General features: G+C 42.5%; 1 protein-coding gene across 1 annotated transcript; it reads left to right on the plus strand.

Moving 5' to 3' along the window:
* Nucleotides 1-20,881: 20,881 nt before the first annotated feature.
* On the plus strand, nt 20,882-432,804 carry LOC126475230 (protein embryonic gonad-like). Its single transcript, XM_050102907.1, has 3 exons — nt 20,882-20,953; nt 339,218-339,295; nt 426,613-432,804. Exons 2-3 carry the CDS (start codon nt 339,218-339,220, stop codon nt 427,777-427,779), a joined length of 1,245 nt encoding a protein of 414 aa, XP_049958864.1. The 5' UTR covers nt 20,882-20,953; the 3' UTR covers nt 427,780-432,804.
* Nucleotides 432,805-576,716: the final 143,912 nt, after the last annotated feature.

Consider the following 576,716-nt stretch of genomic DNA (forward strand, 5'->3'; position numbering starts at 1 on the left):
AGCGGTACTTCTCCAGCGCGAACAAAACGACCAATGCCTCACACCCGTAGACAGAATATTTAAATTCGGCACTGGTTAACCGACGAGACGCCTAAGCTAATGACTGCCTCTGACCTTCGAACTCCTGGAGGAGGACAGCCGAAATACCCGCATTAGAAGCGTCGGTGTGGACAATGAACTTTTTATTAAAATCCGGCACTCCGAGAACAGGAGGGTTGGCTATAGCTGCCTTCATGTGCCCAAACGCGGCCTCTGGGGAAGGTCCCCATTCAAAACGCACTCCTTTCCGGCGCAACTCATTTAAGGGAATCGACAACTGAGCAAAATCAGGGACAAATCGCCTAAAATAATTCGTCATGCCTATGAACCTGGCAATTCCACGCTTATCAGTAGGCATAGAAAGATCTCTTAATGCCTTATTCGTTCCTGGTCGATGCAAATACTCTGACTTGATACTAGGTGACCTAAAAAGGACACCTGCTGCCTGGCTAATGCCAATTTACTGGGTTTAACAGTTAACCCGACCCCTGCAATCTCGCGAAAACTTGCTGGATATGATCCAAATGCTCCTGAAGCGAACGGCTATAAATCACCAAGTTATCCAAATAATAATAAACACAGACTAATTTCAAGTGCCGGCCGGGGTACGGAGCGGTTCTAGGCGCTACAGTCTGGAACCACGCTTCCGCTACGGTCGCAGGTTCGAATCCTGCTTCGGGCATGGAGGTGTGTGATGTCCTTAGGTTAGTTAGGTTTAAGTAGTTCTAAGTTCTAGGAGACTGATGACCTCAGATGTTGAGTCCCTTAGAGCTCAGAGCCATTTGAACCATTTAATTTCAAGTCACCAAGGATATTATCCAGCAAACGAGTAAGGACGGCCAGCCCAGTAGCCAAACCAACGGGAACCCGGTTAAAATCAAATAGATTCCAATTAGTGCAAAATGCTGTAACATGTTTACATTCTTCAGCTAAGGGAATCTGATAGTGGGCTTGATTCAAATCAAGTACAGTAAACCAATTGGCACCGGCAAACCAAGTAAAGGCGTTATGAAGATCATTGGTGTTCAGGTGCCGGAAAACAACAACAGGCCTAAAATCCTGTCCCTGATCCTTAGGGTCAAGGAATATGGGAGAAACATAGGCAGATGAAAAAGCCCTAATAACCCATTGCTCGAGCATTTTGGATATTTTAGCTCTTAGCATCTTAGGGGGTGAGAGACGATACGCGGACTGCCTGACAGGAAGATCGTCAGATAGACGGATATGGTAGTTAAGAACGTTAGTAACGCCCAACCTATCACAAAGAAGCTCAGGGAACCTCAGTAAAAAAACCTGTAATTGAGAAGCCTGATGTGGCGAGAGATGGGTAAGATCGAACTCATTAGGCACAGCCTCAACAGCGAGGGTGCCGGCATTTCGATGCAGTACGTTTAGCACACTCGCGGACACCAAGCGAACTTAAAAAAGAAGGTGTGCTCGGAATAATAGGAAACTAAACCAGTTCTATTGATGAAATCACATCCCAAAATTAAATCGACCGGCAGCTCCTTGACCAAGGCTAGTGGCAAGGGCCAGGAGAAATCCCCAACCGATGAACTCCCTCGGACCCAACCATGCAGGGGCAGCACCTGGCCACGCGACGTCTCTGCACCACAGAAGGAATCGACCGAAGGTTCGTGAGATGACCAAATTCAAAAAAACCATTCGAAGCCCAATAGAGAAAAGGAACTACCAGAATCCAAAAGAGCACAAATAGGTTCGCCAACTACTCGAGAACAAATTTAAGGCAAGGGCGGTGATGAGGGAGCGACAACACGGGTACGCCGAGGATTAAAGGCTCGATCCCGAGGTCACTGCCCAGCCCAGCGTCATCTACACTCCTGGAAATTGAAATAAGAACACCATGAATTCATTGTCCCAGGAAGGGGAAACTTTATTGACACATTCCTGTGGTCAGATACATCACATGATCACACTGACAGAACCACAGGCACATAGACACAGGCAACAGAGCATGCACAATGTCGGCACTAGTGCAGTGTATATCCACCTTTCGCAGCAATGCAGGCTGCTATTCTCCCATGGAGACGATCGTAGAGATACTGGATGTAGTCCTGTGGAACGGCTTGCCATGCCATTTCCACCTGGCGCCTCAGTTGGACCAGCGTTCGTGCTGGACGTGCAGACCGCGTGAGACGACGCTTCATCCAGTCCCAAACATGCTCAATGGGGGACAGATCCGGAGATCTTGCTGGCCAGGGTAGTTGACTTACACCTTCTAGAGCACGTTGGGTGGCACGGGATACATGCGGACGTGCATTGTCCTGTTGGAACAGCAAGTTCCCTTGCCGGTCTAGGAATGGTAGAACGATGGGTTCGATGACGGTTTGGATGTACCGTGCACTATTCAGTGTCCCCTCGACGATCACCAGTGGTGTACGGCCAGTGTAGGAGATCGCTCCCCACACCATGATGCCGGGTGTTGGCCCTGTGTGCCTCGGTCGTATGCAGTCCTGATTGTGGCGCTCACCTGCACGGCGCCAAACACGCATACGACCATCATTGGCACCAAGGCAGAAGCGACTCTCATCGCTGAAGACGACACGTCTCCATTCGTCCCTCCATTCACGCCTGTCGCGACACCACTGGAGGCGGGCTGCACGATGTTGGGGCGTGAGCGGAAGACGGCCTAACGGTGTGCGGGACCGTAGCCCAGCTTCATGGAGACGGTTGCGAATGGTCCTCGCCGATACCCCAGGAGCAACAGTGTCCCTAATTTGCTGGGAAGTGGCGGTGCGGTCCCCTACGGCACTGCGTAGGATCCTACGGTCTTGGCGTGCATCCGTGCGTCGCTGCGGTCCGGTCCCAGGTCGACGGGCACGTGCACCTTCCGCCGACCACTGGCGAAAACATCGATGTACTGTGGAGACCTCACGCCCCACGTGTTGAGCAATTCGGCGGTACGTCCACCCGGCCTCCCGCATGCCCACTATACGCCCTCGCTCAAAGTCCGTCAACTGCACATACGGTTCACGTCCACGCTGTCGCGGCATACTACCAGTGTTAAAGACTGCGATGGAGCTCCGTATGCCACGGCAAACTGGCTGACACTGACGGCGGCGGTGCACAAATGCTGCGCAGCTAGCGCCATTCGACGGCCAACGCCGCGGTTCCTGGTGTGTCCGCTGTGCCGTGCGTGTGATCATTGCTTGTACAGCCCTCTCGCAGTGTCCGGAGCAAGTATGGTGGGTCTGACACACCGGTGTCAATGTGTTCTTTTTTCCATTTCCAGGAGTGTATTTGCTCTGGGCGCGCGAGGTTGAACGCAAGAGCGCACCAAATAAGCCGTGTTACCACACCTGAAACAACGTCGAGGTTCCCTTATAACGGCATCAGCCGATGTAGACAGTTCGAAATTTCCCTTGACATCACCTGTGGGCCGACCCTTAACTTCACAGCACACATCGTCAGCAAGTTGCAAAGCAGATATCGCTACAACAGCGGCACGAAAACAAAGTGCGACGTATCCGCTGCTCGCATCCTCCTGAGAACAACAGACACCAACTCCCGTTCTGGGAAATCGATCAAGACCAAGCAGGCCGGCTGAACTCTGTCCACATACTGATGTAACTCCTTTTTATATGATGCATCTCCCAAACGACACTCAAGCTGTTTCCGAACTCCGGTGGCGAATCTGGCCAATGACAAGCTCCCTTAATTTCTGCAAGGAAAACCCTTCTGTCATGGCTCGGGATACGAGATTCCTCAGCTCACTCTAGCTAACGGATAGCACGCAAACGGGCCACGAACTACTGGTGCGGGACGCGAAAGGCAGCCGCATTTTGTTCAAGAAGAACCAACAACAATAATAAGTTTTCAACCTGCTCAAGTCGGTCTACAACTAATTCAGTAATATCTCGAAAGAAATACGCCAGAGTATTAGGCAATTTGGCAAACCGAAACATACTTCACGGACATTTAATTGAAACAATCTGAACAGCACTACCAGCAATTACACTAATTTTTATTGCACTCCCATCACTTCTCAGGTGATATAACAACGTCACTCCCGGGCTGGCTCCCGGTTCCTCCTTGATATACCAAGTCCCGCTCTTCAATCCTCTTCCCATCCAGTTCTAAACATGTAAGCTTAAACTGCAATGCATTAACCAAAGACCCCAATTCGGCGGTTAATTTTTTTGATGATCCTTCAAGCCAAACATGACTAAATCAGCTATCCGATTGGATAGATGGACTGTGCCGGCACCCTGTCTATCTGACTGCCACTATGTTAGTTCTCTTCCAAACAAAAGTGGTATCCTCAAGGCCCCTAACAGCCTTCAAGAAAAATTCAATGGCTGCTTCTGTCTTACCCACTACATCCGGCGTAATGTGGACCAGGTGAAGAACGGAAGCACGCAAATGGGCCACTAAGTCTGGAACACTGCCCTCTATAGACTGACGCCTTATCGCCAACTCATAAACAAGGTGGTCCTTCCTCAACAGGAAGATCCCCAGGCACTGCCTGGCCACCATTAAAATAAGTCACCTGAAACAATTAACAACCAAGACAATACGGTGCAACACTAACAGAAATACAGTTTCGACCAACAGTAACTGTAATGGCAATATCTCAACCATAACCACGCTCTCCTACCATTTGAGACCTCATTGGTAGGAAGTCAGAGAGAGCGCAGGATAAAGTTAAGGTTGTGGATTGGGCCGTAAACAGTTATTGTGAGTTACACAATCAAACACACAATTTTATTTTTCTAAGAACCACTTATTTACACATTGGCTTAAAAGATCACAATCAAACAATACGGAGAAGGCCTAGTTAAAGAAAACTTGAGATGCTTTCTGGTGTGAAGGCCCAAAACCACACAGCAAACACAAGAACGGCTGAAGGCCTGGCTTAGAAATCTAAAGCAATTAAAAATAGAAGGTAAAAAACTTTTTTATTTAAAAAACAGGCCACAAACAACGGCTGAAGGCCTGAACAACGAGTCAGATAAATAATTTAGAATAATCCCCTTGCTCCTTATAAAAATTTTTCCTTTACAGAATACACACGGCTGAAGGCCTTATTAAGGGGTTCACGCAAATCTTTGGCTGAAGGCCACACGTAACACATGGAACAACTAACGGCTTAGAGCCTGGATTACAAACGATTTCAGGTAGAAAAATTTCTAAGAATTAAAAACTTTTTTTCTAAAACAATCAATGCTCAAAATTTTAATTTAACATGGCTGACGGTCTTTATGTAAAATTTTAAAAGAAACAGAATGAATACACTGCCAAAAGCCTCGCACAATACTTCAACTAAAATGAAAATCACAATTTAAACAAACAGAACAAGTGGTACTCAGAAGTGTTCCAAGGGTCGGCCTGGGAAGGTAGCTCAAACTTAAGTTGAGATGAGACAGGCAGCCAAGAGCTGAAGTTAGGTAATCAGATGGCAACCAAAACTAGGGACCGCCCAATGACCGACCAACAATTTAACCAATTCCCTTCCGTCCGAGCAATATCACAACGATGGAGAATATTAGCCGAGGACGAGAATACGAACAGCACTACGCCTCCAGAAATTGGCGTGTAAAAACAGCCAGGGGAACAATAACCACTCTAAGCAAATATGAAACAAACAACTTAAAGGCTGTCGAACTGCACGCTGTGCTGGACAGCAACAACATGACGAGGAAAAGGCACACTGCCTACAAACTACGCTAACGACCAGGGCAGGTAACTGGATCGTTAACGGCCATAGGGCAGAAAATACCGCTGGTGCACTTCACTGATAAGTAACAGTCAATTTAGTAATTAATCACAACGTAGGAAGACGGTTGCAAGATTTCGTAGACTCCAACACATACGATGCTGCTAGACCGAGTGGCCAAGGGGGCAACAACCCACAAATGAATGAAGAGATGTCACAATAGTTGAGGTTTCATAACAGATCGACTGATCACTCATCTTTAGCGTCCAGGTTCAGTGGGCAACGAACTTGTCGCTCTCGCAGTTAGTGCCTCACGATCCGACAGTCCGTGCACACCGCAGAGGCCCCGGTCTGGCCTCGCGCGACGGAGATCTGCTTGCTTCTCTGTCCCGACCGACTCACCAGCACACACACCACCATCCAGAAATACTAACGGTCACACCAAAGATAGTACGACAGTATTAGTATCGATAAGCGCTGCTGCTGCCACTCAAGGAGACAAGCCAGCAACTTGGTTACGCTAGTAAGTAAGAAAGAAACAAGACGCGAACCTTACATGGCTCAGTACTGTAGCTCACACAACTAACTCAGACAATGAGAGCAAACATAAAAAAACAACGTAAGTAACACTTAGACTCATCACACCACATTGTGTTTAGCTGGTACCACCCAACCTACATCAAGTGATACGAAACCAAACCTCTCACCAAAACGCAGTACTGGACGTGGACGAACACTTCCCATCTGAACGTAATGTATTGGAAAGCGAAACGACCATTTCCTGACACAAAACTGTTAGAATCCCCTGAGCACAGGGGATATAATAGGTCCGAATAACCAAGAGGAGTGGTTTGGCAGAGAGAGATGACACGCTGAAGCATGTAGAGAAACACTGGCAAGTGTGTCATTGACTTTATTGCATCGAATGTATATAGCCAGCCTTTCGCTGATACCGGTGACGGCGCTGCTCAACTTGCGTTCTTGGGTCAGTGCCAACGCCACGTAAGAATCTGCTTCGTTGGCGTCCTATCACTGAGCCCTGCAGACGTAGCGTTGCTATTCACGTCACGGCAAAGTGGCCGCAGTGTGTGCTGGCTGCTCCAGTAGCCCAAACACGGCTGACTGTTCCCTCAAGCGTAACTCGAGCATACCATGTAGAGCACCGAAGGGAAACAGCTGCCCGCTGTCGTTGTTGTGAGTCTTAGTAGCTCCGGCTGTCCGCCCGGGGCAGCTCGGTCAGTGACTGCAGACAGCTCTGCACCCGGGAGGCCGCGAGTTCGCGCCCGGCCCCGCCCATGCAGACGGCACCTTGCAATCCGCCGGACGAAGCACGCAGAGAGTAGAGGCCAGTAGCCCTCGGTCCTTACGCAGATGCAACTCCAAGGTGGGGCCCGCCCAGCCACAACGGTTGGTGGTAGTTTCAGCTGTCCGGTTGGCCATCACCAGAGGTCATCGGGTCTGGCTTAAACAGTTATCTTTCTCTCCAGTTCTAGATGTAGACTAATGGTGACACGACAACCAAATCTGAGCCTCTGGGCTCGTTTAATTATACGTTTTTCCCATATGCCTCTGATGTAGTTCCTCTGGAGGTGACAATATCAGCTTTCCTCAACCTGTTTCCGCCCATACACACAGGTCACTATGCGCTGTTGTAACTGCAACATATGGGTTCTTCACAGCACGTCAGTGCCCTGTGCTGCCGTGATTACTACACACTTGTATACGGTGTCCGCCGGGAAGAGCCTTCTCGCCTTCAAGAGGTGTCGTAAACCTGCCCCGCAGAATCGATTGCTAAATATCAACATCGCCCGTGCCTGCCATGCGATGTTACAATCTGTCCGTTAGCTACTACCTTCCAGCAGTGTTGCGCAAATCCGCACCTGTATTTATTCGGGGCGCAGCAGCTAATCATTTCTGCTCCTGCGCAGCTTTCTTACGACGACAGTTGCCGCATCATTCTGTAGCCGACCTTTCCTTACCGCTATGTACGAAGTCATACACAACATCGACGACAATGACCTTTCTTTCTTTCTTTCTTCCTTTCTTTCACTGGTGCCAAGTCCCGCGCTGACACAGGGTCGGCATTGTTGGGAACGGATTTGGGAAGGTTAGTGGAAAGGGGTGGCCGGATGCCCTTCCTGCCGCCATCCCGTATCCCCTGGGGCGTAATTAGTGTACCCCTGCTGTCTGCGTCGAATAATTAATGGAATAGTGCGAACGTGTTCAGATGTCTGCGAGTCGTGAGGCGGAACGTGGGGACCAGCCCGGTATACACCTAGCGGGATGTGGAAAACAGCCTGAAAACCACATCCAGGCTGGCCGGCACACCGACCGACGACGGTAATCCGCCGGGCGGATTCGATCCGGGGCTGGTGCGCCTACCCGAGTGCAGGAAGTAGCACATTAGCGCTCTCGGCTAACCTGGCGGGTATCGACGACAATGACCTCCTCCATACTAATAATATCCGTTCCGGAAATATCGCTGCTATGAAATATGACCCGCGTCTTAGGACGTCGCGAAAGGTGCAGCTCCACTTAGGAAGATGGAGTATGCCTTGACCTCCTTAAGCATTTAATTCAATACTACACCGATTATCAATATGGCAAGTACGATGATAGGGGATGCCAAATGAAATTTGTAACTAGGCTGATACTTTTTGGTGCGGAGTAGTCAGCGTGATATCTTGGATGGAGAGTCATCGAAAGAAGTAGAGACCCTTCCGAGAATACTGCTCATGAGTGTGGGACCCGTACAAAATAAGATTATTAGGGTATAGTGAACCATAGAATGAAGGGCAGCATGTATAGTCACAGAAGATCCAAAGAAGAGCGGCGCGTTTCGTCACAGGGTTATTTGGTAACCGTGATAGCGTTACGGAGATGTTTAATAAACTCAAGTGGCAGACTCTGCAAGAGAGGCGCTCTGCATCGCGGTGTAGCTTGCTCGCCAGGTTTCGAGAGGGTGCGTTTCTGGATGAGATATCGAATATATTGCTTCCCCCTACTTATACCTCCCGAGGAGATCACGAATGTAAAATTAGAGAGATTAGAGCGCGCACGGAGGCTTTCAGACAGTCGTTCTTCCCGCGAACCATACGCGACTGGAACAGGAAAGGGAGGTAATGACAGTGGCACGTAAAGTGCCCTCCGCCACACACCTTTGGGTGGCTTGCGGAGTATAAATGTAGATGTAGATGTAGATGTAGATGTAGGTTTGTTTGACTTATACAGTAGTGGCATCAGTTCTGGACACTTTGTTGAGATGTTCATTCATTTTAACAACACGAGATGCAAAGAAGTTTTGGTATACTAAATTAATGAATTATGTTTTTATCTTTTTGTCTATCATTTGTCCCACTAAACAGTTATCATTTTTAGAGAATGTATTGATATATTTTTTATTAAAATAGGTAAATGGACTTAATTTTCAATGTTTAAAAACCTTCATTGTTTTACCTGATTGTACAGATGCTTGATATTTGATCTGTTTGGACAAATCAATCAATGGAAGTGTGTTGTTATTGCTTCATCCAGTGAGAAGCTTCTGATCATTCTTTTGACTTCAGTAGTCGCAATACATTGTAGTAGTTGTTGTTGAATTATAAGGTTTGTATAGTGTGAGCTGAGTTGAGACGGATAACGGAATGAAACCGATGTCTCCTGCACCGGAATGTGCTGAGTGGTCACCAGGTAAACGGAGTAAGGCAGTAAGCCTCCGTATGAAAGTTGGGTGGAGCCACTAAAAAGTGTGAGGAAAGTTTGCAACCGATCTGAAGAAACTGGGTCAATCAAAACTGTTCCAAGAACCGGAAGAAAACTAATATTGACTAATCAAGAGTATCGTAGAATCTGCCATCTATCTGCAAGATCGTCGGCGTACCGCAAAAGACATAAATGAGACCTTGAAAACTTCAGGGGTTGAAGTTTATGATGGAACCGTCAGAAAGGAAAACGGTTTTCCAAGGAGGAAGTCTTACATGAACAAAATACAGAGGCAGAAACGTGTGCAATGGGGATTCGCACACAGGGAAATGACGCAAGCAAATTGAGCTAGAGTCATTTGGAGTGACGAGACTGAGAGTGATGGAGTTAAGTTCGTTCGCCGTCGACCAGGCGAAGAACTACTGTTGCAGTACATCACTGCCGTTATGAAGCATCCCATCAGTGTCATGGTTTGGATGCATGGCAACTCATGGCCCTGGAGTCTAGCAGTGTTACAAGACAAGATTACCGCAAAAAAAGTACCAATATGAAGCCTGAGTGTTGAAACTGCTGCCCTCTATCCACGAGTTGTTTGAAATTAAAAACCATCAATGCATCTTTCAGCAAGAGAGTGCGCTATGTCATGCCGCGAAACTCAATAAAAAATAGTTCAATGACCATCAAATTAGAGTGTTGTCTTGACCTGGCAACATTCCCGACCTCAGCCCAATTAAAAACTTGTGGTCCAAGCTTAAAGTAATGGTTTCACGACGGGGTCCCAGTAACAAGAGGGAGCTCCTAGTGACCATCGTCAGTTCGTGGTTCAGAGTTTTCAAACCAGAGGGTCTTCGACATTTGATGGACTCGATGCCACGCAGAGTCGAGGCAGTGATTGAATCAAATGGTTATCCCATGAAATGCTAAGAAACATTGCAAGTAATTTGTAACTTTCTCAAACTGCTGAGTTGCGAGTATTTTGTTTGATATTTGAAATTTTTAATTTAAGTCTTATATTTGAAATTTAATTTTCAAACATTAGACATAAAGGCATATTTTCTGAAAATTTGTGGTGAATTATGTTGTATATTTCAACTAAAATAAACTTCTGAGTGCAATATTCAGAGAATCTCTACAAATTGTCCAGAATTAATGCCACTACTGTGAGAGAGCGTCATTGAGATGCTGAAAAACTTGACCTGGCGGGCGACTGAAGAGAGATACCAACTACCCCGCGGAATCCTATTTACCAACGTTCAAGAATCAGCATTAGATGAGAACTCTGTAAACATCCTACCACAACCTACGTATCGCTCTTTTAGGGACTGCAACGGCAAGATCAGACAAATTACAGGACTGGCATTTAAGCAGTCATTATTCTTAAACTCCTTACACAACATGGATCGGGAAGAAGCCCCAATAACCTGTTCCATGTAAAGTACCCTATACACGAATTTCACAGTGGTTTGGAGAGTTTACCTGTGGACGGAGATCATGGGACTGGCACACTAGTAGCTCTTCTGGTAGGTTTCATATGTCTTCAGAATGCAGTGAACTACATTTAGCAGACTGAACGGAGATATCTACATTAAAAACTAATTTCTGGACCGTATCTTGAAGCCGGATCCTTATTCTTCGTCAACAGCGAAAGGCCAATTGAACGGGAAGTCCACTTACCACGGGTTTCTCTGAATATCGTCCGAAGTCCACACATGGACTCTCACGATGCTGCCGGTGTAACACCCGTGGGGAGGAAGGACAGAGCAAGGAGTTCAGCTTAATCACGGGCTCAGCGCAGTTCCCAAGGCGACATGTTATTTGTAAGCTGTGATGAACAATTTCACATTCTCAAAAATATTTTGCATTAAAATACGTTACATCCTTTCAATATGGCATTGTTCAAAATACAATAATCCTTACTGAGAACCCCATTAGGTGGCTTTCTCAAAGTTTACGGATGCTACGTAGTTTTTTGGTACAACTCAGGAACTAGCCATGCAACGTACAGTTCGTTCTTCGAATGTTTAAAACTAAAAAAATAGTTTTACAGTAAGTGCTATGACACAGTTTGCCGACCACGTTCTTGAATTTTATTTCTGCGGAGTGTTCTGAGTTTGAACATCATAAGGAGTCGTGACACTACGAATACACTGAACCTTAGTATATTAGGCTTTCACAGTTGTCTGTTGTGCCGAGTGTCCTGTACAACTGGGTGAAAGAGAAGGTCAATATGTCTGAAGCAATGTACCTATGCTTACTAAAATCATCGTCATAGTGGACAGGCCTAGAGATAAATGGTTATTTCAAACCTCTGTCTTGTTACCAACACAACACATAATCTTAAATCCTGTTTTGCATTACACACAATCCTTCGTATAAAAAAGGTTTTTTATATCCACTGGTCTTCCATTTCGCCGAACACTATCTTCATGTCTACGTTACATCGACCAGTCATTGCGCGGTGGCTCCATGTTTCGTACATACTTTTGGCATAAATCATATGGTTTAGTTTCTCGTTTACCTTCTTGTTGGTGGACCCGAAAGCAGTAGTCAAAACTCCCGTGGAGAACAGAATGCAATGTACAAAGTTCGACAACATTTTAATCAAATGGATTTTGGTTGCTCCTGTGAACGTGACCAAGCCTAAACTTGACTGTAAGTTACCTTATAATTTAATAATTATTAGAAATTCCGCCAACAATAGCGAACTGGACTAGTATGATTTATTTACCAAATTAGTAATTGGCATCAGTGTTGTGCAATAGTAAAAAAAATGATGAGTTAATTATTGTGTCGCAAACAACGAAACTGGCCTTTTAATTTTGATATTGTTATTATCTGATCAGTAAAATGCATATCATTGATCAGATTTCTACCAACTGTTCCACAACAAAGAGATAATTGTAAAAATACTTCTCTGCTTGGGCTAAATGTTCATTAGTGTGAAACATTTGACAAAAATGAAAGTTAAGTCAACAGTCAACAATCTGCCATTGCTGGTGGAACGACGGCACAGGTTATTCGACAGCGGTTCTGTTTTAATGAATGTGGGAGTAATCATTCGATAGAGGTGATAGCTTGTACCGCATCGACGTGTGGTGCTACTGTGCCAAGCAGGCGCTGCCATTTCCTATAAGTCTGCAATATAAATTGCTAAAAATGATGTCAGATACTTTGGTACGTCCTAATTAATTCAGTAAGTAAAAGATCTCTTCCAACTTTTGGAACACAAGCGTAAAATTAAATATGTGGTGATTTCACTCACAAACTTTGAAACACGTAACGCTACTTGAATGGCAAGAACAAGTATTTTTAATTCAAGCAAAAGTCATTTTTTACGCTCTAGCACGTAAGGGGGGAACAATATCTAGAATAATCTACATGTCACTATGAAGGTAGATGCAATTGTAGAAACGGACTGGAATTATTATGCTGTGATTGCTCTATTCGGTCCGTTGAGATTGAAGTGGATATCTCGGAAAACTAACTGAGAAATACTGAGTCGAACTGAGGCGAAAATGAATTTAGGGGGCATCTTGTCCAACAGGAGAGACTGATTGGTAAAACTCATCCTAAAGGACTCGTCATTTTGCTACGAGGGTGGTTTAGAAAGTAGCCGCAGCTCTAGCAAGGCGCTAGTATTATATTTGTGTGCGAAGCGCCGCCATTGTTCTCTGATTGAGTAAACCTCCGGCTGTGAAGGTGCGAATCTCGTTCTTTCGTGCATTTGCTTGTTATAACCTTAAAACACGAACGCTGTAATAAAATATGACGTGCAACCAGTAATATGATTTCTTTCGGCGCAGAACGTTTCACCAGGAGTTATTCATCGTCATTTGTCTACTGTACACGGTCCAAACGTTATGAGTGAAGGTGTTGCACAGCAATGGGTCTAATATTGTAAAAGAGGTAGAACAAATATTTACTATCAAGAAAGAAGTGGTGTACCTTCTGTTGTGAGTAATGATCTCGTCAAGAAAACTGACGAAAAAATTCATGAAAATCGAAAACTCAGCAACTCTAAACTTTCTGAGCAATTCCTGCAAATTTCAAGTACGGTTTTATACGAGGTTGCCACAAGTAAGTTAGGCTACCGAAAATTCTGTGTTCAGTCGGTACCAAAATTGCTCACAGACGTTCACAAAACTAAAGGAATGGGGTCCTGGGACTTATTTTCACGCTACCACTCGAAAGAAGAAGGTTTTTGAAGAGAAATTGTACTGGTGACAAAACTTAGGTGACATTCGTGGACTCCGAAACGAAACAACAGTCGATGACTTGGGGCCATACCAATTCTCCATGCAAGCCGCAAAAAGTCCGCCAAATTTTCTGTCGAAGAAGGTTACGGTTACGGGGTTTTGGGATGCCGATGGAGTTTCGAAAAATTCAAATGTCTATAGTGAAGCTTTGAAGAAACTTAATCGAGGCATTTCAAAACAAACGTCGCGGGATGCTGACATCCAGTGTTGTGTTATTGCATGACAATGCTCGTCCTCAAAGTGCCCAAAAAACGGTTAACATTTTGAAGCCATTGAAATGGGACATGGTGCCAAGTGATTTTCATCTTTTCACTCACATGACGAAGTTGCTTGCGTCGCACCACTGGGAGAATGACGATGCACTTCAAAATGCTGTGAAGGGTTTGACACCCGCCCAGGTGGCAGAATTTTATAAAGAAGGAATATATAAATTGGTGAAACGCTTGTGGTACCCATTATCCTTTCCACCCCCTTTTCCTTTTGTTACTGTAAAGTATAAGAAAATGAAATGATCGTACGGCATTGTTGGCCGGGAGGTCCCAGTCGGGTTCGGCCGCCAAGTGCAAGCCTTATTTCAGTCGGCCCCACATTGGGCGGCTTGTGGCTGATGATAAGGACAACACAACACCCAGTCACCGAGCGGAGAAAATCTCCGACCCGGCCGAGAATCGAACCCGGGCCCAGTGCACGGGAAGCAAGCACTTTACTACCCAACTATGCAGGCGGACAATGGAAAGTAAAATATAAACGAGAAAGTGAAACTGTGTTCTGGCAAGAGACTGGAACCAGTTTTCAATAGGAGAAGAGAGAGAAGCGATATACTAGAAACCTTTAGTGAGAGTAACGAACGTGAATAGGCCTGGTGTCATTTGATCCGCCATAATCATCGACTGTTGCTCAGACAGTTACATAAAATTTTCTCGAATAACTGAAAAAGACGTCCTCCTGTGTACTAATTAGGAGTTGTTGGGGGAACACTTGTATGAGTTTAAGAGAATATATCTGCATATTATGTAAGGTAGATTTCACGCATTGTCTTTAACTTACTCGATCTTTTATCTTTCATGTACTGCATTCGACGTTTTTGTAAGACGAGGGGATGTGTGCAGGATGGTTGGACAGTGCGAAGCTGCACTACGGTCAACGCCATCTCGGGGAAATATTTCTTTAACTTGAACTCCCATACTAAATACAGCACTCCGACAGATACCCTCTTAACCTCCCTGCAATGAGCCATACTTGCAGATGACAGACATCCCTCCACTTATGATCACGAAAGACTACATACAGGTTTCTTGGAAGTGCTCATAATAACGCATTGTACGCGATGTATTTCAGATTCTACGCAGAATAGCTATTCTAGAGTGACTTAAGCTTACATGCTAACTTGTCAGAGTCACTGCTAACAGAAAATATTATTTGCTTGCGAAAATAAAGACTAAAAGGAAACTTAGGGCATTGAAGCTTGATATCTTAGGTCTGCAGTAAATTAATAATAATTGTGAATACAATTTAGGTACGCTAGATGGTGACTATGTTGAAAAATAGCAAACGGTGTAGCATCAAGATGAATATAAAATTTTTTTTCGTGGAAGGTATTTGTTTACAGCCAAATGGGGGTTACTTTTCGAATCACCCTCGTAACAGAGGTAAGTAAAACTGTAGGAGGAAACCAAAAGTTCACACAGTACGCGAGTTCAGATGGAATGAGTACATAAAAGTAATTGTAACGAAGTCAGATGCCTGGCTTGGATTCATTTGAAGGTTGTAAGGAAATTTAGTTCATCTACGAAAGGTGTGGCTTACAAAAGACTTGTAATATCAATAACTCAGCACTGTATAACCGTGTGAGGCATTTAAAAGGTATGATTAATTGAAGAGATAGAGTGCATCCAACGAAGAGCGGCACGTTTCCTCAGGGGATTGTTTAGCAAGAGAGGGAGAACGGTAGATGCTACAATAGAGGTGTTGTATTTCTCTGAGTGATTTTCTGTTGAAATGCCAACAGTACACATCATCCCAGATATGGCTTGCGAAATGACCACGACAACAAAATCAGGAAAATTTGAGCCCAAACGCAGTTCTCAGCAACCTTCAGGAATAGAACAGAGAAGAGGGGAATTGATAGCGGTATCAGAAGTAAGTTCCAACACACATCGTAAGATAACGTTGTGCGGGAAGTGAACCAAAGACTGTTGTTTATTGGCAGAACACTTGCAACAGATCTGCTAAAGGGACTGCTTACACTGCGCTTATCCGTCCTCTTCTGAAGTAGTGCTACGAGGTGTGGGATCTTTACTAGATACGACTGGAGAAGGTCATCTACGAAGTTCAAAGGAGGACAGCTCATTTCGCGTTATAGCGAAATATGGGCAGAGTGCCATGGGTATGATAAGCGCATTGGGGTGGCAATCATTAAATCAAACGCGTTTTTCCTTTCGGCCGGAGCTTCTGATCAAACTTAAAGCATCTACATCCACCCTCGAATGCGAAAATATTTTTTCTGCGCCCATCGAGATAGGGAGAAATAATTATCATATTAAAATAAGAGAAATCAGAGCTCGTAAGGAAACATTTAAGTGTTCACTTTTCCCACGCACTGTTAGAGAATGGAAAGGTGGAGAAATAACTTGAAGGTGGTTCGATTAACCCCCTGACAGGCACTTAATTATGAATTGCAGTGTAGTCATGTAGATGCTATCCATAGGATAGGTTAGCGTGCATACTTGAGTCAGACCTCTCCTCGGACTGAAGCCCACAACATTACCAATAATTCACAATTGGGTTAACAAATGAAGAATTTACGCTCATTGATCCGGTGAACGATTAAATCGATTTCACCTTAGCCGATGTGTACCGCGACAGGACTTGATAAAAAGTCGCAACATCAGCTATCAAACTTAGATGTGTACCATTTTATTGGACACTAGGAAAACAGTTTATTAAATTAAACTCGTAACCACTAGTGTGAAGTCGAAACTGTTATCCTGCGACTTTACGCGTCCAATGGTACGTTTATAACGTTCACGAAGGAGCTTTGACAACTGTGTAGAGCTGAATGTTGAGCAGTGTTGTTATTTTCGCCTTGGAATGGAAGCTAAAGTAACCTAGTCCTTAATTTAACACATAAGCTTTTCCACTTATTGCTTACTACATTGTACAAAATGAAAACGACGTACAAATGTCAGCATTAAAGTCTCGAAAAACTAACTACGTAACTATAAGTACAACATACAGTGAAAAAACGCATGTGCATTACCTAATTCCCAGATACCTGTCTACTAGTCAGTCGTTCAAAAGCCTAGCGTTTTCTTCTCGTGTTGGGCATGCAACTGGCGAAAATAGCGGGAGAGGTAACTCAAGTTTCATGAATTTCCAACCACTGTACATAGGTATCCTTCCATAGATCCATAGCCAAGAGTTTTTCAGCAGCGCCATATTATGGTATATATACGGCCATAAACATTCGCTACCTCTTCAAAACTCGTCGGTATCCGGTTACAGTTGTAGTAATAACAGTTTATACAGCAAAAATAAATGTGTATAAAAACGAAGCTAATTTTTTGATTTGATCCATTACAAATGGTTTGTGAAACATTGGATTTCTATCGAAATAGCTTTTCTTCTGCCAGTCATGATTTCATTTCATTTATATATTGCACCACGTGTTTCTGGAAATGATTCCCATCTTCAAGTGCGGTAGTATACAGGTACAACAGTGTACAGGCATCGTACACAGAGAAAAATGCACTTGAAAATGGGAATCATTTCCCGAAATGTGTCCCGCAAAATATAAATAAAAGATTATCTTGACTACTAGGAGAGAAGCTAAGAAATAAACCAATTGAAGGCAACTTTAATGGTTCACGTTTCGACAATGCAGACCTCGCTAGTATTTCACTCCCAAACTTCCGACATCCATACCCGATACTAGCTGAAAAACCTCAAGCAGGGATTGACATAATCTTATCGCTGCTCAGTTATTAACAAGGGGACCATACGAGCTTCCCCTCGCCGATTTGATTCATAATGATAAGGTATGTAGGGCTCGACCAGGACTTCCACATACGCGAACAGGAAGAGGCAACTCTCAATTGTTTTCGAGAGAACCGAGTTTGAAAAGTTTAGGTTTCCTGTTCCTGGTATTCGAGGATTCAGCTACCGAGCGACTAAGAGTGTCATAACTACGAGGTCTGTTGATCGGATCTCGCTGCCTATAAACATTTCTCATTCCAACGTAATTATAACAACAGATATGCCATGAAATCGTGTGATAATTGAGAACCCTTTGTGAACGTAGACCAGTGTTCTTTTCCGATAGACACATTGTAGGAAAATAAACATGCAAAAATTCGATGTCCATTACAAGTGTTGTATGTCGAAATAATTGCTTTCTACGTTTTCTACGATCAGTATCATACTAACCCGTGCAGTGCTCCATAGGTTACAGATTATACTTGTCACAAATGTAGATACAATAATGTAAAAATAATGCCTATACTGATTTGATTCAATGTTCTTGTGCGTTCTTTTTAGAGCTCCGTGCATCCATCGGTAAATACGGAACGCTTATACTAGGATCATTTGATTGTCCGTCCGTCTGTCTGTCTGTACGTGTGTTAAAAACCCTTTTTTTCAGGAAGAGGTTGACATATCAAGTTGAAATTTATGTTACATATTGAGGTCAATGGTTCCTTGGCGATGTAAAACATTGAAAGTTATACGTCAGTGCAAACAGAAGAAATACTCGCAAAATCACTCATCAAGACCTATAGGGTAATACCCGTTGGCCTAGAATCAATAAGAAGGAAGGTATCACCGGTTAACCAAAGGAAAACTCCGAAAACTGTAAATTTGTAATTATATCACATGATTTTTTGTCGTTTCTTATCTGACTCTGTCTGTCCGTCCGTCTGTTAGGACTCCTTTTCTCAGCAAGCGGTAGACGCATCACACTGAAATTTATGTCACATGCTACGGTCTATAGGCCCTTAGTGGTATGCTACACGTTAACTTCTAGGTCAATGTAACCGACAGGTACGGCAATTTTGTGTCACATGTTTCGATACTCGCAAACTCACTCATCAAAACCTATAGTGTCCCATTGGCCTAGAATCACGAAATTTGGCGAAAAGGAAAGTTTCACAATACCACCAAGAGAAAAACAGTAAACTGTATTTTTTATTATATTGTTGTTTGCGAATGTTTGTTTCGCATACAACTTGAAACGTCATGGCTTCGTGCTGTAGTCGCTAATGTATATATGATGGTGGATTCATTCCGAAATGCGCCATACGAGCATTAAAGTCATTCCTTGCCTTAGGTTTGATTTTTAACTCTGCGACCAGTGAATTTGAATGGAGACTACTGATTATTGTAATAATGGTCCCCTACAACCTGTACGACTTCATGTCTCATTCATATTACTGAAATGAAAACATTTTCGATGGTCTTGGAATCTCTGCGACCGATATCTTCCAGAATCACTGTCGATAACAGGCAAAAATGGTAGAGATTCTTGATTCCTGGGAAGGATGCATTGTCAATATATGTATAATTAAGTTTGTACAGAGGATTCAGTACGCGAGTCCTGCTCGTACCTGGTTTTGTTTTCTATCAACTTACGAAAATTAATTTCCCATTTTTCAGGATAAATGTTGCGCAAATAATAAATGAATGATTAAATATTGGAAACCTGCGCTGTCGTGATAAAACTGTTGTTAGAATTACTTAGGAATGAAAGAAAGAGACATTCCGGCAGGGATATTCGACCCAAAAGCCTCGCACTTTTGAAACTAAGCCATTACTCTCTCGACTGAGGATCCATTTAAAGTGTATAAGCACACATAAAATTTTCAGACTGTTTTTTTTTTTTTTTTTTTCGAAAACGGTTGACAGTGGCGTCTTCCTGTTTATATGTGTTGAAGAAAAAATGGTTCAAATGGCTCGGAGCACTATGGGACTTAACAGCTATGGTCATCAGTCCCCTAGAACTTAGAACTACTTAAACCTAACTAACCTAAGGACATCACACAACATCCAGTCATCAGGAGGCAGAGAATAATCCCTGACCCCGCCGGGAATCGAACCCGGGAACCCGGGCGCGGGAATATGTGTTGAGGTTCCAGAGCGATACTTATACAGGCTGCTATGGGAATGCTGTTTACACTTTTCGGCAATACACTTGTCGTTTATAGCAGCTCCAACGTTAACCGTAGCGATACCCATGCATTTTCCATAACCAGTAATATCAGAGGGGTGGCGGGTACTCTGTACCCACTGCCAAAAAAAGAAAACGAATCCTAAATGTGTTAATCTTTTATTAACAACACACTTTATAGTTTCTGATGTATAAGTAGAGTAGAAAACCTGAAAATATCCTTTAGTACACTCTCGGCAATACCAACGCACTTCCCGTAATGTTTAAACTGAGTGGAGGGGTACTCTTGACCAGCACAAAAAATAAAAAAAGAAAAGAAAAATACAAATTTCGTTAATTGTCATTGATTTTCATTCGTTTCACGGTTATGAAGATACGTAAGAAGCATACTGAACGTGAAAATACGAATTGGCATTTGTTGCGAAGTCAAATTCACTACCAAGACCTAAATTTTTAAGCTAACAGTTACGGAATCTAAGAAATCATCAAAATAATATTTCTTTTTCAAAATTATGAAGTATAAAGTGCCAGAATAAATAACGTTAGTTACAGAAGGTGGGTACAAAGAACCCCTTCCCCCTCTATGGTATTGCGGTAGTTAACTAGCCATAATGAGCACGCAAAAGCTAAGAAGCACGGAGATATGCTCCGTACGCTTTCTCTGGCTGTGGCTGTGGTGGTGGGGGCTCTGGAGGGAGCGCCCAGTCGCCCTCCCCACTACACGGGAGGCGGTGCCAGCGCTCGTCCCGACAGGTGGCGCCGCCGAGCGGCGGGCGCTGCAAGCTGCGCCGGTGGCTAGAGTGGGGGCGTCCGAGCGCGCCGCTGCGCATCTGCCGGCACCGCACGCGCCGCGGTGGCCGGCGTGTGGGCGGCGGGAAGGGGGCCGCGGCAGAGGCGAGGCGCGCGAAAAAATTCCCGCCGCCGGCCGCGGCCGTGGCGGAGGCGGAGGCGGAGCTCGGCACACGGGGCCGGCTCGTGACACACGGCGCTCAGAGCGCAGCGGCGCGCGGGTCGGCGCCGCACATGGACGCTGGGGGCGACGCGACGGCCGCCGCCGCCGCCGCAGCCGCCACCGCCGGCCGCTGGTGGGGGGCGGCGCCCCAGGCCTCCGCAGACGTGGTGAGTCAGGCGCGCGGGGGTGTGTCGCCGGCTGGCCGCGCCGCCGCCTTCGCCTCCGCAGCTGCGCAGGGCGACTCAATAATTTGCTTCCAATAGTACCGCCGGTGTATCGTCGTCAGTGATTTATCGCTTTTAGCTCCGCAGTGCCTTTGATATAAAGGGTGTTCGAAATGTTCCAGGTCTAAAACTAGGCGGATACCACGATTCCGAAGCACTAATTCGCCGCACTAGAACCGCCAGAAGGGTGCGACGCTGGTCAGACTTGAATCCGAAGTTCTATCCTTATGAGGGTGCGTCAGATCTTCGGTCCACAGTGTAAAACTCTATTTGTGGTTCGTATTCGCGAAGAATCAAGGACGTAGCAATGCAGGGAGGTAAATAATTTGCTTCCAATAGTGCTGTGGGTGTAGACTCGTCAGTGATATACCGTTGTTAGCGACGAATTCTTCTCAGTGTCTTTATTGCACAAGTTGCCCGAAAAGTTCCGCTATAGAAACATTGAATACGCGATTGTGAAACACTATATTCTTCACATGGGCCCCCGAAAGGGAGCGACGCTGCTGAGGATGGGTTAAATCTCCGGTGCACAGAGTAACCTTATCAGTGATGTCTCGCTTTCTACGAAGCATTCCTCTCAGGGTTTCTACAGGATGTCCAAAAAATTCCACTTCACAAACTGATCCGTGTACACGATTCCGAAACTATGCACCTGTGCCACTGGAAGGGTGCGACGCTGGTTGCACTTGACTCCGATGGACTTTCCTCCAGGGGACGCGTTACATCGGTGCCCAGTGTAGCCGTCAGCGATTTCTCGCTTTTAGGAAAGTATTTATCCCAGCGTATTTATTTTACTTGGTGCCCGAAGCGATGGACTTCAGAAACTGGTTGGATAGCACGATTCCGAATGACTATATTCATCGCACCGGAGCCGCCGGAAGGCGGGACGTTCATTGGACTTTGAATCCCATGGACAGTGCTTTCGAGCGCGCAGTAGTCTCCGGTGTGTAATGCGGAGATCTCTCGTATTACGTGGCTCATTTTTACAAATAATCAACGACGATCGTGATGCAACTAATCTACACTAAACTTCGGCCATCGTCGTAAATATTTTCGCCCACATGCCTGTGTGTACCTCGAGGACAGAGCGTTGAACATATTTTGTGATTGTAACTTGTGTTGTATCTTGTGTGTGAGACTTTTCAGGTAATCTGTATTGTGTACGCTACATCGTAATCTACCTTTTGCCGGGGAAACCTTGTCAGTGGTGTACCACTTTCTATGACGTTTCGTTATCAACCAGTGTGACGACTTTATCTCAGGGTCTCTTCTGCTCTGGGTCTCATGGACAATTCTGATTCAACGTATTGGGCACATTGATTGCAGAAAGCGTTCTACGTCAGCCACAGTCAAATACGATTGACTATGCCTTTTGTGGGCACTTTAAATATTGTAAGTGTAGCGTGAAGATACAGAATTAGGCCGGCGTCCTACTAGAACTAAGAACGTTTGCAAAACGATTGGCCAATATTTACGGACGCCTTCACCACATCTGAATACAGCCTGCATCATCTAAATCATAACACTTCAGTACTGACTAAACAGTTCAAAGTAGTGAAACAAGGGTTTGGAGAGCGATAATAAGGAAGTGGGCGAGTGTTTCGACGTGTGGCTAACATATTAAAGTACTTCTCTCCAGAAATATTTAATATTACTCTATAATAAGATGTTGTTACTAGTTTTTGCACCGGACTGACATTTCGTCGAAGTTTCATTGGATATGTATACGATTTTGATCGGATAGAACAGGATATATAACCGCAATCTTAGAAACTTGGAATAAGGATTGATACGGTGCGACAATGAATGTGTGACCGGCTGGCGATATGCTGGTTTCATTAGGAGTGTTGGATCGTTTTATTATAATTGTTGTCACTGATTGTTTCTGGCGTTATCATGTGATATTCTTCTGTTGTCATATGTTCTTGTAACACAATATATTCTGCATGAAACTGTACATCAGGTGTCTGATTCGTGGGCCAGTCTACAAAGCAATATAATCTTGGAAATGCTCCGGCACTCACACAAATGAGTCTGGGAAATCACTTACATATCGTTCTACGTCTGGAAAACGGAAAAATATTAATTCTGCTGCACAGAATCGACAAGTAATCATCCGCCAGTCTCGCTAGCTAATACATTGCATCAAAATGGCAGTTGGTAGCTACATTAACTCGCTACCAAAAATACCGGCTTTTGCCTTTGTTTTTACGACACATATTTAGAGAAAAGGCGAAAAATAGAGCCAAGAGTAGAAGTTCTAATGCTCGTACACCTTTCAGAACTTCTTGTGACTCGCGAATGCGTGAATTTTCCTTCGTCAGCCAGCGCTGACTGATGCGCCACAATACTCTTTTCAAGGTCAGTCTCACAATCACTGGTGAAGCTGTTCTGTTTACGTAAGAGTTGCTTCTGAAACTTGGCGTAAAGTACACTGGATACCGTCATGAAATGAATTGGGAGCCTTAATCTCTTTGCTGCCGATTCGTGTGGCCATACGATATGTGCCGCGTAAGCTTAAAATTGGCACTATCTTCTCAAGGGGGAAAAAAAACTGTTTGGTACCGTAAACAATGAATGTGGGAAGTCAGTCTCCTGTTAGGTTACTCTGACGTGTACTAGAATCAGCATTGAATTACAGCGTTGTTGTTTGCTTTCCAAAACAGACAAATAGACGAACGATTTCTTGGCACTGAAAGTTAGCATATAGACAAGATAAATGTGATGTCAGTCCTTTGTCATCCTGTAAAACACGTGAATTTGTGGAAACTTTAATTTGGCAAGATTACGTATTTGCAGCGTCTTATTTGTCGACATCATAAGTCGTTCACGCAATAAACAGGGTAATTTCTCTCTGTTCTGTTTTCCAGTTCTAGGAATATGTACCCAAAGTTTCTATCTCTGCAAAGAATACGCCAGTCATAGGGGCAGAAATCTCATGATTCTCATAATCACATATACGTTGTTCTCCAGTTGAGTTCTTGCGCAACCTTTTACTGATGTATGGGAACACAGTATATAAAACTCCTGGAGAAATACCTGTGTTTTTAAAAACACAGGTCAGTCTATTCTTTGATCGTTGAGAGTCTTAATTTGATTGTAAATACTATAGATCTTTATTTTCGTCGTAATTAAGAATTCTGTCAACAATCGAGAATTTGGATTAATACACCTCTTTTACGAAAATCATACTACTCTCGGTATGGTAGATAATCTGGCAAGATTACGTTTTACTCTGCGTGGTGTGTAGCAAAACTTTGGTACGAAGAAAATTAACAGGAGTCGTTCCCAGTTATCGGATGATTACTTCAGTTTCGGTAATATTGTCAAGAAATTGTAAATAATTTTAGTACATTATAAATTATACATACAAACGATAAGTTCGAAACATCATATTAGTCTATTCCGCTTAAGCCTTTGTTTATTACTATTCTCCAAACAGAGTAAACAAGTGAGTGTAATGAAAACAAAATGTCCTTGTCGGAACTGTCAGAAAACAGTTGTGCCAGCATGTATGCACTCTAATGTAAAAGCATCCTTAGCTCAGTTAAAATTAAAAGGCCGGTGCTTTCACTCAGTATGGGTTTCTGTCTTGATCGCGTTGAGCACTTTATACTAAGGATTTCAAAAAGAAAACAGTGTTGGTTGCAAAATATTACTTAATAGTGCGTTTCACCCTTTTGGGGCGTCATCACATTACGTAGTTTTCTGCTTGTAAGCATTCGTCATAACGTTCAAGATAGGGCGTAGACCTTAAACACATCAGCATCCTCAAACGTAGAAGCGCAGAAATAGGACCACGCATACATATCTGAACAAAAGTGGCATCACTTGTATACATAGCACTAATTTCCTCAAAACAGACGGGTAACCATATACGTCGAACTGGAGGAAAACAGTTTTCCTCCTGTTAAACGTATATGCCAGTCATATAACGATATACGTGCAAGTGGAGAAACTGTTTTCCTCCAGTTCGACGTATATGATTACATATCTGTTTTGAGGAAATTACTGCTGTGTATACAGATGATGCCACTTTTGAACAGATTTGAAGTCGTGGTCCTATTTCTACTCCTCTACGTCTGAGGTGCTGATGGGTGTAAGGTCTACGTCCTATCTCGCACGTTTTGACGAATGATTATTTGCAGAATATTAAATAATTAGTGACCTAATTATTCATCTCAGGCGGCTGCTTGATGAGTATGCTAGAAGTTGCTGTAATAATTTTTGATTTAAACTTCCTATTGTTCCAGTAATAATTCTTAAAACAATAATGATCCAAATGAATGTTCTTAGTTGAATGCAAAATATGGAAGTACTGTTACTGGGGCCATTTTTGGGTGATGATGCTCCAAAAGGGTGAAACGCGTTATTTAATAATCATTCGTTTGCAAACAAGATTGATTTATTTTTGAAATAATTCGTAACGGTTGCTGTACCAGCCAGACACAGGAGTGGAAGCAGGTAAAGTGCACCACCGAGTTCCAAGTCCGCTGATTTAAGTCCGTGATAATTATCACTCAGTAATCTACTCTATGACATGCATGTTCAAACTGTTCTACGTCGTACACTTTCTCTTCTGTAGACGAGTATTCGGTCTACCAAGAGAGAGGTAGCACCTACCAAAACGAGGCTGTCTTGAGTGGTCCAACACGGAAAATTTTGTTATCCGTTATCAGTGTTTTGTTGTGGTGGGCAACCCCTGCTACCTACGCCAGTCCGTCCTGACCGTAATCTGCATTTATTCGTTGCATGTGAGAATGTTGTGTTTTGGTGATTATAATCATTCCATGTGAAGCCGTCTTTGTAACAGCTTCTGAATGGTTGTCGACTGTTCTTTATTTTCTTAGCAATATTTTCATTCGATGACGATGCACTGTGGTATAATTTGTGTTTAGTTGCGATGGATTCGTAGCTGTAGAATAATGTCAGTTGGTGTTGATGAAAGGGGGAGACAAATTTTCTTCCCTCGAGGCACGCAAAATAGGTCGTTTTATCCTAGAAATTGAAATGAGTGAAGTAGCCTTTACTAATAACGTACTGGAATGGTTTAATATTACTTAAGACTCCTTTTAGTGATTCAGAATAGGGAGTAAGCTTCTCGTGTTGACTTCATTTCGTACACAGAAATAACACTTCGTAAAATTTGGTGACTTGTTGTTGCGGAAGTCAGGTAATCGAATGTCAGCAACAGCGAACTACTTCCGTTTTTCTTGGTCGTCAATAAGGAATTTCCTATTAAAATAATGAGCGACATGTGGAACAGCGAAGAAAAGCATTGGAATACTCTTAAAAATGGTGATCAATGCGACTGCTATAATTAGCATCCTTGATTATTGACATTAGGAAAGAATCTATATTTCTAAGATTTTGAATCTTTAACGTCTTTCGAGAGAATCGGAAATATCATGAGAATGTACGCTAAAAACAATCTGGTGTAAATCGTTAACAGCCATTCAAATTAAATTTCTGGATCGTAGCTAGATTTAGATTACATCCAAGAAGCGTCTTTTTCTTGCATCCTTTTGCGACAAGTAGTTGTTCTTGCTAATAATACAAATAGTGTTAATAAAGCTGACAGATGTTGAAGCTACAGTAACAAGCAAACACTAAATACACTAAATAAATACTCTAATTGTACATAGCCAACTCGGACAGATAAATTACTAGTTTTTACTAAATTTAGTTTATGATAAACATACAAGCAGTGTAGAATGGCTTACTCAGAGGATTACAATGTAACAAAATTTGAACAATATTTGAAGATGGCAACGAGGCTTCCCAGACTTTTGTGTGAGTGCCACAAAACCATTTCATTTTGTTCTAACATAAATTTCAAGTGTGAACAGTGAAGGTCGCCGTCGCGCGGATGAAAATGTCAGTGGAATTAAATTACTTCGATACTTCACTTTGAAATAATAGCTTTTGAAAACCGGGCCAAATATAGTGATCCTCTAGACTAGACTGAAGTTTATTTCATAGGTAAATAGTAAAAGTGATGAGTCTGACGTCTGTTGTTACACAGAATGCTACACTTCTTGCTTTTACATAAATAGTACGCGCTTCAGCTACGATTCCTCTACTTGACCGTGAACTGCAACATTTTTCAAATTTTCCTGTAGAGTATATTTTAGTTTTCATTGACCTCCTTCCTGATAAATGATCTAAATCCTATCTATTACTTAAAATCAAAAAAATACACATGCACGACTTAACTGCCATGCTTTCAAAAAATTGGAACTTAAGGAAAAGGTTGCAAATTTACAACAGAAAAATTACAAACCTTATTTTGAGAGAGATGTGACACTTCTATATTAAATTTGTTGGAGATTTCCTGAAACCCAACATTACACTCGTTTTAGTAAGCAGAACATTGCTGTTTCAAATATTAAATCTATGAAACAACACGTATATTTCTAAGTATAGTTTTTGAAACAGGAACGTTTTGACCCATATGGCGTTATTTTCTAAGAAATTACGGTTTCCACTTTTCGTTTATCAATTTAAAATAAACTTTTCCCTTTTGTTTAGACATGACATATCTGCAACCTTATCCATCAAATACAAGTCTACACTTTACAGAAATTTAATAATAATTACGAAATTTCACCATTTTGGTAACTGAGAGGTCTGCAAGAAAAGCTCATCGGTGTTAATGCTAACTGAATATGAGGTTTAGTAAAATTTTTGCGCGGTATTTAGCATTATACCTTCTGGTACACACAAGATCACTGGGGCTGTAGTTGCACTTTTTATGAAAACTAAAGCTCTATTTGCAAGCGTGTGGATGAAAATAAATTTACTTACATAAGAAAAATTTCAACGATGGTTGTAAGTCAGCAACCATACAAGAACATGGTCTATACAATACAACCAACCAGTTGCAACAAGATTTAACTTGGCCTGGTTTCGACAACGGCTATGTGTGTCTCCATCAGAAAAACCAAAAGGGATTACCCATAAAAATTACAAAATTAACATAGAGGAAAACCAAGAATAGATTGTAATTACATCTCACAAATTCATGAGGGAACTATACTCACATATACAATGACAGATGAAAACAGATTTACTAGCAAAATGCTCTCGTCATATAAAATAACCTCTTAAAATCATGTTAACAGATATTGAGTTAATTTTCCTTGTCAGTAGTAAGCACATACAACAAAATGGACGCTAGCGTGGCCTGATGACAATATTCAGAGAAAACTGAAACGAAATAATCAGATTTCATCTATAGTTTTTTTTCTTTTTTTACATATTTGCAAAGAAGAATTGCTATGAAAATTCCGCTGCTAGCATCAACGAAAAGATTTTTCACTATATATCAGTAGGTTTTGATGCGCATGTATTTTAGAAAACGTTATTGCTGGTAGCACACGTACCGCTCTCTGTATTTGTCATTCTTGTCCCCTCATCTACTTAAATGTTTTTAATTAAAAGAAAACAAAAGCAATTTTTCAGTATCAATTTCTAAGGATGGAAAACATTTTCTTCCCGAAAGCAAAGTGTTCTTGCCATCAGCTTCGATCCTTTCCCACTGCTGCTGAAAAACGTATGACGTAAATGTGCCGCTTATTAACGAGATCATATAATGTAGCTACACACGTTATAAGGATGACTGGGATGTATTACACTGGATTACACGTTTTAAATTTCCATTCACCGTTTCTTTCGGAACTTACCTTGAAGTAGACTGTTCATTCCAAGTACCCATAATATTCGTATGATCATACTCACATTCACACGTGCACGTGAATTTTATGGAAGAGACTAACTTAAACGGTACTTGCCGCTAATTAGTGTTACAAAGCCCTCTTGCGTTGTATCTGGTACAAGCCCACAAAGCTAAAATCTTAAAATTTTGAGAGAAAGTTGTTTGTCGAATGAAGCTCAGTGAGAGAAAAATATACATGTGGAAAACGGAATATAGCACGAAACTGGCGCTGTTTTATTGAAAAATGTTCCTCTTCCAAATCTGTGGGATAAGTTTACGTAATTGATGTGAAGAGAAAGAAGAGAATTGATACTACTGCGCGTCTGGTTAGACAACGGTGTGGCTCTTACCTTCATAAAGTGTAAAAACGTGAATGTGTAACTGACTGGAAGTGTTTTGGCCGGCCGGCCGGTTTAATGACGGGAGGGTACAGCGCTGACCTCGTCGGACGAACAGAAAGGGGCAAAAAGGCTAAACAAAATAATCTTGCTGCTTGGTCCTCATTGCGCGCGATGAAATAGACACAGAGACATAAGGGACGATCGAAAAGTTTCAGTACCAAGGCCGTACAGTCCAGAATCGGCATGCCAATCAGGCAAAATCGGCTTGGGCATTGAGGCAATTATCCCATCGATGCACTAGGATGAAGATACCCGTTTGGTAAACACCGTTTCCTGCTGCGTGGAGAAGTCTGTAACTGCCTGCTGCACATGCTCGTCCGACAGGAGTCATCGACCCTTCGATGCCTTTTTTAATGGAACGGAAACGTGATAATCGCGTGGGGAGAGATCTGGACTAATGGACGGGGGTTCTGGTGATTCCCTCTTGACTTGGCGTAATTTCTGCATTATGACATTTGCGATATTCGGACGTGCGTTATCAAGAAACAGCAGCACCCTATTCTAAGTGGTGGTTTTCGACCGACATGCTGCCCCATACATATTCTTCAGTCTGCAATGGACGTCCACCGGTGTTTGTCCTTCGGCATCCAGGAAGAGAGCAATAGCACATTGGTCCTCTTTGGACGCATCTGGTAATAAAGTCTCAATAATTGACGTTTCCGCATTTATTGCATGCACTTGGCAAAGACACAAATGCAACGCTAATCCCTTCCCTACCTGTCGGTGCTTATATATCCGTATCGGCGTTGCACAACGTTGTATACTCGTATAGGGCGCAGCAACGTCCTCAAACGGAAACTTTATCGCCCCTTATAAGTATACAAAAAATGTCACCAATGAAGTATTTACTTGTAGTTGTTTAGAGAGCATGGAAATTTATCAACATCTGCCTCGAAAGTGGTGGAACCTTGAAACCGTGGCCCTGTCGATCAGTCTCGACAGAGACAAGCGAACGGCTTTAGTAGCTACAATATTTTAAATCACGGTTTTGGGACCTCCGTCATTTTATATACTTCTACTGATGTTTGACGTGTTATTTTAGTGAGGACTTGACAAGGAGACCCCATAACTCGGCATTTTGAACACTCAAAAGGGTAGTACTGCAGCTCTAACGGCTCAAACGTAATAGAACATTTTCAAAAACGATGTGTGCTTTCTACCATCCAATAAGATCACTTTTCTGTGAAGCTCTACGTCAGTGTACAATAGATGTTTGATGTTAATAGACGCAGGAGAGAAAACGAAACAGGCTAGTAGATGACAATGAAAAACAGCAAATAATCCGATTAAACATTAGTCCAGAAACGAATGATTTCGCCGATACGACGTGTGTACATGCGCAGTCGTGCCAACTTACGACACTTTTAATGTCTACAACTATGTTTGGAATTTTTATGCGGCGGTATTTAAAGGAGGAGGAGGAGGAGGAGATTATGTTTAACGTCCCGTCGACAACGAGGTCATTAGAGACGGAGCGCAAGCTCGGGTGAGGGAAGGATGGGGAAGGAAATCGGCCGTGCCCTTTCAAAGGAACCATCCCGGCATTTGCCTGAAGTGATTTAGGGAAATCACGGAAAACCTAAATCAGGATGGCCGGAGACGGGATTGAACCGTCGTCCTCCCGAGGTATTTAAAGGCATGGGTGTATTCCAGCTCTGTTGGCAGCATCGATGAACTATGGGAACACATTGTGAATGGTTGTCAAAGCATTCGGGACGTGCCTGGGGTTTTGCACGGACATCGATGAGGAGACGTTCTGATGCCTGCGTTCACGCGAACGGTGGCCACGTGGAACGCTTGTTGTAATGCGTTTGTCCGCAAGCGCGTATCTGCAGTTTGGATCTCCGAAGTTTTCATTTACTCAGTCGTAAGAAGTCGAACTGGAGAAGCCAATGGTTTCCAGATTTATGTCTGTTGAGATTATTTGCTTGTTTCATTCTTCTCTACTCACCTGTCTCTACCCATAACGAGTATTAAAGAATCCGAAGTCCCTGGAGAAAAAAATTGGTGTAAAAGTTATGACCGGAGATTGACAATATTCATAAAAGAAGTTTTATTTGTAGAATAAAGGAATGCGTTCTTGGTAAGAGCGGCATGTGGAAGTGATGACTCGTTTCAAGTGTATTTGCTCTGCAGATGGCTATTCATCATACTATCCATATGTTTGCCACGAGCTGTTCCAGACCACCGTGTTTTAATCATTTCATTGGAACTTCACATCTGCATTGACAAATAAGGCAAGAATTTGTGACAATACAGCAATATCTGTTTTCATAAGACAGCATGTATTAAATCAAACAAATGTTTAGCTGTTAATTAAATTACTGTTTTGAATCTGATGACCGTAATTGTCTGTTACACCCATCGTTTCTTTCCTGACGTATGCTTCCACAGTCTTTAACCCTTTCAGGCCTGAATTTTTTCTGGAGGAAGGAAAATTTTCCTTTATGTTGTAAAGCTGTTAGATGATTTTTTAATGATTTTATATGCAAGGTTTATACAAAAATATGTAGCCGTTTTCAAAACATACTTTGTGCCCTTGGCTTCATTTTATGGACTAAAATAACTAATTACGACATCTTTTGTGTTGTAATAAATAGTCAAACGATCATTCAGTAATCGTCACGCAAAAAACAATAACAATATTCAATTATACAGTGTATTCTGATGGCCAAGAGCTGCTGCTCACTCCTACGTTGACCTGCTGATATTTTCATTGTGAAGCCCAACAGTTGGCAGCACTTGCGCATGGTGAAAAGGTTGAACATTCACAAATGTGTACCTCAGGTTTCCATTGAAAATAAACGCTTGTGTTTCATCTAAGACACAGCAAAAGTTAATGTATACAGTTATAGCCAGAGGATATGAAAGGGCTAAATTCTGTAATCTCCAGACATCGATTGTAAGGAAATACAGTTTTACTGGCAACAACCTTGATGTATGCTCTTTGTTTTAGGCGTTCCATGTGGATTACATCTTTTGTTAGCATTGCTATTGCGAGTTTTTGTGAAGTTGTGGCATGTCTCCCCAGAAAACGTACCGGGGAACCTATTTCACCTAAACGACAACGCAAATCGAAAACTATCGTTGTGTTAACTTCCATCTCAATGGATTCATTTTTTTAGACAGTTTGAGCTGCAGGCAATCAAACAGTGGGTGACGTCACGTTGTAGGTAGCTGTAGTGTCAGCTGAGAAAGGTCCTGTCAACGAACAGCGGACAGGTCGTGACATACAAAGCCTGCAAAATAAAATTGAAGCATCTTGGAGACAAGGTCGGGTGTTAATGGAACTTCGCACACGTACACAGCATCGGAGAGTACGTAAACGATTAGAGCTGTAATTCCCGGTGACTGGGAGAGTGTTGTTCGTGTTTCGTGTTTTTGCCAGGTCCGGTAAGGTATCTAAGGGGTGTGAACCATGTCAGGTGTTGTTGAGTGATCACTGTGAAGGACACACAGATGCCGTCTACTCGTGTAAGACAGCGTTATCAGCACCTGACACTGTTTGAAACGGACCTCACTGTGGGTCCCTATTTGACCGGTTGGTTGAATCGTGTAGTATCTAGATTAGTGACGTATTCGGATGTGACAGTGACCCGATGTTAGACTGCATGGGAACGTGAGGGCAGCCACATGTGTCGTCAAGGATCTGGTCGATCACACCTGACCACCACAAGAGAGGATCGCTCTACTGAACACCGAAAGCATCATAACCCCTTCAGACAGCACTCCTTCGTTCTGAATTATGCCATACTTGGAAAGCATTATAGCACAATATATTCAGTCATGAATTACTGTTCTGCACTACCCCAGATGATCATCGTCGGCTAGTATGGCGGCGATCTGGGGAGATATCCTATTTTTTTAATGTTTTGGGGACGTACAATTGTGTCACTCCTGACCTCATGGTATACCATTGGGTACGAATTCCGATCACGGCTGGCAGTGACTGACTGAAATCTGATGACGCAACGGTACGTCATGGACATCATGCGTTCTCATGTGTTACCTCTCATGCGACAGTATCTTGGTTCCAGGTCTCAACATGACAATGCTCGCCCACACACGGCACGTGTATATATGAACTGACTGTGTGATGCTGATGTATCCCATGGCCGGCAAGGTACCCAGATTTAGCCCCGCCGAAGATGCATGGGACGAGATCGGACGTCACCTCTGTCCCAGTGTCAGTATGGAGGATATACAGGACCTGTTACAAGAAATGTGAACTATCTTGCCTCAGGAAAGGACACCACGGCTTTATGACATTCTTCCCAACTGGACCAGAGCTTGTTGCATCCAGGCCAGAGGAAGTGCAACTTCATACTGATAAGTGGGCGCGTGCTACCAAGTTCTTTGTATATTTGACTCTCTGCAGTAACATCACATACGCTCTTAAGCCGTTAAATCTGATCTTGTTTCCTCCACCCCTTCCGGATGCATCACATCGTCGTATGATGAGTTCATCTGAATATCTCACGCTGCTTTCCGGATCTCACTTTCAGCGAATTCAGTAGCACAGTAGTATTTACGCCAAGAGGGTACCTGAGAAGCAAGAAAATGTAATTGCGCAATTTTTAGTGACGATTACGTAGACAAACCACATGTAAAGTGAAGTTTCCAGGAACGTGTAGTCAATAATCATCGCAACGTTAGAAAAGATAATCCTAACACTTCAGAATTTCAGGAGAAGAGCCTCTTGTTTGTCACGATGTTACTACACAATGTAAGACAGACACACGACACTGCTTTGTGGCCGGCCGGAGTGGCCGAGCGGTTCTAGGCGCTACAGTCTGGAACCGCGCGACCGCAACGGTCGTAGGTTCGAATCCTGCCTCAGGCATGGATGTGTGTGATGTCCTTAGGTTAGTTAGGTTTAAATAGTTCTAAGTTCTAGGGGACTTAAAGAGCTCAGAAGTTAAGTCCCATAGTGCTCAGGGCCATTTGAACCATTTGAACTGCTTTGCGATATAATAATCGAGTCTCTATAAACGTCGATCTGAGTGGGCTGTTGGTTTCCCAGCAAAAGGGAACCTCTTCCTGACTAATGCTTGCAGCCTGTCAAAACTTATGACAGCCTAGAACCGCAGAAGAATCACACCACCTGCATATGTCATGGACATAGGCCCTCCAGCAACTAAGACTGAGGAAAAAATGACTGTTTTCGTACAACTAACAACTTTGTGAAAAGTTCAGACGCGCCCGAAAATATACCGTGCCGCAATAATGATAAAGCGAATTAATTTATATGTAGGAAACAAATTTGAACCATACAGCGAAATTTTTACTCTTTTGGTTTACAATTTCACCACCCAGTTTCAGTTTGTAGTTTGTGCATATGAACTATTTCATCTCCCATACGTACCGTGGCCTTACTGACACGATTCTGTTGTAGGTTTTCTTGTAGCAGAGACGTCTGTGGAATTCCTGAACTTCCAGGTATGAAATACAGACTTGTTTCAGCAATTTTATTCAACTGAAACAACTATTTCAAACAAGAATCTGCATGACGGACGGGTTTATCTCGCATAGTGTGTACATTATTCAGATCTGCATGGAACACCTGCAACAAGTAGCAATAGAGATGGAGCAGTAATTAAAAAACTGGACTTGTATCATGAACAGCAGATTCTAAACTGTCGTCCGGTAACACTTATTATTAAGGTTTAGTACCTTTTCTTAGTCACTGGTGACGATTGTTGGGATGATTACGCAGTTAATTTTCAGCTCTGTCCTTGTCCCACCTACTTCTGTAATGGTTCAGATAACGAGAGAACGTTAGTACTACATCTCTCTTCCTCTGCTACCACCAGCTGCTTTGTGAGATGAGTAAACTAATGTAAAGCCAACTTTATTTACGTTTTATGCAGTTTTCTTAAATCAAATTAAGTTAATGTTAGGAAGTTTCCTTAGAAAGATCAGGGCCTATATACTTTCCCATCCTCTCCCATTTAAGCTGGTAAGTCTGTTCCTAAGGTCTTCTACATCGACGAGAAGTTTAACTGGTTCCACATTTACTTACCGGACTCAAGAGGCACGCATTCACCTTATTTCCACATCTTTATTCTACGCATAAATGTAAGGACCGGAAAGGGAGATAAGAACATTGTCTTTATGCGTTCAAATTTAATGATGTAAATTTCAGAGTTGTCTTCCATTTCAACAGAAGTGTAGTCATCCTTCAAACACACAAGCGATTTTAAAAGGCTACCTGTTGGGCACAAAACCGATTCTTACTTGTTTTTTACTTAATTGAAATTTCGTCATGAAATACTATCCAGAATTTATTTTATCACAAAACTTCACCATTTCCTTGCACACAAAACTAGTCGATAGTCGTCTGAAACGTCATATAACATCTCGACATTTAAACTGAATTTCTGCAGAGAGCAGATTTTCCTCATCCAGTACGCCCTGCTGTGTTTTGTTCTTCACTGTACGCCAGCGCAGGCTTGAAACCGCCCTAGAAATGTGCAGAATAGAAAAGCACATGGTGCTATATAATTGGTGAACGAGTGCACAGCTTCTGTTGCCTGTAGATGGCAGCTCAAATTAACATAGTCTCTGAGTTCCTTCATAATTGTGTCAACAGCATATCAGCATCAAATTCATGAAAAAACTGCCACATAGTTTCTTATCAAATTAATTTAGTTTCATATAACGATTGCACATATAAATCAGTATTTAGGAAGCGTTTCTACTCCGAATACGAGACGCGAATACCTGTATCGTCCCGTAAATAGCTTCCTAAGAGAAGTAATAGAAATTTTTCATACAGTAGAAAGTTTATCAGAAAGATTCAAGCTCTATTGTTCAGGCTATTAGAAATTAATTTTTCAGGTTTCAGGTACTATTTCCTTGGTTATGTAACTTATTCACGGAATGAACACTCAAACAACTTTTAAAATGTTCTTCACAGTTAAGAAACAAACGTAAGAAAACTAAGAAATAAATTTGCACATAACCTTTAAACGTGTAAATGACAGTTAACGTTCATAGTGAAATATGATTTAATTTTGTTTGCGGTTTAGCAATTAAAATCTTTCGAAGGTGCCTTTCCACTCTCCTAAAGATGTTGAAATCATCACATGATGCAACTGTGCTAGCCACCAGGAAATTTCTTTTCTTATACTTGTGCAAAGCACGAGTAGGTTACCAATGGGGGGGTAAGCGGGAGCTGAGGTAATAGTAAACTCTCTGACCACTGACAGGGGCAACTACTGTGTCACGTATTCTTATATTCGACATGAGCTAAGTCAAGACAGAAATGGATAAATCAAACATGTAATGGAAGTGTTTCACTTACCAGGGAAATTCATGATTACTTTAAGATAACGCATGTTGGATATTTAGCAGATTAAAATTATTAAATAATATTCTTCGAATATCGGATAAAGGATAAAATTTTAAATATTTATTACGTATAGAGAATCAGGAGCAGGAGTTTTCCAATTTTCGGATTCACGAACCTGCAAGGTAGCTTACTGTTCATAGTAAATATTTATTTACTCATTAGTTATTGCTTTACATGAGATGAGCACTCTTAAAATTAGTGGAGGCCGAATTTCACATTTTCGTAAAAGCAAGACAATAAAAAAGCGTTACACTACTGGCCATTAAAATTGCTACACCACGAAGATGACGTGCTACAGACGCAAAATTTAATCGATAGGAAGAAGATGCTGTGATATGCAAATGATTAGCTTTTCAGAGCATTCACACAAGGTGGCGTCGGTGGCGACACCTACAACGTCCTGACATGAGGAAAGTTGGAGACCGATTTCTCATACACAAACATCAGTTGACCGGCGCTGCCTCGCGAAACGTTGTTGTGATGCCTCATGTAAGGAGGAGAAATGCGTACCATCACGTTTCCGATAAAGGTCGGATTATAGCCTATCGCGACATTGCTGCTCACGTTGGTCGAGATCCAGTGACTGTTAGCAGAATATGGAATCGGTTGGTTCAGGAGGGTAATACGGAACGCCGTGCTGGATCCCAACGGCCACGTATCATTAGCAGTCGAGATGACAGGCATCCTATCCGCATGGCTGTAGCGGATCGTGCAGCCACGTCTCGATCCCTGAGTCAACAGATGGGGACGTTTGGAAGACAACAACCATCTGCACGAACAGTTCGACGACGTTTGCAGCAGCATGGACTATCAGCCGGAGACCATGACTGCGGTTACCCTTCACGCTGCATCACAGACAGGAGCGCCTGCGATAGTGTACTCAACGACGAACCTGGGTGCACGAATGGCAAAACGTCATTTTTTCGGATGAATCCAGATTCTATTTACAGCATCATGATGGTTGCATCCGTGTTTGGCGACATCACAGTGAACGCACATTGGAAGCGTGTATTCGTCGTCGGCATACTGGCGTATCACCCGGCATGATGGTAAGGGGTGCCATTGGTTACACGTCTCGGTCACCTCTTGTTCGCATTGACGGCACTTTGAACACTGGACGTTACATTTCAGATGTGTTACGACCTGTGGCTCTACCCTTCATTCGACCCCTGCGAAATCCTACATTTCAGCAGGATAATACACGACCACATGTTGCACGTCCTGTACAGGCCTTTCTGGATAAAGAAAATGTTCGACTGTTGCCCTGGCCAGCACATTCTCCAGATCTCTCACCAATTGAAAACGTCTGGTCAATGGTGGCCGAGCAATTGGATCGTCACAATACGCCAGTCATTACTCTTGATGAACTGTGGTATTGTGTTGAATCTGCATGGGCAGCTGTACCTGTACACGCCATCCAAGCTCTGTTTGACTCAATGCCTAGGCATATCAAGGCCGTTATTACGGTCTGAAGTGGTTGTTCTGGGTACTGATTTCTCAGGATCTATGCACCCAAATTGCGTGAAAATGTAATCACATGTCAGTTCTAGTATAATATATTTGGCCAATGAATACCTGTTTATCATCAGCATTTCTTCTTGGTGTTGCAATTTAATGGCCAGTAGTGTATTTTCTACATTGCAAAAGCACAGCTCCTTCACTCAGAATCAAACTAGCACCCATCGAACTACTCCTGAAACTTATACAAAAATATAAAATCTAATAATAGATCTTGGAGAAAAGTAAAGTATTTTAGAATTATAAAAGTGAGAGACATCGATTGTATAGACTTCAACATTAGAAACGCTTCCATGAGAATGCCTGATATAGATTATGTATTGTTTTGCATGCGATGCAAACATAATTAGTGCAACGTACGTAAATTGCTATGTGGGCTCTGTGGAACACTCCATTTGAGTACTCTGCTTTGAGTTGTATCGTAATGCATTTTGAGACTTGGAATCCCGACTGGAATCTTCGTAAGTTATATTATACAGGACTCAAATCGTAGATCCCTAATACCCTAAAAAGGCTGTGTCTTGTGCCATTTCTATTTTACCTACGTACGTACTGTATCCGACGTGTTCAATATTCTATATTCTAATTGTTGGTTCCGTCTCGCTTTCACGCTTTACAGTGCGTTTTCACTACTTTGGAGGACCTTAGCACATGGTTAAGACTTTGGACAAGTATTAATGAAGAACAGGGTTGACATTCTCATTCATTTTTTTCTGAGGATTCTCTAAATTAGTTCCTTCATACGGTGTCGACATAGTAGACGGTATATGACTTTGCCCGCTCCATCCGCTTCTATTGCTACAATTTTTTTAGCATCTCATCAGAATAATGTGTCAAATTTCTTTATATCTGGAGTTCTCAGATTCGTGTAAGGCATTAAGTCAGGCACAACCACAAAGCGACGACGCTGGGTTCAATTTTGGGTCCACTCATATTCCTTTTATGATTGTATGAATTGTCCTCCATTTAACACTCATCAAACAGAGTTGGTACTGTCTGCTGTCGACACCCGTGTTATAACAAATCGCATTAAAGAGAAAGCTACAGAAAAAATTGTTAATGATTTTTTCAAAGAATTGTTAAGTGGTTTTTAGGAAATGGACTCTCCCTAAATCTGATTTTTGAGAATGCACGCTATATTCAGTTTTCTGCATGAAACAGAGTAATAATAGTAACTGATGTAACACTTGAACAGTGAAGAATACTCCATATTTTTGGGTGAACATATAAATGAAGGCTTGATGCGTATTACTGAGTTTGTCAAACAGTTAAGCTCAGCCACTTTTGGTCTCTGCATAATTGCTAGTCTTGGAAACAAACGAATCAGCACCCTAATATATTTTGCATATTTACACTCAACTTTCCTGCGGTAACTAATCACCTAGAATGAAAGTACTGCTTGGACAGCAAAAATAATATGTGCTTCACCCGCGGTCGGTACCTCTTCAAGGAGTTAGTCATCCTAATTGCACCTTCTAAATAACTCACAGAAATATTTGATAAGCCACTGAATTATTACAAATGCATAATGTGGTTACCTTGCGTTGTATGACAATTGTCCCATCTGTAATCAGTTTCCTGCGAAATATATGACGCAAGTCATGATGTGTGGTGGCTACTGTTTTTGTTATCCGTTGTCGTAGCTCGTCGACGTTACCCGGAATCGGAGGAAGAAACACTCTGTCTTTGTTGTAACCCCATATACGGAAGTCCATTTGGGCTAAATCAGGTGATCGTGGTGGCTGGGATATTGTGCCACCACTTCCAAACCAAGCGTCACATACCTACGGAGATAAGCGAAAACATCACGATGATAATATGATGACACCCCCCCTGCCCCCTCTTCCTGGAAAATAAATTCTGTGCCCACATCCTGTTGTAACTGGAGCATGTCCAGGTATGACATGCCAGCTACAGCTGGCTCGGCGGAAAAGAAAGGTCCGTAAATTTTGTTACACCTTATACTGCAAAAAAAATACCTTAGGCGAGTCCCGTACTTGTTCGGTTACGTGACGAGGTTTCTGCTCACCACATATCCGAACATCATGCCGACTGAGTTTACCGTCAGTACGGAAGGTAGCTCCGTCACTGAACAAAATATTATTAAGAAAATCGTCTTCGGTCTGCATATCGTTAAACAGTTCTACATAAAACTTAGTTCCTTTTTCCTTTGTGACTATCTCTTAAAGCTTAGAACAATTCCAATTTTTAGGGTTTGAAAGGATAACCATTTGCGTAATACCTTCCACACAGTAACACTAGGAATATTCAACTCTAAGTTGCCACGTCTCGTTGATTTACCCGGCCTACGAATGCAAGACTACCTAATTTGATCAACTGGTGCGTCAGATACTACTGGCCAAACATGACACGGCGTCCTATGCGATGCACAGCCAGTTTCAGTGAAGCGATCGTACCAATTAATAACAGTTTTTTCTTTGAGATGGTGGCTTGCGATATTTAGTCCTGAATTGTCTCAGAACTGTAGTAGCGGATATGGTTGCATGAGACTATAAACAACACTGCGCAAGCTCTGCACTTTTATACGACTCCACTTTGACTGAGTAACTCGTTCGCGCATGCCACATGGGAATGTCGGAAACTGTGTTAGGCGGGAATAAAACTTGAAGATCTACTACATTCAGTGATGTATAAAGCATTTCTGTAAGTTATTTACGTTTTTCGCAATTAAAGGTTACTTTTGCATAACTAATTTATGAACACCCTTTCTATGCATGCTAATGAAATTCGTCATAAATGTTTAACAGAGAGCAAAGCAGGTTTTAAATCTAAACTAAAATCTTTTCTTCGGGACAAGTCATATTCCATACACAAATTTTTTATTTAAAAACAAGTAATCTGTAAAAAATCCTGGTTTTGAAATGTAGTTTTATGTGTAGGACCGGAAAATAAATTCTTCAGTAATGTAATTGTTAATGCTTTCATATCCTGTAGACTGACTCGTTTCGCTTCATTTCGATGAAAAAATCGTTCAGACGACCTATGGAACATGTAACTAGCTAACTAGTAAAGTCTCCTTAATTCTTTAGCAATAATTGACAGCAGTGAGGCTTGTTTCCTGAAAGACCCTTACACGAAGAAGGGACAGGTTAGTGGAATATCTGATACGCAGTTCAGTAATAGGGAGAAACAATAGTGGGACAAAAGAAAAATCGGTAGCGGCAGACAAAACGTGAATATATGGAACAGATAACAAAATATATTGGTTGTAATAGTTACGTAGAGATGAAAAAGTTAGCACCAGACGGGAAAAGGGTGATACAGTAAACTCGAGATGTGTTCACCTGCAGCAAGAGCGACATGACAGCCGCTGTTCTGAGCAGGAGTCGTCATAGGGTCTCCCACAAACAGGTCTCAGAAATCGATTTTCTTTAAATCCGCTGTGTACTGCCCCGCAGTACGATTTGTGAAGGTTACCTCAGGAAATATGTCGAACTTGGCATTGCTCTTTAGTACGCAAGGCATCGCAAGACAATCAGTGACATACACAGGAAAATTATGGGTTTGACATACATAAATAATAAATTACTCCGGCATAAACTTGCTTTAGAAGTTAGTCTGCGAGTAGCTATGATAAACGGCAAAAATCTTTGTAAAATTATTGCTAGTTAACACCATGGTTTCAAACTGCGTCATTTTATTTAGTGTCATTTCAGTATAACAATGACAGTTTATTTTGATGTTACTTTCTTTTTTGGAGTTTTCACTTCTTGTGTAAAAGGGGACGGTGGGTTGTTATAGAACTTAGTTCTTTTCAGCCAAATCCTAAAAAGGTGGAGTTGAGCAATGGGTTCCCAGTTTGTAATATTTGGAACGTGATTTACAGTGCGACGTTCTCCTGACAACCAAGTCAAGTCTCCTTATTGTGTGTGTGTGTGTGTGTGTGTGTGTGTGTGTGTGTGTGTGTGCGTGCGTGCGTGCGTGCGTTTGCGTACATGCGGAGATCGACTGCCGCTAGATATTATGACCGACTGTTAGAATACGTGATTTTTAAATATACACACTATTTATGTATTTGTAGCGGAGTAAACTTGCTTTGTGTGAAAGCAAAACTTAAACGTCTAATAAATGGAGACACAATAAAGGTGAAAGAATGTATTCTATAATCAATACAGGTATATAAAGTACTAATACATACATATAAGTGGCCGTACGGTTCTAGGCGCTTCAGTCCGGAACCGCGCTGGTGCTACGGTCGCAGGTTCGAATCCTGCCTCGGGTATGGATGTGTGTGATGTCCTTAGGTTAGTTAGGTTTAAGTAGTTCTAAGTATAGACCTCAGATGTTAAGTCCCATAGTGCTTAGAGCCATTTGAACCATACATATAAGAGAATAGTAAAGTATACGTACTGATTTTAGCGTAAAAATATTCACGACGAACCGAGCTCATCAGGATCAAACAGAATGTGATTGAACTGTGTATGGAGTGAACCAGTTCCAACAGGAGGTACATCAATGTGAGACCCGATTAGCGAGAGGGGAAGGAGAGGGAACCTAGCTCTCTCGCAACTGCTGTCTAGACGCCTCTGATCTACTTCGGATTTGAGAAACTGCTGCTCTTTTCTTCCCGTGTCCACGAGCTGTCAGTATATTCTGTTCTAGATAGACAATTTTAATAAAACTACATTTTTATAAATTAGATCGCCTGTCCCAAGCGTCATTTCAAGTATCGCGAAAAACAAATACTCAAAATCGTCAAGAACAATCTTTACAAGTATTCTACTTACCATGATCCACATCCTAGTGGGAACAGAAATATACTCGTCAAATACTTACGAGCAGCTCGTTGTCTAGTGTATTAATGCTGGTGGTATGTAGCATTCAATCTAGTGCAGAGATGCCTGCAGTCGACTCTTAGCAAGTATGAAGTAATCACGTGTGATTCCATTGGAATGATTGTTGTAATACTGCTACAAGAATTTGCTATGATGAAAGCGGTACTGACTGACAATAAAACCGGGTTAAAAGCTGTGAGCTGTCTGGGGAGAAGTTAACCGTGCATTACTGCGCAACTGTTTCACCAGGTAACTAGTCCAGGTTTACCACATTACCAATCACACTAACATTGATTATAATCTTTTACAGTCATACAACAAACGTTAATGTATCTATATATAAAAAGGAGAATTTAAATAAAAAGAAAGAAATCAGTTTATATTTGGAAATTTATTTTAAGATTGTTCATTGAAATTTCAGCATATTATACGTGAGTTATAACTGAGCTGGTGCCTTGTTTAAGGATTGTAAAAATGTGAGATTTTAATCTTACGGAACACATCAAATATGGAGCCAAGATTGGGAGACTGCATACAACCCTGCATTCACAAAACAACACCCAAAGAACGTTGAAACATAAGCAAGAAGAAATTAACCACAACCAACAGATTCAGTTTTCACCCAAAGAAATTACGTTCGTAACACAATCCTGTCCGTCATGTAATTACCACACACTGGTATACTAAATTCATATTAACTCTTTGTGAAATCTTCCCAAAAAGAATAGCTGAAGGCTACTTTGATGATTACACCACATGCTCCACGTGGTCAACTTGGATTACAGAACGCATATAACTCCACAGTAATTTTGATAATTAAAATAAATTCGATCGAAAAGCAATTGACAAAAGAAAAACCTTGAACTGGTTACTAACGTCTTACTATTAACCTGATGGGTCAAACAGTTATATAAGCACGTGGTACTGGTCTCGCAAAGTACACTCCACATGGGTTGAACATAAAGAAAAGCATAAAGAAAAGTTGCTATATTGTAAAATATTGTCAAGACGAGACGTTATAATCACACAAGCATTCACATTTAAGATTGATGAACTTAGTTAGAGTTACTGATCAACACGTGGTTCCACTTTACTCACAAAGTAATGACAAAGCAACTACCGCAAAATAATCTGAACTTCACACGAGAATTACACTCCGCTGCAATTTAAGATAGCATTAGATATTTTAGAGCTAAATCTGAAATCAAGGTATTAAGTTTTCAGTTAGGCTGAACTTAAGAAATCCATTGTCCTACGGACTTAGCAGACACGCGCTTAGCCGGAGATCTTACCACTTCAGACGCTCGCCACGGTCCCACAGCAACTGCCTACTGCCGAGCGTGCTTCCTGAGGGTGGCTCACAAAGACAAAACGGAAGTAGCCAGAGGGGCAGCTTCCTATACCAACATGACAACGGACGGACAGAACCATACTAAGGATAGAAACCTCTTTGCTTTTAGGAAGCGTAGCTACCTGTTCCGACGTTGGTCCTACTGTTCTCTAGCATACAGGCTTGTCTGCTACCCTCAAGCATGCAACTACAAATACATTTGCTCATTCATACTCTCACACAGAAGGGAAGGGGGATGACAGTATCTTATCATATACAGTATATAACAGAAAGCGGATGTAGGTTCCGTATGAGACTGTGTGACATGAATTACATATAAACTGTTTTTTAAAGTGTAGTAGTGTGACAGATAGTTCTTGTTTACGTGTAAAAGTAACACGTTCCACTACTCAGTCTCCTCCCAGATAGTCAGAAACGCCACAGTAAATTTAGAAGAGGAATTTACTCCATAAATGACAACAGATTTAAGAAATTAAACATGAAAGGAATCCAACAGAGACCTTTCATTGTGCCCCACGACCGTGATGTAATCCAGGACAGAAAGAAGGTCATCATCGGTCGTAATGTCATCTGTTTCTTTTGTTGCATTGCAGATATAGATTTCAACTCAAAACTTATGTTAACCCATTCTTTCATATAGGGGCAATAAAAATATAGGGCGTTCACTGCCCAGTATGACGTAAAGTAACACTTTTTCATAATGCTTTTATATATACAGAATGACGGGCAATTTGTAAATTTGTACCAAGTTCGGGAATCGAACCCGGGTCTCCTGCTTACTAGGTAGGTGCGTTAGCCACTATGCCACCTTGGCGCAGCAGTTTGTACAACTACGCGGATTACCCTGGTGGGCCTCCCTCCTCGATCCAAATTCTCACTGCCGCCCCAGTCTACTTTAAATTCCCCCTTACATACGAAGAGAATTGCCGAGGCTCTCCACGTTCTGGAATAGCACCCCGACATCGGACTTAATGGGGGAACCCAGGTAAAGGTATTTATACGAACAAAATAACACAGTTTCAGAGACTTTACTGGTCTCATGCAGATACGATTGTTTGTGTCAGAACTGAAGCAGCGAATGAGGAGGGACGCGTGCTGGGGTAACCAGCGCAGTTGCGCGAAATGCTATGCCAATGTGGCTTAGTAGCTAACGCACCTCCATAATCAGCAGGAGATACAGGTTCTGTTCCCGTCGCTGGTGCAAATTTCCACTCGCCCCATCAGTCTGTATCCATAAAATCATATCCGTATGAGACCAATGAAGTTGTATCATTTCACTTGTCATAACGATTTTTTGAACTGAGTGCCTGCAGACAAAATTGTATTTTACTATGAATACTATTTGAATTTCCCATATTTTTATTTATATGTATAATTTTTTACCTTATTCCATTCTTTTGCATACAGGCTATAAATAGAAGGCGCTGACTATCCAGTGCGACGTAAACCGAGATCAGCTGCGTGGATATGTGAAAAGCCGCCCTAGTTGACTGGAATATGTGTCTTTGTAATTACGTTCAATCTACATAACTGGTTACTTATAACTGTATGTAACTGTGTAATTGTAGCTTTGTACAAATGTGTCATGGCGTTTGACCAGTGTGCTGGTTTTCTGTGTCTGATTCTTCTATTATTTGTATTTATAGCACTGATGGTAGCTGCACTGTCAGTTGAAATCTAGATCTGCAATGCAATAAAAAAGACAGACGACATTACGCTCTGTGCTGACCTTTCTGTGGCAAACTGTAAAGTAAGTTTACTATGGGCGGCTCGTAGGCTCCTGTAGCAGATATGGGCCAATTATTTTGGTGGCATGCAATAATTTCTGGGCAGATTTTTACCTTATCCAATGTATTTTCACAAATTTAGTGCAGTGATGATCCACTGAACAGCGGCATCGATCAAAACAGTGAAAACGTAAGCTACCCACCTTACTGAGCAATCCAGTAGACAATTGTTTTGAGTCCAGTGACAAGAAATAACATTCAATAACTTTTAATGTACTAGTTCTACAAGAAAATTACGGCCGTAATTAGGAAACTTAATGGGAAACTAGATCTAGCGATAGTGCTGGTATGCTAATAAAATGATGGCGTTAATCCCAGCTGATATTAGTTATAATAATAACAACAAAGTAGTACTTGGTAGCAATATGTAGCATGCTGTAAAACACAAATGTATGTACACAGTGTAACTCATTTCGTTACTAACATGACGCGCTGTGGCCGTGAATGACTAAATAACTATTAAGGCATTCTATACCTCTTCTAGCATTGCAACTCACCTGTGATAATGGCCATAGGTAGAGGTGGATGTCTGTTAATGGTGGTGAACATAAATGTATTCATAAAGTCACAAATACCGCATAATACCGCGTTACTATTATGTTTTAGTATTGTAACACAAAATTAACAATGCACACTAGGTGGCGTGCCATTCTGTACTAATCAGTATCGATAAATATATCTCTTTATCAAACCTGCGAAGTGGAAATGTGACTGGAATTCAAATTCCTTTCAAGTAATTTAGACCACTCTTATTACAAACCCAAAATGAATTCCCCAAGTCCATTCACCTGTCATAGTTTTTCATGGTACACCCTGTAGGTAACTGAGCTCCCACTGATGGAATTTAAATATTTATGGTTCAATGCAAGGAGAACACCGTGTATTTCAATAATTTTTAATATTGGAAAGAAGAATAGAGATGTACAGAAGCACAAATGTAGCTTTCATCTGCCTAGAAAAGACATTTCTTGAAAGAATACTGACAGTTGTTTCGAGTAATCAATAGAACTGCACTAGGCTGGGAAAATAAAACACTGGTGCTGAACGCGCACAAAATCAGAGTACTGATATAAATATAAATGGGCATTATAAGTCAATCTGTATTTTTCAGCAAGTAATCTCTTAACAAGCAGCCATACAAAAAAGAAAACGTTTGACAGGATATTTGTTTAGTACATTTTCAAGTTCTGGTGGTAATTTTGAGCCTTTGTAAAGTGAGAACAAGGATTGAAAGTACATTGACACAGTATTGCGGGAAACTGAAGAGAAAAGAAACTTGCTTAACACAATAGGAGAAAGGAAAGTAAAACTCAATGGCTAAGTGGTTCGCCATAAATGATTTGTGAAGTACGCCTTTGAAATAATAATTCAAGATAAAAAATTAATTACCTAAATAATTACATCATAATTACAGAGAGTGATGAGTGGAACATATTATTGCGAATATAAACAACTGAAAATGATGACAGGATACTGCAAAGAATGGCAAGATAAAGAAGGTACATATTTTAGATGTTTTTATAAACCACGAATCCTCTACAGGCTTCCATGTTGAATCGTGCATTATGTGTCGTCTCAACACTATATTTTATAAAGCGTTTAAAAGTTGAAATGTTGAAAGTTGTGGCTGGTTTCGTTGGGCTTGGATACGTAGTTGCCGCATTACATGCCAAATACTGCTGAGTCTGCAGTATATAATATGAATACACACATGAATCGAATGGTCAAAGGTTCCTATCATTTGGCAACTGCGAATTTTGAATGGAATATAGAAATTTATAAATGAGGGATTGCAATTAAATAAAATCTGCAGGTACTATTTTAACGACTTTAAATGATGAGTATGATAGCAGAAGTACCTTTAAGAATGACATTTATTTCTGTAAAACACTTACTGGCATCGATGGTCCAACAATTAAATTAAATATAAGTTGAATAACAGGGAAACAATAGATTCCTACTTCATGTAATTAGTTATGAACAACAACATAGCTCGAGAGATATTCACTTCAAAATGCATACTATATCTTCACTGCAGAAGCCATGGAAATCTCACTAGTGCACAAGTCGGCACTACGAATTATTTCTGTCTCCCGGGACCATCGCAAACTGCTCAACACTCTCCAAGTATTTCCTGCGCCCGTCTGTCGCGCCTTCCCGTCCAACACTCTCCCCGTGTCCTCTGCCCCCGATGCTCCTCCCCCACTTCCATAGAGTCTCTCCATTGACTTCGGTAGTCGCCTACCGTAGTAACGAGCGCTGTGATGGCTAGAGAGCTCCCGCCATGTCTCCAAGCCAACACACACACACAAACATATTGAAACACATAGTAAATACTAGATTTACATTTAAATAACCTGAAATTAAAGAAATATTCCTACGGCTGGACCATTAACACGCTCTAACACACATTATTAAATACATAAACAAATTAAATAAACAATCAAAGGAAAAGAACAGCAGTAAACTAGTAGCCTAATGTCTCTGTGCTTTCTAAAACACAGTAAATAATTGACCAATTTCTTCATGAGTAGTATATGTAGGATATAAACAAAGACCTAGATGGATAAATATGTTTATAAGCATGCTGCTACCGTTTTTTCGTGAAACTGTGGAGTACTTATGCCCTGACGTGATCGATAGTAATCAGCCACTTTGACCTCGAATAACTCATGTACTATTCAAGTTACATGTCTGTAATTCATACCAATTTAGGTTTACACTAACAGATTTCTAAAGACACGTCGATCAACAAAATCGGATGAACAGTTTAGATTTTGGAAATTCGTTGCTGGGTGTCACTTGTATAATTTACAGTCAGATATAAAACTTTAAACTAATAAAGATATTGAAAACCTAATTACATCATGAGAATCGTCGTGTAAATAATGGAAATGTACATGTTTCTTTTTAAGGTATCATGATCCCTCTGGCTATTATTAATTTCTGCATGAACTGTGAAATGTCTCCCATTATGGCTTCACAACGTCCGCCATCTTTGGCACTCTGAACACTCATCTACACAAAGCACAGTCGTCAACACAGCGTCAACATGGAATTCCCAGCCCCGCGGTCGGCCTGGACCACGCACTGGGGCTGCCCCTCTTGCTCCGGCTACTGTTCGGCACCACGCGGTTGCTGACGAGCCCCGGCTTGCCGAGCGGCCCGTGCGGCCACGCCAGCTCCGAACTTGGAATATTTTCAGGGCGCCGCAACAAGCCCGTTACCTCACATCGTGCCATGCTTCCTTGCATTTCAGCTAAACCATTCGCCACTGGTATCCCAGTTTACATCGAACTGTTGCATTTTTTTTATTGTTTTGTTCGTCACAACTAACAGCAACCTCTGAGTACAAGTGTTTGTGAACAGTTTACTGTCCATCCACTTTTCTTTATTTTCTTCTTCCATTTTTCAAAGCCTCATTTTTTAAGCTGTTTGACATTCTTCTCCACCTACACCAACCTTCTGATCTGATTTCATTCCTTCTTTTCTTCTACATCCAGCAACCTCGATGATCTGTTTGGCGTATTCTACTCTTTCTCTACTTTTATAACATTTTCTTTCTATTTGCTACTGTTGCAAGCAGATGGTTAAATATTTATGAATCCTGTAGCAGATGTTTTACTAACTTGTTACTTCATGTCTTAAGTAGTTTCCAAAGACTTCTTTCGTTACCTATTCCTCCGAACATTTATTTTTCAATACTTTACATTTGATATTCTTTTATAGTAACAAAGCTAAAAAGTTTACAGTTTCTGCTACTGTTAATCTTCAGCGGCCGCATTTTATTTTGTGCACACTATGCTGCAAGTCATTTGTACGTTTTCAAGAACTACTTCAACTTTTGGAAAAAAATCTGACCTTCCTTTTGGAAAGAAAGGTGACTGACGCAGTTACTTTTTTTTGGCACAATCATAACCGAATCTGACAATGCTTGGCTGTTTGTTCACCAAACACTGCATTTGAGTGAAAGCTACTGAAGATGGCCACATTGAACCGAAACCGGTGATGACTGCATCATAAAAAATGATTGTGTCTTGTTTCGCTCATGTTAATCTGTTTTGATATCTCAGATGCTCCGGCTATTCAGCGTAATCGTAGACTGTAACAGCAAAAGTGGAAGAACTACGCTGTGTCACTACGAATCTTTAACATTGAACAAATTAATATTCTCTCTACAACGAGCTCTCGTATTGTGTATGCCATATGCAGTCCCTTCCATTCAACACTATCTTACTAGCGCTGGAAGAACGAGGCAATCTGCGAATCAAACTTTGCTGTCTACACGTAAGGAAAATTATATTTGGACTGCCGTAGTAAGATATATTTCTACGCTTATTTAATTACGGCCAACCGGCTGTATTCATACGGAATTATTTGCTTATTGCAGTGAGCAATTTGTTATATTATGGATGCTTTAAGATGATAAAGTAGTCAGAGGAAATGAAATTTATGTACTATAAAAACTAATAGTAATTAAGGAAGAAGTAGCAAGGAGAAAAGCTGCTAAGATATTAGGACAAAAAGATAAATTCTTGGCTTTGGACAGAAGAATACATAATTTTTTCGAGTTTTCTTTTTATCGTGGTATCTGTTTTGTAAAGTGTCGTATTGATCAGGGTAATAGTTTGGTTTATACAGCTTTTAAAAGTGATCGTGTTGGTATGTGTTTCATTCAAAAGGATAATCTGGAACAGAGTTCCATGAAAAAAATCCTATGTATTGATTGCATACTGCTGATACAACTTTATCTAAAGGTTGTGATGGTCTATAGAGTTTCTGCTTCTTTATTTCCATCATTTAAAGACTGGGTGACCGAGTTCAAACGTGGTCGTACTTCTCTGACCCTCTGGGAGTGACATCATGGAACTGTAAACTCAGATAGTAACATTAGTAAAGTTTTAAATATGGAACTGAAAGACTGTACGTTAAGAGACGTATCAAATAGGTACTGACAAAGACTTACCAGAAGAAAGATCACAGTACATTTTTACATTTTCGCGAACCACTAACTACATGACAGCTTTGGGCAACAGCTGCGCAAAATTTTTTAATACTCACCCGTTTTAAAAGGAATCACACTCATTTCGTACAACGACTGGAGAGTACAGAAGAGACATGAGTTCACCACTTGACGGCTCAAACTAAGTTCCACCCATTATTGGGTGGAAGAATGCGAGCATACGCATAAATAGTGAAACCTCATCTCTGGGAAGGATTACGGCTAATGTTTCTGCGATGTAAAAGGGGTCCTTCGTGTTGATTACTTTGCAACTTACAAAGCAACAAATGAGAAATGTTAAGTAAGTTACACGGACCAAATGAAAGAACAAAAAATATAGGAAGAGGAAACTAGATTTCAAAAGGTAAAATTCATGTTTTTTCACACAAACTAATTTCTCACACGTAGGAACTTTGGAAATGGAGAAGTAATATTTGAAATATCAAGTTTTTTTGCAAAATCTGCCTTATTCAGTGATTTTGAAGTACTCTCGATTTCATTTATTGCCTCATATATTTTTTTGAAAATGATTTGAATTGACTGGGTATGATTCTAATCGTGAATAAGTCTGTACCAGAAGATATTTCTGAAGCACACTTCAAGGATGGAGTAGTTTGGAGCTAATGTATTGGCCTAAAATGGAAACACGACAGAAAACTGTTTAGCCTGCAAAGCTGTGTCTTTCATTTTCGAGATCGAGACATGTTGTAGTTGCTATCGAATGTTCCGCCAGAATATCCGTTCTGTGAACTTCGGGGTATTGTTACACTTCCTCGTCAAAAGTATCCGGACAGTCTTACGTAATGCGGGAATTGACCAGTAGATGTCACGGGAGGCGGACAAGCCAGTATAAAAAGGAGGCGTGAGTATTGTGTTGTCAGAAGAAAATGAAGAACTCAGTGCCTTTTAACGTGGGCTGTCACTGGATGTCACCTAAGTAACAAATCGACCAGGGACGCTTTCAAACCTTATAAAGCTGCCCGCGTCTACGCCTGGTGATGTGACTCTGGAGTGGAAAAAGGAAAGAAGCACGTCAGCTAAACCAAGACCAACCAGGCCTCGTGTACTGACGGACACGGACCGCCGAGCATTGCGGAGACTGGTTGTAAAAAATGCCATGAAACCAGTGTAACTAATCACCGTTCAGTTCCAGTGTGCTTTCAGCGGCCCAGTTAACTCAATGAAAGGAAGCAGGGAGTTGAAAAGAGTCGATTTCAATTGTCGAGCAGCTCCTCATAAGCCACACATTTCCGTAGTCAGTGTTAACCGACGCTTGAAATGGTGTAAGGTTCAAATGGTTCAAATGGCTCTGAGCACTGCGCGACTTAACATCTGAGGTCATCAGTCCCCTAGAACGTAGAGCTACTTAAACCTAACTAACCTAAGGACATCACACACATCCATGCCCGAGGCAGGATTCGAACCTGCGACCGTAGCGGTCGCGCGGTTCCAGACTGAAGCGCCTAGAACCACTCGGCCGCCAGGGCCGGCAATGGTGTAAGGGCACCACCGGATAGTGGATTTACATCTACACACATATTCACCGTATGGAGAGTACTTTGTACTACTACCTTTCTCGTTACACTGGCAAACAGAGCGGGGAAAAAACGACTGTGTAAAAGTGTTCCTAAGAGCCCAAACCTCTCTCAACTTAATGGTCCTTACACGAAATATGCGTTGGCGGCAGTACGATCGACCTGCAGTCGGCCTGAAATGTCGGTTCCCTAAATGTCCGCAATGATGCCTCGCAAAAAGAACGTCGCCTTCCCACCAGGGATTCCTATCTGAGTTCACGAAACGTCTCCATAATATCTGCGAGCTGATGGGATCTAACGGTTACAAATCTAGCAGCATGCCTCTGAATTGCCTCAATGTTTTCGTTTAATCCGATCTCGTGGAGGTCCCAAGCCGGCCGCTGTGGACGAGCGGTTCTAGGCGCTTCAGTACGGAACAATGCTGCTGCTGCGGTCGCAGGTTCGAATCCTGCCTCGGGCATGGGTGTGTGATGTCCTTAGGTTCGTTAGGTTTAAGTAGTTCTAAGTCTAGGGGACTGATGACCTCAGATGTTAAGTCCCATAGTGCTTAGAGCCATTTGAACCATCTGGGGATCCCAAACAATCGAATAGCACTCTGGGTCCCACTATCGTTCTATACGCCGTCTCCTTTACGGATGACCTACAGTTTCAAAAACTCTCCCAATAAAACGAAGTGGAGCATTCGCCTTCCATTCTACCAACCTAACTGACTGTTTTCTAGTGACGAATCGTGCTATACTCTATGGAAATCTGTTGGAAGGGTTTGGATCTGGTGAATGTCTAGAAACGTTGTTCTCCGTCGCGTATAATGCCAACGGTGAAGTATGGACACCTTTGGGATCAGTTTTAACTTCGCTTCATTCCTCAGCATCTCTGGTTTAAGCAGCCATTCCTCCACAAACATCTCATTGAAAGTGTCCTCTGCACAGCTGAAGTCGACATACAGGCGAAAGGTTGGCACACCCTATATTGCTGTTCACTAATAGGTGTCTGAAGACTGCCGATCAGATAGTGTAGGTGCAGTATGAGCACTTTATGTTCTAATATGCTGCTATGACATTACGTAGGCGGAAGTATTGAGAACAATGCGATTAATCAATGTGACAGCGCAGTACTGTGCAGTGAGCCATAAAACCGAGGAAGAATGGCATAAAATCTTTGACGACGCTCGCCAGAGATGTAATTGCACAAAAGCTCATCTCGTTCGCTAGTGCATCCTCCCCGTAACGACATTTCAGGACGACGGCATTTCCATCGATAGTAATAACACAGGCTACGGCGGGTGGAACAGCGGCCGTGCAGTAGTCAGGCAGTCGGAAGCCGGCAAGCTGCTCGGAGAAAGAGAGAGAGAGAGAGAGAGAGAGAGAGAGAGAGAGAGAGATAGAGACGAGGAAGACGAGCAGAGCGGACGGCTCGTGTCGCAGGACCGGCCGCGGTGGCCGCGGAATTCTGATGGGTGAGTGCGAGCCGCCATTAACATCCGCGGGGCCGTATAAGGCGGCGGCCGGCGTACGCTGCGTGTACGCGGCTTAGCATGCGAGTGGCGGCTCCGGCGATATGGCGAAGCGGCGGCCCCGCCAGTCCTGCCGGCGACATGGAGACGTCACGCGGCGGACACCTGCGCTGCCCTCACCGCGAGAGACGGCCGCCGCCTGGCCGGCGGGAGCGCGCCGGTTCATTGCCGCTGTCAGTGCCAATTATTCCCGTTAAAATAACTGATTGGTCTGCCTTTCTTGGGTTCCTGCACTATCTACTCAAAATTATTTAGACACCTACGTGTGGACTTCAACCCTTTCACTGGTGTGGACGTGTATACACGTCTTGCTCCGCCATTTCCCAGGTGCTGTGGACGTGTATACTCGTGCTGTTTGGGAATTACTAGAGTTTAAAGCTGAATTCATTTTCTTATGTTTTTATGGAGGTCCACAGCCTTGGTTTCAGAATAGAAACATGGTCCAAGTTGGCCATCTTCTCTGTATCATCTCTACAATGAACAACACTACTGGCCATTAAAATTGCTACACCACGAAGATGACGTGCTACAGACGCGAAATTTAACCGACAGGAAGAAGATGCTGCGATATGTAAATAATTAGATTTTCAGAGCAGTCACACAAGGTTGGCGCCGGTGGTGACACCTGCAACGTGCTGACATGAGGAAAGTTTCCAACCGATTTCTCATTCACAAACATTAGTTGACCGGCGTTGCCTGTTGAAACGTTGATGTGATGCCTCGTGTAAGGAGGAGAAATGCGTACCATCACTTTTCCGACTTTGATAAAGGTCGAATTGTAACCTATTGCGATTGCGGTTTATCGTATCGCGACATTGCTCCTCCCGTTGGTCGAGATCCAATGACTGTTAGCAGAATATGGAATCGGTTGGTTCAGGAGGGTAATACGGAACGCCGTGCTGGATCCCAACGGCCTCGTATCACTAGCAGTCGAGATGAGAGCCATCTTATCCGCATGGCTGTAACGGATCGTGGAGCCACGTCTCGATCCCTGAGTCAACAGATGGGGACATTTGCAAGACAACAACCATCTGCACGAACAATTCGACGACGTTAGCAGCAGCATGGACTATCAGCTCGGAGACCATGGCTGCGGTTACCCTCCACGCTGCATCACAGACAGGAGCGCCTGTGTAATCAACGACAAACCTGGGTGCACGAATGGCCAAACGTCATTTTTTCGGATGAATCCAGGTTCTATTTACAGCATCATGATGGTCGCATCCGTGTTTCGCGACATCGCGGTGAACGCACATTCGAAGCGTGTATTCGTCATCTCCATACTGACGTATCACCTGGCGTGATGGTATGGGGTGCCATTGGTTACACGTCTCGGTCACCTCTTGTTCGCATTGACGGCACTTTGAACACTGGACGTTACATTTCAGATGGGTTACGGCCCGTGGCTCTACCCTTCATTCGACCCCTCCCAAACCCTGCATTTCAGCAGGATAATGCACGACCGCATGTTGCAGGTCCTGTACCGGCCTTTCTGGATACAGAAAATGTTCGACTGTGCCCTGACCAGCACATTCTGCAGATCTCTCACAAATTGGAAACATCTGGTCAATGGTGACCGAGCAACTGGCTCGTCACAATACGCCAGTCACTACTCTTGATGAACTGTGGTATCGTGTTGAAGCTGTATGGGCAGCTGTACCCGTACACGCTATCCAAGCTGTGTTTGACTCAATGCCCAGGCGTATCAAGGCCGTTATTACGACCAGAAGTGGTTGTTCTGTGTACTTATTTCACAGGCTCTATGCACCCAAATTGCGTGAAAATGTAATCACCTGTCACTTCTAGTATAATATATTTGTCCAATGAATACCCGTTTATCATCTGCATTTCTCCTTGGTGTAGCAGTTTTAATGGCCAGTAGTGTAGTTTCAACCTTGGGTCATTTTCAAGCACGTATTTAAACTTGCAGCTTCATTTTACATTTCTTACAGTCCTGTTGACGTCATTGTGCGTCCTGATATGTCGACCTCCCACTGCCACGGAAGAGTTACTTCTATATCGCTGTGAATAAAAAAGTTTCGGGTACTTATCACATAACGTATGTGTGTCTTTGCGTGGTATCGTCTCCAAAACATCCCGTTCCTATACCTTGAACCACTCATGAGATATGTCGATTGTATGACCACATAATTCCCGATTCATAGGGACGGAAATGGCCGCGATGTGCGTGACTGTCTGTCGGATATCAAAATCAGTAACTCGAGAACTAAATGAGGTATCGTTTTGCTCTAAATTGTAAATAAAACTGTGATATCTTATCCACATGTCCAGAAGTCTTTCGACACCGTTCCTCACAAGCGTCTTCTAACCAACCTGCGTACCTATAGAATATCGCCTCAGTTGTGCTGCTGGATTAGTGATTTACTGTCAGAAAGGTCACAGTTGTAGTAATAGAAGGAAAGTCATCGAGTAAAACAGAAGTAATATCCAGCGTTCCCCAAGGTAGTGTTAGAGGCCGTCTATTGTTCCTGATCTGTATCAACGACATAGGAGACAACCTGAGTAGAAGTCTTAGATAGTTTGAAGATGATGCTGTTTGTTACCGTCTTGTAAAGTCGTCGGATGACTAAAACGGATTGCAAAATGATTTAGATAACATATCTGTGTGGAGCGCAAAGTGGCAATTGACCCTGAGTAAGGAAAAGTGTGAAGTTATTCACATGAGTACTTAAAGAAATCCGCTAAATTTCGATTACGCGATAAGTCACACAAAGCTGAAAACTGTAAATTCAACTAAACACTTAGGGATTACATTTACAAGTAACCTAAATTGGAACGATCACATAGATAATATTATGGGTATAGCAAACAAAAAACTGCGATTCATTGGCAGAAAATTTAGAAGATGCAACAGGTCTACTAAAGAGACTGCTTACACCACGCTTGTCCGCCCTATTTTGAAGTACTGCTGTGCGGTGCGGGATCCGCATCAGGCGGGACTGACTGGTGATATCGAAAAAGTTTAAGGAAGGGCAGCTCGTTTTGTATTATCACGAAATAGGGGAGATAGTGCCACAGACACGATACGTGAATTGGAGTGACAATCATTAACAGAAATGCGTTTTTCGTTGTGACGGGATCTTCTCACGAAATTTCAATCACCAGTTTTCTCCTCCGATTGCGAAAACATTCTGTTGGCAACCCACCTACATAGGGAGATGTGATCATCACGATAAAATAAGAGAAATCAGGGCTCCCAGAGAAAAATTTGAGTGCTCGTTTTTCTCGGGCGCAGTTCGAGAGTGGAACGATAGAGACAGTTTGAAGGTGGTTCATTGAACCCGCTGCCAGGCACTTTATTGTTAACAACAGAGTAATCAAGTAGCTGTAGATTTCATACACTGCAGTATATGAGCTAAGACGAACCATACGCAAAGTTTATGCAATGCGTTTTTACCTCTGCAAACTCTTTTACTGAATTTGATTTATAGCACGAACAATGATGGATAACGAACAGAAATTCAGTCCTTCATTGAGCGAAGATGTCAGACTGTAAAATGTGGAAAAAATATTTTTCTTCAGCGAATAATTTTCTTAAAATCATGTGACAAGTACTTCATAGCATCCGGAACGCTCTTTCTTGCACATTTATCGACATTTGGCGAGTAGTACAGTCACAACCACGCTGCACTCAGCACGGAATGCAGAGAGCTTGTCTGTAGCAGTGAAATTGTTAATTTGGGGTGTGTCCACTCTTCGCCTTTGTGACGGTTTGGACTCTGCTGGGCCGGCCACTGTGGCCGAGCGGTTCTAAGCGCTTCAGTCCGGAACCGCGCTGCTGCTACGGTCGTAGGATCGAATCCTGCCTCGGGCATGGACGTGTGTGATGTCCTTAGGTTAGTTAGGTTTAAGTAGTTCTAAGTCTAGGGGACTGATGACCTCAGATGTTAAGTCGCATAGTGCTTAGACCATAGAGCCATTGGAACCATTGGACTCTGCTGGGGATGCTTTCAGCGAGGTGTCTGAATGCCTATGGAGGAAGGGCCCTCAAGGGCCAAAACCAGAGGAGAAGTGAAGTCGACATTCTACCTCACCCCAAAGCAGCTCGATTGGTTTCAGGTCGAGACTCCTGCCAGGCTGGTCCCCTTCGGGAATGTTGTTGTCCACAAAATCATTGATTTACAGATGCTCGTTTACGACATGGTACGTTGGCTCCGAACTGTTCCTCTATTGTAAATAGTACAAAATGCAATAAAATGTAATTTTTGAGAACATTTGTCGTGGAGAATATCAGCAGTCTTAATATAATATTATAAAATTGAACTAAAACAGTTTTGGCCGCAACAAAATATTTATTTCCAATGGCAACCGGCTTCGGTCAGACTGCGACAATCTTCGGACCGTATTACACTGCATCATGATGGCAGGCGATGGGAGGTCAATGGAGCAAGTAACGTGGATCGGCGAACGTCAACTGCTCCACGATAACTGCTCCGTTCTCCGCCACTGCCTGCTATCGTGCTGTAATGTGTTCTGAAGATGCACACATTTTGACCGAAACCATTTACCATTGCCTATATATATTTTATTACTGTCAAGACAGTTTTTAATTCAATTTGAAAACAGTAAAATGTGTTCATATTCTTCCACAATTAGCGTTTTCTTATGCGTAACAAGGGACCACACCCTAACCACCAAAACCGCCCACATACCGTAACGCCACCCCCTCTGTACTTCACTGACGCTAGGTGAGGTTCTGCAGGCATTCGCCAAACCGAAATTTATCCAGCGCAGTTCGTCACTCGTTTCCAGTCATGTACTGCCCAGCGGCGTCTGTCTTTACACCACTTCCAGCGTCGTCAATACTCCCTATGGAAATATGTGGCTTACGAAGCGTTACTCGACAATTATACCCTATTCTTTTTAATTCCATATGCACAGTCACGGTTCCAGCTGGACTAATTGAAGTACTTCGGAAGTTACGATTGATTCCTTTCACTGATTTGAAGCGATTTCTTACATCCACCCTCCGCAATGTCCGACAATCCCTGTAGAGGTCAGTATAAGGTCTGTCAGCTCTTGGTTTAGCAGTGTTTTTTTCCTTTTCCTTCGCGTTTCCACTTCGCAGTCACATCCCTAGCAGTCCACTGTAGCATCTCAAGAAACGCTGAAATGCCCCTGAGAGATTTGCTGGTAAGGCTACGTCCAGGGACTAGACCGCATTGCAGATCACTGAGTTTCTCTGACCGACACATCTGCTGTTACTGGTTCTCTACTGACAACACAGTATTATTCGCCTTCTTGGTCCACCTCTCGTAAATTTTAGTGACAACTCCACATTACGTAGTGGTATCCGGATACTTTGGATCAATGTATTTATACATTTTTCGTAGATGTTGGGCCATGAGAAAATGTAGAAATTATTGTTACGAAATTGTGGATGTTGTACAGTACCAGTTTCTTTAGTTAACCAGTTTTCGACTTATAGGACTGTAAAGACGACTTTGTCAGTAAACAACTGGTTAACTAAAATATATTCGACATCTCCAATTTTGTAGTTTTCATTTATGGATGACTTCGTGGTTACAGATGTAATATATTGTGCAATTGTGCAATTGACATTCAAGGATAACTACAATTACCCATCATCAGTGGTGGCGTGCCAGTCCTCCGCAACCCATGACCAGACGTTTTCAGTATGTGAGACATATGCAGAATGTGCTAGCCAGGGAAGTAGTTAGGCACAATGTCAGGGCAGGACGAGGAACATGTCGGTTTGGGTTATCTTGTTGAAAAACATCGTCATAGAGAAAAGGGAGGACACAGGAACGGGCCTTACCACAACAGAAGCATAACGGTTACTACCCAAATTACCGACTGCGTGACCAAGAGGGGACGGTATCGGGTTCGCAGTGAAACCCTACATCATTATGCCAGTTGCTGTCCCTGTGTGATCATGAATGCAGCCTGACAACGTTGATTGTACTCGATGCCTCCGGGCATGGATTGCTCTATTGTGATGCTGTACTCAGAAACAGAACCTATCTGAGAAGACGATATGGTGCCACTCCCGTGCCCAGTGATGTCGTTGGATGCATCACAGCCGGTGCGCCCCTTTCCGCTGCTGCGTCTACATCTACATCCATACTACGCAAGCCACCTGACGGTGTGTGGCGGAAGGTACCTTGAGTACCTCTATCGGTTCTCCCTTCTATTCCAGTCTCGTATCGTTCGTGGAAAGAAGGATTGTCGGTATGCCTCTGTGTGGGCTCTAATCTCTCTGACTTTATCCTCATGGTCTCTTCGCGAGATATACGTAGGAGGGAGCAATATCTTTCTTGACTCTTCGGTGAAGGTATGTTCTCGAAACTTTGACAAAAGCCCGTACCGAGCTACTGAGCGCCTCTCCTGCAGAGTCTTCCACTGGAGTTTATCTATCATCTCCGTAACTCTTTCGCGATTACTAAATGATCCTGTAACGAAGCGCGCTGCTCTCCGTTGGATCTTCTCTACTGTATATCTTCTATCAACCCTATCTGGTACGGATCCCACACTGGTGAGCAGTATTCAAGCAGTGGGCGAACAAGCGTACTGTAACCTACTTCCTTTGTTTTCGGATTGCATTTCCTTAGGATTCTTCCAATGAATCTCAGTCTGGCATCTGCTTTACCGACGATCAACATTAAATGATCATTCCATTTTAAATCACTCCTAATGCGTACTCCCAGATAATTTATGGTATTAACTGCTTCCAGTTGCTGACCTGCTATTTTGTAGCTAAATGATAAAGGATCTATCTTTCTGTGTATTCGCAGCACATTACACTTGTCTACATTGAGATTCAACTGCCATTCCCTGCACCATGCGTCAATTCGCTGGAGATCCTCCTACATTTCAGTACAATTTTCCATTGTTACAACCTCTCGATACACCACAGCATCATCTGCAAAAAGCCTCAGTGAACTTCCGATGTCACCCACAAGGTCATTTATGTATATTGTGAATAGCAACGGTCCTATGACACTCCCCTGCGGCACACCTGAAATCACTCTTACTTCGGAATACTTCTCTCCATTGAGAATGACATGCTGCGTCCTGTTATCTAGGAACTCTTCAATCCAATCACACAATTGGTCTGATAGTCCATATACTCTTACTTTGTTCATTAAACGACTGTGGGGAATTGTATCGAACGCCTTGCGGAAGTCAAGAAACACGGCATCTACCTGTGAACCCGTGTCTATGGCCCTCTGAGTCTCGTGGACGAATAGCGCGAGCTGGGTTTCACATGACCGTCTTTTTCGAAACCCATGCTGATTTCTACAGAGTAGATTTCTAGTCTCCAGAAAAGTCATTATACTCGAACACAATACGTGTTCCAAAATTCTACAACTGATCGACGTTAGAGATATAGGTCTATAGTTCTGCACATCTGCTCGACGTCCCTTCTTGAAAACGGGGATGACCTGTGCCCTTTTCCAATCCTTTGGAACGCTACGCTCTTCTAGAGACCTACGGTACACCGCTGCAAGAAGGGGGGCAAGTTCCTTCGCGTACTCTGTGTAAAATTGAACTGGTATCCCATCAGGTCCAGAGGCCTTTCCTCTTTTGAGCGATTTTAATTGTTTCTCTATCCCTCTGTCGTCTATTTCGATATCTACCATTTTGTCATCTGTGCGACAATCTAGAGAAGGAACTACAGTGCAATCTTCCTCCGTGAAACAACTTTGGAGAAAGACATTTAGTATTTCGGCCTTTAGTCTGTCATCCTCTGTTTCAGTACCATTTTGGTCACAGAGTGTCTGGACATTTTGTTTTGATCCACCTACCGCTTTGACATAAGACCAAAATTTCTTAGGATTTTCTGCCAAGTCAGTACATAGAACTTTACTTTCGAATTCATTGAACGCCTCTCTCATAGCCCTCCTCACACTACATTTCGCTTCGCGTAATTTTTGTTTGTCTGCAAGGCTTTGGCTATGTTTATGTTTGCTGTGAAGTTCCCTTTGCTTCCGCAGCAGTTTTCTAACTCGGTTGTTGTACCACGGTGGCTCTTTTCCATCTCTTACGATCTTGCTTGGCACATACTCATCTAACGCATTATGTACGACGGTTTTGAACTTTGTCCACTGATCCTCAACACTATCTGTACTTGAGACAAAACTTTTGTGTTGAGCCAACAGGTACTCTGAAATCTGCTTTTTGTCACTTTTTCTAAACAGAAAAATCTTCCTACCCTTTTTAATATTCCTATTTACGGCTGAAATCATCGATGCCGTAACCACTTTATGATCGCTGATTCCCTGTTCTGCGTTAACTTTTTCAAATAGTTCGGGTCTGTTTGTCACCAGAAGGTCTAATATGTTATCGCCACGAGTCGGTTCCCTGTTTAACTGCTCAAGGTAGTTTTCAGATAAAGCACTTAAAAAAATTTTACTGGATTCTTTGTCCCTGCCACCCGTTATGAACGTCTGAGTCTCCCAGTCTATATCCGGCAAATTAAAATCTCAACCCAGAACTATAACATGGTGGGGAAATCTACTCGAAATATTTTCCAAATTATCCTTCAGGTGCTCAGCCACAACAGCTGCTGAGCCAGGGGGCCTATAGAGACATCCAATTACCATGTCTGAGCCTGCTTTAACCGTGACCTTCACCCAAATCATTTCACATTTCGGATCTCCGTCAATTTCCTTCGATACTATTGCACTTCTTATCGCTATAAACACGCCTCCCCCTTCACTGTCCAGCCTGTCTCTGCGGTATACATTCCAATCTGAGTTTAGGATTTCATTACTATTTACGTCTGGTTTCTGTCCCTAGTACTGTATGAGCGTTGTGACCGTTTATTAATGAGAGCAGTTCTGGGACCTTTCTGTAGACGCTCCTGCAGTTTACTATTAGCACATTAATATTGTTATTCCCTGTTGCGTCACAGGAAGCTGCAACCTCGGTCGCTTCGCTGACAGTTCGTCGTAGGCCTTACGACAAATTTCATCGCACTCTCGTTATGGATACTTGTCGCAGATACTTGCCTTGATGGAAAACAGACCATTTCCTGATTAAATCATGGTTGTACGATACTTACGGTACGGCACGTGAGATCCTGTACGGAGTTGATTCTGGCACTGCTGAACTCATCGATTCTACATGTGCATCAAAGTCGTTATATACCGATCAACACCAGTCGTAATATCGCGTAATGATAAATCGCAGCCTCGGTATCAAACAATCCAGATACTACATAGTTCAGATACATTCTGGTCGACGTTTCTGCTTGCACATGGACAATACGATATCTTCTGACAATGAAACAACACTCAAACGTGATTTCTGAATGAGAAACCCGCTGATTAATCTTTCTGGATTTACAGAATGAAGATAGTATTACATCTATTATGGGCGATCAAAACGTTTCTCTTTGAGTGCATTGCCGCTGCGTGAGTCCAACGTAGCGTAATTCCGATGGGCCTAAATAATCGCCACCATGTAGGCGAAGGATTAATGAGGCATTCGAGATTTTCTGACTTGTGTTCCGAAGAACAAACAGCGGTAGACATCCATCGGAGAATGAAGAATGCGTATGGGGCAGCATGTCTCTCGAAAACAACGTCTCGCGACGAGGGGTGCTGCTGCTTCAAGATATTGCAATGTCGTGACGTAGAAGTTACGCCAGCCTAAGTGGAAGGCACTCGAGCACACGGCCTGTACTTTGATCCCCCCCTCATGTGATTATCGCGCCTTCGGTCCCTTAAAAAATGACCTTAAACGGTCGACGATTCCTGTCCGACTATGGTGTGCAGCATGCACTCGCGTACTTCTTCACGCAGCAGGAAGCCGTATTTTACCAAACGGATACCTACAACCTGGTGCGTCGGTGGGATGATTGCCTCAATGATTATGGCGATTTTACCTACCTGACACACCGTTTAGTGTACGGTCTTCGAATGGTAACCTTTTGATCGTCCCTTATATTTTGTTAATTTGCTGTGGAATACTAATTATTTGTATATCTATGTACGCAGTAACAGATCATACTAACTGACGTTAGTTACATGTCCACTTCGTGGCGTTTTAATGGGCAGAAGTGTATTTATACTGATTATGCTCTTTTGGCCGGTTTCTCACGAGGAACTGATTTATGTTCTCTCTGTTATTTTCGACTAATATTTGACCAGAATGTCATCGAGAATCCAATCAGTACAGCTAAAGAGCCAGAAAACTATCGCTTCGACGCCAGGGTTGTTTGGTTATTATAAATTTCATTTGCAACTGTCTTCTTAATCCCACTCCACCGCTAAGAGGCAAATGAAATGACCGTATGGCATTATATGCTGGGAGCGACCCTCTGCGGTGGTGCACCACCTGGTGCAAGTCTTCTATTTGATGCCACTTCAGTGACTGATGCGTCGATGATGATGAGATGAAATGACGAGGACAATGGAAACAGCGAATCCCACAGCGAAGAAAACCTCCGGAATGGAACGCGGCACCCAGCAATCTAGAGGCTAACAGTAGACCACGAGTTGCGAATTGTTAAGAGAAAAATTTTATGAGGATTGCTATACCTGCAGGCAGCCGGATGTCGATGAGCACTTCGGAGATCCGGAAGAAAATGGAGAAACAGAGGAAGTCGCCAGGCGGTGAACTCCATGCAGAAGAATAACTCAGATTAATGGTAAGGTGAGTGACGCGCGACAGACAGACTACAGACAAAACAACAGACGAGGACAGGAACAAACAACCTAGATGACAATGAGGTGCTACGCGAACTCTTGGCCACAACGATGATGGCGAGGCTCAGCGCAGCAGAGAGAGAAATCAAAGATGCGCTCAAATAGAGCAACTGGATGAAAAACAAGGTAGTTATCAAGCAGTCACAATACAGTGAAGAGAGATTCAAACAATATCAAGGAAGCACTGAAGTGACCAGATGTGCGCTGGGCAGTAGCCAATATATCGGCCGTGTCAAACGTTACTGACCTCCGTCTTCACGTTGTGCGTGGCGGTGTTGCTCTCGCCGTGCGAGCACAGCCCTAAGCGGCTGCGATGTCCCCTGACGGTCATTTAAGTTCATCTTCTCCGGCAGGCATTCAACCTCCGCCGCGGCCGGTGCCAGAAGGACTGCCTCGAATTAGTGAAGTAACTTGGAAAACTATGGTCTCAACAGTAACATAGGTGGTTTTCGATTGTTTTTACGCCACCTGTTCCTACTCGTACCCAAATTCTCATCCATATGTTTTATATCCAAAGCACATTTTTCTAGTAAGACATGGGAATACCTAGGTTAAATGATATTTTTCCAGGTATTCCAAAGCTGTATTGGAAATTAAACTCACTGAATAATATATCACTCACCCTTTACAAGAACAGACTGGTCACTTTAGACCGCGGTAGATGGTGTGGGAGTGGTACCGGACGGTCATGTGACGTAAGTCAAGACAGTATATGTGTCATTCGGTACATGGAATCAGAGCACTAAGACAAGCCGACGTGGAACCTGACAGAACGGAAGGAAGGAGCTACCACGTTTGGATAAGTCCGTGACTCCACTGTGAATGAATGGACTTCTTAGGTAATAGACCCCAGTACGTTGTCCTCGATGGTGAGTGTTCATCGGAGGTGAGGGCATCATCTGGAGTGCCCCAGGGAAGTGTGGTAGGTCCGCTGTTGTTTTATATCTACATAAATGATCTTTTGGATAGGGTGGGTAGCAATGTGCGGCTGTTTGCTGATAATGCTGTGGTGTACGGGAAGGTGTCGTCGTTGAGTGACTGTAAGAGGATACAAGATGACTTGGACAGGATTTGTGATTGGTGTAAAGATTGGCAGCTAACTCTAAATATAGATAAATGTAAATTAATGCAGATGAATAGGAAAAAGACTCCTGTAATGTTTGAATACTCAATTAGTAGTGTAGCGCTTGACACAGTCACGTCGATTAAATATTTGGGCGTAACATTGCAGAGCGATATGAAGTGGGACAAGCATGTAATGGCAGTTGTGGGGAAGGCGGATAGTCGTCTTCGGTTCATTGGTAGAATTTTGGGAAGATGTGGTTCATCTGTAAAGGAGACCACTTATAAATCACTAATACGACCTATTCTTGAGTACTGCTCGAGCGTTTGGGATCCCTATCAGGTCGGATTGAGGGAGGACATAGAAGCAATTCAGAGGTGGGCTGCTAGAATTGTTACTGGTAGGTTTGATCATAACGCAAGTGTTACTGAAATGCTTCAGGAACTCGGGTGGGAGTCTCTAGAGGAAAGGCGGCGTTCTTTTCGTGAATCACTACTGAGGAAATTTAGAGAACCAGCATTTGAGGCTGACTGCAGTACAATTTTACTGCCGCCAAATTACATTTCGCGGAAAGACCACAAAGATAAGATAAGAGAGATTAGGGCTCATACAGTGGCATATAGGCAGTCATTTTTCCCTCGTTCTGTTTGGGAGTGGAACAGGGAGAGAAGATGTTAGTTGTTGTACGAGGTATCCTCCGCCACGCACCGTATGGTGGATTGCGGAGTATGTATGTAGATGTAGATGAATGCAGCTGTTCGATCTGTTGGTGTGCCAAGGCAGGCTGTTCAACGTGGGACGGCACCTGTAGCGCTCGCAGTCATGTAATAAGGTGAGTGGTCCAATAAATATCGTAATCGACAGAGAACGGAGATGACTGCCAGATATTGTCAGTGGCGCAACTGTCAGATCCATATCAACCAGCTTCGAGCGAAGATTGCGGAGGGAACTGTATGCAATCGACATTGGGAATCAAGTATCTCACAAAAAGTCATCGTTCAAAGCATTACATGAAGCTGCAAGTCTTCAGCAAGCCAAACGACACACTGAATCAACGAACCCCACCTTGTCTCTTTTCAAACGGTGCAAGGCGTCGAGTGAAGCGATGGCTAAATGATGCGTTTAACCCGCAACAGGAAGAGCGTGCAGTTGAGGTCAAATGTAATACTGTGATGTTTTGAGGGTGTTGTGCGTACCATGACGTACTCCCTCACTTAGGCATTTGCGATCATGAACTTAATACCTACTTCGACTTCTTTGGTAAGGAATTTCGGGAAACTATATCTAGTAACTTCGCTTTTGTGGCACTGTCATCGATAACACAATCTTTGCTATCGCACAGTGAAGGCATTGATTGTCTGTTCCTCTTGGTGTGCTCCACATACGACCAGAATCTCTTTGAATTTCCTTCTAAGTTTCACTGTGGAAACTGTTAAAAGTATGTCGCATTGAAGTTCACACTAAATTTCGAGCCCCTATGAAACTTCCCCAATCTTGGGGATTTTGTGTACTTTTAAATTTTTTCATTGCTTCTGTAAAAATGTTTTGACCAGTTTTGTGTACCATGGGGAAGGGGGTTGGGTGGGGTGTCGGTTCCGTCTATTAATACTTGGTATAAATATCTCCATGCCTGTCGATACTATTTCTTTGAATTTAAGCCACTTCTCGTCTATACTTCCACAGTTTGGGATGGAGATGCCTCACTAGGAAAGTGTATAGTGAATTTTATCTGGTTTTTAAAAAAAATATATTTTGGTTTCTTTTTCGGTGCTTTTGGGTGTATAAAGGCCAGCTACGACGTTCTTGTGGTCACTAATCACTGTAATCGTCGTAATGCCCCCTATTTGCTCTGGATCGAGTCTCTTTTCGCAAATATGAACACGCTGAGTGGGCTCCTGAGCTAGTTGTCCAATACATTTTTTGGAGAAGGCATCTAGTACGATATCACACGACGTTTTATGCCTGCCACCGACTCTGAACAAGTGATTTCGCCATCATATCGAGGGTAGATCGAAGTAACAACAAAATATGATTTTATGGGTGGGCTATGATCATACTCAAGTCTTTGTTGAATTATTCAGGAAATATACCGTAAGAGTTGGGAGATTTGTAATGGAAACAAATTCTTAATATATTCGGATGTCATGTGTAACTACCCATAAAACGTCACAATATTTACCTGCTTATATTTCGCTACAAGATAGACTACTTCTAGCAGCAACACACACGCCATCACCAACTGTTTTTAATTTATCCTTTCTGAAAAACGTCAGGTCCATTGTAAAACTTTCAGCTGAACTTGCCTTCGGTTTTAGCCAACTTTCAGTACATATAACGATTTGTGCTTCATTGTTTTCTGTTAATGCCTGGAGCTCTGGTTTATCCAAAACACAGCTACGACAGTATACTACTATAATACCTATGGTTCGTGCTTCAACCCTGGTTATATTTTTGACCTTTCCTGAGACATTCTAAACTAAATTAACCTCCCAGCCCACTCCCCTGTTGCCCATGTAGCCACCTCCTGTATGCAGTGCATGCCTAACTTATTAAGCAGGATCTGATGTATCACCATGCTCTGGCGGAAGTCGAGGAATCAGACGACAGACCAAAAATGCAGATACTTATTGGATTGCCCTCGCAGACTGTGATTCAGTTTTATAGCCATAATTTACAAAAAAACCATATAATAACGCTGAGTTACAGTCACAGCAATTTGTTCCAGTATAGAATCTCTACCACCCACTATAAGACACACCGCAGTAAAATTATGGCAACTCTGAATATGTTTTCTAGGCCAGTTATTGGATCTACAAGGTCTAGTCACATTAATGTGACCAAGAGTCTGAATAACAACTCTTCGCAGCGCGGACGTGCAGGAAGAGAGTCAATAAGGTTGTGGACGGTACCGAGGGATGTTGAGACACACCGACATTAGTACCATGGCCAGCTGCGCTAGGTTCCTGGGTTGGGATCCTTGGCACGAACAGCCAGATCGAGGTGGTAACACAGATACTCGATTGGGTTGAAATCCAGGGAGTTGGGTGGCCAGCGGAGTACGGTGAGCTCAGCCTGGTGCTCTTCGATCGACGTGGGTAGACGGTGATCTGAGTGGTACGTTGCACTGTCCTGCTGGTAGACGCCATCGCGCCCAAGAAAAAGAAAACTGCATGTGGGGGAGGACATGGTCCCCAAAGATAGATGCATACTTGCGTTGCTTCATTGTGCCTTCCAGAATGACGAGATCGCCCTCGGAAGCTGCACTCGATCAGTTTACAAACTTGGCTATTTTGGATACGCTTACACGCTCATCCCGAAGACCAATGATCATGCCCCTTTAGACGCCGGCTAAATCTGTCCGGTTCTGCATTACGACAGTGAATTCACGGACGGTGTTCAGAGACAATGGATACTCGACCCGGCAAATTAACAGGGCCTTCTCAACTAGAGCCAGGAACCGGAAAGTGGATAAAGAGGAGAACGCACCAACCAAGTCCCTAGCTTTTCTTCCCTTCGTTGGAAATATCCGCTTCAAGATAGCGAGGATTCTTAATAATTTTCGTGTGAAAGTGGTTTCTCGTCCGCCTTCTAAGGTTTAGGATTTGCTGGGGTCGGTGAAGGATGACTTGCTACTGGGGAAGGCGGAAATTTACAAAATACCGTGTCAATGTGGTATGGCCTATATAGGACAGACAACGCGTACAGTGGAAGAGCGTTGTATAGAACATCAACGTTGCACTCGCCTACTGAAACCCAGTAAGTCTGCAGTTGCGGAACATTGTATTTCTAACCGGCATTCAATGGAGTACGACAAAACTTCGATTTTGGCCACAGCAACGACTTTTTGGGACTCCATTATCAACGAATCCTTTGAAATACGTATTGCGAGAAATCTAATGAACCGTGACTGTGGTTACCAACTGAATAACGCATGGAATCCCGTCATCTCCGAAATTTGCTCGAGACGAAGACGCCAGAAGACTTCGATAGCTGCTGCCATCGACAATACCGACGGCAGCTGAGTATTGCAGTTCCACCAGCGAGGGCGCCGTCGCTGGGCGGTGTGGCCCTTCTGTCTCCGCGACTTAACGCATGCTCGGCAGTACTATTAGTGCACGACATAAGACGGAGCAGAGAACGTTTTCGTCAGTCCTCGTTCGGCTCACCTGAACATGGCTGGCAGTTGTCCAGCCGAAATATCGTGCAATGAAGTATACGACGACCGGCTGCAAGCCCGAAATCTTTTTGAACAATGACTTCACTGTTTCCCGGGTCCCTCCAGACATGTTTTATATACCCTCCAGTTCTAGCGCTACCCTCTGCCGTCTATGAGTAGTTACTGCACTTTGACGAACATAGGCAATAATCACACTGAGCAATATGGATTAATCTACGAATCAGCGAGTGTTGCCGTTCGGTTGCTTGACGTCTTCACTATGTAAATCAACGTAGTTACGTTTCGACCAGTATTAGTGATAGTTTTCATTGGACTGACTAATTGAAACCACCAATATCTAATCCAACACCGAATTCATAGCGGAAAGCGAAAGGGACGGTGTGCACTCTTTTCTGGATGCAGAGGTCTGCTATATCAGACGTCATAGTAAACTTGGTTATAAATTGATCGAAGGCCAACACGGTGAGATATGTTAGTGCTTTGTCTCTTCAGCACCCAAACAAAAAATTCGATTACCTATTTGTTGATCATGAGAGTTCGACGAAACCGTTGTTGACAACTTAAGTACTAAACTTTAAAGTGGGAACTGCTTCACCTGGACATAGCAAAAAAAGCATCAAGAATACTTAGTCGCCAACTGGCAAAAGTCAAAACCAGCGAAGAGGATGAACGATGACGTATTTTACAGCGGGGTGATAGCGAGCCACCGCACTGCAGTAGTAACAAAAAGAGAGATTTATTAGGTTTTAATAAGACGCTGACAAACTTCTCATGCCAAAATCTACAGATGTAGCTGGAGTGTGGAGAAGTTTGTCTTGGCGACTCAGGACGCGCTATCGAGGAACGTTTAGTAGAGTACGAGCGCTAAAGGAGACTTGGTAATCTTAACGAATCTGCCAAGCCGAAACATGAAAAGAGGTCCTTACTTATGAAACAACTTCACTTGGACTACAGATTGACACTACCACCAAAACGAAGAAGCGTGTCTCAGACGTTCAGTACCAAGATTATACAGACCATTTTGTTGTTGTTGTGGTCTTCAGTCCTGAGACTGGTTTGAAGCAGCTCTCCATGCTACTCTATCCTGTGCAACCTTCTTCATCTCCCAGTACCTACTGCAGCCTACATCCTTCTGAATCTGCTAAGTGTATTCATCTCTTGGTCTCCCTCTACGATTTTTACCCTCCACGCTGCCCTCCAATACTGAATTGGTGCTCTCGATGTTCGGCAATAGCAGATCTACACTCCTGGAAATTGAAATAAGAACACCGTGAATTCATTGTCCCAGGAAGAGGAAACTTTATTGACACATTCCTGGGGTCAGATACATCACACGATCGCACTGACAGAACCACAGGCACATAGACACAGGCAACAGAGCATGCACAATGTCGGCACTAGTACAGTGTATATCCACCTTTCGCAGCAATGCAGGCTGCTTTTCTCCCATGGAGACGATCGTAGAGATGCTGGATGTAGTCCTGTGGAACGGCTTGCCATGCCATTTCCACCTGGCGCCTCAGTTGGACCAGCGTTCGTGCTGGACGTGCAGACCGCGTGAGACGACGCTTCATCCAGTCCCAAACATGCTCAATGGGGGACAGATCCGGAGATCTTGCTGGCCAGGGTAGTTGACTTACACCTTCTAGAGCACGTTGGGTGGCACGGGATACATGCGGACGTGCATTGTCCTGTTGGAACAGCAAGTTCCCTTGCCGGTCTAGGAATGGTAGAACGATGGGTTCGATGACGGTTTGGATGTACCGTGCACTATTCAGTGTCCCCTCGACGATCACCAGTGGTGTACGGCCAGTGTAGGAGATCGCTCCCCACACCATGATGCCGGGTGTTGGCCCTGTGTGCCTCGGTCGTATGCAGTCCTGATTGTGGCGCTCACCTGCACGGCGCCAAACACGCATACGACCATCATTGGCACCAATGCAGAAGCGACTCTCATCGCTGAAGACGACACGTCTCCATTCGTCCCTCCATTCACGCCTGTCGCGACACCACTGGAGGCGGGCTGCACGATGTTGGGGCGTGAGTGGAAGACGGCCTAACGGTGTGCGGGACCGTAGCCCAGCTTCATGGAGACGGTTGCGAATGGTCCTCGCCGATACCCCAGGAGCAACAATGTCCCTAATTTGCTGGGAAGTGGCGGTGCGGTCCCCTACGGCACTGCGTAGGATCCTACGGTCTTGGCGTGCATCCGTGCGTCGCTGCGGTCCGGTCCCAGGTCGACGGGCAAGTGCACCTTCCGCCGACCACTGGCGACAACATCGATGTGCTGTGGAGACCTCACGCCCCACGTGTTGAGCAATTCGGCAGTACGTCCACCCGGCCTCCCGCATGCCCACTATACGCCTTCGCTCAAAGTCCGTCAACTGTACATACGGTTCACGTCCACGCTGTCGTGGCATGCTACCAGTGTTAAAGACTGCGATGGAGCTCCGTATGCCACGGCAAACTGGCTGACACTGACGGCGGCGGTGCACAAATGCTGCGCAGCTAGCGCCATTCGACGGCCAACATCGCGGTTCCTGGTGTGTCCACTGTGCCGTGCGTGTGATCATTGCTTGTTTACAGCCCTCTCGCAGTGTCCGGAGCAAGTATGGTGGGTCTGACACACCGGTGTCAATGTGTTCTTTTTTCCATTTCCAGGAGTGTATTTGGCTGCTGTAATCGTGTGTGCCGTTTATGCTCAGTACATCTGTCCTCCACGGTCCTGATAGTTTGACCAATATATGCCATGCTGCAGCTACAAGGAATACGATATACACCCGCCTTACGCAGTCCAAGATCGTCCTTAACGGAACTCAAAAGTGCTCTAATTTTAGATGGAGGTCGGATCACACATTTCACATCGTATTTCCGTAAAATACGACCGATCTTATTGGACGTGTTTACTACGTAAGGCAAAAATCTGCTATTGCTGAACATTGCTTGGATACTGGTCACCCCATGTTATGTAATAACACCGAGATATTGGCATGCACGTCCAGCTATTTGGGACAGTGTTATTAGGGAGGCAGTTGAGATTAAATTAGCGAGCAACCTCGTTAACAGGGATGGAGGTTTCTGTTTAAACTCTGTTTGGAATCCGGCTCTCTCCCTTGTCAAAAAACAGAGGAACAGAGTCAATGCTGCCTCACCTGCGAATTCATAGTCTCACTATCGATAGCTCTGACTTTGGTCATCTTTGGTGGCACTAGTGTCCAGTGTGTGTGTGTTATCTTTCCTGTTTCTGTCCGAGAACCGAGGTATTAAATTTGCATGTACGCCGCCTGTCCGTTGCAGTTTGCCTTGAAAATGGCGGGGTGTTCTCCCGCCGAAATATCGGCGGTCGCTGAAAGTGTTACCTGGCTGAATTCCCGGAAGTTATTTGAAAGTTGTATACGCCAGGAGAAACTCAGGTCTCAACCGATCCCTTCTTCTAGTCAAGTTGTGCCACAAGCTCCTCTTCTCCCCAATTCTATTCAATACCTCCGCATTAGTTATGTGATCTACCCAGCTAATCTTCAGCATTCTTCTGTAACACCACATTTCGAAAGCTTCTATTCTCTTCTTGTCTAAACTATTTATCGTCCACGTTTCACTTCTATACACGGCTACACTCCATATAAATACTTTCAGAAACGAATTCCTGACATTTAAATCTATACTCGATGTTAACAAATTTTTCTTCTTCAGAAACGCTTTCCTTGCCATTGCCAGTCTACATTTTATATCCTCTCTACTTCGACCATCATCAGTTATTTTGCGCCCCAAATAGCAAAACTCCTTTACTACTTTAAGTGTCTCATTTCCTCAGCATCACCCGACTTAATTCGATTACATTCCATTATCCTCGTTTTGCTATTGTTGATGATCATCTTGTACCCTCTTTTCAAGACACTGTCCATTCCGTTCAACTGCTCTTCCAAGTCCTTTGCTGTTTCTGACAGAATTACAGTGTCATCGGCGAACCTCGAAGTTTTTATTTCTTCTCCATGGATTTTAATACCTACTCCGAACTTTCCTTTTGTTTCCTTTATTGGTTGCTCAATATACAGATTGAATAACATCGGAGAGAGGCTACAAGTCTTACTCCCTTCCCAACCACTGCTTCCCTTTCATGTCCCTCGACTCTTATAACTGCCATCTGGTTTCTGTACAAATTGTAAATAGCCTTTCGCTCCCTGTATTTTACCCCTGCCACCTTCAGAATTTGAAAGAGAGTATTCCAATCAACGTTGTCAAAAGCTTTCTCTAAGTCTACAAATGCTAGAAACGTAGGTTTGTCTTTCCTTAATCTTTCTTCTTAGATAAGTCGTAAGGTCAGAATTCCCTCACGTGTTCCAACATTTCTACGGAATCCAAATTGATCTTCCCCAAGGTTGGCTTCTATCAGTTTTTCCATTCGTCTGTAAAGAATTCGCGTTAGTATTTTGCAGCTGTGACTTATTAAACTGATAGTTCGGTAATTTTCACATCTGTCAACACCTGCTTTCTTTGGGATTGGAATTATTATATTCTCTTCAAGCCTGAGGGTATTTCGCCTGTCTCGTACATCTTGCTCACCAGATTGTAGAGTTTTGTCAGGACTGGCTCTCCCAAGGCTATCAGTAGTTCTAATGGAATGTTGTCTACTCCGGGGGCCTTGTTTCGCCTCAGGTCTTTCAGTGCTCTGTCAAACTCTTCACGCAGTATCATATCTCCCATTTCGTCTTCATCTACATCCTCTTCCATTTCCATAATATTGTCCTCAAGTACATCGCCCTTGTATAGACCCTCTATATACTCCTTCCACATTTCTGCTTTCCCTTCTTTGCTTAGAACTGGGTTTCCATCAAAGCTCTTGATATTCATGAAAGTGGTTCTCCTTTCTCCAAAGGTCTCTTTAATTTTCCTGTAGGCAGTATCTACCTTACCCCTAGTGAGATAAGCCTCTACATCCTTACATTTGTCCTCTAGCCATGCCTGTTTAGCCATTTTGCACTTCCTGTCGATATCGTTTTTGAGACGTTTGTATTCCTTTTTGCCTTCTTCATTTACTGCATTTTTATACTTTCTCCTTTCATCAATTAAATTCAATATTTCTTCTGTTACCCAAGGGTTTCTACCAGCCCTCGTCTTTTACCTATTTGATCCTCCGCTGCCTTCACTATTTCATCCCTCAATGCTACCCATTCCTCTTCTACTGTATTTCTTTCCCCCATTCCTGTCAATTTTTCCCTTATGCTCTCCCTGAAACTCTGTACAACCTCTGGTTCTTTCAGTTTATCCAGGTCCCCTCTCCTTATATTCCCACCTTTTTGCAGTTGCTTCAGTTTTAATCTACAGTTCATAACCAATAGATTGTAGTCAGAGTCCACATCTGCCCCTGGAAATGTCTTACAATTTAAAACCTGGTTATACAGAATCATAAATTATTTTGCAACCAATTGTCAGCAATGAAATTTCAGGCAGTATGAGGTTTTGAAAGGGCGGTGCGTGCGGAGTACCTATTTCTGTTTTTTATAACAAACAACTGCCTGTCTGTTCAATGTTGATGGTGCTGATTTCTTTATGAACAGTACACCATTGGTTACATTTCGTCATTAGATGATGGAGAAGTAGCATCATTAGTTATACGAACTTTCAGAAATGAATTTAATTTATAGCACAGTAGAAAACAGTGCCCGGAAAGTCGAGAAGTATGAGCAGAAGAAAGTTTACCATCGATGGTAATCCTAAATGGAATTTTGTCGCCTTGGTACAGACCGATGGCCAAGGATATGGGCAAATGACTGTAGACTTTCAGGAGATCATGAGAGCTCGTGTTGATAAATAACAATCCAACGTGCCCGTGACATTTACTCTCCGAAGAATACAGCCAAGAGGGTAATGGCGTACTGGAGTAATGGAGTCACAGACATATGTTAAACATTGTATGCAAGCAATGGAACCAAACGTTTTTGAGCCCATTGCAGTAAGAAAGTACTGAATTTTGTAGTTTGCATTGTTCGTGGATGAGGTCTTTTTCAACGGTGGCTTTAGTTTCACTTACTGCAATACCCATATCTGGGGTGATGGTAATTCCTACGCCCGGTTGGTTACAGTCCACCGATAAATATTCTCCATCAGTTTGTAGGCTGGAGCTGTACACGATTAGCCAACAGAACTTTATTTAATGTCGGCTTTTTTGAACATCTCAGGGTACGGGTGTTTATTACACATGTGCTCACACACTTGTTCGCGATAGCGTGTTGTTTCAACACGACAACGAAAGATATTACCCTCCGTGAGCACCTGAACAGCAGATTCACTGGACTGGAAATGGAGAACCTTCCCTCAAAATGATGTGCGATATTTACAAAAGATCGTTTGTGTATTGATACCTAGCAGAAACTGTCAGAGTGCGCCGTTTCAAGTGTGTGCATAGAACGGTTGCTATGAGTTCAGGTTGTTGGTATACAGCTTAAGTTCTTTATGCTACTAACAATTAAACTAATTAGTTTCTAATCTCAAAGTACTTCATTCAGGGCCCTCTATTTTGTGTATAATTTTGGCGTAAAATCCTTAAGACACAACTAGCACGAACCGCAAGATGGGCTGATTTCCAATGATTGCCAGCCAACGGACCGATCATGCTTGTGGAGTCGCCCGATCGAGCTCCATAGTAAGGACCACACTATAGAGGGAACAGTAACCACCGACTGGTTCCTCAGGAAAAGCATAAGCAGCTCTAATTTCTGGAGGAAACTTCCATCGGAGTCATACATGGTAACAAATAAAAATTATTATTAAATACTCTGAACAGTAAGAACTTGATTTCTCCTCCCCCTCTTATACAGTAATCCAGGTGACCAATCAATACATGGTATGCCAAGATGCTGGAGATGTATGGCAACTGGAGGGCTAGGGACTTAATTGCACACGCAACTTAATTGCGCACACACACACACACACACACACACACACACACACACACACACACACAAGCAACAACAACAACAATGGCGTCCCACAAATAGTTAGTCTGTATGTAGATCATGACGTGGCCACACTTAAAAGAATTTTACTGAAAATTGTTTGCTTGATTTATCAGCCTGCTTGAAAAAGATTTTATGCCTTTATCCCATCTGTACGCTTTATCTCCGAGATGATACGTTTACTTCTCAAGGACATACGCTTGTGACCGAAAATTAAAAAAAAGTAACAAACTGATTGTATCTCTATTTTTTTTTATCTAGATGGGACTTACATTGTAGGCATGAGCTAAAAGATAAGACTATGCCAGCTGTATTTCGTGTCTGATTTTGTATTTCAGCCTCAGATCACATCGGTGACATGATTATCCTTTTTCACTTATTTTTAGTAATATTTCCAAGACATCATCTAATTTAAAAAGAAAGAAATTGGACAGTAAAATAAGATTTACAAATCTTAAAATCTATATACAACCATCCTGTAGTAACGGAAATTAAATGATATGGGTAGGGTGTAGCAATAAATACATTTATCCATTTTTAAATAATAAATGCGAATTTCTCAGGTTTGGTGTGACTGGGCGAAGACGTGATTCAGCAACTGGACGCGTAGGGGCGATTAACTATTTCATCTCAGTACGTGATGAATGGGCAGTGTATGAAGGCGTAGGCAGCTGGTATGATGTTGGCATAACATGTTCTCCAGGCAGAGAGGCGTGGTGTCACGTAGCTATTAGCTGACAGCCAGCTTTTATCTCTGCATCTGCATGCAGCCGCAGCTTAATGGGCGTTAACCAGAGCAGCATAACCCACGCTATCCGGCCGTCGGCGCCGCCATATTGTCGCAGTCGCAGCGGCCGTTCGTCGTCTGCTAGTGGTCATATGGCGTCTTTTGTTAGCAGTAATTGGACTGCAGAGGCAGTGTTCAGGTCATATTTTGAGATGCAGGTCAGGTAGCGCAAACACAGTCGAATGTTTATGGAACCAAACATTGGACGGAAGGGATTATCATCTGATACTGAATGGAAGCCGAGGCTTCACGCTGCTTTTGAACACTTCTGATACATTTGTTGCTAAAACATGTTTATTCGTGCTTTTCGGGTTTGGCCCGTCATCAGAAAGTCAAGGGGAAAAAACAATTCAGACAATTGTGTCAACTGGCATCTACTGTAACAACGCTAAAGTGTTACAATGAGAGGCCATGGCAGAAACGCTAAAATAATAAAGTTTTTACAACGAGTAAATTCATGTCATTAGTGACCAAAACGTAGTGATCGTGGCATGCTCAGTATAAAAAATGACAACGGGGATCAGGAAATCGCTTTTTTCATTTAACAACTGAAGTGACCAATTTATTAAATTAGAGAAAATATCAAGCTCTTCGAAGTTTTCTAATGGTGTCCTTTACAAACCTAATGACAAACATCAAAATATGAAATGCTAGTACATTAATAACCGGTGTAAGTGCCAGAATGTTGAATGCAAGCATGCAGACGTGCATGCATTATGTTGTAGAGGTGGCGGATGTCAATTTATGGGATGGAGTTCCACGGCCGTTGCCTTGATCGGTCAATACAGGGACGATTATCTCTGATAGTGGATGACTCTGAAATTATTGTCCCACATGTGCTCGACTAGAGACATGTCTGGTGATCGAGCAGGCCAAGACAACACGTCGACACGTTATAGATCACGTTGGGTTAAAACAGCAGTATGTGGACTAGCATTATACTGTTGGAAAACATCCTCTGGCGTGCAGCTCAAATCAACAGATTGACGTACATATTTGCAGTCATGGTGTGTGGGGTAGCCACTAGGGTGCTCCTGCTGTCATGCTAACTCACTCCCCAGACCACAACTTCAGATGTAGGCTCAGTGTGCCTAGCACGCAGACAGGTTGGTTGCAGGTGAATGCAATGCACGCTGCAGGATGTCTGGCTCGGAGCTGTTGTTGGAGTAACCGAATTGTAACAGTTCTTTGTGTTACTATGGTACCAGCTACTGCTCAAATTGCATACAGATGCAGTGCGATCCGCCAGTGCCCAACTCCGAACACGATGGTCTTCCTCTCGGTCGTGGCACGTGGTTGGCCGTACTTCTTGCTGCAGTACATTCTCATGACCACCGTTGCCAGCAACCATTTACAGTGACTACATTCCTACCAATCATTTATGCAGTATCGCAGAAGAAACATCCAGCAACTCGTAGCTGTAATACACAAAGTTGTTAAAACTCAGTGAGGTGTTGATAATGGCGTATTTGTCGCCTTAAAGGCATTCTTGACTAAAATCAACACAGTGAGTCCAATTTCAAAGATAACTGACACTTACTACCGTTACAGCGTGGACTTGAAGCAAACCTGATTTGCATTCTCACAGTAGCACACTAGCGCCACTGCTATACGAACGGAGCGAAATTTGAATAGACACCTACTTTCAGATGTAGAAACACGCCTACCAACTTTCGTTTGTGCCGCAAATCACCTCCTTGGTGTTCTTCTTCTTCTTTTTTTTTTTTTTTTTTCATCGGTGTTGAAGTGTAGAAGCTTGAATTATAGTTTCTTTCATACTGTTCTCAGGAGGATAGCCAACAAATCTATCAATCAATGCCAAGCCGAATAACTGCTTGCAAAAGGACCAACGTATTATTAACTTCCTCAATTGTGAAACTCTTTCTGTTGAATAAATCATCTCATTTGCTTATCTGTACATGCACATCGCATCTATCCATTTGCTTCACATTCGGATAGTTCCTCCGTGGTGCATTCCTATGTCTCTTTTTGTCTTGTAATATATACACTATGTGATCAAAAGTGTCCGGACACCCCCAAAAACATACGTTTCTCATATTAGGTGCATTGTGCTGCCACCTATTGCCAGGTACTCCATATCAGCGATCTCAGTAGTTATTAGACATCGTGAGAGAGCAGAATGGGGCGCTCAGCGAACTCAGACTTCGAACGTGGACAGGTGATTGGGTGTCACTTGTGTTACAGGTCTTACGCGAGATTTCCACACTCCTAAACATCCTTAGGTTCACTGTTTCCGATGTGATAGTGAAGTGGAAACGTGAAGGGACACGTACAACACAAAAGCGTACAGGCCGACTTCGTCTGTTGACTGACAGAGACAGCCGACAGTTGAAGAGAGTCGTAATGTGTAATAGGCAGACACCTATCCAGACCATCACACAGGAATTCCAAACTGCATCAGGATCCACTGTAAGTACTATGACAGTTAGGCGGGAGATGAGAAAACTTGGATTTCGTGGCCGAGCGGCTGCTCATATGCCCATCACGCCGGTAAATGCCAAACGACCCCTCGCTTGATGTAAGGAGCGTAAACATTGTACTATTGAACAGTGGAATGACGGATGACGGTACACAATGTGGCGATCTGATGACAGGGTGTGGGTATAGCGAATGCGCAGTGAACGTCATCTGCCAGCGTGTGCAGTCCCAACTGTACAATACGGAGGCTGTGGCGTTATGGAATGGTCGCGTTTTTCATGGAGGGGGCTTGCACCCCTTGTTGTTTTGCGTGGCACTATCACAGCACAGGCCTACTTTGATGTTTTAAGCACATTCTTGCTTCCCACTGTTAAAGAGCAATTCGGGGATGGCGACTTAGTCTTTCAACACGATCGAGCACCTGTTCATAATGCACGGCCTGTGGCGGAGTGGTTATACGACAATAACATCCCTGTAATGGACTGGCCTGCACGGAGTCCTGACGTGAATCCTATAGAACACTTTGGGATATTTTGGAACGCCGACCTAGTGCCAGGCCTCACGGACCGACATCGATACCTGTCCTCAGTGCAGCACTCCGTGAGGAATGGGCTGCCATTCCCCAGAACACCTTCCGGCACGTGATTGAACGTATGCCTGTGAGAGGGGAAGCTGTCATCAAGGCTAAGGGTGGGCCAACACCATATTGAATCCCAGCATTACCGATGGAGGGCGCCACGAACTTGTAAGTCATTTACACCCAGGTGTTCAGATACTTTTGATCACACAGTGTATACATAATTTTAAACAATTGAAAGCCGTCACTGTTATCCTCTACAACTGTACGCCAAGTCTGTGAAAGCTGCAGAGGTTGACCTTTAGAAATGTACAAAACTGGTGCATCAGTTACTTATAACAGATGAAGGAGTACAGAGGGCGATCATTCCGAGACATAATGTAGCAAGCGCTGCAATGTATAATGCTATGACTGTCAGAGCCAACGTCTTTCACAGGTAGAGTCGGCCATTTTTCTTGCGTAACTGCTCACAGCGTATGAAGCGTTTGGGAAGGGCAAAACCACTCCTCTCAAACCTATGCGCAATAGCTGTCATATGCAGGGATTCACGCCGAGTCGGCCACTCCAAGGGCTGGATTGTTAGCGGTTGACGTTCGTCAACCTAATAATCTGTTTTCAGTTGTGAGATGTCGCCTTGTGGCATGATATCAGATACTGTACTGGCGTAAAGATACTTGCCTCGGCAATCAAGTTTCATACGGACGCTAGTGGTGTGAAGCACTCGACTTAGATCTCGCCAGTTCCTGTCCTAATGGTGGAAGAAGCTCTCAGGTATGGTACTTGCGCATGGGGAAGGGAGATGGTGTCGCAGAGTTTCTGGTGTCCACCCCAGAAATGGTCGACTGATATGCCCGAGGCCGTACCGTGATCTGAAATTAAGCTCATGCAACGTGCCCCGTCGTACTGGTATGAAGTTTCGTGGCCGAAGAACAGTAGGCCATGAAATGGATGCAAGTAATCAGAAACTGTGCTGTCGTACTCTATAACTTCCTTGATTTGCTCTTTCTGTATGCCCATCAAGCAGCGTCGTATAGATGGAGACGTTTGAACTCCCGCCGGACAGTGAGACTGATTATCCTTAGACAACATAGGGAGAGGAAATGATGACTTGGTCGTGTAACATAATGCGCAGCGCACTAGGTAATGGGATGGAGAGGTGAGCCAAATACGGATCGCAATCACGTGGAGTTTTAATTACAGTGGACTGGTACCTACGCCAGTCTCCGTGCGGTTTTTATGCCATCTCTCACACCTTGTCCCCTAAGCCCGCCTCAGAGACTATGATACTCAGACAGTTAAAATGTAATCTCATACAGACCAAAGTTTACACTATTTAAAGACAATGTCGACTGTCTTCCCTTAGGTTTCCTTGACGACTGTGATGTCAGGAATGGCATCCAGCCACAAAGTTAAATAACAGAATAATAAATTGCCAACTCCTGAAAAAGTAGATCCTGTACTAGACGGGATAAACACGACGGGGAAAAAAGAACGTAAGCGAGACGAAGTTTTTGGCCACTGCGTATTACAGAGCCTACGGCGCGCAGTCTCCCGTAATGTTGGCAGCAGAGCAAACCACAGGCGACGACACGGCTTGTGCTCAGCACATGCTGAACAGGTCATAGATTCTAGTATCAGAAGTAAATTGAAAAATGCTTCAGTCCTTCGGCTTCTACCAACGTTTCCGAAAGTTTTCTGTCGGTTGTGAGAAAAATGCCGGAGCTGGATATCTTCTCCGAGATATTCTCAATTGGAACGTCCTCTGCCTCACTACCAGCTCGGTTTATATTTTGATGAAAAGAACTGGCCTGCGCAATGGGTTGGTTCTCACTTCCCAATATTACCTATCGGGTTAGATAATGTAATGTATTAAGAAACTAAAAAGAAGTCTTCGTACATCCATATTTAAACTAGATGATAGTGGGACATAGCTGGTATAATTTTTATTAAAAATGAAATTCCTCCAGCTGTACGTAAGATTTTATATTTACTTCGCTACTAGTTTCGACGTTGCGTCAACGCCATCTTCAGGCCCGTACACTTTGATGAAATCAGTTGTGTTTAACTGCCCGCCATCCATGTGGAGCACGTGTTGGTCTCAGCGCGGACTTCTAGACTGAGCCACACACAACTAATTTCGTCAAAGTGTACGGGCCTGAAGATGGCGTTGACGTAACGTCGAAACTAGTAGCGAAGTAAAAATAAAATCTTAAGTGCAGCTGAAGGAATTTCATTTTAAATAAAAATATAAAAAGAAGTAACCACAGGTAGTCTCTCAGCGTGAGTCGTAAAAAATTAGGCCATCAACAGTCTAAGAAATGTGACCATACTCCGCACCTGCGATTTCTTCGGTTATTATATGGCTGTCACTAGCTGGTTTACGTCGACTTTGTCTTTGGTTTTAGTTGCGAATTGACTTCCAAACGTTCTGTTATCTCTCTTGTTCACGGCAGTTCGGCATGATCCAGATGCGGTTGCAAGAAGTGATTTGCCCTCTACGTTGTTTGCTGAGCATTGGTCTTTGGATCCACGGGTACTGACGGTCGCTGTGCTGTCCTCAACGGTTTAGTGCTCAGCAATTGCCATGTTGCAATATCAGTGGTTGTGTCAGAACGTCATAAGATCACTCTAACGGTCACAGGTCCCTTATGTCACCGTCCTTTATCATGAAACCAGATATATTTCGACGTCACCATCATGAAATTTTATTCGTTACTAGTGTGTTACTCAAAGAAGCAAACTATGTTGGAGTTCCAAATCAGGATTTGATCGTTCTTTCATTGGCCTGCGACAATCAAAATAGTCACATGAGTAGTCCGAGCTTTTATCAGACAGTAACAAGAGTGTGCTTACGTCGTACATCGATGTCTCGCCAGTGTGTTTACATTTCGCGAAGGCAGTTGCAGCTGTAGCTGTTCCAAAGCCAAGTACTGACAAAGTTGTTAGTTCACTGTATTTTAGTATTAAATTTAGTAGTTTTCAGTCGTTCATCCAAATATTAACTGTGTGTCTACATTTTCAGGCGCGCAGTTGCAGCTTTAGCGGTTCTTAAGTACTGACGAAGTTGTTAGTGAACTGTTATTCGGTTATTAAATTTAGTAGTTTTCAACGGTGTCTCGTGCTGTTTTCTTGTGAAATAACGGATTAATAAACTTTCAGAAACTTCCGTCAACTGTATTTTACAGAGTTGTTTGTGCGTTGTAGTCATTTATTAAATTTAGTACGGCGGTTTTCAGCTGATGTTTCTTATTGTCTGTCGTGAAACCATTCAGAGAAACTTTAGTTCACTGTGTTTAATTTCGTTAAGTGTTCCAGTAGTCGCTTGAATTTTTGGTTTTAGATAAGAAACTGTGTGACTTTTTGGTGGTATTGGTATTAGCTGTATTTTGGTAGTATTAATAAAAGTAGTTACTTTCTTAGTAGAAAGAGAAATTCGAGATCATTAGTGTTAGTTCTTTAAACAGTTCTACTCTAATAATTGAACTTAGGTGACGTATACATTTGGTTTTTCAGAAACTTTTAACATTTTACCACGAGTGAGAGGTGTGGACTTTGTCGTAGGTTTGTGAGTCGTGGGTTACGATGTGAGATTTGTTCAAAGTGTTTTCATTGGGGGGAACGCCGTGGGAAAGCCAGTGGGCATTCTAGCGAGATCCTCTCCTGGAAATTCAGAATTTGTAGCAGAAATATGTTGATAGACCAGCAGGAGCGTAAGATCTCTGCACTTCAGGTACAGTTACAGAACGCAAAGGAAGAACTAGAGAGGATGGGAAGGGTGCAGGACGCTGGGGAATGGGAACTAGCAGTTGGTAAGAAAGTAGGTAGGAGGAGGAGAAGATATTCAGACAGTTGTACTTTGCGTACAGTTGTACTGTCAAAGTTTAGTGGAGAGGAGCCTCTTGTAGCTGTAAGTGTAGGAAACATGCAGCAATCCTCAGGAGTTAGGGAGCCTAAGTCACTTGCAAATTCTAACAGAAAGAAAAAGATTCTGTTGCTAGGTAGTTTTCATGGCAGAGGTGTGGGCCAGCAGTTCCAGGAAGTGTTGGAGAGCGTGTACCAGGTCACAGTATTGTGAACCCTAGTGCAGAGTTAGCTCAGGTTACTGTTAACATAGGGGGGCTATTTAGGAATTTTACGAAAGAGAAAAGTGCTGCGGTTAGGCGTGTTAACAGGGACCTGGAGAAGACTCTGATAGCGGAGGGCATGGCTCACGTTGTAGTGGTGCCAGTTGAACCTTTCAATGGATAGGATTTCACTAGGCATGGCCTGCACCTCATTAGGTATGGAAAGGACAGGCTGGCAAAGATTATAGGTGACAGTGTAGTGGGCCATGGTGGGATCACTCATGGGAAAATTCCTGTGGTATACGCTGTTAGAGCTGCGCCCTTTCTAGGTTGAAGTCAGCTGATAGGTATCGCTTGTTAAAGGAAGTCTCTCTAACAAAGGAATCACCTTCAAAAGATTTCAGTTATCTAAGTAGTGAAGGAATTCGCTTATTTCATAAAAAAGATAAGTCGTATTAGACGTAAAGTCAGCGAACTGCTTATAAATGTTGACTCTGACGTTATTGGTATATCGGAGCACCACTTAAATAACTTGACAATTCTGAGGCTTTCTTTTCCAGGATGCAGATTAGCTAGCTGTTTTTCAAGGAGTTCCTTGCGGAGTAGGCGAGCCATGTACGTAAAAAAACAGTATTCCATTTGAATCCTTAGAAGTATCATGGCGCTGCTCTGAATAGGTATTTGAATGCAGTGCAAGGGCAGCTGAATTTAGTGAAACTACAGTAAACTTCTAGATGCTGTTATTTACAGGTCCCCTGAGTCTGACTTAAGAGAATTTCTGCTCAAGCTAGAGAGGTTACTTGGTTCATTTTATACAACTGCCGAAAATAAGTTGTCTGTGGTGACCGCATGCATGTTTACAAACACATAATAAGCCTTGAAAATAAACTTGGCACAAATGGAACCGCACAAAGTGTTATATTGAATGGACCTATATTTTTCCGTGGATGCCGAGTTAATTTTAGCCTCGATGTATGTGATTATGCTCGAAAAAGGACGTTGGAAGATCTCAAAAAACTCATATGATTCGATGCAGACTGTGTTTTTTCCAACCAGGGTGTAGGGGAACAGTAGCTCAGCCATAGAAAATATTTTTATTCATTCTTCATTACTAGATGGAAATTCAGATAGTAAAAGGTTGAAGGGCCTTTCAGAGCATGATGAACAAATTTAACACTGAAAGGCTTTTGCACTCAATCAAATGTTATGTATAATTACAAACTATGTGGAAAAGCTAATTCAGGGACAGTAGAGAATTTTTTTAACCTCATTAAGAAACAGACGTGGCAGGATGTTTGTCGGGCCGATAACATAGATGACAAATGATAATGCTTTCCTTAATACATTTCCCATGCACTTCGAAAGTTTCGTTCCATTGGAACTTTATAAACAGGATATTAGAAGCATAATGCAGCCAAGGTGGCTGAAGAGTGGGTATCATGCAGAAAAAAATGGGAATTATATCAAAATGTTAGAAGTAGTCACAATCCAGCTACACTAGCCCATTACAGACAGTATTGTAAGGTGCTTGAAAATGTTATTAGGAAGACGAAGCCCGCCCGGTTAGTCCTGCGGTCTAACGCACTGCTTTCCGAGCGGCGGATTAGTGTCGAAGTCCGGTGTGCCGGCCAGTCTGTGGATGGTTTTTAAGGCGGTTTTCAATCTGCCTCGGCGAATGCGGGCTGGTTCCCCTTCTTCCGCCACAGTTACACTACGACGGCGATTGCTGCTCAACCACTTTCTCCACGTACGGGTACACCATAATTAGTCTACCACGCAAACATTGGGGTTACACTCGTCTGGTATGAAACGTTCCGGGGGGTCCACGGGGAGGCCAAACCGCACAGTAACCCTGGGTTCGGTGTGGGGTGGCGGTGGGGTGAGTGGACTGCTGTAGCCTGTTGTGGAGTTGTGTATGACTTCGGGCTACGGCGGGAACGAAGCCTCTCCGTCGTTTCTATGTCCCCAGTTCCATACAATACAATGCAATACAATACAATACAATCACTGAAAACTAAGGACTGTCATGCATATTATGGCGTACCTAGCAGAATATTTAAGTACTATGCTACACATGTTAGCACTGTGCTCAGCCATATTGGTAATTTTTCTTCAAGAATAGTAAGTTCCCTCAACGCTTAAAATACTCTGTAGTAAAGCGGCTGTATGATGAGGGAGGAAGGGATAATGTAGACAATTTTAGATCTCTTCCTATTTCAACAGTATTTGCTAAAGTTACTGAAAAAACTGTATATAAAGATAATTGATCATTTGATTTCATATTATTTACTATCAAATGTACTGTTCGGTTTGGAAGTGGCTTAACAACTGGAAATGCTATATTCTCTCTTCTCTGTGAGGTACTGGATGAATTAAATAGGAGGATTCGAATGCTAGCCATCTTTTTTGCTTTAACTACGGCATTTGATTACGTTGATCACAAATTACTTTGGTAAGCACTTTCTCACGAAAAGTAAACGTCTCGTGTCCGAGCCGCGGTCCGGCACACAGTTATAATTTGCCAGGAAGTTTTATATCAGAGCACACTCATTCATTTAAGAAACAGTGCTATTCATGGACACCAGTCTGTCCGCAGGATCACTTGACAGTACACACGTTTACAAAGTTACTCAGTAACTCATACACTTTTAAGCTTGTTAAGTTTAAAGAGTTTCTTGTCTTGGAAACAACAGTTGAATCTTTGCAGTAAGCACTTATTGTGAGATCCACATTAAGAGCATGTGGCACGACGCCCTTCCATACAAACTTTTTAACGTTTCACACATCTGTCCCTCCAGAAGAAAGAACATTCACCGTTTACGTCCGGCACAGGAACCCTGAGAACACAACATTAAGGCTGATGTGTCACAAGAGTCAATGCCAAATCCAATTCTTTTTTCACTGCTAACGTGCGAATAGCACTTCAATCCGTTTACTTTGTTTAGTTGGTAAATTTGGTTGCCTTTGGTTGCAAAGTCTTTTACTCCTTCGTGTCTCACGTGCTGATTACCATGTGAGCAGATGTGATAAACTCGTATGGGTACTGCGATGGATTTTGCGTTCAAGTGCCCGGATAAGACGATTCTGGGAATACAGAGCCTTCTCGAAATAGAGCTGAGTAATAACCCGAAAATGCTACAGCGGAATGTCGAGGGGGAGGAGGCACTGGACGCCTGTGACTTACAGCTGCGCTGAGGGGAAATTCTTTTGTGTTTCGACAAACATATTTTTTTGGAGAAATTAACACGTACACAATTCCTTCTCTGATAGTCACTTAACAGATACTGACAGGACTTGCAACGCCAGTCAATGATTCACATCAGTGAACAGCCAGAACCCACAACCGACGTGCGAAACGAATCCAAGTCTGAACCTCGTCGGAGTTGTAGAGAGGGGGAAAGTTGTCCACAATGAGTTTGTAAGTGTTGTGCTGACATCCCTGCAGTGATCTGAACTGTCAGCGTCTGATAGGGCAGCGCTACTTATCTTGGGGCGCTGGAGGCGTGACCAGCGGCGTTTCCTGGAGGCGTCTCCTGGGGCACAACAACAGTGACCTGCCCTTGAAGCTGCAGTCGACTAATCGTTAGATATTTGCGATGTAGCAAATGCGTTGGCAGATTGTGTGCTAGTAACACAATTCTAGACTCTTCATATTAGCAGAATGTATGGCACGCTTCCCCACGCTACACCGTTCTATTCCAGGATCAGTCGGAGCAGTGACTTATAAAGACGATGGTGAAGTTTTTGGGTTACGATGTGGTTGACATGGTTGCTCCAGGTTATCTGAGTATACACAGTGACACCGAAGTAACTGCAATGCTGCTTGCAGTGGGTATCTATGAACGTGGTCAACATTTAGATTGGTCGGTATACTCCATAGGCCGATGATAACGGATCGACTCTTGGAGGAGTCGGCTAATATCTGTGCCATACGAGTGGCACGTTTGCCTTACCCCAGCCAGAGAGTCATGCCTGGTGTCGGTTCGAACCGGAGCCGCGAGAAGGCAGGCCGCACGTGCTTCTGATTGCCCTGAGCGACGCTGGAGCCCAGTGGAGCACTGACGGACGAGGAGAAGTCAGATGGTGGACAGCCACGAACGGAAAGCCTTCTCGAGGCTTGTACACCAAAGAGCTCTCTAAGGGATATTGCTAGTGGTGAGTATGTGGCTTGGGAGCTCCGGGCCAGAAAGGGAAGAAGGGGAGATACGAGCTTTGCCATTTCAAGAACAGCATCACCTATATGCTTGAGAGACCCACGGCTACCTTTTGGTCGTTACATAATCCAGTATAGTGAACAGTGTACAGTACAAGTGGTGCATTAAGTGTATAGGTTAGTGAGTAATATTATAAATAAAAAGTCTGTGGTCATAATATGACGTGTTACGGCTGTCATGTGAAGGCACGCCGATCATACGAATGTGTTCCCTCGAGAGGGGACCCAATTCGATTTTGTAAATTACGCGACTAGAACGGGATTGATTTCTATCACTATTTGTACAGAGTTATTTGCCTTGCTACACTAATGGTCATTAAAATTGCTACACCACGAAGATGACGTGCTACAGACGCGAAATTTAACCGACAGGAAGAAGATGCTGTGATATGCAAATGATTAGCTTTTCAGAGCATTCACACAAGGTTGGCGCCGGTGGCGACACCTACAACGTCCTGACAAGAGGAAAGTTTCCAACCGATTTCTCATACACAAACAGCAGTTGACCGGCGTTGCCTGGTGAAACGTTGTTGTGATGTCTCCTGAAAGGAGGAGACATGCGTACCATCACGTTTCCGACTTTGATAAAATTCGGATTGTAGCCTATCACGATTGCGGTTTATCGTATCGCGACATTGCTGCTCGCGTTGGTCGAGATCCAATGACTGTTAGCAGAATATGGAATCGGTGGGTTCAGGAGGGTAATACGGAACGCCATGCTGGATCCCAACAGCTGCGTATCACTAGCAGTCGAGATGACGGGCATCTTATTTGCATGGCTGTAACGGATCGTGCAGCCACGTCTCGATCCCTGAGTCAACAGATGGGGACGTTTGCAAGACAACAACCATCTGCACGAATAGTTCGACGACGTTAGCAGCAGTATGGAGTATCAGCACGGAGACCATGGCTGCGGTTACCCTTGACGCTGCATCACAGGCAGGACCGCCTCGATAGTGTACTCAACGACGAACCTGGGTGCACGAATGGCAAAACGACATTATTTCGGATGAATCCAGGTACTGTTTACAGCATCATGATGGTCGCATCCGTGTTTGGCGACATCACAGTGAACGCACATTGGAAGCGCGTATTCATCACCGCCATACTGGCGTATTACCCGGCGTGATGGTATGGGGTGCCATTGGTTACACGTCTCGGTCACCTCTTGTTCGCATTGACGGCACTTTGAACAGTGGACGTTACATTTCAGATGTGTTACGACCCGTGGCTCTACCCTTCATTCGGTCCCTGCGAAACCCTACATTTCAGCAGGATAATGCACGACCGCATGTTGCATGTCCTGTACGGGCCTTTCTGAATACAGAAAATGTTCGACTGTTGCCCTGCCCAGCACATTCTCCAGATCTCTCACCAACTGAAAACGTCTGGTCAATGGTGGCCGAGCAACTGACTCGTCACAAAACGCCAGCCGCTACTCGTGATGAACTGTGGTATCGTGTTGAAGCTGCATGGGCAGGTGCACCTGTACACGCCATCCAAGCTCTGTTTGACTCAATGCCCAGGCTTTTCAAGGCCGTTGTTACTGCCAGAAGTGGTTGTTCTGGGTACAGATTTCTCAGGATCTGTGCACCCAAATTGATTGAAAATGTAATCACATGTCAGTTCTAGTATAATATATTTGTCCAATGAATACCCGTTCATTGTCTGCATTTCTTCTTGGTGTAGCAATTTTAATGTATGTACTTGAGAGACCGACGGCTACATTTTGGTTGTTACATAATCCAGTGCAGTGAACAGTGTACAGTACAAGTGGTGCATTAAGTGTATTGGTTAGTGAGTAATATTATAAATAAAAAGTCTGTGGTCATAATATGACGTGTTATGGCTGTCATGTGAAGGCTCGCCGATCATACGAATGTGTTCCCTCGAGAGGGGACCCAATTAGATTTTGTTAATTACACGCTTTTAACGGGACTGATTTCTATCACTATTCGTACAAAGAAATGTGCCTTGCTATTTTTCTTTGTGAGAGTGAACCATTTATACGTTTTATTGTACAGAAGAACTTACTGAGTTATATGCGTAGACAGTCCTGTCTATAACTGATAGTAGGTTCTGGTAGTGACTAGTTAGTAATCGGAATAGTCGTAGAACAATGTTCACCTGCATGCCTTGTAGGTAATCCAACTTAAATCTGAGAGATGTCTTACCGTCATACGGTTAATTGCAGAAAATATATTTATTGTCTCTTTCTGTCTCTAGCGGACGGCCAAATATTGTAATTACTATTATTTTCCCCTGATTCTTTGTGCTGGGTAAAAGTTGATTTTAACAGTATCTTTGTGATGAAAGTCTTTTAATGGTTATTCATTTGAGCCCTAATTTCAAGAACTATATTGGACTGCTAATCAAATTCTGTTTATTTGTTATTATTCTGTTGTCAAGGTTTTATGTTTAGTGAGTCAGTTGTTAAATTTAGTCCACACCTCCACAACCCCAAGTCTTAACAGAAATCCACCCAAAAGCTATACTACAGATTCAGCCATCCATGCTTCCAGACGATCGTTGGATCGTCAGCATACAACTAAAAGAGAATCGGCCCCAGTATCAAACCCTGTGGCATCGCAGCATTGTCGACGTGACCCGAGGAGATCCCACGCTGGACGCACACAGGGACTTTTCTATCTTTCGAAGAAGGAGGAAATGACTCAGATATCCCTGATTGAAAAGTTTGAGGCTGTCTTGCTAAATATTGTTGATAATACGGGATAGTTCTAAGAAGATGACTCTGAAGTATTTTAATCAAGTCGTGTCAAGCGTGCACATGTTGTTCCAGAATAAAGGTGTGCGGAAAAATCTTTGAACCCCCTTTCTCTCATTACGACATGATTCAGAGATGCTGCTCCATTGCGATTAGTGACACAACAACGTTGACACGCTAAGGCCGCACATGCAGCGCTTAACGCTGGCTGCTCAAAACTGACTGGTCGAATGCACATCTGTTGTTTACAGTTCTTAGTTCAAGCTGCTACCGTAGTTACTCCACTGTGGAATAACACCAGTCTCGGAACTTTTTGGACGGGCGGAGTAAGCTTCAATCAACAAATGCAGTTCTGCGTTCAGATACACGTTTTTTATTCTTTAGAAGTGAGCTATTTCGAGTAACGTTAAGTTGCAGGCGGTGAAAGGGGAGTCATAGCCAAGAGAAAGCAGATAAGCAGAGATCTGCAAAGAAAATTAAAAATCGTAAATGAAGTAGACCGTGAATTATTAAAGAAAACTACAGTCGTCGAAAAATATGGACATGCAAATCTCCATTATGCACCATACTCAAAGTCGTGAAAAATTCTTAAAGCTGGTGCGTTGCGTACCGGCAACAGAGTTAAGAATGAAGATGCTGAAATCTTACTTCTAGAATGTTTCAACGAAATGCGCACTTCCGGTGCACTTTTAAATATATCTATAATTCAGTCAACAGCGAAGTAGATGGAAAAAAGGCTGACTTAAAAAGCTGTTCTGCTGATTGGCGGTACTGTTTCCAATCATCTTGCAAGTAGTATCCTCAGATTAAAAGGTAACAAGTAACATGGTGGAGCACGCAGTAAACAACTGTCGCTTCTCTCCTACTGGCAGATGGAGAGAAATATTCCTAATACTACCTGTCTGGCTGTTCCCATACTTCCAAAGCTGTGCATTCAAAGAGTTATCTACACCGACTCAGGCGAAAATACGATGTGATTTAGAAACATATTTACTGAACTTTGGACTGAAAATTACTCCTGTCTTCGCCAGGAAACCGTCTAAGAGTGCATTTTTTGGAGTTTCAGTGTAGTATTTAACAGAAATCTTTTTCCTTCTCAAGTTGACTTTCTGCGTTATTATTGCGAACTGATGTTATAAATAGTATTGAAGCACCTGGTAACATTGTAAACTTTCTTTTTAATCTTCACGTATAAGAAAACAATAGATTCTGTAGTGCTTTCTGTGACGACATACGTAAATACACTCCTGGAAATGGAAAAAAGAACACATTGACACCGGTGTGTCAGACCCACCATACTTGCTCCGGACACTGCGAGAGGGCTGTACAAGCAATGATCACACGCACGGCACAGCGGACACACCAGGAACCGCGGTGTTGGCCGTCGAATGGCGCTAGCTGCGCAGCATTTTTGCACCGCCGCCGTCAGTGTCAGCCAGTTTGCCGTGGCATACGGAGCTCCATCGCAGTCTTTAACACTGGTAGCATGCCGCGACAGCGTGGACGTGAACCGTATGTGCAGTTGACGGACTTTGAGCGAGGGCGTATAGTGGGCATGCGGGAGGCCGGGTGGACGTACCGCCGAATTGCTCAACACGTGGGGCGTGAGGTCTCCACAGTACATCGATGTTGTCGCCAGTGGTCGGCGGAAGGTGCACGTGCCCGTCGACCTGGGACCGGACCGCAGCGATGCACGGATGCAGGCCAAGACCGTAGGATCCTACGCAGTGCCGTAGGGGACCGCACCGCCACTTCCCAGCAAATTAGGGACACTGTTGCTCCTGGGGTATCGGCGAGGACCATTCGCAACCGTCTCCATGAAGCTGGGCTACGGTCCCGCACACCGTTAGGCCGTCTTCCGCTCACGCCCCAACATCGTGCAGCCCGCCTCCAGTGGTGTCGCGACAGGCGTGAATGGAGGGACGAATGGAGACGTGTCGTCTTCAGCGATGAAAGTCGCTTCTGCCTTGGTGCCAATGATAGTCGTATGCGTGTTTGGCGCCGTGCAGGTGAGCGCCACAATCAGGACTGCATACGACCGAGGCACACAGGGCCAACACCCGGCATCATGGTGTGGGGAGCGATCTCCTACACTGGCCGTACACCACTGGTGATCGTCGAGGGGACACTGAATAGTGCACGGTACATCCAAACCGTCATCGAACCCATCGTTCTACCATTCCTAGACCGGCAAGGGAACTTGCTGTTCCAACAGGACAATGCACGTCCGCATGTATCCCGTGCCACCCAACGTGCTCTAGAAGGTGTAAGTCAACTACCCTGGCCAGCAAGATCTCCGGATCTGTCCCCCATTGAGCATGTTTGGGACTGGATGAAGCGTCGTCTCACGCGGTCTGCACGTCCAGCACGAACGCTGGTCCAACTGAGGCGCCAGGTGGAAATGGCATGGCAAGCCGTTCCACAGGACTACATCCAGCATCTCTACGATCGTCTCCATGGGAGAATAGCAGCCTGCATTGCTGCGAAAGGTGGATATACACTGTACTAGTGCCGACATTGTGCATGCTCTGTTGCCTGTGTCTATGTGCCTGTGGTTCTGTCAGTGTGATCATGTGATGTATCTGACCCCAGGAATGTGTCAATAAAGTTTCCCCTTCCTGGGACAATGAATTCACGGTGTTCTTATTTCAATTTCCAGGAGTGTATGTACCAGTATACTATACACGGTTAATGCGTAGAAAAAAAAACCGTATTTGAAAGCTAGTCGTATGAGTCAACGGTGAACACGAATTTTTTATAATGAACTCCAGATTTTTTAGTTCCTCCTGGCAACAGTAGTTGCCGACCAGTCAGCCTAGAGTTGGCGAACCCGCTCCGTAGGTAACATCATATGAACCATGTGTCAGACGAAGTCTACACTCTTCTACACTCCATGGCCATCGAAGAAAAATGAAAACTGTGGTTTAACTTTACAGAAGTGATTTTCGTCAACAGCAAAAATCGTTTACCGGCCATTTTAACTTCATTTACTGAAAAGAAATCACCGGCTTCTATCATTTCTGCCAGAGAATTCTTACTTTCTGCAACGATATTCGATTCGGGTTGAATTACGGCTTTTGTAAGTGCAAATGACTGTCTAAAACAAATTGAAGGATTGTTTTACAAGGTTCGGACAACATATGCTGCCGTGAATTTGCCGATACCACAGCCATTAAGTCTACTCAGGGGACTACGTGAGAAAGTTTCATATTCCTGCAGATGTGTTTTACAGTAACGTTGCGGAATGTATTTGCCTCGGAGTTGTTGGGAGTACGTAGCGAACAGTTACGAAATGTTACGAAAATCTATGATCGATGACTGTGTAATACGAAATCAAACGAATATCGTTAAAGAAAGTCACCGGACAAAAATTAGTCACCCGTAGACAAATAATTTAATATCGTGTAATTCCTACCCTAGACTTGCTAACCGCCTGGATTCGCTTAGGAAGAAACTTAACGAGGTTGTGCACGGACGTCCCATCCAGGTTAGGCTACTCGCTGAGGATTTGATTGTGCAGTTACACCAAATTGCGGGATTCTGACTTTTACCCGCTATTCTAACAAGTTTCTGTGGGGTTCTCGACAGGCGTCTCTACAGGCCAATGCTTTGTGGCCGAGCGGTTCTAGGCACGTCAGTCTGGAACCGCGCGACCGCTACGGTCGCAGGTTCGAATCCTGCCTCGGGCATGGATGTATGTGATGTCCTTAGGTTAGTTAGGTTTAAGTAGTTCTAAGTTCTAGGGGACTGATGACCTCAGAAGTTAAGTCCCATAGTGCTCAGAGCCATTTGAACCATTTGCAGGCCAATGCAAAAAAACTGAGTGCTCAAAAAACCAGTCACATATGTTTCCAGCTAGATGAGATTTGGTGTTGCCGTCTTCATGTGCCTGTGCGAGCACTGGCCTCTTGCTAGGAGAACGACTCCAAATATCCACTGCATGCAGTTCTCGTCGCAATGTTGTCTCTTTAATAGTTGGGGATGTACCTTCATTGACTGCCTGCAACAATTCTTGTCGGGTGTGGAAGCGATTTTGATTCACAATCCGTGAAACGTGTTTACGGTTCCTCTCAGACAGGATCTTTTTCCGGCAACAATTCTGACGTCGTGTTTCGTAGCCACGTGTATTACACCAATGAGTGTAGACACGTTGAATAGGAGTGCCCGAGCGGTAAATGCAGGCCAATGCAAAAAAACTGAGTGCTCAAAAAACCAGTCACATATTTTTCCAGCTAGATGAGATTTGGCGTTGTCGTCTTCATGTGCCTGTGCGAGCACTGGCCTCTTGCTAGGAGAACGACTCCAAATATCCACTGCATGCAGTTCTCGTCGCAATATTCTCTCTTTAATAGTTGGGGATGTACCTTCATTGACTGCCTGCAACAATTCTTGTCGGGTGTGGAAGCGATTTTGATTCACAATCCGTGAAACGTGTCTACGGTTCCTCTCAGACAGGATATTTTCCGGCAACAATACTGACGTCGTGTTTCGTAGCCACGTGTATTACACCAATGAGTGTAGACTCGTTGAATAGGAGTGCCCGAGCGTTTCTAGGCGCTACAGTCTGGAACCGCGCGACAGCTACGGTCGCAGGTTCGAATCCTGCCTCGGGCATGGATGTGTGTGATGTCCTTAGGTTAGTTAGGTTTAAGTAGTTCTAAGTTCTAGGGGACTGATGACCCCAGCAGTTTAGTCCCACAGTGCTCAGAGCCATGTGAACCATTTGAACCACGTTGAATAGTTCACCGCGAAACACCAACAAATCCAGTAACTTCACACGCCGCAATTGCTACTTCTTGTCACTCCACCATGCCCATACATTTACCCATGTTTATGAACAATGTCCACTTGAAACACAAATGTCTCGATGAACGCTACTGCCTTAAGCTCACGCAGAAACGGTGCGCTACCGGATGAGCCGATGACTCGATCCCCACGCCCTCTGTAAAGGTTACTTGCCCTCTCGCGTGATTAATTTTTTTGTCCGGTGAGCTCAGCATCTGACTGAAGATTTCTCCGACTGGCCGGGGCAAAAATTGTAACGTTTCGATAGTTATTATACCCATCATTTGTGGAGGAAAATATGAAGGCTGTGTCACTAGTCGAAACGCTGCAAATTTCGTGGCTGCCAGCCGGCTGGAAATTTCCGACTTCGGTGGAAACGTTAAAGAAAGTAAAGCTGTCATCACCTCGAAGATTGATTTTGAGACCACAGTTCTTCACTGGGCATCGTTCTATTGCTAGTTGTATTGCTTTTCCTTCCTCCTAGCTTTGAAATAAATTGCTCAGCAAGTTTTTAGGGATCCACTGATTATAATGTGGAATTCGAACCACGCTGTAATTTAGTAGTTTTCACATTAATAAGTAATATCATATGAAGTTTAGCACGCTTGTATTTGGCGCAATGTTTGGTCATTCATTTCAGCCTCTGTCGCTGATTAACACGTTGATTGCCGCACACATTTTTATGGATGTTTCACTACCAGATACACGGCGTCAGCGTGAGGCTCTGCTGTGACCGCCGGCGGACTCGTCGCAATCAATGTGTTCATCCATCACATATGTGGTTCCGCAGTTATTGTTATTGAGGGGTAATATCCTCCTCGGAAAGTCAGTTTCAACCAAAGGGTATTTCTTCTTACACTTGTTGGGCTTACTTTTAGCCCAGTATTCCTTCAGGGGTAACGACTGCATGTGTTTCTGTTACTCCTTTCACTCCTGGTGTTTGGTATCTCTTTCTTCTTCCACAAAACCGCATGTTTGTGTGACTTTGCTGCAGCCAATTTTTGATATAAATATAGTTTGCTACCGCAGTTTCTGTTTTCTGAAGCATTAATAGCAATGCCAGTTGTCAATCATCCAGTCGTTTAACTATTTAAATTCTTTACCAAGAAATAGTTTGTTATTGTCAGTTTTGAACTCACGATGATATTGATGAAGTTGAAATTTATGTCACACAGGGTCCCTTGGTAGTGTAAAAAAATTGAAGCTGCTAAGTCAATGGGTACAAAAGACGCGGCTATTTATGTCACATATTTTGATACTCGGAAACTCACCCTTAAAAACCTATAGGGTTCTTCCCGTTGACCTAGAATTGTAAAATTTGGCAAAAAGCAAGGTTTCAGAGAAAACCAGAGGAAAAAATTAATTCCACAAGAAATATTTTTCTGTTGTTTGTTATCTGTCAGTCTGTCTGTCTGTCCGGGCGCTTCCCGTTGACCTAGAATCATGATATTTGGCGAGAAGCGAAGCTCCACACTATAAGTAAAGAAAATAATCCAACTATCGTTAATCTGTAAATAAATCACCGCGAAAAAAATTGATTTTTTCATTTCTTGCCTGACTGCCTGTCTGTCCGTCTGTTAAGGCCCCTTTTTCTCAGCAACCGCTTGACGTTTTAAGTCCCTTGACAGCGTAAAAAATTTAAGTTTCTACTGCAATGCAAACAAAAGATACGGCCATTTATGTCACATATTTTAATATCCTTCCAGAATCGAAATTGATAACAGGCAAAAATCATCGACATTCTCGATCCCGGGATTGTTGAACTGTCTATATATATATAATTAACTTCATATGCAGTCCTGGGGCACGAGTCCTACTCTCATTTATCCAATTTTTATGTGACGTTCATGTCTTTAGCAAGGCTGTTTGTAATAAACACTTTTAAAATATCGCTAAGGTAGCAGAGAGAATCGTCACGTGACACAAATTTTAGCCGCATTGCTTTCAGAGGCCAATTACTACTCGAAGAATTGAAAGATAAACACTGTACAAAGGAATGATACTGCCCAATACTGAAGTTGTTTCAGTATCTCGCTGCAGACGTGAGTCAATGAACCGAGAGCCTCGCTACCTTCTCCTCGTTGATTTCGTTTCACACTCGGCAAATATATGGGTCAGCGCCAAAGTAATTGCGACGAACCGCAGCGCAATTACTCTATACCCACAATTCGCAGCGTGCAAGTCACTGGCAAATGACTTGCCGCGCACCTCTGCATTCAAGCGTGGCCATTTCATCAACTCTAGGCCCCTTGACTTTCTAGAAGAGGTGGCAGCGCGTTGCGCCACCCACGCCCTCATACGAGGCACAGCTAGACAATCTCGACTTAACAGTTGTTAATGTATGACACGGATGGAGAATTTTAGAAATTTATCTTTGGGAAACTAATACTGTGTGAAGGCGTTACCTGTCGTGCAAGGTGGCGCAGTGATTAATCCACTGGGCTCGCAATGGAAAGGAATGGTGTTCAAATCCATGTCCTCCGAAGATTTGTATTTTACGCATTTCCACTGTATCATTTAAAACAAATGCAGCGATAGTTCCTTCAAGCGAAACTTGTCAAAACAGCGCTCCATATTTTACAGCGTCGGACTTTAATTTACCTTTCTCTCTCTCTATAGACATACACTGAGGTGTAAAAAAGTCATGGCATAGCGATGTGCACATCTATAGATGGCGGTTGAATAGCGTACACAAGATACAAAAGGGCAGTGTCATTTCTACTTAGATGATTCATGTGAAAAGTTTTCCGACGTGACTGTGGCCGCATGGGGGGAATTAACAGACTTTGTACGCGGTCCATAGTGTCAAGGGTGTTCCGAGAATACCAAATATCAGGCATTACCTCTCACCACAGACAACGGAGTGGCCGACGGGCTTCACTTGACCACCGAAAGGAGACAAGGAACACTGAAATAACCACAGAAATCAGAGTGGGACGTACGACGAACATATCTGTTAGCGAAACTTGGCGTTAAAGGGCTATGGCAGCAGACGACCGACGCGAGTGCCTTTGCTAAGAGCAGTTGGTAAGATCTGATAGTAGGGTTCGGGTGTGGCGCAGACCCCAAGAAGCCATGGACACAAACTGTCAACAAGGCACTATGCAACCTGGTGGTAGCTCCGTAATGGTGTGGGCAGGGTTTGCATGCAAGGACTAAGGACTAGGTCCTTTGGTCCCCAACTGAACTGAACATTGATTGGAAATGATTATGTTCGGCTACTTGGAGACCATATACAGCGATTCATGCACTTCATGATCCCAATGTGCGCTATGGCACCGGGCCACAACTGTTCACGATAGGTTTAAATAACAGTCTCGACGATACGAGCGAATGATTTGGCCATGTAGATCGCCACACGTGAATCCCATCGAACATGTATGGGACGCAATCGAAAGGTCAGTTCGTGCACAAAATTTTACACCGGCAACACTTTAGCAATTGCGAACTGCTATAGAGGCAGCATGGCTCAGTATTTCTGCAGGGAAATTCCAACGACTTACTGAGTATACGCCACCACGAGTTGCTGCATTACGCGGGACAAAAGGAGGTCCGACACGATACTAAGAGATATCCAATGATTTTCGTCACTTCAGTGTATGTTTGTTTTAACTAATCACCACGGCTGGAAGTTCGTTAGTGGCCTCTCACACTCCCAGTACTTCTTATTCAGAAGACTACAATTATTAGCCATTCAAACTACTATCAACCCGATGTATTCTTCCATTGTCTTGAAACAACTGGAGGCTCTACCTTCCCGAAAGCTTTATCAAGAATATGAAAATTGCAATAAGAAGAGATGTCAACATCTCCAGTACAAAATAAAAACACCGAGTGAGGTGGCGCTGTGGGTAGCAAACTGGGTTCGCATTCGGGAGGGCGACGATTCAAATGCCCGTCCGGCCATCCAGATTTAGGTTTTTCCTGATTACCCTAAATCGCCCCAGGCAAATGTAGCAATGGTTCCTTTGAAAAGGCCATGGCTGATTTCCTTCCCTAGTCTTCCATAACCCGAGCGTGTACTCCGTCTCTAACGACCTAGCTGTCGCTGGGAAGTGAGTGGTTCAAATGGCTCTGAGCACTATGGGACTTAAATTCTGAGGTCATCAGTCCCCTAGAACTTAGAAGTACTTAAATCTAAATAACCTAAGGACATCACACACATCCATATCCGAGGCAGGATTCGAACCTGCGATCGTAGTGGTCGCGCGGTTCCAGACTGTAGCGCCTAGAACCGCTCGGCCACTCCGGCCGGCGCTGGGAAGTGAAACACTAAATCCACCTTTCCTTTTTTACAAAGCTACAGTTTGCAAAAAAATAAAAAAAAGCTTCAAATATGTATGGTACTTCATTCCAGTAAGACATTTATATACACCAATGCTATGTTTATCTTTCGCCTAAAGCTATGTCATGCGGACTTCTGACGTGGAAAATTAAAATGGGTTGATATCTAAGCTCCCAAACGCTTTTCTAGCGTAACAGTGATGTTTTAATATCTAAATAAACGCACTATTCAGGCTAGGAATGCGATTACAGTGACATATAAGCGGCGATCAAAAGGTTTTCTTTTGAAGACGTTGCTGCAACGTATATGCAACACAGCGCAACTTCCATGCGAATATATAAGCACCGACATGTAGGCAAGGGATAAGAGTGGCCTTAGAAGGGAAACTTTTTGATCTCCCCAGATACTAAGTAAAAATCATTGTATAATAAAAATTAAAGCATTAGTTCTGAAAATTTTTTCTCATCACAGTCGCAATCTTCCACATTCATGAGGGACAGGCGTTTTATTTTACACTGTGTTCGGTTTATAAAACGGTTACCACAGAATAAATATTTTTGTGGTCTAGACTGTTTGAGTCGATTTTTTAAGTACTTGTTACCAGACCGCTGTTCTCCATGAGATGTGTTCATTTGTAGCAGGCCAGGTTGACCTAGCTCCCAAGTACTCTGGTGAATCTATTCTACATTTCCAAGAGAAGCACTTATACCATACAACATTATTGAATGAAAATATGCAAAATACATCAACTCACTGACTTGATTCTCCCCAAGATTTGCAATGATTGTAAGTGCAAATGTGGCTGAACTAAATTGTTTTAGCAGCTCCAAAATGTGCTTTATTCAGTTTAAATTCTCATCAATATGGACACCTAAACATTTTGAAGTTTCCGTCTATTTATTATTTATTCACTATGTGTTACACATATAATTGGTGTAATAACCCTGGATGTGTAGAACTGAATATGTTATGTCTTTCGAAAATTGAGAGTAAGACCATTTGCAGAAACCAGCCAATGATATTTTTAAGAACCCTATTTACTGTTTCTTCTTTTATGTATATGTGGTTGGATTGATTACAATACTAGCACACATATGGAAACAGATGAAATATACAGGCTAGATAGTAGGAGAATTAGGACTAAACCTTGAGGTAGGCCATTGTTGAGAGTATTCAGGTCACTAGTGGTGTTGTCTTTAATTATCTGGAATGCTGTGTCAGTCAACATATTGTTAAGAAGCTGTGCTATTGTTCAACAAATTATTACATGAGCAGTTGGTAGATAATACCCTGCCTTCGTACAGTATCACAAGCTATAGACAGCAGCAGACAGACATACTGACGCAGGATATAATCTATCAGCTACTTGTGTAATACTCTGTAGAAGAATAGCACAACCTCATAACAATATATTGAATGAAAGAGCATTCCAGGCAGTTATAGGTAATATCACTAGTAACCAGAAGACTCTCAACAATGGGTTACCTCAAGGTTCAGCCCTAGCTCCGCTGCTATTTAGCTAGTTTGTTGCTGATAAGCCAGCCACTCATCCAGGAATGCTGATTACTGAGTGACAGCAGCACAGCGCTAACAAATTGAGATCAGCGAAGACATATTAGCAAAAGACCTAAGTTCAATAGCACAATACTTTTGTAAATGTGGACATCAATCGACTGCTAACATAATCGAATGCACTTGTTTTCATCTGAGTAATATCCTAGCCAACCGAGAATTGACCATATTTTTCGAGCGCAGTCTTCTACACAATAAGAAATATCCACGGTGCCTTGGAACACTGTCATTTATTCAGCATCTGACGAAGACTGTAGCTAAACTGAGGTCAAGAAATAGTATCCTTATAAAGTTACTCAGTACAACATGGAGTTCCGCAGCCTCGACCTTGCGGTCATCTCTCCTTTGGTTTGTCTACTCAACGGCAGAATATTGGAGTTCTCTACGGATAAACAGCGGCCACTCGAAGCTGATAGATACGCAACCGAATCAAACAATGCGTAGTGATACTGGCGCAGTCAAGTCCACTCCAGTATCCTGTCTTCCTGTCCTGAGTCGCCTTCCACCGCCCAACATGAAAAGAAAGAATAATCTCCAGAGGGGATATAGGAAAATCTGCAGCAAGCAAACGCGGCCAATTCTCAAAGACATACCTGCTGTCCGAATCAACAGACTCCGCACCAGACATCTCCCACTCCGAACAGCTCAGCTGGTAACCTGGTGGAAGATAACTTCCACCTCCACTAGATTTGGACGCAATAATGGTACAACAGTCCACGACAGCTGCATAGCGTTCTCCAAGCCATTAAAAAACTATGATAACTTGATCTGCCCCAAAGGACATGGAGTACATTCACCAGGATCCGGAGCAACCGTGGGAGGTGCGATGTGCGATGATCCTACTATACAGATGGGAAAAAACTACCACTGCGGAATGCGCCTTTGGCTGGCCCAGACAGAGTGCCAGACATTGTGTTGAAAAGTGTCCTCAAAATTCTTACCACTGAAAATCCTCAGACTTCTTCGGCACATCAACAGATGTGCTAAATTTTATAAATTTTAGCTACATACATTATTTGTATTCCGAAAGTGATGTGTAACTGCCATATGATTAATACTATTAATGTGTATCGCTAGAAAATGGAGAACAGAAAAAAACAATTCAGTAAGCAAAGGCACTGAAAAACGATACTGAGCAGCAGAGACGGGATAATTGTTATTTAGTTCTCATCAAGTGGCATTTTTGATCAAAATGCCACTCCTCGCTGTGTCTATTCTGCAGGTCAGAAGAAGTCGCTTCGTTCTCCTACAGCAGGACTACGAAACCGGCGGAGTCTGAGAACATGCGGTCTTCCACTTGGAATGCTGGCCGAGCTCTCAGAAGGATCCCTTTAACTTGCTCTTTCGAGTCTACACGACAGTTATGCCTGGCGGCGCGCCTCTCAGGGGAGCGGTTGCCGGGAGAAATGGTTGGCAGTGATCTCTGCGGGCCTGTATGCGGATGAGAACGCCAGTTCAGGGTTTAACGTCTCCGGGTCACTGCGCATGCGGGCTGCCGAGTGCTGCACGCCGTTTAGGGACGCAGGTGACACAAGCTTGACTGCAGGAGTCTCCAAGCCCGCATGCATAACATCGGACGGCGGGTAGCAAAGCGGCAGGAGAAACTCTCATCTCCTCTGACAAGCAGCGTCATGTCTGCGACAATTTGAAGAAACGTGTAACGAGACCATACGTACCAGTCGGAAATCGTCACTGACGCCACACATCACAAATGAGAATGAATATTGGTGCACTGGTACTCAAGCCAACGTCAAATTTGTGTTTTACGTACGAGTCAACTTATTTGGAGTGATCCAGGTACAGCTGCGGTGGAGAAAAGGCCATGTGATAAGGATAGTCATTGTTTAATCCGATAGTTGCAGTAGTTATGAAAAACACCACCGTGACCAACACACGGGTGGTTCACATTTGACCACCGCCTAAGTTCGATGACTACGCGCAATAACAACTCACCGACGGCAGGTGGCAATATTAGCAGTGGAGGAAAAGTAAAGCACGTCGGGGGACGCGGAAGAAGGTGCAATCGTTGTAATGCGGGAACGGAGCGATTGATATGATGTCCAGAAAGGCATAATAATTGGTTTTCCGGGCAAGGGCAGAAGCATTTTCGAAACGGCTAAGTTTGTAAGCAATCCGCGTGCCGCCATAGTTAAAATATACCATACATGGAAAAATGGTGCTATTCGAAACTGGCGCCGACGCAACTGTGGTGCACCATAGGCCATAGATGTTAGATGATGACGGTAGAAATGTGTACGAGCGAATAGGCGTGCAGCTGTTGAGCAGCTGACCGTCTGGATGAACCAAGGGGCAACCAGCAGTGTATCCTCAACGACCATTCAGCAAATGTTTCTGCGTATGGGCCTCTGCAGCAAGCACCTGGTTCACGCACCCATGTTAACAGCTCTTCATCGGTAACTAAGTCTGGAATTTGATAACCAATACGGCAAATGTATGTCCTCTGAATGGGAACAGCTTGCCTTTTCAAATGAATCACATTTTATGCTTCATCGGACACATGGCTGTTGGAGTGTGTGGCATGAAACGTCTGAAAGCAAATACCCTCCAACAATCGTGAGAGAGGTCCACGCCAGAGGGACTTCTTTGGGTGATCTCGTCATTCTGGAAGGCATAATGAATCATCACAAGGATGCATATATATGCCGCATCTAGTTTCTACTCTTGGGGTCCATGCGCTTCGTTTTTCCTCAGCACGATGGCTTCCACCAGCTGGAAAATGCAGCGTATCTCACAGCTCAGTGTACGTTCATGGTTCAAAGAGCACCACGATGAGTTTACCATACTCCCCTAGTTAACAAACTACCTGGATTGAAACCCAGTCCAGAACCTGTGGGACCACCTCGATCGCCTGCCGGAGTGGCCTAGCGGTTCTAGGCGCTTCAGTCTGGAACCTCGCGACCGCTACGGTTGCAGGTTCGAATCTTAACTCGGACATGGATGTGTGTGATGTCATTAGTTTAGTTAGGTTTAAGTAGTTCTAATTCCTAGGGGACTGATGACCTCAGATGTTAAGTCCCATAGTGCTCAGAGTCATTTTGAACCACCTCGATCGCGCTGGTCGCGCCATGGATCCTCAGCTGATACATCTAGCACAGTTGGCGATGACACTGGAGTTGGCATTGCTTCACGTCTCTGTAACTACCTCCCAGAACCTCACTGATTCTCTTCCTGCACATCTCGCAGCTGACTGCACTGCAAAACGTGGTTATTTGGGCTGTTGACAAGCGATCGTATTAATGTGACTGGACAGCGTATTTCGTTAATACTTACATAGTGGGAGTTGATTAGGGTCTAGTGACACTTTTTCCCATAATGGCATAACTGCCTACTGCAATGAGGCTGCACATCTTATCACACAGGAATTGCCTTGATGGCAGTCACCACGATCACTGCCTGTAGAGGTAAGAAAACTTCTGTGACACATGTTAGGGCTCCGTTTGTAGGTTAATGGCAAATGAACATAAAAAAAACTAACACATGCATTGAACTTGTTTTGGTGCCAATATGTTTAATCTGTTCTACTCTCGTATCGTCCATATCAGTTCCTTCAGCATCTACAGACTTCCTAATAACTTTGTGAAGTTCTTTCATGGCTATTACAATTCTGAGGTATCTAGCTGGATATCTACTTACCCTTCCCTTATGCTACTTGCAGCTGCATTAGCATGTCAGTAGTTAAGTTACGATGAGCGAAGCTATTGTGTGAGCAATATCGTCAGCTGCTCTCACGTGCCTGCCTGTTCAGGTAAGCGTAGCTTCTGTAGTGATGTGTGAGTCCATGCGATCGAAGATAATTAACCGTTCGAAGAACTGTGTCCATAACATTTTTTATGTTGACAATCTTCGCACAAAGTGCCTCCTGGTATACCAGACAATAGACTGCCGCAAATAAGGAACAGCCGACTTCAGCCATTTTTGACCTGACGTAACCCAGGAATCCAGTGCGTATCCCTCGTAGCGCACGGGCTCCATCTGTTGTTACACTGGTCAGGCGTTCCCACTTTAAATCCATTTGCTCTAACACGTTTTCCACGGCTATAAAAATATCCAAACCGGTGGATGTGTCTTATATGGTATAAGGTCGAGAGGCGCGGCGGGCGGTCGGGCGGTCCGCATGGCCAGCTAAGCGGCACGGCCCGGCCACTGCGACAACATACGAATTCGCCCGGGGCGCTGGCCGCGGGCGATCGCGGGCGCTGGCGACCCCGGAGCACAGTTTGGACGAGCCTGTGGTAGAGGGTTCATCGAGCCACCTTCACAATAACTCTTTATTATTCCACTCTCCAACAGATCGCTTTTCGCTATGTAGGTCGACGTCAACAAAATTTTCGCATTCAGAGGGAGAGTTAGTGACTGAAACTTCGTGAGAAAATCCTGCAGCAACGAGAAACATCTTTGTTTTAATGATGTCCATCCCAAATCCTGTATCATATCCGTGACATTCTCTCCCCTAGTTCTTGATAATATAAAACGTGCTGTTCTTCTCTCAACTTTCTCGATGTTCTCCGTTAATGTCATCCCATCACCCCACATGGGGCAACAGTACTCCAAAAGCGTAATCTAGGCAGTCTCTTTAGTATATCTGTTGCACCTTCTAATTACTCTGCCAATAATTCGCAGTTTTTGGTTCACTTTCCTCGCAACGTTTTCTATGTATTTTTTCCAATTTGAGTTGTTCGTTATTGTAATGTTTAGATATTTAGTTGAATTTACAGCCTTTAGATTTGATTGATTTATCGTGTACCTGAAGTTTAACGGATTTCTTTCAGGGCTACTAGAACTCTTGTAATTGTAATAATACAACATACACGCACCTCAAAAAAAGTGACAGAAAATTGGAATAGAGATCAACATAAACATCATTTCCGCCCTTTTCATTGCTCATGAAATCCACACGTTGCATTTTGTACCACCATACAGCGAGACCTTCAGAGGCGGTGGTCCAGTTGCTCTCTAATACCCAGTAGCACGTCCTCTTACATTGATGCATACCTGTATTCGTCGCAGCATACTATCCACAAGTTCATCAAGGCCCTGTTGGTTCAGATTGTCCCACTCCTTAACGGCGATTCGGCGTAGATCCCTCATAGTGGTTGGTGGGTCACGTCGTCCATAAACAGCCCTTTTCAAGCTATCCCAGCCATGTTCGATAGGGTTCATGTCTGGGGAACATGCTGGCCACTCTACTCGAGAGATGCCGTTATCCTGAACGACGTGATTCACAAGATGTGTACGATGGGGGTACGAATTGTCGTCCATGAAGACGATTGCCTTGCCGATATGCTGCCGAAATGATTGTACTATCGGTCGGAAGATGGCATTCACGTAACGTACAGCCGCTTCATGACAACCAGCGGCGTACATTGGCCCCACATAATGCTACCCCAAAACGGCAGACAAACCTCCACCTTGCTGCACTTGCTGGGCAGTGTGACTAAGGCGTTCAGCCTGACCGGGTTGCCTCCAAACATATCTCCGACCATTGTCTGGGTGAAGGCATATGCGACACTCATCGGTGAAGAGACTGTTATGTCAATCTTGAGTAGTCCATTCGGCATGTTGTTGGGCACCGAGCTGCATGGTGTCGTGGTTGCAAAGACGGACCTCACTACGGACATCGGGATTCAAGCTGCGCATCATGTAGTCTATTCGCACAGTTTTAGTCGTAACACGACGTCCTGTGACTGCACGAAAAGCATTATTCAACACGGTGGCATTACTGTCAAGGTTCCTCCGAGCCATAATCCGTAGGTAGCGGTCATCCACTGCAGTAGTGTGTTATTCCTGCAGTGAACGAGGCATGTCATCGACAGTTCCTGTCTCTCTGTATCTCCTCCATGTCCGAACAACATCGCTTTCGTTCACTCCGAGACGCCTGGATACTTCCCTTGTTGAGAGCCCTTCCTGGCACAAAGTAACAATGCGGACGCGATCGAACCGCGGTGTTGAGCGTCTAGGCATGGTTGAACTACAGACAACACGAGTCGTGTACCTCCTTCCTGGTGGAATGACTGGAACTGATCGGCTGTCGGACCCCTCCGTCTAATAGGCGCTCCTCATGCGTGGATGTTTTCATCTTTGGGCGGGTTTAGTGACATCTCTGAACGGTCAAAGGGACTGTGTCTGTGATACAATACCCACAGTCAACGTCTCTTCAGGAATTCTGGGAACCGGGGTGATGCAAAAGTTGTTTTGATATGTGTAGATTATGTGAGAAAGTTAATAATTCTTAACATTGTTTATGTTTACTGGTGTTAATGTATTTTATTTCCTACTTCACCCTCGGTTACCTACCGAAGTAACCCACGCTCTTCCTCAGCGGTCAAGGTATCTCCATACTAAATTTCTTCGAAATCGGTTCTGCAGTTTAGTCACGAAAACGTAACAGACAGAGCTACTTTCGCATTTCTAGTATTAGTATGGATTTCAGTGATATCAATAAAAAGATTCGCTGATGACACTGCTGTCCTTAGTGAATGTGATGATGAATTACAGGATCTGCTGAATGGATTGAATAGTCCAATGAATACAGAATGTGGTCTAAGAGTAAATCGAAGAAAGACGAAAGTACTGAGAAGCAGCAAAAATGAGAAAAGCAAGAAACTTAACATCAGGATTGGTGACCACGAAGTAGACGAAATTAAGGAATTCTTCTACCTAGGCAGCAAAATAATCCATGGCGGACGGAGCAAGGAGGATATAAAAAGAAGATTACCACTTTCAAAAAGGGAATTCTTGATCAAGAGAAGTCTGCTAGTATCGAACATAAGCCTTAATCTGAGGAAGAGATTTCTGAAAATGTACGTTTCGAGCACAGCATTGTACGGTACTACAACATGGACTGTGCGAAAACCGAAACAGAAGAGAATCGAAGCATTTCAGTTATTGTGCTACAGAAGAACGCTGGAAATTAGGTGGACTATTAAGGTAAGACTTGTTATTGCTTTCACCCCACATAATGAAAGAATATGTATTCTGTGTATGAAGGGCAAATTTCACAGTGTGACCTTTGTGACTGTATATGCTCCAACGGAAGAATCATATGAAGAGACTGTGGGCATCTTCTCTGGTTAGCTACAAGAAGTTTGTGACAGAATACCCAGATATGATTCCAAAATATTTCTTGGCAACTATAACGAAAAACTGGGAAAGGAAGAGACATTCAGAAGTGTGTTTCGAAAGTAAAGTCTGCATGACGAAAGTAATAATGGTACGAGGGTTGCCCACATTGCTTCTGCAAACAAGATGAAGGCAGTAACTACCTGTTGTCTATGGAAAAATAGTTACAAAGGGCTGGGAAAATAACTAGGAACAAACTAAGCAGACCTAATAGACAATATATATTTTATATCAAAGAGGTGGGAATTTGATGTGGCAAATGTGCGCACTTTCCGAGGAGCTAATTCTGATTATGACCGTTACCCAGTAGGAGCCAAAATGAGACAGAAAATTTCCATGGCTGTCAAAGGAAGTAGTACCAGAGTAAAGAAATGGAATATAGAAAACTGAAAGATAGGTCTACTGTTCCGAACAGATTGACATAAAGAATGGAACTCTATTAAACCTGACATTAGAACAACAGCACATGAAATACTGAGGGAAACAAGGAGACTTAGGAATGAAGACTGGTATGATGATGAATGCAGACCGGCGGTGGAACAAAAAAGAAAGCAAGGCTGAAATGCTTGCAGCGGAATACTAGATCAAATGAGACATTATATAATGAAAAGAGAATAGAGGCGGCAAGAGTATGTAGGAGGAAAAAAAGGGAAGCCATGAAGAGAAAGGTAGAGAAGATGGAGGAGCACTACCAAAGGAATGAAAGCAGAAAATTCTACAAGAAAATTAAAGAAGGAACTCAAGAACATAGACCGAAAATAACATCTTGTAAGGACAAAGAGGGAAGTTTGTTGATAGTTAAGCAAGATTTTCTGCATATATGGAGAGAATACTTCAAGGAAATTTTGGAGGGCAATCCTACCAGGAATGAGTAGCCACTCTATTACACAGCAGATCCAGAAGCATAGGAACTAACATTGGAGGAAGTACGGAAGGTAGTGTATTTCCTAAAAAATTACAAAGCACCAGGAACTGATTAAATAACAGCAGAACTGCTAAAAAATGAGGGAACTGATCTTTATAAGCGGATCCACAACCTTATTAAGCTGACATGGAATCAAAAAAGAATCCCAGAAGAACAGACCTTAGATGTAATTCAATCAGTACACAAGAAAGGAGACAATACATCCTGTTCAAATTACCCGAGGAATTACTCTGCTGAATGTAGCCTATAACATCTTCTGTAGTATTATATACAACAGGTTAGCACCATATGCAGAAGAGACTCTGGGTGAGCATCAGTATGGATTTCGGCCTAATAGGCCAATAATAGGCCAAATATTTGTGTTGAGGTAAATACATGAAAAGCCATATGAGTATGACGTTGAGCTTCACAATCTCTACGTAGAGTTCAAGCAGGCCTTTGATAGTTTAGATAGAGCACAAATTCTAAATGATTTGCTGGTGCTGGGTACACCATCGAATTATGTCTCCCTTATTCAAGCAGCATGGGCTGGCTCCAAGGCTTCAGTACGAGTGGATGGACAACTGAGCAATTGGTTTAGCATTAGTAAAGGAGTCAGACGAGGGACGTATCCTCTACAATGCTTTTCAATTTGGATCTTGAAGTAGCCATGTGGAAGCTTCAGATATAGATACATAGGCACAAAGTCGACTCAGATGTGCGCATATACTGAACATGTAGCAAATTATTAGTAGAAGAAGAGTGTCACTAGAGAGGACAATATGTGAGCTGAAAGAAGTCAACTATGGGTCATACAGTAATTAAAGAGACAAATTGGTCTGAGGCAAAAACTGTTAACAGGGCAAGTTTGGTACTTTTATGGATTTAAGTTGGCTGATCAGAGTATGTATCAACATTGTTTTGTTCGTAACGTCAAAAATACATTTCAATAAGGCCAGTCCGCTTGAAACGTCCACATTAGTTGAACAACGTTCTGTTATTCGTTTTTTTCTTGCTGAAGGCGACAAACCAATGACTACATACTGTAGCACGTCTAACGGTTATGGTGAAGGTTGTATGAACCGTGAAAATTTTTGCAAGTGGGTAGAGCAGTTCAAAAACGGTCGAGACTCAGTGACAGACAAACACCATTCTGGCCAACCAGCTGCAGTTTCAACTCCCTCATTTGAAAGTCGAACTGATGACATTATTCACGCCGACTGCCGTGTGACTGTGGAAATGATAGTTTATATGTTTCAAGTTAGTAGTATTACAATTCATAGCATTATTTGTAACAGGCTGAAGTACCGCAAAACATGTGAGAGTTGGGTCCCAAAGGAGTTGACGCGGCTATACAAGGAAACAAAGTTGAGAGTGTGCCCAGAGGTAAAAGAACGTTTTGAAAAATAATGTGAGCGCTTCCTCAACAAAATTTTAACTTGTGATGAAACTTGGGTTCACTATTATGAGCCAGAATCAAAAAGACAAAGCATGGAGGGGAAGCACACCAACTCACCTGTCAAAAAAACAAAAAAAAAAAATATTCAAAACCCAAGCATCAGCACGAAAAGTCATGTTGACGTTGTTTTGGGATGCTGCAGGTCAAGTTATTTGTGATTATCTCGAAGAGCAGCATACAATGAACAGCAAATACTACTCGTAATGACTTTTAAACAAGATGAAGCTAGCCATGAGAGAGAGAGACGTCTTGGATTTAAGGAGAAGTGTGATTCTCCAGCAAGACAACGTACGTATTCATATTGCTCAACTAATCGGTGAAACCATCGACAAAATGGGTTTGGAAGTACTGCCTTATCCCCCTTACAGTTCTGATTTACCACCTAGCGATTTTCACTTGTTTGGTGCACTGAAGGAGGTATTACATGGGAAGAGGTTACAGGAGAACAAGGAACTGGGAAATTGGTTCAAACATCAAGATAAAGAGTCCTTTGCAGCCGGAATAAAAAAGCTGGTAGCACCTTGGAACAAGTGCATTAATGTTAAAGGGGATTATGTTGAAAAATAGAATAAGTATTTCTTTGTAAAAACTTGTCTACTTAATTATTGAATGGCCCTCGTATAAATGAAACAAAGACTAAGTATACGAATTTCACCAGGAAGGAAGATAATAACTTGGATAGACTATCAGCAGACGGTTTCAGTTTTGAACATGTGCAGAACTTTGATTATTTGGGCTCTAATATTAACAGCACAAATTCCATGTCAACTGAAATAAAATTACGCATCCTAAGTGGTAACAGGGGCCTAGATGCTTCCACGTGTTTAAGAAATTGTTGGTCGCTGGGTTTTCAAATAGGCAGCTGAAGCTGCAACTATAAAATGTCATGACCAGACCAGCTGTAACATACAGATGCGAAACATGGACGCTAATAAGTGTTGATGAGCAGCAGCTCAGGATATTTGAACGTAGAGAGCTGCGCAAGATCTACGGAGCAGTTCAGGATAATAATGGTTTCTGGAGATCTAGGACGACTACTGAGTTGGACCGCCTCGTACAAGGAGCGAAATGGTTCAAATAGCTCTGAGCACTATGGGACTTAAGTGCTGAGGTCATCAGTCCCCTAGAACTTAGAACTACTTAAACATAACTAACTGAAGGACATCACACACATCCATGCCCGAGGCAGGATTCGAACCTGCGACCGTAGCGGTAGCGCGGTTCCAGACTGTAGCGCCTAGAACTGCTCGGCCACTCCGGCCGGCTACAAGGAGCCGACATCGCAGGAATTATAAAAGTAGAACAGCCTGGATTGGACATGTTCTCATGATGGATACTGGAAGAACTAAAAAGATTTTTGAATAGAGGCCAGCCGGAAGAAGACAGAGAGGACCACCACAAAAACGGTGGATAGATAATATGGAAGAAGATATAAGATCTCTCAGAGTACGAGGATGGCGGAGAGCCGGGATGGAGTGGGCAGAATGGAGGATAGTTGTTGATGAAGCTAAAACCCACACAGGGTTGTAATGCCGTGAGGAAAAGAAGAGGGGCTGCTACGGTCGCAGGTTCGAATCCTGCCTCGGGCATGGATGTGTGTGATGTCCTTAGGTTAGTTAGGTTTAATTAGTTCTAAGTTCTAGGGGACTGATGACCACAGCAGTTGAGTCCCATAGTGCTCAGAGCCATTTGAACCATTTGAAAAGAAGAGGGTAAGGTAAGAAATGAGGTGGTTCTCTTCAGAATCGGCGAGGAAAGCAGTACTGCAAGAGGAAGGGACAGGATGATAGGACAGCTGTTAAGACATCACGGAATTACCTCTGTGGTACTAGAGGAAGCTGTAGACGGTCATAACTGCAGAGGAAAACAGAGGTTGGGATACATCCACAGACAACTGAAGACGTAGGCTGTAAATCCCAGCCGGCCAGTGTGACCGAGCGCTTCTAGGCGCTTCAGTCTGGAACCGCGCTACAGCTACGGTCGCAGGTTCGAATCCTGCCTCCGGCATGGATGTGTGTGATGTCCTTAGGTTAGTTAGGTTCAAGTAGATGTTCAGTCCCATAGTGCTCAGAGCCATTTGATTTTGCAAGTCCCACGCTGTGATAGTGTGATGAGTTGGGCACAGGAGAGGAATTCGTGACGGAGACTGTTGTTGTTGTTGTGGTCTTCAGTCCAGAGACTGGTTTGATGCAGCTCTCCATGCTACTCTATCCTGTGCAAGCTTCTCCATCTTCCAGTACCTACTGCAACCTACATGACATGACTCAGAAAAATGGATTTATGCGGCTCTCAATTGTTCAGTTATGTTAACGAATCCGTCGGAGTTCAGTGGTTGTGGACTCAGGTCCCGGTTTGCGAGACTCTCGTACGGCTCGTGTAACGGACAGCGCTTGCTTGCATATCGCGGGACGCAAAAATATCCGACCTGTGTAGTAGGCAGTCCTGAGGTCGATCGGTCTGGGTAGACACCGTCCACCGGAAATTGCTACAGGTGTCCGCACTGGAGCGGCTGCTGAATCTGCCGCCCTCCAGCTACGGCGGTGCTGGTTTTTCTTCGCCGCTCTGGACGCCGCCCCACATTCGCCTGCGTGCAGGGCGGACACAATGAGGGTGTCCGCGGCCGTGACCCGCGCCCATTGAAGCTGTCGCGGCCGCGCACGAGCCTTTGTCGACGCGGGCGACCGACTGTCCGGCCAGCAATTAAGCCGGCCGCGCCGCAAAAACGCGCCTGCGCTCTGCGCTCCTTATGGAGCTGGCCGCGGCCGATCTGGCCGCCCGCCCGCCCGACACAGATCAATCTCGGCGCAAAAAGCGACGTTAGCCGGCCAGATTTTTTTGTTTCGTTTTTGCCGGCGCTGGCGGCAAGATATTTGCCGTGGCGGACCTCCGCTGATGGCAATTAACAAACAAAGCGTCGTTAAGGGCAGCGGCGGGCGGGGGCCGGCTGCCTCCGCTTGTCACCGCTGCTCTAATGAGCGGCCCCGCCCTAAATGGCCAAAGTGCGCCTGCATTAGGCGGTGCGCGCTGCACTTGCCACCGCGCTGCTCTGCGCGACACGCTCCTCTCCCCTAGAGGTCAGCACTTGTTAAAGTGGCGGCCGGAGCGATCTCTCCTACTGTGCCATTAACTCAGCAGCGAGGAAGAGGGATGGATAGAGCTCGGCGTTTCGTCTACGTCGAGATCGTTACAGCTGTCGCACTGACTCACGAGGGAGGCGCAGGCATTGCGTTCCACTAGATTCGAAGTTGTAAAACTCCCGCTCGCCTAGCTGTAATTCAACCCTATCCAAAACCGCGGCTAGCGTCACAAAATTTCTGCGACTATGCTAAAAAAATCTCTGGATTTATTATTAAACGTTGCAAACTGAGTGGCGAACACTAATATATTGGATTAGTGCATCCCTTTGTAGCGTTTTTTTCACAATTTTAATAAAAACAATAGATACAAAGACTTCAGTCATCAATAAGGTATTCTCTTTCGCTATTTACAGGGTTTGCCAGTGCTGGGGTAACATTTCGATTGCAAGACTGTAGAAATCACGTGGCTTAGAGGCGAAGAAGTCGTCCAGCCATGTTCGGAGCGCATTTTCATCCGGTAGGGAATTTCCGTGAAGGTTCTTCGATAGACCGGGGAATAGGTGAAAAAGATCGGATGAATAAGGGGGGGGGGGTGTAGAATGACTTCCTAACCCTACTCCTGTACAGTGTTTTTTGGCAGTCGAGCAGAATTCCGGGCCGGCCGGAGTGGCCGAGCGGTTCTAGGCGCTACAGTCTGGAACCGCGCGACCGCTACGGTCGCAGGTTCGAATCCTGCCACGGGCATGGATGTGTGTGATGTCCTTAGGTTAGTTAGGTTTAAGTAGTTCTAAGTTCTAGGGGACTGATGACCTCAGAAGTTAAGTCCCATAGTGCTCAGAGCCATTTGAACCAGAATGCCGGCGAGAGTTATCGTGGACCAGCATCACTTCACGCAGTCTTCCTGGTTGTTGTTCTTGGACAGCGTCTCCAAGGCGTCTCGGTTATTGACAATAAAGTGATGGTTACAAATCGGGGAAGCAATACGTAGTACACCACTCCGTCGCTGTTTCACCAAGTGCATAACATTACCTTTTGTGGACTCTAGGAGGTCTTTGTATGAGGAGTTGCTGCATTATTTCCCTTATGTTGTATTGTATTGTATGTTAACCGGGGACCTAGAAACGACGGAGAGGCTTCGTCCCCGCCGTAGCCGCAGTGGTCCACAACCCCACGACGACTACCGCAGTCCACTTCACCCCTCCGCCGCCCCACACCGAACCCAGGGTTATTGTGAGGCTCGGCCTCCGGTGGACCCCCATGGAACGTCTCACACCAGACGAGTGTAACCCCTATATTTGCGTGGTAGAGTAAAGGTGGTGTACGCGTACGTGGAGAACTTGTTTGCGCAGCAATAAAAAATGGTGCAAATGGCTCTGAGCACTATGGGACTCAACATTTTAGGTCATAAGTCCCCTAGAACTTAGAACTACTTAAACCTAACTAACCTAAGGACATCACACACACCCATGCCCGAGGCAGGATTCGATCCTGCGACCGTAGCAGCCTCGCGGTTCCGGACTGCAGCGCCAGAACCACACGGTGTGCGCAGCAATCGCCGACATAGTGTAGCTGAGGTGGAATGAGGGGAAGCCGCCCACATTCGCCATGGCAGACGGAAACCCTCCTAAAAACCATCCACAAATTGGCCGGCTCACCGGACCTCGGCCGGGGACCAGGCGCTCCTTCCCGCCCGGAAAGCCGTGGGTTAGACCGCACGGCCAACCGGACGGGCCTCCCTTATGTTAGCATAGACACCATATCTCATCACCAGTAACGATACAGGATAGGAATGGTCGGTGTTGTTCGCGAGCCAACTGATGACAACCAAGCAGTGATGCAGATACGGCTGATTTTCGTGATTTTGGCTTAGAGCATGCGGTACCCCTACACTCGATTTTTGAACCTTCCTCACCGCATGCAGATGTCGCACGGTGGTGGAATGTTTATCACTTTCTCGCAGTTCTCGAGTACACTGACATGGATCATTGTCTTCATCATACCCCGAAGTCTTCCTGAACGTGGAGAGTCACTAATGTCAAAACGATCATCGTTAAGACGAGAAAACAATTTTCTTGCCGTGCTCTATCCAGTAGCATTTTCCCCACAAACGGCGCTAAAATTTCTTGGTTCCCCCGCTGCTGTCAGTCCTCTACTGAATTCACACAGAAGAATATGTCGGAAATACGAGTATTTCGAATTCTCCACTTGTCACTCCATTTTCTTGGGGCTACAACTCCACTCGCTACCTCCGAATGAGAATTTGTAAACTCAAATAGCAACAGTAAACTGCAAACAAAAAATGAAAATCGAGAAATAAACCAATAGCAATCGGAATACCAAGATGAAATACAAAAATGCTGCGAACTTATGCACTAACCTAATATTTTAGCCTTGTCGTTGTAATGTTCTATGAATCCGAATGAAATTACCATTTTACAAAATACGAGGGCATGCTAAGAAGTAATACCTCCGTATTTTGTATGTAAAAAGTCTTAAGAATTTTTATTAACGTTCTAAATCTTTAGTATTCAAACTGGTCACCCTGGCAACACATTTCTCGCAACGAGAGACCAATTTGTCGACGCCGTCACTGTAATATGTTTGGCTGTGATGACGGAGTCACAACCTCACCTCTCCTTCCACCGCTTCATCACTGTCAAAGTAATGTCCCAGAAGGTGTTCTTTAAGTTTTTTAAACAAATGAAAATCAGATGAGGCCAAGTCGGGACAGTATGGAGGATGATCGATGACAGTGTTGCAGACGTTGCGGCGCACGTGTGTGGTCTGGCATCCTCGAGCTAATGGAAAGGGTGCTCCACGTGTGGACGGACTCTTCGAATTCGAAACTCGATTACTGCACACCGTCACTGCGCACCGACATAGTTAGGTTCCACACCTCCATGTTACACGCCATAATTCGGGGTCTCTCTTCTGGCAGATGGAGACAAAAAGAATAAAGATGTAGAATGTTAATTACGTCTGATTTATTTAACAAACTTTAAGAATGTTCACACAAAAATTTCGGAGGCATTACTCTTCAGAACGGCCTCGTGACAATTACGTCTGTGTGCTATACTACGATTAATAAATATCCTATATGAGTTTTAATTACACTACTGGCCATTAAAATTGCTACACCACGAAGATCACGTGCTGCAGACGCGAAATTTAACCGACAGGAAGAAGAAGATGCTGTGATATGCAAATGATTAGCTTTTCAGAGCATTCACACAATGTTGGCGCCGGTGGTGACGCCTACAACGTCCTGACATGAGGAAAGTTTCCAACCGATTTCTCATACACAAACAGCAGTTGAGCGGCGTTGCCTGGTGAAATGTTATGGTGCCTCGTGTAAGGAGGAGAAATGCGTACCATCACGTTTCCGACTTTGAGTAAGGTCGGATTGTAGCCTATCGCGATTGTGGTTTATCGTATCGTGACATTGCTGCTCACGTTGGTCGAGATCCATTGACTGTTAGCAGAATATGGAATCGGTAGGTTCAGGAGGGTAATACGGAACGCCGTGCTGGATCTCAACGGCCTCGCATCACTAACAGTCGAGATGACAAACAGCTTATCCGCACGCCTGCAACGGATCGTGCAGACACGTCTCGATCCCTGAGTCAACAGATGGGGACGTTTGCAAGACAACAACCATCTGCACGAACAGTTCGACGACGTTTGCAGGAGCATGGACTATCAGCTCGGAGACCGTGGCTACGGTTACCCTTGACGCTGCATCACAGACAGGAGCGCCTGCGATGGTGTAATGAACGACGAACGTGGGTGCACGAATGGCAAACCGTCATTTTTTCGGATGAATTCAGGTTCTGTTTACAGCATCATGACGGTCGCATCCGTGTTTGGCGAAATCGCGGTGGACGCACATTGGAAGCGTGTATTCGTCATCGCCATACTGACGTATCACCTGGCGTGATGATATGGGGTGCCATTGGTTACACGTCTCGGTCACCTCTTGTTCCCACTGACGGCACTTTGACCAGTGAACGTTACATTTCAGATGTGTTACGACCCGTGGCTCTACCCTTCATTCGATCCCTGCGAAACCCTACATTTCAGCAGGATAATGCGTGACCGCATGTTGCTGGTCCTGTGCGGGCCTTTCTGGATGCAGAAAATGTTCGACCGCTGCCCTGTCCAGCACAATCTCCAGATCTCTCACCAATTGAAAACGTCTGGTCAATGGTGGTCGAGCAACTGGCTCGTCACAATACGCCAGTCACTACTCTTGATGAACTGTGGTATCGTGTTGAAGCTGCATGGGTAGCTGTACCTGTACACGCCATCCAAGCTGTGTTTGACTCAATGCCCAGGCGTATCAAGGCCGTTATTACGGTCAGAGCTGGTTGTTCTGGGTACTGATTTCTCATGATGTATGCACCCAAACTGCCTGAAAATGTAATCACATGTCAGTTGTAGTATAATATATTTGTCCAATGAATACCCGTTTATCATCTGCATTTCGTTTTGGTGTAGCAATTTTAATGGCCAGTAGTGTATGTTCATAAACATGAGGACGATCCTAACTGTCTGCTAGCCAGGCAACAACCACACTCAACTCTCCGTCTGTTTGGGCCAGACTATCAAAGTCGTAGCTATTGTTATCAGCGGTTATGGATTTCGCTTGTGCGTTGCTATTCTACAAGCAATACAATAATAATATAATAAACAAGAAATAAACAAATGCTGTTCTGATCATTCTAAACAAACAACAAATAAAAGATGTTTTTTGTGGTAGCCGTTTTCGCAGCAGATACTATGTAACAGACCTCTTCTAATGCAAGGTCTTTGCTCTCCATATTTTTGGAGGAGAAAGCATTGACGAAAACAAGAAGTTTAGTAGACATGGGGTCTAAAATTCGTACTTTAAGAACTACGAGCACTTGTTTATTTTCGGTAGTGTGGAACACATCTCCTCTACTTAATATATGCGCTTTAGAGCCCTTGTTGACCAGCAATTTCGTTCTTGTTTTAGTTCGGGTATATTTAGCGAACGTTATTAATCTATTTATAAGACCACGAACTAGTTAGAAATCGTCAGAGGGAAAAATAGAAAAAATTTGTCCGACAGGAAACAATTGGTCGAAACGGAGCAGGTAATGTCTCAGTTTGTTAAAAGAGTCCATACTGAAAAAACACAGCACCAAATTGAGAATAGAGAAATTTAGCGAGCCTTAGCGCGAGCTATTTTTATTCCAATTTTAAACATTTTTTTAAACAAATGAACTCAAAAAATCATTGCAAGAAATTGACAAATTATTCAAATAGCTTACTTTTGTCGAAGTATTTTTCATCGTGATGGTCCCCAAATTCATTCTAATTTGAATATACTCTACTTTTATGGGTTCCAGAAACAGCCACGAGTCTGTACAAAGCTTCGTGCTAACCAGGACGCGTCGCGAGGCGCATACTTTGACGAGGGCTGCAGCCGCCATATTTAATTTATTATGAGATAATTTTTGTTTACCACAAGGATGTATGTATAACAAACTGATAAATCTTCCATTTTGATAAAGACAATTCATATATGAAAAAATTCTAAGCTTCATTCATTTTTCGTGTCTCTCGACCAGAACCTCCATTTAATGCTATTTTGACGTTTGTTGTGTGTGTGCGAATTCCTAAGGAACGAAACTACTACTTAAACTAACTTATGCTAACAACATCACAACACTCACGCGCGAGGGAGGAATCGAAACTCCGCCAGGGGAGCAGCGGGAACCAAGCATAGGCGCCCCAGACCACGCGGCTACCCCTTGCGGCGGACGTTTGTTGCATACCTCCTTCATGGTATTACAGTTTTAATTACCTACCTTAAGTAGTGAAACTATTAGGTGCTATAACAAATAGTACTACAGAGTTACGGGTTTCACAGTATTATCTGATGAAACAGCTGACACGTCACCGAATAAACAGTTATCTACTTCGGTTTGTGCTTCGATGACTAAAGCCAAAGTAAAACCCGAAAACAAAGTTTGTGGAGTAGAAAACACAGTATGCTGAATCAGTCGTCGAACCAACTATCTTTTGATTACGAATAATATTTCACAGTAAGACTGCATTGGACACTTGAGCCGTACTACTGCTCTAAAATGACAGCCAAAGAAGGTGAAGCACGAGAGATTTTAATGGGAAACTGCACTCGGACATTATACATCCCTTGTTGAAGCAAAATTAAATTTTGTAGTCTGCTCCACAAATAATACACTGGAGATCAAAAACAGTATTACTACTGCGAAGATATTCAGAATATCATTTGCTCGTTGCGATTTGTTTCTCACTACTCCTCACACGAGAGGAACTGTATGGTCTAAAATATATGAATGCATTCTGCTACTCACACAACATTTTCCCAAGCTTACCGCCGGCCGGTGTGGCCGAGCGGTTCTAGGCGCTTCAGTCTGGAACCGCGCGACCGCTACGGTCACAGGTTCGAATCCTGCCTCGGGCATGGATATGTGTGATGTCCTTAGGTTAGTTAGGTTTAAGTAGTCCTAAGTTCTAGGGGACTGATGATGGTTCAGGTGGCTCTGAGCACTATGGGACTTAACATCTATGGTCATCAGTCCCCTAGAACTTAGAACTACTTAAACCTAACTAACCTAAGGACATCACACAACACCCAGTCACCACGAGGGGACTGATGACCTCAGATGTTAAGTCCCATAGTGCTCAGAGCCATTTGAACCATTTTTTTGAACCCAAGCTTACCGGCGCATTAGAAAAGCAATGCCACGAGAAAAGTAGCATACCGAATGCATTCAGCGGTGAGTAAATCTTCGTCCATCGTAGCGCTCACTATAGTAATGTGTTCGGCACCATTGGAGCCGATAGTTACGGCTTCACGAGAAAAGAGCACGACTTGAGCAAGAAAGGAAAGATTTTTAACAAACTGCTTGACGTAATGAGAGAAGACGGTGAACACGTAGATCGGACCGCTGAGAAACTTCTTCATGAGGCGCAATGGAATACGAAGTAGCAATTTGTATTCCACGGCTAGCGCGTAAGCGACGACACAGGAGCAACCCATCATTAGACTGTAACAGTGATTACTGGAAGCGTTTTCTAGTTACACCGCACTTTAACTGGATTATGATGTGGTCTTCACCCTGAAGACTGGCTTGAGGCAGCTCTCCAGTCTGCTGTATACTGTGTAAGCCTCTTCATCTCTATATAGCTACTGCAACGTACATTCATTTCAACCTGCTTACTGCTTTCATCCTTTGGCCTCCGTATACAATTTTTGCCAATATAGAATATTCTCTGATGACTCGAAATGTTTCTTATAAACCGATCCTGTCTTTTACTCATGATATGCCATTAACCTCTTTTCTCCACAATTCTATTCAGTACCTCTACCTTAGTTACGCACCCATCGAACCTTCAGTATACTGAGCTGCTTATTATCCACGTTTCACTTCCGTACAAGGCCACACTCCAGGCAAAGGCCTTCAAAAAAGACTTCCATACACTTAAATTTATATTCAGTGTTAATAAATTCCTATTTTTCGGAAAATCTTTTCTTGCTGTAGTCAGTCTTTAGTTTATCTCCACTCTATATCGGCAACGATGAGCTACTTTGCTGTCCATTCCGCAGAACTGCTCTTCCGAGTCATTTGCTGTCTCTCACAGAACTACACTGTCATCGGCAGGATTCAAAGTTTTTATTTCCTCTCCCCGGACATCACCTCCTTTTCCAAATTTCCCCTCCCTTTGCACAATGTACATATTGAATAACATCGTGGTTAGGCTACAACCGTGTCTCACTTCCATATCAATCACTGCTTCCCTTTCATGTCCTTCGACTCTCACGACTGCCGCCTGGTTCCTCTATAAACTGATAATACACTTCGTCTCTCTATATTTTATCCACACTACCTTCAGAATTTTAAAGAGTGTATTCCAGTGAAGACTATCAAAACTTTCTGTATGAAAATGCTGTAAACTGCCTTAACCAATCTTCTATGATAAGTTGTTGGGTCTGCATTTCTCCAGTACCAAACTGATCTTCGCAGAGATTGGCATTTACCAGTTTTTCATTCTTCTGTAAATACACTCCTGGAAATGGAAAAAAGAACACATTGACACCGGTGTGTCAGACCCACCATACTTGCTCCGGACACTGCGAGAGGGCTGTACAAGCAATGATCACACGCACGGCACAGCGGACACACCAGGAACCACGGTGTTGGCCGTCGAATGGCGCTAGCTGCGCAGCATTTGTGCACCGCCGCCGTCAGTGTCAGCCAGTTTGCCGTGGCATACGGAGCTCCATCGCAGTCTTCAACACTGGTAGCATGCCGCGACAGCGTGGACGTGAACCGTATGTGCAGTTGACAGACTTTGAGCGAGGGCGTATAGTGGGCATGCGGGAGGCCGGGTGGACGTACCTCAACACGTGGGGCGTGAGGTCTCCACAGTACATCGATGTTGTCGCCAGTGGTCGGCGGAAGGTGCACGTGCCCGTCGACCTGGGACCGGACCGCAGCGACGCACGGATGCACGCCAAGACCGTAGGATCCTACGCAGTGCCATAGGGGACCGCACCGCCACTTCCCAGCAAATTAGGGACACTGTTGCTCCTGGGGTATCGGCGAGGACCATTCGCAACCGTCTCCATGAAGCTTGGCTACGGTCCCGCACACCGTTAGGCCGTCTTCCGCTCACGCCCCAACATCGTGCAGCCCGCCTCCAGTGGTGTCGCGACAGATGTGAATGGAGGGACGAATGGAGACGTGTCGTCTTCAGCGATGAGAGTCGCTTCTGCCTTGGTGCCAATGATGGTCGTATGCGTGTTTGGCGCCGTGCAGGTGAGCGCCACAATCAGGACTGCATACGACCGAGGCTCACAGGGCCAACACCCGGCATCATGGTGTGGGGAGCGATCTCCTACACTGCGGTAGCGTTCTCGCTTCCCACGCCCGGGTTCCCGGGTTCGATTCCCGGCGGGGTCAGGGATTTTCTCTGCCTCGTGATGGTTGGGTGTTGTGTGCTGTCCTTAGGTTAGTTAGGTTTAATTAGTTCTAAGTTCTAGGCGACTGATGACCTCAGCAGTTGAGTCGCATAGTGCTCAGAGCCATTTGATCTCCTACACTGGCCGTACACCACTGGTGATCGTCGAGGGGACACTGAATAGTGCACGGTACATCCAAACCGTCATCGAACCCATCGTTCTACCATTCCTAGACCGGCAAGGGAACTTGCTGTTCCAACAGGACAATGCACGTCCGCATGTATCCCGTGCCACCCAACGTGCTCTAGAAGATGTAAGTCAACTACCCTGGCCAGCAAGATCTCCGGATCTGTCCCCCATTGAGCATGTTTGGGACTGGATGAAGCGTCGTCTCACGCGGTCTGCACGGCCAGCACGAACGCTGGTCCAACTGAGGCGCCAGGTGGAAATGGCATGGCAAGCCGTTCCACAGGACTACATCCAGCATCTCTACGATCGTCTCCATGGGAGAATAGCAGCCTGCATTGCTGCGAAAGGTGGATATACAATGTACTTGTGCCGACATTGTGCATGCTCTGTTGCCTGTGTCTATGTGCCTGTGGTTCTGTCAGTGTGATCATGTGATGTATCTGACCCCAGGAATGTGTCAATAAAGTTTCCCCTTCCTGGGACAATGAATTCACGGTGTTCTTATTTCAATTTCCAGGAGTGTAGTTCATATCAGTATTTTGGAACCATGACTTATTAAACTGATAATCCACAACTGTAAGCACCTGCTTCCTTTGAAATTGTAATCATTACATTATTGGATTATATGATTGCCAAATATTGATTCTCTCAGGAGAATATCCCATATTTGTTCTTGACAAAGTTGCATCACTTATATGTGTATTTACCTGACCAGGAAACGCAGAAACCTTCAGATTGTTTTATAAAATCGAACGTGCCACCGCAGAGATGTTAACGCACAAAATAAGGAAAACGTAAACGAGAAGACGATGCATTATTTAGAGATTTACATACCAAGTATGTAAATACGTATTTCCCCTTACACTGTGACGTAGATGTTCTTACACATCTCAATGCCACAATCTGAGTAAGAACTACTTGGGAAGGTCATTCGTACTTCTTATTGTCTTTAATGACGTAACTGAGGCAACGAAGCCAATTTTTTTCAACAGGCACCTACATTTTTCGGAACACCTCATTTTACAAATTACACGTAATTGTAGATTTGGTAAATACAAGGTGGGCCATAAGGCAGTTGTGAATAATGCATTTGGTGCAATAATACTAAAAAAAATTAAAGAAAATTTTTTTTTCTTGATTCATCAGTATTATGACTTGTTTTATGCGGCTCGCCACGAATTCCTCTCCTTGAATTCCTCAAATAGGAAAATACTTCCTGACGTTCTTCAAAATTATATTTGTTTGATCACGAACCATGTTTCGACTCCTTAGGCCACCTGAAGAAGGCCTAAGAAGCTCGAAACCAGTTCATGACCAATTAATATAATTCTTCAGCTGTTGTAAAAATTGGGATCGGCTTCTTGTCGGTCTGTGGACAACTTGCAGCATTCCATATGCCTTCATCTTCATTTAGGCCTAGAAATAATTTCAGCTTTTTTCTGGATCCTTCGTACGCTTGTTCTTGCTATCTCCTACTCCTTGTACACTTGGCTGTAAGGTTTAGTCGGTGACTGCACAAAATAATGCACAACAATATTAAGGTTCTCTTGTGGAGTAACAGATTTTGGCACCGCTGAACGAGGAAGGTCTGTTACCGACCCAGTTTCTTCATATATCAAATTTAACATGAGAGTATCTTGTTGAGATAGGAGACTGGTTATATGGCAAAAGTTCCAAAGTAAAACACAAGCAAAGTTGTAATTCTGGTCACTTCACCACCATGCTTCCCAAACAAGTATAGGCTGTTATGTACGTAACATTCTACTCATTGTTTCTCAGATAACAGCAAACAACAAACCTGGAATTGCTAGTGCCAACTGACTTATCGGTGCGACGCACTCATGGCAACTGATTTATGGTTGATTGGTTGATTTGGGGAAGAGGACCAAACAGCGAGGTCGTTGGTCCCATCGGATTTGCGAAGGAAGGGGAAGGAAGTCAGCTGTGCACTTTCAAAGGAACCATCGCGGAATTTGCCTGAAGCGATTTAGAGAAATCATCGATAACCTAAATCAAGATGGCCGGACAAGTGTTTGAAACTTCGTCCTCCCGAATGCGAGTCCAATGTGCTAAACACTGGGCCACCTCGATTGTTAACCGATTTATGGCCAACCTTATATAGTATCTGATTTATCTATTTTTACTGTATATCATTATGCCGTTTTGCTCGACAACGAAATTAATGTATAAAGCGCAAATGAATGCAAGGCAGAATCAGTTTTCTATTCACCCTTCGCAGAAATGCCGGTTCTTTTGCATTAGTTCTGAAGCAGTTCGTTTTGGTCTTCTGCAATAAAGCGAAAAAGAAACTGGTATGGGCATGCGTATTGAAATACAGAGCTATGTAAACAGGTAGAAAACGACGCTGCATTCGGCAACGCCTGTATAAGACAAGAGACTGGCGCAGTTGTCAGATCGGTTACTGCTGCTACAATGGCTGGATATCAAGATCTAAGTGAGTTTGAACGTGGTGTCATAGTCGGTGCACGAGCGATGGGACACGGTATCACCGAGGTAGCGATGAAGTAGGGACTTCCCCGTACGACCATTTCACGAGTGTACCGTGAATATAAGAAATCCGGTAAAATATCAAATCTCCAACATCGCTGCAGCCGGAGAAAAGATCCTGCAAGAATGGGACCAACGACGGCTGAAGAGAATCGTTTAACGTGACAGAACTGCAACCCTCCCGCAAATTTTGGCAGATTTCAGTGCTGGGCTATCAACAAGTGTCAGCATGCGAACCGTTCAATGAAACATCATCTATATGGGCTTTCGGACCCAATGCCCACTCATGTACCTTTGAAGACTGCACGGACAAAGCTTTACGCCTCGCTTGGGCCCGTCAGCACAGACATTGGATTATTCAGATGGCTCTGAGCACTATTGGACTTAAATGCTGAGGTCATCAGTCCCCTAGAACTTAGAACTACTTAAACCTAACTATCCTAAGGACATCACACACTTTCATGTCCGAGGCAGGATTCGAACCTGTGACCGTAGCGGTCGCGCGATTCCAGACTGTAGCGTCTAGAACCGCTCGGCCACTCTGGCCGGCTCACATTGGATTATTGACGACTAGAAACATGTTGCCTGGTCGGACGAGTCTCGTTTCAAATTGTATTGATCGGATGGACGTGTGCGGGTATAGAGACAACCTCTTGAATACACAGACTCGGCATGTCAGCAGGGGACATTTCAAACTGGTGGAGGCTCTGTAATGGTGTGTTGCGTGTGCAGTTGGAGTGATATGAGACTCCTGATATATTTAGATACTACTCTGAGAGCTGACACGTACGTAAGCATCCTGTCTGATCACCTGCATCCATTCATGTCGATTGTGCCTTACGACGGACTTGGGTAATTCCAGCAGGACAAAGCGACGCCCCACACGTCCAGAATTGCTACAGAGTGGTTCCAGGAACACTCTCTTGAATTTAAACACTTCCGCTGGCTACCAGACTCTCCAGAGATGAACATTATTGAGCATATCTGGGATGTCTTGCAACGCTCTGTTCAGAAGAGATCTCCACCCCCTAGTACTGCTACGGCTTTATGGACACCCCTGCAGGATTCATAGTATCATTCCATTCTAGCACTACTTGAGACGTTAGTCGAGTCCATGCCACGTCGTGTTGCAGCACTTCTCTGTGCTCGCGGGGACCCTACACAACAGTAGGCAGGGGTACGAGTTTCTTTGGCTCTTCACTGTATAAAAACGTGAATTATCTGATGTAACGGAGTCACGTAAGCACAGAATAGGACAGTACATTCTTTTGCATCTTAGCGACACTTCATGGCTACCTTGATAGTTAGCCAAGAAACAAAGTACGATAATCTTCCGCCGGCAGCCTCTGATAGCTGCAGTTCGACACCCAGTTTAGGTAGAGAAGAGTTTGCTCTCTGCGTGTCACAGCTTTGGAGCGTTACCTGCGAGCTAACTTGGAAGCATTTTGCTATCTAGCATGTTAATCTCTGACCCAGTGACGTTGTCTATATCCGACGATACTAATTTTACGACTTTTGTTTCTCCTTTTAACGTCAAAGGCTGACACTAGTGATACCTGAGCATGATGGCAGCGCCAGACGCTACTTCCAGGTGACTGTCAACTATCTTGGCGGAGTCACGTTCGCCGCCGCCGCCGTCGGGAGCCGTGCACGGGTACATTCTACAGCGGCGCTCCTTCACACACTGCCGGCAATAAATATTTTTAGAGCGGGGATGGGAATGGTTTACACAAGGAAACCTGCGCGGGAATGTGGGTACGCACTCGCCCATAAAATGGCAGCCCCGCGGCGGACGGCTTGTTTCCGCGGGAGACGAGAGAACTTGTGCCGTTAATACACTTACTTAACGTCCCTTCTGAGTTATGCCGCCTAACTCTGTTCGCCGTTTAATGGATAAATCCGATTCTTCTGTTTATTACACTAGGACGTCTATTAACGCGAGAGGAATGTCCCGTATGTTACAGCCCTTTACATCCGAGTTAAGCTGTAAGTCTCTGACACAGAAAGGTTACAACGGTATCGTGAGCAGCGATTAATTGACGTTTACGAGTTGGCAGGGGGCGGTGCATTGTTTGTGGCATACACTATCAGCTAGATGATCAGAGATAAGTTACTCAGAGAGCAGCCAACGGACGGCGGATCAAGTTCTGCGCGGTCCGGGAAAGGAGGAGGTAGAGAGGCATTTGTAAAAGCGAACTGCGGCATTCCTGTTGTTTAACGTCTACATAAAGTACACCTCAGGAGGAGCAAGCTACTCCGGTGTACAACAACCAATGAATATTACGACGACATTAAGCAGAAATCGGAGGCTGCAGTCACTTGCTAGCTTACACAAGTGTTGAATGGAAGATGAAGTTGTTTGTACTCACTAACTTTAGGAATCTCTACAAATTTAAAAGAAAATAAAAACGTAATTTAATAGATATTTCTTCTATAAATTATCTTATTATTTATTTCCTAGATGTGACGATTACCGTTAACTATATAATACCAGTGCTCATTCTTGTGATCCAGTCCCTTGATGACACCTCAGTATGTAGATACATTGTCAACTATGAGAGATAAACCGCAGCTGTTTAATGTATCTAATACAACTAAGCTTTCTTTCACCAGGAGCTTCATGTTAAATTTATTGTGTTACATGCAGCCTGAGTAAACATAAAACATTAACAGCAGTTGGACGATAGTTCGTATTTAATCCAGTTTTTAACAACTGCCTTACTTTGTTAATACGTAGGGTGTATTGAAATAAACAATGAAAACTAACACGCAGAAATTATAAGGTAATAGGAGAAATAACTTTCCAGTAAACCTGCGTCCGCAAACGAGCCGTTTGCAGTATAAAAGTGTTTGATTCTGAGCCGCCATCGATTTCACTATGAAATGCCGCTCTCGTTACAAAAATGTAATTGACGTGGAAACTCTTCGAATAAGCCGTCATGTACTACTCTGGTCTCCGATTTTGGTGTTAAGTTTGTCGCTGACCTCATTGTAGTTACTATATAGACATATACTTCTAGACTGCCAATACTGTATACAGTATCATTGATGACATTGAAGCCAGGAGTTGAGAACAGCAATATGCTGACTAGCGTAAAGGGCATCTAAACAACTGTTTGTTTGCTGACAAAACACTCTTAAGAACTGGAAATAAACTGATACGACTACGTTACTTTTAGAATTTTGATATAATGGCCAATACATGCGTCGTGTTTAGCTGTAATTCTTCGTACAGCAGATGGAGGATGAAAGGAAAGGAACATGTCTCAATGCAAGCACAACTAGAAACATCTTACACATGTTTGCTTTTGTACTGTACGTAAGCCTAAATAATTACATTACATTTTGCGTAATCCGAAGTACCGGCTATATTTATATAGTTTATGTACATTTTAGATTGTTTAATAATATAGTGTTAACAGACGGTGCTTAATGATGTGCTTTTAACCAATTTCGATCAGCTTCGGATTTTCTTCTTCGAATAGTACGCCCGTTATGAAAGTGCTTCCACAAGTAGAATGTTATATTTTTTGTTGATAAGAATTGTCTTTATTCATTTGAGCGTTTTTATGAAAACTACAGTTTGATTTAAACGTGTATATATGTAACTTGATTCTCTTCTCATAATACAGTTCTACACGGAATATGTTAAACTCAGTTAGTGTGAAAATATATGCTCAACTGCAGAAATTCTATAACCCACCTCGTTAAGCTTACAACGCCATTTCATTTCAGAAAATCGCGTTAGTACCACATACAATTGCTAGTACCACATACAATCTTTCTGATGCCGCCATCTTACCTCAACAAACGTTAGGCTTCAGTAAGAGCCTTTGCCTGTCTCGTAAATCGCCCTCCTGTGCAATGCCATCCTCTAGATCTTATCCCTTCACCCTGAATTTAAATCCTACTCATAAAACGTTCTTTTATTTCGGTCAGTACTTCTTCGATGTAAAAGCTGGACTGTAGATAGGAAAGGTTGCAGCCTAGCTCTAAACCGTTTTTAATCCGATAACCTCTCTCGTAGTCTTCCATTCTTGTTGTTTCCTATAGGAATGAGAGTTAAATACTATTACGCCGGGCCAAATGACTTTTACTGAATGCTGCGCTGCACATCAGACACAGGTACATGGCATCATTTTTCAACATAACAGTGGGAACTTTTTTCCAATCTATGACAGAAATCGTCTCCTTGGTCACGAAACCACTCGAAACCAGTTGAGTGAATGTCCTTGTCTTTGGAAAGTCTCATTAAAATATCTTTACCATCAGATCTTTCAACTTGCCGAAAAGATTTCCTGGGATTGGTCATCTGTATTCACCTGCCTCGAGATGACTGGGTGTTTGTGTTGTCCTCATCATATCATCATCATGCATGCGCGTGGCGAGATTGGACTGAGCAAAGGTTGGAAATTTGTACGGGCACTGAAACCACGCAGTTGAGCGCCCCACAAACCAAACATCATCATCATTATCATCATCATCATCTGTAGGCGAAGACGTTGACCTTTCTTTCTGATCAGCATCACTTCGTCTGTGCGGTCTTGGTCAATTTTTTTGCGGCTGGACGTGCCTTCGTATTTCTTCCATATACCACCGGAATTACACAGTGAGGCTGTATCCAATTGAGACGTTTTGCTCACAAGAATCATTATTTATAGTGACGCATTTGTCATCCATATAGCTGTAGAACTGTCTCTGCACGAATTCGTAAACATGTACTCTCCCTTCTGACAATGCGCTGCTCTCGTTGCACATTGATAATAGCGTGAGACAACATGCGCAATTTACCTTCGAAATCCCTAGATGTATTACCGTTTTCTCCATACAGGTTGAAACTATTTTTCAGAGAGTTTCAAGCATCTTGCACCATTGTGCATTACCGAAGGCTTGTTCTAAATCAACAACTCCTACGAAAACAAATGTTTATAATTCTGTGAAGTTGCGGCGAAGAAAATACTTTATTTCCGGTGACTAGTTTCAGACATGACATCCATTATCAAACCATCGCCTTCATCGAAGTATTGACACGTGATACAAGCAGTACATTTGGCGAAAGCCACAACTGGCAACCATGAATAATATGTACAAACTCATCTATAGTGTGTTGTCCGTGTTTCATGCCAGATAGCAAGTTGAAGTTGTCCTGATGCTGTTTGGCAAGAAGAACTGATAATACATTCTAGATCAGTTTGTAAATGTTGCTCATGATTGGCAGTTGTGACTATTTGCAACTATACTGGTAGCATTCCGTGTCCCTAATTACGATGAAGGCGACTGTTTGATAATGGATGTCATGTCCGAAACTAGTTACTAAAAATAAAGGATTTTTACCAGCCCAGCTTCGACAGAATTACAAGTAATTGTTTTAATAAAAGTAAGTTGCTGACTAGTTTTTCCGGCGTCGTGGTGGAGTTTCATAAATCCTATTAAGGTGTCTTGATTTTTCTTAAGACTTGCCTCCACAATCAAACGAAACGTCATAAATGCTCCTCTGGTGCTATAACTTACTAAAACCAAACTGATCGCCATCTAACAGCTCTTCAGATTTCCTTTCCTTTCTTCTTTATATTAATCGTGTCAGCAACTTGAAGGCTTGAGCTGTTAAGCCGATTGTGCGAGAGTCCTCGCATTGGTAATCACCAGGATTGTGTGGCTGATATTCTTTCGAAAATTCTATAGTGTGTCTCCAGTCTCAGAGTTTACACATAAACTTGACTAATCCATTGGTTACCATTTCCCCAGATATTTTAGGAAATTTTTGAGGATTGTTTTCTACGGTTTCTGGCGTCTTCAACCACAAGACTTCCAAAGTTCTTTAAACTCCTGCCCTGCTATGTTTTTTTGCAATTCGGCACACTTCTTTTTCCATCAGCAGACACCCTCTATGTATTTTCATCTACCCGCTCTCTCCTCTGCGTGTAGCAGCATAATGCCTGTAGCACTCTTAATTCCCTCCTAAATGGAAATTAAACACGTTTTGCAATATTGGCCGAGTCAAGGTTTTGCCCCCATAAACGCCCAGTGCTTAACATTCACGCAAGCTGATGATGTTTCAGAGCAGCGACAAGGATGTGCGTAAATGTAGAAGATGCTCTTGCGGTTAGCTAATAGAAAAAGAGATTGCCAAGTTAAGAGAACATTTTGTAGCGCTGTGTGGTTGCATCAGAGAGGGAAAGTGACTGTTATGGTCACGGTAACTCACAGCCTTGAACTCCAACATTTCACGTCGTATATAAACAGCTTCACAGTTATATTTTTGTGACATTTCGTATCATATCTGCATCCCGTCAGCCGTAGAGGCCAAGCTGCTAATGTGAAGCATTTCTTGAAAGGTACTCTAGGCTTCCTCGGGTGTCAGTAAGCCTGCCGGACAATTTGTCACCCTTTTAAAAGAACACACTGCTCGACTGCTGTAGGCAGTGTAGAACTGGTGCAAGGCGACGTGTGCAGCTATGTGCGTATGTGTGTGTGTGTGTGTGTGTGTGTGTGTGTGCGCGCGTCAGTCAGTTGTATGGGATCAGTACAGGACTGCGAATCGATGTGGAGACGTGACAAACTGACAAAAAGGAGCTATATTTTTTTGGATGTGCCCGCGACCACACTGTCACTGATGTTGCCCGATTTGTTGTTGAACCAGCACGGAGTGTCTTACGTGTCTACATGTAACACCGAGTAAAAATGGTTCAAATGGCTCTGCGCACTATGGGACTTAACATCTATGGTCATCAGTCGCCTAGAACTTAGAACTACTTAAACCTAACTAACCTAAGGACAGCACACAACACCCAGCCATCACGAGGCAGAGAAAATCCCTGACCCCGCCGGGAATCGAACCCGGGAACCCGGGCGTGGGAAGCGAGAACGCTACCGCACGACCACGAGATGCGGGCTACACCGAGTAAGAACAGTAGTAAAACGAACCTAACCGACAGGATCTGAAGACGAGTGCAACATCTTCTAAATGAGAATCGATTTCTAGCCCGACAGAAATTGCTGACGTCACTGAATGCAGGTATATCTCAACCAGTTTCTCAGCGGACATAGAGAAGAGGCTAGCTTGTAATGGACTTTGGAGTGTATTACCTTGCAGAAGGATGTTTGTCAGAGTGTCACGTGAAGCTGATCGTAAATAATGGGCTAAACAATAGAGACTGGACAGTAGCTGACTAGAGTCGTGTAGTGAGGTACGACGATTCGTAATTTTGTCCTTTTTTCAAATGATGCACCGTTAGCCTAATGGGTCGTTTAATCCCAAGTGCATGGAGGGTGAAGTTCGTGCCAGAGGCGATATGCCATGTTTTGGAGGTGGCTGAGCCTGCTCATTCTGGTTATCATGAAAATTCTCCCGGAACCCTTTCTTCTATTCCTTCCTCTACAATCGCTTATCAGTCAACTAAGAATATTAGATTTTCACCTTCCTTTAAGTACTAAAGTTCCCGTTCAATATACTCATATACCTCCCCTATTTTTTCATCTTCTCCTTGCGACGTCGGCAAGTATACCTGAACTATCATGGCCGAGCGGTTCTAGGCGCTTCAGTCTGGAAGCGCGCAACCTCTACGGTCGCAGGTTCGAATCCTGTCTCGGGCATGGATGTGTGCGAGGTCCTTAGGTTAGTTAGGTTTAACTAGTTCTAAGTTCTTGGGGACTGATGACCTCAGATGTTACGTCCCATAGGGCTCAGACCCATTTTTTTGAACTATCATTATCAGCGTTGGTTTGCTGTCGAGTCTGATCAGAATAACCCTTTTACTGAACTGTTCGTAGTAGCTCACTCTCTGCCCTACTTCCCTAATCATAACAAATCCTACTTTATGATATTTCTGCTGCTACTGATATACAATAACTCACCTGACCAGAAATCCTTACCTTCTTTCCATTTCATTTCAGTGACACTCACTATATCTAGACCCAGCCTTTGTATTTTCCTTTTTAGATTTTCTAGCGTTTGTATCACGTTCAGGCCTCTAATATTCCATGCTCTGACTCGCCGAACGTTATCCTTCAGTTGATTATTCTTTATTTCTCTCATGATCAGTTCATTTCCGGAGATCCGGGTGGGAGACTAATCCGAAATCTTTTGCCAATGTACACGTCATCATGAGGCGTTCTTAATCACAGACTACATGTCCTGTGGATATACTTTATGCCGAGCGGTTATTGGCGCTACAGTCTGGAACCGAGCGACCGCTACGGTCGCAGGTTCGAATCCTGCCTCGGGCATGGATGTGTGTGATGTCCTTAGGTTAGTTAGGTTTAAGTAGTTCTAAGTTCTAGGGGACTGATGACCTCAGATGTTAAGTCCCAGAGTTCTCAGAGCCATTTGAACCATTTGATATACTTTATGTGCATTTAATGCAGTGGTTTCCATTGCCTCCTGCGTCCTCATCATTGCTGATTCTTTGGCCTTTTGGGGCAGTTTCTCACTGCAAGGGCAACAGAGTGCTTTGAACCACTCTCCACTTTTCTGCTTTCTTTGACATCGCTGTTGGCAGAACGAGCGTGACTTTTTATGGCGGAAGTCTTCGGCCGCCATTGCCGATGAATTTTATTTGAAATTTAAGCAGTGGCTGGGTTCGAACCCAGGAACGAGGAATATTACATTACTAGTCAAATATGCTAGCCCCAGACCGCGGGTAGCTTTATGGACTTCAGTAACCGATGAGTGACTTCACCTAGAAACGGAATGGAGTATTCTCCTCGGGTAATTGAAGCCCTTACGATAATTTGCAGCCGTGACAACGCATGAGGGTCACTAATGTTTGGTCCAGTGTGCTTACCAACTCCGCACCCATTGTAAAAGCCAGGTGTGTTGTTTCCGCAATCCCGCTTCCTCGTTTTCACTGCAGCGGTATGCACAAACCTGGAAAGCGGAGGTCCGGTGGAATATTCCGGGTGCGACCAGGGATGCTACCTGAGACGCATTCTGCCCGGCGGTTTGCATGGGAATGGTTCAGTTTACCCGGGCGGTCCGGAGTTCATCAGATAGCGGCCGCCGCCGCTGGCCACACAAACAGAAGCCGCCCCTACGTGCGCCGCCGCGCTTACGTGACGAAACAAGGCTGCTCTCTCTGGGATAGGTCCGGGACGCTTCCGTCGGTAGACCGACCCTGCATTCGAACGCTGAGCGTGCCGAGTTTCTGACGTTATAGAGTGTAATCGCGCGTTGAGGAGTGTTTCCGATCGTGCACAGAAATATCTAGGCTGTAAGAGATATTCTGAACGTGGGCTACAAATATTGACCAATGAGATGGCAGAGCGCCACCTGCGTCACACGCAGGCCATCTCCCTTCAATACAGAATTCTTAGGCGCCATATTGGCTTTCACTTAGAGTTCGTATGTATACAGGGTGGAGAAAAACTGTGTCACGAAGTTTTAACCCTGGATAGCTGATGCCAGTAGGAACCAAAATTACTAATGTTGTGTAGGTCGACGACGCACCATTTAAAAACTCCGGCAACTTGGGGCCACTCGCTCCGACTTGCCTTTCATCGGTTGATGGGCAGCGCTATGGTTGTAGGTTCACATATACAAAAGACCCCCGCCCTGTCACTGCCCCAACGTGATACGCACGTGTCCAATAGGTCTTGCTGTTTGTCTCCACGTCAGAGGCATTCACATGTATGCTTCGCTTCGGAGCACACACACGTCACCTGCAATTTAGCCATACAATAAGCATGGCGGCACAGTATTCGTTTGAAGAACAACGAGACATGGTTTTTGTTTATGGACTAGCCGACGGTAATGTTCATGGAGCTCGGCGGTTGTATGAGGTACGGTACCCAGCAATGCGCTACCCACACCCGCAAATATTTACAGCAGTTCACCGGCTGCTTGTCGAAACAGGCTCGTTAGCGCGATATCACGGTGATGCTGGAAGAACTCGAACACGATGGGATGCTATATTTGAAGAGACCTCTAGCGCTTCGAGGAAGCACCCACGACAAGTACTCCTGCGGTTGGACACGACATGGGAATCGCTCATCGGTTAGTCTGGGAGGTTTTGAGGGATGACGGCCAGCATCCATTTAGTTTCCTCCAAGGCGTAAATCCTGTGACGGACTATGAACACAGGCAAAGGGTTTTGCCGGTGGTTTCTGCGACGTGTTGCACGAGATCCCGACTTCCCCGCCATTGTGTTGTTTATCGACGAGTGCACCTTCCATCGGGATGGCCTTTACAGTACTCGAAACGTTCATTACTGGGAAAGGGGAAATCCTCTCGTCACGTGCGTCCACGGACACCAGAAACGATTTTTGCTCAACATCTGGGCAGGCATTGTGGGTGACTACCGGATTGGGACAGTCCGTCTACCTCCACGACTTCCCGGGGCAAATTACCTTCACTTTTTGCAAGAAACTGTACGCGCTCTGGTGGAAGATGTTCCCCTGGACATACAGCTACGAATGTGGCTGCAGCATGATGGGGCGCCAGCTCATAACGGTCGTGCTGTGCGAGGATACTTAAATGAACACTTCGACGGCCGGGTGATTGGCAGAGGTGCTTGTAGGACATGGCCCCCTCGATCACCAGACCTCACGGCACCAGACTTTTTCCTGTGGGGTTTCTTCAAGATTCTAGTTCATCCATCCGTACGCGAACCAGCTACAAACGAAGAGGAATTAATGGATCGCATTCAACATGCTGGCAATCACATCAGGGCAATGCCCTTTCAGGGCCGTAACAATTTGTAAAAGACTTTTTGTACACTAACTAACAGCTGTTGACGGGTTTGTTGCCGGTACGTCTTATCATGAAACTACAATGGAAGTGCCGGGACCCCTGCGGATTCGCTCCCAGGCCCCCAGAGTGGAAGGCTGGCGCACTACCACCGAGCGTGCGGGCCGTCTTAGATACATCACGGTCGCCGGCAGGCAAAGTATTCGCGGTCATGCGTTGTCCAGAGCATCCGGCAACAGGGCAATCCCGCGGCCAATCGAAGCTCGTGGCGCCAAGTTTCCGCAGTTTAAGATTTGTGGGTTGACGACCTGCACATTAGTAATTTTGATCCCACTGACATTAGCTATCCAGAGTCAAAATTTCGTGGCACAATATTTCTCCACTCTGTATACGCCGTTTCTGAGCACCAGCAAACCGAGGAGCTCTCGAAAGCCCGTTGTTAACTGTGTGACTCGTTGGAACAATATGAATAGAAACGTAATATTCGTGGTCAAAGAGTTATTGTAACTTGCGATTTATGAAGGCAACAACATGCTGAGGATCCGTTATAAACGCATTGGTCTTAGTACAATTTATTATATGTGGATTTAAGTCAGTAACATAGCTGCGATTCAGTCTTCCAGAAGATGGTAAGATGGTAGATGTGATCATTTACCATTCGTGATAGATAGATTATTTATTAACAGTTAGACTCTAATCTGTCTTGTTTGACGTGAAACACGTCTCGGAAAAGCAGCTGACGACAAAAAAGTTCCGTACTGCGAACGGAGTCCGGCTTTCCTCCCACCTGGTGCTTCGTGTGGGACTTGTCATCGAACATTCGTAGTGGATCGGATATAACGTACATTGGCAAAAGATGTCGGAGACGTGTCAGTATCGAATCTTACTAATCAAACATTATTTTTGTTCGTCAAAGAAGCGGATTTTCCCACACATTCTCCATGTCTTCTGAATCTCTCGTCATGTTCAACCTACTGATGAACTATGTGATAACTTCGGTAATTCAGGAGACAATGCTGAATTCACTAAGATTAATAGTGAAAAGTTGCTAAGGTATATATCGCTGTTTTATTGCACAAGATTTTAATGAAAACTCGGGGAAACTTTGAGTTTCGCCGTTGTGATGTTTCTGTTAGCATGCTCCACATATGTGATGCAAACAATGAGCTCAAAACTGTTGAATTTTGAATCTTGCCTCAGAACTAGGAAATAATGATTTAGTACAGAAGCTTTCAAAATATGGCCATGTTAAAAACGTTGAATCCGAAAGATGGTCCAGTTACAAGATTCAGTGTTGTAATGGCATAAGGTCAGTGCAGATGTTCAAAAAACTTCCATATTATTGTATCTGGATGTAAGGCACTTGTTACCAACTTCGTGAAAATTGTCCCCGTGGGTGCTTGCTTTGAGGAATAATTTACAACAGCGTAGTGGACAACAAGATGTGATACCTGCCGTTAATGCACAGGGAGCGTTCGGCGGGGGGGGGGGGGGGGGGGGGGAGGCGAGGGGGGGCGAGGGGGCGGGAGGGGGGGTTGTTTGGGGAAAGAGACCAAACAGAGAGGTCATCGGTCTCATCAGATTAGGGTAGGACGGGGAAGGAAATCGGCCGTGCCCTTTCAAAGGAACCTTCCCGGCATTTGCCTGGAGCGATTTAGGGAAATCACGGAAAACCTAAATCAGGATGGCCGGACGCGGGATTGAACCGTCGTCCTCCCGAATGCGAGTCCAGTGTGCTAGCCACAGCGCCACCTCGCTCTGTAAAGTACAGGATAATGGTGGAGCCACCTCAATGGAGTGTACAGAACAAGAGCTGATCTCATTTGCAGACTATCCTCCTTTGATTAAAGAAACGAGAAAGGCATTACTGGATGAACAGACAGGGAACGAGGCCAACGGAGGGAGTACTCATTTCAAATCTGGAATTACTACGCAAGGTAATAGCATAAAGCGGTTGGCGTGGAGATTTATTGAAAAGGTAGTGCCCTCGAAACGAGAGTGGAAGATAATCTCATTCCAAACCATCATCAGAAGAACAAAAAGCGCCCACTGGGAAAGGAAAGTTCGAACTCAGCAGAAGAAGATGGTGGAAACCATCACAGATACCAATAAAGCATAGGTCTGATAAAGCGCTGGATTTAATGACCGAATTTGAGATAGAAGTAGAAAATGAAGTGCAAGCCGTGGTCCATCAGTCACACAACCAGATGTAACAGATCACCTGACTCTAACCTCACAAGAAAGTAAACAAGAATTGATAGAAGAAGGAACACAACAGGCTACAATGCAGCAACGGTTGACTGTACTTCAAGGTTGTAAATGAAAATGAAAACATCAACCGAGGAAGCAAAGCGAAACACGCTTTGAAAAATGCTCTCATTGTCACTGACGAATCAGCTGAGGATACTGTAAGGGAAACAAAGAAAATCACTGGTAGTCATAAGTAGAGCATAACTGTCAAAAGTTAAGGTCAAATCAAACTTAACCATGATACGCAATAAAACGAAGACTGACGAGGAGAAAGCACAACACAAAAGCACAGAAAAATTGATATGGTAAGTGAACAAACAGAATTTGGAACCGAACAAAAAAAAAAAAAACGTAAAAAGTTACAAAATAATAACTATTACTGCATGGAAAATAGAAGACTGCTCATGTTTGTGACGTTGAATATTTGGGGATTAGAAGCCAAATAAAGATGAACATTTTAGGGAAATTTCTTAGAACAAATGATGTTCACATCGCCCTCTTGTAAGAAGTCGTCTGTGAAGAGGTAGAGGTAGATTTCTTTCAGACATATAATGTATAGAACAATGTTGGCTATGACAGTAAAATTTTTCTGAGCTGTTGACCGCATTGTCGATATATACAGATAATGAGGTCAACAGCCCAGAAGAATTCTATTAGCAGTGACGCAGAAGCCTACGCTTACAATGTCGGCTATGATGGGAGAGGTTGCTGTACTTTAACTAGAAAAGGATTAGAATTAAAGGATGTAGAAAAAAAGCCGGGAGGACGCGTTGTAAAGGGCGTTCTAAATGGGTAATCTCTTTAAACATCTACGCTCCCTCCGGATCAAATAACAGAGATGCAAAGGAAAAGTTTTTCAGCAACGAAGTCCCATATTTTCTGAGACGGGCAAAAGCTGACATTGTCATCGCAGGAGATTTCAACTGCGTTTTAAGAACGATAGTCAAAAGGCTCAACACCTTTCTGTGGTACTCTGCAAAATATGATCGGAGGTCTCAACATGAAATATGTAATTGAGCAGCTTGCATTACACTACTCACTACGCATATATTTCTGAAGGAGCAACATCAAGGGCTGACAGAATCTACATCACAACTGGAGTAACTGCTCAAATTTATGACGTACTCTCTGTCAGATTTTCCTATCATGTGGCTGTAATTGTTAAAGCTAAAGGTCTACCTCGTCCCAAAATAATTGTCAGAGGATATTGGAAATTAAATTGTAGCCTGCTCCACATAAGAGGGGTAAATATGGAGTTCACTGTTGGCTACAAATCGTGGACTACAAGGAAACGTTTCTTCCCTAACGCGATTGAGTGGTGGGAGATCCTTGTATAACCCAGTGTTCGGAAATTATTTACAAATGTCTTCTACAAGATTAATGAAACCAGAAGAAATAACATCGTGTATTATTACCGTATCTCTCGTGAACTTGAAACAGCAGTAGACAAAGGGGACGGGCAAGCAAGTGATCTAAAAACATTCAAAAAAAAATTTTAGAACTGTAGAGAAGTGAACTAGAAGGCAAAATTATCACCTTCGAGGATTATGGGCATATGACAGATGAAAGTGGAGTATTTATCAGCTCATAAGAGAACGAAATAGGTGCAATCAGAGATATGTTAATGACATACTGTCTACGGATGAGGACGAATATATTAATCGGGAAGGGATCATAGAACATTTCCAAGGAACGTATGGAGCACAACCACCTGATCCTCAAAGAACAGCATAGCTACTACAAAACTGAACGTCACTTCTGATAAACGAAAATATCACTACGTTGTCACAACCAATATCTGTCCGTATGAATTTTACAAAATCTTCTGGTCATCTATTAAAAATAAAAATTCGTGGAAGCAGTGAGAGAGAAACAGGAATTCAGACACCTAAACCCCTAAAAAGAAACCATAATCGTCGTACTCGAAGAATAACGGATTAGAGGCCGATAACGTTGTCGTGCGCAGGCTCGAAAATAGTTTCTCGTGCCACTGCGGCAAGATTAAAGCAAAGTCTTCCAGACATAACTGGATCGGAACAGAAGTGCAGCATACCTAACAAAAGTGTTATAGATGGAATCTGCACCTTAAGAGATACGACCTTCTACTCATGGAAGCAGCAGGAACAAACACTAGAGCTATTGAATATCGATTTAGAGAAAGCCTTCGATAAACTCAGTCATCAATATCAAAGGCTTGTGCTAGATCATTTCAGATTTCCGTAAACAACAATAGATTTACTCCTGCCAAACCAGTACCAAATGTTTTCCAAGATGCAAATCGACGGATATTTCACGGAGGCATTCCCTTATCAAAGATACTGTTTGTCATCTCTTTAGAGCCATTAATTCGTACAGACAGCACCTAAGTTAAAGGATTACTTACTGGTGCACGGAGATGCTCCGTAAACGCCTACGCTGATGATGTTATTATAATTACAGAGCCCCGAGACACTGGATAAGTTTAAGAAATAAATGATGATTATAAAGAAGCATCAGGGGCAACGATAAGCAATGATAAAGCACAGCTACTTTGGCTAAATGAAAGTGCTCACCCCATGGCACATCCCTTCTCCGAACGTATAGAAACGGAAGTGCTGGGACTGAAAGTAACAAAAAACCTAAACGAATTAAATGACGCCAATTCCAAAAGAGAGGTAGAAAGAGTAAGGGGTGCCCTAATAGCGAACAACACAAGAAAATTGAACACTATTCAAAGGACTGAATGTATAAACATACTGACCCTTTCCAAAATGTAGTATTTTGCACAAATCATACCTATCGGCAGAAAATATATCGCACAAATTAAAAAGTATATTGACTGGTTTATTTAGAAAGGTGTGTTGTTTCGGGCAGACAGGGATCAACTGACGAAACCACTTAACGAAGGCAGCCTAGCTGTAACAGATTGTGAGGCAAAATGTTCGTACCCTCGAATTACCAGCTAGTGAGTCGGAATTACCAAAGGTGGGCTGCGTATCGGGACAAAAAACATGGATTATATAAGGATGCCAGAAAATATAATTTGTGCTCTGCAGACTGAAACATATGTGTTAGAGAAGACTCAAGATGTGTGATTCAATACGACAAAGAAAATAATCGAAGTGTTGGGGGATAAAACACCATGTCCCCCACCAAAGCAGATGAAACACAAAGACTTAAACTGGAAGACGGTCTGGTCAAATTTTTCGGATAAATCCTTAAGTTGAAGGTCGCACTTAGTAGCTTACATGTTTATAAATGATCTGGTCCCGACAGCTGTGCTACGCCACAGAGCAAAACTAACTAGGCATCCGTACTACCAGCACTGTGGAATGGCTGACACTGCCATACGCCGAACGGCAGGTTGCTCCAGAATTGCAGGTTTATGTAAATGGATAAAGTTTATATTAGGAAGTTTCCCGTCAACCACTGTTAACGGAATAAACACCAAGAAAATAATATATATGGTCGTAAAAGCGTTTTCAGTGTCCAAGACAAGAACACTCACATGATTCAGATATTGTTTTATACACTACATCATCAGCGAGGGAGGAGAGTCTATATGTGATGTGAAACAACACTTGAATAACGAAAATCAAGAAGTCCTGAAAAATAAATGGAAAAGAGAAAAGTTCTTACCATTTATATATCTAATTTAAACTTTGTATTTAAAGTCAATGTAAAAGCTTTGTTATACCCTTTGATGAATAAATTTGTATATATTAATAAATAAATTGCAATGAGTAGAATCACCTATTCATAACGAAAAGTCGATATGTTGATAATTCGCGACCCACTACGTCCTAATTTTTTCAAACCTCCGCGTTTTTATGGATTCTGACGCTTTTAATTAGTTTAATGTAAGTATATACTATAATATTCGATGTTATGTAAATGTAAGCGCGTTCTTTTTGAGGAGTGAGTCTGTTCTATTTGCTTAATCTACATCAAAGCTTGCACTACTTGTAGTAATATATTTCGCTGTTTTTTCTTTTAAGTTTTGTAATCCACATGTTGTAAAGCTTTTGCAATCCACATGTTGTAAAGCTTCTGCAGCTGAATAGTAACAGTGGTCAAGTAAGAGTGACCTTAGGGTTTTTTCGAAAAAGTGAGAATGATGAAACAAATTTTATCTTATGTGGAGAACTGTTGTAAATTTGTATCGCACTATTTGTAATGGAACTTTTATAAGGCGATATTCTTACTGACTGGACATTGTACTTTCCTTTTTGCCTTAAAACATATCCATGGATATTGAAGTTTTTACTGATGTATACTACATTCAGAACAAGTGAGTAGCATGTCGACAACACAGGAAATATGCGTTGTGATAGAGCTAACGGAGGAATTTTACGACCGCCCATTTTGCGTACAGCGCGATTTACGAGCCAGGTACAGCCGACAACTGTCGCTGGAGCGTTTTGTGATTGCGTATGCCACGTTGGGCCACACGTACCGTATGCACAAGCCGTATCGTTTATATGTGTTCAGCAGCACGATGAATTCGGCATTCTCAACAAGCACGGTCCGTTTGCCGAAGGCTTTGGGCTACGCACCGCATGAGCCTCTGGGCGCATTCACCCGAGCGAAACATCGAGGATGGCTTTAACGTCCCGGCTCAATCGCTTCAAAATCTGGACCGAACAGAAACAGAAAACGGGGCCCATTCCGTCTTTAGTTCCGCAAAATCTTGAGTAAATTGCACTGGTCATACTTGTTCAGTGTACAGAAGATATGTTTGTGACAATTTTAACCAGTGTTATGATGTATATCGAGTTAAAGATAAACTACCACTGGTACTAACAGAAATTGTTGGCTACAAAATTTTCTTTGCGTGGCTCCACTTTTGTAAATGGTGCTTCTACTATTCTAACAGTGGGAGTAGCAATGGGAGTTCAAACGTGTATGCGTACACATATTTGTGCCTTTTTAGTGGACTGCCATTTTTCAGTCGTGCGGCAGTGCAACATGGTAGACAATTATTGTACAGTAGTGCACAATTTTCTGCAATAACGCCACGTGCCGACGTCAGTCCTGTTACCGATACACGGATATGCCATAATCGAAGCTGCTCCGTTGCCGATTGGGTCTCCAGTTTGAAGGTGCGCAGGAAGCTCGGAATAAGGATTCCCGGCGTTACTGAGAAAATCTTACACGCAAATAATTCCGTGAGAAAACGACGGCCGCGAGGGATTAGCCGAGCGGTCTAAGGCGCTGCGGCTGGTCCCGGCGGAGGTTCGAGTCCTCCCTCGGGTATGGGTGTGTGTGTTTGTCCTTAGGATAATTTAGGTTAAGTAGTGTGTAAGCTTAGGGACTGATGACCTTAGCAGTTAAGTCCCATAAGATTTCACACACATTTCAGAAAACGACATTCTCTATCGGCTTTTGTCATCGTCGGATCCACTCATCTCCATATTCCAGAAAATGACCATTGAAGAAGATAAACAAATGCTACATGGCATAGAAGATATGCTTTTTTTTTAACTATCTCCCCGTGGACACCCGTCAGCGACCCTTCTGATAGTGGTAATGACGTAAGGGACAAAAGTGACAACGATTCGACTGAAAACGTAAAATATCAGATAAAACATTTCAATGCGGCAATTTAAACTTCTAATTCATTGTCAGCGACCTCGAAATACTTTATAGCCGAACAGCTATTTGAAATTTTAGATCTACTAAATTGGTGCGATATTTTTAATTTTGTAATTGAGGCATCGTATTCGCAATCAGCATCACAAAAAATGTAAAAAAAAACCTGAGTTCTACAGGATTTAATATCCGTTTTTCTATTACGTCGAAGCTTTGAAGCGAGTTGCCCACTATGGAGCAGCATCTGGATCATTAAAGATGACGCACGAAGATATGGGGGAAAGCGACCATCCTGACAGTTGCCTCAAATGGTTTAGGAAACCAACAGAAAATCGAAGTCAGGAAGACCAGACTAGTATTTAAACCCTACTCAACCGCAAAGGAGTTGGGTTGTCTTGGGGAAGGAGACCAGACAGCAAGGTCATCGGTCTCATTCGATTAGGGAGGACGGGGATGGAAATCGGCCGTGCCCTTTTCAAAGGAACCATCCCGGCATTTGCCTGGAGCGATTTAGGGAAACCACAGAAAACCTAAATCAGCATGGCTGGAGGCGCGATTGAACCGTCGTCGTCCCGAATGCGACTCCAGTGGCTAGCCACTGCGCCATCTCCGTCGGTGCCCCGAAAGGAGTCGAGTCTCTTACGCGCTCTGCAGTTTCCTCAACTTAGGTTGATGTGAAGCAAGATTTTCCCATTCTGCCACCTTCGAGATCATCATCACTATAGAGAGAACCTTTAGCTATCTTGTTAGTGTACATTCAATGCACTAAAAAATCTGAGAGATAATAGTGAAGCTGCTGTGAACTCAGTACTAACTAACGCAAATATATGATACGAAATAGGGTATCTGTATGATGGCTGGCGAGCTACACACCTGCCCATCAAAACTGAAAAACAACCAAGGCGGCTTGCATCAAACTGTTGTGAAGTGTACCACTAACGGGGGTACGCGAATGATAAGCATTTCTGCATACTCACTCGAAGTAGGTACACTAACACTGCATAATTTGCTCTGAGCACTATGGGACTTAACATCTATGGTCGTCAGTCCCTTAGAACTTAGAACTACATAAACCTAACTAACGTAAGGACATCACACAACACCCAGTCATCACGAGGCAGAGAAAATCCCTGAACCCGCCGGGAATCGAACCCGGGCGCGGGAAGCGAGAACGCTACCGCACGACCACGAGGTGCGGACGCTGCATAATTACGCAGCATGTTCCTCATTCAGAAATCTTGTTTGAATGGTCTTTAGGAAAAGTTGTATGGATTTTGCTGTCAGACTAATGTAAGTGCCAATAAAAAAATTTGCAGAACAATCCATAAAGTTCAAACAGGCCTCAACAGCACGCAGACTGAGACAAAATCTCAATAAATACTCCAAAACACTGTACCGTGACACATAAAAACGTTAACTTGAAAACGGCAATTTACCAATCGAGACTTATCTTTTATGTACATCTACATGTACACGGAAACTAAGCAAATCACACGGAAGTGCTGCCAGGGGGTTCGTCGAACAACCTTCACGATAGTTCTCTATTATTTCAATCTTGAACAGAGTGCGGAAAATGGCTCTGAGCACTATTGGAACAGGGTGGGAAAAAGCTAACTCCTATATCTTTCCACGCGAGCTCTGGTTTCCGTTATTTTATTATGGTGATCGTTTCTTCCTATGCAGATTATCGTCAACAAAATATTTTCACATTCGGAGGAGGAAGTTTGTGATTCGAATTTCGTAAGAAGATGCCGCAGCAACCAAAAACGAATTTGATTTAATGATATCCACCTCAAATCCTGTATTATATCAGTGACAATCTCTCCCCTATTTCGCGATAATACAAAACGTGCTGCTCTTCTTTGAACTTTCTCTACGTGTTTGGTTAATCCTACCAGGTAAGGATCCCAGACCGCGCAGCAATACTCCAAAAGATGATGGACAAGCTTAGTGTAGGCAGTCTCTGTAGTATATCTGTTACATTTTCTAAGTGTACAGCCAATAAATCGCAGTCTTTGGTTAGCCTTCTCCACAACATTTTCTATGTGTTCTTTCCAATTTAAGTTGCTCGTAACTATAATTCCTAGGTATTTAGTTGAATTTAGGCCCTTTAGATTTGCTGATTTATAGTGTAACCGAAATTTAACGCCTTCGATTTAGTACTCTTCTGGATGACCTCACACTTTTCATTGTTGGGGGCCAATTGAAAATTTCCAGAATTAAATATCTTTTCTAAATCGATTTGCAGTTTGTTTTGATCTTGTGATGACTTCATTAAAAGACAGCATCATCTGCTAAGACGGTTGCTCTGATTGTCTCCTAAATCATTTATATAGACAAAGAACAGCAGAGAGCCCACAACATTATCTTGGGAAACGTTAGAAATCACTTCTGTTTTACTCGATGACTTTTCGTCAGTTACTAAACAAGGCGACTTCTCTGACAGCAAATCACGCATCCAGTCACATAAGTGAGACGATATTCCGCAAGCACACAATTTCACTACAACCCACTTGTGTGGTACAGTGTCAAAAGCCTTCTGGAAATCAGAAAATACGGTATCAGTTTGAAATTCCTTGTCAACAATGTAAATAACGGGCTAATAAAATAATTTTACAGTAGAACACGGGATAATGTTTAATATGTCATTCATTAAAAATAAATTACCGACAGTGAAAAGTGCATCCTTCAGTGATACGTCACTACCAGCTGAAGTTCCTGTATATGCAAATGCATATATACCAGGGACTGACAAATTAAGTCACAGAAGCTTATACATTCATTCAGAAAGCTCCTTTGTCGGCATTTTCTAAACTGCTACAGCTAAACTTCGCGGCTTTCTTTTACGCAGTTTCATGTTTTACTTTACAAATATCTGCTTGAAATACGCTTTTTTACTGAGTATGTGGTTGCCGTTGTGCATAAGCGTAAAACTTGTGTGAGAAAATTACGAAAACAAAACATTCTAATACAGAGACAGGTGCTCCCTGTAGTGCTTTATTAAAGAACAATTGTGAGTAGCATGACGAAATCACGCAAAAAAACAGAAATTATGACGATACCATTGAGAATGGCGTAGCTTCTCGAAAAATGAATTTAGAGCAGATATATGACTATGTTGTACGTGTTGCTTCTCATATTTTATACTATTCTTCTTCAAGTCTAAAATACAATCCTTAATTCAGTATTATAATTCTGATATTGCGTGAAAGGATTTATACCAAAAGAACATTGCATTCTGGAAAAAACAATTAATAAGTGGACTGTCTATTGTGGATACTACTATAGAAGTAACTTATGATTAAAAAAGATAAAACATTATGGTCAAACAGTTACAATAGGGGAACATATAGCATATCTAATAATTTCAATATTAAAAATAGCATACAAAAGGAAGAAAAAGCAGATACAAATATGAAACAGCAGAATAGCAAAGAGTAGAATCATAAAATAAAAAAATAATAATGTAGAAAAACAGATGTTGCATGAAAGGAGATTAAATGCAGTATCGATCCTTTATGAAAGAGATGCAATATGTCGCAAGAATGTTTTAAAATACCTGATTAACAGTCCTCCGACAACGATATAGCGTGGAAACGCAGAAATCGGAGGTATTTGTCAGTTACAGTGCCATCTACCACAGATGAGAAACTAAGGTTTGAGTAAACGGTACGTATTTTATTGGCGTAGAATCAGAATGAACAATAAAACTGTAGGGGTTCCCATTTGAAAACACAAAGCTGACCTCACCCACGCAGGAGGGGTGGTTAGAAGGTGGCCAGTGGTAACACAGTCAGATATCCCCTTTACTAACATTAACGTTTCACCTAGAACGTTTTATCACGGTCGTTTTCGAGATATCTACACTATTTGATCAAAAGTATCCAGACACCTGGCTGAAAATGACTTACAAGTTCGTGGCGCCCTCCATCGTTAATGCTGGAATGAAACATGGTGTTGGCCAACCCTTATCCTTGATGACAGTTTCCACTCTCGCAGGGATACGTTCAATCAGGTGCTGGAAGGTTTCTTGGGGAATGACAGCCCATTCTTCACGGATTGCTGCACTCAGGACAGGTATCGATGTCGGCCGGTGAGGTCTAGCATGAAGTCGGCGGTCCAAAACACCCCAAAGGTGTTCTATAGGATTCAGGTCAGGACTCGGTGCAGGCCAGTCCATTACAGTGACGTTACTGTCTTGTAACCACTCCGCCACAGGCCGTGCATTAGAGAAGAGGCGCTCGATAGTGTTGAAAGGTGCAATCGCCATCCTCGAATTGCTCTTCAACAGTGGGAAGCAAGAAGGTGCTTATAACATCAGTGTAGGCCTGTGCTGTGATAGTGCCACGCGAAACAGTAAGGAGTACAAGCCCCATCCATGAAAAACACGACCACACCATAACACCACAGCCTGCGAATTTTACTGTTGGCACTACACACGCTGGCAGATAACGTTCACCAGGCATTCGCCATACCCACACCCTGCCATCGGATTGCGACATTGTGTACCGTGATTCGTCCCTCCACACAACGTTTTTTCACTGTTAAATCGTCCAATGTTTACGCCCCTTACACCAAGCAAGGCGTCGTTTGCCATTTACCGGCGTGATGTGTGGCTTATGAGCAGCCGCTCGACCATGGAATACAAGTTTTCTCACCTCCCGCCTAACTGTCATACTACTTACAGTGGATCCTGATGCAGTTTGGAATTCCTGTGTGATGGTCTAGATAGATGTGCGCCTATTACACATTCCGACCCTCTTCAACTGGCTGCGGTCTCTGTTGTCAACACACGTGGTCGGCCTGTACATCTCTGTGCTGTACGTGTCCCTTCATGTTTCCACTTCACTATCACATCGGAAACAGTAGAGCTAAAGTTGTTTAGGAGTGTGGGAATCTCGCGTACAGATGTTTGACACAAGTGACACCCAATCACCTGAGCACGTTCGACGTCCGTGAGTCCCGCGGAGCGCCCCATTCTGCTCTCTCACGATATGTAATGACTACTGAGGTTGCTGATATGGAGTACCTGGCAGTAGGTGGCAGGACAATGCACGTAATATGAATAACGTACGTTTTTGCGGGTGTCCGGCTACTTTTGATCACATACTTTGATTGTCTCATGTTAAAACAATCACCTTGTACATAATGCATTAACGGGAAGTGTTGTTGTCATAAATCTTGAGAAGCTCTCAACCAGTTTATCTCAGATTTTCACAGGAGTCACACTCATAAACATTCATATGGACACGGACTATATATGGTCTTAAACCACCAACGTACAGGTTTCCTGTTAAAACCTACTGCGGGAAAGAAAATGCTATGATTTGCTCTGTTGTGAATAGGTGCGTCTTTTTTCTCGCAATTAATTTTAACTACGATAATAGGGAATTTAAATCATTTAAAAATGGTTTCTTTCATACATAGTCTCTCCCATTATAGCTACATATTTTAAACAAAAATTGTATACACTGTTTTCTTTTCTTCCTCGCAATCGGTTTTCACAAAACCAGAAAAGTTGTGCATGTTTTCCTCTTTGTTTATCGGCCTTGTATTCATGACTTGTCAGCTTATGATTAGAATATTACTGCGGAATCTGAACTTGTAATAACAATAAAAAAGACTTAAGATCACAGGGACGGGAAGGAGTTGATGGACAGTGAAAGGAAATGGAAATAGAGAGGGGGGGAAAGGAGGAGATGGACAGAGAGAGAGAGGAGAAGGAGATAGAGAAAGGAGAGGGGGTGATGGACAAGGCCGGGGGGAGTATGAAGAAATAGAGAAAGCACTGAGTAGGAGGAGATAGACAGACAGACAGACGGATAACAGGTGGTTAGGACATATATCAAATTCACATGCATGTTTAACAACTGGGAAGCAGTCCGAGTTCGTTAGTAATTAATAAAAAATGGATACACTTGAGGTACAGCAGGACATACATTTCAGACTTCGCAGAAATCGTAGACTGAACTTGGAAAACACAAATTTTTTTTAACTAAAGGATAATATAGTCGTGGAGGTCACGTGAAAAAGATAGTCTGTACTGTTTCGCTTCCCCTGACGAAGGAGACTGCTTGTATTCTGCTACGCGAGTGAACGGAGCGTAACGACAGAGGCCCCATAAGAAAACAACGGCGCTGTTGCTTTTTTACGGCAGTTGCAAGGAGACTTCGGCGTCACGATTTTCACCAACTCATCCCGATTCCCTGCTGCTTCTCAGTACGCTTGCCAGATGTTAATTACTCGACGGTCGCAGTGTAAAGCGAAAATTAGTGTTCGTTAGATATAATTTAATTTCTCTCTACGACAGTAATTCATAGCCTTAATGATGTGTGGATAAATAAAACATGCGCGGAAGGCGGGTCGGGTAACCAGAAACCGAGATTTTAAAAGGCTTATTTAACGCTCCCAGAGGAAAAGAGCGGAGAGGACCAGAGTGCCGCCATATTTCAATGGCGATTTCTCATTTGGAACGGACAAATGTACCTCCGGCCGAGTCTCTTTTTATTGATGTGTCTGTCCCGTGATACGCCTCACTACAAATGATATATATTTATACTTCCCCGTCGACAAGATATGTGGGGCAATAAACTGTGTTGGGTTTCCGCACCCTCCTGTTTATACAGCTTCAAAGTTATTAGACCAAAAGCCATGAAGTACAGCCAGTGACAGTTATAACTTTATTTGCTGTCTATATCACGTAAACTAATTCCTTTCGGAGCACTTACGCAGCATAACATCGAGTTTACGCACATAATGCCGTGGGAGTTTCATCTCCTTACACTAATGTGCTTATTTCATACATGACGTAATATGAAGTTTGCTGTAAACAAAAATTTGACTCCAATTTCATATTTACTCTCTGCAGCCAAAAAAGATTGCAATAACCACTGGACACTGCCATTTCCCCAAAGGTCAGTTCACAAGGCGGTTCATAAAGTCCTGAAAAGGCTTACACCCACAGGAATAACTGTACAGTTTTCAACTAATATATTTCTTGAGTTTCATTAACCTATCGAAACCAATTTTCCATACCGCGTTCTAGCAAGAGGGGGGGCAGGGGATACTTTACTCTCGACATAAAAATATTAAAAAAGACAAATTGCGTTCATTGTTGTTAACTCTTGTTAACAACGCCGTTTTTAAGTAGGTACTGATGTATAAAAAGTGTCCTGAACCAGAAGATACGTTTTAGCACAACCTTAGGAGTACGAACACATTTTTCCTAATGTGGTCACAGACAGATTCGACTCCTTTACGAAAACAACATATTTTCAAAACAAACAAAAAATACAAGTTTCGTTAATTATCGTTGGGTTTTATTCACAACATACTCTCTAAACATATACTGGTGTGAGAAGGCTCCTGAACTTGAAAATATGGATATGACATTTGTTGCGAAAAGTCACATTTACTACTGAGACTTAAATTTTCGGGTTACGTTTCACATAAAAATTCAAAACAATTACGGAATCTTGTATAAGAAATCATTAAAAACTGTACATATTTTTTTCACAATTTTAAAATATCGGGCAGACGTCTAGACTACAATACTTTCAAAAGTGGGCATAAAGTACCACTGTCCCTGCACCCCTTTGTATTGCGAGGGTTAATGTATCTCATCACTAATGAACGATCGTTATTTCCGATTTGTATAAAGACATCGTTTCCTCGTGCGTGTTTCCCTTTCTAGTGTCCGATTCTCCAATAAAATCACGTTGATTTCCTGTAATTACTCGTATTCCTGGTTTCTGATTTCCACGCTAAATAATTGTCGGATGACTTTTAAACGGGTATCGGTAAAGAAAAACAAAGCCAGTCTTCTAAGTAAGAATTGATTTATTATAGGGTAACTAAACCTTTACAAGTAACCTCCTCCATGTCCACCTGTTCGCCAACAATTGGTGGCGGCGATGGTTTCTGTAAGGGGCGATCAAAAAGTTTCCGTATGAGGGCATTGGTCCAGTGTATATGCAACGTATATATACCCCATGGAAAGGAGGAAGATTAGGTTTAACGTCCCGTCGATATCGAGGGCATTAGAGACGGAGCACCAGTTAGATTGTGCCAAGGATGGGAAAGGAAATCGACCGTGCCCTTTCAAAGGAACCATCCAGCCATTTTCCTGGAGCGATTTAGAGAAACCATGGAAAACCTAATTCAGGACGGCCGGACCCGGGTTTGAACCGTCGTCTTTCCCAATGCGAGTCGAGTCTAGTGTGCTAACCATTGCACCATCATCTCGATCGGTAAACACACACACACACACACACACACACACACACACACACACGATGCTGATGTGTAAACACCGACACGAAGGGATTAGCGTGGCGTTCGTGTCTTTCCGACGCGCATGCGGTATATGCGGAAACATGAACTATGGCTACGTTATTACCAAGTGCGTCAAAGAAGGACCAACGTGCAGTTATTCTTTTGTGGGCTGCCGAAGGACAAACATCGGTAGACATCTATCGGAGAGTGAAGAATGTCTATGGGGCAGCATGACTCTCGAAAATCACCTTTGTGGAATGATGGACCTAGGAGCGCTACTGCTTCATGATACAGGACATCTCCATACCGCAAATATCGTAATGCTGATGCTACACTAACTTAATTGGGATACACTCGAGCACCAGCCCTATAGTGTCGATCTCACCCCATGTTATTTTCACGTCTTAGGTCCCTTAAAAAAGGCCCTGAATGGTTGAAGATTCCTGTCGAACGGATACGGTCGCAGGTTTGAATCCTGCCTCCGGCATGGATGTGTGTGATGTCCTTAGGTTAGTTAGGTTTAAGTAGTTCTAAGTTCTAGGGGACTGATGACCTCCGATGTTAAGTCTCATAGTGCTCAGAGCTATTTGAACCATTTTTGTCGAACGGAGATGTGCAGCAGACAGTTACGGACCTCTCACGCCGCAGGGTACGGTGTTCTAGAAAACCCGTACCTCCAACCTAGCGCATTGGTGGGATGATTGCCTCAGTGCTCATGGCGATTTTGCCTGATTGTCATAACGATCCTGGACTGTATGACGTTCGAACCGAAACTTATCGATCACCACTTATCTCTCACGATCAATAATAATTTTTATCATCGGGATATAGATGACAACTTGATCAAAAAAGTTATTATGTGTTTTCTTAGAAAAAAAAGATTACCTTCGCTTCGATTCCCCATTTGTCGACATGTTATAAAAATCCTAAGGTATAAGTAATCGACAGTGGCCTAACTATAGAACAGGATCTGTTAATTCACTTCCTTCCTTCCTGTCAGAACACGATTACAAAAACTGCAGTTAATGGGTATTTACTGCAGTCATCGACACAAGCGGTTTAATGAGGAAGTCATCGCATTCACATACGTTGGTGGTTGGATTCTCCCTCCTCTCCCCTCTCCCCTCCCTCTCTCTCCACTTACTAGAATGAAAATGTTCCTGTTATTAGACCAGTATTTACTAGTCCATCTCTTCCTTCTCCCTCTCCCTGCACATGTCCCCTCCCCTCTCTCTGTCCATCTCCCCCTTCCATCCCCCATCTGTGTCCATCTGCTCCTTCCCCCTCGCTGTCTGTCCATCTCCTCCCATCTCTCTTCACGTTATCACACTCACCCCAATAGGTGTTAGGATGAGCTTTTTATCTATAGTTTGCTCGCATACGCATATTTTATATATGTATAAGATATATTCTTTACAGTAATATGATCGGAGAACTTTTATCTAATGCTTGGCCCTCAGAGCATCACATTCCAGACTTATATTCAAATAATTTTAGAAGCGTCACTCTATATGATTCCTTTTGTCTTTAAGCACCTATAAATTTCAGGGTGCTTTGTTTGGAGTCAACAGACATTATTGCCTTGCAGAAATCCTCAGTACATTACCTAACGAAACGCACATGGACGCAGACTGCTAAACAGCTCAAAAGGTTTCCACCGAACCTGGGAAGCAATGCGCTTTTACGTACGGACTCTTATTTCGAGAAAATTACGCGTGCACAAACGCCCTTACGTAGTTGCGCTGATGGAAATGCAAGCGCATGAGCAAAGTTGAACAGAAACAGAAATTATGTGGAAGCGACTTAAGGGGATGAAATTAAGTTGGAGTTAATGATTAGTTTATTTTAAATATACCATATTAATAACGTTCCAATAAAGTAACTGCACAGACTATTAATGCTAAACTCGTTCTTTAGTGATCTGAAACTGTCTCATTGTTACGCCTTTCTTCGTCAATATGGGTCGTTTGTCTTTGATGTAATTTCACAATGATGCGTGCTCGCATGATTGATGGTAAACGGTACTCTTCACTGAATTTTGAAACCTGCCCTCTCATCTCTCTCACACGTCACTACAAAGTTCTTTCTTTCTAAAATTATGAATGTCTGTTTGTTGTTTCGTAATCCCCTATGATGCTGGGTTAGATACGAAGCCCACACCCACCACAGCAGTATAAGTTTAAATGTCAACTAAGTCAGCAGACGAAGAGATTGAAGAAATTATTCACGTATTTAAGGGAGACGAAAATTTAATAGTCATTAGGGCCTGGAAATCGATAGTAGGAAAAGGAAGAGAAGGAAAAATGGTAGGTAAATGTGGACTGGAAGAAAGGAATGAAAGATGAAGACTACTGGTAGAATTTTGAACAGAGTATAATTTAATCATCGCTAATACTTGGTTTACGAATCATGAAAGTAGGTTCTATACGTGGAAAAGACCTGGAGACACCGAAAGGTTTCAGATTGATTATATAACGGGAAGACCGAAATTTTGGACCAAGATTTTAAATTATATGACATATCTAGAGGCAAAGGTGGATTCTGACCACAATTTTTGATTTTGAACTGTATATTAAAATTGAAGAAACTGCAAAACGCTAGGAATTTAAGGAGGTGGGACCTCTATAAACCGAAAGAACCAGAGATTGTAGAGAGTTTCAGAGAGAGCATCAGGGAATGATTGACGAGAACAGAGGAGAGAAATACAGTAAAAGAAGAATGGGTAACTTTGAGAGATGAAATAGTGAAGTCAGCGGAGGATTAAGTAGGTAAAAAGACGAGAGCTACTAGAAATCCTTGAGTAACGCAAGAGATGTTGAATTTAATTGATGAAAGGAGCAATAAATGAAGCAATGAAGCAGGAATACAAATGTCTAAAATACGAGGACTGGCTAAAGGGCAAATGTAAGGATTTAGAAGCATATATCACTAGGGAAAGATAAATACTGCCTAAGGGAAAATTGAAGAGACCTTTGGAGAAAAGAGAACCACATGTAGGGATATCAAGAGCTAAAGTGATACACCAGTCCTAAGCAAAGAAGGGAAAGCTGAGACGTGAAAAAGAGTATATAGACGGACTATACAAGGGAGATGTACTTGACGGCAATATTATAGAAATGGAGGAGGACGTACATCAAGATGAGATGGGAAATATGATACTGCGACAAGAATTTGACAAAGCACTGAAAGACATAAGTTGCAACAAGGCCCCGAGAGCAAACGTGATTCCACTAGAACTACTGATAGCCTTGGGAGAATCAGACATGATAAAACTCTTCCATCTAGTCAGCAAGATGTGTGAGACAGGTGAAATACTCTCAGAGTTCAAGAAGAATAAAATAATTCCAGTTCCACAGAAAGCAGGTGCTGACAGGTATGAATATTACCGAACTATCGCTCTTAAAATGAGGCGGTAGCAAAATACTAACACGAATTCTTTACAGAAGAACGGAAAAAGTGGTAGAAGCCGACCTCGTACAAGATCCGTTTAGATTAAGGAGAAATGTGGGAACACGGGAGGTAATACTGACGCTACGACTTACCTTATAAGGTAGGTTAAGGAAACGCAAACCTACATTTATAGTATTTGTAGACTTAGAGAAAGCTTTTGACAATGTTGACTGGAACATTCTCTTTCAGATTTTAAAGGTTGCAGGAGTAAAATACAGGGAGTGAAAGGATATTTACAATTAGTACAGAAACCAGATGGCAGTTATAAGAGTCGAGGGGCATGAAAGGTAAGCATCCCCGATGCTATTCAATCTGTATATTGAGCAGGCATTAAAGAAAACAGAAGAAAAATTTGGAGTAGGAATTAAAGCCCAGGAAGAAGAAATACAAACTCTGAGGTTTGGTGATGACATTGATATTCCGTCAGAGAAAGCAAAAGATTGGAAGAGCAGATGAACGGAGTCAACTGTGACTTGAAAGAAGGATATAAGATGAACACCAACAAAAAACCGAGGATAATGGAATTCAGTCGAATTAAATCAGGTAATGCTGAGGGGAGTAGAGTAAGAAATGAGACACTTAAAGTAGCAGATCAATATTACTATTTGGGCAGCAAAATAACTGATGGTGGTACATGTAGAGAGGAAATAAAATGTAGACTGCCAATGACAAGGAAAGCGTTTCTGTAGAAGAGAAATGTGTTAACGCCGAGAAAAGTTTTAAGTGCCAGGAAGTCTTTTCTGAAGGCATTTGTATGGAGTGTGGCCATGTATGGAAGTGATACATGGACAACAAGAGATCAGACACTTTTGAAACGTGATGCTACAGAATAATGCCGAAGATTAGATGGGTAGATCACATAACTAATGAGGAGTTACTGAATAGAATGGGGAGAAAAGAAATTCGTGACACAACCTAACGGGATCGGTTGGTACGGCACATCCTGAGACATCAAGAGATCACCAATTTAGTACTGGAGGGAAGAGTGGGGGGAGGGGTAGAAATCGTAGAAACAGCAGATTCAGAAGAACGTAGGTTGCAGTAGTTACTCGGAGATGAAAAGGCTTACACAGAGTGGAGAGCTGCATCAGACCAGTCTTCGGACTGAAGGCCACAGCAACAACAATTGGAATTCCTCCTGACCTGACTGATGGAAGTCAGTAAATGTAAAAGATTAAATGGACTCAGGTTGCCAGAAAATCTTTCGTGTCATCTGTTGGTGTAAATATAATTGATTATTCAGATCACACTGTATAAAAGATCACAGGCATACATTATGATTCAGGTAATTAAAACTAGCTAGACCTGCGACTTTTTCTTCTCCTTCGTTAAATTTACTAACCGAACAATGATGTGTCAACATATCCCGACGATTCCAGTTTTCAGAATTCTGCGCAAGACGCAGAAACATTATTTCCTCTGTAGCAAGAAACAGTAATTATATCGATGTTCTCCACCTAACAGCAACGGGAACGGAACAATAGTGTTTATTGATCAAACTTATAGGTTTATGAATCAATTTCCTTTCCGTTTTCGACCAGTGTCAAATCAAGTAAAATTTCATGTTGTTTGCGACATTGCAAAACAAGGCGGCTGTGGAAACTTCTTTGTTTCCATCTTTGCAGCTTCTCTGTAGTCAATTTAACTGTCTTATGTGTGTTTCAGTTCGTCTCAGTTTTCTCTTACAGTATAAAATCATTTGATAAAACGACAGGTTGTCTTCATTTTCGTGAATAGTGTCTCAGCTGTACAAGTAATTGACTGTCCTCATTTCTGTACTTTGATTTGATTTTTAATAATTATTGTTCAGCTGTTCACATAATCCTTGGCAGTAATGCAACCTTGCAGAATGTCCACGTGGCCTACAGAACATTACGATATCGCTGAGCAAATCGACCAGGAATCTCCGCCATTTCTCACTCATGAAACGTAAACTCGACAGTAAGTTTTAAATAGTGTGAAACAAGACTCAGTCCAAATGGCTTTCTTCTATTGCTCAGTAGTCCAGGTTCTATGGCTTCGGCATAATGTTTTTCTGTGACGGGCATCTGCATTACTGCTGTGTGATTTTGGAATTCTAGCTCGACCTGCAATTCACCTCTTAGACGATGTTTCGTTGAGATATTCTCACGCTGACACTTGTTGATAGCCCAGCACTGAAATCTGCAGCAATTTGCGGAAGGGTTGCACTTTGTCACGTTGAACAATTCTCTTCAGTCATCGTAGGTCCCGTTCATGGAGTATCTTTTTCCGAGCGCAGCGATGTCGGACATCTGATGTTTTAGAGGATTCTTGATTTTCACGGTACACTCATGAAATGGTCGTACGGGAAAATCCCCATTCCATCGCTACCTCCGAGATTCTGTGTCCCATCGCCCGGGCGCCGACTATAAACCGCGTTCAAACTCACTTAAATCTTGATAACCTGCCATTTTAGCAGCAGTAAACGATCTATCAACTGTGCCAGACACTTTTCGTCCTTTGTAGGCGTTACCGACCGCAGCACCGTATTCTAGTTCATCTTGTTCAAATGGGACTTAGCATCTGAGGTCATCAGTCCCCTAGACTTAGAACTACTTAAACCTAACTAACCTAAGGACAACACACACATCCATGCCCGAGGTAGGATTCGAACCTACAACCGTAGCAGGCGCGCGGTTCCGGACTGAAGCGCCTAGAACCGCTCGGCCACGGCGGCCAGCAGTTGGCCTTAATATCGAGCAATTTGTCTCTATATCAGATCTCTCTCATGAAGGGGCAGAAGATCGGTCGAATTCTCGGAAAAGTTTGAGATGCCCCTAACAATGGATGTTTAGGCAGAAGAGGTGCAATACTGGTGAAAAATATGCATCTCATTCTGGAAAAACAGTAGATAGAAAGGATGTACGATCTACCTGCACTGTCCTCTTAAAAGTTTTGAGAAAGTAGGTGAAAGCAGTGTGAGACAGATACTCGAAACAGTCTGGGAAATTAATGAGTTTAATGTTCAGAATGCATTTGGCTGTGAACCTAAGGAATGTATGGAAGGTGAAGGTTACTTATGTATACCCATCACCTTTATGTCATAACATCTGGCGCAAAGAGAGTTTCAGGAAACGTGGGAGGAAAAACCCATTTCCTACTCGTCGATTAAAAGACGACGGACCGAGACACACCTGCTGAAGTTATGTCCCTCTTAGATTACATCCCTCTCGCTCTTCATGGATTTTCTTGTCACTGAAAGCAAGAAGTTTGGGCAACAGACACATCTGCGATGAGAGTGATGAGTGGTTAAATACTTTCAAGCAACGAGCTATGCAGGTAAGTCTTCTAGCAAAATCGCCGTAAATGTTGTCGTTTGATTACACAGGCCAACGACGGAAAAACTTTTTTGCTGAAGATACCTTATTCTTATGTATATTAAGTGGGAAATCCAAATATGTTACTTAAAACACTGTATCACCCACCATTTCTTCACATTTTACAGTTAAATATATTAAATTAAGCGATTTTTAAAGAATTTAACAGCTTTTATATAGTTAAAATAATTTAAAAAGGAGGTGTAATGAATGTAGACGACGTTGGTAGCACTGCTGAAAACCATTTGCTGGCAAAAAAGGTCGATTCTATTTTTGTGTTTACAGATGGTGTTTTGTTTCCTGTCAACCTACCCTCACTTTCGAATTTCTTGTACATGTGCTCAATAAAATGTCTAATCGTGGTTGGAAAAATTCTGCTGACGGTTTTTGTTATACTTGTGGTGAATTCGTGATTAAAAACCACCAAAGAAACATTACAGACTTTGTCAAAAAGGTTTATCTATCATACTTTGGATCTAAACTTGGTGATCAAGATAAATCTTGGGCACCGCATAATGTATGTTATGTGTGTGTTGAAGATCTGGGAAAATGGTCCAAAAAGGAGAATAATCCTTTAGATTTGCTGTTCCTATGATATGGAGGGAGGGATGGATGGAGCCAAGAAACCATTCCGATGATTGCTACTTTTGCAGTGTTGATATTACTGGTCATAATTGGAAAAACAAGAAGGTAATAAGCTACCCTAACCTTCCGTCAGCCATCCGACCAGTAGGGCACGGTGTAGATTTGCCGGTTCCATGATTTAAATTCTGTTCCAACAGAAGTATTTTCCGATGTACAATCTGATTTACATGAACCAGATGATGATGAATTCTATTGTAATACCGAAAGTCTAGAGCCCAAATTGTTTCTCAGACCGAGCTTAATGATTTGGTTAGGGATCCAGGCTTAACGAAAGAAAAGGCTGAATTGCTTGGTTCTAGATTAAAAGAAAAGAACTTACTGGCAGTTGGAACCATCATACACATGTATAGAAAGAGAGAGCAGCAATTTACCATTTCTTATTCAACAAGAAGGTGATTTAGTGTACTGCTCAGACATTCTTGGGCTGATGAATGAGTTTGGTATTGAATACAAAAAGGAAGACTGGAGGCTGTTCATTGATTCATCCAAAACTAGTTTAAAGGCTGTTTTATTACACAATGGTAACATGTATGGATCTATACCTGCTGGACATTCTGTACATATGAAAGAAAGCTTTGAAAACCTAGAAACGTAGCTAAATAAAATAGGCTATTCTGCTCATGGTTGGATGATATGTGTAGATCTAAAAGTAACATGCATGCTCCTTGGTCAGCAAGGTGGCTTTACCTAATTTCCTTGTTTCTTGTGTAAATGGGTGTAGAAAAAACTGGCCTGTGAGGGATTCTTTAAATCCTGGTGAGAAGAACATTCTACGCAAAAACCTGGTAGATCCAAAAAATGTACTCCTACCACCTCTACATATAAAGTTAGACCTAATGAAACAGTTTGTAAAGGGTTTGCCTAAAGATGTACCAATTTTTAAGTATCTCTGCCAAAAGTTTCCACGCCTTTCAGAAGCTAAACGAAAAGAAGGCGTGTTTGTCGGACCTGACATTAGAAAATTGAGGTTTGATGTTAATTTAGAATTCACAATGACCTTAAATAAGAAAGAAGCATGGGTATCATTCTAGCAAGTCGTTACAAAGTTCTTAGTACATGAAAAAGAGCCAGAATATGTTTCTATTATATCTACAATGTTAAAAAAGTTTAAGACTTTAGGGTGTTTAATGAGCCTGAAAGTTTACTTTTTGAACTGTCACCTTGATTACTTCCCGAACAATATGGGAGATGTTAGTGAGGAGCAAGGAGAGCGTTTCCACCAGGACTTTAAAGTGATCGAGAAACTCTACCAAGGCTGCTGGAACACACGATGGGGACAACTGTTGGTCACTTCACAGAGAAGTTCAGCAAGCGACTCATCGTAGAAAAAGCTACACTAGAAGCTTTAAACAAAAAAGAGAAAGAAAATACAGACCAATTCCAGCTGACAAGTGAAACCTGTGTTAACACATATCGTTGTTTTAAGTAACTCACTGTAAATACAAATCACGCTTATGTTGTAACAAAGCATTTCATTAATTTCTCCGTTTACTGTATAGCATAGGATTTTTATACTACAAATAAAAAGCATTTGGCTCGAATACAAAGCCTATGTTTGGATTCATCTCATAAAAATCTGTAGAGATCAGCTATCAAAGTAAAAAAATAGTTTAAGAAAATTTTCGCTGGCCTGTGTTATCTACTCTACTACTTTTTTTGCCAGCGTATGTGATCTGGGTAACGTAATGGTAATCTGTTTGCTGTTGTATATTTCACGTGATATAGGACTGTTTCTTCTTCTTTATGTATCTGTACGCTGGAATATACAGGTTAATAGCCATAAAGAACTAAACTGATGTTAGAAAAAACTTATTCAGATTTGTGGATCAACCGTAAACTTCGATTCTCTGCATCCCCGAACTCTCATTTCGGCGCCTACGGTTTCTTCCCGGGGAAGCTGAGTTGTAAGTGAGAGAGGGAACAAACTCATTTGGAAGAATGTCGAATACCGACATCTACAGTCCGTAAAGTGGTGTTTCACACTATTGGAATGGGATGTCGACAGCTGCTGCTGCGAGATTTTTGCTGTGCTCGCAAATGAAGCGCGACCGGCACCTATGGCGGGAGGTTCGCCTGCGTCGCGCCGCGTAACGGCTGCGGCGCGGCCTTCACGGCTCGGCCCTCGCCGGACCTCTCGACGCCGCTTCCCGTATTTAACGCGCTATGAATTCATAAGCGCGCGGCATTTGCCGGAGCATCGCGTGCTGCCGTCGTATCGGGCTCACCCCGCGAGCACAAACCCTCCATTACCAATTGCGGTCGGAGAGAGATAAAAAGGCCCAAAATGTTATATTTCGCGTCGGTGGGAATTAAAACGTTTTTAGCGGCCGGCGAGCTCGCCGTATCGGCGCAATCTCCGGCATTGGCCACGGGCCGCAGCGCGCAGAACGCGGGGCGAACTGGTGCAGCAGCAGCGCCAAATGCCGTGGGAACCGAGGCGCCCACGGTGGCGGAGATGTAAGGTGTGCAGCGCCGTACACGGTGTGCGCCCCCTGGGAACGCTTGCAAATTACACGTCGCAGTCGTGGTGCTCACCATATCCTCCTTTAATTGTAAGGCGTACTACGTATATTAACCGAACTGCGGTAGCAGTAGCACGTTAGGCTCTAGAATACCCAGAGAGAGTGCCGTCTGTGGGCGAGCAGCTCAAACCTCTGTGCAGTGGAAGAAGGCTGCAACTTTGGGTCTGTCCTGGATGCGTGCTCGGGTAGCAGAAGTTGTTCAGGGCCTCCGGACAGGATGGAAAATCCCTGTCTTAAGCAACATAAAATTTGTTCATATGAAAGGCATCTTTTTTTAGAAGCCACTGGAAATAAAAGTTTGAAGAAATGTGACTGGTAGGTTACGCTTTCCTAACCACTTTAACGGAGTGACTTCTAAAAGTATTGATTAGTTTTAAGATAATAATCCGCCAGTTTAGCCGAGAGCGCTAATGCGCTGCTTCCTGTACACGGGCAAGCGCGCCAGGCCCCGGATCGAATCTGCCAGCTGATTAACGACGAGGGACGGTGTGCCGGCCCGCTTTGTTGTTGTTTTTAGGCAGTTTTCCACATCCCACTAGGTTAATACCGGGCTGGTCCCCACGTCCTGCCTCAGTTACACGCCTCACAGCCATTTGAAACACGTTCACACTATTTAATGGTTTGCACTAGATACAGAGAGTTGAGGTACACTAATTCCGTCCTAATTCGAGTAAAACTGAAGTGATATCAGGTGTTCCCCAGGGAAGCGTCCTGGGACCTCTGCTGTTCCTGATCTATATAAATGACCTGGGTGACAATCTGAGCAGTTCTCTTAGGTTTTTCGCAGATGATGTCTAGTAAGGTCATCCGAAGACCAGTATCAGTTGCAAAGCGATTTAGAAAAGATTGCTGTATGGTGTGGCAGGTGGCAGTTGACGCTAAATAACGAAAAGTGTGACGTGATCATCATGAGTTCCAAAAGAAATCCGTTGGAATTCGATTACTCGATAAATAGTACAATTCTCAAGGCTGTCAATTCAACTAAGTACCTGGGTGTTAAACTTACGAACAACTTCAGTTGGAAAGACCACATAGATAATATTGTGAGGAAGGCGAGATAAAGGTTGCGTTTCATTGGCAGGACACTTGGACGATGCTACAAGTCCACTACACTCGTTCGTCCTCTGTTAGAATATTGCTGCGCGGTGTGGGATCCTTGCCAGGTGGGATTGACGGAGGACATCGAAAGGGTGCAAAAAAGGGCAGCTCGTTTTGTGTTTTCACGTAATTGGGGAGAGAGTGTGGCAGATATGATACGCGAGTTGGGATGGAAGTCATTAAGGCAAATACGTTTTTCGTCGCGGCGAGATCTATTTACGAAATTTCAATCACCAACTTTCTCTTCCGAATGCGAAAATATTTTGTTGAGCCCAACCTACATAGGTAGGAATGATCATCAAAATAAAATAAGAGAAATCAGAGCTCGAACAGAAAGGTTTACGTGTTCGTTTTTCCTGCGCGCTGTTCGGGGGTGGAATGGTAGAGAGATAGTATGATTGTGGTTCGATGAACCCTCTGCCAAGCACTTAAATGTGAATTGCAGAGTAATCATGTAGATGTAGGTATAGATGGGGGGTATGGGGTGGCGGCAGGAAGGGCATCTGGCCACCCCTTAAAAATGAACCATGTCAAATCCGATTTAACAGTGCCGAACCTGTTTAAAGACGCCGGACAAAGGCGCTAGCGAAAGAAGAAAAAGAAGTTTTAAGATAATAGTTACTTTTATACAAAGTATATATAAAAATAAAAAACTATTTACACATTTATATCTACGAGGGCCGTTCAGAAAGTAACCTCCGGTTGATTTAAAAAAATACACCAAGTTAAATAAAAATATTTTAATATATACATCTTACAACTACATCTTTGCACTATTTTTCTACATAGTCTCCATAGCGATTGAGGCACTTATCGTATCTCTTCACAAGCTTTGAAATTCCTTCTGCATAAAAATGACCCACTTGTGCCTGGAGCCAGCCTGTGACCACATCTTTGAACTCTTGGTCGTCATCAAACCGCTGTGACCCGAGCCATTTCTTCAAATGCATGAAGAGGTGATAATCACTTGGCGCCAGGTCTGGGCTGTAAGGTGGATGGTTGATAACGTCCCACTTGAAGGACTCAAGAAGGGCCGTTGTTCTGCGAGCAAAGTGAGGACGGGCGTTATCGTGCAAAAAAACGATACCGGAAGTCAACATACCACGGCGTTTGTTCTGTATAGCCCGTCGTAACTTTTTTATTGTTTCACAGTACACGTCTTGATTAATGGTCGTACCACGTTCCATGAATTCAACCAACAACACCCCTTTGGCATCCCAAAACACCGTTGCCATAAGTTTTCTGGCAGAAAAATCTTGCGAGGCTTTTCTTGGTTTGGTAGGCGAATTTGAACGTGCCCACATCTTTGATTGTTCTTTTGTCTCAGGGTTCACGTACTTAATCCAGGTTTCGTCACCAGTCACGATTCTGTTTAACAATGGTTCTCCTTCGTCCTCATAACGTGACAGAAAGTCTAATGCAGAGGCCATTCTTTGAGTTTTGTGGTGGTCGGTAAGAATTTTGGGCACCCATCGTGCACAGAACTTACGGTAACCCAATCTTGCTGTCACTATCTCGTACAAGAGAGTCTTAGAAATCTATGGAAAACCAGTAGACAACTCCGACATTGAGAAACGTCGATTTTCACGAGCTTTTGCATCAACTGTCTGAACGAGTTCGTCAGTCACCAATGATGGTCTACCACTCCTCTCTTCATCATGAACGTTTTCTCGTCCACTTTTAAATAAACGTACCCATTCACAGACAACTCCTTCACTCATAACTCTTGGTCCGTACACGGCACAAAGCTCACGATGAATAGCTGCTGCAGAATATCCTTTGGCTGTAAAAAACCTTATGACAGCACGCACTTCACATTTGGCGGGGTTTTCTATTGCAGCACACATTTCAAACTGCCACAAAAACTAAACAAGCGCAGGTACGACGTTCACTCGACCACGGCTTGATGCCGACTGACCTGTTGAGTGCGTGAACGCACAGATGGCGACGCTACTCCCCCCACAACCCGCACTGTGACCAATCGGAGGTTACTTTCTGAACCGCCCTCGTATGTAAGGTTCTAATGTCCCTGAGATTTACAATATAAGGGAAACCTGTATTAAAATATGCAAAATACTCCAATGAGTACACTCTGTAATTTTGAACGAATTCTGGCTAGTAGAAGCTGAGAAAAAGTAGTCTCCATTCTTAAAAATTTCAGCTTATGGAAAACAGGTATTAAAGTTGTCAGTGCATCCCAGCTCCACATGCATAGTCTTCCATCCAATCTTGCCACTTTCTTTTTCGTTCTTGTCTGCGCTGAGTTGCCCTTGTTTTGAAGTCTCCAATAGCTATCTCTGGTGCTATAAGTCTTTCTTTATCAAAATTTGACATTTGTTTCACTGTGGAACGACCAACGGTTTGTAGCAATCTATTCGGGACTTCAAACCTTCCAACACTTCCCTCGTTGGATTTGTTAGTGCACCAAAGACATCAAAATGCAGTGTACTAATTGCTACAAGCACTGTCTTGTGAATTCTATCCAAGGTTATGTTGTAGATGGACACATTAGGATTCTGGGCGCAGCCATGAAGACATTTCTTCAACAGATTTGCATTTGACAGATATTTGGAAGTGTCTTTCAAGACCTCCACTGGTGAAAGAAATAGCTGATTTTTTAATAAATTTATCACCATTTTTCTTTGCTCTGATGTCTTTGGACCATGAATCACTTTCGGGAGGGAAGAGGCCATAAATGGGTTTATCGTACTTTGAAGAGAGGTTAAACAAAACTGCCGGTACAGCTTTTCTCATATTTTCTGTGCTGCTAACAATCTGCCTGATGGCCATGCCATAATAATTTTGAATTCTGTCTATGATATATTCCATGAGTATATTTTTACCATCTAATCACCTGCCGTCTTCCAATTGCTTTCCCTGGCATGCAGTTTTCAGTATGATAGATTCTGTGAATTCGCATTTGCACATTACTTAAGCAGTCCAGCTTACTAATAACTACATTTTCTCCACATGGCTTCTCTTCCTCAGTTGCTCTGAAAGTTTTTGAGCCCCCATCTTCTAAGTCATTGCACTCGGAGGTGGGGGATTCAGATCTCAGATTTCATTCTGGAAATTGTCAAATGTACATGGGTATGCCTGCACAGTGTTTTATTTAAATAAAAGAATAAACCAGAAATAAAGAAAATGTATGTATTATATATTATTTGAAATGGGAAATTCAGTAGATTATGGACAATCAAAAAAAACAAAATTTGAAATTTGCAAGGTTTCAACCTGTCTAGAGCCCCTTAAGGAGACAGATTGCGACAAGTCGGAAATCCAGATTCGAGTCCCGGCCTAGCACAAATTTTCATGTATCACCAACAGATAATATCTTTGTACCTAATGCCGCTAATATCAGAAAGATTCCGCAGTTGTAAATAAATTTCGTATTTAGTACAGCTGTAAGTCCGTCACCAATGTCTGTTTCCTTAGACATTGATAAAAATTAGTACCTCGTGCCTAGACCGCCTCTGTCGCCTTCCTAAAAACAAGCACTGTTAATTTTACGAAATTCCCTTTCTTATTTCGTAATTTGCCTAAATGTAAAATGCTGGTATGAGATGAAACCAAAAACAAAAGTGCGGTCCCATCTTCTCTGCCTTGCCTCTACATGAGCGGATACGGTTGTGATACGAACGATCACTATCTTAATATAGTCCGTGAGACGAATGGCTGGTACTGGCAGTTCACATGGCCAGGTAACAAAGTTGCCGGACATGGCTTACGGCTTCCCCTGTCCCACCGCCGCCAGTGGCGTTGTGTAGCACAAGAAAATGTAAGTCGTATTTATATCGGTGGATTAATTTACTGTTAGTATTTACTATTACTATTAACTCGAAAAACTGAAAAGGCCTATTTAGTAACTAGTATGCTGAAATCTCGTAAAAATATTCCTTATACTTCACAGTATGATCGTGCGCACAAATGTACACTGACGAGCAACAACACAGGGCCTTTACATTAATATTTTAGGTCCATTGAAAGACGTATACATTGCCGGCGATGGGCGAGGCTTGACAGAATCTCTGACCAGAGAATAGTTTATCGTTAGCTGTTGCTAGTCTGCGCTTGACCGCGCGAGTCGACAGTAGTAGTAGTCAGTCGACAGTAGTCGTCAGTCCGTGCTAGTCGGCGGGAGTCGGCATGCGTCGGCTGTGTGCCCTGCTCGCGACTCTGGTCAGGAGTCTGGAGGATGAGTATTGTTGTGGAGGGTGAAGAGGCAGCCTTGCGCATATTTAATAATGTATGTTAATTGTAATTTAATTTGTTCAAAGAAATGCCCCAATAATAATTTTATAATATAAAGCAACTCTTTTAAAGAAAAGCATCCATTTCAATTTAAAGAATATTTCAAATGCATGATAATTCCTTCCAATACTAAAAAAAAATATACGCCAGCATTGTACGAAGCTGTGTCGAAAAATTTCAACTTAAGAGCAGATATAATTGCGGTTTTTATTGAGGTAAGAATTTTTGCTATTTTATTCAGAATACAGGGCCGAAGAGCAGCGCTGCTGTCCTCATAAAATTTATCAGGTTACTAAACTTTTTTATTATTTTTGGTGTTTAGGAATTTTTCTATTCCGAACTTGACATTGAGTGAGAAAAGAATTTTGTGGGAATATTAAGTGTGAATGCATTCTTCGCACAGAGACTATAAATCGGAGCCAATTTTCTTCAGAGGTTACATTAAAATCAGTTTTGTTCAGAGGTTACAATATTTAAAAATTCATTTAATTTAATAATTGTATTGGGAGGTTACACTTGGCGACATCCGACCAGGATCGTATTTCTTTGTGAATTTTCTGAGTAGTCATATATCTGCTCTTATTTACTTAAATGTAGTTTGCATCTGGCGCAGCGCATTTACTAATTTGTCACTCTTTCTTTCACAGATCACCGGCAATTTGTTGCTCTTTCTTGTGATTGTGTTTATTGCATTTTTGCATTGTCTTTGTTTCATTTTTGCGCTTAATTTCGATTTGTGTAAAAATGCCGCGAAAAATGCAATGAATAAAATAGCCGACTCTAATAATTTGACCGATAATACTTGCAACACTCAGTGTAATGATGATAATCCCCTAATTGTAGACGATCAGTGCGTACCGTCCACTAATATTGATTTTGATCCTAGTGATAAGCAAATAAATTCAATTGTGTCGTCTGTTAATTTAACGATAATGGCTGACGCGGCACGTTCTGTTACAATGAACGCTGCGCATCTTGACACACCCGATTTGCAAAATTTACGTAATGAACAAACAAATTTTTGTAACGAAAATGAACAGTATAATCAAAGTAGGACAGATTTATTTGATTCCGAGGTAATGACTAACAGTGCACATCCGTTTGGCAAACCCTTTCAAGAATTACAGAATAACAAAATGGTTACACAAAGAGTGAGAAGTGCACATACACCATCACACGGTACAGAGAATACAGCGGCTAATATTGGCAAGGATCAAGTTATGGCATTATTGGTACAATTTGGTCAAAATGTTAAACAACTACTTAATGAAAATTCCAAACAACAGAATGAAGGACAAGACAACAATCACAAACAACTTAATGACAATCTCAAACAACTTAATGAAAAACAAGACAACCTTAATGTAGATTTCAAACAACTTAGTGAACAGAATAAACAACTTAATGAAAAACTAGATAACAATTTGAAACAGCTTAGTGAACAGATTACAGCCGTTGCCGCGCAGTGTCATGATACTAAAGAACAGTTACGTGTGGAAATTGAGGCTTGCGCTAGGAAAAGTAGTGAAGAAATTAGATCCGTTGCTCTAGAATTAAGGGATACGCAAACAGATACTACAAAATTACTTAGAGACGAAATTTGCCGGCCGCGGTGGTCTAGCGGTTCTCGGCGCGGAGTCCGGAACCGCGCGACTGCTACGGTCGCAGGTTCGAATCCTGCCTCGGGCATGGATGTGTGTGATGTCCTTAGGTTAGTTAGGTTTAAGTAGTTCTAAGTTCTAGGGGACTGATGACCACAGTAGTTAAGTCCCATAGTGCTCAGAACCATTTGAACGAAATTCGTGCAGTTGGTAAACAATGCTCTGAAAAAGCAACACAGTTACGCGACGAGTTTAATTAATGACAGCAGAACCTTCGCGCACACTGGATACAAAAGTAGACGTGAAATTTGGCCAACAGAACAGTCAAATTGACGAACGTTTTAATCATCACCTGCAAAACAGTGAAACGCGTTTCCGTAAATTTATACAGGAACAAAATAAAGTAAAACGACAAGTCATGGAAACAATTACTGCACAGAGACAGGAAGATAAACGTAAATTGTTTATGAAAGCAAAAACATACGTTGACAACAATATTACTACTGTATCAGACGAAATTAATACTATCAAACAATTGAACACCGAATTGTGTGATGAAATTGCCGATCTTAAAACAAAAACAAAGACACACACAGTAGACTCTCAGACAGTGACAGATAGACTCGAACAATTAGAACTAACACAGGATTCCGATGTCATCAAAGCTGACGTTAAAAATTGAGCGAAACCACATGTAAAATACAAAAACAAATTAATGCTTGTGACACTAAAAACGATGATCAGGTAAAAATACTGACTGAAAAATACGATGAATTGGCCAGTCGTATTGATGTTATCGAAAGTAATAATGACAGCAAATCAGACGATACTTCTCCGATTTCGTTTAATCAAACACCTGAATTCCAAAATCTACAGCAGACGATTAGTGAGATAGATTCGTCTAATAATACATTACGTAGAAAACTGTCAACTTTACAGCAAGAGGTAACAGAGATGAAAAATGTTTCAGCGTTTAACACATCACAGCAGACGCCACTTTGCGAACATTTGTCAGACTCATACAGCGTGTATAATTTAGGTAATTTACAGAGAGTACGTGACTTAGATTCCGAACAGTCACAGACAAATAGATTTTCATACAATCGTGAACCTGTTCAGACGTACAGAGACGATGATTTTGATTACAAGCAATTTTTATCCGGAAGAAAATCTAAGGTATTTAAAAATGACAAAGCACAGGTGCACGCATTGAACTGGATACGACAATGTATTTTTGGACTTTCACCAGCTTGGGCTGTAATGCAGAAACTAGAATTAGCGTGGATACAGCAACTTGTTTTTGAATTTTCACCGGCATTGCCTGTAACGCAAAAGCTAAAATTTATTTGCAGCGAGTAATAGACCTCAGGGGATTCATTACGCTTTAATGAATATGTGCCATAGCGTGCACAGGGTCCCGAGCCGTAGTAGTGCTATTTCATCTTTAGTTTTCTGCACTGCTGCCTTCTCTTGTACTATCCTTTATATCTATCAGAATAGCTCTTTAACTATCGATCTATCTAGCATTAAGAGTGAGTAAAGTAAACCCGATGTGACAAGTTTTACCGAAATTGAGAGTTATCATTAGACGCTCCAGAAATGACAACTACGTGAACTTTAATACCAGACAAAAAAAAAAAAAAAAAAAAAAATTAATTATCAGTATGTGTAAAATTATCAGCAACAGCGAACGCATTTTGGTTACAATAGACATTTTTCACCGCAACAGCATGAAAGCGAGCCGGTTAGCATACCTAACCAACAATGTTATGTACAAGGTCAACCGAGCTTTAATGTTTCGCCGCGTGCACGTATAGCATCATCTCCAACAAATAGTAACCCACAGAAAGAAGGAAACAAGTACGTACAGGAAACACACTATTTCAATTCCTATCGCAATGCACCGTATAGAAATGATTATCACGACAGACGTAAAAACAATGAGCACAATTTTCAGCGTACATTTAATAACAGTCGCTCTTATCAGCAGCAAGAACATCAGCAACAACATATTATCATGAATGAACCAGACAGTAGGTATCATCCAGAACGTAATACGTCGGGAAGAAATAACAGAACAGTACAAATAGTTGAAATGCCACAGCATTCTCCTGAAAATAATAACACGTCTGATAGAATTTGACTAGATACAGTACAGGTTGCATTTTCCAGTAACGCAAGCAATACTTTTGACACACAGAATCTTGTTCACGAGAATGTTATTTGAAACATGCTTTGTTGAATGCACCACTTTTATCGCACCCAGATCTTACCAGAAATTTTTCCATTGCCACCGACAGTTCTAACACTGCTTTAGGCGTACATATTTTTCAGGAAATTGAAGAAGATGGTTGTACAGTAATTGAAAACATCGCTTTTGCAAGTCGCATTCTGTCACCTGCTGACCGAAATTATTCTGTTACAGAACTGGAAACATTATGTGTTGATTGGGCATTTAGCAGATTTAGGCATTTTCTTTATGGAAGACACACCACCGTTTACACAGGTCATAGAGCGATACAATTTTTACTTTCGGCTAAATTTACACACGACAGATTAAGTAGATGGAAACTTTATTTGCAGGAATTTAATTTCACAATTGTTCACATTCCCGTCACACAAAATATTGTAGCAGACGCACTATCCCGTTCTCTCAGCAACAATCAGCAAGACATCGCAACCAACTTCTGCAAAGCAAATTTCAGCGTCATGTACATTCAACAAGTTGCATTTGAAAATTTCATTTCGTCGTCATTACAAGACATAGCACAAGAGCAGTGTAAAGACAACGTGTGGAAAGAAATTAAACAACTTTGGCGAGATAGGAATAATGTTACCATTAGAAACCATTACACTGTACGCAATGACATTCTGTTTCGCCGCTCTCATCCTGACAGCAACAATTGGTTATTATGCATTCCTGACGAGCTTGTTAACAAATTAATCTGGTATACTCATTTAAGTTACGCACATTACAGAGCCAGAAAATGTTTTCTTATACTGAGACAGAAATGTTATTTTGCCAACATGGAAAAACGTATTCGACGAGATTTACCATTAAAAACCAAATAATTGAAATCTACGTCTTTGAGCACTGTACGCAACGAAACTTCCTGTCTTTAAAAAGATAGTATTTCTGAAGCTACGCGAGCAGTTTCAGTATACAGGATGTTAGGGATATAAGTGCAGTACTTCTATTGATGATTGAGGACAGTGTACTGAACGACGTTACATCAATATTTACTTCATTTGCAGATTAATTATAGCTAATACCAATAGTATTTTTTAGGTTGGTTGGTACCTCGAAGTATATATTAGCGTTTACTTTCCATTGCACAGCAAGTCAGGTACTGAAATGTGGGTCATGGAAGCTACTGACAGGTGTAGTCCATTTCGCAGGGTAGTAATGACCGTGCAGAAATCAGATGATGTTAAACTACGTGATATGTTTCTGAGAAAATTGTCAGACAAACAGAAAAAGCAACAACCACACGGAACTGGCTACAAATTAAGATACCGATGATTATAATATCTGTACCTATACCCTGTAAAAATCGATTAATAACGTCTTTCTGAAAATCGACCAAAACCGTCACTTTCTTCTTCCTCAGCTGTTTTTTGTCCTGGCGTGTGTAGCCTTGTTGTGCAACTCTATCAAGAGATGCACTGTTTCTCTATCTTTACAACAGTATTTTTGGTTACTTCCAAAGCTGAGCCTCAGTAACAGCAAATAGTGGCTCCCTTTCTTCCGTTTCTTTCTCAAAGCATTCCCTCACCAGACACGAGAAATCGCGGACCTGGCTTTGTAGCACACTTTTCTTCCTCCGTTTCACTGCTCTTATTGAGTTTGCACCACTCATCGCAAAGAACACGATTCGTAATGAAACAGATGTTAATAAACACTAATTACACGAACTAAATTACGAACTAGACGTCTAGTTAAACAAAGCTAATCAACAGCACATGAGCCAATCACTGACCCGTTTCCGATTCGCAGTTGGGTAGTTTTGCAGTGTGGCGTACCTCGTACTACCTGCAATCACTCATTGGCTGCTTTCCTGTGATCGCTTGGGTACGAAACGACGCTACTAATCATCACTGCCGAAGACTGTCTCCCGGACTACGTACACGTAGAGAAGCTCAATGAGAGGCAGTCACTCCACAATACCCGCTATCCACGGGGTTTAGTCTCTCGTGCTTTAAAGCAAGCGAGCACTGGCCGATTGCGGCACAACCGGCGTGTTGCCCCTCCACGCGGCGAAGGAGACACGGCGGTTAACTACGTCAAAATGCAGAGAGCTCATGCGCCCTACAACTTTGCGACTTCTGCTCCTCTGCGTGAGTTTCATGTGGCTGTCAAACTGCGCAGGGGGCTGTCATTAAGCGAAACAGCGTCGGCCATCTTCGTGAATTTTCGTCAAGTGGTGCTATGTTTTATTCCCTCTCGCTTTCGCATACTACAGCCGAGTGCAGGCCATTCGGCTCGGGTACATCATTGGAGTGATCTAACAAGGGTAATCCAAAACAGGTTGCTATCTGGCACAATCAAAATTTCTCAAGGTGATAATAGGGGGTGGAAAGAAAGGAACACTATTTTGGGTTAGGTGTCAACATTCAGCAGTTTCCGGCAAAACGACGGACAAAGCTTCGACGCGAATTCATTAGTACACTGGCGCGACATAAAGCCAAATGTGTCTGTAACGCAATGATTAAAAGCAGAGTTTTACATCTGTGTGGCTTATCACCTAAACCAATCTTGTATTTTTTGTTTGGTGTTGCGAAAGTATGCGGCATCAGTATTTTTGTGGTATCGTGAAATACAATGGAATTATTCACAAAAGTAATAAGCATTTCAAATATTAAAAAGAGATTTTATCATCAGGAATCGCACCCAATTACTGTAAATAAAAAATGAAAATTACATAAATTCTGGTATTTGAATTCTTGTTTTGATTTTCATATTTCAAGAGAACCAATTTATTTCACGGGGTAACAATTACCATAAAAACATTCAAATATAAAAGTTCACGAGTAACGTCCTCCTGAAGCCAGAAAATTGGCTCTGTTATTCACAATAGTGCCCAGGAACTGATGTGTCACACCTTTCCGAGGATTTGAGGTTTTGTTGTTCTGCAAGTGGAACCGCTAACTAAGGCACCCACCGTACCCAGCACAGGGACCTCAACGCCCAGAAATCAGTTGCCTTAACTTACTTAATGCATTTTAATAGCTGAATGGGAATGTTGACATTTACAGCAGCCTTTCATAACCAGACTGAGGCATCTTCACCTATCCATAATGTTAGGTTAAGCATGTAAGCATGATTCAAAGCGATCTAACGTTTACCGGTAATGTTACGTATTACAGTATTTACAAAGCAGGCGAAAATGCTGATGAAACAACTCTTTTATGTGGGGATTTGACTCTCTGCTTAAGCATTGGGAGACAGAAACCACTTTCGCAAAGGTGTGCCAAATAAAACCCACTATTGTCCAACTTCGTGTCCCTCTGCTAATTACTTTTTTTATTTTGTCATCTATCGAATGATTTGATGTTGCCTTTCACTCTTTCATAGTCCGTTCTAATCTCTTCGTCTCTACCTAACACATCCAATGTCCTCTGTAACCTATTTAGCATTTCTTAATCTTTGTTTGCCTCTGCCATTTTTCCCTGTATTATTTCAGTAACAAATTTATTCCTTGGATGCCGTAGAAGATATCCCATCATTCTGTCCTTTCGTCTTGCTGTTTTCTTCTTCTTAGTATTTTTTAGTACTTCATCATCAGCTCCTTGCAAGAATTAGGTGTTACAGTCAGCTGTTCCAGGCTGTATCACCCATTCACTTTTTACTAGGTTCTGCTAGTTTTTTTCTTTCCAGTTGGACAATACTTCATTTTTTGGCACTCTATTTCCTATCATTTTACCTCTCCGACCTTCCCTTTTCATTCTGGTCTCTTCTATCTGGTCATTAAGTGAAAATATTTTTAGATCTGATCTTCACACCTTACTTTACTCATTTTATTATAGCCACTTACAAACCACATAATCGTCGTTTCTGCTACCTGTGTATGTAATTGTTTATTTTTTGGTATTGTACATGATTCGGAGTCACATACAACAGTAGATACAGCCATAACTTAATAGAATTTTATTCGTGTTTCCTTTTTTGCTTTTCTTTTCAAAGTTCTTCCGCTTGTTCCACAGATGTCTTCGCATTTACTACAATTATTTTGTGTTTCTCTCATAGTTAAAACTAATATCACATTCTAGATAACTGAAGTACGATACTTCTTCTAAAATTGTCTCATTCATATTAAATTTCGATCTGACTGATTTATTCCGTTTGAAGTTCAATTTCTTTGCCTTATTTTCAGATATAGTTAAATTGTGAATATAAACTAATCTGGGTGTAGTTAAGTATCTAAGGTCGGTAAAAAATGGTAATGGGATGATTTTATAGGCCACCTGCGACAGGAGCTGAAGTGGTAGAGCGCTTCAGGGTGAACTTATAAAATATCGGCAGTAATTTTCCGTGTCGTACTGTCATAATGGGTGTGACTTAAACTTGCCAGGAAAAAATTCAAAAGTTTCGTCCAATGTGCCTTCCAAGTCAAATCTTAATGGATGGAAAAGACAGACCAAGGAATAATAGCCATGTGAGAAAACTGCTCTGTCAATAAAGAGAGCTTCATCTCAGATTGAACATAAGTCAAAATCTGGCTGAGAAAAGCTGAACGAAGTGAAATTGAGCGTAAGGAGATCAATGAGGGAAGCGTTCGATAACTTTGAAAACAAGAGTTCAGTAAACGGTTCTAAACTATCTATTCATTCACTCAAAGACCGTACTGGTCTGGAAACGGAAGATAACGGAAGGCTGAAATACGGAATTCGATGTTCCGCAATTGTTTCATTGCGGAAGATAGTAACACAGTCCATCCTTTCAGTCATCGTACGAACGTCGAAATGGCAGATACTGACATAACAGATCGCAGAAAAGAAAAGCAGTTGCAATTGCTTATTATCGGTGTTGTGTACATAGTTCCACGTAGTCAGAACGTACACAACTTTCCCACTAGAGCGCGCCCCGCTAAGCACAACAGCGCAGGTGCAGCGCTTGTCCGTCTCCGCACTACCAGATGGCGCTGTCTTAGACACGGACCAAATTCTGCTTCCGCCGATCCGCGTATTAATATGTCATGCAGCCAATGAGATTGCTGCTAACGTAGAACCTTTTCTCCTCGTGGATCACACTCGCGCAGTGATACCTGAACGCGCGAGGTATTATAACGAGTGTACAGACCTCCGATTAGTCAGTCTGCATTAGTCTGCAGTCAAGTTTCAGTCTGCGTCTAATAAGATTATCATATTCCTGTACATAGCCATGAAGATAAATGAATAGACACTTTGTCAAGTATCAGAGATATGTGAGAATAAGATAAATGTACCAAGACCAAAGGAACTTCAGATTTTCAATTGTAAATAGCATCCAGAATCAAGTTAAGTAATTTTATGCTAGCTATTATTTTAATAAATGTGTGTGAAAATTAATCAAGTTCTGTTTAAAGTTGGTCACCATCAATCTGCTACTCTAAGCGTGCAAGTGGCATTTCTATCGTCTGACCTAATGGCAGAAGATAAACACGCCACGATAAGACCACGAGACATATTGCTGACACTCGCCTACTTCGTTAGAGGAACAAGTCAAATAATCTGATGGTGTGTGTACCAAAGGTCTTACAGTACACACACCACAAGCGGAAAGCTATTAGGACCATTTTAGATAGCTACAAGATTTTACAAACATTATGAGGAAGAACTTGCTCCATTTCTAACAACAGTTTATCATAGGTCGCAGGATCAACAGAAGGTACCTAGCGTCAGAAAAAAAGAGCAGATTATTCCCGTCTTCAAGAAGGGTCATAGCACAGATGCGCATAGCTATAGGCCTATATCGTTGACGTCAATCTGTTGTAGAATTATAGAATATGTTTAATGCTCAAGAATTATGCTGTTTTCGGAGAACTAAAATCTCCTGTATAAAAAGCAACACAGATTACGTAAACAGAGATGTTGCGGAACTGAGCTCGCACTGGTCCTCCATGAGATCCATAGCGCTGTAGACAACGGCCCTCAGATTGATGCCGAGTTGCTTGACTTCATGAAGGCATTTGACAGCGTTTCACATTGACGTTTAGTGAAAAAAATAGAATATTATGTAGTATCGGATGAGATTTGTGACTGGATCCAAGGATATGTTCAGACAGAACTCGATATGTCGATCTTGACAGAAAAATTGTTGAAATTTCGAGAGCGCTCCTTCCGCAAAGAGTCGGAAAACAGTTTATTCCTCCCACATACATCTCGCGCAATGATCACGACGAGAAAATTCGAGGCTTACCTATAATCATTCTTCCCACGCGCCATTCACTAGCGAAAGAGAGTATGAGGTATCATTTAGTTGTACCAGAAGTACCCTCCATCACGAGGCATGTAGTTGCAGATTGTAGTACATTGTGCTTTGACATGATCTGTATACTGCTCTCTGTAAATAATCTTCTGTTTGCCGTATAATTATCTGGTCATCAACATACAATGGAGTATTTAATGGTCTGCTGGGTCCTATTTTAATTCGTAACTGTATTTCATCCTTCCACTTTACAACTATGTCGCCAATATGTAAATTAAATAAATTGAGTGACAGACTACTCAATTGCCGAAACCTTGTTTTATTAAAATCTGAGCCGAAATTTTCGGACTTAAACGTAACTACTTTCCTGTTGATGTATAAACCATTTATGGGTATTAGTAAGGTGTTTATAAAGCCCATTTATGTTCAACGTTTATCACAAAAGGCGTCGCAATCAGAATATGATAAATCTTTTTGTTAGCGTAATTTCCGACGTTTTTCAGTAATTTGTCTTATTATAAATATATTAACACTACACAAATGTCCCTTCCCAGGGCCTGATTGTTCTTCCGAAATTATTGTATTAGTGATAGTCTGCAATTTTTGATTAAGAATTTTCCCATAAATTTTGTATTCTGCATTTAGTAAACATATTCCTCTATATTTTCCTGTTGCCTTGTTAAGTATAGATATAACTTCAGCTACATTCCGTTCCATGGGTGCAGAACACTTCGTCCAATCGAGAAAGCAAAATTCTGAAATTATTCCTCCATATTTGATTAATTCTCCAGGAGTTCCATCTATGCCACTAGCTTTTCCATTTTCTGTTACATTTACTGGTAGCGCCGCTTTCAATTCTTTATTTGATCTTCACAGTAGTAGGTTATCATTGTACATTCTGGTCAGCATCAGCTATAGCCAGTTTCTTACCTTAGGGTCAATGTTAAGATAAGGAGGTTATCCAGGTTACACATTTGACATCAGGTTACACACTTGGGCTCCAATTCCTCTCCTGCACAGAGCCACCAGGAACTGATCAAGGTCACCCATGGGAACCCCTCCTCCCCTGCTATCCTCCAACTCTACCCCTCCCCTCGCCTGAGCTAACAGGAAGGCTGAAGGTTTACTATTTGCCAGCACATATAACGTGACTACATGTAAATCTAAAAACGTAAATGTGGATATATTACAAGGGTATTACTTTGCTATGGTGAATGAAGATGCAAAAAAGCAATTCGTCAGTACCAGAGTCCAGTACTCCTGGTACAAGTGGGAATATTTGTGTATTCAATAGATTACATAAATAAGGTGACAGACGAGAATGATCCATTCCACACTCTAATAGATGTTCATATGATCTGCCGTAAAGTCTTAATAGTTGACATGTATGGCGAGTCTGCGTTAGAATTAACTTCGTTTGTTACAGGCATTACTTAAAATATTAAAGTTTTGAGAGTTTAGAAGATCTGTACTACGCATTATCGATCACATTGAAAGACTGTGCTGGTGGCAGCGGTACAGAGAGTATTAGAGCAACAGTCGTGTTACTATGTACCAAGTGGAACAGTTTGTCAATTCCTGTATGCTCCCTACGCGAAAGCATGTAAGTGTAGAACCAGTCAAAACTCAGACAGTGGGCTCACAGAGAGAATTCCTGTGTGGTTTATGCAACCTATTGACTTGAATGCAAAACAGGTTGAGTTTAAGGCCTATAGATGACAACTATTTTCAAAATTTTGTGTTCCTGCAATGCAATGGAACTTTTATGTAAGCAATGAATGAAGGAGGGCTTTTTTGCTATAGAGATGTTTCTTTCACACACAACCTCACCCATGTCCTATCCAACTACCCATTAAAAAGATATATAACCTCTTACTGGGAGTCAGGGCACTCATGTTCCACTGAAGTGGTCACCACCACCTCAAGCATTACTTCCTTGATGTCGCACCATGCCTGGTGGTGCTGGTGCTGCTGCCACTGCCCCTCAAGTGTAGCTGCGTTTCACAGATGTGAATGACTGTGTGATATGGAGCAGGTGTTGATAGCCAACGGACTGCAGCTTATCAGGGCCCAATAATGGGCCAATGGCTCCCAGCAGTGGGGCTTACATCTGTCTGTAATGGACTGGTGGAGTGAGGCTCAACAGTGTCTCACTGAAGTATGAATTAATAGTTTTCGAAAAGCCGTAGAAACCGTGACTTAGCACCTGCTAAGCCGTTGTATCTACACAAATATTTTTAATATAATACGAGGTGCATTCAAGTTCTAAGATCTTCGATTTTTTTTCTCTGAACTGGAAAGAGATAGAAACATGCGCATTGTTTTAAAATGAGGCTGCGTTCATTGTCAATACATCCCAGAGAAGGCAGCACCGTACGGCAGATGGAATTCTACCGCCAGCGGCGAGAATGAGAACTGCTTTAAATACTTAAAATGGCAACGTTTTCCTCACTTGAACAGCGTGCAATCATTCGTTTTCTGAAATTGCGTGGTGTGAAACCAATTGAAATTCATCGACAGTTGAAGGAGACATGTGGTGATGGAGTTATGGATGTGTCGAAAGTGCATTCGTGGGTGCGACAGTTTAATAAAGGCAGGTCATTATGTGACAACAAACCGAAACAACATCAGGCTCGCACAAGCTGGTCTGACGACATGATTGAGAAAGTGGAGACAATTGTTTTGGGGGATCGCCGAATGACTGTTGAACAGATCGCCTCCAGAGTTGGCATTTCTGTTGGTTCTGTGCACACAATCCTGCATGACGACCTGAAAATGCGAAAAGTGTCATCCAGGTGGGTGCCACGAAAGATGACGGATGACCACATGGCTGCCCGTGTGGCATGCTGCCAAGCAATGTTGACGCGCAACGACGGCACGAATGGGACTTCGTCGGTTGTGACAATGGATAAGACGTGGATGCCATTTTTCAATCCAGAAACAAAGCGCCAGTCAGCTCAATGGAAGCAGACAGATTCACCGCCACCAAAAAAATTTCGGGTAACTGCCAGTGCTGAAAAAATGATGGTGTCCATGCTCTGGGACAGCGAGGGCGTAATCCTTACCCATTGCGTTCCAAAGGGCACTACGGTAACAGGTGCATCCTACGAAAATGTTTTGAAGAGCAAATTCCTTCCTGCACTGCAACAAAAACGTCCGGGAAGGGCTGCGCGTGTGCTGTTTCACCAAGACAACGCACCCGCACATCGAGCTAACGTTACGCAGCAGTTTCTTCGTGATAACAACTTTGAAGTGATTCCTCATGCTCCCCACTCACCTGACCTGGCTCCTAGTGACTTTTGGCTTTTTCCAACAATGAAAGACACTCTCTGTGGCCGCACATTCACCAGCCGTGCTGCTGTTGCCTCAGCGATTTTCCAGTGGTCAAAACAGACTCCTAAAGAAGCCTTCGCCGCTGCCATGGAATCATGGCGTCAGCGTTGTGAAAATGTGTACGTCTGGAGGGCGATTACGTCGAGAAGTAACGCCAGTTTCATCGATTTCGGGTGAGTAGTTAATTAGAAAAAAAATCGGAGGCCTTAGAACTTGAATGCACCTCGTACACTAACTGGGGAAAAATCATTATTTTCCATTTTTACAACCAGTACAGCGCAGGTTAATGGGAGGAGGCCCATCAATCTGGCATCTTGCATTCACATCATAACTTTCATAGCAGAGCTCAGGTGTAATAAGCAAGATATAATTTTTAAATATTTGATGCAATAACTTAAATTCATGTGAAATATCACACAATAGATGTATAAGCGGATAGGAAAAGGGCAATAGTCTATAGCATTAAAACTGCTATAGATTTCACTAAGTTTCCTGTAAGTATCCAAAGGCGTTTACAAATATTTCGTGAATACAATATTCAGACAGGAAATAAGAAGCAGTTATTATCATGTTCGAAGCCATAGTATTCCAGCAGATTTGTAACATATTATGGAATACCCAGAACATCTAAGTTAAGTGCCGGCCGAAGTGGCCGTGCGGTTAAAGGCGCTGCAGTCTGGAACCGCAAGACCGCTACGGTCGCAGGTTCGAATCCTGCCTCGGGCATGGATGTTTGTGATGTCCTTAGGTTAGTTAGGTTTAACTAGTTCTAAGTTCTAGGGGACTAATGACCTCAGCAGTTGAGTCCCATAGTGCTCAGAGCCATTTGAACCATCTAAGTTAAGTCATTTCCTCGAATACACCAAAGTTGTGCAAGCACTGTTCTCCATAAATAGCAAGATAATGGTCAATAAATCAGAGGACTTGACTTGCATTATACATCAATGCTGTCAAGTTAACGAAGAGCACAGTCACTCCACAAATGATCATTACCTAGTTCATTCTGGCAATATATCTATCATTCGCTTTTTTTTTAACTTCCATACACTGCTGCAAAAACTGTTCACAGAGTGGTCGATGGACAGCTCACACAGCTGTAAGAGAGCCACCAAAGGGCGAAGATACTGAGTTATATAGCAGCAGGTGAGATGAATAAGAAGCAGTAGCCGCTTGACGTGGTAATTAGGTTGTTTAACGTTAGCAGCAGTTGAAACAACAGAGGCTGTGAACGTGCGTCGGTATGATATCGGACTAGGAGTTACATCTGGTGACGATAATTGAAAATCCACGATTTTGTGATGGTAAAGTGATATTATCCACAGATGAGTGGTATCGACTATCGATTTCTGCTTTGTTTCATGGCAACATCACTCGATGTCATTAATGCTGAGAGATCGTATGGTCACAGCAGGAGACTTCCCCGAAACAATTAAAATATATAACAACAGAGAATTCATATACCTACAGGAACATACGTTAGGAATCTAGTGTACACAAATACAGCTTAAATGAATAAAATAATATCACGCCACAGGTATGCTCGCAATTCATTCCGCAGTAGAGGCGTCGTAGTACACTGTCTGGATGATTTATGTCAAGCCGATCTCATGGACATAACATTCACTATCAAAGAAAGGGTTCAAACGTATTTTAATGGTCATAGATAAGATTTCCAAATTCTCCTGGGCCCTTCCTGTTAAGGGAAGGACTTGGAGGGATGTTACGCAGGGTTTTGAACAACTGCTGCAGACTGAAACGAATTGGTGGACTACCTGCAGACCGACAATAGAGGTAAATTTTACAAGTATTTCAAGTCGGTAATGGAACAATATGGAATGAACTAGTTCTGAACACTCTCTCACATGAAAGCGAGTGTTGTGGACTGTTTTAACATAACCATTAAAACCGATATGTGAATGGCTCATAGATTTTTCTAGACATTCACCTTCTAATTATTAGGGAGTGTAACCGAACTGAACATCATACTATTAAAAAGTGAGACCTACTGATGGATGTGACCATGGGCTTGTAAGTAACACATACGTTTGCATTAAGATGGCGGATCCACACAAGCGGAAGTTTCTTGCGTAGGTGATTTGGTGCATATTTCCAAATATGAATCGAAAACTGTGTTTGGAAAGTCTTACTATTTTAACTTATGGAGAGACATATTCACAGTGCCCAACGTACAGAGGACAAACCCAAGAACTTACATCTTAAGGGATTATGTCAATTAAGAAACTGCAGGGAACTTTTATACAGAGGAATCACAGAAAAGTTCTGGACCAGACGTGTTTCTCGTTGAGTCTGTCATAAGGTGTCAGAGGAAGACGGTTGTAATGAAGTGTCTAGGCTTTCCAGCGACATAAAACAATTGGATGATCGCTCGCGATTCGCTATATAACATGGTGTGCAAACGTCAGACAGTGCAGTAGCACGCCGTGAGAGCTAGGAAGTGCATCAATAGAGGTAGTGGTGGTGTTCTCGATAAACTGCTCATTGAGCTTCACTTTCCTGTGTAAAGTTTCTGTGGACCTGGAACAAAACTGAAAAAGTGTATGGCGCGTAGTAATAAGGGGATTAATTTACTCGACAAGGCTTGATTTAGCTCACACTGTGGCTCAAAGTTTGACGGAATGTCACGCTATATACCGAATGTTAGCTGCTGAAAAGCCAAGCAAAAACATCAAGGAAGGAACTGATTAACCACGTGGTTGAAGGCGCAGGCGGCCGAATTTTACGACGAAGGAATTTCCAAGCTCGTCTATCGCTACGATAAGTGCCTTAATTTAAATGAAAACTATGTAGAAAAGTAGTATTGAAGTGTGGCTTTCATCTGTATACAATAAAAAAAATTCCAATACTTTATTTATTTTTAATTCCAAAACGTAATGTACTTTGTGGATAGCCCGCGTATTAAAAGAAAACAGATAGGGTGCTCTGCTTTGGCTCAAACGGAAATTTATGCCCACCAGGAGAAATGAACTCGTACTTTGCCAAAAGGCATATGTTCTACAATTTTCGAAGCTGCTTTGACTTTGATTCATACCTTTCCGGTCATTTCTGTCTAATGTTTCTCCTGACAAATGCATAAAAACAAGCAGCGTACACATCACCACAGCATTTAAGACTGAGATGTGAGGTGCACTCTGACTTTTTTAAGAGTGCTTCCCTCTAATAAGAAAAAATGCTTCCTTCAAGGGATCTAAGCACGGGTGAGTGGTGTGTAGTCTATTGATCGGTCTGGAAACTTATAACAGCACTCTATACATCACTGAAGTGAACGAGAAACTTCATCGAGGCAGTGCCAAAGTTGTGGAGATTCTGCCTGGCTAGTATGACATTGGCAATCTAAATACAATTAAAACACGATGTGTGAAAGGATTTGACTTATGTGCAACCGTTAATATGTTTAAAACAGAGATAAACAAGAGAAAACACAAAAAAGATTTTAGCTGGGTAGGCTCAACAGGATCAATACTATATTTGTTGAGGAGTCAAGTTCTGGCTAATAAGACAGTGAAAATTTGTGAGTCGGATCAACCAGTGTATCTTCTGCCCGTTAGCACGGTTCTTGTCGAGTGCAATATTGCAACGAATTCATACATCAACGACCGGTTAATACATACCGTCTATGGAGTCTTTCCATCAGTTAGACCATGCTACAAGCTCTTTGAGGTTCCGAGTAGTCCAGCGTATGTCTCAGTGACTGATCAGGCATTAGACCATCTCGAGTAGAGCATCATTGACCAGGATGGGAAACTGGTTGTTTTTCAAGGACAGGAAATTGTGGTGCATCTTCATTTGAAGCAGCAGAAGTACTATGGGCGTAATGTATAAAACCAGCCCATACACCAGTCCTCCTATATGAAGCAGAAATAGAAGGCTAAAACACATCAGAATTACGAGTTCGTCATGTCAATTGGATTACCTCGCAATCTCATGAAGTAACAACTCCAATTCAAGGTGATGAACGAATCACTAGTTAGGAATATGTCTTCCACAAATCCATTACTTGAACAATATTCAGTAATAACAATGAGATCAGAATTCTGTTTCAGGAGAATTATGATTCAGCATCAAGATTATTTAACAATTCTGAGAAGCAGTTTCCTATATTTGGAAGTGCGCTAGTAGAAACTTACTTTTAAAGCATTCTCCTTGAAAACATTCAGTTTCCTGTTCCCAGAATATGATATGAACTGAACGGCATCGAAGTTGACTGCACAAGAAATAATGGAACTACATCAACACTCAAAACTTATGTACCCTCAACAAATTCAGACGTGAATGTCCTACAAAACACCGACGGATCAACAAGTAATCACTTTAGTATGTGAAACCCTCTCAATCTGCTTATGGGATTCTTCGAAGACAATAAGAGAGTTTATTCGTGACTCCATGGAGTGCTGTGTGCACAACGACCATATATGTTAAATTAAAAGGAAGGTCAGCGTTGGCCGTAATATTGATGTTTTATTGATTTTATTCAGTTATTGTGATCGCTTCTCAGCTTTGGTTACTGATAACTAGATCCTAGGGGCTAAGAGTTTAATTCGTATACCGGCCGTAATGGCCGAGCGGTTCTAGGCGCTTCAGTCTGGAACCACGCGACCGCTACGGTCGCAGGTTCGAATCGTGTCTCGGGCATGGATGTGTGTGATGTCCTTAGGTTAGTTGCGTTTAAGTAGTTCTAAGTTCTAGGGGACTGATTACCTCAGATGTTAAGTCCGATAGTGCTCAGAGCCATTTGAACCATTTTAATTTGTACACCACAGCACTGTAGATGATCACTACGTGATTGAAAATCGATTTTGCCATCAATAAAACATCAATATTATGGCCAACGCTGACCTTCCTTTTAATAAGAGAGTTATTACGAATGCTAAGCTGGAACTGATTCTCATTCAGAGTGTTACAGATAATAATTTGTCATTCAATAAGTGCAAGCAATTGAAAATAGAATTATTTTGGATAAGTTAGTGTGCAGAGTACCTAACATTTCTGTATAGGATGAGACCCACCCGAAACTTCCACGTGTGCTAAAATCTGGAGTTCAGTTGCAATTAAGTTTCCACTCATGGGAACTCTAAGAGCATCCAGTTCTACTGATGACTTCAAGACAAAGCTGGTCGGTTAAGACATCAACTAGAAATCTTTGATTCATTATTCTGGAGCTGCAGTCGTACAGTAGATGTAATGTGTCCAAGGAGTCCAGCGTATTCAACAACAGTAAACTAACCAATACAAAAGTGTTCCTGAAGTCACACAATAATCTACTATTTGACTGGAACAAGAAAATATTGGTCGACTGTACGATATGTATCTGAGGTTTCGCTTTTCTTACTATGAGGGCGACTAATTTAGATGTATGCTCAGCCTATGGAAGTTTAAAGAATTATTCCTGGTTGTCGTATTGGATTACTCAAAGTAAAACTAGAGTATCAAGAGATGTCCTATAGACAACCATACTGAATTATGTTCATCAAACAGTCCATTGGCCACGATAATGTACCCGCAGCCTGACCCTTTGTCAGTGATGATGTACTTTTGGCCTGACTTGCAACAGCCACTGGATCTGTCATCTGTGATGTGGCCAAGGCTGTCCATGCCCCAGGTCATCGTGACATGGCATCACAACTCTGGCGCAAGTACTGTAGCCTGGACAGCGTTAACCACACTCTCCACTTCTGACATGCCTCACAGCCATCGGAGATCACCATGACACCACACTGGGTCTAGCAGCAGCACCCACATGTACCTTCTTATGGATCACAAGAAAAAGTCCTTCGGCTCGTTGGACTACTCAATGCTTGCTGGTCGATTTGTGGACAGGACCTCTTTTCCCACATGGTAACTCGAATGTGTGCTACCGAGACCCTACCACTCAATTGCAAACGTAGGCTTCCACGGCTGTTGTCACAGTCAATAAAATTCTTCTGGGTTTGAGGCCGCATTGTCATCTGTAAAATTCGGTGACTGTTGCAAGGCGTCTTCCTCAGGGTTTATTGTAGTTAGCAATAGACCCTGAGGAACCATGGATAACAGAAGAAATACTTAAGATGATAATTGAAAGCAGGTAGTACAAGAATGTTAAGATAAATTCAGGAATACAGATATACAAGTCGCTGAGGAATGAAATAAATGGAAAGCGCGGTGACGCTGAGATGAAATGGCTGCGTGGAAAATTTTGAAAAAATCGAGAAAGAAATGATTGTCCGAAGAACGACCTCAGCATATAGAAAAGTCAAAAACACCTTCTCTGAAATTAAAAGCAAGAGTGGTTAACATTAAGAGTGCCACGGGAATTCCACTGTTAAATGCAGAGGAGAGAGCGGACAGGTGGAAGGAGTACTTTGAAGGCCTCTATGAAGGGGAAAACTTGTCTGCGGTGATAGAAGAAGAAACAGGAATCCACATAGAAGAGATAGGGAACACAGTATTAAAGTATTTAATGATAATTCAATGAGAATTCTTAAAATCCTTAAGGAAAGTGGCAACAAAACGATTATTCACGTTGGTGTGGAGAATATATGAGACTGGCAATACACCATATGACTTTCAGAAAAATATTATCCACAGAATTTTGAAGACTCCAAGTGCTGAAAAGTGCGAGAATTATCGCACAATCAGCGTAACAATTCAGGCATCCAAGTTGTTGACAAGACTGATATAAAGAAGAATGGAAACGATGATAGTCAGTTTGGAATTAGGAAAGGTAAAGGCAACCGAGAGGCAGTTACGACGTTGACGTTAATGTTGAAGATAATACTAAAGAAAAATCAAGATACCTTCATCGGATTTGCTGATCTGGAAAAAGCATTCGACAATGTCAAATGGTGCAACTTGGGTAAGGTACAGAGAGAGGCGGGTAATATACAACAAGTTCAAGAGCCAAGAGGGAATAATAAGAATGAAAGACCAAGAACGAAGTCCTCGGATTAAAAAGATCGTAAAAGAGGGATGTAGTCTTTCACCCCTAATGTTCAGTTTATACATTGAAGGAGCAATGATGGAAATGAGAAAGATTCAGGAGTGGAATTAAAGTTCAAGGTGAAAGGATATCAATGATAAGGTTCGCTGATGACATTGCTATCCTGAATGAAAGTGAAGAAGAATTACAGGATTTGCTGAAGGGAATGAACAGTGTAATGAGTACAGGACATAGACTGAGAGTAAATCGAAGAAAGACGACAGTAATGAGAAGTAGCAGAAATCAGAACAGCAACAAACATAACGTCAGGTTTGATTGTCACTAAGTAGATGAATTTAAGGAATTCTGCTACTTAGGAGACAAAATAACCAACGACGGACGGAGAAATGAGGACATCAGAATCAGTCTAGCAGTGGCAAAAAGGGCAGTCCTGGCCAAGAGAAATGTACTAGTGTGAAACATAGGTCTTAATTTTAGGAAGAAATTTCTGAAAATGTACGGTTAAAGCACAGTATTGTACTCGTATGGTAGTGGAACATGAACTGTATTAAAACCGGAACAGAAGAGAATCGAGGCGTATGAGATGTGGTGCTAGAGATGGATGTTGAGAATCAGGAGTATGGAGGTTCTGCGCAGTATCGGAGTGGAAAGGAATATACGACAAACACTGATAAGAAGAAGTGACAGGATAATAGGACATCTATTAAGACACCAGGAAATAACTTTCATGGTTTCAGGGAGCTATAGGGTGTAAAAGCTGTAGAGGAAGACAGAGACTGAAATACAGCCAGAAATGATAATTGAGGACGTAGGTTGCAACTGCTGCTCTGAGATGAAGGGGTTGGCACAGGAGAAGAATTCGTATCGGGCTGCGTCAAATCAGCCAGAAGACTTATGACTGGAAAAAAACTGAACTGATACATCGCCCGTAAGAGGGCAATTATACTGGTATTTAGGAGAAGAGCATTGTCCTCATTTGGGGAGTTAGCTTGATATCACTGGACGAGTCGGTTGCAAAGCGGTTTGGAACTTTTGCCAAGAGTGTCTTACTGGGCCATTTTTCCAAAGTACAGGAAAGAGAGTCTGTTGAGGCTCTCAGCCATGTATGCTATCTCAATTTATACACGCAGGTCTGTGATCCACTTCTTGGAGTCAACTTACATTCCTTTTCCAAAACACATTGCTGTTAGAAAAAACATGTGTTTATGCCCAGAATACTGCCCAGAGGAATGTATTTTGCTTTGCATGGTTACCTGTGGCTAGCGATGGATATTACCCTAAAAATACATACGGTATGTATAGATACCATGTATCTGATGTCTGCTAGCATTATAGTTTCCAGTGCATCACATTCCCTGTATAACTCCAGGACATACCAAAATTGAAGAGCCGGCCGTTGTGGCAGAGCGGTTCTAGGCGCTACGGTCTGCAACCGCGCGACCGCTACGGTCGCAGGTTCGAATCCTGCCTTGGGCATGGGTGTGTGTGATGTCCTTAGGTTACGAAAGGTAGGAGACGAGATGCTGGCAGAAGTAAAACTGTGAGGACCGGGCGTGAGTCGTGCTTCGGTAGCTCAGACGGTAGAGCATTTGCCCGCGAAAGGCAAAGGTCCCGAGTTCGAGTCTCGGTCGGGAACACAGTTTTAATCTGCCAGGAAGTTTCATATCAGCGCACACTCCGCTGCAGAGTGAAAATCTCATTCTGGGTCCTTAGGTTAGTTAGGTTTAAGTAGTTCTAAGTTCTAGGGAACTGATGACCTCAGATGTTGAGTCCCATAGTGCTCAGAGCCAAAATTCAAGAGTCAGAATCTGGATTATTCAGTCCCCGTTTGCATCATGGATGTTGACAAGCCAGAAGACGAAGTCGACCTCGAGCACACTGTGCAGACAAAGGAGTGAAGCAAAATGTAATTGTATCCCTCTGCTTTTACCAATTAGCCGATCAGTGCCCCAAACACACAGGCCTTTACTAATCTCTGAAGGCGGGAAGCAGCACTACATATGGATAAAAAGCATGTTCCGACTAGTTTTTTGCCAAAATATGTAAACGGTGTGGTACACGACATCTATGCCGTAGACGCCTCAGCTCATTTATAACGGCTGAGTATCTTCAATGGAACCTCATTGACTGATCGAGCCAGGAACTGGTACGTGTGGAAATGTTCACCAAAGCCAAAAAGTTCTTAAAGTTTAAGAACACTCATCACCGGCAGCGATGTCCCACCGCCATTTATGCTGACTTCGAGTGTCTCCTAGGTCTTGAGATGTGTTGTGAAGGCGACCTCTCTGCCTCTGATTCTTTCACAGAACGGGACGTACCGTATGCAGCAGTGTATCAGACTGTCTGCTCTTAATACTCTAGTCACAACAAATTCTAATCTTACATCGGGGATAATCCTGCTACATGGTTGCTCACTGAGTTCAAAAACTTGCGCGGGAAGTTAATGATTTATTCCACGTCTCCATGACTGACTGATAAAAGAATGCTGCCTTGTACGAGCAGGTAGTTGAGTGTCGTAATTGTGGCCTGCAATTGAATAGGAATTCGGCATCTCTGATTTAGGAGAATACGCATGAATATAAACGAACACTGATGTTCACCTGCTTACAGACATCTTCGAGAAGTTCCAAAGTGTATACCTGGGCACATACTGTCTGAAACCTACCTTCTGTTTCACCGTACCAGGGCTTTAGTGGGACACAGTGTTAAGGAGAGCATGTGTCAGTATCGAACAGTGACCAATATTGTCATGCTGTTCTTGTCTGAATGCAGGATTCGTGAGGTACTTCGCCAGTGCTTCTCCAGGTACGCCAAGACGAAAACCCGTGAATGAGTGAGAAGGAGTACAGGTCATCTGATGATTTAAATTAAATCCTTTACCTCGATGTAAACAATCTGTGTGTGTATGTCATGCAGCAAAGTCTACCATTTGGTGGGTTCGGATGACTGCATGATGAGAAAGTAGTCCGTCTGAAGGATAGATGTGGTTGAGGCTGTTGTGAGGCATGCGTCCTGGCCGTAAAACTAGAGCATCCAATTCATATTCAACACAAAGATTTACGGCTGTGGTCGGAGCACCTAGTCCCTCGAAATGGTTTTATCCTGAACAGTTGACAACGCTTAGAAACAAACTATGTTACAGAAAAATCCAGCAATAGCTCAGGTTGGGTATGGAAGTTATTAGTACCATGTGTGAAATTTTCTTAAAGCAGTATTTCTTTAGTTTACCAACGGGATGGGCGTTCGGCTCAAGAGATTACGTCGCCGTACCAAATTTCAAATGGGTCACCATTTTCAATAAAGGTTCCAGTGCAGTTCACAAAACCTGTCTCTATCAATATGTGTTTTGTGGACGTTTCCAATTTCCACATGTACCGCTTTCGCAATGACTTTGTGAAGCCAAACTTCACCAAGTTGCTTTATATGGCTACAGACAGTTTTATCTGACGGGTGAAATGCTGTGATTCGTCTGAAGTTATTAGGTACAATCCCGAAACATTCAAAACGTCTGAATACGCGGCTGGTGATCAGTTTGGAATAACAACTCAACACAAGAAAGTTATCAGTCTGATCAAACAGGAGGCGAATGGGTCGCAGATTGTGGAGCTTGTCGGCCGCAGATCGAAGATGTATTCACAGCGTTATAGATGTAGATGCCAGTCAGAGGGAGGGGGACTAACGATGTATATCATGTGCTTTCAAAAGCTCTCACAATTGAACGTTGCAAGAGGTGCCTCCTCGATGTCGCTGGTGCAACTCCACAAATGGTGTGCCAGGTGGTCTTTCGATCGAGAGGCCATGAGGTGCATGCTGCACTGCAGCTGAAAGTAGGACTGTTGCGTTATGACTACAAATGGTTCATCTGTAGGGACAGGGTCGGCACGCTACCATATTCACATTATTAAGTGGAGAATGTATGCTGATTGCTCACTATGTGTGAGTATACTGTGCATTTTTTATATGTTGTGGACAATATACGAGACCGCTTATTGCTTACTGTGCGTGTAGTGCCTGTTTTGTTTTCGCCTGATGATGCTAGTAGCTGTTTTCCATGTATATACTACATACAGAGAAATAAATGATCAGAAACAACTGATTAAATGCAAAGAGAAAGAAATGAACAAAACAACTGCTTAAATGTAAACACCCAATGAGTGAAAGAAATGTAAATACTGTACTTATAAAATGTAGATCTAGTGTAAGGGTTCATCTTCTTATTTCATTAAACGTAGCGCAAATAATATCTCTGCGTATATATACATGCTACTGTTAGTTTCAAAAAGAAATCTGTGCATATATGTACAACCGATCTCTTAAATTTCAAGGCAAAATAATTTATTTTAAAATAACCTTTTTAATAGTTTGTGAAACAACCACAAATTCAGAAAATATTAATATTAATAAATATGCAAAAAAATAACAAACAGAAAAAATATTGTCAATAAACCGTAACATATTTTTATATTAATGCTATTATCTAGAAAAGAACCTGACAATTTTGCTCCTGAGGATAACGTATTATGCAAATGCGATCGCACTATAGAGAGATAAAATTATTGTTTGTTATTCAGAATTTAATTGATTACTGTTTATAACAAACCTCAACCTATTCCTCACGACGAATAGGCCTTGAATGAAGAGGCTCACACATTTGAGCTAGTTATAAAAGGTGATGATGGGGAGAAGTGGGAGCTGGAATACTTTTAGTCCAAGGGTTTCCCACGATTTCAATGTGCAACAATTGGCCGGTGGAGATACGGAGACAGGAGGTGTTTTCCGCTATTTTATTGTGCTCATATTGGCTGAGAGAGGCAGGGAGATGGGATGGGTTTCCTGTAAATTTCATATAACGTGAGCAGTATCAAGTTATGGCAAGACCTTGAATACGAGTAGACCATTTGTCTAAGATTTGTGGGGGTTGTCTCGGATGAACTTGATCAATTTCAGTATTAAGTTGCCCAATTGTGTAACCTGACACCTGATACCACCCGTATCTTATCAGTGATCTTGAGGTAAGAAACTGATTATAACCGATCCTTGGCCAGGATATCCACTGGTAACCTTCACAGAGTTATCATATTTTATAAAGCAACTTTTTTCACTGTCTTCATCGCACCATACGTTTCTGTAATGTTGTATCCATTGTTTTTCTGCTATTACATTAAACTTTGCAATATCTTTCTCCGTTTTATTCATGTGTTCCGTAAGTGTAAATGCCATATTCTGTTTTTCGCGTACGTCAGGTTCGACATTAAGAATGAATCTTTCCTAGGATTCAGTATGGTAGCTTTTTATTACGTTTTTTTGTTTTATTTTGTTTATGGTTGAAACTCAAGACAATACTGAAGAAGACTGGGAAAGATCAAAGGCAGCACTAATGAAAATAGCCGATGAGGTACTAGTGAAAAGTAGTGAAACCAGAAAAAGGGGCCTGAGAATATGAAATACAGAAATAATCAACGATATTAAAGAAGAACAAAGTCCTTATGATACTTGTTTTCAAACACACACGAACGAAGCCTGGGGAGTACTGTATATACATAGCACTTTTTCATGCAATAATTTATTTGTCCACGTAATTTATAGCATTCTTCTCTAGTACCACTTTCAAATGCTTCTAGATGTTAATTATAATGTTAATAATTGACAGCCTCAGTTGCACCGTGTAACCTCCCCAAAAAATTTTTAATATTATTTGGTTGATGATTCCAATTTAAGTGTAACGCCCCCACAAAATTCATTCCTTTCACATTTGTAACCTCCCTACAGAAATTCATTCCCATTTAACCTCCACACAAAATTTGTTTCCTATTTAATGAAAGCTCGAAACAGAAAAATTGCTAAACCTCGTAATAAAAAATAAATTCAGTAACCTGGTAGAATTTGGACGACAGCAGCGCTGCGTCATGGCCCTGTAGGATCATTCTGAATAAAAAAAGGAAAAATTCTTACCTCAATAAAAACAGCAAATATATCTGCTCTTATATAAAAATTTTCTGGGACAGTTCTGTGCAATGCTGGCCTATACATTTGTTATTTATGAAAGGAAGCAAATGATTTTTCTTTTGCAACAAATGATCATGCATTAAAAAAATATTAAATTCCTTAAATTGAAATGAATGCTTGTTGGAAATTAGACAAAGATTATTATTAGGACATTTTTAAAAGATTTACATGTGAGTTTACATAATATTACTAGATATGCGCGAGGCTGCTTTTTTTTTTACCTTATACAATAATACTTACGGTCTGGCATCGCTGCACCGCGACCGGCCCAGCCAACATGATACACCAGACAGGACTGACAAGCGCAGACAGGCGACTGCTCGCTAGCAACAACTTACTCCTACTGCTACACAGTTTGTACTGCAGTCAACACTGCTCTTTGGTCTCAGATTCTCTTATAGCTTACATATCGCAGGCAGCACATACCTCTTACATAACCCTCCACTGGGGGGGGGGGGGGGGGGGATTTGGCAGCGATCGTGAGTCAATTGGACTTGCCATGAGCAACAAATCTTTCTAAAATCTACTTAATTAACTAAGTTGACAGTCACAGAGTATATACATATATATATAAGTACAGAACATAAAATGAAATAGAGTGCACATGCACTGAGTACAGAACATATCAAGAAATCACAAAATATATACGCAATTTTTCTTAATTAACTAAGTTTACAGTCACAGAGTATATATATATATATATATATATATATATATATATATATATATATATATATATATATGTGTGCATAACATGAAATGAAATATAGTGCACATGCACTGAGTACAGAACGTATCACGCAATGACAAAATGTATATGCAATAAGTACAAATCATATTAACAAATGACATAAAGGGCATACACACTGTAGTACAGAACATATCAAGCAATGACAAAATGTATACGCAATGAGTACAAAACATATTAACAAACGACATAAAGTGCATACATACTGTAGTATTTTTTTGTTACCATTTTACTAGAACTAGGATAGGAAAGGGAAGGATTGCATCATGGTTGTAGCACATTAGGTTGCACGTAGTTTCACTGAAAGTCCATATCTTTCCAGAAGCACAACACCAAGTGAGACAATCTGAAGTTCTCCTCCCTGAAGTAATAATCAGTGTAGCTAAGACACTCAAATGTCGTATTAATATTCCATGTTATCATTTTGGTAGTACATTAGGTACACCAAACAGTGGAACCATAATAACATCTCCATTGTTCAAGGTTGTGGACACCATGATGTATCAAAACCACACTCATTCACCAACGTGGAATTAGTGCAGAAACCAAATATAGTGCTCCATGATCATAAGGATAGAAAGGACAAACGTATATTGCAGTAATTTCTGGTAATTAGGTCAGAAGGTGAAGGACATTAAGTCTCATGCTAGTCATCATTGAGAATTACACTAGTCTATCAACCGATTTGACTAATTGTTGGCACTCATTGCTTAGTTACTGAACATTTCTGTACTATGTATGAAGTATTACAGAATAATGTTCATAAATCATCTGATTACAGTGAACATTGGCACTCATTGGCCAGTTACAAAGCATCAGAAGTCATCATTCAAAACAGGAGCTAATGAATGGCATAGTATTAACATAATTCACCTAGTTATAGTAATCACTGGCACTCACTGGCCAGTTACAAACCATCAGAAGTCATCATTCAAAACAGAAGCTAATTATGGCATAGTATTAACATAATTCACCTAGTTATAGTAATCATTGGCACTCATTGGCCAGTTACAAACCATCAGAAGTCATCATTCAAAACAGAAGCTAATTATGTCATAGTATTAACATAATTCACCTAGTTATAGTAATCATTGGCACTCATTGGCCAGTTACAAACCATCAGAAGTCATCATTCAAAACAGGAGCTAATGAATGTAGCACCAAGCTACTGGTATTCATATATAATAGCATGTAGGTGACATAATACAAAATTAAAATAAGAAACAGGGCATTCATTGGCCAGTTACTAAACATGTAGCAAGTATTGAATAGTACAAAACATTTTTCATCATTCAAGTGACATACGACATATTTAAAATAATTATTGGCACTCGTTGGCCAGTTACAAAGTATTCTTATATTTTTATAAAACCTTATTCAGTATTATTCAGAAGTTATCTTTCAAAATGAGAGTTAATTATTGGCATAGCATTTACAGAGTATAACAAAAATATTATTTACAGAAATTATTGGCATAGCAATTATGCATTATTACAAAGCATCATTCAGTATTACTTAGAACTCATCATTCAAGTGACATAGGACATATTGAAAATGTAACACATTGTAACTATTACTCTAGGTCTGTGATTAGAAAACATCATTCAGTATTACTCAGAATTCTCTTAAACTGGCAGCATTATTTGGGACTGGTAATACATTTTTTTTAGCAATGCATTGCGTTGGGATCCATAATCAATTGCTGGGGCATGAAAATATTTGCTTTTGACTTATTGCTGCAAATGAGGATAGGTAACATCATTTGTTATGAGTCAGCTGTAGCAAGGTTATGAAACAAGTAGAGTATATGTGATCACATTCATGAATGACACACACAAATGGGTAAAAAAAATGCAAGTACTAGAACAGGTATAATGATTAACTGCTTATAGCATATTAATTTCATGAATAGCTTCTCCTAGAAAAAATACAAAATGGATTATTAAGCTGAAAGAAGAAACGCATATTATGCTGAAAAGTAGTGAACTTAGAATTAACAGGTAATGAAATGTGTATTCAATATATATGTACTCTAGCTGTCCTTTCCAAAACCTTCAGTCATTATACCATGCGACATAAGACATACTGTCAAAACGAACTGCAACAAATACTTAAATAACTACATAGCATTTCTTAACTAACAGTAAATATATAAACTTCATCATTATTCTCATCTGCAAAGATAAACTTAAAAGTGGTGCGTTTAGTGACCATATAAAATTTATCACTATCATCACCTGTAAACTAAAACTTCATTATTCATATCACCATAACTTCATTATTATCATCACCTGCAAAGAAAAACTTCATTATTCATATTACCATATTCTTCATCACTATTCATCATCATTCATTATCATCTGCAAGAAGACACTTCATTATTCATTATTCATATTACCATTTACTTCATACAACTATTCATAGTATAGAGTTCCTTATTTCTAGCATATTTCATCACTAAAACTAAGATGTGTAGTTCTGTCTGACAGCCTGCATCAATCGCCTCGTATTCTGAAAGAAAAAATTAGTTAAGACTGCTATCATACGATGCGTATAGTATATTCATGTTAATGTTTGTTAATTCTGATCCATTTACTCTTTGTGACGAGGTGTTGCATCTTCTTTCGTTCATTCCGAAGGTGAAATTCCCATTTCATAGTAATCCACTGTAGTTCGTTTCATTTATTTCTATTACACATTATTGCTTTCTGAAAATGATGAACAATGATTAATGTCTTGCATTTAAATCATATATCCATTAAATAAAAACTGGTTTCTAGTGATATAATTAAGCATACAGCATAGCATGACAGAAAACGCAATATGTCAAAAACACAGGCAGAGTGTAGGTACAAAAATGTACACAGAGTATCATAATGTAGTAGCAAAAAAATGTAAAATAGTCACGATGTTGAGATATCATAAGGCAAAAGTGTCAAAGTCAACTGGTGTTTGTTATATCTTAAAGATTTCATAGTGCATACAAAGAAACAGGAAAACAATCATACATACATAAAAAATGGGAAATGTGCACGGTCTGATATATAACGACAAGAAATGACTTTCTTTGAGTTCAGCTTGTATGTTGTGTAGTTGTTAGAGGCGAGAGTTGAAGACTTTAATGGAGAGAGAATTTGATAAAATTAATACGTCACTAGATAGAATTGCATAATTGTTCATAAAATATGTAAGTTTATCTGGAAAAATGTGCACGGTCTTATGTGTAACGACAAGAAAAGCGACCTGCTAACCTTACCTTGCCGGGCACTTGCCAAGAAAAAAATATGATAATCATCAGTAAGTAGTCACATAGATCTAATTGCGTAAGTGGTCATAAAATGTGTAAGTTTATCTGGAAAAATGTGCACGGTGTGATGTGTAATGACAAGAAAAGCCACCTGCTAACCTTACCTTGCCGGGCACTTGCCAAGAAAAAATATAATAATCATCAGTAAGTGTTCATATAAATATAATTGTATAAGTGGTCATATAAAAATCAGGAAATGGCATTACAGTGTGATAAATCATAAAGTATGTTCATTCAATAAAGGGTTTAATATTGGAGACATGGTGATTGCCTTTACTTTTTCTGGTTCTCAGAGTTTCGACGTGTACTACATTGGGGTGAGGAATGCTGCGAATTCTATATGGACCTGCGTATAGAAGCTCAAATTTACTACATCTACTCTTTCCTCTGTTAGATAAATAGTGTGTACGTACTAATATCTTCTGTCCAATGTCAAAGTCACGGCGTGTACAAACCTGTTTTGCTGTCTTCTCCGGCGCTCTGCGGCACGTTTGATGTTGTTCAGCTCAATGTCAATTATATCATGGTGTCGTAGTCGACGAGATGTAGGAAAGGATACTAATTCTTTAATTTTGTTAGGTGGTTCAACATTTTTCAGTATAACAGTCGAAGATAGCATAGTAGATTCATTTGGTATGGAATTAATTACATCCTGGAATGAGAGTATTTGTGTGTCCCAATCAATATGTCTTTTATGGCAGTATATTCTACACAGTTTACCAATTTCTTTCATTAATCGTTCACAAGGGTTCGAAGAAGCATGATACTTGGATATATAGATCGGAGAAATGTTTCTTGTTCGTAACATACGAGTCCATATAGCAGATCGAAATTGTGGTCCGTTGTCGGAAATTACTTTCAATACATGCCCTACATGAAATAAAAAATGTTTTACAAGTGCTTTCGAAACAGATTTAGCAGTAGCTTTACGTAACGGAGTGACGGTAGCAAATTTTGAAGTGAGTTCAACAGCGACAAAGATGTAGCAAAAACCTCTACTAGTTCTGGGAATCGGGCCAAAAATGTCTACAGCGGCCATATGTCTCAATTTAACAGGTACAATGGGATGTAACGGAGGAATATGTGAAGTCGTGTCTGACTTAGCTTTCTGGCAGATTTTACATGACGCTAAAACTCGTCGAATACGTTTCTCCATGTTGGTAAAATAACAGTTCTGTCCCAGTATTAGAAAACATTTTCTGGCTCCATAATGTGCGTAACTTAAATGAGTATACCAAATTAATTTGTTAACAAGCTCGTCAGGAATGCATAGTAACCTGTTGTTGCTGTCAGGGTGAGAGCTGCGAAACAGAATATTATTGCGTACAGTGTAATGGTTTCTAATGGCAACATTATTCCTATCTTGCCAAAGGTGTTTTATTTCTTCCCACACGTTGTCTTTACTCTGCTCTTGTGCTATGTCTCGTAATGACGATGAAATGAAATTTTCAAATGCAACTTGTTGAATATATATGACGCTGTAATTTGCTTTGCAGAAGTTGGTTGCGATGTCTTGCTGATTGTTGCTGAGAGAACGGGATAGTGCGTCTGCTACAATATTTTGTGTACCGGGAATGTAAACAATTGTAAAGTTAAATTCCTGTAAATAAAGTTTCCATCTGCTTAACCTGTCGTGTGTAAATTTTGCGGAAAGTAAAAACTGTATAGCTCTATGATCTGTGTAAACGCTAGTGTGTCTTCCATAAAGAAAATGCCTAAATCTCGTAAATGCCCATACAACACATAATGTTTCAAGTTCTGTAACAGAATAATTGCGTTCAGCAGGTGACAGAATGCGACTCGCAAAGGCGATGTCTTTAATTACTGTAGTACCGTCTTCTTCAATTTCCTGAAAAATGTGTACGCCTAAAGCGCTGTTAGAACTCGGTAGCAATGGAAAAATTTCTAGTAAGATCTGGATGTGATAAAAGTGGTGCATTCAACAAAGCTTGTTTCAGATTAGCAAATTCAGACTATTGGTTTTTCATGTAAAAGTGTGTCTCGGATGTCGTCAAAAGTAATAACATCTTCGTGAACAAGATTCTCTGTGCCAAAAGTATTGCTTACGTTGCTGGAAGATGCAACCTGTACTGTATCTAGTCAAATTCTATCTGACGTGCTACTATTCGCGGGAGGATGCTGTGGCATTTCAACTATTTGTACTGTTCTGTTATTTCGTCCTGACGTGTTACGTTCGGGATGATATCTACTGTCTGGTTCATTCGTGATAATTTGTTGTTGTGGATGATTTTGCTGCTGATAAGACCGACTGTTATTAAACGTACGCTGAAAATTGTGCTCATTATTTTTACGTCTGTCATGATAGTCATTGCTATATGGCTCGTTGCGATAGGAATTGAAATGATGTGTTTTCTGCACGTACTGGTTTCCTTGTTTCGGTGCGTTACTATTTGGTGGAGCCGATGCTATACGTGCAGGCGGCGAAACATTAAAGCTTGGTTGACCTTGCAGATTGCATTGTTGGTTAGGTATGCTAGCCGGATGGTTTTGTTGCTGTTGTGGGGAAAAACCTCTATTGTTACCAAAATGCTGTTGCTGATAATTTTGACGATTGCTGAAAATGTTGTACATACTGTGATTGTAATTTTATCTGTTATTAAAATTGCGCTGGTAGTTCTGGAGCGTTTAATGAAAATTGTCACTTACGGTAAAACTTGTCATATCAGGTTTTCTTTACACGTTTCTAATCCAAGATAGATCGATAGTTAAAGAGCTGTTTTGATAGATATAAAGGATAGTAGAGGAGAAGGCAGAAGTGCAGAAAACTAAAGATGAAATAGCACTACTATGGCTCGGGACCCTGTGCACGCTACGGCACATATTCATCGAAGTGTAATGAATCCCCTGAGGTCTATTACGCGCTACAAATAAATTTTAGTTTCTGCGTTACAGGCAATGCCGGTGAAAATTCAAAAACAAATTGTTGTATCTAGTCCAATGCTAGTTTCTGCATTACAGGCCAAGCTGATGAAAATACAAAAGCAAATTGTCGTATCCAGTCCAAAGCGTGAATCTGTGTTCTGTCATTATTAAGCACTTTAAATTTCCTAACAGATAGAAAGTTTCAGGATTGTATGAGAATCTATTTGTCTGTGACTGTTCGGAATCTAACTCACGTACTCTCTGTAAATTACCTAAATTATACTGGCTGTGTGAGTCTGACAAATGTTTGGAGAGAGGCGTATGCTATGATGTATCAAAGGCTGAAATATTTTTCATCTCCGTCACTTCGTGTTGTAAATATGACAATTTTCTACGTAATGTATTATTGGACGAACCTATCTCACTGATCGTCTGCTGTAAATTTTGGAATTCGGGTGTTTGATTAAACGAAACAGGTGACGTATCGTCTGATTCGCTGTCATTATTACTTTCGATAACGTCAATACGACTGGCCAATTCATCATATTTTTTCAGTCAGTGTTTTTACCAGATCATCGTTTCTAATATCACAAGCATTAATTTGTTTTTGTATATTACGTGTGGTTTCGTTCAATTTTTTTAACATCTCAGGGATTTTCTCTGCCTCGTGATGTCTGGGTGTTGTGTGCTGTCCTTAGGTTAGTTAGGTTTAAGTAGTTCTAAGTTCTAGGGGACTGATGACCATAGATGTTAAGTCCCATAGTGCTCAGAGCCATTTGAACCATTTTTTTTAACGTCTGCTTTGATGGCATCGGGATCCTGTATTAGTTCTAATTGTTCAAGTCTGTCGGTCATTGTCTGAAAGTCTACTGTGTTTGTGTGACTGTTATTGTTTCAAGATCAGAGATTTCATCATGTAATTCGGTGTTCAACTGTTTGATAGCATTAATTTCGTCTGATACTGTAGCAATATTGTTGTCTACGTATGTTTTTGCTTTCGTAAACAATTTACGTTTATCTTCCTGTCTCTGTGCAGTAATTGTTTCCATGACTTCTCGCTTTACTTTATTCTGTTCCTGTATAAATTTACGGTAAAGCGTTTCACTGTTTTGTAGGTGGTGATTAAAACGTTCGTCAATTTGGTTATTCTGTTGGTCAAACTTCGAGTCTACTTTCGCATCCAGTGTACGTGAAAGTTCTGCTGACAATGATTTAAACTCGTCGCGTAACTGTGTTGCGTTTTCAGAGCATTGTTTAGCCACTGCACTAATTTCATCTCTAAGTATTTTAGTTGTGGCTGCATGTGTATTACTTAATTCTTGTGCCACAGATCTAATTTCTTCTCTACTGTTCCTAGCGCAAGCCTTAATTTCCTCACGTAATTGTTCCTTAGTATCATGACATTGCACGGCAACGGCTGTAATCCGTTCACTAATCTGTTTGGAATGTGTTATCTAGTTTTTCATTAAGTTGTTTGTAATTGTTGTCTTGTTTTTCATTCAACTGTTTGAAATTTTCACTAAGGTTGTCTTGTTTTTCATTCAACTGTTTGAAATTTTCACTAAGGTTGTCTTGTTTTTCATTAAGTTGTTTGTTCGATTAATTAATTTGTAGCAATAATGCCATAACTTGATCCATGCCAAAAGTAGCTACTCTATTTTCTATGATGTGTGATGGTGTATCCGCATGTGACACGTTTTGAGTAACCATTTGGTTATTCTGTGATTCTGGAAAATGTTTGCTAATCGGATGTGCACTGTGGGTCACTACCTCGGAATCAAATAATTCTGACTTATTGTGATTACACTGTTCATCTTCGTTAAAAACATTTGTTTGTTCACTGTGTAAATTTTGCAAATCAGGCGTGTCAAACTGGGCAGCGTTCATTGTAACGGAACGTGCCGCGTCATCAATTGTCGTTGAATTAACAGAGGATACAATTGAATTCGTTTGCACATATTTAGCATTAAAATCATTATTAGTGATCGGTACGCACTGATTGTCTGTAAATGGGGGACTATCGCTATTACACTGAGTGTTGCAAGTATTATCGGTCAAATTAATCAAGTCAGCTTTTTCACTCATTACACAACGCGATGTACTGTTAACAGTTTTTCTCGGCATTTTTCACAAATAAAAAAAAAAAAAAAGAAATAAGCACAAAAATGAAACAAAGACAAAGCAAAAATGGAACAAAGTACAAGAAAGAGCAATAAATTGCCGATGATATGTGAAAGAAAAAGTGACAAGTTAGTAAATGCGTTGCGCCAGATGCAAACTACTTTTAAGTAAATAAGAGCAGATATATGACTACTTCTCAGAGATTCACAAAGAAATACGATCCTGGCCGGATGTCACCAAGTGTAACCTCCCCACAAAATTTTTAATGATTCCAATTTAAGTGTAACGTCCCCACAAAATTCATTCCTGTCACATTTGTAACCTCCCTACAGAAATTCATTCCCATTTAACCTCCACACAAAATTTGTTTCCCATTTAATGAAAGCTCGAAACAGAAAAATTCCTAAACCTCGCAATAAAAAATAAATTCAGTAACCTGGTAGAATTTGGACGACAGCAGCACTGCGTCATGGCCCTGTAAGATCATTCTGAATAAAAAAAGGAAAAATTCTTACCTCAATAAAAACGGCAAATATATCTGATCTTATATAAAAAATTTCCGGGACAGCTCTGTGCAATGCTGGCCCATACATTTGTTATTTATGAAAGGAAGCAAATGATTTTTCTTTTGCAACAATCGGAATGATCATGCATTAAAAAAAATTAAATTCTTTAAATTGGAATGAATGCTTGTTAGAAATTAGACAAAGATTATTATTAGGACATTTTTAAAAGATTTACATGTGAGTTTACATAATATTACTAGATATGCGCGAGGCTGCTTTTTTTTTACCTTATACAATAATACTTAGGGTCTGGCATCGCTGCACCGCGACCGGCCCAGCCAACATGATACACCAGAAAGGACTGACAAGCGCAGACAGGCGACTGCTCGCTAGCAACAACTTACTGCTACTGCTACACAGTTCGTACTGCAGTCAACACTGCTCTTTGGTCTCAGATTCTCTTATAGCTTACATATCGCAGGCAGCACATACCTCTTACAACCGTTTACCTAGAATTTACCTAGGTTTCAGTAGGGATAACCCAACCTTCTTCAGAATAACAGTAACTACCGTTTGTCCATAGTGGACATCGTCAAGATAAAACTACAAATCCATAAAGGATCGTTAGACTATAAAATTTATCTGGAACTGCCTCGGCCCCACTTCGCGACCGTGATGCGGCAGCCACGAGTGCTGTACTGGATTCCCTCTACCACTCGAATTCCAATTGTCCATGTTTTACTTCGATATATTGTTGAGCTCCACATGTTTACTTTCATTAACTATCTGATAGCAGTAGAGGTTTTGTAATGAGGAAGATTTCTTCGCCTGGACCAGTCTGCTTCTAATTTCATCGCTTCGGCCATCCTCCATAATCTCGTGTCCTGGATAGGCGAATTGCTTCACTTCTTCCACCATTCCGTCGTTCCTGGTTTTTATTTCAAGCAAGTCATTAATCTCATTTCTACTACTCACCTCGTCTGTCTCTGTTTTGTTTATTCCTTAGTCATATTTTATGCCGAGTAGGCGTATATTTCTTTCAACAGTGCCCGCATCTCGTGGTCGTGCGGTAGCGTTCTCGCTTCCCACGCCCGGGTTCCCGGGTTCGATTCCCGGCGGGGTCAGGGATTTTCTCTGCCTCGTGATGGCTGGGTGTTGTGTGATGTCTTTAGGTTAGTTAGGTTTAAGTAGTTCTAAGTTCTAGGGGACTGATGACCATAGATGTTAAGTCCCATAGTGCTCAGAGCCAATTTTTCTTTCAACAGTGCTACTATATCTTCCTTTCATCCGGGCGGGAGAGGGGGAGGGTGAGTATTTGGTCTACGTTTAACGTTAGCAGAGCAGCAGTACGTTCTGGAATCGGCCGGTGTCCTAATCACAGGAAAGCCATTTGTCTTCATTAGATCCACTAGCATACACAGTGATGAGGCGTGTCGCTATAAATAACGTAATACGGCGATATTTTCACGGGGCCTCTTATACACATTAGAGTCGTTCATCTTGAGGTTAGGTGGCGGGAAGTTTCTGGGGGCGGCGGTGTTTAAGAAATACCCACTTCCAGATAACGGTCGTCTCGGCGATTTCCTCGCTGTGGCGTGCCGCGGCGTCTTAATCGCGGCGCAGCGCGGGTCTGCCGGCGCTGTGATCTTTCATCACGCGAAGCACCCACTCTCTCATCCACCTCCACCTGCCGGCCTGGTCGCGCACTCAGCTGGTGAGCCTTGAGGGAGATTACAGTCTAGCGTTCCGTCGACGTCGAGGTCATTATAGACGGAGATCTTAGCTGGACACGGTAGACCAGGAATTTGATCTCGATCTTGATGATGGAACTAAACGGAAATTCGCTTGGAGTGATCGTGAAAAACCGCGGTAAATCTACGTGTGATTATCCATTGAAAATTTGAATCCAGCTACTTCCGAAAACGAATCCAGCTCCAAGTGATCAGTAGAGGCAACTCAGTTTGGACAACAACACGTGCGGCTCCCTTGGAACATAAGGTATTGTTCCATTTACAGTTCAGCAAGTAAATATTGAAAACCGACTTGAATAAAAAACTTTTAAGATGACACGGTTTTAAAAAATTAAAAACTAAAGAATAATTTCCCCTTGCCCCTTATATCTTCCTAACACCGTAGAGATAGCCCTGCAAAATATGTGCTTGTGAATTTTTAATAGCTATGAAAGTACTTGTAGAATTTAACCATCGAGCGGGCGCGCCGAGCACTTTGTACACATGTAAAGAATTGCTGTCTTTACGTTACCAGTTGGAAATTTGTGGTAAGCTCTATGGGACCAAACTACTGAGGTCAACGGTCTCTGGGCTTACACACTACTTACTCTCACTTAAACTAACTTACGGTAAGGGCTGACAGAAGTAGACGGATGCAAGCATATTTGTGGTTTGTTATTCGTGACCAGTAGCAATATTTCTAGCCAAACTGTTGCGGCACGGAAGTACGGTATACTTTCGGCGCCTGACTCTGTACTCGTATACTACTACTCGTATATTACTCCACAGCTGACGAAATCGTCAAAGGAGCTGGACGTCCGTTACACAAATTTCAGCTAAGGACATTCAAACGTACGAAATTTGCCTGTTATACATTCGAAAGATACGGCTCCGACTTCATTCCAGTCGCGGCTTTATATTGCTTCATATACCGGGACGTTGCGTATGTAGCCCCACCCAGCAACCCACTGCACCACGGGGCACGTCATAGTGTAGTGGCTTGCGTGCCTCTACGGCGCAGACATCCATACCGTGGGAAAGTGCATTCACATCGGAGTGGTAACTATGGAGAGGGCAGGCTGGTATGCCGGCCGGTGTGACCGAACGGTTCTGGGCTCTTCAGTCGGGAACCGCGCAACCGCTACGATCTCGCAGGTTCGAAACCTGCCTCGGGCATGGATGTGTGTGATGTCTTTAGGTTACTTAGGCTTCAGTAGTTCTAAGTTCTAGGGGACTGATGACCTCAGATGTTAAGTCCCATTGTGCTCAGATCCATTTGAACCAATTGCAGGCTGATATATAGTTCCTGAATTTGGGGGGGGGGGGGGGGGGGTGAATACCTGAAGGGGCGAAAGTCTTCGTGTATTGACAGATCTGGCCTTGTAACATTAGTGAACATGGTCCTGCTATGATGGTACTGAAACCGCCTCAAATCAAGGAGAGCAACCTGTATTTCCTGAGGATATGCAGCTCTACTGTGAGTCAGAGAGAGCTTCATTAATCCCGTCTTAAGACTGAAACCCACAGCAATAACAGCATGTATAGATGACTCCGGGAGGTGGTATGTACATGGGGGAACAGCCAACTGTGTACTGATCGACTGTCTGACGCAGGTGAGGAAGCAACTGCCTTGCGGAAACGTAGATAAACTTCAATCCTCGCTGATTGTTCTGGATTTAACACCCAAAATTACAACATACGTGTTCTCATTTCGTCCATCGTGCCTGTGAACCTGATAAGGGCTCCACAATGAAATTTTCGTTCTGTAACATGGGATGTGCTGAGATTAAAACTGTACATGGGACCTTTGCCTCTCGAGGGCAAGTGCTCTATCGGCTGAGCTACCCGATCATGATTCAAGACAGTCGTTACAGCTTTACTACCGGCAGTTATTTTTTCTTTTAATTGGCTTTCGGTACGTGCTCACACAGCCATGTCAACACTGGAATGACAATTATGGCGATACGAACGTAAGGATAACACAACACCCCGTCCCAGAGTGGGAATCGAACCCGGGCCGCATCGGTTGGCAGACTGCACGCTGACTTCGCAACTACCGGGGTGGTTTCCAGCAGCAGCTCACCTCCTACATTCCACACTTCAAAGAAGTTCTCCTGCGAAACGTGCAGGACTATGACTCCTGTAAGGCAATATATTGCGGAGACATGGTTTAGCTTCTGTCCGGCACACAGTTTTAATCTGCCAGGAAGTTTAATATCGCTGTAGGGGTTGTTTATGACACAGTGTGACCATTAAGTGAGCCACGTGGCACTGTAACTGCGGATTCTATCCGTGGTAATCTAGTATGTCTTTATATTGGTGCTGCAGGTGATGATTGCACTCCACGTGTCAAAAACATTAAAACAAGCAGAGTCCGTCTGGTGGACGAATTTTCAGTCAAATAATTGATCACATGATGCGGCCATGTACATTTCCCGCTCTGAAGCACCGTGCAGTGAACAGCTTTGCGAAAGGAATGGCTTTTCCGTCCTATGGAAGGCATCAGCTTATGCGTTAACATCACCACACTACCCTGTACGAGCTGTCTTGCTGTTCGAGCAATCACATCCTATAATACGAGTTAAACTACATTATATCGAGACATCTGTATTGTATCTCAAAAAATGTTCTACGTCTTAAAGATAGTCTTTGCAGCCCTTCTGCTCTATCAGTACCGTGCTGTACCACGTGTTCAACATTTCGGCCGTTTGATCGCTTTCGACGTGATACTTTTTAAATAAACGTTATAATGTGTTGACATTTAAAAACAGTAATTCAGATTTTCATCTTTGTGATTTGTGCTGTTTCTAAAAATAGTCCGAATAAAGTCTTACGATGAGAGATGTTGGTAGGGCAGTGGTTAATTCTCATGCACGCATTCAGAAAGAGCACGTATCAATTTCGTTCGTTACAGGGGTTTAGGTTTCGCTAAATCACTTCTAAATCAACATCTATATCTGTACGCTGAAAACCACTGAAGTGTATAGCAGAGGGTATTTCCCACTGTACCATGTGTTAAAGTTTCTTCCCATTGCTTTTGCGTATGGAGCCCTGGAAGAATCATTGCTTAAATGCCTCTGTATTCTCTCTAATTAGTATTCTCTCTAATTAGTCTCATCCAGTCTTATCGGTCCCTCTGGGAGCGATATGAAGGGGCCGTAGTATATTCCTAGATTCCTCAATACTTTTTCTTGAAACTTTGTAAGCCGGCTTTCTCGAGGTAGCCGGCATTTGTCTTCAAGCGTCTGCCAGTTCAGGTTCCACTGCATCTCAGTGACGCTCTTCCGTGTTTCAAGCAAACCTGACACCATTCGCCCTGCCTTTCTTTCTACACGTGTTAGTCCTACTTCCTGTCGGTTCCACAAATCGATGTGTGAGGAGGGTTCGAGCGACAGTTTTGTAAGCAATCTCTTTTGAACACTTTCTTCCCAGCATCCTGCTGCGGCCCATCATCGTTTTACCCTCGTCTGAGCCTACGTGACCAATGCATCTGAAACCTATACAAATTCTTACACTCAAGTATTTGGATGAGCTGACTGTTTGCAACTGTAACGCACTAATATCACATAGAATATTATGTTTTTCCTTTTTTGTGATTTGCATAATTTTACATTTCTGAATAATTAGATCAAGCTGTCAATCTTGGCACCATTTTAGAATGTTATCAAAATATGACTGAATATCCATGGAGCATTTCCTCAGCTAGTGAATCGTTATAGATACCTGCATCGTGTACAAAGAGTGTGAGGTTATTATTAATATTGCCTGCCCCGTCATTAATATACAACATGAACAACAAGGGTTGAAACTGCTAGGTGAAACTAATCATCTGAAAACTATCACTTTTAAATTTCGATAACAGCGGCACCCATGTGTAATGGTTGCTACCCTACTTTTGAATAAGAAGGTTAACTGTGTGAATTATATTCATTATGCGTAATGCCAATTAGTCTCAACTGAATCTGATCATCTCCAAATGAAATTAACGACAAAGAATGTTTTTAATAGTGCGCGGAATGGCTTCATCGCACAGTCACAACACAGTCGCGTACTAAAACTGTGTTCTGTTACAAAATGCACCTATGGAATTAGGTAAAAAATTTGAAAATGAATAGTATTTCCTAAGTTTGTCTCAACGAAGTTCGTATAGGCCCTACAATCGCTTCTTACAACAGGTGACTCAGCTCTGCTCTGCCTGCTTAAATGTGTAACATGTAATGTTGGAAAGCGCCATTTCTCGTGTTATATAAACATCCCAAAACACTTCGCTATTTACTTATTCATACGAGGATTAGTCGTTTTAATTATCACCTAGAAACAAATCTACCAGCCATATGAATCTTGGTGATAATGGATGTCTCGGCGGAGATGTTTGCAGTCTGGCTGTACTGGAAACACTCCACATAGTATACTACTTAATCGTAAATTCTAGAATATTCGGCCACGCAATGGTTCCCTTATCCGAGGAAAAAGTAAGAAGTTACTAGGTACATGCTGGGAAAATACCGAGGTGGGGGGCTGGAATGGGAGAGTGTGAGGCAAAGTTTGATAGTCCAAAGAAGCATATGTGTGACTGTGACCAGTGCAGCATGAGCTGTGGAGTGTGAGCAATTGCGGAACCCAGCGGGCGGCTACGTTATTCATCGTCAAAATGTCGTGCAAGGTGTTGAAAACCGATCCAGCAGAGTTTTTAACGTTTAACACTATCGCCTTGATTGTTATATTTCAATGTTCGAGCACCGGGACCTCCTCTTGCGACTCCCGGTCCTCCATAGAGAAATGGTATGTCACTTGGTTCTCTGTCATTTAGACTTGCCTGCTCACGCAGAAAGCGTTTGTGTAGTATGATGGTGGCTGTGCACAAGTGTCTGAAGGGCAAGGAGGCTACGTGGTGCATGCCTTCGTCCCTTGTCGGCAGCTTTTTATTGTTCTCAGTATAGAAGTATGAAAAACATACGTGTTGGAGAGCGTCTAAGTGTGCTTGGCCTGTTGTTTTTTTTTTTTTTTTTTTACATGAAACGAAGGAACCTAAGCTCCCTGGACAAAACATTCGCAGAGGTTGTGCCCCACAGCTCCTAGATACCAGAAAAACGTCATATTACCGCCATGAACTGTTGGTAAAATTATTTATACAATGAGTAAAATGGTTCAAATGGCTCTGAGTACTGTGGGACTTAACTTGTGAGGTCATCAGTCCCCTAGAACTTAGAAGTACTTAAACCTAACTAACCTAAGGACATCACACACATATATGTCCGAGGTAGGATTCGAACCTGTGACCGTAGCGGTCGCGCGGTTCCAGACTAAAGAGCCTAGAACCGCTCGGCCACCCTGGTCGGCATACAAGAGTAAAACTGGTTCTATAAATAATTTTACCCGCAGGTCAAGGTGGTAATATGACATTTTTCAAACGAGGACAAAAGATTAGTCACCCCAACGCCCACGCACTGACGAATCGTTATGCCCATACAGAAGGCGCAGCGATCGTGTCACGTGCTCGACCACACGCACTCTGACTCCACGTGAACATAAGGTAGCAGCGATCAGTGAGACGTATGTTTCATGCGGGCATTCTAGGTAAAGATGGGTAAATGTGAGTACGTGACAGAGTAGCAAAAAAGGGACAATTGTGTTTGATCATGCCCTGGCCATATGGCGTGTGAAGTTGCCACATTTATTGGTGTTTGGCGGCGGACTGTTCAACGTGTCTACAAGCAGTCGTCCAACACACTTAGCCATGAAACAGAACTTCAGATTTGTATTCTGACTGCCTGGTACCAGAGACGCGTCTCACGGCTCATGGATCAAAATCTCTTCCAAATCCGACAGAAACTGCTGCAAGCAGTGGATGAAGAACCATTCTCACCTTTTAGCAAGAGAAATGTTGCGACGTTAACTGCATATATGAACATATGGAAGCGGTTACCTCGCAAGAAGACATTGCTCACACAGGTAAATAAAAACCGCAACAGCAAAGTTCAGTGGGCTGGAAGAATATGTGACTGGTTTTATGAACACGCCTTCACCCTGTTACATCTAGACTGGACTCCAAAATCACCTGACTTGAACCCCATAGAAACTCTGTGAGACATTTTGGAACAGCAGGTAAAACGGCGACATCAGATCCCTACAATTTGGAGGAATTGCCCTTCGGCGAGTTGCTTCATCTGGATGCGACGTAGCTGTGCAACTTTCTGTATTCACTTCCTAACCGAATCCAGGCGATTATCAATTGGTTAAAATGGCTCTAAGCAATACTGGACACCGAGCGAGGTTGGCTCTGAGCACTATGGGACTTAACAGCTGTGGTCATCAGTCCCCTAGAACTTAGAACTACTTAAACCTAACTAACCTAGGGACATCACACACATCCATGCCCGAGGCAGGATTCGAACCTGCGACCGTAGGAGTCGCGCGGTTCCGGACTGCGCGCCTAGAACCGCGAGACCACCGCGGCCGGCCCGAGCGAGGTGGCGCAGTGGTAGGCACACTGGACTCGCATTCGGGAGGACGACGGTTCAATCCCGTGATTTCCCTAAATCGCTCCAGGAAAATGCCGGAATGGTTCCTGTGAAAGGTCACGGCCGACTTCCTTCCGTGTTCTTCCCTAATCCGATGAGACCGGTGACCTTGCTGTTTGGTCTCTTCCCCCAGACAACCCCGCTACTTGATATAACATCTGAGGTCATCAGTCCTCTAGACCTAGAACTACTTAAACCTAACCAATCTAAGGACATCACACAGATTCATGCCCGAGGAAGGATTCGAACCTGCGACCGTAGGAGCAGCGCGGTTTCAGACTGAAGAGCCTAGAACCGCTCGGCCACAGCAGCCGGCGTTTATCAATTCCAATGCCGAAATGCCGATATTACACGCTATTAAATAACTCTTGTAATGGTTTTCCTGAGAATGACTAATTTTTTCTCCGGAGAAATTACCTACGCGCCACCCCTCTTTTACTGCATCTTAACTAATATTTATTAAAATCTGTTTATTTGCAATCGAGCTGATTTCTGATTTCTCCAGACACAGTTGTTTAAACCACGCCCCCCCCCCCCCTCCCGGTATGCTCCCTGATACCCTCAAAAATAGGAGAAACCCGTGGAAACCTCAATCAGGAGTGCAGACAAATACAAATAAACAAAAAAATTAACGTAGTTTCAATTTTGATTTTATAATTAGAACTACGAGTATACGATTATCCCCCATAGTCCTGTTTAGAACGCAAAGTGTGCCGTCCGAGGATTAACATGACAATCTGTATATTTAAGCCTGTGTGGTAGTACGCTGAGCTCACTGCGCGTGGAGACGCGATTTCCATCCCACGCACGCACCCCGCCCGCGTTCCCTCAGACGTACAGTGTTTCGCTGGCCATTGTTATAGCGCCGGAGAGCATCCTACACAGCGCACGAACTGATTCCCAGAGTCGGTTTCCGTGTAACGTCCGCCCGCGCGTCCAGTGCGGCCGAATGGTCGGCCAGAACAGGAACAGGCCTCCGCGGCAGCCGCCGTACTTTTAGGAGGCGAACACAATGGCCCTGCCAGTCGCGGGCCGCGTGTACCGGGGAAAGCGACGCCGCCTCACTCGCCAGACTCAGAGTAATTACGATTCTCAAACGCAGATCGTATCTGCTCCGGGAGTAGGATTTTCACCCCAGACAATCAGTAACATCAGCCGATGGGGCATACTTACTCGGAACGTACTTAGTCCTGCTGAGTTCACTGGACTAAGTAACATTGCGAGAAATTGAGCAGTACTGGCTACCTTAAATCTTAAGTAATGATGGTACTCTTTTTACTGCGCACTCCACTGAAAAAGATCAGTTTCTAGGTAATAGGGAATCAGAACAGAAGAGTAGTTATGGAATCCTTCACCTGAAAATACTTTTTGACTCTTAACATTGCAACATCACGAAGGATAGCAAATAATCAGGTTTTCTCTATTGAGCGTATACACTATAACAGGAAGATATATGATTAAATCTGTGGATGGTTTGGGTGTGTACAGTGCGAAATTTACTACAGCGAAATTTTTGCAGCAACGACGGCTCCAACACGTCTGGGCGTCAACAGAACTGATGCTCGATTGCAAGTACATGATTCCATGCTGTTTTCGTTCTATGGCAACCTATAACCAGTGGGTCAAGGATTTGGAGAGCATACTGGGCAGGTTTTTTTTTCTTTATTGAATTTCGATTCCCCTCTCCCCCCTAGGGGGACACATAAAAGAGGGAGGGGGGCAGGACGCACGTGAGAAGGAGTGGGAAAGGCAGAGGAGGGGAAAGCAAAAGGACTTGGGGGAAAAAAAAGAGTCAAAGAGAGAGTAAGCGAGGAAAAACAAGATGGAAGGGGGATCGAGGGAGACCAAGAAAAGGACAGGGGAAGGGAGGGGGAGGTGAGGATTAGAGCTGATAGGAGGGATAATTGGAGGGAGAGAGGGCATCATCCAGGGGTGGGGATGGGGGAGTTGACGAAAGCCACTGTGGGAAAGGAGATGAAGGGTGTAGAGATGGAGGGTAGGGGGGACACAATGGCGAAGGCACCATAGTGGGTGGCGGTTGGAGAGGAGAGGAGCTACCTGGGGATGGGGGGTGGGACCAAGTCTGCAGGAGGTGTAGGGCACCCAGATGTGTTCGAGGAAAAGGAGCAGATGGGGGAAAGAGGTCATAGAGGATCCGCATGGTGGACAGGAGACATATACGGAAGGCGGGGTGGAGTTTATGGTGCTCGAGGATCTGGATGGACTTATAGAAAATTTTTTTGGGGGGGGAGGGGGGGATAGATATCCAGGCGGGACTGGCGTAACAGATGATGGGACGGATCAAGGGGTTCAGCCCCCATGTCCAGCCAGAGAGGAGTTTAAGGAGACAGAGGCAGTTGTGGGCTATGGATTGGATAGAGCAGACATGAGGAATCCAGGTGAGGTGACAGTCAATAGTGAGTCCAAGGTTGGTGAGCGTGGGAGAGAGGCAGACAGAACGGGCGCAGATGGTAGGGCAAAAATCAAGGAGCCGACGAGTGGTACGACCTACTGGGCAGGGCAACACCCATACTGTATCTAAGTACAAGACAGCACAGGAAGCGAGCGGTCTTGAGTTATTTTGTCGAAATACAGGGCGTTTCAAAAAGAAAGAGCAGATTTCAAACATTTATTTCTCAAAAACTACAAATGATAGAAACACAATTCAAACGTTTCTTGTCAGAGAAAGGTTCAAAGTTTTTCAATGGTCCGCGCAGAAGTTCCATGCAAATCCGCAGTGGCGCTGGCGTTTGTTTGTAGGAAAATGGCGACGACACCACAGGAACGATCATTTTGTGTGCTGCAATTTGCAAAGTTAGAGTCCATTGTTGGTGTGCAACGTGCATTCCGCCGTCAATTCAACAAACAGCCGCCTCGTCATAAGCAAATTTATGAGTGGCATCACAGATTCGTAGAAGATGGTTGCATCTGCAAGCGAAAAAGCACGGGTCGTCCACGCACATCGGATGAAAATGTCGAGCGTGTCCGTGCAGCTTACGAAAGGAGCCCTAGAAAATCCACGACACGGGCAAGTCACGAACTAAACATGTCTAAAACAACGGTATGGCGCGTTCTGAGTAAGCGTCTGCACATGAAGCCGTACAAACTGCAGTTATTGCAAGCATTGCGTCCTGACGACCACAACAAAAGGTTCGAATTTTCAACTGCAATTCTACAGGACATGGAAGAGGACAATTTTGCCGAACGATTAATTTTTTCAGATGAATCAACGTTTCACATTTCTGGTAAAGTTAATCGGCATAACGTACGAATTTGGGCGAGTGAAACTCCGAGGGACGTTATTCAACATGAAAGAGACTCACCAAAGGTTAACGTCTTTTGTGCAATTTCGGTAAACAAAGTTTATGGACCTTTCTTTTTCATGGAGAAAACTATCACAGGAACCATTTACCTGGACATGTTAGAAAACTGGCTATTTCCTCAACTTCAGGAAGATTCAAATCACTTCATCTTCATGCAAGATGGCGCCCCACCACACTTCTCTGAACCTGTACGACGGTACCTAAATAACACCATTCCAGGACGGTGGATTGGAAGAGCAGGAGCACAAGATCAATGTCATCGTCTGTGGCCTCCCAGGTCACCAGACCTTACTCCCTGCGATTTTTATTTGTGGGGGTACATAAAGGACTGTGTTTATGTCCCACCTATGCCCGCTACTCTTCAAGAGGTACGACATCGAATTGTTGCGGCCGTGAATTCGGTAACTAAAGACCAGTTGCGTCGTGTGTGGCAAGAAATGAGATACCGGTTTGATATTTGTCGTGTAACAAATGGTGCTCATATTGAGGTACAGTTTTGATATTTGTTGTGTAACATTTGGTACTCATATTGAGTGAAGGACCGTTGGAATTGTGTTTCTATCATTTGTAGTTTTTGAGAAATAAATGTTTGAAATCTGCTCTTTCTTTTTGAAACGCCCTGTATGTCATGGAAAGCTCGAAGACGGAGCACAGCCTGAAGCCATCTTCACACACGATGTGTTTCTCATCACGAAGCATGCCAGATGTGCTGTCCGTCTTAGTTGCTCTGAAACGACGTGCTATATCTGACTTAACGTGCTCCTCATCATGATCTGTGACCTCAGCGCTCTCCAGCAGCAGTCTGCGACATTTGGCGCATAACCACACAGTTACTTTGCGAAAAGGGGGGGGGGGGCGAAAAACTCGGTTACCGATTGTCGATGGAGAGCAAAGGGAATTGTGAAGACGATTTTGGACTCGATGGCTTGAACAGCAAATATTGCCGTACAGTGATCTGACATAACACACTAAAAGTTACTCGTTACAGTTAGAGTGTCTAGCGTTCCTTCTGCGTATGTGTACTACCCCTGTTCTCGATGTTGCACTGATTACCATCACTCTGAAGCGACTTACTTTACGACATAGATTTTAAGACCGAGATTCGTAATTTCATTTGAGTGGAAGAGCAGACTTCGAAGCTGCGAATCATCATTGGAAAAGATACGAACACGAGGAAGTCCATAAAATCAAGAAATACACACACACATTATATGTATATGTGTATGGCACAAAGTTTCATGAGAGAAAAACTTCCAGTGTATAACATATATTTACTTTCTAACATAGACTGAAAGTTACGTTAAGTTTTCTGGCGACTCGGGAAGCATTCCAGTTGTTTGTTATAAGCACATTGAATACTACAGGTAATACGTACTTATATTAAATTAATAATAAAGACCTAGAACCTTTTAGAAAATGAAAAATGAACAAAAAAATTTTTGGAAGTATACATGAACCTGCTGCCTTTCGCTTCACAGCTCACGACGCTATCAACTTCAGTTAGACTTCATCATGGCATGCACACCTCCTTATATGGTATACAACAGTGGTAGTCAACCTGGGTCCTAGAGCCCACTAGTGTGGTTCCAACACTCATGGCGGCCGGTAAACGGACCGTGTTTTAACGTTTTCATTAGGTTTTCTAAAAATTTTGACATAAAGTATTTGGTAATTATTTACTGTGACATGCTTTCACTTGCTGTAACTCTGGTGTATAAATTTTGTGAAGTTATTTCCTTACCTTATAAATCACCATTGCTGTGGACTGGTGGGAGGTTATAAAATTTTGCTAGTAACTGGGATACGTAAACGGGCTGTAGGTAAAAAAGCTTGACTACCCCTGGTATACAATGTCTAAACACTGAATCTACAAATGTCATTATGTCATATTTAACTATGACAAATTGCATCAAACTATGCCCTTTTGATAGACCGTCATTGTGCCGTAACACAGAAAGGTTACGCTTTCACAGCACGCAAGTAATAACAGAAAAGACGTGAAACACGGGAAGCCTTTATCTGTCGACATGTAGCGACATGTAGCTTTCCGTTACAACAAATTATAGCTAAAATGACGCGCTTTCAGGACATCCTCAGTTTTCTGATGCTTTGAATCAACTTATATTCATACTATGTCTTCTGTGCTAAAGAAAACCAACCAAATGTATAGTTTAACCCAGTGCAAGAAGGCAGCTTGTAAGATCTGCTTGTTACTTAAAACGGTGTCGCATCTCATTGGCCATGTTTCTCTCCACGAGACAAAAATCTGACATGCTAGATTCCTCGTTTCATTGTCCACAATGTACTGGAACGTGGAATTCCATGCCGTGACGTCGCCAGCTTCTCGTCCACGTGCGTTTTCACATCATGTGAGAGACCAGCTTAACCACGCTGGAAATGTAGCGTCTACTGTCCAGATTACTGTCTATGCGCACCAAAGGTTGGTTGTGTTGTGTACCCTATGCCACCACATACCATCACACCGAATGCTGGGACCGTATGGCGAATGTAATCTAGCAATGTCCGTTCTCCTCGGAAGCTGCACACATGGATATGTCCATCCTGATGCTGTACACAGAACCGGCCTCATCTCAAAAGAGAACGTGGTGTCACATGTGAGCCCACTGTTGATGTCGGGCGCTCCAATGTCGGCCTGTCTTGGTATGCTGAAGCGTCGAAGGGATTTGCAACAGAAGTCGCATTACAGACAGTCGGAGGTTCTCCACGTGACGTCGCATTCTGCAAGTGGATACTTGTGAAGCAGCAAACACGAGCTTGTACGATCCTCCACGGCCTTTCAGACGATACGTAGGTGTGTTCTCTTCGGCGCTACTCACGCGACCACGCTGATGTCCTACATTTGCTTATCTCCCTTCTGAATTCCTCTGTGCTACACTGACGAAAAAAATGCAACACTGGGAAGGAGTTGTACGACACAAACGAAAGTTGGTAGGCTTGCTTCTACATCTGACAGATGACATATAATCAAATTTCGCGCCAGTCGCGTATGAGTGGTACTAGTAGCGTCACTATGAGAACGCAAATCAAATTTGCTATAGGTACACGCTGTAATGGTTTTGAGCGTTGGGAGAGACTGGACGTGGTGAGCTGATATTAATAAGAATACATTTAAGGCGACAAAAACGTCATTATGAACAACTTACTGAGTTTCAACGCCGTCGTCTAATAAAACTACGAGAAGCTGGATGTTTCTTTTGCGATATTGCAGAAAGACTTGGCAGGAATGTAGTCACTGTACATGATTGCTGGCAGCGGTGGTCATGAGAATGTACTGTTGCAAGAAAACCAGACTACGGAAGGCCACGTGGCACCACAGAGAGGGAAGACCTTCGTGTTCGACATATGGCTCTGGTGCATCGTACTGCATTTGCAGAAGCAATTTCAGCAGTATTTATCACCACAATGACACAGCGAACTTTTACAAACCGGTTAATTCAACGACAGCTCCGAGCCAGACGTCCTGTAGCGTGCATTCCACTGACCCCACCCACTGCCATTTACGACTTCATCGTGTCAAGCGAAACCGCATTGGAAGGCAGGGTGGACGTGTGCTGTGTTTTCCGATGAAAACTAGTTCTGCCTCAGGGCCAGTGATGGCGGTGGGTTGGTTAGAAGATGGCTGTCTGAGGGCCTGTAACCAACCTGCCTGCCTGCTACACACTGGAACTCCACCTGGAGTTCACCCTGACTGCAAACTTGTACGTCAATGTGGTAATTCGACCTGTTGTGCTGCTATTCTTGTATGACATTATGTGTGGTCTAGAATGAAATTTTCACTCTGCAGCGGAATGTGCGCTGATATGATAGGTTCGCAGGGGAGCTTCTGTGAAGTTTGAAAGGTAGGAGACGAGGTACTGGCGGAATTAAAGCTGTGAGGAGGGGGGCGTGAGCCGTGCTTGGATATCTCAGATGGTGGAGCACTTGTCCACGAAAGGAAAAGGTCCCGAGTTCGAGTCTCGGTCCGCACACTGTTTTAATCTGCCAGGAAGTTTCATTCTACGTGGTGTTTACCAACAGGATACCGCTTGCACACATAGCACTGTTGTAGCCTAACATGCTCTACGGAGTGCCGACATGTTGCCTTTGCCTACTCGGGGTATCATCGGACGACATCTCTAGAAGAATTAACCATTCCTGTATTGACCGACCTAGTGCAACAGGCATATAACTCCATTCCTCAAACTGACATCCGGAAAAGTAACAACGCAACTCATGCACATCTGCATGCTTACATTCAACATTCTCGCCGTTACACCGGTTATTAATATACCAAATGGTTCAAATGGCTCTGAGCACTATGGGACTTAACAGCTGTGGTCATCAGTCCCCTAGAACTTAGAACTACTTAAACCTAACTAACCTAAGGACATCACACACATCCATGCCCGATTAATATACCAGCATTTCACATTTGCAATGGCTTATCTCGTGCTTACATTAACCTGTTATCTTGAAATGTTAATCATTTAAATATGGTATCAAGACAAATGTATTCACGTAATGTTGTTAGTCTATATTAATTATTATTTGCTGTTGCGGTTATTTTCCGTCAGTGCCCTGCGTTGCACTCATGGCAGCCCGAACACGCGTGAAGCGATATCGTGAAAAGATAGTGTCAAAAGACCGCAATCCTGTTGCTGTCACTTCCCAACCAGTGCTGATAGTCGTTTCTACATCCTAGAAGAGGCGTCACACCAGCATTTCAAAAACGGCCAGTATCCAAGTGCGATTCCTAATGAGCTGTTCTTCTTACACATCGGGTGTTTGTAAATTAGTTACACGAAAGTAATATTTAATTGTTAAAAGGGTGGACAACTTACGGAATTGTTTGATGTAGCTCTGAATGAAGTATATCTTGAAGTTTTATTCCCTCCTAACAATGTTAGTTCCCGACGTTCCCGCTATGTGACGTTCGCGAGTGAGTCATTATCATGGAGGCCGGCCGAGGTGGCCGAGAGGTTCTAGGCGCTTCAGCCTGGAACCGCACAACCGCTACGGTCGCAGGTTCAAATCCTGCTCGGGCATAGATGTGTGTGATGTCCTTAGGTTAGTTAGGTTTAAGTTGTTCTAAGTTGTAGGGGACTGATGACCTCAGATGTTAAGTCCCATAGTGCTCAGAGCCATTTGAGCCATCATCATGGAGTCCTATAGCGATGCAAAACGTGCCCAATGTTGTTTATGATTTCATGAATCCAAATCAGCTACTACAGTTCATAGACAGTTCAGAACTAAATACTGCAAGCCAGTATCTCAAAGACAAACAAGTATTAATTGGTAAATCGTTTCATCGAAACTGGCTGTGCGTCAAATACGACGCCAGATCAGTCTCTCGGGCAGCAATTGAACAATTTCGGCAGTCTTACATTCTTAGTTCGGGTACATCAACGAGACTTGAGAGCTTAGAATTGAATATGCCTAGAGTTACAGTGTGGAAGGTATTACGGAAGCGCCTGTCATTCATCAACTGCAAATTGTAAACGTTGCAAGATTTTGAAAGAAAGTGACAAGGAAAAACAAAGCTGCGTTCTGCGTACAAATAGTTTACAAAATGCAGACTGAAGATTATTTTCTTCATAAAAATTTGTTCAGTGACGAAGCTACCTTCCATATCCGCAGTAAAGTGAATAATGCTCGGATATGGAGTGAGCAGAAACCACGTCATATAATCGAACATGTGCGGGACTCACTTAAGGTAAATATTTTTCGCATTGTAAGTCGTAAAAGTTTTACGGTCCTTTCTTTTTTGTCGAGTCAACTGTAACTGCCGTATCGTATCTGCACATGCTTCAACATTATCTAATGCCTCAATTACGACATGATATGGGCACAGAAATTATTTTCCAGAAAGATGGCGCGCCACCACATTGGAATCGTGAAGATATCGTGTATGTCCGAAGAAATGTGCCGACTTGTATTGGAAGTGGTGGAGCAATATCCAGGCCGCCAAGGTCGTCTGATTTAACGCAAATGGACTTCTGTGTATGCGTTTGCATTAAAGACAGAGTGTTTGTTCCTCCGCTTCCGGGAAACGTAGACGAGCTGCAAGAACGGATAACAAAAGCAGTAGCCACCATACACCAAGACTTGCTTCATAGGATTTGACAGGAAACCGATTACAGATGGTGCATTATTCTTGATACTGAAGGTAGCCATAATGAACATTTGTGCATAAAACTTGAAGATATACTGCATTCAGTGCTGTATTTTCCTTTTTCACAGTCAAAGGTTACTTTCACATAACGCCATGTAATTTATATACGCCATGTAAGGAAAGTACATTTTACTAATGCCTACTTAGTATGATTGCTCTAAAATAGTTGTCATTTGAATATACAAGTAATATAAAGCGGAATATTTGTTTTACTCACCTTTCAGTAAACCAAGAGCGGTGCCATCTCTGCTTTGTTTCTTTCGTTTCCAGTGATTGATCACCACTTCTAGAACATCGTTGTATCATTTCTTTTCCATTAATTGATACAGGGATACAGGCCTTTTTCCTTAGTAGTGGTAGGCGAACATTCAGATTTGATACAAATTGTAATTATGGAGAAGTTTTTAATTGCCCATTTCTTTATTAAACGTTAGCGCGTTACGCATAGTCATCGTCTGACATAAGACGTAGATCTAGTTTTAAGCTCAACAAACTGAGCACGTGGACTGTATATAGAAATACAATTCTCGTTTCATAAAGACTGCCTATGTTAGTACAGTTGTCAGTTCAATGAATACAAGTGTCACACTGACAACTGTACTACCATAGGCAGTCTTTATGAAATGACAATTGTGTTTCTATATACAGTCCACGTGCTCAGTTTGTTTAGATTAAAGTTAGACCAACATCTTATGTCTGATGATGATTTTTCGAAACGCTCTAATATTTAATAAGAACTGTGCTAACAAGACTTTTCTATAATGCAGTTCGGACTGTTTCTTTCGTCAGAACCGCAAAGCCAGAGCAAGAGATACAGTTATCTTTTGCGCAACGCATTATAATCAAGTTTCTTGCAACAGAGGGCGTAAAACGGTAAGGAATTTTGAAAAGACTGACGGCACAGTTCGAGGACAACACCCTGAGAAAGAGAATTGTGCGCATGGCACGAACAGTTTTTACAAGGACGAGGACCAGCACGACCGAGAATAATATTTACATACGTGTTACACAGTTTGTTATAAATTCATATAATTTAAATTCGGTAAAAAGATAATTACGACAGACATTATAGGACAGGATAAGATAGGGTTGGTACTGGGAAAGATAGAGAAGATACGAGAAAAAAGAGAAGAGAGGAGGATCAGTGGGACATTGCCACTTCACTGCAAGGGTCACAACGGTGTTTCACCGCGAGCTTTTGCAAGTTCCTTCTAGAATCTGTTGTCGAACAATCCTGCATCGCTCGGTGATACATAAATTCGTGCAGGTTTCTGCATACAGGGCATTTTTCCAGACTTTATGTGTTTTCTCATTTATAATGAGAGCCAAGGAACAATTTTAGCTGCTTGGTCTACTGCTCTGTTCAAGGTTATATTACAATAGTTTCATTCCATTTTTGTTTTGCCTCTATGTGCAGCCGTCTTCTGCAAATAAATCACAATTTTTTAAAGAGGTCTCAGGTGATTACCAATTACACAACGGTTCCATATGACTAAATTTTCATTAACACTGAAAACAGTTACATGATATTACGATATTTATGTGTACAGTCTGTAATGGGTAATAAGTATAATGGCAGATATTTTAATATATAATAACTTAGTACGTAAACACATCAGTGTGTTGGTAGTTCTTCCTCTGCGTCGAAGAGTCTTCCTGCAAACATGTCACATAATTTACTACCTGGCGTTTTCTACACGGCCGTAAAATTGCTCTTGCTTCATGTATTTGGAAGTACTAACCAACATAAAAACACGCGACTTGTTATGACTATAGTTATTAGAGTGCAAATAAGTTAAATACTGATATAATTTTGCTCAGTACGGCATCCTCAGTAAACAACAAAATATCTGAACTTATATCCTTAACATCGTGTATGTGTATTCGTGTGCTCAGACGTGTTATTCCAGGCCCTAATCTGGTCAGAAATCATCCTGGTTCTATTAACGGTCTTGTCGAAGAGGGCGGCAGAGCAGATAGACCTCCAGGCAATCTCTTGCCCTTGGGTTGTGAAACTGCTTCGAAAAGGCGGAAGGAGCAGCAGTGATTAACGGCGTGAGGATACAGGAGACAATGGAGACCACTGCATTAAAGAGACATAATGTGTATCTACACTATAAGTGACTGTAATTGAAGAAGTGTCACAATAATCTCATCATTGGCAAAACATTCCGGGTTAGCCCCTATTCGGATCTCCAGGAGGACGCTGCCGAGGGGAGGTGACTGTAAAGAAAACATTGAATAATGAACGACTGGATAACATTCTTCGAGTCGAAGATTGATTGAGTTTGAAAGTATCAGGAAAGCTAGAAATTTTATTTTTTTAGTTATTCGTGCTTTAATTAGTGTAGCTCAATATAGATTTAGTGGGAGTCAGTGAAACGAATTGAAAGGAGATAAGGATTTCTGGCCAAACGAATATGGCGTAATATCAACACCAGCAGTAAATAGTATAACGGGAGTACGATTTCCGGAAATCATTTGACACGGTGTGCCACTGCAGACTGTTAACGAAGTTGCGAGCATGTGGAAAAGGCTACCAGATATTATGTGAGTGGCTCGAAGACTTCGTAATTGATAAGACCCAGTATCTTGTCGTCAACGGTGAGTGTTCATTATTATGTGACATACTAGGATATTCTCAGGAGTGCCCCAGGGATACGTTATAGGGTCGCTCTTATTTTCTGTATGAGTAATTGATTTGGTTGACAGGATCGGCAGCAATCTGTAGTTCTTTTTGCTGATGATGCTGTGATGCACGGGAAGGTGTCGCAGTTGAGTTAGTGTAGGAGGATACAAAATTACTTAGACAAAATTTCTAGTTGGTTTGATGAATGGCAGCTACCTCTAAATGCTGAGTAAGTAAAGGTGATGACTAGCAAAAACAAACCCGTAGTGTTCCGATGCAGCATTAGTTCATAGTGTCCTGCTTGATACAGTCCCGTTGTTCAAGTTTCTGGACGTAACGTTGAGAAGCGATATGAAATGGAACGAGCATGTGAGGATTATGGTAGGCAAGGCGAATTGTCGACTTCCGTTTACTGAGAGAATTTTGGTAAAGTGTGGTTCATCTGTTAAGGAGACCGCATATAGGACGCTATTCTTGAGTACTGCTCGAGTATTTGGTATCCATACCAGGGCAGATTAGAGGAAGATATCGAAGCAATTTTGAGGCGGGGTGCTAGAATTGTTACCGGTAGGTTCGAACAACACGCAAGTGTTACAGAGATGCTTGGGAATTCGTGGAGGAAAGGCGAAGTTCTTTTCGACGAACACTACTGAGATGATTTAGAGAAACGGCACCTGAACATGGCTGCTAAGCGGTTCTACTGCCGCCAAAGTACATTTCGTGTAAGGACCTCGGAGATAACGTACGGAAGTTATGGCTCAAACGGAGGCATAAAGACGATCGTTTTCCCGTAGCTCCACTTGCGAATGGAACGGGAAAGGAAATAGCTAGTAGTGGTACAGGGTACTGAACGTTATGTAAATAAAAAATTTATTGTTGTTGTTATTCATTGAAAGTATTGCTTGTGGCGGCGTAAGTTATCTGTAAGCTTACGCAAACTTTCAACATTATGAGTTCGTAAACTTTGAAGTTTAGAATTCGACAGCGAAAAACCAACTTGAAAGTGCCCTGTCTATTTAAACATTCGTAATGGGAACAATGCTGTCTGAATTCAACACTGTGGATCATTAAACTTTAAAACTGATAAACTAGCCCTCGTAAAACTCAATGCTCTCTTTTTTATTATTTAATTTTGGATTACCTGGAGCACAATGGAAACACCGTGACACTAGAAGTGAGTCGCATTTGCTGAGCCACAACTTACTGAGATGCGTCTGGTGCAATGCGCTCTTTTATTTAAAAAAGGTAAAGCATACTTGATTCATTACAAATCTTAATAAGTAAAAATGGACATTGTATGCGGAGAATGACCTGCGATAAATTGTAACATAAAATTTAATTAGTTTTTTGATTAGAGAAACTCTATATTGAAAAAGTATAGTTTTCTTTGCTTCCAAAACATTAACACACCGAAAATTACAATTCTTGAGTAGAGAAACGTAAGTAGTCTTCATTATCAAATGAAATCTTGTCAAAAATGTTACCCGTAAAAATGATATTAAATATTCAACAGTTACTCCTATCCCCAAATTCAAATTGAAAATTATCCATGACTGTTTATCTTTCCCTACACGCTAGTCTCCAGTTGCCTTAACTAAAAACATGTAACTACAAGCTGCCACGATAAGGTACAAAATCTAAAACCAATTGCCTCTTCTACTACTCATCAAAATAATCATAAGAAAATAATTTTCTCAAAATGCTTCAATCTCTTTCCTCAACTCAAATAATTAATCAGTAAATCAACATATTTCATTTTCTCAGAATATAACAGCAACCGTATCACTCGGCCTTTGCCGTACTACTACTTATGACACGCCAGTTCCGATTACTGTCTCACCTCATCTCGTGATTAACAGTGCGCATCATCTCCCGCACGTCTTGCAAAGCAGAGATTGTCCAAGCAAGCCTCCAGGCGACACAGCATCTCTGATGACAATGGGCGCTTATAATTTTAAACAGTACAAAAGCGCTTAAGCGTTCATGACATCCAAATATTAGAGAAATTCCGATGAAATGATTTACACCCCCTATCAGTACCCTTTGCCATGTACAGTACGGTACCTTGAAGAGTATACATGAAGATGTAAATGTAGATTCGTTATGAATAGGAAAGTAGGGTAGAGAGTTACTGTGAACAATTCAGTGACAGCGTTATCCTAGAATCACAGGAGGGAGAGGTTTATTTGGAAAGGTTGGAGACACGGGAAGATTACAGCTGGATTACATCATAATCAGCAGAGATCCCGAAATCAGATACTGGACTATAACGCGCACCCAGTAGCAGATACAGTCTCAGATCACAATTTAGTAATGATGAAGAGTAGTCTGGAGTTTAAGAGAATCGTCCGAAGGAAACAGTATGGAAGGAAGTGGGATACTAAAGGAATGAGAATGATGAGACGCGTCTAAAATTAGCTTACTACGGTTACAGTAGGCAGTTCAGCTGAAGACGAATGGACACCTAAAAATCGCAGTCACAGATGTTGGACGGCGAAACATAGGTAAAAGGAAGGTAACTGCGAAAAACTTTGGGTAACAGAGGAAAGAATTCAACTGATAGACGAAATAAGGAAATACAAAAATATTCGGAGAATGACAGGAATACAGCGATATTAATTCCTGAGGAATGAAATAAATAGCAAATGCAGCGCAGCCAAGGCGAAATGGCTGCAGGAAAGATGTGAACAAACGGAAAAAAGCAAAAACACAAAGGATCTTCTCGATGATTGACTCAGCACGTACAAAAGTAGGTTCAGTAGTGGAATTAAAATTCAAAGTGAAAGGATAATCATACGATTCGCTGATGACATTGCTATCCTGAGTGAAAGTGAAGAAGTATTACATGATATGCTGAATGGAATGAACAATCTAATGAGTATAGAATATGGATTGAGAGTAAATCGAAGGAACAGGAAAGTAATGAGGAACAGCAAATACGAGGACAGCGAGAAACTTAACATCAGGATTGACGGCCACGAAGTAGATGAAATTAAGGAATTCTGCTACCTAGGCAGTAAAATTAGCAATGACGGACGGAGCAAGAAGGACATCAAACCAGTCAGAAGATTGGTGACCCCCCCCCCCAGTCAACAACCGTTGGTTAAATCAGAACAAGGATGGTAACATTCAGAGTGCTAACGGAATTTCGCTGTTAAACGCAAAACAGAGTGAGGATGGATGAAAAGAGTTCACTGAAGGCATCTGTGAGGGAGAGAACTTGTCCGATGACGTGATAGAAGAAGATATTGGAGTCTATGTAGAAGACATAGGGGATCCAGTATTAGAGTCAGAATTTGAGAATTTGAAATTATAGAATCTGTTATATGATGATCAGTTTGGGTCTATGAAAGATACAGGCTCTAGACAGGAAATTCCAAAATTGTGGTTGACTGTGGAAACAAGGCTGAAGAAAAATCCAGACATTCTTTGGATATGTCGACCTATAAAAAGCTTTCAGCAATATAAAATGGTGCAATATTTTCGAAATTCTCGAAAAATGGGAGTAAGCTCTAGGGAAAGATGGATAATATACAATGTGTACAAGAACCAAGAGGGAAGAACACTGTAAGACCAAGAACAAATGCTCGGACTGAATAGGGATGCAGTCTTTCACCTCTACTGTTCAAACTAAAAATTTAAAGAAACAATGAAGGAAATAAAAAATCAAGAGTGGGACTAAAATTTACGATAAAGGATATCTCTAATGACATTGCTATTCTCATTGAAAATGAAGACGAATTGCCACGTTGAGGAATAAACTGTCTAACGAGTACAGAATATGAATTGGGAATAAACGGAAGAAAGACTAAGTAATGAGAAGTAGCAAAACTGGGAACAACCTAATATCAAAATTGGTGATCAAGCAGTAGACGACGTTAAGGATCTCTGGTACCTTGGAAGCACAATAATCCATGACAGACGAAGCAAGAAGTACATAAAAAGACTAGCAGAGGTAAAGGTTGCGTTCCTGACCTAGAGAATTCTACTAGTATCGAACATTGGAATTCATTTGAAGAATAAATTTCTGATAATGTACATTTGGAGCATAAAGTTGGATGGTAGTGAAACATGGAGAGTGGGAAAACCGGAACAGAAGAGAATTAAAGCTTTTGAGATGTGATGCTACAGACGAATGGTGAAAATTAGGTCAACGGATAAAACAAGGGGTGAGGAGGATCTCTGGAGAATCGGCAAAGAAGAGGGCATATCGAAAATACTGACAAAAAGAAGGACATGATTATAAAGAGACGTCATAGAATATTCTCCATTGTAACTGACGTAGCTGTAGAGGGTAGAAACTATAGGGCTATTAGAATATGTCCAACGAATCACTGAAGTCGTAGGACGCAAGTGCTTCTCTGCGATGAAGGGGATAGTGCAGGAGGCGAACTCGCATCAAATTAGTGAGAAGACTGACTATCCAAAAATGTCTGATTAGGCTAAAAAGCAATATATAATGATAATAATAACATTTTTTTATTCAGAGCATTGTCATTTGATTCCAAGAGTAATTTATGGGGAAATGTGTAAAATGCTTTTGTCATATATTTTATAAACACCTGTGTACGTGTCATGTGTAGTGATCAGAACGTCATCAAGTACCTCTAATCATGCTCAGGTCATACTTAACGAACTTAAACGGTGGGGAATTAGACAATTGGTGGTGTTTATGATTGCCGCTCGTTTCTTAAGACAAGATTTACTTTCATTTGTCCTGTTTCGTAGATTTTGAGGTACGCTATAATAAAAAACCGACTGTGTTTGAGTTCAGCTAGTTAAGATATTTCAGTTCAGCGAGATAGGAGTCGTATGTGATATTTACTCAGCCGACAGTTTTTCAAATAATCTTTAATTGTGGAATTTGACTCTTAGTGCGCTATAAAATAGAAGCGAGCGGTAACGTTCGCACTTCTACGCATTCAGTTTTTCTTGAGAAGAAGTAATTTTCATTTGTAGAATTGGCGATAAAACTGTCGACGTCTTACCCACAGTAATTTCCTACGATTTACTACATGAGTGTGTAGCGCTGACAGACCAGTTCAACTTTGGAAGGAGAGTCGTAAATAAAAGCTATTTTATTAAATGTATGGAGCAACGCACGGCCATGTTTATATTCTTGATCATAAATTCATTAATTTCCCTGTTTAATGGTCGTCCATCCTACTGAATTTTTAAATGTCAAGGTTCATTTCAAATTTAATCACATATTACAGAATAAGTGACAACAAATGAAACAGAGCACATCCCGCTGATACATTTCTTATCGCTAAAATGCAATCTTGGGAACCAAAGCTTAGGACTTCAGGAAAAAAAATTTATTATTAATTTCTGCATTATTCCACAGTTTACCTGTTCACTTCGTATGATTTTACGAGAGACACGGTTTCAATGTTTTGAAATAATTAGAGATCCGGGTTTGAATAATTAGTGTGATTGCTGATCCATGGCTGTCCGATTCCAGTCCACAACCTTCTTTTCGCATTAAATGGTTGAGACATATATGTGAGAAAGATACCTTTAACAGGTCTAGCGTCTAACCATGAATGAAAAGTAAACATATGATTTTGTAGTCACGGGAACAAAACCACATAACCCCGTAACGCTCAAGTTGCACTCCACTCACTCCTCTCTTTCGAGGTGCTACACTTGTTTGTCGGTGAGAGCATGTGCCTCTCTGCATCTTACCATAGAACCACGCCTTGAGATCTAAGTTGGAGAAAGTAATATGCGTTTTTTTATTTTATTGATAAATCACATTGTTCCAAGCTGTGGCTAAGCCATGTCTTCATATTATCCATTCTTCCAAGACTGCTAGTCTTGCAGGTTTCGTAGGAGAGCTTCGGTGAAGGTTGGAGGGCAGGAAACGAGGTACGGGCGGAAGTAAAGCTCGGTGGACAGGTTGTGAGTCGTGCTTGGGTAGCTCTGTCGGCAGAGTACGTAACCATGAAATACAAGGATCCCGAGTTCGAGGCTCGGTCCAGCACACGCTTTTAATCTGCCAGGAAGTTTCTAATCGCACAGTTCTGTCGTAAATATTCATAAGGGTCACAGTATGGCAAATTTAAAACAATGGTGAAACGATGACTTTACAAAGGGCTGCATTGTAGAGAAAACTTCCACCGGATTCTTCCGACAGAACTCTTCGGGCAAATGGGTTTTCCTTTGTCAGACTTATATACGCTGTCCAGTCACATTAAATTGACCACCTACCAAAAACTGCTGAATAACCATCTTTTCCAGCTCGGGCAGCTGCGAGACGTGCAGGAAGAGACTCAATGAGACTGAGGAAGGTACCGAAAGGGATATAGAGTCATGCCGACTTCAGTTCCGTGGCCATCTACGCTAGGTTTCTCGGCTGAGGATCCAAAGCGCGGACAGTCCGTCGAGGTGGTCCCACAGATTCTCAGTTGGATTTAAATCGGGGGTTTTGGTGGCCAAGGGAGTACGATAAACTCATCATTGTGCCCTTCGAATCGTGCACGTATACTGTGAGCTATGTGAGACGTTGCATTGTCCTGCTGGTAGATGCCATTGTACCGAGGAAAAACAAACTGCATATAGGCGTGTACGCCATTCCAAGGGTAAAGGCATAGTTGTTTTGATTCAGTGTGGCTTCCAGAATTACGATATCTTCCAGGGAATGCCCTCCGGCATTAACTCTTTCGACAGCTGTTGGTGTTTATTTTGTGACTTCTCACGCTGTACTCGCCAACGGCCATCTATCCAATGGTGCATAAAATGCCACTTGGTGACGTCTAGCGTGCAATTTGATGCTCTTGAAAAGTAGTCAGTATGGGCGCATGATCCAATGTCTGTTGCGGAGGCCCATACGCAGCAGCATTCGATTAACGGTCGTTTATTAGAAGTTTTGGTAGCCCCTTGTTTCATCGGGGCGGTCAGTTGCTCAACAGTGCATGTCTGCTCACATCTCCACAGCCGTCATTCAAGCCGTCTTTCACCCCTATCATATATGGCCCGTGGAGCTCCACAGTTTACGCGGCGCCAATTTTGGATAGCGCCATTTTGCCATGCACAGTGTACTTTAAACACGGTGGCACGTGAACAGTTTACAGACTTAGTCGTTTCGGAAACGCGTCCACTCTTGGCCCAAAACCTAAAGATAGCCGGCCGGCGTGGCCGAGCGGTTCTAGGCGCTACAGTCTCAAACCGCGCGACCGGTACGGTCGCAGGTTCGAATCCTGCCTCGGGCATGGATGTGTGTGCTGTCCTTAGGTTAGTTAGGTAATAGTTCTAAGTTCTAGGGGACTGATGACCTTAGAAGTTAAGTCCCATAGTGCTCAGAGCCATTTGAACTATTTGAACCTAAAGATAATTTCCTTTTGGACGTCAGATAAATCGCTCCGTTTCTGCATTACGACGACGGCTGCACTGTTTACCGCGCCCACCCAATACGCGTTATATACCCTCCACTTCTAGTGCTGCCCCTGCCGTCTCTGACTTCCAACATAGACGGTGGCTGTAATAATGTGACTGGGTCGTATATGTCAAGGAAGACTGTGAGCGGCAACACTCCGTCTTAGAACATTCAGAACACACTGACACCGGTTCAGTGTAAGGGGTAGGGAAAACAATTCCATATTTGCTGTTGCAGACGAACTCGACGAAGTATTAGTCAGTCCAGTAAATTAGCACACTGGTCGCTTTGAAGGGGACTGCGTGCAATGGACATCTGAAGTTTTGTACCTCGCAAAAGCCACAGTTGTCTCACACCGAAACTGCAAACATGTTGTTGTTGTTATTGTTGTTACGGTCTTCAGTCCTGAGACTGGTTTGATGCAGCTCTCCATGCTACTCTATAATGTGCAAGCTTCTTCATCTCCCAGTACCTACTGCAACCTACATCCTTCTGAATCTGTTTAGTGTATTCATCTCTTGGTTTCTCTCTACGATTTTTACCCTCCACGCTGCCCTCCAATGCTAAATTTGTGATCCCTTGATGCCTTAGAACATGTCCTATCAACCGATCCCTTCTCCTAGTCAAGTTGTGCCACAAACTCCTCTTCTCTCCAACCCTGTTCAATACCTCCTCATTAGTTATGTGATCTACCCATCTAATCTTCAGCTTTCTTCTGTAGCACCACATTTCGATAGCTTCTATTCTCTTCTTGTCCAAACTATTTATCGTCCATGTTTCACTTCCATACATGGCTACACTCCATCAGTTATTTTGCTCCCCAAATAGCAAAACTGCTTTACTACTTTAAGTGTCTCATTCCCTAATCTAATTCCCTCAGCATCACCCGACTTAATTCGACTACATTTCGTTATCCTCGTTTTGATTTTGTGGATGTTCATCTTATACCCTCCTTTCAAGACACTGTCCATTCCGTCGACCTGCTCTTCCAAGTCCTTTGCTGTCTCTGACAGAATCACAATGTTATTGGCGAATCTTAAAGTTTTTATTTCTTCTCCATGGATTTTAATACCTACTCCGAATTTTTCTGTCGTTTCCTAGACTGCTTGCTCAATATACAGATTGAATAGCATCGGGGAGAGGCTACAACCCTGTCTCACTCCCTTCCCTTTCATGTCCGTCGACTCTTAACATTAGTGGGCCAAAAACCTGAGAAACGGGGCAGAAGCCAACTGGAGGCGTGTAGTGCTTCCCAGTGAGCAACAGTTTCGCCTCAGTTCAAATGATGCAATGCGTCAAGTGCGAAGTGAGGTAAAGCGTGAAAGCCTTAATGTGTTGAGGGTGGAGTTAAGGCCGCAGGTGACACTGTGATGTTTTGGGGGTGTTTCTCGTGCGTTTACTGGGGGCCACTCGTTCAGGTTGCGCTGAATATTAATGTTTATTTCAACATGCCAGTCACCATGTGGTGAAGTTTCCACTAGATCATTATGATGTGCATACTGTGGATGTTACCATCTTCCACGATGATTACAGCTTTGTTTACAGGACTATACCCTTACGTTCGTGGTGTGACCAACATTGAGGCACCTCGACCGGCCGGGCTCCATTACCGGGTGCTAATCCTGTAGCGACGTCTGGAGCTATGTGGAAGAGCTAATGTAACATAAAAATCGATTCACTGCAGTTTCAAAGTTCTGAATGATATGTTACTTAATTAGTGACTTCATCTAGATGTGCCACATGGTAGGTGGAGTAAATCCCGCAATTTTTACATTTTCTAATAGTGTGGTCAATGAGTGGTAGATTTTTCTGTGATTTCAAATGTAAATGGCAGTTGGAGCTATTACCCATAACCCATCCAAATTCCAGCTCTGCCTGATTGTTAATTACAGAGAACTTTATAATTTACCTAAAACAAAAATTGCGGGCTGTAATCCCACAAAACAAGATAAAGCCTAGGGTCTTTGCCCCATTCGAGACGAACATGGAAAAAATGGATGACTGGATTATAAAAACAGTTAAATAACTCTTTGTAACACAGTTGTATTGCAGCCACGTTACCCAATACAATATTTAACTTAAATGACTCGTACATTTGAACACAATTTTAAAAATACTTATTCAAAAATAATACTTTCTCTCCACGGAAGGAGGATTAGTAGGGTAAAGTAAAAGAGTTGTTACTGAGACTAAGCTATCTAGGTTTCTAGTAAATTCTGCACTTTCTTAGATCCTCTGATTTTTCTTTGAAGCCCCAAGCTCTTCTTCTTCCTCTTCTTCCGATACTTCTTCGCTAAACAGTAAGTCTATATCTATATCTGAGCTATTGTCATGATATGAGAAGTCTGAATCTGTCTCTGATGAATAATCAGGTAGCTGTTTGATCTGTTTTCTTCCTTTCTTGTCAATTATGGAATGAAGTCTAGCTTATGTCATTTTGTTTCTGTAGTATGCTCTTTTCTTTCTTCGGTACGTCTTTCCTTTATCCGGCACGTCTTTTCTTTTCAGTAGCAATATTTTCTTTTCCGGTGCATTCTTCTTCCACTTGTTCTTTATTGGTATCGACGTTAGAAGCTTTCACTTCAGTGCTTTTTAGAAAGTTTCTCCTAAATCTTTATTTTAGCCAGCGGTGCTGTATCTTCCTGTGAGATTTGTCATGTTTTGCGGGGGCTACAATCGAAAAATTGTTGTCACCATATTGGAGCTTCGGGGGATTACCCCAAAACACCTGCGGGATTTTACTCCATTTTCAACTGAATTGCGGGACCAAGTGGAGCAATTATTTCCTCATTAATATGGTGGTTAAATGTAGTGGTATCATTGAGTAATTCATTGATTCTTCTTTCCATCCCTTCACCAGAAAAACAGCATGTAAATAATAAAAAGTGACCTACCGGAACGAACTTTCATGCAAATGCCCCATGCTGGCAGAGGCGGATGCAGAAAAACCTCAAGGAGGGGGTGCTAAAGATATCTTGAGCCACCTTTACTTTTACCGTAATAAAAAATAATCAAGTCACATGCAAAGTTTAAGAAAGTTTTATTAAATGATTATACACCAATACAAGACAATGCCATCTTACAATTGTGGTTCTTCTCCTTAAATGATGAATTCTATGCGCATGTTCTCCCTGGTAAATTGGTTAATTATATCGTTAATAGGATTAATACTTCACAAGGAACTGATCACTGTCCCTCTTGACTAATTTTCACACGTGCACTTGCTAAAACTATGACTTTTTACTTATTCATTCTTCAGTCTTAATATTTCTGCTTCTGAATGTAAACTGGCTTCCTGTTCGTCGAATAGCCCGTATTTATATCGCTACGTATCGAAGGTTCTCTATACAAGAAAACTGTAGAATAATCGCGACTTTCTCGAACAAATGCCTGACAGAATTACGTATCGAGATCACTAGAATTGCCGCAACTTTTCTCGTAGGTATGTGTTAGCTATCTATGTGCCAGACAGAAACGTATAAGATACGATGACGCGGACACGTGTACTACATAGGAAAGTACAACTACTCGATAACTCGATTCAGTGGAGTCGACTGACGCAAGAAACGAATGAATAACGTGCGGGCTGACTGGCGGGGATGGCGCGCCCCTCATGTGTATCCACCACTCTGGCGGCCAGCTTCTGAATCGATGGCATTAAATTCAACAGCTCGGTGCGGGATTTTAACACATGTTGTGCTTTACCCTACCTAGCTCACCTAAATGAACTGGTGGACTCACTTCCTCGCAAAATTGATGACATTATCAAGGCAAGATGCTATTTTCATAGTATGTTCTGGGGTGACTTATTTTTATCTGGTCCTGGAGACATGCATTTGGGGTCAAGAGTTAGCTTTATCACCAATTACAGCTGAAGAAAGAAATCCATACGAAAGCAAAGGGATGGAAAGTTCATCGGCTTACAAGGTAAAACTGTCTTCTACAACAAATCTTCATTTATTTCCCGACATACTCCCATTTCAGGTGAATACGCCAAGTTCTTTCCGTGCCTAGATATCACCGTTCCTGTGATACAGCTTTAAAAGACCTTCGAAATACTGTGTATGTACTCAGACATTCTCCAATCACAATTTTATTCTATGTATAAACATGTGACCGTCAGAGGGTACGGAAGGAGAGGTACAGAAAATATGTTTCAGCAGTTCGTTATTACAGTCTCTCCTTTTTTCACTATAAGCACCTCTGCTGCACTGTCGAGGTGATTTCTTTTCAACTTAGGAAACTTCTCGCATTCTTCCTTCAGGACATCCAAAGTGTTTGCATAAATTCGTCTGGAATTTATTTCTTTAGTTCCTTCTCGACAATCTTCTACCAACCACTATTTTTATTTCGGTTTCGTTTCTGGAGTGAAGCGGCGCACAATTATATCTTATTTACAGTAACAAATCGCTGCACTAAGTCAGTCAGCTTCTTTTACTAACGACCCAAATGTTATTGATAAGTTGGTTTTCTCGTTTGATTTTTCGGAGTGTTCCACAAATGCAGTATCATGCCTCAATTCTTTAAGTAAAATGTGTGTGGCGTCATACGTTTCGTAGACGTTTTCCACTACCGAGTACTTAAGCATTCGAATTTAGGTGCCTAATCCTCAAATGTTTAACTGAAAGAAAACATTCCTGGGTTTTTGTTGCTCAGAAAACGTATAAATGAAGACTTGTTCTAGTTTAACCATTTGAGCAAAATACAAATCGATTACATTGTTGCCCAATATATACGAACATGGAAAAATCAAAATGTCACTGATATTAACACAATTTCTGCGCAAGCGGAGGAATTTTAATCCCATCCTCGTAAATATAACAGTTGTAATTGACCATTGATATTCAGGATACAGGAGATGGAATGAAGTTGACGTCCTAGATCTTCTAGGTATTTCTATTGGAGCCAAAATGGGTGTTCTTGTTGGCCAAGGGAGTACGTCACCAAGACGTTGGCTGTTCACAATGTGCCACGTGAGGACGAACGTTGTTCTGTTTAAAGATGGTATCTCGATATTGTCTCGTTAAAGGTGCGTTAACAAATGTGAACGTAGGACGTTTGTAATATACTACAGTGCCATAAAGTTTTGCTAAATCTCCAGAAGGTGACATGAAGTCATACTCGGTGAGCCGCCACGCTAGGGGTAACACCACACATTGGCAGAACGTGCCTCTCCTATCGGAACCGCCACATTTGCAGAGGATAGTTCGCAGAGGTAGCGCAGAACCGAGATTCATCACTGAAAATGATGCGACACCACTCGTCAGTCCCCGCTTCCTGAGGTAGCCGCGTGTGGCGTGGTACTAACGGGAGCCCAGCCGCTGGGTGCCGATTCAGGAGATGAATTCCGGTTGGTCTCCAAACAATGGCACTAGATGACGCAGTGTGTCCATTACTTGTGCCCGGATTGTAGCTGCAGATCAGAAGGTGCTACGATGTGTTCGCTGCACAGCAGAGTAATGAGCCCTTGGTGTGTCCAAATTGGGCAGAACAGAACCTTGAGAACACAGGTGGGTTCTCTCACGTTCCCATTCTGTTCACCATCGAGTCGCTGTACAAATAAACGCCCCACATGCTTGGATATTCCGCAGTTCGTGCAGTCGGTAACATTCTGGCACACAATGAAGACTGTTTCAAACTCCATCAAGTGCTGGAACGCTGACCTATGCGAGCGCCCGGAATTCTCGGTGATTCTTCAGAACGCCCAAAAACAATTTGTCACATTGCACGGCTATTACACAGGGTGAACTAAAACTCTAATGGCAAAATTCAGGAAGTTTTTCAGGAATATTGCCAGAGTATTCTGATATATTATGACCCGTAGTCTCCAGTGACTCGTTACAGGTCAATTGTATTTCCTTTGATTTCTATGGCGGCGTTATTACCAAATGCGCCTAAACTCGACCACCGTTTTCATTTATTGGATGCCGAAGGACAAACACCGGCAGACATCCATCAGATGATGAAGAATGTGTATGGGGCAGCATGTTTGTCGAGAATCACCGTTGTGGAATGGTTCGCCAAGTTCCGAGCTGGTCGCGATTCGACACAAGACGGCAGTCGATCTTTGAGGCCAGCCTCATCACGAAAGGTGGTGACACCACTGGGAACCAGAGTCGGCAGCATCAACCACGCATCGGTGTCATCCATCGTCCCCTGGTACTATGATGTTGAAGAGCCAGCCATCTGCTGGGAAGGTGAGGCTCACCCTGTTATTTGATTATCGGGGCCTATTGCTTATTGATTTCCAGGAACCGGGTGTCTCCATCTCTGGGGAACGGTACTGCGCAACGTTGGAGAAATTACGGAGTGCAATTATGGTGAAACGACCGGCAAACCACGACAGCGGATGCTGCTGCTTTATGACAACGTACGTTCCCATATCGCAAAAGCCGTAACGAAGAAGTTACGCCAGCTAAAGTGGCAGACACTCGAGCACCCGCCCTATAGTTCGCACGTCACCCTAAGCGATTACCACACCTTCGGTCCCGTAAAAAAAAGGTCTTGAAGGGTACACGTTTCCTGTAGACGAGGATGTGCAGTAGGTTGCAACGGACGTTTTCAAGCGACAGGACACGGTGTTTCATCAAACGGTGTCTTCAACCTGGTGGCTCATTGACAGGGTTGCCTCAATGCTCACGTGGATTTTGCCTCACGGGTTCACTGATTCACAGATTCTTGACAATACAGTCTTCGAACGTAAACTTTTTGATTGGCCTTATATAGTTATATTTATTTATCACAGACGAGAACTGCGGAGAAATGCTTGAAATGTGCTTTGGAATGCGGGACTTATAAATAATGCGCTGAAGTGAGCTCACGAGCTGTCGAGATTGGTTTACCTGTTTTGATGTTGGGTCCTGTGTCCGAAAGCTGGTCTGCTGTTTCTATATTCACTTGAGCCTGTGTGCTGTAGTCTAACTTTTGCCTCCGTCTACAGTTTTTATCACCTGCCCTGCCCTCCACTACCAAACTGACTATTCCTTGATGTCTCAGGATGTGTCCTATCAATGGAGCCATTCTTTTAGTTAAATTGTAGCAAGATTTCCTTACCTTCCAATTAGATTGAGAACCTCCTCACCTGTTATGCTATCCACCCATTTAATCTTCAGCATTCTACCGTAGCAGCACATTTCAAAAGTTTATATTCTCTTATTGTCTGGACTGTTGACTGTCCATGTTTCACTTCCGTAAAAGGCTACACTTCAGACAAATATCTTCAGAAATGGAAATGAGCGTATGGCATCGCTGGCCGGGAGGCCCCATCGGGGGAAGTTCGACCGCCAAGTGCAAGTCCTATTTCAGTCGACGCCACATTGGGCGACTTTCCCGCCGGTGATGAGGATGAAATAATGATGAGGATAGCACAACACACAGTCACCGAGCGGATAAAATGTCTAATCCGGTTGGGAGTCGAACACGGGTCTGCTGCATGGAAGGCGAACACGTTACCACCCAGCTAATCAGGCGGACATATCTTCAGAAAAGGCTACCTAAAACTTAACTTTACATTCAGTGAATTATTTCTCCTTTACTGAATCGATTTTCTGAACTACTGCTGGTCTACATTTCATATCCTCCCTACTTCGGCCAACGTCACAATTATTTTGATGCCTAAACATTGAAACCCATTTACTACTTTTCTCATTTCGTAATATAATTCCCTTAGAATCAACGGATTTAATTCGACTGTATTCCATTATCCTTGTTTTACTTTTGTTGATATTCATCTTACAGCCCCCTTCAAAAACACTATCCGCTCCTTTTAACTGATCTTCCTAGACCTTGGACATCTCTTGACAGAATTACCTCATTACTGAAACTAAAGATTTTTATTTATTCTCCATGAATTTTAATTGCTTTCCGAAATTTCTCATTGGTTCCCTTTAATGCTTGATCAATCTGTACACCAAATATCATTCGGAATAGGCTTCAAATCTGCCTCATTCCATTGTCAACTACCCTGTCGTGTCCTTCGACACTTATAATTGCAGTCTGGTTTCTAAGCAAGTAATGGACAAACTTCTACTCAAAAGCATTGTATCCCTACATTCTCGACAGCCAAAATATTTGGGTGTGACGAATCAGATCACTGATATTTAGGAAATATCTAGGACAAACAGGATAGAAGCTAAAATCGAGAAAATAGCACACTAAGGAAAGTGGCTGGTGTGAGCCGGTGATCTAATGCAAACACCTTAAGAACTATACTTGTGTATCCTATCGCTGAATACTGTTCTGCTGTTTGGGGTACAAGTAGCCATAGGTATCAGTCCATGTAAATGACATGATGAGAATCGTCAGTATTCGTCAATGTTACCCCTCCAGATCTCCCACAACAAACGGTCTACAACTCTACGATTATTTTGCAATTCACAATTAAGTGCCTGTCAGACGGTTCACCGAACCACTTTCAAACAACTTCTCTACACATGAATGGGTAAAACTCAAAAGATACTGAGCTTGGCTTTTTTAATACTTCAGTCTTCTGACTGGTTTGTAGCGGCCCGCCACCAATTTCACTTCTGTGCCAACCTCTTCATCTCAGAGCAACATTTGCAACCTACATCCTCAATTACTTGATGGGTATATTCCAATCTCTGTCTTCCACTACACTTTCTACCCTCTACATCTCCCTCTAGTACCCTGGAAGTCATTCCCTGAGGTCTTAACATATGTGCTATCATCCTGGCCCTTCTCTTCATCAGTGTTTTCCACTGTGATTCTCCGCAGAACCTCTTCATTCCTTATCAGTCTAACTAATTTTCAACATTCATCTGTAGCACCACATCTCAAATGCTTCATTCTCTTCCGTTCCGGTTTTCTCGCAGTCCATGTTTCACTACCATACAATGGTGTGCTCCAAATGTACATTTTCGGAAATTTCTTCCTCAAATTAAGGTCTAAGTTTGACACTAGTAGACTTGGCCAGGAATGCCCGTTTTGCCAGTGCTAGTCCGCTTTTGATGTCCAATTTGCTCCGTCAATCGCTGGTTATTTTATTGCCTAGGTATCAGAATTCCTTAAGATCATCTACTTCATGACTATCACTCCTGTTGTTAAGTTTCTCGCTGTTCTCATTTCTGCTACTTCTCATTACTATCGTCCTTCCTTGATTTATGCTTAGCCCATATTCTGCACTCATTATACTGTTTGGTCCATTAAGTTAAGTAAATCATCTAATTCCACTTCACTTTCACTCAGAAAAGCAATCTCATCAGCGAATCCTATCATTGATATTCTTTTACCATGAATTTTAATTCCGCTCTTGAACCTTTCTTTTATTTTCGTCATTGCTCCTTCGATATACAGCTTGAACAGTAGGGGCGACAGCCTACATCCCTGTCTTACACCCTTTTTAATCCGAACACTTCGTTCTTGGTCGTCCTGTCTTGTTATTCACTCATGGCTCTTGCACATATGGCATATTACCCGTCTCTCCTTATAGCCTTTCCCTATCGCTCACCACTATTTTTCTCAGAATTTGGAACATCTTACAATATTTTACATTGTCTAATACTTTTTCCAGGTCGACAGATCCTACGAGCCTGTCTTGATTTTTCTTTAGTCTTGCTTGCATTATCAACCGCAACATCAGAATTTCCTCTTTGAAGCCTTTACCTTAAATAAAGCCAAACTGATCGTTGTCTAACACATCCCCAATTTTCTTTTCGATTTTTCTGTATATTTTTCTTGTTATCAGCATGGATACGTCAGTCGTTAAGCTGACTGTGCAATAATTCTTGCAGTTGTCAGCTCTTGCAGTCTTTGGAATTGAGTGAATGATATTTTCCCGAAAGTGAATATTTATTTCGTTGCCACTTCCCCCTATGGTTTTAGAAATTCTGATGGAATTTTATCTATCCCAAGTACCTTATTTCATCTTAATTCCTCCAAAGTTCTCCTAAATTCTGATGCTAATACTGGATTCCCTATCTCTTCTAAATTGACTCCTATTTCTTCTTCTATCACATCAGGCAAATCTTACCCTTCGGAGAGATCTTTAGTGTGCTATCCTGGAATTCTCGTTGCACTCTTAATGTTATCAGCCTTGTTTTCAATTTCACCGTAGGTTGGTTTGACTATGCTACATGCTGAGTCATGAGTCAGTCCTACGGACTATCATTTCTTTTTCGATTACTTCACATTTTTCATGCAGCCATTTCGCCTTAGCTTCCCTGCACTTCCTATTTACTCCATTCCTCAGCGACTTGTATTTCCCTGAACATTTTGTACTTTCTTCTTCCATCGTCAACTGAAGTACTTCCTTAGTTAAACATAGTTTCTTTGTAGTTACCTTCTTCGTACCTTTATTTTTCCTTACAACTTGGGTGATTGCACTCTTTTCAGATGTCCATTCCTTTTCAACTGCAGTGCCTCCTGAGCTATTCCTTATTGCTGTACGTGTAGCCTCGGAGAACTTCAAGCATATCTCATCATTCCATAGTACTTCCGTACCCCACTTCGTTGCGTATTGATTCTTCCTGACTAATCTCTTAAACTTTAGCCTACTATTCATCACTGATATATTTTCATCTGAGTTTATATCTGCTCCTGGGTACGCGTTACAGCCTAGTATCTAATTTCGGAATCTCTGTCTGACCACAATGTAATCTAACTAAAATCTTTCTTTATCACCCTGCGTTTTCCAAGTATTCCTCCTCGTCTTCTGATTCTTGAACAGTGTATTCGTTATTATTATCTGAAATTTATTACAGAATTCAATTAGTCTTTCACCCCTCTCATTCCTTGTCCCAACCACATATCCTCCTGTAACCTTTTCTTCTACTCCTTCCCCTGCGATTGCATTCCAGTCCCCCAGGAGTATTAGATTTTCATCTTCCTTTACGTACTGTACTACCCTTTCAATATCCTCATATATTCACTCTATCTCTTCATCTTCAGCTTGCGACGTCGGCATATATACAAGAATAATCGTTGTCGGAGTTGGTTTGCTGTCGATTCTGATAAGAACAACACAGTCACTGAACTGTTCACAGTAACACACACTCTGCCTTACCTTCTTATTCACAACGAATCCTACTCCCGTTATTACATTTTCTGCTGCTGTTGAAATTACCGTATACTCATCTGACCAGAAATCCTTGTTTTCTTGCCATCTCACTTCACTGAACGCATTTGTATATGGACTGAGCCTTGGATTTCCCTTTCCAGGTTTTCTAGCTTCCCTACCATGTCCAAGCTTCTGACATTCTATACTCTGACTCTTGGAACTTTATCGTTTCGTTGGGTATTCAATCTTTTTGTCATGGTTATCTCCCCTCTGGTAGCCCCTCCCGGGATCCGAATGCTGGACTAATTCGGATTTTTTGCTGCGCCAGTCCTGTGGATACATGTTATGTGTCTTTAAAGCAGTGCTTTCATTACCTTCTGCATCCTCATACCACTGATGAAGAATGTGCCCTGAATAACTGTCCGCTCTCTTTCACAAGGCCGTTGGCAGAATGGGGATGACTTCTTATGTCAGAAGTCTTCGGCTACCAACGCTGATTATTATTTAAAATTTAAAAGTTGGCGTGTTTCTAACCCGAGACCGTGGACGCTATCCCTAGAAAGCTATAATCTGAGAGACGGATAGAGAAATCAGTGTACGTCCTTCTATGTCACAAGAAGTTAGGTAATATGGTTCGGACCATGCAACTCCTGGATGCCAACTAACCAACAAAGATACGATCTCCCGCAACCGTACCAGAAATGGCCGCGCCGTGACCAAAGCAATGCTACACAAGTGGAGGAACTAACCGATTATGATTCATACGACTGTCGAACACTGGAAGAAACAGTGGAGCACATTTTGCACGACTGCCCAAAGAAACAATATGTGAGTACCTGGACAGACTTCACACACGTAACACCTGCAGCAGTTATTTAGCTGGAATCTTTGGATTTATTATGAGGGAAAATGGATATCTCATCCTCCTTTAGCTACAGCCGGTTCCCCAGCTTTCATTATTATGTATACACACATATGCAGGGTGGTCAGAAACAGTTTGAAAAGGCTATAAGGCTACTGCGGGGTAGGATGTGCTAACCAATAACATTTTAGAAATAATTATGTATGTTGCGCAGTTTCCGAATTAATTACCACTGAAGTTAGCCAATGAGGCCGTGGCGCATCAAAATCAAGCGTCCTACTACTGTTAGTTATTGACAAAGCGTAGATAATAGCGCACGAGACCGTTCAGCCTTTGGCTCGGGTTCGATCCTTATCACAGTCTTATGTTCAATTTTTTTACTCTTTCTTGTTCAGATTTAGGAAACCAATCGAAGGACACGTTTGACTACACCGTCTCTAGGGCAACGCTTCAACTTGTGGGCACAACGGTCTGGTTGGCTAACGTCGATGCTAAATAACTCGCAAACGGCGCAACGTACAGACGTTTTCCATAACAACTATTACTCAACACAACTTACCCCGCAATACCCTTGCAAGCTTTTCAGAGTGTCTGATCATTCTCTGTATAGTTGTATATGTTTGTTCTAAGACGTATCGTTTTATCTTATCTTCTATGAACTTTATTGTATGGACTCGTAAAATTTGATTCTGGGAGCCACTCGCTAAATACACTACTTGGCATGAATATAGCTACACCAAGAAGAAATGCAGATGATAAACGGGTATTCATTGGACAAATATATTATACTACAAGTGACATGTGATTACATTTTCACACAGTTTGGGTGCATAGATCCTGAGAAATCAGCACCCAGAACAACGATCTCTGGCAGTAATAACGGCCTTGATGCGCCTGGGCATTGAGTCAAACATAGCTTGGATGGCGTGTACAGGTGCAGCTGCCCATGCAACTTCAACACGATACCATAGTTCATCAAGAGTAGGGACTGGCATATTGTGACGAGCCAGTTGCTCGACAACCATTGACCAGACGTTTTCAACTGGTGAGAGATCTGGAGAATCTGCTGGCCAGGGCAGCAGTCGAACATTTTCTGTATCCAGAAAGGCCCGTACAGGACCTGCAACATGCGGTCGTGCATTATCCTTCTGAAATGTAGGGTTTCGCAGGGATCGAATAGAGGGTAGAGCTCGGGTCGTAACACATCTGAAATGTAACGTCCACTGTTCAAAGTGCCGGCAGTGCTAACAAGAGGTGACCGAGACGTGTAACCAATGGCACCCCATACCGTCACGCCGGGTGATACGCCAGACGAATACACGCTTGCAATGTGCGTTAACCGCGAAGTGACCAAACACGTATGCGACCATTATGCTGCTGTAAACAGAATCTGGATTAATCCGAAAAAATGACGTTTTGCCATTCGTGCACCCAGGTTCGTCGTTGAGTACACCATCGCAGGCGCTCCTGTCTGTGATGCAGAGTCAAGTGTAATCGCAGCCACGGTCTCCGAGCTGATAGTCCATGCTGCTGAAAACGTCGTCGAACTGTTCGTGCGGATGGTTGTTGTCTTGCAAACGTCCCCATCTGTTGACTCAGGGATCGAGACGTGGCTCCACGATCCGTTACAGCCATGCGGGTAAGATGCCTGTCATCTCGACTGCTAGTGATACGAGACCGTTGGGATCCAGCACGGCGTTCCGTATTACCCTCCTGAACCCACTGATTCCATATTCTGCTAACAGTCATTGGATCTCGACCAACGCGAGCAGCAATGTCGCGATACGATAAATCGCAATAGCGATAGGCTACAATCCGATCTTTATCAAAGCTGGAAACGTGATGGTACGCATTTCTCCTGCTTAGACGAGGCTTCACAACAACATTTCACCAGGCAAAGCCTGTGAACTGCTGTTAGTGTATGAGAAATCAGTTGGAAAGTCTACTCATGTCAACACGTTGTAGGTGTCGCCACCGGCGCGAGCCTTGTGTGAATGCTCTGAAAAGCGAATCATTTGCATATCACAGTATCTTCTTCCTGTCGGTGAAATTTCGCGTCTGTATCACGTCATCTTGGTGGTGTAGGAATTTTTGTGACCAGTAGTGTAAATTAAATAAATCCTTACTATATTCAGAATTTCAAAGAGTAAAATTGGTTTAAAATGGGTGTATAGAAGACTTGACTGTGCACTGATTTCCGCGCTTTACCTTACGGCCGTTTCCTTGGATGCTGAAATTACTCGCGGAATTTGCTTGTACAAAAAGCAAATAGCTGCTCTCACAGAATGCACACGAGGTCGTATCCCGCTGCACTTTAACTTCGAGTGAAATGATAAGAACGTCAATCCCCGGAACAATGCGAATGCCTCTGCGGCTATATTCTCATTGTACCGGCTTGTACGTGCCCCTCGACGGACAGCTACAAAAAGAGGACGCCGAGTAAATGAATTAAATTTTGGCCAAGTTAAGCTCAATTTGCCAGCGGGCTGTCAGAGGTCTGATTGATAAGTGGGGGCCGGTGATTGACAAACGGAGCGGGCGCCGCGCGGCGACAAAAACGTAGCGCGGCGGCGTGGCGTCACGGTCGCGGGGGCAAGGCCGGGGCCGGCGGCCGGCCCGCTGCTCGTATCTCTCGGCCCGCAACAGCCGCCCGCCTCACCCCACCGTACTGCCAATTAGTCAGCCCGGTAGCTCAGAGAGTGCCCACTCGCGCTTTACGCCGCTATAGTATAAGATGAGCCGAAGGTTCTACTTGTCTCCGTTGTCACTTGTCTACGCTGTCACGACTGTCCATTGAAACAGTAACACCAGTAAGCGAAGCAGCAATATCTAAAATGAAACAATACAGGGTGGTCCATTGATCGTGACTGGGTCAAATATCTCACGAAATAAGCGTCAAACGAAAAAACTACAAAGAGCTACGCTTGTCTAGCTTGAAGCAGATGCCGCAGTGGTTGGCCCACCATATGGCGCTGCCATAGGACAAACGGATATCAACTGCGTTTTTTTAATACGGACCCCCATTTTTATTACATATTCGTGTAGTATGTAAAGTAATATGAATGTTTTAGCTGGACCATTTTTTTCGCTTTGTGATAGACGGCGCTGTAGTAGTCACAAACATATGCCTCACAATTTTAGAACAACAGTTGGTAACAAGTAGGTTATTTAAATTAATATACAGAACGTAGGTACGTTTGAACATTTTATTTCGGTTGTTCCAACGTGATAAATGTACCTTTGTGAACTTATCATTTCTGAGAACGCATAGTCTTACAGCATGATTACCTGTAAATACCACATTAATGCAATAAATGCTCAAATTGAGGTCCGTCAACCTCAATGGATTCAGCAATACGTGTAACGACATTCCTTTCAACAGCGAGTAGTTAGCCTTCCGAAATCTCCGCACATGCATTGAAAATGCTCTGACGCATGTTGTCAGGCGTTGTCGATGGATCACTATAGCAAATATCCGTCAACTTTCCTCACAGAAAAAAATCCGGGGACGTCAGATCCGGTGAACGTGCGGCCCAATCCACCTGTCATGAAATATGCTATTCCGTACCGCTTCAACCGCACGCGACCTATACGCCGGGCATCCATCATATTGAAAGTACATCGCCATTCTGTCATGCAGTGAAACATCTTGTAGTAAGATCGGTAGAACACTACGTAGGAAATTAGCATACATTGCACCATTTAGATTGCCATCGATAAAATGGGGGCCAATTATCCTTCCTGCCATAATGCCGCACCATACATTAACTCGCCAAGGTCGCTGATGTTCCACTTGTCGCAGCCATCGTGGATTTTCCGTTGACCAATAGTGCATATTATGCCGGTTTACGTTACCGCTGTTGGTGAATGACGCTTCGTCACTAAATACAACGCGTGCAAAAAATCTGTCATCGTCCCGTAATTTCTCTTGTGCCCAGTGGCAGAACTGTACACGACGTTCAAAGTCGTCGCGATGCAATTCCTGGTGCATAGAAATATGGTACGGGTGCAATCATGTTGGTGTAGCATTCTCAACACCGACGTTTTTGAGATCTTTTGTCTGCTACTGATGTGCGGATTAGACTCTACAGCAGCTGAAACAACTACTTGAGCATCATCATTTGCTGCTCCTCGTGGTTGACGTTTTACATGTGGCTGAACACTTCCTGTTTCCTTTAACGTAACTATCCGCCGAACGGTCCGGACACTTGGATGATGTCGTCCAGGGTACCGAGCAGCATATATAGCTCACGCCCGTTGGGCATTTTGATCACAATAGCCATACATCAACACGATATCGACCTTTCCCGAAATTGGTAAACGGTCCATTTTAAGATGGATAATGTATCACGATGCAAATACCGTCTGCACTGGCGGAATGTTACGTGATACCACGTGCTTTTATGTTTGTGACTATTACAGCGCCAGATATCACAAAGCGAAAAAAGTGGTCCAACTAAAACATTCATATATCTTTAGTACTGCACGAATATGTAAAAAAATGGGGGTTGCTATTTAAAAAAAACGCAGTTGATATCCGTTTGACATATGGCAGCGCCATCTAGCGGGCCAACCATAGCGCCATCTGGTTTCCCCCTTCAAGGTAGACGAGTTTCGTTCTTTGTACATTTTTCGTTTGATGCTTATTTCGTCAGATATTTGGTCCGGTCACTATCAATGGACCACCCTCTATAATCAGTGATTGTATGTTGCTATAAAAGTGCGAAAGAGGTTGAAACCTTCGAAGTTTTATAGGAAGTGTTAGCTGATTATTTGGCTAAGTGCATAATATATCCCTATACTTCTTACTTTTTCATTTCCGGAAACCAATCAGTCTTCCAGCCCAGTACTGGGCCACGTACAGAGCTTCGTTTTTGTCTAGCTTGCATCTGTACGGACAGTGTGGACCGGCCAGGAGATGTTCCACTTCTTGCACAACGCCTAATCACTCTCGTCTTCGTCCACGTTACTATGACTCCACCTGATCGAGTTTGTTTTCGCTGCGAATACTCCTATTGGTTTCCATACGTGTTCTGCCATTGTAAATAATTTAGACACGAAGTAAGTACAGAAATTGGCTGCAAGCGGGCATTGATTGAAATCAGTGGGGAAAACTGAAAATAATAATGGCTATTGGATCAAAATGGTGTCTATTCTATCCGACACGTCCGAAAGAACAAGCCTCGCACACATATATGATCTCTTCAGTCCGGATGCACACTAGGCACCAACTGTTACGGGAATCGGCGAAATGCCGCGAGTAATGAGTATAATAGGCAAGGGGCATTCTGAAAAGGGCGTTGCAAATAGGGCGGAAAGCAGACAGAGGTACAGGGCACACTCTTGTCATTCCGTTGGGAAACTGCCTCTAAAGGCTGAAGAACCAACAATGATCAACGGCATGAGAATGCAGAAGGCTTTACATGAAAAACACATAACGTGTATCCAGAGGCCACGTGGCCTGTAATTGAAAAAAAAATCATGATCTCTTCACTGGCAAAAGATTCCGGAATAGTCCCCATTCGGATCCCCGGCAGGGAACTGCCAGAGGGAGTGATTGAATAACCAACAAAAGGATAACGTTCTACCACTCGGGGCGCAGTATCAACAGCAGCATAAAATGGTATAACGGAAGTATGATTCATTATAAATAGGAAGGCAGGGCAAAGAGTGTGTTACACTGAACACTTTACTGATAGGGTTGTTCTTGTTAGAGTCGACAGCAAACCAACGACTACAATGATTATTCAGGTGTACATGCGGACGTCGCAAAGTAAAGATGAAGAGACAGAGAAAGTACAAGAGGATATTGAAAGGGTAGTACAGTACGTAAATGAAGATGAAAATCTAATACTGCTGGGGCACTGGAATGCACTTGTAGGGGAAGGAGAAGAAGAAAAGTTTACAAGAAAATGTGGCATTCGGACAAGAAATGAGAGAAGACAAAGACTAATTGCGTTCTGTACAAAATTTTAGTTAGTAATAGCGAATACTCTATTCATGAATCACAAGAGGAGGAGGAATACTTTGAAAATGCAGGGTGATACGGGAATATTTCATTTAGTTTACATCATGGTCAATCAGAAATCCAGAAATGAGGTACTGGATTCTAAGGAGTACCCAGGAGCAGATGCAGTCTCCGATCACAATGTACTAGTGACGAAGAGTAGGCTCGAATTTAAGAGATTAGTCAGGAGGAATCAATACGCAAAGAAGTGGGATACGGAAGTACTAAGGAACGACGAGATACGCTTGTGTTCTCCGAGCACGTAGATTCAGCAATAAGGAATAGCTCAGTAGGCAGTACAATTGAATAGCAATGGACATCTCTAAATAGGGCAACCACAGAAGTTGTAAAGAAAAAGAAAGGTATAAAGAAGGTAATGCAAATAAACTATGTTTAACTGAAGAAGTACTTCAGTTGATCGGTCAAAGAAGGAAGTACAAAAATGTTCAGAGGAATTCAGCAATACAGAAATACAAGTCGCTGAGAAATGAAATAAATAGAAAGTGCAGGGAAGCTAAGACGAAATGGCTGCAGGAAAAATGTGAAGAAATAGAAAATAAATGATTGTCGGAAGGACTGTCTCAGCATATAAGAAAGTCAAAATTAAAAGCAATGGTGGCAGCATTGATAGCGCAACGGGAATTCCATTGTTAAAAGCAGAGCAGAGAGTGAATAGGAGGAAAGAGTACCTGAAGGCCTCTATGAGGGGAAGAATTGTCTCTTGTGATAGAAGAAGAAACAGGACTAGATTTAGAAGAGATATGGGTGATGGAATTTCAGAGAGCTTTTAAGGACTTAAGATCAAATAAAGCACAAGGGATAGATAACATTCCGTTCGAACTTCTCAAATCATTGGGGGAAGTGGCAACAAAACGACTGTTCAAGTTGGTGGGTAGAGGGTATCAAAATGCTGTCTTATCATTTCTGAAAAAAATCATCCACACAATTCCGAAGACTGCCACAGCTGTCAAGTGCGAGATTTATCGCACAATCAGCTTAACAGGTCGCGCATCCGAGTTGCGGACAAGAATAATATATACACAAGAATAGAAAAGAAAATTGAGGATAGTTAGATGACGACCAGTTTTACTTTAGAAAAGGTAAAGGCATCAGAGAGGCAATTTTTATTTTGCGGTTGATAGTGGAAGCAAGACTAAAGAAAAATCAAGACATTTTCATAGGATTTGGCGACCTGGTAAAAGCGTTAGACGATATAAAATAGCGAAAGATGTTCGGAATACTGAGAAAAATAGGAGTAAGCTCTAGGGAGAGACGGATAATATGTAATGTGTACAAGAGCTAAGAGGAAGTAACAGTGAACGACAAAGAACTAAGTGTTCAGTGTAGGACAGGAATGTAGTCTTTCCCCACTACTACTCAATCTGTACATCGAAGAAGCAATGATGGACATTAAAAAAAATGTTCAGGAGTGGAATTAAAATTCAGCGTGAAAGGATATCAATGACACGATTCGCTGATGACATTGATGTCCCGAGTGAAAGTGAAGGAGAATTTCATGACCTGATAATGGAATGAATAGTCCAATGTGTACAGAATATGGATTGAGAGTAAATGGGAGAAACAGGGAAGTAATGAGAAGCAGCAGAAATGAGAACAGGGTGAAACTTAACATCAGGATTGATGGCCACGAAGTAGATGGAAGTAAAGAATTATACTTCCTGGGCAACAAAGTAATCAGTGAGGGACGGAGCAAGGAGGACATGAAAAGCAGACTAGCATTGGGCAAAAGGACATTCCTTGCCAACAGAAGTCTACTAGTGTGAAACATGGGCCTTAATTTGAGAAATAAATTTCAGAGAACGTACGTTTGGAGCACAGCATTGTATGGTAGTGAAACATGGACTTTGGGAAAACCGGAACAGAAGAGAATGAAGCAATGAGACGTAGTGCTACAGACGGAGTTTGAAAATCAGGTAGACTGATAAAGTGAGGAAAGAGGAGGTTCTGCGCAGAATCGGTGATGAAAGGGTTACGTGGAAAACACTGACAAGGAGAGGGACAGAATGATAGGACATCTGTTCAGGCATCAGGGAATGCTTCAATGTTACTAGATGAAGCTGTAGAGGTTGAAAACGGCAGAGGAATACCTCCATCAAATAACTGAGGACGTAGGTTGCAAGAGCTAGTCTGAGATGGAAAGGTTGGCAGAGGAGAGGAATTCGTGGTGGGCTGCATCAAACCAGTCAGAAGGGAGGGAGAAAGAGGTACTACATTAATAATGTGTGGATAAGCAGAGAGTCTGGGTGGAACTGACGAGAGGCATGCTGCGGTAGACAGTGGAACTGCGATGGACGCTGTGTCCGGATGGCTCAGAGGTCAGAGAATCTGTCAATAAGCAGGAGACCCGGGTTAGAATCGCGGTCCTGCACAAATTTTCAACTTTGGTTCAAATGGTTCAAATGGCTCCGAGCACTATGCGACTTAACTTCTGAGGTCGTCAGTCGCCCAGAACTTAGAACTACTTAAACCTAACTAACCTAAGGACATCACACACATCCATGCCCGAGGCAGTATTCGAACCTGCGACCGTAGCAGTCACACGGTTTCAGACTGAAGCGCCTAGAACCGCACGGCCACAACGGCCGGCTTTTCAACTTTCCCTATTGATTTAAATCAATGTTAGCTTGCAACCAATGTATGTAATTCCTTTGTGTCATAATTCATAATGGTTGCTGGATGAAAATAGTGTCTGTTCTTTCGGACATGTCCGAAGGAACAGATACCACATATACGCAAACAATTCACCTTTAGTGTACTGAGACAAAGACGAATGAGCGTGCTGCACGAGTAGTGAATAAGTTGTTGACTCTTATGTTTACGGTATCTGTGGTTCACCTGCTCGCCTGTCAGCTGCTCAGTGCAGGATCGTTCTTATTCGAGCAGCTGAGTTTTTACAGAAGAAAATTTGATATTTCTGAATCTAGGAGAAATTACCTGGAATGCATTATTAAGGAAATGAAATTTGTTTGTATGTGTTTCCGATTGGATGGAGAAGATTTCTGAAGGAATATTTCAAGGTAACCAGTGCATGCGTAAGAATGAAATGTCTAATCGGAACTAGTAATTCAACGAACTCTTTGTCCCTTAGATAACTAACAGTATTCATTATTAGTGTTAATTTGATCTCTTTCTTTCCATTACGTCACAAGTAGAGAAATTAGTTTAAATGTCTGTAATTTTTCAAGTAATGACAAAATTTTGTAACGGTTGGAGTGTTCTTACGTTGTGTAGTATTTTTGACGATAATCAGGTTTAAATCTTCAAGAAAGATTTCCTTTAAAGTAAAATCGTTCTCTATCATTCTTGGTAAAGTCTTAAATGTTTTGTCATGTATGCGTTGCAGCTTACGTCGCACGCAGCTGCAGATTATTTCTGACAGGCGTGAATAAAGTTTGTAGTGAGTAGATTATTCTTCATTAGCTGCTGCATTTTCTGATTTGAATTTGATTTCTAGAATGTCAGTACACCAGACACAAGACAGCAAGCCGAGCATGAGATTAGTTACTTTTGTTTCAGGGCAGGTCTCACTTTGCATTCTTATGAGGAAAAAGAATTTTCAGGTTTGTGCTTACTAAGCAGATTAATTTACACTGAACGGTTACCTTCTGCCGAGATGAGCAGTATTTTATTTTGTGGATATTCCAAGTCAAACATTGTACTTCATGTTACGCATGTTTCATAACGTACTTCTGTATTGAGTTACAGTTGACGGGAGGTACCGGTGAATTTTCAGCTCGGCCGTAAAAAAAATCGCAGGGGGCTGAAAATATGTTTCATATTATGTCTTGGCAAATTCAATTTGACAAGCAAAATTTTTGTCATCACTTTTGATTTTCTGAGTTTTTAAATAATCATTATTTTTTCAAACCCATACTTGGAGTTGTTGGTTATCACTGAATTGTATTCACAAAAAAAGTTAAGCCGAAAATGATGTAGGAGTAGCATTCTTTTATTATGGCCATTTTGATTTTCTTCAAAAATTATGAAGTATATTTAATTTTCTATCACTACATAAATATCTTCAGTGCTCAAATTTAACTGAGACATTAATTTTGTATGAATATATCTGTGTATGTGCATAAACTGTACGAACGTCCGCAATCATGTATGCATGCGTCACTAATCTATATGCACATCTGAAATCAGCGTAAATAAATAAATATAACTATCATTTAAATTTTCTGAAAGCTTTGGACTGAAGACCACAATAACAACAAGACATACTGAACAGTCTTGACAAAGTGGTAATCGCTTCCCGGGTTCGATTCCCGGCGGGGTCAGGGATTTTATCTGCCTCGTGATGACTGGGTGTTGTGTCATGTCCTTAGGTTAGTTAGGTTTAAGTAGTTCTAAGTTCTAGGGGACTAATACCCATACATATTAAGTCCCATAGTGCTCAGAGCCATTTGGTAATCGCTCATTCCGTTATCTACACGGAAGAGCGTAGGGAACTGGTACACCTGCCTAATATCGTGTAGGGAACACGCGAGCACGCGGAAGTGCTGCAGCACGACGTGGCATGGGCTCGACTAATGTCTGAAGTAGTACTGGAGGAAACTAACACCATGAATCCTGCAGGGCTGTCCGTAAATCCGTAAGAGTACGAAGGGTTGGATATCTCTTCTGAACAGCACGTTGCAAGGCATCCCAGTTACCGGTATGCTCGATAATGTTCATGACTGGGGAGTTTGGTGCCCAGGGGAAGTGTTTAAACTCAGAATAGTGTCCCTGGAACGACTCTGTAGCAATTCTGGGCGCATGGGTTGTTGCATTGTCCTGCTGGAATTGCCCAAGACCGACTGAATGCACTGTGGACATGGATGGATGCTGGTGATCTTGTGATCAGACAGGATGCTCACGTATGTGTCACCTGTCAGAGTTGTATCAAGAGTTGTGTCAAGACATATCAAGGGTTCCATATCACTCCAGCTGCACACACCCCACACCATTACAGAGCCTCCACCAGCTTAATCAGTCCCCCGTTGACATGCAGGGCCTGTGGATGCATAAGATTGTCTCCATGCTCGTAAGCGTCCATCCACTCGATACAATTAGAAAAGAGACTCGTCCGATCTGGCAACATGTTTCCAGTCATCAACAGTCCTATGTCGTTGTTGAAAGGCACAGGCGTGGCGTAGAGCTTTGTGTGGTGCAGTGCAGGGTACACGAGTGGGCCTTGGGCTCCGAAAGCCCATATCGATGATGTTTCGTTGAATGGTTCATTCGCTGACACTTGTTGACGGCCCAGCATTTAAATCTGCAGCAGTTTCCGGAAGGGTTGTACTTCTGTCACGTTGAACGATTCTCTTCAGTCGTGGTTGGTCCCGTTCTTGCAGGGTCTTCTTCTGGACGCAGTGATGTCGGACATTTGATGTTTTACCAGATTCCTGATACTCACAGTATGCTTGTGAAATGGTCGTACGGGAAAATTCCCACTTCAGCAGTACTTGGAAATGTTGGTCCCATCGCTCGTGCGTTGACTATAACACAACTTTCAAACCTACTTAATCTTGATAACCTGCCCTTATAGCAACAATAGCCGATCTGACAACTGCGCCAGACTCTTGTTGCCTTATATAAGCGTTGCCTACCGCAGCGCCGTGTTCTGCCTATTTACATATCTCTGTATTTGAATACGCATGCCTATACCATTTGGCGCTTCAGTGTAATTTCTCGAAGAACAGCCTACAGTTGACTGTATCGTATACAGAGACTCTTCTTCTATATGTTCTGTCAGTTACAGTATTTGGCTGAAACGTATCCTTGTGAGACAAGATCATAACAACCTCTTAACAGAGATTAAAGACAATATACCTTTCTCAGAATGTAAATACAACCATTTCTTTACACGCACAACAAAACATGATCTCGATAAAACTAAATCTGTACCTGAATAATTACTCTGCATTCATAGTTAAGTGCCCGTTATGAGGTACTTCGAACCAACGCCAGACTAGTTCTCTACCGTTCTTCACTCTCTAACAACGCGTTGGAAAAATGACCACTTAAATCCTTCCGCACGAGCTCTGATTTCTCTTATTTTATTACGATGATTATTTCTCCTTATGTATATTGGATACAGTAATTTTCCCATGCAGAGAAGAAAGTTGGTGATTGAATGTGAAAAGATCTCGCCGCAACGGAAAACGCCTTTGTTTTAATGATTGCCACACGAACCCGCTTATCATATCTATGGCGTTTATCACCTATTTCGTGATAATACAAATGTGGTGCCCGTGCCTGAATTTTTTCGATGTCCTCCGTCAATCCTATCTGGTAAGTACCCCATAGCGCGAAGCAGTACTCTCGCAGATGACTGACAAGCGGAGTGTCGGCAATATCTTGAGAAGACTTTTGCATCTTCTAAGAATGTGGTTTCCAGCAACATTGTCTATGTGGTCGTTCCAATTTACGTTGTTCGTGACTGTATTTAGTTGAACCGACAGGCTTTAAAGTTGTTTCATTTATCGTATAACCGAAATAGAGCGTATTTCTTTTCGTACGCATGTGGATAAACTCACATCTTTCCTTATTCAGCGACACTTGCCACTTTTCGCGCCATACAGATTTTGTCTAACTCATTTCGCAGTTGGTTTTGACCTTCTGATGACTTCAGTAGAAGGTAAATGACAGCATAATCTTCGAACTGTATAAGAAGTCTTCTCAGGCCGTCTCCTAAATCGTTTATATAGATTAGGAATAGCAGAGGGCCTATAACACTTCCATGGGGAACGCCGGATAACACTTCTGTTTTACTCGCTTATTTATTGTCGATTACTACCTTGCTGACAGAAAATCACGAATCCAGTAATACCACTGAAACAATACTCTATAAACACGCAATTTGATTAGAAGTGTATTTTGAGGAGCTGTGTCAAAAATGTTTTGGAAATCCGGAAATGTGGGATCAATTTGAGTTCCCCCGTTGATAGCACTCATTACTTCGTGCGAATAGAGCTAGTTGTGTTTTACGAGAACGATATTTATTGAATCGATGCTGACTGTTTGTCGAGGTAATTCATAACGTCCTAACACAGTATACGTTCCATAATCCTACTGCAAAGTGACTTCAGTGATACAGATTTGTGATTCGTCGAATTACTGCTGCTTCCTTTCTTGAATACTGGTGTGACTTGTGGAACTTTCTAGTGTTTTGGTACAGATCTTTCGTCCAGCGAACGGTCATATACGATTGCAAGTATGGGGCTACTGTGTCAGCATACTCTGGAAGTATGCTATCTCAACCGGAAGACTTTGATAATCTGCTAAGCTTCACCGAGGATACAATCGCGCAGATACAATATTATGATGTCGTAATTCCCTGTTTACTGGTGTCTTGCACAAAAGAGCACACGCCTGAGGTAACGTGGGACACTCATGCGAAACACGGGAGCATTACAAAACCTAGAGACCTCCACACTCTCAAAAACCCGAGACAGAACACACTCAATGGCTGAGACTCTCTTATCGCTAATTTCCAATTCAGAACGCTGGCGCGCCTATACATGAACATTCCGACAAGCCCAGGTGCACACCCCACATTCTCTTTCAACGAAACTGCAACCGTCTTACTCTCCAAGGCAATGCAGTCCGTCCCGACATTTACGCATCCTACCAAAAATGATTCCTCTTGACCCAGCTCTCCTCACCAGGGCTTCCCCCCTTGTACCCTCTCCTCCATCTCTCACAGCCTTTTTTCTCTTCCGGCATCATCTTTCTCTATATCTCTTCATGTTTTTGCCTTCCCATAACACAAACTACCCCCTTCCCGTCTCCCTACCAACCAAGCCTTATCAAAGCTACTCCCGGACATCTACATTTGTAGCCACACCCTCCTACCATTCTAAACACTTAACTTTCTTACCTACAGCTCCATACTGTGTTTTCACAGCAGGTCGTTCAAATTTTATAGGATGTGTTTTAAATGTGTTCTCATTGTTTTACTATTCCTTTTAGTTTATTTTAGAATTAATGAAAACGAAGAAAATCATCTTTCTTTTATATAAATGTCTTCAGTGTGTTCATCCTTTCACAAATTTTCCAATCATTTGCAAATATTTCGCCTTTCATTGTTACTTTATCCGCCTTGGATCTTGTGAACTCCGCGACCGTTAATGGTAGCTGGGGGAGGATGCATCTGGTGACATATACTTTTTAAAATATTATTTATTTCAGTGCCATAACTGGCTTCGTGCTAACATGCGCATCTTCATACGGCTAATATTTTCAGGTACATAGAAATTCTGAACAACAGCGTGTCGTCTGCTCCTGAACTGGATAAGAGTATTTAAATATTTAATACCACTTTACAACTAGTTGCCTTCATCGTACCTAAGATGTACTCCAGTAATTCTCATTCGATGTTTATAAAACGCGACATAGACTGGTTTAAATTGAACTAAATAGTTGTGGGAATAAGAAAATTAAAATGAGCGGACCAGTGGCTGTCGTGGCAGAAAAATAATTAACAAGTAAGTTCGTATGTTTTTATTACATGCTCTCCCTCAGTTGAAAGCAATTTCAGAGAAGAATATGATAATAAAGTAAGCGTTTGTATCATGTTATTTGTGTGGTACTCTGCCATAAATTTTAGCATAATTAAACGCTAATAAAGTTCGAGGTTACGCCCGTAGTCTTGGTTTGAAACGGTACAGACTTCACTGCCTCAATCGTACCTGTGAAGAATTCGTCAATCGCAGCGGCACGAGCGTAGTACCACGTACACAAGGTATACGAGGGCAATGCATTGTCGGAGCTGTCATTTGTACTCAGGTGCTTCAAGTGGAAAAGTTTCCGACGTGGTTATTGCCGCATGACGAGGACTGACAGACTTTGAACGTGAAACGGTAGCTGGAGCTAAACGCATGTGACATTCCATTTCGGAAATCATTACGGAATTTAATATTCCGAGATCGAAAGTGTTAAGAGAGTGCAGAGAATACCAAATTTCAGGCATTACCTTTCATCACTGACATCACAGTGGCCGACGACCTCCACTTAACGACCGATAGCCACGGCAGTTGAGTAGAGTTGTCAGTGCAAACAACACTGCGTGAAATAACCGTAGATATCAACGTGGGAAATACGACAAACATACCCGTAGGGACAGTGAGGCGAAATTTGGTGTTATTGGACTATGACAGAAAGACGAGGGACGCGAGTGGCTTTGCTAAGAGCAGGACATCCCCTGCAGCGCCTCTCCTTGGCTCGTGGCAATATGGGTTTGACGCCAGACGACTGGAAAACTGTGACCTGATGCGGTGAGTCCCGATTTCAATTGTTAAGACCTGATGATAGGTAACGAGTGTGGCGCAGATCCCACGACGTCATGGACCCAAATTGTCAACAAGGCACTTTGCAAGCCAATATTGGCTCCGTAATGGTTTTGCCTGTGTTTACATGGAATGGACTGGGTCCGCTGGTCCAACTGAACCACATTGACTGGAAATGGTTATGTTCGGCTACTTGGAGACCATTTGCAGCCATTCATGGACCTCATGTTTCGAAACAACGATGCCGTGTCACCAGCCACAAGTGTTCGCGCCTGGTTTGAAGGACATTCTAGACAATTCCAGCAAATAATTTGGGCCGCAGATCGCCCGAAATGAATGAGATTGAACATTTATGGGACATAATCGAGAGGTCAGTTTGTGCACAAAATCTTGCACCTGCAGCGCGTTCGCAATTACGAACGGCTGTAGATGCAACATTGCTCAGTATTTCTGCAGAGGACTTCCAACGACTTATTGCGTCCATGTTACGTCGAGCTGCTGCACTAGACCGGGCAAAGGAAGGTCCGTCACCACGTTAGGAGGTATCCCAGTACTCTGTCACTTTAGTGTACATAAGTTGGATGAAACGTCATTATCCACAGTTCATAATTCGTCTAAAGTAGTTGCCCGAAAGACAAACAGTAAGTAGTGTCAATCACAAGCGGAGAAAGGGGTCTTACAACGACATGTGTATGTGCAATGAATCCAGTGTCAAATTCATACCCCTGATGTTAACATTTTAGCTCATCGGAACGAAAGATGCCTTAAAAATTTGAGCTCTATCAAACACAGCATTTAACTGCTAGACAAATGGATGGATTAGATCAGAACTGTTTGTCCAATGGATAGGACATAAATTGTACAAAAATAGAGAAAAGGATCCAGAAACAAATTTTGTGTTCACCGGATGGACGTAGCACACAACCATAAATTCAGAGGTTATTCAGTTGGCTCGTGAATATGGTATAATCATGCTATTATTTCCCTATCACATGACTCAGGACAGGTCATTCTTTAAAACAGTAAAAAATAGCGACAATGAAGCGGCATCTTCGTGGTTACGTTCAAATCCTGGCAGTGTCATAAAGTTAACATTACAGAACCGCTGGGTAATGCGTAGCCCGGCCGACCGAAGTGGCCGAGCGGTTCTAGGCGCTACAGTCTGGAACCGCGTTACCGCTACGGTCGCAGGTTCGAATCCTTCCTCGGGCATGGATGTGTGTGTTGTCCTTAGGTTAGTTAGGTTTAAGTAGTTCTAAGTTGTAGGGGACTGATGACCTCAGAAGTTAAGTCCCATAGTGCTCAGAGCCATTTTTTTATGCGTACCCCAGATCCGTTTCTATGGACGTAGCAATAAACGGTTTTAAGTTCATGTGATCGAAATGTCGTCAAAGAAGAGGACCTTGTAGCTACTATTGTACGTATTGTTGATTAATGAGATCAATAATCTGCCCATGGAACTGAAGCAACAACACGAAAATCTGGAATGTCGCCTAAGGTTGCAACATCACTCCATGATCAGTCAGAACCTTCTACAATATCTCAAGAAGATAGTCCTGAAAACAATATTGCAAAAGGTGGATAAATTAACAGTCAACAAATAGATTCTTACTTGACAGTTTCTCGAGTGCAATGAACTTTTCTAACTTGTGAACGCGATACAACCGTCATCTGTATATGTGCATATGTCTGCCCCATGACTTGTTGCCTCAGTATATCTTTACGCTCTGAAACATCGCTGTTTCTGTCAGAGAAGGAAACTCGCTGGCTAATGGGAGCAGACATAGAGAGTTCCGTCCGGTAAAATTTTAGTAATAAAGTTAAACAAACTCCTACTCTTGCTGATTTAGTTCTTATTAGCCAATAGTGTAGAGACGTGAGGAGGAAACCGGAAAAATTCTCCCACTCCGTGTTACGACTCTGAAGCTTGCACATACGAGATCTTCCACGTAAATACGGAAGAAAAAGCACACACTGTGCTGAAAATGACGCTATGCACCAACAGCAAGGCTTGTTTTAGAAATTTAAACGGAACGTTTTTCCGGAGCGTGGCCACTTAGGCCACGACAGAACTCACTCTGGCCTCTGGAAAGCGCCACCTGGCTCTCAAACAAAGCTGTGTTTTTCTTCGGCTGATAGCTGTCCCCGTGAACCGTCCAGAATGCGTGAGATAGCACTTAGCTATCAAATTTACAATTCTGCTCGTTTCTTTTAAGGAAACTCTTATCTCCTCCCAGCCAGCTCATAGGCTCTAAATTCTGCAGTCTCTTACCATAACAAAAGAGAAGTGTATGGAACGTAAGAAACGGGACAGTCACTGATGGTGACTATCCCCCTAGTAACAATAATTACAAGAAAAATACGAAACGAGCTAAATACAAAAGAAAGTTAACATCGCGTCCTTACAGAAAGAACATAGAAGCCAAAGAAGAAGGAAATAAAAAGAAGAAATCTGAACACAGACCTATAAAAAAGAGGCAGAGAGATGAAAACTTTAAAAATAATAAAAATTAAAACACAGAGTGATCTGGTTATGTCAGATATGTAAGGAAGATAGAAAAGAAGACATGAGTCAATGTATGAAATGAAAAGGCTGGGTACATGACGTGTTCACTGGCGTGGAAAGTAAAATTAATAAATATTTCTACGAATCTAAGTTCAAACCAACCGATTTTCGATATTTAAGGAGTTCAATTTGTTAAGAGTTTATATTTTGTAACCTATGTGTAATTTCATTACGTATAACTACGGAAGTAAAATTACATTCGTAGTTTGTAATATGTTACTGTAACGTTTTGTTAAGCTATTCCATGGATTTATTATGTCGTCGTTTAATCTATGACTTAGGCTATAGAAGGTACAGTTTAGGAAACCAGGCGCATTATTCGTATCAAAGGAACAAATTTGAAGAAAGGTTAAAAATTCGTTTTGAGACAGGGCTTTGTATCTGCGTGGAAGCTGGTTGATTGCTAAAAAAATAAAGATTGAGTGTATGCAAAACAATTTGTATTATTTAAATTAAGCTGTCAAAGACAGTAATTCTCCCTTAAGGAGTACGATTTGAAAAACCTTACCCTATTTAGATATAATGCGAAATAGTTGTACTCACTTACATAAGCTCCAATAGCTGGCGAATTGTTTTAATTAGGTCCACATATTTTTCCAGGTGGATATATATGTTAACTGCAAACAGCACACATGTCAAAAATAAATTACTCTGGTACGCTTCATAATATTCTGCAAGTCAGTGTTGAGCGTCTAACGTGTGCTATATTCTTGATAATTTTGTATACAATGCAGTGATTATCCACTAAACACAGATACAAATATATTACCCATTTCGAACTCTACGAGATGTAAACAGAGCAAAGGTGATGTGCACATCCTACACATAATCTTTGCTGTTTATATCTTACTCTATAGGAAACGAATGATACATTTGTATCTTCGCTGAATGGATAATCAATGCATTGTAAACAAAAACATGAAGGGTGTAGCACATGTCTGACGCTCAACACTGACATAATGAATATTACGAAGTGTGCCACAGTAATTTATTTACAACATGTGTGCTTTTTGCAATTTAACCACCTGGAAAACTATGTGGACCAGAACAAAACAGTTTGACATCTCCTGGAAGTTATATAAGTCAATACAACTATTACATATTATATTTAAATAAATGCAAACGCTTTAGTGTATATTGGTGCTAAATACACAAATTTTCTTGTGCGGTGCCGGAGCAGAAGACATGTTGTTGATTAATACGTCTATGTGACTGAAAATGTTAGCCTTCTGAAGATGGCCATAAAACTATAAACGCCGTCCGAACAGGCCTCGAAAGTCCCTAATGGTACTGACCGATCATCATGTTATCCTCAGCCAATAGGCGTCACTGGATGCAGTTATGGAGGGTCTTGTAGTCAGCATACTACCCTCCCGGCCGTTCTCAGTTTTCGTGACCGGAGCCGCTACTTCGTAATCAAGTAGCTCCTCAGTTTACCTCACAAGGTCTGAGTGCACCCCGCTTGCCAACAGCGCTCGGAAGAACGAACGGTCACCCATCCAAGTTCTAGCCAAGCTCGTCAGCGCTTAACTTCGGTGAACTGACGGGAAACGGTGTTACCACCACGGCAAGGCCGTTGGGTCTGACTATGGTCATGGTAACCCGAAACCGTTAAAGAACTGAAATAAAACATTCTGAAAAGTGTTTGTGGCTGCTTGCGTCATTTGTTAAATACTTCCAATTTATTGTCTTCTCGTCCTTTGGTCATATACCAGTCCTACACCGCGTTGAATGGAACGCTGACAACCTCTTCCCACTCTATGGGACGAAGAGGATGAAACAACAATATAGACAACCAAAAGGCTACCAAATAAAGAAATTGTAATTATTATGCGCGTACGATATAGCGGTAGGAATAAATGTTTTAATTTGTGGGTGGGTTGCAAAATTTAGTGCATGGAATTGGCACTTCTGCAACAATAACGACAGCAGCCTGGCTAGGCATAGAGTAGAAACGAGTTTCCAAGTTGCTTCAGCTCTATTCTACACTTCATAAATCGTAGTGGCTGGCATATTACTGGCGTGACAAGTTATTTGCAACTCACTGTCAGATGTTTTCTATGGGTGTGGGCCCTGCCAGTCGAACAGCAGAATACCCCTTTTATTGAGCTGGGTCGACCAAAATAGGCAACATTTGGTCTTGAGGGTCATATTTTACGTAGTATAGTGGAATGAATTTTGTCTCTATACGTACTGACGTCAAAATACGCCTTTCATACTTCGGAAATTACCTCCGTTTTCCATTTCATGATACTTTGTCGGTGATTTGGACACAACGGAATTTTTTGTTAGAATTTCTGTCTATAAGAAATTATTGTTGTCTATTTGGAAGCAATGTTCTTGTAAGGTAATAAGTCACTCAACTTGTTCTGGACCGATAATGCCTCCAACATTAATATACCATTTGTATACCTATCGCCACAACATTTTCTGCAAATATTAGTAATGACTTTATTAACAATTTGTGTTACTTCTACGATTGTTACAAATACCCCCAACGCCGTTACCGCAATCAAACAGCTATACTTAACCTAAAACATGTCGTTTGACGTCAAGGATACAGGGTGTCCTGGTTAAACATTTGATAATACAAAATGTAATACCTTGAGACGTAACTGAGATATTTATTTATGGTTTGCTCCTGCACGTATGGTAATTCAAAATGTTTTCTGTATTTGCTTGCGGCAGTTGGTACCGCATGCGGTGCGCGTAACTGCTTTGTTCACGTGAAAGGGCGACAGTTTCCATGTGGACTCTACAGCAGGTGTTGTATGTGGCTTCTATCTGTTAACTGCTACAACTTCGTTTTCGGAGTGTGTGGACTGCGACCAACTGACGATATTCCAGTTTCCGTAGCAAGCAACAAATGGGACAAGCGGCTTCGGGAAACTGGGAGTTTGCTTTCAATGTAGGACCACCACCCCAAGCGAGCAGTTCCAGAGGTTACTCCTTCCCGTGGAGCCCTCGTAAGTCAATCCGACAAGCAAGTAGAGTTACCGCGTTCCACAGTACACGAAGTCGTCGGTAAAAGGTTGCGCCTACGGGCGTACAAACTGCAGCTTCGTCGCAAAATCAAGCCTGAGGACAAGCCGCGACGGAAAGCACTCGTGGAGACAATTCTGGAAAAAATGGATGAAGACGAGGCCTTCCTCAATTTGTCTGCTTCTCGGACGAGGCTACATTCCACACTTCCGGCACGCTAAACACACTCAATTGCCGTGTATGAGGTACTAAACACTCCCCCACCCCTACCCCACATAGTAATGTAGTGCGAACATGCTTCTCTGAAAGTGAATGTGTGATGTGTATTGTTGAAGGACAGGGTGTTAGCTCATTCTTCCTACGTTAATGGAACAACGTGCTCATAGAAATGTTGGAGGTATGTGCTGTGCCACAAATTCCTCATTATGTTATATATCAAAACGGTGGCACACGATGCCCGTTTGTGAACATTCTAAGGGGTTTCCTGGGTCATGAGTTCGCAGATTTCTGTATTTGGAGAGGTAGTCCATCGATTTCTTGGCCCCCTAGAGGACCAGATATTACGCCACAGAATTTTTTTCTGTGAGGGCCTGTCAAGAAACAAGTGTACGGGACAACAGTTCGTGATCTACCACATCTGCGCCATCGAGTTCGCGCAGCTGTTGCAATTGTTATTCCTGCAGTGCTGCAATAGAGTTAGAGAGCAGTGGAATACCGATTAGATGTCTGTCGCGCCACTAACTGTGTATTAGATGCGTAAAAAGCCTTTTGAGTTATCGTAGTCGTAGCAATATGCCGTCACTAAATATCTCAATTATTTCTCAAGTTATAACATTTTATACTGTTATATGTTTAGCCGTGATACTGGATGATGCACACTATAAAAAAGCATGAAAAAACATTTTGTTACGATGACGGATTGGGTCAAATATTTTTGGTTGTCTTGCAACATAAACTTTGAGAGCCATATTAAATTTTCGAATTACTCCGTCGGCACGGTCAGAAGCTGAAGTGGTACTTTGAATGTAATGGGCAGCTGAATTATGTTGTGGTAACTGCACGTAAAAGTTGTAATATCTGATAGCAAATTCCTTGGCGTTTAATGACCACACTGAGACGTAAATCTGCCAGCTATTAGATATAAAATACCACAAAGTATCAGACCGGGCAGTCAACTCCTGATGCGAAGGTGGAGGAAGCCATAGGAAGTTTGTGTCATTACTGAAACTTGATGTGGCAAGAAAACGGAAAATAATTTATGCCTCATTGAATCTTACAGTTCCTCGTCAGAAAGCTCTGTTACTCGTATTTGGCTCAAGAAAAACCTGCCTATTCCATTTTCAGAGGAAGAGCAATAGACGGTAACTAAATGGGACATCTTTATCTACAGAGAGAACTGAATGTACATTATCTACTATAGCAACGAAATAAGTAACGATCACAATGGTTCTCCATTGAGTTCACATTTGTTTGAAGTCGTGAATAAATTATTAAAGCTAGTAAGGTGGAGACCTGTGACGGGCCGCGGTGGTCTAGCGGTTCTAGGCGCTCAGTCCGGAACCGCGCGACCGCTACGGTCGCAGGTTCGAGTCCTGCCTCGGGCATGGATGTGTGTGATGTCCTTAGGTTAGTTAGGTTTAAGTAGTTCTAAGTTCTAGGGGACTTATGACCACAGATGTTGAGTCCCATAGTGCTCAGGCCATTTGAACCATTTGAACCTGTGACGGTCGTCTATGTCACATTTAATCCTGTTGGCATTGTGCTCCTCTTACCTTCCCTCGAATACATTACAATGACTTTTATCGGCTAGTAGTTCTGGATCCAGCCGTCATATACTAACGTCACATCTCCGTACTCGCCGTAGTAATCATCACTTTTAGTGGAATATTTACTAGCACTGCGTGCATTCTATTGGTTCGATTTGGATGTGCGTAAAGGAATATTACCTAGGGGTGGTGGAAAGCAAGGTCAGAATTATGTCCGAGTTAAGGTGAAACAAACGAAACTTAAGTGCGCATTGATGGAGCTCTAAGACGTGAGTACCTCGGACTCCAGGCAATAATTACCCGGACACTTGATACTTAGACCAGTTCATATCTTAAGAAGCACTAAACCTCAATGCTTACAACAGTTATTGCGTCCAAACGGGTGGCGCCAGAATGCTAGCAATTACAGGTAATAAATATGGCATAAACATGAAATATTGTCGTAATTTACGTGTAGAACGTACCAGTATTAGTGCAGGTTGCAGAATAAGTGATTTAATGCGGCGCCTTGCTAATTTCTCCAAGTGAATCGTGTTTTTTTATTTTATTAATGTGAAAAAGAAATTCCTTTCGTTTGGTGCTGTGGTATTACAGATATGCCCTGCCGAACTGCGAATAGACAGTTCTGATATCTCGTAATAGCAGAATTACTCGACTTCCACTAAACGTGATCCTTATTCGCGTTGATTTGTGAAGTGAAAGTCATAAACTAATCTTTAAAATGTGTTTCTAGAAAATATTTCAAACGTGTTTTCAGAAAGCGATTATTCAGAGGAGAAAATTTACTGTGTGTGTGTGAAATCTTATAGGACTTAACTGCTAAGGTCATCAGTCCCTAAGCTTACACACTATTTAACCTAAATTATCCTAAGGACAAACACACACACCCATGCCCGAGGGAGGACTCGAACCTCCGCCGAGACCAGCCGCACTGTCCATGACTGCAGCGCCTAAGACCGCTCGGCTAATCCCGCGCGGCAGGAAACTTACTAATCAAACAGAAGAGATAATACAAAAACTGAAGCATTAGAAATTTATTTATAATGTGGAAAGTAAAATTATACAACACAACCTTTAACTTTCACAGATTTTGGTGAAAACTTATACAAACAGAAAAGTTTTGTGACGCGTCAAGAGCATAACATTTACTGTACGAGTGTTAGCCAATGATGTAATGGAACATGTAACGGTCGCGATTAGAAAAATAGAGCATATATTGTATTGTCATGTCTCCTTGGAACTGAAAGAAAAACAACAACAGCTGCAGTAGATATTCATCGCACTTACTGAAAATGACACAATCTACATCTACATCTACATTGATACTCCGCAAGCCACCCAACGGTGTGTGGCGGAGGGCACTTTACGTGCCACTGTCATTACCTCCCTTTCCTGTTCCAGTCGCGTATGGTTCGCGGGAAGAACGACTGTCTGAAAGCCTCCGTGCGCGCTCTAATCTCTCTAATTTTACATTCGTGATCTCCTCGGGAGGTATAAGTAGGGGGAAGCAATATATTCGATACCTCATCCAGAAACGCACCCTCTCGAAACCTGGCGAGCAAGCTACACCGCGATGCAGAGCGCCTCTCTTGCAGAGTCTGCCACTTGAGTTTATTAAACATCTCCGTAACGCTATCACGCTTACCAAATAACCCGGTGACGAAACGCGCCGCTCTTCTTTGGATCTTCTCTATCTCCTCCGTCAACCCGACCTGGTACGGATCCCACACTTATGAGCAATACTCAAGTATAGGTCGAACGAGTGTTTTGTAAGCCACCTCCTTTGTTGATGGACTACATTTTCTAAGCACTCTCCCAATGAATCTCAACCTGGTACCCGCCTTACCAACAATTAATTTTATATGATCATTCCACTTCAAATCGTTCCGTACGCATACTCCCAGATATTTTACAGAAGTAACTGCTACCAGTGTTTGTTCCGCTATCATATAATCATACAATAAAGGATCCTTCTTTCTATGTATTCGCAATACATTACATTTGTCTATGTTAAGGGTCAGTTGCCACTCCCTGCACCAAGTGCCTATCCGCTGCAGATCTTCCTGTATTTCGCTACAATTTTCTAATGCAGCAACTTCTCTGTATACTACAGCATCATCCGCGAAAAGCCGCATGGAACTTCCGACACTATCTACTAAGTCATTTATATATATTGTGAAAAGCAATGGTCCCATAACACTCCCCTGTGGCACGCCAGAGGTTACTTTAACGTCTGTAGACGTCTCTCCATTGATAACAACATGCTGTGTTCTGTTTGCTAAAAACTCTTCAATCCAGCCACACAGCTGGTCTGATATTCCGTAGGCTCTTACTTTGTTTATCAGGCGACAGTGCGGAACTGTATCGAACGCCTTCCGGAAGTCAAGAAAAATAGCATCTACCTGGGAGCCTGTATCTAATATTTTCTGGGTCTCATGAACAAATAAGGCGAGTTGGGTCTCACACGATCGCTGTTTCCGGAATCCATGTTGATTCCTACATAGTAGATTCTGGGTTTCCGGAAATGACATGATACGCGAGCAAAAAACATGTTCTAAAATTCTACAAGAGATCGACGTAAGAGATATAGGTCTATAGTTTTGCGCATCTGCTCGACGACCCTTCTTGAAGACTGGGACTATCTGTGCTCTTTTCCAATCATTTGGAACCCTCCGTTCCTCTAGAGACTTGCGGTACACGGCTGTTAGAAGGGGGGCAAGTTCTTTCGCGTACTCTGTGTAGAATCGAATTGGTATCCCGTCAGGTCCAGTGGACTTTCCTCTATTGAGTGATTCCAGTTGCTTTTCTATTCCTTGGACACTTATTTCGATGTCAGCCATTTTTTCGTTTGTGCGAGGATTTAGAGAAGGAACTGCAGTGCGGTCTTCCTCTGTGAAACAGCTTTGGAAAAAGGTGTTTAGTATTTCAGCTTTACGCGTGTTATCCTCTGTTTCAATGCCATCATCATCCCGTAGTGTCTGGATATGCTGTTTCGAGCCACTTACTGATTTAACGTAAGACCAGAACTTCCTAGGATTTTCTGTCAAGTCGGTACATAGAATTTTACTTTCGAATTCAATGAACGCTTCACGCATAGCCCTCCTTACGCTAACTTTGACATCGTTTAGCTTCTGTTTGTCTGAGAGGTTTTGGCTGCGTTTAAACTTGGAGTGGAGCTCTCTTTGCTTTCGCAGTAGTTTCCTAACTTTGTTGTTGTACCACGGTGGGTTTTTCCCGTCCCCCACAGTTTTACTCGGCACGTACCTGTCTAAAACGCATTTTACGATTGCCTTGAACTTTTTCCATAAACACTCAACATTGTCAGTGTCGGAACAGAAATTTTCGTTTTGATCTGTTAGGTAGTCTGAAATCTGCCTTCTATTACTCTTGCTAAACAGATAAACCTTCCTCCCTTTTTTTATATTCCTATTAACTTCCATATTCAGGGATGCTGCAACGGCCTTATGATCACTGATTCCCTGTTCTGCACATACAGAGTCGAAAAGTTTGGGTCTGTTTGTTATCAGTAAGTCCAAGATGTTATCTCCACGAGTCGGTTCTCTGTTTAATTGCTCGAGGTAATTTTCGGATAGTGCACTCAGTATAATGTCACTCGATGCTCTGTCCCTACCACCCGTCCTAAACATCTGAGTGTCCCAGTCTATATCTGGTAAATTGAAATCTCCACCTAAGACTATAACATGCTGAGAAAATTTATGTGAAATGTATTTCAAATTTTCTCTCAGTTGTTCTGCCACTAATGCTGCTGAGTCGGGAGGTCGGTAAAAGGAGCCAATTATTAACCTAGTTCGGTTGTTTAGTGTAACCTCCACCCATAATAATTCACAGGAACTATCCACTTCTACTTCACTACAGGATAAACTACTACTAACAGCGATGAACACTCCACCACCGGTTGCATGCAATCTATCCTTTCTAAACACCGTCTGTACCTTTGTAAAAATTTCGGCAGAATTTATCTCTGGCTTAAGCCAGCTTTCTGTACCTATAACGATTTCAGCTTCGGTGCTTTCTATCAGCGCTTGAAGTTCCGGTACTTTACCAACGCAGCTTCGACAGTTGACAATTACAATACCGATTGCTGCTTGGTCCCCGCATGTCCTGACTTTGCCCCGCACCCGTTGAGGCTGTTGCCCTTTCTGTACTTGCCCAAGGCCATCTAACCTAAAAAACCGCCCAGCCCACGCCACACAACCCCTGCTACCCGTGTAGCCGCTTGTTGCGTGTAGTGGACTCCTGACCTGTCCAGCGGAACCCGAAACCCCACCACCCTATGGCGCAAGTCGAGGAATCTGCAGCCCACACGGTCGCAGAACCGTCTCAGCCTCTGATTCAGACCCTCCACTCGGCTCTGTACCAAAGGTCCGCAGTCAGTCCTGTCGACGATGCTGCAGATGGTGAGCTCTGCTTTCATCCCGCTAGCGAGACTGGCAGTCTTCACCAAATCAGATAGCCGCCGGAAGCCAGAGAGGATTTCCTCCGATCCATAGCGACACACATCATTGGTGCCGACATGAGCGACCACCTGCAGATGGGTGCACCCTGTACCCTCCATGGCATCCGGAAGGACCCTTTCCACATCTGGAATGACTCCCCCCGGTATGCACACGGAGTGCACGTTGGTTTTCTTCCCCTCTCTTGCTGCCATTTCCCTAAGGGGCCCCATTACGCGCCAATACTGCTAATGAACGTAGATTCGAATAAAAGAGTGAAAGAGATAGAAGCCTTTGAAGCTTTATGGGAGGTTTTAGGTAACTGTGACAAACAAACTTCTTAAAATACGTAGCAGGAGAGAATACATCGCAGATGGCTTACACTCATACTTTAGGACACATAACATAGATTTTCAACAAGAAAGAATACATACGTGAAAGTACGGGTAGTTCAATAGCTACGACAAATGAAGTGAACGGAACCAACAACAGGAAATGGTGCACAGAAACCTAGAGGAAACGCAACCAATACACATTGATTTATGAGGTTAAAGTATTGAAAGAATTGATGATAAACTAAAGAGTTGGAGGTAGTTGAGTTAAGAGATACAAAATATGCTGAAGAAGATAATTCATTCAAAGAATGAAGCCGGCCGGTGTGGCCGTGCGGTTCTAAGCGCGTCAGTTTGGAACCGCGTGACCGCTACGGTCGCAGGTTCGAATCCTGCATCGGGCATGGATGTGTGTGATGTCCTTGGGTTAGTTAGGTTTAAGTAGTTCTAAGTTCTAGGGGACTGATGACCTCAGAAGTTAAGTCCCATAGTGCTCAGAGCCATTTGAATCAAGGTACTGTTCAAGATAGGCTTTGTAATGGTGTGGGACGTGTGTAGTTGGAATGATGTGGACCCCCTGAAACCTTTAGATATGGCAGTGGCAGGTGACACGTACCTAAACATCCTGTGTGATTACCTGCTTCTGTTCATGTCCATTGTGCACTCCGACGGACCTGGGCAATTCTGGCAGGACAATGCGAGATCCCACAGTTCCAGAATTACTACAGAGTGGCTCCAGGAACATTGTTCTGAGTTTAAACACTTGCGCTGGCCACCAAACTCCCCAGTCATGAACATTATTGAGCATACCTCTAACTGGGATGCTTTGCAACGTGCTTTTCAGAAGAGATCTCCACCCCCTCTTATTCTTACGGATTTATGGACAGCCGTACAGGATTCGAGGTGTCAATGGTGTCAGTTCCCTCCAGCACTAGATCAGACATTAGTCGAGTCCATGCCACGTCGTGTTGGAGCCCTTCTGAGTGCTCGAGGGGGCCCTAAATGATATAGGCGGTTTACCAGTTTCCTTGGCACTTCAGTGTACTATTAACATACGAAGCACAGCATTGCGGTGAAAAACAGTTCATTGGCTGCCTCGTGCAAGTCACCCCCCCCCCCCCTCCAACTCATGCACGGTAGACCGCCAGTACGATTAGCAGGCGCGGAATTCGCTATAAATTCCGCGACTGCATCAGGTTTCTACAGTACTTCGTCTACTCACCTGAGGATGGCCGGACGTCTCTGAATGTTGATGGGATCCGGCTGTGAACCCGAAAATTACTGGAAGAAGAAATACCCTGGGAAAATTGTAGAAGTCACAAGTTTCTGCAATTATGCCACCGGCTCGTTTCTTTTTGTACGACCCTTATATTTTATGCTCGCATACTATGACATTTCTGGGGACCGAAAATCTTCTCTGTAGGAATTAACATGTATTCCGAAAACAATGGTCGTTTGAAAACTCGCTGGCTCAATAAGTCCACGAAACCCAGAAGGTGGTAGATACCGAAGCCCCGTTAGGTATCTGTTTCTTGACTCCCGTAACGCATTCTAAACAGTTCCGCACTAGGAGCGTATGGTATATCAGATCAACTATGTAATTTGATTGAAGTGCTTCTAGCAAACAGAACAAAACATACCATTCTGAATGGAGACAAGTCTTCAGACGTACAAGTGACTTGGGACGGACTCCAGGAGGTTATTATAGGACCATTACTTTTTCCACTTTCTGGAAATAACCTACTACACTCCTACAGATGCGAAATTTAACCGAAAGGAAGAAGATGCTGTGATATGCCAATGATTAGCTTTTCAGAGCATTCACACAAGCTTGGCGCCGGTGGCGACACCTACAACGTGCTGATACGAGGAAAGTTTCCAACCTATTTCTCATACACAAACAGCAGTTGACCGGCGTTGCCTGGTGAAACGTTGTTGTGATGCCTAGTGTAAGGAGGAGAAATGCGTACCATCACGTTTCCGACTTTGATAAAGGTCGGATTGTAGCCTATCGCGATTGCGGTTAATCGTATCCCGACATTGCTGCTCACGTTGGTTGAGATCCAATGACTGTTAGGAGAATAAGGAATCGGTAGGTTCAGGAGGGTAGTACGGAACGCCGTGCTGGATCCCAACGGCCTCGTATCACTAGCAGTCGAGATGACAGGCATCTTATCTGCATGGCTGTAACGGATCGTGCAGACACGTCTCGATTTCTGTCAACAGATGGGAACGTTTGCAGGACAACAACCATCTGCACGAACAGTTCGACGACGTTTTCAGCAGCATGGACTATCAGCTCGGAGACCGTGGCTGCGGTTACCCTTGACGCTGCGTCACAGACAGGAGGGCCTGCGATGGTGTACTCGACGACGAACCTGGGTGCACGAATGGCAAAACGTCACTTTTTCGGATGAATTCAGGTTCTGTTTACAGCATCATGATGGTCGCATCCGCGTTTCGCGCATCCCGGTGAACGCACATTGGAAGCGTGTATTCGTCACCGCCATACTGGCGTATCACCCGGCGTGATGGTATGGGGTGCCATTGGTTACACGCCGAGGTCACCTGTTGTTCGCATTGACGGCACTTTGAACAGTGGACGTTATATTGGACATGTGTTACGACACGTGGCTCTACCCTCATTCGATCCCTGCGAAAGCGTACATTTCAGCAGGATAATGCACGACTGCATGTTGCAGGTCCTGTACGGGCCTTTCTGGATACAGAAAATGTTCGATTGCTGCCCTGGCCAGCACATTCTCCAGATCTCTCCCCAACTGAAAACGTCTTGTCAATGGTGGACGAGCAACTGGCTCGTCGCAATACGCCAGTCACTGCTCTTGATGAACTGTGGTATCGTGTTGAAGCTGCATGGGCAGCTGTACCTGTACACGCCATCCAAGCTCTGTTTGACTCAATGCCCAGGCGTATCAAGGCCGTTATTACGGACAGAGGTGGTTGTTCTGGGTACTGATTTCTCAGGATCTATGCACCCAAACTGCGTGAAAATGTAATCACATGTCAGTTCTAGTATAATATATTTGTCCAATGAATACCCGTTTATCATCTGCATTTCTTCTTGGTGTAGCAATTTTAATGGCCAGTAGTGTAGATAACATCAGAAATTCCATGAAGCTTTGGGCAGCTGATGCTGTTGTATAGAGAGAAGTCGCATGCTAGAAAATTGTAGCGAGATGCAGGAAGATTGTAGTGGATCGACGTTCGGCGTAGGGCGTGGCATTTGACCCTTAAATATAGCCCAGTGCATACGCATAGACACCAAGCCCCGTTGTTGTATGATCACACGATTGAAGAACAACAATTGTAAGCAGGTATCTCCATAAAATGTCTAGTAGTATGCGTACGGAGTTATTTAAAATGGAACGACCACGTAAAACTAATGTGTTCCGTAGTTCTGTACAGCTGATTGACAGAGGCCGGCTTTCGGCTGTCAGTGCGGCATAGAGTTTCATTTGTTACTAAGTACCGTTTCAGGACAAACACCACACTACCGTTAGATTTTGCCTTCTATAGCCAAGATTAATAAATGCGAAGAATTTTTAGACGCATTATTCCACCGCAAAATAATGTAAATAGATGGTGAAATGAATTTGTTCTAACGCTGGAGCTGATTAACAAATTATGAACAGAAAATACAACACTATAAGGTTTCTCAACGTATTAACGATTTCTACAGCCTCGTGTAGTGCAATACTTCAGTGACATTGTGGCCTCCTGAAACATGTTTGTTGACAATTTTTTGTTTCAAGTAACCACCCAAATGTCTGTAGAACACATTTCTGTGCAGATTATTCTGATCAGATGCTGGTATCTGCACGCCTGTTCGGGTTTATTGTTATAGTTTACTGAATTATGCATCATGATGCTCGTTCTAGTCACATTCATGTAACCACCTCTCAAAATCCTGAATAAAAACCTTTTGGAGCTCAGACTTGCAGGAAGAGAGACAAGGGCTTGGAGTCACCCCGATTCCAGTGCTGTGGCAAGCTGCGATAGGGGATGCATGACGCAAACAGCCCGATCAAATCGGTCCCACACATTCACCATTGGGTTTAAATCCGGGGAGTTTGGTGGCCAGGACAATACGGTAAACTTATTCTGGTGCTCTTTGAATCACGTACGTAAACCGCGAGCTGTATGATTCATCGTATTGTCCAGTTGGTAGGCGCCATCGTACCATGGAAAAAACGAACTTCATTTAGGAGTCCAATGAAACAATACCAATCGCCGTTATTTAGGTTTTATTTTTAGGCTATCAGTTTCGACGATACAGTACCTCATCTTCAGGCCTATACAGTGAAGGTTATAACAGAGCAATAAGAACATATTAAAATAGAGAGCGTATCGTCTAAAAGATGCAAGTGTCGCATATTGGTTTACATAATTAAAATATATACAGTCAAGGTTATAATAGAGCGATAAGTACAAATTGAAATACAGAGCGTATTGTCTAATAGATGCAAGTGTTACATAATAATTTACGCAATTAAAAGAACTTAGTCTTAATTAAAATCTACATGATGCAGTGTAATATGTACTATCAGAAATTAATTAGTTATTTATGTATATTGTGAAATCTTCAGTAACCTCATGGAAGCATTCATAAAACAGAAGTGCCACAGTAATGCAACCATCAGCCTAGCATATATATTGTTTGTAAAAATGTATGGTTATAAAACTTCCTGGCAGATTAAAACTGTGTGCCGGACCGAGACTCGAACTCGTGACCTTTGCCTTTCACGGGCAAGTGCTCTACCAACTGAGCTACCCAAGCACGACTCACGCCCCCTCCTCACAGCTTTACTTCTGCCAGTACCTGCTGTGAGGACGGGGCGTGACTCGTGCTTGGATAACTCAGTTGGTAGAGCACTTGCCCGCAAAACGCAAAGGTCCCGAGTTCGAGTCTCGGTCCGGCACACAGTTTTACTCTGCCACACTCAGCTGTAGAGTGAAAATCTCATTCATGTATGGTTATACGTGACAGACTCTACTGGTTTTGCCAAAAAGACGGGTAAAGGGACCGACTAATCATATGTAAAGTAGGTAACAGGATCATATATATCAGGTAAAGTAAAGGAGGTACACTATATGCAATGGTACTATTTATAGTAAGTATACACAAAGGAATGCTACATTAAAAAGGCATTACACCTTTTGAAACACCATAGCTGTACTCAATGGTTATTGGACAATATTCTACAAGGAGGAACCAAAAGAACACTCTAGGATGATGACTATAAAAAGCAAAAAATAAAAATAAAAACACGAAAAGTAAAAAATAAAAGTAAACATGTGTTCACCCATGTGATAAGACCACGGATACCACAACCGAAATGTGGATATTACGTACGTTATCTTCTGAAGGAGCGCACCTTTTCAATAATAACACAAGGTTTTTATGTTTCTATTTCTACGAACACTACAGTATCTACATCTACATCTATATTTACATGACTACTCTGCAATTCACATTTAAGTGCTTGGCAGAGGGTTCATCGAACCACAATCATACTATCTCTCTACCATTCCACTTCCCAACAGCGCGCGTGAAAAACGAATACCTAAACCTTTCTGTTCGGGCTCTGATTTCTCTTATTTTATTTTGATGATCATTCCTGCCTATGTAGGTTGGGCTCAACAAAATACTTTCGCATTCGGAAGAGAAAGTTGGTGACTGAAATTTCGTAAATAGATCTCGCCGCGACGAAAAACGTCTTTGCTGTAATGATTTCCATCCAAATTTGCGTATCATGTCTGCCACACTCTCTCCCCTATTACGTGATAATACAAAACGAGCTGAAGATGGAAACCCCATCAGTTACTTGGGCAGAAAATTACTAAGATCATACCTCTGGGGAATATCTATGGAATGAATATAATAAACGGTAGTCCCGTTGTAGGAAGTCGTGCAAATAACTAATATATCATTAGACTACATCACTACAAATTTTAAATATCGAATGGTGCTCAACCAAACCGGACGTTGACCGTTCCGTATAGATCGCAGGGCAACGCAAAGACAAAGAGGTAAACTGAAGTACATACCACGAAATGTTAAATAAAACAAGAGTCCACATTGGGTAAAAAATTAGCAAAGTACAGGAAGATATACACTTCATCATATAATATCCTTATATCTCACTTCTTAATCATGTAATTGACGAAAAGCCACTAGAAAATAATCGCCACTCCCCAGACCATCGTTACAACACTTAAATGCAGATGAAAACTGCATAGATGTGATAGTTACATCCACAATTAGGGTAACGCAAAACCGAATGGACAGAAACATCTACGTAACTAAAACTAAAGTATTCATACCCTAATAGCCTAACTATACGAAACATGTCAGGTAAATCCATTACTATTTGTTAATGTTGTTGTTGTCTTCAGTCCTGAGACTGGTTTGGTGCAGCTCTCCATGCTACTCTATCCTGTGCAAGCTTCTTCATCTCCCAGTACTTACTGCAACGTACGTCCTTCTGAATCTGCTCAGTGTATTCATCTCTTGGTCTCCCTCTACGATTTTTACCCTCCACCCTGCCCTCAAATGCCAAATTTGTGATCCCTTGATGCCTCAGAACATGTCCTACCAACCGGTCCCTTCTTCTTGTCAAGTTGTGCCACAAACTCCTCGTCTCCCCAATTCTATTCAATACCTCCTCATTAGTTATGTGATCTACCCATCTAATCTTCAGCATTCTTCTTTAGCACCACATTTCGAAAGCTTCTACTCTCTTCTTGTCTAAATTATCTATCGTCCATGTTTCACTTCCATATTAATACTTTCAGAAACGGCAAACCTCAACGTTTTTATTTCTTCTCCATGGATTTTAATACCTACTCCGAATTTTTCTTTTGTTTCCTATACTGCTTGCTTAATATACAGATTGAATAACATCGGGGAGAGGCTACAACCCTGTCTCACTTCCCTCCCAACCGCTGCTTCCCTTTCATGCCCCTCGACTCTTATAACTGCTATCTGGTTTATGTACAAATTGTGAATAGCCTTTCGCTCCCTGTATTTTACCCCTACCACCTTTAGAATTTGAAAGAGCATTCCAGTCAACATTGTCAAAAGATTTCTCTAAGTCCACAAATGCTAGAAATGTAGGTTTGCCTTTCCTTAATCTATTTTCTAACATAAGTCGTAGGGTCAGTATTGCCAGACGTAATCCAACATTTCTGCGGAATCCAAACTGATCGGCTTCTACCAGTTTTTCCATTCGTCTGTAAAGAATTCGCGTTAGTATTTTGCAGCTGTAACTTATTAAACTGATAGTTCGGTAATTTTCACATCTGTCAGCATCTGCTTTCTTCGGGATTGGAATTGTTATATTCTTCTTGAAGTCTGAGGGTATTTCGCCTGTCTCATACATCTTGCTCACCAGATGGTAGAGTTTTGTTAGGACTGGCTCTCCCAAGGCCGTCAGTAGTTCCAATGGAATGTTGTCTACTCCCGGGGCCTTGTTTCGACTCAGGTCTTTCAGTGCTCTTTCGAACTCATCACGCAGTATCATATCTCCCATTTCATCTTCATCTACATCCTCTTCAATTTCCATAATATTGTCCTGAAGTACATCGCCCTTGTATAGACCCTCTATATACTCCTTCCACCTTTCTGCTTTCCCTTCTTTGCTTAGAACTGGATTTCCATCTGAGCTCTTGATATTCATACAAGAGGCTCTCTTTTCTCGAAAGGTCTCTTTAATTTTCCTGTAGGCAGTATCTATCTTACCCCTAGTGAGATAAGCCTTTACATCCTTACATTTGTCCCCTACCCATCCCTCCTTAGCCATTTGGCACTTCATGTCGATCTCATTTTTGAGACGTTTTTATTCCTTTTTGCATGCTTCATTTACTGCACTTTTATATTTTCTCCTTTCATCAACTAAATTCAATATTTCTTCTGTTACCCAAGGATTTCTACTAGCCCTCGCCTTTTTACCTACTTGATCGTCTGCTGCCTTCAGTACATCATCCCTCAGAGCTACCCATTCTTCTTCTACTGTATTTCTTTCCCCATTCCTGTCAATTGTTCCCTTATGCTCCCCCTGAAACTCTGTACAACCTCTGGATTAGTCAGTTTATCCAGGCCCCATCTCCTTAAATTCCCTCCTTTTTGCAGTTTCTTCAGTTTTAATCTACAGTTCATAACCAATAGATTGTGATCAGAGTCCACATCTGCTTCTGGAACTGTCTTACAATTTAAAACCTGGTTCCTAAATCTCTGTCTTACCATTATATAATCTATCTGATACCTTCTAGTATCTCCAGGAGTCTTCCATGAAAACAACCTTCTTTTATGATTCTTGAACCAAGTGTTAGCTATGATTAAGTTGTGCTCTGTGCAAAATTCTACCAGGCGGCTTCCTCTTTCACTTCTTACCCCCAATCCATATTCACCTACTACGTTTCCTTCTCTTCCTTTTCCTACTGTCGAATTCCAGTCACCCATGACTATTAATTTTTCGTCTCCCTTCACTACCTGAATAATTTCTTTTATCTTATCATACATTTCATCAATTTCTTCATCATCTGCAGAGCTAGTTGGCATATAAACTTGTACTACTGTAGTAGGCATGGGCTTAGTGTCTATCTTGGCCACAATAATGCGTTCACTATGCTGTTGGTAGTAGCTTACCCGCACTCCTATTTTTTCATTCATTATTAAACCCACTCCTGCATTACCCCTATTTGATTTTGTATTTATTACCCTATATTCACCTGACCAAAAGTCTTGTTCCTCCTGCCACCGAACTTCACTAATTCCCACTATATCTAACTTCAACCTATCCATTTCCCTTTTTAAATTTTCTAACCTACCTGCCCGATTAAGGGATCTGACATTCCACGCTCCGATCCGTAGAACGCGTTTTCTTTCTCCTGATAACGACGTCTTCCTGAGTAGTCCCCGCCCGGAGATCGGAATGGGTGACTATTTTACCTCCGGAATAATTTAGCCAAGAGGACGCCATCATCATTTAACCATACAGTAAAGCTGCATGCCCTCGGGAAAAATTATGGCTGTAGTTTCCCCTTGCTTTCAGCCGTTCGCAGTACCAGCACAGCAAGGCCGTTTTGGTTAGTGTTGCAAGGCCAGATCAGTTAATCATTCAGACTCTTGCCCCTGCAACTACAGAAAAGGCTACTGCCCTCGTCAGGAACCACACGTTTGTCTGGCCTCTCAACAGATACCCCTCCGTCGTGGTTGCACCTACGGTACAGCAATCTGAATCGCTGAGGCACGCAAGCCTCCCCACCAACGGCAAGGTCCATGGTTCATGGGAGTAGGACTATTTGTTAAGTCGGCCTAAATTAAGCAATAATTGACCACAAAGACACAAATCAACACGAGAGTCTACTCACCTCCTTCTGTCGAGTAACCTTTGCGTTACAAAATACAGCAGCACTTTTAACTGGTCGCGTAACGATTATTCTGAAGAGAGAAGACAACATGAGTAATGAAGTAACGAAAAATATATCACAGATAAGGTCTGGTACCCTGAAAAACATACTCACACGGGCATGCGTGCTCCTTGGGCAACTGTCAGCAACTGTCAAAACATCCATTCAATCTAGAGAGCCAAAGGTGACGTCACAATCTCTTCCATATCGCCTGGAAGAGACTACTTAAGACGAGTCGATATATCGAAGATCAGCCAATGGCAAAAGAAGGACTCAGGATATATCATTAGAACATGTACCCAAATTTGACAAGAAAGCCGTTGAATGAACTGCAAGCAATAACTAGTGCCCGCCTAAACCCACACATCAGCTATACCATCTTCAAAATTTAAAAACACGTTGTGAAGATACCAAGGAATTCGCAAGGTATAAAACTCACGAAAAGTATATACGACAATATTATGTTACTGTTAACATTTCTGTATAACAAAGGTAGTCAGAAATAAATATACATTGCATAAAACCATATTGTTGTTATTGTGGTCTTCAGTCCTGAGACTGGTTGATGCAGCTCTCCATGCTACTCCATCCTGTGCAAGCTTCTTCATCTCCCAGTACCTACTGCAACCTACATCCTTCTGAATCTGCTTGGTGTATTCATCTCTTGGTCTCCCTCTACGATTTTTACCCTCCACACTGCCCTCTAATACTAAATTGGTGATCCTTTGATGCCTCAGAACATGTCCTACCAACCGATCCCTTCTACTTGTCAAGTTGTGCCACAAACTTCTCTTCTCCCCAGTCCTATTCAATACCTCCTCATTAGTTATGTGATCTACCCATCTAATCTTCAGCATTCTTCTGTAGCACCACATTTCGAAAGTTTCTGTTCTCTTCTTGTCTAAGCTATTTATCTCCCATATTTCACTTCCACACATGGCTACACTCCATACAAATACTTTCAGAAATGACTTCCTGACACTTAAATCAATACTCGACGTTAACAAATTTCTCTTCTTCAGAAACGCTTTCCTTGCCATTGCCAGTCTACATTTTATATCCTCTCTTCTTCGACCATCATCAGTTATTTTGCTCCCCAAATAGCAAAACTCCTTTACTACTTTAGGTGTCTCATTTCCTAATCTAATCCCGGCACCATCATCGGATTTAATTCGACTACATTCCATTATCCTCGTTTTGCTTTTGTTGATGTTAATCTTATATCCTCCTTTCAAGACACTATCCATTCCGTTCAACTGCTCTTCCAAGTCCGTTGCCGTCTCTGACAGAATTACAATGTCATCGGCGAACCTCAAAGTTTTTATTTCTTCTCCATGGATTTTAATACCTACTCTGAATTTTTCTTTTGTTTCCTTCTCTGCTTGCTCAATATACAGATTGAATAACATCGGGGAGAGGCTACAACCCTGTCTGACTCCCTTCCCAACCACTGCTTCCCTTTCATGTCCCGCAACTCTTATAATTGCCATTTGGTTTCAATACAAAATGTAAATAGCCTTTCGCTCCCTATATTTTACCCCTGCCAGAATTTGAAAGAGAGTATTCCAGTCAACATTGTCAAAAGCTTTCTCTAAGTCTACAAATGCTAGAAACGTAGGTTTTCCTTTCCTTAATCTAGCTTCTAAGATAAGCTCTAGGGTCAGTATTGCCTCACGTGTTCCAATATTTGTACGGAATCCAAACTGATCTTCCTCAAGGTCGGCTTCTACTAGTTTTTCCATTCGTCTGTAAACAATTCGCGTTAGTATTTGGCAGCCGTGACTTATTAAACTGATAGTTTGGTAATTCTCACATCTGCCAACACCTGTTTTCTTTGGGATTGGGATTATTATATTCTTCTTGAATTCTGAGGGTATTTCGCCTGTCTCATACATCTTGCTCACCAGATGGTAGAGTTTTTTCAGGACTGGCTCTCCCAAGGCCGTCAGTAGTTCCAATGGAATGTTGTCTACTCCCAGGGCCTTGTTTCGACTCAGGTCTTTCAGTGCACTGTCGAACTCTTCACGCAGTATCAAATCTCCCATTTCATCTTCATCTACATCCTCTTTAATTTCCATAATATTGTCCTGAAGTACATCGCCCTTGTATAGACCCTCTATATACTCCTTCCACCTTTCTGCTTTCCCTTCTTTGCTTAGAACTGGGTTTCCATCTGAGCTCTCGATATTCATACAAGTGGCTATCTTTTCTCCAAAGGTCTCTTTAATTTTCCTGTAGGCAGTATCTATCTTACCCCTAGTGAGGTAAGCCTCTACATCTTTACATTTGTCCTCTAGCCACCCCTGCATAGCAATTTTGCACTTCCTGTCGATCTCATTTTTGAGACGTTTGTATTCCTTTTTGTCTGTTTCATTTACTGCATTTTTATATTTTCTCCTTTCATCAATTAAATTCAATATTTCTTCTGTTACCCAAGGATTTCTACTAGCCCTCGTCTTTTTACCTACTTGATCGTCTGCTGCCTTCAGTACTTCATCCCTCAAAGCTACCCATTCTTCTTCTACTGTATTTCTTTCCCCATTCCTGTCAATTGTTCCCTTATGCTCTCCCTGAAACTCTGTACAACCTCTGGTTTAGTCAGTTTATCCAGGTCCCATCTCCTTAAATTCCGACCTTTTTGCAGTTTCTTCAGTTTTAATCTACAGTTCATAACCAATAGATTGTGGTCAGAGTCCACATCTTCCCCGGGAAATGTCTTACAATTTAAAACCTGGTTCCAACTAGCTCTTCAGATGATGAAGAAATTGAAGAAATGTATGTTGAAATAAAAGAAATTATTCATGATGAAGAAATTGAAGAAATGTATGATGAAATAAAAGAAATTATTCAGATAGTGAAGGGAGACGAAGATTTAATGGTCATGGGTGACTGAAATTCGTTAGTAGGAAAAGGGATAGAAGGAAATGTAGTGGGTGAATATGGATTGGGGGTAAGAAATGAAAGAGGAAGCCGCCTGGTAGAATTTTGCACAGAGCAAAACTTAATTATAACTAAGACTTGGTTCAAGATTCATGAAAGAAGGTTGTATACATGGGAGAAGCCTGGAGATACTGACAGATTTCAGATAGATTATAAAATGGTAAGACAGAGATTTAGGAACCAGGATAAAAACATATGTGTAATTGATAAAATTACACACATCTATCTCTAAATTGTCAACAATGCTTTCTACATGGTGCTTATTGGTTTTGAAGTGTCCTTTAAACGTTGAATGTTTAATTGTATGTAGTTATGTGTGTCCTCGGAATCGTTCCTTAGATGTTCTACCAGTTTGGCCAATATAGAACGTATTACAATCACTACACCTAGTCTTATAAATGCCAGACTTCATCAGAGGGTCAGTGTGCTCAATTCAATGCTCTCTGCTCAATATTATAGTATGAATGTTATGAACAATGCCCGGTGAGAAACCATTATTCACCGTGATGTCCTTGAGTATATTTTTCTTTTCTGATCTCCTCTTTGCCAAGTGGAGTTCTAATAAGCATACTAACAAGGTTGAAATGTGCTGAATGAAACGGAATAAGAGCATCTGATGTGGAAGGTTTTCTGTAAACTACAAACTTGTGTGCACTATTGTTGTTAAGCAAAGAGACATCTAAAAAATTAATTTTATTATCCACATGTTGGTCATAAATGAATGTAAACTGTTAAAGATTGCCAATATCCTATCAAAGCTACCATTTTCTTCATTATACAGTAATATTGTGTCATCCGCATACCGGTAGTAATAGATAATAACCTCTTTAAACTCTGGGTTCTGTTCGAGCGTAGTGTTGTTAAGGTGATTAATAAAGATATTGACGAGGGTCCTTGATAAACTACTCCCCATGACTAAATCGTACTGTTGTATACATATAGTGTCATTAAAACTGAAATAGTTATAAGAAAGGTCTAGTTCAAGTAACTGTATCAATTCATGAACTTCACCTAAAGAAAGTCTTCTCTGTTTGATGAGATTATTCTTCACAATATTAACAGTTTCTTTAACTAGTACATTGGTGTATATTTTCGTTACGTCTAGAGACACCCTCTTATACCCTTCTGGTATTTCAATGTCTTTAATGTCAACAAGTTCGTAGGTGTTCTTTACTGAAAACTGTTGAACAAACACAAAATTTTCCTTACGAACTGCATTAAGTCTACCAGATAGTCCATTTTTTAGGCTTCCGATGTAATTAACTATTGGACGAATAGGAATATTTTATTTGTGGACTTTAGGTTGTGCCCTAAGGTATGGAGCATGGGGGTTCATTGCCTCTAAGGCTTTGGACGTCTTCTCATCAAATAGCAAACATGTCTTTTTAAGGAACATTTTATATATTTAACAAAGTGCCTAACTGGATCATTTCCTAATCTGGACATACCATTTTGTTCAAAGAATTCTTGAACTATACTTGTATAATCATCTACATACACAATCACCAACGAATTTCCCTTTTCTGCCTTGAGAACTAGAGCTTTCTGTACTTTTAATTTATCATTAATATCATGTACTATGGATTCTTCAATCGTGGTTTTATTTTTACCTCTCCCCTGACACTGTTTAATGATCGCATCTGCTGCCTCACTATTAAGGATAACCTGTTGTGATCTATAAATTTTATTGTAATTAATAGTTCTTTTTATATCAACAATCATTGACTTAATGTCCTTACAAAGTAATTTCTTACTAATGGCATACTTGTTTCCATTCTGCAATAAGGTCTGTTCTTCGCCATTAAAATCAATATTTGTGTTATTTACAACTTTGTCAAATATAAGAAGACCTGCAGTGGATCGGTCGATTGATGCAGAGACTGGTAATTGTAGCTGAAGATGAGCTTAAAGTAGGGGAGGACATGTGTTACTTTGCGGTAACACTATTGGTGATTAATCACTGGAAATAGTCACAATCGAAAAACACACTGGTAAACGAAAAGATCACGGCCACTGCCCACAGTAAGCTTAAAAGTCTCCCGAAGGCGTTGCGGCCGGGCGTTGCGTTAACTAAACTATGTAAGCTAATTAGAGAGAAATAGAAAATCATTGTAGCGACGATACATGTCACACATTCAAAAATCCACTGACGTTAGTGACTTTGCTAACGATCACATCTTTAATGATTCGGCGCCTGAGAAACGGTGCTGGTGGTCGGTAATTGGTGTGCCACTGTCATGAATATCAATTGGATGTAGATACGGACAGTGAAACCATGACCAGGCCACAAAGTATAGGACATCATGCTGCATTGAAGAACGAGGGGATCGAATGATTGCCTACTCCATAAAGTAGAACAGACGCCGGTCAGTGACAGATCAGACTACAACGCTGGAGCAGGTACAAGTGTCTAGCAGCTCATCGTTTAGCGCACAAAGTGGATCATAGGGCTCCGCAACAGATGACACCTGCATGTTACGATTGCGCTGGGCAGGTATCATCGAGACATGATCGTAATTCAATGCAAGTGTGTCAACTGAGCGGATGAATTACGATTTTTGTTACACCTGGTAGAGTGTCATCCAGGCGGGCTGCTGCTCAAAACTTGCACCTCGATCCGGATGCAAACCAGGGGTGGGGGGTGGAGGAGGGGTCAACCTGCGCTTCCATGTAACCTGTGATACGTGGTAGTAATCGAAAACCAATGACCGCTGTGGAGTGCATAAACATTACTCCGCACCACTGCCGTCCCTTCATACTTGGTATCTTCCCTGTTGGCGATCGGATGTTTCAGCAGCAAAACTGTCCTGTCACAAGGCCAGACTTATTCTGCAGTGGTTTCAGGTGTATGATAGCGTACTCATGCCGACGTTTTCGCCACCAAATTTGGCCGAAGTGGACCATATGAAACTCATTGGGGACGCTCTGAGCCCACAAACCATTAGCCCGTAATTATGAGAGGTGTGTGACTCGTGTGACATCTGGTGCCACATACAGCAGCAAACCTTTCAAGGACTTGTCGAATCCATGACACAAAGAACTGCTGCTGTACTGCCTTCCAAATGTGGACTAACGTACTGTTAAGTAGGTGATCTCATAACGTTTTGGCTCTTGGTATACCTAGGGTGAACTGCCGTAACTGGCTACTGTGTGAAGAATATGTGTTCGATTCGTGGTATTGACAAAAATTTTTCCTCGGAGGGAGGACTGGAACAGAGTGCACTCAGGCTCGGAATGCTGATCGAGGAGACACCTGACTGAGAGGTAGCGAAGCCAAGGTGAACAAAGCAGACAAACTTTCGCGAGAGTGGTTTGCTGATCCCACGCCGCTACACACAGTATCCAGTGACACAATGACGATGACACGACGGTCGGTAGGTCCTGACTGAGCATCAGCGCCAGAAAGCCGAACTTTGCTTGCTTTTGAGGAGAAACTATATGAAGTGACCTACAGTGGAATGCCCTCGTAAAAACGGAAAAGGAGATGCCAGGCTGAAATTAATTGAAAGAATTTTAAGGAAATGCAATTCATGCGCACACGAAAGAGCTTCAAAACCTCTCATTCGATCAATCCTTCAATGTTGTTAGTCTGTCCGACACACATTCGAATTTACCTTAATAGAAGATATAAAGAAAATCCAAACAAGAGGAGCGCGTTTCTTCATGGATTCATTTACAGCACGAAAGCGTAACGTAGTTGCCAAACAAAGTCCAGCGGCAGACGTTACAAGCTAGCCGTTGTGAAGCAGAGAGCGATTTACTGTAGAAATTCAGAGACAGCGTGTTTCCATGAAGAACTGGGCAACATATTAACTTCTTCCACATACGTCTCGTGAAATGACTACCCAGAGAAAGCTAGAGGGATTATAGCCCACTTCAGGTTTACTGGCAGTAGTCCTGTTCGCACGCAGCACTCGCCAGTGAAAGAGGGACGGTGCTGGGGTGGGGTGGTGGGGAGATGATGTCCCTACCAAAGTTCTATAAACTCTTGTTAGGATGCAGCGGCCACCTGAAAGCTAATACTTAACATAGAGAGAAACACACCAGACGGCGAAACTTTTGTGTGTGTTGCTGGATAAAGCGGACTAATCCAAGACCATAGGTGTTCGAGCAGATGATTACTGCTTCTTGCCTCATTTTAGCGATTATTAAATAAAACTACATGAAACTGAAGTGTCCGTCGAATCGAGAGCGCATCTGACTACAATTTACGGATTCGAGTTGCACTAGAGTCGGTATAAATATATACATGAAATGTATACGTGATGTTGGCTACTGCAAAATAAATAAATAAATAATATTTGAATTTCCGAACACATGAGTTAAGATAGGCTTTGAAAAATATACAATAGAAGATCAAGAAAATGTAAAATACACTTTAACTGAAACCGGAGTAACTATAACATGTAGAGCAATGGAAAAAAAGGAAAAGGCCAGTGTGAGCGTTATTTTTGGTCAACCTCCGAAGGATTGCGAAATTAAAACAACAGCAAATATCCGGTGAAGCTTTGGGCAGATGATGTGTCTCTAGTACGGCCATCTATTGCGTGAAGTCGCGTTTGCCAATTCTGAGTGTGCAGTGAGCACTTGAAGATGTCTATAAAATAGTGAAATACTGCTGAGGAGTTTCGCCAGTTTTACACGTCCGGATGGCCGCGAGTGTAAAAGTGACAGCTTTCCGGTCGGGGAATCCACTCGGCGGCTTAACGACGGTGGGTCTCTGAATTGGCCAGTGTGACTGTGGTTTTTAGGCGGTTTCCCACTTCTCTCTAGGTGAATACCGGGCTGATTCCCATGTTACGCCTCAGATACCAGCTACGCAGACATTTAGAATAGTTTCTCACGCTTGCGCACAGAATTTGTACTTCACACAGGTGGATTGAGTCAGTGCCTCTGTCCTGGAAGACTGATGACTTTAGTTGTTTGACCTCCGTAAACAATCAGCAATAGGACCAGTCGCCAGATTTCATGCAAGCCCACATAACGTAGCTGCCATGCGTTTCCTTCTACGTGACAATTCTTGGGCGCATACTGCAGGAAATGGGTTGCTGTACCTTGAGACTGTGGCTTGCACAGGCCTCTCTGCTATGACACTGATACGTGTGTAGAACCAGTGTGCAGCAGAGGATACTAGACGACTCAATGTGAGCACGGCACATGACGGCTGCCATCTTGTCAGCACGGGCGTAGCCGAGAGAACAGCTTGATACACAATGTTAACTCGATCATGGAGTCTGCAACTCGTGTGGAAATGTCTGTCTTGTTCGACGATGTATGCTTAGGGCTGGACTGGTGGCACGCATGCCTTTACGTCGGCTTCCAATGACCATAAACTATCAAAGCCTCGGACTACTATGCACACGTGAACGCTGGTACTGGCTCGCTGAGTGGCAAAGTGTAGTATTTCAGGACGAATCACCTTGTCCTTCAGCGACAGTCGCGTTTGTGTTAGACGTTCCCGTGACTACCGCAGTCGGACAGACTGCATTGTTAATTCATAGCATGATTCGCCATTAGCTATACAATTCGACCTCGACTCTCACATACCGTGGACAGCAACTGGTACAACAGTGAGCCTGAGGCAATGCCCCTCATACATGAAGCTCCACATGCTAATTTCAGCAGGAAAATGCCCAGCCACATGTGGCGAGGAATATGAAAATATTCTTTGAGGAACGACAAGTACCGCTGCTTCCCTGACCTGCACATTCACCTCACATGTCACTCATGGAACAGTTCTAAGATATGGTCGGTCGGCTACTTGTTCTTCTATTCCTCCTGGAAAAACTTCCAATGATTTGGGGGGGACCCTAGAAACAGTGTGGGAGTGTATTCCACAGCAGAGTATCGAGGGATTCTTTAATTTCATGCCATGGCGTCTGGAGGGTCTGATTGCAGCACATGACGGCTTCTCGTGATGCTAAATACATGCTGACAAAGTCATGTGAATTTCTGTAATTCTTGTCATTTGATTAAGGGGCGATCAAAAAGTGTTATTTCGAAGGCCATAAAGTCGAGAATCTGTACGTCACTCAGGCAAAATCGCCGTGAGGATTGAGGCATTCATTTCACCGACACACCATGTTGAAGATACCCGTTTGGTAAAACATGGTGACCTGCTGGGTGAAAAATTCTGTAACTGCCTGCTGCACGTATTCGTCCGACAGGAATCGTAGATTCTTCAAGGCCTTTTCAAGTGTCCTTAGGCCCATTAATCGTATGGAGGGAGATCAGGACTAAAGGGCGGGTTCTCGAGTGTCTCCCACTTATCCTTAATGGATGAGGCCGGCGTACCAGATCGACTGGCGTCTTGTGACGAATCGCAATCAGATAGGAACTTGGCGCACCATTCCACAACGGTTGTTTTCGACAGAAATGCTGCACCCATATATATTCTTCATTCTGCAATGTATATCTACCAGTGTTTGTCCTTGGGCAGCCAACAAAAAAATAACAGCACATTGTACTTGTTTGGATGCATTTGTTAATAATGTCGCCATAGTTCACATTTCTGCATTTAGCACGCACTTGTCAGAAAGACACGACTGCAACATTATTCCCTTGCCTATACGTCGGTGCTTATATACGCGCATTGACTTGCGCTGCGTTGCATATACGCTGCGCAACACCTTCAAACGAAAGCTTATTGATTGTCTCTTATATACTGCCTCATCCCTAATCTGACAAATTTCAGTGTCTATTTCTTGGTGTTGTAATTTTCACAAACAGTAATGAACGTCAGGATCGACAGACGATCAGTTGATGACATCTAGTTGCTAAAGAGAGCGATGTATAGAAGAACAAGAATAGATATTATACGAAGATCAGTTTGGCTGTAGAAAACGTGAACGCAGGCAGGAAATTTGAAATATAGTGTTGGAAGGATGAATGAAGAGGTGCGAATAAAGAAAACTCAGCAAACTCTGAACTTGGCTGAAGTGTTCCACCATTTTAAATGGAAAAATAGAGCATTTGAAGTACTGGAGAGAATGGGGGTAGAAAGAATGGGGATACTCTTCAGAGACAAGACAATCATGATCATTTATCATGCACTGTTGGATGAAGGCCTCATACAGACAATACGATCTCCAGCCTTTCGCTCCCAAGTGTGTCCTCCTTGTTTCTTTATTTCGTCAATCCGTAATCTTCTACGTTTTTTCTTATGAAGATGGATTAAACGCAGAATAGCCTTGGTCCACTCGAATTTCAAACAGACAGAGTTATGTCTCTTCTCTTACCCATATATTTGTTTTTTACTACCCTCTTGTTATGTCCAACATAGATCTTTTTATTTATTGTGATCCAAACCTCAACTTCTGAAGTTTGTTCGTTTCACGTTAATGTTTCACTTTCTTAGAGACAAGCAAACGATTTACAGTATCTACAAACAATCAGTTGGTAGTAGTGAGACCGGAAAGTAAAGAATGATAAGTGTATGTTAAAAAGGATCGCAGCGCATCATGCCTACTGTTCCACTTGTAATCTCAACAGGCAAAAATAAACGGAAGAACAATTCACGTAGATAATCGAACAATTTTACCTATAAATACAGAAGTACATTAACAATAATTTGAGATATTTCACATTCATGAGCAGTATCTGCTCTAGGAATTAAAATTGCTGCCACACGTGGTCGATTATACAAGATTCAGAATAAATCGACCTGGACTATGAACTGTCAGTAAAGCAGAAGTTTGGTTGTGAAGAGAAGAAAAAGTGACGTAGGTTTATTGAACCCCGTCTTATATCATCATCAAATGACATGAAAGTTCTTCATTATTATTTGTTTACAAAGCTCTTCATAGCAGCTGATGGTCGTAAAATATGGTTTTACAACAAAGATCTGCCACCTGTGGGTCACCAACTAACAAAAATATTTCAGTGACAAATGTCACGAAAGTTAGCAAGGAAACGACAGCTCAAATGTCAAAACTGGGGGAGGGGGGTAATATGTTCGTAAGAAGGAAGATATCAGGTAGTGAGTAGCGCAGATATGTCGCATAATTGATACAGAATTCAAACAGTCTCTGCAATACATTTGGATTGGAGTAAAACGTGGGTGGTGGAAAATAATTACTACAGGCGATGGGCAAGGTAAAGAGAAAGATTTTTGAAAATTAATAGTTCAACATGATTAAGCAACACGCAATGGCTAATTTTCCAGAGAAAAGAGAAGTAGAAAAAATTACATTGCGGTGATAGGTAATATAAATTTTTGGTGGGCCATCAGTTAATCAGTGGTTTGACTCGACCCGCTACGTTTTCGTCTCCTGTTGGAGTCTCATCATCCCAGAGCGGTAAACTATTTTTTGTACATATCACAGTGGCAATCAGTCTCCACCAAACGGGCTTAAATCGGGAGCTTTCCCATCCCCATCACGTAGTCGAGTGAATGATGTCTTCATACTTTTCGTGTCCTGCCGCGTGATCTATGGTTGCTTCAGGCGTATCCAGTCCAAGGGTATACGGGCATTCGTAGTGTCCAAGCTGATCAACGTATATCAGACGTGTCTGCAAAATTATTCTCTGACGATTTATCGGAGACCGTGCCTCCTGAGACCGGAACCCTCGGAAACCACATTGAACACAAATAAGAGGTTTGGAACTTTAATAGTGGCAAATGTTTATTTACAACTTATACAAAATATATAATTGTTTCAAAGTTTTACTGTCCTTCAGAGTAGTCACCAGAATTGTGTATAACCAGTTGTCAGTGATGTGGAACTTGTAATATAGCTTTAGCAGCGCCAGTTGTGATTATAGTTCGAGAGGAGTGGTCTATTTCCCTAATCTCTGTAACAGTTCAGAAACGAATGCCAGGAAGTGCTTCCTCCATCTTGGGAATCAAGTTGAAATCACAAGGGCTTAAGTCCTGGGAATGTGGTGGATTGCAGGCTGTTCCAAAAATGAGCAGCTTAGAGAAAGAAACGGTGACACTTTCTACAGGATTCGCCCATCATTTTGTAGGACAATGCCCGGGCTCGTGTGGTACCAACTTGCGACTGATTTGGTCGATCAGTGGGGCTTGATTCCCGAGATGAACGATGTACCAACACATCTGGCGCTGCTAAATGCGTCCTACGACTTCCACATTGCTGGCAAGGGATTGTACACAATGCTGGTGACTACTCTCAAGGACAGGAGAGCTTTGAATGATGTGTCTGCTTTGTGTAAGTTTTAAATAAATATTTGCCACTATTAAAGTTCCAAGCCTCGTATTTACGGTTGTTTCACTGTCGTGGGAACCCACTGTCCGGGTAGCCCAGCGCGAGCTCGTGAGGTAATAACTGGACTGCTCAATACGTAACGGACGCATCTGAGTTTTATTACGAGTGCGACCTGTTATTTACATACTCCAGTTGTTGTATAATCGTCAACCATATCAGTAATTTCGGTGCGTTTATCATTGTAATTACGGTTTTGAGAGACGTAAAAACGAGAGAGCGCCCAATTGGTGGACATAATTGGTTAATGAAATAACTATCAGACTGACATGGGCAACATTGATAGCAGTACTATCCAGTGATGCACCTCTCGCAATCAATGAAAATCTAACGCCTCTCACATTTTAGCTGTGATCAATAAAATGTACTTACATGAAGAACATGTTATCAATTAAGGTGCTTACAAATCCACGGAAACTTGGTTCAATACGACAATGGTTCACAAGAAAACACAATTGTCACTGGAACGACTTGAATGCTGAATTTAAAATGAATTGATTAAGTAATCCAGCACCATATCTAATAGGAAAATGACTAGACAAATTATGAAGCATGTAAATCAAAATCATCTGATCCTATCCTGCACACAAAAGCTATCATTTAAGAGAGTGATTTAGGAAAACATTCCTAGTAAAAGCCACGGTCAAAATGCTGCACTGACGGTGCCATTGTCTCTCTCTCTTCTGCATGAAGCGAGAACATTCACTCATTTTGATTGTGTGGTTGTAATTTTCAATTCACCCTTTGTGGGAAAAGGCATTGCATCCATAGCAACTCCATCATACTGGCACACCTCTTCAAGCACGTCTGTCTCTAACGGAGGTCACCCGTTCATTCGTGCCTGCTGCACGACAGTTGCAACAGACTGCACACAGACATTTTCTGTTTCCATGAAATTATTGTGGGTTGTAGACCGCGTCATATTGTAAAATGATGTACCATCGCTTCTGAAACTACTGCAAGTGTCCGGTTGTAGACCGTGCCATGTGTCACTGCTCGAACCGTTTGCACAGCGTTTTACAATATGATGCGGTATACTACACAGAAACATGGTATGAAAGTGGACTCCGGTCGCTGTAGCCTTCGTATTACACACTTTTTTGCGTCATCCGTCTTATGACTGGTTTCATGCGGCCCACCAAGAATTCCTCTCCTGTGCAAACTCTTCATCCCAGATTAGCATTTATTGGATGTATTCCTACTGCCGTCCTGCCCTTCAGTTTTTACTCTTTTCAGCTTCATAAAGTACTGTGGAAGTTATTTCCTGATGTCTTAACACACGTTCTGTCATCTTGTCCCTTCTCCTTGATAGTGTTTTCAGTATGTTCCTTTCCACGCCGTTTCTGTGCATCACCTCTTCATTGGCTATCAGTCCTCCCTATTTCTATAGGACCACATATCAGACGCTTCGATTGTATTCCTTCCCGGTTCTTCCAACAGGCCAAGATTCACTTACTTATTATTCTGTGCCCCAAACATACATTCCCTGAAGTTTCTTCCTCAAATTAAGGCCTGTCGTTAATACCAGTAAACTCCTCTTGAACAGGAATGCCCTCTTTGCCTGTACTAGTCTGCTTTTTATGTCTTCCTTGATTTGTCCGTCGTGTGTTACTCTGCTTCCAAGGCAGTACAATTAACTTCGTTTATGTCGTGATCCCAAATGTCTATTTTAAGATTATCGCTAATCTTATTTCCACTACTGCTCATTACTTTCATCTTTCTTCAAACCGTATTCTGCATTCATAAGAAATGTCATTTCATTCAACTGCATTCAACTGCATAGTAATATCATCAGCTAATGTTATCACCGATGTTGTAACCCGCTCTTGAAACTAAGGGTGCTTGGATTTTAGAGGGTGTAAGACGAGGCGATGGTGGAAACAAGTTTTCGTCATAGACCTGTAATACATCCTTTTTAAATCGAGCCCTTTGTTGGTGGTATTCCATTCTTATTGTTCCCTCTTCGTTCTCGTTGATATTGTGTATTACATGCCTTTCCCTGTAGTTCACTCCTGTTTTTCCCAGAATTTCAGACACATTGCACCATTTTACAATGTCGAACGCTTTTTTTGGTCGACATAAACGGCAATAATGCGGACTCTCTAACTCCAAGGTAACCACCTGCTTATTTTCCATTTAATAAGAGTTGGTATCTGCACAAACGCTTAGATTAGCACCTACGTCATTAGCATCGAATTAATGAGGAGAAGTAAAACATGGTTCAAATGGCTCTGAGCACTATGGGACTTAACTTATGAGGTCATCAGTCCCCTAGAACTTAGAACTACTTAAACCTTAGTATCTAAGGACATCACACACATACATGCCCGATACAGGATTCGAACCTGCAGCCGTAGCGGTCGCGCTGTTCCATACTGTAGCGCCTAGAACGACTCGGCCAGCCCGGCCGGCGAGGAGAAGTAGCCTTCGTAATGCGATGTTAGATGGTAACCTTCCTTGTGATCGTCTATGTGCATGCTTATATTAGTTTTCTGTAGTGCGTGCGGATTCCGGTTTATCGTTGAATAACACATGTCAGATGAATACCTTCTAGAATATCGAGCTGCCTCAAAAAATCCCTTCAGATCCCATATGTTTCTCTTTTTCTCCATAAAGAATATTGTCACGTCGGGTTATCGTACAATAAGTAAAAACCCTGTTAACTTTGTCGCTTGTAGACACATTATTACAGATGACAACATTCATATGGTACATTAGCACTCTGTAAAACTGCATCTACAAGCATATAGGAACGAGTCGGTGGAGGAGGAATTCTTACCGATTAATTTATTACACCTAGTGGAAAAGTGATTCCTCTTAACAGCGGAACCGACAGCGAAAGCTAGGAGCTGAGGGTGAGCAATCTTGGTGCCTCCATTTGTATACAATCATTAATGACAAGAAGCAACTTTTGTCGCCTGTCCTCTAATTGGTGTAAGGGTTTCCATTCATACGAAGTGAACTACAAATATCCACAATGACGGTGTTACTTGAGCTCTGTAGAGTAGTGCTTTTAAGGGCAAAGACCCATGGACGATTATGTTAATAAAAGCATACTTACTGCGCTTACTGGCGAAAATGCATAGATCACAAACAAATTCAGGGGTCGTTTTGAATTGAGGAACCTAGGGGTCGGTGATTATATCTCGTCGAGGGTAGAATAGAGGTCCTAGCGCCCAGAGTTATGCAGGACATGTTTAGCATACCGGTTTCGTAAGACAGGCATTTGAGAGCCAAATAGAGCTGCCACCCTTCGTGCGAGTGCGGAGAGACAAGCAGACTTCAAATTATACCTCTATGTGTATGTGTGTGATCATAATTTATATGATATCCCCAATGGTCGTTGGGATGGGTAAAGCAATGTGGGAGTATGGGGTGTGAGATTTTATAATAGTCTGTTACTCTTGTTTATAGCTTCCAAAAAGAGTTTACTATCTGCTGCACAGAAATTAAACCTACAGAAAAGTGCAGACACAGGGCATATTGCAGTGATTAATTGGAATGTGAGAAGGTCGTATAATGTGTGGGATACGAAGGTGTTGATGCTGCTGAACATACTGTTAGGCAAATACTGAGGAGACGAGGTACTGGCAGAAGTAAAGCTGTGAGGACCGGGCGTGAGTCGTGCTTCGGTGGCTCAGATGGTAGAGCACTTGCCCGCGAAAGGCAAAGGTCCCGAGTTCGAGTCTCGGTCGGGCACACAGTTTTAATCTGCCAGGAAGTTTCATATCAGCGCACACTCCGCTGCAGAGTGAAAATCTCATTCTGGATGCTGTTAAGCAATTCTTTCAGTGGCAGAAAATTTGTGTTAGAGTCTGGCTCTCAAAGAGCACTATTAAAGAAACTTGGTAGTTTGACTTTAAGAGTCAGGAGCACATGCCACACATTCCAGCACTGTCTGCCATCTGTGCCGTCGCATTCGTACCTCCAGATGCTGCTGCGAGTCACTATGTCTAAACGCAGTTCCAGGATTGTGTTTTAAATTTCTTTCTATTTAAAGACTTACTATCATTATGCCTTTCATTAGAATGACTGGCTATTTTCTTATTTACGCTTAACGTAGAAGTCTATTCCAACAATTAGTCTCCGATATTTCTCATATGAATATTCTGATAAACTAGAGATTAGAACAAAAATAAAGAATTGACAGCTACGAAGAGGAGAACCGTCCAATTTCCCCTCCTGGTCTTAATATATGGTATTTGGGTTGGCTTATATATATTTGCTTACGCCTGTCGTATATTTCTAGTAAGCGTCTATAATTCAACTGGTTTTATAACGTGTCTAGACTGCAACTATCACTCCCAGGTCGCTAGGCCACTCACGATTCATACTCCTGAGTGCTGACAGGGTGACTGGGACTTGCCAATGTTGTACAATACGTCCGGCAAGCCTGTGATAGTCAACCTACTTTCTGGAGTGACAGAATCATCCTTCTAAATTCAGTTGATATTTACTTGGTATTTCAATTAAATATTCTGAACAAATTCCACTTATGGTGCGTCACACAACCATGAAACGCACGTTTTAGTTCATAAAGGTCATTAGACGTAGAAATTAAAACTAATCTCGTTTTCATTGCGAATTATCCGTCTTAGCCATGACTGGGACAATGAGGGAGCACTGAAAGCCTTAGTTAGTCGCTGGCTGTGTGGAAAAGTCGTCGGATTCTAAAGTCAAGGCTGCTCTGGATCTAGGTTCAAGTCTAATGGGAGAACAGCATTTTGTCTCTTACGGGTTAGAGCTACAGGCGTTGGGCTTCCTAAATGTGGCGAATAATTCGCGGCAAATCGATCCTATGTGAAGCGAGAAAATTATTTTGGGACGTGATTTCTTCGACAACACTCACGCCATACAAGGCGCAAATGTTCGTGCTTCATCCACTGCTTTTATTCCTCTTTAAATACAAAGAGAAGAAAACGTCACAAATTTTAAGTTTTCTTACATTTAATGCTTCGTTTTGTAACACATAAACGACGCTACTCGTAACCTTCAAACATACAGCGTTCAAGATGTCAACGTAAGAACATACTAGAACCTCAAATAGCAAATGAAGTCTGATAAAAAAACTTATAGGAATCGCGTACCTGATAAAACCATCACGAACTTGTCACCAACGATCACTTCGTATGCTGCGTGAGCACTGTTTACCACATTGTTGTCACTGTAATGTGTACACTCAGTTTTTCGAAAATATATCACGCTGAAACCCAAACTACAATATTAAATAATCTTATGCTTTCTAATGTTGAAAATATATCACGCTGAAACCCAAACTACAATATTAAATAATCTCATGCTTTCTAATGTGAGTGCAGAAAATTCCTGTTTATGTCCTACCAATTCGTTGTCTGTTCAAGATTCCAAACACCTCCACGTGTCCTCGCAAGGTGCGTGTCGGTGTTCGAATCGCGCTCCAGCACAAAAATTTTCATTGTATCCTTTCAAGCTCTAGCATGAACACACCTAACTGCTGGTGAAAAATAATTTTGATTTTCAACATGTCTTCATTCGTTGTCAATAACAATGATAAGCGACCGATGAGACTTCCGGTAAGACACAAGACTTTCCGTCACGTCATTTCAAGTCATACGTGAGACTCCTAGCCACTGGTAAAAGGAATTCGATAGTTAACGTCTCTTCGCGTGTGGGTACGATTCCCAGTGAGCACTGAACTCTTAGTCACGTTAATTCTATTTCATACGTACGTAGACATTGCTGCTGGTGAATCTTTAACTTCGATTTCCGCTATAGAACAATGGCGGCAGGCGCCGGGCTCGAAACTCGTGAAAGCTAAATTATTCATTCATCTCGTCATTTCGGGTTCAAACATCTCTCTACTGCAACAACAATTCGATATGTGACGTTAGGTTGTACTTAAGTAACACTCCGATTAGGGGCTGGGTACGACTCTCCGTCCAACACAAAACTTTACGTTTTATTATTTCAAGTCTGTTACGCGTAAATTAAACAAGACTTAATATCTTTCGTCTTTAGTTAATAGGGATAATAGTTGCTGGATAGGAGTCCTGGTCCAGTACAAAGATTTCCGACATGTAATTTCAAGTTCAAATTTACTAAAAAACTAATTAAAAATAGAATATATTACGTCTCTTTTTGCGTAGTCAGGAATAAAGGTCAGAAGCGTGGGGAGTCTCGGTCAAGTGTGATAACTGTGCTTTGTCTGCATGCCTATAGATACTGTGTTCGAATTCATATCCACAACAAAAGTGTTGGCCTAGTATATTAAAGTTCAAACATATGCACGACCAACTCCTCATGACTTTTAATGTCACTTTGTCTTAGATAATACTGGCGATACGTAACTTTCGAATTGCACATAGATCCACGTGCCATCACATCTACATTTACATCTACGTCCACATGCTTTACTCTGCGCTTCACAATTAAGTTCCGGGTTGAAGGTTCATCAAACCACGTTCAAGCTACTTTTCTACCGTTCCACTGTCGGAAAGCGCACAGGACAAACCAGCACTTAATTCTAATGAAAAATACAGTGGTATTATTGGTGATACGTTTTTAATGCTGAGGTTCCGATACAGCACTTGACGCTCTTAATCAGTTTTCGGACTGGTTAGTTCATTAACGAGTTTATGCAAACGACAGTTAATATGTGGTTGTAAAACATTTCAAAGAACATGAATACATCTAATTACTATCTAACTTTGAGAGCCTAGATATTATTGAAAAATTTCATACTCACAAAGAAGAAATTAGTTTGGGAAAGGATTGCGGAATTATTTATATGGCTGAGTTCTGGTCATTAGTTGCCTCAGATAGTAATGAGGGTGGTAACATTTTATAAATGTAATAATAGTAGTGACTTGCAATTACTGCCATACAAAACAGCATTCTCAAGTGGGAAGTTGTGTTAAGCACTTTGCATAGTCAAACGATTGTACCGAAAAGAGAGTAGAGAACCTTCAAGACAGTTAGGTTACGTAGGTTGCGTGCAAAGCAGGCGAAACTTAATTCAGGTTGTTCGAATACTTTTTTAGCATGATAGTGCATGGAGTAATCAATATGAAACGAAATAAAAAGGAATATAAAAATCAAAATCATCTCAGCGTGATCTCTCTCCCATACCCTCCACCCCCCCCCCCTCCCTAGCATGATAAAAATATAAGAAAACGAAGGCAGAGAAAAGACACCGAAAAATTTGATAAAAATATATCACATGACAGGTGGAGTGACTGTCGCCTTTTAAAGGCTGTTGGATTGACGAAGTGTCTACCTCGTTATGCTATGTGCTCTCTCGACCATCTGGGCCTCCTCATTTGCATTTCCCACCTCTTTCTTGGAAAACGTTTCACTGTGGTTGGCACTAGTATCAGTACGCTTCTTTTAATGTGTTCTCTATGAACTATAAATAAATCTATCCATCTCGTGACTGTAGTTTATAATAGAAGGTTGGGTACTTGTGTGCAGCAGGTAATCCTAAGTATGATTTCCGGCAACTGCTGTCCTTTTCTGATTCCAACACGCAGTAAGGAACTGAATGAATTATGTTGAGTATGTGGAGAACTAAGTAAAAAAACAATTAATTGTGGTTAAAGATGTAATGGGTGCTCTTCTTAGACTCATGCTGTGTGTATGGAGGAATAGACAGTCTGAGGTTATCTTTGTGATGACTGCTTATCCGAAAAATGAACATTCTAAAAATTGAAGAAACGTGAAAGCGAAAGGCATTACACGTCCCATGCTACTGTTTGCCGAATCATATTACCATTTTCTAACAGAAATTGACAGAATATTGTGTGGTGACTATTTTCACAGTTGCACGCTTAATATAAAGTTATCTTGTCATATGCACCATTTCCTAACCACTGCGGATAATAACCCAATGAAGGGGGAAATCGTGCACAATGGCTTGTTCTTGTATTTGCAGTTACACGTCATTATACTGTTCCTGATGTTTAAATTGATGTAGTACAGAAATAGAAGAGAAATACAGCAATCTTACGCAAAACTGGGTGTGCGCTAATTATTATAAATGCATGAAAATAATAATTTTTGTTCAGTTACTTACTATTCGACCACCGTCCCTTGCAAGTAAAGCGTCTAATTTTTTAAACTCATATATTACCAATTATTTACACTTCTTATTCAAAGTGTAATTTAAAAAAAATTAGCATACATCAGTGAGTTACAACGGAAATTTGGCAGCGGTGATTGTTGCTGAGTGGCAGTACCAGTTAACAGCAGAAGACAAGGTCACACGGTCCTGTTTAAAAGTTACAGAACGATCACAAGTACTGATTAAAAGACGTTTGGATAAAATGAACAATGGCATTCAGATGGTCGACTGTGATATATGACCCAGTTACTTGTTTTTGTACTTTTTGAGTATCGTGAAAATATAAGAGAAGAGTTTCTATTTTGCAAGCCGCTTGAGTCAAAGGCCACAGTAGAAAACATTTGCAATATTATTGACCTTTCTCCTCAAAAGTAAGTATTCCTTGACAGAAATGTGTTGGTATTTGAACAGACTGGGCCAAGGCAATGTTTGGTCACTTAACACGGGTGTCAGCAATAGTGAAGGAAGTTGCACCTGATTGTCGAACCACACACTGTGTGGCACACAGAGAAGCATTGGCTGCTAATGATACACCCAAAACTCTTCATATTGTTTTGACGGACGTTGTTAAGATTATATGCTTAATTAAGGCAAGGGGTCTAAACTTACGGCTATTCACGCTATTGTACGAATATATGGAAGTTAAAAGTTTGTTCTTTCATGCTAAAGTAAGATACGTCTCTCGAGGCAAGATTTTAAACCGAACTTTTGGACAGAGGTCCGAGGATTTTGTGACAAAGGCTATGACACGGAAAATATTTTTTGCTGGTAATCAGCGGTTATAGACTGATAGTTTCGACAAGTTTCACATTATTATCCTACAAGGACGAGGCACGATATCTTTCTGAGCTGGTGACAAAGTATCGTTTTTCAAGATAATCTCGTCCGCTTTTAATTCACAAGTACTGAACAACAACGTTTTTGCATTCCGTACTCTTACATCGTTTTTGGAAGACATTGAATTAGCTCTCACGACAGATTTAATTCGAGACATTATTATACATTCTGAGATTCTTCAGAAAAGGTATCGAAAAGTACTTTCTCGAAGACTAAACCACATTTGCACTGAGAATCATTGCAAACCTTGGGGAGAGACAAGTTGACATATTTTGCATATTTTCATTCAGTAACGTCACATGGAATAATGTTTTGCTGTAACTCATCTTTAATAAAGAAAGTCTTCAGTGCACAGAAATGTGCTGTGAGAAAAGTATATGGTGCTCACCCACGATCATCTTACAGACGGTATGTTTACGGAGTTGGGCATTCGGACTACTGCTTCACAGTGTATTTATTCGCTCATGAAAATTGCTATAAATAATTCACTGCAGTTCAAAAGGAACAACGATGTACACACTTACATTACTATAGTGAAGAATGGCATTCATTACTCCACAATAAGGTTGTGTTTAGCACGAAACGGGGTGCACAATGTTGCATCAAAAATTTTTGATCACTTTACAGTGATACAAAATGTCTGACAAACAACAAAATAAAATTTTAAAACAATATGAGAAAGTTTCTCCTTGACAGCTCCTTTCTATTACTGTAATGTGTAAAAGGTGGTGGGTAGGAATTAGCAAAATGCTAATTTTCTTGTAAACATCTTGTAATTTTTGTAAAAAAAAGAAAGAACTTAGAAAAGTTCAGAATGCAACCATATGTGCAAATTAATTTGCAATGTGAATACAAAATTACTCTTTTTACGTCATAACGATCCATCATGAAAAATGGCCCCTAGAACGTATAACTAACTAATAAATCCCTTTTTAGAAAGGGACTGGAAGAAGTTATCACGAAAGAAACTTTCAGACATGACCAGTGGCAGTTCAATGAAAGATGCTTTCAAAACAAAACTCTGTTTCTTTTTGGACGGGAACAAAAACAGAATACCACTCTCCTTTCAAACAAGTAATCCAATTTTTAGCGTTACTACTTGTAAGTGTGGAAGTAGATTTTCTGAGTTGTTGTACTTTAAAAATAATTAAAGAAAAAGACGTGGAGTTGAAGAAAACTTGAAAGTTAAACTGAGCTCAATCGAGCCAGACTTTGAATCTCTATTTACAGTTAAATAGCAACATGCTCGCTGCTGAAAGAAATCTGACTAATTACTGATTGTGAAGTCTCATTTACAGTATAAGTTTGATTTGATTCTGAAATTCTTCGTTTATGTACTCTGATGTACTATACACGTTCAGCTCATTACTCTTAGCGCAATTGCTTTATCTTATTTGTGATATAAAAGTTTAATAACTATTTTAAACGTTATTCCTCTCTTACTCATTGAATATTTGTATCAAAAGCATCTTATTATAATTTCTTATTGTTTGCCACAAATGAGTAACACATGAGAATGTGAACAAATCAGTAAAAAGATGCTTCCATGAAACCTTATTACTTGTGTGTATTTACCATACGTAGTAGATGATCGGTACGACGCAAATTTCACATATGCTTTGTCAGCATTGAGCAAGATGACAAAAATTATTCAGTTCCTCACCCATGGGGCAGACGTCGCTTCACATTTCGCACCCCGATCCCTACCCCACTTCAGGGTTTGTTAAAAAGTGAACAAGGTATAGTGGTACGCCCAAATTTCCGAAAATGTAAAGTGGTACGCAGTGACAAAAATTCTGGGAAACCCTGTCCTGTCCCTTTGAGTATTCGATGAGAATACTAACATCGTCTAGAATTCGTTACTCGTTGAAAATTATCGAGTTTATAATATCCCATCCACGTCTAAGCAACATCGCGGTAATTCAAAGCGTTACAAGTACGGACTGGGTATAGTAAAATTGCAGCTACTTACAGAGATCCAGCGTGGCCAGTAACTATCGTATAGCAGGGTTAATGTTTAACCGGTTTACGTTGGAAAGCAATTAGTTCCAGTTTTGTCCGCAAGGTGAAAATCTGGCGTTGTGAATGCAAGAAAGGCATATTTAAATGTTTCTACATGTAATGGATTAGGAACGGGATGTGGCAGAAAAGGTCAGACAAGTGAGAAAGACATAATATTGTTTTTATATTAACTGCTGCGTACACAGTTTGTTGAACACGAGCACCGGAGACGTCGATGAAATGCTGTACAGCGCGAAATTTGCACCTAGTGGCCAAACTTAGAACTAATTTTTCCAGCGTAAATCGGTTCTGCATGGACGCTTTAGCTTATCTTCCAAGTTTCGCCGCCATACGATAATTACCGCTCACGCTGTACCGCTGTGAGTAGCTGCAATTTAATTACAACCATCCGCTATTAATAACACAGAAGAATACTCACACCTATGCTTAGTATCTCTATTTGGTCAGCTTGTCTGGATCATTTAATGCTAATGTAACATATTGCGTTCGCGTTAAATGGGTCCCCCGCCCTCCTCGTTTACGTAAGAATGCGCGGACGGAGAACATACGCAAAGTGCTGTCGAGGCAGACTCGCACTGAAATAGAATGTGCTGAGCGGCGAACGCTCGAGATGTACGGGGCGCCGGCTACGCTGCCCTCGTTCCGTCTCGGTCGCAGCGGGCTCCGGCATGACAAACGGGAGCAGATAGCATCTGAGCGGCGCGCCAAGATATGTATGTACTTGTCGCTGCGGTACAGCGAGCAGCCCCGTGTGTTTACCGTGTCGTGTATGGCTGCTAACGGATGTCGTGAGCGGACGCCCGTACTCTGTCAACGCAGACTCCCGCCTGTTCTCGGGGCATTGAGTCAGACGGAGCGAGCTGCACTCGTGGGCGTTCTGGCAGCTAAGACGAAACGGCATTACAGACTGGTTACTTTGGGAACCTATCAACACTCGTCGTTATCGCATTATCAAATATGCAGCCATCACTGTTTTTGTGTTTGAAAAGAAAAATCTATATTATTAAATTCCCACAATCAGTGGCTAGAGAGTTACATACGAGGGTGAGTCAAATGAAAACCTTAAATATTTTTTTAAATATTATTTATTGTGCAGAAGTGCTACAAAGCTGTATCACTTTTCAACATAATCTCCCCCATGCTCAATACAAGTCCTCCAGCGCTTACAATGTTCATAAATTCCTTTAGAAAAAAATTCCTTTGGTAGTCAGCGCACTCACTCACGCACCGCGTGGAGTACCTCTTCATCAGAACGGAACGTATTTCCTCCCATTGCGTCTTTGAGTGGTCCAAACATATGGAAATCACTTGGGGCAAGGTTAATTGAGTATGGTGGATGAGGAAAACACTCAAAATGCAGGATCTCTGATTGTTGCAACTGTTGTACGGGCAGTGTGGGGCCTTACATTGTCATGCTGCAAAAGGATACCTGCTGACAGCAAACCCACGTCGCTTTGATTTTATTGCAGGCCACAGATAATTTTTAGGAGATCTGTGTCTGATGCAATGGTGACAGTGGTCTCTCTAGGCATGTAATGCTCTAAAATTACGCCTTTTTCGCCCCAAAAGAGAGTCAGCATAACCTTCCCTGCTGATGGTTCTGTTCTAAACTTCTTTGGTTTTGGTGACGAGGAATGGCGCCATTCCCTGCTCCTCTCTTCGTTTCCGGTTGGTGGAAATTAACCCAGGTTTCGTCCCCAGTAACGATTCTTGCAAGGAAGCCATCACCTTCTCGTTGAAAGCGCCGAAGAAGTTCTTCACAAGCTCATTTCAGGAGTCAGTTGCCGTGGCACCCATCTTGGAGATACTTCGTGAAACTGGAGCACATCAGGCACAATGTGGTGTTCCGACCCATGGCTAATCTGTAAACTTGCTGCAATGTCATTCAGTGTCACTCGGCGGTTTTCCTTCACTATGGCTTCAACTGCTTCAACGTTCTGTGGAGTCACAACTCGTTGTGCCTGACCTGGACGAGGAGCATCTTCCACTGAAGCCACACCATTTGCGAACTTCCTACTCCATTCGTAGACTTGCTGATGTGACAAACATGCATCAACGTACTGAACCTTGATTCGTCGATGAATTTCAATAGGTTTCACACCTTCACTACGCAAAAACCGAATAACAGGACGCTGTTCTTCCCTGGTGTAAGTTGCAAGTGGGGCGGCCATCTTTATACTGATACTGCGACGGTATGCGTGCATCTGCACTATGCTGCCACCTCCAGGCCGTTGTGCACGCTGTTTGTAGCACGCTTACCAAGTTATAGGATAACGGCGCGAAATTTCGATTTGTTATTACAAATTTAAGGTTTTCATCTGACTCACCCCCGTATTAGACTGCTGGTAGCGCAAAATTCTGGTTAAACTAGCATAAAATTTGCAAAAAATATTCTGTTGACAAACATTTCCAGGGCATTGTTTCCCTTTTTTGTTAGTATGTAGGGTAGTGTTCTTCGCAGTTAGCTTTCTGAGGAAGGGGGTAATCAGTTGTATGAAATTAATAATGCCTTGAAAAGAAGTTATCAACAAACATGAAACAACCTACATATGATCTGACGATCAGCAACAAAATGAAATATTATTCCAAATTATTCGATGAATGCGAATTTCTTCACATCACCTACAACGTGTAGTGAGAGTCAAATGATGTTTCAGGCTTAAAGGGAGACGTATAAGACAACGATTTAAGGATATTGACTGCGATATACGAAGGTTGGGGTCGGGCCAGGAAGCGCTCATAGATATCCAAACTGGTTAAGACGACCATTTACGATAAGCGCGAAATCCCAGTCTGAGTCCCGGTCCGGTACAAATGTTCATATACCACAGTTGGGTAATAAATCTATACCCATTGTAGCCGATGTCATGGAATTCGCATTCAGTGACAGCGAATATTTTTGAATAAAAATGAAACAAGATCAATGGTGTGTAATCACATTAAATGAAGTAATACAGAGGAAAATATATTAAAAAATATGACAGCAACAATGCAATACTTTTGATATTTGCGTAGAAAAATAGCTGACAATGGCCGAAGTCAAGAGGATATAAAATTCAGACGGGCTATAACAAGAAAAACTTTTCTCAGACGTGAGCAATTTATAGGTGTAAATATAAATAAAAGGTTCAGAACGCCTTTTCTCGAAGTATTTGTAGGACATGGACAATAATCAATACCGTGAAAAGAACTTCTTGTGAAATATGATGTTACAGAATAATTATGGAGACGAATCGGATAGTAATGAGGTACTGAATAGTACTGGAGAGAAAACATCTTTGAGGGTCAACTGGATTAAAACAGAGTACAGGTTGATAGTACAAACTATGAGGGAATCGATGGATAGCTAATTTGGTTATGGGAAGCAGGACATCGGTCAAAGATAGTGCAGATACAGACCAATGCTGGACTACAATAAGTACGTTCAAGCAGCTGTAAGCTGCAGTTCTTATGCACAATATAGACATGCACGGAGAGATTAATCAAGAAGGGCTTGAGACTGTAGACTACGAACTGGAATCAAAACACAGATTTTTCAGGATCTTAGCCCAGAATTGGGTGGGAGGGGTGTTGGGTTCTTAGGGTACATGTTCTTTTTCATACGTATTAATTAGGAATATCGAATGGGTCGTTCTCTGCACAGACCCGACTTACAACTTGTTCTGCTTCCTTTAGCCTACCTTACCAGTTGTTTAGACTTAAGAATTTGGATTCAGTGTTATCTTTAGAGTAAACTGTGCAGGTTTCTGCGGGACATGTTGCACGTGTAATGAGCTGGCCTGATTCAGCACCCCTTGATTCTTCGTTTTACTTTGGCGTCATTAAAAGAGTGTGATGTGTATTTTCGAATTGTCGCAAGTGATCAGCTGTCCCCTGACCCAATTAAGCATTCCACTTCGTGAAACGAAATCCTGCTAGCATCAAGAGATTAGCGCACTCGTAGCAGCGAAAACATCGAACATGGAAAGAGGCACGGGGAGCGCTACTTGAACTTCTGTTATAAATTTATTGAAAGATACGTATTTTGTGTTGAACTTTTTTCATTATCGGAACTTATGGACTTCTCATGCTCGTAACTCATGTACGGAAAGGTTAAGATGAATATATTCTTAAGCAAAAAATTATTCTCTGCACGTGGTTTATCGTTCCTCAGTGTTTGAAGGGAAACTTCTGAATCATCTCGTATTCTATTCAGCAGATAGCACTGGACTGTGGTTACGTACACTAGTGAATTTCACCACGCGAAACTGGGAAACGATAGATAATTAGTTGTTAAAAATGATTGTAAATATTAAAACAAGTAAAGACAACATGAGTCATCTGTATGACGAAGATTCTTCTCTGCTTGGGATAACTATATGATTCAAAGGCAAATCGTAGTTACATTTTCACAGTGATCGGTGTAGTTGACGAGTGCAACGGCGCAAGGATGCAGAATACAATATACCGGCGAGTTGCAGATCGAAGAGAAACTGCAGTCTCAGCGTCGAATTTGCCACAAAGCGTCATTTCAAATCTCTGGCGTCCCTTGTTAGGTACACTAACTACTCATCGTAGCCAAGTCCGAAGTAGATGGAAAAAAAGGGTAGGCATGTGAATGCGAGCTGCGTCACACGCTGTTGATGCACTGTGCATTTCGGGATCAGGATATCAGCCGGGAGGGGGGGGGGAGGGGGGAAGTGCTACGAAACCATTCCCCAGATCTTAAGGCTCATTTCTCGGGTCTGGGCACTTCCGACGATTGTTGCATGGCCATAAGGGCCCGCTGTCGCCACGCAGTGGACGTCAAATTGAGCTAATGACGTGCAAATTGCAGCCTTCGTCACCGATGAATGGCAGTCAGCACTGGTGCATGAACCAGACGTCAGATGTGGACGCCCATAAACAGCAACGTTCTCTCGAGAGACGTTGAGAAGACCCTGTTGGTAGCCCCTTGGTTCATCTGGGCGGTCAGCTGCTCATCAACTGCAGGTGTATTCGCTCGTACACATCTCTGCAGTGTCGTTCACCCCTTTCGTCTATGCCCCATGGTGCACAACAGTTGCTTTGGTGCTAGTTTTGAATAGCATCGCTTTGCCATGCACGGTATACTTTAACAATGGATGCAGGTGAACAGTTTACAGGTTTAGTATTACGGAAAATTTTCCACCGTTGGCCCTAAAGCCAATGATCATGGCCTTTTTAAAGTCAGATAAATCGCTCCGTTTGCACATTATGACAACGACTTCAATGTTTTCCGCGGCCTCCCGACATTCTTTGTATACCCTCGACTGCTAATGCCGCCACCTGCCATTTGTGAATGGTCTTGCACGTTGACGTCAAAAAAAAAAACAAAAAAAATAAATGGCTCTGAGCACTATGGGACTTAACATCTATGGTCATCAGTCCCCTAGAACTTAGAACTACTTAAGCCTAACAAACCTAAGGACATCACGCAACAGCCAGTCATCACGAGGCAGAGAAAATCCCTGACCCCGCCGGGAATCGATCCCGGGAGCCCGGGCGCGGGAAGCCAGAACGTTGACATCGAACATAGGCGATTTCCACATTAATGTGACTGGAAGTATATGAAACAAAGGTCAACCTTACGTTGAGGTGCAAGGCACTATATCAACATCAACGATAAAGTCACCGTACCATCGAAACTGAATTTAGAAAGCTTCCGAGATCCGACCACAGAGCTGGACAATACTCCAGAAGCAGAATTCTTCAAGTTTCACATAACTAGTTTATTAACATTAATTAATCCCTGCTTAGTCTATCAAACACTGCTTGTATGTTCATTTAGCGCACGACTCTACCATGTAATACAATCATCTACTCAAACGCTAAGCCACAACGCTCGCTTACGGAATTCGTAACATGCGTACCAGAGTTCTTGTAATATTTGCTTATTGCAAGGATGTTTCTAACACTTTGGATCAGTAAGTTCCGACAGCGGAAAGCAGTACCACATTCGAGCAGTAAGTACACCCCAGAGGCTCCATCCTGCACCCAGGAGTGCTGTAGGCTGACTCCCAGATTTCATGAACTTCCAACAGCTTCCGAAATTGTGTACACACTGGAGCCTTGTAGGCTGCGACCATAGCATTCAGCCTGCATTGTGTCGCTTTCCTGTAGCATGTTTTCTTACTGTTAAGGTGAAACCAAACTGTCAGCTTCCGGTTGCCGACGATGTGAACACCTGTCGCAGGGTCCCTGGGGAAGTCTCTTGCAACTCAGATGAATGCTGGATAATCCTACGCTGACAATGTCTGTCGAATGAGATCCAAATAAACATGAAGTTACTGTCCAGTTAAGTACCAACTCAGAGAACTGCATCTTCGAATACTCCCCTCTACAGACTTGGAATTAATATGTTAGCAGCAAGTGCTATTTAAGTACGGTTACTTCGAACTTAATGGAAAACTGTTTCAACAATTAGATGGTCTTGCAGTGGATAATCCATTAGCGAACATTCCAGTAGACATCTTTATAATTTCATCAGAAAAATTTAGAAGTTATGCTTCTAAAGAATAAGGCATTCAGTCTTATTTGAGGTACGTGGAAAATATTTTGATCACGTACAATGGAATAAATGATGGAGTAGACCAGCTCTTGGAAATATTTGCAACTCTTCATGAGAAAATTACTTTCGCTTGCAAGTTGCAAATTTTAAAATCGTGGGATAAAATTTTCGAGTCTTTACAACAGATGACCGACTAACTTTTGGTAATTTTCGTAAAGCAATAAGCACCGACCACATCGCACGTTCGGATTCAACAAATCCTCAGTCCCATAAAACAGCTTCCTTTTATTCATCTGTTCATCATCGCGCTGCAGTCACAACTTTATCAACGGCTAAATTAAAAAAAGAAATTAATTTAATTAAAACAGCAGCCTGTAATAACAGTTATGTGCGCTCATCAGTAGAAAAGTTTTCGAAGAGAAAGCTAATAAAAGAGTCAATACTCTAGGTAATTGACGAAATGGGGACAATATAGGAATACTTATTTCAGTACCTTGTTCAGGAAACGTATGGTATAGGATTCAGCGTCTGTTGGTTAAGAAATATGCATGCAAAGTTGCCTTCTTCACGAATAAAAGTACACAAGAGAAAATTTAATACATCATTTAAAAACTTCAAACGAAATTTTACGAACCAATGGAGTTTACAAATTTGCTTGCGGTACGTGTCCGCGAGTTTATATCGCACTGGCCAGTAGAGCGTTTAACATAAGATGCAAGGAACATCTGTTAGGAAAGAAGGGTACCAGGTTATAATTCCACTTTGGTGCACCATTTGTTGACATTGGGAAACAATCCAAGAGGATTAGGGGAAAGGAAGATTCTACATGGAGAGAAGAAAGGGTGGAAGCTTGATGTCTTGGAAGAAGTTGAGATCCTTAGACATATGATCAGTAAATACACAACTACAGTTAAGAAACAGAAGCTTCCTTAACGCTTTTGAGCCGTTGCTCGAAACTGCATTATGGTTTGGCTCATGTTTCGTTTCACTTCAGTTTCGTAAGCTTTCTTTTCCATTTTAATTCGTGAACTTTATATTTACTTGCCGACAGAACTCCAGACGGTACTGTTTCTGGTTCTGTAAGTTTTACATAAAGAATATTTTTCTTTTTTTCATACTGTAATATCGCATTAAAGTCCTTGTGTAATACTATTTTTAAATCTAGCCACCACATATCTTCGTATTTAACCATTTCATTCATTTAGAGCTACGTACTGTCGTGCTTATTTTTCTTAAATATTATTTTATTCCTGTTATATTGTCTTTTATATTGTCCCTGCTTTTCATTATGCGCAGTTTGTCTTGTTTAAAACACTTGACAACGTAACTACTTGCCACACGTGTATCTCAATGTCGGTTCTTAAAATAAGCTGTACCTGAGGAGTAATTCATGCAGTTTTATGCAGGACTTAATCTATGATTTCTGCTATTTGACTTGAGCGTTTTAGCTCATAATGTAAGCTTATAATTTTAACGTAATGTGAGTTAAATAAGTACATTTTTTATTCCATGTACATCAAATGCTGTTGTAATGTATTGGTTATTTTACATGTTTATTTTGTCGTATGCTTGAAACATTATAGGTGAGTTTATTCCTTCTGAAGAAGATACCTCTATTGTAGCCATTTGTGGAAATGAAACATAGACGATAAGCTATTTACACAAAAAGAAAACAGAAGCTTTCGAAATGTTGAAGATTATATGAGTAGAGTACGTAACTCACTGAAGAGCAAAAGAAATTGGTACGCCTGACTAATATCGTGTAGAGACCCGCGAGCACGCAGAAGTGCCGAAACACAACGTGACATGCACTCGAATAATGTCTGAAGTAGTGTTGGAGGGAACTGACGCCACCAATCCTGCAGGATTGTCTATAAATCCACAAGAGTAGGAGGGGTGGTGGAGATCTCGTCTGAACACCACGTTACAAGTCATCACAGATGTGCTCAATAATGTTCATGTCTGTGAAGTTTGGTGGCCAACGGAAGTGTTTGAATTCAAAAGAGTGTTCCTGGGGCCACTCTGTAGCAATTCTGGAAGTGTGGGGTGTTGCATTGTCCTGGTGGAATTGCCCAAGTCCTTCGGAATCCACAATGGACATGAATGGCTGAAGATGATCGGACAGAAAGCTTACGTACTTGTCAGCTGTCATAGTCGTAACCAGACGTACCGGGGGTCCCATATCACGCCAACTGCACACGCGCCACACCATTATGGAGCCTCTACCAGCTTGAACAGTCGTCGACTGACATGCAGGATTCATGAAGTTGTCTCCATAGTCGTACATGTCCATCCAACCGATACAATTTGAAACGAGACTCCTCCGACAAGGCAACATACTTCCAGTCGCCAATTGTCCAATGTCGGTGTTGAGGGCCCAGGCGAGGCGTAAAGCTTTGTGTCAAGCAGTCATCAAAGGTACACGAGTGGGCCTTCGGCTCCGAAAGCCCATATCGATGAAGTTTCGTTGAATGGTTCGCACGCTGACACTTATTGATGGCCAGGCATTGAAATATGCAGCAATTTGAGGAGGGATTGCACTTCTGTCACGTTGAACGATTCTCTTCGGTCGTCGTTGGTGCCATTCTTACGGATCTTTTTCCGGCTTCAGCAACGTCGCAGATCTGATATTTTACCAGATTCCTGACATTCACGGCACACTCGTGAAACAGTCGTGTGGGAAAATTCCCACTTCGTCGCTCTTCGGTGATGCTGTGTCCCATCGCTCGTGCACCGACTATAACGCCACGTTCAAACACACTTAAATCTTGATAACCTGCCATTACAGCAGCAGTAACCGATCTAACAACTGCGCCAGTCACGTGTTGTTTTATGCAGACTTTGCCAACCGCAACGCTGTGTTCTGCCTGTTTGCATATTTCTGTATTTGATTACGACTGCCTATACCAGTTTCTTGTCGCTTCATTGAGATAAGGACGTACTAAATAGAATTGGGGGAACAAAAAATTTGTGGCACAACTTGACCAGAAGAAGGGATCGGTTGATAGTTCTGAGACATTAAGGGGTCATCAATTTAGTATAAAATGGATGTGTTGGGGGTGAAAATTGTAGACAGAGACCAAGAGATGAGTGGAGTAAGCAGATTCAGAAGGATACAGGTTGCAGAAGTTATTCGGAGATGAGGAGACTCGCAAATTAGAGAGTATCATGTATCATAACAGCCTCTAGTGGTGCTTTAAGGAAATGACTGGCTCTGTACGTAGTTTAGTGAAAGTTTAATTGCGGTATGTTTAAAATTGTGATATTGCAAATGTTTTCTTCCCATTCAACAGAAAGCCAGTATGTACACTCCTGGAAATTGAAATAAGAACACCGTGAATTCATTGTCCCAGGAAGGGGAAACTTTATTGACACATTCCTGGGGTCAGATACATCACATGATCACACTGACAGAACCACAGGCACATAGACACAGGCAACAGAGCATGCACAATGTCGGCACTAGTACAGCGTATATCCACCTTTCGCAGCAATGCAGGCTGCTATTCTCCCATGGAGACGATCGTAGAGATGCTGGATGTAGTCCTGTGGAACGGCTTGCCATGCCATTTCCACCTGGCGCCTCAGTTGGACCAGCGTTCGTGCTGGACGTGCAGACCGCGTGAGACGACGCTTCATCCAGTCCCAAACATGCTCAATGGGGGACAGATCCGGAGATCTTGCTGGCCAGGGTAGTTGACTTACACCTTCTAGAGAACGTTGGGTGGCACGGGATACATGCGGACGTGCATTGTCCTGTTGGAACAGCAAGTTCCCTTGCCGGTCTAGGAATGGTAGAACGATGGGTTCGATGACGGTTTGGATGTACCGTGCACTATTCAGTGTCCCCTCGACGATCACCAGTGATGTACGGCCAGTGTAGGAGATCGCTCCCCACACCATGATGCCGGGTGTTGGCCCTGTGTGCCTCGGTCGTATGCAGTCCTGATTGTGGCGCTCACCTGCACGGCGCCAAACACGCATACGACCATCATTGGCACCAAGGCAGAAGCGACTCTCATCGCTGAAGACGACACGTCTCCATTCGTCCCTCCATTCACGCCTGTCGCGACACCACTGGAGGCGGGCTGCACGATGTTGGGGCGTGAGCGGAAGAGGGCCTAACGGTGTGCGGGACCGTAGCCCAGCTTCATGGAGACGGTTGCGAATGGTCCTCGCCGATACCCCAGGAGCAACAGTGTCCCTAATTTGCTGGGAAGTGGCGGTGCGGTCCCCTACGGCACTGCGTAGGATCCTACGGTCTTGGCGTGCATCCGTGCGTCGCTGCGGTCCGGTCCCAGGTCGACGGGCACGTGCACCTTCCGCCGACCACTGGCGACAACATCGATGTACTGTGGAGACCTCACGCCCCACGTGTTGAGCAATTCGGCGGTAAGTCCGCCCGGCCTCCCACATGCCCACTATACGCCCTCGCTCAAAGTCCGTCAACTGCACATACGGTTCACGTCCACGCTGTCGCGGCATGCTACCAGTGTTAAAGACTGCGATGGAGCTCCGTATGCCACGGCAAACTGGCTGACACTGACGGCGGCGGTGCACAAATGCTGCACAGCTAGCGCCATTCGACGGCCAACACCGCGGTTCCTGGTGTGTCCGCTGTGCCGTGCGTGTGATCATTGCTTGTACAGCCCTCTCGCAGTGTCCGGAGCAAGTATGGTGGGTCTGACACACCGGTGTCAATGCGTTCTTTTTTCCATTTCCAGGAGTGTATTTCACACGGTATACTATCTGTGCTTTTCTCACCCTACTCTATTTCTGTTTTCTTCGTTCCAGCTCATCGGTTAATCTCACGCTACTATTTCTCGTCATTTCTCTGACCAATCAGCTTCTTATATCAATTTGATCCCTTCCATATTGCTGGTATACGTTCGTGTGAGATGTCATTACGTAGATTCGCCAGGACCGTAATGAACAATTGCTTCATACGATGTTAACAAGACCGACGTTTCTTCCATATATTCATTACTGTAGATATGGTTATTGACAATATTATTATTGCTATTATTATTATTATGCTACTACTGTACAATAAAATTATAGTGTTGACTCACTAAGGATGTCTGATAAGATGTATTCTAGGTAGAGAGATAAAATTATTCCAGGGGAATAGCAACACGAACGGTAGCTACTACTTGCTGTTCCCGTATAAGCTGGATGAAATGCGCAGAATTCTTAATATATGACTCCGTATGGCCAACCAGGTTCCATAATATGTGGGCCAATTAATCCCGTCGACAACCAGCCTCAAACGACAGCTTTCCTACTGAACATTAGGTACTCAATATACAGGGTGAGTCACCTAACATTACCGCTGGATATATTTCGTAAACCACATCAAATACTGACGAATCGATTTCACAGACCGAACGTGAAGAGAGGGGACTAATGTAATTGGTTAATACAAACCATAAAAAAATGCACGGAAGTATGTTTTTTAACACAAACCTACGTTTTTTTAAATGAAACCCCGTTAGTTTTGTTAGCACATCTGAACATATAAACAAATACGTAATCAGTGCCGTTTGTTGCATTGTAAAATGTTATTTACATCCGGAGATATTGTAACAAAGTTGACGCTTGAGTACCACTCCTCCGCTGTTCGATCGTGTGTATCGGAGAGCACCGAATTACGTAGGGAGCCAAGGGAACGGCGATGGACCTTAGGTACAGAAGAGACTGGAACAGCGCATTACGTCCACATGCTAACACCTTTTGATTGGTCTTTTTCACTGACGCACATGTACATTACCATGAGGGGTGAGGTACACGTACACACGTGGTTTCCGTTTTCAATTACGGAGTGGAATAGAGTGTGTCCCGACATGTCAGGCCAATAGATGTTCAGTGTGGTAGCCATCATTTGCTGCACACAATTGCAATCTCTGGCGTAATGAATGTCGTACACGTCGCAGTACATCTGGAGTAATGTCGTCGCAGGCTGCCACAATACGTTGCTTCATATCCTCTGGGGTTGCATGCACATCACGGTACACATTCTCCTTTAACGTACCCCACAGAAAGAAGTCCAGAGGTGTAAGATCAGGAGAGCGGGCTGGCCAATTTAAGCGTCCTGCACGTCCTATGAAACGCCCGTCGAACATCCTGTCAAGGGTCAGCCTAGTGTTAACTGCGGAATGTGCAGGTGCACCATCGTGCTGATACCACATACGTCGACGCGTTTCCAGTGGGACATTTTCGAGCAACGTTGGCAGATCATTCTATAGAAACGCGATGTATGTTGAAGCTGTTTGGGCCCCTGCAATGAAATGAGGACCAATGAGGTGGTCGCCAATGATTCCGCAACATACATTTACAGTCCACGGTCGCTGACGCTCTACCTGGCTGAGCCAGCGAGGATTGTCCACGGACCGGTAATGCATGTTCCGTAGATTCACTGCCCCGTGGTTTGTGAAACCCGCTTCATCGGTACACAGTTAGAACTGCAACGCTTTCTCTGTTAATGCCCATTGACAGAACTGCACTCGATGATTAAAGTCATTACCATGTAATTGCTGATGTAGCGACACATGAAACGGGTGAAAGCGGTGACGACGCAGTATGCGCATGACACTACTTTGACTCAGTCCACCGGCTCTCGCAATGTCCCGTGTACTCATGTGTGGGTTCATGGCAACAACAGCTAACACACCAACTGCACCCGCTTCCCCTGTGACGGGCCTGTTACGGACCCGTTTGCGTGCTACGACCATACCTGTTGCATACAGTTGGCGGTAGATGTTTTGCAATGTGCGGCACGTTGGGTGCTCTCTGTCCGGGTACCGTTCTGCATACACCCTGCAGGTTTCAGCTGCGTTGGTCGACACTCGCCATAGATGAGTATCATCTCCGCCTTTTCACAGTTCGAATGCACCATGGTCACAGTTCCTACAACACTACACTATCACAGACGTCTGGTAACACGGTGTACTATAGTTGGTCTGCGTGCGGAGACGAATGCAGAATAACAATAGCAGCAAGCGCTACATGCGGACACTGCGACAGCTAGACCAAACCACAACAACCGAGCGAGGTGGCGCAGTGGTTAGACACTAGACTCGCATTCGGGAGGACAACGGTTCAATCCCGCGTCCGGCCATCCTGATTTAGGTTTTCCGTGATTTCCCTAAATCGCTCCAGGCAAATTTTGGGATGGTTCCTTTCAAAGGGCACGGCCGACTTCCTTCCCCATCCTTCCCTAATCCTATGAGACCGATGACCTCGCTGTCTGGTCTCCTTCCCCAAAACAACCAACCAACCAACCACAACAGTGCACTACAGCCACACTCGTAAACGCGGTCGTCATCGTAAACATGTCCCTGCAGATGCTGCTCGCCGACCGTGGCCCGTGTTTGTTACAACACGCAACTGAACGTCGGAGGTTTCAAGCGTCAACTTTAGGTTACAATATCTCCGGATGTAATTAACATTTTACAATGCAACAAACGGCACTGATTACATATTTGTTTATATGTTCAGATGTGCTAACAAAACTAACGTGGTTCCATTGTAAAAACGTAGGTTTGTGTTAAAAAACATACTTCCGTGCATTTTTGTATGGTTTGTATTAAACAGTTACAATAGCCCCTCTCCTCACGTAGGTCTGTGGATCGGTTCGTCAGTATTTGATGTCGTTTACGAAATATATCCAGCGGTAACGTTAGGTGACTCACCCTGTATTCTGGGAAGCAGCTCAGGGAAAAGTTTTGTTTTCGAGAAACTTAGATTCATATTTAATAAATGAATCTAAAAATATTGTTCAAATACAGTTCAGCTCAGACAATTTTGCGAGAACGTTCAGTTGTCAGAATGTGTCAGCTAACAACAGACGAAACAAGTTCATCGCCGTTGTCGTTATTACGTTTAGACCTGATAAGCTGCTAACAAAATGTCCACCCCTCCATTTCTCTAAGTTTATTTTTCGGTAGCTAAGAGAGCTGTTGTCGGGCGGTACACGTGACAAACCTGACACAGTCCTGTATCCTCTGCCTCCTTCATTTCAACTGCTGGCCTGGCGCCCTAGCACCAGGCTTGCGTCCTGCAACCTCACTTCCTAGCGTCTGCTAAGTCGAGTGGAAAAACTGAAACCTTGCGTCATTAATTTATTGTGCAGCGTGTGAGAGCAGGGCGCCGCACTGATCTCCTCTTCTCATTACGCTCTGACAGACATCAGGCAATGGAAGCCGAAAGCGGATTAATGATAGTGAAGAAGAGCGCTTTAACTGATTATAAAGCACTCCACTCAGCGCCAGTTCATTTGCGAACGTGAATGCGCACAATATACTTGTCCTCGAAGATAATTTATTTGACGTAGGCTGCTGGTAAGCCATCCAAAATGATAACTTGCAGACAGAGATGAAATTACATGTTAATGGTGGTCTGATTTGTATGACACCCATTGAACCTGCCTGCTTTCCAGGAGGACTCAGCTTCGAGCTATCTATTCTTCGGATATCACCGGAACAAACGGAATGCATGTTGAGTGAAGGAGACTCTTTTACAAGGTAGGCAAATTATTTAATTACAGAGAACATGTTGTTAATCAGGCGTTAGACGCAACGCTAGAGCAACTCAGAGTCTAATACCGGGATAAGCCTTGGGGCCTGCGCATGTATAGCGTGGTTTCTGTAAAGCAGCAACGAGATGAATCTTACCTAAGTAACTACTCACATAATAATCTGAATAATGTCCGTTCCGATGACTGAGTGCATGGCGGTACGGTTGTTCAACATGTTCGGTCAGAGAACTGGTTGGCCTCTGTAATAAAAAGCTGAGTGGAACGATCAACAAACAAACTTTAACGGATATCATGTGACGTCCTCAACGACCAAACCTAACGATCAACAACGAACAAAAATACAATAAATAAATAAATAAATAAAAAGTGGTCAGCGTGATGGATTGCCGTCCTACGGGCCCGGGTTCGATTCCCGACTGGGTCGGGGATTTTCTCCTCTCAGGTACTGGGTGTTGTGTTGTCATCATCATCATTTCATCCACATCCAGAGCGCAGGTCGCCCAATGTGGCGTCGAATGTAATAAAGCCGGCACCACGGCGGCCGGGCCTGCCCCGTAAGGGGACTCCCGGCCAATTACGCCAAACTCTCATTTCCGTTTTTCCATCTGAATAATCATAATCGTAACAAAATATTTGTGTCTCCTCATTTACTGAAACTATAAAATAATACAACGCGTAGCAAGCAACATAAACCGCCTCCACAATGAATGAAACTTGGCAGTGAAGTATAACGTCATCAGTGTAATAACTGAAGAACAACGACAAAGGGCTACAAGTTTCACAGGAGGGAAATCGTATCAAATACTTTAAATTTTGACTGTAACTACTTCTGGCAACGACAAACTGATTGGTGATAATGATGGGACAGTCCATTGAATACTTACTGAAATGAATGCATAACCGTTGCAACACAAACGTGGACTATGCATAATAACATACGTGACACACATCCAGTTGTTAGTTGCCTATATTTTTAACAGAAGGTGCTATGAATGAGCAGCAGGACTTTACAAGTTGGAGGTGAAGTCTACAATGCACAGGTTTTTGGAGCTCGGTCTATCGAAGCTCCCATCATTGGTACAGGTTCGGTCGGGTTCTCCGAGGTTGCTTTGCTACATGTGCCCCAATGCCCCCTCGCAAGGCTAGTATCCATTACAAGCTGCGATTACATTACATTACAGAGGGTCTAAACAAGGCGATGTACTTCAGGATAATATTATGGAAATGGAAGAGGATGTAGATGAAATGGGAGATATGATACTGAGTGAAGAGTTTGACAGAGCACTGAAAGACCTGCGTCGAAACAAGGCCCCGGGAGTAGACAACATTCCATTAGAACTACTGACAGCCTTGGGAGAGCCAGTCCTGACAAAAATCTACCATCTGGTGAGCAAGATGTCTGAGACAGGCGAAATACCCTCAGATTTCAAGAAGAATATAATAATTCCAATCTCAAAGAAAGCAGGTGTTGACAGATGTGAAAATTACCGAACTATCAGTTTAATAATCCACGGCTGCAAAATAGTAACACGAATTCCTTACAGACGAATGGAAAAACTGGTAGAAGCCGACCTCGGGGGAGATCAGTTTGGATTCCGTAGAAATGTTGGAACACGTGAGGCAATACTGACCTTACGAATTACCTTAGAAGCTAGATTAAGGAAAGGCAAACCTACGTTTCTAGCATTTGTAGACTTAGAGAAAGCTTTTGACAATGTTGACTGGAATACTCTCTTCCAAATTCTAAAGGTGGCAGGGGTAAAGTACAGGGAGCGGAAGGCTATTTACAATTTCTACAGAAACCAGATGGCAGTTATAAGAGTGGTGGAGCATGAAAGGGAAGCAGTGGTTGGGAAGGGAGTGAGGCAAGGTTGTAGCCTCTCCCGATGTTATTCAATCTGTATATTGAGCAAGCAGTAAAGGAAACAAAAGAAAAATTCGGAGTAGGTATTAAAACCCATGGAGAAGAAATAAAAACTTTGAGGTTTGCCGATGACACTGCAATTCTATCAGAGACAGCAAAGGACTTGGAAGAGTAGTTTAACCGAATGCACAGTGCCTCGAAAGGTGGATATAAGATGAACACCAACAAAAGCAAAACGAGGACAATGGAATGTAGTTGAATTAAGTCTGGTGATGCTGAAGTAGTTAGATTAGGAAATGAGACACTTAAAGTAGTAAAGGAGTTTTTCTATTTGTGGGAGCAAAATAACTGATGATGGTCGGAGTAGAGAGGATATAAAATGTAGACTGGCAATGGCAAGGAAAGCGTTTCTGAAGAAGAGAAATTTGTTAACATCGAGTATAGATTTAAGTGTCAGGATGTCGTTTCTGAAAGTATTTGTATGGAGTGTAGCCATGTATGGAAGTGAAACATGGACGATAACTAGCTTGGACAAGAAGAGAATAGAAGCTTTCGAAATGTGGTGCTACAGAAGAATGCTGAAGATTAAATGGGTAGATCACATAACTAATGAGGAGGTTGAATAGAATTGGGGAGAAGAGGAGTTTAATGGCACAACTTGACTAGAAGAAGGGACCGGTTGGTAGGACATGTTCTAAGGCATCAAGGGATCACTAGTTTAGTATTGGAGGGCACCGTGGAGGGTAAAAATCGTAGAGGGTGACCAAGAGATGAATACACTAAGCAGATTCAGAAGGATGTAAGTTGCAGTAGGTACTGGGACATGAAGAAGCTTGCACAGGATAGAGTATCTGGAGAGCTGCATCAAACCAGTCTCAGGACTGAAGACCACAACAACAACAACATGGATATTGTACAATTCTAAAGCAAAATTATGAGCTATAGTCCTTGTGAAGATATTCATATTCATCGATGGAGTAGAAGGTTCTGGCCAACTAGAAGTTCTTTAATTCACTCTGAAACCGACCTTTATCACTTATAAGTCCTTTGATATGCTCTGGTAAATACGACAAGCGTATGACAAGCAGCGTGCCTGTCAGCGACAGATAGTACCCACTCTTGATGTGCATGCTCTGCCCGCACGCATAAAACATTAACGATGACAATATCTAGAATCAGCATACCTCCATACACCCACACGGTATTTAAAAGTAATTTACCCACAAACGGGTGTTTTATTTTTGTTGTATGACGCAAAATAAAATGAATAAGTAGTGCTCTTTTAAAATGATCTGAGTTGTATATTTTTTGTTGTAAGAAATTAGTTTTGAGGAAACGGTTCATAGTAGATGGAATTATCGCCCTAGAAAGGCGCATACTCCAGAGTTATAGTTAATAAAACCAACTACAAGGAGACCTCAAAATAAGAAAGGAATATCATGATGTAAGATGGCACTGCACAGTCAGGCTGTGCCAAGGACGTTTCCTTGAGCGGAGGCAACAGTCCTTGATTGTCCTATTGTAGTCTACTGCCTAGATGAGGCTGTAGTCATTCTCAGTAAGATGAATATGTAAGTGGCTTCACACTGTAATGGTCATCCTTCGGCTCTGTGGCGCAACGATCTATTCTCCCAGGTTTTCGTTTCCAAACTTAACTTTCGGCGTTATTCAGCACTTCGAGATTGTAATATGGAGATTGCCCACCACACGGCCACGAACAACGAGGGCCCAATTGGGATTCTCTGAACAGACTGCGTGCATGTATTGGGAGATCTATGGACAATCTATGAAGCTATTTTCTATCTGCGACTGAACACTTGGCAATTACTGACAAGAAGTGACGAACATCCCTATGCTCCACTGAGGACGGTGCTCGCATCTCGTACAGAACGGCAAAGAGAGCAGGAGAAGACACTCTAAAAGTAGCCCGTTACTGGCCCAAAACTATTTGCCTGTTTTGTCTAACGCAGTGGTATTGGCCTTTTCCTTTTATTCTGTTTTATTTTTCTGGAGTTAATCCAGTGTTTTATTAATAGCCTATTCCGTTACTTTCAACCGCGATTGTTTTTTTAATCCTTTCTTTTCAGATTTACTCTTCAATTCTTGTACCACTGTTACTAATTTTTGTCTACTTAGTTTTATGAGTGATGTATGAAACCGGCCTGTTTTCTGCGAATCGTGTTTTCATACGAAAATAAAGAAAACTTTTAACATGTTGCTTGGGGTAGCATTTTTTGCTGAAGTCCTCGTTCTTCCTACAATATGAGACTCAAATTTGTTGCTATTACGTCATATTCTTACCAAATATCATCACTGAAGATAAATGCTGGTTGATCGATAGCTTCCCATTATAAAATGGTTCAAATGGCTCTGAGCACTATGGGACTCAACTGCTGAGGTCATTAGTCCCCTAGAACTTAGAACTAGTTAAACCTAACTAACCTAAGGACATCACAAACATCCATGCCCGAGGCAGGATTCGAACCTGCGACCGTAGCGGTCTTGCGGTTCCAGACTGCAGCGCCTTTAACCGCACGGCTTCCCATTATAAACTGCTTTCGTATTTGAAGCGAATCACCTCTTAAATAGTAGATCAACGATCAGTATTTCGGCATATCAATATTCGGTAAGTGTTCCCGCCATATTTGAAACTTGTAGAATTTACGGGTGGCCACCCAGGTCAAGTAGCAAGTTCTCTACGATATTTAGGCAAAGATTCTCGTTGGCATTTTCAGGTGGTACCTAATCAGTAACCACCTAAAGATGGCGACGAGTCTGAATAAATATCGTGAAGAAATTAGGACGTCACCCAAGAGGACACCAGAGAATTAAAGAGGTATATAGACGTTTTCAACCGATGCGTACAGACAAATGGGTAGTTGCTTCATCTTCCTGACCGATAAAGACGTGCTTAGGCCGTGATTCTGTTAACCAAATGTCACATTCAGAAAATACTCAAAGCTTTTGAACGAAACCAAGGTATTTCTATTTTTCGTGTAAAATAAATTAATACTGATGTGATTTTTGCAGTAGATGTTACGGTTACAATGATAGAAAACGGATAAGCCCTATACTTTATATGGTACGGAAAGGCATGAAACACACTTCGTTTCCTGACAGGTATAATTTTGTATTGTAGAAGTTGGTCTAATACTATCCTCCGTCTCTCAATATTGTCTATTGATCTTCAAATTTGTGCCAGTATTACAGAAGATGTAGTACTTAGTGTTTGCAAACTATAACTCAATATTTTAAACCTATTTTTTGTGCTAACTTGTGTACATAGTCATACAACATTTTAGAAAGGACAATATTTTCAATCTGAATTGTCATAAAATGTGTTTTATTCATCACTACGCCATTTTCAAGTGACAGCTGTAACAAAATAAACTGCTTACAGAGCAGTTCAACTTTAAGAACACTGTCTATTATTTTTAAAATTTTGTACTAATTTAGTTCGCTTCATTTTTGGGGGCATTTTCACATTATGCAACAGAGGACTTCTCCACTATTTAGCAATTGTCCTGTATTTCCATTTACGAGCTTTCATGACCATTGCAGTCTTCCTCTTTCAGATCTTTCTTCCTCATCATTCGAGTTACTCCTGCTTTCCACGTTAATCTCGGCCGTCCATGCTTCCTTCTTCCTGGTGACGACCATTCCAGGAATGCTTTCAGCCATCATTCTTGCTCCATCCGCCGTACGTGGTCATATCATTGAAGAGCTCTATGCTCAGTTCTCTGCACGACTGGTTGTTCTGCATCAATTATCTCTCTAATTTCCTTATTTCTTCTCCAATCTGCTCTGGATATCCTGGCTGCCCACCTTATTCCATCCATCTCTACTGACTGTACTCTCTTTCTCTGCCGCTCACCCAGGGTCCGTCCTTCTGCACCATACATTTTCCACCACTGTTTGCAGAATCCTCTTCTTTGTTTCTTTTGATACTGTCCGGCTCCACAGAACTCCATTTGGCACTTTAATTGCTCCTCTTACCTGCTGGATCCTGAGTTCCACATCTGCTTCAAAGCTTCCCGCCAGATGAATAATTGATCCTAAGTATTTAAACTGCTTTACAGCTTTAAAAGTTCCTTCCGGCAATGCTATGTATCTTCCATCTCCTCCTACTACTAGATATTATGTTTAACTCGTATTTGTTCTAAATCCTCCTCGTTAAAATACTTTCATTAACTTCTCATTTGTATATCTGACATCCTCTCTGCTTTGTGCTATCAGTACCTGATCATCGCCAAATAATAATGTATACGTAGTACCATGTTGGAAAGGAAATCCCGTATATCCGCATGACTGATTCCACCGTTCCAGTATAAACTGCATATATATTTTAAATATTACTAATAACCATTTGTGTTTGTGTGTGTGTGTGTGTGTGTGTGTGTGTGTGTTTCTGTGTGCGACTTGCCGGCTCGAAGAAACCATTCCAAGGTATTCACCATCAGTCACATTCAGTGATGGTACTAACAAATCGTCTCGCGGTTAAGGCGCTCAGTCCGGAACCGCGCGACTGCTACGGTCGCAGGTTCGAATCCTGCCTCGGGCATGGATGTGTGTGATGTCCTTAGGTTAGTTAGGTTTAAGTAGTTCTAAGTTCTAGGGGACTGATGACCATAGAAGTTAAGTCCCATAGTGCTCAGAGCCATTTTTTTTTTACTAACAAATCTCTCCTCTATCCTAGCATCTTTTTATTTTCTTCTTAAAAATTTATTTATATTTCAACCTTAAATTATTGTTATTTTGAAAAGTATATTTCTTTGTATGGTTTGTAGGTAAAACAAAAGAAAAGAAAACTGTAAAAAGATGAAAAACGAAAATTGTAAGATGTACGACCTGTTTTAAAACATTAGGTAACAGGTCTACAATTTGGGAACGGCGACATACTGCAGTCATGTCTAAGTCGTTTCGATGTTTGGAATGTCTCATACAATTTTCTTCCTACTTGAACTGCTGGGTACATTTGGTAGTATAGTCTTTGAAACAGGGATATCTGTTATGCTTCTACATCTATATATTCCATAGCCTCCCATAGTCGGTTGATGGGTACAGAATAATACACTTTTTCTAAATCCACAAATATTACGAGGGCTATCCACAAAGTACATTACGTTTTGGAATTAAAAATAAATAAAGTATTGGAATTTTTTATTATTATATACAGATGAAAGCCAAACTTAAATACTACTTTTCTACGTAGTTGTCATTTAAATTAAGGCACTTATCGTAGCGATGGACGAGCTTGGAAATTCCTTCGTCGTAAAATTCGGCCGCCTGCGCCTTCAACCACGTAATGACTGTCTTTTGGGACAGAAAAGATGTGATTTTTGTGTATTTCCTGGAAAGAGGCACTACAATAAACTCTCAAAGGTATTGCCAAACTCTGCACAACCTCAGAAGAGCAATACAAAACAAGCGCAGGGGAAAGTTGGGCTCAAAGATCTTGCTGATTCACGACAACGCCCGGGCCTACACGACAAATGCCACTCGTGAAGTTCTCGAATCTTTTAAGTGGGAGTTGTTTCCTCATCCGCCGTACAGTCCCGACCTGGCACCGATCGACATTCACTTATTCCCAGCAATGAAGAAGTGGTAGGCTATGCACCGTTTTGATAACGACGCACAGCTTCAAGAAGAGGTAACCACGTGGTTGAAGGCGCAGGCGGCCCAATTTTACGACGAAGGAATTTCCAAGCTCGTCCATCGCTACGATAAGTGCCTTAATTTAAATGGCAACTATGTAGAAAAATAGTGTTTAAGTGTGGCTTTCATATGTATATAATAAAAAAATTTTCCAATACTTCATCTATTTTTAATTCCAAAATGTAATGTACTTTGTGGATAGCCCTCGTAAATGTACTTCCTGAACCTTAGAAGTAACCAAATAGTAAAATTTAAACAGTATATTTTAAATAACTTCTTCCCTTGCTTATGACTGTGCGTTATATTTTTTGTCACCGTCGTTTATATTATCTGGACTATCGAGAATTAGCCCCTAAGCAACTATAATGCTCCTCTTCCGTCGTAGAAACTATACAGGATGTTGTTAAATAATCTTTGGCAACTGATAGGATACACGTAACGTGTATCGACAGGACATGTGGCCTGTAATTGAAGAAGTGTCATGATGATCTCTCCATTGCCAAAGATTCCGGAATAGTTCCCCATTCGGATCTCCGGGAGGGGACTGCCAAGTGGGAGGTTACCATGAGAAAAAGATTGAATAATCAACGAAAGGATAACGTTCTACGAGTCGGGGCGTGGAATGTCAGAAGCTTGAACGTGGCAGCGAAACTAGAAAATCTGAAAAGGGAAATGCAAAGGCTCAATCTAGATATAGTAGGGGTCAGTGAAGTGAAGTGGAAGGAAGACAAGGATTTCTGGTCAGATGAGTATCGGGTAATATCAACAACAGCAGAAAATGGTATAACAGGTGTAGGATTCGTTATGAATAGGAAGGTAGGGCAGAGGGTGTGTTACTGTGAACAGTTCAGTGACCGGGTTGTTCTAATCAGAATCGACAGCAGACCAACACCGACAACGATAGTTCAGGTATACATGCCGACGTCGCAAGCTGAAGATGAACAGATAGAGAAAGTGTATGAGGATATTGAAAGGGTAATGCAGTATGTAAAGGGAGACGAAAATCTAATAGTCATGGGCGACTGGAATGCAGTTGTAGGGGAAGGAGTGGAAGAAAAGGTTACAGGAGAATATGGGCTTGGGACAAGGAATGAAAGAGGAGAAAGACTAATTGAGTTCTGTAACAAGTTTCAGCTAGTAATAGCGAATACCCTGTTCAAGAATCACAAGAGGAGGAGGTATACTTGGAAATGGCCGGGAGATACGGGAAGATTTCAATTAGATTACATCATGGTCAGACAGAGATTCTGAAATCAGATACTGGATTGTAGGGCGTACCCAGGAGCAGATATAGACTCAGATCACAATATAGTAGTGATGAAGTGTAGGCTGAAGTTCAAGACATTAGTCAGGAAGAATCAATACGCAAAGAAGTGGGATACGGAAGGACTAAGGAATGACGAGATAGTTTGAAGTTCTCTAACACTATAGATACAGCAATAAGGAATAGCGCAGTAGGCAGTACAGTTGAGGAGGAATGGACATCTCTAAAAAGGGCCATCATAGAAGTTGGGAAGGAAAACATAGGTACAGAGAAGGTAGCTGCGAAGAAACCATGGGTAAGAGAAGAAATACTTCAGTTGATTGATGAAAGGAGGAAGTACAAACATGTTCCGGGAAAATCAGGAATACAGAAATACAAGTCGCTGAGGAATGAAATAAATAGGAAGTGCAGGGAAGCTAAGACGAAATGGCTGCAGGAAAAATGTGAAGACATCGAAAAAGATATGACTGTCTGAAGGACAGACTCAGCATACAGGAAAGTCAGAACAACCTTTGGTGACATTAAAAGCAACGGTGGTAACATTAATAGTGCAACGGGAATTCCACTGTTAAATGCAGAGGAGAGAGCAGATAGGTGGAAAGAGTACATTGAAAACCTCTATGAGGGTGAAGATATGTCTGATGTGATAGAAGAAGAAATGGGAGTCGATTTAGAAGAGATAGGGGATCCAGTATTAGAATCGGAATTTAAAAGAGCTTTGGAGGACTTACGGTCAAATAAGGCAGGAGGGATAGATAACATTCCATCAGAATTTGTAAAATCATTGGGGGAAGTGGCAACAAAACAACTATTCACGTTGGTGTGTAGAATATATGAGTCTGGCGATATACCATGTGACTTTCGGAAAAGCATCATCCACACAATTCCGAAACGGCAAGAGCTGACAAGTGCGAGAATTATCGCACAATCAGCTTAACAGCTCATGCATCGAAGCTGCTTACAAGAATAATATACAGAAGAATGGAAAAGAAAATTGAGAATGCGCTAGGTGACGATCAGTTTGGCTTTAGGGAAAGTAAAGGGACGAGAGAGGCAATTCTGAATTTACGGCTAATAATGGAAGCAAGGCAAAAGAAAAATCAAGACACTTTCATAGGATTTGTCGACCTGCAAAAAGCGTTCGACAATATAAAATGGTGCAAGCTGTTCGAGATTCTGAAAAAAGTAGGGGTAAGCTATAGGGAGAGACGGGTCATATACAATATGTACAACAACCAAGAGGGAATAATAAGAGTGGACGATCAAGAACGAAGTGCTCGTATTAAGAAGGGTGTAAGACGAGGCTGTAGCCTTTCGCCCCTACTCTTCAATCTGTACATCGAGGAAGCAATGATGGAAATAAAAGAAAGATTCAGGAGTGGAATTAAAATACAAAGTGAAAGGATATCAATGATACGATTCGCTGATGACATTGCTATCCTGAGTGAAAGTGAAGAAGAATTAAATGATCTGCTGAACGGAATGAACAGTCTAATGAGCACACAGTATGGTTTGAGAGTAAATCGGAGAAAGACGAAGGTAATTAGAAGTAGTAGAAATGAGAACAGCGAGAAACTTAACATCAGGATTGATGGTCACAAAGTCAATGAAGTTAAGGAATGCTGCTACCTAGGCAGTAAAATAACCAATGACGGACGGAGCAAGGAGGACATCAAAAGCAGACTCACTATGGCAAAAAAGGCATTTCTGGGCAAGAGAAGTCTACTAATATCAAATACCGGCCTTAATTTGAGGAAGAAATTTCTGAGGATGTACATCTGGAGTACAGCATTGTATGGTAGTGAAACATGGACTGTGGGAAAACCGGAACAGAAGAGAATCGAAGCATTTGAGATGTGGTGCTATAGACGAATGTTGAAAATTAGGTGCACTGATAAGATAAGGAATGAGGAGGTTCTACGCAGAATCGGAGAGGAAAGGAATATGTGGAAGACACTGATAAGGAGAAGGGACAGGATGATAGGACATCTGCTAAGACATGAGGGAATGACTTCCATGGTACTAGAGGGAGCTGTAGAGGGCAAAAACTGTAGAGGAAGACAGAGATTGAAATACGTCAAGCAAATAATTGAGGACGTAGGTTGCAAATGCTACTCTGAGTTGAAGAGGTTAGCACAGGAAAGGAATTCGTGGCGGGCCGCATCAAACCAGTCAATAGACTGATGACCAAAAAAAAAAATACATAGCGGAGTGTAAATTATGAGCTGAATACGAATACACGTCCGTGCTTCAGGAATTAAAAGCAAAACGAGGTTTTCCTATTTCATTCGTCTCCTGGTTTTAAGCTGCGGAAACTATGTGAGTCTGATAATTAGTAAATTTGTGACCAGCGAACCAATTGAAGACTACATTTACACCTCGCAAAGCACCTAACGGTGTTTGGCGGTGAGTACTTCAAACACTACCATAATATCCGTCCTGCTCTATTCCAGTTGTGATCATGCGTGGGAAAAACGACTGTCGATAAAAATCAAAGTCAGCCTCTATGATGTTTACGCGGTTTGAGTCGGAATAAAACCGTTTACATTAGAATTTATACGAAGTTACTCATCACGATGTGTATAATGCCAACATTAGTGTGACTGCCTTCCAGCGCCGACCGCCGCGAGACGTGCAGGTAGAGAGTCAGTGAGGTACTAGAAGGTACCGACGCGGATGTAGAGTTATATCGACTGCAGTGCCGTGGAAAGCTGCGCCAGGTTTCTCGTTGAGGATCCAGCCTGATAGAGAGGTTCCCACAGATTCTCCTTTGGATTTAAATCTGAAGAGTTATATGGCCAGGAAAGTACGGTGAACTCATTCTGGTCCCCCTCAAACCACGCACGTACACTGCGAGCTGTGTGACTCGTTGTATTGTCCTGCTGGTACATGCATTCGTGCCTAGGAAAAACAAACTGCCTGTGGTGGTGGACACGGTCCCCAAGGATATATTCATACTTGTGTTGATTCATTGTGCCTTCCAGTATGACAAAATCACCCAGAGAATGCCATCAAAACATTCCACAGATTATAACGCTGTATCTTCGGGCCTGGATCGTTCTGAAGATTGTTGCAGGGTGTTTGTTCATCTGTCCGATAGAGCATAAAACGTGATTCATTTGGAAAGGCCAGCTGCCAGCACTCAGTGGATGTCCAGCTGCAGTGATGGCGTGAAAATTGCTCCCATCGTCGCCAATGGACAGCAGTCAGCATGGGTGCATGAAACAACATCTGCTGTGGAGGCCCATATGCAGCAACGTTCACTGAACGTTCGTTGAGGAGATACTGTTGGTATCCTCTTGGTTCACCTGGGTGGCCAATTCCTCAACAGTTGCACATCTATTGCCCCGCAGAGGTCTCTGTAGACATCGTTCACACCTGTCGTCTACGGCAATCTGGTGCGCCACATGTTGTCTGGGTGCCGGTTTTGGATGCACGATCTACTTCAACTACGGCGGCATGTGTGTTGTTTACAAACATGGGCGTTTCGGAAATGCTTCCAACCTAGGCCCGAAAGTATTTGATCACGTCCTTTTAGACATAAGATAATTCGCTGTGTTTCTGGGCTGTTTTCTGCGTCCCCCCGACACACTTTTTACGTCCTTCATTGGTATTATTGCCACCTGCTGTTTGTGAGTGCTTACTTCACGTTGATGTCGAATATAGGCGATGGTCACTTTAACATGACTATGCATGTATTTTCTGAGTGTAATGTTATAGGATTCTGTTGATGAAACAAAGGTATCCATTAATTTTGTATCTGACTATGCAACAAACTTCAGATTGGTAACTTGCAGCTTGAATATCGATATGATTAGTGTTTAAGCAAAATTTTCGTTGGAGTAACGCCACCTGCATCCAGTAATGAGGAACTATTACGCAGTTATGTAGTGCATTTCTCATTCAGAAATCATGAGAAGGTCACGTTATAACTCGTATGACAGTGGTGGCCTATCGTGACTGCGGTTCATCATTCTCATCACACTTTCTGCTTGCCTTGGACGGATTGCACAGTTGTCATGAGAACATAGCGTCTATGCGATCTGGAGTTCCCTGTTCAGTATCATGTGGAGCGTAACAACTCCAAGCTACTGGTGGCTGAGAGGACAGATATTTTGTTCACTTTATCTTGCAGAGTCGTACTCCATGTGACGTACCTTATTTTGTCCTCTCGATCTTGGTGGGTCGTACACATTGAGTTATGAAATGAACTCATTTTAATCAACACAAGTACGCACAGGAACACTTCAGCGACGCCTTGTGAGAACGACAACCATAGTTTGTGGTTTCCATTGACAATGCAGGAGATGCCTACCAACACTGGGCACAGGAGTGTCACGTCGTCTTTTCAGACGAATGCTCGTTCTACACAAGACCTTCACAATGGACACATCCATGTTTTGAAACTCCGAGGAGAATGAATGTTTCCGTATTGTATTCTTCATAGTCATGTTAGCCCAGCGTTGGCCGTAGATGCAAGGACTGCCATTGGCTGCAGAACACGAGCCCTTCTGGTTATCATGCTCGGTAATTTGGACAGTAGCCGTTCTGGCGTGTTAAGGACAGTGGTTGTGCCCTATCATTCAGTTCTCTGTCACGTTATCTTTCAGCAGAATAACGCAAGACCGCATGTCCCTCACGTTGACTGACCTACAGAGGGCGTTCAAATGTTGCCGTGGCCAACACATTCTCCAGATAAGTCACCCAGTGAAAACACCTGGCTATTTGTTGCTGAGAGCCAGCCACTATGCCTTTTGAGCTCTAGAGAAGAGTTGAATCGCCATGAATGATGTATCAGTATCTGTTATCAGTATCTGTCGTCCAAGCTCAATTCGACCTGTCATTAACTAGCTTAGAGCCGTTGTTGCCACCAGAGATGGCAGCTCCGTGTACTATATGTCGCACCCTGTATACCTCCAAATCATTCACAAATTCATGTATTCTTCTGAATATACTGCGTATCTCCATAAGTACAAGGGCGATCAAAAAGTTTCCGTTCGAAGGCCATACAGACCAGAATCGGTATGCCAGTCAGGCAAAATCGCCCTGAGCGTTGAGGTAATCATCCCACCGACACACCAGGTTGGACAGTGTGGACCGAAGGGCTGATAATCGCATGGGAGGATCTGAACTACAGGGCCGGTGCTCATGTGTCGCCAGTTGCACTTAATGTATGAGTCTGGACTCACAGATCGACCAGCATCTTGTGTCGAACTGCGAGCAGCACGGAACTTGGCGCGACATTCCACAACGGTGGTTTCCGACAGACACAGTTCTCCATCCAAATTCTTCATTCTCCAGTGTTTGACCTTCGGCAGCCAAGAAACGAATAACAGCACGTTGGTATTGTTTGGACGCATTTGGTAGTAATGTCGCCTTTATTCACGTTTCCGCATTTACCGCGCGCAGGACGAAAAGATGCCAATGCTACACTTCTCCTTTGCCTGCATGTCGGTGCTTATTCACTGACGAGATAGGAGTCATGGGATACCGATATGCACATATGGCGATAGTATCGCTTACACAAGGTATAAAAGGGCAGTGCGTTGACGGAGCTGTCATTTCTACTCAGGTTATACATGTGAAAAGCATCCCGAATTATGGCGGCACGACGGGAATTAACAGATTTTGAATGCGGAATGGTAGTTGGAGCTAGCTGCATGGGACATTCCATTTTGGAAATTGTTAGGGAATCCGTTATTTCGAGATGCACAGCGTCCAAAGTGTGCCGAGAATAACAAATTTCAGGCATTACCTCTCGCCACGGCCTTCACTTAATGGCCAAGAGTAGCGACGTTTGCGTAGAGTTGTCAGTGCTAACAGACAAGCAACAATGCGTGAAATAACCCCGGAAATCAGTGTGAGACTTACGACGAATTTATCCGTTAGGACTGTGCCCCGGAATTAGGCGTTAATAAGCTATGAGAGCAGGTGACTGACGGGAGTGCCTTTGCTAAAAGCACGACATCGTCTGCAGTGCCTCTACTGGGCTTGTGAATTTATTCGTTGTGCCCTAAGCGAGTGGGAAACAGTAGTCTGGTCAGGTGTCTCCAAATCTCAGTTGGTGAGAGCTGATGGTAGGGTTCAAGTGTGGCGCAGACGACACGAAGCTATGGACGAAAGTTGTTAGCAAGACATTGTGCAAGCTGTAAAGGCGTGGACTGTTTTTATATAAAGTGGATTGGGCCCTCTCGTCCAACTGAACCGATCATTGACTGGAAATGTCCGGCTGATTAGTTGAGTGGTAACGTGTTTACCTACCTTGCGGCGGCTCCAGGTTCGATTCTCGGCCGGGTTGGAGATATTCTCCGCTCATGGACTGGGCGTTGTGTTGTCCTCATCATTATCTCATCATCACCAACATGCAAGTCGCGCATTGTGGTGTCACATGAAACAAGACTTGCAACCTGGTGGCCGAACTCCCCCGAAATGGGCCTCCTGGCCATCAATGCCAAACGATCATTTCATTTTTCATTAACTGGAAATGGTTATGTTTAGCTACTTGGAGCCAAAGGATGAAATTTTTATGGATGTCAATGCCCCTTGTCACCGGGCCACAATTTTTCGAAATTAGTTTGAAGAACGTTCGAGAGAATTCGGGCGAAAGATTCGGCCACTCATATCGTCAGACATGCATCCCACCAAACGTTTATGGGACCTAATCAAGAGGTCAGTTCGTGCACAAAATCCTGCACTGGCAACACTTTTGCAATTATGGACGGGTATTGAGACAGCAAGGCTCAGTACTTTTGCAAGGAACTTCCAGCGATTTATTGCGTCCACGCCACGTCTATTTGTTGCACTACACGGGTCAAAAGGGGTCCGACAAGATGTTAGGTGGTATCCCATGACTTTTGTCACTTGAGTGGAAATAAGGAAATAATATCTGCTTCTGCCTAGGCGACCAAGACTACAGTGGAATATGGATGTCACTAGAATTTCTTAAAAGAATGTTCTAGCAGCTTTACACGCGTTTTGGTAAGTACTCAAACTGAAACACTGTGTCAGTTTGATGGAGGGCTGAAATTGTACTACAAAATTCACTTGGTGCCATATTTGTGTTGGTGTAGGAACAGCAGAACAGCACTTTTGTACCCACTACCTGTTTTACTGTAGATATCGAGCAGTCAAGTCATGTTGATGAAGGCGACATGGGCCTTATCTAAATTTTGAATTCAAGATTTACATTTCTGAGAATAAAATTTCAAGGCACTCATTAAATACTGAAGTATATTACGGCTATAACAAATTCCTAGCAATGCTTTCCCAAGCTCTTCCCCTTTTGTATGGACTAGCCCAGCAGACACTTTTCCCTTATCAACAAAGTATAGCGTACTAATTTTTGAAACTGATGTCCCACATAAACCAGTGCGTCTCAGACTGGGGGAGCTACCCCTTGAGGTGCAAAATAGATGTTTCTGAGAGTTAAAAACCAAAAGAGTTTGATTGTATTTCGGTCATGAGACTACTCGTAAACTGTTTTCAGCCGGCCGAAGTGGCCGTGCGGTTACAGGCGCTGCAATCTGGAACCGCAAGACCGCTACGGTCGCAGGTTCGAATCCTGCCTCGGGCATGGATGTTTATGATGTCCTTAGGTTAGTTAGGTTTAACTAGTTCTAAATTCTAGGGGACTAATGACCTCAGCAGTTGAGTCCCATAGTGCTCAGAGCCATTTGAACCAAACTGTTTTCAAAGGCTCATTACTATCATCACAAATTTTTATTAATTTAATATTTATGATATTAGTTGTCAATAAATACTTTTTCCTCAATTACTAGAATTAATGTGTGTCACAGTGCGATGGAGACTACAGCTTTCTCAAATAGTCCACCCACCACACCATGGCGCCAAAGAAACTGGTATAGGGATGCGCATTCCAATGCAGAGACATGTAAACAGGCAGAATGCGGCGGTGTTGTCGGCATCGCCTATATTAGACAACAAGTATTTGGCGCAGTTGCTAGATCGGTTGCTGATGCTACAATGGCAGGTTATCAAGAATTAAGTGAGTTTGAACATGGTGCTATAGTCGGCGCACGAGTGACGGGACACACCATCCCTGAGGTAGCGATGAAATGGGGATTTTCGCGTACGACCATTTCACGAGTGTACCGTGAATATCAAGAATCAAGTAAAACATAAAATCTTGGCCATTGCTGCGGCCGGAAAAAAATCCTACAAATATGGAACCAACGACGGAAGAAGAGAATCGAGGAACGTGAAAGAAGTGCAATTCTTCTGTAAATTGCTGCAGATTTCAATGCTGGGACGTCAATAAGTGTCAGCGTGCGAATCGTTCAATGAAACATCATCGATGTATACCCTTGGTGACTGCATGACACAAAGCTTTACGCCTCGCTTGAGCCCGTCAACACCGAAACTGGACTGTTGGTGACTGGAATCATTTTCCCTGGTCGGACGGTGCTCGTCTCAAATTGTATCGAGCGGATGGACGTGTACGACTATGGAGACAACTTCATGAATCCACGGACCCTGTATGTCAGCTGGGGACTGTTCAAGCTGGTGGAGGCTCTGTAATGTTGTGGCGGGTGTGCAGTTGGAGTGATATGGGACTCCTGATACGTCTGTATATGACTCGGACAGATGACACTTACGTAAGCATCCTTTCTCATCACCTGCATCCATTCATATCCATTCTGCATTCCGACGGACTTGGACAACTCCAGCAGGACAGTGCGACATCACACACGTCCAGAATTGATAAAGAATGGGTCCAGGAACTCTCTTCTGAGTTTAAAAACTTCCGCTGGCCACCAAACTCCGCAGGCATTAACATTATTGAGCAAATCTTAAATGCCTTGCAACGTGCTGTTCAGAAGAGATTTCTACCCCCTCTTACTCTTACGAATTTATTGTCAGCCCTGCTGGATTCATGGTGTCAGTTCCCTCTAGCACTCATTCAGATGTTAGTCGAGTCCATGCCACGTCTCGTTGCGGCTCTTCTGTGTGCTCGTAGGCGCCCTACACGATATTAGGCACATGTACCAGTTTCTTTGGCTCTTCAGTGTACGTAAGAAATGCTAAATGTCTCATGTGGGTAGTTCGTGTTACAGACAAGAAGTTGGTTCATTACTGTCTTCAATTAACTGACAGTGCAACACTACAATAACTACAATTCCATACACAGTATTGTTATTGTTATTATTCAAGTGGCCAGACACAAAGCAATGCCAGCCTAAAGTTTTCCAATTTCTGCCATTTCCGAAGTATGGAGCCCAATGGTCAGGTAATTTTCAAACGGATAATACAGTCCTCACATTTTAACTCGGTTTGTTTCAAGTGGTGGTGCTGGGTGCATGTGAAGCGCGTGCCGCTAGGAAGAGGCGCAGTGGGTGCGAGACGTGTTTTGGTTCAAATGGTTCAAATGGCTCTGAGCACTGTGGGACTTAACATCTGTGATCATCAGTCCCCTAGAACTTAGAACTACTTAAACCTAACTAACCTAAGGACATCACACACATCCATGCCCGAGGCAGGATTCGAACCTGCGACCGTAGTAGTCGCGCGGTTCCGGACTGAAGCGCCTAGAACCGTACGGCCACACCGGCCGGCTTGTCGTTCAGAGATAGTGAATGGAGCTATGGAGGCTATAAAATGGGAGTGCGAAGTGGAGCAATCGGAACATTTCCAATGTATTCTTTTGTTCGAGTTCAGCAGAGGCAGGACAGGAGCGGGGGCAGCGAGAACAATTTTCACCGTATACGGCGATAATACCATTGTACATACCACGGCAAGAAAATGGTTCTCTTGTTTTGAGGGTGAACGTTTTGACGTTAGTGACTCTCCACGATCAGGACACCTTCGGTGTTTGATGAAGATCGTTTAAATGCATTAATCCACAATGATCAGCGCACTGCCACTGTATTCGAGAACTGGCAAATGTGGTAAACCGTAATAATTCCAGCATAATGTGACATTTGCATATAATAGTGAAGGTTCAAAAATCGGATGTTTGATTACCGCATGCCCTAAGCCAAACCAATAAATATCAGTGGGTGGTTATATGTGCATTGCGCCTGCTCATCATCAATTGGCATGTGAACAACACGTATCATTCCTGTCCTTGTTGTTATTGTTGACGAGAAGTTGTGTATTTATGCTAACATAAGGAAAAGAAAGAAATGGTTGAGTCCAATACAACGCTCGCCTGCATTCTGCTAGACTGTCAAAAAACAGTATACAGGAGTTGGGCAGGGGAAATCATTCCGCACCCACCTTATTCACCTGATATTTCGCCCTGAGATTTTCACTTTTTCCGCCCTCTATCGAAGAACGTTGGAGGAAGTTCCCCTCCGGATGAAAATGCGCTCCGAAAATGGCTCGACAACTTCCTCGCTTTAATAGCACTTGATATCTACAGTCGTTGAATCGAAAAGTTACCCTAGCGTTGGGAGACTGTTGTTAATAGTGAATGAGAATGTATTATAGATGACTAAAGTGTAGATTATGTATACCTGTTGTCTTTATTAAACTTACAGAAAAACGCTACGAATTTATGAACCAACCTAATAGATGCGAAGGTAGATTTTGACTGTGATAGCAGTGAAAATAAAACAAGGAGCTGAATGAATTTGGATTATGATTTACGATGAGCATTCACTGAGAACAGCGTATATATAGAAAAGGATGTCAGACAGAAGGTAGGTAAATAGATATATTCCAGGTTAACGTCCCTTCGGCGAGGTCATTAGGAATGCAGCGAAGTTGGGAGTGCGGAAGGATTGGGAAGGAGACTGGACGTGGTCTTCTCAAAGGAACGAGCCCAGCATTTGCCTGAAGCGATTTAGGAAAATCACGTAAAACCTAAATCTCAACGTCCGGACGTGGATTTGAACTGTAATCCTCCCGAATACAAATCGAGTTTGCTAGGCACTTCGCCACCTCGCTCCGTGTTATACATAGGCAATACTAATACATCATTTTAAAAGGTAAAATTTTGAAACAGAACTCTTTTTGATTCTAAAGTTTACTTAGGCACTGAAGCTGGTGACAGTGGGGGAGCGCAGCATATTTAACGTTAATGGTCTAAGAAGGGATGGGGGCCACTGAGTTACACGCACTCTGAATTCTCTCATATTTTCATTATAGACTTACTTGAGCATTTTAAGACGATACATTTCACAGGCCGTTACACACACTAATAATAAAAGACCTTTTCCTAGAATTTCGTGGTTTTGTTTATGTTCACCGCCCTCTGAATCTCTTAGATTGTATAGATTGTTCACTGAACTTTAACGCTGGGAGAGCGCTGTTTAACTTACAGCAGTTACTGATTTTCTGTTGCAGATGAACCAGCTGTGCCGCGTGTGTGGGGAGCCAGCAGCGGGATTTCATTTCGGTGCCTTCACCTGCGAAGGCTGTAAGGTAAGTTTCAAGGTGACGTGTCAGACAGAATCTTGACTGGCGATCAGTTTTTGCCATATTTCAGTAAGATTTTTTTAAATTCACTGACTTCCTTACCGCTGGGTTTCCACCTCCGACTTAGCAGTGATCTCAGACGTGACACAAGGTGAAGCAGTGGCGTAACGTTCCTAATCATCAGACTGCACTACCACGTCCGGATGAAATGAGCCGTATCAGTAGTTCGACATAGAATGAAAACATTTCGCACTATTTATGGTGATCCATGAATCGAGAAGCGAAAGAAACGTCCCTTTTTAATCTTATTCTCTCCCTGCAGCGCAGTACTGTGTTAGCGCTACAATATCTTCATTGACTCATGGTCACAAAAAAAAGGGGGGGGGTCTATGACGATATCCGAGTGGTATACGTCTTTCATCCTTTATGTAGGTTACATGTGGAATCTGATCATGTCTGTTACCTCTAAAACGCGTAACTATTGTGTCCACCGGTTACTTGCAGTTCCAGAATATCTGATCAATTGCAAACACCGAAACGCGTAATATTGGATTAATAGAATCATTTTGCATTCAGTCAATGACTTTTCCCTATTCAGCATTTTGCAGGCTACGTATATTGTGTAATATGGTCATATGCCTCCTTCGTGACTTTATGCCACGGGTATATTTTACCTAAGGTGTAATTTAAAATTACAGAAATGAAGACCGAAGCTGAAATGAATTTAGGCTACACGACAAATTAATTTTCAATATACAGTTTATTTAGCAGCACAAAATCATAATTAACTCTCGTGAATTCTTAGGCAAAGGATTTATTCCATCTATAGAATGTTCCCTAAATCGGCTCAATACTGCACTGGTTCCAAGTTATTGTCCTTTCTGATCAAGTTTTCGGTTAAGTCCATCGCTGATAACGCGAGAAATGAGTTGCTGAAATAGTTCCGCACAAGTACAGCTCTTAATTGAGAACGTAACAGAAAAATGTCACACTCAAAGTGAGCGTCCAAACATAATTCAAAGGCTGTAAAGGACTATTGACTCCACCGTAAATTTATAAGTCGGCAGAACTTTAATTCGGAAATTTAACAATTACAGAAATCTCACTTTGTGAATATGTTACAATCCGCAAAAGGATTTACCTACCTGGTTTTATTGCCGAGCAAAACGGCACAGTTAACCTTTTAAAGTTCGCCATACTTTACTGTTCATGTCTGCCTTCATGTTATCTATATAGGTGCTAATGCCATTTTAAATTTGGGCACAAACGTCTCCCTGCAGCAGTATCCAAATTCTTTTATACCGTTTAGACTGTACAAGAAACATTAACTCGCAATTTATAACGTGAACTCTTCTGCTGGTCCGTGTCTGAGTAAACTAAAGTGGGTTTGTGTGTCTGCCTTAATGCAAACACTTTTTATTTACATCCCCAAACTAGTTTCAGCGAAATATCACCGTGATCAGTGGGTTTTTTATTCTTTTTACTCTAAACTTTTTGCATAATTTTCGTAAATAATGGCAACACACGTATAAAATATGCAAGTTTAAGTAAAAAAGAGTAAAGAAACCCACTAATGATGGCTGTATTTCGCCGAAACTAATTTGGGAAGTAAATAAACAGAAAGTGTTTGCATTAAGGCCGATCCACAATCCCGTATTAAATCACAATACACCAAATGAGAATGCTGCTGTGCCAGTCAAAATAGTACCAACAACGTAATTAGTATCAGCTATTCTAGTAGGAGCATAATTATTACTTGTCGCTTAAGGTGACCTTATTATAGAATAAAACCTCTCTTTTCAAATTTGCCCTCGTTAGGAATATGATATTCTGAAGGCATTCTGCATTAAGATGCATTTGGTGGACTGTGAATTTACCTGTGTTGTACTATTTCTCTATAATTAAGGCAATTAGGGCTACAAAGCTAACAAATTCAATAATTATACGAAAATCATACAAATTTATTACTATAAAGCTGTACTACTATTATTGTAAATTAATTCTACATCACACTCCTTTTTATCCGGGTGTCTGTTATAATTACTTGAGAGTTAATGAATAATGTTCCGTAGTGGCATTCCACGTTTGACAACTAATTACTATATTCTATGGAAATTATCGCTGCAATTATTCATAAGTGCCTGAGACGCATGATCCATCGACGCCTTGCTGCCAGTGGTGTCAATTTCTGTTTAACAATTACCTGATTATCCATGTTAAAGAAACTTGAATAACTACTGAAGTATTCGGTAGATCGAATAAGCCTTTGCAACAGGCTGGTTTCTAATGGCGTACTTGATTTCGTTTTTGTATGTACTAGTGTAGAGAGGATATAAAATGTAGACTGGCAATGGCAAGGAAATCGTTTCTGAAGAAGAGAAATTTGTTAACGTCGAGTATAGACTTAAGCGTCAGGAAGTCGTTTCTGAAAGTATTTGTATGGAGTGTAGCCATGTATGGAAGTGAAACGTGGACGATAACTAGTTTGGAGAAGAAGAGAATAGAAGCTTTCGAAATGTGGTGCTACAGAAGAATGCTGAAGATTAGATGGGTAGATCACATAACTAATGAGGAGGTGTTGAATAGGATTGGGGAGAAGAGAAGTTTGTGGCACAACTTGACTAGAAGAAGGGATCGGTTGGTAGGACATGTTTTGAGGCATCAAGGGATCACAAATTTAGCATTGGAGGGCAGCGTGGAGGGTAAAATCGTAGAGGGAGACCAAGAGATGAATACACTAAGCAGATTCAGAAGGATGTAGGTTGCAATAGGTACTGGGAGATGAAGGAAGAAGCTTGCACAGGATAGAGTAGCATGGAGAGCTGCATCAAACCAGTCTCAGGACTGAAGACCACAACAACAACAACATGTACTAGTGTTGATTAACAGAAATTTTGTGTATTGTCGACTTTCCACCACCTGTTTGTATAGTTCGCTGCTTACCATCCCTGTCCGAATAACAAGCGAGACGTACACATAAATGAGGCCAGCTTACAACCGTACCACACTACATGTATGGTCAGTCGATGAGATATGTCTACAATCATTTAAGGTCACATCGGAGTTGGTTTTCACTAACACTGTAGTTGAGTCGACATAAGTTGATGATTGTCCGCAGCTCATGGTCGTGCGGTAGCGTTCTCGCTTCCCGCACCCGGGTTCCCGGGTTCGATTCCCAGCGGGGTCAGGGATTTTCTCTGCCTCGTGATGACTGGGTGTTGTGTGATGTCCTTAGGTTAGTTAGGTTTAAGTAGTTCTAAGTTCTAGGGGACTGATGACCATAGCTCAGAGCCATTTGAACCATTTGACATAAGTTGATCCCTGACAGTTGCAGTGGGCTGGGCAGCCCTGTCTCAGCTAATACCGTAATGCCCTTGTGTTAACGTGCCTATGTCAACGCCTCGTTGTTGTCACAGCTCTGTAGACGACTACTGTTTTCACCTGCAGCCGTCAGGGCTTTCAGTTGAAAGCTGACAACAGCGCTGCGAGCTGTCAGGGATTATCTTACGCCGCCTTGGTTATAGTGGGAGCCAATCGTCAGAGGCAGCCTACGTGTATCACAGTGCTATGAGCTGCTGTTTTAGGTGATAAGATTTGCAGTGAGTGGAAGTGGGTTGGTGTATGTACATTTATGTGTCAGATCGTGAAATACACTTCGGAACAAAGTTATACGTTCACTTCTTTGAAAGCCCTTCATTCACTCTCATTTCAACGAAGAAATTCGAAATCTGGCTTGAAGGTATTTATGAATTCCTCTGGAAAAAAGGTGTTCTGAGAAAGAATGTGGGACTGAAACGGTGAATTTTCAAGAAATGGGAAATTGCGAAGGTTTGCAGTTAAGCGGAAAATAGGTCGATTTTCAGGCCTTCATTTGGTATGGAAGACGTAAGGTTAATTATAGTTGATAGTGTGTGAAGATCTCAGGTATTAATCTGTAAAATACGATGATTGAAATTACTTTGGAAACAGGCATGGAATGTGTGTAGATATATGGTATGTTGCAAGTGATATTAAAGGCACAATTGTAACCCGAAGTGCAAAGTCTGTGGGGTACAGCTAGTTGGATTCGTTTATTCGGAAGGCAAAGAACAATGGATTTATTCTACTTACTTGAAAATATGTGGTAGAGGGTACAGTTTGGTGAGGGCCAACGGATACAGAAGGCGGGGCAGAGTGCACAACGTGGACGGATTTAGAGACATAGTAGTACAACTTGGATGGACAGAGATTAAAGCAACACTTTTGTTGGTAAGATGGTACAGACGAGGGAGTTGTAGATATATATGATAGTCGACGGAGTGTCCTAACGCTTGGCTGGACAGAACTTTTGGCATTTCTCATCTATTGTGAGCTTGCTTGCCTTTGGATGGTTAGCATGTGAGGGGTCCATCTCACATTTTTATCAAGGGTTACTCCAAGAAATTGTAGTGATTTTATTATATGGATGGTTGTGGACTGTGATATAGGGATTTCTAGTCCTGAAAGCGTGGATCGTTTTCAGTGATCCAATTAACGTTTTAGCAGTGACGGAAAGAAGCACCTGTTTGTCATACACTACTCCATGGGCGTACACAGCGAGGGGCAGGGGAGGGGGGCAGCTGCCCCCCCCCCCCCCCCCTAGAAAATATTCGCAGTTTTTCACTAGTTTACTGTTTTATATAATAAGAAATGCTGCATGTTTTCTCGGATTGTGCAAGTGCATTCTTGTATTTAAAATGTTTATTAAAAGCAGTTTTTCACTGGTTTACTGCTTTATTTAATAAGAAGTGCTGTATGTTGTCTCGAGTCCTTGTTTCCTGGGACTAGCATGGCCTGCCCCCCACCCCCTTAGTTCAGATCCTGGGTACGCCCTTGAACTACTCTTAAGTTTTCCTTTCTCATAAATGCAGGGAAGACTTTCGTAACTAGGAGCATACGGTCCTGTGCTGATTTCGGACTCTTTATTGATTACTGTCGTGTTAGACGCCTTAATTTCTTCACAATACAAGAGAACCCATTTCTAATACCTGAAACAACAATGCTTCCTGCCCTCGTCTGTAATAATAATAATTTATTTACACTATTGGCCAGTTTAGTCTATTATGCCATTTTCAAGAGGTAAGCTCGCGTTGGCTGAGCTATAATTCGTTTATGTTTCATCGAGAAGGTCCCACAAGGTGCAAAATTTTTGAAATTATGACATTTTTCACCTGTAATTGAAATAATTATTTATTTGTGTGGAAATCAGATTGTGGCGTTTCAGAAATTTTGACTAAGTGTGGTGATTGGTTTATGGCCTAGCCAGACATTAGCTATCTCTTGAAAATGCCGTAACAGGCGTTATTCGCCAACAGTGGAAATTTATTATTTATTTAGCGTGTGGCAAGTACCACATCACACAAGAAGACATTTTTCATTTGACAATACCTGTACACGTATTTTACACAGAAAAATATTGGTAATTATGAATTAATTAAATGTATACTATTTAAAAGCACAGTAGGTCACAGCCATATATCGGACCGCTGAATAAATTCAAGTGATCCCTCTGCTGACTTCTTTAACTCTGTAACTAGGATAGTCAGGAAAGGTTCGTTTTGGGCACCCACCTATATCCGAGTGGCTTTCAATAAGTAGTGCAACACTTTTTTTTCTGAAAGCAGGTTGGTTTTAGTCAGGACTCCAATACATTATACAGGGCTATTACAAATGATTGAAGCGATCTCATAAATTCACTGTAGCTCCATTCATTGACATATGGTCACGACACACTACAGATACGTAGAAAAACTCATAAAGTTTTGTTTGGCTGAAGCCGCACTTCAGGTTTCTGCCGCCAGAGCGCTCGAGAGCGCAGTGAGACAAAATGGCGACAGGAGCCGAGAAAGCGTATGCCGTGCTTGAAATGCAGTCACATCAGTCAGTCATAACAGTACAACGACACTTAGGGACGAAGTTCAACAAAGATCCACCAACTGCTAACTCCATTCGGCGATGGTAGGCGCAGTTTAAAGCTTCTGGATGCCTCTGTAAGGGGAAATCAATGGGTCGGCCTGCAGTGAGCGAAGAAACGGTTGAACGAGTGCGGGCAAGTTTCACGCGTAGCCCACGGAAGTCGACGAATAAAGCAAGCAGGGAGCTAAACGTACCACAGCCGACGGTCTGGGAAATCTTACGGAAAAGGCTAAAGCTGAAGCCTTACCGTTTACAATTGCTACAATCCCTGACACCCGATGACAAAGTCAAACGCTTTGAATTTTCGGCGCGGTTGCAACAGTTCATGGAAGAGGATGCGTTCAGTGCAAAACTTGTTTTCAGTGATGAAGCAACATTTTTTCTTAATGGTGAAGTGAACAGACACAATGTGCGAATCTGGGCGGTAGAGAATCCTCACGCAGTCGTGCAGCAAATTCGCAATTCACCAAAAGTTAACGTGTTTTGTGCAATCTCACGGTTTAAAGTTTCGGCCCCTTTTTCTTCTGCAAAAAAAACGTTACAGGACACATGTATCTGGACATGCAGGAAAATTGGCTCATGCCACAACTGGAGACCGGCAGCGCCGACTTCATCTTTCAACAGGATGGTGCTCCACCGCACTTCCATCATGATGTTCAGCATTTCTTAAACAGGAGATTGGAAAACCGATGGATCGGTCGTGGTGGAGATCATGATCAGCAATTCATGTCATGGCCTCCACGCTCTCCCGACTTAACCCCATGCGATTTCTTTCTGTGGGGTTATGTGAAAGATTCAGTGTTTAAACCTCCTCCACCAAGAAACGTGCCAGAACTGCGAGCTCGCATCAACGATGCTTCTGAACTCATCGATGGGGACATGCTGCGCCGAGTGTGGGAGGAACTTGATTATCGGCTTGATGTCTGCTGAATCACTAAAGGGACACATATCGAACATTTGTGAATGCCTAAAAAAACTTTTTGAGTTTTTGTATGTGTGTGCAAAGCATTGTGAAAATATCTCAAATAATAAAGTTATTGTAGAGCTGTGAAATCGCTTCAATCATTTGTAATAACCCTGTATTATTCCGCACTCTCTTGATTACAATGCGACGGTCTTAATCTACCTTACATGGAGGGCCTGTATGACTCCATGGCGCCATTGCTGCATCAGTAACCTCCCCACCATCCACATACTGCTTCGTGCTGAGTGCATCCTTCATTGGGCCAGACAGATGGAAGCCGAAACATGTGAGATTCGGGCTGTAGGGTGGATGAGGAAGAACAGCCCAATGGAGTTTCGTGAGCTCCTCTTGGGTGTGCAGACTTGTGCAAGACCTTGAGTTATTATGAGAAGGATGAAGTTTCCTGGAATTTTTGTTGTGACGGTCAATCTGAAGCCTTTTCTTCAGTTTCCTGAGGGTAGCACAATACACCTCAAAGTTGATCGACGCATCGTGAGGGAAGACGTCAAGCAGAACAACACCTTCAGAGCCCCAGAAAGCTGTCGCCATGACTTCACTGGCTGAGGGTGCGGCTTTGAACTTTTCCTTCGGGGGATAGGTGGTGTGGTGTCACTCCATGGATTACCGTTTTGTTTCCGGTTCGAAGTGATGAACCCATTTATGGACGTCCATCTTATTGAATGGACGATGGACTTGAGAAAAAGTAACACCAAAGCTGTAGCTTGAGAATGTCTTTATTCTATGACACGACTAGTTTTGGTGGCACATTATCGCCATCCTGGGAAGCCACCAGTGCCAAAAGAGTATTTCATTTCCTCCGCGCGTTTACTGTAGGGTTCTTCTTACTTGCACTCATGGGCTAGGAGTCTATACGCGACACCGTGTTTGTCTCCAATGTCATTTTGAAACCTAAGTATAGCGCCGTCACCTATTGGAACTTCATGAAATAAAAGGGGCTGAATCGAGAATATTCCACGACGTCCCACAACAAGTTCTACCTTTTCTAAACCGAATATGGGAGATCTGTTGCAGTACCTATTGAATGCCCATCGTATATATGACACACTGAATATTTTGTCGTTTCGCAGCACTATCACACCTGGGCGATGTTGTTAATCCAAATTTATAAATTCTACTCTTTGTCCATATTATTTTCAGGGAAGGTCAGATCTTGCGGTGCTGTTCAAAACCTGGTGGCTTGGACGAGCTGCAGGACGTAGCTTTCTTCTGCCGTATTTCTCTTCATCGGTTGTTACTCTGTTGTCCACCAACAGTTTTGCACATTTTATACGTGGATGACGGAAGTGAAGTTTGTTTCTATTGAGTGCAGAAATGTTCTCTTGTATAGGAATATAAGGATCACCAGCTATGTTTGTAAATTCCCACTTGAGAGCAATTCTCGCCACAAAAATGGGAAAGCTGTATGTCTGAGAACAGACAACCAGAAAGCAGGAGAGCTTTTCATTGTTCCTGTGACGATGTGCGTAGTCTGGTTGAGCTGAGTGTCGACGAGGCCGTTGATCGAGACTGCACAGCATACACCAGCTCAAGAGCAGAAGTCAGTGTTGGAGATGATGAATCCCATATCGAACCACATAGTTTCTGCAACACGTTGGTTCTGGTTTTCATCTTTGCGGCAGAAATTAATAATCAGTGTAGTCGATGACGGAGAATGTTGTCAACCAGAAAATGAAATACCCCTATGGAGTTGATGGCCGGGAGTCCCCACCTGGGGAAATTCGTCCACCGACTTGCAAGTCTTTTCAATCGACAGGTCTTTGGGAGACCTGCATTTCGATGATGACTATGAGGACAACAGAAGACTCAGTACCCGAGACAAGAAAATCTCCGACTTGGCCAGCTGTATGCCAAACAGACGCCCTAACCACTCAGCTACGGTGGCCCACTGTCTATTAGAAATTGTGAACGATTGTGGTATACACGAGAAACAAAGTAATCCACATCTAATTCGCCAACTAAAATTGGGCTTTTATCTGAAGAGTTGCTTAGGACCGAATCTATAGGCTAAGACAGTTTCTGCGACGGAACTGCAGGGTGGTTGTAATTTAACTTTCTACATCTACATTTATACTCCGCAAGCCACCCAAAGGTGTGTGGCGGAGGGCACTTTACGTGCCACTGTCATTACCTCCCTTTCCTGTTCCAGTCGCGTATGGTTCGCGAGAAGAACGACTGCTGGAAAGCCTCTGTAAGCGCTCGAATCTCTCTAATTTTACATTCGTGATCTCCTGAGGAGGTGTAAGTAAGGGGAAAGCAATATATTCGATACTTCATCCAGAAACGCACCCTCTCAAAACCTGGACAGTAAGCTACACGGCGATGCAGAGCGCCTCTCTTGCAGAGTCTGCCACTTGAGTTTGCTAAACATTTCCGTAACGCTATCACGCTTACCAAATAACCCTGTAACGAAACGCGCCGCTCTTTCTTCGATCTTCCCTGTCTCCTCTGTCAACCTGACCTGGTACGGATCCCACACTGATGAGCAATACTCAAGTACAGGACGAACGAGTATTTTGTAAGCCACCTCCTTTGTTGATGGACTGCATTTTCTAAGGACTCTCCCAATGAATCTCAAGCTGGCACCCGCCTTACCAACAATTAATTTTATATGATCATTCCACTTCAAATCGTTCCGAACGCATACTCCCAGATATTTTACAGAAGTAACTGCTACCTGAGTTTGTTCCGCTATCATATAATCATGCAATAAATGATCCTTCTTTCTATGTATTCGCAATAGATTACATTTGTCTATGTTAAGGGTCAGTTGCCACTCCCTGCACCAAGCGCCTATCCGCTGCAGATCTTCCTGCATTTCGCTACAATTTTCTAATGCTGCAACTTCTCTGTATACTACAGCATCAGCCACCAAAAGCCGCATGGAACTTCCGACACTATCTACTAGGTCATTTATATATATTGTGAAAAGCAATGGTCCCATAACACTCCCCTGTAGCACGCCAGAGGTTACTTTAACGTCTGTAGACGTCTCTCCATTGAGAACAGCATGCTGTGTTCTGTTTGCTAAAAATTCTTCAATCCAGCCACACAGCTGGTCTGATATTCCGTAGGCTCTTACTTTGTTTATCAGGCAACAGTGCAGAACTGTATCGAACGCCTTCCGGAAGTCAAGGAAAATGGCATCTACCTGGGAGCCTGTATCTAATATTTTCTGGGTCTGATGAACACATAAAGCGAGTTGGGTCTCACATGATCGCTGTTTCCGGAATCCATGTTCATTCCTACAGAGTAGATTCTGGGTTTCCAGAAATGACATGATACGTGAGCAAAAAACATGTTCTAAAATTTTACAACAGATCGATGTCAGAGATATAGGTCTATAATTTTGCGCATCTGCTCGACGACCCTTCTTGAAGACTGGGACTACCTGTGCTCTTTTCCAATCATTTGGTACCTTCCGTTCCTCTAGAGACTTGCGGTACACGGCTGTTAGAAGGGGGCAAGTTCTTTCGCGTACTCTGTGTAGAATCGAATTGGTATCCCGTCAGGTCCAGTGGACTTTCCTCTGTTGAGTGATTCCAGTTGCTTTTCTATTCCTTGGAAACTTATTTCGATGTCAGCCATTTTTTCGTTTGTGCGAGGATTTAGAGAAGGAACTGCAGTGCGGTCTTCCTCTGTGAAACAGCTTTGGAAAAAGGTGTTTAGTATTTCAGCTTTACGCGTGTCATCCTCTGTTTCAATGCCATCATCATCCCGTAGTGTCTGGATATGCTGTTTCGAGCCACTTACTGATTTAACGTAAGACCAGAACTTCCTAGGATTTTCTGTCAAGTCGGTACATAGAATTTTACTTTCGAATTCACTGAACGCTTCACGCATAGATCTCCTTACGCTACTTTGACATCGTTTAGCTTCTGTTTGTCTGAGAGGTTTTGGCTGCGTTTAAACTTGCAGTGAAGCTCTCATTGCTTTCGCAGTAGTTTCCTAACTTTGTTGTTGAACCACGATGGGTTTTTCCCGTCCCTCACAGTTTTATTCGGCACGTACCTGTCTAAAACGCATTTTACTATTGCCTTGAACTTTTTCCGTAAACACTCAACATTGTCAGTGTCGGAACAGAAATTTTCGTTTTGATCTGTTAGGTAGTCTGAAATCTGCCTGCTATTACTCTTCCTAAACAGATAAACCTTCCTCCCTTTTTTATATACCTATTTACTTCCATATTGAGGTATGATGCAACGGCCTTATGATCACTGATACCCTGTTCTGTCGAAAAGTTCGGGTCTGTTTGTTATCAGTAGATCCAAGATGTTATCTCCACGATTCTGTTCTCTCTTTAATTGTTCGAGGTTATTTTCGAATAGTGCACTCAGTATAATGTCACTCGATGATCTGTCCCTACCACCCGTCCTAATCTGAGTGTCCCAGTCTATATCTGGTAAATGTAAATCTCCACCTAAGACTATAACATGCTGAGAAAATTTATGTGGAATGTATTCCAAATTTTCTCTCAGTTGTTCTGACACTAATGCTGCTGAGTCGGGAGGTCGATAAAAGGAGCCAATTATTAACCTAGCTCGGTTGTTGAGTGTAACCTCCACTTATAATAATTCACAGGAACTATCCACTTGTACTTCACTACAGGATAAACTACTACTAACAGCGACAAACACGCCACCACCGGTTGCATGCAATCTATCCTTGCTAAACACCGTCTGTGCCTTTGTAAAAATTTTGGCAGAATTTATCTCTGGCTTCAGCCAGCTTTCCGTACTTATAACGATTTCAGCTTTGGTGATTTCTACCAGCGCTTGAAGTTCCGGTACTTTAACAACGCAGCTTTGACAGTTTACAATTACAATACCGATTGCTGCATGGTCCCCGCATGTCCTGACTTTGCCCCGCACACTTGAGAGGGCGGCTATGGAAAACGAGTAACCATAGAACAACGAAACTTCAGGGAAAAATTTGTAAAGACATGTTGGAGAGAAATAACGAAGAAGCCATTGAAAGAAACGCATTTTAATTTTCACATGAGAGGGTAGCTATTGTTAATGGTGCACCAAGTTTACGTTCCAGGCTGCAAACGTTGCTCAATATGACAACCATATGTGTCCCCGTCAGCTTGGAAATACTCCAGAGAGTGCTCTACTGCTGCCCAAACTATCTCAGACGGCAGGTCGGCTACCGTCGTCGCTATGCTCACCTTGAACCTCCAACGTGTGTTAGTGGCTCGTTGATAATCCCCGCCTTTCATGTAACCCCACAGCCATAAATCATAGCGGTTCAAATCTGTTAATTTTAGTGGCCAAGCAGTTAGAAACAATAGACCAGTGATTTTCTCGTTACGGAATAACCGAGTGAACTCACGAGCCATGCGGCGATAAGTGCTAAGAGCATCAGCGCTGTTGCTGTTGTTTTCATAAAACAGCTTCACGAGTGAAGCCCTACTCACCTTGTCAGACCCATGTTGAATGTCTGTAGCTGTGAAAGACGTGCGTTTGTTTCTCATTCACTAGCACGCATTTCATATTTAATTCTTTTATCCATATTCTTTTTATGCTATTATAATCATATTAGTATGCCCAAATTGCTTCGATAATTTTTCAGTTTAAGTTCAAGCTGATTAATGAGAGGGGATATATATACAGGGTGGCACATTGATCGTTACTAGGCCAAATATCTCACAAAATAAGCGGCAAACGAAAAAACTACAAAGAACGAAACATGTCTAGCTTGAAGGGGGAAACCAGATAGCGCTATGGTTGGCCCGCTAGATGGAGCACCCATAGATCAAACTGATATCAACTGCATTTTTTTAAATAGGAACCCCCATTTCCATTACATATTCATGTAGTTCGTAAAGAAATATGAATGTTTTCGTTGGACCACTTACCAGTGCTTCGACGACCAATCCACCTGTCTTGAAATATCCTATTCAATACCATTTCGACCACACGAGAGCTATGTGCCGGACATCCATAATGTTAGAAGTACATCAACATTCTGTCATGCAGTAAAACATCTTGTAGTAACATCGGTAGAACATTACGTAGGAAATGAGCATACTTTGCACCATTTAGATTGCCATCGATAAAATGGAGGCCAATTGTCCTACCTCCCATAATGCCGCACCATACATTAACCCGCCAAGGCTGCTGATGTTCCACTTGTCGCAGCCATCACGGATTTTCCGTTGCCCAATAGTGCATATTATGCCGGTTTACGTTGCCGCTGTTGGTGAATGACGCTTCGTCGCTAAATAGAACGAGTGCAAAAAAATCTGTCATCGTCCCGTAATTTCTCTTGTATCCAGTGGCAGAACTGTACATCACGTTCATAGTCGTCGCTATGCAATTCCTGGTGCATAGAAATGTTGTGTCTAGACAAGATAGCCTAGACACAATGAGAGGAAGCCGAAAGGCACGCGCTAAGTTAAAGCAGGATGGCGTGAGGTCTGAAACAGGATACGTAATGAATGCTATAAAGAAAAGTACGTAGCTTCTGGAATACTTAACTTTAATCTATCCTTTTGGTACATCTGGAGATTGTGGCGATACAAGTGGGACTCTTTAGATACATGCAATGTTACTAATGGCACCTTGCTAGGTCGTAGCCATTGACTTAGCTGAAGGCTATTCTAACTATTGGCTCGGCTAATGAGCAATGCTTCGTCCATGTAGTCGCTAGCAAAGTCGTCCGTACAACTGGGGCGAGTGCTATTCCGTATCTCGAGACCTGCCTTGTGGTGGCGCTCGGTCTGCGATCACACAGTGGCGACACGCGGGTCCGACATGTACTAATGGACCGCGGCCGATTTAAAGCTACCACCTAGCAAGTGTGGTGTCTGGCGGTGACACCACAAGAAATATGGTACGGGTGCAATCGATGCTGATGTAGCATTCTAAACACTGTTGTTTTTGATCTTCCCAATTCTCGTGCAATTTGTCTGCTACTGATGTGCGGATTAACCGCGACAGCAGCTACAACACCTACTTGGGCATCATCATTTATTGCAGGTCGTGGTTGACGTTTCACATGTGACTGAACACTTCCTGTTTCCTTAAGTAACGTAACTATCAGGCGAACGTTCCGGACACTTGGATGATGTCGTCCAGGATACCGAGCAGCATACACAGCACACGCCCGTTGGACATTTTGATCACAATAGCCATACATCAACACTGTATCGACCTTTTAAGCAATTGGTAAACGGTCCATTTTAACACGGGTAATGTATTACGAAGCAGATACCGTCCGCACTGGCGGATTGTTACGTGATACCACGTACTTATACGTTTGTGACTATTACAGCGCCATCTATCAGAATGCGGAAAAAGTGGTCAAACTAAAACATTCATATATCTTTACGTACTACATGAATATGTAATAAAAATGATGGTTCCTATGGCAGCACCATCCAGCGGGCCAACCATAGCGCCATCTGACTTCCCCCTTCAAGCTAGACGAGTTTCGTTCTTTGTAGTTTTTTCGTTTGATGCTTATTTCGTGAGATATTTGTCCCGGTCACTATTAGTGGACCACCATATATATATAAATTTTATTTGATACTCTGCTCAGTAGTCTCCCCTGCATAGCCAAGTTGGTTTGCCTTTCCCGCCAAGACCGTTGCTTTTGTTGGGCGTGGGCTACCAGTTTGAATAGTTCCTAGAGGCTAAAGGTATCACTCTTCTTAGCCTTACAATTAGTACTACCAACTGTTGAACTTCACTTTTCACTCTCTTTCAACTGCGTGAAGTAGCCTCCCTGTCAGTTCCGCGGCAATTTCTTGCTCTCTGATTGGCTAGCTTAAGATCGCGCCCTTTTCGTTGCCCAACGTTTCCGGCTCCCCTCGGAAGATGAGGGACCTTGGTCGTCTCTAGTCTGCTGTTGTCCGTGGATGGTAGCATGGTGCTGAGTTCCTGTTGTTGGTAAGCATGTGTGTTCTCTCTGAGTACCAACTTCGGTGCCTGCAAGGCAGCAAGAATTTCAGGAACTGCGCCATTTACAGCGCGTTAACAGTTTTGTTTTTGTGCAATTTTTTTATCCCGTAAATGTAAAGATTTCTTTTCCATGCTGGACTTGGATCACGAAGCCGGTCATAGCTCGTATTATGGTAAGAACTACTACCACTTGTAGAGTATCACTTCCGCTTTCGGTGCCTTTGCTCTTGTTTTGTCGTGATATGTGTGCGAAGTTAAAATTTATGAACTTGTCACTTTCGGGGAAGGGACTTAGGAGCAGTTGTGCTGGGCCACGCGACCACGTGGCGAGCCGTTGGTCTCACAGTACGATGATTTGATAGCCATGGTATCGCAATAGATCGATCTCATTGGTTTCGACGAAAATAATGTTCACGGGAATTAATGATGGTTACTTGATTTTCGGACGGGCGGCCTCTTCGGCTTTTTCTTTTTGAGCACTCATAACTCGTTCCGTCTAATTTACTGTAGTAGCTATTGCATGTTGTTACTAATCCCACTCTCTTTCTAAGGAATAATGTAACCTTTTGCGACAGCGATCAGTTTCCACGTTCTTTTCCAACCATCCCTTGTTCTTCGTCATTGTGGAGACGGTAGATTGCTGATGCTATTAGAATCATTATACGAGGTATCTTCTTTCTATTTGTAAATGACACATTTTCTCTGTATTTTTTCTAATAAAAACTTAAAATTAAATAGGCAGTTTTCGATAAGGTCGTGTGGATCTCTTGATTTTCTTAGTTAGGGCTGAATTCATCCCGTGAGACACGTTCGCCCATTGCACTTGCGGAACGGCCGATAGCAAGTCATATTCTTCCCTTCCCGAAGTAAGGGAAAGGTCATGGCTCACTCCGAGTCGTAAGTGAAATGCACTCGATGTGGTGAAAGCAGAGTGTCTTGCTCCGAATAGGCGATAAGAACTGTTATGGTCTTGGAGCAGAAACAGTGTCAGAGATAATCTTTGCTTAGCCGGATGTATAATACCTGTAATTATGATATCGCAATACCTATCGCCTATTCATTCAGTCTCCTTATTAATCTATCCTACAGAGTTGGGTACCTATGCGGTAAATAGTTTCTCGTCTACATTGGCTCAAACAGCTGACGTTTGATTATAAACCACCCCTTATGTTTGCTTGAATTATTTCCCTCATCAGTGTTATCGAACTTCCTTCCTGGTGCCAGGCTGTTCCTTAAAAGTCGGCCGTAAGTTCAGAGACGGATCTTGAGAGCGGGAAGCAGATTTCTCTCACGTGCCGCCTCATACGGCACGAGTCCGCCTGGAAATTTGGGTACGTGCTTTCACCGCGCAGGGTCGCGCTGGCCCGCCCTTTGACCGAGCACTTACTTTCGGCGCGGCTGCCACCTGCCAACCGCAACGATTAAATGGATTTCGAGTGCCTTAACCCGACCCAGCCCGCCTCGTTGACCTGCTGTCGCCTTACCCCGATTGATCGTGTAATTAAGCCTCCGGGGCGGCAGGCAGACCGCAACCGCACCCCCGGTCCAAAGCGGCGGTCTGGGCAGCGTAGCGCCTCGCTGCCCTGCAACACGGCGCCGGCGGGGCTCGTGGTGTCGCTTGTTACAAGTCGCCAGGGTCTCGTTATGGAGGGACTTGTGCAGATCACGTAGTAATTCTGTCGTAGCGTGTTTATCTTGGTCTAGCACACGGTACTGACGTAAAAGCGAGATGTGCCTAGTGAAAACATTCTTTACTTACGTTAAGACTAAAATGAAACAGAAATAATAATTGATTAAAATGGCTGCTATGGTAGATGGCTACGCAAACAAACACGCTATGCCTAAGACAAGTCGTAGTGTTACCCCACGTGTTCTTACGTTACTACGAAATCCGAAACTGATCATCCACGAGAGCAGCGTCTACCAGTCTTTCCATTCTTGTGTAAGTAATTCGTGTTATTATTTTGGAACCAGAATATATCGAATTGACGATTTGGTAATATACCTGTCAGTACCTGCCTACTTTGGAATACGGTTTGTGGTACTTTTCTTGAAGTTTGAGATCGTTTCACCCATATGATCTAACTCTCCCCTGTTAAATTGGTCGCCTCTTTCAGCTTAGGTGCCCATCACACAAATATCAAGCGCAAAATTTTAATTGCCTGTCTTTCAGTCCAGAAGATAAGGGTAGCCTTCGGTTTCTGTGCCTGACAATCAGACGAGTCTGGACAACATGGAAGTTTCGTGTGTAATATGGAACACGATAGTTAGATGTGACGCAAATTGACATGTGCTGGATTGTTTCTTGATGTTCAACACTTAAGTTCCCATGTGTTTGCTTTTCATGGTTACGTTTGGTGCTCTTGAGCTGCTTGCGTAATTTGGGTATTTTGGTATCACAGGGTCATACTATTGTTTGACTGGTACCGAGCGAAGTGGCGCAGTGGTTTGCACACTGGACTCGGGTACTGGAGGACGACGTCCTGCCATTCAGATTTTAGCGTTCCTTGATTTCTCTAAATCGCTCCAGGCAATTGCTGGGACGGTTTCTTTGAAAGGGGACGGCCGATTTCCTTCTCCATCCTTGACACGGTCCGAACTTATGCTTCGTCTCTAGTGACCTCGATGTCGACGGAGCGTTAAAGTGAACCATCCTTACTTCTTTCTTTTCTTTGACTGATGTCTGGGAACCACGAAAACTTCTAATGGGAAGGAAAAGATGTCAGACAACCACTTCACAAATGTAGTCATAAAGTTATACACAGTTCAGTCATATTAATATGACCACCTCCAATGTTCGATGTCAACGTGCAATAATAAATTGTAGACGGAAGTGGGAGCACTATCAATAGAAGGTATATATAAAGCGTGTTTGGGAACGCGGGAAACACTAATATCATTCGAGTTAGGAATGTGGTAGCGTACGGGCCTACTCAGCGCTCGCGCGGCCGAGGTAGCCACCGAGATCGCTCCGGAGTCGCCCGGTCGCCCAGTCTACGGCGCCATCGACTGCTTTACCGTAGACGAACAGGCAAAGAAGGTAGCACGCCGAGCTTATGATGACCCTGAAAGGACAGAAGGAAAACATGTTTACGACGGTCAGGCGCGGCACGGAACGTGATGTGGACGATTCTTCGGACTTCTCCCGTGAGGACGTCACCATCGAAGCGGGTACAGACGCACACGTCCGGCTGCCACTACAACAGAAATTGATGAGCAAGGATATTTTGCACTCAGAGAGACTAGTTTTGTAAAACCACCACGCAAGCTGAAGGCAAAGCGACGAAAATTAGAGCCTGCACCTGCGGTTTCGGCGTGTAACATATTCGCGGCCATCCAGGATCACAGTGTACGTGCATGGTTTGAGGAGTACCAGTATGAGTTTACCGTGCTCCCCTACCCAACAAACTCGCAGGATTGAAACTCTGTCAAATATCTGTGGGACGATCTCGACTGGGCTCAACCGAGAAACCTAACGCAGCTGGCCACAGCACTGGATTCAGCATGGCTGTCGGTACCTGTCGGTACTTTCCAAAACCTCATTGACTCCCTTTCTGCACGTCTTGAAGCAGTCCGCACTGCAAAAGATGGTTATTCACACGTCTGATAGGTGGTCTCATTAATATGACTGGAGAGTATGCGTTTTTGTTCAAATGTATGTTGCAGAGCAGCTCTGCACAATAACGTATCGATTGCCTACAGCAAAACAGCGGTTTGAGCGTCAAAGAGGCCGGCCTTGGTGGCCGAGTGGTTCTAGGCGTTTCAGTCCGGAACCGCGCGACTGCTACGATCGCAGGTTCGAATTCTGCCTCTGGCATGGATGTGCCTGATGTCCTTAGGTCAGTTAGGTTTAAGTAGTTCTAAGTTCTAGGGGACTGATGACCTCAGATGTTAAATCCCATAGTTTTCAGGGCCATTTGAACCATTTGAAGCGTCAAAGATATTACTGCGTATGGAAGCAGCCATCCTTAATAAATATCGTAATCGTTAGAAGTAATGCTAGCGCAGTACTTTTGTGTGCTTTAATGGTTCCAGAAAGCTTTTACAATGGCCTTATGGGTACATGTGTTTGGGGTTTGAGCAGCTGCAGTTTAACTCTGCGTGCTCATGGAATCAGGAAGGTGCTGCCTACATATGTCTGGGAGTTCATGCAAAGTCGGGAGTAGGTTTGCAGGTGTGGCAAATCGACTATAAATAGACTGCCAGGAATTTTTCTAACTTCTGGAGGCTGCTATCGTTAAAACACAGTAGAGTGGGTTCCAATAATCATTCTCAGAATTGGTTTTAATTCCAAGACAGCACGGCTAGCACGGGGAGATCTTGTGAAATAACGGCATAAAGAGTGCGTGTATACGAATTGTTAGATGATTGTAACTCTGGACTGATAGGATGTATCTGCATCAAGCATTGGTATTTTACTGTGTAAACCTGTGGTGATCGGACAGTGATCCAATTTGTCCCATGTCACGTGGCTAGTTATCCTTTTCGGCAGCTTCTAAGGTAATTGACTGGTTGTTGTCTTAGTGTTGGGATTTGGCACCATCAGAGGTAATTGAGTGGCTGCAGTATTTATGTTGGGAATTGGCACCCCCTAAGAGAACGGAGTGGTTGCTTTACGTGTTCTGGGGACTGGTTTTGGAGTCCTGCGTTCAGCGAAGTACTAACTCAATTGCAGAGCATTTTGTTTAGCAGGGCCGGCCGAAGTGGCCGTGCGGTTAAAGGCGCTGCAGTCTGGAACCGCAAGACCGCTACGGTCGCAGGTTCGAATCCTGCCTCGGGCATGGATGTTTGTGATGTCCTTAGGTTAGTTAGGTTTAACTAGTTCTAAGTTCTAGGGGACTAATGACCTCAGCAGTTGAGTCCCATAGTGCTCAGAGCCATTTTTTTTGTTTAGCAGGAAGTGGAGATTTTAGAACCGTACTTGACTTTAGCCACACAGCCCACGTTTTCCATAAATTCGCAGAGGTCGTTACCTGAATTATTAGAGAAGTTTAAGCTAAGGGAACCATTAATGTGAGCTTTGTACACAATTATCATTACTAGCAATATTACTGTGGCGAAAGAGCATTCATTCAAAAAAACGTTAGTGTGTTACGATGGCCAACCTAACACCTGAAAAATCTCCGCCTTTGCAGCTGCGGCGTCAGCGTGGCAGACTGATCACTGTGGCAGCCTGGGATCGATTGCCGGCCGAATCGCTGATTTTCTCCTCTCTTAGATTGGTTCATGTGTTGTTCTTGTCTTCGTATCGTCATAACTGATACGATAAACTCCTGCATGGCGACATATGGCAAGTCTGAGCCTATTTAACTTCGTAGCAGAGTACGGCTTGGCACTAACGAATCTTCTGAATTGTCGCAAACCACTGTCGTATCGCCTTTTCACCGATGAGATGGCTGTATGGGCACCCAAAGTCCCGAATGTCTGCAATTAAAATAAATAACACCGGAAGAGTTATACTTTTGATATAATTATGTAAGTTCAGGACCTAAAGTGGTTGTGGTTCTTCGGTTATTTGTTTGTAATTTTTTTATTTTCTATCGTTGTTGATTTGAGGATTTAGCCGACGATAACCTGCTGTATAAAAATATAGATAAAGTAAAACTTCGATTTGTGAAAAATTAAAACAACGCTTCTGTCTTCTTACATGAAGCAAATAGAACTTTCCCTTAATTACGATGGACCCCCAAAGAAGGAAAAAATAAAACCAAAGATATTTTCAAATCGTGTAAAAAAAGGAGAAGGCATAAATAGTAGTAATTTTCAGTTAGAGACATTGAAGAATAACAATCCAGAGGTACTATTTACACGTATTACATCTATATACACGAGAATAATCTCTTAAACATTATTTAATAGAAAGAAGAAAACGTGTAAAATAATTGATTAGCGTTTTGATAAAGATAATGGAAATATTTAATAGAAGTTTCTACACTCCTGGAAATTGAAATAAGAACACCGTGAATTCATTGTCCCAGGAAGGGGAAACTTTATTGACACATTCCTGGGGTCAGATACATCACATGATAACACTGACAGAACCACAGGCACATAGACACAGGCAACAGAGCATGCACAATGTCGGCACTAGTACAGTGTATATCCACCTTTCGCAGCAATGCAGGCTGCTATTCTCCCATGGAGACGATCGTAGAGATGCTGGATGTAGTCCTGTGGAATGGCTTGCCATGCCATTTCCACCTGGCGCCTCAGTTGGACCAGCGTTCGTGCTGGACGTGCAGACCTCGTGAGACGACGCTTCATCCAGTCCCAAACATGCTCAATGGGGGACAGATCCGGAAATCTTGCTGGCCAGGGTAGTTGGCTTACACCTTCTAGAGCACGTTGGGTGGCACGGGATACATGCGGACGTGCATTGTCCTGTTGGAACAGCAAGTTCCCTTGCCGGTCTAGGAATGGTAGAACGATGGGTTCGATGACGGTTTGGATGTACCGTGCACTATTCAGTGTCCCCTCGACGATCACCAGTGGTGTACGGCCAGTGTAGGAGATCGCTCCCCACACCATGATGCCGGGTGTTGGCCCTGTGTGCCTCGGTCATATGCAGTCCTGATTGTGGCGCTCACCTGCACGGCGCCAAACACGCATACGATCATCATTGGCACCAAGGCAGAAGCGACTCTCATCGCTGAAGACGACACGTCTCCATTCGTCCCTCCATTCACGCCTGTCGCGACACCACTGGAGGCGGGCTGCACGATGTTGGGGCGTGAGCGGAAGACGGCCTAACGGTGCGCGGGACCGTAGCCCAGCTTCATGGAGACGGTTGCGAATGGTCCTCGCCGATACCCCAGGAGCAACAGTGACCCTAATTCGCTGGGAAGTGGCGGTGCCGTCCCCTACGGCACTGCGTAGGATCCTACGGTCTTGGCGTGCATCCGTGCGTCGCTGCGGTCCGGTCCCAGGTCGACGGGCACGTGCACCTTCCGCCGACCACTGGCGACAACATCGATGTACTGTGGAGACCTCACGCCCCACGTGTTGAGCAATTCGGCGGTACGTCCACCTGGCCTCCCGCATGCCCACTATACGCCCTCGCTCAAAGTCCGTCAACTGCACATACGGTTCACGTCCACGCTGTCGCGGCATGCTACCAGTGTTAAAGACTGCGATGGAGCTCCGTATGCCACGGCAAACTGGCTGACACTGACGGCGGCGGTGCACAAATGCTGCGCAGCTAGCGCCATTCGACGGCCAACACCGCGGTTCCTGGTGTGTCCGCTGTGCCGTGCGTGTGATCATTGCTTGTACAGCCCTCTCGCAGTGTCCGGAGCAAGTATGGTGGGTCTGACACACCGGTGTCAATGTGTTCTTTTTTCCATTTCCAGGAGTGTATAACAGGAGAAGAAATAAAGAAAAAAGTATTTTTGAACTAGATAAATAAGGAGAAGACTGAAATCAGAACCCTGACGTGAAGATTAATTTGCACTTTGCTTTAAGTTAGAAACATTTATACGACAAAAGAAGAAAAGCTTGCCGTCAGAAAGCTTATTTGATTAATTGTAAGCAAAATAAGCTTTGAAGTCGCTAGGTTTGCCCAGATACTTAACATTTTCACTATGTTTGTAGGTACATACAATATTAAAAGATTTGTTACTTGATCAGCAGATAGGTGTACAAATATTACTTATATTGGAGTGTAGAAAGCACTTTCTGGAAGTTTTTCAGGAAAGGAATGTTAGACAATTCAGTCTGCTCATTAAGGATATTAGCAGGGGAAGTGTTTTTGTATGTATGTACTTCTATTACCTCTAACATATTCTTAGTGGCTCCTTTATCTGCTAAATGTAATATTTCATATTGCTTTCAACGTTTGTCACTGAATGGTTTTCTTCTGCAATGTGGGCTACAAATGTAGATTTATTCAAGCTTCCAAGCCTTAAGGTATCGAGGTATTGTTTGTATCCAATCTCAAAATTTCTGTCTGTCTGAGCAGTGTAGAATTTTGGGCATGAATCACGTTGGAGCTTGTATATTCATGATTTACTCCAGGGGGCCTTGAGAAGATTCACATAATGGATCACTTTTCAGCTGTAATTTACTGTTAGTAAAGATGCTGATATTTATATTCTTCTTTTTAAATAAGTCTGCAATTTAGTGTGATATTGGAACTATGTATTGGATAATAGCGTGTTTAGGTTTGGTTTCTGTTGGAGTCTGATTTGTTTTGGTTTGAATGCTGCGTGAACTACAGTTCTGTGGAGCTGTGGCTTTGGCTTTCATTTTGTTGCCAAGTTTGTCTGTTATTTTAGGATAATAGCCATTACTGTGAGCAACTGTACACCATCAGCTGTTTATCTTATATAACAGCCATGGTCTCAAACCATGCCTGTATATGACAGTGTTGTGTGTCTAGAGTGTCCTGTAAGATGAAAGCTATTGATTTTCAATTTTTCCACCAGCGCCTCAGTTATGATACACTGGCATTCTAGCATCAGTTTCTCTTTTGATTCCCATTTCATGGTATAGAGATGGTCTACCACACCATTCTTCGTCATTCAGTATTTTTTGACTCCACAGAAGGGTCTGCGCAATTTAACCATTCATGAAAACGATGGTAAGCTGCTGCTAAACACTTTCACCAGCTGAACATGGATTGTTGTAACGTTGTTTTCCCACAGATGCAGAAACCGAACAGCAGCAAGATACTCCTTTTAAAAACTGCTCCATATGATTACTGTTCTTCTAGCGATGCGCTGCGGTGCTGCACTGTGGTGTAGAGGTTTTGCAGAGTACCAAGACTGCAACCCTGTTCCTTCAAATAAACAAAAGTATTTAGGTAACTTTAGCTATTGGGGTGAAGATTAAAACTGACAAAAATAGTGGTAACCTGTTGGGAACGACGGGTGATATACAATACGTACAAGAAACAAGAGGGAAAAATAAGATTGGGAGACCAAGGACGAAATGATCGGATTAAAAATAATGTAAAACGGGGGTGTAGTCTTTCGCCTGTATTGTTCAATCTATTCATGGAAGAAGCAATGACGGAATTAAAAGATACGTTGAAGAGTGGGGCTAGAATTCAGAGCAATGCTATCAGCGAAAGTGAAGAAGAATTACAGAACCTGTTGAATTGAATGAAAAGTCCAATGAGCACAGTATGTGGTTTAAGAGTAAACCATATGAAGAGAAGTAGTAGGAAAGTAGAAATAAGAACAGCGAGAAATGTAACATCAAAATTGATGATCACGAAGTAGATGAAGTTAATGAATTCTGGTATCTAAGCAACAAAATAACTCATGGCGAATGGAGTAAGAAGGATATAAAACGCAGACTGATACTGGAAAAAAGTGCATTCCGGCCACGAGAAATTTGTTAGAGTCAAACATAGGCCTCAATTTGAGGAAGAAGTTTCTGAAAATGTAGGTTTGGAGCGCAGCGTTGTGTAGTAGTAAAGCATGGACTGTGGGAAAACTCGAAAAGAAGAGAATAGAAAAATTTACTACTAAGAAAAATGTTGAAAATTAGGTAGGCTAAGAAGATAATGACTCAGGAGGTTTTTCGCAGAATCGATAAGGAAAGCAATATATGGAAAACGCTGACAGGACGAAGGGTCAGGATGATAGCACATTTGTTAATACATCAGGGAACAACTTTCAAGGCACTAAAGGGAGCTTTAGAGGGTAAAAACTGCAGAGGCAGGCAGAGATTGGGGTACATCCAACAAATAATTGAGGGTTAGGTTGCAAGTGCTTCTGAGAGATGAAAAGGGTGACACAGGGGAATAAGTCGTGGCGGATCGCATATAACCACTCAGAAGATGACAAAAAATTAAGCTGAATCACAAACCATGAATCTTACCGATCTGGGGTAGCTTTCTAGCTTCAGCGATGAACCGTAGAGATGCACCGTAGGTTCCCCTTCAACCAGAGCAGAGGGGTTTCTGTGGAGAAGCCAGACAAACTCGATGTTCCTAAAGTGAGGCAGCAACTTTTCTAGTAGTTGCAGCGGAAGCCATCTCAATGATTGACTGATCTAATATCGTAATACACTCCTGGAAATTGAAATAAGAACACCGTGAATTCATTGTTCCAGGAAGGGGAAACTTTATTGACACATTCCTGGGGTCAGATACATCACATGATCACACTGACAGAACCACAGGCACATAGACACAGGCAACAGAGCATGCACAATGTCGGCACTAGTACAGTGTATATCCACCTTTCGCAGCAATGCTGGCTGCTATTCTCCCATGGAGACGATCGTAGAGATGCTGGATGTAGTCCTGTGGAACGGCCTGCCATGCCATTTCCACCTGGCGCCTCAGTTGGACCAGCGTTCGTGCTGGACGTGCAGACCGCGTGAGACGACGCTTCATCCAGTCCCAAACATGCTCAATGGGGGACAGATCCGGAGATCTTGCTGGCCAGGGTAGTTGACTTACGCCTTCTAGAGCACGTTGGGTGGCTCGGGATACATGCGGATGTGCATTGTCCTGTTGGAACAGCAAGTTCCCTTGCCGGTCTAGGAATGGTAGAACGATGGGTTCGATGACGGTTTGGATGTACCGTGCACTATTCAGTGTCCCCTCGACGATCACCAGTGGTGTACGGCCAGTGTAGGAGATCGCTCCCCACACCATGATGCCGGGTGTTGGCCCTGTGTGCCTCGGTCGTATGCAGTCCTGATTGTGGCGCTCACCTGCACGGCGCCAAACACGCATACGACCATCATTGGCACCAAGGCAGAAGCGACTCTCATCGCTGAAGACGACACGTCTCCATTCGTCCTTCCATTCACGCCTGTCGCGACACCACTGGAGGCGGGCTGCACGATGTTGGGGCGTGAGCGGAAGACGGCCTAACGGTGTGCGTGACCGTAGCCCAGCTTCATGGAGACGGTTACGAATGGTCCTCGCCGAAACCCCAGGAGCAACAGTGACCCTAATTTGCTGGGAAGTGGCGGTGCGGTCCCCTACGGCACTGCGTAGGATCCTACGGTCTTGGCGTGCATCCGTGCGTCGCTGCGGTCCGGTCCCAGGTCGACGGGCACGTGCACCTTCCGCCGACCACTGGCGACAACATCGATGTACTGTGGAGACCTCACGCCCCACGTGTTGAGCAATTCGGCGGTACGTCCACCCGGCCTCCCGCATGCCCACTATACGCCCTCGCTCAAAGTCCGTCAACTGCACATACGGTTCACGTCCACGCTGTCGCGGCATGCTACCAGTGTTAAAGACTGCGATGGAGCTCCGTATGCCACGGCAAACTGGCTGACACTGACGGCGGCGGTGCACAAATGCTGCGCAGCTAGCGCCATTCGACGGCCAACACCGCGGTTCCTGGTGTGTCCGCTGTGCCGTGCGTGTGATCATTGCTTGTACAGCCCTCTCGCAGTGTCCGGAGCAAGTATGGTGGGTCTGACACACCGGTGTCAATGTGTTCTTTTTTCCATTTCCAGGAGTGTATAAGCTAACATGATCCTACTGTGCTTGCACTGCGAACGGTGAAAATCAAAGGGAACTACTGGTGTTATTTTTTACGAGGGCGTGATGTAACAATTATTGCATCCTCTTCGATAAAATATCAAGAGGTAAGAAAGTCGATCATTCCATCTCCAGGCGGAACCACTAAAGATTGACTCCAAGACGGAGACCATGCCATGGGCAGTTTTATTTGGAATGTATTTAAAGCTGTTGTACACTAGCGCAGCGACAAATCTGCAAAGAGTCGCATTTTTCTTTTTTTGTATACGGAATTCACACTTAACGTAGTTGTGCCCATAACTCTCACAATCGTAAGAAACTGTTGTTCAGGGCGCTATAGTATGTTGCTTCCTCCACATAGAGGTGTGGAGTATAAAATCTTATATAATTTTTACTGTGAAGCAAGTAACTGAGATAAATTGAAAATGTCTAAAGGGGGCGAAATTACCTAATAGCCAAAAGCATGAAACAAAGTAGTTAATCCAATAATAAAAACAGCCTACACAGAAAATGACTTCCTTAAAGAAATTCACAGTGGATGTGAAGTAGTGAACGAAGGACTACTCAGGAGGATGGTATCATTAGGAAAAATAAAAGTGACATTTTATGAGTTGAGGCGTGAAATGTTTGATCTCTTAATTGGGTAAGTAGGTTAGAGAATTAAAAAAAGGAAATGAATATGATGAAGTTAGATATACATGGAATTAGTGAAATTTGGTGGCAGAAGAACAGATGTCTCTCAGGAGAGTACAGGGTTATCAACAAAAAATCAAATAGAGGCAATGAAGGTGTAGCACCATGGCTTCACTTGTGATAATGAACTGTTCCAGGATCGATTCTGCAGTATGATGCCATGTAGAGAGACGTGAGCTCAATAACTAGGTCCCATGTCACAAGAATGCGTATCCAGTATGCAGAAGCACCTGTTCAATACAGTGACGATGGAATATGCCAGCCCGCATATCTGAAAGCCATAGCTGTGACGCCTTACAGCACTGGCATGACTTGGCTTCTGGAAGAGCTGACTGGACAGAAAAACCAGTACAAAAGAAATGTGCTGGCGGCTACAGTATGCTGTGGCTTCAAGGCCAAGAAAACTGCCATAGGGGAACACTAGCCAGCCAGTCACACATATATACCACCTGACTCAGTCTCAACAGTGGTCAGAAGTGTTCAGTTGTGCACACTACAGCCAGTTATATGCCAAGTGACACAGTCGACATCAACCTATAAGCACGAGAAGACGACCACTTGTTGTGCAAGATGAAGCAGCCAGCCACTGCTGACAAACTTTATTGATAGCAGCTGCAGGTCTCTGCCTGAGTAAAGTGCATATGCAGTCAGTTTGGTACCTTCATGTCATCATGCCACCCCCTGGGTAACTACCTTCTGCTAATGTCCATTTCCCTGCTGGGCCATAGGTTTGACCTTGTGCCATCTAGCTGCCCAGATACAATGTCGCTGACCAACATCCTACGAGGGACTATAATGTTGCTGCCCACTGCACAGAGTGAGTGCATCCAGCGGCCGTGATATAATTCCAATCCTTCCAGTGACACTTAAGCCGCCGCTATGGAACCAAGCCTGTCTTCTGTCGTTGGTCGCCAGTAGACGGCGCTGTTTCGCGTCAGGGTACTGCTGCTGAGCTGGGACAATGCCAGCAGCCGTCGCACAAATGATGCTCTCCTGGTGGACACCTGCTGACGTTGGCATGTATGTCGAAAGAGGCAACCAACCGCCCCTTCATCTTCGACTTTCCTTACCAGAGATGCATCATAGATGGGCCACTATTTGACTCCACCTACCATCACCACTGCAGGTCACAGCCCCGTATGGTAGCCAATCAGTAGCCCAATCTATCCACCACTGTGGGGGTCACCACCTGATCACTACAAAATGGTGACAGAAGTCTATGCCGACAGCCACAACTTAAAAGTCCAACATGTAGTCTGGCGAGCGGAATGTCTATTTGTGTCTTCTTTACTGCAAGGGTCATGACAATTTAAAGAGTTTTTTGCCAGATATTTGATTGTATCTGTATGTGTAGTACGAGTAAAGTAAACTCTGAAGGTTTTCTAAGATTTGTAAAAACTATTTGTTAGTTGGATCTGTTTAGAATGGGGAATGAATTTTGTCGTGAGCAGGGAGCATGGCTCATTGTTTTCAAATGAGTGGAGCAGTGATTATAAGAAGCCATTCAGGCAAAGATTAAGTTACAGTAAGAAGTTTCGTTTTAGTAGCATATTTAAATACCCTCATCGCTCTGTTCTGTCATCGTTTAAAAAAACCGATGACACAGCAGAAATAACAGGGGTTTAACCTTGAGGAAGTGTTGCGTTCGCTACGAGAGCAAATAATGAAGGTATGCTTACAGAATTGAAGATTATGAGAGAGAACAGGGCTGTACTCAGTACAGTTACTATCGAGTATATGGAGAAGAGGCAGAAGGATTCTGATGACTGATGGATTAAAAAAAAAAGAAGACTGTTATGGTCCTCCATCGATACGTATTACTAGGCTTTCGAAGGGGCTCTGGATATAAGTGATTGCGTAGATGAAGAAGGTCACGGAAACAAGTTATAGTGTGATTATAATCGATTCAGAAAGTAGTAACGTTGTAGAATTTAAGGAGAGCCGCACGGAGTGGTCGCGCGATTAGAGGCGCCATGACACTGATTGCGCGGCCCCTCCCGCTGGAGGTTCAAGTCCTCCCTCCAGCATGGGTGTGTATGTTGTTCTTAGCATAACTTAGATTAAGTTAGTTTAAGTAGCGTGTAAGTCTTGGTACCGATGCCTTCAGCAGTTTGGTCCCTTAGGAATTCACACACGTTTGAGTATTTAAGGAGAATAATGTTGCTATAGTAGGGGTAAGTGCAGTGGAAAGAAGACAAGGATTTCTGGTCAGATGAGTATAGAGTAATACAAACAGCAGCAGAAAATAGTATAACGGGAGTAGGATTTGCTATGAATAGGAAGGTAGGGCAGAGAGTGTGTTACTGTGAACAGTTCAGTGACAGGTTCTTATTCTTAGAATCGGAAGTAAATCAACAACAACAACGATAGTTCAGGTATACATGCCGACGTCGCAAGCTGAAGAGATAGAGAAAGTGTATGAGGATATTGAAAGGGTAATACAGTATGTAAAGGGGGATGAAAACCTAATAGTTGTGAGAGACTGGAATGCAGTTGTAGGGGAAGGAGCAGAAGAAAAGGTTACAGGAGAATATGGGCTTGGGACAAGGAGTGAGAGAGAAAGACATTGAGTTCTGCAACAAGTTTCAGCTAGTAATAGCGAATACTCTGTTCAAAAATCACATGAGGAGGAGGTATACTTCGAAAACGCCGGGTGATACGGGAAGATTTCAGCTATGTTACATCATGGTCAGACAGAGATCCCGAAATCAGATACTCGATTGTAAGGTGTACCCAAGAGCAGATATAGACTCAGATCACAATATAGTAGTGATGAAGAGTAGGCTGAAATTTAGACATTAGTCAGGAAGAATCAGTGTGCAAAAACGTGGAATACGGTAAGTACTAAGGAATGAAGAGATACGGGTGAAGTTCTCTAAGACTACAGATAACAGCAATGAGGAATAGCTCAGTAGGCAGGACAGTTGAAGAAGAACAGACATCTCTATAAAGGGCATGTCAGAAGTTGGGAAGGAAAACATAGTTACAAAGAAGGTAACTGCGAAGAAACCATGGGTAACAGAAGAAATATTTCAATTGATCGATGAAAGGAGGAAGTACAAAAATGTTCTGGGAAACTCAGGAATACAGAAATACAAGTCGCTGAGGAATAAAATAAATAGGAAGTGCAGGGAAGCTAAGACGAAAGGGCTGCAGGAGAAATGTGAAGACATCGAAAAAGGAATGATTGTCGGAAGGACAGACTCTGCATACAGTAAAGTCAAAACAACCTTTGGTGACACTTAAAAGAAGCGTAATAAACTTAAGAGTGCAACGGGAATTCCACTGTTAAATGAAGAGGAAAGAGCGGATAGGTGGAAAGAATATATTGGAAGCCTCTATGAGGGGAAGATTTGTCTGATGTGATAGAAGAAGAAACGGAAGTCGATTTACAAGAGATAGGGGATCGAGTATTAGAATCAGAATTTAAAAGAGCTTTGGAGGACTTAAGATCAAATAAGGCAGAAGGCATTGATAACATTCCATTACAATTTCTAAAATCATTGTGCGAAGTGGCAACAATACGATAATTCACGTTGGTGTGTAGAATGTATGAGTCTGGCGACATACCATCCGTCTTTCGGGAAAACATCATCCACACAATTCCGAAAACGGCATGAGCTGACAAGTGCGAGAATTAAAGACTGGAAACATCCACTAGGCTGTGGCTAAGCCATGTCTCCGCAATATCCTTTCTTTCAGGACTGCTAGTTCTGCAAGGTCCGCAGGGAGTGTCTGTAAAGTGTGGAAGGTAGGAGACGAAGTACTGGTGGAAGTAAAGCTGTGAGGACGGGGCGTGAGTCGTGCTTGGGTAGCTCAGATGGTAGAGCACTTGCCCGCGAAAGGCAAAGATCCCCAGTTCGAGTCTCGGTCCGGCACACAGTTTTAATCTGCCAGAAAGTTTCATATCAGCGCACATTCCACTGCAGAGTGAAAATCTCATTCTGGAAGTGCGGGAATTATAGCACAATTAACTTAACAGCTCATGAATCCAAGTTTCTTATGAGAGTAATATACAGAAGAATGGAAAAGAAAATTGAGGATGCGCTAGATGACGATCAGTTTGGCTTCAAGAAAGGTAAAGGCATGAGATAGGCAATTCTGACGTTGCGGTTAATAATGGAAGGACGACTAAAGAAAAATCAAGACATGTTCATAGGACTTGTCAACCCGGCAAAAAGCGTGCAAGATGTTAGAAATTCTCAAAAAGTAGGGGTAACATATAGGGAGAGACGGATTATACACTCCTGGAAATTGAAATAAGAACACCGTGAATTCATTGTCCCAGGAACGGGAAACTTTATTGACACATTCCTGGGGTCAGATACATCACATGATCACACTGACAGAACCACAGGCACATAGACACAGGCAACAGAGCATGCACAATGTCGGCACTAGTACAGTGTATATCCACCTTTCGCAGCAATGCAGGCTGCTATTCTCCCATGGAGACGATCGTAGAGATGCTGGATGTAGTCCTGTGGAACGGCTTGCCATGCCATTTCCACCTGGCGCCTCAGTTGGACCAGCGTTCGTGCTGGACGTGCAGACCGCGTGAGACGACGCTTCATCCAGTCCCAAACATGCTCAATGGGGGACAGATCCGGAGATCTTGCTGGCCAGGGTAGTTGACTTACACCTTCTAGAGCACGTTGGGTGGCACGGGATACATGCGGACGTGCATTGTCCTGTTGGAACAGCAAGTTCCCTTGCCGGTCTAGGAATGGTAGAACGATGGGTTCGATGACGGTTTGGATATACCGTGCACTATTCAGTGTCCCCTCGACGATCACCAGTGGTGTACGGCCAGTGTAGGAGATCGCTCCCCACACCATGATGCCGGGTGTTGGCCCTGTGTGCCTCGGTCGTATGCAGTCCTGATTGTGGCGCTCACCTGCACGGCGCCAAACACGCATACGATCATCATTGGCACCAAGGCAGAAGCGACTCTCATCGCTGAAGACGACACGTCTCCATTCGTCCTTCCATTCACGCCTGTCGCGACACCACTGGAGGCGGGCTGCACGATGTTGGGGCGTGAGCGGAAGACGGCCTAACGGTGTGCGTGACCGTAGCCCAGCTTCATGGAGACGGTTACGAATGGTCCTCGCCGAAACCCCAGGAGCAACAGTGACCCTAATTTGCTGGGAAGTGGCGGTGCGGTCCCCTACGGCACTGCGTAGGATCCTACGGTCTTGGCGTGCATCCGTGCGTCGCTGCGGTCCGGTCCCAGGTCGACGGGCACGTGCACCTTCCGCCGACCACTGGCGACAACATCGATGTACTGTGGAGACCTCACGCCCCACGTGTTGAGCAATTCGGCGGTACGTCCACCCGGCCTCCCGCATGCCCACTATACGCCCTCGCTCAAAGTCCGTCAACTGCACATACGGTTCACGTCCACGCTGTCGCGGCATGCTACCAGTGTTAAAGACTGCGATGGAGCTCCGTATGCCACGGCAAACTGGCTGACACTGACGGCGGCGGTGCACAAATGCTGCGCAGCTAGCGCCATTCGACGGCCAACACCGCGGTTCCTGGTGTGTCCGCTGTGCCGTGCGTGTGATCATTGCTTGTACAGCCCTCTCGCAGTGTCCGGAGCAAGTTTGGTGGGTCTGACACACCGGTGTCAATGTGTTCTTTTTTCCATTTCCAGGAGTGTATATAATATCAACAACAGCCAGGAGGGAATAATAAGAGTGGACGACCAAGAACGAAGTTCTCGTATTAAAAACGGTGCAAGACAACGATGTAGTCTTTCGCTCCTACTGTTCAATCTGTACATGGAAATAAAAGAAAGGTTCAGGAGTGGAATTCAAATTCAAGGTGAAAGGATATCAATGATACGATCCGCTGATGACGTTGCTATCTTGAGTGAAAGTGAAGAAGAATTACATGATCTGCTAAACGGAGTCTAATGAGTACAGAGCATGGTCTGAGAGTAAATCGAAGAAAGACGAAGGTAATGAGAAGCAGTAGAAATGAGAACAGCGAGAAACTTAATATCAATATTGATGGTCACGAAGTAGATGATGTTAAGGAATTCAGCGACCTAGGCAGTAATATAACCAATGACGAACGGAACAAGGAAGACATAAAAAGCAGACTAGCAATGGCAAAAATGGCATTCCTGTCCAAGAGATGTCTACTAATATCAAATATCGGCCTTAATCTGAGAAAGAAATTTCTGAGAATGTATGTCTGGAGTACAGCATTGTATTGTAGTGAAACTACTGTAGGAAAACCGGAACAGAAGAGAATCAAAGGTACAGACGGATGTCGAAAATTTGTTGGACTGATAAGGTAAGGAATGAGGAGATTCTGTGCAGAATCGGAGAGGAAAGGAACATGTGAAAACATTGATAAGGAGAAGGGATGTCGTGTGACTAGGGCCTCCCGTCAGGTAGACCGTTCGCAGGGTGCAAGTCTTTCGATTTGGCGCCACTTCGGCGACTTGCGCGTCGACGGGGATGAAATGATGATGAATAGGACAACACAACACCCAGTCCCTGAGCGGAGAAAATCTCCGACCCTGCCGGAAATCGAACCCGGGCCCTTAGGATTGACATTCTGTTGCGCTGACCACTCAGCCACCGTGGGTGGGCAGGATAAGGGATAGGATGATAGGACATATATTAAGACATGAGGGAATGACTTCCATGATACTAGAGGGAGCTGTAGAGGGCAACAACTGTAGAAGGAGACAGAGATTGGAATACATCCAGCAGATAAATGAGGACGTAGGTTGCAAGTGCTACTCTGAGATGAAATCTCTACCACAGGAGAGGAATTCGTGGTGTGCCGCATCAAATCAGTCAGAAGACTGAAGAAGTTGCAGTAGTATCTACCCCTCTCGGTGAAAGTAAACTAACACACACACACACACACACACACACATATATATATATATATATATATATACATACATATATATATATATATATATATATATATATATATATATACGGCGAGGACTGCCAGTGATCACTTCAGTGTGAGTGCACAACAAGCTCGAACTCTTACGGGAATCGGTGAAATTTCTGCGAGTAATGATGATAGTGGGCAAGGGGCAATACATTAATAATATGTGGATAAGATGAAAATTTGTTTCTGAAGGAAGGCATGATAGGGTGATCATTGCAGTTGCGATGACCACTGTGTCCAGATGGTTAAGGGATCAGACCATCTTCCATGTAAGCCGGAGATGTACGTTCGATCCCAGTCCGCACAAATTTTCAAATTTCCCCATTGATTTCAATGAATGCCCACTTGCAATCAATGTCCGTGATTCCTCTGTGTCTTAATTCATAGTGGCTGCTCGTTCAAAATAGCATCTGTTCTTTCGGACTTGTGTGAACTCGTTTAAGCTCAGAAGAGTGTTTCTGGAGCCACTCTGTAGCAATTCTGGACGTGTGGGGTGTCACCTTGTCCTGTTTGAATTGCCCAAGTCCATCGGAATGCACGATGGACATGAATGGATGCAGGTGATGAGGCAGGATGATTTCGTATGTGTCACCTGTCAGAGTCCTATCCAGAGGTATCAGGGGTCCCATATCACTCCAACTGCATGCACCCCACACCATTACAGAGCTTCCACCAACTTGAACAGTCCCCTGCTGACATGCCAGGTCCATGGATTTATGAGGTTGTATCCATACCCGTACACGTCCATCTGCTCGATACAATCAGAAACGAGACTCGTCTGACCAGGCAACATGTTTCCAGTCATAAACAGTCTAATGTCGGTTTTGACGGGCGCAGGCGAGGCGTAAAGCTTTATGTTGTGCAGTCATCAAGAGTACATGGGTGGGCCTTTGGCTGCGAAAGCCCATTTCGATGATGTTTCGCTGAATGGTTCGCACGCTGACACTTGTTGATTGCCCAGCATTGAAATCTGCAGCAATTTGCGGAACTGTTGCACTTTCGTCACGTTGAACTATTCTCTTCAGTCGTCGTTGGTTCCGTTCTTGCAGGTTCTATTTCCGGCCGCAACGATGTCGGGGATTAGATGCTTTAGCGGATTCCTGATACTCACGGTAAACTCCTGAAATGGTCGTACTGGAAAATCCCCACTTCGTCGCCACCTCGGAGATGCTGTGTCCCATCGCTCGTGCACCGACTATAACATCACGTTCAAACTCACTTAAATCTTGATAATCTGCCATTGTAGCAGCAGTAACGGTTCTAACAAACACGCCAGACACTTGTTGTCTTATACAGGCGTTCCTTACCATAGCGCCGTATTCTACCGGTTTACATATCTCTGTACTTGAATACGGATGCCTGTATCAGTTTCTCTGGCGCTTCAGTTTAGATGCCCAGAATCACTGTCACAACCCACGACACCACGTGAATCTACATTTTTGCCGTCCATTGCGTAGAGTGGGCACACAGAATCATCAGCAGCCATGCAAGGGGCCAGAACTTAACGTCGCTCGTTCAGTTGGGCCTTAAGCTGCCACTGTGGAAGCAAGCCTGCCGTCCGGGATACCTCCTGTTGTCGGTGGCCTGGAGTCGGTGCCGTTTTGTGTAAGCGTTATGTTGGTGAGCTGAGGCCTCGCACCATTACAAGAGGCTATGGCACACATGCCGCTCTCTTGGTGGACAGCTGATGATGTGAGCTGCCCCAGCGACTGTGGCCGAATACGCAAACAGAGGTCATTGACTGCCCCCTCTAGCTTACATTCCGTCTGCTTAACCGTTATGAATAAGCGACTTTCGTAACCAGGGACGTTTTACCGATTGGTCACCGTTCGACTCCTGCCACCACCACCACCACCATCACTGCAGACCCTCGGAAGGGGATCTGTACTTGGTCCTGACCTACTAGCAGCCAAATCCACTTGCCACTATAGGATTAAGTCGAATAACGAATAAGAAAATAGCAATGTTGATAATATACTACTAAAAGCATACTGAATATCATAGCCAAAATAGACAAGAAGCCAACACGCACCACCTTAATGTGCTCGACAGATGAAGAAAAGTCTGAAAGAATGGATAGTGGGGTAAATAAAGTTACTCATACAGTGAAGGGAGACGAACATTTAGCTGTGGTTAGTGTAATTCGATAGCAGAAAGTGGGTTAGAAACAGTAGGAGAACAAGGACTAGGGAAGGGACTGAAGGAGGAAGTCGCCCGGCTGAATTTTGTGCAGAGCGTAATGTAATCATCTAACACTTTGTTTAAGATTCATGAGAGAGAAGAGACACAGACGACGACTCTTTTATATCGGTTATATCCCGAGAGATGGCAGGCGGTGGGCACACTGTGACATACGAATTCCTTGTGTGTCCTCATAATTCACTCATCAGAAAGGCGGTAGGCCAGTAAAATTTAAGTTCCTGTTTCGCTTCAAAAATGTCTTTCAGTGATTACAGACACTCACTCTTAGGATCTGCAATGTCAGCAAATATTTTGTCTCTAGAAGTGGTTGTTCCTTGTGACGTGACCTATCACTCCTAGACCTTTACTGCAAAGAATTTGAAACACTATGTATAACAAAAAGACAGAGATTTCGAAGCGAGATTTTAGATTGCAAAACATTTTCAGGAATAGATGTGGGCTATGACCATAACTTATGATGGACTGCAGATTAAAGCTGAAAAAAATTGGAAAAACGTAAAAATTTAAGAAGAAGGGAACTAGATAACCTGAAAGAAGCAGAAAGTACTGAGAGCTTCAGAAGGAGCATTTGGTAAAGTTGGACAGAAACAGGTGAAAGGAATACTATCGAAGACGAAAGCGTATCTATGAGAAATGAATTGGGAAGGGAGGATCACTTAGGTACAAAGACAAGACTTAATGGAAAACCGAGGATACCACATGAGAAACTGAGTTTAACTGACGCAAGAAGAAAATTCGAAATAGAACAAATGAAGGAGGAGAAAGTGGGTACAGATATCTAAAAATAAGATTGAACGAAAATGCAGGCATGACTAGAGGCTAATTGGAAGGTTGTAGAGACAGGTTTGGCTAGACGATAGATAGATGCGATGTGCAGGAAAACTAATACAACATTCGAGGAAAGACAAGTGACTTTATGAATATGAGGAACTCATATAGCAAGTCAGTGCAAAACAAAGAAGGGGAAGCTCAAAAGTGGAAGGAGTATACGGAGGGGCTGTACAAGTGTAGTAAAAAAATTAAAGACGGGAGATGTACCCTCAGACTTCTAGAAGAAGGTATTAAATCCAGTGACAAAGAAGGCAGTTTAATCAACTGTTGAAATGTCTTATACGAAATGCTTACAGAAGACTGGATAAACTTGTAGAAGCTGAGCCCAGGAAAGGTTAATTTTCTGGAGAGATGTAGGAGCACTCCATTTAATATTCATTCTACGTCTTATCTTAGAAGACATGTTGAAGAAAGGCAAACCTATTTTTATAGGATTTGCACATTTATAGGAAAACTTGATGGACTACGTTTTCTGAAATTTTGAATGTAGGATAAATTAAATACTTGGACTGAAGAAAGATAATAGTTTGTACAGAAATCAAACTGCAGTTATAAGAGCCGAAGGACATGAAAGGAAATCAGTGGTTGAGAAAGGAGTGGCACAGGGTCGTAGACTACCCTCCATGTTGCCTCAATCTGCACACTGACAAAGCAGGAAAGAAAACGAGGAAGAAATTTGAAAAGTAAGTTTAAGTTTAAGGAGAACGATTAAAAACTTCGTGTTCTGCCGATGATATTGTAATTCTGAGTAATAAGACGAACATCAATAAAAATAAGACAAGGGTAATGGAATGTAATCGAGTTAAATCATATGGTGCTGAAGGAGTCAGATTAGCAAATAAGTTGGTGCAATTAGCTCTTTGGCAAAATATTGATGAAGTGGAGAGGATACAAGATGCAGACTGCCAGCAGTAGGAACTACGCGCGGGCATATGGACACGTACTGGCCACGGAAAAGTATCCACGGATCACCCCAACCGTACTATCAGTAATGGGCCGATATTTAATGTCGTCTCTTCCGAAGAATTTTTCTCTGTATTTTGCAAGTTCGTATTTTCAAAAAAAGGACAAACGAGCACTAATAGATTTTACTGTCTCGTAAGCATTCATGTTGGAAATACCAGTTTTTAAAAATACTCTTTCACAATCCTGAGAAGAAATTAATAACGTCTACACAAAAAAAAAAAAAAAAAAAAAACGCTGAACCGTCATAAGATTTTCCAACGTTTCTTGGTTGCGTATTATTTAACCCTTTATCTCTCCTTTTAAGCGGATTACAATCTTGATTCAGTTTTGATGATCAGCTTCAAGCATGCACACTTCCAAAATAAAAATCATCAATAGTATGTTTCTTCTTTTCACAAAAATTATCTTCTCCGTTTGTTTATTAATAACTCTTCACAATACAGATAGTATGGTATACATTACCGTCCAATTACAGACTTCAATGGAGTACAGACGTGAACTGAATAAAATTATAAGAGTAACACCTTCTTTTTCGTATTAACAAGGCTATAATTTATTCTGTGTCGAATCTGCTGGCCCAGCGGCGTCGTCCTCTGGCGTGCCATGGCTGCCGACTAAGGGCGTACAGCGATCAACTTCCGAAGCTGCCGTTACCGTCCTGATGCCAGTCCTCCGTCGTTATTTCAGTGTCCGTGAACACATGGAACATAAGAACATAAAAAACACGACTCACAGTAAATATTTTACATTTTTTACGTCTTACATTTATGAATATTACCTACATGCTACTCAACATATTACAGTATTCTTACTGCAAGATCATACGTTGAAACAGCGTTCTTGAAGGAAAGCAATACTGACCATTAAAATGTGCGATATTCACTCAAGAATATCAGCACATACCCCCGCCTCCTCCAGCGGTTCGGTATATGATTGTGGCATAATTCAATTTTAACTAATACACTTTGAGTACTTTAGAAGCATCATTATTGTACATTTTCGGTATAGTATTGTAGATATTATTGAGCATTTAATTGCTATTCTGTGTCCAACAGTTCCATCTTTACATTATTGGTTCAGAGGCTCCATTATTATATTAACAATTATACGAGGATTGGAACTTCAATAGTGGCAACTATTTATTTACAGCTCTTACAAAATAGATACGTGTTCCAAAGCTTTACTGACCTTCAAAGTAGACACCAACATTGTGTATAGCCCGTTGCCAGCGATGTGGAAGTCGTAGAATACTCTTAACAGTGCAAGTAGTGTTGAAGGTTCGAGCGGCAATCTCTATTGCCCGAAGAATTTGTAGCAGTTCTGAAGCGAATGAAGTGAAGTGTTTCCTTCAGTTTAGAAATCGAGTTGAACTCACGAAGGCTTAAGTCACGGGAGGGCATTAGGTGGTATAGCACTTAGCAGTCATATCAGTCAAACAAATCAGTAACAGCTTTCACTGTACGTGCTTGAGCAATGTCCTGCAAAATGATTGTCAGGTTCTGCAGAAAGTGTCATCACTTCTGTCTCTAAGCTGGTCGTAGGTTGTATCCCAGAAACGAACAGAAAGAGTTTGACGATTTCATCTCTTACTTTTTCTAAATCTAATCTATCATTATCACACTGCAGGTTTAAATTATTTAATTGTTTCTTAACTTTACCAAAATATCTTCACTTTCCTTTCTCAATTTATTAACCGATTCGCCTATATGATCTACTGCTTGTTCGAGTTTATTATCTACATCATTATTAGTCTCTTCAGTACCAACATTGCATTCTTGTTTGACAGTAATCTTAAAATTACGAAGCTCCTCAATTGTTTCATTTACCTGGGTCTGCATATAATCCTTTTCCTCCCTAGAATCATTAATATGTTTCACTAGTAGTCTATTCACAGCCTCTGTCTCGCTTCCCAAACTTACGATTCCTGTCTTTACTTCCTTAAGGTCGTTCTTAAACACCTCTTCCATTTTATAGCTGACAGCATTCTCCAAGGCAGCACTATGATCGGTCAAAGAGTTTTTAATCTTATCATCCGTAGAGTCACTTTGAACGGCCTTGCCATCCCTAAGGGATGATGATGTTTGGTTTGTGGGTTATCAGCGCCCGTACAATTATCCAATCTTTGCTCAGTCCAGTTTCGCCACTTTCCTGGATGATGATGAAATGATGAGGACAACACAAACACCCAGTCATCTCGAGGCAGGTGAAAATCCCTGACCCCGCCGGGAATCGAACCCGGGACCCCGGGCTCGGGAAGCGAGAACGCTACCGCGAGACCACGAGCGGCGGACTCCATCCCTAAGGGTAGCACTACTATCGGTCAAAGAATTCTTAGTCTTATCATCTATGGTATTACTCTGGGCAAGCGAAGTGTTCTCAACAGCAATTTTAATCTCATCATCCATGGTAGACGAAGCTTTCTTTCCCCGTGTTTCAACCATTTTCTTATTGTATTAATTGAGTATTGATTATGAATTACCTTTCCTTTGAGTAATTATAATAAATATTAGGAGTTAACTGTTTAGTTATACCCTGACTTTACGTTTAATCTGTGTGTTTACTACAATTACTTAACCAGTTAACTCTTTAACTTGTCATCTAGAAGTTATAAACCGCCTGACACTCAAACTGAGATCAATAATGAAAAACACTACTAGTTATATTTCACTAAACTCAGCGGATTTCTATCAATTAATAATGTTCGTTGTAGTTGCGGTGAGACTACCCGTCGAAGGCAGGAGGCGGGCGATGGCTGCAGTCGTACCGGCGCTCTGGCGGCGTGCTACAACCCCCCAGACGGATCAGTTACAAATCGTGCCACCTTCTCTGTAGACGAAACCGTGACGCTGTTAGGCTGTTGGTCAGGTGGCTCGTACACGCTTATTCTCACCAACACCAGAACCTGTTAGAAACTTCCTTCCATTTTTTCACTATCCACAGGGCCTCTTCTTCTTTTCTTGTGTTTTCATCTTCTTACTTGTTCTTCGTTTCCTTTCTTGTTCCTTCTCTCTTCTCCGTCGTCTTCTTTCTTCTTAGTTTCAAGTTATAGGGTTGGTTCGTCAGTTAATTTCGGTTTGGCTTTATTTTAGTGCCCATATTTTCTCTTTTTTTGTCCTCTCTGCCCATACTGTTACCACATATCATTGTCAATAATCCAGTATTCTTGAGACCAGTTCGTGCAATCTCGGTCGCCACCTACTACGCGCGGATATCTGGGCACGCACTGGCCACAGAAATATATGCACAGATCAGACCGTGCTATCAATTATATTGAATGTGCCGATATTTAACATCGTCTCTTCCGAAGAATTACTCTCTTTAATTTGCAGGTTCATATATTCAGCGAAAAAGGACAAACGAACACTAATAGCTTTTACTCTCTCGTAAAGATTCATGTTGTAAATATCAGTTTCCAAAAAAGACTCTTTCACAATCCTGAGAAGAGCGCGCACCAGCGTAAAGCATATCTCTGATCCGCGTAGCGTAACTTTCAAGATATTTCACTTTCACTATTAAACTTTCAATAAAATTTAAGAGCTGTCAATAATTTTCAGATAAACTTTAACTATTATCACTGATTTCAAAAAAGCTCACTCACAATCATGACAAGAAATTAATCAAGCCTTTAACCAAAAAAAAAAAAAAAAAAAAAAACATGGATTTCCAATGTTTCTGGGTTGCGTTTTATTTAACACTCAAATCTCCTTTTTGGCTGATTAGGATCTTGATACAGTTTTGATGATCAGCTTCAAGAATGCACACTTCCAAAACGAAAATCTTCAACACCAGTTTTTTTTCTTTTCACAATAATTATCTTCTCCGTTTGTTTACTGATAATTCTTCACAATGCACATAGTGTGATATACATTTCTATCTAACGACTGACTTCAATGGAATACAGGCATAAACCGAACAAAATTAAAGTTAGTAACACCTTCTTTTTCGTATTAACAAGGCTATAATTTATTCTGTGTCGAATCTGCTGGCCCAGCGACGTCGCCCTCTGGCGTGCCATGGCTGTCGGCTCAGGGCGTACAGCGATCAACTTCCGAAGTTGCCGTTACCGTCCTGGTGCCTGTCCCCCATCGTTATTTCAGCGTCCTCGAACACATGGAACACAAGAAAATAAAAAACACTACACATAGTACATCTTTACATAATTATAACGTATTACATTTATGAATATTAACCACGAAACTCGTTAACTACATACTGCTTCATACATTATAGTATTCGTAGTGCAAGATAATCTACCGAACATCGTTCTTGAATGGAAGCGGCGCTGATCTTCGAAAAATGTTCGATATTCACTCAAGAATATCAGCACAGAATAATATTTTTGAAGAGGAATGTAATGTAAATTTAGATGTTAGGAAGCATTTCTGAAGGTATCTGTGAAGAGTAGCGTTGCACCGAAGTGAAATGTGGATGATGAGCAGTTCAGACAAGAAGAAAGTCGATGATCTTGAAATGTGGGGCTGTAGAAGCATGCTAAAGGTTACATGGGTAGGCTGTAATATATCCAATAACTAATGAGAAGGTAGCGAAACCGAATTGGAGAGAGAGTGGATATATGACACAATTTGAATAGAAAAGATGGATCGGTTGATAAGACGCATCCTGAGGTGTAAAGGAATAGGGATACAACAGCTGTGCTGCGGCAGATGTACAGAGATGAAGAGGCTAGCCCGTGGCAGACTAACGTGGAAAGATGAATGAAAACAGCCTTCAGACTGAATACAACAACAACAACGATGACGATTAGCTAAGTACCTCAACCTTTCTATCGAGGTCAGAATTTTCTCTTGATTTTCCCCGTTACAAATACGGCGATCTTGTATGTTACGCTACGAATTTGATAGTGTACAGTAAGACATTCTAGTAATGGTCACCGATACCATTGTGCGTATACCAATGTTTGGGCTGAATTACAGCTGTACTTCAGGATTTTAACAATTTTACGTATTTTCAATATCACCACTGTTAGAATCTGTACATATTATAGAAATCGTCCCTGTTGTTGTTGTTGTGGTCTTCAGTCCTGAGACTGGTTTGATGCAGCTCTCCATGCTACTCTATCCTGTGCAAGCTTCTTCATCTCCCAGTACCTACTGCAACCTACATCCTTCTGAATCTGCTTAGTGTATTGATCTCTTGGTCTCCCTCTACGATTTTTACCCTCCACGCTGCCCTCCAATGCTAAATTTGTGATCCCTTGATGCCTCAAAACATGTCCTACCATCCGATCCCTTCTTCTAGTCAAGTTGTGCCACAAACTTCTCTTCTCCCCAACCCTATTCAATACCTCCTCATTAGTTACGTGATCTACCCACCTTATCTTCAGCATTCTTCTGTAGCACCACATTTCGAAAGCTTCTATTCTCTTCTTGTCCAAACTGGTTATCGTCCATGTTTCACTTCCATACATGGCTACACTCCATACAAATACTTTCAGAAACGACTTCCTGACACTTAAATCTATACGCGATGTTAACAAATTTCTCTTCTTCAGAAACGATTTCCTTGCCATTGTCAGTCTACATTTTATATCCTCTCTACTTCGACCATAATCAGTTATTTTACTCCCTAAATAGCAAAACTCCTTTACTACTTCAAGTGTCTCATTTCCTAATCTAATCCCCTCAGCATCACCCGATTTAATTTGACTACATTCCATTGTCCTCGTTTTGCTTTTGTTGATGTTCATCTTATATCCTCCTATCAAGACACTGTCCATTCCGTTCAACTGCTCTTCCAAGTCCTTTGCTGTCTCTGACAGAATTACAATGTCATCGGCGAACCTCAAAGTTTTTACTTCTTCTCTTTTGTTTCCTTTACTGCTTGCTCAATATACAGATTGAATAACATCGGGGAGAGGCTACAACCCTGTCTCACTCCTTTCCCAACCACTGCTTCCCTTTCATGCCCCTCGACTCTTATAACTGCCATCTGGTTTCTGTACAAATTGTAAATAGCCTTTCGCTCCCTGTATTTCACCCCTGCCACCTTCAGAATTTGAAAGAGAGTATTCCAGTTATCGTTGTCAAAAGCTTTCTCTAAGTCTACAAATGCTAGAAACGTAGGTTTGCCTTTTCTTAATCTTTCTTCTAAGATAAGTCGTAAGGTTAGTATTGCCTCACGTGTTCCAACATTTCCACGGAATCCAAACTGATCTTCCCCGAGGTCCGCTTCTACCAGTTTTTCCATTCGTCTGTAAAGAAATCGTCCCTGTCTACTCCTAAACCAATGGACCGATTTCAACCAAACTTGGTAAACCTATAACTCGCTCCTCCAATGAATCGCTGTGAGGGTAAGAACCACCAATCTGTCAAAGGGATGGGGGTGAAAAATGTAACCCATGAGGTGGCATGACGCGCGAATACGGAGACTTTATTCAACCAGTATCTGAGAAAGAGAGCAGTTAGTGACTTGCTACAAACTTATAATTTCAGAACTTTAAGTAACGTTTTCTTATTGACAACCCCCCCCCCCCACCCAAAAAAAATGATGAAAGGAAAAAAAGTTTGTTGCTTTCCTGCATTTTCGCTGTTGAGGTTGTGAAACTGCCGTATCAGGCACGATGTTTTAATTCATTACTTCTTTACTACTAAGTATATTTCCATCACATTTTGCAGCACCACACATGACATTTAAATTTATTACTTCTTTGCAAATAACTCTATTCGTAACACATTTCTCGTGCAGTATTCACATGTACCACTGAATACACATACAAAATTGCCATTGTACGACTCATATTTCAGGAGATATGATCTAAGACACTGAGTTCCTTAAAAAATTGCCGTATCGTGCACGACGTTTAATTTTATTAATTCTTTGCTACTATCACTATGCAAAAGACATTTCACATGATATATCCACGTACGATGCTGACCGTAGGACACCATAGTTCAAGCGACATGACGTCACGCTTAGTTAGTTACATGTTCCATAGAGCATCTGAACTACTGTTGTAACTAAATGATGTGGAACGAGTTAGATTACGTGTTATGTATACATGATTAGTGATAACGTTAATGAACACATTATAATTTCATTCTTATTCATGGAACTACACTTAAAACAAGTTTTCTTTGTTTTTTTTTTGCCTTAGAAATTCGTCAATGAATTAGAAGACGTTTCCGAGGAGAAATGATTTTAAGTTACATTTAATACTTACTTCATTACCTGACAGACACCTCATGATATTTGGAAAATGACTGACGCATATTGAACGCATTCATCTGCCACTGACAGCTTTAACAGTGGGTAATAAAGGTCGTTTTTCCTATAGCGTTGTATTTATTTGCATCACTGTTCTATTCAAATTGTGATGGATTATTTACGACGAATTATTAGCAAAAATATGTATTGTGGCTGCCCAGTTAAAATGCCTACGTGAAATTCTTAGGTGAACATCAAATACTATTCTCACTGCTTGCTTTTGTGAAATCAGTGCTTTCTTTCTAAGTATCGAGTTACCACAGAAAATTATTCTGGACGACATTGTTGAATGGAAATATGCAAAATCTGTCACGAGACTGATACATTTGTTTCCAAGATTAGTACCTCCACGAAGAGGAAAAGTAGTTGAACTTAATTGTTTCAGAAACTCAGTAATACGCTTCTCCCAGTTCAAATTTTCTTCAGTATGTAATCCCAAGATTCTAGAGCATTCTACCCGACTTACTGACTCCAGTTCAAGTTGTGTGTCAATTGCTGGTACAATTATATTTGTTGTACAGAACTGAATGTAGTGTGTTTTTTAAAACTTAAGGAGAGTCCATTTTAAGAGGCCATTTAATAATTCTTTGGGAAATATCATTTACTGACTCTTCTGATGCTTTCTCCCTAATGGTATTCACGAGGGAGTACCCAAAAAAGAATACCGGAGGAGTAACACTGCCCTGGGGGGGGGGGGGGGGGGGAGCTTTTGTAGTACGCATTTCTGCCTCTAGGCGTTTATAGCGGAACACATTACCAGTTCAGTGCCGCCTGTATTATCTACGTGGCTTGTTCTGTTCACCTGCTAGCGTAATCTGGTTCTTGTTTCGTTTTCTATGATTGCAAGTTTAAGTGAACTACGTGCAGCAGTCACATTTTGTTTTATACTCGGTAAAATGCTGCTGAAACTGTTATCATGTTGAAAACGGATTACCAAGTGCACGAGTGGTTTGCTCGATTTAAAAATGATGACATGTCATTTGATGACGAACCTCGTTCTGGATGTCCGTCAGCTGACCAAATCGGCGAGATTATTGAAAAAAAATTCGAGAGCTTGTTATCACAGACCGTCGGCAGGCAATTGATCAGCTCTAAGAGATTAGTGCGTTATCCTGGAGCTTTGTTCAGCGAATTTTAAGGGAAGATTTGAAAAGGAAAAGGGTTGGTGACAAGTTTGCACTGCAGGTTCTGACTGACAATCAAAAGGAGTCGAATTGAAACGCTTCTTGCTTTGAAACAACAGCTTGAAACTGATCCAGATTACCTGTCAGAGGTTATTCCTGGTGATAACTCAAGGTGCTATGGTTACAACTGCCGATCTTACGTCACTGAAGAAGTCAAGAAGGAAATGAGGGAAAAGCTGTTAGACATTTCTAAAGATGAGTACAAAAATGTTTTGAACAGTAGAAGCACTGGTGGGACAAATGTATGAGTTGTAATGGGAAGTATTTGGAAGGGGATACGGTTGTTCTGTAAGCAATTTGAAAATATATAACTTTTAAAGAATATTTCGCGTTTTTTGAGTATCCCCTCATATTATAACACTTCAAGCAAGAAGTATTAATTTTGCTTGTTGAATGTTAAGTGAAAGGTCACTTATATATGTAAGAAATAGGAGTGGACCTAAAATTGAACCATGTGGGACTACCTGTGCGATTTTTATCCCAGTCACTAAAATTTAATATATTTCAGACATTGTCTAAATCATTCAACACAACCTTTTGCATTCTGATTGTGAAGTGTGATTCAAGCAAGCTGTGTGTAAAGCCATCAGTTCCATACAAATTCAGTTTCTCCATTGAAGTGACATGATCAACACAATCAAAGGCCTAGAGGATATCGCAAAAAATATCAAGAGGCAACATATTGTTATTTAAGGCTTGTACTATTTGATGAGTGAATGGGTAAATAGCATTCATGGTCGAGCAACTCTTCCTGGAATCCAAAGTGTGATCTTCTAAAGAAATTGTTTGCAATTAAATGCGCGACTTCTTGTGAGTACATTAATTTTTCGAATATTTTGGATAAAAGATGTCAGTAATGTTACTGGATGATACTTATTTAAACCTGTCTTGTCATCTTTCTAATGAAGTGATTTAATAATTGATGCATTGTCTTCGGGAAGGGAAGTCTTGAAAAGCAACTATGACAGGAGGAGCAAAAAACGGTTTTGACACTACAAAAATTCCCAAATAACTTTACAAATATATTTACAGCAAGCTGTCACCTTCTTATAAGAAGTATAATTATGGTGTACAAAGAGTGCGACAAAATCCATGATATTTGATGACGATGTAGTCCAACATCGCCTCAAGGAATTTTTTTAGTGTCACTAATAACTTACACGGTACTAGAAACAGCTGTAGGGGTAAAAACTGCAGAGAAATACAGAGGAATTTGTCGTGCTAACAACTTCTTTAACGTTTCTACTGATCAATAACGTAGTAATCAACGGCTGGTAACAGAGCAAAGGCTGATAACTAGCTGGTTTCTCGGCTTGCTCTCACGTCCGTGCCAGCTCTTGTTACTGCAAGGCATGTACAAATGCACCAACTCTAGAAATATCAAACTGACGTTGTCAGCCATTCTGTTTATCACTCATATGAAGAGATTGACACAGGAGAGGAATTCGTGGCAGGTCGCATTAAACCAGTCAGAAGATAGATGAAAAAAACAGAGGGAACCTTCGTCCAATTGGCAATAGGGAATGAACTGCATTGATCCCTCCATAACTACATCTCATTGAAAGAATCTTTTATTTTTATGATGGGCAACTTATCCCTCACAGTTCAAGAAGCGGAACTGTTCTTCACAGACGCTTATACAATAAAGTATCGCATACCGAGGTGAAAAACTAGAAATCTTCGTTCGTCATCTTTACATCTTTGTAACATTGGATGGGTGTATATTCTTTGCTTTTGTAATCATACCACATTCCTTCAGGAGTTATTCATTATAAAACTTGCTTTCTCTTTTCTACATGCCGAAATATCAATCACAAGGCATGTACAAATGCACCGACTCCAGAAATTTCAAATTGACGTTTTAAGCCATACTGTTTATCACTGCGTAGGTTAAAGCCATTAAAAGCACCCGATTTTTATTTTGGTTCAAATGTGTGTGAAATCTTATGGGATTTAACTGCTAAAGTCATCAGTCCCGAAGCTTGCACACTACTTAACCTAAATTATCCTAAGGACAAACACGTACACCCATGCCCGAGGGAGGACTCGAACCTCCGCCAGGACCAGCCGCGCAGTCCATGACTGCAGCGCCCAGACCGCTCGGCTAATCCCGCGCGGCTTTTATTTTGGTCGGCGCAGCTGTCACATCACAAAATCACAGTCAGAGTCGCTGACAGATATTGTCTTTCTTCTACTCAAAGCAGGATCATCGATATTATGCAGTTTTCTTTTTTATCTGCACTATACTGATGAAACCTAAAATAAAATTACCTTGGCTTATCCAATTTTGGCTCAAAAACTCTGAGTCTAGCTTACGTACGTCATAATTTTCAAAATTGTGACAATTACATATACACTTACAAGTAGCCTCCACAAAGGAAGTAAAAAAATTGGTTAGGTCATAATAAAAAAGAGAAATAGGCGCTAAAACTGAATTTAATCAAGTAAATTTCATTGCAGATTTGACTTTCCGGTTTGTATGGGAAGAGTTTCAGAGGCATTTGTCGTGTCAACAACTTCTAGTAACGTTTCTACTGATCAATAGCACAGTAATCAACTGTTGGTCACAGAGTAAAGGTTTATAACTAGGTGGCTTGTTTACTTACTCCCATGTCCATGCCAGCTCTTGTGATGTTACTAAAAGTACCATCTTGTGTCACTTCCTGGCAGATTAAAATTGTCTGTGGGACCCGGATTCAAACTCGGGACCTTTGCCTTCCACTGGCAAGAGGCCTACCAGCTACCCAAGCACGAGTCACGGCCCGCCCTCACAGCTTTATTCCCGCCAGTGCCTCCTCTCCTACCTTCTAAATTTCACAGAAGTTCTCCTGCGAACCTTACAGAAATAGCACTCCTGGATGATAAAAAAATCTAAAAAATGAATTGTTTTGAGTTACTACCATTCCCATATCAATGGCTCAATTACATATTTTAGCCTGTCTGGAAAAATTCCCTATGTCAGTGATGCACTGGATATGTCACTAAGGACATTACTTATTAAGATGGAACAACTTTTCAAAATACTCTCAACCCTGCAAGAACTTCTGTTTTACAGAATTTATGTAACTGCATTAATTTCAGTGAAGTCTGTTGATGTTACTTCTAGTTACTTACAGTTTTGTGGAACGACTTTTTAATGTATTATCTTGCTTTGTAAACTGAACCATTTAATCCTGTATTTTCTGATACGTTTAAAAAGTGATTGTTAGAAGAACTTGCAACTTGTGAATTATTAGTCACAACATATTCATTTAGTTTAATTGTTATGGAACCTTATACACTGACTAGCCGTCCTGTCTTCCATTTGACAATGTCCCACATAGTTTTAATCTTATTATCTGAATTTTTTATTTCTATCAGGAATGAATGCTTCTGAACATTTTAACGGTTTTCCTTAAAATACTACAGTACTTTTCGTACTATGAAAGTAATATCGGATCTTGGGTTACTCTGGCCTTTACATATATTTCTCTCTTCCTCTTACATAAAATATAATTCCCTTAGTTTTCTACAGTTAACTTTTTTTTTAATGGATCTTTTCGCTAATGCTTTAGGAAAGTAATTTTCAAATACTGACACCAATTTGCTATGGAATAACTTGAATTTGACGTTAGCATCTCTTTTTACACACCTCTCAGCTTACTCTTAGAACACTGTATCCTGTACTTATTAATAGGCATCACTTCTTTGTAGGAACATCCTTCCAGGTCATAAGGTGACATTCTGTTTGTTTTTATTAATTGTGCACCGTGATCAGATAGTCTGTTAGAAATTGGGTGCACATTAATTGTTTCAGCCTGAGCACTCTCTATAAACATGTTATCAATCAGTGTTCTACTCATGAGTTGGGCATTTGACTACTGAGATAAGCCTGAAATATCCAAATAATAAGTTTAGTTCACTTTACCTGTCTAAAAATTTTAAGAAATTTACATTGATATCTCCACAAACTATTAACTGTTACTTTTAGTCTGACACATAGCTCAATAATGCGTCTAGATTCCTCACAAATACCTGGAAGTTTGCTAGAGGGAATCTGTAGACTACAGCAATTATCAGGGAAGTATTCTGCAGTAACAACTAGCGAGCACATGCTTCTGGAATCTGATCTTCTTTTTCGATGTTAACTCCTCACGATAATTATGCCAATTTATAATTCCTGATAATTAACTTCTCCGTCCCTTTGGTTACATTGTGTTCAGAGAGAATATCTATCCCTTCACAATTTTCCATATCTGCAAGGCATAGAATAAGCTCATTTATCTTGTTTTTCAAGCCTCGAGTGTTCTGATGAAACAAATTAATTTTATTTTTCTGAAAACTGTTGACTTATGCTTTTGTACTGCTCTAATTCAGAACTCCATGTCTGTAACCTGGCTCTAACCTGAAACATGTGGCCCTTTGATTTGAGTAATCACAGGGATTTTGTCCCGTGTGCTTGTGGCACTCTTCACACATTTTGCAAGGTGATTAGTGTACCCCAGCTGAGATGTGTGAAAACTGCAGCATCATGCAGGACATTTAAACGGATACTTCTTTGCTAGTAGCTCTACCCATAACGCATTTCGCAGATGCTGTGCACATATGTAAATGAATGTACCTGCACAATTCTATTATTGTGCGGCACACGGTTCAAAAGGTATGACGTCATATACACTGAGCTGCGTGAAAACAAAACTTAACGACGAAATCTGTACAGATATGTGTGATATACAACGTGTCTCATTTATCTTGACCAACCTAAATAACTGTTTGTCCAGATGCACATTACAAAATGTTTCAAGCAAATGTTATTTAGCCGTCAGGTGGACATCAATCAGCACGATTGCCTTCGTTGTAGCTTTGTTTTTTACAAAGATATGAATAGCGGTATGACTTTTTTAAATGGCACCCTGTATTTTGTATTTGGTAATTCATTTCCTCTGCTAAAGACCTATTCGCTGAAATACAACGTTAATAACTACACAAAAAAAAAACATTGACTATGAGCCCGGAATCATAAACTCGTCCACTTGCTCGAGTTGTTAGAAAACAAATGAAACCCAAGTAAAAGCATAAAACAAAATTGACTTTGACTCTCCTGTACCACTGCCCAGGGGTAGAATATTCAAAGGTGCTCAAAGTGGTGACCCTGGACACCGATACACCGGTGCACTCGTTGAATTACTTACTGCTTTCAGTGTTGCCTGCTGAAGAGAACTACAAGCAAGCAGGATACGTTCCTGCATGTCCTCTGGAGTTGTTGGAATGTCGCGATAGACAACGTCCTTACTGCATCCCCACAGAAAACAGTCCAGAGGATTTAAATCAGGAGACCTAGCAGGTCAAGTAACTGTTCCTCCTCGATCAATCAATCTGGCAGGATACCTTCGGTTCAGAACACGGCGTGCACACAAGGCATTACGTGCTGGACATCCATCGTGTTGATACCACACAAGCCTACTGGTTTTTAGAGGCACTTCATCCAGAAGAGGAGGAAGAATTCGTCTGAGGGAGCTGGCTTACGCTGTGCCATTTAGACTACCATTGATGAAATAAGGGCCAATAATTGTAGTACCAAGCATCCCACACCACTGACGCTGTTGTTCCACTTGTCCAAGCCATCGTGGGTTGGCGCTGGACCAATAATGCATGTTCCTTGTATTTAACTGTCCTCTGTTTGAGAAGGAACATTCATCGATAAATAGAACATTAGAGAAGAAGTTCGGGTTGGTGAGGATTTGCTGCTTTGCCCACTGACAGAACCGTACACGATTCTGAAAATCATTTCCACGCAATTCTTGATGTAGGTGTACATGGTAAGGATGGAATCGGTGATATGAAAGAATACGACGTACACTGGTTTTAGTAATGCCAATCTTACGTTCAAGCTGTCGTGTGCCCACATGTGGATTCATAGCAACGGAAGCGAGAACAGAACTTTGGCAACTTCGTCTGTGAGAGTGCTACAACGGTTGTTTCGTCGTGGGTTGAAACTTCCCATTTCCTGAAGTGTAGCAACAAGACGAGAAAACAGCCGTCGGTAAGGTTGGTTCTTGCCAGCATATCGCTCTCTGTACGGTTCCGCTGCATGCGTAGCATTTCGCCGTCCTTCAACAACAACAATAAAAGAAACGTTATGTCGATGCAGTTTGTAGGAAGTACATCCTCTCCTGTATGCCTTCTCTACACAACAGTATTTAAAAGGACTAAACTGCCGTACTAAATGTACCTGTACATAAGAAAACATTACTACAATTACTGTTCTGCTAACTTACATGCCCCTTAGATGAGTAGCATGTCTACCTTCTCTTCGTTGGTGTATATTCTGCTCACACAACTCTCCAACTGACGATGGCTGACGGAATGATGGATGTGCATCCTACTTATGTTTACATTTGTCATCTGTCAACGTCAGCACGTGGATGTGTTCCATTACCCCGAGTACCTGCACCAAGCGCGGGGAGTGTCAACGTCACTGTTGTGTTATGTAATTAATAATGTGAATGGTACACTGTGATACATTATTGAATAGGTCCTTAGGAGAGGAAATGAATTACAGGATAAAAATACAGGATGCCAATTAAAAAAGTGATACCTCTGTTCATATCTTTGTAATAACCAAAGCTACAACGAAGACAACCATGCTAATTGATGTCCCCCTGAAGCTAAAGAACATATGCTTGAAAAATTTTGTAATTTGCATGTGGACAAACAGTTATTTAGGGTAGTCAAGATAAATGAGACACGTTGTATATTAAATATAATTATGTGAAATATGTGACTCGTGTATATGTGTCCAAAGCTGTAGGTAAAAGAAAAATTCGTCCTAAACCTCTCGATCGATTTCAAACAAAGTTGGTAGACATGTTGCTAACTATCTGGAAAGAAATACTGTGGGAATAAGAACTAGCAACCTCTTATTGGGTTGGGGTGATAACGTGGAAAGGGAAGGGGTAGAAAGAAATGGACAGACAGAGAGGAAGAAGGAGGACATGGATACAGAAATGGGTGAGGAAGAGAAGGGCAGAGTGAAGACTATGGGAAAATAGATTGAGAAAGGGAAGAGGGACAGCGAGAGGAGTGCCAGAGGGGGGTTGAGACAGGGGAGGATGAAATGGACAGAAAGATGGGGAGGAGAAAATGGAGAGAGAAAGGGAAGAGGAGATCGTTAGGGAGAGAGGAGAGAAGGAGGGGGATGGAGGAAGTGGAGCGAGAGAGGAGAGAGAAGCAGATTGACGGAGAGGAGAGTGGTGGAAATGAACAGAGGGAGTAGGGAGGCGATGAACGAATGGAATTGGATAAATAAATACTCGGGAGATGTGGGGTACTCGGCTAGTGAAAATGAATAAAACAAATATAACGGCTCACTTCACAAAGAGTGCTTCTCTGTATACACTATCCTGTCTATTTGCGTCCAGTTTGATGTTTTTATGACGATAGGCGAAAGGTGTTCTATAATATAAGGTACTTAAATAAATTTCTTATCTACTGTAGTTCGAGAGTTGGTACACGAATAAATGAATCTGGATAAAAACCGCCAGTATCAGTAACAAATACCACCTATGGCATACGAACTACTAAAATTACAACAAAAATCGAAAATTCTACTTCATAATATACTAAAACAAAAAGCAACATTCTGGATAACTCAGGAAGGTTGTCTCTCGCCGACATAGCCAAAATTACAGTTTACCAGTACACAACACAAGCGACAGCCTAGCTCCACAGTTGAGTTGAAACAAAGAATAGTTGTTCGTTTTTGTCATTGCCTAGGTAAATTATGCAACTACAGTTGGCCAGGTACACATACTGATATGCCGGCAGCTGGTTGTAAAGAGTAAGTGCAATAGTAAACCATGCGCGAAACGTTTACCCAGAACATAACAGAAGACGAAGGGAACTTAAGGACGGAACTTTAAAACTGGTTTGAGAATCAGCAACTTGCTACGTAATCTTCTCATTATGAGTAACGAAAATTAACTAAACAGAGTACGCGAGAGAAGCTACAGTCCCTACTATTCGTCACTGTCCGACCTTTAAATCTGTCTGCATTAGAGTTTTCGGACTGTAGTAGCAGATAAATCTGGATTAAAGGGGCTCGTAACAGGCAGATGTCAGAATTTCCGCCTTAAACACAGCGTCAGGAGCTAATCTGCCGTCCAGTGGAATCGAGCGACGTGGCGCAGCGCTCAGCACACTAGGCGTGTATTCAGGACGACGATGGTTCACATTCATGTCCAGCCATCCAGATTTAGGTCTTCCGTGATTTCCCTAAATCGTTCCAGACAAATTCTGGGGTGGTTCCTTTAAAAATGCCACGGCTGATTTCCTTCTCCATCCTTCCGTAAACCGAGCTTATGCACCGTCGAGCTTATGATCGCGCTGTCGACGAGACATTAATCTTCCTTCCTTCCATTTTCTGGCGTTCCTGCAGGCAGTGTAATGGCGCCGTTACCATTCAGGACACAATTACAGCATAGCGCAGGTCAAATTTGTAGCTCCTGAGAGACGCACTTATGTACGAGTAGCGTTCAGTAAGTAACGGAACACTTTTTTTTCTGAAAACACGTTCGTTTTATTTAGAATTCCCATACCATATTATTTCCCACTCTCTTGGCTACAAAGCCCTGTTTTTCAACATAACTTCCGTTCAATGCGACAACCGTTCACCTTACTGGGAGGGTTTGTACGCTCGCACGGTGTCACTCTACTAGGTGACGTCGGAACCAACGTCTTGCTGCATCGACAACCTCCCTATCATTCACGTGCTGCTTCTCACGGAGTGCATCCTTCAATGGGCAAAACAGATGGAAGTCGTCTGTTAGGTGACGAGGAACGCAGCGGGCACACACCTTTGAGTACCCCAACTGGTGGAGCAGTTTGTCAACGTCACCAATGGAAATATCACATCGAGTAGCGGTTCCAGCACTGCAGGAGTTCCAGGTGGGTGCAGTTATACAGCAAGCGCGAGATCGTACGAGTTTGCGCGGCCTAGTTTGTTGATGACAGACGCCTCGCTCAACCACTCATCGTGCTTTTGTTCACTACCAGGTCTCCGTAGACATTCTGCAAGTGTCTACGAATATCTGAGACGGTATGGTTCAAATGGCTCTGAGCACTATGGGACTTAACATCTGACCTCATCAGTCCCCTAGAACATAGAACCAATTTAACCGAACTAAGCTAAGGACATCATACACATCCGTGCCCGAGGCAGGATTCGAGCCTGCGACCGTAGCGGTCGCGCGGTTCCAGACTGAAGCGCCTAGAACCGCTCGGCCACACCGGCCGGCTGCGATGGTATGATTTTCCGCGAAAAGGAACTCAACCACAGGCCTCTGCTCGGAACGGAGCTCCGTCACGGACGCCGTTTTGAAGGCTACGTACAGCGCCGCCTTCTATCGGTACTTCATGAAATGTTAGGGTTGAAATGGAAACATTAGACAACGATCCACAACAAGTTACGCATTTTTTCAACTTAATTTGGCCGAGATATAAATGGCGTTGTATTAATTGCACTCCCATCGTACAAACAGCGTACATCGCTTGAAAAATGTTACGAAACGCTAAGAAACAACCATGTGGTGCGAATATTGGCATCTGAACTTGTGTATAAGTAAATCGAAAGCAATACGTGAAACAAATAAAAAGATTCCTTACTATTTGACCAATGCAATTACACAACCGGGGTCTCTGCATTCAGCCGTAATCGTGAAGTATCTAGAGGTATTTGATTACTGCAATTTAAAGTGGAACGACAACTCTAGCAGTGTGTAAGCATCCTTCATACTTCCCCACATCCAGAGAGTGTAGAGCTCGCAAAACCAGTATCTTTGGGTGGCTGTGCACTGGTCCTGGCAGAGGTTCGAGTCCTCCCTGGGGCATGGGTGTGTGTGTGTTTGTCCTTAGGATAATTTACGTTAAGTGGTGTGTAAGCTTAGGGACTGATGACCTTAGCAGTTAAGTCCCACAAGATTTCACGCACATTTGAACATTTGTGGCTGTGGAGGTGGAAGAGCACGCACACAGACAGCTGAGCAGGAAGTGAAAGTTTTGACAAGGAATGTGTACGGGTTGCCTTTCGTCTGTTTTATTTATGTGAACAGTGCGGCCACTTGAATCCACTAACAATGAAGCTGCATTAAAATCATTATAAACTCTCAGCTCTTTTTTCTGTGTGAGCTTCCTCCTCACAACTGCTAGTTACTGACAACGCTAAGCGGCAGAAATGCGAGTCATGAGTTACAGTATCTCTTTAATTTGTGATCGACCTGGTGGAAAAACCTGCAGGTAAGTGCTTGCGGTACGGGCTGGACTTTCACGCATGAATAAGGAGCGTTGCATGTAGGATGTGACAAGAATATGAGAGCGTGCTGAAAAGTAATGCCTCCAAATTTTTAATGTGAAAACCCTTAAATCTTTTTAAATAAAACAAACGTTATTAACATTATACATAGTTTTTCTTCGTATCTACATATTTATTTGTCACCATTGTCAGCCTGGTGACGAACATATTTCTCCCAAGACAGACCAGTTTGTTGATACCGTCACTGCAGCATGTTTGATTTTGTTGACGGACCCACAACCTCATCTTGCACCACTTCATCGTTATCAAACTGAAATTCTCTAACTGTTCTTCAAGTCTTTAAAACAGATGAAAATCGATTGTGGACAACTTGGGACTGCATGGAGGATGATCGATGACAGTGAACCCAACGCGTCGGATTGTTGCAGATGTCGTAGAGTTCGTCTGTGATCTGTCATAGTCTTGCTGAAGGAGACGGACTCCATATGTGGACGAACACTTCGAACTCGAAGCTGGATTACCACACGCTGTTTCTCACGCACCGACATAGTTACGTTACACACCGCAATTTTAGACGTTACAATTCGGAGCCCTCAAGCGGCCGAGGGATGCAAACGTGCAGACATAAAAAGTAAGAATGTATAATGTTAATAAACTTCGTTTTATTAAAAAAGCTTTAACAGTTTTCCCCTAAAAAATTCGGAGGCATTAATTTTCAGTACTCCCAGTACATGTCAGTAATGGTGACGAAAATTCAACTAAATACATAGGGATTACAATTACAAATAACCTAAATTGGAATTATCACATAGATAATGTTATGGATAGAGCAAACCAACGATTGCGATTCGTTGGCAGAACACTTAGAAGGTGCAACAGATGTACTAAAGAGACTGCTTACACCGCGTTGTCCGCCCTATTCTGCAGCATTTCTGTCCGGTGTGGGATCCGCATCAGACATGATACGTGAATTGGAGTGGCAATTATTCAAACAAAAGCGTTTTTCGTTGCGACGGAATCTTCTCATGAAATGTTAATCACCAGTTTTCTCCTCCGTCTGCGAAAACATTCAGCTGGCACCCACCTACATAGTGGGATATGATCGTCACGATAAGAAAGGAGAAATCAGGGCTCGCACAGAAAAAATTATGTGGTCGTTTTTCCCGCGAGCCGTTCGAGAGTGGAACGGTATAGTCAGCTTGAAGGTGGTTCATTGAATCCGTTACCGGGCACTTTATTGTGAATAGCATAGTAATCACGTAGGTGTGAAATGAACGTCTCTGGTCGCCAAGCAAAAATACATCGAACAAACTCTCAAGTCGTTAAATGTTCGCTTGCAAGTGGAGAAAGAAGACGCCGGGCTTTAGCTGTACAGAAGAAACCAAGAGAAATGAAACAGCTTAGAAAGTATTCGTTCAGCCATCATTTGTTGGTATGGACAGTCAACGTGGAAGAGAAAGAGATATCTAAACAGAGCGTTTCGTCGCGGGTTTGTTTGGACAGCGATAGACCGACACGTTAATGCTCCACTACTGGGATTTACTATAGAATAATCCTTTTGCATTGCGGAGAACCTTACTCTAAAACTTCAGAAAGCCGACGTTTCAATGCCAGTCAAGGAACGTGTTACTTTCTGCGACATATATTTCGGATAATAAAGGTAAGTATAAAATATAAATTTTAGGTTAACAACTACTGAGACAATGGAGGAAGATAACAGGCGGTTCTGTGTGAACTAAATAAAGTTGTAGATACAGACGAACTAAAAGAGTGACAGGTGGCAGTGGCTCGTAATCGCTCCTGAAGACGGCATTGCGGCGGCTGCCCCGGCCTGCGCCCGCCTCGCCATCTCAGCGGGCAGGAAGTGAGATGGTCGGCCGCGGGGCTTTTTTGCGCTGCGGTGCTAATGAAAAGCGACGTCGCCGGACCTTGTTCCTCGTTTTGCGTGCGTCCCCACACCACGCCCCTAATGAAGACGTCGCCTCGCGCCTGACTTATACCCACAGCCGCTGAGTAACGACACCTTTCATTTGTCTCGGTGCCCGCCCGCCCGCCGACTGCCGCGCCATCGCGCCTGACCGCGGAACTAATTGTTCCGCGCCACTACTTTCCCACAGTCCCGAGCCACGGGCGTTGGTCCTAGACGTCCTCACGTTCGCCTCCCACTTCCCAAAAAAGATGTCCGGTCTGCACGTTCGATAATTGAAAGAGAGAGAATACTACATATTCCTTTCAAAGTAATAAAATATATTATGATCGTATACGAGTTGTTAATTACGGATATTTGTAAGTTTTATAACATTTATTCTTTTTACTCCCACTGGTGTTTTATATGTGACACACCCCTTTAAAACAGTGTACGAGTATGTTTGATTTTCATACATCACACTATAATACTTGATGGTTAACTCTACCGGATATTTGTCTTTTATGGGCACTTGGCCTGCACACAGTCCTATTATTTTATTTGTACTCCGATTTTATGAGGAGACAATCTGTTCCAGTTATACGTCTTCACTGATAATTTCTATATATTCCCCTGCTATTTATAATTCCGTGTAGAGGTACATCACTGTAAATATTACTTTGACTACACCGTATACATTTATTGTTAGGGGAATGTACATGTTTTTTTCTTATTAACATGTTCTCTGTATCAATGCTTCATTGTATAGATCTCCCCCTGTCTTTCTTGCTGGCAGGTATTTTAATTTTAATTGGCACTGTGCTGCGTGTTATGAATGTCGAGACTACGAGTTGTCTTAGCCAGGCCAACCTTATCGCACATTTCCGTGTATTACGCTCAAGCTGTCAGTACATGGTATGCTATGGGCAGGGCCGCTTTTCGCACATCCTCTCATTCTGCTTGTGTAAGCACTAATTATTTTTGGGAGTTCTTCGAATGGGTTTTCAGTTTCCGTGGGTACCGTTATTTATCATCGTGATTATTTTATAATTTGATTGGGTTCTTAGTATCCCTGACGGTTCTTGGTTATATCTCGTGTGTTATTTTTCAAGTTTTCTGACTGTTGTGTTTTTACCCTATGATCAGCATCGGAAAGGGGACTTTTACGTTTTATTGAGGGACGGCTTCCATGGCTAGGAAGGTACTTTTCTTATTTATAATGTAATTACAAAATGTTGTCATATTGTTTACCCTACGTAGGTTAACGAAAAGTCGTTTTTTCATCCCCTTTAGGTTAGTTGAGGCGCTGTCTTGGGGAAGATAGTAACTGCCAAAAAGAAAACTTTTTACGATAACGAAAAAGCAAATGTATGAATTCTTTTGCACTAGCATTATTACAGAAACTGCTTGGAACGGAAGGCACCCTAGTCATATTTTGTGTTACATACGAAATCTGAACAATTATCTACGAGGTTCCCGTTTTTGTTAGTAAAACATACAAAACCACTCCTTATCCAAAATCAGAACTACTGTTATTTGTATGAGGGTTGACTGAAAATTAATGCCTTCACCTTCGTAACTCTTCAACAGTTGGCAACATTGATATATGGCAGGTACTGGCTTGTTCTGTAGCCTCTTCCCTACAGATCCAGTTGGCGGGAAGCCTTAGCATTGAACGGTTATGCTGTTACAGTGTAAAGTATAGAACCCTGCGCAGACGGTCGGTCAATGCGATTTAAGCAATGTCCAATCGTTGAATTCTTGACAGCAAAAGGTGTCACCCCAGAGGAGATTCATCAGAGAATGAAAGCAGTTAATTGTGATTGTGTTGATGTGAGTACTGTGCGTCGTTGGGCGAGTAAGTTTAAAGATGTTGAGGCGGGAACACCTGACCTGCATGACAAACAAAGAGTTGGACGTCCTGTGACAGCAACCACCAAGTTTCATAAGCAAAATGTTGACAGATTGATTCAGAGAGAAATTACAAGCACAATCGTCAATTCACAAGAGCGTGTGGGTCATATTATTGCTTTGATTGGCTATCGGAAGATCTGTGCATGATGGGTGCCCAGGATGCTGACTCCTGAAATGAAAGCTCACAGACTTGAAATTTACCAGGAATTCCTCTCGCGTTACGAGAATCAAGACGCACAGCACTCACATCAACACAATGACCATAATCTGCTTTCATTCTCTGATGAATCTCCTTTGGGGTGATAACTTTTGCTGTCAAGAATTCAACGACTGCACGTTGCTTAAATCGCATTGACCGACCGTCTGCGCACCGTTCCATACTTTACACTGTAACAACACAACCGTTCAATGCTAAGGCTTCCCGCCAACTGGCGGCTACGGAACAAGCCAGTACTGCCACATACCAAGAAGAGTTACGAAGGTGGAGGCATTGCGTTTCAGTCAACCCTCGTACATTATGCACAGATTTTGCGGTAAAATGCATGATATTTCTCACCAAGGAAGTTCAACATACATAATAAGACCTATTTTTTCTTTTTTTTTTTTTAAATTGGGAATGATTGGTAATCTTTCAAGGCATTGCAATCATTGCAAATTTTGACTGATCCGAATGATTGTCCTTTCATAAAAATTCCATGCTCCATCAACATTTCAGTTTCATTCAATAACTGCCTGGTTTTTGTGACAGGAAAATCATTTCTTGACAGTCTAATCCTTTTTAGAGAGCTGGTTTTTAAAGGAGCTGCGTTCAAAAATTTGTTACATTCTGCAGAAAAGTCAAAGAATTCCTCATTTTTCATCATTATTTCATTATTAGGCGTTCCATCTTTAGCACTTTGAATCATTTCTCTACTACCTTTTCCGGAAAATGCCTTGCATCGTTTTCTTCTTTTCTCAGTGATATCGTATTCCTCTTCACAGGGCATGTAGTAATGTGCTAAAACTACAAATTTGAACTTACCACAGGAAATGGAAGAGGTTTTGGTGGCACACTGATTTATACGCACAGATCCGTATCACAACAAACACTACTATTTGTTACCAACACCTCTAGGCATGCTCTGTTGCCGAGTTGATGAGACGCTGTAAAAGGATATACTACCTTGTCTCCGCCAACAGCTCTGCACATTTATCTTCCACTATCTAGCAACCATGCTTTTAGCAAATTTTGATTGTATCAAGGCACACTACCTTCTCTGTGTCATTGGCATGACCACATACTACCTTTTCAATAAGAAACCTCAAAAGTTGTAATTTTTGGCAGTTACGACCTTTCCCATGTCAATGCTTCAATTTTTTGGCACCTAGGGATGGGACATTCTACATCTACATATATACTCCGCTAGCCACCAAGCAGTGTGTGGCGGAGGGCACAGTTAGGTCATATTTCCCCCAGTCTGTTCTACTCGCGGATCGCGCGAGGGAAAAACGACTGTCTGAACGCCTCAGTACGAGCTCTAATTTCCCTTATCTTTGAATGGTGATCATTGCGCGATTTGAAAGTAGGTGGTAATAATATATGCTCTACATTCGCGGCGGAGATCGGATTTTGGAATTTAGTGAGCAGCTCCTTCCGTTTAGCGCGTCGTCTATCTACAAGTGTGTCCCACTTCAAACTTTCTATGAGATTTGTAACGCTCTCGCAATGACTAAACGTACCAGTCACGAATCTCGCTGCTCTTCTTTGGACCTTCTCATTCTCTTGAATCAGACCCAACTGGGAAGGGTCCCATACAGACGAACAATACTCTAAGACTGGACGAACTAAAGTACTGTAAGCAATTTCCTTTGTTGAAGGACTGCATCACTTCAGGATTCTACCAATAAACCGCAATCTAGAGTTCGCCTTTCCCGTTACTTGTGTAATCTGATCGTTCCACTTCAGATCATTTCGAATAGTCACACCCAGATACTTGACGGAAGTTACCGCTTCCAAAGACTGGGCATTTATTTTGTACTCGTGAATTAATGGGGATTTTCGCTTTATTGCCAAGAAACTAGTTGTGAACCAATAACAGTTCAAGAAATCTGTTCATGGCAACTGTTGCGGTTATTTATTCATTGAGACGAGGAAACGAGTTGTAAAAATAAAATACGAAGCTTGGGAGGAAATTGCTTACCCAGCATAAACGTTGCGTACCGACGTGTGTCAACGGGCAACACGAGTTGAGGAATATTTCCGTTAGTAATACTTGCTTAAGTACTTGTATGTGTTGTTCCACGTGTTGTTCTAACGAATAAACTGCAACACTATGCCAAGGCACAGTTCATTATTCTCGACCACTCATCGCCAGCGTAACTTCATCGAAAGATTGTGCAGGTTTCAGGGGTCTTCTCTTTGGTAGCATCTAAACGTAGTTGTACTTCTTTCGAAGATAATCTTTGGAAATGACCTAAGTAACAAATTAAACCATCGGAAGGAACACAACATCAGCCTAATTTTTCTACTAAACGTATGTGACATAGTATACTCCGTACAGATAAAGGGGAAAAATTGTTTCGTATTGGGTAAAGAATTGAATATGAGACTGTTTTGTGCAATATTAGTGCTGCATTTAATAATTTCTGTACAAGAAAGGTTGTGGGGACCAGATTTTGATTGATCTTTGGACCCTTTTAAAAAAGAATCTATCTGATGTTGGGCTCCGATTCGCTACTTAGAATGTGGGATGCGTCCATGGCTTCACGCCAGAGCCAAAAGATCAAGTGTGTAAGCCGGTGGCAATGTACAAAAATGTGAGATTCGTTTTATCTGCCAGAAAGCAAAAGGAATTTACTTCCAGGAAACTAATGGATAACCTTACAAAGGGCCACAGTAATTACTAAGGGCTGATGAAAACTTCAGGAACTATGGTTGATGTATGAATGGCTTTGTAATCATTTTCCATCTTGTGTAGAAACCAAATTGCTCTCTGTAATTTATCCTCTGAGTCCTCTAATATTATTTTATCATCTGGAAACTGGGGTGTATTTATAACTTCATTATTAAGCTTATAATGGTGCACTGCTTTAGTCTGTCATGTTTTCATGATGTCGTCTATGTTGATGTTAAATAACGCGGGTGATGAAGGACACTCTTGACTCACTGCTTGACAGATGTTTCTCTCAAGCGGACTACTACTTTGTACTTCGATTTGCACTTTGAATTTCAGTTAGTACATGCTGGTATGCACTATCGTTTCTAAAATTTCCAATAATTTAACACTGTTAACTTTATCAAAAGTTTTCCCATAGTCAATAAAGGCTACGTACGTGGGATGATTGTATTCTCTACGTTTTCCTATAATTTGGCAGACTGAAAAAACACTATCTTAGCACGAACCTCCCGTCAGAACCCATTCTTTGCTCCATTAAGAAACGTTTCTGAAAGTACCTTTAGTCTGTTTGTTATTAGTTTTGCATGAATCTTGAATCCATGGCTCAGAAAACTAATTCCTTGATAACTCTCACATATTCTGCGATCCTCGTTTCAGATAATTCAGAGAAATATCTTTATTTGGTTTCTCACTAATCTTTTTTAAACAATGGGATAACAACTGCTGTTTGCCAATCCTCTGGTATGTTACTGTATTTCTGACAAGTATTTACAAAACGCAATAGTTTTGTGAACAATGATTCCGAAGCACGTTTAAATTATTCCACATTGAGGTTGTCTTCCCCTGAGGATTTTCTGGTTTTGGATGTTTTTGACACACCCTTTAGCCCTTCCATTGATATAGGTTCAACGTGCTCGTAACTAACTGCAGTTTTCCAGTTCTCCGTATCACGTGTTCACAGATTTTGAAAATAATACATGCACTCATTTTCTGAAACGTGGTTAATTTGAACCACATCTCTTTTAACTTTACAGAGTTGTTTGAACATCCTATAAGCTTTATTTGTTTTCCAAGTACATAATGCTCCATTTCACTCATAAAATGATCCCATTTTTGTTATTTTATTTTTTTTGTCTCCATTTTGACCACTGCTGTGTGTCGCCAATACTCTTAACAGCCTCCTTGTTTCTTTGAATGTAGATATTTCAGGTAGTCCTGTTTCTTACATTTTATATGTGCTATTTCTTGGTTCCAGATCAGCACTCTCCTTCGGTTTTTTCCCTTAAGCATTACCAGGAGATATGTGTATTATTGTCACTATCTCTTTTTACAGTTCATTAGTATTCTATTTTTCTAGTACCTGCTTTAGTTCTTCATCAATTTTCTGTATATACTTCTTCTCGTGTTTGTTCTTTGATTGTACTTTTGTTGTTATGCTGGGGGATTCTTAAATTTCATATTACCAGAAAATGGTTAGTAGTAACGTAATATCCTCTATCTTCTGTTAATGGGATGGTTTTCCCGCTTACAGCAACCTAGTCTATTATAGACCTAGTATCCCTAGCACTCTATGTAAATTTTTGAATATCTGTATGGGGGAAAAACTATTTGTTAAGTGAGAGGTTGAAAATACCGCAACAGTTGTAAGGACTTGTGCCAGTCCACCGCGGCTCTCGGGGTTACAGAACAACATCTGAAGATGGGAGTATAAAAGCCCAAAACTGGCCGTGTTCTGAATAAAAGAACCTTACAACTGTAGCAGTATTTTCAACCGCTGGTATAATGCTAAGCTGCGGATGTTCCTCCGACAGGATTGTGTTTGTTAAGTGATTGAAGGCAGAGGAATCTCTTAACTGATGTCCATTAGAGTTTTTAGTATGTTCTCCGTGTGACCGCACTATTCCATTAATGGTAGATTTACCTAGCCTCACACTGAAATCTCCTGCAATTCTAAAATATTCTGCTTTAGGTATTCCACTAATCTTCGTCCTTATGTCTTCACACGTTGCTCGCGTTTCTTCCCTCTTTCCCTCCTCTGACGCATATACACCGATTATATTCATTAGCTTCCCCAATATCTTTAACCTTAAATGTATCAGTCCTTCATTAAACAAGGTACATGACTGCAGTCATTTCTCATGGGCACTTTTTATCATAACTGCAACTTCCACCAGACAATCTGAAACATCGACAGAACACCATGTGACTTCGAGAGCTTCTGACAACGCTCACTTGTTTAAAATATCCTTCCGGGATGAAGTGCTAGTAGTAAACATTTCTTCGCCTTCAGCTGAGTACTATCGTTAAGATTTATGCTATAGAGTTCCATATGATACGGTAACAAGTGCTCTGTGGCATGTATACCCCACTAAGCTAGTAACAACTAGATTCTGTATTGAGGTATATTGCAGGGAGAGAAAGAAAATCTGAGAGCTGCCTGCGGCCATGCAGCATAGTAATTTAGTTTAAAGAATTACATTGCAGATGTAATCATAAATGGCGGTTGAAGGTGCTTGTTTTCTTCATGTATGTAGGATGATGTCATACATCAATATTTTAATAGTGGGAAGTCTATGCACTCTAGAGTCAGGAGCACGGTGTACATTAGGAGAAATTGGTATTAAGACAGTGGGAATATAAAAATTCAATCGAAAGCATAACTGGCTGACGTGAAATGGATCATCAGCCTGTTCCACGGCAATGGCCTTCTACGGATGGCTCCTGTCTTATAGATTTGAATAGTCAGAATGGACATCTGGGAAGTCTGGGAGGAACGTTTACATCTTCCTCCGCTAAAAGGAATCTAGTTTTTAAGTTCTGATTTATAACTATGGAAATGGATCTTTCGGATCTGATTCTGTCTAAATGCTAGCAATATCGAAGTACATTTCAAAAACCAGTATAAGATGTGTATGATACAGAAGGCTGTAGATTTAATGTAACATTTGTTAATTATGCAGGGGGGTACCGTACACAGCATCATTGTACTTACATAGGTCTGACAATCGTTTCAGACATACGTCTGAATCCAACGCACCATAGGATATCTGGGTATTTTTTCCTCATAGGCAAATTATATTTCGAAATTGGAATGGAGTCTATATGGATGTATTTGGCATTTAAAACTCTAGTTTTAACGACAGATTTGTTGATGATGGGAGGGCCACCACGCATAGTATCACTGTACTTAAACAGTCCTGACAGACATTTTGAGATTAAGTTACGTGCATCTCATTCCTCTGCTCTGCTGTGTTACTGTGTATTTTTATTCTTCCTAAGCAAATTACATTTCTAAATCTGAAGGGGATGTATGTGCATGTATATGGCATGGAAGATGGTAGTTCTAATGGAACATTTGTTAGTGGAGGGAGGGAGTACCATAACAGGGTCACTGTACATAAATACCACTGACGGGTGTTTGAAAACTATACGACAATATTTCACTAATTATTGTTTTTTGTATGCTTTGAATTCCACATTCCTTGCATGAAAAATCTGTTGGGGTAGGAATTCCATCTTACAATGAACTTTAGTTGACCTTAGGATGACTGACTGACGAAAATCTCGAAGAGAACATCTGCATCTCAGTGCTCTCACTATCTTAAGCCAATCAATATCACAGATCTACTTTCCTCCACTGCAGCACGTACCACTTCCTGCTGACTGTGTGAGTTGAAGTCACTTTGTTGCTTTAGAAATACTACCGGTGATTGCACTCAAGCTGTTAATTTTAACATAGCAACCCCAAGCGCAGTGAAATGCCGAGACAGAATGTGTCGTACTTAGCAGTCAACTGCTCCTTGATATACATCTTAGTTTGCTGCACAGTTTACTCCACTGTATTTGAACGAACCCCACCTTCGTACCTCACTATACATTCTCAAATTCCACTATGACTTCGACGTCATTGTCAGCTACTGTCTTAGACAGGCTCGTCCAAACTGTGCCCCTGGGGCGCTAGCGCCCGCGATCGCCCGCGACCAGCGCCCCGGGCGAATTCGTATGTTGCTGCAGTGGCCGAGCCGTGGCGCTTAGCTGGCCGTGCGGACCACCCGAACGCCAGCCGATAGATTTATTTGTTCGCCCGTTTTCCCTTCGGGCAGAGGACGTCTCACAAGTGTTTCAACTAGAGCTGATTGACCTACAGTGCCATATCCGCTTTCTTATGTCTAAAACTTTGGATGACTTTTACAGCTGTCTTCCACGAAAGAAATATCCTCTTTTGCACAAGCACGAGGCCAAAGTTCTATCAATGTTTCGTTCCACGTATATTTGTGAGCGCTTTTTCTCGCTTTTTAAAGCTTGCTAAAACTAAGAACCGTTCATTCCTTGGCGATAAAAATTTGACCAATTCTTTGAGGTTAGCAGTCTCACGGAATATTGTACCAAGCCTAGACAAAATCGTTTCCTCGAAAAAGAAAAACGTGTAAAATGTTAATTGTCTTCTTTAACAATGTTGACTGTAAGAATTAAAGAGCTTTATAACCTTAATTCTATTTTAATAAGTTTTCAAACGTGGTCAGTTAAAATTATTACTTACAAAACAGCAAACTAAGGATCCGATTTCTAAACACTGAAAAGGGATACAAAAATTGTAGCACGAACTATAACAAAAAATACTTACTTGTAACTACTAACAGTAACAATGAAACTCTATATCCCTTACATAAAATTAATTCTAAAATAGAATATTTTGTTTACGTTAGATCTGACCGCGGGACAGTCCAGCGCAGAGCAGGGGCGCGGGCGCACCCGCCGGGCGCAATTCTTGGCTGAGCCTGGTCTTAGTTCAAGACTCATGGACCCGTTTATGGCTAAACTATACGTACTATTCAACGGTAACATCGACTCGACAATTCAGCATTACATGGTTTGTCTCTACCAGTCTGCAGAGCCCACACCTGTTTGTGTTACATGAGGATCTCCGACGCTAAAGCATTATGTGGAGGCCATTAGGATCATACAGGTTAGCCTACCCCTCTAGAATATGTGACAGAAAAAATGTCTCTGGGGAAGTCAATGTAGTTCTCCCAGAAACATAAGTGTGATTTAGGGTATATACGGAAGTGTATAGGTGATTTTTTACTCGGTCACAGTTTGAGATTGGGATAGATGGGTAATCGATAATACTGGTGCTAATTAGCCTCCACCGTGCACTTTACAGCTACTTGCTGTACATTTATTTTATTTGTGACACGTTTATATTTAGTCATCTGCAAGTACAGAGGAACACCTGTGGTGGAACTGGTAGTCGACCTGAACGTAACTAATTGGTTGGTTGGATTGTGGGGTTGAAGGGACCACACTCGAAAGGTCATCGGTCCCTGTAGCAAAATCTATTGCACATTAACAAGACTAGAAAACCTGTACACTGTCATTGGAAGCGTTAGCTGCGATAAAATCCTTTGCGTATGCATCTGGAGCGAGATGAAGTAGAATGCATATGCTGGGATCAGATTCATTTGCTATAATCTTAAGGGAAGCAAGCCAGACACTAAGTCTGGAGAGCGAAACTAAAGAATGAAAAGCTCAAAGACATGTGCATGGATTTTTAGGTAGGGGGTCGGGCTTAGATCCGTCCACCAAGATGTGACAGTATAGGAGACCAGTGACAGCAAATTCCAACGCTGTGTCACCTTGAGACTGTTGCACAACAATTCGGATTGAGGAGTAAGACATGCTAAGAGTACTACTGTTCCTCAAGGAAACATTGACATTTATTTGGTCTAGCTTGTATCTGTTTGTTAGTTGGCTCTCGATGTATGATCATTGTTTAAGTCTGTCAGTACTGAGTTCGCTTCTAAATAAATAACTAGCACTATACATATGAATACTAACCATGTGCATATACTTTGCTCTTGACGAAATACAGCCCGCATCTCGTGGTCGTGCGGTAGCGTTCTCGCTTCCCACACCCGGGTTCCCGGGTTCGATTCCCGGCGGGGTCAGGGATTTTCTCTGCCTCGTGATGGCTGGGTGTTGTGTGCCGTCCTTAGGTTAGTTAGGTTTAAGTAGTTCTAAGTTCTCGGGGACTTATGACCACAGCAGTTGAGTCCCATAGTGCTCAGAGCCATCTGAACCATTTGAACGAAATACAGCATCATGGTCGCTGCACTGTCGAACAGCACGTGGGGCTACAAATTGAGCAATGCTGTGATTAAGTTTAGAAACTCCCCCTACACTTGCAGCAGATCTGTATTATGTGTGGAGATGTGAGGCTGCTGCACCGATGTAAATGATTCAATGGGTACTCTGTCATAATGTTAGATTTACATTATGGAGGTATGCTCCAGTTGAAAAAGGGTGATGTATATCTCAATCAGTGAAGTCTCTGACACAATTACACTGTCGTGTTTCTATCATAGTGATCATAGGAATACAATAAAGGAGACTGGGACACGCACAGGGGAATTTCTATAGACAATCATTCAATATCGATGAATTTTAGGTTTGTGTTTCTGAATTTCTTTTAGATACATTCAGCTTGGCCTTGACTTTCCTCCTTTACGTTGATGTACTAATTTGCTATAGCTCTTTACCTAGTCAGTGACAGGTAAAGGAGTAGACAGTTTTCCAACTAATGGAATTGCGGTATTGCGACACAATAGGATTTCGAGAGAATTGGCAGGTGTCTGCAACTTGGGAGGGGGGGAGGGAGAGGTATAACACCAGCCTGCTGTGAAACAAGCTAATGTTGTCCTCTGAGAGGATTCTGAATTTTGACTGTGCGTGTGTCTAATGGGTAAAGGTATCGGACTATAATTTTGAATGTGGTGAAACTAACAGAAAAACTAAACAGACTTTAACCTTGGGAGTTGATGAAAGTGGTAAAATTCATATGTGAATGAAAAAAAGAACAGTCGTCAGCCCAATTACGCACATTAATTTGGAAACGTATTTTAAGAAAACTGAATTTTTGTTGTGGAAGTTACTTTCATTAATACTTCTCTTTGAATAGCACACAGAATACAAACTGACACTGGGTACTTTGAGCTGTGTGTAACAGCAGTTACCAACAATGCACCCACCAGTAATCATAGAAAGCAAATTTGCACCAGTCACATACTAAAAAAACAGCTACACTCGAGATCATTACTTAAACCAACACTGAAATGTTACTGCATGAAGTGCATATCTAAATTTGGGCATGTAGGGCTTCTATCTTAGCTGACATGTAAAACACAAATAAAGATAAATACGAGGGGTGTCCAGAAAGCAAGTTCCAATCGGTCGCGAAATGGACACCACAGTGAAAACCCAATGAAGCTTTGCACAGATGCGTTGGGTAGTGTCTCTAGTGTGACTTTCGATCACACCAAGACGCTCTTTCCAGTTGTGAGAGCACTATGAGGTGCCTAGAACAACAATGTCTCCTACCGAGTACGACGGCCCGCTGAGAGGCTTTGCCTTAATTAATGCAGCCCACCTAACACAACTGCCACGCACTTCCTTCTTCATGGCAATTCTCAGCCGCACTCTGCAGGGGCAGTGAAGATGCTCCTGCAGCCTTCACGATGGGAAGTGTTCGATAACCCACAACACGCCCCAATTGGCTCGTCCTGAGTATCATCTTTGTTCACATGATACGCTGTATACGAAGACAACACTTGGGCGCAGGTTACGCGCTATAGACCAGCGTAGAGAATTATCGGAAAGCACAGGCGGCTGCCTTCTAAGACGATGGTGTTGGAAATTTGGTATAACGCTCCGGCAAATGTCTAAGTCAGAGCGGCGATTATATAGAGAAGTATCTGGAAAGTGTAGCTAACTCCTGCAAATAAAATGTTTCTGATTTTCACTGTGGTTTCCATATAGCGACCGATCGGAACTTACTTTCTGGACAACCCTCGTAATATCATCATTACATTGTTATGATGGTTACCCATGCGCTAGTACAGTGTCTCTAGTCAAAGTCTATGATTATTTCATTAGAAAAGACTAATTCATACAAAGATAATCCTTAACTTCACTTGGAATAGTTTATATTTTACTTTGCAAGGCAACATATTCAACACTAAGCTCAATTAACTTAAAAAAAAATGGAATCGTTCGTGATATTAATCAAGACTACATTCTGTTTAAAATGAGCTAAACTTATCTGGCTTTTTAATCACCTGTGAAACAGGTATTTTAGACAATAACACTTACACAGTCTGGCACTGTATTCCAGCAAAACTATACTTTGCAATAAACTAAAAGTACTTTAACAAATTCTTATCTGACTTCACTTTTGTGGTTTTAACTTCATCTTTTGATACTCCTTTCCCATTTGACCAACAAAAAGAAACCACTTTAGAACACTTGAAAGCAGTAATAGATCATTTAAAATAGGACACTCGGTTTTAGTAGCACGTAGGAGAGGACCCTGCGTAGATTCATGATCAGGATAGAAGATATGGTTATGAACACAGATTTATAGCATTTGGATTATTATTAAAACCACGCACACAAATTAACTGGTTCATGCCGATATACATATCTGGATATATGAAGTTAGCGAACCAGTGGCGAAGTTTTGGTGGCAAGCGACATGGCGGCTAACGGTATTCAAGGCTCTTGATGTTCGAATGCTCTGTAAAATCTCTTCTTGGCGTCGAATTTTCAACATATTAAAGCCATTCCTTTTTGCCGAGAATACCAAACAGTAGCCAGACTCACATCTGAGGCAAAATTTCTTGCAAAGCAGCTTCCAATTGCTTTTCTTGGCACCATCGCAGTGTACTGTGCTACGGCTGGCGACTTACTGCTTACTGTTCCCACCAAGGAGTCACCCACTTCGAGCACCAAAAACACCTTTTACATCGGGCCATGCCACTTGCGGAGGGACTTCACATTATCTTTTACATTTTACAATACAAGTCCCCTTTGCATGAACCAACTTCCAATAAACATTGTCTTTCTTATAAACATACACATATTATCAAAATTCATTATTTTAACATATCATTTTGCTCTTTTCATTTATACACTACAAAACTTTAAATTTCCTGTTCCAAATCAATGACCTTAACTATCAAAGAATACACACTCTACAATTGCAGATACACATTTACATAGCATAAACCCACTTCTAATCGATATAAATGTTATAGGTGTTACGTTATCTCCTGCTTGACGAAATCAGGTTGATTCAAATGCTATATATCGAAGACTAGAAGATTGGTGAGAATGTGGCAGAATCGCTACTCTGACGAAAGGGGAGATGAGGGGTGAGCTTTATACCGCTTCTTCTATGTGTTTCGTGCTCTATATATTACCAGCTCTGACACATGTTTTGCGATGTGACTGCGATGAGAAAATTTCACAGGCCAACGAAAAATCTTTTTTGAAAAACTTTTTTTACTTTGATAGCTGATCGTTATAGATTTTCATGAGCTGAAACCAAGTCTAGCCTTAGTGTTTGGTATTACCCATAGTTTTCGAGCAATATGCTTTTTACTATATAGTATAAAAATCCTATGCTATACGGCAAACGAGGAAATTAGTGAATGCTTTGTTACAATGCAAGTATGGTTTGTATTTACAGTAAGCTACTCAAAACAATGATATGTGTTAATAGAGGTTTCACTTGTCAGCTGAAACTGGTTTGTATTTTCTTTCGCTTTTTTCTTTGAAGTTTCTTGTGTAACTTTTTCTATGATGAGTTACTTGATGAACTTCTCAGTGAAGTGACCAACAGTAGTCCCCCATCATGTTGGTGTTTCAGTGGCCTTGGCAGCGTTTTTCCATCACTTTAATGTCCTGGTGAAAACTCTCTCCTTGCTCCTCACCCACATCTCCCATGTTGTCTGGGAAGTACTCAAGGTGACTTTTCAAAAAGTGAACTTTCAGCTTCTAAACATCCTAAAGTTTTAAACTTCTTTAACATTGTAGCTATAATAGAAACATATTCTGGGTCTCTTTCATGTCCCAAGAACTTTGTAACCACTTGCTTGAATGATATCCAAGCTTCTTTCTCATATAAGGTCATTGTGGACTCAAAGTTAACATCAAACATCTATTGTATTACAGTGGAAATCATCATCTGGATTATCTAAATCACATTGTACATCACAAAATACTTCTGTTGAAATAGAATTTAAATCACCTGGTGGTTCAGGAACTGGCAAATCTACACCATTCCCTACTGGTCGGGTAGCGGACGGAAGGTTAGGGTAGCTTATTACCTTCTTGTTTCTCGAATTATGACCAGTAATAAGAACAATGCAAAAATAGCAATCATCGGAATGATTTCTTTGCTTCCTTCATATCATAAGAACACCAAATATAAAGGCATTTCTCTCCTTTTTGGACCATTTTCTCAGATCTTCAACACACACATAACATACCTTATGCAGCGCCCAAGATTTATCTAGATCAACAGGTTTAGATCCATAGATAAACTTTTTTTACAATGTCTATATTGTTTCTTTGGTGTTTTTAATCACAAACTCACCACAAATATAACAAAATCTGACAGCAGAGTTTTTACAAACACGATTAGACGTTGTTCTGAGCACATGTACAGGAAATGGGAAAGTGAGGTTAGGTTGACAGTAAACAAAACACTATCTGTTAACACAAAAACAGAATCGACCTTTTTTGCGAGCAAACGTTTTTCAGCAGCGCTACCAACGTCATCTACATTCATTACACCTACATTTTAAATTATTTTAACTATATAATAGCTGCTAAATTCTTTAAAAAGTCGCTTTATTTAATAAATTTAGCTGTAAAATGTGAAGAAATGGTGGTTGATACAGTTTTTTAAGCATCATATTTGGTTTTCCCACCATAATAATAAGGTATTTGCAGCAAAAATTTTTCCATCGTTGGCCTGTGTTATTGGCTAATACAGAGATTTTTACCAAGAAACAATCAGGAGCAGAAGTTCTATGTTTTGTTTTCTCAATAGCCGGCCGGGCGGCCGAGCGGTTCTAGTCGCTACAGTCTGGAACCGCGCAACCGCTACGGTCACAGGGTCGAATCCTGCCTCCTGTTTGTGATATCCTTAGGTTAGTTAGGTTTAAGTAGTTCTAAGTTCTAGGGGACTGATGACCTCAGCAGTTAAGTCCCATAGTGCTCAGAGCCATTTTAACCATTTATTTCTCAATAAACAAGAGGAAACATTCTTCAGTGAGTTTTGTATTCCCATAGATGGATGGACTAACATCTTAGTGAGTAGACTAAATTTACAAGTAAATCTGCATGCGTTCTTCACAAGTCATCGTACAGTCCGTGGCGGTGTGTACCCTCTACCACTAATAGTCATTTCCTTTCCTGTTCCACTCGCAAAAAGAGTGGGCGAAGGAAGACTGTCTGTAAGCCACCATATGAGCTCTAATTTCTCGTATCTTATCTTCGTGATCCTTACACAAAATGTATGATGGTTGGTGTAGAATCATTCTGCAGTCAGCTTCAAATGTTGGTTTTATAAATTTTGTCAATAGTGTTCCTTGAGATGATTATTGCCTTCCCTCCAGAGCTTTCCATTTGTGTTCTCGAGGCGCCCACCCACTAAATAGGAACAAATCTGCTGGTCGCTATATTAAGAGGAAGCCATATTTGTAGGCTCATACACATTTGGGATGGAGTGGTCAACAGACAGGCGTTTTGCTATTGCTCACTGGGTTTTTGCGGCATATTTAGAAAACATTTCTCAGAACGTTTCAGTTTGCTGATAACAGAAGGGGTTGCATATTGGTCAACATCTTCTCAGCATAAAAGAGAAATAACTCATGTAGCAATATTATTAACAGTGTAATATATTGTTTAATTTAGCCCGACGTGTATAAGCACTCAGTAAGTAGCTCAGTTCTCAGGGTAGTTACGTAATCGTCGATAATTAATTGTCCTTTTCTCATTTCCCAACACTATGGATATTATTCCAGATTCGTGAGAAGTCGTGTGCTTATTGCACCAGAGAATATTGGGCAAGTCTGTTCGATGAACACTACTGTAATACGTAACTTGTCGTGGTTTCGTCTCGATTCCCCAATATAAGATAGCAAGAGTAGCATCTACAAATGAAATCCTATAATGGAAGTGTAATCCTGTGACCAGACCTTTTCTGTATAGGATGCTATTTCCTTATATAAAGAAAATTGCGGGAGTGAAGAAAGGCGACGACGTGTTGCCCCCAAACTGTGGGGACAAGTCCCAGGGGCGACGCTCGCAGTGAATAGTGGACTAACTAGCGTGCTGGTTGAGCTGTGACAGTAGCAGACATGTGTCTTGCGTATGTTCTCTGACTTTTATGTGGAAATTTGAGAAAATTCAATATGGTTAGCGTTTGCACTGGACGTTATTCCCCCCCCCCCCCCCCCCCCCCCATATAAACTGATGGATTGACTGCCGGGTGGTCACAGTGACAGTCTCCCTGGCATCTGAGCGTCTGTTAGAGGAGGTGTGTGGATAGCGAGAGATGGGCGAGCAGCAGCTACAGCTGGTGTGGCGAAAGTGCTGGCAGACCTCTAGTCCTCTGACAGCTGGCGCGGTCGTCGCTCTTGGCACTCCTGCAGTTGTTGGGCAGCATGCGTTTTGCGATCGCGAGTGTGTGTGCTCGGAAGGATTTTTCGCCAGATATGTTTAGTGTAACGTCGAAGCGTTGGGGTAGTGGGGATTAGACCAGCGCGTGAGAGGGTCTTGTATTCCGAAACATCGGTGCACGCGCGACCTAACATACAGAGTGAGTCACATTTTATTTCGTGAACTGCTACACTTATTTAAACGCCATTTTCAGCAAACGTTACGCCGGCAAGGGGCATATATGTTTTTCTTCGGCTAATTTTTTTAGCGCTGGTGTCAACTGAGATATTAAAGTAGACTACGGACCATTAAAATTGCTACACCACGAAGATGACGTGCTACAGACGCGAAATTTAACCGGCAGGAAGAACATGCTTTGATATGCAAATGATTAGCTTTTCAGAGTATTCACACAAGGTTGGCGCCGGTGGCGACACCTACAACGTGCTGACATGAGGAAAATTTCCAACCGATTTCTCATACACAAACAGCAGTTGACCGGTCTTGCCTGGTGAAACGTTGTTGTGATGCCTCGTGTGAGGAGGAGAAATGCGTAACATCACGTTTCCGACATTGATAAAGGTCGGATTGTAGCCTATCGCGATTGCAGTTTATCGTAGCAGTCGAGATGGCAGGCATCTTATCCGCATGGCTGTAACGGATCGTGCAGCCACGTCTAGATCCCTGAGTCAACAGATGGGGATATTTGCAAAACAACAACCATCTGCACGAACAGTTAGACGACGTTTGCAGCAGCATGGACTATCAGCTCGGAGGCCATGGCTGCGGTTACCCTTGACGCTGCATCACAAACAAGAGCGCCTGCGGTGGTGTACTCAACGACGAACCTGGCTGCACGAATGGCAAAACGTCATTTTTTTCGGATGAATCTAGGTTCTGTTTACAGCTTCATGATGGTCGCATTCGTGTTTGGCGTCATCGCGGTGAACGCACATTGGAAGCGTGTATTCGTCATCGCCGTACTGGCGTATCACCCGGCGTGATGGTATGGGGTGTCATTGGTTACTCGTCTCGGTCACCTCTTGTTCGCATTGACGGCACATTGAACAGTGGACGTTACATTTCAGGTGTGTTACGACCCGTGGCTCTACCCTCATTCAATCCCTGCGAAACCCTACATTTCAGGAGGATAATGCATGACCGCATGTTGCGGGTCCTGTACGGCCTTTCTGGATACATAAAATGTTCGACCGCTACCCTGGCCGGTACATTCTCCAGATCTCTCACCAATTGAAAACGTCTGGTCAATGGTTGCCGAGCAACTGGCTCGGCACAATACGCCAGTCACCACTCTTGATCAACTGTGGTATCGTGTAGAAGCTGCATGGGCAGCTGTACCTGTACACGCCATCCAAGCTCTGTTTGATTCAATGCCCAGGCGTATCAAGGCCGTTATTACGGCCAGAGGTGGTTGTTCTGGGTACTGATTTCTCAGTATCTATGCACCCAAATTGCGTGAAAATGTAATCATAGGTGAGTTATAGTATAAGATATTTTTCCAGTGAATACCCGTTCATCATCTGCATTTCTTCTTGGTGTAGTAATTTTAATGGCCAGTAGTGTAAGTACGTCTTTTTTTAAAACTGAAACCGTATACTTTTTACAATGCATTCCATAGCCCTTGAGAAGACAGTGATATAGCATTTGTTAATGTTGAAACTGAAACGTGATGTAAAACATATTCGAGATACATCGTGGAATGTAACGTTACGAAGGCTGGAATCGGCATTTTCGGTGTAAACACTGCTGAACAGGCGTCTCAATCCAGGTTGCTTTGCTGTGTACTGTAAGGCAGGCCTGCGCTGCGAGAATAAAGCGTAATTTCCCCTTGAACCAACTTACGACCTAGATGCTCGTTCACCTATGAATGTTGTGTGTGGAAGTACGTCATAGGCTAGATTCTAGCGTTTGCCAAAAGGTGTAGGAAAACTATTTCATGTGTGACTATCTTGCCAAATTTACGTGAGCTGTAACAGAGAAATCAGCTGTTCATTCTTCAGAAATGAAAAGGTCTTATACCCTCCAAAAAGCAACTACTGTATTAAACATCTAAATGTTAGAAGGAAGATTTGCTCTATCTTTTTCTGCACCTGGCTGTATGCTTCTTAGAGTTAAAATACATGCTGTCTGACAACTGTCTCTGTCTACACTGCTTTAAATTCTACCATATTGGATACATTTGTTGAAGTAAACGTTTTATTAAAATACTGCAAAATAAACATTCTTCCAAAAAAATAATTTTATTCATTATCCAAGCATGTGTTCAAACTCTCGACCATGGACTGAAAGGAACATTTGCAATCGCCTTTCGAAAGAACGTGAACAGATGAAATCACAGTGGATGGCGTGGTAGATCACGCACGCCGATTTGACGACACACATCGTCTAGTGTGGTTGGGACTCCGACATAGACTGCATCAATGAGTGCTCCGCAAAGGAAGAAATCAAGAGGAGTCAAATCAGGGGACCTCGCAGGCCATTCGACAACAGAATTACGTCCTCTCCAACGCCGGGGAAAGTTCTCATTCAGTATTTGCATTACAACACGGGACGAGTAAGCTGGACATCCGTCGTTTTGCACCAACATTCACTGTCGAGTATCCAGTGGTTCCTCTTTTAGAAAGAACCAGCTGAATACTCGTCAGAAAGTGTGTGTACGAATGTCCACTAAAACGCCTGAGATGAATTATGGTCCCACAATGTAATTACATTGCCAAACCACACCATACGTTTACGCTTCCACGATCGTTGATGTTTCACCTGACGATACCAACGTGAATTTTCAGCTGCCCAGTGGTGCGTGTTACACAAAATTACAATGGCGTGGTTAGTAAACATTGCTTCATCGGCAAAGAGCACACACTCAAAAACGTAGGGTCGTCTCTCAGTTGCTGAAGGGCAAACCAATGAAATTCCGTATCACGTTCGAAATCACGGTCGTCGAGTACCTGATGTAGAGACAGATGACAGTGGCGGAAATTCTGTGGATGTAAGATGCGAATCGCACCCGTGTGGCTGACTCCACGTCCCTTAGGAATATGTCTCGTACCACTATGAGGATTTAACACGTCGTAGCCAGAACAGCTTCTTCATCTTCTCTGTTAGTTCTTTCTTGTCCTGTCCGCGCTAGCGTCTTAATAATTCGTGTAATTGCGTGGCGCATCTGGCACTGGCGAACGGGTTAGGTAGCCCTATACCGCTGTACTGCTTTTAAGGCGTTTGTTTTACATTTACCATATAAAAATAGTAATACTCAGCTTCTCTTCATTGGTGCACATGTCTTCATGCAAATGTTTTCATGCAATGAATGTTGAAGCAGAAATGAGCGGTCTGCAGTACAGACTAGTAAACAGGCAAATGTGTTGACATTCTCATATAGTATTGCACGAGAGCTCTGTGTGGCGGTGTTTGCAACGCTAATGCCGATTCTGGCCACCATGCTCTCAAATTATAGGACATTTTTCAATGTGTGTATTTGAAGCACCAGTGCTAAAAAATAGGAAATTTGTCAGTTCAGTTTCGAGTGGTATGTGACTTTTTAATTGATGATCTCTAAGATTTTCCTGACAAGTAGGTGAGAGAGGAATTCTCTGTTCCCCCCCATTTCGAATCTCCACTGGTGGCGGTGGTGCATGGAGCCTAGGTGATATGGATGCTTCCTGCAGTCGACAGACAGCGCGCACAGCCACACAAGTATGGTTTTATTTTTCACCAGGTATGTTTAGGATGGTGACTGACATTAGGGAGCTGTTTATACCTGCAAAATAGTCTAACAATTTGATGAGATATTTCCCAACAAATACGCATCTCAGCTGTAGCATACAATTCAGCTGAGTCATTTAGTCAAAGGTGTGTCAATATTTCCAGAAGGTAGTGGTAAATTCAGGGATTAAGTGATCGGGGCAGTAAAGTAATTTGACCTAACTGAACCAGTATCCAACAATTGGTAAGAGTGGAAGTTCTGTAACTGAACGATTTCCTACGAATTTTTGATATCAATAGTTGCACAGGGTTTACTGGAGGGGAAGGGAGGGTGGAGAGGGATGAAGCCTGGGGATTTCCCAGAGGGGAGAAAAGTGGCTCAGAACTGAACTGGGTAGGGGCTGATGAAAAAGAGTCCCAGGGTTAACATCCCTTTTCTCAGAGAGAGAGAGAGGGGGGGAAGGTGGACGAGTAGGAGGGGAGGCAGAAAGGTGGGAGCTTCTCAGAAGAATGGTTTACTCCAGGGGGTCATAAATCAACCTCCATAGGGACATAAATCTATTATCACAACAGTAGTTGAGGGGAGGGGTGGAGGGATAATTGGCCCTTGAATGTATGCTTGCCCCTGAATATGTGAAACTTGCACAAAGAAAGTGATGTATAACTCCCTTTAACCCACTACTTACCAGAGGCCAAGATTACCTGCTACATCATCAGCCATAGAGCCTGACCATTGGAAGAGCTTGCCAAGAGCTTTGGTGAAGAGCTCGTGAACCGTTTTCGCACCGGCTCCTTTAAGAACATTAGACTGTGTTTGAAAACACCGACTTGTTTGAGTTCAACCTCTTTCTTCGGTATGCTAACCACCTTCTCTGTTTCAGCTGTGGAACTGATCGCTCTGAGCTGTAGCACTACATATTACGATTATGGCGCCACCTCGTAACACATTTTCGAACTATTTCGAAACTATATGCAACTTCTGCATAACATTTATACAGATTTCACTACAAACATACCGTTTGTTGACTCGTCTATTGAACTTAGTTTCCGAGATATTTAATTTTGAATCAGGAACTCCTTCGCTGGGCCCCCTTTGTGACTGCCATCTCGTTTCTGTACAAGTTTCTGTATAGGCTTTCACTTCCTGTATTTTATCCCTATTGCCCTCAGACATGGGGGACTGAAGTTTAAGAGATGAGTCAGGATGAATCAATACACAAAGAAATGAGATACAGATGTACTAAGGAATGACGAGATATGCTAGAAGGTCTTTGAGGCTATAGATACAGCAATAAGAAATAGCGCAGTAGGCAGTACAGTTGAAGAGGAATGGACATCCCTAAAAAGGACGATCACAGTAGTTGGAAAGAAGAACAGAGATACAAAGAAGGTAACTGCGAAGAAACCATGGATAACAGAAGAAATACTTCAGTTGATCGATGAAAGGAGAAAGCACAAAAATGTTCAGGGAAATTAAGGAATACAGAGATACAAGTCGCCGTGGAATGAAATAAATAGGAAGTACAGGAAAGCTAAGACGAAATGACTGCATGAAAGATGTGAAGAAATCGAAAAAGAGTGTAGAAAAGACTGACTTAGCGTGTATGGAAGTCAAAACAACCTTCGCTGAAACAAAGAGCGAGAGTGGTAACATTAAGAGTGCAATGGGAATTCTACTGTTAAAGGCAAAGGACAGAGCGGTTAGGCAGAAGGAGTACAACGAAGGCCTCTATGAGGAGGAAGATATGTCTGATGCGATAGAAGAAGCAACATGAGTCGATTTAAACAGAATTCAAGAGAGCTTTGGAGGACTTAAGATCACATAAAGCAGTAGGGATAGATAACATTCCATCAGAATTTGTAAAATAGTTGGGAGAAGTGGCAACGAAACGACTATTCACGCTAGTGTGTAGAATGTATGAGTCTGGGGACATACCATCTGACTTTCGGAAAAATATCATCCATACAGTACCGAAGACTGCAGGAGCTGGAAAGTGCGAGAATTACCGCACTATCAGCTTAAAAGCTCATGCATACTAGTTGCTGACAGGAATAATATGCAGAAGAATGGAAAAGAAAACTGAGGATGTGCTGGATGACGATGAGTTTGGCTTTAGGAAAGGTAAAGGAACCAATGAGGCAATTCTGACGTTGAGTTTGATAATGGAAGCAAGACTAAAGACAAAATCAAGACACGTTCATAGGATTTGTCAACCTGGATAGAGCGTTCGACAATGTAAAATGGTGCAAGAAGTTGGAAATTCTGAGAAAAATAAGGGTATGTTATAGGGAAAGACGTAGTATACTGTATGTACAGGAGCCAAGAGGGAATGATAAGAGTGGACGACCAAGAACGAAGAGCTCAGATTAAAAAGGGCATAAGACAGGAATGTAGTCTCCCCCCTACTTTTCAGTCTGTACGTCGAAGAAGCAATGATGGAAATAAAGAAAGGTTCAGAAGTGGAACCGAAATGCAATGTGAAGGGATAACTATGATACGATTCGATGATGACACTGCTGTCCTGAAAGAAATTGTAGAAGAATTACATGATATGCTGAATGGACCGAACAGTCTAATGAGTACAGAACATGGATTGAGAGCAAGTCGAAGAATGTCGATAGTAATGAGATGTAGCAGAAATGAGAACTGCAAGAAACTTAGTGTTGCCACGTGTAATTCCACTCTTCTATGGAATGCAAACTGATCATTCAGGAGGTTCGCTTCAGGCAGACTGTCGCTTTTTCGGTAATTGATTCGTGTTATTTCTTTGTAAGCGTGACTTGTTTTCTCTGTAAATGGGATTATTACAATGTTCTTGATGGCTGATGATATTTCATCTGTCTCATTATATTCCACAGTCATAGTCATTGTATTGTATTGTATTGTATGTAAACCGGGGACCTAGAAATGACGGAGAGGCTCCGTCCCCGCCGCAGCCACAGTGGTCCGCAACCCCACGATCACTACCGCAGTCCACCCCTCCGCCGCCCCACAGCGAACCCAGGGTTATTGTGCGGTTCGGCCCCTGTTGGACCCCCCAGGGAATGTCTCACAGCAGACGAGTGTAACCCCTATGTTTGCATGGTAGAGTAATGGTGGTGTACGCGTACGTGGAGAACTTGTTTGCGGAGCAGTCGCCGACATAGTGTAACTGACGCGGAGTAAGGAGAACCAGCCCGCATTCGCCGAGGCAGATGGAAAACCGCCTAAAAACCATCCACAGACTGGCCGGTTCACCGGACCTCGACACAAATCCGCCGGGCAGATTCGTGCCGGGACCAGGCGCTCCTTCCCGCCCGGAAAGCAGCACGTGATACCGCACGGCCAACCGGGCGGGCAGTCATGGTCGTAGTTGTCATTTATATGTGTAGTATCTAACACCATTCGTTTTTGATCCTGTAGCTGAAGTTGAAATTCGCACGTTAGCCGCAATCGGGCACTGAAATAAATTCGATGGCGCCAAATGAAAAATTTATGCCGGACCGACTTCCCGCTTTACGCTAGCACTCCCGTTAAGTGCTTCGGTTATCTGAACACGCTTCTCGCCCAGTCAGAATTCCTGATTTATCGCACACTACATACGTAGCATCCCCTGCCAATTACCCTCATTGCTCGCAGCCTGAATTTCGCAAGATGTCAGATGCAGAGTTTATCTGCACTGAACGATCATTAATTACCCTCAAAGTGTACATCCTTATATTTTACTTGTGTAGTGTCGCCTCTTTCGGACATGTATGTAGTGTACGGTAAGTTTGGTATATGGGTCGGACGTGAAGCATGCTCAGATAGTCGAAGTGGTCAAGGTCTCTTGTGTAAAAGTGGAAAATAGGGGTTCGAGTCCCGGCTGGCACAAATTTTCACTTGTCGCCACTGAATGTGCCACAGTTTCAATTTCGTTATCATGGGTAGGGTTTCCGATGAGGCCGCCAGCGGGACACGTTGCTACTGCCATAGCCATAGTCCTCATAACAAGAGATGCCGGTAAGTTCGTTGACAGGGCATGTTCCTCTTGCCATACCCATAGTACTCATTGGTGGAGTTGTCAATGATAAATGCGCGCTAGCCTGTGCGCAATAAGGCTAAGTGCAAATTGAGAAGTGTAAAGTACGTGAGACGCGACACGACACGACACTACAGCGCGACGTGCACGTTCCGCACATGTCACGCGGGTCCAACGCATACACGTATTTGCACGGCCGGCCGCGGTGGTCTCGCGGTTCTAGGCGCGCAGTCCGGAACCGCGCGACTGCTACGGTCGCAGGTTCGAATCCTGCCTCGGGCATGGATGTGTGTGATGTCCTTAGGTTAGTTAGGTTTAAGTAGTTCTAAGTTCTAGGGGACTGATGACCACAGCTGTTAAGTCCCATAGTGCTCAGAGCCATTTGAACCATTTCGTATTTGCACGCGCCGGTTGACGACGCTCTGCGCTGACAGAAATGAAGCGCGCGCGCACTGTAATCTTTCTGAAACGAATCTACAGAAACTATTCAGTACAAATATTTCATTTTTGCCTTGCTTGTAGCGTTATATGTCAGATTCGTGGCGAAGTGCCCATCATCTCGCTAATGCTTCTTGTGGTATACACATTTTAGTAAGACGCTGCGCAAAATTCCGAAAGTTAGCAATTAAAATTAGGGGTCGCTATGATTTTGCGTTTTGTGCGTAGTACACTATATGTTGCTGCGTAGCTAACATGTTGAATTTTTGTTTAGATTTGGGAGGAGATCTCTGTCTGCCTCCGATCTCGAGAAAATGGAACACTCGCAACATCTCTCATGTCTTCTAAACCGCTCGAGACATCGAAACGAAAGTTTGGCGAATGATATGACAGAAGGAGGAGAGTATGTTGCCAATTCGTAAACACATGGAACTTTCTTGTCTATGGCGATATATCAGTACTTCCCGTTTTATTTTTCACTCCAGTGATTGTAATTTTTTAAGATTTATCGACAGCTGGCGAAGCAAGAGTTTCCTAGTATGAAAATAAAGATGAAATTTCTTCCCTTATGTTACTGCAAACCGACACTAAGACGTTTCTCGTAAGCTCTTGAGGTCTGTGATTGCCTATTACTTGTTTAATGAAACATTCTGTTTCAGAATTGTGTCGCAATAGCTAAGTTGAGTACTTGCAAATTATACTGTGTTTTGGCAAAGGAAGAACAATTAAATCTGGGTACAAGAGGAATGTGGCCGTTTCTCATAAATGGTGATGTTTTTTCGGATGACAAAAGGTTAACAACTGACTCAAAAATAAATTGCCAATTCTGTTGGAGTTTTGGTTGAATCCCCGTAACCCATAGTATCTTAACACTGAGCGACTGGAATAGAAACTTACCAATGGATTTTATTCCTTCCCTTGATCAGAGCAGTATTAAAATAACCATGAGCGTTCCTTCAGGCGGAATGATAGGCACATGCCAGATGCTGGTTACTCACTTACGGCTTGCCAAACTGACAATGTGTGATAGCGAATAAAATAGTTGTTACTCAGAAAAATAAACAATTGATCTGTCGCACAACACAATGGTCAGTGTATTGTCAGCAGCGGAGGATAATGCGCGTGACGGGAATGCTAGCCATGTGTGCCTTGTGAACTGAAGTTCGAAAAATAGTGTCATGAAAAAAAAAAAAAAATGGTTCAAATGGCTCTGAGCACTATGGGACTCAACTGCTGGTCATAAGTCCACTAGAACTTATTACTACTTAAACCTAACTAACCTAAGTACATCACACACATCCATGCCCGAGGCAGGATTCGAACCTGCGACCGTAGCGGTCGTGCGGTTCCAGACTGTAGCGCCTTTAACTGCTCGGCCACTCTGGCCGGCCATTGTCATGAAAGTAGATCTGCCTTTCTCAGCAGTACATTTCAACAAATTAAATATATCTAATCCCCACACTGTTTTAGGATATTCCTACTTTCGCAATATACCGAGCATTTTTTGCATTGTGTAGCCTGTTATATAATTAGTTTATTAATGCTGATAACGTGCGTGCAACAACTGAAATGCTTTTCCTCATCACGGCGAGACAGTTAAAACATTGTTATTTGTGATTGTTTTTCGACTGTTTCTAGCTTGCAGTGGAAATGTTGTTGTGGGTTGGCAGGAGAGCCAACACCAGGTACTAGAGGAAGCCGAAAGGCACGCGTTTTAGCTCACGCAGGCTGGCGTGAGGTCTGGAACAGGACAAGGAAATTAGAATTTAGAAAAAACGGACGTAGCTGGTGGAATACTTAACTTTAATCCATTAATGGTGAACGTCGCTCTTGACGGTACATTATGCACAGTATCAATAGTAACTGGTAATGGCGCCTTGCTAGGTCGTAGCAAATGACGTAGCTGAAGGCTACGCTAATTATCGTCTCGGCAAATGAGAGCGTATTTTGTCAGTGAACCATCGCTAGCAAAGTCGGTTGTACAACTGGGGCGAGTGCCAGGAAGTCTCTCTGGACCTGCCGTGTGGCGGCGCTCGGTCTGCAATCACTGATAGTGGCGACATGCGGGTCCGACGAATACTAACGGACCGCGGCCGATTTAAAGGCTACTACCTAGCAAGTGTGGTGTCTGGCGGTTCACCACAAATGTGATGTCCAAAAATGGTTCAAATGACTCTGAGCACTATGAGACTTAGCATCTAAGGTCATCAGTCCCCTAGAACTTAGCACTACTTAAACCTAACTAACCTAAGGACATCACACTCATCCATGCCCGAGGCAGGATTCGAACCTGCGACCGTAGCAGTCGCGCTGCTCCAGACTGAAGCACCTAGAACCGCTCGGCCACAGCGACCGACTGTGATGTCCACATGTACATAGTATGATGTCTCTTATTACATCAATACCCAAGTAACAATAGTGAAACTCATGTACTTCATATCTTGGACGCTTTTTACCAGAAGCAAAAAGGGGTCATATCTGTGGAAACTACACCTTTTCGACTTTTTGCAACAAAAAATGGTTCAAATAGCTCTGAGCACAATAGGACTTAACTTCTGAGGTCATCAGTCCCCTATAACTAAGAACTACTTAAACCTAACTAACCTAAGGACATCACACACATCCATGCCCGAGGCAGGATTCGAACCTGCGACCGTAGCTTTTGTAACAGATCGTAGAGATACGTCAGCATAACAGGTAGCAAGTAGGTAACCTTGTTTTGCTTTCCTGCCTTGCTTCTAAGTCACATGACTTCATAAGATTCGTTACTTCCTTGTTCGCTACCTTCAGGATGAATCGTCTGTCGTTTCTTACGATCTGAAAACTTTGTGGAGGCAGACGATATAATCCCAGTGGCTAATAGCTCACCAGTTACTGAACTGTACATTGTCGTTGACAAAAGAAGAAACAAAACAAAAGCACAGTGCAGGGATTTGTAACTGGAAACTATAACGTGCTAACGAAAAGAGATGGAGCGCTTAAACGGCGAAAAACGAAGCACTACTCAGTGATAATAAAATTCAGTATACGATAAGGCTGTATTTTTCGGACGGGCAATACTTTCGCTGCCCATATGCGCCATGCTAAAGGGAGCATACGGCAGGACCGCCCTGAAGCTCCCCGCCTCACCCCTCACGCCGTGCTCGTGCGACGCGCGGCGCGAGAAACTGTGCCGCAACTACAATGCACCGCGCGACCCGGCGCGTCCCAGTCGCGTCACGTCCCAATTTGCGCGGTCCCATTTGAACCTGTGAAGTTATAAAAACGCACGCTGCGCTGCGTCCCGCCACAGGCGCTATACGCGTCTCAATTTGCGCCTAGCCTAACAGACGCTAACTCGAATTTCGTTTCGTTTCTGTTCACAGTCTTTCTTCGGCCGGACGTACAATAACCTCGGTTCCATCTCCGAGTGCAAGAACAACGGGGAGTGCGTGATCAACAAGAAGAACCGGACGTCGTGCAAGGCGTGTCGGCTGCGCAAGTGCCTGCTGGTGGGCATGTCCAAGAGCGGCTCCCGCTACGGCCGGCGCTCCAACTGGTTCAAGCTGCACTGCCTGATGCAGGAGCAGCGCCAGCAGCAGGACCACCAGCCGCTGCCGCTGCCGCTGCCGCCGCCGCCGCCGCTGCCGCACCCTCTGGAGCCTCCGGGGCCCGCCAGCTCTCTGGGCAAGGCCAAGCCCCTCCTGTGGGGAGACGCCTCGCGGGTGAGGCACGCCGCCGACGCCGACAACAACAACGTATTTCCCGACAAGCAGCACCAGAGGGACACGACGCCGTCGCCAGCTCCGATGCCACTGAGGGGTTTCGCGCACGCGCAGCAGCAGGGCGGCTTCGGGTCTCAGGACGCGGCGGCGGCGGCGGCTCTGTGGGCGGCGAGAAGCTCGCTGCTCGTGCCTCCGCACTCGCACCCCGGCGTGCCGCCCTTCGCCCTGCCCTTCCTGGCGTCACCCTTCCAGCAGACGTCGGCGGCTGCGGGGGGTGGGGGTGTTGCCGCCGCAGCCGCCGCCGCAGCCGCCGCCGCAGCCTTCTACCACGCGCCGTCGCCTCACCGCAACTTCTTCCTCCCCTTCGTGCAGTCCCTGCAGCCCCCCAGGCCCGTGGAGCACCAGCGGCACCCGGCCCCCCTGGCACTCGAGGCCAGGCTGTCGTCGCCGTCTTCTTGCTCCTCGGCGACGTCGTCTCCCCCACCGCCTAACGCGAGGCACAAGGGGCCTCTCAACCGGCAGCAGGAAGGCGAGAAGTCCGCAGTGGCGCTGTTGTCGCTGGGTCCCGTCCAGGAGCAGCCCATCGACCTGTCAGTGAAGGGCGACGAGAAGGGCGAAGGCTCGACCAGGTCGTGCAGCTCCGGATCCTCGTCCCCTGCCAGTGGTGGTGCGGCGGTAGCACAGGACTGTGGCAGCGACGCTGCCTTCTCTGGCGCAGAAGACAGCAACGGCAAGGCGACGGAGAGTGAAGACAGCGCCGTCGACGCTTCAGCGTCACAGACGCCGGCCGCGAGGACGACGCCCCTCGACCTGACGACCAGGTCTTGACACGAGACCTGAGTGTCACTCTTACGCATTATTGCTCCACTACACACGCTGACGGTCGTTTGCATTCACTGGGAGAATATGAATACAGGGAGCAACCAAGAGTAGCCGGACACCAGCCTAAGACTACGTCATACCTTTTCAACTGACTATCAAGTATCTAACACAGGCTCGCACACTACTTCCTTTCTCGCAGATACCGTATACTTCCTAATTTCACAGCTGCGGTATGGTCGCGAATCGAACAGTCATCCAGAAAGTGTAGAACATATTTCTTTAATTCCAACTGTGATTGAGCTCAGCATCGTCGCGCTATGATGCTGAGCTGATTTTTGTTTATCTTTTGACGATGCCACTATGGCTCCTTTATACTATGAAATGTTTTTAAAGCATTTCTGAAGATAGTCATTACTGAGCGAAACCTGTAGTCTGAGGTCCTAACAAGTCTGTCACACACGAAAAAAAATTTTTTTTTCTCTACTTCCAAATTGGTACTGAACGTTTCCTGAGGAATAAAAGAATAATTCTTCTCATACAACTTTTAAGTGCTAATATATCGATATCCATCTCCTGAACTTGTAATCCTGCAAATTTCATAATCTGCAGTCATATTTCAATCAGGTACGCAGGGTGAATCAGGGGGAAAGGTACATACTTCTACAGGTGATAGTATAGTGATGCAGAACGAAAAACTTCATAATGACTTATGCGCTATTCCGAATAGTTTCCTAGAAAGAACACATTTAATGTTGGAGTAGGGATCGTACCTTACGTATGTTTTCCTTGCAGCGCCACATCAGACGCTATAACTGGGTTATTGATGTGCTTATTCAACCATTTAATTACTTACGTTATGTCCCATCGAATGAACCACAATGTGTAATAAATTTATTAAAAGGCTGCATCATAGAGATAATTTTTCCAAATTCTGTATTTGGCTCAAGGTGCAATGTGGTCTGGAACCATGAACCACAGCTTAAAAAAGGTGGATAAGTCACATGAACACACTTCACTGAAAATAGACTGAACATCATAATAAGCACACATAAAAGCAATTTTTCTGGTTAACAAATTAGGCCTAACATTCATGTTAATAAACGTTCAAAACCAACAAATTACTTTGTTTAAGCCTACGTAGCATTTTTTATATTATTAATCTCTATTGCCCTATTGTAAATGACTATTACAATGTATCTTGCGCCATGATCATGGGCCAATATCACCAACTGGGTCAAGGTACAATTTTTCTCCTACTTCAATAAATCATTAACGTAACCTGAAATAATAAAACGGCGGGAAAATTCACAGCACGGTTATTGAGATAAATGTCTATCATAATTATTAAATACTTAATTTTAATTTCATTTGTGCATATATAGCTGAAATGACATTAAATTAAGAACACAAAAACTTCCTTTTAGGTGGAAAAAAGATATTTCTAAGAAACTAAAATAATTGCTCCTTGTTCTTCTCACTAGCTGTACTCGCATCATAGTAGGCAACTATCGGTGTGAAGCAGGCTGAAGTTAGAGATAACGACCACAGATACAAGATTACCTCAATGTACACGCGTCTCTAGCTACAAATCTCTTCCCCATATCGTTATTTTTTATATTATTCAATCATTGTCATTGTTTACAATGTACCACAGTCGTGTAGAGGAAGATGAGACGAACAATTCGAGGCAGGACACTTGCGACCTGCAAATTCGGGAAACTACCTCAAATTAACCTACTAGGAGTACCTAAGCTAAGGCGCATGCGCTTAGCGTGAGATTTTCTATATTGTCGCGCTCTCTTGGCACATACTATTAGTGTTAAAGAAGAAACGAATAGGACCCATTTTGTAGGAAATTTTAGTTGAATTTTGCACTGCGACACGTTTTCGCTGGAGGCTGCGGTTTACGAGTATTGAAGATAAACCTTCAAAAGTAATATTAAATTTGTTCTGTCTCGGAAACCATTCGGAATAGGGCATATGTCCATATGAAGCTTTTTGTTCAGAATCACTAATACTATCACCCATCAAAGCCTGTAACTTCCATCCTGATTCACCCTGTATGTACTTAATAGTGGCACAACGATGTTGCTGTAAGGTGTATTGAACGAACTCGCAAACTTTCGTATCCACAAATGATCTATTTCAGGAAACAAATAACACACATTAAGAGATGATAGTAAGGAAAATAACATATACACACATGCTCTGTGTGAGGCCTCTTTCGAGAAGTCGCTGTTTGAAACTACCAAGAATGACAAAGCCGTAGTTACTGAATTGACTCATCATTCTTTGTTTGCTTTTACTATCTAGTTTTTGTTTAAAAAGCCGTCACCAATTCTACTGCGTTATGTAGCTCGCTTGGTAATGTTGTGCATTGTTAAAAGACGCTGACGTTCTGAGCTTCCATGAGGTAACACTAAAAGATGCTCTTGTTATTATTTCACGTAATTGCGAACGTCTCTTGTACGATTGCAGTAGAATCATAGAAAACAGATGTTGTTGAATTCTCTATATATTAGCCTTTGATAGACAAGGGGACGATGCATTGCTTATTCCGTCACATGTACCCCATTTGAAGTGCCTCCTCTCTTCATTTGGCGCTACTACTCTACATGATACTCTTTAGTACATGTTTCTACGCAGGAAACAGCATTGATTAACACGTATCTACAACAGCTAACGCTAGCGATGGGTTATTTGAAATTGAAGTAAAGAAGAGTCGTGAACAATTAACAATAAGCAACTAACTGTTAATTTTATACTATCTGCACATTTTCTACTCCTGGCAGTGGGAAGTACCTGAATATCGAGGACCTCTGAGGACGGAGCATGTGTTTATATGAATATTCCGCTCAAAACTGTGCTTTCGATCGAGTTACAAAGATGTGGTCTTCGAAATGATTTCCGTTTAGCTCATTACAATTTCTCTAGGATTATATACATTTTTTAAAGGCAGTTGTTTCAATTTGAACGTGAGCTCGTTGTCTTGCGGGGAAATAACAGTTTAGCGTAAGTCGACAATAAACAGTAAAATCTCCCCCCCCCCCCCCCACACACACACATACACACTTCCATCCACAGCTAAAATTGTCTGTTTATAACTACGCTACCAAGCCATCTCTGTTAAGCACACATAAAAAGTTTTTTCTGCTCCTTGTAACAATATCAGAAGCGTATCAAAGTGTCTCTTTTTAGCTTTCGAAAATATTAAACAGAAAATAGTAAAACTTGAAACGATCATAGAACTTCGGTATTTCACAGAAACTTGCTGGGTTTAAGACAGCGTAGTCTTAGAACGGTGTACCCTCAAATACAAATTAATAATGAAATCGCAGATCTACCCAGTCATACTAAATCGTTTACTAGCCTCGATGTAATGTGAAGTGACCGCAGTGACTGGGAATTGCGAACAGAAGCTGAAAGATTGAGCTCACGTTATTTTCATTTGCAATCTCATTTCATCAGTTTTAATTATGCCTCTTTGTGTATACTAAAATACAGTAGGAGCCCGTTTAAAATCACCAATAGTGTTGTGAGACTACTGTGTCAGACGTCTTATAGCTGCGATGGTACTTCATACCACGTTAAGCAACGACGTTTTATTTGTCAGGCAGTCTGTCATGTGAATTTCTATAGCAGCTGATTAATGGAAATCAAATTTCCGTATCTCGTGACAAAAAAATCATGATCTTGCAGATTACATAGGTCCTCAGTCAAGGTGGTCGTCAACGGCACTCTACAATCTTCTTTGAAAAACAAAGTGTAGGGCAGTGGGTGTCTTGTAAAAATTCCATTTCACAGTTCAAGAGATGTGAATATTTGCGGTTATTTGTTTCTAATTATTGCAACTTGTGCCTTGTGATAACCTAGTTACTTTTGAAGTTTGCGACGCCTGCGCAATTGATTTGATGACACCTTTGCTGTCCTTTTGACTACGCGGCTGCGGCGCAGTAGATGGCAAACGACGACCCTGTCGGCTGCGTCCGGCTACTCTGGAGCACACAATGTCGTTCTCTACAGAACTCGAACACTCATTTCACGTGATGTTCCAAAGTACAGAGAGCAACGCGTAGCTTCTTCCAGATCAACGCGTCATGATCTTCTGGTTGTTGCCGTCCGAACTTTGTGACATAACGAGAAAATTGTCTCTATACACTACTCCGTCCAAACGAACTATTGTCGTAAGATATTTATTTTGCTACAATGTATTATACAAATATTTGTAATGATTTAGTGAGAAAGAGTGTAAATCGAGATTGAGTAATTCCACTGTTGTCTGACCGACGTTCTGGAAATTTCAAGAGTGATAAATTATTTCTCTATACCATCATATTCTCAAATTGCTATTATGAGCTGAAGAACAAACTGTTGAAAAAATTTGCCTGTTGTTACTTCGATTCAACTGAAAAATTCGACGAAGAAATTCCTTTTGCACGCCACATAAATTTAAGTTTACTTGAGGAGTGTGTGTTTCCGGAAACCAGTTCAGTTGTCATAGAGATCAAGTATTTGCATTAAAGTACACATTTTTGTCTTACTAACGAATCATCCTTTGGATAAATACAAGTGGAGTGGGAGTCCTTTAAAGAGCTGTACAGTTATTTCACAAAGGCCAGTATTATATTTTTTAATCAGGTTTATGGACATTGTAAATAACGGAACTGAGAACTAAAACTTTTATATCCGTGCCTCAACTGCCCTACTTCGCTGAGAGTGGTTGTCACATTGTTTAAGTCCTATATACGTGATGTCAAGGCAAGCATTAAAAACAAACAGGCTTCAAAATAAAATTACAATAATGGTAAAAATGTGTGCAAGTAATGTGTAAATGAAACCGTTATACTGAACCATTCGAGCTCAAGCTAAAGGCAAGTGATAAATTAGTTTGTCTTCCACAGATTGTATACGATTTTGAACAATAGCAGCAGTGTTGTTTTTTATATCTCTCTGCTGTGGATGAAAATAAGAACGTATATTCGTTTGTATTTTTGTGAACCTGTGCATATTTGTTATTCATATTTATATTTTACAAACAAATAAAAGTTGTGGTTTCTTACTACTGAAGGTATTCATGTGTATTCATTCAGTTTCTCAATGTATTGAGCTGGAGTAAATTGGCCACTACAACTTTAAGTTATTGTATAGGAGCAAATACATTAACTGATTCTTTCTCAGGTGGACATACAGTAGGTGAAGTAATATTTTTAATTTAAGCACTGCAGAGTTAACAGACTGCTTCGCATACTTTGAAGAATTGTATTCTGATTTAAAAAGGCACAGATTCCCGAAATAATACCCTAAAAAGATCATAAACAATACTTTGGAACCCTTCTCCAATCCGACTTTATGTTAGTTCTCTAATGACCTACATGCTGAATATACTTCAAGCTCTACACCTTTCTTCAGTTTATACTTTTAATTTGCGAAGTGTCTTCTCGCAAAGCTTTTTTTAGTGCCCTGTTGGAAGCGGGCCCTCTTAGACCAGAAAATATTCTCGGAATGCTGAGTCAAAGTCATAGAATTGGCATTTATTTGTATGACGAAATGTGGTCCTACAATCGCAGAGGTGGTTCTTTTACTGCTGTACATATGCTCTACTAACATCTTTAACTGCTGTACATATGCCCTAGTAGCAACATCTTCCGTCTACAGTAGGTGTTGTCAGACAATTACAAGCATAATTTTGTAACAATTAATGAATAACTAAATAAGTTAAATATAATGAACGAAAATTCAGTGGAAAAAAATAATGTTGTCAACAAAGTTTAATGCTATATGTTGTTCGTTCAGATCAAAAACACGAATATAATGGCCTTCCATGAGATCTTTAATTGCTTCTTGTTTCCCATGTCGAAGTTATAGAAGTAAGGCCATAGACAAGTACAGTTAAGATTACGTGAGTAGCGTATAAGATTTGGCAGATTAGCCAGTTATATCAGCTACCTTGAAAGCAGAACCAAAATCCAAGTGGCGACTATGCTTTAATATTAAAGTTCATTAGTAATGCTGTTTCACTGTTCGTTAAAATTTCATTTGCAGCTTCATCTACATCACTACTGTGCAATTCGAAATTATGAACTTGGCAGAGGGTTCACGCTACCACTTTAGGACTGCTATTTCTCGACCGTTCCATTCTAGAATACCACATGGGAAAAACGAAGACCTAGATATTTCCGCGCGCTCTCACTCCTTTTATTTTATTACGAAGGCCATTTCTTCCTGTGTAGTTGAGAGTCAATAAAATATTTTCGTATTCGGAGAAGAAAGTTGGTGTTTGTAAAAAGTTCTCGTCGCAAAGAAAAACGCTTTTGTTTTTATCAGTATGCGGTCACATTTTTATAGCGCCACAGCCAAGCAATCAATTTATTTTTTATAGTATATTTTTGTGATTTAGGACAAAATGTATGGTGATATCTATATCTGCCACGCTCCTTTTGTGAGCTTTTAAATTATGGTGGTAAATTTATATACCAGTTCCCTTCCTGAGCTGTTGTGTTGCCATCACACGTGAAAAAAATAGGGTTTTGTATTTTTATTTCATTTACTACAATGTGAAAGCAGTTCTAGAAACTGCGTTTGTTGCTCATTAAAGAAAAGAACTAATACAGATCACAATATTATATATAGTAGAAACGAAGCAATGTGTTTCGACTTCACAAGTACCATCCTTAGTTATGTCACACGCCAACAGAAACTGACTGTTGTTTACACCTTGTACAGCGTATTACAGCAAAATGTCTGGTGCGTCCAAATGTGGTAAGACATATTCCCATGAGCGGAGTACAATCACTAACTTGGTGGTAAATATGCTTCCCAGAGTCCACAAAAGAAATATAAATTTCGTGGTATGTGTACTTGTTGTGAGAGTACTTGATTGGTAAGAATAATGGCCTTTAAAACAGCATCATTTGGTGGTACGTACAGGCCTGCTCCCACGGCACTGAAAGCTGTACTTCACAACAAACAGAAATTGCAGCTGGTTCAGCTACCTACCACTGGATGCCAGGAACACACAGAAGTGGTCCGATGTGTTCCCATGAACGCTGCAAGGAAATCTACTTACTGGTAAGTATGCTTCCGATGACCCGTGAAAGGTTTTTATCATTTCCATCCTGGTTCACGTATGATATCCGTGACAGCTTCTCTGCTATTTTGGGATGACACAAGACGAGCTGCCATTTTTCGAACTTTTTCAGTGTCGTCCGTCAATTCTACCTGGTAAGTATCCGATACGGTGGAGCAATACTCAATAAGGGAACGGGAAAGCGTCTCTTTGGTTGATTTGTTGCATCTTCTAAGTGTTCTGATAACAAAACGTAGTTGTTAGTTCGCCTTGCCCACAAAATTTTCTGTGTGATGTCTCAAACTTTTCACATGAAACCTAAATGTCCTCACATGAAGTGCTTTAGTTGAGATAACATACAACAGTTGAAATCAGTCTGAAAAGCCCCCACTCACTGCTTTAAATTTTTGCCACCCGTATAATTTTAAAACGCTGAAGTGGAGTAACTGGATTGCTGCCCAAAGATTGAGTAGGTCTCTAGCCAAAAGCTGCCCGGGCTAGGCATTAACTGTCTGCTGGACCACATCGTTCTTATACGACTGATTGCAAAATACAAGAAGACTGCACGAAGCACAGCAGCGTCAACTGTTTACAGCACCGGGAAACCATATCAAACTGGTGATGTTCACAAATTCTTATAAATTTGAGCCAAGATGACCATAGTTGAAATTAAAATGTTTTTCTAAATACCAGAGATACTGAAATGCGTGCCTGGTGATGATAGTCGATTTCTATCCTTACATTCTAACATACATTTGTATGTACATATTACACTAGATGGTAATAAGACAAATAGAATGGTGGCATCATCAACAACATTTAAAATAAGAAAATGCAGTCAAATATTTATATCTATGCAACTGTTTCAAATTAACCTAGAGTCTAGCGTCCTTCATCTTTACCTGGTGCTATTGGTTTTTATGCATGAAAAACCAAATCGGAAATACAGTCCATTTAAATAGTGATCTATTTCAATCAAATCACATAGTATTGGATTTGGAACAGAAACATCTTACATATTTAAACACAAATACAATTAGGGAAAGGTAAGCGTTTAGTTAGCTCATGCTGAGATTATGCCATCTACGACTGTGGAATATATTTAGTTATGATTAATTTAACTGAGTGGTCTTAATAAAATCGTTTATACTCTGGCCCCACTTAAGTCCCAACCAAACTATATCAGTACGTATTCACTGTACAGTTCAGCTTCCTTTCGAGACCTTATTTATTAGTATGACAGTTTCGGTTTACAAGTCGTCTAACTTACAGTTTTCTTACAATTATTGCTTATAAAACATGAAGTTACTAAAAGAACTAAATTTCTCATGGTATAGTGCAAAGCTGCAATGAAGTCATGATGTCGAGATACCCAGTCTGATTTCTCATTTCTGACATAAGGTCCATTAGATAGTTTTAGTATTATTCTCTATAACACTAGCGAGTAGCATTTCGTAGCTGGAAAGTGACGCCTAAGGCTACCCCCTTCATGAGGAGGAGAAGTGACCGACACCAATCAACAGCTCCATATGGCAAAACACAACTGCAAGTATAGCTACGGAAGTGTACTGGGTTCGTGACGTTCGTGCCATTGCTTGTCGTCCACTATAACTAGCATCTTTTTAATTCTGACATGTTTGAGTGTTGTTGCCACAGCTCGCGTACCAGTGACAGTTATTAATCTTTTTAGTTAAGGACTGGAGTGAACGTACCGGTTGCCATAAAATGTTATCACCATATGTTTTTTAGAAGCTATTCAGTGAAAAAATTGATTGTTTCACATCTTATAGCTTCATATCTTCCAATAAAGTCAAGTCATATATATATATATATATATATATATATATATATATATATATATATATATATATGTGTGTGTGTGTGTGTGTGTGTGTGTGTGTGTGTGTGTGCGTGTGCGTGTGCGTATGCTTGTACTTATGCGTGTGCGTATGTGTGAAATCTGGGCCGCGTAAATATAGGGCTATTATGAATGATTCGTTCGTTTTCCAAGATCTATATTTACCAAAGTATTACATGTACAAAAAATATGAGTGAGACATGAGCAGAGCCGCAAGTGACCAATGAGTGCTCCTCTGGTCACACTAGACACATTTAAGAGGTAGCGCGTTCCATGTTTTATGTAGCAACATCCTGTCAACGGTCATCGCACCAGCACTGTCGCAGTCTCGGAGCTGCTCCAGTGTTCTTCTCAGAGTGATACATACATCATTCGCTCCTTCATGTACTCGCAAAGGAAAAAGTCTCAAGGTGCTAGGTGAGGTGACCGGAGGGGGAGGGGCATGGGAACATAGCCACCTCATCTTCGCACTGTCAGTACGCCCAATCCAGCGAAGCTGAAGTTCGTCGTTTAGGTAGCAACCAACGTCCATGCTCCAAAGAGCGGCTGCTCCGTCTTGTCAGGAGATGAAAGTCACGAAGTCAGCAGTCAGTTAGTGATACAGCTACAACTGGAAAATACCGAGGTAAGAGGTACCCACGACAATCTTCTCAAAGAAGAAAAGCGGTCGACACAGCTTCGTCTGTGACATTACGCAGAAAACATTAACATTCGGCGAATGTCGATCACGCACCAAAATTTCACGAGGATTTTCAGTCCCCCATACTCTCACATTTTGTTAATAAATCTTCTCAGATAAATGGAGGTTACTTCGTTCCTGAACGTCAGCTTGGAGGCTAAATGTTCATTCTCAAGTGTTTCTTGCAATGTGACGCAAAACTGAAAAGTCTGGTCATAACCTTTTTCTTGTTTTAACAAAGGTGTGCCATAAAGACACCCCGTAATGAGGCGATCAGGGTGAATAATTTACGTTGTCAGGAGTTTGTTGAACTGGCTGCAGATGAAGGAATTATAACGCAGAGGAAACTAGAATCCAGAATCCCTTCAATTGTTAATCCATTTTCAGCGTTTCGACGTTAGCCATCATCAGAGCAGTTTGCTCACGTGCGTTGCAAGCCAGCCGTGTAACTATCTCATCCTTTGGTTTTCATCTAAAAAAATTCGAGTAAAGCACCCTAATAAAGGAAGGAAAACTGGATTCCAGTTTTCTCTGCGTTATAATTCCTTCATCTACGACCAGTTGAGCAAATTGTAGACTAGGCGAAATATTTTAATTGTTCCACGAGCTGCAGACGATGCGGTTCGAAATGTAACCACCGTCACAAAATCTTAAAGAAAGTTTGCTGCGGTATTCCAAGTTTCCAAGTTCGTGGCTTGCGAGGACAGTTGATTTTTTTTTTTGGACTGCGTACGGAACATTCCCTCACCCTCTCCACGGTTGCATCTGGCGCATTTGGTCCAGCGGTACTTTTCTTCTTACAGAGACACCTAGAGTGGACTTTCCGAAAATTACATCGAGCAATTAAACAGAGAACCGACTCGTGGAGATAACATCTTGGGCTTACTGATAACAAACAGACTCTGTAAGTGCAGAACAGGAATCAGTGATCATAAGGCCGTTGCAGCATCCCTGAATATGGAAGTAAATAGGAATATAAAAAAAGGAAGAAAGGTTTATCTGTTTAGCAATTGTAATAGAAGGCAGATTTCAGACTACCTAACAGATCAAAACGAAAATTTCTGTTCCGAGTGTTGAGTGTTTATGGAAAAAGTTCAAGACAATCGTAAAATGCGTTTTAGACAGGTACGTGACGAGTAAAACTGTGAGGGACGGGAAAAACCCACCGTGGTTCAACAACAAAGTTAGGAAACTACTGCGAAAGCAAGTTTAAACGCATCCAAAACCTCTCAGACTAACAGAAGCTAACGATGTCAAAGTTAGAGTAAGGAGGGCTATGCGTGAAGCGTTCAGTGAATTCGAAAGTAAAATTCTCTGTACCGACTTAACAGAAAATCCTAGGAAGTTCTGGTCTTACGTTAAATCAGTAAGTGGCTCGAAACAGCATATCCAGACACTGCGGGATGATGATGGCATTGAAACAGAGGATGACACGCGTAAAGCTGAAATACTAAACACCTTTTTCCAAATCTGTTTCACAGAGGAAGACCGCACTGCAGTTCCTTCTCTAAATCCTCGCACGAACGAAAAAATGGCTGACATCGAAATAAGTGTCCAAGGAACAGAAAAGCAACTGGAATCACTCAACAGAGGAAAGTCCACTGGACCTGACGGGATACCAATTCGATTCTACACAGAGTACGCGAAAGAACTTGCCCCCCTTCTAACAGCCGTGTACCGCAAGTGTCTAGAAGAACGTAAGGTTCCAAATGATTGGAAAAGAGCACAGGTAGTCCCAATCATCAAGAAGGGTCGTCGAGCAGATGCGCAGAACTATAGACCTACATCTCTGACGTCGATCTGTTGTAGAATTTTAGAACACGTTTTTCGCTCGCGTATCATGTCGTTTCTGGAAACGCAGAATCTACTCTGTAGCAATCAACATGGATTCCGGAAACAGCGATCGTGTGAGACCCACCTCGGTTTATTTGTTCATGAGACCCAGAAAATATTAGATATAGGCTCCCAGGTAGATGCTATTTTCCTTGACTTCCGGAAGGCGTTAGATACAGTTCCGCACTGTCGCCTGATAAACAAAGCAAGAGCCTACGGAATATCAGACCAGCTGTGTGGCTGGATTGAAGAGTTTTAGCAAACAGAACACAGCATGTTGTTATCAATGGAGAGACGTCTACAGACGTTAAAGTAACCTCTGGCGTGCCACAGGGGAGTGTTATGGGACCATTGCTTTTCACAACATATATAAATGACCTAGTAGATAGTGTCGGAAGTTCCATGCGGCTTTTCGCGGATGATGCTGTAGTATACAGAGAAGTTGCAGCATTAGAAAATTGTAGTGAAATGCAGGAAGATCTGCAGCGGATAGGCACTTGGTGCAGGGAGTGGAAATTGACCCTTAACATAGACAAATGTAATGTATTGCGAATACATAGAAAGAAGGATCCTTTATTGTATGATTATATGATAGCGGAACAAACTCAGGTAGCAGTTACTTCTGTAAAATATCTGGGAGTATGCGTTCAGAACGATTTGAAGTGGAATGATCATATAAAATTAACTGTTGGTAAGGCGGGTACCAGGTTGAGATTCATTGGGAGAGTCCTTAGAAAATGTAGTCCGAGGTTGCTTACAAAAAACTCTTCAACCTGTACTTGAGTATTGCTCATCAGTGTGGTATCCGTACCAGGTCGGGTTGACGGAGGAGATACAGAAGATCCAAAGAAGAGCAGCGCGTTTCGTCACAGGGTTATTTGGTAAGCGTGATGGCGTTACGGAGATGTTTAGCAAACCCAAGTGGCAGACTCTGCAAGAGAGGCGCTCTGCATCGCGGTGTAGCTTGCTGTCCAGGCTTCGAGAGGGTGCGTTTCTGGATGAGGTATCGAATATATAGCTTCCCCCTACTTATACCTCCCGAGGAGGTAATGAAAATTGGAGAGATTCGAGCGCGCATGGAGGCGTTCTTCCCGCGAACCATACGCGACTGGAACAGAAAAGGGAGGTAATGACAGTAGCACGTAAAGTGCCCTCCGCCACACACCGTTGGGTGGCTTGCGGAGTATAAATGTAGAAGTAGATGTAGATGAGTCCGTAACTTGTCATACCAAAGCACAATGCTATCTTGACATGGCGGTTCTTTTCCATAATTCTGTCTCACTGCACGCTGCACTGTTGTTCCAAGACAGAAAAATTATTTTATTGGTTTCTCGCGATTTTGTCTAGGCTCTGCACTGGCAGCGCGATCTGGTGGGCACAGTGCAAACTCGGTGAGTTTAAGTTCTTTTCAGGCTTCGTCCACTCTCCAGAAAGATGGGAGGTGAGTCTATTTCAGAGTATGCAGCTTGCATTGTAATTGTGTTCAGAACATAGTCAGGTAGCATTTCTCCAAAAGACAAGATCAGAGCAGACTAGTTTCATTCAGCAGTGTCTAATAAGATTATACAGGGAGAGTCACCATCTATTTCCACCTAGAATAACCCCGAAAGTATGATAGTAGCTGAAAAGTTTATGGGACAAATGTTGCGTGGGACAAAGGGGACCATAATATGACGTTGGTTTTTTGTTGCTAGATGGGATAACGTCAGAGATATGAAGGTCAACTTTGCTTTTTTAAATGGGATGCTACAGTTTGGTACTTATTTTCTGATAGCGGCTATCGAGAGGAATAGAATTATTGTAGCAATATGGCCAAGTAAGTGGTCCTGACAGTCGGGATACCAGTTACTTTGCAATAAGGCTGGGCACCTCGGACATATTCCGAGTCGTGGCCACCTTTGTGCTCAGACGGCAAAGACTACCAAATCCACCGGTTAGTACCTCAACCGTTAGGGGTAAAACTCAATGGGACCCGGGGCAAGCAAGGCTAGCAACCTACTTCCCTGGTACTTTAAATACGATGCTGGCAACAATCAGAGCAAAATGCCTCGGACCTTTGGAGGTGACGGAGTCCCACCTCTGATTGACAAACCAGGGACTGCTAAGATACGACTCGGCAGACGAATGGTAACGAGATGGGGAGCTATTAATATCAATGGGGGCTACTCTGGGAAGAAGGTAGAGCTGGCAGAGGCTGCAAGAAAGATGGGGTTGGAAGTTTTAGCTGTTAGTGACATTCGGGTAAGGGGTGAGAAAGAAGAGGATGTGGGAGAATACCAGGTCTACCTGTCAGGAGTCAAAGCAGGAATAGCACAATGGGGTGTAGGGCTTTTCATCAGGAGAGAAATGGAACCCAGCGTAGTAGCAATAAGGTATGTAAACGAACGACTGATGTGGATAGATTTGACAGTGTCTAGCAAGAAAATTAGGAATGTGTCAGTATATTCGCATTGTGAAGGGACAGATCAAGATAAGATGGGTAGTTTTTATGACGCACTCAGTGATATAGTTGTTAGAGTAAAGGACAAGGACAGTGTTCTGCTCATGGGTGATTTTAATGCCAGGGTTGGAAATCGAACAGAAGGGTATGAAAAGGTTATGGGTAAATTTGGAGAGGATACGGAGGCCAACAGGAACGGGAAACAACTCTTGGATTTCTGTGCCAGTATGGGCTTAGTAGTCACAAACTCCTTTTTTAATCATAAGAACATTCACCAGTGTACTTGGGAAGGCAGGGGAACCAGATCTGTCATTGACTATATAATAACAGATCAGGAATTCAGGAAGGCTGTGAGGGTCACACGTGTATTCAGGGGATTCTTTGATGACACAGATCACTATTTAATCTGCAGTGAAATTGGTATTGTGAGGCCGAAAGTGCAGGAGGTCAGGTCCATGTGTAGGAGGATAAGAGTGGAGAAACTTCAGGGTAAGAAAATCAGACAAAAGTACATAACAGTGATCTCAGAATGCTACCAGTTAGTTGAATGTAGTCAACTGCAGTCACTGGAGAAGGAATGGACGAGGTACAGGGACACAGTACTAGAAGTGGCCAAAGAATGTCTTGGAACAGTAATGTGTAAAGGTAGGATGAAGCAAACAGCTTGGTGGAATGACACAGTCAAGGCAGCCTGAAAAAGAAGGCATATCAAAAATGGCTACATACTAGAACTCAGGTAGACAGAGAAAGTTATGTTGAAGAAAGAAACAAAGCCAAACAGATATTTACAGCATCCAAGAAGAAATCTTGGGAAGACTTTGGAAACAGGTTGGATACTATGGGGCAAGCTGCTGGAACACCATTCTGGAGTGTAATTAGCAGTCTTCGAAAGGGAGGTAAGAAGGAAATGACAACTATTTTGGACAGGTCAGGAAAACTGCTAATGAATCCTGTTGATACCTTGGGCAGATGAAGGGAATATTTTGAAGAGTTGCTCAATGTAGGTGAAAATACGATCAGTAATGTTTCAGATTTCGATGTACAATGGGCCAGGAATGATGATGGAAATAGGATCACATTTGAGGAAGTGGAGAAAATGGTCAATAGATTGTAGTGTAATAAAGCGGCTGGGGTGGATGAAATTAAGTCGGAACTCATCAAATACAGTGGAAAGTCAGGTCTTAAATGGCTACACAGGATAATTGAAATGGCGTGGGAGTCGGGACAGGTTCCATCAGACGGGAAGAAAGCAGTAATCACACCAATCTTTAAACATGGAAACAGAAAAGATTGTAAAAACTACAGAGGTATCTCTTTGATCAGCGTTGTGGGTAAAATCTTCTTAGGTATTGCTGAAAGGAAAGTGCGAGTATTAGCTGAGGACAAATTGGATGAAAATCAGTGTGGGTTTAGGCCTCTTAGAGGTTGTTAGGACCAGATCTTTAGCTTACGCCAAATAATGGAGAAGTGTTACGAGTGGAACAGGGAATTGTATCTATGTTTTATAGATCTAAAAAAGGCATATGACCGGGTTCCTAGGAGAAAGTTATTGTCTGTTCTACGTGATTAGGGAATAGGAGGCAAACTTTTGCAAGCAATTAAAGGTCTTTACATATATAGTCAGACAGCAGTTAGAGTTGACGGTAAACTGAGTTCATGGTTAAGAGTAGTTTCAGGGGTAAGACAAGGCTGCAACCTGTCTCCATGGTTGTTCTTATTATTTATGGATCATATGTTGAAAACAATAGACTGGCTGGGTGAGATTAAGATATGTGAACACAAAATAAGCAGTCTTGCATATGCGGATGACTTAGTTGTGATGGCAGATTCGATTGAAAGTTTGCAAAGTAATATTTCAGAGCTAGATCAGAAATGTAAGGACTATGGTATGAAGATTAGCATCTCCAAAACAAAAGTAATGTCAGTGGGAAAGAGATATAAACGTATTGAGTGCCAAATAGGAGGAACAAAGTTAGAACAGGTGGATGGTTTCAAGTACTTAGGATGCATATTCTCACAGGATGGCAACATAGTGAAAGAACTGAAAGCGAGGTGTAGCAAAGCTAATGCAGTGAGCGCTCAGCTACGATCTACTCTCTTCTGCAAGAAGGAAGTCTGTATCAAGACTAAGTTATCTTACCGTTCAATCTTTCGACCAACTTTGTTGTATGGGAGCGAAAGCTGGGTGGATTCAGGTTACCTTATCAATAAGGTTGAGGTTACGGATATGAAAGTAGCTAGGATGATTGCTGGTACTAGTAGACGGGAACAATGGCAGGAGGGTGTGTACAATGAGGAAATCAAAGAAAAACTGGGAATGAACTCTATAGGTGTAGCAGTCAGGACGAACAGGCTTAGATGGTGGGATCATGTTACACGCTTGGGAGAAGCAAGGTTACCCAAGAGACTCATGGGTTCAGCAGTAGAGGGTAGGAGGAGTCGGGGTAGAGCAAGGAGAAGGTACTTGGATTCGGTTAAGAATGATTTTGAAGTAATATACTTAACATCAGAAGAGGCACCAATGTTAGCACTGAATAGGGGATCATGGAGGAATTTTATAAGGGGGACTATGCTCCAGACTGAACGCTGAAAGGCGTAATCAGTTTTAAATGATGATGATGATGATGATGATGATGTAGCAATAAGTTCTTTGAAGGTCAAAAAGGTGGCATGAACGTCCATTTACAGAAGGTGTTCGAAGCCATGACCATTGGTATCAATGCAGTGCTACAATCTTCTTATCACGGAGTGAGTGGTATTCAAATGGTTCAAATGGCTCTGAGTACTATGGGACTCAACATCTGAGGTCAACAGTCCACCTAGACTTAGAACTAATTAAACACAACTAACCTAAGGACAGCAAACACATCCAAGCCCGAGGCAGGAACCGAACCTGCGACCGTAGCAGCAGCGCGGTTCCGGACTGAAGCGCCTAGAACCGCTCGGTCACACCGGCTGGCAGTGAGTGGTATTCTGTATCACTTCGGCACTTATCGAAACACATGCTCTGACAATTCTCTCTCGCATACCGTGCAAACAGTACATATTCGCAGAATACGGCGTATCCATCTAACGTGCCATTGGCATGTAAACACCATTCGGCGGTTTCGCAATAAAACACTAATAGGAACGGTATGACTAGTATCGTCTAATCATGCGAATGTCAATGATGTATTCCTTTAAAGAAGAAGTCGGTATGCTTCATATTTACGGAGAATTCCAACGAAATTCAGTGAGAGCTAGAGACTTATACGCGGAAAGATATCTTCAAATTACTCACCATACACGCCGTACATTTAAATATTTGTATCATAAATTGAGAACAACTGGATCTTTAACGCATCGGAAACATATTTGTGAAAGGAAAGTTACTTACGAGGAAACAGAAATTTGTACTCTTGCCACGGTGGTTCGAGGTCCCTGTGTTAGTTCGCGTCAAATAGCAAGAGAATCTGGCGTGAGCCAGAATAGTGTTTTTCGTGTTCTGGATCACCATAAATATCATCCTTACCATATCAGTCTCTACCAAGAATTAACTGGTGGGATTGTATGCGTCGCATTGAATTCTGCCGATGGGCTTAACTTCAGGTTCACAAGGATGACACATTTATTAATTTTATTTTATTTACTGACGCGACTACAGTCACGAACCACGGAAATGTTAATTTCCATAACATGCATTATTGGGCAACTGAAAATCTGTGTTGGCTGCGGCAAGTTGCACACCAAAAGCTGAGGTCGGTTAATGTATGGTGTGGGATTCTGGAGGGTCCCTATTTCAACGAAGGAAATCTTAATGGTAGGAAGTACACCTTATTCCTGCAATAAACATTATGTCTGTTATTGGAAGAAATACCTTTAGGAACAAGGAACAGAATGTGGTATGAAGACGATGGGTGTCCGCCACATTTTTCGCTGATGGAAAAGAAATGAGCTGCAGAGGCAATTCCCAAATCACTGGATTGGACGCGGAGGAGATGTGTCGTGGCCGGCTCGTTCCTCAGACTTGACGCCTCTGGATTTTTTCTTGTGGAGATTCGAAAAGACATTGTTTATAAAGATGTTCCAGCTACACCTGAAGATATGAGAGAAAGAATTATCAGAGCAACTGATTATATAAGCGCCAGTGTGATAAGGAATACCACTCAATCCATGATAAGAAGATTGCAGCACTGCATTGATACCAATGGTCATCACTTCGAACACCCTCTGTAAACGGACGTTCATGTCACCTTGTTGGCTTTCGTTGACCTTCAAAGACCTTACTATTACACATCATTGGATTCATCTCGATAGCCACTATCAGAAAATAAGTACCAAACCATAGCATCCCGTATAAAAAAACAAATTTGACCTTATCGCTGTCGTGACCCCACCTATCAACAAAAAAACAACGTCATATAATGACCCCCGTTGTCCCATGCAACTTTTGCCCCACAAACTTTTCAACTCCTATGATACTTTTGGAGTTATTCTTCGTGGCAATAGTTAGTGACTCACCCTGTAGTTATAACGGAGAAAGAGAGGCTCTTTGGGGGCGTTAGGAGTGTGTACTTTCCTCTTACTTGCGTTTCTGCCTTGTTGTGGTCCTATCTGATCTAAGGACCACCCATTTAGCAGCCGCCCTTGGCCAGTACTAGCAGAACGGCTCTCCTAAAATGGAACGCGAAAATTACGAGGAGGGACGTCTGCACTGCAGTTAAATCCGGAGACTCACTCCATGATGGTCACACCGTCCTCGGGACTTTATTCGTCATAACTACTGGACAATATCTGCGAGGTCTTTGCTCAGTCGACTGTCGCAGGGTCGTTAACAGGAATTGTAGCGTTTGCCGCCGGCTCTCGGGATCACGCGGCGACACATTATGGTGCTCGAGCCGTTATTCGCCCTGTTTCAGTTGTCGCACGTGGCTCTGAAACCTTAATGTATACACACACGACGTGCCGCAGCCCGCCCGACACACACAAGGCGGTACAGCGGCGTTTGTCCCGGACACCGTGTGTGTGTGCGTGTGTGTGTGTTTTGAATATTTGCTTTAAGAATGCGGTGTTAACGTATTTTATCTGAGGTGACATTCCTTATTTGCAGTGGACTGCATACAAACGCAGCGACGGCGGCAGTGAGTCACGACTTCTTGTGGCGACCGTTGTACAGGAAAGTCCTACGGAGCTCTCTTAAGACAAATATCTCACGGTATTATTGTTGCAGACATTCGTTTGTTCATCCGACGTCATGCGGTGTCATCATGTTAACTAAAATATTACTGACTGACTTCGCGACCGACGCGGGAATTGTGATTCTGGACACACAATGGAACACGCATAAATGTAACCCCTGACATAATTGTGTAGTCTTCACGCGGTACGTGCTATTGATGAAAGCTACATAAATTTATCAATAAATGTTGTTTACTGCTGCGTTACACATATCACTAAATTTAAGACCGACTTAGCTAACTGTCTTATTTCGTGCATTATTTGTAAATTATACACATGGTGGAACCACTTTTGAGCCAGAAAGATCTTCAGTGATAAGACTCTCTGTATTTATTTTTCTATGCCAATATTTATTTCTACATCTATACGCTGCAAATTATTTTGGGAAGTTCATAGCAGAGTGTTGTTCTCACTGTAGGCAATACAGGGTCTGGCAGAAAACGGGCTGATTCGGATGTAAAGCGAAACGGGCCGAGCGTTATATTGTGAAACATTTTCAATCACAACGAAACCCTTGCGTATAGCCATTTCACGCACTATTCATTGTCGCGTTGGCACTCTGATAATATGTTATGTAAATGGTTGACGGCTCTTTGAAGGACCTGTACAGGAGTCTTTTTGATTTATGCACGTATTGTGTCTTTTAGTACCGCGATTTCGTGTAGATGTCTAGCACACACACACAGCGTTTCAGGAACCCCCAAAGGAAGTAATCACAGACAGTCGGGAGATCTGGGAGCCACTTACTTACTGAAACCAATACTGATTCGCGGGAAGCTGTTGTTCAAGTTCACATCTGCGGAATACATCAACCATGACAGCATACGGCTGAGATGTGACTCTGTTACCCCCCCCCCCTTTTTTTTTTTTTTTTTTTTTTGACATGTATAATTCTGTAACACGGAACTGAGGAGCAAATTTCCAAGGTCATGGAACATTTCAGTACATTAAATTTTAACATAAACGTAATTGCAGATAAAATGTTTATGAAACCACGAAAAGACAAGCTGTAAGTTTATATAAACACAGTCAATAATATAACACAGGAATCAGCTTCATTTTTCAAGAAAATCCTCGACAGAATAGAAGGAACGATCCATGAGGAAACTCTTCAGTTTCGATTTGAAAGTGCATGGATTACTGCTAAGATTTTTGAATTCTTGTCGTAGCTTATTCAAAATGGATGCAACAGTATGCTGCCCCTTTTTCTGCACAAGAGTTAAGGAAGTACGATCCAAATGCAGACGGTATTTCTGCCTAGTACTAACTGAAAGCGGCTGATTCTTCGGAATAAGCTGATATTGTTAAGAAGAAACGACAGTAAAGGATATATATTTTGAGAGACCAATGTCAGAATACCGAGACTAATGAACAGGGGTCGACAAGATGTTCGCAAACTTAACGCCAGTTACTGCCCGAACCGAATACTTCTGAGCCAAAAGTATCCTTTGAGAATGGGAAGAGCTACCCCAAAACACAGACTATACGTCATAAGCGATTAAAAAGTAGTGAAGTAAACTACTTTTCATGTCAAACTGCCACTTATTTCAGATACCGTAAAAATGGCAGCATTAAGTCTTTGAGCAAGACCCTGAACATGGGCTTTCCAGGACAGTTTACTATCTATCTGAACACCTACAAAATTGACCTGTTCAGTTTTGCTAATCATATGCCCGTTCCGTGAATATAAACGTCAGGTATTATTGAATTGTGTGTTAGAAACAGCAAAACCTGAGTCATACTGTCATTTAGCGTTAGTTTAATTTCTACAAGCCATGAACTTATGTCATGAACTGCACTGTTTAAAACAGAGTCAATGTTACACACAACATCCTTTACTACCAAGCTAGTGTCAGCAGCAAACAGAAAATTTTTAGAACTACCTATAATACTAGAGGGCATATCATTTGCCGGCCGATGTGGCCGTGCGGTAAAAAGGCGCTTCAGTCTGGCACCGCGTGACCGCTACGGTCGCAGGTTCGAATCCTGCCTCGGGCATGGATGTTTGTGATGTCCTTAGGTTAGTTAGGTTTAAGTAGTTCTAAGTTCTAGGGGACTGATGACCACAGAAGTTAAGTCCCATAGTGCTCAGAGCCATTTTTGGCATATCATTTATATAAATAAGGGAAAGGAGTGGCCCCAGTACTGATACCTGGGGCATCCCTAATTCGTCTAGGCCCCATTCAGACCTCACATAATAACCATTCTTAACACTGAATAATGACCTTTTGCTGTCAGTTGTTAAAGTAAGAGGTGAACAAGTTGTGAGCTACTTCCCGTATTCCATAATGGTCCAACTTCTGGAGCAATATTTTGTGATTAACACGATCAAATGCCTCAGTTAAACCAAAAAAGAAGCCTAGCGTTAGAAACCTTTAATACATGCAATACCTCACAGAGAAAAGAGAATATAGCATTTTCAGCAGTTAAACTATTTCTAAAACCGACCTTTACATTTGACAGCAAATTATGTGACATAAAATGATCAGTTATTCTTACATAAACAGCTTTTCTTATAACTTTAGCAAAGACTGATAGCATAGAAAAAGGTCTAAAATTGTCTACAATGTCTTTCCGGGATTGATGTCTGAAATACCCCTCTGTGATACTGACAAGGGGGAGATTGGGTCAATAATTAAATCATTGAAGACTGAGGACTCTCATGGATATGATTGAGTTCAAATGGCTCTGAGCACTATGGGACTTAACAGCCGTGGTCATCAGTCCCCTAGAACTTAGAACTACTTAAACCTAACTAACCTAAGGACATCACACACATCCATGCCCGAGGCAGGATTCGAACCTGCGACCATAGCGATCACTCGGATCCAGACTGTAGCGACTAGAACCGCACGGCCACTCCGGCCGGCACCAACCGCCAGTTTCTATTACGCAGCGTCCTTCACCCTCCTCAACGTATCTAGTTGCCGCGCGGAGTAGCCGCGTGGTCTATGGCGCCTTGCCACGGTTATCACGGCTCCCCTTGTGTGTTGTCCTTCGCGTAAGTTACCTTAAGTTAGATTAAGTAGTGTGTAAGCCTAGGGACCGATGACCTCAGCAGTTTGATCCCATAGGAACTTACCATAAAACGTATGTAGTTCCTCCTTTGCGTCTTGCAACTGCACCTAAAGGGCGCAGATTTTATGTTTCTGCTCCTCTATCAACTTATTTCAGCTACAAATTCTTCATCTTGTAACCTCCCCCTCACTTATCGACCTTACTGACAGTGAAAAAATTAAACTGCGTGTACCTAATGGAAATTTGGGAAAAGCAATCGTCACCGAAGTTAATCTGTCGGTAAAGAGGGAGGAAAGGGTTACATCTAAATGAAAGGAAAAATCCAAATGAAACTGGTGGAAATTAATTTTGAAAAGGGATAAAGTTAATAAAGAAAGCAAATGTGCGGCCGTTACGTTAACAATTAACTAGCGGTAATTAGATATTTGAGATTTAGGGTCACCAGTCCTATGGACAATTACTATAGTAACTGATAAAGAAAGGTTATTACACATATAATTAGCACTAGAAGCGTGGCAACTGAAGGTTGGCACGTGTTGTGTGAAAACTGAAAGTTTGTCAGAAGTAATAAATTTCACTACACTCTGACTTAATTTAGCAAACGAATTAATAAAATCGGAAAACTGAAAGTTAATTTAGTGACTAAAATTAATAGCGAATTTTGTTTCTGAAGCACTACGAATTTCAGTAATATAAGGTTAGTCTTGGGCTACCTCAACAATCATTTCAAAAGCTACTTGAATGTACGCAATTTAGAAATAAGAGATTTAACTTTGAACTTGAATTAAATGATTCTGAACAATTAACAATAGTAAAATTTAGTACGTAACAAGCTGAGCTGCAGTCACAGGTAAGCTAAAATATGGTAACAAAACTCGCACTCTTGATTTGTGCTTGTGTAATCTAAATATTGTAGCCAGCTATGAATATTTTAACTGAACTTTGAACTTAAAGCAGTGAAATGGAATGATATTACTTTAATGCTGGCGTATGAATTTCAACGACACTCGGGTTCATTCCGGAAAAGGAAGGGACCCTACTTGGTAATGTAATTGGGACAAGGAGCAACAAAGGTCCATGCTACGTTGCTGTAATTTTGTGATTTGAACAGTTTTAAAAGCTGAGGCCTGCCATACAGTTCTAAAACTTTACGTGCTTCCAGTCTTCCTTGTTGGTTGACTGAAGGTTTGAAGCCGTCGATCGAGGAGGTGGCGACAGTCACTCATTGTCGGCCGTTGCTGTTGCAGAAGCTGGATGTTGGCGCGCCTCCTTCTCGACACGGTCATCAGGCGAAACGGGCTCTTGATGTGCGCCAACTAATGCTTCCCGTCCGCGACACCATGTCAGAAACTATCATAGCAATTCGAGCGCAATTACATGCTGTCAAACCCCGAAAGCGCGGCAACTATCGGAAGCGTCACACAACACACGCACTACTCCAGTCAGACTCCCTCTGCTCTGCCCGCGCTCCACGCAGCAGAGTTAACACTACCAAAGATCCTAAACACTTTGGTTCTCCACACGACCTATCGATGTATTCGTTCGATGGCATAGTTTTCCCTAGGCAAGACCCAGCGTAAAAATACAAATAATATTCACAAAATAAATCAATTATACATCGACATAAATGCATATATATACAAATAGTAAAACAATTACAATATACAAAGACGCAGAAATGTTATATCTTCAAGTAACAAAATAAGGAAAAAAATTTGCAGTGCAATAGATGGAAATAGGAGGATATGCATTTCCGGCGTTATACGTGCCCCACATTGTCTGAGGATGTTCGTGTAACCTAAACAGACTCAGAAAATGTCCCAAAAAGGAAAAAAACAGCGGAAATGCATTTGCTCAAAACATAAAGAAAATTTAGCATTAGGCTAATTAACCACATACCAAATTTTATACCATAATAATTGAGTGGAGACACTCCTAATCTTATTCCACTCTGTCATCTTACACAAAAGAAAACAGGTTGACAACATATTAAAATTCATAGAAAACATAGAAAACGGTTTAGCTATCCATAAAATTAAAATTCCTAACAGTATGAAGAAATGGAAAACTATTTACAAAATTAGAGTACATGGTCACAAAAAACGGGTATATCAAAATACGCAAATTAATAATTAATTACATAGAATACACATTTTATACAACCTTTTCATAATTAATACTCCTGCCATGAGAGTCCACTTAACGCTAAACAAGAAAATAATATACAGCAGATCGACAAAAACATATATATTGTCAGCAGAATTCTTTCACATCAGCTGTCCGGGAAGAAAAACAACTCCGCCTTCCGTACCCGCAAGTACAAAGAATGCCGACAGCGGCACAACAGCCGACAGCGGCACAACAGCCGACAGCGACTCCGCCTCGCCAGTATTGTTGCGCCCACCTGTGCGGCACGCTTGACTCACTCGCCCTTGTAACGACACTTCCAGAACGTCCGTTTCACTGAATTCTTTCGGAAAAACTCACTCCCCAGTAATCTCAAGGAGTCCATTAACACTATCACAGTGGATTACCCAACACTGTCCATCATCATACGCATGTACTAGCCGGAAACTTAAAACAACGTCTAAGTACATCGGCAATGACTAGTAAATCACATATTTATGAAATCTTACAGCTAGTTACAAAATCATATTTACATTCCTTAATCTACTGTGACTCAGCTGAAAACTTGAACTAGCTGCTCGGATTTTTCAATTGATTAATAATCAGTTAATCTTAAAACATTCAATCAAAATTAATTACTCATTAATTGCAACTTCCTTAATGACCTCTTCGTCAGGCAAAAGCATCACAACATGGCACATCCTTAAATCTTACACTCTATATTTAAATACTGTACAAATTACCTTTTCTGTGGTATTAATCAATCCTTGGTTGGTATAATTTCCGGTCTACAATGTTCCGTATACCCAATAGTTTTCCAGAGCTTGGATACTCTAAGCAATAAGCATTTGTGTGAGGTATACCAATGACTTTATATGGTCCATTATAAACAAACTTAAATTCAGAGATTTCATTGTCTATCTGGCTCGATTTCTCGTGAGCTTTTACAAGTACTAACAAGGGAACCTCCCCATCGCACCCCCCTCAGATTTAGTTACAAATTGACACAGTGGATAGGCCTTGAAAAACTGAATACAGATCAATCGAGAAAACAGGAAGAAGTTGTGTGGAACTATGAAAAAATAAGCAAAATGTACAAACTGAGTAGTCCATGTGCAAGATAAGCAACATCAAAGAAAACGTGAGCTGAGGGAGCGCCGTGGTCCCGTGGTTGGAGTGAGCAGCTGCGGAACAACAGGTCCTTGGTTCGAGTCTTCCCTCGAGTGCAAATTTTACTTTCTTTATTTTCGCAAAGTTACGAGTGAGCAGCTGCGGAACAAGAGGTCCTTGGTTCGAGTCTTCCCTCGAGTGAAAATTTTACTTTCTTTATTTTCGCAAAGTTACGATCTGTCCGTTCATTCATTAACGTCTCTGTTCACTGTAATAAGTTTAGTGTCTGTGTTTTGCAACCGCACGGCAAAACCGTGCGATTAGTAGACGAAACGACGTACCTCTCCAATAGGAACTGAAAACATTTGATCACAAGGTCATAGGTCAACCGATTCCTCCACAGGAAAACACGTCTGATATATTCTATACGACACTGTTGATGGCATGTGCGTCACATGACGAATATGTTGTCGACCCACCTAACTTGCACACCTGGCGAATGGGTAAAAAGATTCTTCTACCTAGCCCGATTTAGGTTTTCTTGTGGATGTGATAATCACTCCCAAAAAAGTGATGAAAACATAAGAGTTTGTCACATAAACTGCAACAAATGAATGCAACAGTTTCGCAATCGCACAGTTTTCCCTGTGCTCTGTCAAAATATATGTTTTTTATGTTTTCAAATGTTTCCGTGTGTAGGCCGTCAAATCCTGCATATGTCCAAGCAAATCTGAACATGTCCTGGAATTTTGAGGAGCGAAGTTGATTATGTGTGAGCGCCTGAACTTTGATAATTGTCTGAAAATAAAAAAAAATTAAACTTTTCACTCGAGAGAAGTATTGCACCAAGGACCTCTCGTTCCGCAGCTGCTCACGCTAACCACGGGGCCACGGCGCTCGCAAGCTCACGTCGTCCTTGATATTGCCTACCTTACCCATGGACTACTCAGTTTGTATATTTTGCTAATTTTTTTCATAGTTCCACACAACTTCTTCCTGTTTTCTCGATTGATCTGTGTTCAGTTTTTCAAGGCCTATCCCTGTGCCAACTTATAACTAAATCTGAGGGGGGTGCGATGGGGAGGTTCCCTTGTAAGTCTCCGATTGCAAACTTAGCAAAACGCGCTTTAGGGTCATGACGACGTATGCGAGCATCGGCTTTTAGCTTCATTATTTCTGGCAAACGATCTTTTCTCACACCAATACTCGGTTTGTCTGGAAACACACTCTTATTCCTCATTATTACTTCATACAGGCCTCGTCTTTGTTCGTGTGTTACGTTTGACACACCGTCTACAATACTTTCCAATTCACTTTCTACACTATTGTCAATGCCGAGATTCCTCACGTTACAGTAGTTCAAATCCATGCCTACGTCAATGGCATCCGGCCGGTTAACAATGTATATAGGCTGGTATTGCCTATGCACCCCGTCTTCTGCCTCGTCAAAACTAACTACTATTGCATTATCTTGTGACGTGAATGTCAAAGTTTTGCTTTAGCAATTAATCACTGCACGGTACTTTAGTAGCCAATCTAACCCGATAATTACTTCCGTAGTTAAGTCTGGCAAGACGACAAACTCTTGTTCAAACCGTGCCCCACATATCTCGAAGTGGACAAAAATCTGTTTTGTGACCGGTTTACTGGCCTTCCCAGTAGCACCGATAATTTTCACTCCTGTTACTGGCATAACTACGATACCACGTCTGTCTTTCAGTAACTGAAATATTTTTCCAGATACAGCACTCAATTCTGCACCGGTGTCAATCAACACGTTGAGTTGTAGACCGTGCATATTAACAGACACTACTATCTGTCTACACTTGTGCTCGACTGATTCTTTATATTCCCACAATAAATCCTCGTCTATATCCAGGCCATTCCAGGAAAAACCATCTGGCTTTGATCCTAAATCCGGCTTATCTGGCGGCTTTTTCAGCCTCTGTTCACATACAGCGTTAATTTCAACACGTTTGTCCTGATGCTTAGTCTGTAGCTTCGCCTCCAATACCGAAACCTTTTCCTGTAACTCGTCAACTAGTGAGCGTTGCTTTGCTATCAATTCACTAATTGTCACCTTCGTTGATTCCTCTTTGGTCACATTGATCTCATCAGCCAATCTACCTGGAGGAATGTGCCCAGTAGTATCTGCAATTACTTCCTCTGGATCTGCGCAACCCACACTGCTACCGTCTGACCGAATAACGTCAGCTCTAACCTCCTACACGCTGTAATCTACGTGCTTTTCTACCAATCGTGTCCGGCTATCACTAAAATTTTCGTAATCTTTTTCCTTAACACTCTCGCAATGTTTAACTGGAATTTTGCAGCGGATTGGTCAGCTACTTCTACCACTATAACTTTCGGTAAGGTCTGCCGGTTAGGGCCAGAACTTTCTATCACTTCACAAACACTACCTTCCTGCGGGACGAGACGCGGCAAATCCTGCCCGCGCTCCCCATAAACACTTCTCCCGTACAGGCCCCTATAATCTCTTAGTTCGTCGTATAAGCGACCGAACTGCCTTAACCAGACCTCATCCCTCTCTGCATCCTCTCGCTCGATGACGGACGTGTTATCCGACATCTGATCTTCTCTCAACAATTGTGAATCATTCTTAAACTCAATCTCCATTTCCGCTGTGGGTGTTACAGCTGCCACTTTATAATCGATTTTTGGAAGACTACTTAAGTTGTTCTCACTGACAGTGAATGTATTTTCTGCTGCCGTGTCTACAGCTGATCTACTACTTGTGGGCGCACTCCTTTCTCTTAACACTGGCTCACTCTCCCGCCGTTGAATATTCCATACGGAATTTTCATAACGACGACACCTGGGTTTCCTCCTGTTATTGGGCCCCCAAAGTTTCTCCACGCCCGGTCGGCCCCTCACCGGCGCGGCTAATGGTTTCCCAGACTCGTCCCAGCAGATCTGCTCCCCAGATGCTGCTGAGGCGGCTTATCACACCCTCTGGCGTCATTACCATTCTGTGAAGCCCGTATCACGTTAGTATGATACTGGTTTCCGTCATTCCTGTTATTATTTGCATTGTACCGATTGTTATTACGGTTCGAAACATTATTTTTATTGGTGCCACGGTTGCGGTATGCATTATTCCCATGGTTATCGTTGTTGTGGTCGTTGTGGTACACGTTGTTGTTACCACGGCCTCTACCACTGTCGCGATTATTGCGCCAATTGTCCTCGTCCTCAACTCTTTCCAGGAAATCATTGATAGTATTGTAATTGCTTCCTACGTAGCGTTTTGTATCATCAGGAAGCTTCTTGTAGAGTTCCCAGACTATTTCGGATTCCGTGCGGCGATCACGCAAATATTCCAACTTGCGGATCCAGCCCCCACAAAACTCCTTCATCGAGCCGCGCGAATTCGCATCGAATGGCCTCGATACGACAAATTCGAGCCAGACACTTAGATGTTTTTGCTCTGACCAGTATTCAGCCAGAAACAAATTTTTTAACTCGTCAAAAGTCAGATTTGTGATGTTGAGGTTTAAGCCCCAACGCTTGGCATCACCAGCCAACACGTCAATAACCGCATTAATTTTTCTCTCATTGGTCCATGATCTGGGTAAAACTCTTTCACAATTTTTAATGAAATCCGTCGCGTGTATGCCGTCTTTTTTCAAGGGGTCGAACCGCTCCTCTTTCGTCAACAATTGCGAACTATGTGCACAGATTGGCACATAGCTCTGTTTTTCGTCAAGTTTCTTTTCTAATTCCGAAACTCTCGTAATTACTTGGCAAGTGGTTGTCGCTAGCGTTTCCACTTCCCTCTTTTTCTCTTCGCAGGTATTAGCCTGCTTCCTCACTTTGGTATCTACTTCGGATACTAACGCCTTTAAAGTTTCCACCTTCTTTTGATTCTCTTTTTTCACTAATTGAATTTGTTCCGTCACCTTATTCTCGATGATTGGAGCAACTGCTTCTCCTATACTCTTTTCGATTCTGCTAATTTCGGAACAAAAACGGGTATTTATGCTCGCAATTTCCGCCTGAGCGCCTATCATTTCCTGTTTAAGATTACCAATTTCGGTATTAATCACAACAATATCTTCTTCGATTTTATTAACTTTTGTTGTTAACAACATTAATAGCTTTGTTCTGATTGTCTAGCTTCCGTTCAATTTTTTCAGACTGAGCTTCTTGCTTGGCAGACTGAGCTTCTTGCTTGGCAGCCTGAACTTTAATTTCTGCCAATTGACTCTTGATTTCATTAATCAAAACATTCAATAAATCAGTTAAATTCCCGGAAACTACCGGTTTTACTTCCGTAGCTGGTTCCTCTATATATGTTCCCCCGTATTCGTCATCAAGGGGTACAGATTTGATTTTCGCTTCCGATTCCGAAACATTTTCTAAAGTTTGGAATTCCACTTCTGCTCTTCGTTGCGTTTCGGCGGTCGCGTCTTTCATGCTAGCCGCCTGCCCCTGAACAATGGGTTCCGCGGTGTGTTTCCCACAGTTCGACCGATTGTTCCCTATCCAAGTCTACCAAATTTTGGTAATTGTTGCCTTCACTCATTTTAATAATTTTCAATACAAATGCCACATCTCAAATATAATTAGGATTACTCCCACTACTTATTCTCGCAGACGTAACGGCCTGTTTGTAACCAGTACTTTGTTACGAGATTTGTACAATGCAAAATTCATGTCCAGAACAACCTCAAATTTGAAGATCGTCCTGTCACCAGGTCGCCACGCGTAACCTCCCCCTCACTTATCGACCTTAATGACAGTGAAAAAATTAAACTGCGTGTACCTAATGGAAATTCGGGAAAAGCAATCGTCACCAAAGTTAATCTGTCGGTAAAGAGGGAGGAAAGGGTTACATCTAAATGAAAGGAAAAATCCAAATGAAACTGGTGGAAATGAAATTTGAAAAGGGGTAAAGTTAATAAAGAAAGCAAATGTGCGGCCGTTACGTTAACAATTAACTAGCGGTAATTAGATATTTGAGATTTGGGGGAAATTACGGTCGCCTGTCCTATGGACAATTACTATAGTAACTGAAAAAGAAAGGTTATTACACATATAATTAGCACTAGAAGCGTGGCAACTGAAGGTTGGCACGTGTTGTGTGAAAACTGAAAGTTTGTCAGAAGTAATAAATTTCACTACACTCTGACTTAATTTAGCAAACGAATTAATAAAATCGGAAAACTGAAAGTTAATTTAGTGACTAAAATTAATAGCGAATTTTGTTTCTGAAGCACTACGAATTTCAGTAATATAAGGTTAGTCTTGGGCTACCTCAACAATCATTTCAAAAGCTACTTGAATGTACGCAATTTAGAAATAAGAGATTTAACTTTGAACTTGAATTAAATGATTCTGAACAATTAACAATAGTAAAATTTAGTACGTAACAAGCTGAGCTGCAGTCACAGGTAAGCTAAAATATGGTAACAAAACTCGCACTCTTGATTTTTGCTTGTATAATCTAAATATTGTAGCCACCTATGAATACTTTAACTGAACTTTGAACTTAAAGCAGTGAAATGGAATGATATTACTTTAATGCTGGCGTATGAATTTCAACGACACTCGGGTTCATTCCGGAAAAGGAAGGGACCCTGCTTGGTAATGCAATTGGGACAAGGAGCAACAAAGGTCCATGCTACGTTGCTGTAATTTTGTGATTTGAACAGTTTTAAAAGCTGAGGTCTGCCATACAGTTCTAAAACTTTACGTGCTTCCAGTCTTCCTTGTTGGTTGACTGAAGGTTTGAAGCCGTCGATCGAGGAGGTGGCGACAGTCACTCATTGTCGGCCGTTGCTGTTGCAGAAGCTGGATGTTGGCGCGCCTCCTTCTCGACACGGTCATCAGGCGAAACGGGCTCTTGATGTGCGCCAACTAATGCTTCCCGTCCGCGACACCATGTCAGAAACTATCATAGCAATTCGAGCGCAATTACATGCTGCCAAACCCCGAAAGCGCGGCAACTAGCGAAAGCGTCACACAACACACCTGCTCCAGTGCACTACTCCAGCCAGACTCCCTCTGCTCTGGCCGCGCTCCACGCAGCAGAGTTAACACTACCAAAGATCCTAAACACTTTGGTTCTCCACACGACCTATCGATGTATTCGTTCGATAGCATAGTTTTCCCTAGGCAAGACCCAGCTTAAAAATACAAATAATATTCACAAAACAAACCAATTATACATCGACATAAATGCATATATATACAAATAGTAAAACAATTACAATATACAAAGACACAGAAATGTTATATCTTCAGGTAACAAAATAAGGAAAAAAATTTGCAGTGCAATAGATGGAAATAGGAGGATATGCATTTCCAGCGTTACAATCTCCAGGAGAGAACCGCACTGGAATGCCCACTGGCCTTCTCACTGCATTCCCCCCAATGAAATACTTTGAACAAATCTCACCCCGTAACCCAGTACTCAAGAAACCAACGACAAAGATCATATTTCTCACTCATGGTAAAATTAATCAGTTATTGAAAAAACTAAACGTCTACGCTACCTAAGTCCAATTACAACATTAGAACTGTTTAAAGGACTAACAATAGTGACCTTAAAATTCTCTTTCTACTAAGAAAGCAACTACTTTTATTTATACTAACAAACCGCTACTAATACCAATACCACCAAAACCTCACACAATTTCTTATCTAAAAGCAAAAGTTTAAGCGGCAACTGGAACATTAAATGAAATAAAACACAGTGAACGAAAATTTTACTGAAATATTTAACTACAAACAATAAGAAACGTCAGCTGAAAACTACTGCACGAAGTTTAACAAAATACTTCGAGGCACAAACAACTCTAAAAAACGCAATGGGTGAAAGTTTCCCAAAGTTTATTAAAGCGTTATTTCAACAGAAACAGCACGAGACACCGTTGGAAACTACTGAATTTAATAGCTGAATAACATTGCACAAAAAACTGTGTCAGAATTTAAGAACCGCTAGAGCTGCAGTTGCATGGTGCGAAATGTGAGCACACTGCTAATATTTCGAAGAACGATTGAAAACTACTAAATTTAATTTTCGAATACAGTGCAGAAACAACTCTGTCAATATTTAGCTTCAACTTCAGAAAGGAAGGACCGATTAAGTCCGCTGAAAAGACCGTTCACCTCACTGTGACTTCACGGCTGTGTAAGGGAGTCGCTGGAGTTCATGAGGATTATCCTTACACCAGTAACGGCAGTTGTGTTTGTTGACATAACCAACAGGATGAAAATACGCCTCGTCAGTCATCCATAGTGAATTTGGGAAGCCTCTATTGTGCCTATTTTTATCAGCTACTTAACAGACATAGTCATTCGCTTTTCATAATCGCGTTCACTTAACTGTAGCTCAACCTGTATCTTGTACGGTTGCAGCTTTAAATCATTTCGTAAAATTCTGTGCATACGACTGGACAGTACCACTACTGCCACATTTTGTGTCACAGAACGCTTTGGACTGTTGGTTACAACATTTTGTACCTGTTCCTGTGAGCGACAGCTTCTGGTCCTCCGTGACGATTTCCTGTTGTTTCAAAGTTTCTCATCTATAGCCTGACTGATGTTCCGTTGATACAGGCTCATTCAGTGACGATGGTATTCCCAGCTAGTAGCAGCAACTCAGTCACCGTTTTCGTGAAAAGTCGCCACAGCCACGGCACACTGAGGCCCGTTCGAGCACTCCAGCTCAGTAAATGGCGTATATTCCAGAAACGTATTACAGACATTCAGTGTTGCCAGTAGCACGGCCCCACTTTTGGAGACTAATTAAAACAGCCTGTTTTTCTGCCACACGCTGCACTAAGATTTCTTTCTGTTCCATTCACAAATGAAGTGCGGAACGAAAATTGTTACATGCAGATAATTGTATGAGTTGACTGATTCGGATTATAAATCGTGATATTGTGGGCATATGAGAACACTTTTCTTAGTATTGCTTTGTTTTACGTTTCCGAACATTTGAAGGAATCTGCCACCTCTGCATTGCTGTGCAATCTTACCAGAATCTGACTGAATATTTAAGCAACTTTTTTTCATATAGTACTACATTTTTAAAGCGGAAATAGTGTTGACGCTACATCTACTCAGTAACTAATACACAACATGAAGAGCAAGGGTCCCGGCGTCCGTTCCTAAGTCACACCTGAAGTTACTTCTACATCTGTTTTTCACTCTGCATCCAAGGTACCATGCTGCGTCCTCCTTTTCAAGAAATCCTGTCTCCAGTCACAAACTGCGTTTGATATCCTATATGACTGCGCTTTCGTGTGTTACTAAAACAAACGCTTTTCGGAAGCCAATAAATTCTGCACGTAACCGATTAACGTGATCCATAGCTTTTAGGAAGATATGTTAGACAATAACGAGTCGGGTGTCTCACGACTGATGTTTGCAGAATCCATCCTGGTTGACATATAAGAGATACATCATGTCTGAGCTCAGAAGATGTCCTGAGACACTTACGGAATATTTTTTCGCTTCACATTTTGATTGATTAATAATATATGATAAGTTTCATTAAAGAGGAGATGCATTGTGAAAGCGTATTCAAAACGAGCTCCTTGTTAAAGAAGAAAATACAAATGACCGAGGCTGACAAAGAAAGTTAATTATAACCCTCGCTTTTGCACATTAAAACCCTTTTCTCTAAGAGAGCATTGTCTTCAAAATGCCGTGTTGGAAAGCTTAATGAGTGGCAACAGGTACTATAAATGTGTTGATTTGTTACTTTCCAAAATGATAATTTGCTAATTGACATTATTCGTAGCTCTCAAAAACATATTTCTCCAAGTTCAAAATTTGCTCTAGTTTTGGAGTCGATGTGGTACCTCTATTAATGGTCTTATTTCACTTGATGGGCAGAATTTATAATCCTACATAATTTTCAGGAATATGGGAGTTTCAGTTAGTTAGTGAAATTTAATCATTGGTTTGCAGCTCACTATGAGATGTAATAATTTCATAGTCTTTACAAAGCAGAACATTAAATGCACACACTACAAAACGACCAAATAAAAATGAGAAATGTTCACTTAATTCATCTTCAAGATGATTCTAAATAGCTTGTCGCACCAAATGAAGGAAAGAAGTCCTTAAACTGAAATGTATACACGAAGAAGAATTGCTTTTTATACTCTCAACCATAAACGCCGCAGCTCGTACATGTATGTATTCAATGTATGTTCCGGATGAAAAATGACCTTTGACATTTGGAGTCCAGGCATACCAGTGACATCATCATTCTTATGAATGACATCATCATTCCTATCAGTCACATCATCATCCTTATCAGTGACAGCCATGACCCTTCCCCCTCCTCTTTACCCCCCTACCCCTACCAACGACCTGCCACAGCAAAGTATTAAAAATAAAAGAGCCGATCAAAAAATTCAAGGTTGCGGAAATAGCTCAATTGTGTTAGTAGGAAATTAGAAACACTCTCTCCCTTCTCCTCCCCTCACTGTACGACCAACCAATGACAGTAGAGTATTACAAATGAAAGAACCAGTCAAAACATTCGAGGCGTCGGAAACAGCTCAATTGTGTTAGTGACAAATCATGTACCGCGTACCTCTTCCCTATATCAGCGTCTGCGCCAGTGCGCCGTGTTTGTGATGACTGACTCTTTGGTTCTAAGGAGGCCTCACCAGCATCGCCCATGTGTTGGCCACAACGTGTACGCTTACCAGTCGCTCGCCAGTGAAAGCAGCGGAACTCTTTGGGCACGTGTGCAGATAGTAGATGCAATGGGCAGAATTTGTTGATAGTTTAAGCGCCGAGCACTCCACGAGCGACTCTTAATTATTGTAACTGTTTTCGTATCCGCTTATCTACCGCTATCTTAGCAAAGAGAGACAGAGCGCGTCCCTCGTAAAAAAATTCATGAAGTGTTTCGGTATATGTAAGTTATTTATTGCTATAGTCAGCCCAAATAAATACTACTCGTCACGTCTTTAGAGTGACAGAAAGCGCTGCAATATTTCAAGCTACGAACAAAATGTGTTTAAAGGAGAATTTTACGTTCCCATATTCGTTGAATCGGTTTGTATTAACAGGGACGTAAAAACCACGAGGAATAACCAGAACTCCAACATAGCAAAGAACAAATATATCCATGTGAGTTTCCCATTGTTTATATTTACTCTCAAAATGATTCTGAAACGGCATTTTACATGGTCATGCGATACAGTGGCTACATTGATATTCTTTTAATTGATGTGTATTAACAGGAACATTAAAAGCATGAAGATTAGCCGGTAATCCAACATAGCAAACCGCAACTCGCGACTATTGTATCCTTGCCAGCTACCAAATTAAAAACTGTATCTAGTGCTTGCATTAAAATCCACACAGCTTCTGCTACAAATTGCTATTACTAGTGTATAATGGTTTTTGTAAGCTTATCTATAGAATACAATGACCGAAAAAAATCGCAACACAAAAAAATAATTAATCTACAGTAATTAAATATAGGGAATGCCTTTGTGTAGGTAACGCATTTATGTGATTAACGTTGCAAGATCACAGGTTAAGGCAAACGCGAGATAAGACAGTGCAGATATGGAATGCTGGTACATTAGTAATTGGTGTAACCGCCAGAATTTTGAACGCAAGCATTCAGACGTGCGTGCGTTGTGTTGTATAGTTGCTGGATGGTAGTTTGTGAGATGGAGTTCCAGGCATGTTGTACATGGTCGGTCAGTACAGGGACAGTTAGTGCTGGTTGTGGATGAGGCTGGAGTTGCCGTCGGATGATGTATCACATGTGCTCGATTGGAGACAGATGTAGTGATCGAGCAGACCTAGGCAACATGTCGACACTCCAAAGAGCACGTTGGGCTAAGAGGTGCGTGGGCGAGCGACATCCAGTTGGAAAACACCCTTTGGAATTCTGTTCACGAATGGCAGCACTACAGGTAGAATCACCAGATTGACGTAGAAATTTGCAGTCAGGGCGTGTGAGATAACTACGAGAGTGCTCTTACTGCCATACGAAATCGCACCCTAGACCATAACTCCAGGTGTAGTTCCAGTGTGTCTAGCACGCTGATAGGATGGTTGCAGGCCCTTAATTGGCTTCCTTCTAACCAACCCACTACCATGGCAAAACCAGCGTTCATCAGAAAAGAACTTCGCCCTGCCCTCCTCTACATCTACATCCACATGCATACTCCGCAATCCACCATACAGTGCGTGGCGGAGGTTCTCCCCCTGTTCCACTCCCAATCATAACGAGGGAAAAATGACTGCCTATATGCCTCTGTACGAGCCCTAATCTCTCTTATCTTATCTTTGGGGTCTTTCCGCGAAATGTAAGTTGGTGGCAGTAAAATTGTACTGCCGTCAGCCTCAAATGCTGGTTCTCTAAATTTCCTCAGTAGTGATTCACGAAAAGAACGCCTCCTTTCCTTCAGAGACTCCCATCCGAGTTCCTGAAGCATTTCCGTAACACTCGCGTGATGATAAAACCTACCAATAACAAATCTAGCAGCCCGCCTCTGAATTGCTTCTATGTCCTCCCTCAATCCGACATGATAGGGATCCCAAACGCTCGAGCAGTACTCAAGAATAGGTCGTATTAGTGTTTTACAAGCGGTATCCTTTACAGATGAACCACATCTCCCCAAAATTCTACCAATGAACCGAAGACGACTATTCGCCTCCCCCACAACTGCCGTTACATGCTTGTCCCACTTCATATCGCTCTGCAATGTTACGCCCAAATATTTAATCGACCTGACTGTGTCAAGCGCTACACTACTAATGGAGTATTCAGACGTTACGGGATTCTTTTTCCTATCCATCTGCATTAATTTACATTTATCTATATTTAGAGTTAGCTGCCATTCTTTACACCAATCACAAATCCTGTCCAAGTCATCTTGTATCCTACTACAGTGACTCAACGACGACACCTTCCCGTACGCCACAACATCATATGCAAACAGCCGCACATTGTTATCCACCCTATCCAAAAGACCATTTATGTAGATAGAAAACAACAGTGGACCTACCACACTTCCCTGGGGCACTCCAGATGATACCCTCACCTCCGATGAACACTCACCATCGAGGACAACGTACTGGGTTCTATTACTTAAAAAGTCTTCGAGCCACTCACATATTTGGGAACCAATCCCATATGCTCGTACCTTAGTCAGGAGTCTGCAGTGGGGCACCGAGTCAAACGCTTTCCGGAAGTCAAGGCATATGGCATCCGTCTGATACCCTTCATCCATGGTTCGCAAGATATCATGTGAAAAAAGGGCGAGTTGCGTTTCGCAGGAGCGATGCTTTCTAAAGCCGTGCTGATTCATGGACAGCAACTTCTCTGTCTCAAGGAAATTCAGTATATTCGAACTGATAATATGTTCGAGAATCCTGCAACAAACCGATGTTAAGGATATTGGTCTGTAATTTTGAGGATCCGTCATTCTATCCTTCTTATATACAGGCGTCACCTGCGCTTTTTTCCAGTCGCTCGGGACTTTACGTTGGGCAAGAGATTCGCGATAAATGCAAGCTACGTCCAATGAGGTCTCGTCTGTCACCACTGAAGTCGCAAGTGGCGGTGGTTTGGGGTTAGTGGAATGTACGCATGTGATCGTCTGGCTGTGATGTTTCCTTGAAGTAACCGCTTTGCGACAGTTCGTTGCGTCACTACGGAGTCTACTGTAGCTTCAATTGCTGCTGCATGTGCAGTGCGATACCACACGCCGAACACGATGGTCTTTCGTCTCGGTAGTGCCACGTGGCCATCCGGAGCCTGGTCTTGTTGCGACCGTACATTCGTGTGCCCACGCTTGCCAGAAATCATCTACACTCCTGCGAAGTCTTTCTGCAGTAACGCAGAAGGAACATCTAGCTTCCCGTAGCCCTATTACATGACCTCGGCCAAACGCAATGAGGTGTTGATAATGGCGTCTTTGTCGCCTTACAAGGCATTCTTCATTAACATCAACTCATCACGTCCAATCTCAGAGGTAACTAACGCTCACGACCATTACAGCATGCATTTAAAGAAAACCTGACTTGCATTCTCATAGTGGCGCTATTAATGCCGCTCTTAAGCGACCGGCGCGAAATTGGTATAGATATCATCTTTCAGATGCTGAAACGCCCACCAACTTCGTTTGTCTCCTAACTGCTTCTTGGCGTTTTCTTTTTTTCGTCAGTGTAGATTTAATGTTACTAAAGTAAGGCAACGAATTATTATTGACTTCTACTGGATGGTTTCTGTGGTGACAGAACGTTATATTTATCCACGCAACACATCGCGAATCATCATCAAGCTGCGACTAGCTTAGTGGAGAGTTCATTTGGAATGCTATCCTCCCATCGCATAGAACTTGTTGCTAGATGATATGGCACGACATAATAGTGGTACTCTACAGGAAATAAGAAAACGAAATTTTTAACCCTAAGAGAGATTGCTTATGTTGACAAATGATGTTATTGTTTGTCACTTCTGCCTCTTGACACTAAATCACAAGTCTTTGAAGCTGATAATTGTTTTCGAAAGACTTATTAAACCATGATGTGATCATATTAAGAACTGACCCACTAGGTATTACCGTTGCTGATGTACAGTATATCACTTTAACAGACAATAGCTATATCATTTGGCATATGTAATGGTACAACATTTTCCGTTAACTGTACCATGGTATCTATAATTCCATGTAAACTACGTAGACTATCCAAGAAAACGTCTACGTATGCCACACCGAGTAACAGTATTGATGAGGAACAACAGCAATTTGTGGTGGTGTTGTCTTAATACTTGTGGAATAACAAGATGCACACTGTCCAGTCACCACATGCTAATACAGTATAATCATTCTTTTTAGGCATATACAAATGGGAATAAGGATTTATAAACAGATCTATTGTATATAGAAGTAAATGTCATGATCTCTGAAAACTCCACAAATGTGTGATCACCTTGCATTTTCATTAACAATAAAATGCAGGTAACTAGTATCTTCTTTCAGATCCATATATTTATCCATTTAATCTGTTTAAAGTAAAGCCTGATTACACGTCGACATCAGCTTATTGTCGTTCGAGTAGCAGTTTGTATATGTGGTTCGTGGAAGTGTTTTCCACATTAACTGCACTTAAAGATGAATTTCTGTAATAGGAATTGTCAATAGTTTTTTCAATACATCGATTTTCTTGATAAAATTTATGTTATTTATTTTCTATTTGTTGGTTTGTCAGTATAAAATAAGCAGGAGACATGTAAATGCCACTAGGTAATACGAAAAATACATAGCAGAAATTCTAAATGATACTTGTACCATCTACTTTAAAATCGTCTCCTGTTTCATAGTCTTGTAATTAAAATTGTAGATACCCAGAATAGTCTACAATTTCTTCTCAGTCTTGATTGTCAGAATGATGTACTCCTTCAATGGACGATTTTCATTTGTTCTTAATAGCGCAACAGGCAATTTTCAGAATGATAATAGAGCCAAATGTATATTTTATAGTCGAAACTTTTAATAGGAGATGGTTTAACACTGCATGACAAATTGGTTCTTTTAGATATTATTCCATCTTGATATGAAATTTTAGTGCTCGGTTATTACTTCCACAGCGTCCTAGGTTGAGAAAAAAAAGGTTTCACCAGCTAAAATGCAGCACTTATGTATAATGACTACGTCGTCTGTGTTAACAGTCTCCTCCTAATTTATAGGTATGCAAGTGAAACTAATGGCAGACAGAGCAAAGTTTATAACCTCTTCTCAGGACTGTAACTGTGAAGTAATGGAGTAGGATAATCTCTGTAGTATACATCCAACATAGCCTTCTATGGCATACACACTACAACATCCGTCATCCTGATTTTAAACTGCAATTTGCTTACAACGCTTCAGTGAAACACTCTCGGCCCTACGTTCCTATTCATAATGAATCGCCGGCCAGGGTGGCCGTGCGGTTCTAGGCCCTTCAGTCTGGAACCGCGTGACCGCTACGGTCGCAGGTTCGAATTCTGCCTCGGGCATGGATGTGTGTGATGTCCTTAGGTTAGGTAGGTTTATTTAGATCTAAGTTCTAGGTGACTGATGACCTCAGAAGTTAAGTCGCATAGTGCTCAGAGCCATTTGAACCATAATGGATCCTACTCCCGTTATAAGCTTTTCTGATGCTGTTGGACCAGATATCCTTATCTTCTTTCATTTTCAATTCAGTCATTATATCAAGACGGCTGATCCCTTTCAAGATTTTACAGCTTTTGTACTACGTTCAGACCTCTACATTCTATGCTCCGTCGTTTTTTCCATCTCTTCCTCATAGTCAGCTCATCCTTGGCAGTTCCCTACCAGAGTTCCGAACGAGGGATTAGTATGAAAACTTTTGCCATTGGAGAGATTATCATGACTTTTTTTCAACTATAGGCTGAATTTCATGTGGGTTCACATAACGTGGTTTTAATGCAGTCGTCTACGTTTTCTTCTACATCACTATATCGTTGGTCATTCCTGATTTCTATGCCTTTTATGGGCAGTTTCCCACCCCAAGGACAAGAGAGTCTCCTGAACTTCTGTTCGCTACTCTGCTTTCTTTGATAAGGCCTTTGGCAGAACGAGTGCGACTTCCTACTTTGGAAGTCTAAGGTCACCGTTCATGTGCTCGAACACAGACCCCATGAATTCTGATTACCAGTCAAAGAAACAACCACTTTTTTTCCCTCTACTGTTCGTTGCATTAGGACGGAGCGAACGTCACATGACACCCGTTCAAATTCATCGATGAACCGTTCACTCAGTATTCTTTTTTGTTTGGTTGGAGAGGGCGTCCAGCTCCCAGACCGAACACGCTGAGCTACCGTGCAGGCCAATCCCCAGGCAATTGGTGCGAGAGATAAACAACTGAATAACGGCGATAAATAGGAGTAGGAACCTTTCTACAGACAATACATCATTAAAAATTACACTGATAACAATATACTGCATTTGTGCTGCCTTCCACCACCACTGGGGACAGGATACGAGTGCTGGAGGGATGCACTTTATTGAAAACAAACTGAAAGCGAGAGGCGGAGACACAGGTGCCATCATCTCTCCGAGGTCGTGGACACCTCCCCCTGACGTCAGCAGCTGTGGCACTGCAAGTGTCGCCATCGTTATGTGTACGGGGCGCAAGCCGACTCTCTTCTAAGGAGGCTCCGGCAGTAGCCCCCATGCACCAGCCACAAGGTGTACCCTTATCACTTGTCACCAGTGGAAGGAAAGGACGTCTATAAGCGGGCGTAGAGATAATCGATTCAGTGTGGAGCAAGTCATCACTTTTTTAAGCTCAAAACACTCTACAGGGAGTGATTCTGATATTTTTAACTCTCATTTTAGCCGTTGGGGGTATTTCCAGAAACGAAGTGTTACTAACATTCCATCAACGTGACATTGTTTTTCATAGCGTGATCTGATCGCCTACAGTATATATACTCGCTGTACTCTGACGGTACACACTACCTGATCAAAAGCATCTGGACACCTGCTACAGGACATCAGATGACAGAGAGCTGAGAGGGACGTGATGTCAGACTCGCAACAAAAATATGTTTTTCAGTGTTTCCCTAGATTATGCTGAAGGAAGTGGTGTAATGATTACAACAAAGCTGAAGTACAATACACTACCTGATCAAAAGTTTCATGACAGTTACTGCCATCCTGGAGATATGAGATACACAGAGTACCTTATAAAATTGTCGTCAGATGTTTCACTGTATATTCGCAAATTTCTAGCTGCAGCCAGTCCAAAAGATTAGTTCTCATCGCGTCTTTAATGAGACGGAAAGCGCTGCACTGTTTCATGCTATGAACCAAATTATTTTAAATCGGAATTTTCTATGGCGATTCGATACAGCAGCCCCAAATCAACACAGATCGATATTCGTATAATCTGAATGTATAAATAGGGATATTGGAAACGCGAAGAATAAACAATGCTCCAATATAGCAAAATGAAATATACCCCTAATGTATTCATTAGACCCTGTGTCTGGTGTTTGCATTAAAGCCTCACAGCTTCTGCTGCAAATTTCTATTACTTCCATTGTAAGAGGTGGTCAGAAACATAGTTGCCAACCGCAAGGTGGAATGAGTATAATATCTTTGAGTAGGAGGATGTTTGATGGTTAAGAGAGCCGGGCGAGTGCAATAAAAAACTCGGGAGTCGAAGCTAGGTGCGCGGCTCTCTTAACCATCAAAGATTCTCCTACTCAGAGATATTATAGCCATTTCACCTTGCGGTTGGCAACTATCGGCTTTATTTTCTGGATCTACCCTGATCAGACCTTTAGCACATATCTTTCAGGGACTTGCAGGGTAGGCTGTGCTGAAATTATTGTCAAGAAAAAATCAATACTTTTCGCTGCTTCCAAGTTAATTAGTGTTAAAGTGATCCAGTCACCCCACTGTGCACGCAAAGTGGCCACTCAGATGGAATGAGTGTTAGTTGTTCTCACAGCGTACATGATAGTAGCTCGGGTTCGAATATTACTAACGTCCCGCTGCCAATTTTCGTATTGCTCTCTTGTTCAGTTTTAGTAAACCAAACTGAATAATATCTATGGTGGCACCGTCTCCAGCTGGCCGTTTGAATTTTCTCACGTAACGGCCTGATACGCTAACTTCGATGCTAGTTAACTCGAAAACGGTTAAGCGTCTCTAATCTTTATCTTAACCGTTAGTTCTCAGCACAATGTACCCTGCAACAGCCTTAGAGTCTTTTCAGACTGTATATGGCCGGGCTCTATAAGGCTTTTTCTAAGGATTCCTGTAAAATTCGTGTCATATTACTGAAGTAATATGATTTCCAACTGCAGGCAACTGATATGCTACAGACGGTTTCTCTGGTGACAGAATCAGGTATTTTTCCATGTATTACACCCCAATACAGCAGCATCCTGATACTATCTTAGTGGAGGGTGCATGTAGGGTGCTATCTCCACATCGCCGTGTAGTTGTACGGCATGTCGTAACAACAGTAATCCTCAGGGAATAAATAAAATGCGGTTTTCAGTCCTATGGAAGACTGCCTACCTCAACAAATGATATTTGTTGACTGCTGACTCTGCATTTTGACACTAAATCACGATTCTTTGAAGGCCGTTATTGTTTTCGGAGAAAATGTTAAGGTCATGGTTTGATCATAGGCATCATCTTAAGAGTTGAACCTATCTAGGTATTACGCTCGATATAAAAAGTTGATGTGCAATACATCATTGTAACAAACAACAGCTATATCATTTGGGGATGTATAATTATACTGCCTTTTTTTGCTCATTATGCCATAGGGTATGTGACTGTATCTCCAAAGGCGTGTTAACTATGTAGAGCATCCAAAAATAAGTACGTTTACTCCTTCTGGAATAACAGTAATTACCGTACTGGTGGATAACAGGAACAATTTATGACGCTTTCGTTTTTTCGCTGTATAATAACAAGATGCTCATCACCCAGACCATCACATCCTCATACAGTACATCCATTCACTTTAAGCAGGTCCAAATGGAAACGGAGGCATATAAACAGATCTTTCAAATACTGGCATAGTGTAGGAGTAAAACGTCAATATTTACGAAAATTCCGCGAACATGTTATCACCTTCCACTAGTGTTTACAGCATAATGCAGATGATGTCTTACGACTCCCATTTGTATCCAGATTTTAATCCATGTACTCAGTTTAAAATAAGTCCTGCTTACACATCAACAGCTGTTGTTCAGTAGTAGCTTATAGTTGTTCATGGCAAACTTTTCCACATTGGCTGCACTTAAAGGCATAATTTCTGTAACAGGGATCAGCATTAACGTATTCTATGCAGTGATTTTCTTCATAGGATCTATAGAATAAAAACATGTGTGAGACAGAATACTGTCCAACTACAGTTGTCAAAGATTCGTATATACACTGCAGATCCAGGATGGAAATGAATTATGAGGAATTGACTTCACTCAATTGTAAACAGGTACCCCAATTCACTATTTTCTATGTGTGTGATGGTTTGTTGCGGGAGAGGGTTGTGAGGAGGGGGGAGAGGGGCGGGGGGAGAGCAGATTACTAGGTTGTATAAACACAACTTCTGCATAGTACTTATATTGTCAGTGTTAAAAATCTCCTCTTTTTCAGAGGTATATGTAGGGAATGGTTTAAGGTTTCTGGACAATTTGGTTCTTTTAGGTGTTATGCATCTCGATATAGATTTTCGGTGCGTGGTATATCACTTTAACAAGGTCCCATAATGAAAAGAATATGTTTTCCCGGCATTATATAGCAGGTATGTACAATACCGACGACATATGTGTTAACAATCTTCACCTACATTGCAGGTAATGAGAACATGGTTTATAAGCTTTTCCTCGGTCCTGATGGCTTCTACATCTACATCTACATCTACATTTACACTCCGCAAGCCACCCAACGGTGTATGGCGGAGGGCACTTTACGTGCCACTGTCATTACCTCCCTTTCCTGTTCCAGCCGCGTATGGTTCGCGGGAAGAACGACTGTCTGAAAGCCTCCGTGCGCGCTCTAATCTCTCTAATTTTACATTCGTGATCTCCTCGGGAGGTATAAGTAGGGGGAAGCAATGTATTCGATACCTCATCCAGAAACGCACCCTCTCGAAACCTGGCGAGCAAGCTACACCGCGATGCAGAGCGCCTCTCTTGCAGAGTCTGCCACTTGAGTTTATCAAACTTCTCCTTAACGCTATCACGGATACCAAATAACACTGTGACGAAACGCGCCGCTCTTCTTTGGATCTTCTCTATCTCCTCCGTCAAACCGATCTGGTACGGATTCCACACTGATGAGCAATACTCAAGTATAGGTCGAACGAGTGTTTTGTAAGCCACCTCCTTTGTTGATGGACTACATTTTCTAAGGACTCTCCCAATGAATCTCAACCTGGTACCCGCCTTACCAACAATTAATTTTATATGATCATTCCACTTCAAATCGTTCCGCACGCATACTCCCAGATATTTTACAGAAGTAACTGCTACCAGTGTTTGTTCCGCTATCATATAATCATACAATAAAGGATCCTTCTTTCTATGTATTCGCAATACATTAGATTTGTCTATGTTAAGGGTCAGTTGCCACACCCTGCACCAAGTGCCTATCAGCTGCAGATCTTCCTGCATTTCGCTACAATTTTCTAATGCTGCAACTTCTCTGTATACTACAGCATCATCCGCGAAAAGCCGCATGGAACTTCCGACACTATCTACTAGGTCATTTATATACACTGTGAAAAGCAATGGGCCCATAACACTCCCCTGTGGCACGCCAGAGGTTACTTTAACGTCTGTAGACGTCTCTCCATTGATAACAACATGCTGTGTTCTGTTTGCTAAAAACTCTTCAATCCAGCCACACAGCTGGTCTGATATTCCGTAGGCACTTACTTTGTTTATCAGGCGACAGTGCGGAACTGTATCGAACGCCTTCCGGAAGTCAAGAAAAATAGCACCTACCTGGGAGCCTGTATCTAATATTTTCTGGGTCTCATGAACAAATAAAGCGAGTTGGGTCTCACACGATCGCTGTTTCCGGAATCCATGTTGATTCCTACATAGTAGATTCTGGGTTTCCAAAAACGACATGATACTCGAGCAAAAAACATGTTCTAAAATTCTACAACAGATCGACGTCAGAGATATAGGTCTATAGTTTTGCGCATCTGCTCGACGACCCTTCTTGAAGACTGGGACTATCTGTGCTCTTTTCCAATCATTTGGAACCCTCCGTTCCTGTAGAGACTTGCGGTACACGGCTGTTAGAAGGGGGGCAACTTCTTTCGCGTACTCTGTGTAGAATCGAATTGGTATCCAGTCAGGTCCAGTGGACTTTCCTCTATTGAGTGATTCCAGTTGCTTTTCTATTCCTTGGACACTTATTTCGATATCAGCCATTTTTTCGTTTGTGCGAGGATTTAGAGAAGGAACTGCAGTGCGGTCTTCCTCTGTGAAACAGATTTGGAAAAAGGTGTTTAGTATTTCAGCTTTACGCGTGTCATCCTCTGTTTCAATGCCATCATCATCCCGCAGTGTCTGGATATGCTGTTTCGAGCCACTTACTGATTTAACGTAAGACCAGAACTTCCTAGGATTTTCTGTCAAGTCGGTACATAGAATTTTGCTTTCGAGTTCACTGAACGCTTCACGCATGCCCTCCTTACGCTAACTTTGACATCGTTTAGCTTCTGTTTGTCTGAGAGGTTTTGGCTGCGTTTAAACTTGGAGTGGAGCTCTCTTTGCTTTCGTAGTAGTTTCCTAACTTTGTTGTTGTACCACGGTGGGTTTTTCCCGTCCCTCACAGTTTTACTCGGCACGTACCTGTCTAAAACGCATTTTACGATTGCCTTGAACTTTTTCCATAAACACTCAACATTGTCAGTGTCGGAACAGAAATTTTCGATTTGATCTGTTAGGTAGTCTGAAATCTGCCTTCTATTACTCTTGCTAAACAGATAAATCTTCCTCCCTTTTTTTATATTCCTATTAACTTCCATATTCAGGGATGCTGCAACGGCCTTATGATCACTGATTCCCTGTTCTGTACATACAGAGTCGAAAAGTTCGGGTCTGTTTGTTATCAGTAGGTCCAAGATGTTATCTCCACGAGTCGGTTCTCTGTTTAATTGCTCGAGATAATTTTCGGATAGTGCACTCAGTATAATGTCACTCGATGCTCTGTCCCTACCACCCGTCCTAAACATCTGAGTGTCCCAGTCTATATCTGGTAAATTGAAATCTCCACCTAAGACTATAACATGCTGAGAAAATTTATGTGAAATGTATTCCAAATTTTCTCTCAGTTGTTCTGCCACTAATGCTGCTGAGTCGGGAGGTCGGTAAAAGGAGCCAATTATTAACCTAGTTCGGTTGTTGAGTGTAACCTCCACCCATAATAATTCACAGGAACTATCCACTTCTACTTCACTACAGGATAAACTACTACTAACAGCGACGAACACTCCACCACCGGTTGCATGCAATCTATCCTTTCTAAACACCGTCTGTACCTTTGTAAAAATTTCGGCAGAATTTATCTCTGGCTTAAGCCAGCTTTCTGTACCTATAACGATTTCAGCTTCGGTGCTTTCTATCAGCGCTTGAAGTTCTGGTACTTTATCAACGCAGCTTCGACATTTGACAATTACAATACCGATTGCTGCTTGGTCCCCGCATGTCTGCCCCGCACCCGTTGAGGCTGTTGCCCTTTCTGTACTTGCCCAAGGCCATCTAACCTAAAAAACCGCCCAGTCCACGCCACACAACCCCTGCTACCCGTGTAGCCGCTTGTTGCGTGTAGTGGACTCCTGACCTATCCAGCGGAACCCGAAACCCCACCACCCTATGGCGCAAGTCGAGGAATCTGCAGCCCACACGGTCGCAGAACCGTCTCAGCCTCTGATTCAGACCCTCCACTCGTCTCTGTACCAAAGGTCCGCAGTCCGTCCTGTCGACGATGCTGCAGATGGTGAGCTCCGCTTTCATCCCGCTAGCGAGACTGGCAGTCTTCACCAAATCAGATAGCCGCCGGAAGCCAGAGAGGATTTCCTCCGATCCATAGCGACACACATCATTGGTGCCGACATGAGCGACCACCTGCAGATGGGTGCACCCTGTACCCTTCATGGCATCCGGAAGGACCCTTTCCACATCTGGAATGACTCCCCCCGGTATGCACACGGAGTGCACATTAGTTTTCTTCCCCTCTCTTGCTGCGATTTCCCTAAGGGGCCCCATTACGCGCTTGGAAGGATTACTTCTACACTGGTTAACCGTAGTGTGTTTTGAATGTTCCAGCAGACATATTGCAAAACGACAGTGTTTCTGCAGTTCAATACACTGGTGGCAGCATGCACTTCCTAATATGTTCCAAAACTTCGAACGTAGAACAGGATTTTTCTGCAGCTCATACCTTGGGTTCTGCTGGTGACAGAAAGGTAGACCCAAATATTTTGGATAGATAAAAGGATCGTTTTACTACAGCTATCCTACAGCACAGGGGCAAGGTGTGAACATTACACACTTCCTCCACCTTAGGTAAATGCAGCAAATAGAGCAGTTCTTTTGCTTTATATGTGGTCCATTGGGCGCCTTAAGGGGCTTACAGAGGCACCATTTAGATAGCGAGCTTTCCTAATAAAATCGAAAAACATTTTTTGGGTAGCAACAAAGTGCCGTGGATTCCAAGAAGGCTAAGCACAGTAAATGGCTTAAATTTTTACGCTATACTCCTAAGACCCCGATCTCCAAAAATCATGAAAATCGTCTTGATGTCTTTGTCTGTTTTCAAGGACAGAAGTTCAGTTACCGTACTTGTACCTGTAAAATACGCACGAAATATCCGGTGTGAGGCGAAATTGTCGTTTATAAAGAAACATAGCATACAGAAATGTTCGGTAAAGTGTCTCCGTTTTCATCAGAAGAGTCCTGGGAACCCCACGTTGGAGTACTGAAGCACATACAAAGTTTTAGAGCACATAAAAATCGGCTCTTAGATGTAAAACTTTATAGTTTGGCGTTATTTAAATTCCACATAAGTAAACTATCAAAATTTTACTGACTCATAAAGTTGTTTTCATACGAATGACATGAACCACTGTAGTAGGACAAAAAGGGAACCAGCGGGAATATGCTCTTATAGAATAACAAAACAAGGCGAATAACCTCGTGGTTAAAAGTCTCACACTGAAAAGTGGGGTACCAGCTGCCTCATTATACCTTCCTGAGCACCTTTAAAAATGTTATGAAAAACTGTAGCGTGCTAACATATTCCCACTTTTCTGTGTTGGGAAAGAGAGGGAAAAATAATAAAAATACTAAAGGTGGTAGACAGTGGTTGTGGTATAGAAAAATCGAAGGAGACAATTGCATTGTGAGAGAAATCTAGGGACACAGTGACAGTGGAATATAGCTGACAGTGACAGAACAGTGTCAGGAAAAGAGTGAAGGACACTGTGCCAGTGAGAGAGGAAGTAGATGAGAGCCAATGATAGTAGTGAGAGACAGAGTCTATGACAATGACAATGAAGAAGAGAGAGAGGGTTACAGTGAGAAGAGACAGCGGCAGTGGGAAGGAGTAATGAGGTAGTAACAGTCAGAGAGAGCAACAGGAACTCAATGATGAGAGTGAGAGGAGACATTATAAGCACGTCAGAATGAAGGAGGCTGGACCTGCGATCTCATAGCCTCAGTCTCTGTGAGACAGGAGGCACTGACAGTTTGTGAGACACAAAAAGGTAATGACACTGAGTTGGCTGGCTGAATGGCCCAGTGGGAGTGGATGGGTATGCGCGACTTATAGCGATGGACTGGTGGGTGGGTGTCAACGAGTTTACAGTTATGGGAACTTGTGGGAGTGAGATGTGAGTTGCATGTTAGTACGAATATGTTTGCAAGCTAAAACTTTGGGAAATTTTTAAAATTTGCTGAGGAATGTAGAATGAAGCAGCTGGCACCGCATTTTTCAGTCATAGCCTTGCAAAACAGGAACATATTAGCCTTTTTTGTTCCAATGGGAGTATTTTTCAACAGAGATGTGTTATAAACAAAGGAACTAATCCTAATTCGGTGGTATGCAAATGTTGTCAGAATTGTGGAGAACAACGCTCTTTACTGAGAAAAATAATGTGTTTCCCAAGTTTTAATAACATGGCACTAACGCACAATTGTTTTGTCGTCAAAGGTGACAATCACCTACACAAAGCTGTGGCAGTAGTCCAGACAGTCAATCTATTAGGACATCCATTTTAATGTCGACCAGTTCCACATTGTTGCAACAGTGCATTTGTTTGTTTAAATTATGTACTGTGGTAAGCATTTAACATTTAACTATGGGATGCTGATATGTGCTCTCTGGCTGTCAGATAGTGTCGCTGCTCTGACTTCGGAGACACTCCTGACGCACTGCATAGAGACGTGTTTACACAGGCGTAGCTACCTGTATTGTGATAGATCCCCATACTTTGAAAAGTTCTGTAATATGGTTGTTCCCGTAAGATTCGACATAAAATCAACGCTGACAATGATAGTTCAGATGTATATGCCGATGCTTGAAGCAGCAGACAATGAGACAGACAAAATATACTTCCTGTATAGGAAGAAAAAGGATAGCCGCTTCCACATTGTACAAACCAATCGAACTGTCCTCTACACATTAAATCTCCCCTCGTGACTGTTTTGCGGGCTGTTAGCCAATCCAGACATAGCACCAGCGTTCCCACGCTGGGGCAGCAAGCCTCAGCTTTGCATATTCTGAGAAGGAGCAAATCAGCTACTCGAAATCTCAGTTGTTTGAATTTTTTAAAATTTAAATGTGTGGTAAGATCTTGTGGGACCAAAATGCTTTGGTCATCGGTCTCTAAGCTTACACACTACCAGATCTAACTTAAACTAACTTACGGTATGGACAACACACACAACCATGCCCGAGGGAGGACTCGAACCTCCAACGGGGGGAGGCGCGCGGACCGTCACAAGAAGATTTTAGACTAGGGGGGCGTCGTTCTCATGGTAACCATGTCCATGTTTCGGGAAAAACGGCTACATAGGTGGGACCACAGTCCCTCAGTTACAGAGAGGTCTAATCTTACCAGGCTGACCGTTTCCAATTTCTGAAAGAAGGCTGTTAAGCTTCCCAGACAGTCATGCCCATGAAACATACGTTTTTTTCACACGCTAAGAGAACTTGGCGTCTTTCTAATATGAGAATGCTTGTAGTTTTATGACCATCCCGCAGTTTGCACAAAACCTCAGTTTACAGCAGAGTCTCTTAAATGGCTTCCTCCACCCGCTTTCTGCAAACTAGCCACCCTCATGACAGTCTGTCACCTGGCCCAGGCAATATGTTTTGTCAGCTGGTGCACTCATGGCCCGATCCTAAGTGGGAAGACTGGAGTACCATGGCCCGAAGTTCTTCTTCAGGTACAATTCACAGATTACTGCTTCCTAGAACCACTCACACAGCCAAGTCACCGGACTCAACATTTATGTTCCGCAACCCATCTTTTTCCCTGTTCTCCATCGCCTCCACTATGGTCCCTCGAGTATAAGTTCTCTACAGGCTACACAAGCAGTTGTATGAACATTATGCCCACAATATTCTCATGAAAAAAAGTCATAAACCACACATACAAAATGAAGTACTGGGGAACACAGCGATCATGACTTAATATATGAATATCAATCTGACCGACAGTGTATTTAAAGTGAGAGGGTGGCGTGGCACCTCTCAGGAAGGGTCGTCGGAAATATGGGCTTGACGATGGAAATTAGAGAGGAGAAGAATTAATTGAGTTCTGTAGCAAATATTAGACTGTAGAAGCGAATAATTTGTTCAAGGTTCACAAAAGGAAGAGGTATACTTGGAAAAGATCTGGAGACATGAGAAGGTCGCAGCTGGATTACATCGTGGTCAGGCGGACATTCCAAAATCGCATGATGGATTGTAAGGCGTACTCAGGTGCAGATCAAAACTCAGATCAAATTAGGTAATGATGATAGGTAGTCTGAAGTTTAAGTGAATCGTTCCAAAGAACCAGGATGAAAGGATGTCGAGACTGAAGTACTGAGAAATGGCCAGATGTGCTGGAAGTTCGCTAACGGTGTGGACATTACGATAAGGAATACCAGAATTGCAGTTGAATTGGAGTGGACACTTCTTGCAAAGGAGCATTGGGTGACAGAAAAAATACTTCATTTGAGAGGGAAGTAAAAAAATCTTCAGAGAAGGAAATGAATACAGTAATACAAATCCCCTAGGTACGAAATAAACAGGAAGGACAAGACAGTCAAGGCGAAATGGCTGCAGAAAAAATGTGGAGAAATCGAAAAAGGATTATCGAGAGGAGTGACTCAGTATATCGTAGGTAATTGCTAAAAATCAATAGATAACAGCTTCCCATCTTTGTATATTTTACTTACTTTTCCCTGTGAAACAGTGGGTGAGCAGTTTTGTTCATTATTAATGTAAATGTCTTCGCCTAATAGTAAAATGTTTTGGATGGGCGCGTCCTAAATGTGGAGACGCTTTCATTGGCTGATGAATTCATCCTTGCGACTCTTTCAGTCCGGGTGGGAGCAGTTGGGGGCCTACTTTGTCGCCCTCTAAAAAAGGCAGGTTACACTTTTAAAATCTGTGAAGTAGTGATATTCAGAAAACGTGCTCCTTCTAGTGACATGGTTGGCAAGGAAGGTGCCGGAGCGTCACCTACCACTGCTATCAGATACGGCACCTCTCGTGTGGGAAGGAGGACTAGTCAGTTACAAGCCTAAGAATTTTTAATTGAGTACCTCACCATGAGTGACGATCGCTGCAACGGTCATAACTCGCGAGTCCAGACCTCCTTTCTCGAAACCCAGGCTTGGCCATGTTCTGTATAATGTGGAGTTTAGTTTAGTTTGATTTTTTTTTGACCGAAGATATTTTCCCAACGCATTTATGAAGGTGTTCTGAAGTATCAAAGCGAGTTCGACCATTCCCACCTACGTGACTACTCTTTGGCGAAGTGTTTGGGGAGTCGAATACGAAGATCTCTAAATACAGATACATCGTGACAAACTGACGCGACACCGTTTCAGAAAGAAAAAAGAAAGGAGTTTTCAGTACTTGCTGTAACATCTAATTGGCTGTTCACAGAATTTCATTTCCTAAATTACAAGTGAAACAAACGTCTGTGAAATTTGCTTTAAATTAGTTCTTTCTCGGTACCTTCCGCACACTCATATCCTCGCTAGTAGTTTCACAATTATTTTTATACCATCGGACTTACTACGTAAGATTTAGCGACCTCAGTAGTGGTGACATCATTCATTTGGTCTAATACTTTTCCCTGAGGTTCATGACAAGTCTACACTGTATAACCCAAGAGGTTGTTTGGGGACGTTTGTTAACGAATTTGTTTCCTCTTTCGTGTGTAAATAAGGAATAGATTTCTTACATCATTTATGTTGCAACATTCTTTTAAAATATAAAAGCTTATTATGTTGAATGACTGTCTGAACTGTGGAATGGATACTAAACTCAAATTATCGTGTAGCGTGTTTTAATTGCAAATGGTCTGCTTACTCTGTGTCATAGCTACCCAAACTTTACACGAACTGATTGGGCGATGTAACTCCCAATACCAATAAAGATATACTGTCACTGCAAAATACATTCAGCCCCTTAGGCACTGAATCCTCTGGCTCTCTTCGAAACTGATACCTTTGACCCCTGTGCACACAATTAATAAATTAAATAGTCTCACCTCTAGTGCAGCAACGGTGGAACGCAATATATTCTGGTCTCTCATGAAAAAATTAAAATGTGCTAGCTTATTACATGATAAGTCACACAAATCTGATGGCTGTAAATTCAGCTAAATACTTAGGTATTACAATTACAAATAACCTAAATTGGAGTGATCACATAGATAATATTTTGGGTAGAGCAAACCAAAGACTGCGATTCATTTGCCGAACACTTAAAAGGTGCAACAGGTCTACTAAAGAGACTGCTTACACCACGCTTGTCCGCCCTATTCTGGAGTATTTCTGTGCGGTGTGGGGTCCGAATCAGGTGGAACTGATGGAAGACATCGAAAATGTACAAAGAAGGGCAGCTCGTTTTGTATTATCTCGAAATAGGGGAGACAGTGTCACAGACATGATACGTTAATTGGAGTGGCAATCATTAAAACAAAGGCGTTTTTCGTTGCGACGGGATCTTCTCATGAAATTTCGATCACAAGTTTTCTCCGCCGATTGCGAAAACATTCTGTTGGCACCCACCTGCACAGGGAGAAATGATCATCACGATAAAATAAGAGAAATCAAGGCTCGCACAGAAAAATTTAAGTGCTCGTTTTTCCCGCATGCCATTCAAGAGTGGAATGGTTGAGAGACACCTTGAAGGAGACTCATTGCATTCTCTGCTAGGCACTTTATTGTGAATAGCAGAGTAATCACGTAGATGTAGATGTACAGGCGCAGAGGTATGCAATGCTGGCCGTAATACTTTGAGATATACACTTGACAGCAAAAAAAGTGGGTCACTGCCGAATACAACCAACATAATGTAGCTGTGTTGCAGGTCCTCTAAACACCAAAACCCCGAGGGGTACAGTCGTTTGACTACACACAATGGGTACCGCAAGAGACAACTATGAGACCAAGGTCTTTATGGCAGTCAGTCTAAGTGTCAACTAATATCGTCATACAAAACATATTAGAAAACACGTTCTTAGCGATGAGACACCCCATAACACTCATAAACTAACCTTAATTACAACAAGTGACATTCCAAAAGTTCTGAGAAAACGAATTATTTTACATATGTCGTACAGTAATCCTTAGTTAAAATTAAATACTTGGGACAATATATGGAGTTACAAAGCTGTACTGCAATTGGAAAAAAGTTTTTCGTTCTCTGAAAGGTTTTCCATCCACGTGCTGAAGGTCGCTCAACGGCGAGTGGCTCTGGAAACTGGATATTGGACGAAGCAGTAGAAAAATGCGATTAACGGCAACAAGCACTCTAAGGGAATCTCAACATTAACAGCGAATCACCAGTAATATCATTCTTCTCGTAACACATCAACAGCTACGTGTACACAAATATGAACTTCAAACGACATGACCAACGTCGTCGTTCTGGACCTGGATTCAAACTCAGCACCTATAGCCATTGCTAACTAAGCCAAGCTTTGTTTGTGCATTATTGAGACCCAGTCACTAGGCATAAAGAGACGTAAAGTATAGACGTTTGCACCAGTATCAGTTATCAATTCAGATCGTGAAAATAAATGACGAAAATGTTTGTACTGAACTGGGAATCATGTCATAACAGTTACCGTCCTGGGAACTACCCCCAACGACGTTTAATATGGTGTCATTCACAAGGAACAAGGTATGTTCATGTTTAAAATTGATATGGCATCATATAAAGCTTGTGACAGGGATGCGAATCCAGCACCTAATCGGATTGTTAACGAAGTACAGTCATGCTCAAAAGTATCCGAACGACCTAGATTGCATTTCGCCTGATCCTCATGCAACCCACATAATGCAGCTGTCTAGCAGGTCCTCTAATCGCTCCTTGATACAGTCGTTTGACTATTGAAAATGGTTCCAACAAATCACCACTAGCAAACACAGCTCTGTATCACAATAACTCGAGATGTAAAGTAATACCACGATACTACATATATCAGGGAACACCTCATCACAGATGAGACTGTCCTTAAAGCTTGTAAGCTCGCATTTATTGCAATAACTGTCATACCTTAAATGTTAGCACTCTCATTATTACGTCAGATAGGTAATGCACGTATTAAGTTCGACCTATTCATGATTTACTCTTCAAAGTAACATTCCGTACTTGTTATTTAACACAAAAGTCATTAAAATTTACGTTATTCACGAGCAGCTAGTTGAGAATATGTATGAACTTCAAATGACACGGCGAACCGCTTCGTTCTGCATATGGATTCAAACCCACGTCATGCAAACTAAGATTTCGTGACTGACGGAAATTAACAGTCATTTCTGACTAGGCATAAAAAGACCGGTATACCTCGGTTTTAGACAGTATCAGTTAACAAATATCAACTTTAAATTACATGACGTAAACATTTTTAACGGTCGCGAATTCCTACCCAGCATCTATTTTCCCTGTTAACGAACTACGAGAGATGTTAAATACTGCATCTTCACAAGTAACTTACTTGAAATGTAGTGAGGTAAAGCTTTGTGTTGGACAGGTATTCGAACCACAACCTAATCGGATTGTTATCGAAGCACAATCAACTTTGACATATCGGATTTTCTCGGCAGTAGCTAGATGTATTAAATGAAATGACGAGACGAAACACTAATTTTTTCCTTCCCAGGGCTCCAACCCGGCACATATCGCTGTTATATTCTAGAGAAAAGGAACGTTAAGTATTTTATTACACCATCAGAGACATGTGAGCATGTTTGAACTAGAAATAATATGACAAAGAGTTCAGTGCTGACTAGGAATCGAACCCCACACATATCGTTGTTGACTACGATCAAAGAGCTACCGAATTTTTCTCCACCAGCAGCTCGGAATAACATCCTTGAATTTACAGTGATCTCGCAAATAGTTCTGTGTCTCACTGGGAGTCAAAAACGTCAGATATCGTTAGTGTTGACAACGGATGAAAATGCATTAAAAATAAAAATTATTATCCACCAGCAGATAGGTGTTCTCATGCTGCAGCTTGATAATAGATAGTGAAAAGTTTAGTGTTGGGCCAGGATTCCAACCTATTCACGCGCAATATGTGGAGATGTTGAGGAATCTGCAGTTTTGAGCAGACAACAAGTTGTAGTCGAGCTGTATTGTCACGAAGGGATTCAAATTCCGCGTTAAGGGCGGTCTGAGTTGCATTCCCAGTTCAGAACCAATTTTATCGACATACAGAAGCTCAAATAAAAGACGGAAAAAATGTCCTGTGACCTTACACGGGGTTTGTTTCGTCACTAGAAATAAATAACAAGTATGAAAATGGTTACTGGTGATAGAGTTTCTACATGTCGCCACTCCTTACTTTATTGTGGTTCCACCTAAGGTCTACTTGGTAGAGAAGGAATATCATGTTTAATGTGATTTTCAGACCTTCTTCACTTGGCGTAACCAGAAGAGAATAGACTCTGCCTCACCCTATCAAAAAACATCGGCAGAAGTTGGAATCGAACCGAGACCATCATCATATGAAACTATCATCAGTCCAACTTTTTTTGTTTGTCTTCTCGGTTTTTTTTTTTTTTTTTTTTGTGTGGGCCTGCTTCCTCCCTTACAGCCCGTCCTCCCGCTCGCCATTTGTGCCTTCTTCGGCTAGCTTCTGTGCTATGTTTGGTCCATAAGAGATAGTTGACCAACGAAGTAAATGTATACAAGTAAACAAAATCCCTTCTTTTGGGGTTGTGGAAAGAAAATAGGTCCGATACATTCTTCCATCAGTGTGCGGGAGCGATTTTTATAGGAGAGCCAGGGGTACTTCAACCTGCTGGCGTCTCATGTTTGCGTCAGCCACCTATTAGTGCTGCTACACGAGGGCAAAGGGTAAACGAAATAGCCACCTTGTTGGCGTAAAATGGATGAGAAACTTAGTAGATAATTTAATAAAGAGAAAAAAAAAGGAATCCTGATATTGTACAAAATATCGTTTGATCGTTCTTCAGCTGTGTCGATAAGACAATGTTCAGTTCAAGAAATTTGCATAATTTTCTTTGTATTTCTTTTGTCGTGCGAGCTTTTGATGTTCTGTCATCAGGTACATTCAATAATCTGCTTCAGTCTTCGTCATAGCCGTTGAGATGTAATGGACTGTCAGTCCTTTGAGCCAATTGGCTAGCCTTCTTTTAGTGTTAGGATATGGCACGTCATCAGGCAGAGGGACGTGTGTCGGTGTAATCGTGTTAGGTGACGTGCGGAGCACATGTGCTAGTTTTTGCCTGAAGAGATTCCACACGTCTTTCACATCGTCACAGACGAAGCGATGTTTTCAGTGTCGACGACATTGCAGCTGGAACAGTTTGGTGTGTGTGTCAGACGTATCGCGTGCAATTTAGAGTTGTTGGGGATTTTTCTATTGACTGCGAGGTACCACGTCGATCGCATATTGGATGGTAGATGGGGGTCAGATATGTTTTCCCATATAACTTTCCAGTTACAATGTCGAAACTTGTTTTCTATTCGATTGCGTAATTTTCCTTTCAGCAAAGTGTTGTAAACCTCCTTAACCTGATATATGTCCTCCTCCGGCGTTCTATGGCGTACATAGCTGTATTCCACAAGAAAATGTTTACAGTGGTAAAGCTCGTGGGAGATGTGATGCACATCGATTGGTGGATCTCTGATGACTGGGGTGATTTCACGTAAGAGATGAACCACTAAGGTCCGCGGTGATCGTTGCCACTGTTTATAAGTTTTACTAACGTATAGCGTTTGCGCTTTAAGGTAGATGTCTGTAAGATGTAGCCCTCCATTGCGCGTCGGTAACCTCTGCTGACAAAATAACCAAGCGCTGTTTGCATTTGGTGTGCTATGGTTCGTGGCAGAGGCAGCACTTGAGCAACATAGTTGACTTTGGAAGTTATATAGGTATTGGCTAGTTGCACTTTTTGTATAGCATTTAAATTACGCAAGCTGTTTTGTTTTATGCTTGCCCGTAATGTGGCAAGTAATTTTTTATAGTTGAGAGCGGCCGTGCGGCGGATATTACTGGCATATACTATTCCAAGGCATTTTATTTTTTCCACAGTGTTGATACGTCCAGCGGCTCTGATCTCTATACCCCGACCAAGATTCATAATACCAGATGTATTGCGGTTGAGTTTAGCTCCTGACGCCAGTTCTTAGGTCGCCACAACTTCAAGTACTGTTTCCACCTCGGTTTCGTCAGTCATAAGTAGCCCTACATCGTCCGCGTAAGCTTGACATATGATCTTCTGTCCGTGTATATGTAGTCCACGGAGTTGCCGAGTCAGGGATACTAAGAGAGGTTCAAGCGCAATCGCGAAAAGCGTCATGGACATAGGACAACCTTGTCTTACCGAACTCTGAATATTGATCGGGTGACTGAGTTGTCCGTTGACACTGATTCTTGACGTGCTATTCGTTAGTATGTTTTTTACGGAGGCTATAGTTTTCTGTGGGAAGAGCATGGATGTCATACACCGGAACAGGTACGAATGATTAACTTTATCAAAAGCTTTTTCAATGTCAAGCGACATCAGAGCACAGCGAATGTTGCAGGCTTCCGATATCGCTATAATGTCTCTGTAGTCGCATAAGGTCTGAAATATCGTTCTATCCTTTCCCACACTTGTCTGGTAAGCTCCTGTCACTGTACGAATAACTGAATTGAACCTTTGCATCATGATACGGGCGAAGATTTTACAATCACTATTGAGGAGTGTTATGGGTCGAAGATTCTCCACGGTTTTGCCTCCTGCTGTTTTGAGGACTACGACCACTGTACCTTAACAGAATTCCTTCGGAAGGTCAGTGTCGGTATTTAGTATTTCATTGCAGACGAGTGTCAATTTAGCAACTATCTGTTAGCGAAAAGTTTGATAACATTCAGCGGGTAGCCCATCTGGTCCAGGTGATTTATTCTTTGGGCTCCTCGAGATGACATCTTCGCCGTCTTCGTCCGTTATTCTTGCTGCGAGCACACCAGCTTCTTCTGGAGTGAGTCGCTCTGGCGTCCTAGCAGTGAGAGCTTGCTGCGCTGTTTCATTTGTCTGTGTATTGGCCAGCAATTCACTAAAGTGTCGATGGATCTCGTCTCGTATTGCAGCTTGATCTGTCAAGAGTCTCCCGACTGAAGTTTTGAGTTCCGTCAGAATTTTCCATTTTTGTCTTTTGTTCTCTTGGAGGATGTGGTACATCGATGTTGTTTCTTCTCGTGTACCGTTCTGAAAACGCGTTTGTATTTTACAGCCTTCGAGATGGGGTCTCTGCAGGGTGAGCAATTTTGCTTTTATTCTGTTGATTTGCCCATAATTTGTTATGACTGTAGCATCCCGAACGCACAAGTCTCTCAGACAGCTGAAGTAAAAGTCTAATGTCCGCTTCCGCCAGGCGACTTTTTCACGGGAGTAAGTTTTCATTGTCTTTATTATTGCGGGCTTCGCGCAGTTTAGCCACCAATTCAGCGCCGTACCGTACAAGTGGAACTTCCTTTCACATTCTGCCCAAGTGGTGTGGAAGGCGGCGTGACATCCAGGATTCGAAAGATGAGCAACGTTTAGCTTCCACTGTCCTCTCGCCCTGTAAGTTCCTTGTTTCTCTAAATTTATCGTACATATGTACGCGATATGATCAGAGAAAATAGTGGGCCATAGCTCCGACTGTAAAACGTGTCTCCTGAAATTGGACGTTGCGTAAATCCTGTCGATACGACTGGCAGAATGGTTGGTGATATTTGTGAAACCTAGCTTATCACCGTGTTTTAGTTCCCAAGTATCGAACAGATGGAAGTCTCTGACGATGTTCTCCAGCTCCAGATATTTGTTAGAATTTGGCGTCTGATCTTTGGGACTCAGCACGCAATTAAAGTCACCCGCAAATATTATTTGTTCAAAGCGCACTGCGAAAAGGGGGCGATATTCTCCTTGAAAAATTCGGCCCTGCGGCCCTTGTTTACGGTTCCTGACGGGGCATATATGTTGATAAACCTGGTGTTGTTTATCGTGACAGCGAGACCTCTACTGTTCGGCCGTTTCGCCACGTCTGTAAGTAGGATCCCCTCTTTAGTCATAATCGCTGTGCCGAGGCTTTTGTCATTGCCAGGATTGATGACGGCGTTGTAGCCAGTGATGTCGTCCAAACGGATAGCCGTTACTTCTTGCAGCATTAAGATGTCAACATCAGCGGCGTACAGAAAATCTTGGAGATTTCTCAGATTGAGGGTGCTGCTAATTCTATTTATATTCAAGGTCGCAATTCTGTACGCCGCCCGCATCTCGTGGTCGTGCGGTAGCGTTCTCGCTTCCCACGCCCGGGTTCCCGGGTTCGATTCCCGCGGGGTCAGGGATTTTCTCTGCTTCGTGATGGCTGGGTGTTGTGTGATGTCCTTAGGTTAGTTAGGTTTAATTAGTTCTAAGTTCTAGGGGACTGATGACCATAGATGTTAAGTCCCTTAGTGCTCAGAGCCATTTGAACCATTTTTTTCTGCACGCCTGCAAGGACGTCATGTCGACTATACCGTGTCAGGTGGGATACTGTTTGCCAGGTGAAGTGGGTGTTTGCTCTACTTAGAAGAATTCGGCTTCATCATTTGCTGCACGAACGTCTTTGATGGTGGTTTGTTGCCGGGTGGACACATCTTGTCGACGGTCGGGTGCCGTCCGTCCTGAATGTCGTGGTATGTCAGCCATCTCTGCATCATGTCATCCGCCCAATCTCGCGTGCACGTAACTTCCCGCGTGTCCGTTTTTGGTACACGTGGAGGGTCCTTCGGACTAGCTGTAGCGTCTGGAATGTGGATTCCACGGTCGGGTTCTGTGTCCTCATTTCGGGTCTTCTTTTTTGTTGTTCGATCTTCCAGAGGAGTTGCCTGTGTTGTCTCCGACAGTTCTTGGCCTATCTGTTTCGCCTTTTCACGTAGGATTGGCGCGATTTCTGCTGCTCCCTGACGGGCTATTAGACGTTTCTTCCGTTTCTTTGGTGAAACAGTTGTAGGCTGCTGGTCATTATCCTCCGACGTGGCAATCGTGTCCTCTTTGTGTTGCCCGACTTCTTCGAGTGGTTTGCACATGCCTTCTTCTGCCGTCTTAGCCTTGTCTTGTTCTGCACGCCTGTCAGTTTCCTCGTCTTGTGAGTGTGCTGGACCTGTAGCTTCTGTGCTGCTAGTATCCATGGCTACGTTACCATCGGGAACGTCGGCATAAGCAACTACCGCCCTGTCGAAACACATGTCTCGGGCGACGACACTGCGAATTGCGGCGGCGTACGTCACGGGTAATGTGGCCATCTGACTAGGCGGCTCTCGCTCCCCAGTCGGCAGTTGCGTCACACGCCGTTGAACACACTGCGCGCGGACGTGTTAGGTCGAACCACAACCCGAGCAGGTTCTCGGCTGGCCATCGTAAATGATGATCGCTCGATATCCACCAATCCAGATATGTTTCAGCATGTCAATCTTAACTTGCCTGACTCCATTTTATACTGGATACTTGTGCAAAGTTAGACCATTTTTCGGTTACATTGCTGATAATGGCGCCCTAGTCTCTCAGTTTGTTAGTAATCTCCACTGGCGTTATTTCAAAGGAGAGCTCAAAAATTCGAACCGTTCTTATTCCCATTCCGGCACGCGAAACCGTGACCTGCCCTATGTGTCCGTCTGAATGTTTGAATTCTGCTGCCTCGTGATGGCTGGGTGTTGTGTGCTGTCCTTAGGTTAGTTAGGTTTAAGTAGTTCTAAGTTCTAGGGGACTTATGACCACAGCAGTTGAGTCCCATAGAGCTCAGAGCCATTTGAATTCTGCCACCCCACCACATGCTTCTACAATTTGGTCGCACTTGTCAGAACTGGATAACTTAAGGAACACAGTCGGACTGACAATCGACAGGTGAATTCCAATCAATTCATCCACTTTGATCTCAAAAGTTTCTTCGATAAATGCCTCAACTTCGCAAGATTTCGGTCGGGTGTAGTTTGGATCGATAATCAACTTCAAAGTATCGCGTGGAGTTATCTGTTCGGTTATGTCATTCTAGAAATGCGATCGTGGACTATGACTAATGCAGAAAGCGCTCACTCGCCACACAGCGCCGGCCGCTCGCAGCGACGATGTAAACACCGCAACAGCAGCTCCGCACGTCCGCACAGCACGGCCGGCGGCGGCGGAGTATTCAACAGACCACCAAACCCTCTTCGCTACGACTCATTTCTCTATCATAATACCGTTGCGGCACACAAGATGAGAATTCTGACACACAGGCTCCCTGTAGTGGTTTGCAGGATGTTCAGTACATTCATTTACTTGGTTGACCGAATCGCCATGAACTGGCTGCCTTGACTACCCAGTGCATACATTCGACTCTATTTTGTAATCACCGAAATAAAATAACGTAACTGCCACGTTCACAGAACTGCCAACAGTGTAGGATGCAGAAATTTAAATAGGTAGTGTTCCTTCCCATTTGAGCTACTCTATTGCGCTATCTGTTTGTTGATACCATCGTGCAGTGCAAAAGAAATGCTGTAACTGTCGGTCTCTTAGAAGTCTAGATCCACCCATATGCATTATCGCACAGCACTGCGGAATGCCGAAGTTCTGGAGGAACTGTTGTTCACTTCCAGAGGTGCTGTAGCTACGTCACAGTTAGTAGCGTAACGGTAAGCGTCGTGCACTGTTGATAAGACGTCGTGTGTTCTATTACATTCGCTACTACATTTTTTTAAAACGCAATTCTGCTGGAGTTATCAATTTAATGGAACTTTCAACATAATTCTCTTCACTTCTCAATCCAAAATAGGCGCATGTGGAAAAAAGGCTAACTTCTGCGTCATTTTGTTCTTTTCAGGTTTAATCGACGGCCAGGGAGCAGAGGCATCTCGAAGCTTTTGTATTATGTATGGGGAGAGCGCATCGTGCCAAAACAGTCAGAAAAGTATTTTCTGCATTAGCTGTCGTCTGGTTGTGGCATTTTATTCTTCTTCAAACCTTGTTTGACAGCTTTAACTCAGAACAATTTTCTACATGCATGTAATCAAAAAACTGCATGTGCATTGTCAGACTGTTATAGATAACATCAGAGAATTCGCATATATCGTTGATGATTAATTTGTCTCTCAGGTTTAGTATTGTTTTAACAATTGGCAGGACACTTAGAAGATGCACTAGTCCACAGCTTACACTACACTCGTTCGTCCTCTGTTAGAATATTGCTGCGCGTTGTGGGATCCTTACCAGGTGGAATTGACGGAGGACATCGAAAGGGTGCAAAAAAGGGCAGCTCGTTTTGTATTATCACGTAATAGGGGAGAGAGTGTGGCAGATATGATACGCGAGTTGGAATGGAAGTCATTAAAGCAAAGACGTTTTTCGTCGCGGCGAGATCTATTTACGAAATTTCAGTCACCAATTTTTTCTTCCGAATGCGAAAATATTTTGTTGAGCCCAACCTACATAGGTAGGAATGATCATCAAAATAAAATAAGAGAAATAAGAGCTCGAACAGAAAGGTTTAGGTGTTCGTTTTTCCCGCGCGCTGCTCGGGAGTGGAATGGTAGAGAGATAGTATGATTGTGGTTCGATGAACCGTCTGCCAAGCACTTAAATGTGAATTGGAGAGTACTCATGTAGATGAACAAGACTAAAAGAAACCTTACGGAAACTGTGCACTGTATTATAAGGAACGAAATAAAATTACCCACGATAACCTTACGACGAAAGTCTGTTTTAACAAAACTGAGTATCTGCATACAAGCGTGCCTCTATCTGCACGAATTAGTAAAATACTTCTCACTTAGATTTCGATTGGGTCTGTGTTTAAATGGTATGTTGTGTCACACTCATCAGGTATGCAAACGTGGCATTTCATAAATTAAGTTACATATTCCTAGAAACCCAAGATTTGCTTATCAGCAGCGGAAAGAGGCGTTACCTGTTGTGCAGCATTGTAAGTTTTTCACCATTGCACTATGAGCTGGAAGTGTTTTCTTACGATTTGCTTATCGATGTTTGATCTGACTGCTTGCAGCTCTTACACAGAAAGGATAAAAACGTTACATTCAGCGAGGCTGGAACCTCGAACCCTAACAGTCGCGTTTCCACATGCCAGCACGTCAACACAGAGCTAGCGGATGGAGATGGTTCGCGCCCTCCTCTTGCGATGCCAATAGTGGCTAGAACTCGTAATCCGCTATTAACAGGACGAGATTAGTTGCGACTGCCACGTTCAATGACTTTTCTGGGCTGAAAACCGTAAATTTACAATCTTCTGTTACACCTCGAGCGATAACAACTCAGGTTATTCAATGGAAATGACACGAGAAATCAAGTGAACTTTGAGGCTTAATTCCGCGCACACCAGGAAGTCACTCGTCGATCACAGAGTTGCCAAATATACCTTGCCTTGTTGCCAAATCTCAGTTACATTACCAGCAGGAAGAAGACGAACCGATGTGATCCTTCAGTGGGCTGGGAAGTGACCATAGCTGACGTCTCAAAGACACGGCTGCTATGGCCTGGAATACATAATGCGTCTGATTCGCATTTCTGTAACTAGGTTTAGGGACTGGAGCTTAGTTACTAATAATACTCAGAACTGACTGCTACTAAGCATCATAAATCAGTAACTCTCATAGTTGTTTTTATATTTCTTTCGTAACTGTACTCAAAACTAAGAAACTCATTCACGGACGTTTTCGTGCCTCGCCGATAGTCGAGCACAACAAACAAATAAAAATAAAAAGAGAATGTGGGTGTGTGTGTGAGAGAGAGAGAGTGAGAGAGAGAGAGAGAGAGAAGAAAGCGAGAGAGAGAGAGAGAGAGAGAGGGTAAAAAATTGTTGTAAAGAAATTGAATACTGGTATGTAAAGAAATCTTTCATTAAAATGGCTCGTTCCACATCATTACGAAATGTCGTATTCATGATCTATGGAACAAGTATTAATCTAATCTAATCTAATCATATCATATTGCTGACTAGTCATGAAGAGTCATGGATTACCGAAATTTTCGCCAATATCAGTAACCAAATCTAAACTTGAAAATAAAAGACGACAGTTTTTGTAATAAACCGGGACTCCTATCAAGACCCTTTCATCCCTGTTAACTAACTATGAAAGATGTCTGATATACCTCAATTCAGAAGTAACGAAGTGTGTATGCATTTAAAGATGAAGCGCATGATGTGAAGTTCTGCGACGGAGATACGAACCCAAGACGTAATCGGATTCTTAACTAAGTAAAATCAAATGTTACGTATCGGTTTTTCTTGCCAGCTGCTAGGTGTTTGAATCTAAAATAAGGACACAAATTTTTGTGCCTGAGTGACAATCGAACCGCACTCCTATAGTTCTTCTTTATTGTCCATGAATATTGCTTAAGTATCAATTGCTTGCTCACCAACAGTAAGATGTGTGCGTGTTTGTCCAGAAATTGTTGGCAACATGAACAGACATTAAAAATGCTCGTTAGTTTTCACTAGCAGGCCGGTGTGCACGTGATAGGGCTTGAAATGAAATTATGAATATTTTTGTACTGGATCAAGATTCGGACCCACATATTTACCTTCGGAGGAGACCTAGAGAAGACTGCAGTCTTGGGAAAAGGACTGAAATGATTGAACTATACTGTTCCGAGAGATACAGATCCTCGAAAGAGGAGATACGAATTCGAATCACAGTCCAGCACCAAATTTTCCAACGTCTCCAGTTCAATCAAGTACAAGTAAAATAAGAGCCTTGTTCCTTTAGACGGCTATCAGTTCATCAAATAAAATAAAATTTTCTAATGTAAGTAAGTTTACTGGTGACGGTATTCCTGTTTACCCTGACCTCCACCTATGTCATTTTCCAACGTAAACCGGCTCTGCCCAGTTTGGAATGAAGGAACGTGATGTTTAATGTGGATTCTGGATTATAACAGCTTTCTCTTGAGGTTACCACAGGTAAAGTAAATCTGTTTGTGCCTCTTAAAAGTAAATGCCTGAACCCACGCATTGCACTTGTGATAGTTCGTTCCACCAGACCATTGTGGCCACATTTCCCAGCCCCAGGAGTGTGCTGTAATGGATGATGTGCTTAGCCTACTAAACTAGTCACGGTGGGAAAGAACGCGAGTCTATTAAATGGTTAAGTAGAAGCAAGCTTCTGACGAGGAGATTATGCTATTCTCATGTCAGCAGGATGTAAAGACTCTTCTAGGCGTCATAGCCTCGATTTGAAGCCATTTTGAAATTTTCACTAATTCAGGAAATTTCTTAGTTCGAGAAAATCCACTGTGAAGTGTGAAGTTACCGGATAATTCGATTATCAGCGTCATTATTATTATCATTTTCTTCATACCGCTGCTGGAACCTATGTGCTTCAAGATCATTTAAGTGCTTTTGGTCATTATAGAAATAGTTGCCCAAGAGCAAGTTCTTTCCCTGTCTACGGAATCCTTTTCATGTTAATATCAAAGATCAGCAATTACTCGTAGATCACATTAAAACTAAAGTAATTGATGAAGACGTTACTTGATAATGGAAACGCGCTGCCTTTCTTCATTTACTTGCGCCTAGAAATGGCTGTCGAATACTGCCAAACCAAAAGCCAAGGGCTCTTACTGCCTCCCAATGTACTTCGCTGTCGGTTCTTCCATATGATTTGGTCGACGTGACCTGTGTCAAGTTGTGTATGAGACAGAATGTTTTAGAAAATCAATTGTTTTCCTTTGCAATAAACAGAAAGATTTTCATTCTAAGCTATCCAAGTCCAAAATTTTCGCAACATTAGTTCAAATTTAATATTCGCTTCCATAATGTAAGGAAAGTATTTCACAGTTGCAATACCCGCATCCGACTCACTGTCCTTACACTTAGTCGCTGGCCATAAATTCTAGCTCAAATTGACGCCAGTTTAAGTAACCTATTGTAACGAAGACTATTTGCTAGTGCTCTTTCTCACCGGAATATATGCAATTCACTCATTGGCCTCCATAAGTACACTGTAACAGTAATTTCTGTGTGTATGCAATGCATACGGATTGTAGAATATGGTGGTGCTCTCTCTTCCACTTCTGTGTACGATATGCCTGACCTAAACGGGCCCTTTATCATTACAGGCCCTGGGCGGCGCAACATCATATTGACAATAGTAATGTGCTGATACTGACAACCTCATTGTTCGTTTTACCCGATTTTGTAATCATTTAAGTAAAACAACATGACCTTCGAGTGGGAGACATTTCGTCCCCCTTTTCCTTCTGTGAAATTTGTCAGTAAGCTTTTTGCCTTCGAACCAGCGAAATGCGGCAGAGTACGGCGGGCAAACGATTTTCAAACCACGATTTAGTGCCGTTAACAGGGTTTCTTTAAACATTGGCGTAGCTGAAGGAATTTAGTTTCTTCTTAAATCGTCTTATGCAGCAACGTTCACAGATGTCTTAAATAGGAAAAGCTCTTTATCCAGGTACGAAGGTTGTAAAACAAACTTCCCACAGTTTGTGTTATGTTGATCTTTTCGTCTGATAGCACTGCGTAAGTATTTTGTGTAAGACGTATTAAAGTAGTGTTCCTGTAGCTGTGGGAATCATTAGTAGAAAACGAGTTTCACACCAGTGAGTACATTACTGATAAATATTCAAAATGATTATCAACCTAAATCTGCGTTCATCCACAAACTGAGGCGTATTTGTAATATTGAAGCTAGACTAGGTATCCTTGTCTTCCTTGAGTGGGCATTGGAAGGCGTTTACACACACGTATACGAGGGTAATCCCAAAGGTAAGGTCTCCTAAGGGACACGCAAGTGCCAACGCAGGCACAAACGAGAGATCCTTAATTTTAATGGCAAGCAGAAACCACAGCGTTGGCTGCATGGTGACAAGGTGAAAGAGCAAGACTATGGATACGAAGGTCTCAGGTTTGATCCATCACCAGTCCCACGATTTATATGTGCCGTTTTACACATATTTCCCCTGGGGCAGTGTTTGTTGATGTGAAAATTGCCGAGTTGCACTGTGGTCCGAAAGCCACGTAAAACTGTAGGTTCCCCTATTAACTGGCTAGGTAAGTCAACTCAAAGGTCGGATGAAAGCAGCAGCATACCACTTCCAACAAGACCGTGCCTATTAAAGAACTGTGGTGTTCAAACCACCCTTGCGACTGATGACTGCTTTACTTTCTATGGGTTCCAAAACTAATGATCTTCAGGTTATTAACATTTTTGTGTTTTCATGCTGTAGCTTTGATACCAATAACCTTAAGTAACCGGCCGGGTACTGTCACCGTTCGAGTTGTCAAGGTGGTAGACGACGATGCTGTCGACCCCAGTTACAATTTTGGTTATGGCTACGTTTCAGTCGAATACCTCTATGGGCCTTTCTGCGTATTTCAAGATATACTTTTATACACTTGGTACGCTTCCAAATTGATATCTGATAGAGCTGTATTTAGCAACATGAATCAGATATGTTTTTCGTGCAATATATCGGACAACACGTCAGTGCAGCGAGATTTCGTTTATGTATTGCGCATGGTGCAAGAAATATTTGTGTTTTGCTTGCTTCTGTGATAGGTTGTATTTTTGCATTATATATCCCGATGAAAATAACTGTAAACAGGTTATATGCCTACTTGCTTATTATCGCGCTTCTCGATGCTTTCCTCGAAAAATTGAAATAAAAATAAAGATAGGGAGAGAGAGACAGAGAGATAAAACATAAATGTATTTCAAATATCAGCTCAGTGACGCCATGATCGTCTCGTGATGTAAAGCAAGGATAATTGGTAGGTAATATCTCATTGTACTAGCGATATGTATGGCTACGGGGTTCTTTGTTTTCTCTCTGCAAACAACTAGAACAGAATTCAGTAAGAAAGTGGTAAGAACACCTACTCAGTGCGCCAATTAAACACTCAGCCATTCTTGGTTATTTTGTCAATCGTCTGTAATGCAGTAAACATCCTTGATTATTGATTTGTAATTACTACCATTGTTACTGTTATTCATCACCCCACAACAGCTTTCCTATCACTCATTGCCGCCGATGCACGTAACGAATGGATCATGATGAATAGAAAGTGGGATGTTTCGTCACGGAGAATATACACATTTATCTCGGCGTCTTGTGTCAGGGTAATATGAAAATCTCAATAAGAAAAGACGACAATAACACCCAACTATTTCTATCCACTTAACACCATGAAGACAGACAAATTGGCGTCTCACTGTATTTTGATTATAATTCGTTAGCCTTTTTGCGACCTCATTTTAATGCCTCGGGGGAGCAGGCATAATATTTTGCTTTTTGAACACCGAACAATAACACACAAAGATAGTAGATGGAAGGATACAAAGAAAAAATCAGACTCATGGGTATGGATCCAGTTCATCATAAGAAGACAAAACAAGAGGGAGACATTACGAAAGCAATGAATACGCTGGTTAGTATACATAATTTGTATAGATCTGAAGATGAAAGAGCGCATATCTGCACAGTGCCCGCATCTGCAATTTAGTTTCTGTCTTAATGGGCATAATTTTTAGTTTCTTCTCTTCTGAATTATCAAATGAATTGATTATTAAGTGGTACAGAATAATTAGGTAACTCTGTTTCTTACAGCTTCCATTCGCACCAACATTTATCTACATTCTCGTGCAATTCATGAAGTTCTACTTGTATGATCACAAGACTGCACATAGATGCAATCGATTTAGAGGTGCAAAGTGTTTGTTATCTTACTTTTCGTGACAGGTTGGCAAAGTTGATTTCCAAAGACTTTTTATTGTGCTGAAATAATCTTTTGTAACAAAGTAACGATGTAAGTGTTTTATTCGTATATACTTTGTGGGAAACTGTAATCGTGATGGAAGATTACACACCTGAATGTTTGACAAAACTGGTAGGAGAAAACGCTGCATATTAATCAAACCCCGCGCCTCCTCTTTGTGTCCTCCTATGACACGAGCACGTGATTCTCCTCCTATAACGCTACAGAGCTGTTCCTAGCACAGCTGAGAATTGGCAACATCGTCGCAAACATTTGGCAACACTGTGACAGTGCAACTTTTAAAATCTTTCACGATGCGTTATGAGGCTGAGCGACCAATTCCATGACGTGAGTGGCATGCTGGCAGTAGTGTGTCCGTAGCCCTGTGGTACCGTCCGTGTTCCAACGGTTAAGAAAACCGTAAGTTCAAACCGTGGTAGGGGCAGCGCGTGCGAGCTTTTTTTGTGTATTAATTCATGGACCTGCGAATTCCCAGAAAAAATTCTGTAACAAAATCAGAAGAAAACCTTTACACATCAAATCCTCTTGGCAGCTCGACTCAGGAAGTTGTGTTAATGGTCGTAGATCTCGGCTGCCAAGCTGCTATACAATACAAGCGTCTCTGAAGAAATTCGAATCGACCGTCAACTATACGAAATTCAAAAAAGTTCTTCACTTACGACTCCCATGCCAGGGTGATAAGTATGAAGGAAATAAATTGATTAGCAAATCGCAAGAAAATACTTTCAGCTCAAAGTGCAATGGTGAAAAACTTAACAATGCTGCACAACAGGTTACGCCTCTTTCCGCTGCTGCCAAGCAAATTTTGGGTATCTAGGAATACGTAACTTTATTTACGAAATGCCACATTTGCATACCTGATGAGTATGACACAACATACCATTTAAGCACAGACCCAATCGAAATCTAAGTGAGAAGTATTTTACTAATTCGTGCAGACAGAGGCACGCTTGTGTACAGATACCCAGTTTTGTTAAAAACAGACTTTCGTCGTAAGGTTATCGTGGGTAGTTTTATTTCATTTCTTACAATACAGAGCACAGTTTTCGTAAGGTTTCTTTTAGTGTTGTTAAAACAATACTAAACATGAGAGACAAATTAATCATCAACGATATAAGCGAATTCTCTGATGTTATCTACAACAGTCAGAAAATGCACATGCAGTTTAGAAAATTGTTGTGAGTTAAAGCTATCAAACAAGGTTTGAAGAAGAATAAAATGCCACAACCAGACGACAGCAAATGCAGAAAATACTTTTCTGACTATTTTGGCACGATGCGCTCTCCCCATACATAGTACAAAAGCTTCGAGACGCATCTGCTGCCTGGCCGTCGATTAAACCTGAAAAGAACAAAATGACGCAGAAGTTAGCCTTTTTTCCACATGCGCCTATTTTGGGTTGAAAAGTGAAGAGAATTATGTTGAAAGTTCCATCAAATTGATAACTTCAGCAGACAGCAGAATTGCATTTTTAAAAAAATGTAGTAACGAATGTAATAGAACACGCGACGTCTTGTCAACAGTGCGCGACGCTTACCGTTACGCTACTAACTGTGACGTAGCTACAGCACCTCTGGAAGTGAACAACAGTTCCTCCAGAACTTCGGCATTCCGCAGTGCTGTGAGATAATGCATATGGCTTGATCTAGACTTCTAAGAGACCGACAGTTACAGCATTTCTTTTGCACTGCACGATGGTTTCAGCAAACAGATAGTGCAATAGAGTAGCTCAAATGGAAAGGAACACTTCCTATTTAACCTTCTGCATCCTACACTGTTGGCAGTTCTGTGTAGGTGGCAGTTACGTTATTTTATTTCGGTGATTACAAAATAGGATCGAATGTACGCAGTGGGTAGCCAAGGCAGCTAGTTCATGGCGATTCGGTCAACAAAGTAAATGAATGTACTGAACATCCTGCAAACCACTACAGGGAGCCTGTGTGTCACAATTCTTATCTTGTGTGCCAATACGGTGTTATGATAGAGAAATGAGTCGTAGAGAAGAGGGTCTGGTATTCTATTGGACTGATGATAGTTTCAAACGGTGATGGTCTCGGTTCGATCCCAACTTCTGCCGATATTTTTTGATAGGGAGAGGCAGATTCTATTCTCTTCTGGTTACGCCAAGTGAAGAAGGTATAATGGCATTGTGGTCTGAAAATCACATTAAACATGATATTCCTTCTCTACCAAGTAGACGTTAGGTGGAACCACAATAAAGTAAGGAGTGGCGACATGTAGAAACTCTGTCGCCATTAACCTTTCTTCCACTAGTTATTTATTTCTAGTGACGAAACAAACCCCGTGTATGGTCACAGGACAGTTATTCCATCTTTTATTTGAGCTTCTGTATGTCGATAAAATTGGTTCTGAACTGGAAATGCAACTCAGATCGCCCTTAAAGCGGAATTTGAATCCCTTCGTGACAATACAGCTCGACTACAACTTGTTGTTTATTCAAAACTGCAGATTCCTCAACATCTTCACATATTGCGCATGAATGGGTTGGAATCCTGGCCCAGCACTAAACTTTTCAGTATGTATTATCAAGCTGCAGCATGAGAACACCTATCTGCTGGTTGAAAATAATTTTTATTTTTAATGCATTTTCATTCGTTGTCAACACTAATGATATCTAACGTTTTTGACTCCCAGTGAGACACAGAACTATTTGCGAGATCACTGTAAGTTCAAGGATGTTATTCCTAGCTGCTGGTGGAGAAAAATTCGGTAGGTGTCGTCGCTTTGTGTGTAGTCAACAACGATATGTTTGGGGTTCGATTCTCAGTCAGCACTGAACATTTCGTCGTATTATTTCTAGTTCAAACATGCTCACATGTCGCTGCTGGTGTAATAAACCCATACTTAACGTTGTTTTTTCTCTAGAGTGTAACAGCGATACGTGCCGGGTTGGAGTCCTGGGAAGGAAAAATTAGTGTTTCGTCTCGTCATTTCATTTAATACATCTAGCTACTGCTGAGAAAATCCGATATGTCAAAGTTGATTGTGCTTCAATGACAACCCGATTAGGTTCTCGGTTCGAATCCCTGTCCAACACAAAGCTTTACCTCGCTGCATTTCTAGTAAGTTACTTGTGAAGAAGCAATATTTAACATCTCTCGTAGTTCGTTAACAGGGACAATAGATGCTGGGTAGGAATTCGCGTCCGTTAAAAATATTACGTTATGTAATTTAAAGTTGATATTTGCTAACTGATACTGTCCAAAAATGAGGTATATCACTCTCTTTATGCCTAGTCAGGAATGACTGTTAATTTCCGTCAGCCACGAAATCTTAGCCTGCATGATTTGTTCAAATGGGTCTGAGCGCTATGGGTCTCAACATCTGAGGTCATCAGTCCCCTAGAACCTAGAGCTACCTAAACCCAACTAACCTAAGGACAACACACACATCCATGCCCGAGGCAGGATTCGAACCTGCGACCGTAGCAGTCACGCGGTTCCAGACTGAAGTGCCACGGCCACCGCCGCCTAGCCTGCATGACCTGGGTTTGAATCCATATGCAGAACGAGGCGGTTCGTCATGTCATTTGAAGTTCATACATATTCTCACCAAGCTGCTCGTGAATAACGTAAATTTTTAATGACATTTTGTGTTAAATAACAAGTATGATATGTTGCTTTGAAGAGGAAATCATGAATACGACGAACTTACTACGTGCATTACCTATCTGACGTATTAATGACAGTGCTAACATTTCAGGTATGTCATTTATTGCAATAAATGTGAGCTTACAAGCTTTAAGGACAGTCTTATCTGTGATGAGGTGTTCCCTGATATATGTAGTGTCGTGGTATTACTTTACATCTTGAGTTATTGTGATACAGAGCTGTGTTTGCTAGTGGTGATTTGTTGGAACCATTTTCAATAGTCAAACGACTGTACCAAGGAGTGACTAGAGGACCTGCTAGACAGCTGCTTTATGTAGGTAGCATGGGAATCAGGTGAAATGCAATTCAGGTTGTTCGGATACTTTTGAGCACGACTGTACATAAAATCAGAAGTAATATCAAATGTTTTCACCAATAGCGAACTGCTGGAACCTTAATTGACGATAGAATTGTTTTTGCTTGACTGGGATTTGAACCCAGCATCTAGCACCGTCGTTTTCTAGCCAGGAACAGACGATAAATAGGTATTGTTGGTTCACTAGTAGTGAGATGGGCGCATGTTTAGCTAGACATCAGGCGACGAGAAGTTCTGTGGTGAATGGAATTCAAACCCCGCACACGTGGTCATGAAGGAACTTTAACTATCAAATTCTTTTACAATAATAGCTAGGAATGGCATGTTTGTACTTCCAATGATGTGATGGAAAATACTCTGCTGGCTAGAAGTTGAATCCACAACATGTCGTCGTTGGTGATCACAACGAACACAACGTCAAACCCAAATCCGTTTTCACCAGTAGGATGGAGAGGAATGTTTGAACTTGAAAAGATGTAAGGAAACGTTTGATCTTGTAATGTTGTGTTAAAAAGCTCATCATGTGGCTGTTAGTTGAAACGAACACGCTACAGCTGACAACGCACGAAGAGACGTTGAAAATGCAACTATTTTTCACCAATAGTTCGGAGTGCACATGCTAGGGCTTGAAATGAAATAATGAATATTTTGTGCTGATCAGGATTCGAAACCAGACAGGTGCCTTTCGAGGACGCCTAGAAGAGTTTGCAATCTTCGGGAACACAGTGAAATCGAATTCTAATCCCAGTCCAGCGCCACAATTTTCAACGTCTCAGTTTCAAATAAAGTAAGAACCTTGTGGACTCACTTGGCCATTGGTTCATTAAATGAAATACGTTTTCTAGTTTACGACGGCTTGCTGGTGACAGAGTCTCTGCCTTCCGGGGTTTCTCCATCACAGCTCAAACGAATGCCGCTCTGCCCCAGTCGGCAGCAAAGGGATGTTATCTTACTGCGGTTACTGAACTACGGAGCTTACTGGCGTTCTGCACTTGGTGTTACTGGGGGTGAAGGAGAGTTACTTGTGTGTGTTAAAAATCTACTCCTGACGTGAGATGTGAACCTATACGTTTTACACACCAATACAAGGTTAATCCACCAGACCACAGAACCCCCTGCCAAGCACACAATTATGAATTGTAGAGTATTCATTTAGATGTAGATGCATTTAGATGTAGATGTAGAAAGGAGGGCGGGATCTGGGAATGGATAGAAGTGCAGAAGTGCAAAATATAAGCGTGAAATGCTTGCAAAGTATTGCTTACTTAGATGTGTGCCACAGTTCGTTTTGTCTTAGGACCGAGAGATAAGGAAGGACTGTTCTCAGAACGAAGAATGGGTTATAGGGAAGGGGAGATCAAAGAATACGGTTTCATAGGTGGTGAGAGGAATGATAGAGAGTAAAAACAGCAGCAATTAGAAGAGAAAATGTAGCGTCATTGGAAACCGCTGGATTTGTTTACAAAGTTTTGGGGGAGTATAATAGAAGGGCACTTGCAGCGATAGTGTCAGAGAGAGAGAGTGAGAATAGAAGAGATATTAACAACGAGTAAACGTAAATGTTCAAATGTGTGTGAAATCTTACGGGACTTAACTGCTAAGGTCATCAGTCCCTAATCTTACCCACTACTTAACCTAAGTTATTCTAAGGACAAACATACACACCTATGCCCGAGGGAGGTCTCGAACCTCCGCAGGGACCAGCCTCACAGTCCATGACTGCAGCGCCCTAGACCGCTCGCCTAATCCCGTGCGGCGTACTCTCTCGTAAGGGTCTCAGTACTTCTACTGGAATGTCGTCCTTTGTAGGTGCCTATTTCCGACTTAGGTTTTTCAATGCTCTGTCGAATTCCTCTCGCATTATCTTACGTACCACTTCCTTTTTCATAACTTTTTATACGTTTCTTTCCTTTGTATAGTTCTTGTGTATATTCCTTCCACCTTTCGACTTTTCTTACTTCGCTTAGCATTGGTTTGCTCGGCTAATCCCGCGCGGCGAGTAAACATAATATGAAATCGTTGGCGTATTGTGTGGAGGACGGTGGGTGTATTCGTGGATGGAGGGGAAGAGAGAGACGTATTTGAAATAAAAAAATCTACTGTGACAGAGACCATCTACGCTGATTAGTTTGTAAGTATGTAGACAGGGTATAAATGAAATCAAAATCGAATACTTAACAAACTGTATATTCAAAAGAAACCCACTTGAATTAAAAGGGCAACTCAAAGGAAAGGTAACCCATATTGTATCTTTTCTGTTGCCACGCGATCTTCCACTAGCTCCCAATGAGGAAAATGACGAAAAAGAAGACATAACAAAACATTTTAAGAACTCTAATATTTTATCCAGAAACCTTCATTATTTTGTACTTCTACCACGCGTCTTGCATAGAATGTATAAGCCGTCGGACGTAACAGCCTGAAGAAGCAACTTCCTCCCAGGCTTCCTGGACGTAGTCCCAAAGAGCGTCCGCAGTAGTTGGTTGGTTTCATGGCCAGTTCTCTGTTAATGTTCTGGCGACCTCAGCCCACATGTTTTCCATGGAGCTCATATCAGCCGCCCGTGGCGGCCAGTCCACGACGTTGACGCCAATCGTGGAGAGCCGCTGCTGAACAAACGCAGACTTGTGAATGGGAGAACGGTCCTCTTCCAATGTGACGTCCCCTTCTGCGTACAGCATTCGCACTGACGGAAGCATCACATTTTCCAATATGTGGGCATACTGCGCGCTTTCCAGAGTTCCTTCTATCCTGTGAAGAATTCCCGCCCCACTCGCAGAATTCCAACCCCAGCAGGTAACAGATAGCCGGCCTCTTCTTCTCGTCGTGGTTACATACTCGCGTCGATGGCGAGTCCCTTGCGGCCTGTAAACGATTCGTGGACCGTCGTTATTGGTGGAAAATACAATCTCATCAGTGAAAATGACGTTCTCCCACGACGCCCTCAGATGGAGCTCCGCAAATGCTAGCCGGTATAAAACGTTGTCTTCGCTGAGCTCTTGTTTCACGGCGGATCGTCGTCAATGCAGTCCAGCGTCCCTCAGCCTTCGGCGAATCGTGTTATTGGAGCCGGGGAAGTTGGTCTCCCTCCGCAACTGCTTCGCGTTCAGAAAGGGATTTTCTCTGCTCCTAGACACTAGGTCCCTGTCTTCCTGCTGTGAGATCACTCTCTTCCTGCCAGAGCCAGGAGACCTGTTGGTGGTGCCTCTTTCAAGGCAGATCCTCATCCATCTCGTTGCAGTGGTATGCGGTACGCCATATCGCCTGCCAGCTTCTCTGATGGAACATCCTCCTTTCTCAATGAGAGCGACGACTCTACCTCGGCAGGCCGGAGTGACCGAGCGGTTCTAGGCGCTTCAGTCTGGAACCGCGCGACCTCTACGGTCGCAGGTTCGAATCCTGCCTCGGGCATGGATGTGTGTGATGTCCTTAGGTTAGTTAGGTTTAAGTAGTTCTAAGTTGTTGGGGACTGATGACCTCAGATGTTAAGTCCCATAGTGCTCAGAGCCATTTGAACCATTTTTTGATTCTACCTCGAATAGACCTCTCCAAGTGAGCCATTACGGCAGACAGCCTGATGTGTATTTCTGCTTGCCGCTCTTATACTGATTCCAGGAGAGGAGGTAAACATATTTACGTCAAACGGACCGGCAGAGGCAGAGGCATGCTGCGCAGCAATGCTGGTTCGTCCCGGGCTGTTGGCCCACCAACGCCAGCTCGCTCACTTGCGTCTCACCTCAGCCAGCCTGGCTGGCCCGTAGCTCGCGAGCCGCGGCTAGTACAGACCAGGGCCGCATGGTCACGATCACCCCCTGAAGGATCAAAAGTTACACCCAACCTACCCAAGTTTGCAGTACAAACTAACGCAGCTGCAGCTATTATGCTATAACATGTGCACGCACACCTACAGTTGACGATTTATTCAAATATTCGACGAACAATGCTTTCAAAAATACATTAATTTAAACATAGCTACCACAAAATATTTCACCTAGCTAGCAATAGCAAGACGCAGGAAACTATACTTTCTTGTAAGCGCTGTGCATTAGATGTAGCCTTAATAAAACCTGTATTCAACTAAACGGAATGTAAAAGTAAACAGGTTTGGCGGCAGCTTCTCCAAATAATAGTATATACTTAGTATATAATACACGTTTTGTGCACTTATAACATGTACTCAGTGTCTCTGAAACAATACGTGCTGCACGACGGAAATTACTTTCTGCTGAGGCACTTCATTTACATCTCAATGATACACGACTACTAGACAACATTGCTCTTTACGGCAGTCAATCCACTTGTAAATTAACATCATGATATCGCAGATATTAGGCAACACGTTACTAGGGATGAGTAAGGCCTTAAGGTTTGCAACTAAACATGTTAATCCTAGCTACTACTGAATATGAAGTTGATTATTAACGTGTCTTCGTAACCATGTGTGCGGCGTTCGTCTCTCAGTCAGCATAGACGTTTTCGTCACCTTATTTCTAGTTAAACGTGTGCACATCTCGTTGTTGATGGACCAACATTGGACATTTCTCGTCTGTTCCTGGTTAGACAACGACGGCGGTAGGCGCCGGGTTCGAATTCCGGTCAGGCAATACAACTTCAGTCGTCATTTAAGGTTCCAACCCCACTACTGGTGACAAACTGTGATATCTACATTCTGATTTTACGTACTTATTCAACAATCCGACTAGGTGCTGGGTTCGCATCCTTGTCCCCAGCGTTACATGATGGCATTTCAATTTTAAACATGTGCATCCTTTATTCCTTGACAATGCAACACTATACAACGTCTTTCGAGGTTAATTACCAAGAAGGTAATTGTCATGTTAGGGTTCCTGCTTTCGTACAAACATTATCGTCATTTACGTTCAAGTTGAGAATTGATAACTGATACTGGTGCAAACGTCAATATTTGACGTCTTTTTCTGTCTAGTGATCGAGTCTCGATAAGGCACAACGCTTTGCTTTGTTAAAAATGGCTTTACGTTCTGGGTTTGCATCCGGATCCAGAACGAAGACGTTGTTCATGTCATTTAAAGTACAACTTCGTATACAAGTAGCTGTTGATGAGTAATGTGAACAATGGTGTTACTTGTGATTCGCTGTGAACGTTGGGATTTCCGTAGAGTGGTTGCCGCCGTTAATCACGTTTTCTTTTAACTGCTTGGTATTACATAAAGTTGATGCGAATCCACTCCCCGTTTAACGACATTCAGCATGTGTTGGGTAAACCTTTTAGACAGCAAAGAACTTGTTTCCAATTGCCATACAACTTTATAAATCCATATACTCCCTCAAATATTTAATTGTGCCTAAGGATTACTGAACGGTTTATGTGACAAAACTAGTTGTCCCATAACATTTGAAATGTCACTTATTGTAATTAAGTTTAGTTTACAAAAGTTAAGGACTGTCTGATCTCTTCTGTACTATTGTGGTCTTACTTTACATCTGGATGGACTGTCATAAAGACCGGTGATCTCTAATAGTCTCTAGCGGTACCCATTGTGTATCTTACACTGACTGTACTGTGGAGGGTTGGGACGATGTGCAACACAGGTATGCTATGTTGGTTGCATACATTCAGGTGCAGCCTACACATTGGAATTCAGGGGTGACCCACTTTTTTTGCTGTCGAGTGTGCATGAAATTCCTTTAGCTGATAAATAAAAAAAATGGACAAAAATCCAACTTCTTTGAAAAAATATAATACCTGGGCAGGGAGGTGGCATTGATTGTGGTGAATCACTAACAATGATTTTTGTGGCAAAATTATATTGCAAGTTAAGTTTGTCTTTTCAAAACATTTCACAATTGAATCTGGTCAGGAAAATACATCATATTTAGTAATTGATTCACGAACAATATGTTTTATACAGCAAGTATTATCTAATCTCACTAAATCAGCATTAATGCAAATCATCAAATTACATATATTATTTTAAGATGAAAGCTTGATTTATCTTTTCGATGTAGCTATGCAGAACGCCTTCTATGCTGACGCAAGTTTTATTGTGAATAAAACCATAGGTAATTTTTATTAAATATTCATGTGAATTACTTACTGACAAACACAACCGGATTATTGAATACAGTATAAGGATAACTTGGAAAAGTTATGTAAACGTAAATTTTATGTGCAGTCACGTTATATGTTATCATATTTCGCTATTCAGACAAAATTTTATTTCGATAATGTGTGAGCCTGCTTCAAGTGTCGAATACTGAAGCCTCCAAGAATTCGAATCTTTTCCTTTGCCAGTTGTCGCCAGATAAGATAAGTATTCTAGTCGTAATGAACTCGGCAAAAAAGCACAGGTTTTCAAACTCCCGTGGTAGATATAATTTTATAATAGTGTCTGTTGTTGTTGTTGTGGTCTTCAGTCCAGAGACTGGTTTGATGTAGCTCTACATGGTACTCTATCCTGTGCAAGCTTCTTCATCTCCTAGTACCTACTGCAACCTACATCACTCTGAATCTGCTTGGTGTATTCATCTCTTGGTCTCCCTCTACGATTTTTACCCTCCATGCTGCCCTTCAATGCTAAATTGCTGATCCCTTCATGCCTCAGAATATGCCCTACTAACCCATCCCTTCTTCTAGTCACGTTGTGCTACAAATTTCTCTTCTCTCCAATTCTATTCAATACCTCCTCATTAGTTATGTAATTTACCCATCTAATCTTCAGCATTCTTCTGTAGCACTACATTTTGAAAGCTTCTGTTCTCCTCTTGTCTAACCTATTTATCTCCACATTTCACTTCCATATATGGCTACACTCCATACAAATAATTTCAGAAACGACTTCGTGATACTTAAATCTATACTCGATGTTAACAAATTTCTCTTCTTCAGAAACGCTTTCGTTGCCATTGCCAGTCTACATTTTATATACTCTCTGCTTCGTCCATCATCAGTTATTTTGCTCCCCAAATAGCAAAACTCATTTACTACTTCAAGCGTCTCATTTCCTAACATAATTCCCGCAGCATCACCCGATTTAATTCGACTACATTCCATTACTTTCGTTTTGCTTTTGTTGATGTTCATCTTATCTCCTCCTTTCAAGACACTGTTCATTCCGTTCAGCTGCTCTTCCAGGTCCTTTGCTGTCTCTGACAGAATTACAATGTCACCGGCGAAACTAAAAGTTTTTATTTCTTCTCCATGGATTTTAATACCTACTCCGAATTTTTCTATTGCTTCCTTTATTGTTTGCTCAATATACAGACTGAATAACATCGGGGATAGGCTACAGTCCTGTTTCGCCCCATTCTCAACCACTGCTTCCCTTTCATACCCCTCCACTCTTATAACTACCATCTGGTTTCTGTACAAATTGTAAATAGCTTTTCGATCCCTGTATTTTACCATGTCACCTTCAGAATTTGAAAGAGAATATTCCAGTCAACATTGTCAAAAGCTTTCTCTAAGTCTGCAAATGCTAGAAACGTATGTTTGCCTTTCCTTAATCTATTTTCTAAGGTAAGTCGTAGGGTCAGTATCGCCTCACGTGTTCCAAGATTCCTACGGAATCCAAACTGATCTTTCCCGAGGTCGGCTTCGACCAGTTTTTCCATTCGTCTGTAAAGAATTCGTGTTAGCATTTTGCAGCCGTGGCTTATTAAACCGATAGTTCGGTAATTTTCACATCTGTCAACACGTGCTTTCTTTGGGATTGGAATTATTATATTCTTCTTTAAGTTTGAGGGTATTTCGCCTGTCTCGTACATCTTGCTCACTAGATGGTAGAGTTCTGTTAGGCCTTGCTCTCCCAAGGCTGTCAGTAGTTCTAATGGAATGTTGTCCACTCCCGGAGCCTTGTTTCGACTTAGGTCCTTCAGTGTTCTGTCAAACTCTTCACGCAGTATCATATCTCCTATTTCACCTTCAGCTACATTCTCTTCCATTTCTATAATATTGTTCTAAAGAACATCGCCCTTATATAGACCCTCCATACTCCTTCCACCATTCTCCTTTCCCTTCCCTGCTTAGAACTGTGTTTCCACCTGAACTGTTGATATTCATGCAAGTGGGTCTCTTTTCTCCAAAGGTCTCTTTGATTTTCCTGTAGGTCGTATTAACTTACCCCTAGTGGTATGCTCCTATACATCCTTACATTTGTCCTCTAGCCATCCCTGCTTAGACATTTTGCACTTCCTATCGATCTCATGTTTGAGACGTTTATATTCCGTTTTGCCTGCTTCATTTACTGCATTTTTATATTTTCTCCTTTCATCAATTAAATTCAATATTTATTCTTTTACCCAAGGATTTCTACTAGCCCTCGTCTTTTTACCTACTTGGTCCTATGCTTCCTTCACTATTTCATCTTTCAAAGCTACCCATTCTTCTTCTACTATATTTTTCCCCCCTTCCTGTCAATCGTTCCCTAATGCTCTCCCTGAAGCTCTCTACAACCCTGGATCTTTCAGTTTATCCAGGTCCCAACTCCTCAATTTCCCACTTTTTTGCAGTTTCTTCAGTTTTAATCTACAGTTCATAACCAATAGATAGTGGTCAGAGTCGACATCTGCCCTTGGAAATGTCTTACAATTTAAAACCTGGTTCCTGAATCTCTGTCTTATCATTATATAATCTGTCTGATACCTTCCAGTATCTCCAGGCTACTTCCATGTATACAACCTTCTTTTATGATTCTTGAACCAGGTGTTAGCTATGATTAAGTTATGCTCTGTGCAAAATTCTAACAGACGGCTTCCTCTTTCATTTCTTGGCCCCAATCCATATTCACCTACTATGTTTCCTCCTCTCCCTTTTCCTACTGTCGAATTCCAGTCACCCATGACTATTAAATTTTCGTCTCCCTTCACTACCTGAATAATTTCTTTTATCTCATCATACATGTCTTCAATTTCTTTGTCATCTGCAGAGCTAGTTGGCATATAAACTTGTACTATTGTAGTAGGCATGGGCTTCGTATCTATCTTGGCCACAATAATGCGATCACTTTGCTGTTTGTAGTAGTTTACTCGCATTCCTATTTTCCTATTCATTATTAAACCTACTCCCGCATTACCCCTATTTGATTTGTATTTATACCTTGTATTCACCTGAGCAGAAGTCTTCTTCCTCCCTCCACCGAATTTCACTGATTCCCACTATATCTAACTTTAACCTATCCATTTCCCTTTTTAAATTTTCTAACCTACCTGCCCGATTAAGGGATCTGACATTCCACATTCCGATCGATAGAACGCCAGTTTTCTTTCTCCTGGTAACGACGTCCTCTTGAGTAGTCCCCGCCCGGAGATCCGAATGGGGGACTATTTTACCTCCGGAATATTTTCCTCGAGAGGACGCCATCATCATTTAACCATACAGTAAAGCTGCATGCCCTCGGGAAAAATTACGGCTGTAGTTTCCCCTTGCTTTCAGCCGTTCGCTGTACCAGCGCAGCAAGACCGTTTTGGTTAGTGTTACAAGGTCAGATCAGTCAATCATCCAGACTGTTTGTTGCCCCTGCAACTACTGTAAAGGCTTCTGCTCCTCTTCAAGAACCGCACGTTTGTCTGGCCTCTCAACAGATACCCCTCCGTTGCGAATGGACATACGGTACGGCTATTTGTATCACTGAGGCACACAAGCCTCCCCACCAACTGCAACATCTAAGGTTGATGTGGGGGAATAGTGTCTAGAAAGACCTATTATACCAATACCCTTGGTTAAATATTAGGGTCTTTTCTGCGTTATGGTATCTGTTGAGTACCATTGTCCACTGCATATCTGAACATGTGGGGAGCTTTTTTTGTGGTTTGGAGGGTCCAGACTCGATCAGGCATTATATCGACTAACGAAGTCAAGTTCAACCACTGACCCTTGCAAACTGAAACGTTTTTGTTCTCAGTCATTGACACACGACCTCCCACAATATGCAATTATTTACAGCGTCGGTAATGAATTCTTACTTTATTTTATCGTGCCTCTCGTGTGTCGTGCAACCAGACACACCAACAAAAGCCTTTGCTCGCTTCTTAGAACACCCCATATTTCATTTGACGTCATCTTCCGGTTTCTGTTATTTTACTTGGAGATCAGTTTCTTTCGGAATAGCACCCACATGACAGAAATACACTTCGTTTTATACACAGATTTACGTATGTTATACAACGTAGATTGCATTACTGAAAGAATGTAAAGACAAGGGATCACCCAGAGACAATCCATGGAACATGTAGAGACGCAGCCTTGAAAGTAAATTTCAGCCGAAAAATTTCCAACTACTTTGAGCTTCTTGGAACAGACAGCCAGTGGAGCAGGTTTAAGAATTTCTGGGGAGGAAACTAAACTTTGTCACTAACATAAAAAAAGCACCTATATGTTATTGGCAGGCAAGGATCAAGTATCTAGAAGAGATTATGCAAGTAAATTGGTTAAAAAAATTCGTCATAAATGAAAAGATCTAGAAATAGACAGGAAATATAGAATAACAAGAAATAGTTACCCAAAAACTGCATTTTAAGAGATATAAAAAATGCAAATTTTACCCAAAAACTCGATTATAAGAAATGTAAAGATAATGCATTACATCGTGGTGGTGAAACCAAAACGTCTCTATGCAAAAGAATACAACATTACATATTAGACACATTCGAAACATTGTAGAGAAGAATGGTGATGAAAATATTAGGTTCAGTAAGCACAGAAACGCTGAAATGAAGAAACAGTTACCAAGTAATCAAAGTACAAAGAAAATAACAGAAATAATAAGGAGAAGAGGGCGATATTTTTAGGGCGTTTATGCAAGATGCTTGGCAATAGACAGACAAGACAAATCATGTATTATTTATGGGAATTAGATTTAGAAAGCAAGATGAAGCAGAGAGATATTATCAGAAGGAAAGTGATAAATTTTGGATTGCAAGGCAGAAATAGAAAGAGAACTGCCAGCAACAGATCGAAGAAGGAGTGGGACGTCTTGAAGGTCATCTTTCTTCCCCCTCCCCTCCCCCCGTCTCCCATCAAGAAATATTTTATTTGAAATATTTTTGTTTTTATCTCGGCAACATTCAAATTTTGCAAGTATCTTTGGGATTCTATAAATTACGAGCTGCATTTAACAAGGAATACTTTTCAGGTCTTGCGTACGAGCTTTACGACAGAAAGGGAAGGAAAAGAACCTCCACACACACACACACACACACACACACACACACACACACACACACACAAATATTAAAGAAGCTGATCTCACTAATGTAGGTGGAAACGACTGAAGGAAACAGCATTCGTCTCGTTGGCACGTTCACTCAATCATAAGATTCAGATTAGTGTTCACAGTCGTAGTGCTAAGCGGAATCAATGATGGAACAATGTCTGTGTATACAGCGTCTCGATCTTCACATTACAGTGTCCTTCAGACATGCATGCATGTCTAAAGGAACACAAGCTGTTCTAAAGACTACAACTGTGATAATTATTAAGAAATGGATTCGGATTTTCCGAATCTGCATTAACGTCAGCTGTTTGTGACAAATTGAAATTTGTGTTGGACTTGGACTCGAACCTGAATTTTCCATTTACATAGAGTGGTCGCCTCAACTAACTATCCGAACGCACCTCCAAACCTGATACATACTTCTACATGCCACGGAGATGCAATAATTACGCTCACATATTTTGTGATTGCCGCACTGGAACAGACAAATATTTTATCGTCGTTTTAGCCTGTCGGTTACAATTTCCGTGTTCATACAGTGTCTGTTACATCCATTACAATATCCTTCAGATATCCATGTATGTATACAGACACTGCAACAGCCAATAATGTATCCACGCCCCGACAGCTTAAAATGACGACTAAAGTATTTGTCTCTCTCTGTATGGGAATCACTAAACGTGCAAGCGTAAGGGTTGTGGACTCTATGAACTATGGGAGGTTGGATCGGGCCAGGAGGCGTTCCCGGTAGCCGAAGGTTAAGGCGACAAACTGCAAGCGTGGAATCTGGGTTCGTGTCCCAGTCCAGCACAAGTTTTAATTTGTCACAAGCAGGTGACATCAATCTAAATACGGAAAATGCGAATACATTTCGTGCTAAGCGAAAAGCTTTTAATGGTAGGACTACGATTTTATAATATGTAGATAGCGTATTCGAAATTGTGAAAGTTTGTTCCTAAATTAATTCCACAACACATGTTGTTCTTTAATTTTCCAGTTCCTTTCAAATGCTATATGCATCGGAATTGCAATTTCTTGGTACGCTAAAGCGATGTATTGAACACTGATGTAAACGAAGAATCGTTATTAGGTTTGGAAGGTAGGAGACGAGGCAATGGTGGAAGTAAATCGGGTCATACCTTTGGCGCTCTCCTGTTACACCAGTAGAACGTACACAAAACCTAATTGACGACAACTTGAGCCAATAATCTTGCTCGTAGGATAATAAAATGCATACATATGTGCGTGGATTTAATTTTTGACAGTTTTTCAGGTAAAATGAAAAGGTCTACAAGAAATGACTCTGGCGTCGAGAACATAGCTGAGTCCTATGGGGCATTCCAAACTCTTCAGAAGATGTCAAAACTGTTAGAGACAGGCTTGGATCCTGTCACACTGGCGTTCTGAGTTCGACTGATTGAGCATGGTGCTCACCCTGAAGCCCTTGCACCAGTTTACCTTCAAAGAGAGGTGAATGCGCTGAAGGAGACAGAAGATACTGGTATATGATGATTCAGCTCTTGGAAACAAAGTGAATTTTCAGTCATAAACGTTTTATTACTTGCAGTGGCACAAACTAACTGGCTTGGGTACCTAGAAGACGTAGTCTCCTTCATTTATAATGAGATTAAAGCCGATTTTTGAAAACCTATGCTCATTCTCAGATAGAGCAGCTAAGGGAAGTGATTTGCACTCGAGTTAAAAGTGCCTCCCCCCCCCCCCCCCCACCCCCAATAACAGTTTTGTTTTGTTCTGGTTTTTTTGGGGTGTCACAGCTGTGTTCTTTGAATAACTCGTAAATTATTTGTATCTCTTGAAAGATTACAACGGTACAAAATTGTCTTTAAGAAAAGAAAACATGATAACTCAATGTTCCATTTATTATGTTTATTAACGTCAGGGTTACATTATTTTATACAAAACATGTACGATTCGACAACGTTGTAACCCTGGTTTGTATAGCTGAATTTTAAGGGGAGGTATACTATCTTTTGGTTCAAAAAATCGTTTTTTTTAAATTGCATTTTTGGATCCATAAAAGTGTTTAGAATCCATCGCTGAAACGGTTTTTCCGAATACGAAACGGAAATGTTTGTTATGCGCCGTTGAACAAAAAAATGAACCTGTCTGAAATTGGCCTTTTCACGCACTAGATTTTTTCTTTCGGTGGACGAGTTATTGTACCGGTACTTGGGAGGAAACACACAAAATTCAAATGAAAGTTTGAAAGCATGTGTTTAGGAGTTAGCCCCCAAGCATTCGCATTCTGGTGCGACGACTGTGGAGATTGCGACTTGCCTGGCAGTAGCAGCTTCGACGAAGGGTATTCAGCGTTTCTGAAGACCATGACAACGATGGATGTCACCCTGGGACTCTATTCGACGCAGTTCGACAAGTATTCGGACGACCACTGGATTCAAGCGGCCGGAAACCGCTTGTCAGCGGCCGTGCGAGCGGCTCTGGAGCAGCGCAGGATGGCCCAGATAGAGAAGAACACTCTCTACGAGGAAGAGCAAGGACGAGTTTATGGACCCGGAATAACAGTTTGACGTACGTTGCATAATACTGCGTTTATATGTAGTCAAAACTTCAAACGCGTTTTTCTCGAAATGACTTATTTTTATCGCGCGGTATGGTAACTTCAAATCTACGGAACCGATTGGCATGATTCTTTGTTTCCGATGAAGCTAACTAAATTGTCTAGGAGTTGTACCACTTTTATTCCGTTTCATCAACTATAAATATTTTTACTTGGCTGACGAAGTCGAAAAATCGATGAAAAAATCGTATTTTTTTCAAATAGCCGCCATTCTGTTTCCTATGGTCCAAATAACTCAAGCGAGGCACAGCTCCTAAAGACTCTTATACACTTCGCTAACGTCAATTCACGTTTGATTTCAGATGAGCCGGCTGAGCCGTGAGATACCGCGCCAGGAGGTCTACATTGAAATTTTGTTTCGTTCCGACGGCACTTCCGCCTTTGCTCTTCGACATTTCCGGTCAAAAAAATTCCAGTTCGTAGAGAAAATATCAATAAGAATTTTGACCAAGTTTGACATTGGTATCTTAGCACATCCTGAGAAAAAAATTCTCAAAGAACGTGCTTTTTCCGGGCGAAAGATAGTAAACCTCCCCTTAATGACTTTATGTGCAGTTCTGCAAAAGTCTCAGAAAATGTATATTTTAGTAAAGTAATACAAATAATTAATAAGATGTAAATCTAAGCAAAAACCTTCGTACCTACAAACTGTGTAAAAATAGTATGATTGAGTTATTAAAAATTCTTTGCAATAAATATTTGTGCCACTAATTAGAATGCAAAAATAAAAATAGTTGGTAGAGCACTGTAACAACCCTACCAGAACAAAGGTCAAAATTTTAATAACGATTGTGGTGCTGCTCACGCTGCTAAATACTGCATTATCGGGCAACAACAGTCATATTATGTGGCAGGTGGCATTAGAGCACAGTTAATAAAGTCATTTCATGTAGTAATGAAAAAACTAGGCACTCATCTTTTCGCGTTTCCCACGCTGGTCTCGTCGTAAAATCATGGCTCAATCGTTGAAAATCTAGGTGGTTATGATTCGAAGCTCGGATGCAAAGAGGTCTAGGTTTTATCCTGCTATATTCAAAAGTTTTGTAGATGCGCTTCACAAACCATTCTTGAAGGTAACACTTTTGTTAAAAACATCTTCCTCACAGTCACTGTTAAAGTTCATATTTTATAAGCGGACTACAATACGCGTCTTTCCAACATGACGTCCATGACTTGACCTTCTCAAGGTCCGACTCTCTAACAAGTTAACAACTAACTAACAATCGATTACGTGCCCGAAAATCAGAGTTACAAGTACGTCAAAGATCATAGTGACAAAAGAAAGAATACACATAAGAATAATATCATTGCAATATAAACATATCGATGTATCAAAAGTGAAATCAAATATGAATGTTGTGTCAGAAATATGTTAAGTAGTTAACAGAAATACAGTAGAATATTACTGGTATCGAGAGGTTCAAGTGAGTTGCCGTAATGGTTGCGTAATTCAAGTATCATTACAGCACTTGCCCGCGAAAGTCAAAGGTCCCGAGCTCGAGTGTCGGTCTGGCACACAGTTTTAATCTGCTACTGTTACTGTAGTAAAACATTTTATATACCTCATTGTTATTACTATTGAAATGGTAAGCATCTGCAGCACATTAAATATGTCACTGAAGACAGCTGAAATTAATATTTGCAGGGCAGGAAGAGAGTCGTATAACATAGCATAGTGTGACACCCCTTCCCCCCCCCCCCCTCCCCATCCCTCGACACAGAACTGAACTTCGGAGCTTTACTTGAGGAGAAAAAAAAACCTGTTTTGCAGTGTGAAAAAAAGGAGAGATGTGGTGGAAAGGTAAGAGAATGGAACCGTCACATGTGCCCTAGCAGGCCAAAACTGAAGGGGAAATATAACAAATGATAGTTCTTCACAATCGGTGGAAACTTTTTGCGCGAAACACTGACGACTAATAGCCAAAAGAGCTAAGAGTAGCTAAGAACAGAAATGAGCGAGGAAAAGGTCTGCATGTCACTTTTGACCTGAAGAACAAGTATGTGCCGCAACGGCCGCGGAATGCCCGCCGGCGGAGGTCTCTCCTAGCGACTGCAGGAGGCGTCGGAGTCCACCGCGGACGGTAAGGCGGCCGGCCTGTGGTTACGACGCCGTCCGGGTCTAAGCCGACACTTAACGCCGGCTACGGCGTGGCGCTGGAAACAATTCGCTGCAAGAAATAGGGCCATCAATCACGGCGGCCGGCGCTCGCTGCAGCAGCGAAACCCACCCCGGCCGCGGCTAACAATGAGCCGTGCATCAGGGCCCCGTGCGCCACTTTACGACTCGGCGTGCGTAAATCTGCACCGCCACCTGCTGCCAGCCCGCCACGCCGCCACTGCCAGGGTGACTGACCACCCGCAACGCGGCCGCCCGGGACATCCCTGCTGCAGGCGCACTCACCCGTTGTTGTTCTTCTCTTCGTATACTCTTCCACAACACATAGTGTGGGCAAAAAGCGACCATCCCCGTTATTACGGAGACCTTAACGATGTCCTAAGCGAGTGCAACGTCATAAGGCTGTTTAGCACCGACTTGCTGAGCTTTTACCGGTTAGTATTACTTCGACCATTTCCCAAAAAAATCAACAGCACATCGTACATGGCACAAATCACCAGATGCACACAGGGGCAGTACTTATGTGTGTGTGTGTGTGTGTGTGTGTGTGTGTGTGTGTGTATGTGTACAGGCTGATTATAATTAAAGTTAAACTTTCAAACCGCTGTAGAAAAAACACCACTGGTGAGAATGACGTCAAATTGCAAAATGGTTCAAATGGCTCTGAGCACTATGGGACTTCTGAGGTTATCAGTCCCCTAGAACTTAGAACTACTTAAACCTAACTAGCCTAAGGACACCATACACATCCATGCCCGATGCAGGATTCAAACCTGCTACCGTGGCGGTCGCGCGGACCCAGACTGTAGCGCCAAGAACCGGTCGGCCACTCCGGCCGGCGTCAAATTGCAATGGAATAGAATCGGAGAAGGGGGAAAACGTGTGGTAGAAGAAAGGTAAACAGTTACAAAATGTAGCAATAGATGACACTGTAAGCATCATAATGAAATAGTGGTCGACTAAAAATGACAAAAGAATCATACAACAGTGCCTAAGGTGTACGTTTGACGTTAAACAAACTGTACCACTCAGTGTGCATGGATGTACAAGGGTGATACTCTTAGTTACGTAAGCCCATCCACCACGGCAAGGTCAGATCACATCGGATGGGAAAATCGGAAATTAAATATCCTGAGGCCAAAAACCGCATAGAAAAGCATCAATAAAAATCGAATCGGATTATTAATTTCCGTGTGACTGGCACAAAACATGTCCAATATGCTGTCCACCGTTTTCTGCAACAAGTTGAAATCGAGAAACAGCATGTTCCACAACTGACCGAAGTGCTTCCGGGATCACGTTCAGAATGTGTTGCGGAATGCGTGTCTTGAATGCAGCAAGTCTGCTGTCCGAAGACTAAACACATCTTTCAGATAGACCCACAGCCAGAAGTCACACGGATTAAGATCAGTTGATCGGGACTGCCACGCTAGGAAAATGGGGGCGGATAATTCTAGCATTTCCGAAATGGCACTTCAGCAGCTGCTTAATTGGATTTGCAATCTCCACAGGTGCACCATCCTGCATAAAAACGATCCCATCCACACATCCACGTTGTTGGAGAGCTGGAATGACGTGGTTGCGCAAAAGACACCCATAGCCCTTAGCAGTGACGGTACAGAGGCAACAGGACCGGAAGCACCTGTCTATTCGAAAAAATATGGCCCTATGATAAATGATGCCGTAAACACGCACCTCACAGTGACGTTGCCAGGATGAAGTAGTACGGGTTGATTTGCTTGTGGATTTTCCGTTGCCCACATTCGACATTATATTGTCAGATGGAAGTGGGCTTGGTCTGTCCAAAAAATTTTCTACGGCTAATCATTGACCACTTCGATGCGAGCAAGAAATTCTAAAGCAAAGTCTCTCTTTCTGGCAACTTGTGCACATGGGTACTTTTGAATGGAAAGCAAAGAAGGATATTTGGTAGGATATTATTCACCGTGCCCACGGGTATGTACGATGTTCGGGCAATTCTCACCACCATTCGTCTCCTCCAGCATTGCTGTGGCCACTGCTTCCACTGACCTCTCATCAATTCGTTTCCTCCCTTTACCAGGTTGCATGCCAAAAGAACCCGTCTTTTCGAATTTCCGAATCATTTTCTCCAGACCGACGGCAGTCATCGGACCAACGCCTTTCTTCAAAGCCTTCCGTATCCGGAACTTCTGCACAGCGACGTGTGCACAGTCATCAGTCTTGTAATACAGCTTTACAAGCAGAGCGCGATCCTGCATTGAGACAGTCATGGCGATCGTCGCACACGCCAAACGACCATCTTCAGTGTCTCGTGCGCATGACAGGTGTTTTTATTTACGTATTCTGACACATACAGCGCCATCTATTCATCAATTTTCACACTATTTTTTTTCTTCTGCCATACATTTTCCCCCTTCTCCGATAATATTCCGTTGCAATTTGATATCATTCTGATCAGTGGTGTTATTTCTACAGCGTTTTTTAAAGTTTAACTTTAATTATAAACACCATATCTATATCACTAACCCATCTGTAAGTGTATTGAAACAAGTAGAAACACAAATTAACTCGCACGTCCTCACTTCTAACTCGATATTACTAACACATTGGTTTCATCCAAGTTTGGGTCTAATATTAAACATCATAAAACCAGTGTGGACTGCAAATCTACTCATTAATCTCAGTCTTCTCTCGATGCGATCCATCTAGATTACTCCTCAAGTATGGGGGACCAGTACCCAAGAGGACTAACAAGGGATATTCCATAGCCGGCCGGTGTGGCCGAGTGGTTTTAGGCACTTCAGTCTGGAACCGCGCGCCCGCTAACGGTCGCAGGTTCGAAACCTGCCTCGGGCATGGATGTGTGATGTGTCCTTAGTTAGGTTTAAGTTGTTCTAAGTTCTAGGGGACTGATGACCTCAGATGTTAAGTCCCATAGTGCTCAGAGCCATTTGAACCATTTGATACTCTACATGTACGTATATACACCGGAAGCCATCGTATGGTGTGTAGCGGAAGCTAGCCTGTACCACTACTAGCCATTTCCTTTCCTCTTCCGCTCGCAAATACACCGAGGGGAAAGCGACGGTCTATATGCTTCCGTATGAGTCTAATTTACATTCTCTTTGTGATACACGAGAACTACATTGGTGGCAGTAAAATCATTCTGTGCCCTGCTTCAAACGCCGATTCTCTAAATTTTCTCAATAATGTTCCTCCAAAAGCACGTCTCTTTCCCTCAAAGAATTCTCATTTTTGTTCCCGAAGCATCTGCATGATATTTACATGTTGCTCCAACTTACTGGTAACAAATCCAGCAGTCCGCCTCTGAACTGCTCGATGTTGTCCTATATACCGACCTGGTGCAGACCCTAAAAGCCTTAGCAGTACTCAAGAATGGGCCACACTAATGTTCTATTCACTGTTTCCTTTACAGTCGTACTACACTTTCCTAAAACTCTCTCAACAAACCGAATTCGACCATTACCCTTTCCTTATACAGTCCTTACAAGCTCATTGCATTTCATGCAGCTTGGAAACCTTATGCCTAGATACTTAAACAACCTGAATGTGTCAAGCATCACAGTACTTCATGTGTCCCAGGTACATACTATCAAATGGAATTCGGAATTAATTACAACTTAGAAGATTTATTCTGAAGACAAGGTAAAATATAGCTCAGCGGAACCATTTATGTGCAGATCCATAGCAAAAATTCATCTCCCGTAAACAGTATTCCAGTAACAGCGTCGTGACTGAGAGGAGACCTGCTCCGTATTTCAGCAGGCCAACCACACGACTCCCATTCCGGGCGGCGACGATACGACTTAATCACGTGGGACTGCATCCTGATTGGCTCTGTCGACTCCAGAGGTATGATTGCTGCATCCCTTGTGGCGCCCCCACTGTGAACACTTTGAAGTACATCGCGCTGCTGCCACTAGAGCGTTGGCACACGGTGCTCGAGAAGGCGGTGCCGCGTCTTACGTGCGGCGACCGCCCTGTATGAACGCACGGCACAACAGTAGTAATGCTGTATTCGAACATTACAGCACTGTTTCTTCTACCCATCTGCATTAACTTACATTCTTATACACTACTGGCCATTAAAATTGCTACACCACGAAAATGACGTGCTACAGACGCGAAATTTAACCGACAGGAAGAAGATGCTGTGATATGCAAATGATTAGCTTTTCAGAACATTCACACAAGGCTGGCGCCGATGGCGACACCTACAACGTGCTGACATGAAGAAAGTTTCCAACCGATTTCTCATACACAAACAGCAGTTGACCGGCGTTGCCTGGTGAAACGTTATTGTGAAGCCTCGTGTAAGGAGGAGAAGTGCGTACCATCACGTTTCCGACTTTGATAAAGGTCGGATTGTAGCCTATCGCGATTGCGGTTTATCGTATCGCGACATTGCTGCTCGCGTTGGTCGATATCCAATGACTGTTAGCAGAATAAGGAATCGGTGGGTTCAGGAGGGTAATACGGAACGCCGTGCTGGATGCCAACGGCCTCGTATCACTAGCAGTCGAGATGACAGGCATCTTATCCGCATGGCTGTAACGGATCGTGCAGCCACGTCTCGATCCCTATGTCAACAGATGGGGACGTTTGCAAGACAACAACCATCTGCACGAACAGTTCGACGGTGTTTGCAGCAGCATGGGCTATCAGCTCGGAGACCATGGCTGCGGTTAACCTTGACGCTGCATCACTGACAGGAGCGCCTACGATGGTGTACTCAACGACGAACCTGGGTGCACGAATGGCAAAACGTCATTTTTTCGGATGAATCCAGGTTCTGTTTACAGTATCGTGATGGTCGCACCCGTGTTTGGCGACATCACGGTGAACGCACATTGGAAGCGTGTATTCGTCATCGCCATACTGGCGTATCACCCGGCGTGATGGTATGGGTGCCATTGGTTACACGTCTCGGTCACCTCTTGCTCTCTTGACGGCACTCTGGACAGTGGACGTTACATTTAAGATGTGCTACAACCCATAGCTCTACCCTTCATTCGATACCTGCGAAAGTCTACATTTCAGCAGGATAATGCATGACCGCAAGTTGCAGGTCCTGTACGGGCCTTTACCGATACAGAAAATGTTCAACTGCTGCCTTGGCCAGCACATTCTCCAGATCTCTCACCAATTGAAAACATCTGGCCAATGGTGGCGGAGCAACTGGCTCGTCACAATACGCCAGTCACTAGTCTTGATGAACTGTGGTATCGTGTTGAAGCTGCAAGGGCAGCTGTACCTATACATGCCATCCAAGCTCTGCTTCACTCAATGTCCAGGCATTTCTTCTTGGTGTAGCAATTTTAGTGGTCAGTAGTGTACATTTAGAGCTAACTGCCATATCACACCAATTAGAAATTTTGTGAAATTTTTCGAAAGATTTCCTGATCATAGTGAAGATATTGGCTAAAAGAAACACCCATAAACTATTTGAAAATGGCCTAAGGTCGAAATTGAACCATCGTACAGGAGATAAAGAGAATGGCAGCCGAAGGCTTCAATAAATCTTTCAAAAAATTCGTGGCAGCCGCAGAGCACATCGCATTGAAAAGTACAGAATCAATGGCCAGCCAAGTACAGGGTAAAGTGCTACAGTATCAACTGATCGCAGTGAAGATATTGACTAAGTAATCATCCATAAAATACTTGAAAATTGCCTGATGCCGAAATTGTAGAATCGTACAGGAAATAAACTGAATGGCAGCTGAATGCTGAATTCAAAAAATTCTTCGCAGCTGCGGACCCTATCGCATTGGAAATTATAGAAACTTTGTCTCAGTCATCTTGTATCCTTCTACAGTCACTTAACGACGATATCTTGCTATAGACCACAGCAATAGCAGCAAATGCCACAGATTGCTGCTCATTCTGTCCTCCAGATCATTTATTTCTTCAGAGATAAATAGCGGTCCTATCACATTTCCTTTGGGCACTCCTGACGATGCGCTTGTCTCTGATGAGCATTCGCTGTCGACGGCAACGAAATGGATCCTCTTTCTTAATAAGTCTTCGAGCCATCTCGTGGTCGTGCGGTAGCGTTCTCGCTTCCCACGCCCGGGTTCCCGGGTTCGATTCCCGGCGGGGTCAGGGATTTTCTCTGCCTCGTGACGGCTGGGTGTTGTGTGCTGTCCTTAGGTTAGTTAGGTTTAAGTAGTTCTAAGTTCTAGGGGACTTATGACCACAGCAGTTGAGTCCCATAGTGCTCAGAGCCATTTGAACCATTTTTTTCTTCGAGCCATTCACATATCCGAGAACCTATTCCGTACGCTTGTACCTTCGTTAACAGACTGCGATGGTGCACCATAGCAACCAAAGAACAGAGTTAAATACCCAATAAAATACGTACTTCACAAAAACGCTACAAATCCGCTGGTCACGACCACATTACCTATCGACACCTCAAAGAATACCACCTCTTCTTTCTTGTTTGCCCTGCAACACTTTATACCACTATTCCATTCACAGATTACTATCCTGAATTGTGGAAGGCCTCTAAAATCCTTTTTCTCAAACCGTACAAACCTCGTATTGATACTTTCCCATACTGCACCCTCTGCTTCTGCTTTCGAATCCATTCTCTTTCGATGCATCCATCAACACCTGAATCAAAACCACATACTTCCCACTAAACAGTATGGCTTCCATCTCACTTTCTCCTGTGGCGACAACTTCCTGCACCTCACTCATCTCCTAATCCACCAGCTTAATACCTGTAAATCAGCTTTTTTTTCTCCCTCCACCTAGAGGAAGCCTGTGACCGTGTATGGTATTACGTGCTTCTTTTCAAACTACTGCCATATGTATTTCCAATTAACTGTGGCCACCATATTCTGTCCTTCCTTTCTAATCGCCCTCCCTTTGTCATTACTAACAACACCAACTCCCATACCTTACACAGCACGACAATCGTTTCCCAAGGCTCTGTCCTCTCTTCTCTCCTTTAGCTTCTGTACACTGCTATATACCCAAACCACCTTCACCAGTCCACTTCCTTCATCTTGCCGATAACATCTCTTTCCTTGCTCTCTACCCTACAATCCAGATATCTTAAAGATCGCTCCAAATCTATCTCAATCAATATACCTCCTAGTGTAACCAATTTCTCCTTCAGATGAAACCTCAGGCAATAATTATGGGAGGAACGACCCGCACTTTCTACCTCACTGTTACCAGCGTCCGTGTTGCTGGCAGCGTGCGCGCGGAGCCTTTCGGAGTGGGACGACAGAAACTTCTTGCTGCGACAAAGACGGCTGATGAAGAGTGAATGCAGTCTTTGCCTTTGTGATCCGTTGGACTATACGGGGCACAAGGTCGGTCAACTGGAGGCTCCAAGCCGTTACTCGATCGAGTGGGCATGAAGAATTTTATGAATGGACCCGCTAGAACTACTGCTTACCGCCATTCGCCCAACTGTTGACTCTAAGCTACGTTAAAGATTCACATAAAAAAAGTTGATGTTGGTAGGGAGGGCCATTTGCAGCTGTTAGCCTATGTGGGTTCGTGTGGCCGTTGTAGCTTGTTAAGCGCTTTTGCTGCTCATCCGATTGGGTGACTTGGTTGTAGTGAAGTACTGGTTAGCAGCGTGGTTATTGTACTGAGTTCACGTGGGTTTGGCTGCGCGTGCTCGTCTTAACAAGAACCATATTTATTGCATTATGTTGAGCACTGTGTATCCTGTTATCCTTTTGATTATTGTTGAAAAAGTGTCGTTCAAATTATGGAAGGAGGCCTGTATATGGGTAATGTTAACGTGTGAGCTATGAGTTCAAAGTAGTAATGGGACTTGTCTATTATGATCATTTTAATATCATTAATTCTGAAATGCAGGACAGCGAACTCAGTACATAAATTTATACCATTCTTGTAAATGCTGGTGAGACCTGTGAAACTTCTGTCTGCCATATTAGTTATTTGTTCCTTATGTAAAGATTATCTGCGGGTCGTTAAAACTATTTATTCTAAATTCAGGAAGATGAATCCAGTACATAATACGAAAGTCGTTTTGGTTGGTTTCAAGTACGCTTTTGCCATGCTTATTTCTTGTTAATAGCCAGTGACATTTTTTCGATTTTTGTCTGCCATGTTAGTTGATCGGATTCGTTTTGTATGTAAAGATTATCTGCGGGCCGTTTTAAAATTGTTTGTTCCAAATGCAGCAAGGTGAACCCAGTACATAATTCGAACGTTGCTTTGGTTGATTCCAAGTACATGTCATACTGCTTCATTAGTTGCTGTACTAATATTAGTTGTTTATTAAAGGTAAAAGGGGCATATCTTGGACTACAAATCGACTGGCAATGAACATGGAAACCTCACCAACTAACCTTCCAACAGAATGCCCAGAACAGACTAGAACTACTAATCTTCGTAACAGGTCGAACTTGGGACTTGCACATCTCCACTCTCCTACAAAATCTTCATCTGACCCATCCTTTCCTATGCGAACGTTGCGTGAATATGGGCCCCACTTAAATTCTGTAAGTCCGCCCAGATTCTTGAACATCATGTATTCTGTCTCACGTTTTGCATCTGTTTACCCTTTCCCACGAGGATCCTTTACGATCTCATCAAATTCTCACCTCTCCTCGCTTTCACTGAACGGCTCCAAAAAACCGACACTATCCGCAAACTTGACTCCCATAATCCTATTGTTTCCCTTCTAATTTCCGGTCCCAGTATTCTGTCGTGCCTCTACCAAGACATCCCCTCTACACCTACACACCCTCCATATACTCTCCCAAAGGAATTTTAACCATATCCGTCTACCAGATCATAAACTTCGTCCCAACATTTACCCTCTTCTCCACATATTTCATAAGCCATTTTCCTTCCCCCCCTCCCCCTTCATTCCTTACCCTTTTCCCCATCACATTATCTTCTCACCTATATCTCCCCCCCCCCCCCATTCCTCTCTTCTTGTCTCCCACTAGTCACTACTGCCCCAACGATACTAAGTACCAGTTCTCCATCCCCATACCACCACTCTCCTACTCTCCTTAGCGACCAACATTTCTTCTTTCAATAACAGACTACCCAACCCAGGGCAGGACTTTCCAGTTTTAGTGAGAGTGAAGTACTTCCTTAACACCAAAGTTTAGCATCAAGATTTATATGTTTTAAAATGGAAAACGGAGCAAGCTGTGTCTTCTACAAAAGAAAACATCCTTTTTATTTCATCTTTGAAATTTTTTTATCACTGTAAATATCTTACCTCCACGCTAGTATTTATTTTCGACTCAGTTCTTAGGTGTCCCTTGGCTGAAGAGCAGGTTGAATGTCTCACTGACAGCCCACCTACTGGCAACATAAAAAACAAAGGGCAACGCCTGCGGCCAGTCTCACTCTATCTTCTCCCACCTGCGCGAAACCAAAATTCCTTTCGAGTAACGTGAACTCACCGTCTCTGCACATTTGACAAACCCCTCCACACTAACAATCACTCTGTCCTCTGCACACCACTGAAGATATTATCCAGTTCATAATCCTACTCCTGTAACGCTTTTGAAAGACCCCACAGCGTAAAGTAAATAACCATCGCCACCTGGACCATCAGCCATTTAATTACATAATCCACCTGTTGCGGAAATCAAACAATTTTTGTTAATCGCCTCGAAGCACTCATCTTTACCTAACCACAATAAATGTCCCTATTTGACCGAAAACAGCGCAGAAGATATACAATATTCTATACGAAAATAACCGTTCCCTCCACTCCAATAAACGTATTATTAACCACATCCACTGACAACATGAAATTCATGACGTTCACTGTATAGTACACGCTATTTACTATATGTCTGCCCTGTTTTCTCCTCTCATTTTATGCATCATCCTGTTTCATCAGTCGTACTACCCTTCTACTGGTTGTCATAGACCTATGAATCATTCATGTATCTTTACCGGCCTCCCACTCCATCTGCCCGTCGCACGAACGCCCAGAACTATGGACAGCCATACACAAAAAAATCTCATTCGAATTTTTATGGTTAAGTGGTCTCATTGTTATTCATACCTGTGTAATAAAAGATTTACTTATCTTCAGATTAATAAGAACTTCATAACTCGCCCATGCACTGACGTGATCGTGTTTCGCTCTTCCTCACAATGATTTTGATTCCTTCTTACAGTTGTTTCTTAGCGTATCATCTTTTTGTGTCCATGCAGTTCTTTAATTAGACCTCCTCCTCTTGTGCTGGCGTCACAACACTATACAAACAAACATTTGTTAAGACAAGTGCCCGATTACTTAAATTAATGCTACGTGTACTGAAAATGGGGAAATCGACCGGTGGACGTCAAACTCTCAGCTGTGCACTTCATGCAGTCTCCGTTTCAGCTTGACCTTTCTGATCATCCATCTTCCTAAACCTTCTGTGCTCCTTATACAAAAATACGTAAGAAAATGTCCTCAACTTCTCCCTAATATGACTTCAGAAATACTACGCTCAACACCCTTAATACAAATACTGTTTCACAATATATATTGTTTGACACCCTTGCCGTGAACAAAGACACTTACCTACCCTCCTTAATAACCTTCGTCCAAGTGCTGCCATGCCGAGAACAGAAAATACTTTACACTAAATTATTTCATCTTTCCTACCATCCAGGACCAACCAACAAAATATTGATTGTACAACAGCTCACGATAACTGCAGAAACTTTCCCAAGTCTCATAGAACTGTCATAAGAGGCGTCAATTTTCGTAACACTTCATTATTACTCGGCATCCCTTAGACTCACACGTCCATTGTGGAAGCCCCGTAATACTTGTATTCTTTTATGATCGATGTTCGCAGCCTTACATCGCATCAAATCAACTAGCACTTTAGTCATTCTATACTGAGGTGACAAGAGTCACGAGATAGCGATATGCGGTTGTATCGTGTACGTAAGTTATACAAGGGAAATGCATTGAGAGGGCTATCATTTGTATGCAGTTGATGATGATGATACTCCGAGGAGCGAAGGGGACGACGCGGGAGACCTGCACCGCCGACTAGGCAAGGTCCTAGCGGAGATGGTTTGCCATTGCGTTCCTCTTACTGTTATGGGGATGAATGATGATGATAAAGACAACCAATTATACAGGACTGTGCTTAACCTGACACACAATATTTTTAGCGCAACGAAATCTGACTTTCAAAAATCCCTACGAAAGAATGGCCCTGACTAACATTAACCTATACCTTTCACAAATCACTTACCTCACCAAAAATCTTCGTTACTCGAACTACTGCAAAACAGCGAGCGCCACTACTGCCAGCTAAATAAAAGATTCAAACTACGGAAGGCACTAACTACTGATAGGCATAGTCAGGAAATGAAAGATTTTAGTAGAGAACAAACAATGTATTTACCTTAATAGTGTTGAAAAATCATAATATACATAACAGATCATGACATCCAGTCTTAGAAATTTCCAAACTCCGCCATCTCTCTCCCCACATCTACCACTGCTGGCGGCTCACCTCCAATTGCGCAACGCTACGCGCTGTTCACATCCAGCTGCCGCTGCCCAACACTACAATGGCAGACAACAATGCAAACTAGCCACATACTGCACACAGCACAGCCAGTGATTTTCATACAGAGCGCTACGTAACGTTGCCAATAAGAAAACATAAACAGCCTACTTACACAACAACATCCAGTCATCTCGAGGCAGGGAAAATCCCTGACCATGCCGGGAATCGAACCCGGGACCCCGTGCGTGGGAAGCGAGAACTCTACCGTAAGAGCACGAGATGCGGACTGTATTCACGTAATCTATGTGAAAGGGTTTGCGAAATGATTATAGCCTCACAACGGCGTTTAACAGATTTTGAACGCGTAGTGGCGGTTGGAGCTAGACGAAGAGGATATTGTATTTGCAAATAATTGGGAAATTCTATATTCCGAGATCCATAGTGTAAAGAGTGTGCAGGGAATACCAAATTTTAGGCATTGTTTCTCACCACGAACAGTTAAATTACCAGTGGCCTTCACTTAACGATCGAGAGCAGCGGTTTTCGCGTAGAGTTGTCAGTGCTAACAGATAAGCATCACTGCTTGAAATAACCGCTGAAATCAATGTGGGATGTGCAACGAGCGTAGCCGTTAGGGCAGTGTAGCGAAATTTGGCGTTAATGGGCTATAGCGGCAGACGACCGGCGCGAGCGGTTGTACTAACAGCACGACGTCCTCTTCCATTTCGATAATGTTTCCCTGAAGTACATCGCCCCTCTGTGTACTCCTTCCACTTTCTGCTTTCCCTTCTTTGCTGATGACTGATTTTCCATCTGAGCTCTTGATAGTGATACACGTGGTTCTCTTTTCTCCAAAGGTCTCTTTAATTTTCCTGTAGTCAGATCTATCTTTCCCCTAATGATATATGCTTCTACATCCTTACATTTGACCACTAGCTATCGCTGCTTAGGCATTTTGCACTTCCTGTTGACACCATTTTTTAGACGTTTATATTCCTTTGAGACTGCTTCATTTACTGCATTTTTATATTTTCTCCTTTCATCAATTAAATTCGATATCTCTCCTGTTACCCAAGGATTTCTATTAGCCCTCGTCTTTTTACCTACTTGATCCTCTGATACCTTCACTATTTTATCTCTCAAAGCTACCTACTCGTCTTCTATTGTATTTCTTTCCACTGTTCTTGTCAATCGTTCCCTAATGCTCCCTTTGAAACAGTCTACAACCTCTGGTTCGTTCAGTTTATCCAGGTCCCATATTCTTAAATTCCTACCTTTTGCAGTGTCTTTAGTTTTAATCTACAGTTCATAACCAATAAATTGTGGTCAGAGTTCACATCTGCCCCTGAAAATGTCTTACCATTTAAAACCTAGTTTCCAAATCTCTGTGTTACCATTATATAATCAATCTGATGCCTTCCAGTGTTTCCAGCCCTCTTCCACGTATACAACCTTCTTTCGTGATTCTTAAAGTGTTAACTATTATTAAGCTGTGCTCTGTGTAAAATTCTACCACGCGGCTTTTTCTTTCATTCCTTACCCCCTGTCCATATTCATCTACTACTTCTCCTTTTCTTCCTTTTCCTATTACCGAATTCAACTCCCCCATGGCTATAAAATTTTTTTCTCCCTTAACTATCTGAATAATTTCTTTTATCTCATCACACATTTCCTCAATCTCCTCCTCATCTGCTGAAATGGTTGGGATATAAACGTACTATTGTGGTATGTGTGGGCTTCATGTCTATCTTAGTTACACGAATGCGTGCTCTATGCTGTTCGTAGTAGCTTATCTGCGTTCCTATTTTTTATTGATTACTAAACTTGCTCCTGCATTACCCATATTTGATTTTGTAGTTATAACCCTGTATTTCCCTGACCAGAAGTCTTGTTCCTCCTGCCACCGAACTTCACTAATTCCCACTATATTTAACTTTAATCTATCCATTTCCCTTTTTAAATTTTCTAACCTACCTGTCTGATTAAGGGATCCGACATTCCACGCTCCGATCTGTAGAACGCTAGTTTCGTTTTTCCTGAGAACGACGTCCTCCTAAGTAGTCCTTGCCCAGAGATCCGAACTGGGGACTATTTTACCTACGGAATATTTTACCCAAGTGGACACCATCATAATTTAACCACACAGTAAAGCAGCATGCCCTGAGGAAAAATTACGGCTGTAGTTTCCCTTGCATTCAGCCGTTCGCAGTACCAGCACAGCAAGACCATTTACTTGAAGTTACAAAGCCAAATCAGTCAATCATCCAGACTATCGCCCCTGCAGCTGCTGAAAAGGCTGCTGAATTCTGTAGATGTTTCCCGCATGTCAGGCGATAATTGCCAATACGGAAAGTAACATTTTTGTTCTGCCCACGAAAAATGGGCAGAACTGTGCTCTGACAAGTGTAGGAAAAATGGGGCCTCCCAAATCCAGTGTACCGAAACCCCTACTTCAGACACTTGCGACTGAACCATTTGAACCATTTAATTGAAATGTAATTAATTCGCTTATTACTCTGACTCTAATTTTCGTATAAAAATGTGGCTAGTTGGCATAACAAACGTATCGCAGAGTGTAAAGGGTCGAGATAAACCTTTGACACTTTCTAATCTACCATCTCTGATTGATCATTATCGCTTACAGCTAGAAGCGAAGTTCTGAGCGACCGCCAGGCGTTACTGAGGAGCCGCAATGTGTTTCTTGTGGGCGTATCACTCTTTCTACGTATTCCCTGGCTTCCCTGCCCTTTACTAAAAAGCAGACGTTAGGTAAGAATGCTCCTTTCTTAAAGCTGACACGTGTAATGCTTCGTTTAACAACCTCAGCATATTTTGTGTTGTGTTGAGTCGTGCATCTTCTTGTCACAGGCTTATCTATTGTGCGTCATCACTTTACATGCAAGTGAAACTAGCAAGGTCTACATCTCACATACAAAGATTTCAGGAGACCTTCCCGGGATAGCTCAGTCCGGTGAATATCTGGGCGGCGTTGGTGTCTCCTCATAGAGACACATCACAATACTGACGACTTACGGAACTGTTCACTATCTATATCTCATAAAGCTTTTGAAGTCCTTGAAACACAAGCACATCAACTAGAAAGTTGTGAAAGGAGCTTTTATACCAACTCATCAAATTAACCCTATCATGCTTACCTTGGGTCTTAAGACGCGGGAGAGTTTTAACTTTTAAATTCTGTATGAAAGACTTAAAATTGATGCCTCCCTCAAAGGTATGGGCCCTTACAATATTCAATAACACATTAAAAGTACTATTAGCAATTTATGTCTTTGGTTTTAAGCGTCACATTTTCTTGTTTATACCACACATTTACATAATGTGGATTCGATTGACCCTGTGGTTTATGTTGTAGTGTCATTAAACTAGACGGTGTTGTAATCAATTACTTTTTGCTGGAATTCCGAGAATACACTATTGTCACAAATACCCATTGTTGTTATTGCAAGAACAATTTTAAACTCAGTTGAACTGTCACATATCGTACTCCTGTGTTGTACAAGAGAGCGAAATATTGCAGTAGATGGTTACAAGTGTGTGAAGGAATATAGAAATGTTACAGGATTTTGCTACAGAGCAGGGCTATGTTTTATATTCGAGACTCATCTGGAAGAAAGGTAAATGTCCTTTGTAACACCAAACAATATCATGAACGGCAATCCACAGGAGAAGAGGGTACTTAGGTTACTTCTTCATCTTATTCTTTTTCAGATGGAACGTAGGAATCTTCTTTAAAAAAGGGAGAGGGAAAAAAGACAGCATACATTTCTCAAACCCAAATTTTGATTCAGTTGTTACTCAATGGGTAGGTGACGATGACGATTTCCTGTCAGATGTAACTACTGCTTCGGATGAAAACCTTGAAGTTGTTCCTCAGGCTGTGACATACAACACTTTGGATGAAGAAGTAGTGATGATGATGTAGGCAATACTGCCTGTGGACAAATAAGCAGTGAATATGCTAACTTATGTATGGTATCGCTCACAAAAGCCCCGAACCACCCGCTCCCCATGCAAAATATAACCCCTGCACACTAATTTGTGAAATTTATACCAGGACCAGCTAGGGGCACCATCACTTACAACCCAAAAACTTTTTGTAATTATTTATTCCTTTAGCCGTTAGGGATGAAATTGTGAGATGCGCCAATATAGAGGCAAGAAGAGATTGTGTACCAGGAAAAATGAGCTGGCATGATGTAATTAGAGAAGAAATCTTCGGCTTCTGGGGAATTTTGCTTCACACTGATGTAGATAAAGGCTTCCACGTTCAAATCAGGGAACTTTTTCTATTGGGCTTGATCCAAACGTTTATGATCAGCAGATCTTCTAATCGCTTTCTACAGAAAATCGTATACCTGGGTCTGGAGAAGTTCATCACTCTTTGTCAAACACGAAACAGCAGTAGCAATAGCTACAGTATGGGGAATTATCAGAACCAAAGGTGTTCATTGTGTCCTGCTTCAAAGGACAGACAAACAGGCAGTGTGCTCCGTCTGCACAAGACGTGCTTGCCAGAACCATAGCATTGCGGTGTGCAATAATTGTAAAAACTGTGATGCTTTTAAGTTTAATGATTTGATCTTTGTTACATCAATCTGTGAACAGTTTGTGATAAGTAATAGTGGTGGCTTATGTGTCAGGTTTCAAAATGTAATTTATCCAAAAGAAATTACTCAGGATTAAAAAATACACACACACTTTTCACTCAATAAAGCTATTAAAATGATTTCACCTGTCTTATATTGCACCGATAAACTTAAACAAAGTATTCGTGCATAATAATATCAAAAAAATACTTGTTTTCATTTAAAATCTCGTATTAGACCTAACATGGTCCAGTGGACCCAGTGTACGTAAATGTGCGAACGATATACGTCAAGCATTGGAGGGTTAACTTCAAAAATGGTTCAAATGGCTCTGAGCGCTGTGGGACTTAACGTCTATGGTCATCAGTCCCCTACAACTTAGAACTACTCAAACCTAACCAACCTAAGGACAACACACAACACCCAGTCACCACGAGTTAGGGAAAATCCCTGACCCCGCCGGGAATCGAACCCGGGAAACCGGGCGTGGGAAGCGAGAACGCTACGGCACGACCACGATCTGCGGACGAAGGGTTAACTGTCACAAATCCTACATACCACCCATAGATCCAAGAAAGCTGCAGCAGAATTACATTAAAACCTCTGATACGATCTTATCAGTACTTTAGTAAGCTAGACTTCAGGTTTGTAGAATGTCTTCGGCGCGCAGTGATTTCCGCTTTTGCTGCAATTTAAGACGGTGTGCAAGCGCGTTACGGATAGACGGGCTTCAGCACTGCATTGGGAAAGTTTACTGCTGGCATTGTAGCGCGTAGGTTGCCTAGGACCGCGACGAGTATCAGCTTGTAAGATCTGCGGGCTGCGTTGTTTCGAGGCGGCTATGTGATGAATAGCCACTTATGAAGTTGTCGTTTGTCTCATGGCATTTTCACTGCTGGTTTGGAACATTCTCACGCGATAAATTCACACTTTACTTATGCCATAAAGGTACTTTACCGACGTGTACTAGCTGCGAGATCGCAGTCGTAGTCATTATCATCATACAACAGAAGTTGATGGTGAGCTCCCGTCGACTAGGCTACATCTTAACGGGACTTTGTTGTGCCAAAGGTAAGTGACATGCAGCAAGCGTGAATAAGTCTTGACAATGCTCTTGGAAGCTCGGCTGCCTAGTAACTTAAATTTCTGTTCTTACTCGTATAATGGTCGTTGAGCTGCGAGGTGAAAGATTTGTGTTCTCTAGTTATCTAACGTTGCAGGGGGAGTGCCATCGGTAGGTTCTTCTTATCACATCTATTTGTAAATGTTCTACTTTTTGGGCGATATCTTCCGCTGTTGTGGTAAGGGAACAAAGCTATTATTTTTAATTTTATTTTTTTGAGCAATTAGTCTTCCGACTTCGATGTGGCTCGCCACAAACTGTTCTCCAGCGCTAACCTATTCACTATAGGATAGCATTAAAGTATACAGATTCCTCTCGTACCATGGAGAGTCATTCCACGACGTCGTAACACATGTCATATCACACTGTCCTTTCTGTTTGTCAGTGATTTCCATATGTTCTATCCTTCACCGATTGTGTGGAGAACCTCCTCATCCTTTACCTTACAGGTTCATGTAATTTTCAGCACTCTACGTAGCGCCACATAACAAACGCTCCGATTCTCTTCCCTTCCGATTTTCTCTCTGTCCATGATTCACAACCATAGAACGCTGTGCTCTCAAAAAATTTTTCCTCAAATTAAGGATTATGTATGATACCAGCAGTTTTCTCTTGCCCAGGAATGCCTATTTTTTCTGTGTTAGTCTGCTTTTTTCGTGTTCTTTCCTTCGTCCGTCATCGGTTATTTTGCTACTAAGGCAGCGGAATTTCTTTAATCGTCTACTTTATGATCACCAGTTATCATGTTAAGTTTCTCGTATTTTCATTTCTGCTACATCTCATCCCCTTTGTCGTTTCCCGGTTTACTCTCGGTCTGTATTCTGTGCTCATTAGAGTGTTCATTCCATTCAACAGATCCTGTAACTCTTCTTCACTATCACTAGGGCGGCAATGTCATCAGCGAATCTTATCATTGATATCCTTTCTTCCGAATTTTAATCCAAATCTTGAACCTTTCTTTTATTCCCGTCACTGTCTCTTGGATCTCACACTGAAGATTAGTGGCGAAAGACTTCATCCCAACTCTACACCTTTCTTATACCATGCGCTTCATTCATTGGCTTTCTACCTTGTTTTTCCCTCCTGGTTCTTGTACATACTGTATATTACCCTTCTTTCCGTATAGTTTACACCAACTTTTTTCAGAATTTTCAACATTCTGCGCCATTTTACATTGTCGAATGCTTTTTATTAGTCAACATGCTATGAGCATGAACTGCTTCCCTGGCACCCTTACCTTTCCTAAAACTACAATGACCGTCGTCTAACAGCTCCTCCATTTTCTTTTCCATTCTCTCGTGTATTATTCTTGTCAGCAGTTGGGATGCATAAGATGTTAAGCTGATTGAGTGATACTTCTCGCACTTAACTGCTCTTGCTATCTTTGGAATTGTGTGGATGATATTTCCCGAAATTCTGATGGTACGTCGCCAGTCTCATAGATCTAAACATCAACTTCAACATTCGTTAGCTTGCCACATCCCACAATCATTTTAGAATTTCCGATGGAATGTCCTAAATTCCTTCTGCATTATTTGATCTGAAATCTTCCAGATCAGGAATACATATGTCTTTCACATCGCCTTCAATTTGTTCTTCGACGAGGGGTGTTCAATAAGTAACGGAATATACAGGGTGATTCAAAAAGAATACCACAACTTTAGGAATTTAAAACTCTGCAACGACAAAAGGCAGAGCTAAGCACTATCTGTCGGCGAATTAAGGGAGCTATAAAGTTTCATTTAGTTGTACATTTGTTCGCCATTTCAGCCAATAAAGTTTTTGGTCCCTTTTTCTTCGAAGATGCTACTGTAACTGGACTACAGTATCTGGAGATGTTAGAGAATTGGCTGTTCCCTCAGCTCGAACAAGAAGCACAATAATTCATATTTCAGCAGGATGGAGCGCCACCACATTGGCACTTATCTGTCCGTAACTACCTGAACGTCAACTACCCGAGGCGATGGATCGGCCGCCAGGCAGCCCGTGACAGAGCACTTCATCACTGGCCTCCAAGAAGCCCTGATCTTACCCCCTGCGATTTTTTCTTATGGGGGTATGTTAAGGATATGGTGTTTCGGCCACCTCTCCCAGCCACCATTGATGATTTGAAACGATAAATAACAGCAGCTATCCAAACTGTTACGCCCGATATGCTACAGAGAGTGTGGAACGAGTTGGAGTATCGGGTTGATACGGCTCGTGTGTCTGGAGGGGGCCATATTGAACATCTCTGAACTTGTTTTTGAGTGAAAAAAAATCTTTTTCAATACTCTTTGTAATGATGTATAACAGAAGGTTATATTATGTTTCTTTCATTAAATACACATTTTTAAAGTTATGGTATTCTTTTTGAATCACCCTGTATTTTTTCTCCACCAATTCTGTTTGAAAACGGGGCATTTGTTATGGGACTTCGAGGAATTTTCCAGCTTCATCATCTATAGTTTCATGATGTTCCGCTAGGTGGTGGCGCTTTACGTAGCTTTCAGAATGGCGTCTGTAATGGGGGTGCATTCCCAGATGAGAGCTGTCAGTGACTTTCTTTTGAAAGTAAACCAGAGCCTCGCAGATAGCTTAGTTTAGTTGTGTCATGTTCCGTAGATCATTTTTACGATTATTTTATCGATATGATGTGTAACAAGTCACATTACAAGATATATACACACATGAATAGTGCTAATATTAATATTACTGAAATTTTTAGTTCTACACATGCAAGTACATTTAGAGTTACAATTTTTTTTACCAGTTCTGAAACAGAAACTCGTCCATGGAATAGAAGGAGATGTCCAAAAGAAATGATTTTAAGCTAGATTTAAAACTTGATCTGCTACCTGCCAGGCAATTTATTTTGTTGAGCAAATGATCAAAGATTTTTGTTGCTGAATAATGTACTCCTTTTTGAGCAACTGACAGCTTCAATAACGGGTAGGAAAGGTCATTTTTCCCTCTAGTGTTGTACGTATGAACATCACTGTTCTTCGCGAATTGAGATGGATTATTTATAACGAATTTCATTTGCGAATATTTGTGCTCTGATGGTGCAGTTAAAATACCTAACTCCCTGAATAGGTGCCTACATAGCAGGCCTTGGGTAAAGACCACTAATTATTCTCACTGCTCTCTTTTGTGCAATCAATACTTTATGTCAAAGTGGTGAAATACCCCAGAAAACTATTTCGTAAGACATTATTGAGTTGAAATATGCAAAGTAGGTTAGGAGGCTGATCTGTTTATTACCAAGACTAGCGATTATACGATGAGCGAAAGAATCTGAACTTAGTTGTTTGAGAAACTCAGTAATATGGTTCTTCCAGTTCAAGTTGTCATCAACGTGGCACACAAAAATTTGGAGAAATCTACCCTGTTAACTGAGCCCTGTTCATACGCTACATCAACTGTCGGTATGACTCTATTCCGTGTACAGAACCGAACATAGTGATTTTTTTCAAAATTAAGGGAGAGTCCATTTTCTGAGAACCACTTAATAATTCTTTGAAAGACATCCTTAAGAACATATTCAGCAGCTTTTTATGCAATGGTATTTATTATAACAATTGTGTCATTTGCTTGCTGAATGGTAAGTGAGAGGTCATTCACATGAATAAGGAACAGCAGAGGACACAAAATTGAGCCCTGTGGGACTCCCTTTGTGATAACTTCCCATTCACTAGAATTTACCACCCTCCCAACATTATTTGTGTTATTCAGCAGAACTTTCTGCTTTCTGTTCGTTAAGTATGATTCAAATCAGCTGTGTGTATGGTCATCAATTCCATAAAACCTGAGTTTTTCTAAGATTGTGACATGATCCACACAGTGAAATGCCTTGCAAAGATCACAAAATTACCATCTGGCAATAATTTGTTGTACTATTTGATGGGTAAATGTGTAGATAACATTCTCAGTTGAGTAACCCTTTCGGAATCCGAATTGTGAAATTCTGAGTAAATTATTTTCACTTAAATGTGAGACTTCTGTTAAATACATAACTTTATCGAATATTTTAGGAAATGATGTCAGCAATGAGATTGGTGTATCATTATTTAAGTCACTCTTGTCCCCTTTCTTGTGAAGATGTTTCACAAATGCGTATTTCAATCTGTCTGGAAACATTCCCTGTGCCAGCGAAGCATTACATAGGTCACTTCCGAAAGATAATGTAGCTGCAGATCGTAGGCTGTGTTCATAAAATGTACAGCATAGAGACAGAAGTGATGACACTTTCTGCAGGACCTGACCATCATTTTGCAGGACAATGCTCAAGCACGTACAGTGTAAGCTGTTACTGATTTGTTTGACTGATGGGGCTGCTAAGTGCTGTACTACCTACTGCACTCCCCTGACTTATGCCCTTGTAAGTTCAGCTCGACTTCTAAACTGAAGGAAACACTTCACGGTATTCGCTTCCAAACTGCTACAAATTCGTCGGGCAATACACATTGCCACTCGAACTGTCAATACAACTGGCACTGCTAAGAGTATCCTACGACTTCCACGTCGCTGGCAACGGGCTATATTCGTACACAATGCTGGTGAATACTTTGTAGATCAGTAAAACTTTGAAAAAAGTATCTGTTTTGTACAAGCTGTAAATAAATATTTGCCACTGTTAAAGTTCCAACCCTCGTAGCTTTGATTCGACTGATCGTCCCACTAATATTCCTGAACACTGACCATTCGTCCTGCGATACCCTGTATAGTAACGGCGATTTTAAGAGATCTTCTCAGATCCCAACAAATTTAAAGAAGTAAAAATTAAAAAATTCAGTAGCCGATATCCAGTCATTTCTCGGAGAGCAAATCAGTTAACTGTGGACGAATGTTAACTGATATTGCAATGAAAAGCTAAATCAAGTACACGAACATTAATAAATAGTCTAAGAGACTCGAAATTTATGTGCGAAAATGCTGGACTGTTGCGAATGTGAAAGTAATGTAACGTTGTAATATCCTTAGAGATGTATGCAACGCACCACTCGTGCAGGGAATTTTTCCAGCCAGCTTAAGTTTTACAACTGTTAAGTCTCTCATACGAAAGGTAACAAGACAGACTTATACAACTAACACCCAATTTCCTTGCTTACATCTTACTCCGAGTTATTCGAAAAAGTTGTATTACCCAGAGTAGTCTCATCTTTACGTTGAAAAAACTTGCTTAACATTCACAGTTTGGATTTCTGAAGGGTTGCTATAGTGCTATTTACACATCCACTCATCAAATAGCGACCTCTTCAAGGAGGTAGAGGTTTTAACTGCGCCGTAGCAATACGCATATTCACAAATGAAATTAGTCATAAATAATCAAGAAGAACAGTGATGAGGCAATTGAACCTTATTAACCACTATTAAAACTGTCAGTGGCTCAGAAAGGAGTTGACTATGCAGCAACAAAAATTTCTGATAATTTGCCCAACGACACAAAATGTGTGACAAGTAGCAAAGCAAGTTTTAAATCTAATTTAAAATGCATTTCTCCTAGACAACTTCTTCTTCTGCAATGATGAATTTATACTAAAAAAACATGTTCATTGTAGTTAACACTGATATTGTATCCTCCAAACCGACTCGTTCCACATCATTTGGATAAAAGAATCGTTCAAATGATCTATGAAAGATACAACTAACTAACTAAAGAGTGTTCGCTCCTAAAAGTTGACGGTGAAGATTAAAGGCCGGGCGGTCAGATCCTGTGGTTGGACCCACCTTCACGAGTATCGGCTGCATTAATTTCGCTTCGGCTGAAAGCGCTTAACACAGCATCATCTTTGTTGCGCAAGAAGCACTCGGAAAGTCGGCCTACAGGACGCGTCTGGCGAAGGTTGCTGTGGAGAGCCGAGCGGTCGGCTGTGCGGGGAGCTCATCAGTGCACACGAGGAGTGTGCCGATTGACTGGTGCGTTGGCGGCGCCGAGCGCCGGGGCCGCTATCTGAGGGCGGCCATCTGCTGAGACAGAGACGCGCGTCGAATGCGTTCGGTGCGGCAGCGGCGGCAGGCCTTTCGGAACCTCTTGAACCCGGCGCGTCGGTTCCCATGACGACCGATCAGCGTCACGTCGCATTCACACCTGCGCCGCGCCTAATGGCCGCAAATTGGCACTCGGGGCGCGCCGCGCTGCTGAGGAGACAGCGCACTGGGAATTTCTCGCCGGCCGGGCGCGCAATTGCCGTTCCCCCTTTGGAGGCCGATTTAGGAGTCGGAAGCCTCCGAGTCAGCGTACCGACGATTTCGGCACCATCCACCGCCGCTCCTCTGACGAACGTGATAAGAAGTGCGACGTCTATAGGGGTCTCACCCCATTCACTTCCCGCCATGAAATCTAGAGTAGAGCGTTTTTATTCATCTACTAGCTGTTCCCGGCTACTCATTGCTGCGGCTCCAAAGAAGAAGCAAACACTCATCTCCGTTATATATGCATCCTGATCTCCTTCTCATCCTTTCCTCCGTCCATCTCTTCCTTCCCCTCTCTTTGCCCATCTCCTCCTCGTCCCCTTTTCTCTCTGTCATCCTCCCCCTCCCTCTCTCCATCTCCTCCTCCCCCTCTCCCCATATTCTCCCGTGACCCTCTCTCCCCTTCCTCCATTTCATGTCCATCTTCTCCTCCCTCTCTCCTCCTGCCCCCTCTCTCTGTCCATCACCTCCTTCATTTATTCCCACCAGTCTGAGCATCTCCTCTTCCTTCCTCTCTCTGACCTTGAACTTTATTTACTGTTATTGAAAATCTAGATTCTGTACTACAAACATCAAAAAAACTTTGCATCACCCCCGTTCCCAGAACTTCTGAAGACAGACGATGACTGTGGATACTGTATCACAGACACAGTCCCTGTGACTGTTCAGAGATGTCACTAACACCGCCCAAAGACGTATACAAGCATGCATGAGCAGCGCCTATTAGATGAAGGGGGTCCGACAGCCGATCAGTTCCATTCATTCGACCAGGAAGGAGGTACACTGTTTGTGTTGTCTGTAGTTCAACTTTGCATAGACTGTCAATACCGCAGTTCGATCGCGTCCGCATTGTTACTTTGTGCCAGGAAGGGCTCTCAACAAGGGAAGTTTCCAGGCGTCTCGTGGTCAACCAGAGCGATGTTGTTCGGACATGGAGGAGATACAGAGAGACAGGAACTGTCGATAACATGCCTCGCTCAGGCCGCCCAAGGGCTACTACTGCAGTGGATGACCGCTACCTACGGATTATGGCTCGGAGGAACGCTTTCAGCAACGCCACCATGTTGAATAATGCTTTTCGTGCAGCCACAGGACGTCGTGTTACGACTCAAACTGTGCGCAGTAGGTTGCATGACATGATGCGCAACTTCACTGCCGACGTCCATGGCGAGATCGATCTTTGAAACCACGACACCATGCAGCGCGGTACAGATGGGCCCAAAAACATGCCGAATGAACCGCTCAGGATTGGCATCACGTTCTCTTCATCGATGAGTGTCACAGTTGCCTTCAACCAGACAATCGTCGGAGACGTGTTTGGAGGCAATCCGGTCAGGCTGAACACCTTAGACACACTGACCAGCGGGTGCAGTAAGGTGGAAGTTCTCTGCTGTTTTGGGGTGGTATTATGTGGGGCCGACGTACGCTGCCGGTGGTCATGGAAGGTGCCGTAACGGCTGAAAGATACGTGAATGCCATCCTGGGACCGATAGTGCAACCATTCTGGCAGCATATTGGCGATGCATTCGTCTTCATGGACGATAGTTCACGAGCCCATCGTGCACATCTTGTGAATGACTTCCTTCAGGAGAACAACATCGCTCGACTAGAGTAGCTAGCATGTTCTTCAGACATGAACCCTATCTAACAAGCCAGGGATAGACCCACCAACCACTCTAAGGTATCTACCCCAAATCGCCGTTGAGTATTGGGACCATCTGGACCAACAGTGCCTAGATGAACTTGTGGATAGTATGCCAATACAGGCATGAGTCAATGCAAGAGGACGTGCTACTGCGTATTAGAGTACCGGTATGTACAGCAATCTGGACCACTACCTGTGAAGTTCTCTCTGTATGGTGGTAAAACACGCAATGTGTGGTTTTCATGAGCAATAAAAAGGGATGAAATGATGTTTATGCTGATCTCTATTGAAATTTTCTGTACAGGTTCCGGAACGCTCGGAACCGAGCTGATGCGAATCTTTTTTTGATGTGTGTAGAATTCCAAGTACAAATCGGTAAGACATAAATACAACTTTTCTGTTACCTAACAAGGTTTGACTATTATAAATTTTATATACAGGGTGTAATGGGTGTAAGTGCATATATTTATATTGGCGACTGAAGATGGTGCAGTAAACAACATTACATCAGTATTTATGTCATTTGCAGACTAATAATTATGGGTGCTAGGAGTAGTGTGTTTTTAGGTTGATTAGTATCTCCACGTACATGTGGAGATATTAATTAATTAATGGTTTGCTCTTGCCACACATACTTACTTGAAGAAACTAACCAACCAAAAAACATTCTTGCCAATAGCTATAATTATTAGCCTACAAATGAAGGAAATGACAGGTGTGATGTTTCCCAGTAGTCCCTAAGTCACCAATAGAAGTATCTGCACTTAAGCTCGTTACACCCTATGTATATACGCTACGATTGGTGAACTAGTCTGAGAACTGCCGACATTTGAATACCTTAAGAATCACCATCTCTCACACGAACTTTAGTAACAGATACTTTAAGGACGATTGCACCATGCTGGTACTTCGTAGCCCTCTGTCTATGACCAGAAGGAGGACGCTACGGAGATATTCAATGATTGTGTTATCGACTGATTTCACGAATGATGTACTGCGAGACCTGACAAAAGTGGACGGCTATTGTCAAGTACAGTGCCGCATTTGTATTGGAGAACAAATAAAGCTATAAAAACTCTTGTAACTGATTTCTTTTACAAGCAAAACTGCCACAGTGTCAAGCAGTGTTGATATTTATAGTCCTGCACGCGGTTCTCCCTTCACTTGAAACGCATCTCGAGATGATGTTAGGTAACTGACTTCAAGTGAGGTTATATGTTGATTTTTGCGTTTCCTCTTTCATGTGTGCCCACGGGGAGAGATAAGATAATCGTCAGGTCATAAACGTCTTTGGGGTGGTGCAGTTGTTGTCCGCAGCAGGAAATTCCTTTATAAACAGATATTTATACAACTGTTAACGAAAAATGGCCGCTTCTGTAACCCTACCTTATACTTGTTTCTGCTGAGCCTAGACCGTTAATTTAATAGAGAGATATTATTGTCATAACAGTCATCTCGCCCGCCAGCTACAGTACGTAACGCAGTCCGCTTGGTTTCATGGTTTTAAGTAGCACCATACATTATTTATATTTTCGTCCAATATCTTTTGAAGTCTATAAGATTCTCATTTGAGTAAAATATATCTGAGGTGCCGGGTCATTTTCACTTGCAACCTGGGAAGGTGAAAACAACGGAAATCGAGAAGTGCACTCGCTTTTGTAGCGCCTGTGGCCTACGTCATTGAGAAACCAGTATTTAAATGATGTAATCTGTTTGGAGTGACAGTAACAAGTTGTAAACAATTCGTTTGATTGCACTATCAGTTATGAATATAGGATACCACACGAGGAATGGTCAGTACTCAGGGATATGACAGGAACGATCATTCGAAGCAACATGGTCTGGTAAATATGGGCACTGAAATACATAGCTTAAGAGCTAAGAACACTTAATCATCTTAGATACTGTGAAATAAATTTCTTCTAATGCAAGACCTTCGCTTTCCATATTTTTGGAGGACGTAGTATGGACCAAAACAAGAAAAAATGTTTGGTTATCGTGGGCTCTGAAGTACAAACCTTAAGAGCTATGAGAGCTTGTTCATGTTCGCTACTGTGAAACACACCTCTTCAACAAATGTTCTTAGATGGTTCTAATGGCTCTGAGCACTATGGGACTTAACAACTATGGACATCAGCTCCCTAGAACTTAGAACTACTTAAACCTAACTAACCGAAGGACATCACCCAGTCATCACGAGGCAGAGAAAATACCTGAACCCGCCGGGAATCGAACCCGGGCGCGGGAAGCGAGAACGCTGCCGCACGACCACGAGCTGCGGACAAGTGATCTTCGATCTTAAGGTATATATTTGATGGGTAATGTTTGCTAGCTGTTTCTTCTTCTTTTGGTCCACACTACGAGGGTTGCCCAGAAAGTATTGCACCGCATTTTTTTATCTCAGCCGAAAACAATGTTACGAATGCGAAACTTTATCTATGTATTATTTGAAGTCTCCTGAGTGAGAGCGTCAAGTTTGTCACTTCCGACAGATAGTGTAACTGCAGGACAGTTTCAAAATGGCGTCTGTAGGTGATATACGTAGCAAGGAACGTACCGTCATTGAATTTCTCGCTGCAGAGAAAGAAACTGTAGGAAATATTCACAAACGCTTCTGCAAAGTCTATGGAGCATCTGCCGTCGACAGAAGTACAGTTAGTCGCTGGGCACGGAAGGGAGGTTATCAGAAGGCGTTTCAGCGGAGTTCAACGATTTTCAGCGGTCGGGGAGACCACCCATGGCTGTCACACTCGACATATTGCAGCGAACCGTCATTCGCGAGGACAGACGCATTACGACTCGGCAGTCGGCGCTGCATCTGTCAATCCGCCAAGGAAGTGTGGACGCAATTATCCGTACTACTGAATAATCAAATGTGTGTGGAAGATGGGGCCCGCGGTGTCCAATGGTGGATCACAAATCGTACAGAAAAAACATTTGTCTTGATTTGTTGAAGCGTTTTGAAGCTGAGGGGGAGGTCTTCTTGTCCCAGATTGTGACTGGTGATGAAACCACAGTTCACCATTTTGAGTCCGAAACAAAACGACAGTCGACGGAATGGCGCCATTTCCACTCTACGCAGAAGAAAAAATTCAAAGCAACTGCTTCCACCGGTAAGGTCTTGACCACAATGTTCTGGGACTGTGAGGGTGTGATTCTCATTGATGTGATGCCAAGAGGCGGTACCATTAAGTCAGTAACATATATCAACACACGGACAAAACTCAAGTCGCGCTTCCGACGACTTCGGTGCCACAGCAACCCAGAAGATGTTTAGCTGCAACACAATAACGCTCGGCCTCTCACAAGTCTGAGGACTGCTGAATACATCGCAAGACGCGGTTGGATAGTATTATCCCATCCACCTTACATCCCAGACCTAGCCACCTCGGACTTCCACTTGTTTGGGCCATTAAAGGATGTCATTCGCGGAAGACATTTTGAGGACGATGAGGTGGTGATTCACACAGTGTAGCATTGGGTCTGCCACCAGGACGAGGATTGGTACCGACAGGGCATACACGCCCTTATTTCGCGCTGGAGGAAGACCACAGAACGCTATGGAGATCACGTGAAAAACTAGGGTGTGTACATAAAACGCCATTTTTTCGTGCGTGTAATTCTCATTATGTTCTATAAAGAACTATTGAAAAAAAATGTGGTGCATTACTTTCTTGGCAATTCTCGTGCCTCGTCTCATCATGTAAACGTGACTCTAACAATTAATTCAATTCAGCCCACACTGCTGCGAATTAACTCCATTAACCCCACTTTCTCAAAATTCTATCGTGCTTCACTCTAAAACGTGTAAATTACTCTTCTTCAAAATGTCAGTCTTCATACACTACACCTTATATCTTCCACAGTAGTGCTGAGATCTCGTCAGCTTAGGTGATTTCAACACGACAGCCGCCGGCACACAGCTACAGTTTGACAACAGTAGATTGGTTGCTGCAGTGCCATTTCATGGGCACCGTGGTCATCGGAGAAGACACCAACTGACTTATTCTTGTGGGAACATGTACAGAGACTAGTTTACGATACCGACATGTTTGCTAGGATTGTCACAGACACGGAAGTAGTACACCAGTCTGCTGGGATTCATGAGCGTGTAAGACTGCCGCTGGCGCTTCACTGGACACTCTTGCCGTCGTCATAGTGGTCGGCATTTTGTACAATTTCTGAAAGGGTACAGTGTATTTGTTATCTATTGTTCCGTACGCTGGCAAACCAGACTGGACAGACTGTGATAAAAGTGTACGTGTTTTATCTGAGGCATGTTGCATTGTTCGTTGTTTCGTGTTGCACATTTTGGTAAATGCATATTAAAGGCTGTTCTTATGTTCTAAAGATATTTTCAATGAAAATAAGGTATGGTAGTATCAAACTGAATACATCAGAAGGCGTCTTTTTGAAGTAATTATATTTTTAAAAAAAGTAAATAAATTAGGATACTTTTTTAAAGTATCGTTCTGAAAGAAAACTGAAACAAGTAAGCTCGTTTTAATATTTTTATTTCCGCGTGAATTCGCGTACTTTCATCTACTTTTCTACATAATTCGCAACAGTATTATGGCATTTATAATAGCGTAGAACCAACTTTTGAATATCATCCTCGTAGAAATCTGCCGTTGATTAGGTAGCAATTGCATAAAACACACTCGAGGAAACTGTTCACATAAAGTCGAAATCGTAAAGCATCTCTTCTCTCTCACTTTTTCGTCAACTTTCTGCACCAAATCTTCACTAAGGGCTAAAGGTCGCGCACTTCGTTCCTCGTCATGCACATTAGAACTGCCAATTTCAGTAGCTGTCATATATTTGTGTACCATCCTGTCGCTCATAATGTTTTCTCAACATGCTTCGACGGATCTGGCGATGCATTTCAAGCGCTCTCACGCCTTTGACACTAATAAAACGAATCACAGCTCGCATATTACAGTCAGCGGGACTCTCAGTGGAGGAGGCTTTTCAGATACACACCAACAAACGTAAACGCGTCTAATACTGGAGGGAATTATGTAGAAAAGTGCAGGCTTTCACGTAAAAATAAAATTGATAAGAAAATTCTACTTGTTTTATTTTTATTGGAAAACGGTACATACTTAAAAAACAATTCTCGTATAGTTGTAATTATCCTGCAACAAGCCACTGGAGAGCACGTGGGCCACTTGTCACTCAGAAAGTATCACCGTACAATCTCTAAAATTTTGTCGGTGGAGTTCCAGTTCACCCGGAATATGAAACTTCCACCGGTTTAGTAAGGAATTACTTTTAGAGTGACAGGTAACTGAAAGATGAATTAGACAAAATTTCTAGTTGTGATGAATGGCAGTTAACTTTAAATGTAACAAACTATAAGTCGGTGCAGCTGAGTACGAAAAATAATCCCGTAATGTTCGAATACAGCATTAGTATCGTGCCACTTGACACAGTCAGGTCAACCAATATCTAGGTAAAACGTTGGAAAGGGATATGAAATGGAACAAGCATAGAAGGACTGTAGTTGGGAAGGCGAATGGTCACTTCGGTTTATCGGAAGAGTTATAGGAAAGTGTGGTTCAACTGTAAAGCAGACGGCATAAGAGCAGTGGGGCGTCCCATCCTTGAGTACTGCTTGTGATTCCCACCAGGTCTGACTGAAAGAAGACATCGAAGCAATTCAGAGGCGGGCTGCTACATTGAAACTTCCTGGCAGCTTAAGACCGTGTGTCGGACCGAGACTCGAACTCGGGACCTTTGCCTTTCGCGGGCAGGTGCTCTACCAACTGAGTTACCCAAGCACGACTCACGACCCGTCCTCACAATTTTACTTCCGCCAGTACCTAGACTCCTACCTTCCAAACTTCACAGAAGTTCTCCTGCGGAAGGTACGAGACGAGGTACTGGCGGAAGTAAAATTGTGAGGACAGGTCCTGAGTCGTGCTTGAGTAGCTCATGGTGGAGCACTTGCCCGGGAAAGGCAAAGGTCCCGAGTTCGAGTCTCGTTCCGGCACACAGTCTTAAGCTGCCAGGAGGTTTCAAAATCAGCACACACTCCGCTGCAGAGTGGAAATTTCATTCTGGGCTGGTAGATTAATTACCAGTAGGTTCGATCAACACGCGAGTGTTACGGAGATGCTGCGGGGACTCAAATGGGAATTTCTGAGGGGAAGACGATGTTCTGCAAACGTTGTGGAACTGTTCGTGCAGATGGTTGTTGTGTTGCAAACGTCCCCATCTGTTGACTCAGGGATCGAGACGTGGCTGCACGATCCGTTGCAGCCATGCGGATAAGATGCCTGTCATCACGACTGCTAGTGATACGAGGCCGTTGGGATCCAGCACGGCGTTCCGTTTTACCCTCCTGAACCCACCGATTCCATATTCTGCTAACAGTCATTGGATATCGACCAACGCCAGCAGCAATGTCGCGATACGATAAACCGCAATCGCGATAGGCTACAATCCGACCTTTATCAAAGTCGGAAACATGATGGTATGCATTTCTCCTCCTTACACGAGGCATCACAACAACGTTTCACCAGCAACGCCGGTCAACTGCTGTTTGTGTATGAGAAATCGGTTGGAAACTTTCCTCATGTCAGCACGTTGTAGGTGTCGCCACCGGCGCCAACCTTGTTTGAATGCTCTGAAAAGATAATCATTTGCATATCACAGCATGTTCTTCCTGTCGGTTAAATTTCGCGTCTGTAGCACGTCATCTTCGTGGTGTAGCAATTTTAATGGCCAGTAGTGTAGTATTTACGAGTGGAACAGGGAAGGAAATGACGATCACTGCGCTAACCGAAAGCATTTGGTTCGCCGACGAGGCCGGAATGACGCCCGAGATGGAAACGTGGACTCTGTGTGGAGGACGGAGCCGAGAGCGTCCGGAATGCGCGCGTGTTTGCTCAGCACACGGCCGCTCCCTGCCCAGCACCACTTCTCTCGCCTGCGCCAGCGTTCGCGGGCCCCTCCAACTCCACACGGCGCTACAGTCCGGCGATACGCCTCGCCAGTCGCCTTCTCAGTCCTTCACGATGACGCCATGCTAAATACCTTACGAACCAGGCAAGCTTAAGGCTTGAAATTACCAGCGGTAAAATGCTCTTATAGGAGCACAAAAAAGGAGAATATGCTCCTGTTTAAAAGACTCTGACTGTAAAGTGGGAGAACCATTGCCTCATTTTACATTTCCCAGCACTTTAAACAATTTTTCCAAAAATTTTGGCACGCGAATATATCCGAGCTCTTTTTAACATGCAGCTCACCTCTCGATCCCGCTGGCGCCACTAACTGCAACTCGATCACACCCATTATTCCATCTCTGTAAGTCGCTCATAACCATCTTCTCCCATTTGCGCATTCTCACTCCTCATTCAACCGAGATCATTGCAATTATCTCTTTGTGGCCCTCTAACTGTCACTGTCTTCTGTCTCTCCTGGCTCATACATTCTGACCTACTGCTATTGTCTCCTCTCACTGTCATTGTGTCGCTTCTGTTCTCCCTTATTGCTAGTATCTCCTTCGTTCATTCATTATCACTGCTACTGCCTCTTCCCACCCTCACTGTATCCTCCTCCCTCGTTGTCATTATCATAGACTCTGTCTCTCATTATTACTGGCTCTCATTGACTTCCACTTTCTCCTTCTCTTTATTCATCTCTTATTGGCACTGTCTCCTTCACTCTTATCCTAGCAATGTTCTAGCACTGTCAACTATGTTCCACTGGCACTGTGTCCCTCTCTTCCTCTCACTCTCCCACTGTCTCATTTGCTATTGTCTATCGCAACCACTGTCCACTATTTTCCAATCTTTAGTACTTTTCCGTCCCTTTTCGCACTGGTACTGTCTTCTTCACTCTCAGCGCACTCAGCACAAAAAAACCACGAGTATGTTGACATGTCAAAAGTTTCGTGAAATTTTTTAAAGGTACCAAGGAAGGTAAAATAAGGCAGCTGGTACCGCAATTTCTTTTTCTTTTTATGGCTCCGATAGGGGTATTTTTCCGTCGGTTCCTTTTTTTTTCCCTGCTACAGAAGAGCATGGAGCAGGCCACGCACATGAAAGGAACTTTATTGGTCAGTAATTTCATTTAGTGGAAATAACGTGAAACTAATTTTACACCTCAGATCGGATTTTACGTACACAAAAATTTTGCATGTACTTCAATACTACAACATGGGGTTTTCACAAACTTTCTGATGTTAACGGAGACTCTTTACAACATATTTCTCCGTGCTACATCGCTTTACAAACAAAGTGTTCACCTCACACCTGATTCCACGTGCGTATTTTACCTGTATAAGTAGGGTCACTTTGAACCTCTGTATTTCGGAAATGGATCAAGACATCAACAAAATTTTCAAGACTGTTCTGTACTCAAACATGATATTTTTCGACTTTTCTGATGAATCGCCTATGGACTAAATGGTTTTCCGTTAGCCCCTGCAGACATACCATAGTCCACATATAATGCAAAAATAACCACCCGATTTATTCTCTTTCCCTAAAGTGGAGGATGTATGTAATATTCAAACTTTAACCCTGTGCCATAAGATGCTTAAATTAAGATCATTTGCGTATACAACTGGTCCCTAGCCCATGGCTCCCTACCTCTGTCATCGTTTTGAAACATATTAGGTAGCGCATGTTGCCGTATGCGTACCGATACTAACTGATGTACTGCTACTGGTGCAGTGATGAAAAGGGCTTTGTGACACCTTGTAAGCCCCTGGCTACAATAATACTAGCAAATGACATAAAAGTTTGTTTTACGAATGTGGCCTACACCATTTACGTAAAGTTGCTCCTTTCTCCCTGGCACTGTCGCTTGTAGATATGAAACGTTTCATCAGTATATATTGTTCGACAATGAGGGAATGTGTGCTATTATACCGACGAAGGTAACGCAATTCTCGTAAAATCAACTTTATTCTGTTGGCACGCGTGGTGCATTCAGCCCTTTTGAGGCAAACTGAGGAGCTACTTGACTGAGAAGTAGCGGCTCCGGTGTCGTAAACTGACTTACGCCCGGGAGAGCGGTGTGCTGATGAAATGCCCCTCCATATCCGCATCCAGTGACACCTGTGGGCTGACGATGACACGGCGGCCGGCCAGTACCGTTGGGCTTTCATGGCCTGTTCGGGAGGAGTTCTTTTATATCGTTGGATCCCAACAAGCTCTTTCTGCGGCAACCGCCAGCGATCGCGCGCCGCTTACGAAAGACCACCGGCACCACACCACGAGAAGCAGTTTACAACTTCCATCTGAGAGCTTGGGAGACACTTCAGTGGCAGGTTAAAAGCTTGACCTACCATTTTAGTCGTTGGCTGTACTAATGCCGTGCAACGGCGCTCAGGTTGAAAGGGTGTTGCTTGACTTAAGGAAATAATTTGAAACCGCCTCACACGGCTGTCTAATGGGAAAACGCGAGCTTGCCCATTATCGTATGAGATTTACTACTGGATTCAGTACTTCCTTGTAGCTACAGCTCATTGTGTCGCTCTTGCCGAAATAGAATCTACAGACGTAAAGGTAATTTCTGGGGTACGCTAAGGAAATGTGCTAGGACAGTTACTGTTCACAATGTATATCAATCATCGAGCAGAAATCGTCGGAAGCTCTTTAAGACTGTCCGAGATGATGTGGTTGTCTGTATGAAAGTAGCAACGCTATAAAACAACATTTATTTGTCAAACGACCACAGAGGATCGATGAATGGTGCATTCTCTGGCCGTTTACACTGAACCTAAATAAATGTAACATTTTGCTCATGCACAGGAAACGAAATCCACTGCTGTACATCTACACTGCGAATGACAAATTGCTGGAAACGTTATTTGCCGTAAAATATCTAGGAGTAGCTATCCAGAGCGACTTAAGTGGAATGACCATTTAAAAGAAATAGCAGGAAAAGAAGACGCCAGATTTAGATTCATAGGAAGAATCTTAAGGAAATATAATTCATCACCGAAAGACGTGGCTTACAATGTGCTTGTCCCACCGATTACTGAGTATTTTTCAACAATCTGCGACTCTTATCAGGTAGGACCAATAGAAGAGATAGAGAAGCTCCATCGGAGAGCGGCGTGTTTCGTCATTGGATCGACAAGTCGGCAAGAGAGAGAGAGCGTTACGAAGATCCTCAACAAACTCCAGCGGCAGACGCTACAAGGGAGGTGTTGCGCATCGCTGAGAGGTTTTCTGTTGACATTTCAAGGGAATACTATCCGGGAAGCGTCGGACAACATATTATTTTTTTTTCAACATACACCAAACGATTGACCACAACGAGAAAATTCTAGAAATTAGAGCTGATACAGAGGTTTACCGACTATCATTCTTTCCACAGGGAACAGGGAAAGGGAGATCGGTTAGTGGTACCAGAAGTACCCTCCGCCATACACGGTCAGGCAGTATGCGGAGTACCGACGTAGATGTAGAACTCCAGCACAGAGTTTCTCTGGCGGATAGTTTGCACAGGACGCTGCTGTCAGTATAGAGTTCTTACCTCTACTGAGCTCTGGGACAACTTAGTCTTTGTTCTTTGCAGATGTAGTGCTTATTAGCTGAAAATATGTTCTTTGTATATAGTGGACTAACCCACTGGTATATGAAGATACATTCATCTTGGTTAATATTGAGGTCTTTTGAATACATTATCGGAGTGACAGGGTGTTTCAAATATTTACTATCAAAAACAGCCTTGATCACAATTCTTTTTAATTACATGTGACAATTTTTAAAAAGTCATTGCTATTACTTACGTTGCATGCCAGTCTTATAAACAAATAAAAAGAATGAAAATGGAAGGAATTTAAAATTATAATACTATGAGCCGTGGTGTCAAAAATAAAGGGATGTGAATTAGCAATATGCAGTCTAAAAGCATATAAGCAAACATTCTAAAACAGATAGTCAGTCATAAAATAATGTTTGGTGAAATAAAATTACAAAATAAAGTTAAAATAGTTCCTAAAAGTCTTAATAATTTTAAAAACGAAGGACAGAAGAGTGAACATTCTAAAGCAGATGATCGAAAAGCTCAAAGAAATGTTTGTCTTTGAATTGAAGTTGTTCGTTTAAAACAGACCTGTAGGTCTGAAGATAACCACAGTAGTGGTCGAAACCGGTCACCGTAATAAATAAATTGTGATCATGACTGTTTTAGATAGCTAATATTAAAGTGATGTCATTAACAAATATTTAATCAGGTCAGACGATTTACTGTTCTTCTGATTTGAAAATCATGCAACTCTCATTATTTCACCTACGCTATCTGATCGAAAGAATCTACACTTCTCCTTTATCACGTCTTCAGCTCCGCAGCGAACTCTTTCAATGAGGTGTCTGAATGTTTTGCTGCAGCCCATTTTTCCGCAAGAGCCGAAACAAGATAAGTTTGTGACATCGGAGACGAGGATCTGAAGCGCAGTCGACGTTCTAAATCATCACAAAGGTGTCCCATTGGATTCATGTCGGGACTCCGAGAAGACCAGTCCATTTCAGTAATGTTATTGATCACAAATCATTGCCTCACGGATGATACTCTATGAGAGACTGCCTTGTAATGCTTTACCAACACTCATCGTCTCCGAAATTTTCGCCTACTGTGCACACAACACAGTATCATTACAAAACTAGCGCAATAACGGGACTACACCCTAATCACGAAAAATATCCACATATCGCAATATCACCTCGTCTATACCTCACTGTTGACGACACACATGATAGCAAGTAGTGTTGTGCAGGAGTTTCACCAAACCTACTCTCTTTCAGCGAATAGCCACACGGTGTAACGTGATTCATCGCGCTCCACTACAGTAACAGTTGCAGCAAATGACGTCTGTGTGTTAGTGCCCATGGGAAAGGTCACTTGTTGCAATGACCGTACCCTCAAAAATTCAAATGGCTCTGAGCACTATGGGACTTAACATCTGAGGTCATCAGTCCACTAGAACTTACAACTACTTAAATCTAACTAACCTAAGGACATCACACACATCCATGCCCGAGGCAGGATTCGAACCTGCGACCGTAGCGGTCGCGCTGTTCCAGACTGAAGCGCCTAGAACCGCTCGGCCTCAGCGGCCAGCCCGTACCCTCATACAGGTGCAATTTTTGACAGTGTAAGATTGTGAAAGCAGTTGTTTGTCTCGTTTACAGAGCTCGTACAAGGCTCTGAATACTGGCAGCACGATTGTCACCAACAGCGTCTAACATATTCTCTTCCGGATAATGATTTACATCGGCCAGTACCTCTCATTCTAACATGGAAAGATCTGATTTCTTATAAGCTACTATGTACAAATGTAACACTACTGTTATATGATTGCCGTCCTTGCGAGAACACATGAGAACAGAGCGATTGTGTCACTCTTCCGTTCATTGCTTTGGATTTTTCTCACGTTCTGCTTCCATTATGAACCGCAGCGTCAGATACGCGTCTGTGATGACCAAAATAATAATTCCTTAACAGATTCCCAATTTTTTTATTCTTCTGTATGGTATTCAGCTCAGTAACGTGGAAGCATGATTTATCAAGCTGATTGTGCGACAGTTATCCCATGTATTTGCCCTTGCTCTCTTGGAGATTGTGTAGATATTGCTCTTCCGAAAGTTCGGTGGTATATCTTCAGTAAACGCACTAACTTGAATAGCCACTTGGTTGAAGCTTCGCCCAACGGTTTTTTTAATCATCACGGTTTGATGCAGCCCTGATGTCTTAAGTGATGTCCTATCACCAAACATATAACTTCTTCTTGTCAGTGTTTACCATGTATTCCTTCCCTCATCGATTCTGCGGAGGACCTCCGTGTTCCTTTCCTGATAAGATCATCTAATTGTCAACATTTTTCTGTACCACCACATTTCAGATGCTCTTCTGTTACGGATTTCACACAATCTAAGTTTCAGTACCATACAATGCTGTGCTCCATACGTATTTTCTCAGGAGTTCATTCCTCAAAGTAAGGTCTATGCTCGATACTAACAGACTTCTCTTGGCCAGGAACGCCCGTTCCACCAGTGCTAGCCTGCTTCTTGTGTCCTCCTTGTTCCGTACGTCATGGGTTCTTTTGTGGCCTAGGTAGCAGAATTCCTAAACTACATCTACTTCGTGATCAACAATCCTGAAGTAAATTTTCTCGCTGTTCACATTTTTGCTACTTCTCATTACTTTCGATTTACTCTTAATCCATGTTCTGTTCAGCATATCTTGTAATTCCTCTTCACTGCCACTGAGGATAGCAAAGTTGTCAGATAATCTTATCATTGATACTCTTTCACCCTTAATTTTTCTTTTACTCTCGAACGTTTCTTCCATTTCCATCATTGCTTCTTCGGTGTATAGATTGAATAGTAAGGATGAAAGACTACATTACTGTCTTACATCCTTCTTAATCCGATCACTTTGTTCTTGGTCTTCCACTATTATTGTTCCCTCTTGGTCCGTGTAGATATTGTATATTACCCTTTTTTCCCTACAGCTTCCCTATTTTTTTCAGAATTTCGAACATCTTGAACCATTTTACACTGTCGAACGCTTTTTCCTAGTCGACACGATCTATGAAGATGTCCTGATTTTTCTTTATTCTTGCTTCCATTATCAATTGCAATGTTAGAATTGCCTCTCTGGTGCCTTTACCTTTCCTAAAGCCAAACTGATCGTCATCTCACACATTCTCAATTTTCTGTTCCAATGTTTTGTATATTACTCTTGTCAGTAACTTGTAGGCATGAATTGTTAAGCTGATCGTGCGATAATTCTGGCACTTGTCGGCTGTTGCAATCCTCGAAATTTTGTGGATGAAAATCAGGTGATATATTACCAGATTCAAAGATTCTGCAACCAACACTAACGGTGATGTTGTTACCACTTCCTCCAATGATTTTAGAAATTTCGATGGAACGGTATCTATCCATTCTGCCTTATTCGATGTTAACTCTTCCAAAGCTTTTTTAAATTACTATTCTAATACTGTATCCTTTATCTCTTCTATATCGACTCTTGTTTCTTCTTCTATAATGTCATCAGACAAGTCGTCCCCCTCATAGGGGCCTTCAATATACTCTTACTCATTCAACCTATCCACTCTGTCCTCTGCGCTTAACAGTGAAATTCCCATTGCTCCATCTTTGCATTTAATTTCAGCTGAGGTTGTTCTGAATTTCCTATTTGCTGTATCTGTCTTTCCGACAGTCACTTCATTTTCGATTTCTTCACATTTTTCATGTAGCCATTTAGCCTTACCTTCCCTGCACTTTTTGTTTATTTCATTCGTAAGTGTCCTATATTTCTGTATTCCTGAATTTCCCTGAACATTTTTATACTTTCTCCTTTCATGGATCAGCTGTAGTACTTCTTGTGTTACTCATGGTTCCTTCGAAGTTACCTTCTTTGTACCGATGGTTTTCTTTTCAACTTCCGTGATTGCCATTTTTGGAGATTTCGATTCCTCTTCAACCGCAATGCCTACTGAGTTATTCCTTATTGCAATATCTATAGCCTAATCTTCATCACTACTACTTTGCTATCTCTTTCTCCTCTCTCATTTCTAGTACCAAGCCCGTATTCCCTAGTAACTCTTTCATCTACTCCATCAACTATAACTGCACTCCAGTCCCTCAGGACTCTCGGATTTTCATTTTCCTTTACGTACTGAGTATCCCTTTCAATATCCTCATATACTTTGTCTCTTCATCTTCAGCTTGCTTCGTCAGCATATATACCTGAACTATGGTGTTGGTTTGCTGTCGATTCTGATGAGAACAACCCTATCACTGAAGTGTTGACAGTAACTCACTCTCTGCCCTAACTAGCTATTCATAACGAATCCTACTCCCGTTATACCATTTTCCTTGTCTTTTATCCGTTTTATTTCACTGGCATCTAAACTGAGCCTTGTCATCTCCCTTTTAAGATTTTATAGCTTCCCTACCACTCTCAAACTTCTGACATTCCACGCTCCTTATGTCTCTTAAATTGGCACCCATTTTTTCTGCTATCATATGGAAGTCGTCTACATACACATCACACCTACTCGTTCTAAACTAGTTATAAGTACATTTATGTAAAGCTGTCTTAAAAAAATTCTTTCGTGCTCTGAACTCAAAAGGGGAAACGTGTTTCTAGAAAAGCGGCTGAATCGACCAAACGCAATGCAAACTCCTCAACCCCTCTACTCCCCTTTCTACCCACCCCCACCCCCTCCCAGATATCCGTTTCATAATGATTGATCCCTTCGCTTCGTGCTTCTGTTCCGGCTATATCGAAAGGCGAAGACTGATGTGCTGTACCTTCTGTCTTTTATTTGACAACTGAAAATTTCATTTCAGTTGAAAAGGAGGTGACGTATATGGTAATATTTCAGGGAAAGCGTGCTTTTTTGAGGATTTTTTTAGCGTTTCTCAACTTTGAAGAGCCGAAAAAGCCAGACCGTGATTGCGTTAACAACTTCATTTGAACAGCAGTTTAAAGACGCAACCATTCACTAGTTACAGGCGGATTTTCGTCGATTTTCGATTAGTCGTTTTGTCGTAATGATGGCGGATTTAGATTGACACAATCCGTGTAATGGCGATGTAATGTGAACAAAACGGAAAGTGTAAGTTTAAGCTGTGTTGTTGCCTTTCATAGCTGTTACGCTTTTATGCACGTAAATCTCCACAAAGCGCTTATATCACATGTTTGATTGCTCCTCGTGCTTGTTGATGCTATTTTGCCGGAGTTACAAATGGAAGTTCCATTCCATTTTTCACTATTGCAGTGTTACATCAGGGGATCCCGTCAGGTAAAAAAACAATCTAGCTACTATTCGTTGTTATCTACTCGTATGAAATAGTCCTCGTGACATAATTTGTGAACTCGAGTGAAACCATGCATAATTTACGGAGTTATGAAAAATTCGTGGTGATCGGCTCACAAGCTTATTCTGAAGCCAGAGAAGACAGTTCCGTATCAAAGCCAGTAAAGAGATCTTATGAGTGTCTCAGTAATAGTGAAAGTCCAATGAAGCGAATTTCAAGAGACTATAGGAAACTATCATTGTCACAAAGACTTCTGGCATGCGACAGAAATTTACACTGGAAGAGACATAAGAAGGAAAATCTACGACTTACAAGTTGAAAAACAACTCCCAGCAGTAGCAGTCATATAGGAAAAATGAAGTGGAAGACATTGTTGATGTGAGTGGAACCACCGTTTACCGCGCTATCCGGAAACTAGGCATCAGATACAAAAAGTTCAACATAATACCTATTCTGAGGGAAAATAGCCGAGTAGTAGGGGAAAGAGTTCTTGTGGGAAATGAGACACTTGCGAAACACTAGCTGGATTTTTTATTACAATGATAAGAGTTAGTGTGGTGCAAATCATTCCAAGAAGCTTGGAAGGCAGGAGCAAAAAATGCTTTGTGCATAAGACAATGTATACGATTATCACAGAACAAGTGTTCAAGAGTGGAATAACTGGAAACGAGGAAATCAAACACCGTTCGGTTGTGGAAAAGTATTATAATGTGCGGCTTTGGGAGCGAAGATTGGTTCATGCAAAATGCTGGATTTTATTTTACTGGGTAAAGAGGAGGTGCAGATTATCACTCTGCGATCAATACCAGACACTAATAAGAATAGTTGAGGAACTCTCTCAAAAAATTACCAAACACATCTCCGACTGTTATAGATAAGGCTCCTTATCACACTTTGTTAAGTCTAGTATGGCGGCATTCAGGTATGAATTGGAGTAAAGGTTGTAATACTGAATTGGTGGAAAGCAATAATGTGTAGCTCCCATCTAATTCCACAATATACGAGGAATTTACCAATGCAGGTCAACTGGAAATTGTAAGACTGCGCTTCAGATGAAAAGAATACTTTTTTGGAAGCTGTATTGGGCTCAGCGTATAAGGAAATTAAATTTCTGTGGTTGCCAGCGAAACGCTGCTAATTCAACCTCATCGAACTTATTTCGCCCTTTGTCAAGAATAGGGTAACAACGGAGAACAAAAAATTAAAGTTAAGTGATGTTACACAGTTTTACGCCCCGCTCTGGAAGGTTGGGTTGTTTGGGGGAAAGAGACCAAACTGCGAGGTCATCGGTCTCATCGGATTAGGGAAGGACGGGGAAGGAAGTCGGCCTTGCCCTTTCAAAGGAACCATCCCGGCATTTGCCTGGAGCGATTTAGGGAAATCACGGAAAACCTAAATGAGGATGGCCGGACGCGTGATTGAACCGTCGTCCTCCCGAATGCGAGTCCAGTGTGCTAACCACTGCGCCACCTCGCTCGGTACTCTGGATGGTGTTCCCCAAAGTTTACAGGAGGAATTCAGTGAGTCATGAGTAGAAATTTGAAAACAGGCATGTACAAAGCGCCCACCGTCTTGACACAGCAATATCACGTGTACTGATCCAAGCAGACGACAGCAACAGTAGCAGCGGGACTTCAGCGAGCAGGAAATGCGGTTGAGGTGGATTTTATTTCATTAATCATTCTTTCCTGCAAAATTTATTCGAGCTAATCGGTCTTTCCTTTACTGGTGAAATGTATAATACGTTTCGTTGTTCATTTATTGAGCTGCAATTTTCCATTTTACTGCCCTGTACTCGCAGCAACAACTGAACGCAGCCATGCCGTGTAATGTGAGCACGAAGGTGCCATTCTTCGCTGGTGAATAGGCGCTTCCCACGACAACAGTGCCTGCGTGCTGGTATGATAGGTACGTTTCACCACAGTCCCGCAGAGACTGCACCTACTAACGCATTGTTTTGCGAACTCTTAACAGACAAACAGGTGCAGTATTGATTAGTAATGGCACACGATGAAACCAACAAAAATTTAAGCTTTAGACTCGTGCTTTCTTTCTCGTAATAGCTAGTACAATAAGCACAGTCACATCGTCTTGCATTGACTAATCGGAAAATAACAAAAATCGGCCTGCAACTACGAGAAGCTAATTTTTCTTCCAACTAAGGTCTGGCTTGTATGACTCCTGAAAACTGACACGCACCATAACACGCTCGAAATGAATGCATTTTCTTAAATACAATGGTGTCCAAAATTAAAGTATCAAACTGAAATTTTATAAGGTTGCGCTTACTTTGCTCAGAACAGTATAAAGAAGTGACAGTAAAGTAGAGACATAGAATGTAAACAGCTGCAACATGCATAACGGTAGACAAAAATGTTTTTTGTTTCTTCCAATTTAACTGATTTGCACACATATTCCGCCAATTAGTTAATGTGCCAGGTGTGGGGTGTAGCCACCTTTGGCGGCATTATAGGCCTGTCAACGACAGGGCTTGCTGCGAAAAATATCATCAATCTCATACTGAGGCAATAACGCCCACTCTTCCTGCAGACCTGCTCCAAGTCTTGGAGAGTGGTTTCTGGATATTGACGTGATGCAACCCATCTCCCTGTGCACTCCGTGCAATATCTTCTGTTTCCAAGAAAACATCAAGATCGAGCATTATCGTCCATCAAGAGGAAGTCTGGGCCCGCAGCTCCTCGCTACAACCGCACTTGAGGTCTCAAGGTCTCTTCACGATACCTGGCAGCAGTTAAACCTTGCCTACTCATTCGTACAGTTTCACGAAGAGGCGCTCGAGTGGTCAAAATAACTCCTGCTCACACCATTAGAGATTCTCCTCAATATCGGTCCCTCACCAATCACTCTCCAGACCACATCGGGACTCTTCTGCGAAAAGAACATGGGCCCAATTTTCGACCATCCAGGTGGCATGTTGACGACTCCACTCAAGACGTTCCCATCTGTGAAGCAGGTCTCCGACGACTGAGGGCCCTCTACCAAAGCACTCTGTACACCGTTTGCCTCGACACAGCACGTCCAGTGGATTCTGCGAGTTTAGAAGCCTATTTCCGTGCAGTACTAAGGTGGTACCACCGTGACCTTACAGCCAAGGGACGGTCCTCTCTTACTGATGTCATACATGGTCGACCCTGTCCTGGTCCTCGGGACACAAGTTCGGTCTCTATAAACTGTCGCCACATCCGAGACACAGAACGATTCTCAATAGGCCACTGGGTGACATCAGTTTGCGACTGTCCTGCTTCCATCCTTCCTATGGCGCTCCACCGCAGAGAGTCTGTTACTTTTCTTCTCTGTGCCATGCTGCACCGTCTGCGACCGTGTACACAGCGATTGTGGATATGGAACTACCCGGAAAACACTACCCCGTTTGACAGATGCTCTGATGTCATCACTGGAGTGGTTGTTCCTTACCGGGAATAGCACTTTCCATGCAGAAAATGATCTTACGGACATCTGTTGATAGTTTGTATGATTAAATCATGAATTACACACAGTATGGGAAAATAGCGGTTTGTTCTTTAATTTTGAACACCAGCTTATTACCAAGTATGTCCCTAGTTCAATCCCCATGCCCATGCACTTTCTACACCAGACACAGACATTATCCTTGTTTCAGTCCCTTAGTTATTCCGAAGGTCTTTCTAGAAATTTCTTTCTCTACTTCATTCACACACTCTACCGATTCGTAGAGGTTAATGGTGTCTTACATACGTTTTTGGCGATTCTCCTGACTTGTCTAGGTTGGGAATGGCAGTATATTTTTTGAGCTTAGATACATAAGTTCCGCTCTGCTAAAATTTCCACTCTATGGGTTAAACTTCGTTATTAAATATCTTGCCTAGATATTCATACAGAACACTTGGGCCATACGCCGTTGACTCTATTTGTACATTTGCAGGTTCTGGTGATTTCTCCATTACTATATGTGTAGCAACCTTTGTATCTCTTTCGTTGTTATTTTCTCTACTTTACCATCCTGAATCTCCCGATCTCGCACTTTATTTTCTCATACTATGTCCATTATTTTATTAGCAGTCCTTTAAAATGGTTCTCCCACTTCATCAGACTGAGAATTTGCAGGTTTGCTCCTTATTTTACCGCTTTCCCCAGCCTGCACTCAAATAAAAGTAGAATTTTCCACGATACCCACAGGGTACTGCATGTCATTACGAAATGTATAACAGATCACTATTGTGAGTGGACCATCTAGTGTCCCCTAGGATGGCTTTCTGTCCATAGTCTGTCTCCTACCAGAAACAGCAATAAAATGCTGGGAATCGCATACTTTCCGATTCAGTGTTAATGGAAAACATGGCAAAATATCGTGCAAAATGTATCGGCGCATACTGTATACCTCACATCATTCTTTACTAGAAATACAAACAATTGCTTCGATCAAAACATAGCATCATAGGTACGTGGGAACAGATTAACCAAGAGTCTGGAGATCTTCCTCCCAAATCGAGCCTGCCCTGCACCGCCAGCGAACATCACTTACGATTGGAAAAGCAGCAATTCCAGCGACCTGTTTTCTGCTCTGACACCAACCTGAGCCGGCTGGCTACAACAGACGTATGCTAATCTTCACTCAGAATAAGACCAGTGTCGGCTTCACATTTGTGACAGCCTTGGCGCTGTTCATGTGGAACAAAGTAATTCTGGTACTGGGTCCCTTCACCTTCATCATTAACAACGCAAACACAACATTATGTTGAGAACGTTTCTCTTGAGACACTGTGTTTACGTATAGTTAAGGAAAGACATGAAATAGAGGGTAGAAATCATACGATTCAAGTCACTTAGATGAACCTATCCCTCATCATCTTACAATAAGCAATAAATTCAACTACACTTTATTTAGAAACATGTGTTTGTATTGTGAAGTATCGTGCGATAGGCAATTCCGATAAATTAGAAGTATCTGGAGGATCGCTCCTTGAACGCGGTTACCTACCTTTAGCCGATTCTGCGCTAGCAGTTGGCTATCCGAGAGCACATCTCACGGGCCGACTAAGAGCTTCTGAGTTCCACTAATCGGTCCGGGATAAAGTGTTCGCTCGCCTTTTCACCAACAGTGAGTGAATCACCTCAGTAACATCACCGTGGCTGTAACTAACTCTCCGTTGTGCCCTTTTTCCTTATGATAATAGCACCGTGGCATCATGGGAACGACTCTGCGGAGTTTTTAAGATGCGAAGAAGGATATAAACTTCGAGGGGTTCGGTTATGCTTGCACGGGTAACGTAACTGGTTGCGAGTAGCTTGCGAATGGCTGTATTCAGGATGAGGCTTTAAGCTTCAGATAGTCAGTAATATATGCTACACTTGAATGATATGAGCTACGTTTTGCTCAGTTCTTAGTTGAGAATTTCATTTGTCCACTTTTACAGCTAGAACAGGCAGAAGTAAATCAACAATAACTTAATAGCTCCAGCTGTAAACTGTTCGTGCACCAGACCTATAACCATGATTAATGCTGTAAATACAAAAAGTATGTCACGCCACATAACAAATTCTTTTTCCCCAGCATCCTTGCGATAGGTCAGTGTCTGGATTTAGTCTTTCAAAGATAAAAATGTTTCACTACAAGCAAAATTAACATGATCTCTCCTATCGTGGCCATCAGCCGCCACATATGTGTAAAAACGCTCTTGTCGTAGATAGGAAACGTTGGAAACTTGTGTAGATGGAAATTAACTTAGAAATTATGCGCAGAATAGTTTAGTCACGTCACGTTCCTTAGCTTGTTAATATCTCATGAATCTAACGTGATAAACACCTCAATGAACAATATTTGCGTTGTTAATGATTTCAATGAACATGACTCATCTGGCAAGATAAAATATCATTACAGCCTTTCAGACGTAAGTAACGCTATGGTGCCAATTACGAAACATGAAAAATAGGAATCCATTACATTTCATCTACATTACCATACGGAACAATGAAACGTATCCATGGAATATGCTGTTGTAACCCAACCATTTCTATGTTAAGGATGCCTACGTTTATGATAGCTGTGGTCCTATAGGCATATTAGTTCTTGTCAGAATGACGACAGAAGAGAGCGTGTGATGGATACGTATTGATCAAGTTTTGTTTATACCTTAATATTAAGTAGTTTTGATATACGTCAGTAACCTCTCGTGCTGACAGTTTTAATGAGGGCGCTGGCAGTTTGTTGTGAAATTGTTTAAAACTTTAGAGGCATAAATGTGATATCGCAGGAAGTAGGTCCATCACCTTTATCCCACTTGTTTATGATTCTGTGCGAGATGAAAGATCCTGTGCGAGATGAAAGAAGCACGGAATTCATTCACCGTTACTCATGAAAATTGTAAAATGCTAATTTCTTCAACCCCTGTCAACAGGATCATTACAGATGTAAAAGAGCTATACATAGCAATACATGTACGTGACGAGCAAGGTTGTGAAGCATGGAAAAGACCCGCCGTGGTTCAACAGCCGAGTTAGAAAGTTGCTACGAAAGCAATGACAAGCTAGTAACATATTTAAACCAAATAAAAGCTATGTTAAAAACAAAAGCTAAAAAAAGCTTAAATGAGCATGAAGAGAGCAATGAGAGATGTTTTCAATGAATATGAAAATAAATTTTTTCTTATCGATCGAATAAAAAATCCTAACACACTTCGAGCTCAGTGAACAAAGGACGATGACGGAACGAAGACGGAAATGCTGAATCCAATTTTAGGAATGTTTCACCGCTGAAGATAGCACTGAATCACTGCGCAAACACAGAAATGACAGAAACTGAGATAAGTGGTTGCAACATCCGTACATATTTACAAAAATTTGTGTTCCATACCTCCACCTCAAATACTGGACCGATTTCAACCAAAACGAAGTGCAGCCCACCATGTGCGAATACCCATATTTCATTCATCCAGTATTTGAGAATAAGAGCACTTAGTAACTTACAACAAATTTTACACTTAATTTCAGACCTTTAAGTAACACTTTCTCACTGACAACACGAAAATGATAGGATAAAAGTTTACCGATTTCGCTTACTACATTTTTGCTCTTCATGTAGTAAAAGTGACGCATCACTTGTAATTTATTACTCCTTTACTACTAACACTATTCTAAACACACTTTGCAGTTAGTATTCACATATACCACTGAAAGTACCTGCTAAACGATAACACTGTACGATAAGTTCAAATGGTTCAAATGACTCTAAGCACTATGGGACTTAACATTTCAGGTCATTAGTCCCCTAGACTTATAACTTCTTAAACCTAACTAACCTAAGGACATAACACACATCCATTCCCGAGGCTGGATTCGAACCTGTGACCGTAGCAGCAGCGCGGTCCCGGATTGAAGCGTGTAGAAACGCTCGGCCACAACGGCTGGCTCTACGATAAGTATGACAGGAGATATGACGGTATGAACACTGAGATGCGTGAAAAATTGGTGCATCGTATATGAAATTTAAATTCGTTACTTATTTGCCACTAACTCTATACAGTTCACAGTGAGTATTCACATATGAAGCTCAATGTGACTACAAAATTCTATCATCATACGACATACAGTTCAAGAGAATGTCCTTAATACATACTGAGCTTCGTGAAAACAAACCTCCAGGGCTAAATTCTCTAAAGGTAGAGGTGAAATGTATGTACAAATAAGTTTGAAATATGCTGGGTATTTGTGACATGTGCGTATACGGACAACGCTGCGGGTAAAAACTGCTCCTATACCATTGGATCGATTTCAACCCAATCTGGTACATATTGCTTACTGTAGGGACGGAAATAACTGTGGGGGTAAGCACCAGCAACATCCAATTGGAGTGAGGGATGATAATGTGGAGAGAGAAGGGGGAGAGGAAGAGATGGCCAGAAAGACGGGAATGGGGATATGGACACAGACGTTGCGGCAAGAGGAGATGGACAAAGTGAGGGGAAGGGGGAAATGGATGGAGAAGCAGAGGAGCGGGACAAATAAAGGGGGAGAAGAACAGAAAGAGAAAGGTGAGGGTGAGATAGAGCAGCCTTACAGGGAGGGGGGGGGGGGGGTGATGATGATGTTTTGCTTGTGGGGCGCACAAATGCGCTGTTAGCAGCGCCCGTACAAATTCTCAATCTTTGCACCAATCTCGCCACTTTCACGAATGATGATGAAATGATGAGCATAACACAAACACCCAGTCCCCGGGGGCAGAAAATGCCCAATCGGAGGAGGAGGGAGGACGAGCTTATGTACAGAAGGGGAGGAGCAGATAGACAAGAGAGGAGGGAGTAGCAGATAGTGCGGGGGATAGAAGTAGACGGACACAGTACGTGTTAGAGAAAGTGCGTACAGAGGAGAGGGCGAAAGAGAAGGAGAGAAAGAGGGCGGAAGAAATGAACAGAGAAAGGCAGAAGCACTAATAGAATTGAAATACACTGAAGCGCCAAAGAAACTGACTTAGGCATGCGTATTCAAGTATAGAGTTATGTAACAGCCAGAATACGGCGCTGCAGTCGGCAACGCCTATATAAGACAGCAAGTGTCTGGTGCAGTTGTTAGATCGGTTACTGCTGCTGCAGTAGCAGGTTATCAAGGTTTAAGTGAGTTTGAACGTGGTGTTATAGTCGTCGCACGAGCGATGGGACACACCATCTCCGAGGTAGCGATGAAGTGGAGATTTGGCGTACGACCATTTCACGAGTGTTCCGTGAATATCAGATATCTGGTAAAACATCAGATCTCTGACATCCCTGAGTCTGGAAAAAGATCCTGCAAGAACGGGACCAAATTATACTGAAGAGAATCGTTCACCGTGACAGAAGTTCAACCCTTCCGCAAAGTGCTGCAGATTTCAATGCTAAGCCATCAACAAGTGTCAGCATGCGAACCATTCAAAGAAACATAAATGACATGGGCTTTCGGAGTCGAAGGGCCACCGTGTGCCCTTGATGACAGCACGACACAAAGGTTTACACCTCGCTTGTACCTCCAACACCGACGTGGGACTGTTGATTACCGGATACATGTTGCCTGGTCGTACGAGTCTCGTTTCAAATTTTATAGAGCGGATGGACCTGTACAGGTATGGAGAGAAGCTCATCAAACCATGGACCCTGCATGTCAGCAGGGGACTGTTCAAGCTGGTGGAGGCTCTGTAATGGTTTGATGTGGGTGCAGTTGGAGTTACATGGGACCCCTGATACGTCTAGATACGACTCTGACAGGTGAGACCTAAGTAAGTGTCCTGTCTGATCACTTTCATCCTTTCATGTCCATTGTACATTCCGACGGACTTCGGCAATTCCAGCAGGACAGTGCGGCACCTCACACGTCTATAATTGCTGCAGAGTGGCTCCAGGAACAGAGTTTAAATACTTCCGCTGGCCACCAAACTCTCGAGACATGAAATTTATTGAGCGTATATGGGATGCCTTGCAACGTGCTGTTCAGAAGCTGTCTCCACCCCCTCGTACTTTTACGGATTTATGGTGTCAGTTCCCTCCAGCACTACTTCAGACATTAGTCGAGTCCATGCAACGTCGTGTTGCTGCACTTCTGCTCTCACGCGGGGACCCTACACGATATTAGGCAGGTATACCAGTTTCTTTGGCTCTTCAGTGTAAATACATACACTGGCAGCGCATTCTACTCAGACAGTATAAAATAAATTAAGTAGCCCAAAAGAGTGACGGCATCATTGCCTGATGAAATATCTTAAAATTCTGTTTCCTTGACCGAAAACGCCTTTGCCCATCCCCTCTTTCTCCCTCTCCTCTCTTTGTAGCAAGTGTTTGCTGTCAGTCGTTAGCGCAAAGAAGAGTTCCAAGCGATTCGAAAACGGGTCACCTTATACCAGTTCTCAAGAATGGTCGACAGATGTTCATAATTATAAGTACAGGCTGGTGACGCCAATCTGCTGTGAGACTGTGGGACATGTTTTATGCTAGCGTATTATGACCTCTATGGAGAACGAAAATCTTGTTCTTTAGCAGAAACATGGATACTATAAACCACGACGCTGGGAAACTGAACTACCTCTAATTTGTTTGTTTGCGTGGCCATCTTCCGCAGCAGCTGTTATAGTCACTTAATTTTCGTATTTTTGTCTTAAGTTTACTGTAACTAACTCAAGCGTATTTTCCTTCTATTTTTCAGATTCCTTTTGGTTTTGAAACTTCCTGGCGTATTAAAACTGTGTGCCGGACCGAGAGTCGAACACGAACGACTTTTTGTTTTATTTATAAAGCATGTAAGTAGCGTGTTTGTATGTTGGCAGCGCTATAGCCTGTGTTAATATCGCTGACAGCGCTCTGCGCCCTCGGCAAGAGAGTCTGTGGTTGCATCGATTAACAGTAAGCGACAGAGAAGTGTATGGACATGTTTTTTCTTACTGGAGACTTTGTGTTGGTAGGACATGCATTGTAAAGTGAGAAGCAAGGAAATCTAAAATGAGGATGGATGTTAGTAATGTTTAGGTTGTGGAATTATTGACAACTACGTAATTTTAGAAACTAGATGTAACATGAATAAGGTAAAATTTTCTAAATACATTTTTTGCTCTTCAACAAAATATTTCTTTTGCTAACCATATGCCTCCTAGTAGTTACAGTCTGTAGTAGTTTGACTCTTTTTATGTAGCTGGCTGTGGTTGCTGCTTGCTGTAATTGCTGTAGATCATGTTATGAAAGTTTTCTGAGAGGAAAGTGACTTATAAAAAAAGGGGGGTTTGTGACTGAAATGAGTTTAGGCAATTAACAGAGGTGGAGCTAGTTTCATATTCCTTTAATTTCATATTTTTTGTGCTTTTATTATTGTTAGGATTTCTTGCAATTCAGGCCATTCTTTTGTGTTAATTATTGGAAGTCATGTTGTCACTATATAGGAGTCAGATTGCGTTGGGCTTGTGTATTTTCGGCAATAAATGAATAGACTAAGCTTGAGCTGTCTTTGTCAGGAAAAATTCTGTAGATCAGTGTTTAAATGATAAAAATAAGTAAAGACATAGCTTCAAGCACCTTCCTTCGTCACTCTTGAAAGACGGATACACACGTCTTGGTATGTATAGATAGAACCATATATTCTTATAAAACTGGCGTAAGATTTACTCACTATTTTTTCCCCTTGTTCAAATGTTCTGCAAACCACTGCTTTTTCTTTCGTTGTTAGTGGAGACTTAGTTAGGAAGAAAATTGGTTACACCTTCTCTTTTAGCAGTTTCTCGAGTTTTTAGAACCGACGTTTTCTTACAGTGCATTAATGATTTTCCCACTTCGTCTCACTTTAGTAAAACTTCAGAATTCAACACTGCTGTATTTCACGTGTTCAGCACTCAGCATAGTGTTTATCCTATGAATATATTGTTTTGTTCGATAAAGTAAGAAAAAACTAATAAATGTTCAGCATGTAGCCGTATTTAGAATTTAATATGTGACTTGAATGTAAAATGACTCATTCTACGTCATTATGATTTACCGTGCAAATGATCCATGGATCATGAAGCTAAATGATGCAAGATATCCTGAATTCTCAGATGAGTATGTATAAGATATAGGGAGAGAAAATTCATAGTAAGGGGAGCGATCAAAAAGTTTACGTTGGAGGGCACTGCTCAACCCCGCTAAGCCGTAGCGCGACTCCGATGCGGGTATATAAGCACCTACATACAGGCAATGGATTAGTGTGGGATTCATGTCATTTCCGGCTTGCGTGCAGCGAATGTGGATACATGAACCATGGACACGTTTTACCAAATGTGTCCAAACAGGACAAACGTGGTGTTAACCTTTTCTTGACGAATGAAGGACAATCACTGGTAGACATCCATTGCAGAATAAAGAATATATATCGCCCTGCATGTCTATCGAAAATCACCGTTGTGGATTGGTGAGCCAAGTTCCGTACCGGGCGTGATTGAACACAAGATTCCATTTGCTCTGGGAGAGTAGCCTCACCCATTATGGACAAGTGGAAGAAACTCGAGCACCCACCATGTAGTCCCCATGCAACTATAACGACTTAGGTCCCTTAAAAAGTCTTGAGAGGTGAAAGGTCTGTGCCGGACGACGACGTTCAGCAGGGAGTTACCGAATTCCTCACGCAGCAGGACTCAGCGGTTTGGTGCGTCGGTGGTATCGATCAGAGCAATAATACCACCGTGAGCTTAAGGCCCATGGTCCGTGCCTGACCAAGGCACAAACGCAAAGTTCTTACTGAAATTTAATCAAATTACGAAAACAGACGCCCTTATGGGGGTTTCGCGATAATCTCACATTTGATTTCAACATCTGGGCCTTAGTAACCAACAAAATTGCAACATTCTGATATCTTTGATGATATTAACATAAAATCGAGAGCTAAGTCTTCAACGTCTGTACAACGCCACTATCCAGAAACCAGTGTCCTGCGGGCCACATCGCCTAACAGCTGCACGTTCAACAGCGGTGACGGAGGGGGTGGTTCGCCAACCTGACAGAGCCAATACTCGTGCCTTCGCGATCTCTCTGGCCTGACTTGCCCCTTTTGTCTTTGCCAGACTTGTTCGCGCTGGGGATTGGTACTACTCTACCACAGAACCGCTCTACTCATTCGAAGCAACAATCTCTGACTAAAGCTTTTTGCTACATAATTTCTCACTCATACAGCCCAGGTCGCACAAGGGAAAGGATGCAGGGAAATAAATAAAGAAACGCTGTTTGGTCCATTCTCTCCTGTTTGTTACCAACTGATTTATTTCTGCAGGTAAAAACCCTCTCTCTATTAATTCCCTTGTACCGGAAATTTAATGAGAAAAATATGGAACGGTAGAACAAGTTCCGTTTCAAATCAGCTGACGATGTCGGGTGTAAGTGCTAGATGAAGAGTTTGGCACAGGACAGGAATATGCAGCGTACTGTATCGAACCAGTCAGAAGACTGATGACAAAAAAAATTCTACTTTTGTATTTGATCATTATGGCCTCGATTTTTCACGAAGTCTGGAGTTATGGCCTCATTCACCATTCGGTGTTCTCCTCTACCAACCTGCTCGTGGTAGTGGCGGTGGTTAGACCAGATTGGTGGCTTCAAAGTCAGAGACTGAGACAGAGTGGAGTGGGGAGTGCAGAGGTGGTGCTCCGTACCAGCCGGCCGCAAGCCGCCATTCCTGCACACCCTGCTAAACGCGCTCATTGTTCGCCGCGGCGTTGCGCCCCGCTCTCTTAAAAATGACCCTAACCACAACTTAGTTTTGTTAAAGTGTTTCTCGCGGTGCGCACGTCGCGGGTTTAAATTGCGGCCCATCGCATCGGGAACGTGACAAATTGCGCGGCCCGGCGGCTGCGGCCAAATGAGAGGCACGGAGCGGCCCCGGCCACCACCTGTCATTTCCAGGCCCGCGCATGCGCACCAGGGCCGCGCATGCGCACCACGGCCGTGCCGTTCGATTCTCGACGCCTCCTACCGGCTCCATCGACTTACACCATGTGACACTGACGATGGGACAACATCACTCTACGTGTATTCTGACAATTTTATTATATTCATTCAGTAATTGTGTTCTTGACAACAACTGGTAAAATGAACTGAAGATCTGGTCAGAGCGGCAGCAGCAACAGAGAAGGCAAGGTATTAATGTAGTCTGATTAAAATTATTTGATACTTGGGACTTCACACGTTGGATCCTCAGATCAGAACGCTCAACGTCACGCCTGAACCGTTCACCGTTGCGAAACTGCCACAATTAGTTCACATCCAATTCCTTGTGCGACTTTCTTTCTTGATACGTGTGGATCCCAAATTCTGGGTCTGGCCCTTTAATTTCGAATTTCATCAAACTTGATAACCACACGAAACACAAACCCGTACGCGTCCATCCGCATGGTACGATTTGAAACGAGACTCGTCCTACCAGGCAAAACGTTTTCAATCATCAACAGTCCAATATCGGTGTTACAGGGCCAAGGTGAGGCGTAAAACTTTGTGTCGTGCTGTCATCAACGTTTCACGAGTGGGCCTTCGGCTCTGAAAGCCCTTATTGATTATGTTTCGTTGAATGGTTCGCACGCTGACACTTGTTGATGGCTCAGCATTGAAGTATGCAGTAACTTGCGTAAGGGTTGCACTTCTGTCACGTGTAACGGTCCTCTTCCGTTGCCTTTGGTCCTTTTCTTGCAGATATTTTCCGGCCGCAACGATGTCGGAGATTCGATATTTTGCCGGATTCCTGACATTCGCGGTACACTCGTGAAATAGTCGTACGGGAAAATCCCCACTTCATTGCTACCTCGGAGATGCTGTGTCCCAACGCCTGTGCGCCGACTGTAACCCCACATTCAAACTTACTTAAATCTTGATAAAATTTCTCTGTAGCAACAATAACCGATCTAACAACTGCACCAGACACTTGGTGCCTTATATAGGCGTTGCCGACCGCAGCGCCGTATTCTGTCTGTTTAAATATTTCTGTATTTGAATACGCATACCCATACCAGTTTCTTCGGCGCTTCAGTGTGGTTTCATCAAACAGCAAATATCTTTCCCTAATTCGCGTAACGTAATATTGAGAAAATCAGTAAATATATTGTAGTGCACTGTTTCTAAAGTAGCCTATGCTCTTCCCCAAGATTCAAGCTATATACGTACCAAATTTAACCGAAATCGGTTGAACCGGTTAGTCGTTAAAACGTAACAGAGATCTACTTTCGCATTGATGGTACTAGTATGGATAACACTTTATAGCACGATATATTTTTCGTGAACCGATTTTCAAGAAATAAATCCGTATGGTGCCCCAAACTATGCTCAAGTAACCTCTCAACTCGATGAAAATTCATCTAGTAGTTTTGGAGATTCTACATCTACATCTAGATCCATACTCCGCAAGCCACCTGACGGTGTCTGGCGGAGGGTACCCTGAGTACCTCTATCGGTTCTCCCTTCTATTCCAGTCTCGTATTGTTCGTGGGAAGAAGGATTGTCGGCATGCTTCTGTGTGGGCTCTAATCTCTCTGGTTTTATCCTCATGGTCTCTTCGCGAGATATACGTAGGAGGGAGCAATATACTGCTTGACTCTTCGGTGAAGATATGTTCTCCAAACTTCAACAAAATCCCGTACCCAGCTACTGAGCGTCTCTCCTGCAGAGTCTTCCACTGGAGTTTATCTATCATCTGCGTAACACTTTCGCGATTACTAAATGATCCAGTAACGAAGCACGCAGGCTCTCCGTTGAATCTTCTCTATCTCTTTTATCAACCCTATCTGGTACGGATCCCACACTGCTGAGCAGTATTCAAGCAGTGGGAGAGCAAGCGTACTGTAACCTACTTCCTTTGTTGTTGGATTGCATTTCCTTAGGATTCTTCCAATGAATCTCAGTCTGGCATCTGCTTTACCGACGATCAACTTTATACGATCATTCCATTTTAAATCACTCCTAATGCGTACTCCTATTTATTTATGGAATTAACTGCTTCCAGTTGCTGACCTGATATTTTGTAGCTACATGATAAGGGAACTATCTTTCTATGTATTCGCAGCACATTACACTTGTCTACATTGAGATTCAATTGCCATTCCCTGCACCATGCGTCAATTCGCTGCAGATCCTCCTGCATTTGAGTGCAATTTTCCATTGTTACAATCTCTCGATACACCACAGCATCATCCGCAAAAAGCCTCACTGAACTTCCGACGTCATCCATAAGGTCATTTATGTATATTGTGAATAGCAACGGTCCTATGACACTCCCATGTGTCACACCTGAAATCACTCTTACTTCGGAAGACTTCTCTCCATTGAGAATGACATGCTGCGTTTTGTCATTTAGGAACTCTTCAATCCAATCACACAATTAGTCTGATAGTCCATATGCTCTTACTTTTTTCATTAAACGAATGTGGGGAACTGTGTCGAACGCCTTGCAGAAGTCAAGAAACACGGCATCTACCTATGAACCCGTGTCTATGGCCCTCTGAGTCTCGTGGACGAATAGCGCGAGCTGGGTTTCACACGACTGTCTTTTTCGAAACCCATGCTGATTCCTACAGAGTAGATTTCTAGTCTCCAGAAAAGTCATTACACCCGAACATAATACGTGTTCCAAAATTCTGCAACTGATCGACGTTAGAGATATAGGTCTATAGTTCTGCACATCTGTTCGACGTTCCTTCTTGAAAACGGGGATGAACTGTGCCCTTTTTCAATCCTTTGGAACGCTACGCTCTTCCAGAGACCTACGGTGCACCGCTGCAAGAAGGGGGGCAAGTTCCTTCGCGTACTCTGTGTACAATCGAGCTGGTATCCCATCAGGTCGAGCGGCCTTTCCTCTTTTGAGCGATTTTACTTGTTTCTCTATCCCTCTGTCGTCAATTTCGATATCTACCATTTTGTCATCAGTGCGACAATCTAGAGAAGGAACTAACTGCAGTCTTCCTCTGTGAAACAGCTTTGGAAAAAGACATTTAGTATTTTGGCCTTTAGTCTGTCATCCTCTGTTTCAGTACCATTTTGGTCACAGAGTGTCTGGACATTTTGTTTTGGTCCACCTACCGCTTTGACATAAGACCAAAATTTCTTAGGATTTTCTGCCAAGTCAGTACATTGAACTTTACTTTCGAATTCATTGAACGCCTCTCGCATAGCCCTCTTCACACTACATTTCGCTTCGCGTAATTTTTGCTTGTCTGCAAAGCTATAGCTATGTTTATGTTTGCTGTGAAGCTGCCTTTGCTTCCGCAGCAGTTTCCTAACTCGGTTGTTGTACCACGGTGGCTCTTTTCAATCTCTTACGGTGTTGCTTGGCACATACTCATCTAACGCATATTGTACGATGGTTTTGAACTTTGTCCACTGATCCTCAACACTATCTGTACTTGAGACAAAACTCTTGTGTTGAGCCGTCAGGCACTCTGTAATCTGCTTTTTGTCACATTTTCTAAACAGAAAAATCTTCCTACCTTTTTTAATATTTCTATTTACTGCTGAAATCATCGACGCAGTAGCCGCTTTACGATCGCTTATTCCCTGTTCTGCGTTAACTGTTTCAAATAGTTCGGGTCTGTTTGTCACCAGAAGGTCTAATATGTTATCGCCACGAGTCGGTTCTCTGTTTAACTGCTCAATGTAGTTTTCAGATAAAGCACTTAAAAAATTTCACTGGATTCTTTGTACCTGCCACCCGTTATAAACGTTTGAGTCTCCCAGTCTATATCCGGCAAATCACAATCTCCACCCAGAACTATAACATGGTGGGGAAATCTACTCGAAATATTTTCCAAATTATCCTTCAGGTGCTCAGCCACAACAGCTGATGAGCCAGGGGGCCTATAGAGACATCCAATTACCATGTCTGAGCCTGCTTTAACCGTGACTTTCACCCAAATTATTTCACATTTCGGATCACCTTCAATTTCCTTCGATACTATTGCACTTCATATCGCTATAAACACGCCACCCCTTCAATGTCCTGCCTGTCTCTGCGGTATACATTCCAATCTGAGTCTAGGATTTCATTACTGTTTACGTCTGGTTTCAGCCAACTTTCTGTCCCTAGTACTATATAGGTGTTGTGACCGTTTATTAATGAGAGCAATTCTGGGACCTTTGTGTAGACGCTCCTGCAGTTTACTATTAGCACATTAATATTGTTATTCCCTGTTGCATTTTGCCGACACCTACCTTGCCGCATATCAGGAGGCGTCTTGTCGGGCCTAGGGAGGGAATTCTCTAACCTAAAAAACCCACATGTGCACTCCACACGTACTCCGCTACCCTTGTAGCCGCTTCCGGCGTGTAGTGCACGCCTGACCTATTCAGGGGGACCCTATATTTCTCCACCCGATAGCGGAGGTCGAGAAATTTGCACCCCAGATCTCTGCAGAATCG

This window comes from Schistocerca serialis, chromosome 4, assembly GCF_023864345.2.
Source record: "Schistocerca serialis cubense isolate TAMUIC-IGC-003099 chromosome 4, iqSchSeri2.2, whole genome shotgun sequence".
NCBI classification, from domain to species: domain Eukaryota; kingdom Metazoa; phylum Arthropoda; class Insecta; order Orthoptera; family Acrididae; genus Schistocerca; species Schistocerca serialis.

What these genes read in the sequence shown, in the direction of transcription:
- LOC126475230 (XM_050102907.1), top strand. Translation starts at nt 339,218, where the DNA reads ATGAACCAGCTGTGCCGCGTGTGTGGGGAGCCAGCAGCGGGATTTCAT. An exon ending in TCACCTGCGAAGGCTGTAAG is followed by an intron (nt 339,296 to 426,612) that starts GTAAGTTTCAAG and finishes TTCTGTTCACAG; the next exon opens with TCTTTCTTCGGCCGGACGTA.